At 39.1% G+C, this 576,716-nt stretch overlaps 1 protein-coding gene across 4 annotated transcripts; it reads left to right on the top strand.

Moving 5' to 3' along the window:
• Positions 1 to 107,274: 107,274 nt before the first annotated feature.
• Cpne4 (copine 4) lies at positions 107,275 to 562,304 on the top strand. Of its 4 annotated transcripts, none has more exons than XM_078043313.1 (16): positions 107,275 to 107,521; positions 223,321 to 223,501; positions 401,870 to 402,049; positions 426,069 to 426,140; positions 428,922 to 428,996; positions 435,750 to 435,833; positions 438,877 to 438,966; positions 504,406 to 504,504; positions 510,649 to 510,735; positions 518,134 to 518,193; positions 532,797 to 532,930; positions 541,824 to 541,878; positions 544,892 to 544,943; positions 547,396 to 547,529; positions 555,002 to 555,238; positions 560,569 to 562,304. In XM_078043313.1, exons 1-16 carry the CDS (start codon positions 107,469 to 107,471, stop codon positions 560,701 to 560,703), a joined length of 1,728 nt encoding a protein of 575 aa, XP_077899439.1. In that variant the 5' UTR covers positions 107,275 to 107,468; the 3' UTR covers positions 560,704 to 562,304. The 4 variants fall into 4 exon arrangements, with proteins under 4 accessions (XP_077899439.1, XP_077899441.1, XP_077899442.1 ...); XM_078043315.1 differs by lacking the exon at positions 107,275 to 107,521 and adding an exon at positions 110,224 to 110,753; XM_078043316.1 differs by lacking the exon at positions 107,275 to 107,521 and adding an exon at positions 123,933 to 124,075.
• Positions 562,305 to 576,716: the final 14,412 nt, after the last annotated feature.

The raw sequence follows: 576,716 nt of genomic DNA, 5'->3' as shown, positions 1-576,716 counted from the left end.
TCGAAGGCCCAAAGGTTTTGCTAGTAGATGATGTCAGATGTTTTACCATGTGGTTCTAGTTATTATTGTTGTATAACAAACCAGCCCCAAACTCAGTGGCACAAATTTACCACCTTAGCAGACACATAGATTCTATGGATCAGGAATCCAGACATAAAACAGCAAGGATAGCTTCTTGCCATCTGGGTCCTGACGTTCAAGCTCTGGGGGCTTCTCAATAGCTTCAGGACAGGAATCATCTGGAAGCTTCTTCACTCACATATCTGTCAGTTGATCCTGGCTGTTCTCTGAGACTTCAGCTGGGCTCCAACCTGAATGCCTACATGTGGCACCTCCATGTGGTATAGCCAGGGCTTCTTAGAAATAAGATAGCTGGGTTCCAAGAGTAAGTGTCCCAAGAGATCATGATGGATATGTGGGGTGTTTGTGTGATCTAGCCTCAGAAGCCACACAGCTTCTCTGCTGATTTATTGGTTGAGGAAGCCCCAAAGTTCTGCCAAAGTTCAAGTGGAGGGGACGTAGACCCTTCCATTCCTTGGAAGAATATCAAGGTCATGGTGTAAGAGGAGCACATGGGATGAGGGATCATGTTGTGGTCTGCCGCAGTCTGGCTGGGCACAATTCACGAGCCACTTATCAAGCAGAAATGAACTTTATTAACTTTATTTCTAGAACACACATGCTGGACCACACAAGCTCTTCAGGAATTCCCTCAGAGCCCAACCACCACCATAGGCTTCCCATAAGCCTCTCAATCCCCCCACTCCTCCTGCTCTTGAGGCTGGGTCGCGTGGGCGGAGCCAAAAGAGTCCCCCAATGAGCAGCTCCATGGTCTGAAAGGGCTGGGAAACAGCCAATGAGCATCACCGCAGAGGAGCCAATCAGCTGGAAGCTGGAAGTTTGCTGGGGCCCCTTCGGCTGTGGCTCTCAACAGTGGTCATCTTTGGAAAACTCCTTCTATCACAAATGCTCATTTCCTTTTTATGATTAACAGTTTGAGGGCTGGGGATGTGGCTCAAGCGGTAGCGCGCTCGTCTGGCATGCGTGCGGCCCGGGTTCGATCCTCAGCACCACATACCAACAAAGATGTTGTGTCCGCCGAGAACTAAAAACAAATAAATATTAAACAATTTAAAAAAAAAAAAAAAAAAAAAACAAAAAAAAAAAAAAACAGTTTGAGTCATCATAACCATCATTCTTTCTGGCACTTGGTCCAATCCTGGATGTGAAAAAGGCCTCTGATAGAACTCGTCTGGGGAACTGAGGGGCCAGAATTCCAGATCTACCTCTGCCACAACTAATTGGACCTCAGCTCCTCAGTCTATAAAGTTCCAGAGATCTAAGATATAGGATCATAGCTCTTCAGTAATTAGGATAAGAAACTTGATCCTTGGCTATTGAATTCTGAAACCTCATCAAAGGTGATATTTTTTCATGCCAGTTATCTTATGCCCTCCTTCTTAAAGGATCCTCTAGATCCATCCCCAGTGTTGTGGACTATATGACCCACCTCCCTCCTGCCCCCGTCAATACAGCTATTTGTACCTCACTTAAACTGTCTCCACTGGAGTTTCCCCTCCAGAGAATATGGAATTGCAAATGAGAGACTAATTAATGAAGCTGGTTGTTGGGGTGGTAGATCATGTTGAGCCTTTACCTACCCTACACCACTGAAGCATAGAAGACTGCTTTGCAGAAAGACAGGAGTAAGTCCTTTGTGGAGTTAGTCAGCAGTGTGTGTGTGTGTGTGTGTGTGTGTGTGTGTGTGTGTGTGTGTGTAAGAGAGGGAGCAAAATTATGTGGATGGTAAATAATGCAATGCATGGTATTTTCCACCTCTTGTAAATGTTATGCATGAATTTTTTATCTTATTTTCCACCTCTTGTAATATCTAGCTCTGCTTCATCCATTTTAGTCCCAAGAATTTATGCAGTTTCTATAAAATTTCCTGTTATCTTGTGAAATACCAGGTAAAACAAGAGCCTTTTCATTAAACCATACCTAAACAAGATGCATGTTGCAAACTTATATATAACAAACCTGACATCATAACCTGAATGAAACTCGTCTCTGAAAACAGTCCTCCTCCCAGCCCTCACTAGTCACAGCTTGATGCCTATATTGTGAGATACTCATCTTGGAATTTATGGATATTTTTTAAAAATATGTTTTAGTTGTAGATGGACACAATGCATTTATTTTATTTTTATGTGGTGCTGAGGATTGAAGCTAGTGCCTTCCACATGTGAGGTGAGCACTCTACCATTGAGCTACAACCCCAGCCAACTTACTGTTCTTTAAGGATCTAGAAAAGACAAGGTTGTAAATATTGACCCTGGAAGAGACCTTGGAGAGACAAAGCCCTCACATTACAGAGAACAGATCTGGGTACAGAAAGGGAAAGCAACTTGCCCAAGGTTGTATATTGGTTAACCGTGATGAAAAATCAGGCCTGATTGCCAATTCAGTCCCTGCCTGACTTTAAATCAGCAGAGTCACCTGAGAGAAAGAAAGACAGGAGCTGATTATGCAATCAAATATGTATTTTTGAATCACTTTTCTCTGCCCTTCTGTTTGTTCCCATGGGAGTCAGAATCTGTGGGGAATTCTTTACAGTCAAGAGGGACAGTTTGGTTATTGCCCTGATGTAGGAGCAGTGAGAATGAAGGGAACAGAAGAGGATCATTCTAGGGGTCAAATTAAATTTGTGCAATCCCAGCATGCTCCCCAAACCCCAGCTATGACCCCCAGGTGATAGCATACAGAGAGACCACTGTGGCCTTCCCAGTGGGGGAGGAGAGTCAATAAAACTTTCTCTGGAGGCCACTTCTGTTACCGTGATGGTGACTCTATTGTACCAAAAAGACAGTGATGTTTCTTTTCAACTTTTTTATTTTGAAATGTCTTAAACATACACAAAAGTGGACAAAAGAGGGTAAATCACATTTTTTTAAAAAAAGCTTCATGGATGTATAATTGTGTATAAGAATGTATACATGTTTAAAGTGTAAAATTTGAAAAGCTTTGACACACACACACAATTATGAAACTGTCAACAAATAATGAACCTATATTTGTTCCCCTGCCCTCAGTGCTTTCACACTCCTTTGTAATCTCTCCCTCGGACAACTTCCTGTGGCCTCCCCCTCTTCCCCTCCTGACTTGTCTACTGGTGACCACCATCTGCTTTCTGCCCCCGACGAACTTGAAGTCATCCAGAGCTATATGTTAAGTTGGGTGACAAGGAACAGAGAACGTGTGTATGACACATATTTCCGCTCCTCATATGTTGCTATGTTACAAACCATAAGATGACTGAGACTTTCAAGGCATTGACTGTGGAGCCTGTAAACAGGTACCTTCTGAGTGGGGAGCCCTGTTTGACTGCATAGGTCACATGCCCATGAGGCCATCCTGGTGCTACTCAGATCATGGATCACTGTGTCATAAATGCTGGATGTCATTGTTGAGTTGTCTGGGAAGTGGTTTTCATCAAGGCTCTCCAGTGAGACAGAACCAATAGGCAAACACACACACACACACACACACACAGAGTTATTTCAAGGAATTGACTCACATGATTGTGGGGTTCGTTAAGTCCCAAATCTCTCTGCAGGGCAGCCCAGAAGACTGGAGATCCAAAGGAGGGTTGGTGTGGCGGTCTTGAGTCTAAAGGCAACCAGAGGCAGAATTCCTTCTTCCTTGGGGACTCTCAGTTGTGAATGAGGACTACCCACGTTATGAAGCGTAGTCTGCTTTACTCAAACTCTACTGACTTAAAGATTAATGACATTTTTAAAATAACCTTCACAGCATTTAGACTGGTTTGATTAAAAAGCTGGGTATATTAGCCTAGCCAAGTTGACACGTGGAATTAACCATCCCACAGGTTGACTCTCAGATGGATATTAATGTGCCGGGTGTCTATCATTATTATTGTAAAAATGTTTTTATTCATGCATGATGGTTATGCTTAAATGGGATTCATTTTGACATATTCATAAATGCATGTGGCTTCATTTGCTCCATTTCAGTCCACAGTATTGTATTTCACCCTCTCCCTGATCCCCTTTCTCTATTGGTCTTCCTTCTGTTTATTTATTGATTTTTAGTTGGTACATTATAGTTATATATGAAAGTGATGTGCAGGAGGTTTTTAAAAGGGTTCTTGGTGGCCAATACTTGTAGACAGGAAGGGAAGGTGTCAGGAATAAATAGAGGGAGAAGCTAAATAGTATATAGTCCCAATGTCAGCCAGCCCCATGAGGGAATTCTGAAGAGGAACGATCCATCAATGATGCCAGTTTGAGCTGGGTATGATGGTGCACACCTGTAAACTTAGTGACTCGAGAGGCTGAGGCAGGAGGGATCACAAGTTCAAAATCAGCTCTGGCGGGCTGGGGATGTGGCTCAAGCGGTAGCGCGCTTGCCTGGCATGCGTGCGGCCTGGGTTCGATCCTCAGCACCACATACAAACAAACATGTTGTGTCCGCTGAGAACTAAAAAATAAATATTAAAAAAATTTCTCTCTCTTTTTAAAAAAAAAAAAATCAGCTGCGGCAACTTAATGAGGCCCTAAGCAACTGACCCAGATCGAATCTCAAAATAAAAAGTAGAAAGGGCTGGGGATGTGGCTCAGTGGTTACTGCCAGTTTGGAGCAAAGGGATGGCCTTTGTATTCCAAAGTCAATTAGTTATTGAATATAAACTTCCCAGGAAAGTGCCATGACCTGGGGCAAGGTGACTCTTCAGTTGGGATGGGTATTCCCTCTAAAAGGCTAACAACACCTCCAGCAATTTGGGAACAAGTTCTTCCACACCAAAGGAGGTTTGGGATGCCAAGTCATAGCCTCTGCCACACCTTCCCTACCTATTGCCCTCCCATCTTCCCCACTCCACCCCTACAGTCTTTGGGGGTCAGGATCCCGTGTTTCCTCTGTATTTCCTAAAAATAGATTATAGTCTGGCACATGGGAGGCACTCAACAAAGCTTCACTGAATTACTTAACAAAGATACTGAGTAAATGACAGTGTCCTCTGACAAAAATCAGATTCTCATAAAGAACAGGAGGACCCTGAAGGCTTATATTGCCTTATAATTCCTGCAGCTCTTTCACAGTTGTTCCATTTAAAATTCACAACTTGGCGAGATAGGGAATGATCCTTCTCATGTTCTACATGGAGCAACGGAGGCTCAGAGAAACCAACTGGTTTTGCTATGATGATGGAATTAAGTGAAATGACCAAAGAATTAAGTAAATTTTTGCAAGATTTCCTTTGCTATAGTTTCAAGTGATTGATTGCATTATGCCAATTAGATATGTTTTGTTCTTATTATTACCTCCTGAGATCTGGCCTCCAGGGTCATGCTGTAAGGATAAAGCAAACATACTCATCCTCTGTCTTGAGATGTCCAAAGGATGCTCTGGCCTGTGTTCCGAATAGCATCATGAGTTAAGAGACCCACGGACACTATCAGTGGTGGGTTGGGTACCTCCAAAACAAGGCAAAGCTACTTTTGTGACCTCCCCAGGGATATAGCTTGCCCCTTATCTCCATCATATAACCAGGCTCTAACCATCCAAGCTAATTAACTGCCAAAAATGTGGGGTCAGGCTTGAGACTATCAAAAGGAAATATATCAGTTGTTCCTTTTATTTTCATGGTGCTAACCTTTAAAGAAGTCCACAGACCATACGAGGAAAGTAAAAATAGCCTTTCTTGGCATTGAATAATTTGAATTCCCTTGACAAAGAGGTCATAGATTCCCCTCTTCGTTGGTTCCTTCTTTTTGATTAACTAGCCAAATCCGTTGAGGAAAGAGCATCCAACACTTTGGAGGAAGAAAAATGGAAATGCTTGGGTAAAGGACATCTTTTTTTAAAGCTGATTTTTCAGGTGACTTCCCTTTGATCGTATAGAACACGCACAGTATAGATCTGTGGGTTGGAATGATAGCATTTGAGCTCAACTCTATTTTTTGAAAGTGAGTAAGATGTGCCAAATATGTCTTCGGGTGCTTGGGTGTCCTAATAACAAAGAAATTAAAACTCAAAGTCAAGAGCCAATGGTTCAGTGCTCTAGAAGGTATTTGTGATGCAATAAGAAAATGGATTCAGATATAAATTAATTTTAGTCCAGCCGTGTGTCTACTTCCTCTGCGACTCTAAACTTCAGTTCTATTGTAAATGAGAAATAAAAATATGTGTCTTGCTAGGCATAAAAGTTCCCTCTAAATACCAAAGTTATTTTTTACTAAAGTACTTTATTGGTTTTTTTTTATTATTATTATTTTTTGGTACCAGGGGCGCTCACTCACTGAGCCACATCCCCAGCCCTGTTTTGTGTTTTATTTAGAGACTGAGTCTCACTGAGTTGCTTAGGGCCTCCCTTTTGCTGAGGCTGGCTTTGAACTTGTGATCCTCCTCCTGCCTGAGCCTCCTGAGCCAAAGGGATTACAGCGCCAGCTCTTTATAGTCTTAAAATAAGAATGAAAACAGATTTCTGAAGGCCTGGGCTAATTAGAATTATTGTTTATCAGGTTTCATGTTTGATTGTCACACCATATTTAATCTAGTAATGAGTAAAATGACAGACTACTGAATTGATTTATTAGTAATTTGGATTCTAAATCGCACTTTGAAATTATTTGAATAATGAGGTTACAAAGTTTTTTCTCAAGCAATAACTTATTACCCATGAGTAGAGCCAAAATTGCTCATTATAAGTCTACAGTTTCATGATTTTTGACACATGCAGACACCCATGTAACCACCACCACAATTCATACAGAATATTTTCATCACTCCAAAGTTTCTTTGTGCTTTTTTGTGGTCAGTTTTTTTCTTCAGGTCCCAGGCACCATGGACATTTTGTATGTGTGTGTGTGTGTGTGTGTGTGTGTGTGTGTGTGTGTGTAGTTGTAATTAAGAATAGATTTATCTAGAATTTTATGTAAGTAGAATCACATAGTGTGTACTATTCTTGTCTGGCTTCCTTCACTTAGCGTAGTATCCATGAGGTTTCTCTCTCTCTCTCTATTGGGCAGGATTCCTTTGTTAGAAACCACTGTTATTAATTCACCTGTAGATGATGGACAGGGGATGGTTATTTCCATTTTGGAGGAGGGGTTGAATTATGAATGAAATTGCTATGCATGTTTATATGCAAAGCACTGTGTTTATATTTATATTGAGTAGCTATGTGTAAAGTTCCAACGGTTCTATATTCTCTCCAACATTTAGTATTGTCAAGGTTTAAAAATTTTAGCTATTCTAATGTGTGTTATTGATATCTCCTTGTGGATTTTATTTTCATTTCTCAAATGGTTAACTTTCCATATGATTATTGGCCATTTTGTATATCTTCTGTTTGTGTTTGCTCACATGTTTTGCCTATTTTTTAAATTGGGTTGGTTTTCACTGGTAGCTTTTAAAAATGAAGCTAAATGAAGCAGAATAGAAAATATCATAGTACATTGTGTCTAGTATATTTTGTTTCATACTTACACGTAACTATATTTTGTTTCATACTTACACGTAACTGCGTGCACCTGGGTATGCATGCATACCTACATACATTTATACTGTTGCCATCTTAAATATATTTATTATAACATCAGATTTGTTATAATAAATGTCCCCCTTTATAGCTTAAGCCCATTGAAAGTCAGGTTTTCTATTACTTGCAGCTGAAAGCTTTTTTTGTTGTTGTTGTTCCAGCTTGTTTCTATAGTTCTTTTGCCTGGAACAACCTCTTTGCATTCTCTTCCTACATTATACATAGATTTGGAGTTTTGCATTTGAATAAATAGAGAGCAGATTGTTCATCTTCTTTGGTTGATTGCTGTTTGATTGCTAAAGAGTGGGAATCATCTGTAGCCATTGATTCATAAGCTTGATAGAAAGTTTGGTTGGAAAAAAAGTGGATAGGCATGACATAAAAAGCCTTTAGAATAAGGACATAGGTGATTTTATGTACTTCCACAAATTATATTTATGCCTTTTAGTTGATTTGTAAGCGGTTCATTTTCAATTTGGTAGAAGTTGTAGTTTTAGGTTTTAGATTTTGTTTACTGTCAATATCATGCTTGGCTTCAGAACTTGTATTGTTTGAGGGTTTTCTCCTTTGACTTATTATAGTGCTAAAATTCTTACAAAAGAAATTGTCCGTGTGCTGTATATTAAAAAAAAGAGGGAGATTTTCTGCTTATTTTTCAATATATCTCTTCATCAAAGTGTAAGGCTAATAATATCCCTTTTATGGTTCTAGTTATTGGGATGTTTGCTGTTCCTTGAATGTTCCAAACTGTTGGCAAGGGTGCAGAGTGTTTTATGTGTTTGCATTAAGTAGTTGGCCAACATTTCTTCCATCCAGAGAGAACTGTGTCCTCAGATTTTGCATATATATGTGAGGACAGTACCAGTTTCATTTTCAAATTTCAACGTAGAACACAAAAGTTTCTTTCTGTCTTATGAAAGATCCAGCACAGTTATTTCTGATTGGGAAGTGTATGGGTTAGACTCCTCCATGATGTCCATGTGGTCACTGAAGAAGGAGGCCAAGAGAAGAGAAGCCACCTTCAATACATTCTTCCCATTGTTTCTCTTAACACCAACATCTAGCCAGAGGACAGATGAGAGCCAGGCAGATCACGCGTGCCTCTCATAAGCTGGGCTTAGAAGTTGCCTATCAATTCTGCTCACATTCCATGGCTAGAACTCAGCCACGTGGTCACACTGGCTGCAGGGGAGCTGGTCCATTTAGTTTGGCTCTTTTGCTCACAGGAGCTCTGCTTTTGATGCACAGCTTGTGGTCTTTGTCACATTGCCCCTTTGGCATCGCTTTCTGTAATTCCTTGTAGAAATGGTGAAACACGGAGGTCAAATGGGGAAAGAATGTTTGCATCTGGCAAAAACACCCATTCTCTGTTACAGCACACACAAACAGCCTCTACTCTCCAGGTTCATCTCCCACATGGTGCTGAGCTTCTAATACCTTCTAGAACTCCAAGTTCAGGTCCTTGCATGAACTTGGACACTGCCTGAACACACTCCTTCCTCCTAATTGCTGACCTATATCCTGACCATCTTTCAGTCTCAACTTGAGGATTTGCTCCTCAAATGGGTTTTCTCTGAACTTGAAACCTAAATTTGTTCCCTTTATCTACTTTCTCAGATAATTCTCTTCATTTTTCCTTTATAGCACTGGTTTTTAACATGGGGTTAAGGAGAGGGAATCTTTACCCCAGAGAAGTCTGGCAATGTCTGGAGATATATCTGGTTGTCAAAACTTGAGGGGATTGCTACTGGCATCTAGTGGGTATGGCTGGGGATTCTGCTAATCATCTCACAATGCACAGAATGACCCTTTATGACAAAAAAAATTATCTCGCTGAAAAAATGTTAATAGTGCCAAGGCTGAGAAACCCTGTTCTAATATGTATCACAATTGTAAATATAGTTTATTTGTATGTTTGTTTGTTTAGAAACCCTGTTCTAATATGTATCACAATTGTAAATATAGTTTATTTGTATGTTTGTTTAGTGTGTCTCTCTCTCACTAGATGGAAACAAGTGGTAATTTCTGATTTGTCACTGTACTTTCATGACATGGCATGTCCTAAGTGCTCAAAAATTTTTGTTCAATGAGTAAAAAAATTCCCAGTGGAATTAATTCACATGCATTCATTTAACAATATTTACTGAGAACAAATAAAAAATAATAAAAAATAAAAATATTTATTGAATATCTACTATGTTGAGGCACAAGGAAACCAAGATGAATAAACTAGGCCTGTATGCATATATATGTGCCTATATATTTGCCATATTTATTGTATTTATTATGCCACAGGCCTAAATTTCTTATATAATTCTCTATGCTTCACAAAAACTATTGAAGTGGGTAGGTTTACTATTATTGTCCTTATTTTCCTGTAGATTATGCTCAAAGAAGTTAATTGATTTGCTCAACATCACACAGGAAGCAAGTGGAGGAGCCAGAATTCTATTTGGAACAGAATTAGCTTTTGCAAAACTGCATCATACTATTAATTATTTTTGAATTTTCTTTTAGCCAAGACTTTGTATTTTTTATCAATTACTGTTACTGGCACTTAAATAGAAAACCCTGAGAAGTAATATGGGTAGGAATTATTGTACCCTTTTCAATAATGGGGAAAAGGAAGCTCAGTAAAGCCAAATGACTTGTCCAAGAATGTGTCCAGTATGTCATAGAACAAAGAGAATAAACTGTCAATGTTCAGCAGCCAAAACCACAAGGAGCCCACATGTGGTCCAACAAGTTGGGTTTGTTGGTTCTTGTTTCAACAAGAGAGAGCACATGTCAAGAGGAATCATGTTATGGAGGAGAAGCTGGGTATGGGATTAGGTTTAGATTAGGTGTTTTGGGAAAAGCTTCAAGAATATATGGTTTTATTCTGCATTGAGTGCTATTTAGAAGCAGGACAATACTACAACTGGATGTTTTAATTTTCTTTTAGGATGCAGGAGGAATGGAAGGAAGATAAAACTGTCCTTTATTAAAAAAAAGTAGCAACCACTCATTTTAAGCCACGATAGGATGATATATAATTTTTGTAGGTTTGTATGCTCTTCTTGAAATGTTTTGTTTTTGTCTTTCTCCATTACATTTACACTGTCTGACACTGATGCTCTTTAAAATTTTAAAGAAGAGAATACTGAGGTGTACCTGTATGTGCCATCCAGTTCCTGTCAGGGTCTGCCTTTTGCTTTTCCAAGGTCATGGTAGCTTTAATCCAATTCTCTTCTCACTACACCACACTGCACTACTATGTTCCCTATGTGCAGCCCTCTCATCACTATGTGGGTGTCTGCAGGCTTTTTAGAAGGGGCAATATGAGTCAAGGTGGTATTATGAGTACCTCCAACTGCATTCAAAGACCACCAACAGGACACCTCCTTCAATTCCCCTCCACACTCAAGACTCAGTGCTCCAGAACTTTCTCCTCCGGAAGATCTGATCCCGGGATGCCTGGGATCTAAATGTTGGCTGACATGCCTGCCCAGAGACCCTCTGTAAAACTACTGTAACAAAACCCTGACTTCCCAAATGTTTTAGTCAATGTTTATTTATTTTTTTTTCTGCTGTGACTAAAAGACCCGGCAAGAACACTTCAGAGGAGGAAAAGTGTATTTGAGGGCTCACAGTTTCAGAGGTCTTAGTCCATAGACAGCCAGCTCGATTCTTTGGGGCTTGAGGTGGGTCAGAACATCATGGTGGAAGAGTGTGGTGGAGGGAAGCAGCTCACATGATGATCAGGAAGGAGGTGGGGGGACTCCACTCACCAGATACCCAAAGGCATGTTTCCCATGTTTCCCAACTCCTCCAGCCACACCCGACCTGCCTCCAGTTTCTACTCAGTTAATCCCATCAGGAGATTGATTCATGGATTGGATTAAAGCTCTCATCACCCAATTATTTTTCCTCTAAACCATCTTGCATTGTCTCACACATGAGCTTTTGGGGGACACCTCACATCTAAACCACAACACCAGAAGATTGTGGAATTCTCTTCATTTTTAAAAAGTCTTTTATTTTTTGTTAGAAAAGTAATATATGCTCACCAAAGGAGAAATAAATAGAAAAGTAGGCCTTTTGGAAAAAGTCACTCATAGTCCCATCTCTGGGAGGATAACACTGTCAATATTTTTGAGCATTTTCTCTATGCATAATATTATGCAGGATGTGTGTGTGTGTGTTGTTTTGGTCTTGCTACATAATTTTGTCTTGCTGTTTCTATTGGCTATTAGCATTTAAGCATTGCAAACATGATCTGTGATTTTCACTTGATACACTGTCATGTGGTTACTCAGTAATTTGTTTCATGTTTTTACTTTTGGACTGTAACACTTGTTCCACTTTTTTTGATATTGTGAACAAGATTGATAAATATCTTTGTAGGAGACTCTTGTGGCATTTTTCTCTGTTTTGTCAGATCAAATTTCTATGGTAACTTTATTGACATGTTTCATAAGTTACTCTTCTGTATTAGATCTATTCACATTGCAATTTCCATTAATAAATATTCTAATTTAGAATCACATTTCATTTTTAGAATAGGTTCTTCCATTAGATTATGGTGGATTATTAGTATTGCAAGTGTTTTAGAATATTTTTACCAAATTTTTAATGTTTTAATTTTCATGAATGATATCAGTGTTTCTAATTTTAGAATTATTGCTGGCATTTTTAAAAAATTCTAATTTTTTATAATGACAGCAGAATGCATTTCAATTCATATTACACAATTTTTCATTCTCTGGTGGTACACAATGTATATTCACACCATTTGTGTCTTCATACATGTACTTAGGGTAATGATATCTATCTCATTCCACCATCTCTTTTACTCCTATGCCCCCTCCCCTGCCCTTCCACCCCTTTGCCCTATTTAGAGTTTGTCTAATCCTCCTATGCTCCCCCTCACAACATCATTATGAATCAGCCTCTTTATATCAGAGAATACATTTATCATTTGGTTTGTTGGGATTAGCTAACTTCACTTAGCATTATATTCTCCAACTCCATCCATTTACCTTCAAATGTCATGATTTTATTCTCTTTTAATGCTGAGTAAAATTCCATTGTGTATGTATACCACATTTTCTTTATCCATTCATCTACTGAAGGGCATCTAGGTTGGTTCCACAGTTTAGCTATTGTGAATTGTGCTGCTATAAACATTGATGTGGCTATGTTACTATAGTATACTGATTTTAAGTCCTTTCGGTATTGATTGAGGAGTGAATAGCTAGGTCAAATGGTGGTTCCATTCCCAGCTTTCCAAGGAATCTCCATACTGCTTTCCATATCAGCTGCACCAATTTGCAGTCCCACAAGCAATGCATGAGTGTGCTTTTCTCCCCGCATCCTTACCAACACTTATTGTTCTTTATTTTTTTTAAGCTACCATTCTGACTGAAGTGAGATGAAATCTTAGAGTGATTTTCATTTGCATTTCTCTGATTACTAGAAATGTTGAACATTTTTTCCTATATTTGTTGATTGATTGTATATCATCTTCTGAGAGGTATCTGTCAGTTCCTTGGCCCATTTGTTGATTGGGCTATTTGTTTTTTTGGTGTTTAGCTTTTTGAGTTCTTTATATACCCTAGAGATTAGTGCTCTATCTGATGTGTGAGGGGTTATAATTTGCTCCCAAGATGTAGGCTTCCCTATTCACATCACAGATTGTTTCTTTTTCTAAGAAGCTTTTTACTTTGAATCCATCAGATTTATTGATTCTTGATTTTAATTCTTGCGCTATAGGAGTCTTATTAAGGAAGTTGGGGCCTAATTCGCCATGATAGAAATTATGGCCTACTTTTTCTTCTAATAGGCGCAGTGTCTCTGGTTTAATTTCTAGGCACTTGATGCACTTTTGAGTTGAGTTTTATGCATGGTAAGAGGGGTTTAATTTCATTTTGTTGCATATGGATTTTCAGTTTTCCCAGCACCATCTGTTGAAGAGGCTGTCTTTTCTCCAATGTGTGTTTTTGGTGCCTTTGTTTAATATAACTGTATTTATGTGGGTTAGACTCTGTGTCCTCTATGCTGTACCATTGGTCTACAGGTCTATTTTGGTACCAACACCATGCTGTTTTTGTTACTATTTCTCTGTAGTATAGTTTGAGGTCTGGTATAGCGATGCCACCTGCTTCACTCTTCTTGCTAAGGATTGCTTTAGCTATTCTGGGTCTCTTGTTTTTCCAGGTGAATTTCATGACTGCCTTTTCTATTCCTATGAGGAATGTCATTGAGATTTTGATTGGAATTACATTAAATCTGAATAGTGCTTTTGGTAGTATGGTCATTTTGACAATATTAATTCTGCCTATCCAAGAACAAGGGAGATCTTTCCATCTTCTAAGGTCTTCTTTAATTTCTTTCTTTAGCACTCTGTAGTTTTCATTGTAGAGGTTTTTCATCTTTTTTGTTAGATTGACTTCCAAGTATTTTATCTTTTTTTTAAGGCTATTGTAAATGGGGTAGTTTTTCTCATTTCCCTTTCATAGGATTTGTCACTGAAATACAGAAATGCCTTTGATTTATGGGTGTTGATTTTGTATCCTTCTACTTTGATGAATTCATTTACTAGTTCTAGAAGTTTTCTGGTGGATTTTTTTTGTGGTCTTCTAGGTATAGAATCAGATTGTTGGCAAAAAATGCTAATTTGAGTTATTTTCCTATCTGTATGCCTTTAATTTCTTTCGTCTGTCTAAATTTCTCTGGCCAGTGTTTCAAGAACTATGTTTAAAAAAAGTGGTGAAAGAGGGCATCCCTGTCTTGTTCCAGTTTTTAGAGGGAAATCTTCCAATTTTTCTCCATTTAGAATGATGATAGCCTGGCCTTAGTGTAGATAGCTTTTTTGGTATTGAGATATGTTTCTGTTATCCTTGGTTTTTCTAGTGTATTGAACATGAAGGGATGTTGTATTTTGTCAAATGCTTTTTCTGCATCTATTAAGATGACCAAATGATTCTTCTCTTTAAGTCTATTGATGTGATGAATTACATCATTGATTTCCTTATGTTGAACCAACCTTGTATCCCTGGAATGAACCCCACTTGATTATGTTGCACTATCTTTTTGATATGTTTTTGTATTCAATTTGCCAGGATTTTATTGAGAATTTTTGCATCTATGTTGATTAGAGATATGGGTCTGAAGTTTTCTTTCTTTATTTTAAATGTATCTTTGCCTGGTTTAGGAATCAAGGTAATATTGGCCTCATAGAATAAGTTTGGAAATGCTCCCTCTTTTTCTCTTTCACAAAATAATTTGAAGAGTATAGGTATTAGATCTTCTTTATAGGTCTTATAGAACTCAGCTGTGTATACATCTGATCCTGGGCTTTTCTTGGTTGGTAGGTTTCTGATGGTGTCCCATATTTCATTGCTTGAAATTGATCTTTTTAAATTGTGTATATCATCCTGATTCAATTTGGGAAAATCATATGCCTCTAGAAATTAGTCGATGCCTTCAATATTCTCTGTTTTATTGTGTTATGTTTTCAAAATAATTACTAATTATCTTCTGTATTTCTGTAGTGTCTGCTGTGATATTTCCTTTTTATTATGTATGTTAGTAATTTGAGTTTTTTTCTCTTTTTCTCTTTGTTAACATGGCTAAGTGTTTGTCAATTTTATTTGTTTTTTCAAAGAACTGACTTTTCATTTTGCCAGTGTTTTCAATTGTTTCTTTTGTTTCAATTTCATTGATTTTATCTCTAGTTTTAATTATTTCCTGTCTTCTACTGCTTAGATCTGTTCCTCTTTTTCTAGAGCTTTGATATGTAATGTTAGGTCATTTATTTGTTGATTTTTTCTTCTTTTAAGGAATGAACTCCATGCAATGAACTTTCCTCTTAGTACTGCCTTCATAGTGTCCCAAAGATTTCGATATGTATCAGTGTTCTCATTTACCTCCAAGAATTTTTAAATTTCCTCCTTGATTATTTTGCAACCCATTGTTTATTCAGTAGCATATTATTTAGTCTCCAGATATTGGAGTAGCTTTTATTTCTTATTTATCATTGATTTCTAATTTCATTCCATTATGATCTGATAAAATGCAGGATAGAATCTATACTTTTTTATATTTGCTAAGAGTTGCTTTGTGGCATAATATATGGTCTATTTTGGAGAAGGATCCATGTGGTGTTGAGAAGAAAGCGTATTCTCTCGTTGATGAATAAATGTCAGTTAAGTCTAAGTTATTGATTGTATTATTGAGTTCTATAGTTTTTTTGTTGTGTTGTTCAGCTTTTCTTTGGAAGATCTATCCAGTGGTGAAAGAGGTGTGTTAAAGCCACTTAGAATTATTGTGTTGTGGTCAATTTGACTCTTGAACTTGAGAAGATTTGTTTGATGAACATAGCTGCTTCATTATTTGGGGCATATATATTTATATTTGTTATGTCTTGTTGGTGTATGGTTCCCTCAAGCAGTATGAAATGTCCTTCTTTATCCATTTTGATTAACTTTAGCTTAAGGTCTACTTTATTTGATATGAAGATGGAAACCCTGCTAGCTTCGGCAGTCCATCTGAATGGTATGATTTTTTCACAATCTTCTACTTTCAGTCTATGTATTCTTTTCCTATGAGACAACAAGTCTACTGGAGGTGGCATACTGTTGTGTCTTCTTTTTTTTTTTAATCCAGTCAGCTATCCTATGTCTTTTGATTGGTGAATTTAGGCCATTAACATTCAGGGTTATTATTAAGACATGATTTATAATCCCATTTATTTATTTTTTTAAATTTAATTTGACTTAATTTCTCCTTTTTTAATTTGACTTAATCTCCTTTGTTTGGTTTTTCCTTTAGTGTAATGCCTCCCTCTGCTGATAATCATTGTTGTTTTCATTTCATCTTCATAGAATATTTGCCAAGGATGTTCTCTAGTGCAGGTTTTCTAGCTGTAAATTCTTTGAACTTTTGTTTATCATTGAAGGTTTTTATTTTATTGTCAAATTAAAAGCTTAATTTTGCTAGATATAAGATTCTTGGTTGGCACCCATTTTCTTTCAAAGCTTGAAATATGTTGTTCCAGGATCTTCTAGCTTTCAGGACCTGGGTTGAAAAATCTGCATACAACCTAATTGGTTTTTCCCTATATGTAATCTGATTCCTGTCTTTCATGGCTTTGAATATTCTCTCCTTATTCTGTATGTTAGGCATTTTTAGTATAATGTGTCTTGGTGTGGATCTGTTGTGATTTTGTACACTTGGCATCCTGTAAGCCTCTTAAATTTGGTTTTCCAATTTATTCTTCATGTTTGGAAATTTTTCTGATATTATTTCATTGAATAGATTTTTTTATTCCTTTGGTTTGGAACACTATGCCTTCCTCCATCCCAATAACTCTTAAATTTGGTCTTTTTATGCTGTCCCATATTTCCTGAATGTTCTTCTCATGTTTCTTACCATTTTCACTGTGTGGTCTACATTCTTTTGAAGATTATATATTTTGTCTCCATTGTCCGAGGTCCTGTGTTCCAAGTGGTCTACTATGTTGGTGATGCTTTCAATTGAACTTTTAATTTGGATTATTGTCTTTTTCATTTCAAGGATTTCTGTTTGGTTTTTCTTTAAAACCTCTGTCTCCCTATTAAAGTAATTCTTTGCTTTCTGTACTTGTTTATGTAGTTCTTTGCCAAAATGATCTTTTACTGCCTGTATTTTTCTCTCTTATATAATCCTTTAATTCATTTTAATTATGTACATTTTAATTATGTATATCCTGCACTCCTTCTCTGTAATTTCATCTGCTGTGCTGGCCATGGATTCTAATAGTGTGGTATCTTTATTTGTTTGGGACACTTTCTTCCCATGTCTTTCATGTTGCTTGTATGTCTTCCCTTCTGGCACTGTGGATCTGAGGCATAACCATTTTTACCCTATAGGCTTATAGTGCCCCTATAAAGTTCCAATACTTCTGTGATGTGGAGGACAATGTTAACAGATCCCAATATAAACCATATAAAAACACGTAGTTGCTATTAAGACATTTTCAATTTGGTCACAATGTATAGAGATGGTGAATTCAATTATTTTCTACAATATAATCAGTAGGTTTGTAAAAGGGTTTACAGTTTCTGATGGTGGACAAAAAACCAGGGGTGAGGTGATATGCTGATGATATGCTGAGGATACAGGAGGTGAGGATATAGAGTTATTATATCTTAGGAAGTGTGAAAGAGAAATCCAAAAAAGAAGGTTAGTAGCAAGTGAGTAGAGTGGAAGTAATTTTGGGTGGACAAGTAAGTGGGAAGACAGTAGAGTACATGAAGTAAACACACATATATATTAAGAAAAATTAAAAAATTAAAATAATAAAAACTGAAGAAAAAGAGGAAAAAAGAATATACAACTGTAATATGCTATTCAGACATCCCAGTCCTCAATATCCTAATTCATGAAAGTAGTTGGTTTCACATATGTTGGGGATGTGAGGGTGGGAGAATAGAGAGGGAGAAGAAAGAAAAAAAGAAAAAAAAAAACTCAAAGGAAGAAACAAGGATTGTTTTGGTTGGAAATCAGAATCTTTCCTGCTTTCCTTCTCATCTAATAGTTAGGGTTGTCTGTTAGCTGGTATCGCCACCCTCAGGATGGTGAAGGTAACCAGGGAGGGCAGATTGGTCCTGGGTAGAGGGCCCGCCATCTTGGATCCTAAATTGAAGATTTTAAAGACTCTAAACCTATATTATTAAATGAGGTCACACACACATATATATTATTATTATGTTTTGATTGGGGTGGTGCTGGGAATTGAACCCAGGGCATCATGCTTGCTAGGAAAACATTTCACCAGTGTGGCACCCACTGGTCCCTGAGGGGAATCTGCACCTCAGGGACCTCTTTTTGGGCCTGCTCCTGTAATGTGAGTGCCTGGTCTTACCTCCTTATGTCTCCTGAAGACCTCCCAGTTCCTGGTCTCTGTTAGTCTCTAAATTGTATCACACTCACCCTCTCCCTTACTGCTTTCTAATAAGGGTCCTTTGTCTCTCTGGGGCTCCTGTGTGTGGCACTTTGGGTGCTCTGCAAACCTGCCCCACTGAGAGCTGTTTTTTGTTGTTGCTGTTGGGCAGACACTGTGCTGGGCCAGCCACTGCTGGGAAGAGGGGGGAGTTAGCAACCAAGTACCTGGCCATTGGAGTTCCAAACTGGGAGTTTCCTCCACTAAAGATGGTGATGAAATTGACCCAAAATGGAGGCATTTGCTTTCAGCTATAGGGTGTCAGTTCAGGTGGGGGGAGCTGGGGCAATGGCCTTGGACAATGAGTTAAGAGACTGGGTCTGTGGCATGCAGTGTGTGGCTCTGGCTGTCTTCAGAGCCTGAGTTCCCCGGTGTTAGGTGGGCTACCACATGTAGAGGACTATCTCCATTGCTGCAGAGTCCCAAGATGGAGGTGAGTCCCATGTTGGTTGATGGGGGTCCACACAAGACTTCAGCTGAAAGTCCTGCATGTGGGTAGCTGCTAGGTGTCCTGCGTTGGAGCTGCGTCTGGGATTTCTGCTTGGGTCGGTGGCCAAAAGTTTTGCACGGTTGCTGACATTGATGGTCCTGCTTGGGGCACCTGATAGTCCTAAGAGAGTGAGTAGTTGGGAGACCTATTCTGATGCTGAGGCATGGATCCCTGAACAGGCACCAGGGCCATGATTCCTGTGTGGAAGCAGGAATATCACTCCCAGAGAAGCAGTATTCTCACTTTTGAGTCCCAGGTCATGGAGCAACACAGAATGCTGCCTCCCTCTCGTCCGCCATCTTGGATCCTAAATTGAAGATTTTAAAGACTCTAAACCTATATTATTAAATGAGGTCACACACACATAGATTATTATTATGTTTTGATTGGGGTGGTGCTGGGAACTGAACCCAGGGCCTCATGCTTGCTAGGAAAACATTTCACCACTGAGCTACATCCCTAGTCCTAGGACAGTTATATTTTGAGAACCTAATATTTTGAGAAAGGAATGAATCTCTTTCTGTGGAATTCCGGATACTGGCCAAATGGTTAAAAGTAGAAGAGAAAAGTGATGGAAACCATCAGTTTTTAATGGGCAGTCCACGGGCCTTGAGAAGATCTTAGAAGATAGTTAGCAGGACAAGTGGGAAATGAGGCCTTGAGGGTAAAAGAGGAGACACCAAAGATGGGTCCTGAAAGCAGAGATCTGGCCTTCATTTAATCCCTGCAGAGGAGAGGTAGCCTCGAGCTGCTAGCATGTTGGACAGCCACAGCCATGATGCCAGTCCCTGACCCAGGCTTCAGATACAGGGAGAGTGACTGCTTAGCATCTGCCAAAATGAGTCATAGGAGGAGAGAAACACACAGCTGCACGTCAGGGCTCAGCGACAACTGGTATCAGGGCCAAGGCTTCCCGTTCTCAGCTGTTGCTCATGCCAGGCATCTGAATTCCCCCTTTTTCTCTGTATGAGGCGTTAAGTGCGCAGTTAGGGGAAGCTAGTGAAGTCCTCAAGCCACCAGGGGAGAGGCCGCTACTTGGTTCTTTTCTGGGTGGCAGTTTTCTCTCTCATGACCTATTAAGAATCCTGGAGCCTTCTGAAAACTTCCTGTGGCCTAAAATCAGCTTTTATAACTTAAATGAAAGGGGCGAAGTAAGTGGTACGACTTTGAGAAGGCCACTGGCAAGGAGGAGATCTAGGGGGGATTTGGTGCTTCCCAGGAAGGCAGGAGCCCCCCAGGCCAGGCCCGTGGTTCACCAGAGAGGTAGAGGCCTGTATCCGGTCAAGACTGTGGATAAGTCAACACTGTGGGACACTATTGCCTTCTCAGGCAGGGTTACAAATCCCTGGGTAGAAGGGGTGTTATTGTCACAGTGAGCAAACTGGTTACCAAATGTCATACTTTAAGGAAGAGAAGTAAGGCAGACATTGACTATTTTTTCAAGCCTTTATTAAATACTAAATCACCCTGCTTGGCACTGAACTTGCACTTTCTCATTTATGCCTCAACCTACCCTGCGAGGTAGGTGTGTAAATTGTATGAGAACCCAATTTTCAATGGAAGTAAATTGAGTGAGTTTCAGAGAGGTTGTGCTTCTTGCTGAAGTCATAGAGCTGGTTGGGGGTGGAAACCAGGGCACAGAGGCAAGGTTGATATCTTTTATTTGGGGGTGGGTGGGTACCAGGGATTGAACTCAGGGGCACTCGCCCACTGAGCCACATCCCCAGCCCTATTTTGTATTTTATTTAGAGATAGAGTCTTACTGAGTTGCTTAGAGCCTTGCCGTTGCTGAGGCTGACTTTGAACTTGCCATCCTCCTGCCTCAGTCTCCCGAGCCTCTGGGATTTCAAGATGTGCCCACTGTGCCTGGCAGGTTGATACCTTCATGTTGACGATGTACATAGAAATTCATGGAACATGCAAGACCCTATGATTTTGAAAAGGAAATAACATGATTTTTTTTAAGGTTCCACATTTAGGTTACTGTATTAGGGTGTGATTTATTAATGCAAAATTTCTAATTTTTATATTGCATAAAAATATTTTTTACCTTAAATAGATCTTTTGAAAAGGCCCAGTGCAATAATTTAGTAAATTTATAGAATAGTACAACCGCTATCTCAACCCAGTGGCTGAACACTTGCATCCAAAGATTCTCCTTTCTATGCAGTAAGACTGAGTTTGAGGGTGGAGTGTTAACATTGCATGGATACTTAACAAATGCCAGGAGACCCCATACAGCTTATGTCGCAGCTCATCACACCACACCACACTGGCTGTCACTCATTTTCTGAACAACCCTTCTACAAGTCTGCCCCATCTTTGGTTTGCTCTAAGAAGCTGCCATAGGTCCCTGCACTCTGGATCAACAGCCACTTCCCTCCTCTAGAATTTTTTCCAGTATGGTTGATATTCTCCCATAAAGTCCTATAAGTGTTGCTGCTATATATATATATTCCAGTACTTGGAATTTAACACAGGGATGCTTTGCTACTTAGCTACATCCCAGTCCTTTTCATTTTTTTAAATTTTGAGGCAGGGTCTTATTAGATTTCAGAGTTTGGCTAAGTTGCCAAGCATGGCTCCAAACCTGTAATCTCCCACCCCCAGTCTCCTCAGTTGCTGGGGATACAGGCAAGTGCCACTGCACCCAGCCAGAACCTTGCTTTTTAAACTATATATTTAAAAATGTATATATTGCCTGAAAATGACTTTCTGGTGTGACATTTACACATGTTCTATCCATAGCAATTAGATTTTCTTTTGGCTGCTCTAGAACTGCTGTGTGTTAACTAAAGCACGTCTGGAGCTGTCTTTTAAATGTGAGTTTGGATGCCAGTAATAATTTAACCTCTGAGACTCTTGCATGTCTTAACATCCTTGCAACTTCTGTATTTTATAGGTTTGACTCTTCTGCTGATTCATATTTGAGCCACTGTGTGCACAACTCAACACAATGTCTCCCCTTGTTGTTTTGCCTCATGTTCGAGAAAATACGGCTGACTTGTCGAGATTTTTTTTCCTTATTGCTCACTGGCAACAAATGTAAAGAAGTTCTGATTTATTTATTTGCTGGCTTGTTTGCTTGTTTATGAATAGCAAAGAGGAGCCTGCAGTCTGGATGGAGATTTAGGAAGCTAATTACCTCCAATTATCTTTCTGAGGACCTGTGTCTCTTCTGACTTGGTACTTCCTGGAATTTCTTGATCTATTCTAGGGATAACTTGGAAGTAACAACAGAGCTATTGCCAACTTTGATGGCAGAGGTAGAGGAATGGATCAGCACTGATGGCTCATGAAGATACTATGTTTTCCTCCACAGGACTAACCAGGGTGTGGTCTCTTTCTCCTTTCTGTTGATAGAAAAGCAATTTATTCTATATTAAATTGGGGTACATATTCAGATGTATCTATAATAGTCATATGTGTGGGTGAAGTTTTCTTCTGGGAGCTGGAGATGCTTGCTTGGTACCAGGGTCCCACTAGACACCTGGTGTGGCTTGGTGCTCTTCAGCAGAGAAATAAGACAGAATGGAACACCTGTCAATGCTTCCTGTAACCCTTGAGGTTTCACCAGTAGAAAATGGTGAAATTTGTTGGGAAGAGACTGATTTTCATTGTTGATCTCAGTGGTTTTCTGTCACCCCTTATATTATGCTCCTTCATGCAATCTGTACTTTACTTATTCGGACCTTGGGTAGGTAAAATTAGGATTGGCATTCAGTTCATGTCACAACATCACCACAGCTCCTCTCTCTCTCTCTCTCTCTCTCTCTCTCTCTCTCTCTCTCTCTCTCTCTCTCTCTCCTCCCTCTTTCTCTCTTTCTCTTTCATGCTTATCCTCATTATCCTTCTTTATCTATGGCTATACCTCCCCAGGTACCATTTCTAAGGTATTAGACATATTTTCTTGAGTACGTATGGATTCTTGGCAAATACAGTATGTGTGTGTGTGTGTGTGTGTTTAAAGTTAACTTGTCGTGTTTCACTACACCCTTTACTCTGGTTTTTACTTCTATCCCTCCATACTATCATTTTGAGATTTAGCCATGTTGCTCTATGTGCATTTAGTTCATTCATATGCTTCTAGTCCCAGAAGAATATTTCACAGTTTATGTCCATGATTCACTTATCCTTTTTCCTAATGATGGCTAAATTAGGATGCACGTAAGCAGAAATCTGATGAATTGTCCTCTGACTTTCTAACATTTACTATTATGATGAGTATAAGATGGCATATTATCATTTTTATTTACATTTCTCTTATTAGTAGTAATGCCAGCTTTTGGGTTTCTCCTTTTGTGGATTGCCTATTCATATTCTTTTTCTTAAGTTTTGTTTTCATTCATCTTTTTTGTCTTTTCTATCAAATTGTATTTTGTTAGAAAGTCTATGTGAATAGGTGATAATTAGTTTTCCTATTTTAGTGCACTTAAATATCTACCGGCTGGTCATGGCTTCCTACCAGCCCTTCTAACCATTAAGTTAATATAATTCCAACTAAAATGGACCCTGATGTATCTATTGGTCTGTGTGGCCATATCCTAGAATATAGAATTTCCATTAGACTTTTTAAATGTCTGAGGGTGAAATACTGATGACATATCTCTGAGAATTCCTAGGAAAGTGCTTACTAATCATGGATCTAATTCTCTAAAAGGAATTAAAAGTCTCCCTAAAATATAGAGCATTTTTTTCTGTATTTAAGGATCTTAGGGATCAATGGTAAGGATGAACCTTATAAACCAACATTAAATATCTATAAAGGAAGTGATGCTATTAGGGATGTGTAAGCCATGCTTTATGTGTTCTCAGAAAGCACTAATTCACTTAAGCTTATTTATTAAGAAGAACCAAGTTTGGGGTTGTGGCTCAGTGGTAGAGCACTTGCCTCACATGTCTGAGGCACTGGACTTGATTCTCAACAGCAAATATAAATAAATGAATAAAATAAAGGTCCATCAACAACTAAAAACTATTTTAAAAAGAATATTTATTATATAGAATCAGATGTGGATGCTGCCCTTAGATACAGTCTAGGTATCATTCAAACTTTCTACCTTTTGAATGTAGCATTTTTCTTACAATGATGCTGTACTTGTCCAGAATACTGTGGGACTCTTCTTATTTTGTATTATAAAAAATCCAAGTGATTATAACTTGGGCCATCAGTTTGGACCAAGAAATCTGAACTCTTTAAGAGAGCCAAGTTGAAATCCTGCTATCCCACTCTTACCTGTGTGGCACTGTAAAAGATGCTTAACATCTCTGCATCTCAGTTTTCTCAGGCAATAATGATGTCTAGTTCCCAATATTGACAATGAGACAGCTCTTGGGACATTTTTAGCCCAGTGATGGGCATAGAGTTAATACTTGCAAATATTACTTGTATTGGAATCAAAATTCATTTCAAGATCATAATGAACTGCATAGAGGAGCCTATGTCTAGGTTCTGGAATTAGAGAGGCAGAAGGTGCATGAGTATCACAAAATTTTGTTCTCAGTGTTTAGATGTGTCTTAGTGAAACACTACCTATCCCACTGTCCCTCAAAGAATCCTGACAGTGCTGCTTGCCTGTAGATTAGCAACAGCTCTAACTTTGGGTAGTTACAGTATGACCGGAGGGTTTCCAGAAGGCTTCCAGGGAGAGAGCTCTTTGCTTTTGCCTGAAGTAAGTCCATCCAACATAACTTACCGTGATGGTGGCACCTGTGGCTGGCGGAGACCAAAACATTGTTGACCTTAGATTCTGGGGACAGATTTATATCTACCCTACCTTCACCATAAACAATTATAAACTTTTGGCTAAAGCCAATCATGGAAATCTTTCTTATGTTTTGTTTAAGCTCTTCTGCAATTACACTTACCTTCTGGGTTGTAAGAACACAGTGGGATAGATCTAGGTTAAGTTTGAACTCACAGAAGGGAATTTGCATGGAAATGGAAGGAGACTCTCATCGTTATACAAAATTACATATAAGAGGAAGTGAGAGGAAGGGGAAAAAAAACCAGGGAGAGAAATGAATTTCAGTAGATGGGGTAGAGAGAGAAGATGGGAGGGGAGGGGGGATAGTAGAGGATAGGAAAGGCAGCAGAATACAACAGACACTAGTATGGCAGTATGTAAAAACGTGGATGTGTAACCGATGTGATTCTGCAATCTGTATACGGGGTAAAAATGGGAGTTCATAACCCACTTGAATCAAATGTATGAAATATGATATTCAAGAACTATGTAATGTTTTGAACAACTAATTAAAAAAAAAGTTTGAACTCACAGGTTTACTAGCCGCATGACCTTGAGCAGGTCATTTAAACTTTTTGATCCTCCAATTCTTCCTGTACAAAAGAAGTGTGTGTGTGTGTGTGTGTGTGTGTGTGTGTGTGTGTGTGCGCGCGCGCGCACGAATATAGATAAAGATAGAGATACATTGACCTTGCAGGACTGTCATAAGGAATAAATGAGATAATGCATGTAAATCCCAAGCACGTTGCCAGTCACCTCTTAGGCCCTCAATAACTTTCATTTCCTCACAAGAAAAAGTAGGTTGCTCTGGAGATGGAAAGCCACGTGTGTGTGGTGTCAGTATCTGATTCCAAATTGGGCCTCCTTCTCAGATTCCTATCAGGTACTCGAAACTGCCTTCTTATTTTGACAAATGCTAGACTCTGTCTGCAAAACCCAGCCCTGTGACAGTATGCAAATGAGGTCTTCCCAAGAGCTGCTGAATGTCAGGAAGACAGCACTCTGCCAAAGACTATTGATGTAGTGCTATCTGTTGCCCCCAGTGTGCAAGCTCTCAAGGATACATTTTAAGATTTTAAAACCAAAGAGTTTCAGGGTTTGCCAAGGAAAAGCTCACTCACATTGACTGGATGCAAGGACTGATAAGAGTTGGAGTGTCTTCTTCAAGAGCTCTGGGATGCAGAACTGGGCTGGGCTTCTAATGCCAGGGGCCTAGAGTGGTTTTGAAGGAGGATAAATAGCAACCTGGGGAGAGGGAAGGGTTAATTCTCTTATGTGAAAAAGTATGCTGCTCTGTCAATGTTAAGGGACTCTTTCTGCTTCATTTTCCTGGAACCCATTTTCCAAGCCAAAGAATCAACAGCCAGGGTCAGATTCAAGGTTGGAAAGGACGTGAGGCTTATTTTGAGGAATATGGTACACAGGATTCACTGGATAGTAGACGCCTTTGTTCAGAGATTCAGAAGGCAAAAAACTATAAATAGACCACAAAGTTAGAAGGCTGGAAAACTCAGGAACTGAGTTTTTTGGTGGTCTGTTTAGAGATTTCCTTTGCACTTCTTCTCTGACATCCAGCACCATTCTTTAACTTTGATCTGGGCATTGCCCTGGGTCTATTCTAAGATTGTGAATCTGGCAATGACACCAGAAGCCTGCAACAACAACAACGACGATAATAATAGTGTTAGTCAGGGTTCTCCAGAGAAAGAGAACTGATAGGAGACCTATTATGGGAATTGGCTCCTCTGATTATGGAGGATGAGAAGTCCCTCCATCTGCAAGTTAGAGAACCAGGCAAGACAGTGGTATAGTTCAGAAGGCGACCCAGGTGTTAGACCTGGTCTGAAACTGAAGGCCTGACAATCAGGAGCTCCAGTTTTTGAAGGTAGGAGTTGATAGTTATCCCATATCAAGAAAAGAGGAAAAAAAATGACTGATTCCTGCCCACGTTGGTGAGAGGAAGTCTTATCTATCCAGTCTACTGATTCAAATGGTAATCTTGCAGAACACTGTAACAGACACACCCAGAAAGAATGTTTAACCAGTTATCTGGGCATCTCTTGGCCCACTTGTTTGATATCTAAAGTTAACCACCATTATTATTATTATTATTATAGTAGTCATTATTATTATTATCATCATTTAGAAATTTGGTAAATGCTACATTGTGTATGAATAGTTCTTATGGCTTAAAATCAAGCAGAATTTTACAACTTTGCTTGTTCAATACATATTTCTGGCTCTTAAATAGTGCATTGACTAATGGTACTACATAACAACTACAAAAATCTCAGGTGTATACAGTAAGTATGTACTTATCTGTGAGTTTGTTGTGGGGTGTCTCTGTTTCAGGTTGAATGTCTGGATGGCTTAATTTTGAGGTTCAGGATGAAGGGATAGCAGCTACCCAGAGGACATTTTTTTTTTCAAGATAGTGACAGACACTAAAGTACAAATAGGAATAGGTGAACCTTCCAAAGCCTAGCCTTGGGATTGGCACACTGACTTTCCTGCCCGTGTATAATTTGCCAAAGAAAGCCACATGATTGAGCCCAAAGGCAAAGGTTGGGGAAATGGACTCCATTAATACAAGAAGGAGTAATGCACCAATTAAAAAATAAATAGAAAGAAGAACAATAAAGAAAGGGGATTAAGGTGAGAGAGGAGGGGAGGGAAAGAGGAAGTATTGGGAAAACGATGAAAACTGTTATATGCATTCATGAATATGTCTAAATGAACCCCACTATTATGTATATTATAATGCACTAATAAATTTTAAAAAGAGCATGAGAAAACTGTGAGACTGTTTCAAGTAGCCTATTATGTGGACAATTGTAGTCCCAAAGGGAAAAAAAAAGACTGAGGGAACAGGAAAAAAAAAAAAACATCTGAAGAAATAGCGGGTGATATAAGTTTGGAAATTCAAAGAAGATACCATGATGATCATTAAAAAGGATCGAGAGGGCTGAGGTTGTGGCTCAGCGGTAGAGCACTTGCCTAGCATGGGCGAGGCCCTGGGTTTGATCCTTAGCACCACATATAAATAAATAAATTAATTAAATATATATTTAAAAAAAGATCAAGAGATGTATTTAAGCTATCCTGGAAGGTCAATGGATGGGGTTCACTGACATCAGGTGAAAGAGGTGTTACCACTTCTTGAAGAGGGAGGCTCTCACGTGTGCACATTCTTGACTCTTTGCTGCCATTGCCTATGGACATCAGACTCCAGATTCTTCAGCCTTTGAACACAGACTTGTACTAGTGACCGTCCAAGGGCTTCTAGACCTTCAGTCTCAGACTAGGGCTCCATAATTCATAAGCTTCCAGCTTCCCATACTGAGCAGCCACTCATTTCTCCTTCCCTCCAGCCTCTAGATGGCTATTGTGCTACTCTCTAATCATGTCAGCCTACTAAATCTGCTTTTATAATTATAGAAAAATAAAAAACCACATAAAAGCAGGAAGAAATTTCTTTTTTTTTTTCAAAGTCTCATAGCATAAGGCATGGATAAAAGGCAGGGTGAAGAATTAAGGCCAACAGTCCCAGGCAGGGATTAGCAAAGAGACCTAAATTTATGAAAGTTCTGTTTTATTAAATGTCACTCCTATTTATTATTTTCTGAAGGCCACGTTGTGATTTGTTGTACTGCATTGAGGGCTAATGTCTCCCTTAAATTTATACATAGTCAAGCACAATGGGTATCTTTGCATGTGTTAATTCTCTGGTTCAACTCACATTTGTGAAGATAAGCAAATAACTGAAATTAAAAGGTGATGTTCTTGGAATTTGTCTTTTTAGAATGCTGGTTGTTAGCAATATATATCCAAAACGTGTTCGAATTCTTATGATATAGCTTACAGAATTTTCATAAATTTAATAAAGCAACATAACCGGTACCAATATTCGTTTGCAAAGTATGACCACTATTCAAGAAATCCACTCTACACCTTTTTCTAGTCATCATCTCTCTTGGAAATCCACTATCCTGCCTTCTAACACTATTGATGAGATTTAGAACTTCATACAAATGAAATAAGTCATACACTAGAACCTGCCTCTTCTTCAGATGGCCTCTTCAGTCTAAGAAGTTCCTCCTTTCCATGCTTTTTCAAGGGTTTTCAACTTTTCACATCCTTCTTGTTCAAAGATTTTATATCCAATTGGCACTTCGATTGCTAGAGACCAGCGTGCTAGCATTTGAAAATTATCTCTAAATATGTCCTTTGCTGTAGATATTATGGCAATGATATGACAGGAGGGGGAAATTGTTCTTTAACTCTTCTATATCTTCACTGATTTTCTTAAATCTCCTTGTTCTTTAATGTTTTAGGAGTTGTGTTCACGAAAAAGAAAGGGATGGAACATTTTAAAATCCATTCTGTGAAGACAATATTACATTCACACCACAACCAGATAAGGATGCACCAAGGGAGAAAACTACTGACTAATATCCCTGAAGAACTTAGATGCAAAAATCTTCAATAAAATATGAGGAAATCGTGTTCAACAGTATGTTAAGAAGATTGTACATCACAACCAAGTTGGTTTTATCTGGGAGATGCAAGGATAATTTAACATACATAAATCGATAAATAAATCTAATTCATCACATGAATAGAATTAAGGACAAAAATGATTTAGTCATCCTGGTAGATACAGAGAAGGTTTTTGACAAAATTCAGTACCCAATCATGATAAAAACACTGAATAAACTAGGGATGGAAGGAAGCTACCTCAACATCATAGAGGCTACATATAGGAAATCCAAAGTCAACCTCTTAGTAAATGGGAAAAACTGAATGTATTTCCTTTAAAATCTGGGACAAGAAAAGAATTTCCACTCGCTAGTTCTATTTAATATAGTACCAGAAATTCTAGCTAGTGCTATTAAGCAAAAGAAGGAAATAAAAGGGATAAAAATAAGAAAAGAAGTCAAATTATCATTGTTTGCAGATTGTATAATCCTATAACTAACTAGAAGATGAAAAACTCCGCCAAAATACTGCTGGAGCTAATAAACAAATTCAGCAAAGCATCAGGATACAAAAATCAACATACAAAAAAATTAATAGTTAATTTAGATTAGGTAGAGGGGAATGAATGGAGGGGGTATGGGAGAAGGAAGGATAGCAGAATGAAATAGATATTATTACCCCGCATACATATTTAACTATATAACTTGTGGAATTCTACGTCATGTACAACCAGAAGAATGAGAAATTATACTCCATCTATGTATGATGTATTAAAGTGCATTCAACTAATTAGGACAAATAAAAAAAGAAAAAAAAATAGTAGCTTTCCTATATACAAAGAATGAATTTGCTGAGAAAGAAATCAGAAAAGCAATTTCATTCTTCATAGTCTCAAAAAATATCTAGGAATAAATTTAAACAAGAGGTGAAAGACTCCTACAGTAAAAACTATAGAGTATTGAAGAAAAAAATTGAAGAAGATTTCCAAAGATGGAAAGACCTCCTATGTTCATGGAAATTGTCAAAATGGCCAAAAGCAATATATAGATTCAATGCAATCCCTAGCTAAATAACAATAACATTCTTCACGAGAATAAAATGAAGAGCTCTAAAAATCTTGGAAGAATAAAAGGTCCAGAACAGCCAAAGTGATTCTAAACCAAAAAAGCAAGACTTTGAAGCATCACAATATCTTATTTCAAATTATATGACAGAGCTACAGTAACAAAAACTGCATGGTACTGGCATAAAAACATACAGATAGACCAATGATACAGAATAGCGATAGATGAGGGTGGATGCTAGGCACAGAACAGTGATATTATATTATGTCCACATATACAACAGTGATATGTGTTGTATATGTGCACATAATATAATATCACCTAAATTATATTATGTGCACATATACAACAACAAATCCATCATTATGAACAACTATAATGCATCAATAAAAATGTGAAAAAAAAGAGGTATGTTAAAATCTCCAGCTATATTTTTAAATGGGGATTTGCATACCTGTCCTTGGTTCTACCAGTCTTTGTTTTATATACTATAAATTTTTGTTGTTAGAGTTATTTTTGTTTACAATTGTTGTACCTTCCTCATATATTGAGCCTTTTATTATTTCCGAGGGTCCCCCTTTACCACACATAGTGGCACACAGTAGTATAGAGTCACTGTAATCCCAGTGACTCAGGAGGTCAGAGCAGGAAGATGGCCTGTTTGAGACCATCCTGGGCCACTTAGTGAGACCCTATTTCAAAGATGAAAAATAAAAATAATAAAAAATGGAGTGTGTGTGTGTGTGTGTGTGTGTGTGTGTGTGTTATAGCCCAGTGGTAGAGTGCCTCTAGGTTTAGTTCCCAGTACTATAAAATAAAATAAAATAAAATAAAATAAAGTGTATCTCTTTATCTCCAGTCCATCAGCCAGTTTGGAAGAACCAAGATGATACTAGCCTGATGTCACAGTGGTGTGTCTTTTCTTTTAGACCACAGAGGGAGTCTTGTATGGTTTTCACATGGGTCAGGATTCTTGAAGAAAATTCAAGACATCTTTTAGATGCAGAGTTCCGTGTTGTTGTTTTTTCCAGTGCTGGGGTTTGAATCCAGGGATGCCCTGCCACTGAGCTGCATCTCTAGTCCTTTTTACATTTTGTTTTGAGTCAGGGTCTCACTAAGTTGCCCCTGACCTTGAATTTGCCATCCTCCTGCCTCAGGTGTTTGATCTACTTTGTTTTTTTTTTTCTGGGAGGATATGTGTGCATATGTGATGATTGAAAAATAATACTTTCATAGAACTTACTGCTAATAATGGGCATTGGAAAACCAACAAAATGAGGAGAAACATGATGAAATGTTTTGTTTGTATACTAGTAATTGTCATCATTCATGTGCATTAGTTATCTTTCATGTAAAATTATCCTTCAGCATAACATGATTACAATTAGTGATCAGCATCAGGTGTGTTTAGATGTGTGCGGGATTAGAAACTCATCTCATTTTTGTTCAGATTTCAAAGTTTATTGTCCATATTGAATGAAAATAAGTAGAAGTTTTAAACCAACTAAAAGATACACGTATTCCTGTATCACCCAGGTTGCTGAGTCAGTGGGACTTAGAGAATGTTCTCAGTAAATTAGGGTAGGACATTTCTCCCTACAGATATTGTCAAAGTATATTAAGGTCCCTAGAAGACTGAATAAGAACAAGATATAGTCCATGCTTGTATAATTATGTCAAAATGGATTCTACTGTCATGTATAAGTAAAAAGAACCAATAAAAAATACACACATACAGATCCCTAGTGAAGAGTCTTGGAGTTCCAAAGGATGGTATTAACCAAAGGAGGAGGTGGGGGTGGATGCTAGGCACAGAACAGAGCTCAGTAAATACTCAAGGGCTAATAGACTGAGCAACCCTGCAAGAGTCATTCCCACAGTTTGCTACCTGCAAAATGCCATTAACCTTTTTTACTTATGTCAATGATGATGCACCAGGTAAATGTTATCCCCTCTCTTCTGTCTCTCCAGAATTTCCTTATGGGTTTTACTGCCTGTGACCCAGCTTCATTGCTCTCCTCCCAGTAAAGGAGCTGCTGTGGCTTAAAGTCCCATTATCCCTCAGAAAGTTTCTCTTAATCTGTCAGAAATGTTCAGCTGAAAAATAAAAGCAAGGACGAATGAGGGAAGTTCTATGGAGGGGTTTGTCATTCTCAGTAGTGAGTCCAGAAACAGGCCATGGAAGGCTTGTGTGGATGCCTCTGGAACTCAGGCTCTGTCTCCATTCTCCACCCTCCTGGTAGCCCTCCATTCTCATGCCTTTCAGGCCACTATCAAAAATGGTGACTGTGTTTCTTTTTCTTTTTTTTTTTTTTTTTAAAGAGAGTGAGAGAGGAGAGAGAGAGAGAGAATTTTCAATATTTATTTTTTAGTTCTCGGCGGACACAACATCTTGGTTGGTATGTGGTGCTGGGGATCAAACCCGGGCAGCACGCATGCCAGGCAAGTGCGCTACCGCTTGAGCCACATCCCCAGCCCGTGACTGTGTTTCTAAGCCTTGTAATTGCATTAAGATCAGAAAAAATGGAGGATGGTGGAGGAGTATCTTTTCAGAAAGTTTTAACTTTTTTTTTTTTTAAATCCAGGCAGAGACATTGCCTCAGAGACTATTGCCTGTATTTCACCACTCATCCATTTACAAAGCCTTATCACTATCTACAAGGGACATGGTGAAGTCATATATTTTTTACATGGCTACATTGCTATCCTGAACAAATCAGGTTAGTAAGGAAGAAGTGCTGCAGGTAGATCCCGGGAGGGTGAGGCATGACCATTTGGCCGACAACTGAGAGGGGTCTGGGTAAGGAATTATTTGTCATGGAATTTCAGCAATATAGTTTCTGTTTTGGCTCAGTTTCCAAAATTGGTTGTCCACGTCAGATGACAATCAGTAGGAGTAAAAAAAAAATAGAATAGACACATATTCTATTATTGCCTCTGTGGCTGAATAAGTGGGCATATTTATGTGCCTAGACATCTTAGAGACTGCCCTGTGTGTGCACACACAGACGTGGATAAAGCGTATCTTGTTCCTCCTCTCAGAGTTTCTAACCCAGTGGGTAGTTTTAGCAAAGAGTTTTGGAGGTAAGATAGGCTCTTTCCTTCTTTTTCATCTGTCTTGAAAAAATTATAATAGAGTGCTTGACTATGAGAAATTCATCTGTTTTGCAGTAAGTATCAGAGACTATAATTGGGATGCGTGCTTTATTTTGCAAGTGAAAAATCAACCCTCCTGTTTTGGTGGTGGGAAAAAGTAAAGAGAGAGACTAGTCTAACAGTTGGTGGCTTTGATAATGGGAATATAAATCCTGACCATTGAAGGGGAACTTGCACTGTGTTGTTTGCCTGGATTTAGACTCTGCCCTAAAAAATGTTATGCCTGATGGGTCTTTATTCTTGATTTCATCTCTGCCTACCAGCTGTCCCTACAATTTTCCCTGTCTACTGTGGCTTCCTTAACTGGGGGGGGGGGGGTCCCATGCCCTATTTCTGGACCAGGTTACCATTGGTGTCTCTTGGTCAGTTGTTCTCCAGCTGGTAAATTAAGAACAGGCAGCCAACTTTCTTGTCCCAGAGCCAGGAAGTAGAAAGGTTGTTTCAAAATGAAATGCCTTTTCAGAATTTCCAAGTCAGAATCATCTCGGACTCCAAGTTGTGCCCCTGGCAGTGCTATATCCCATAGTTAATGTGAAGAACAGCCTTAGAGGAACACAAGGACGAAAAGAATGGGAGAGCCCATGGAACAAGCACGGACTTGATGCTGGAAACCTGTGTTCTGCTCCCGGCTCTGCTTCTGATCAACTGGTTGTGTGATTTGGAGGAAATCCGTTCATTTTTCTGAGTCTTGTAACTGGACTGCTTACCTCTCTCTAGCTTTAAAGTGCTGAGAAAGTAAAAGCTCAATTATTTCCTCTCCCTTTAGGATATCAGCTCTGTTATCCTCTAAGTGTTGTTCCCAAAATATATTTACAGTAGAAATCACTTTCCCAGGCTATTTCCAGTGTCCAAACTAGAGGTGGCTAAGTGTGCTCTCTCTCATCTCCTTATAGAGACATAATTGCGAAATAAAAATTTTGTACATATTCAAGTGTCTGCATGATGTTTTGTTATATGTATACATTAGCAGAGTCAAACTAACATACCCATCCCCCCACATGGTTGCCTTCCCTCTGGATGTTTGAGAACATTGAAGACCTACTCTTCCACCACATCTCAAGGACACAGTCCAGAATCGTGGAGAAAAGCCACCACGTTGAACCCTGGCTCTCTTTTCATGAAGAGCCTGCCCAGCTCCATACCACATCTCTTTTAAACACTAAGCCAGTATCCTCTTGTTTGTGAACTGGCACAGTGCGGTGGCTCTCAAATTTATGTGGACCATCAGAATCACTCAGAAGCTGATTAAAACATAGACTTGGGTGTCCCAACTCCAGAGTTTTTGTTTCAGAAGATAGTGCACTGAGTGGGGAGGGAGGGTGGGACTGAGAATCTGCAATTCTAACAGGTTCCCAGGGCAGGCTGAGGCCGCTGGGCTAGAGACCATGCTTTGCCAGACATGAATTGAAATTCTGGTTCTGTCTTTTACCATTTATGTGGTTTCAAGGAAATTTACTTAATGAGTCTAAGCCCTGGTTTTCTCATCCATAAAATGGTCCAAAAATTTCTTAGGGTTAACTACTGCTGGTACCAGTGCCTGGGATTTTGCCAAAATTCCTTTCCTATTCCTTTACTAATTTTTTTCTATCTCTATTTGAAATCTTCAAGGAAATGAATCAAATCCTGGATTATCATGTAGCTAACAATCATCTCAAGAGCAGAATATTTTTGGGGGGTGAGGTGGGAGATAAACTCCTCCACCAGCAGTCTCCAGAAAGGACACCATTTTAGCACGTTTATTAAAAACATTTCTGAATACTTAAGAGTATTTCACAGAATCTTCCCACTTTACACTCTCAAATGTAGCATATATGGCCTGTATACATTAACATTCATTACATACCCAGAATCCTAAAAGAATTAGTCTTATTTATGAGGAGATGGGTAATGGTTATTGTTTTCCATTCTCTCTTAACATGTGGGAATTCAAAAAGTATATCTCAGTGGGTGACTAAGAATATTTGGTATCTATTGTTAGATAAATGGCATGTTTTCTCTTAGCCCAACCACATGAGTCATAGTAGAGAAGAGATGGTAAAAGGGCTTCCGTATTAGACAAATACAGAAACCATTAGTAATTGGAGTTAGAAACAACCGTAGGTATTATTATGATTATTATTAGCAGGAACTGTCGAAGATTCCTTTAATCCAGAGCTATAAACCCGAATATCTGAAATTGTTCAGGTATGAGTTCTGATTCTGATTTATTTTACTGGATTACCTTAAATTACATTTACTTGCCTCAAATTTACTTTTTTAAAAAATGATTGCACCCTTAAGAAAAGGAAGCACTCCAGCCAGGAAAAATGGCTTCTCTTAAAACATGTGGACTTCTTATTTGAATTTTTTTTAAAAAAATCTTTCAACTTAGAGATTTGGAGACAAGAACCATTCACTTCTAACTCTTCTTAAATAAAAACAGCATTACAAATGTGAAAATGGAAAGTGGTGCTCCATCGCAGGGTAAGGTAGACAAAAGAGAAAGGTAGGGACGATGAACAGCTAAAAACTTAATGTCCTTTTTAAAGAAGCAGCTGCTATGCATCCTGAGCAGATTTCTGCCTTATGAGAATTTAGGCTCAGTATTGCCATATTTTGGTAGTTTTAAAGATGAGTGGGAAATGAACACTTGCATTTGAAGAAAACTGATTTTCACTATGTATGTGAAATAGACTCCACAGAATGCTGTTGCCCCAGGACAATGTTTCACCCTCTGCTGCAAATGCACTTTGTTTTCCATGAAAAAGCCAGACATGTCCTAGTTACCATGGTCCACAAAGTCAAGGCAATGTGGATTTTGTCTTGGCTGTAGTGGGGAGATCTCCTGTAGCTACTCCCTAGGCTTTGAATGAATGTCAACACATCTCCAGATAAAGGAAAACCACGTGTGTGAGATGAACTGATGTCACCTGATAACACTGTGATTCTTAGGACTTACCAGAGCCTTTTGTGATAGGGGTTGACATTATTTTCCTTTCCATTTTCTTTCTTAAATTTTTCAATAAGACTATTAACCCATTATTACAAAACTAAAATGAACAATGATTAATAAAATTATTAGGTAATATCTCCCTCTACCCTGTACACTTAACCACTCTTAAGAGTCTGATATAGGGCTGGGGATGTGGCTCAAGCGGTAATGTGCTCACCTGGCATGCATGTGGTGCTGGGTTTGATCCTCAGCACCACATAAAAATAAAATAAAGATGTTGTGTCCACTAAAAACTAAAAAATAAAATTAAAAAATTCTCTCTCTCTTAAAAAAATGAGTTTGATATAGCCTTACAGAATTTCTCCATGCTTTTCTGTATAATTAAGTAAAAGTAAGCATATATCATATTTAAAATATAAGACTATGCCATACATAATATTCTGCCCCATGTTTGGTTCTTTTGTAACACTTCTTATAAATATTTCCATACAAGCATATGTAGCCAATTCCTTGGTGTTCAGGAGATATTGATCCCTTACAGATAACCAGATGCACAGATGCTTAAGTCACTTATGTGACATGTTGTGGTCTTTGCATATAACCAATTCACATCCTCCTGTATACTTAAATATTATCTTTAAATTACTTATAATACCTAACAAAGTGTGCTATGTAAATAGTTGTCATACTGTACTGTTTAAAAATCATGACCAGGAGGAAAAAAAAACTGTACATATTCAGTACAGACACAATATTATTCTGAATGTTTTTGATCCATAGTTGATTGACTCCAAGGATGCAGAACCCTCAGACATGGAGTGCTGACTCTATAGAATCTATATCAGTGAGACAGGTACATAATATTTGATCAACAAAAATATGTACCATCTATGTTATTAGTGAGCATAATAAAACTGATTGTGCAAACTCACTACCAAAACTGAGAAACAGAATATTACCTGCAATATGAAGCATTACCCAAAATTCTTCTACTTTTTATCAAATATTTACTTTTTTAAAAATAAAATATTTACTTTTACTGGTTTCCTTTGCTTTCTATCAGTTTTTTTTTAAAAACAACATATGTATGTTTTTCTAAATGATACAATCTAGTTTTTACCTATTTCTGAGCTTCAAAAATTTTACCTATTTCTGGCTTCTGTGACTTGCTATTTTCACTCAACAACGTGTGCATGTATACATGTATATAGGTATAACTCATTCATTTTCAATGTTTATAATATCTTGTCAGTGCTTCCACCGAAAACTGTTTTTCATTCTCAAGCTCAATATTATTTTCCTTGTTTCTGTTGTTTGCATTTATGAACACTGCAGCTGTGGGAAGAGGAGGCATTGCCATTACCACTCCCCATCAGTTGTTGCTGGGACTGTGATGAGGAGCCCTGCAGATCATTACTGCTCCCTATTAGACAAACAACAGCAAAGAGATGCCACTTCTTTTCCTCCCTACTAGACAGTAGGGGAAACAGTAATGACCCAGCATTGCAAACAAAGGAACTCTGTAAATCTGTTTGTGAAGATCTGGGCATGCTGTTGAGTGACTGATGAATGAAACTGACCAGAATCAATTCAACAAGAGCTTTGAGAGTTGAAATACTCTGTGGAATATTCTTAAGTTTCAAACTGGCCTCTGGGTATCATACAAGGACAATCCACAACACCATCACAAAGGCTTTGAAATCTAAACTGACATTCAAATTACATCCTAGCAAAAGGCCAAGATATATATTTTTGTCATAAACTAAATACAAAGATTTAAATAGGAGCAAGAGTTTCATAACATAATACTTAGAATGTCTGTGTTCCATCCAAGATCTAGTCATCATATTGAGGTGCAGAAAAATCTCAATTTGAATTAGAAAAATCGATCAATAAGGATTGGGTATATGGATCAGTGGTAGGGTGCTTACCTAGCATGTACAAGGCTCTGAGTTTGAGTCCCAGCATTGCAAACAAATAAACAAAAAACAATCAACAGGCGTAAACACCAAGTTAACATAGAAATTAAATTTGTTAGATAATAATTTAAACTATTTGTGCAAATATTTTGAAAGTTATAATTTCAATTTCTCTTTAAAATCAATGAAAAATTAGAAACATAAGGAAGAAAATAGAAGATATAAAGAACCAAACTGAAAAATATAATACTCAAATTTTGAAAAAGCAAGATGGACTCATTATCAGGAGAGTGAAGTTGAGAAAAGAATCAACAGCCTTGAAGATAGATGAATGAAATGATCAAATCTGCATACCAGATAGAAGTGCAATTAAATAATAAAAAGGCCTCAAGGACCTTTGGGTCAATAGTAAAAGATCCTTTATTTTTATCATTGGTGTTTCAGGAGGAAAGGTAAAAGAATGCAGAGCTGGAAGAGTATTTGAGTAATTAATTGCTCCAATCTTTCAAAACTTTGAAAATAGTACAAACAAGAGATGCAAAGGGCTGAGTAAACCCCAAGATAAATCTAAAGAAATCCATTCCAGAACTCGGGGTGCAACTCAGGGTAGAGTGATTGTTTGGCACGTGTGAAGCCTGAGTTTAGTTCCCAAAACCATGCAACAAACAAACAAACAAACCTCAAGAAATTCATTTTAAGACACATCAAAATCAAATTTCTGGAAGTTGAAAACAAAAAAATATACTTTGAAAGCTGCCAGAAGGAAATGAACAGTTCCATTATAAGCTAAATTTTAATGGCTACAACCTACGGGGATCAATAATGTGACTGACAGTGGATTCCTCTTCAGAAATTGTGTAAGCCACTCAAAAGTGCAAACAAATTTTTTTTTCAAATGGAAATAAAACAAAAAGAATGAAACCTGTCAACCTAGAATTTCTTACCCAGTGTAAATGTCCTTCAGAAATGAAGATAAAATAAAAGGAACTAAGAGAATCTGTCTTCAGCAATACTGTTCTGAAAATATTGCCAAAGAAAGCTCTTTAGACAGAAAAATGAGAACAGAATGAAACTTCAATCATCAGGAAAGAAGAACAATGAATGCAACAGGTAAATATAATGGGCTATTCTGTTTTGAGTTACAAGCATTGTGTTTGATGGCTGAAAGAAAAATTAAAACATTTTTGATGTGTGTTTTTTGTTGCATGTAAATGTAATTTCAGTGTTTTATTTTGCTTTTGTGTTGGAATGCAAGTCAGGACCTCACTCATGGTAGGTATTTACTCTATCACTGAGCAACACCTCAGCCCTTACAAATAATTGAAGACAATTATAGTTAAAGGAAGGGGGGGATAAAGGGCTGTAAATGGTGGTAAGAATCTTACTTTCCATTACAAGTAATACATGCTAGTATTATTAACCCAGTTAAGTTAAGAATATATATTATAATGCCTAGTGCAACCATTAAATTAAATATATGCACAGGTATATTTTTAAAACACACTACAGATTTGTTAAAATGAAATATTAAAAAATATTTCAAAAACTCATAGGAAGCCAGGAAAGCAGACACAGGAATAGAAAACAAAGTAATAAACATAAAAACAAATATTAAAATGTCAGACTTAAATCCTAACAAAAATGACATTAAATGTAATTACAGCCCATGGAACAAATAAACTCTAGCCCTTTTTTCTGGTGGGGGAGGCGCATTCCAGGGATTGAACTCAACCACTGAGCACTCAACCACTGAGCCACATCCCCAGCCCTATTTTGTATTTTATTTAGAGACAGGGTCTCACTGAGTTGCTTAATGCCTTGCCATTGCTGAGGCTGGCTTTGAATTTGAGATCCTCCTGCTTCAGCTTCCCAAGCCTCTGGGATTAGAGGCATGCACCAACTGTGTCCTCTCTAGCCCATTTCTGAATGGCCCAGGAGTAAAGAATGTTTCTTGCTGTTGTTTTTGTATATTTGTGAAATGTTTTTCTTGAGATGATAATAGAGAAGATCCCACCATATGCCATTACTCACATTCTTCCAACAGTGTTCATGAAAACTATAATATATTACAACTAGGATTACAAATACAGTATATTGCAACTATATTATTAACATGATATAATCTTTTGACCTTATTTAAATTTTACAAATTTTTCATGCATTCACACGAAAGTATGTATGTATGTGATTTTATCATGTATTTAGACATGTATTCATGTTGCCAGTCTGACAACCAAGACACAGAACAGTTCCCTCACAGGCTAGTATTTTATAGCCACCATCAACTTCTTTCTTGGCCTTCTTTCTGGGAGCTACGAATCCATTTCCCATCTCTATAATTCTATCATTTCAAGAATGCTGCATGAAGAAATTCTAGAGTATATAACCATCTGAAATTGGCTTTTCATCATGCTTCAGAATTTCTTTGAGATTTATACAAGTCATTGTATGTATCAAAAGTTTTTAAAATTTTTTTTATTGCTGGATAATATTCAATGGCATTAATGTACCACAGTAAAATTATTCATTTATTGAAGAAAATTCGGTATTTTTTTCAATTGGGGGGTATTTAAAATGAAGTTGGTATGAACATTCGTATATAGGTTTTTATGTAAACGTAAGTTTTCACTCCTTCGTGATGAATGCTTAAGAGAACAAATGCTGGATTGTATGTTAATTTTGGAAAATACTAATGTATACTTTTCTAGAGTAGTACCATTTTTTGTTCCCATCAACAATGAATGAATGATCTACTTTTTATTCATCCTAATCAGCATTTGGAAATTTTTAAAATTATTATCTTTTCCCTCATTTTGTGTGTGTGTGTGTGTGTGTGGTGCTGGGGATTGAATCCAGGGCCTTATGCATGCAAAGCAAGTACTCTACCAACTGAGCTATATCCCCAGCCCTTTCCCCCTAATTTTTATTGGTGTATTATAATTTCATATATTGATGGAATTTGTTGTTATGTACTTATAAATTCACACAATATAACAATAAAAACTTGGCTAATGTCACTCTTCTAAAATTTTGGATAAACTTATTTATGTATATAAAAATATTTGGGATTTAAAATATAATGGAAATTATAGATCAGTTTGGGGAGATCCAGGTCTGTTATTTGAGTCCTCCTCTCCAGTAACATGACATATCTCCATTTATTTAGTTTTTATTTTATTATGATTTGATTTTATTTTTTAAATACATGACAGTGGAATGTTTTCTACATCTGTAATTTATAATTGTCAGCATACTAATTTCTGTGCATATTTTGTAAAATTTGTAACTAAATACTTCATTTTAGAGAAGTTGTAAATTGTGCTTTAAATTTTAGTTTTCATGTGTTTATTATTAGTACATAAAGATGTGATGCGTCTTTCTCTGTTGATCGAGTAGGCTGTGACTTTCTTAAATTCTCTTATTAGTTCTAGAAGCTTTCTTTTGTAGATTCCTTGGGATTTTCTATATAGACAATTAGATCATCTAAAACCAGGGAAACTTTTACCTCCTCCCCCATATATGTGTCTTTTATCTCTTTCTTTCATCTTTTTTCTTCCTTTCTCTCTTTCGTTTTTGTTTTGTTTTGTTTTGTTTTACAACTTCCAGTACTACATTGAATAATGCACGTTCTTGCCTTGATCCTAAAGTTAAGAACAAAGCATTCAATATTTCACAACCATGAGTGATGTTAGCTGTAGGTTTCTTGCAAATGCTTTCTATGAAATTGAGGAAGCTCCTTACATTCTTAGTTTTCCCATTTTTTTCTTTTAAGTATATATTTAAAGGATTGTTCAAACTAAACAAAGAATAATATGCAACGAAGACCATACGAAAGGCATGAAAAGCCTAAGATATTGACTATGTAGCCCTTTAAGAAAAAAAATTTAAATCTTCTTCCAAGATGCAGTAATTGAAAGAGATTACGTAAGCATGACCCCAACTATATGCTGTCTACAAGCAACTCGCTTAAATACAATGACATAGGTTTATCTAAAGAAAAAATTATGGAAAAAGTTATAACGTGTATATACTAGTCAAAAGAAGACTGAAGTGGATATATGAATATCATGCCTACTGAACTTCACAGCAAAGAAAATTAGTAGGAAAACAATGGTCATTGCATGATGATAAAATAATCACTTTCCAAGAAGACATAATAATCCTAAATGCATATGCATCAAACAACAGAACTTCAATATATATGATGCAAACACCAGCAGAAATGAATGGGGAAATTGAGAAATGCTCAATTATAATTGGTGACTTTTAAATCCTCCTCCCAATAATTTATAAACTAGAAAAACAGAAAATTCACGAAGAGAAAAATCAGGAGGATTGAACTGAAATTATTCCAGCACTCCACCAAACTGTAACAGAATGTTTTTTTTTCTTTAAAGAACACATGGATAATCACCAAAATGGACTATATGCTGGGTCATAAAGTAGTACTTATGCAAATTTACAGCATTTAACATTTATATTAGAAAAGAAGCTGTCTTAAGAAACTAGAAAAAGAGAAAACAAAACAAGCAAAAGAAAGGAAATAACAAATACATAATTTGAAAAGTTAAAAATAATAGACTATAAACTATATAATCAACAATTATAACACTATACACACATATATAAAACAATGTTGTTAAAGCATAATTATGGACTTTTCAAAATCAGCAAAATTGCCACTAGCAATACTGACAGATGGAAAATACAAATTATCAATATTAGAAGTCAAACAGAGGCATTTATTCCAGGAATGCAAGGCTGGCTTGACATTTAATGGTCAATCAATGCAAATTATAACAAAGTAGGAAAACCTCATATTTAACTCAATTGATGCAGAAATAGCAATTGATCAAATACAATGCCTAACAATTTCTCAGTGAATGAGAAATGGAAAGTAATTTCCTCAACTTGATAACATCTACACAAAACCTAACTTAAAATGCAATGGTGAGAGTATGCAAGTTCCCCACTCCAAACAGGGAATAAGGCAAGGAAATCAGCTGACACTTTCATTTTCAACATAGTGCTGAACGTCTGAGCCTGTGCAAGAAGGGAAGAAAAGGCAGTAAATATATAAAAGGAAGGGAGAAAAATATGTCTATATCTGTATCTTTATTTTTGGATAACAAAATTGCCTACTAACAAACTCTTGGAACTTAGAAATGTGTTTAAAAAAATATCACTGTATTTTTTTTAAAATCTCACTTCTTCATACTAGCAGCAAACAATTCAAATGAAACCTAAAATGTAAAACATAATACTATTGATAATAGCCCTCAAAGTAAGACATGTAGATGTTAATCTAAAAACACATGTTTAAGATCTGTATGATGACAGCTGTAAAAATAACAATGAGAAAAAAAAATCAAAGAACACTTAAATAGACATACCATATTCATGGATTGGAAATTTTAACATAAAAAGATGTCAATATTCCTCAAAATATTTATTTGTTTAATTGTATTTTTATAAAAAACATCTCAAATGTATTTTCTGGTAGATATCAACAAACTTAGTTTAAAATTATTAAATTGAAATTATTATTAAAATTATTAAAGAATCTAGAATAACTAAAATAATTTTTAGAAATAAAAACACTGAAAGAGTAATGCAACCTGATTATTGGTGCATTATAATTTTACATAATGTTGGAATTCATTGTTTCATATTCATGCATGCAATGTAACAATATACTTTGGTCAATATTATTCCCAGTATTCATACTTTCCATTTTTTATGGCCTTCCTCTGGTTCTTTTCCTCTATTGTGTTGATCTTCCTTCAATATTCATGAGACCCTCTCCTCACCTTCTTTTTCTTCTCTAGCTTCCACATAGGAGAGAAAATATATAATCTTTGACTTTCTGAGTTTGGCTTATTTCACTTCACATAATGTTCTTAAGTTCCATCCATTTTCATGCAAATGACACAATGTCAGTCTTTAGATATACATGACAGTAGAGTGTATTTTAACATATTACACATACACAGAGTATAACTTCTCATGCTTGTGATTGTACATGATGTGGAGTTACACTGCTTGTGTATTCATATATGAACATAGGAAAGTTAAGCTCGATTCATTCTACTGTCTTTCCTATTCCCATTTCTCCTCCCTTCCCTTCATGGCCCACTGATTTAGATGAAGGTGCACAATAAATTCAATGGAGAAAAGATAGATTTTAACAAATAGTGTATAATTCATTTGGAATTCATCCATGTTCTATGCATCAGTAGTTCTTTCTTTTAACTATTATTATTCCATTGCATAGATGTACCATATTGTATTTATCCATTGATCCATTAAAGGACATTTGAGTGGCAATAAACAAAGCTGTAAAACTTGTTATGTATAAATTTTTGTGTGAACTAAAGTTTTCCTTTCTCTTGGGAAATACCTGGAGTTGGATTTTTGTGTCATATGGTAAGTGTATATTTAGTTTTGTATGGGGCTGGTGGACAGTCATGTAAAGTGGCTGTCCAGTGTTGAATCTTTCTAAGTACTGCATGAGATTTTCAATTGCTCTGCATTGTCACCCACACTTGGTATGGTCATTATTTTTATTTTTTCATATTATTGTGAATGAATAGCATTGTGGTTTTAATGCTTATCTTTTTTGTGGCTAATAATTTTGAGTAATGATTTCTATGACTCATTACTAAATAAAGCCTCTATGTTTTGTTTTTGATAAAGTATCTATTCAAATCTTCTGTCCATTTTTTAGTGGACTATGTGATAATTGAGTTATAGAGTTTTTAAAAAAATATTTGGAATATAAATCTTATGTTAGAAATATAAATTGAAAATATTTCTTTTTTTTCTTTTTTTTTAAAGAGAGAGTGAGAGAGGAGAGAGAGAGAGAGAATTTTTAATATTTATTTTTTAGTTCTCGGCGGACACAACATCTTTGTTGGTATGTGGTGCTGAGGATCGAACCCGGGCCGCACGCATGCCAGGTGAGCGCGCTACCGCTTGAGCCACATCCCCAGCCCTGAAAATATTTCTTAAAGTATATGGTTTGTCTTTTCATTTCCTTAAGTGTTTTTCATAGAGCAGAAGTGATACATTTTGATGAAGTCAGATTAATCATTTATTTTCTGTTATTAGTTTTACTTTTGGTGTTGTATTTAAGAAATAGTTTCCTCACATAGTGTCACAAAATTTTCTTTTTTGTTTTCTTCTGGAAGTTCTTCAAGTGTAGCTGTTAGCTTTAGGTATATTATCCATATTGAGTTAATTTTTTGTATAGTATGTGAGGTATGAGTCAAAGTTCTTTTTTTAAAAATGTGGATGTACAATTATTCCCACATCATTTATTATCTAGTTCACTAATATCTCTTAGGCTCCATTAAATCATTTTCTCTGATGTTTAATTGAATTGTAATTTTTAGCTATTATATTTTTCATTTCTAAAACTTCAGTTTGATTATTTTTTTGTTCCACAAAATCTTTCATATACATTTTTACTTGTCTTTTTGGTTTTATCATGCATTTATTTAAACATTTCTTTTTCATATATCATATTTGATAATATAGTATATTTTTATACCAAATTCATGGTGTTTTTTTGTGTGTAAGTTCCTATTCTAAGCTCATATTTAATCGATCTTATTATATGACATACTGAGAGCTGTAATAAGCAGAGATCTGTTTTATTCCTTTATTTATTTTTCTTGTTTTTATTTTTTAGTTGTAGATGGACATAATGCCTTTTTAAAATTTATTATTTTTATGCTGAGGATCAAACTCAGTGCTTCATATGTGTGAGGCAAGCACGCTACCACTGAGGGACAACCCCCCATGCCTGGAAATGATCGTATAAGTCCTTCTGAATATTTTAGTCATGGTTAAGAAACTCATTATTTCAGGTTCGAAAATTATATCCCATGCTTTCATAATTATGTCAAAATGAATCCTAATACTATGCATAGCTAAAAAGAACCAATAAAAATTTAAAAAGAACTATGTATCATCCTCAATAAATTCTCCCCAGATAAAAAAAATAAAACATGAAAGTGAAAACAAATAAATGAACAAACAAAAAGAACTGGACTCAGATGTCCAAAATTTTAAGGACCTTGCAGCCAGAGGATGTAGCTGTATTATCTGCTCAGTGACTGACTACTTTTCTAATCAGCATGATTTTTTATTTATCCATTTGTTTGCTTTTCCCCCATGTTCATTTTGTCTCATATAAGGCTGACCTATTCTTACTTTCTCTCTAAATCTAAAACCAGGTTTCTGTTTCTGAGAAAAGACATAAATTGATTGAGTGTTCATTGAAAGATTCATTTGTCCTGAATCTACTATCATCTTCCACACCCACTTTCCAGGAAGAGACAAAAGGCTCATGGGTTTCCAAGGAAGATGATAATTGCTAAAATTTATTTTAAGTGTATAGTTTATCAGCTTAGGGTTTCCAGATCAATGCAAATCACTTCATTTTTTTGACCCAGAACCCTAGTCAGAAACCACATTAAGGACTTTTACATAGTTTATCTTGAATATTTACTACAGTCCTATGATGATGATGGGCATGTTGAGATTTGAATTCAGCTGTGCCTTGTTCCTAAGTCTAGACTGTTTTGCTCTGTATATTCCTTATCCCACGCTGACTGACTACAGAAGTCCCCAAAATAAAAGCTGGTGAGAATGCCCAGTGGGATCAATAACTGTGCCAAGCTGACCTTCCCTTCCTTCCGGGAAGGTGACTTATCTCATTTAAGAATTAAGCCCCAGAGCTGGGGTCATATCTCAGTGATAGACCACTTGCCTCTCACATATGAGGCACTGGGTTTGATCCTTAGCACCACATAAAAATAAATTAAAAAAATAAAGGGATTGTGTCCATCCTCAACTAAAAACATTTTTTAAAAAAAGAATTAAGCCTCTATCCAGAAGCTGACAGGGAGTTCAAGAATAAGTTGTGAAAAGGCTTGAATAGCAAGAAAAGAGATGAGAGAGAAAATCCTACGTTCTTTGACCTTTGCTTATTCTTTATGGTTTGAGTCATACCATGTTCTGAAACATGACTTTCATAGGTGACATATCTAGTACTAAAAATATTAACAAAAAGTTACCCCTTTGAGTTTCTTGGTAGTTATTTTTAATAATGATCACCAATTTTCCTTTCACAGCAAATGTTGTATAACTTAACAAAACAAAACTTTTTTTAATGTTAAAATATATGTATTTCGTATCTATACACACACACAGAGAGAGAGAGAGAGAGAGACAGAGAGAGAGAGAGAAAGAGAGAGAGAATGTCTATTTTACAAACATCAAAAATTTATTCCAAATAAAATTAGATATGGTCATATCCTAGTTAAAATATTTGTAGATATTAAATCCTAGTTTATTCTTGTGAAGCAGTTTGTCAGGACTGACCATTTCCAGATAGTCAAGTTTGGAGGCCTGAAGTAGCCTTTCCATTGGCCCAATATAATGATAATAGTGACAGATGAAATGAGGTTTTATGGAATCAGTGGGTAGGATGTAAGTGCAGCTTAGAGCACTCTTTTCTGGCTTTGGCAATTCATACAATACCTATAGATTTTTTTTTGCAATGTCAATATCTTATCCTCCTTGTTATTAACTTATTATTTTTCTTTAACCCAACTCAATAAATGTAGCCCTATCGTACACAATAATATTTTTTTAAAAAAATATTTATTTTTTAGTTGTAGTTGGACACAATATACTTATTTTATTTATTTGTATGTGATGCTGAGAACTGAACCCAGGGCCTTGCAAATTCGAGGTGAGTGTTCTACCCCTGAGCCACCACCTCAACCCCCCACAATAATATTTTTGAAATCAATTTGAAAAGACAGTATTATGTTTGTCTTTAGGAAACATTAAAACACAAACAATTTAAGATTTAGACTATTACTTTGTGAGCTACCTACAATCAGTTGGTATACACATGGTCCCATGCTACTATGTATACAATTCTTTGTCTTGGAGCAAGAGTCAGCAAACTTTAGCTGCCTACCAGTCTGTATAAAAAAAAATTCTATTAGCACACATCTGAATCCATTTATTTATTTTGTTGTTGTTGTTGTTTATGTTATAATAGCAGGGTTAAGTCCCAATGGAGATTATATATCTCATAAAACTGGAAATATTTAGTACAAGGCCTTTTATAATAAAATCTGTCAACCTCTGGCTCACAGGAACATTCTAGGCTTGGTTTTGTTCACTCCCACGGCCTGTATTCTGGTTCTTGTTCATGATCTAAGTTCTCTTTCTCTTTAGAAGTGTCTTTCATGAAAAGAGACTGTTCTACCTTCTATAAAGATCAGACTAGAGAATATTCTCTTAGGCGTAGGCTGAGTCCACAGCTTCTAATTGGTATTACTGATAGATCTCCACCAATGTCTGTGGGCTAGTGGGAGTTGCCTTTCACCTCCCTACCGGGATGAGCTGTCTCATTATCCCCCAGCTTGCGGGACTGAATATTCCTGCACTTTTCTTCTCTCCAGTCTTCAAAATGGCAGTGACATAAGATGGGATTTCAAGCTGGAAAACTGACTTTGAATGGGAATTCAGCATTGATGTGGCTGACATCTCTACCTCTGATATCTATATTCCTTGCAAGTGTGGGCAGCTTCTGTTTGAGGAAAAGTTGAAAATTGCTAAGTAGGAAAGTAATTTTCATCAGGTAAAGTAAGGGGGAAAAATTGGGAAGCTTTGTCACCTCACATTACACTGTCTGGCATTATTTTATTGGGCATTTCTTATTGAAGGGACTGAAAGTCCTTACATAGAAGGAAGTCAGAATAGCTATTATTTGCTGTGGCAATGTATTTTCTTACTTTTATTACTGCAGCTGTCTATCATCAGACATAGCATTAAAATATATGTGTTTGATAAATGTGACAAGAGGGTACCATAATTAAACATTTTCAGTTTAGGCCTATTTGTCTAAGATATTTGTGGATTGAATAACCAAATTATGAACAAAGAACTGAGGTATTATAGAGAAGATATTGATTTGTTGATGTATGTGTGTGCGCATGTGTGTGTGTGTGTGTGTGCATGTATGTGTGTGTATGTAGGAATGATGGGGAAAAGTTTTCATAGAGGAAGTTTTGTTTGGATCTTAAAGGATGGGGAGGAATTTTCTAGATGGAGCAGCAAGTGAAAGACATTTCAGGCAGAAGAACTTGTCTTCCTCATCCAGAAGTTAGTGACAGGACTTTATAAGAAGCGTTAGCCTCATTTCATTGTCCATAACAAGTTTGTCTCTTGACAAGCTTTGAGAAATACATCCTTTTTTTTTTTTTTTGCTGGCTTACTGAGTCTTTTGCAAATGAGCCATTTGTTTTGAGGGGAAAAAATATGCTTTTTTTGTCCTTATGTAGAGAATATATATTTATATTCCAATCCTTGATGGTTTGTCTTGATTTACCAAACCACACTCACTTCTGTGACCTGGTCCATGTTGGAGCAGTGGAGGTCAGATTTGAGAAGGGAACAAACAGTACAACTGTACTGTTGCCAGAAGGTTTCCTTCCCTGGGTGACTCTGGGGCAACATCTCATAGGCCTCAGACACATTCGCTCCTTGTACCCTATTACAGTATCTTGCTGACTTCTCCATGGTGCGGACCCTCCCTTCCAAGTCTCCATCTGCCCCTACAGAAGAGAGGGAGTCAGCTAGCAGATGCGGGTCCTGTCATTCTGCATCAGTGAATGTCCCGCAGGGCTAGGATCTTGTTTCCAACAGCTCAGCATTTACCCTTCTCTAAGGAAATGGCATCTGTCCTGTGGGGAGGAAAGCAGGTGCAGAAGCTCCTATTCCAGAGACTCCGTAAACAAAGCAGAGAGACTTATAGGGCCTTTTGCTGATCAGCACCATGGGAGCAGCTTCTGGTTTACCAACTTGACAATCCAGTGGAGAGAAGGAGGAGCTTTGCCATGATTCTGCAGACCCAAGGGCAACAGGGGAACAGGGTCAAGGTCAAGGCAGAAGCACAGCCTTCACAGTCACCAGGGTACACCAAGTGGTAATTGCTAGTTACTTTAGTTTGGCAGACCCATGTCTTAGGATCTCAAAGGCTACAAACAAAGGTTGTGTAGTCTGTACATCAGGGGGTGGCGTGGGAGAGATGCTACAGCTTCTCCAGAATCACTGTCATCTGGAGGAGGGCTAACGTGACTCAGCCAAGACAGCCTCATGGCAGGCTGGGGAGGAGCGGGAAAGAGGCTCAGCCATAGTCTACCAGACTTCCTGCCTGCCCTGAGATTCTGCACCGTAATAAGGCCCAACTGCTCTTGACATCTTTTGTAAACGTTCATGGACTCACACAGTCATAGAATCATTCGATGTTGAAGGAGAAGGGATCTCAGAGTTCATCTGTTTCAACTTCTTCATTTTATTTCAGGATGAAATCTGAGGCCCTGAGAATGGCCGAGATGCTGCGCCCTGACCTCTCTCCCTTTCTTTTTCAAATAGCTATTAAATGCCTACTAATGTCTTCTTTCATGCAGTTGGCATAAGTCAGTGAACAATATGGTGTAAGATCCCTGTTTTTCATGGATCCAACATGGTTTTGGAGAGATAGATATGAATGAACGTACATCATAGCTAAGTTATACCATGGGGTAGAATGGTAGAAGTATGATGGGAAAATCCCAGGGCAGAATTACTGCTGATGGGAGAGGGGAAGAATGTGGTTTTAAATAGAGAGGTCAGGGCTCAGTGTTCATTGAAGAGGTGACATTTGAGGAAAGGCTTGAAGCAGGAAGAGTCTGCTGGGTGAGAGAGATCTGAGAGAAGAGTATTCTAGGTAATGAGAACAGCTGGTGCAAAGACCCCAAGGTGGGAGTGTGTCTGGTGTGCCGGGGGTGGGGGGGATGGCAAAGAGCCCATGGAGATGGAGTAGAGCAAACCAAGAGTGGAAAGTAAGAGCAGCTTTCAGAGAAATGGCAAGTTTATAGTTACTTTGTAAGTGATTAAAAAAGGAATTGACTTTTTATTCTGATTAGGTTAGGAAATCACAGAAGGATATTTGAGTAGAGGAATAATATGATTTGATTTATGTTTACAAAGGATAACTCTGTCTGTTGATACAGCATAGATTCTAAGAAGGCAAAGAGAGAAGTAGGAAATCCAGGTAGGACTCTGCTCAGACCAAAAAGACAGTAAGATATTCTGAGTCTATTTTTCAGGTAGTACAGGCAGTGTTTACCGTTGGATTGAATTACGGTACAATAAAGAGAGAGGAGTCACAGATAACTCCGGTGTGTTTGGGGGGCTGAATGAGAGAAATGTTGGAAATCCAATTGATTGAGAATATTAAGATTGGGATGCAGCTGTTCTTGGAGGGAAAATCGAGAGTTTAGACGGGATCTTGTTGAGTTTACGAGACCTATTACAAATTCAGATGAAGTATAATAAAAGCCAGATGTTGAAATCTGGAATTTAGGAGAAAACTCTGCACCGAAGATATAAATTCCATTGTATGTATGGTATTTAAATCTGTGGGACTAGACAAGATTGTCAGGATAGTGTATATAAGGGAGAAAGAGGTGACCAAAGACTCAATTCTGGCACACCTCAATATTATGAGGCCAGAAAAAGGAGAAACCAGGAGTTAAAATGAGGATGCCAAAACTAGGGAGGTAGGAGGAAAGCCAGCAGAGAATGGTGAGTGAGGAGCTGTGTTCAAAGGTGCTGACAGATCAAGGAAGAGGGGGACCGAACGCTAGAGAGGAGGCCTTAATAAGAGCATTATTGGTGGAGCTCTGCTGGGGAAAGCCAGGCTCCAGTGGGCTTATGTAATACCAGTGGCTTCATCAAGGTCAGAATCCGTGGAGGATGAGACAAAGGAAACAGCAGCTGCTTTAAAAAGCCACCACACACGGGATCGGATGTGATACCATTGGCAACAGCATTAGTAATAATAATAGCTATTATTGTTATAGTTATAACAATGACAATAATTATAACATTAGCTAAATTTGCTAGAGAACCATGTGCCAAGGACTTTATAAAAATGATCTCTCTGATCTTGAGAACCATTAAGCAATGTAGGAATTACCAGCCTCGTATTTTTAGATGTCAAAACTGTGATTAAGAGAGATTAAGTAATTTTACTAAGATCAGACACCCATTAAGAGTAGAACTGGGATTGAAACCGAAATAGCTGCAATACAAGAATGTTCACCTTGGGCGCCCTTGTGGAAACTTTCAATGACTACGGAAGATCTCAGACCCCCTCTTTGGGAAGAAAAAGGATTTGAAGGTCTGGGGTACCAGGGAATCTCAGGATTGAAATAATTGATATAGTTGTCAAATTCTTGGTGGCTCTCTTTCCTATTTGTTTGCCCCAGAATGCCAGGGCTCTATTAAATTATAGAAGATGAGTAAAATATTTATTTCACTGGGGAGAAGAGCTTTCTTCCTGAACATTTAACTTTCCTGCACTTTGGTGCTCTGGCTCTGACACATCGCTTAAAGTCTTTGCTTGAATGGAATGAGATGAGTTGACTGTCACTTCATTTCATTCTTAGAGCCTCTTAAACCATCTCATTACCTGTTTGCAAATGATCATTCGAGAAAACGACATGAAATCTAGGTTTATGAATACACAAACCTCTTTTCTATTCATTTTGCTCCAAGCTCTACTTACGGATTCACCTCCATGATAATTATGTCCTTTTAAGTCAGTTTTTAAAGTATCCATTTTCATCAAAGGTTTACATGCACCTGATTTAAAGAGTCAAATAGTGTTACAAGGTTTGATAGGAAAAGCTATATTGCTTTCTCTACCCACGTTTCTCATTGCTAAGGGATGATATTTTCTTCTTGTAGTGGATTGCTTTGATATTTACCACCATATTGCTAAAAGAACATTCTCCTGCTAGGCATTTTCTGTTGACTTCTTGACTTGAGAGTATTAGGCTCTGAGTTTCCATACTCCTCTTCACTACCCTTCCCCTTCTGTCCTACTAATATATTATAGTATCAGTGCAACTCTCCATGTTTATAGCCTGACCATGTAAATAATTTACAACAGGGTCATGGAGTATGGTTGAATCACTTTTTTTTGCACTACTTTTTTCTTTCTTTTCCATGATAAATTGTCATTTGTTTGCTAGCATAAATTTACAAATACTCTTTGCTATATTAAGCCCCAAATTTCCACCAGCTTTCCAAATTATCTCTCAACATTCGGATGCATCGGGCATTTCTATTGATTTTATTTTCTTGAAGAAATCTGGCTCAGATCAATCTTACTTGTTCTAATATGGACTTTCTGCCTTTCATGTTGGGGAGCAGTTGCTATTCTCTTGGGATTATCTTTCCCATCACCTTGGGAGTTTCAGCACTCTTTGCTGTATTTTCTGAACCCCAAATCACTCTCTTTGTTTTACTACTTCATTTTGATGGAACCATATCCACCTGTAAATACCCGAGAAAGGTTGTTAAACTTTAGCCAAGTGTGGTGGCCCACACCTGTAATCCTAGCAACTTAAGAGGCTGAGACAGAAGGATTACAGGTTTGAGGTCAGCCTCAGCAATTTAGTGAGATCCCCTTTCAAAAAAAAAAAGTAAAAAGGGCTGGGAATATAGCTCAGTGGTAAAATGATCCTGGATTCAAACCCCAGTATCAAACAAATAAAACAACAACAACAAAAAAACATAAACTATAGTTTTACAGATGCATGCTTAGGTAGTAAAACTATAAAGTAAGATATAAAATTTAGGACAATAGTTATCTTTTTTATAATATTTATTTTTTAGTTGTAGTTGGACACAGTACTTTTATTTTATTTATTTATTGTTACATGGTGCTGAGGATAGAACCCAGGGCCTTGCATGTCCTAGGCAAGTACTCTACCACTGAGCTACAATCCCAGCCAGACAATGATTATCTTGAGGGGCAAATAATGGTTAGAGGTTGAAAGAGAAACTAATAGAAGCTTCTATAGTTGCCAATGTTTTTTTTTTTTGCCTTAACCTGATTAGTACTTACATAGATATTCCCTATTTGATAAATCATTGAAGAATTCATTTTGTGCACTATTTTGTGTATGTAGTATAGTTGATGATAAAAAAGTTAAACATAAAAGTAAAGATTTAAATCAATGTTTGATATGTAGTAAACCCTCAATAAATTTTAGCTGATATTATTGTGTTGGTCAGATTTTCATTTCTGTAACCAAAATACCTGGTAGGAACAATGCAGTAGAAGAAAAGTTTGTTTTGGCCTCAGAGTTTCAGGTATTCAGTCCATGGTTGGCCAACACCATTGCTGTGGGCCTGAGATGAGTCAGGAAGAGCATGGCGGGAGGAAAGCTACTCACTCATGGCAGCCAGGAAGTGGACAGAGAAAACAAAGAGCCAGAGACAAGATATAATTTCCCAGGGCATCTCCCAAGGACCTACCTCCTGTAGCCACAACCCACCTGCCTAGAGTTACCACTCAGTTAGTACATTCAAATTATTCCTCCACCAAATGGATTAATCCACTGGTGAGGTTACCTCTCTCATAATCGATTCATTTCACCTCTCAACATTCTTGCAATGCCTAACACATGAGATTTGAGAGGACATTAAAATTCTGAACCATAACAATCATTATTGTTAAGTCATGGTTTTCATTTAGCAATTTCTAGAGATATTTTTCAACTAAGGAATAGTGTCATTGGCATTTACTGGTTTGAGGCTAGCTGTTAAGTACAGCTCCCCACAACAAAAAAAATTACCTGACCCCAAATGTCAATGATGCCAAAGTTGAGAAACCCTGTTGAAAAGCAGCTTGCGTAGTATGTAATACCCCTAAGATCTCAATGAGCGGCCATCCCTTCTCCACCACAGACCACGTTCTTTACTTCCATCTGTTCATAGTTTTCTTGTCGATGATATCACTGTGTGTATGACTTCTGATTCCTTCAAGGTCAAATATTGGATAAACTGTAAACAGGTGAAAATAACAGAGTGGTTGAGATTCCCTTTTGAATACCTTGAGCAGGATAACATTCTTTTTGCTAGCTATAAACTCTCCTCTCTGGAGTCACCAGCTATACTAAACATCCATTTGACCTGTCACATTTCTTGCCTTCTTGAAGCCTTCTCTGAATACAGTCTATTTCGTTGTAGTCTGACCCCTCAGGCAACAGTGGTAGAGGGTCAATGGAAAAAATTTCTATGCTTGGACCAATGGTTGCAATCTAAGGGCCAATGGCACACTGAAAATTTCTTTCTCTGGACATATTTAGAGAATTAGACCACAGTGGTTGGCTCATTCAAGCCACAATGATCGGATTATTAGATCAAGATCATCTCAAACCATAATAATTTTTTTAAAAAACTCACTTAGAGCAGATTCTATGTAATCCAAAATTAGTGTGTTGGAGTTCTCCCCTGGTTAGGAAACAATCTTCAAAAGGGAAGAAAGGAATGGAATCAACACTTACCTGTGGCCTATTGATTGGATGGAACGTGTGGGAGGCAGTGATGAATCTGATGGCTCAGTGAGGCTGTGCACACCTTCATGATGTAAGTGGACTGGAACATCTGAACCCTGATAAGTCAAAGGATTTTCCTTTAGATTGTTTCATCCTTTCTCTCTGCCCTAAAAGAATAATACTTTTTAAGCTTGGGAATTCCAAAAGCTGAACCAGCTGTGGTTTAACAACCCAAGCCGTCAATTTGGATCTGTTAACTGATATTATACTTCTTCTTCAAGTGCTTCAGGCAACAACTTTGTCCTGAAGGCTTTCCCTTGATCTGCATGCTTCCTGTCAGAAGCTATCCTGGGGTACAATCTTAAACATCTATTAATGAAGGACTCTAATAATTTTGATTCGGCTCTTTTGTGCCAGGAGAGATATAATTTCTCTTTCTCTCTAATATTAATATTTCATCACCATTCATAGTCCAATTAAAATAGTAAAGTTCTTGTATCTCAGCTCCGCCACTTCCTATGTGAAAAGGTTCACTTAATCTCTCTGCTGAATGTCCTCCTCTGTACACAGGACAGGTACTTAATGTGGGTGGAATAATGTCAAAATGGGAAGAGGGATCTCCTACACTTTTAGGAGAACAAGTTCACCTAGAAAGTGAACCTCCAAGGACAAGACAGGAAATTGTTAATACAACCAAATAGCTAGAGACTAGGAGTTATGCTCTAAGGAAAAATTCAGTTAAAATTTTGTTCATTGGACTATAGAAAGAGAAAGACAGGAGAAAGCAACTGGCTAGGTATGCTCACATTTTCATCTTATTTAATCCTTACTATGGTCTACAAGGTAGATATTAGTTTTCTCATAGACTCCAAAGATAAGCTGGACCCATTCAATTTTGCCCTTTGGAATAAGGAAATGGTGTGTGTGTGTGTGTGTGTGTGTGTGTGTGTGTGTGTGTGTGTGTGTCCACTATGCATCAGGAGCAGAAACAAAGAGAGGTCCTGGGAAGGATGTAATGACCTTTTAGAGTTACAAGGACCAAAGACATGGACACTCTGGAACAGAGGAAAATCAGTCAAGTAAGGGGAGCAGAGTTAATGCCAGAGAGAACCCAGGAGGAAGGTAGGTGGGGTATACAGCTCATGAAAGTCTCAGGGAGGAGGCCTAGCTCTTCTCCATGGCTACGGAGGTCCTGGAAATTCTGTAGTTCAAGGCCGTGTTCCTCACCTCATCCTGCACCATGCATGTGTATATTCAAAGATGAAATAATTTGGACTGTTTTTCTCTGGGGTCCTAATTAACATCATTGTATTATAAACAAATAAACAAACAATCCCCAGCCACACAGCAAGCTAAGGGTTGACCGAGAGCAGGCACTGTGCTTTCAGACAAGGAAGCACATAGGTACAGGGCTAGGGTAGACAAACTTGGCATTTGCCCAGGAGCTTCTGTTTGCATATTTTCTTACAACTTGCTCATAAATCCCAGGCTTTGCCTGACCAATGAAAATGACAGTGGGATTCCTAATCCTAGGGGGCTTTGCACTCTATATAGGACCAAAACAGAGAGTTATTACTCCCTGATCAACCCTCCCTTCCCAGAGTGTTTCTTGTCTACTCATCCTATTGCCCTTAATTCCTCGCTGGTTAAGCCAAACATTAAAAAGAAAAAAAAAAGAAAGAAAGAAGAAAAAAGCAACTGTGTATGCTTATAACTATCACCACCTCAGAGTTTCTCCTCATTCCCATCTCTTACTATTTGTCTATCCTTGACTTTTTAAAGTTCCCAATCTGCATTCTCTATAACTTGACCTTACTCTGGCCTTTAGAATAAGAGCTGCTTTGTAGTGAGGCTCCCTTGTGCTAAAATCTTGCCTTTCCCCTTCAGAATTTTCTAGAACAGTCCCACTGTTCATTATGCTGCCTTCAGGGTCCTTGGCAGCAGCTGGGCCAGTCATAGACCTCCACAAGTGGATCCTCCCACTGTCCACACTGGTGGGGCGAGTAGCCACTGGCTAGAGCAGACTGTATGTGAGTCCACATTTGAAAGGGATTGGGATGAAAGACAAGAAGCCAAATTTAAATGATGCCAAGATCCTGGGGTTTTCTATAGGTAATGAATACTCCCTCATCACTGGAAGTTTCAAAACAGGAGAAATGACTGGCCGGTGAGAGGTTTATTTATCCTAGTGCCCTGAATAACTCAGATGTATGGCAGGACCCCCACATCATTGATAAACTGATTGATTGATTGGTTCAGTCATCCATTCTTTTGTTTATCACACATTTATTAAATACCTGTCACGTGAGTGGAACCCAACACATCTCTTCTGCTTCCTTGAAATTCTTGAGCCATTCCATTTCCAAAAGTAAGCAGTGTACACTGTGGCCTGATGTGAGGCCCAGGAAATAATCAGAAAAGCTTCATTTTCAAGCTGTGCTAGTGGCTGAGAAATTACCAAGGACAATCCGATTTACTTTCTCTTTCTAACAGGCAGCTGCATGGTACAATCAGAGCTCTTGTGGAGGCAACATGAGCATTTGAGCAGAGTCTATGTGGAAGGAGTCACCTGCTAAGAAGACAAGACAGTTACCGAGCACAAAAGTGTGATCCTTGGCTTGGCCAGGGTCTGAACTGCTCTTCATATTCATAAAATACAAAAAGTCTAAAGAATTTGATATAAATTTTAATCTAATTTTTGGGTATATTCCTCATACAAACTAAGCTTACATATATTTCTATATTATAATACTGTATATATTTATACCTGTACTATTTGAACTAGGACTTTTCCCATTAACCTATGTCTTCAAAACTTTCCCACATCATTAATATTTTTAGAATATATTTTTTTGTGCAAGATGCATTCCATTTGGGGGAATATGACAACTTATTTAACCATTTTATGGATTTTTTTTATTTTATCCTAAATAGTTGTTCTGTAAAAGTTATTTGCATCTCTGATTTTTTTTAGAGAGAGAGAGAGAGAATTTTAATATTTATTTTTTAGTTTTCGGCGGACACAACATCTTTGTTTGTATGTGGTGCTGAGGATCGAACCCGGGCCGCACGCATGCCAGGCAAGCACGCTACCGCTTGAGCCACATCCCCAGCCTTCTAACTTTTCTTTTAGATTGATTCTTTAAGGAGCTTCTGGGTTTAGAGATTTTAACTTGTTAAGGCTTTTGATCCATACTAAAAATGTTTTCTTTTTTTTTTTTTCAGACTGAAAGTACCCAAATGCACTTGATTAGCAATGTATATAAGTGATTGGCGAACAGTTCTCTCTGATCTTATGTAGTATTTAACAACTTTTCCAGTTTTGAATTAATCACTGGGATTATCCATTGAAGGCTAGAGAGATCCTCGGGTTGAATTTGAATGTTTATTACCTGTTTCTGAATATTTCCCAGAGAAAGATGCAGTGACTCAGGTGCCCAGAAATCTCTAATTCCTTCTGCATTTTTCTGATGTGACTCTGTCTTGATGCCAAAAGAAGTTATAAATGACTTGTGCAATTCTTCATCCTCACCCCGTCTGGACACTTGTCTTGATGACAGGCTGATTTTGGTGTAATACCTCCATATGTCTTCAGTTATTCCCAGAAGTGTCCTGGCATCTTTTTTCAAAGGCAATTACCTATTATTTAACTTTTGGGGAGGAGAAAGGGAGTATTATGAAATCCAACCCATGAAGTAAAATGTCTCAGCTCACTGAAGGTTGCCAAATGCTTCCTTACAAGCAATGGGTCTTCTATGCCATGTGTGTATACACCAGCCGTGTTTTTGAACTGAGGACTGTGAAGTAAGGCAGGCTGGGACAGGACTATGGCTGGGATTTTTTGCTTACTGAGATGCACTTGCAGTTTGTGGATGAGAACCATGTGGAAGCTGGAAATATGTACAGCTCGGGCAACAAATAATATAGAGATAAGCACTAGGTAACGTGATCATACAATCATATAAGAGGTGGATTTTACCAGGACATAATCGAGATGTCCTAAGAGGCAGATGCCACACAATGTGGCAGCAGATGGCTGGAGTGATCTCACCAATGCTGTCAACATTTTGGGGGAGGCTTTCCTAAGATCATGAATATCCAGAAATGATGAACACAGGACCAGGATTCTAGCTCTCAAGTACCTGGAAAGAATGGAGTGGCTAAGGATCTGCAGAGATTGGGATCTTAGGCAGGCAAAAGGGCAGAGGGTCAGTTAACCAGGTCAGGGTGTGCAGCTGTCAGTTGACTTAAAAGAAAAAAAAAGAGGAGTTTTATAACCTGAACAGAGTTCAAAATCAGAGCTATTTGACAGCCCACATGACAAAGTTGGGAATGGAATGTTGGGCAAGAGCTGTGGATACCGCCTGGATCAGAACTGGCTTGACACTAGGGCAAGCTGGCAATTGAGGGGTCAAGAGGCCCTGCTGTGGGGTGAACAGTGTGCTGGCATCCCAAGCCAGGCAGGCCTCACTATAAACCATGAAAAAGTCCAGATGAGACAGTTTTAAGTTTTTGTCCCTGCTTGGGATGAGCACAGCATCTTGTCTTATGAATGTACAAGCTGATTATAAAGGTTTCCATCCAATTCTCTTATTTTCCCTTTTCCCATTTGTCTTCCAGAAGCCCATCACCAATGCCCCATTGAGGAGGATGAAGACAGAGGCCTGAGAAAGCAAGAACAGGAAACTCCCCTTATCAGTGCCATACCCGTCAGGAGGTTGCTGATTAAGAAAGAGATTCATGGCACCAAAGCTATCCACCACCGCAGCACACTTACCACATTCAGGACACAGAAATATTGTGCAAGCAGAGTTTAAGGAAAACCACTCTGAGTTTAAGAGAAATGTGGAGATGGTTAGTTTTCTGCCTTCCATGGCCAAACAGTCTCTTTCTCAAAACACCTATAGTGTTATTCAGCGAACCTAGCTTGCACTTGGGGCACACCTAGAATTTGTGTGTGTGTGTGTGTGTGTGTGTGTTTTCTTTCTTTTACCATAATGTTTTTTTTTAATTAAGTAGTCTGTGGGTTTGTTTTTAGTTTAACATCAATATAAAATCACCATTGAAGCCAAAAAAATCACATTAAAAAACAATTAAACCAAACACTAATTAATTAACAGAGCAGTAAAACATCCAAATACTATTATCAGAAGATACACGGTACCATTTAATTATTCTCTTTGTTAATTGGGTCAGAGTTCAACCTTTAATGTTTTATTCCAATAAGGTGGAGTGATGGAAAGGGCAGTAACTTCCACCTTCAAGTTCCTGAGATATAAGTCAGGTCCCAGCTGGATCTGATTCCAGTAGATCCACTGGGGGTTAAAAATCCATCTGTTCAAATATTTCACTGAAGTTAGAAAGTAGGCCCAAATCCCCATCATGTTGGCTTAGGAACTGACTTCCTTAACAAGACTCCTAAAGCACAAGAAGTAAGATTAAAAATGAACAAATGGGATGCTAAAAAGTTTCTTCACCGCAAAGGAAACAATCAAGAACATGAAGAGACAGCCTACAGAACAGGAGAAAAATCTTTGCCACCTGCCCTTCAGAAAGATCATTAATTTCCAGAATATCTAAAGAACTCAAAAAAAAAAAACTTAACACCAAAAGAACAAATAATCCAACTAATTAAAGGTCTCCTGGATCTGAATCCAGCTCTACCAATTGTTAATGGAAACACCTGTCTCCTCATTTTTCAACCAATATCTACCTTACTTGTCTTTCAGGATTGTCTTGCATGCTGGTTAGAATAAAGCAAGTGGAAATACTCTGTAGAGTACAAATGATATACAAACAAAAATTATGGTTATCAAATGAAAAAATGATGTAAATAATAAATCTTTGTCCCTCTAAGTTGATTCTCTACTTCTAACGCCTGTGCTGTCCAGAATTAGGACACCAGCAGAGAAATGCTCTAGGTGGCAATTACCAGAACTAAGTCAAGACCAACTAAAAGGACTGTTTGCAGCCATCTCACATGTAGCCATGTGCTAGGAAGGGAAGAGTTAGCAGGAGGAGGACTGAAATCCAATCTTAGGGTGATATCTCTGAAAAAGAAGAAAGGCAAGAGACCTGGTCAAATCTGGTAAATATGATAATGATAGACATAGAAAATAAGCTGAGTCTTTATCAATAGAATGTTTCTAGCAGGATTTAGGATTTTTATTATAAACAAACTTGGATATATGATTTATGGATTTTGGCTCCCTAGAATGTGGCAAGTAAGCCATGTCACTAATGGATCAAGAAATGACAAGTTCTATAAGTGATGTGAATTATGCATGTAGCTTAGAGGTTAATCTGGTCTGAAAAGTGTGGTCTGATGTGGTAAGAGAAGACTTGGGGGACAGCATTAGGTCACAGTTCCCTTTTTTCTTCGTCTGTACCCCATGATTATTTTTATGATTTAAATTATTAGTAATCCTTGGGACTGGGTAAGATTCATGTTAATCTGATTTGACCAGCTGATTCTTTGAGTTATCTTAAAATAATTCTATTATTTATTTATTTGTACTGGGAATTGAATCCAGAGGTGCTTAATCACTGAGCATCATCCCCAGTCCTTTTTAAATATATTTTATTTAGAGACAGGGTCTTGCTGAGTTGCTTAGGGCCTCACTAAATTGCTGAGTCTGGCTTTGAACTCATGATCCTTCTGCCTTAGCCTCCTGAGCCTCTGGATTTAAGGCATGCGCCACTGAGCTGGCTCACATATGATTTTTAAAAATGTGTTGGAGCCTACAAAACAAGAATTAGTAATTCGTTCTTGCCTCCACAAAGCATATATTTCCATGGGCACTAATACAGCTGTCACCTAAATGGGAATCTTATGTCTCTATAATCTCATGTTATCTCTTCCTTCCCTCAGTCCTTTCTCAGCTTTGACTGTACCCTCCAACACCTCCCTCCAAGTCGCATATCAGTCATGATCACCAGGTGTTCTGCCGCAGTTTTTTACTACTTCATTAAGCCTCATTGACATTGACATTAGAAGGGTCTTTCAGAGTCTTTGAAGCCATCTTCCTCTTGAGACTGCTATTTATTTTCCTGTGATAACAGAATCCTGGAAGACTCTATTTCTTCTGATTACTGAGGGTATGGTCCTCATACAGATTTCTCAGAATACTCATTGCATTTTTGGGGTCTATCTGGTTTGCTCAGAGGTTCCAGAAGTCCCTATCTTCATTCTTCTTTCATGATAGGCATTGAGAAGAAATGCACAGCTATTTTAAATAGTTGTAAATGTAAAATAAAACAAAACAAAAAAACCTACATAACCATACTCCGTTTTTTTCTTATCTTTGCCACTCACATGAAAGCATCAGAGTAAAGTTTCCTGCATTGGTAGAAAAATTATCTTAGAGCTTTTCATCTACAATATTTAGCATCCTGATGTACCCTGAGTGGGGAGAGAGATGACATTCCTCTATAACTTTTGATGAATGGGCCTGTTCTTATTTGCTGTTCTGGTTCTATGAATTTGTTCTATCACAGGTGTCCTTGGTACTTGAAAAATCAGTTTCACAGGGGGAAAAATGTTGTCATGTGGGAAGACTGCTATCTGATTTTAATTTTTATGTTCACTGAAATCTTTGGAGGGTGAAAAGTTCTATCTGGGACTGTACATCCCTTTCATTATTCTCACTGTGCCTCTTGGAAGGACAGGGGTAAGCAGTGTGGGAAGATAGCAGGAGGACGTGAAACTTGAAGTGAGATGATTAAGATGTGAGGAGACATTCTCTTTTCTACTTAGGAACTCTGAGATTTGGGACCATCCTTTGATCCTCATTTGCTTTATGTGTAAAATTGAAATATATATATTTCAATGTGTTGGTGGATGGGAAAGAATTTTGCCACCCATAAAGTACTATAAATCAATATTATTTGCTGTTATTTCAAAGAGAAAGGGCTCAGTAGTTTTCTGAAGTTCTCTGAATTGTCTAACTTATCCTTGATCCTATCCTTGATCAAACATTTGATGTGGGAGGTTAGGCTCTGTCCACCTCTTGGCAGGTCATCTGCTAAATGAATCCTGAGATCTGTTCAAAAGAGGACAGAAAGTCAAGGGACCAAGGCACACATATGTACAAATCTGCACGTATACATGTGCGCATGCTCATACACACACACACACACACACACACACACACACCTTTGTCCTAAATCTCAAAGTTATGACTTCTTCAAATCGTGTGATGAAAAAAAATCTGGTTGTTTCTCCCACAGCTATTTATAATTCCACCTGGGAGAGCAGTGCTGGTGTCTCATGAGCAGATGCCTGCACGCTGACTCAGGAGTTCAAGGCAACTGTGAAGTCCAAGGGGAGAGGAGATGCAGATCATCCCTCCTCTGAAAGTTACCTTGGGGTAGAAGTCACAGTTAGGACTCCAAATGGCAAGGCTCTGTCATCTAGAGAGACTTTCTGGGGACTGATTCTTTTATTTTGTTTCCTCCTCTGTGACTTCCTGCTATTGTCTTATGGGGATGTTTGAGAAGACCGTGAGTTCCCATCCGAACTCTTGAAATGTTCCATTTATTTCAATAGAGGCGGGACCCCCAGAGAAGGATAGATTCAGCATACTCTGGGTCCCCTAGAGAGTTGGAATCAAGGCACTCTGAGTGTAAGTCATTCTGATTGGGTTTCTTATTAATCTAGACCTTTTTGGTTAAAACCAGATACAAGAATGTTAAGTGTGGACCCAAAACTCTTTACGGACTTTACAAAGGGCAAATCTTGGATTTTTGTCCAAAATGTTACAGGGCATGGGCCTCCCCTGAAACTAAGTAGTGAAGGCCCTCCCTTAACCCCAATTCTTTTTTTTTATTGGTTGTTCAAAACATTACAAAGCTCATGACATATCATCTTTCATACATTTGATTCAAGTGGGTTATGAACTCCCATTTTTACCCCAAATACAAGTTGCAGAATCACATCCCCAATTCTTATAATCAGGCCATAAAGATTTCAGAAATGTCATTCAGAATTGCAGCCATGAATTTAACAGAAGAGATTTTAAAAATGAAATTCTCATGGGAGAGAAATAGTGTCTCTCCTGTCCTTCAGTTTTATTGGGGGTCCCAGGACATTTTTCAGAGAGTCCCATGTAGGTTCACCTCTTGACTTTTGATTGACATCAGGATGACATCACACTTTAAAGCCCCATCACACAGACATCTTACAGCATAGGTCACACTGGCCTATGCTGATGGGTTCTAATTGGAACCTGTTCTTGCAGATTTTATGGTTAGGGTGAATTATCCTTATCTCCCTGAGTTCTGGGATCTGGTCTGTGTAAGGATCACAAAAGTTGCCCTCTGCTTCAGTGCAACTTGTGTTCTTATCTGCATTTCAGGTCTGCTCTTTGCTTTCAGATAACAGTTTGCTGAGGAATGTAACATATCCTGTCCAATTAAGCCAGGCAGGGCTGCAGGTAAACTGCTTTTTACAAGAGAAAGGCTGTGGGAGTCAGCACAGTGGGCCTATTCCATAGAATTATTTCCTTAACCTTATGTTTTTACTACATCTGTCTGTTCCCTATCACAAAACAGGGCTTGGAAAAGCTAGCAGTTGAGTTATGGTTGTTCTGTATCTCTGTTTCCAGACATTTGGTACAATGGAATCAGACAAAGCTCCATTCAAATCCCATGAGCCAGTTTTGAGACCATGGGCAACATCATTAAGTCATCTGCAGTCAGTTTTTCCATCAATAGATTGTTGATAATCATAACCTTTTTGGTTCTTGTAGAAGAAAGAACATGTACAAGCTGCCTGAGATGGAGTAGGTATTGTCAGTTCTCCTTCATGTCCCCTTTCTATTTCAGGTTCCCCCGTGAGGTTTCCCTGGGGACAATTTCTCTGTTCATGGCTGCTGTTTAAGTTTAGATGGTTTAATCAAATAGTCAAACAAATAACAATAGTATCTAACCGTATGTATCTCACAGGCTCACCGCAGAGGATAAATGTTGTATACCAAGTAATATAGCACATAGCTTTGCCGATAGCAGTTGGGTACAACTTAGCTCAAATTCACTACTGTTCTAATGAGTGGAGAAAGGCTAAGACAGCACGCTGGTTCCCAAATCTATTGTTTCTTAAGTGTTCCCCTATTTGACCATCAGCTTAGGAATCATGGGTCGGAATCTTTCTAATAGATCCTCAAGATATTGTCCCCATTCCCAGTGACCTGACACTACATAAAATTCTCAAGTCAACTAGAACTTTGCGTTGGATTTCTCCTTCATCGTTTGACCTGCTGCAGTTGGATTGGTCGAGATCATTCCCCAAGGTAGACTGTGTAATGTTTGTGGAGATTGTGTGCAGGGTTTGTCCTACATTGCTGGGCATGGGAATGAAGGTAAGGATGGGGCTAATGGTGAGGCAGGGAAAGGGGAACATAAAATTTAAGCAGCAGAATCTGGAAATACACCCTTTGAAAGGAAAAGACATGACCTAAATTTTTATTTTATTTTTTTGTGGTTCTAACTTCAGATTATGATGCAAAACCAAATACAGCTTCCCCTGCACACCTACAGCAATCTAAGACCAGTACCCAGTTCTAAATGACAGTTCTGGGTGCCAATTTTTCATACTCTTTTGTTTTCTTTGTTTACTGATATTATTGGGATTCAGGTTTTTCTAATCTCCCAAGAACAGAATAAACAATAAAAGCGATAAAGAGGTGAGAAGAAATTTCTAATCAGAAATGTGTTTGTAGCACACAGGTATTTCTAAATGTGTACAGAACTTGTCCATTAAAATGATAGATTTTTAAGGCCGAGTGCAGTGGCGCATGCCTGTAATCCCAGAGGCTCGGGAGGCTGAGGCAGGAGGATCATGAGTTCAAAGCCAGCCTCAGAAATGGTGAGGCTCTAAACAGCTCAGTGAGACCCTGTCTCTAAATAAAATACAAAATAGGGCTGGGGATGTGGCTCAGTGGTTGAGTGCCCCTGAGTTCAATCTCTGGTACAAAAAAAAAAGATAGAATTTTATTTTTAATTCTTATTTTGTTTGAATTCCCTAAATTCAATGTGTAGAAAGTGGAATCCTACTATCCTACTATATTAATAGTAAAACAAATTTCTTCCTCTTTTTTTGCCATATTTTTCACCATAGAAAGAAAATTACCATTTTTAAACAGCAGGAAAATTGAATGTAGCCACTTTTGCAGTCTAAGGAGGGTTTTATTTTACATCAAAGGAACATTAGGAATCTATCTTGATGACTTCTTTGAGGATGGAAGTTAAGCTTGCTTCCTCCCAGGGCATCATCTCAAAAGAGAGGATAAATAAGGGACAGTAGTGTTTCATTGCATAATAAGCCTAATACATTGAAGGCAATTTTGAATTTTTTTTAGGCTTAATTATTGAGTGTTTTGCTTAAGGCTAGGCACTAATATATATATTAACATAAAATACATTATTCACATATTATTTTTTAAAATAGCATCATATTAAATTTTTTTAACTGGGTCTGCATTGTTCCTCACATTGTTTTTTATTAGTGTATGATAATTATGGGATTTTGTTGCATATTCACACACACAATACAAAATAAAACAATCTAATTGGACAACAACATCAATCCCCTGCACTTCCCTCCTCCTTCCCCATCTCCCACCCCTTGATCTCTTTTCTCTATAGATCGCCCTTTGATTTTCATGAGATGCTCTTCCATCTTTCTTTGTCTAAGACCCTAAACCTTCTGAGTTTGCAGAAGACCCTAAACCTTCTGAGTTTGACTTATTTCATTTATCATAAATGGTCCCTTGTTCCATCCCTTTTCCTGTAATAATTATTTTCCTACATAATTTCATTTTCTTTATAGCTTAATAAAACTTGTGAATATATACACACCTTCTTTACCCAGTCATCTGTTGAGGGACACCCAGGCTGGTTCCATAGTTTGGCTATTGTGAATTGTGCTGCTATAAACATGGGTATGCATGGATCACTGCCGCAGTCTGGCTGGGCACAAAATCACGAGCCACTCAAGCAGGAACAAACTTTATTTTTTGAAACTGCTGCAAATACCCCGTACACGCCCGGGAAGATTGCCAATCCACACACACAGCCTTCTCCCAGATCCCAAGAGGCTGTTCCTCCTCCGGAATTCCCTCCTACCGCACTTCCCCAACCAATAGGAACTCTCCAGGAGTCCCGTAGCAGGCCGAGGTGGACAGCAGGAGTCCAATATCCATAAGAATGCAAATCTTAACATAATCACGTCATCTCAATGGCTAGCTAGCATCACCTTTCAACCAAAAATGCCATGCATCATATTATTTGGCTGTGGCTCTTAGCATCTCCCCCCTTCTGTTTAATTAAGCAACAAGCAATGTGGCTAGGGACCGTGCCTGTTAGGTTTGTCCAATTCAACATATGGTTCTTACCTGTCATCGGAAAACTGACCTCTAGGCATCAGCCTTCTGTCTTAGGTTGATACCACTGCAATTGGATCATACCCATCACTGACTACCGGTCCAGCATATAGCCATACTTGTGGATAGGGCCTATGCACCAGTGGGGGGGTGAGGTTCTTTGCCTCACCTTTGTTGGCCCCCAAATTTGGCCTTGGTGCCGGTGGGGGGGTGAGGTTCTTTGCCTCACCTCTGTTGGCCCCCAAAATTAGACCATCACTAGTAGAAGGGAGGAGGGTACAGAAATGCCATGACACCAAGTCAATTGATGGCTGTTTAGGAAAAATTGCAACACCTGTGACACATCAGCAAAGATACGCCAGCACTACCATAATTCGCTGCATCAACAGATAGATCACAATGCATACAAGTGATACATAGTCCAGGCAAGTTCTGTAAGCAGTTCAAAGTGGAGGAATCTATCAATATGTCCATTTTCTCCCAAAATAAATCAACTCAGTGATTGAGCATTACTTGTTGAGTTATTATTCATTGATGCATCAGTTTATACAGTTTGTTGTGATAACTATCGAAGAAACTGTAGTTTGGCTTCACCTTTGTCTTCACCGGCACTGGGATGAAGATAGAAATTCTGACAATGATGCTAAAAAAAAAAAAAAAAAAAAAACTTATGTAACATTCCAACAGGTACTAAGAAAACAATTTTTTGAACAATTTACATTATCCTGAACAGAATTATTAAATATAATGAAAAGTAAAAGTGAAAGTAAACAAACAGATCTGTTAACCTGCTTATTTGTACAAATATTAAAACAATCCTCAACAGCTGTTCACCCAATTTAAATTAAACCATTAAAATCACGTGAATAATAAAAAAATTCGGATCCATTTATTCATGAGCGCTCCTCATATATGATATATGGACATACGCACATACAGACATATAACACAAAACAGAAGTGGGCACACGTAACATACAACACATAAAACAATAGTAAGGGCATTGTAGCTTTACCTAGGTGAAATCTCCATTGCAATGTTTAAAAACTCCACAGTCAAAAAATAAAACTGATCAGAAAAACATTAACCTAGTTCTATATGAGCTCAAAAATAAAATAGAACTTTATGATGTGGGAAAAAGCAATAATAAAATAGATATTGAAAAAAGTATCCTGGTTAATCACTGTCACAGATGTAAGAATAGCCAAGCTGGAGTTCTGGATATCAGTTGTTATGGATTTGAGTCAAATTATCTTCTTTTTGGTCTGTAGAAATTGTTTTGGTTAATCTCTCTGGAATCCAAATCGGCTGCTGTTCTCCCTGTGGAAACACACAAACAGAGCCCCGACATCAGACAATCAGTGGGACAGGACCTTTCCATTGTCCTGTTAGAATATCCTTCCAAAGTACCTTAGGCTTATGTACATTTTTTGGATACAAATGTCTTTCCGAAGCACTAAGCCCTGATGAATCCAAATTTAAAAAGTTTAGAGTAAAAAGGGTTATTTTAAGTTTATCTTTGGGGGATATATACCCCTTTCCAATTCTCTCCTTTTGTTTTAATAAGTACATTTTAAAAGTTTGATGAGCTCTTTCAACTATGCCTTGTCCCTGTGGATTGTATGGGATTCCTGTTATGTGAGTAATGCCAAATGATGAGCAAAATTGTTTAAAAGAGGTAGAAGCATAACCAGGACCATTATATGCTTTTTAACTGTTTTGGAACGCCCACAGTGGCAAAATTTTGTAAGCAATGAGCTATAACATCTTCAGTTTTTTCTCCAGCATGAAGGGAGCCCATCAAAAATCCAGAAGAAGTATCAACTGTAACATGCAAATATTTTAATTTTTCAAATTCTGGCAAGTGTCCATCTGCCTGTATCAGTCCTCTAGGATTGACTCCAAGATTAACTTGTGGTAAAAATCTCACACAATTTTGACATTGTTTTATTGTATGCCTGACTTGTTCTTTACTTATTTTAAAATGCTTTTGTAAAGTATTAGCATTGATATGGAACCTTTTATGAAAATTTATAGCTTCTTCTATTGTGGAGAAAATATGTATGTCATATGTAGATTTATCTGCTAATTCATTGCCCAAACTAAGGGCTCCAGGCAATCCTGTATGTGCCCTGATATGTCCTGTAAAGAATGGATATTTTCTGTCCCAGATTAGACTTTGTATAGTGGAAAACAAAGAGAAAACAGTAGAAGAAGGGGAAATCCTACCAGCATCTTCAAGGGATACTATAGCATTAACTACATACTGACTATCAGAAAATAAATTAAATACAGAATCTTTAAACATCATAAAAGCTTGTAATACTGCATTAAGCTCTACCTTTTGAGCTGATTGTTTGGGTACTAAAAATGTAAAAGTTTGATCAGGGGTAACTACTGCTGCTGTACCATTATTTGACCCATCAGTGAATATATTTGGAGCATTTATGATAGGGGTTTTTCTTGTCATTTTTGGAAAAACTACAGGATGCTTAGACCAAAAAGACAACAAAGGATTAGATGGTAAGTGATTATCAAATGAAACATTAGATTTACACATGATTATTGCCCAAGTATTTAACTCATTAGCTAACTCATCAATTAGATCCATAGTATATGGAGTAATAATTTTATTGGGAGAAATCCCAAATACTCCCTTTGCTGCTTTTATTCCTTTGAGTATTAATTGTGATTTGAGTTGATCTACTCGTATTTGAATTTTTGGTGGACTGACCATGGTTGAGGATAATAGAACTCCTAAATAATTAATTGGAAGATTTAATTATACTTTATCTATTGCTATCTCTAGATTATAATTTTTTAATAAATTTGTAAGTGTGGCATAACATTCTAACAATGTGTTTTTATCTTTATGTGCCAATAACACATCATCCATATAGTGAAACATTTGTAGTTCAGGATTTTGATTTCTAAATGGCTGGATTGCTTTGTTAACATAAATTTGACACATAGTTGGACTATTAGCCATCCCTTGAGGGAGTACTTTCCATTCATATCTCTGATCAGGACCTTCATGATTTAGTGGAGGGATAGTAAATGCAAAATGTGGAGTATCCTCAGGATGAATTGGAATTGAAAAAAAACAATCTTTAATATCTATAGCTAAAACATATCAGGTTTTTGGTAAAGCAGACAATTGGGGAATCCCTGATTGAGCAGGTCTCATAATAACCATCTCATTATTAATGGCTCTTAAATCTTGCAATAATCTCCATTTACCAGATTTCTTTTTAATGACAAAAATGGGAGTATTATGGGGAAATACGGAAGGTTGTATATGTTCCTCGGCTAATTGTTGTTTGACCGGGTCATGGGCTACTTGTATCTTTTCTTTAGTTGGGGGCCACTGAGGAACCCACATTGGTCTTTCTGATTTCCAAGTAATTTTGATTGTCTCAGTGGCCCTTTCTGAAAATCCAACCCATGTCTATTTATTCCTTGATCTATTTGAATTGGTGCTGCTATACCTTGTTCTTGTTCTCTTAATCTTTTTTCTTTCCTAAAGCCTTGTCTAGCCTTAGTAGTGGGCGTGTTAGGATTGATGTTATTTGTTAATGTCAAACCTAATTGATCTAGGACATTTAGTCCCCATAAATTTATGTTGAGAGCCACAGCCAAAGGGGCCCCAGCAAACTTCCAGCTGCCAGCAAACTTCCAGCTGCCGGCTGATGATTGGCTCACAGTGGCCCCAGCAACATCTAGCTGATTGGCTCCTCTGCGGTGATGTTCATTGGGCTGTTTCCCTGCCCTTCAGACTGCCAGCTGATGATTGGCTCACAGCGGCCCCAGCAACATCTAGCTGATTGGCTCCTCCACGGAGCTGCTCATTGGGCTGTTTCCCTGCCCTTTCAGACCACGAAGCTGCTCACTGGGGGACTTCTTTGGCTCCGCCCACGCGACCCAGCCAATCAGTCTCAAGAGCAGGAGGATTGGGGGAGGTGGTGAGGTTGGTGTGGGGGAGAGGCTTGTGGAAGCCGGTGGTGGCAGTTGGGCTCTGAGGGTTTTTTCCTGAGGAGCTGTTTTGTTTGGCATTTGTAGTTCTAAAAATAAAGTTAGTTTCTTTTGACAAGTGGCTCCTGAATTGTGCCCAGACAGACTGCGGCAAATTTATAGGAAGATGATCCAAAACATAAGGTTGTATAGTTCCTTCACATCCTTCAGGACCCTTCCAATCTAATGCCATTGCACTTCTATGGGGATTAGTTGCCACTCCTAGGCCTTGAAGCATTTGAATGGCTTGTTGTAATGGCCAATGTTTTGGCCATTCTTGATGAGATATGATGCTAAGGTCAGCACCTGTGTCCAGTAGCCCATTAAATTCATGTCCTTGAATATTTAGTTTTAGCATGGGGTGAGAATCTAAATTTAAAGACAGCATAGCCCAATCTACACCTGTGGAGCCTAATCCCCTGGAACCTCTTTCTACAGTACGACTAGAAAATTTATCATGCAGGCTGGGTATTATTAATAACTGTACTATTCTATCTTCTGGTGAAATTACTGATATACCTCTTGGAGAACTAGCTATAATTTGTATTTCACCCTCATAATTGGGATCAATTACCCCAGGACTTATTATAAGTCCTTTTAGTGTAGAAGAATTGCGTCTTAATAATAAGCCTACTGTTCCTTGGGGAAGAGGCCCTTTCACTCCTGTGGGAATGATTTGAACTCCCATTTCTGGAGTTAGTACTGCTCTGGCAGAGGCGCAGATGTCCAACCCTGCGCTCCCTCTAGTTTGTCTGATGAGGGATTTAATGGATAATGTGTCCTGGGCACTACCCTGATGGTGCTGCTGGGTTTCTCCATTGCCCCGTATATTTGTGGTTTGGGTCCCGGAGCATTGGGCCCCCCAGTCCATTTTTTGGCAATGGAGCCTGATGCCTTTCTCCACTATATCGTGGGTAAACACTTGGTAACGGAATACCCTCTATGCTGGTTTGAGAACGGCATTCATTAGCCTAATGTCTCCCTTTACGGCATCGTGGGCAAATACCCGGTATTCTATTCCTTTGATACGTAGCTTTGTTAAACCCTCCTCCTATGGGGCAACTCCTTTTAAAATGTCCTCTTTGATCACAATTATAGCATGTTTTTGGCCTGGCATCTAAAGCCTGTTGTACTGCTGCCAAGACTTGCCCTTGTTCATTAATGTCTCTACATAATTTAATATATGTGTTTAAATCTTCATGTCTCCATGGTCTAATGACCTCTCTGCAGCAACGATTTGCTTGGTCATAAGCCAGTTGTTTTATAAATGGCATTGCCTGTTCTATATCCCCAAATATTCTAGAAGCTGTTTGAATAAGCCTATCTACAAATTCAGCGTAAGGTTCATTAGTTCCTTGTATTACCTTAGATAATTGTCCTTGTAAATCTCCATGCCCCTGTAAAGTTTTCCATGCCCTAACCGCATCTACAGCAATTTGTGCGTATACACCGGGTTCATATTCAATTTGTTGCTGTTGACCCTCATAAGGTCCTTTTCCTAACAACATATCTAGATTTCTTTGAGGGTAACTGGCTGCTGCATTTTGCCTAGCTGTCTCCATGCAAAATTCCTCATTGGCAACCTTCCATAACAAATATTGTCCTCCATTTAGCACAGATCAACACATGTTAGCCCAATCTGCTCGCGTCGTGTCTAAGTTGGTAATGGATTCGACCATGCTCACAGTGAAGGGTGCTTGCGGCCCATAGGTTGTTACAGCCTCCTTTAATTGCTTCACTGTTTTGAAATCTAAAGCACGGTGAATTTGTTGCTCTCCTGCCTGCTCAAGTACAGGGCATGTTAATCTTTGGGGTCCTGCCTCAGGATTCCGTCCATCAACTACGGGAGTTGAGGGCCATTCAGCTGTAGATGGAGCTGTTGGTTGAATTACACCCTCTGGTGACAGAACAGAGTTAGTAGCAGCCTCCTGTTGTAATTCCCCACCTGATGGTTGTTTTCCCTCTAAGCTTTCTTCCTTCAAATTTTCCTCTGACTAGCTCGAGAGACCTTCTCTTTTGCTTGACCTAACATGTTTTCTACCATAGTCTGGACCTCTAACAATTTACTTAACAGTCTTTCAGTTTGTTTTTTACTAGTTTCTAATCTACTATAAAGGTAACGCAACCCAATAGGATAACATAAAACAAAACCAAAACAGAATGAAACAAAAACGGAACAAAAAATAGTTGTATCAATTTTCTCTTTCTCAGGGCCGAACAACTTCAAACCTTGAGCCAACCATTTTTCTCAGTTTGCCTGAGAAAATTCTAGGGATAGGCAGCTTGAAACAAAAACAAAATAAATCAAAACAAGAACACATTGATTTTTGAAATGGTCACCCATTCTCTCGCCTTCCCTTAGGGGCGAGCAATTTTATTCACCTCCAAGCTTTAGGTGTTCCCTGTACGGGCCACCAATTGCCGCAGTCTGGCTGGGCACAAAATCATGAGCCACTCAAGCAGGAACAAACTTTATTTTTTGAAACTGCTGCAAATACCCCATATGCGCCTGGGAAGATTGCTGATCCATGCACACGGCCTTCTCCTGGATCCCAAGAAGCCGTTCCTCCTCCAGCATTCCCTCCTACCGCACTTCCCAAACCAATGGGAACTCTCCAGGAGTCCCGTAGCAGGCCGAGGTAGACAGCAGGAGTCCAATATCCATAAGAATGCAAATCTTAACATAATCATATCATCTCAATGGCTAGCTGGCATCACCTTTCAACCAAAAATGCCATGCATCATATTACTTGGCTGTGGCTCTTAGCAGATCACTGTAGTATGATGACCTTAATTTGTTAGGATAAATACCAAGGAGTGGCATACCTGTGTCATATGGAAGTTCCATGTCTAGTATTCTGAGGAATCTCCATACTGATTTCCACAGTAATTGTACTAATTTTTACTCCCACCAACAGTGGAAACGTGTTCCTTTCCCTCCACATTCTCTCTAGCATTTATTATTATTTATATTCTTGATGACTGCCATTCTGACTGCTGTGAGGTGAAATCTCAGTGTAGTTTTGATTTGAATTTCCCTAATTTATAATGATGTTGAATATTTTTTTCATATATTTTTTGGTCATTTGTATTTCTTCTTTTGAGAAATCTCTGTTTAATCCATTTGCCCATTTATTAATTGGGTTATTTGTTATTGTTTTTGTGTGTGTGTGTGTGTATGTAAAGTTTTTCAGCTCTTTATATATTCTAGATATGAATCCTCTGTCAGACAAGTAGTTAGCAAAAATTTTCTCCCATTCTGTGGGTTCTCTCTTCACATGTCTAACTGTTTCCTTTGTTCTACAGAAGTTTTTAAATTAAATGCAATCCCATTTATTAACTCTTGGCATCATTTCCTGAGTTTTAGGTGTCCTGTTGAGAATCTTGTTGCCTGTGCCTCTACACTGGAATGTTGACCTTATGTTTTCTTCTAGGAGTTGCATAGTTTCTGGTCTGAGTTCTAAATCTTTGGTCCATTTCAAGTTGATCTTTGTGCAGGGTAATAGATAAGGGTCTGGTTTCGTTCTTCTACATATGGATAACCTTATGACACCTTTTTCAAGAATCAGGTGTCTGTAGATGTGTGGGTTTGCACCTGTGTCTTCTATTCTGTTTCACTGATCTATGTTTTTATGCCAGTACCATGCAGTTTTTGTTACTATAGCTCTGTAATAAAATTTGAAGTCAGGTATTGTGATGCCTTTATCATTGCTTTTTTGGCTTAGAATTGCCAAGGTTGGGGCTGGGGAAATAGCTCAGTTGGTAGAGTGCTTGACTCACATGAAGAAGGCCCTGGATTCAATCCCCTGAACCACAGGAAAAGATAAAAAAACATTGCTGAGGCTATTTTGGGTCTTTTATTTTTCCAAATGAATTTTAGAACTATTCTTTTCTAATTCTGTAAAGAACTTCATTGGTATTTTATTCTGTTAATGTGATGAATTACAAATATTTATTTGCATATATTAAGCCATTCTTGTATCTCTGGAATGAAGTCAACTTGGTTGGGGTATGCAATCTTCTTGATATGTTGTTGAACATGATTTGCTAATATTTTATTAAGTTCATCAGGGATATTGGTCTGGTTTTGGTATAAGTGTGATGCTGGTGTCATCAGATGAATTTGGAAGTGTTCCATTTCTTTTTATTTCATGGAATAATTTAAGGAATATTGGCATTAGTTCTTCTTTAAAGTTTTGGTAGAATTCAGTTGAGAATCTATCTAGTCCTGCTCTTTTCTTTGTTGAAAGTCTTTTTTATTACTGCTTCTATCTCATGTTAGTTATTGGTCTGTTTAGGTTTTCTGTGTCCTCTTGATTTCATTTTGGCAGGTTGTGTTTGTCTAGAAATGAATCCATTTATTCTAGGTTTTCCAATTTATCGGAGTATAAATTTTTAAAATCGTTCTTAAGGACTCACTAGATTTTTGTGATGTCTGAAGTGCTTTCTCCTTTTCCCATCTCTAATGTTATTAATTTGAGTTTCCTCTGTTTTTTCACTTGGTTAGTTTGGCTAAGGGCTTATCAATCTTGTTTACTTTTTCAAAGATTGAAAAGGGACAGATTAAAATTCTATGGCAATCCGCAGGAACATTGCAGGGGACAACGAGGTCAGGAACAATGTGGTTGCTGGACTTTCCGAAGAAATGTAGGAGAGGGGCCTCCCAGTTCTGGTTGAACATTAAAGAACAGGTGATTCCTGGCAGGTTTGAAGGTGTGGGCTCTCAGAGGCAGAAGCTTCCTGCTCGTTTGTGGTAGGAGGGTGCCTGGGTAAGATCATCAACAATTTTTCCCCCACACAAAATCACTTTATGTTTGAGAGCACTATTTTGTGTAAGTCATAAGGGTCCCCAAATCCCTGATGAATGGTTATTGACACGTTACAGGGGTGGAAAAGTCTGATATCTTTCCTTACCAATCATAAGCATCACACTGACACTCCTATCATAAAAGAAGTTAACAAGAGAGAAGTCTAGTACATTTATGATCCCAACAAAGAATTTTGATGTGACATGGAAATGAATGAAGACCCAAAGACCCAGAGAAAACTGTTTTTATTCTTAGGTTCGATGAAACATGATCCGATGAAGGAGTATTATCTAATGGTAATAGAATTGGAAGGAGAGACCCAGGAAGGCCTGCCTGAACATATTCTTCCTGCCTCCCTCTGCAGCATTCCTTCCTTCCTGCATGTAGAATAAGAGTCTTCAAGGGGGGAAAGTCACTTTTCTAGGTTTTATGGCTTGGATGGAGAGAGAGGAGTTCTAATTTCTACCATCTGCCTCAGGGAAGAGGGATTATGGTTGCTATCATTCCCTGCATGAAAGGAAGAGAGATGGGAGATAGAAGGGCAGTAGAATGTCATAATGACTTACTTCTGAGGTCTTTCAACGTCCTTCAGTTTAAAGTGCTTGCCCACGACAATGTGCCATACTCTGGGGTATCAGGTGCTAAGTCCAACACATTATCCCATTTTGGCACATCAGAGGCAAAAGAAGTGAGCTATGCAGGTAGGTCAGGTCAGGGGTAAACTAATTTTGTAGATAAACTTAGTATCCTTTCATAAAAAGGAAAACAATTGCAGTCTGCTTCTCATCTGACATTAGCTATAGATGCCTTTGCAGGAAGGCTGCGTGGACTAGTACTTTTGTGTACTGCAAGAGGGCACCTGGTCTAGATGGGGGTTGGGAAGACTGACAACAGCCTTCCCTCAGCACAGAAATTACGTCTCTCACAAATTTTAGTTCAATGCTCTTTGCACAATATGCCTTCAGAATACTCTTGTTGACTGACCAAATCTTTAAACACAATTGTTCTGTCCTTGCTAAGGTGATATTTTTAAATCTCTTCAACTTCTAAAAAAGGAGACCACGAAATACTTCTATGTGATTCCTCCACTTGGCGAGGTCCTGTGCTTTCCTAAAGGGAAACTTGGAGGATGAAGATTTTCCAATAAGAACTCATCTATTGTTTGCCCTACTCGTCACAGGCAGACTTACTTTAGAATTAAATATATTGCAACTTAGTCTTCCCAGCCAAGGTATGAACTAGTGAAAAGGAGCCATGCTCTACACCCTAAGGCAGGAAAGGCAAGAGATTTCACCTTCATTTGATAGGTAGTGTCTGTCTGGGGCAGTGTGTTGAGAAACATGGTGCTGCTGTATTTGAACTGGCTCAGGAAGAGAACATCATGATCAACTAATGATTCCTGCCATGAAAAGAGTGTTGTATGCTGTGTATTATCTTGTCATGCTCTGAGTGCTTTATAGAACTGAAAGAAGAGTCAGTCAGTACGACTTTACTGTATTCTATAAATAACATTCATAATTCCAAAAGGGCTCTGGAATAATCTGGAATTATCTTTGTATAGGACAAGGAGATGTGTACTCACAATCATATTATTGTTCAAGCTGGAACACCTGTGGTTTGGGGGGGATGGGGGTGGGGGTAAGGAGTATTGGTTATTGAATCCAGGGCTTCATAATTGCTAAGCAAGCATTTACCACTGAGCTACATCCCCAGCCCCTTTCTAAAATTTGTTTTTTGAGACAGGATCTCGCTAAATTGTTCTGGCTGGGCTTGAACTTGTGATCTTCCAGCCTCAGCGTCCTGAGTTGCTGGGATTATAGGCACATTGGGATATTTTTTGTAGAAAGATGTCTGAATAATAATTGTTCTGGGACAAGAGTTGTATCCTGGGACTCTTTCTGGAAAATGAGACTTGCCTCAGGCTGACACCTCTGAGAAGTCTTCCTTGAGTCTACCTCTCAGGCTCGGTCAATACTTTCAGTAACAACTCATGCACATTTGGGTCACAGTGCTTGTCACACTTTATTGTACTTACCTGTTTTCCCATCTGTGTCCTTCACTAAACTTTCAGTATTTTGAGAGAGGACAAAATCTTAATCAGATGTGAATCTATTGCTCACAGCAATATACATACACAATATTAACTAAACTGAATGCTTGTGTCCCTCAATATTCACATGTTGAAATCCTATCCCCCAAGGTGACACTTTTAGGAGGTAGCAAGTCCTAAAATCAGAGCCCTTAATTTGTATTAGTGCCCTTACAAAAGAGACCCCAGAGAGCTCCCTTGCTCCTTCCACTATGTGATAATACAACAACAAAAAAAAAACCTGTCAGCTGCATCAGGGAACAGCCCCTCACCAGAAGTTGGATCATTCAGTGCCTTGATTTTGGTCTTGCCAGGCTCCAGATCTGGAGAAATAAATTTGGGCTATTTATTAGACATGCAGACTATGGGAATTTGTTATTGTCGCCCCAACTGACAAAGACACAAGAGGTCCTCAATGTTAAATGAATAAAATTCCTCTTACCTGAGAAGTTGTAAGACTCTTCCTCCACCCAAGTCCCTCCTAAGTTCCTAACTTTAGTATAATGAGTTCAAAGGTAGAGAGGGGAGAATGAAGTTGCTAACAAACTGTTCTTCAGTTGGCTACCATAACATAAGCTTTTTATTCCCAGAGGAAGTTGTAGCACCTCCACATTCATCGTCTCATTCCAGCTTTTCCACTGTCCTTTGAGAGTATGACTTGTGGAATCTTGTTTGCATTTAACAAATATGGATGCTGAGTTATACCTGGGCTATATCTGTGTGCCTAAGGTTAGACAGTTTCTTAGATAGAGGTGGGAAATAACACCGGATGCAGATCTTTCCATTTCAAACCCAAGATGCATCTTGCTGCTTTAATTTAGGACCTCTTGGTAAATACCATTTGAAAACACTCTTTACACCTCTTTTGGTTTGTCAAGGCTGATAGATCTGGCAGGAGATTATTTTAGGAGTTAAAGGGTCTGTGAAAATTGTTATGTTCATAAGATGTCAAAGAAGAGAGTAGAGGGCGACGTGCTGCCTGTACCCAGGCTTCCATTTATACCCTATCTGGGGAAACAGACCAGACTTGATGAGGGTATCAAATAAGCAGATCAGAGAAGAAAGGGTGTGGCTGATCTTTCAGAATCAAACAATAATAGGATCAATGGGTGAGGTACTTGAAGAGTAATCAACAGGGTCAATGGGTGAGGTACTCGAAGAGTAATCAACTCTTCTTGCTCAAAAGAGTTCCTATAGGGAACAGGTATGATAATTTTGGAAGATGGGCTACTTTGTAAATTTCAGAAAGTGCAGAGGCAGAAAAAAAAAGTAAAAGTTAAAAATAATGTGTCAGCCTTCAGAAAAACTTAGAACAAAAACGACTGCTCTCTTAGACATAGTTGTCTCGTCCTGCTGCTCCTTGGTGGGAACCAACACCCAGGTGAGAGCAAACTGAAGTCTTTTAGGAGACAATGACTGGTACCAGTTGACTGCTTGGTGAATACAGCCAAAAGACAGCTGCAGTTCCTGCCAGAGAATGTTCTTTTTCCAGGGAAAAGGAAAGATATTGACTCAGAAAACATCAAAATTGAGAGGATCCACAAGATATTGGTATTTAGAGTTTTGTAGTATTAATGATGAGGTCATTTGCACCTGAGGAGGTCAAACTGAGAGCCATCTTGTGATCAGTTTGTAAATACTCCTCCCCTGCCCACCCTTTTTCTTTTCTTCTTCTTTTTTTTTAAATGCTTTGATTGAGCATTGGCTTTGCTAATTCTAATAAATAAGTCCTCATGGCTCATCTACTCACTTATTCTTATTTCTCCCACTACCCTCCCTATACACTCAAAGGAGTTCCAATCCAGTCCTCAGACTCCATGGCAATCTTCTCCCCACTAAAGTTGGGCTGTGGTGACTCACCGTTATGGGAGTCTTTCTTTACTGTCTGTTCATTCACGGATGGGAGATGATTCTGAATTCGATATGTAATTTGACAGTTCATAGTTGGTAATGTTTTAATTTTCTTTCATTTTCTGCTTTGAGGTCACCTGTGAAGTATTCAATGGCTCTGTGGGAGAAGATATTTCCTAACTTAACAGCTAAATGTCTCTAACAATATAAGGTAGCAGTGTTGCAAAATATAGGTGAAGAAGGAGAATTAAAATGAACCAGAAACAATTGGGGGTCTCAGAACAAGGACTTAGAAAAATAATGGCTCTTTTGTAAGGCTACGATAGAATAAGAATAGGGACTGTAAAATAGCAAAGGATATGAAAAGTCTTAATATGAACTTGGTCACCAAATCCTCTAAGAATTCGGAAAAATCAATTCTAGGGTCACTTAAAAAAGGCAGGATTTCAGGTCGCAGGGAATAAACGTATGAGATTTGTAATGAGAAGTTGTAGAACTAAATTACTATTTCTCTGCCAGAAAGTAGACATATCTATCAGTGACAGCTCCACTCAAAGTTAAAATAAAGGATATTTGTGCAGAATCCTTAACCTCACATGGCTGACATCACTGGAGACCATCATGACCCTCAAAACACAATTCTTGGGAGTCATACTAAGAAACTGGAATCTTGATTGGTATATTGTGTTTGTGAATTTTTAGTTTATTGTTGCTGTTAAGGGCCCTACTATTTTTTAAACATTTTTAATTTTTTTCTAATTAGTTGTACATGACAGTAGAATGCGTTGACCCATTGTACACAAATGGAGCACAACTTCTCTTCCTCTCGCTGTACATGGTGCTGAGTTACATCAGTAGTGTAATCATACATGCATATAAGGGTAATAATGTCTGTCTCCTTCTACTGTCCTTCCCATCCCCATAGTCCTACTTCTCCCTCACTCTCCTCTGCACAATCCAAAGTTCCTTTATTCTTCCCTACCCACACCCTCACTATGGATCAGCATTCATTTATCAGAGAAAACATTTGGCCTTCGATTTTTTGAGATTGGTCTATTTCACTTAGCATGATATTCCCTAGTTCCATCCATTTACCTGCAAATGCCATAATTTCATTCTTCTTTAAGATTGAGCAATATTCCATTATGTATAAATGCCACATTTTCTTTATACATTCCTCCATTGAAGGTCATCTAGTTTGGTTCCATAATTTAAATATTATGAATGGAGCTGCTATAAAGATCCATGTGTCTGTGTCACCGTCATATACTGATTTTAAGTTCTTTGGTATAAACTGAGGAATGGGATAGCCGTGACCTTACTATTTTGTAGAAGTGTTTCATAGACCCACTCTAGGAGATTAAAAACATTGGGGAATTTTCCATTAAAGACTCTTAGATGTTATAATCTCTTATCTTATAGTGGAACTAACTTTCTATTTCCTCTGTATTTGTATGGCACCTTGTTTTTGCAAGATAATCTGGGTCAGTTTATTTTTTTTTTTCAGAAGGCACAATTTTTATTTTTGTGCTTTTTTTCCTTTTTTTTTCTTGTTGGTTGTTCAAAACATTACATAGTTCTTGATATATCATATTTCACACTTTGATTCAAGTGGGTTATGAACTCCCATGTTTACCCCATATACAGATTGCAGAATCACATCAGTTACACTTCCATTGATTTACATATTGCCATACTCATGTCTGTTGTATTCTGCTGCCTTTCCTATCCTCTATTATCCCCCCTCCCCTCCCCTCCCCTCTTCTCTCTCTACCCCCTCTACTGTAATTCATTTCTCCCCCTTGTATTATTTTTCCCTTTCCCCTCACTTACTCTTGTATGTAATTTTGTATAACTCTGAAGGTCTCCTTCCATTTCCATGCAATTTCCCTTCTTTCTCCCTTTCCCTCCCACCTCTCATCCCTGTTTAATGTTAGTCTTATTCTCTTGCTCTTCTTCCCTACTCTGTTCTTACTCTCCTTATATCAAAGAAGACATTTGGCATTTATTTTATAGGGATTGGCTAGCTTCACTTAGCATAATCTGCTCTAATGCCATCCATTTCCCTCCAAATTCTATGATTTTGTCATTTTTTAATGCAGAGTAATACTCCATTGTGTATAAATGCCACATTTTTTTTATCCATTCGTCTATTGAAGGGCATCTAGGTTGCTTCCACAGTCTTGCTATTGTGAATTGTGCTGCTATGAACATCGATGTAGCAGTGTCCCTGTAGCATGCTCTCTTTAGTTCTTTAGGGAATAGACCCAGAAGGGGAATAGCTGGGTCAACTGGTGGTTCTATTCCCAGCTTTCCAAGAAATCTCCATACTGCTTTCCAAATTGGCCCCACCAATTTGCAGTCCCACCAACAATGTACAAGTGTACCCTTTTCCCCATATCCTCGCCAACACTTGTTGTTTGACTTCATAATGGCTGCCAATCTTACTGGAGTGAGATGGTATCTTAGGGTAGTTTTGATTTGCATTTCTCTGACTGCTAGAGATGGTGAGCATTTTTTCATGTACTTGTTGATTGACTGTATGTCCTCCTCTGAGAAGTGTCTGTTCAGGTCCTTGGCCCATTTGTTGATTGGGTTATTTGTTATCTTATTGTCTATTTTATTTATTGTTATCTTATTGTCAATTTTTTGAGTTCTTTGTATACTCTGGATATTAGGGCTCTATCTGAAGTGTGAGGAGTAAGATTTGTTCCCAGGATGTAGGCTCCTATTTACCTCTCTTATTGTTTGTTTTGCTGAGAAAAAACTTTAGTTTGAGTAAGTCCCATTTGTTGATTCTAGATATTAACTCTTGTGCTATGGGTGTCCTACTGAAGAATTTGGAGCCCGACCCCACAGTATATAGGTGGTAGCCAACTTTTTCTTCTATCAGATGCCATGTCTCTGATTTGATATCAAGCTCCTTGATCCATTTTGAGTTAACTTTTGTGCATGGCGAGAGAAAGGGATTCAGTTTCATTTTGTTGCATATGGATTTCCAGTTTTCCCAGCACCATTTGTTGAAGATGCTATCCTTCCTCCATTGCATGCTTTTAGCCCCTTTATCAAATATAAGAAAGTTGTAGTTTTGTGGGTTGGTTTCTTTGTCCTCTATTCTGTACCATTGGTCCACCTGCCTGTTTTGGTACCAGTACCATGCTGTTTTTGTTATTATTGCTCTGTAGTATAGTTTGAAGTCTGGTATCGCTATACCACCTAATTCACACTTCCTGGTTAGCATTGTTTTTGCTATTCTGGGTTTTTTATTTTTCCATATGAATTTCATGATTGCTTTCTCTATTTCTACAAGAAATGCTGTTGGGATTTTGATTGGCATAGAATTAAATCTATAGAGAACTTTTGGTAATATCGCCATTTTGATGATGTTAGTTCTGCCTATTCATGAACAGGGTATATTTTTCCATCTTCTAAGATCTTCTTCAATTTCTCTCTTTAGAGTTCTGTAGTTTTCATTGTATAAGTCTTTCACGTCTTTTGTTTGGTTGATTCCCAAGTATTTTATTTTTTTTGAGGATATTGTGAGTGGAGTGGTTGTCCTCATTTCCATTTCAAAGGATTTGTCGCTGATATACAGGAATGCCTTTGATTTATGCGTGTTGATTTTATATCCTGCCACTTTGCTGAATTCATTTATTAGCTCTAATAGTTTCTTTTAGACCCTTTTGGGTTTGCTAGGTATAGAATCATGTCATCTGCAAATAGTGATAATTTAAGTTCTTCTTTTCCTATTTTTATGCCTTTAATTTCTTTTGTCTGTCTAATTGCTCTGGCCAGTGTTTCGAGATCTATGTTGAACAGAAGTGGTGAGAGAGGGCATCCCTGTCTTGTTCCAGATTTTAGAGGGAATACCTCAATTTTTCTCCATTCAGAATGATGCTAGCCTGAGACTTAGCATAGATTGATTTTACAATGTTGAGGTATATTCCTGTTATCCCTAGTTTTTCTAGAGTTTTGAACATAAAGGGATGCTGTACTTTGTTGAATGCTTTTTCCATATCTATCGAGATGATCATATGGTTCTTATTTTTAAGTCTATTGATGTGGTGAATAGCATTTATTGATTTCTGTATATTGAACCAGCCTTGCATCCCAGGGATGAATCCTACTTGATGATGGTGCACAATTTTTTGATATGTTTTTGAATCCGATTTGCCAGAATTTTATTGAGGATTTTTGCATCTAGGTTCATTAGAGATATTGGTCTGTAGTTTTATTTCTTTGAAGTGTCTTTGTCTAGTTTCGGGATCAGGGTGATATTGGCCTCATAGAATGAATTTGGAAGTTCTCCCTCTTTTTCTATTTCCTGAAATAGCTTGAAAAGTATTGGTGTTAGTTCCTCTTTAAAGGTTTTGTAAAACTCTGCTGTATACCCATCCGGTCCTGGGCTTTTCTTAGTTGGTAATCTTTTGATGGTTTCTTCTATTTCCTCCATTGATATTGGTCTGTTTAGGTTGTCTATATCCTCCTGACTCAAACTGGGCAGATCATATGACTTAAGAAATTTATCGATGCCTTCACTATCTTCTATTTTATTGGAGTATAAGGATTCAAAATAATTTCTGATTATCTTCTGTATTTCTGAGGTGTCTGTTGTGATATTGCCTTTTTCATCCTATATGCTAGTAATTTGAGTTCTCTCTCTTCTTCTCTTCATTAGCATGGCTAAGGGTCTGTCAATCTTATTTATTTTTTCAAAGAACCAACTTTTAGTTTTATCAATTTTTTCAATTGTTTCTTTTGTTTCGATTTCATTAATTTCAGCTCTGATTTTAATTATTTCTTGCCTTCTACTTCTTTTGCTGTTGTTTTGCTCTTCTTTTTCTAGGATTTTGAGATGAAGTATGAGATCATTTATTTGTTGGTTTTTTCTTTTTTTAAGGAATGAACTCCAAGAATGAATTTTCCTCTTAGAACTGCTTTCAATGTGTCCCATAGATTCCGATATGTTGTGTCTGTGTTTTCATTTATCTCTAAGAATTTTTTAATTTCCTCCTTGATGTCTTCTATAACCCATTGATCATTTAGTAACCTATTGTTCATTCTCCAAGTGATGCATGACTTTTCCTTCCTTCTTTTATCGTTGATTTTCAGTTTCATTCCATTATGATCAGATAAGATGCATGGTATTATCTCTACTCCTTTATATTGTCTAATTGTTGCCCTGTGACATAATATATGATCTATTTTTGAAAAGGATCCATGTGCTGCTGAGAAAAAAGTGTAACTGCTTGATGTTGGGTGGTATATTCTATATATGTCAATTAAGTCTAGGTTATTAATTGTGTTATTGAGTTCTATAGTTTCCTTACTCAACTTTTGTTTGGAAGATCTGTCCAGTGGTGAGAGAGGTGTGTTGAAGTCTCCCATGATTTTGTATGGTGGTCTATTAGACTCTTGAACTTGAGAAGAGTTTGTTTGATGAACATAGCTGCACCATTTTTTGGGGCATATATATTTATGATTGTTATGTCTTGTTGGTGTATGGTTCCCTTGAGCAGTATGTAGTGTCCCTCTTTATCCCTTTTGATTAACTTTGGCTTGAAATCTATTTTATTTGATATGAGTATGGACACTCCTGCTTGTTTCCGAAGTCCATATGACTGATATGATTTTTCCCAACCTTTCACATCAGTCTATGTATGTCTTTTCCTATCAAATGCGTCTCCTGTAGGCAGCATATTGTTGGGTCATGTTTTGTGATCCATTCTACTAGCTTGTGTCTCTTAATTGGTGAGTTTAAGCCATTAACATTTAGGGTTATTATTGAGATATGGGTTGTTCTTTCAGCCATATTTGTTTATTTATGTTACTAAACATGGTTTGTTTTCCTCTTTGATTTTTTCCCCCCTTTACTGTCCTACCTCCCACTGTTGGTTTTCATTGTTATTTTCCATTTCCTCTTCCTGTAATGTTTTGCTGAGGATTTTTTGGAGAGATGGTTTTCTAGCTGCAAATTCTTTTAACTTTTGTTTATTGTGGAAGGTTTTAATTTCATCTTCCATCCTGAAGCTTAATTTTGCTGGATACACGATTCTTGGTTGGAACTCATTTTCTTTCAGTGTTTGAAATATGTTATTCCAGGATTTTCTAGCTTTCAAAGTCTGTGTTGAGAGATCAGCTGTTATCCTGATTGGTTTACCCCTAAATGTAATCTGCTTCCTTTCTCTTGTAGCTTTTAAAATTCTCTCCTTATTCTGTATGTTGGGCATCTTCATTATAATGTGTCTAGGTGTGGATCTCTTATGATTTTGCACATTTGGCATCCTGTAGGCTTCTAGGATTTGGGATTCTGTCTCATTCTTCAAGTCTGGGAAGTTTTCTCATATTATTTCATTGAATAGATTGCTCATTCCTTTGGTTTGGACCTCTCTACCTTCCTGTATCCCAATGACTCTTAAATTTGGTCTCTTTATGTTATCCCATATTTCTTGGATGTTCTGCTCATGGTTTCTTAACAGTCTTGCTGAGCTGTCTATTTTCTTTTCAAGTTGAAATACTTTGTCTTTATTGTCTGATGTTCTATCTTCTAAGTGTTCTACTCTGCTGGTAGTATTCTCAATTGAGTTTTTAAGTTGGTTTATTGCTTCCTGCATTTCTAGGATTTCTGTTTGTTTGTTTTTTATAACCTCTATCTCCCTGTATAGTTGATCTTTTGCTTCCTGGATTTGTTTATGTAATTCACTGTTGAAGTGATCTTTCATTGTCTGATTTTGCTGTCTAATGTATTCCTTGAGACTCCAGATCATCTGAAGCATGTATATCCTGAATTCTTTATCTGACATTCCATCTTCTGCAGATATTACCTCTTCTAACGTTGAGTTGACCTGCATTGCTTGTGGTCCTTTCTTTCCTTGTCTCTTCATACTGTTCGCGTTTGTTTCTGCTTGGTGAAACTGTTGTGTTATTGAATTTTCCCCCTATATATTTGTATTTCTCTTGTATAGTTGCAAAGTCTCCTGCGCAGGCGCGGGCGGCGGCTCTGCTCCTCCTCCAACTGGGGCATTGTGCCTACCACACTGGCAGGCCACTGTGCCTGTTCTGCCGGTTGGTAGCAGGTGCGCGTACCTTACAGGCGCGGGCGGCAGCTCTGCCCCTCCGCGGGTCACTGGGCCTGTTCTGTCTGTTGGTTGCAGGTCTGGCCTGTTCTGTTGGTGGTCACAGTTCCACCTACCTTGCAGACGCGGGGGCGGGCAGCTCTGCCCCTCCGCAGGCCGCTGGGCCTGTTCTGCCGGTGGGTCACAGGTCTGCCTACCTTGCAGGCGCGAGAGGTGGCTCTGCCCTTTCGCAGGCCGCTGGGCCTGTTCTGCTGGTGGGTCGCAGGTCAGCCTACCTTGTAGGTGTGGTTGGCAGCTCTGCTCCTCCGTGGGCCACTGGGCCTGTTCTGTTGGTGGTCACAGTTTCGCCTACCTTGCATGTGTGGGGGGAGGGGGCGGCTCTGCCCCTCAGCAGGCCGCTGGGCCTGTTCTGCTGGTGTGTCGCTGGTCCGCCTACCTTGCAGGCGCGTGGGGCAGCTCTGCCACTCTGCGGGTTGCTGGGCCTGACCTGCCAGTGGGTCGCAGGTCTGCCTACCTTGCAGGCACAGGGGCGGCTCTGCCCTTCCGCAGGCCGCTGGGCCTGTTCTGTTGGTGGTCACAGTTCTGCCTACCTTGCAGGCACGGGGAGAGGGGGAGGCTGTTCCCCTCAGTAGGCTGCTGGGCCTGTTCTCCCGGTGGTCACAGTTCCGCCTACCTTGCACGCACGGGTGGAGGGGGCAGCTCTGCCCCTCAGCAGGCTGCTGGGCCTGTTCTCTGAGTCAGTTTCTTGAACTCAGAACTGAAGACATTGATCACTGACTTCTGTCATCAATTGTCCTATCGGAATTCTAAGGGCAGACTCCATTATTTGTCTTCATGACTTGTTCTTTTATCTTTCAGATACCTGGAGAATTTTATTTCAGTCTTGGAATTCAATAACTTAACTGTGATTTCAGTAATTTTTTTTCCTAATTATTGATTTTTCTTGGACCATTCTGCATTCTTTCAATACGTAGATATTTTTTTCCTTTATTTCAATAAAGAAAGTTTTTTTAATTTATTCAATTTTTTTCTTTCAGTATAACATTTTCTGTCCCATTTTTTGAATTTTCGATAACAGTAATATGTCTTATGTTGGGCCATTGTTGTTGTTTTTTTCTGTTTTTTTTTTCATCTATCATTTATATTCTTATTGTTTTGGGCTCTTGGTCTCTTTGTCCTTCTATGTTCACTATGATTAAGTTCTCTTTATATATTTGTAATTGTTTTCAGCTGTGTCTATTATATCCCATGTTCCATGATTGATTGTTTGGGTTTTTGGTATTTTTGCAAACTCAATTTTTCATCTTGTCTGGTTGTTGTACCACCTTTTGTAGCCCTTATTCATTTCATCTTCTAGTGAAGTCTGTAGAAAATACTGTCAGGAGAATTTTCTTCTATGTTAGGATTCTGAACAGTTTGGGGTGTTTGTGTCTTTTCTCTCTTGCTCTCTCATTGATCTGGCTGCAGGATGTTCTCTTAACGCCACACCATTTCTTTTTATCTTCCATGCTCAGTGTGGACAAATGGAATTCCTGCTTCTTCTAGTAATGGAGACAGATCTTCCCTGACTCTTTTCTTACCCCATTAATGATTTCTTTGTCTTCCTTTACAGAGCTGCTTTTTATTGTGAGTTCTATGCATTAAAAAAAAAAACAGTCTGGAGGCATTGGAGAGATTTTGGAGAGTTCTGCCTGGGTTGTGTGTAGTCTTTGAAAGATGGGAGGCTTCTCTTTCCTCTAAGACTTTTTCAAATATCCTGTATTAGTACTCACTGCACTTGGTTGGAACAATTTTCTATTCTCATAGAGGGGAGAGGCTGGGGATTTAATCTATGCAGACAAATCTTGGTATCTGTCCTGCAAGTCAGTATGGACCATTGTTGGGCAGAGAGGTTCACACCCAGGAAACAGATCTGGGATACTGACAGGTGGAAGAAGATGTGAAGCACAGTTAGGGCAGTAGACATATTTTATTTAGAGGTGACAGTGTCCTTTAGCCAGCCCCCAGCTCCAGTTTCAGCTCCTGGTCAGTCTTCCCACTCTGCCATCAAACCATTTCCACAGGCCTTTTTTAGATGCAGGCCAGACAAAGAGTACACATTGCTAACAGGTGACAAAGTGAGCACATGCTCACAAGCAAATGTTTATGACCTTGAGAACATATGCTGAATCAGGGTGTTCAGACCTTGGCTACATATTAAAAACAGAGCCCTCCAGAAGCTTCCGTGAGGGAGCCTACCTAAGGCCATCTTGGTTCTGCTCAACAACCATATTTACTTCAAGGAAGTAATCTTGCTTGTTTGATATCACCATTTCCACTCACCTGTCTTTCTCCTGTAGCTATCTCTGTCCCTTGCCAGAAGACAATAAAAAACAACACAGGATCTGGAGATTTGGCTTCTCTTTCAGAGTTCTGAGGGAGAAGTGAGAGAACATCTTCTGAAGTTCTTGGTCTACCTTCCTATACCTAAGAGCACAATTTTTTTTGACTTGTTCTAAGTCTCTGTTATTGTTGGGGCTGGTTAGTTCCAGGTGGCTCAGGGAATTTTTGCTTCTTTTTTCTTGTTTCTCTCAGTTTAGGGATACCCAAGTTGTGTGCTAGGAAGTCCCCCTACCTCTTGGGTTTCCTGTGGTGATAGGCACAAGAGTTGGGAGAGTTGCTACAACTTCACTACAGCCCCCTGTGCACACATGGGGGCTGTCAGTGATGATACTCAGGTTAGTTGATTCATTTTCTTTACCCAGCCCAGGTTTGCTAAGCTTCAGAATCTTCTTCTCCTTGACTTTGGCTCAGCTGCCATTCAAGTTTATATCATAATGTTAGTTGTAGCAATTCTTTTTACTTTTTAAATAAAGTATATTATTGTTGTGTCTTCTATGTGGGGTGAGAGGAAGCTAGGGCTTGCTGTCTTTACCTGTCAGAGCTCTTCTCCTGTTGTAAACGATTGGGATTTTATTATTATTATTATTAATTTTAGAGGTGCTCCTAGCTGGCTTCTTGAAGCAGTTAGGTTGTTGATATGCTGCATCAGTTTGGGGTTGAGGAAAAGTAAGGGTTCTTGACATAGTCCCCCATGGGATTGCCCAGATTCTAGGAAACGCTCTAACTGAAAGTTTCTAACTGTAACTTTCTCTGCCTTTGGGGAATATCCACATGAAATAGTAAAAATGACTTGGAATCAAAAGATATGGTGGAAAAGGCATGTGCTTTTATTTCTTCTTCTGTCAAATGAGCTTAGGTTATAAATCCAGCTTCTAACAAACATACTGTGTGACTTTGGCCAAATTTTTTAACCTTCTCCTTAAACTTCAGATTCTTCATTTAGTAAATGCAAAAAAAAAATCCTCATTAGTCAGGCTTATGGGGAGAATTAAATGAGATGGCATATTCAAAGCATGGGTCTGGGAAATGGTGGGTCCACTCTCCCTTCCTTCCATCTTTGCCCTTCCCCACCCTCTTTCCTAATCTGTGGACATGGCCATCTTATCTGACCTCATAGGATAGAGACCACTTTTCTCAATGAGGAGATGAGTCTGGGATCCGGATACACATCTTACTTTTCATAAATGCTTTTCACTGCCCCTTCTTTGGGAGATGACTAAACTGGAACAGATGTGGAAAAAATGCTCTCACTCTGTGTGGTCATTGTTGCTCATTGGAGGAGCTGGGAATTTTAAGGGGAATCATTGTGCAGATAACAGTAATCTCAACTTTCATTAATAGAATGTAGGTGAGGTCTACCTAATTACATTTCTGGTTAACCAGTGATCACCAGATAACCTTATATGCTTTCAAAACATGATTCTATACTAATTATGTGTTTGCCTACTTCCATAAGTATATGAACAGAACATTTCTGAACAGAACATTTTTGTTGATAATTTGATTCTTTTGTGGGGGGTGAGGGTACTAGGGATTGAACTCAGGGGCACTCAACCACTGAGCAATATCCCAGCCCTATTTCGATTTTATTTTGAGACAGGGTCTCACTGAGTTGCTTAGCACTTCGCCATTGCTGAGGCTGGCTTTGAACTCACAATCTTCCTTCCTCAGCCTCCCAAGCCTCTGGGATTACAGGTGTGTACTACCGTGCCCAGTGATGATTTGGTTCTTAATTTACTCTGAACACACATTCTCAGCATTAAAATTGTCAAAGTTGCCACATGTTAGAGGAAACTGTGAGAGACTCAGAACATAACCTTAGAAATTGTTTGTCTTTCTTATGTTTGGGTTCAACTCTTTACTCCCCAAATTCAAAGGGTGAAGTCCTAACCACTAGTAACTCAGAATGTGGCTGTATTTAGATATGGGTTCTTTAAAGAGATAACTGAGTTGACATGAAGTCTTTATGGATCCTGACAGGTGGAAGAAGATGTGAGACACAGTTGGGATAATAGAGGCACAGATGGGATAGACTTTAGGGTCCAGTATAATTATTTTTTTATAAGCAAAGGAAAGTTGGACACAGACACACAGATACAGAATGAAGGTGATATAAAGAGACATAGGGAGAAGATGACTATCTATAACCCAAGGAGAGAATCTAGTATAGATCCTTCCCTCAGTCCTCAGAAGGAAATCCTGATTTCAGTCTTCCAGCCTCCAGAACTGTGAGGCCATACATTTCTGTGATCTAAGTCACCTGGCCTGTAGTGCTTTTTAATAGTATCCCTAGCAAGCTAATAGGATCAGTTTCTAATTTTTCCTCTCATGCTGACTTCTTTGGAATTGGCTCCTTCTCCCCTCTTATGCCCATATCTATCCTCTCCAACAGCCATTCTAGAATGTGTCTCTTCATTCCTTTGGGTAAACATGAATGTGCATGAGAGTGAACTCAAAAGTTGGGAGGGAAATGCTAATATGTGAAGGGTCTGGGTGGTTGTGATGGAAGTGAGACATCATTCCATTTAATTTACAAAATGTATTATTTTAAATATCAATCTCCTGCAAGCAGTCACTTGATCATATTTACACCACTTCTATCAGGAAATTAGGAATCTTGCATTTGGTGATAACATCAGAATAATAAGGATTTAAAATGCAATGCTTGTACTTATGACTAAAAACTCAAATCTGCAAGCAGTAACAAGACGGAAGACAAACCGTGCTGTTGAGAGGGTGGGAGAGCAAAACTTCAGTAAGGGTATCTTAAAAATGCTCTATGAATTTGATATTATTACCCTATATTTGTATATAATTACACAACTGGTGTGATTCTACATCATGCACAACCAGAGGAATAAGAAGTTATATTCTATTTATGTATGATGTGTCAAAATGCATTCTACTGTCATGCATAACTAATTAGAACAAATAAAAATGTTTTTTTTCAGCTCCAAAATCTAGCAGCAATCTAAGGTTTAATTTGTGTTTTCCTGAAAGCTTACCCTAAGACAAGAATTTTGAGAGGTGATCTTAGGAAGCAGAAGTGAAGAGTCAAGGCAGTAGACTGGGAAGGTCAGGAAGTCAAACAAGATTTATAATGAACGGGTACCAATGTGGATAGCCAAGGCTCAGCCTCAGTGAGGAACCCTGGAGACTACATAGAATGTGCCTTAGAGTTGACCCATGAAAGGGCAAGGAAGTTGGAATATTTTTTGGAGGGGGTGCACTCAACTACTGAGCCACATTACCAGCCTTATTTTGTATTTTATTTAGAGACAAGTTCTCACTGAGTTGCTTAGCACCTCATTTTTGCTGAGGCTGGCTTTGAAATCACGATCTTCCTGTCTCAGCCTCCCGAACTGCTGGGATGACAGACGTGCACCACCATGCCCAGCTAGAAGTTGGGATATTTATCCATTGGTTTCCATCCCTCTTTGGTTGAGTGTCACTCTTCAGAGTATTGGCTTGCTCATGTTCTAGTCTGCTCTGTGCTAGTGGCTGGAGAAGTCCCTGAGACACAAATTCTGGCAGTAATCTGTGTGCATGGCAACTGTCTGCAGTCGGTCTCAGATTTAGGAAGAGAACGTTTTGTGAGGCGTGGGAAGGGAGGATGCTGGTGACATTTGCTACGGTGAGGTAAAACCCAATGTAAAATGAGGCAATATATTTAAACTAATTTGGATCCACACTTAATGATCTCAAAGGAATTTTTGCCTCATGAATATTTCTGGGGTCACCCAGTTTTCCCATCTTCAGTGTCACTACTGGCTATAGGCCACTAATCTTTCACCTAGCTCTCCATCTCTGCCTCCCATCCTGCTCCCCTGCAATCATTTCCCCATCCAGCCGCTAGAGGGAGCCTTCTAAAATGGAAATAAACTCATGGAGGTCTCCTTTTACCTTCCAATGACACAGTGAAGTCCACTCTTAAAGACGTTTATGAGACCTTCCATGGTCGCATTCTGCTTCCCTCTTGAGCTCCTTCCCATTGGACTTATATCATGGAATCAACCAACCTTTCTTTTCCATTTCTAGCCCCACTTCAACCCTCCTCCCGCCTCTCTCTTCCACCTGTCTCCCTGACCATTTTTACTTTAGGATTTTTATGCACACAATCCTTCCTTTTTTTCTTGATAACTTATATTGACTTTTCAGGTCTGAACCTAATGATCTCTTCAGAAAACTTTTCTTTTTCCCTAGCCCAGAATAACTCCCCCACCTTATGTTCCATAGCCCCCTGCAGATTCTCTAACATCATCTCACAATATTTTACTAGGGTTATCTGTTTCATTAAAATGTTAGTCTAACTTTGTTTTTGGCTTCATATCTCCAATGACATATAGCTGAGGATCAGTATGTACTTGGTGAGTGAGAAAGCAATGTTCAATTCTTACATTAGATTCTGTGCTTCTGTGTTCCCTAAAGGAAGCATCCAGGAAGAAGAAAATGAATCTCAAATAAAGCAACTTGCTACTTATGGCAATTTTAATTAGAGGCTGTGGAATATAGTGTCTCTGTGGTACTGGTCCCTGCATTTTCAAAGAATGGGAAATACTTATTGTTAAGGAACTCTCTACAAAATTTTGGGCTGATTTGCTCTCTTCAATGACCTCACCAACAACTCCCTTTATCCTACTTGACTTTTATTCACAAAGCTGGATACTATTGGGAGTCAAAGGGTTAAATAATACAATATCTGAGATGACGAAGTCAGAAAGAATATTTTGTGGTCAGTAGAGAAAGTTTTAGGGTTTGGATAAGTGTTCCCCAAGAGTCTTGTATTGAAGGTTTGGATCACTTGAGCCTTTGGGAGATGGGGCCTTGTGGGAAGTCCTTAGGCCATTGTCAGAGTGCCCTTGAAAGGGACAATGGGATCCCCACCCTTTCTTGTTCCCTTGTGATTCCTGCTTTGTTACATAAGCAAATTTTCTCTGCCACATGCTTCCACCATGATGTTCTGCCCTTTTATCTTTAGAAATTAATTATCTCAGGTATTCTGTTACAGTAAGGGGAAGCTGACTAATACAAAAAGATCATGTTTCTGCCTACAGCAGAAATGTGTTTTTAATTTGGGCCTAATCTGAAAGATATTCTTTCTATTTCCAAAGAGCAGAATGTTGAACATTCTTTGACTGATGTTGAATAGATGAAATACAGAGGCTTCCTTTAAGAGGAATACAGGAATAAGAATCTACGCAAAAAGAGAGAAGATCTTCCCAAAGCAATAAGCCACCAGCAGCTGAGCTTGGTAGATCATGTTTAAAGAACTGCTCTTAAAAGTGTTTGATGAAGGCCATCATTAAAAATTTCAGATTTGAGTGATATTTCATAAAGATGCGGAGAATTTTCTACCAGTCAGATTAAAGCATGAGGAACGTCCTATCACAGAACAGAATTGAGAAGAAGTTCATCTGAATCTGCATAATATGAGAAAACGGCTTATCCAGACTAGATCACACCCAAGAAATTTCAGTTGGTCATGACTGGCTAATGATATTTGTGATTTCTGGAAAGGAAGCAATGGAACTTTTTTTTTTTTTAAAGAGAGAGTGAGAGAGGGAGAGAGAGAGAATTTTAATATTTATTTTTTAGTTATCGGCGGAAACAACATCTTTGTTTGTATGTGGTGCTGAGGATCGAACCTGGGTCGCACACATGCCAGGCGAGCGTGCTACCACTTGAGCCACATCCCCAGCCCCGAAGCAATGGAACTTAAGAGCAGAAATATGTATTGAAAATGCTGCAATTAGTCATATATGGTTCTCATCCTGTAATGAAGGTTCAATTATACCCAAATATTTCTTCCATTATCTTCATACAGTCACAGCATGTGTGTGTATATGTGTGTGTGTGTGTGTGTGTGTGTGTACGTATGTGTGCACACATGCACTGGGGATTGAACCGAGGCTCTTAGGCATGAGAGACAAGTGCTCTACTACTGAGCTATGTTTCCAGCCCCTGCAGAATACATATTTTATATTTATGTATATATAAATGTGATTATACATATGCAATTAGATATATGAATACATATGCAAGCATATATGTATATATATGCAAGGACTGAGTATTATCAAGATGCTGGGCTACATAGCCACAAAGCTATACAGATTGAGTATTCCTTTTCTAAAATGCTTGAGTCCAGAAGTGTTTTAGACTGTATTTTAGTTGCTGTTTACTTGTTTGCTTTTTTTTTTAGAATATTTACATTGACTTTACCAGTTGAGCATCCCTACTCCCAAAGTCCAAAATCTGAAACTTTTTCAACATTGTATCCACATTCAAAATGTTTCAGATGTTTGCAGTCAGGCTGCTCAACCTACACAAGCATTTCCTCCCTATCCCCTATAGAATCTCATATCAACTGCTTGCATTTGAAGTGAAGGGTAGTAGGAGAGTTATATCAGCTGGAGCTCAAGTTCTTGTTGGGCAGAAGTGGTATCTTACCTCTAACCCACACAGCACATTAATATCTGGGTACACAACATATGCCATTTAAATCCCTGTTAATTTAATTATGGAAAACTCTGTGGTGTCGAATCATTATCAGCTGCAGCCAGCACCCAGGCCTCTCTTCTTGGTGGTTCCCCAAATTACACTCAATAACCCACTACTTCCCCCACACCACCCACTTATTTGGGTTTAAGTGGAATGTTTAAACCATCAGCACATTATATTACCCTGGCTCCAGTATTGGCTTTTTTACTAGCTGTATGACCTAAGTGATCCCAGGAGGACAAACCAACAACAAATTTGCTGCCTTGGATATTGAGTATTAAAGATTACAAAATTTATTTTGGGAATAAAGCATCCAGGGAGAATAATGTAGGATTCATCCACTCAGTCCATATTTATTGAGAGACTACTACTGGGCTCCTGGGCTCCCTTCTAGTCTTGTGTATAGAATGGTAAATGAAGTAGTAAGTTAAAGGATAGAGATAATTAAGCCAGGAAATACAATCTAGAGTGGTATATGGAATAGTAAGATAAGTACTGGCTACTTGTGACCGCCATAACTAGAGCATATTACCTTGTTTATGAGATTTCAGGGGAGGCTTCTAACAGGCAGGAAATTTCCTTTAAGAGTTAAAAAATGAGCCACAAAAGAGTGTTTGTGTGTACATGTATACAGACACGTATGTGTTCACTCTTATCTTCGTAAATTATTATAGACATTCATGTACATATCTATACATACATCTATATTTATGCTAATATATAATATGCACATACACATATGGGAATGCATACACATATATACACATCCATACAAACACATATATACTATATTGATAATGCATTTTATAAGCAAATATATATGCATATAGTTATGCAGGTATTCAAACTATATATTTACAAATATATCTATGTCTGTTTGTCTATCTGTATATGCTCACACATATGGTAGTCCCACAGTGTCTGTAGGGGACTGTTTCCAGGACTCCTGCAGTTACAAATAGCCAGGAATGCTCAAGTCCCTTATGTAAAATGTCTCTGCACATCCTCCCATATGTTTTAAATCATCTCTAGATTACTATAATACCCAATACAATGTAAATAGTATGTAAAAATAAATATGGTTCATCTGTATATAAAAAAGGAGTGTGTGTGTGCACGTGTGTGTGCACACAGGCAAATGCAAGTGCCCATGAAGTGGGTTCTCAGCAGAGCAAAAGGCATGTGGGAAGGCTTGGAAATGGGAGTTGAAATACTGAAATAAGTATAGTCTGGCTAAAGCACAGAAGCTGGGGAGCCAGAGGGGGTCAACGTGTGAGACCAAAAAGGAAAAATAGAAAGGATTGGCTCCTGCAGGACATTGCAGGCTGAGTTAAAGGGTTCAGACTATCCTTTGAACAATAGGAAGGTGTTGAAGGCTATTAAGCAGAGAAACGATATAATCTCCTTCACCATTTTATTGATCCAAAAAAGACAACCTGAAAGTAATGAACTAGAGGAATGATGAATTCAGGACCAGGAAAGGAAGTTATCAAAACTACAGAAGTCAGAGGAAAGGGGCTATCAGGGATGAACTAATCTGATATTAAACAGGTTTTGACAGACAAAGCCAGAGTATGAGCATGGAAACAAAACAAACAAACAAACAAACAAACAAAAACGGAAATGATTTGGAGAGATACTTAGCATAAGGGGAGTATGGAGATCCAGACAGCCTCACAGGGGGGAGGAAAAGGAATGCCTAGTGGTTATCCCCAGTGGCAGTGACCTTACTTTGAAGGGAGAAACTAATTACCTTGTCAAAAGAAAAGCCAGCTGTCATCATAAACCAATTACATCAAGATGAATGAATTTGATTTTTAGACGATGTTGGGATTTAAAAATGGCTTTCTTCTTACTTAGCTCATTCTCTCCATTAAATTGATCATTCTTTACAAATATATACATATGCATGAATATTACAAACTATTTAGAAAACAGGAAAGTGACTTTAGTCTTAGCCTATTTAAATAGCTATGACATTTGCTTGTGTTTGTTTTTCTTCTTGTTTCCGTTCAGTGGTCATAGTGGAAAGGGGAGAGACCTTACATGTATATGGTCCTTGATTGAATCCTGGCTATCCTGTCGATCCTTGGAGAAATTATGTAATCTCTTTATGCCTGAATGTTCTCTTATCTTAAAAAGAAATGACCATGTCCTTTCTTCAAAGGGTTAAAGGGTTCAGACTATCCTTCGAAATGTCAAAATTCAGTGGCTTAAAATAACAGTTATTAGCCCATGTTTCTGCCCAAGCTCAGGTGTTTGGGGACTGGTTTGCTGGTCTTGCCTGGACTGTGTCACATCTCTAGACTCCTGCTGCAATGATTCTTCTCTGGCCCGTCTCTCACTCACCCTCCCACAGGACAGCATGGGTTTGTTCTAATGGTGGTTGGATGGAAGTATGACAGACCTCTTGCAAGTCTAGGCTCAGAACTGGTAGAACACTTTTGCTGCTTTCCATTGACCAAAGCAAAGCATGAAGCCCACCCAGATTCAAGAGGGTGGAGAGACAGACTTCCCTACCCAGTGGGAAAAACCACATGGGCATATTGTAAGGGGTGTGGCTACGGATGTGGGTGGGGGAGGGTGAGAACAGTGATAATTTCTAGAACCTTCCATATGGTTAACCTGCATTGTGGGAGGGGTTTGATTCGAATATACTCAGAGGTGCCTAGGACCGTGCGTGATGTATTGATGCTCAAGACCTGTCAATTTATCCCTTCCTGTAAATGCTACCAGCAAGACCAGGCACCATGGAGATCATCCACTGCACATTTCAACAGGAGGAGTTTATAAAAACAGAACAGATAAACTTTTTAATATGTGTGCCTCAGCATTACTTACGCAGTTTTCAATAGGCAAGTGTTTTTAAAAAAGATTTTCAAAAGAGCAAAATTATAGGCCTTGCTTTTAGTAAAAGTAGGCAATGTGGTCTCTCTCTTGCTCTTCTTTCTTTTTTTTTTTTTTACCCCAAGAATACCCTCAGAATGATAGGACTTCACCTTCTCCTCTGTAGAGGAACAATGTGTTATTTTCGTCTGCCTTTGATCACCGGTGATTCACTTTAAAGGCAGCACTGTGGGAAAAGTGCAGAAAGCAGAGTTGCAATCAGAAAAATGACTTATGTAAAAATGGCTTCCTCTGTCTTTCTATCCTTGTTTCCTGGGAGTTTTTTTGAGTCACCTCTTAATTCCTTTGACTGTTGAGAGCCAGCCAGTCTGAGAAGGGTCAACAGGGTCCTGTTTGGCAGTTCTCACCATTCTTCTCCCTGAGTTCTGCCACGGGTTATAACTGGGGAGTGTCTTCCTGTGTAATTTGCCAAGAAGTCATTTGACTTAAAGATGCCAAGCAGACAAAATAAGGTTTACTTTAAAAAAAAAAAGTAGGCAAAAAATGATGCATTAAATTAAATTACCATCCTGGTAATGTCACAAAATGTATTGAAAAACCTGAAAATTATGCATAGCTTTCAACTCAACTATCCATAATTTGATCCCGAGGAAACAAGTGAAAAAGTTTTTTTTTTCTTGAACTTTTAATTTGTGATAATTTTAGACTTAAGGGAAAGTTTTGAAGACAGTACAGAGAGTTCCCAGATACTTATCACACATTTCCCCCAATGTTAACGGATTACATTCCCATAGAACATTTGTCATAGCTAAGCCACCAACAGTGGTGCATTCCTATCAAGCAAAAGCCATACCCAGACTTTATTACAATGTCGCCAGCTTTTCCACAAGTGTCCTCTTTTTGTTCCGGGGATCCAATCTAGGGCATTGCATTGCATTTAATTATCCTGTTTCCCTGGTGTCCTCTGCTCTGTGACAGTTTCACAGTCTTTCCTTGTTTTTAATGATGTGGACAGTTTTGAGAAAAGCTGGTGAGATATTTTATAGCATGCTCCTCAATTTGGGCTTGTTGGATGTTTTTCTCATGATTCGCCTGGGGCTATGGATTTTTGGAATGAAGACCACGGGGGTGCCTTTTCTAAGCATTCTTGTCACATTATATCAGGGGTACTTGATATAAAAGCACGCTCAAGAAGGCACTGTGCAAAACAGTGAGAAGTTAGAAACAAAGGCTCAACAACAGGGGATTAGCTTAGCATATACTTTGTTATATCCATACAGTGGGATATCTTCTAGTTGTTATGAATTATGAAATGAATTAATATTTACAGATATAAAAAGGCATATTTAAAATCAGGATATATATATATATATACTAAGATTTCATTTAATAATAAAAAATGCCTATGTGCTTATGTGGTCTCAAAACTGCACACTTGCCTCACCTATGATGAAGACACTTGAATCCCAAAGTCTGCCCCTGATTGCCCCATGGCCTGACCCACTTCTGGGATAAGTAGTGAACCCTCCTCCCAAAGAAATCAGTGTCCATTGCCATAAAGACCCATGTGATCCAGAAGGCTTCTGGAGGCAATCTACTCACATCAGAAAAATACCTCCTATCAGAAGGACTATGTGGTTTTTAAAGGCATGTTCTATCCAATGGGGCAAATTGTACCTTCTGAATGAAGAATAAATAACATATAACCAAATAACATAGATGAAAGTATTTTTTTTCCTAAAAGGTAACCATCGATGCTGGCAACACTAAAGAATCATCCTCAAAACAGAAGTGATGGGAACAGCAGGTCAAATGGGGGAAGGGAATCCACTGAAGCAAATCCCGTTCTTCCTTTAAATCTCTTTGGTGCACATATGGACTCACTCCTCCAGAAATAACCTTCGGCATGTTGCTTTCCTGGGCTCCCAGCCCAGAGGCCTTCCTTCCTACTGATGTCAATGGGAGCTGATCCTGTCTCTAGTCTATGGATGGAAGTGAATTCTCAAGCAGGGGCTTCATTTTCTTTGCTATGCTTTGTACTGGACTATAATGTCCTAAAAAAAAAAAAAAGATAATATTTTGTCAACTCTAGTACCTAGGGTAATGTTTTGCCTGTACTAGGTGCTCAAAATATGTTTGATTGATGAAAATAACAAGTTTTCCATAATATTGTAGCTTCCCACATCCCCTTCTTCTTCCTTCCTTCCTCTTCCTCTTTAAGGAATTTAGTGTGGCATAATGGCTTCATTTTCTTTTATCTAAATTATTCAAACTGACCACCAAAGACTTTTTCCACCTCTGGGACTTTATACCTGCTGTTCCTTCTACCTTGAGGTTTCTTCCCTCTGGTCTTTTTTTTTTTTTTTTTTTTTTTTAGTTGCTCATGACAAAACAATGATCTTGATATATCATACATTTGGTTCAAATGGGGTATGAATTCTCATTTTTCCATGTGTACAGACAGGTTGCAGGATCACATTGGCCCTCTGGTCTTTGTATGCTGCCTCATTCTTTTCCTTTGGTTCTCAACTCAAGCATTCCCTTCTTTATAGAGGTCTTCTTGACCATCCCCTGAAGAGGGATTTCCCAGTTACTTCCCATCTCAACAACCTTTTTGATTTCCTTCATATCATGCATTATAATCTATAGATAGTTTTTCTTTTTTTTCCCCCTCTTCACTCATACTCCCGTCTTCGTGACTCCCAATCTCCTTGTCTCTCTTCTGTCTCTTTCTGTCCCTCTGCCTTGGCTGGTAATTCCACAAGGGGACTAAGAAATTGCCTGTGTTGTCTATCATTGTATACCCAGCGCCAGAGCCGTGCTCAGTAAATGTCTATCGAACCACACCTTCCTCACCTCCCTGACTGTACTTTCCCCTCTAGCCTGTCCTCAATTCAACATCAGCATCTGCTCATCACACCGCTTTGCTCAAAGTTATTCAATAATATTCTCATGATCTCCAGCTGTCAAATTTCCATATATTTAAAGTTCATAAAACAAAGTTCAGAACCTTTTTCTTGGTTTTCCCTTGGCTCATAAGTACTTTTATCTTACCACTAAAAACTATGTTTTAAAAAAAAAAAACCTGAGATGGTGGCATAGCTCAGTGGTAGAACACTTGCCTAGAACAAGAGAGGGAGAGAGGCCTGGGGTTTGATCCCCCTCACTAAAGGCAAATAAAACAAATAAATAAATAAATTATGAGGCAAATTGATAACAAGAATACAAATGAAAATAAGAATAAAAAAGATAACCTATAAAAGTAATTTTAACTCCATAAAAACTCATTTTAAAAAAATTCACCAGGGGTTAAAGAAAATTCTGGATCTTTACTCAGTATTTGGGAATCAATGACTCATGGAATGAAATAGAATCTCCCTAAGTAAGTTGTCCAAGGGCCTGTGTATTTATGCCCCCACCTGCCTGTTGATCTCAGTTCTTACTCCTTCCCCCCGCATCTTTAAAGTTCCCAGGTATAATGGATCATTCAATTAATCGAGTTTCGTTGATCATGCCATGTGTGCTCTGGATCTGGAGTTTTGGTCTACCACACTTTCTTGGTTGGAAAGCGTTTTGCTAGAGCAATTGTCTGGATAATTTCTAAAGTAGCTCCGGCTTCATCTGCTTTTCAAGGTCTGACACTTCTAGACAGAAGTAGGTCTTCTTCCTCTTGATTTCTGTTGGCTTCTTCAACAGCCATGTTGGGGTCGAAGCTATTTACTCCTCGTCCCCTAGTTAGACATAACTTCTCACTGGGGAAGAGACTGTCTTTTCACTTAGCACTGCTGTGCAATGTGCTATATGTTGTTGCACAGTGCTGTGGTCTGGGTGTGTCCCCCTGAAATTCACGTTGAAACCTAATTTACAATGCAGTAGTATTAAAAGGTGGGGAGCCTTTGGGAAGTGGTTAGATCTTGAGGGCTCCTCCCTCCTGAATGGAATTAAGACTTTTATAAGACTTCAATCCTATGACGTTCAATACTTCTTGCCCTTCCTCCTCTTCCATCAGGAGAGGACACAGCATTCATCCCAGGGATGCAGGAATAAGTTTCCATCTCGGAAGCAGATAGACCAGGCCTTCACCGGACACCAGACTTGCTGGCACCTTGATCTTGGACTTGCCAGCCTCCAGAACTGTGAGGAATGAATTTCTATTATTTATGAATGCTCAAGTATTTTGTTACAGTGGAAAGCTTGAATCTAGAGACAATAATTAGGGAAAGCATAGAAGAGGATTTTAGATTGTCTAGATATCTCTCTGCCGTCTTTGGTAGCTGATGCACTAGAATGGGTCCTTGGAGTACCTCCTGTTCTTGATGAAGTATAAGGGAAGGGAGAGGAAAAATCAGGATTGAAGTTTTCTTCTACATGGCCCTCTGCTTTAAGCCTTGTTGAGAAGAAGTCTATTCTCTTCTTTGTGCTAATAGAATGATACTCTTGAGCAAGGCAAGGTAGATTACAGACTTGGGAGGAAAGGTAGTGTAGAAACCTGTATGTGTATTGAAGAGGCACAATGAGAGCTTGGGACTCCAGGAGACCAAGTGGAAATTTGGGTTGAATCCCCAACTACTATTGAGAAGTATACATTTGCCTAGAATATCCTCCTTTCATATACTCTCTTGTACTTTAAATATGCTGAGGGCATTAGAAATAGGTTTCTGGATAGGACTGAGCATTTGCAGAACTGAGGGTGTGATGGTTTTAAAATATGTCTAAAGATTTTTATACTCCACTCTCTAAGGGGTAGGACTGTTTCCTTCTCTTGAATTCAGGCTGATCTTAGTGGCTGGTTGACCTCCAAGTAGTAACTTATCCATTTTTATAAATTGTATTCATAAAAGTCTTTACAAAATACATTGCTTAATGGATTAACACAAAATTCAGAAGAAACATGAACTTCTCCATAATAATTCAGGTCACTGTGAGCCTCTCTGATTTTGCCACGGCTCTGTGTGTTACACATGGCTAATTCTGCTTTTTGTAGAATGTGAGGTCATGTTCTGAAATTGTGATGTTTCCATGTCATTTTGTCTTTCTTAATATCTTAGGATTGTCTCATGAATCGGAATGAATTTCTGAACAATTTAGGAAGCTTGTTTTCTCCGGTGAATTTTAAGAGAAGAAGCTATTGGATTTCGCTTTGAGTTTAAAATAATTTTTCCAGCTTTTACATTTCATGTCCAACAAGTTGTTCTCTACTCTTATCCCATCCAATTTGTGTAAAAGCAGAGAATGATTCTGATCCAAACAGACTATCTCTGGAATTGGAAAAGCTCTGAGGGTCTCCAAAGTTATCAGAGGAAGGATGGATTTTTATAATGATTGAGAGAGTTCCCAAACTCATGATGAAGAGAAATATCATTCCGAGGTAGAAAAGGGTCAAGCATGTGAAAAAAAGTGATCTAATGAATGGAGCCTTGAAATGGGCAAGTATGGCCCGAAATCTAAGAACATTCACCAGTGGAATTTCATCAGAAAGTCATGGCAAGAACCAATCAGATCTTGATTTGAAACTCATTTCTACAACTAACTAGTTATGTTGATTTACCAAGAAAATTTCTCTTAGCCTCAATTTTCTCAGCCTTTCTGAGCAAAAATAGCAGCTATGAATACCTAACTTGTTGGATGGTCATGACAGTTAAATATGATGATGTTGTCAAATTATTCAGTCAAATTTCTAGCACATAGTGCAGACATAAATGTTACTTCACTTTTCTCTCCACACCCACCAACCTTCTCTCCAGAAAATTGTAAAGCTGCTCTTCAATCTATAAAATAGGAGATATTCCCTCGGGCATCATTAATGACCACTGGCAACCTTTTTCATCCATTTGGCATACTGAAGTGAAGGATTAGTAATCACCTTTTGTGATATACACATTATTTCAGCCAGTAAAGAAACTGAAACTGGAAAGAAATGTGTTTATATAAAACCACTAATAGAAAATCATCCAGGTAACTTTCTGAGGGTATATAAATTAGATATAATATTTGACAGCTAGGAATAAAGAAGCTGAAAATAGTGACTTGAATCAAGGGAGGGTTTTATTTTTCTCAACAAGGCCAGTGATAATATGCTTCCCTTTATGCTATCAAAGACCCAGGTTCCTTTTATCTTTCCACTTAACCTTCCTTGGCAAATGTTTCTTTGTGGTCATGTGATATTACTCTACCTTCATCTTCAGGTAGAAAAAAGAGTAAGGGGTGAAGGGAGAAAGTTGAATCAGTTACCTCCCTTCCTATTGAGACTCTCATGGAAACTTCTCTAGAGTATCACGGCTGTGAGGGAAGTGTTCTAGATTTAAACAGTCCAAGATATTAGCTACTAGCCTTTTGTCATTATTTGACAGTTAAAATGTGGTAGAGGTGCAGAGGAAATGAGTTTATCATTTTACTAAACTTAAATTGATACATGTGTCCAGTGTCTGCCATATTGAACAGTACAGGGTTAGACCTTGGTCCTGTGACCACTCCATCTGCAGAAATAGCTGCAAAATGTAGGCTTGGGGCTGAGCACATTGCTGCCTCTCGCAAAAGTGTGATTTTTCTTAGTAAAGAAAACAAACACAATGAATTTGGGCTGAGCAAGCAGTCTCTGCAACAGAGGAATGGTTCATGCTAACATTCTTTGAGTCAAATAATTAGAGCTCTCTTTGTTGGGCATGATTATTAAAATGGCGTGTCTGGGAAGATATTCCATAGTTGAAAACAGAATTTTAGAGCTTGAGTTTTATTCAAGTACCTTCTTTTTACAATGTGGAAACTGAGGCCCAGAGGTGTGACTGATTGACTTCATTAACAGATGAATGGGATAATTTGCTCTGAAATTATTTAGAGTTAATTTAGTGGTCTTCCAAGCATCATTCATGGGAAATGTAAAAAATCTCAGAAAGAAAATGCTTTCTGCCTATGGTTTTTAAAAGGCAGGGAGGAAAACCTAGAGATTTTGATGCCACCTATTGGTAGACAAAAGTATACAGTGCCCCTTCATAGCATAGCTTATTACTGAGTGTTAGAAGCATCACAGGTCATATAAAAGAATGACAGAGAGTAGAGTATGTAATCCCTGCCTCACCTTGGAACATGTGTGTTAAATCTCCCCAGACTCTTGGTGTCTTAGAAAGCCTTTCTTAAGAGTATTCCCTTTTGCTTTTCAGTAACACAACCACCTCAGGCATATCCAGAAATACCAGAGGAAGACCTATCAGTCAGGTCTCAAAATCACATGAAATAGAAAAAAAAAAGGAGACATTTTTTAAAGCTATAAATAACCATGGGGTGAGACTCAAGGTTTCTATTTGATCCACAGTCTCAAAAATAAATCCTGTTATTTACAGCAGTCCCCTTGACTAGTTGAGTATGTAACCATCCTACAGCAAAAAAAAAAAAAAAAAAAAAAAAAAAAGGAAAAAGAAAGAAATTCAATTTCAAAACAAAAATGCTCACCCTGACTCATTCAGAGAAGAATCCAAGGTTTTTGATTCAGGGCACTGACTCTATGCCTGTTTTTCCCCTTCATCATTGCTGCCCTTAGAAAATGGTATCAATTGCACTGGTAAGAATCCACATTTCTTCCCTTTTGTTCCTTGGCCACATTCCAGCATTTTACTTGTCACACTGATGGGTGAGATGTCTTTCATATTGGCACAGGACACTGAGCGGATGCCTCCCCTTATGTTATCAAACAAGAGACCTGCTGAACAAATCTATCCAGAGCGCTTCCTTTGCAGCTTGGGAACATCAGTGCCACTGTGGTTCTTTGGACAGGCTTTAGATAATTTTGACCATGGCTGTAGAACCCAGCAGTTCAGAATCCACGAGAAGGAGAGTTGGAAGAAGGTGAGTGATTCAGATGAGGGGATTTCGATTTTGCAATTGTTGAGTGGGGCTCTGGCTGGTGGGCAACTTGCAGTGTGGGTAGTGATTGAGAATGGAGCTTATATCAGCTGGTTATAAATCTTCATTTGTGCATATGCTGTGGATTTCGTGTTAGAGGTGGGAATCAATTCTGTTTATGTGCCCTGCAAAGAGCCCCTTGGAATTTACCTTCAGATCATGCCTTGGGGCAGGGGGGTGCTGGTATAAAGCTGCACGTGTGTTCTGAACACTGGCTTGCAGGCAACTGTTTGTTTCTAATTAAGGAAATGAAGCCTGCTGGCAGCAGAAACCATATTTGTCACAAGTTGTGGTGTTGTGGTTATTTTGCACATCTATGCTTATATCGTGGAGGAGCAAAGATAACTATATTGGGTTTTTCTCTATGGACTTTGTAACTTCTGCTCTATGGTCCAGTCTCTTCTTAGTTGCCCCTTTAAAGCCTGCTTTAATCAGTGCTTCCTATTTTCCCAATAACTAATTGTATCTCTGGTCTAATTATTCTGATCATCTAAACCCTGGGATTTTTGTAGATATAATAAAACTTACCCTGGAAGGCAACTGAAAAAATTAAACAAACGTTAAGTAAGGGTTTAACAGATTCCTGGAAATATATATACTCAGCACAACTTAACTCCTTTTATGTCACTTAAAAAAACAAAAGAAAGCCTTTAAAGTTTATGTTAAATGACCTCTAAGGTATTTAAAGTGTTTTTAATTTAACAAATGTTTATTGACTACCTGCTAAGTGTCAGGCACTTTACTAGGTATTGGTATTATAATCATGAACAAAGCACTTACCATCACCTACCATCATGGAGTGTTAATTTTAAGAGTTCACAATCCACATGGCAAGAAATTAATAATATCTTTCCCTTTTCTTTCCTTCTTCTTTCAAAGTTCTGCCCAACAGAAATTTCAACTTTATCTCTAAGGTTCCTCCTCCTCCTTCTCCTCTTCCTCCTCTTCCTCCTCCTCTTCCTCCTCCTCCTTCTTCTTCTTTTTGGTATCAGGGATTGAACCCAGGGGCACTCAACCATTGAGCCACATCTCCAGCCCTATTTTGTATTTTATTTAGAGACAGGGTCTCACTGAGTTGCTTAGTGCCTTGACATTTCTGAGGCTGGCTTTAAACTTGCAATCCTTCTGCCTCAGCCTCCTGAGCCTGTGGGATTATAGGCATGTGCTACCACGCCTGACTCTAAGGTTACTTCTTAATAAAACCTGGAAGGAATTAAGAAAACATGCTGGTTTTAACTTTTTTCCTTTCCTGATAGGAAAATCCTGAGAATTCTCTAGATAATCATTCATTTTCCTCACATACAGTATGTAGGGTTCAGATGAAGCTCCAGGAGTGCTGTGAGCATATTGAAAGCTCCTGAATACTACAGACACTGGTCCAACATTGTAATCCGATATACTAATGCCTCAACGATTGGCATGTACATGACCCTATGACCAGTTTTTTTTCAATCAAAGCAAATCCACCAATTTATGTTGGATTTCAGTGTATAGAAGACTCTGTCAGAGTCTTTCTAGATTTTGCATTTAGTGCTACTCTATTTCATAAGGGTTTGAAAGGTGATTAGACAGAGAAACATATCATTTATTTCCCTTACTGTAGCTCTTCCTCTGGTTCTCAAAGATCTTCTTAATTACTTTTACAAAACCATCCATGAGATCTCACTCCTTATTGTATTATCTTTTCTTATCTGGCCTTTGAAATTGGAAACTCTTGGTGAAAAACTCTAGGCTGATAACCCCTGCACCTGAAGAGAGATCTTGTTAGTCTGTGATTTAAGAGAGTGGGGAAAACCCCTCCCATCTCCATGTATGCTTGTCCATGTTTAATTGTAATGCCCTCCATGCATCCCATAGTCACAGAGTTTTTTGTGCATTTCACTGTATGGGTTCTAAAGTTCAATATTGTTGATTCTGACAATATCTATAACCTGGGAGAATTTAGTTGTCTATGGTTACAGAAACAATCAGAAACAATGCACATCTTCATTATTCATTTGCCTGAATTTGACTTTGAATAAGTTTGGAATAGAAAAGCCACTGTTTCTTTCTAAAGTGCTTCATAACATGGGGCAGTGGCTACCCCTTATATAAGACTGCCTGGATATATTTATTTTTAAATATAGGAACTCCCTAAGCATTTCTTGACCTTATTCATGAGATGGATGTATCCAAAGACATGGGATGAAGAAAGCACTAGTTTTTCATTCATTTATGCATGCATTTATTTACTGAAATTACCAGGCTCCCGCCGTATACCAGATACTGTTGTAGACATGAAGATACCAAGTGAGCAATACCTCTATCATTTTTAGGGTTGCGTCAAGCATCCAAGAAGTTTCCTTGAACGTGTGCAAAAAAAAAAAAAAGATAAAAAGTATAACTCTCATTCTTTTCCCTCCGCCCTCCGCAATATTGCTGCTTTCTATGGAATAAAAGAGTCCAAGTACTTGGAGAACTGAAGAAAGTGTCCCCCAGGAGCCTGGTGGGAGCAGAGACAGAGCTGAGAAGGAAGCCCTGGCTGTGGGCGCGGCAGGACCACGGAGAGCGCCACCGCCAAGCCCAGGGCGGGGCCGCGGAGTCGCTTTCCTGGGGGGCATTGCTTGAATCCGCTGGAACCCCCCCAGGGGGCGCTCGCGCGGAGGTTTCCGAACCGGTATCTTGCCGGGTGGCTGGGCGCATGGGTTTCGTCAGAAGGTGGAAATCTCAGTGAGAAGCTGCCATCTCCCCGCCACCCGCTCACATCCCCTTCCTTCCTTCCTCCTTTCCTTCCTCCCTCGCTCCCCTCCCTCTTTTCCCAGTTCCCCCCTCTTTACTCTGCGAGTTCACAGAGCCCAGCTTGCTACCCTCAACATTTGCACTCTCTTCCCCCGCCCCCAACACCAAGCATGGAGTCAGGGTTTCCAGAGAGACCAAACTCTCCTCTCAGCATCTTTGCCATCCGCTGTTGCTAAACTGGCCTCGGAGGCCAAGGGGGGGAGGGAAGTCCGACCCTTCTTAAACCACTACACAACTACCACACCGACCACCTCCACTCCAAAGCCGGATTTTTTTTCTTTTTTTCTTTCTTTTCTTTTTTTTTTTTTTTTTTTTTTTTTTTTTGCATCTTGGGGGCGGGACGGACCTCGTCCTGGGCTGAATTCTCTTTCTACTCTTCGGAGGTTGGCACACCCAGGTGAGTAAACTCTTTGATTCCTGTGTTCTTGTGGGGCGCTGTGATGGCAAAGTCTGTTGGGGTTGCTGCGTAGCAAGACCAACTTTTGAGATGCACTGGTTTTCGCTCAGATCTGCTTGCTTACCATGGCTGTTGTTTTAAGAAGCGGCTGCAAGCAGTCTTTAATTCAAAGGAACTTTCATCCCCTATCAGTCTCGCCTTCTGATATAAACTCAACTCACCCAAGTGGGGTGGGGCAAGTGGAGTGGGGAGGTAGACCTCGGAGGGGGGACCTCTCAGCGCACCGGGTGAGGATCCGGTCAGGGAAATCCTGAAGGGGTGGGGGTAGGATTACTGTTTTAGAAATCAGGGAAGGGGAGGGGAACGGAGTCCTGGCTGAAGTTGCAGCCAGAGAGCTGTGACACATTGTAATGCTATCTGATGGCTTGACCTACCTGCAAATTCGGGTTCAGCTTCTCAACCTCCTTCCACTTTCCCTTCCCATGAGGTCCCAATATTTAATTGGGTCCAGGGCTGTCAGTCTTAAAAACTAATCAATAGGCTGGCAAGCGCCTTGATTTAGTCCAGTTCCTCAGCATTCCTTCTTCTGTAAGAGAAAGGGGAAGGGGGACAGGACTAGAAGGATCACTGAAGTCAAACCCCAGCTAACTAAAAACAGATCAGGGCTCTGCGCTACTACAGACACCCAGGGATTGCTAGGACCGAATCTGGGGGAGATGATTAAGAGGTGGTTCACGCCAAGTCAAGGGAGTGTTGATTACCATCGGGTGGGGAGCAGGTTGAATCCTGGGGGGCGGGGGAGTACTCTAAACAATGAACGCCTCCTTCCTTTTAAAATACGTGGGCTTTAAGGTTCTAGTGTCCATTCTGCCCTCCACATCCAACTCCCGCGGTTGGCATTGCAGGACTGACTTCTTGCCAGGCTCCAGGAAAAATAAAACAAAACAAAACAAAAAAACAGGCTGCAGAGATGACCCCTGTACCCTGAACTTGTGAAGGACTCAATATAGGGATTGGGCAGGGGAGGCATGAAGGACCAGCAGAGTAGTGTGGGTCGGGGAGGGAGAGAGTGCACTAGAAAACTTTGCAAGAGAAGTATCTGAGAGTCTCTGCCCACCCCCCACGCACAACTGACCTACTGGTTCCTAAAAGTCTAGTGCCTTTGGAGAGGAGATGCCTCAGCACTTTACAATTCGTGTTCAAAATTGTATAAAACCAACTCTCCATCCTTCTTACTGCTTTGCAGAGATTTCAAAAGCACTGTTCTGGTTTCTCTTGTTTCAGTTGGTTTTCTGTTTCCTGAACAGCATTTTGAGTTATGCAAGGTACTTAACTGTACCTAAACTGAGACTACATCTGCCCTTAAACAACAACAACAAAATACTACCTTAGCTTCTAATGATATATTCTTTTCTCCCTGCTCATACCCTCTACTATCTTAACAACCTCTGTCCTCAAAGGTATTTGTGCTTTTTGCTTTGCATCAAAACAAATTTTTAAAAGCCTCAAAACTCTCCTAGGATATAGGTGCTTTGAATCCATGACAATGTTTTGTAGTTAATAGTCACTGTTTAAATTGTTGCATATCTACCCCTAAGTCAGAGGCAAGGAACATCTTTATTTTATTCGATGCCCTTCAAGTTTCAAAAGGTCCCGTTTCTTTTTTATTAACCAGGGGGATAAGGCAGAACTCAGGATGGCTTTGGCTCTGATTAGATAACTTCTGATGTTTTTATTTCCTTTAGTGAGCTGCTGCTTCTGGGTTGAACTCCTTTGATTTGCCTGCCCATTTTTAAAGAGCCTGACAGAGTTGATCTAGCAGATGAGGGCTCTAAGCTCAGAATTAGTCAAAGGTTCTCACATGCAGAGAAGTGGATAAAAATAGAGGGAGGGTTGGGAAATATAGCTAGGACACCTGTGTTAATAGTGCATCTTAGTAAAGGCCAAATTTCCTCATTTATCTCTAATTGAAAGATTCTGATAGTTTCACATGTTCCAACTGAAAGCACGTCAGAAGTGGGTGATTCCCCCTGAGCATTACATAAAAGGATGTATTGGTCCATCACAAGAGTGAACATTGAATCCTGGACTGTTTTCCGTGGTTTCATGAGAAGAGCTTGCTTATAATGAAATCAAAGGTCTAATCGTGTGTTACCATGTGAAAACTACTGTGGCCATCAAGTCTGTGCTTTTCCTATGAGTGGTCAATCTTGGTTTTTATTCTTCAGATACAGGCCTGGCATATATTAGTGGGAACAGGCACAGAGGGATACAATGAGTTTTCCCAGCATGAAACAACCACCTCATTAGAAGTTCTAAATATTTATTTAAGAATAGTTGCTCCCCAGGTTTGCGAGTTGTTTCTTGATTGTAAAAATGAATGAAAAGACTTCCTGCTTATCTCCAGGTGTCTAGTAGGGACGTGGCATTTTGCTTGAATTATCAGTTTGTCTTTGGGGGATTCTGCTTTTAGAAGTTTTAATTAAAAGGTGTCTTGTTCTAAAGTATTTCGTGATCTACATGTGGATTTTTGATTAAAAAGTACCTCATTTTAGTTACTAGGAAGCAAAAGGGTTTTCTGATTCCAGAGAAGTTTTATATAACAATTCAAAAAGTAGAAGAGAGCTTCAGTTCTTCTTATCATTGGATTGTTTTGAGTCCAATATCATGACTGAAAACCTTAAGATTGTCTGATTTATAAAAACTTATCACTAAGAGGAAAATGGGTTAATGGTAGAATCTATGCTCATCAGTCCTTTGGAACTCAACTGAGTGTATTTATAAGGTCTGAGCCCTGTCTTCCTCTATCTTTGTTTTGCAAATTTCCTGAAATATAACACCCTGGTCATTAAGGCCACCTTTACTCATATTAAGCAAGCTTTTTTTTTTTTTTTTTTTGCCATTTAGAGGTAAATGTGTTAGAAATGAACAGTCAGTATTGTGTGTGATCAGTGCTCCACGCTTTCAGAGGGGTTTGGATCCAAAGAGTGAGAAGAGTACTCTTATGATATCCACCTGAGTACATCTCTACAGTAGTTGGAAAAATCACTTAGTGAGTCTTTGTGTTTTTTAATCAGATATGTGGCAAGAAGATCTATATTTCAGATATTTTGAAGAAGAAAAGGACTAAATTTGTTCCCTATATTTGATTTTTTTCCATTTTTTAATCTTGTTAATATTTTAAAACAAAACAAACAAATCCCCCTTTGGATCCATGCAGTAACCCAAAGCCATATTTCCTTGGCAACAGTAGCCAGTATGCTGGAGTTACAAAATACCAAGACGGAAAATTTTAAATGCAGTCAGAATAAAATGTCACATGGTTCAAGACCATTCTTTGGTGCATTAAAATTGACCTTCCAGCATTTAATAATAGAGTTGCCTTTGTCCTGATTTACTGTAGATGGTAAAGGACCGATTATAGATTTTAATTCTTTTTAGGATGTCCTAAAAATCCTATAATGTTTTTCTTTTTTGAAGGAAGCATGTTATAGAAATGATTTCGGTTGGGGTTATAAATTCATTCTCTGCATAAGGTATTTATGTGGAGGTTGACCCTAAGTTCAAAATCAAGCTCAATAAATACGTCAAATAAGATGCACTGTCTTTTTTAATGCTATTTGAAATAGATGGTTTATAGTAAGGGCTCCAATTAGCATTAAGTTCATCCAGTTGATTATCTACTAAAACTTGTGGCTGTGTAATGAAAACATAGTAGTGCCTCTCACCCTTTTTTGTACTAGAAATTTAATTTATGTGGGAGCTTTCTGTTTTCTTTATGAACTACTAAATATGTATATAGAGTGTATATATTTTCTCTGAATTGGCAAATCCTGAGATGTCCTTTATTTGTCTGCTGTATTCTTTGAAAGCCTCTTGGGAGCCACTAGTTTTTACCTCAGTAAATATTGAAGGACTGGGGGCAGGTCTTGAAAAGAAGACAAAGAGGTCTTCCGAGGGGAGGCTGATTCTGGTCCTGTGATTTTTAGTACACACGCAGGGATGGGTGAGCCCATTTAAGCAGATCTGTGATGGACTCATTTCTAAGCAGTGAGTAGCAATTTTATCATCCTGGATCTATGACTTTCTGAACTGGGCCAGAGCTTGAGGGCAGTCTGTTTGACTCTAGCTGTTTAATCTGACTGATGTGGAAACTCAATCTCAGAGAAGTGACTTGTTCAGGATCAGGAGACTCATTCAACAAACCCTGTTGATTGCTGCTCTCCTAAAGAGACTCAGATTCCCTGGAGATAATTTCTGTGGTGGCGTCAATCCCTGGCGCCACGTGTTCTGATCATCTTTATGGAGTATGAGTTGGAGATGATTTGGGAGCAGCGGGGGTGGGGGGGACACCCACTTCCCACAGGAATGTTTAGAAAAGCAGCATTGGGGCTTATTACAATCTCTCTCCTGGAGCCAGTGCAATATTTAACCAATAGATGTGATTAAATTTGTACAAACTCATTGTCTGCATCCATCTCTGTTCATGTGCATGTTTTGTGAATAATTTCCCCTGCACCGAACCGTCTTAGCTTTCTATTTCAAATGTCAGAATTGAGTCAATAAAGTAAACAAAGAGATTTCATAAGTGTTCACAGTTCCAAGAACCACAGGGGGAATCCTTTACTCTGTTTTAAATTAAAGGTCCATTTAAAAAAGAAGAGACTTTCCCCAAAGTTGCTATTTTACATATCTCTGATTCATAATACAAATTTACCTAACTTTATTTTTCTCTTAGAAAACTAGAGAAATTTCTCCTTGGAAACATTAGGCTGAGGGGAATACAGTATTTCTGTTTAACCCTAGAATCCTTCTCAGGTTTAAGGTTAATTGAGCAAAAGGCCGTCCTTATCCAAAAGACCCCAACCTCTGTGGGGCAGCTCTTTGCTCCTTGAAGGACAAGAGGAGCAGAAGCTGGTTAGCAGGGACTCAAGGCAGGCAAGCCCCAAGAGCTGGTGAGTCCAGGAGAGAGAGAGTTAGCATTGGAACAGGCGGTCGCTAGAGGGCGCCGGAACACCGATGGAGCCCACCTCCGGGGGACTATGAGGTTTGCTGGAACCCCAGATATGTGCCCAGGTAAGAGGTGGCTCCTCTGACCCCCAGGGCAGATCGTTCCACGGTAGAAAGGGGACAAAAAGTTTTGTTTCAGCTTTCCGTGGTGTATCTCTTCTTGTGCCTGGTTAGGTTGCTTGGTGGCTGGACAGCCTGACTGCTCTCAGAACTGACAGATCTATTTGGAATTCAACTGCCCCTTTTCATTCTTGATACTTAGGCCTGTTTTTTGGAGGAAGAGCTCAGGATCCAGAAATACCCAGTTTGAATCTTGGACATACCATTTTTTTAAGCTATAGATCTTTGTGTGAATCACTGTCTTCCATGGGACTAGTGATGGTTATGACTGTGGAGTGTTTTCAAGGGTCTGTCTTGTGTGTCGGCAAGCAAATGCTGGTTCCCGTGCCAGTTCTCTTGTGAGCTCTCCGCAGAACTTCAGCCTTTCCTTTTTCTCAGAGCCTCTCCCACATTCCCCTACCCTCTCCTTCAGCAGAAAGTTCTCATTCATTCATCCGTTGAATAATAACGGACCCCAGTGTTTCTGCCCAAAGCTATGCTTGTTACTGGGGGTAAATGTGAAGTTCTTACAGTTTGATGTTCCAGGTTTGAGGAGCAGACAGGGTTATGAGAAGAAGCATTAAAACCCATAGTGGAAGTGTCAAAAGAAAGATGAACAAATGATTCAGGGTAAGAGAGAAAGGGAGCCAGTTCCTCCATCTCAAAGAATCTGGAAAATGGTCCTTTTACAAGTCCTGTCACATCAGGTATTTTTTCATTTCCTATTTCAAGGAACCCTTGTCTGTTGGTGGAGGGCAATTCTGTGGGTGAGGAAGGGGGAGTGGTAAAATATCATTCAGCAGGCATTTTGGTTTATTTAAATATAGATACATTTGACATTGCTAATAGAGATTTTTAAAACCGAATCAACTTGTACCATCGTCCTGAGGGTATTAGTTTCATCAATATCATAATAAAATAAAGGCCTAATTGGCTTAATGCATTTATACAAGAAAATGATTTGGAAGGAAATGTAATAGAAATACAACCACAACTACCAATAGCCCTTATCATTCAACAGTGGGCCTGAAACAAATTAGAATTCTATTTTTAAAATATTGAAAAGGTACATTTAATGCCAAATCCATAAAAATAAAAAATAATAAGGACAGTAGATTGCAAAAGCAGTGTTCTATTATTAAAATGACATACACACACACAAATCTTTCGGTTTGTTAGGAGGCATTGGGGTACAGGATGCTCGATTTGATGCCTTTATTATCTTTTGTGAAGTTGACTCAACAGGTAACTTAGAGCCCAAATTTCAGTGACAAGATGGAAAAATCAAGGAGATTTTATGTTGATGTAAAACCAAGGATGGGCACCTTGGACCAAGTATGTTGACGTTATCTGACCAGGTGGACTGCAAAGCTCTGAAGAAGCTGTGGTTGAACTTCTTTTCCTTAGTGCCTCTTAAATTCTGAGTCTTTGTTGAATGTGAATCCTCCTGGAGGAAAGAGATGAAAGGAAAATAGTGGAAATAGTTGATTTGGGGGACAGCTCATAGCACTTATCCTAGCTCTTGGCCTGGATTCATTTTAAAGAGACAGGGTTCTTATGGAATCAGAGAATGTGTGAGCTGGGCGACCCCAGAAAATGATGCACACTCCCTCCCCTTTTCCACATGAGAAGACAAGGGTATAGCAAGATGAAGTGACTCACCAAAGCTGCTTGTTGGTAGAGTGATGGCAAAGGTGGAGGCTTCCTCACCCCTGGTCCTGGGTTCTTCTGGTTCATGCCCACCTGTCTCTCTCCTTTCCAACATGTGTGGTAAGAGAGCAGGACTCTCTTTTTCTTATTCATGGTCGAACCCAAAACAGTGCCAGGCACCAGGAGTTCCTCAAAAAATTTTGGTGGACTGAGTAAACCAGGCTGTTTCTTCATTCTTAATCAGGAAATGGGCCAGAAAGAAAGAAAAAAAGAAAGAAAGAGAGAGGGGGGGGAGGGGGAGAGGGAAAGAAAGAAAGAAAGAAAGAAAGAAAGAAGGAAGGAAGGAAGGAAGGAAGGAAGGAAGGAAGGAAGGAAGGAAGGAAGAAATAAATCAGTGGTTTGTAATACAGATTGATAAAGACAAATATTTGTGAAATTTTATTATGATAAAAGATTAGGCTTGGAAAGTAAATAATCTTGGTTTGAATCCTGCCTCTGCCACTCAACAGCTGTTTGGTTTGAGGTAAATTATCTAAGCTCTTTTACCTTATTTACTCATTCATAAAAATGGGGAGAGAACTATATAATTTAGTAGAAGGGACCTAACCATCTTAGGTATGTGTTGGCTTTTCTTGCTTTCCCATTCTTGTTGTCTGCTTTTCTTGATATTATACTTAATTTTTTTTAAAGAAAGAGAGAAAGAATTTTTTAATATTTATTTTCCATTTTATTTCGGTGGATACAACATCTTTATTTTTTAAAAAAATTTGTATGAGGTGCTGAGGATTGAACCCAGCGCCCCACGCATGCCAGGCGAGCGTGCTACCGCTTGAGCCACATCCCCAGCCCCTTAAATTTATTTTTTTTAAATTTATTTTGTGCCACTTACATTACCTTGCAGGAAAAGTGAAATTATTCGAATAAACATATATTCAGTCACCAAATGTATACATTCTATGGGTTAAATATGATTAGTTTTATTTTATAATTGATTGGATTAATGTCTAAACATTAGCAAGTGGGAAGGAGGAAATCTAGGGTGCCCCACCCCACAATCTCAAGATCAGGGCTGTTTCTTAGGCTCAGATAACTCTAAAGTTGAAGTTAATTCCTTTTTTCATGTCCTCTCACAGCTCTGCTTAGCCCTGCCTCATGTGCTTTGTTGCATGAAGGTGCCCACTCTCCTAGCATGTCACAAGCTCTTTCTGGTAGCAGCTCTACCACCTCTACCATATCACTTCTTGATATGACTCCAGAGAATGGAGAATCCTCAGGTACATAGAATAGTCATCCCCAGGTACCCATGAGAGATTGGTTCCAGGACTCCCATGGGCACTAACATTTCTGGATGCTCAGTCCTTTAAATAAAATGGTGTAGTATTTGCTTATTTCCTACACACATCCTCTGCAAACTTTAAATCATCTCTAGATTATTTATAATACCTAGTACAATATAAATGCTGTATAAATAGCTGTTACATTATTTAAGGAATAATCACAAAAGAGTCTTTTCACATTTAGTACAAACACAGTTTTGGAAAAATATTTCCAGTCTGCAGTTGGTTCAATCCATGAATGTGTAGGACCACCTATACATCTCTGTCACCCTGTGAGCATGCCTAGTTTGTCTCAGTAAATATTCTGTGTCTAGGCCAAATATGGATTTACCTTAAAATTTACATCCTCTCTCATTTGTTAAACATACTCTTATTTTACTTTGATTATTGGCTCTATATGATATGATCTAAATGAATGTGTGGAGTTATATATTACTGTGCACAGTTGTATCTCTAATACAGTATATATATATTATGCTTGAAAAACAGTGTGTGAGGCTTTTTCTAAAGATTATTTTGACTATGCATGTGTATTCTTTTGTGTCTTTGAATCATAGCCTTTACCTCAAAGCACTCCATTATATTCATAAGACTGTACACTGTGTTGTATATAGCCAGGTAGGATCATTTATCAGCGAGGGGCATAAATTTTGTACCACACATTCCTGGGTTTAAATTCCAACTCTGTTTAACCTGTTGAAGCTCAGCTTCCACAAATATATAATGAGAATAATGATGTGATGTATGCCCAGAATTGCTGTGAAGCTTGCTGGCATATGGAAATTATTCAAATTACAATCCTTATTGGCTGACAGCATCTTTCAAAGGTTAGGGTCTTGAGTAATTAATTACTCCAGTGGTAATGGTTTGCCCCATTGCAGGGGAGTTATAGAAGTTAGGGGTGTGTTTATGCAGCTCTGGTAGAACTCACCAACAGATTGGATACTTCATAAACACACCCCTAACTTCTATCCTAGGCTGTCAGCAATAGACGACATATTGGACATTCTGTCTGCTATGGAACGAACAGAAGATACTATTTTTCATCAGGGAGTTGGGAACGTTTCTCACACCTTAGCATGAATCTGGAGGGCTTATTACAACACAGTGATGAGTCCTGTCCTCAGATTTCTCACTCTGGGGGGTAGCAATTAAATGAATTATATTTCTAATCATTTCCCAGGTGACACTGATACTGCTGGTTTGGAGAGAACACTTTGAGAACCAAAGTCTTAAATATTTACTTGATTTAGAGCAGCTGTGCATTTTCTCTCCTGTAGGGTACAACTGTGAGCATCATTTGTGGTCAAGAAAGGGATCTGACATTTACCGAGCACCTGTGACATTTACCATGGGCCAGGTATCTTACTTGCCACTTGACTCATATTATCCTATTTTATCCTCACAATCACCCTGTCAATCAGTTCTCTATTAGTTACTGAGACCCTATCATATATCATAGACAGTGTTATATCAGGTGCTGGGTATGTGAAATGAACAAGACAGACATAATTTTGACCTTCTGGATATTTGATTTCAGCAGGGAAGACTTGCTTGCCTGAGCCAAAAATTATAAAGGTGATTAATCTGATCCACAAAAAATAGAAGATCAGAGAAGCTGAGTCACTTGGCTATGGGTTATACAGCAAATGGGACAAACTTAAAAATCATAGACATGACTTCCACTAAACCAAAAATCCTTAAGGTTTTTTTGGTCTCAGGGCTCCTTTCCATTCTTAAAAATTATTGAAGACCCCAAACTTAAAAATTATTTAACGTTTGTTCATGTTAAACTACTGATTTTTACTATATTAGCCATTGAAACCATTTATTCTTTGAGAATGGCTGTAGTAAACCACACTACAAATTATAACATCTTTCCTAAGCTCTGAACCCTAATTTGGTTTGATAACTTTTGTGACCATGAAAATAGAAGAAACTTTTCATCTCATCTTACACTTATAGTTTAAATGCAAGGTCCTCTTTTAAAATTTGAGCCTACCTTTTCTGCTGAGGGTGACCTCCTCAAGAAAAGGCTGATCTGCTTTGAAAATGCCTTTTAAATTATTTAAATATTTATTTGTTTGTTTAAAGGAAAAGCAGCCTTTAAAGTGTCCATCCTGGACCAAGTTCAGACTGTTAGTGATGGACGGATTTCAGTCCTAGCTGAGAGCATTTTGACAGATAACAACTCATCCAAGTTTGTGAAAAGCATTGCATTTGGGTCGCTTGGGGTACAGGCCACTGCAAGAGAAGCCCAGGGTGGCAGGCAGAGGGGAAAGAGATGAACGATTCAGATCCAGCAAGCGTGGAGGCTTTTCTGTGATGTTGAGCCATGTTTAATTGTGGGTTAACGACCGAAATACGGCCATTCCCCATCATTTTTATTCATTCTCTAACGGGAATGAGAAGTTCTAGTAGATATTTTCCTTTGGTGTGTAATGGCCCGTGGTTGTTCAGATAAGTTGCTGTTCCGGCTGACTCTGAATGCTTTATTGGTGTCGTTAAGTTTTACTGAGTAAAATCAACGGAATCGGAGCTGAAATGACTCAATGTGATTCTTGATTGATGATCAATAAATCCAAATCTCTCCTCATTTTTGTAGAAACAAGTGAATGAAGGAGGATGTTGTGGGAGGATCAGTGTGATTACTTAGGTCTACCAGGTCCTGGGATGAGAAGTTAGGAAAGAGAATAAGACGGCTGTCTGATGGTGGTCTTTTTGACACCAGATAACTGAAATCGCTCCCTGGGCATCTTTTAAAATGTTTATCCAGCTGTTTGATGTCACAGAGGCACAATCTGTCAACAAGACAAATGCCAAAAGAATGTGTTGCTAGGTCCTTGTTTGTCATCTTCAGTAGACGCTGAAATTCATCACGAAGTCTCTTTGCCGGTTGGCCTCAGGCAGCAGGGACCCCTTTGCATGGCATCTGTGTCTTTCTGGAGGGAGACACTCTCAGGAAGATCCAAGTCCAAGTGATCACACTGGCACTTCTCACTCCTTTTCACATCCCGTCAAGCAGGAGTCTGTGATGTGTCCCGTGACACGGAACGCCTCCTGCAAACTTCTCTGGCTGAGGTTCTTGTGCCATTTTTCAATTGTGAACATCTTGCTCAGAATTCTAAAGATTCTGACTTGATGAGCTCATGTGAACAATGTATTTCTTTCACTCTAAACGATGAACTCTGTTGGCTTTGCAGATTGCTAGAGATTGCTACAGATTGCTGCTTTTGAGATGCTTGCTGTTCTCTAAAGCAAGCACAAACATGGATGGTAGATGGTAGATGCGTGGGAGTGGGGGGCAGTGGGTAGGTTCTTTAGGGTCAGGGCTCATGGAAGACCACACCTGTTTCCTGACCCTACATGTCTGCTCTGAATTTGGCTTGCCAGACAGCTAAGAAGTCCAGAAATGGGTTTGGTGCCTCCAGCAGGAGTGAATGAGACTTATTTTCTGTGGGACTGTGATGAGAATTTGTATAACAGGTGAACATCACTTCCCTAAGCTGGGAGGAAGAGCTAAGACTCAATTAGGGAGGCTCAGTGCTTAGATACTTAGATGGAAACTCTGGCCCTCTTTGCTGGAATAATCAAAGAACAGCTTTTTTTTAAAAAAAAAAATTTTTAAATTTTTTTATAGTTGCTATCCCTGGTCTATGAGTTTTATGAATAATTCCAAAAGCTGGTTATAATGTATATTATATATTTTAACTTGGGTTAAAAGCACACACACACACACATATTTAATTTTTATGAATCTAAGAGAAGTGAAATAAGATCTGATTAAGGCAAACTTGATAACTGTAGCCCAAAAAAGGTCATTGTCAAATGAGATCTGTCAGGAAAGGGATCAACTATATAGCTCATATACCAATTCTAGCTTCTACCACAAAGAGATTTTTTTTTTCTCTTGGTTTTTGTAAATAAAGTTTTATTGGAACATAGTTATGCCTATTATCACATGCAGTTTCTTTCATGCTACAGTGGCAGAACTGAATAGTTGCAACAGAAATCAAATGGTCTGCAAAGCCAGCTATCTATCTCTTTGTAGAAAAAGTTTACCAAGCCCTGCATTTGGGGCATATTTTCTCCATATAGGAAAAATAGATAGTTTTCAAAATATCTAAAGAGATATTATTCTAAAATACAGACTAAATAACTAAGTGATAGATCTGTTGCTGTGTATTGTGAGAATCATGCACACAGTCAGTGCTTGGGGCATGAGTGTATATTGCTAGTTGAATGATTTTGTGGTGGTATCCTTTTTTAAATCAAGGGATCTTATTTAATCTCTGAAGATTCTTCTTATGACTCTTCTCAGAATATTAGGGAGAGAGGATGTGAAGCAAACAGAAACACCCTTGGTACCTCTGTGCTCTCGTGTACCAAAGTGACAGGCACAGTCTTTCGAATCACCATCAGTCAATTTCCTTAAGTATCAGATGGAATTATTAGGCAGATGCAAAAAGCTTGACCATCTGCTGCCACAGTGTTATTGAATATCTTACCTGGAGAGAAAAAAAAAAGGGGGGGGGGATTTAAGAATTGAGAGCATCAAAATCATGTTTGATGCGTGTTCTGAGTTGGTTTTGGGGGACAGAGTTGAAAAACCTGTTTATTGTTTGTGTTCGGCAGCTCTCTACATTGTTTTGAGTGTGTGAGTACAATCTTGGGCACGTTCCAGATGTACAGGGCTTCAATTATCAGCACCCTGTAATCCCCTACATTCCAAAATCCCAGGTGGGAATCACACTTCCACTAGTTCCCAAAATTATACCGAAGAGGAGAACTAGAAATTGACTATTTTGCGGGGACAGAAGGGGTCAAAAGAGATGATGATCACCTGGCTTTTATTGTATTCCGCCCGTGGGGGGGGGGGCGCGGATTGAGACTTGTCATCCTGGGAGAAAGACTCTTGTTGTACGTGAGATTTGGGTAGCTAACTCGTGATTCAAAGCATATGCTCTGCCCTCTTTAGGAAATGGAGTTCCCACTGCCCCTTTTCCTGAGGGGGTTTCCATCTGTTCAGCAATACAGATTTGACCGTGGGTTATCATTTATTAATTCAGACATTTGGGAGGGAGACACGCTGGCTGTGCAGAGATGCAAACAGAGCCCCGGCCTCCGCATCAGAATCCCGGGTGCTCCCAAGATTTCCTCCTAGGCACTCCAGCCTCCGGAGCCCTGGGGTTTGGAAGGAGCAGCCCTGCCTGCCTTCCATACATGGTAAGTGACTAATGGTGGCTGTGTGGAGCCCTGGGCTGAGGTGGGTGAAAGTCCACTCATAAGCTCTTGGCTTGCACATACAGGACTCCGGCCACTTTTCCCCCTTGGGAAGAGAGGGATAGAAGGGACAGGATGGGCTGACACTGGCGCGGCACAGTTTGTGCTGTTCTGACTCTGGTACCTTTAAGCTCCAATTTGGAATTGGTTTATATTGAGAGAGCTGTGACAGTGCTGGGAATGTGCTTAATGAAGTGTCACAAGTTTAAATGGCCTTTCCCAACAGATCTACAGGCTTTAGGGCTGGTGGGCACAGACAGATGACCCAAAGACATGTTGTATGAATAGACCTTGCCTGATCTGAGGGGCAGCATTTGTTCCTTTCCAAGGTTTTGGTTTCTGAGGGCTCCTGATTTTTATTGAACTTCTGAAAATGTTCATCATGGAACTAGAGGTGGAAGGATTACATTTATAGTCACTTTATCAAAATAGCATAAGCTAGGCTAATGTCACAGTTCACATCACTGTGTCCAGTAATAGCATGATGACAAATTTTCCTGAACCCCCGATTTCCTATTGGTTATCTTTATCATTCTGTTATAAAAAGGAATGGGAAAATCATAAATATGCTTGTCAACCTTATATATATATATATATATCCCCTAATAATATGCATTGTCATTCATCAAATTTATTTTTCAGATGTATCGTATCACAGACAGATGCCCTATGGAACCTATTACTTTGCATCAGTATATTTAAATTTGGATCTAAAGCAAGAGGAATTTGAATACTTCTGCTACTCATCATAAAGGGCATAGGGGGATTCTGTATGCAATCAGGATAAAGTCTTAGAATAGAAGTTCCTTTGGTGAGGGAGAGGACCATTTTTGCGGCTTGGAAATGAAGATGATAATATCTGGTCTCACCCAACTGGACATAATTTAAAACTTTAACATCCCTTCTTTCTGGCTTTATTTGTAAATGTTGATCCTAGCATTATGAACCTCAGAGCCTTTCCTATTTTCTTGTTTCACAACTCCTCAGGAATGTGCAAAAGGAAAGGTAATAAAGGAAAATCTTTTCAAGATAAAACATGATTCATAAAGGTGACAGCCATGCCATATGTGAACAGTGATTAACAGCTGCAGAGTCTGCAAACTGCTTTTTAAAAATAAAGTGATAAAGCAGATTTTCCCATTATTTTGTGTTTCGGTGCTTGCTCAAGTGTATCGCCCTGATTTTTCTGGGCTTCATTTTATTCTGTGGCAATGAAATCACTCTCCATGTCCCAGTGGCGTGTATAGGGGCTTACTTAAATATCTCACAGATATTTCTGGTTATTCATCCAGTGATATTTTACGCTTCATGACAACGATGTGGTGTATTAAAACCACAACCTCTTATACAACTGTTCATTTTGTTTCTATAGAGTGAGTCTGAATGTTTGGAAGTGATAGTGTTTCCAAGGCTGGCCCACTTGGAATTGATTTACTTTAATTTAGAGATCCTCAGTGGTGCTGGGAGTATATTTAATGAAGTGTCACAGGTTTAAATGGCCTTTCCTTGTGGATGCAGGCTGCAGGGCTGCTGGGCACGGACAGTCAGACAGACACAAAGATGGGTTCACCTCTGAGAGGAAAGGTGGCTAGGGAAGAAAATCCCTATTTTAACATTCAGTTGTCATTTTAATAAAGTAGGTTAATTCTATAAAATGCATTTTTTAGGAAATTCAATTGTCTTTGCTAAACTAAGCAAGCACTCTTTGCTTGGTTAATAAGCCCCTGACAACTTGCCTTCCTTCCCCTTAGGACACAGAGGGGTGGTGTTAAAATCATGTTAGGATCACAATTCCCTTGGATAATCTGCTCAAAACTGCTTTGGATAAATCGAAGATACCTACTTGTACATGTAAGTGTGCATCCAGTTTCAAGGGTTTACAGATCTCCCTGAAGTATAGACTTTCTCCCTTTCACATCAAGAACCCCTGCATGGTCTTATCAATGACAAACTTTAAAAAAAACAAACCATGTAATTCAACAATCACAATATTATAGCATCTCTGTTAAAGGGAAAAGGAAATGGTAGAGCTGGGGTCATTTGGGGAAGCCGGCAACCGTCTGGAGTTTTTTTTTTTTTTTTTTTTTTTTAGCTTACCACAGAAAGCTGTGCATTTGCCAAACTTTGGGCATCCAATCATCATCTTAGGTTGTCTGGGGCACACTGTGTCCAGCGTCTTGGTCCTTGGAGTGATGGCCGAGCTGGAGGTGGCTGGTGGTGAGGGAGCCATGGCTGTGTGCCAATGAGTATCCTCAAAGGCAGTCCCCCCCACCCCCGCCCCATGGAGCCTCTGAGCCCTGCTTCCCTGATGGGCTGCCCAGGAAGCCGGTGGACTGAGCATGTCATGTGATGCCTTGGGACTAATAAAAGTAGAAGATCTCCCACTGCAACTTCTGGTGGAGGGCCCTCAAGCTTTTGCCCAAGCATCCTCCAGTGCTCCACACCCTGGGCTCTCCTGGGGCTGACTTCCAAGGATCTGTGGCTCTGTAGTCACAGGAGATGGTGGGTGCTGCCCGGTGAAGCTCCAAATCAATATTGGAAGTGATTCACACACAGCTTTATGCAGGGGCATCAGCGAGCTTGGAACTAACCTGGGCGCTGTGCTAGGTGCCCTCTAAAGTACCAAGAGCTATTTTGGAAATAGAAAAAGAACAAGTATAAAAATGGAAGATCCAGAAGTACAAGGGTAAGGTTTGTCCTCCATTTCTTCCTTTCTTCCTTTTTAAAATCCTCTCCCTTTCATCTTTCCTTCTACCTTTTTTTTTCTCTCTTTACTCCCATTTTTCTTCTATTTTTATTCTCTTCTCCTTTCCTCCCTTCTTCTATCTTTCCCTTCCTCATTTTCATCCCTTTTCTCATTTCCTTTCACCTCTCTTCCTTTTTTTTCATCCATTTTTTTTCTTTCCTTACCTTCTCCCTTTAGTTTGGCATATTCTCAGAGTGCCTACCAGCTACTATTTGTTCTTAACCTGCATGCAATTTTGATTCCCACTCTTTCCCAACACATCTCTCTTCATGCTACTGGGAGACATTTCTGCGCTGTTACCATCTCCAAAATCCTTTTTTCTCATTTGTCTTCCTCAATCTTGTAGTCTGTCAGCATATATCGAATACTCACCATGTGCTATTTAGAGAAGAAAGCTAAAATAATGGTGGGTTTCAGTCTCAGGAAGGTTCCAATTATATTCAGGAATCATGATGCAAGTAGGTGAAAAGCTAAATAACAGGGTAATAGTTACACAATATTGAAAAAGAAGAATGTGAGATGATACCACACAGGGTGGGCATTCTTGCCAGGTAAGTGGAATGAAGAATCTCTTGTGTTTCTAGAAAGGAAAAATTTTGTGATTTTTTTGTGGGGTGTATGAGTTTTAGAAAAGTCTTATAAAGAAAGAATGTTTTCCAAATAGGATTTTAACACTGAAAGAAGAAAGAGAGTTCCGATCCAACAAAGGGAATTGATATAAATGAAAGCTCAGTGGTATTAGTCTTTTTTTTAATTACCTTCATTCTCCAAGGAGAAGTATTTTCATCTCTGAGGGCTCCTTTGACTTTTCTACCACTTCTGGGCACTATCATCTCTTCTCTAGTTTCTTTCAAGTACTGTGTTTCTTCAGCTGGTGATGGGCTCGGGAGATTCATCCAGTCCATCTCAGACCCTACCTGAAGCCGTGAGTTGGTCACTTGATGCTGCAAGGCAGAAGCTGCCTGCAGTAGAAGGCTGTGTGGCAGAGAGAGCATTGAAACAGAGTTCCTAGTTTAGTGGTTGAAATTCCATCCTTTCAGTTGTGTCAGATCTTGGGTGAACCAAAGCACACAAAGTGAATGATCTGACAAATTCGAGATCTCAAGAGAGCCTGGAAGTCAAGGATCTGGGTTGAAATTTCTAGTTTGGCTGGTCCATGCCGAGCATATCATTGGATATTTGTTTTCCTTTCAGTTGTAGTTTGTGCCCCCCTCCCCACCACTCCAAGGGATTGAACCCAGAACCTTGCACATGCTAAGCAAGTGCTCTACCATTGAGCTAAGTCCCCAGCCCCCCCTATTTTCTTTTTATTGCAGCGATTTAGAATTGAAAAGATTCTATAGATTGTTTTTTTCTTTTACGTTGTCTAATTAGGTTAGGAAATTTCTCCTGCTTTTCTGATTCATTGGTATATACATTTCACCAGCATTCTTGATGTTTTCATAGTAGATATGTGGTAGAAACTGAAACCAATTGAAATTACATTGTTTCAATATCCCCAATCCATGAAGGAATATCTTCTTGATGTCATAACAGATCAATGAGCCTACAGATGAGGCAGTATTTCATATTGTGTGTGCCTCTGTGTATAGTCAGAGTATCCTGTGGCATACTTGATAACCCAAAGAAATGTTGTGGGAAGAAAGTTAAATTGGCACTTATAAATATAATGGTAAGATGAATTTTTGCTCAAACTGAGACAAACGTACCACCTGAAAAGGCTGGGAACCAATGTACAAATCCCCTGTCATAGCGAAGACTGGATCCTGTAGGTGGAATGTAATGGGAATGTGCAACATGGTATATGTCATGGAGAACAATATCCAGGGCCTGATGCACCCTGGTCCTAGCTTCATGACTGGGTCTTTTCTGGAAGTGACTTGCACAAAATCTGGCTGAGACGCTGTGCTGTGGAAGTTGAAGATGCTAAGTTTATTCCCTCTGAGGCTGGCATTTCTCTGTGATTGTTCCATCTGATCCTTGAGACAGCTTAGCCCTCTCGGCAGCAGGGCTTGGGAGATAGAGGGGAGTTAAAGTCCCCTCCGCTCGTGACCTTTTGGTTTTTGCCCTTAAGTAAAGGAAATAATCCCTTTATCAAATATTTGCTGGCTGCTGAGAATATAAGTTTCTCATTGCTACATTTTGATTGATTATTGAAAAGTTCACATTCCAACATATCACCCATGATATGTGTATTGGGCATGGGTACGGGTGTCTAGGGGGTTGAAATACAGGATTCCTTTTCCTTCTAAAGACATCAGTCGATTTCTTGGACCTATGTGAACTTTCCTTCCCTTCCTTTCCTTCTCTGTGTACAAGTGCCATTATTTCCCTTCCTGGTTGAATGTGTAACCTTGTAGAGGAAGGTAGGGGCAAATATAAGCCTCACTGTACGCTATTCTCAAATGGTGTTGCTGAGTGGCAGTTTTGAGATAATTTTATTCAGCTTTGTATCTTATGAGTAAGGGAAACCCCAGCCCAGAGATGTGAAATGATTTGGACCAAAGTGATGTAGCAGATTAAAGATAAAACAGGATCTGAGCATAGATTCTGACTCCCTGACATAGATGTCTTTGCACCCTATTATGAAAACATGTTAGACAAAGAAGGCAATGATAAACAAATTAAATATTTAATAGGCAGAGTATATCAAACAGTGGTGTTCTGTATTTCATTAGGAGTAACAACAGAATTTTGAAGGATTTTTTTTTAAACAGGGGATAAGATTGCTTTCAAGAATACAGAGAGCTTTTATTGAAATATTCAGACTTGTTACACGTTACATTCCGAAACGTGACATAAATGACTTTGGAGGTAGAGAAAAAGAAGATAGACATTATCCAGTTGCTCAAAAACCATTAAATAATTGTTTCATGAATGACAGAAGCCAAGAACACAATATGTGAAAAGACAATACAATTATAATCCTCTCCTTACAACGTGGAATGCAGTTAAAACTATAATTAAACTACTTTTCCTACTTTCAAATGTCAGCGTTAGAAAAGAAGAAAAGAGATTAAAATAGTTGATGAATCAAAAACAGTTTAAGAAAAAGGAAAGGAAATGAAAAAAATCTGGGTATTGATGAAGGAAATATCAAGTGATCTAATGAACACGGTCATAACTTCTAGTCCAAGTTTGATAGTATCTCTTCCTCCTTCTCCTTGACCCAGACCTCACCCCAGTCACTAGGAAATTCAGGAGGCTTGATCCCTGCACTTCCCAGAAGCAGGATCTTGGAGATAAGGAGAGATGGAGGTTATGGGGCTGGGGAGTAGGTGGCTGGCCTTGGGGCCACTTGTTCTGAGAGAATACACCTTTCCCAGCTGTAGGCATCATTCCAAGGTCTGCCAGGCCCAGGCCACTGAAGAAGGGGCTTTATTTTCAGGGCTGCAGATATGTCTTTTGCCTTTTTGTGGCTCCTCCACTAGCAGCTTACAGTCTTAGAACCCAGTTCCCCTGTTAGGGGCCCTCAGGGTCAATTTAATATTCACCACCTCAGGAGAGAGTGGTGCAGGATGACTGGCCACTAAGCAAAAGCTGGCTTAGCTTCAGCTCAGACCTCGTTCTTCATTTCCTACCTCTCGGAGTCCTCACAGGCATTAACCCCAAACCTATATCTATCCCCTATCTCTGTTGCATTATTGGAAACATTGTTACACAGAGGTCAACAGCCCAGGCTCTGGAGCTGGGTACCTGGGTCTGAGACCTGGGTCCAAACCTGGGCTCCCCTTCTTGAAGCTGCATGAAATGGGGCAAGTTATCCAACCTCTCTGTGTACAAGTGCCATTATTTGTCACTAGGGGGATAATATAAATAGTTCCCAGCTCACAGGGTGTTGTAAGGTTATGAAATGGGAAGGACTTTAAAACAATTTGAATCGTGCCTGGCATTGAGTAATTAATTGTTCTTCAAATGTTGGGCAATTATATATTATTTTAAACTGCAGGGATACTATGTAATAGTACTGAGATCAATCTAATAATATTGAGAAGCAAGAGACCCTTCACTATGCTGGAGAGATATGGTCTAATCCGGGACACTGGACACATTCCAGGTATGAAGGAGGAAGTTGGTCTTGTGCTCTGATATCTAGCGAAGGCTGAATTATAACACCTACTCCGTGTGGGTCAGGGATAGAGCAGAGGCTCCCTGTCTCCTAGAAAAGGATAAAGCAATTAGCCAATGTAATATCTTCCTGATCATGGGCCCCAGAGAAATCCAATCTGTTTCATTCACTCAAAAAAAATTTTTTTGTTTGTTTATTCAGCTATAATTTTACGTAATTGACTAAATCAGCATAGCATCCATGAATTCTTAAATATAGCACTGTTATTAAGACCCTCATTCTGGTGGTTGCCCCTTTAGTATCCTGGGAAAATGTGGCGGTCAGCCTGAGTAGCAGAATTGCAGAATCTTGTAGCAATCCATTAATGTCATGATGCTTGGACAGAAGACATGGAAGCTAGCATTGGAGGTATCTTATAAGAAGCATCCATGTCCAGATAAATCCCTTCTCTTACTCCATGATCCCAATATTCCCAATGTAATCCCTCTCCCAACTTCATGACAGAGGAGGTAGGATTAGGGCAAAGACTTCCCACCACTGGCATCTTGGCTCCTAACGTTTTTTCTTTCTTTCTTTCTTTCTTTCTTTCTTTCTTTCTTTCTTTCTTTCTTTCTTTCTTTCTTTCTTTCTTTCTTTCTTTCTTTCTTTCTTTCTTTCTTTCTTTCTTTCTTTCTTTCCTTCTTTCTCTCTCTCTCTCTCTCTCTCTCTCTCTCTCTCTCTCTCTCTCTCTCTCTCTCTCTCTCTTTCTTTCTCTCTTTCTTTCTTTTTTTTTTTTCTTGGTACCAAGGATTGAACTCAGGTTCAATTAACCATTTACATCCCCAGCCTTTTTAAATTTTTTATTTTGAGAAAGGGTCTTGCTAAGTTGCTTAGGGCCTCACTAAATTGCTCAGGCTGGCTTTAAACTTTCAATCCTCCTTCCTCAGTCTCCCTAGCCACAGGGATTAGAGATGTGTGCCATCATGCCCAGCCTAATTTTTATTTTTCCAGGAGCATTACCTAAAGGTGACTTTTTTAGCTTGTGTCTGTAAGCTGGGCTCAAATTCTGCTCACTCATGCCCAGCACCACTTAGAGCAGAGGTCAGCATGCTGTGACCAAGGAACCAGACTTAGATCACCACCTGTTTTGAGTTGGTCATCAACTACCTATCTTTTTAATAAAGCTTTATCAGAACACAGGTACACCCACGAATTTATCTGTGGTCTGTGGCTGCTTGTGTGCTACAGTGATGGAGACCACAAAAACCACCAAATGTACTGTCTGGCCCTTTAGGAAAAGTTTGTTGACCCTTGACCTAAAGATTAGATATGGCAATGGCATAAGGAAGAGGAAGAAGGGCTCCCAAGGGCATCTAGTGGCAGAACTCACTGGGATTCCATGGATAGGAAAGTTTAGGATACAAAAATGATATGAGAGTAATAAAGTTGCTGGTAGAAAAAGGGAATGAGGTGTTAATTGGAAGTTTTGGCACATTCTCCCGTTGCCTAAGCTGCAGGATGCAATAACAACTGTTCTAATTCCAACTTGAAGTTGCCATATATATATTTTTTTCAATCATAGAAGTCTTATGAAATACGCCAGCGAAGGGAAGTTTAATGGGTTTCTTTGAAATGAGACTCTGTTCTCACATACCTGCCCATGCTGGCTTTTTACAATTTCAGAACAAAGCATCCTTTGGGATTTGACCTTGCATCTTTACACATTGATTCTGAACTGGGTGATTAGATTCCCTTTCCCCAGCTACCAGAACCCGTTTGCTTCTTTGCAGGTACTTTTTTTTTTCCCCCTCTGAGCCATCAGCTATATGTAAAGTGTCCCCAAGAAACCCCCACCCATGGCAAGTGTTTGGCCATTCATTCCCCTTTCTATTATTAAAGGGTCCACAAGGAAAACTAGTAACAGTGAAGTGTGACATCCAGGCTTTTTGACCAACAAGCCTTGCTTTGCAAAGATAAAGTTAAGAGTGTAAGAACTACTTATTTTCCATGGGTACCTTATCCTAAATGAGCTAAGAAATGGCTGTGTATCTTGGCTCTATGCCAACTTGTTTTTGTGATTTTGAACACATTTCTTTCTAGAATACCAAGTATCCTATCTGCTGGCCTGAGATCTGACACTTGTATTCAGCAGGCGATGCCCCCTGGCTCAGGACTGCCTCTATCCAGAAAGGTAGCATTGTTAATTTGCAAGAGGGTGCCCTATGGGCTAACCATGGTCCCGCCTCTCCTTCTCTCTGAGCTTCACCAGCTTGGGGAATCTGAGACAGATGATTTCTAAGGCATCTTCTAGCTGGTTGATTTGAAGGCCCTCTGAGGCAGTCTGTGTGGGCTGGCTAAACAGTTCTTTTGCCTCTGTGGTGCTCCCCTGCCTAGGTGCCTTTGAAGCCAGCAGGGAAAGCCATGTGCCAGGAAGTCCATGCAGCTTAGAGAGAAAGGAGCTCACGGGTTGCTCTGAGGACAGGACTTTAAGGCTGGAGGTGACAGCAACAAAGCAAATATTGGCTATAAAATGGTATGTGTGTGACAGACCGGAGGCAGCTGTGGCCTTATTTTGCTCCGCTTTGGAACAGTGAAGAGAGGCCACAGCCCCTCTGACTTCATGCCATAGGAGAACAGTGATATGTGCCTAAGTATCATGTATTGGTAGTGCTTTCTCCCCGATCAGGACATCGCTGGGGTTATGCTTGACCTCTGAAAATAAAGACCAGGACCCAAAAGTGTCCAGGTACCTGGGCTGAGCAAAGGGACAATAATAATTAAGGAAGGTCATTGAGATGCCCCATGGGCTGAGAACACACACCGGTAAGACTCACCTAGGTAGAGTCAAGAACCTTCTATAGAGAGAGGCCTTAGGTCTGCATATCCTTGAGATCTTGCAAACTCAAGCATCGGTCCTCTCAGATCCCCCAAGCACTTGGTAAATTTCTCTGAAAAAAACATTTGTTCCCCACACCCCTCCTCCAACTTTGTTGGGCCTTAATAATCAGTGCTCAGTTATTTGTAGTTGTGTAGAGACCTGGGGAGCAAAATGCTTTCTTACCATTTCCTGTAGTTTAAACTTCACATCAGATTAGGACTGCACTTGTCCAAAGAGGAAACTGAGGCTTCCTGCTGTCAGCTAGCCTGCCCAAGGCCATAGAGCTAGAAATGTTCTGCACCAAAATTCAAAGCCAGATCTTACACCCAGGTGAGGGTGCCTTACCCATCCCTCCAATGCAACTAATTCAGCAACGAGGTTGCACATTACAGAGTGTTTCTTTATCTGTTCAGTGTTAACGTAATCTAGGGTTTTTCAACCTATTGACATTTTGAGCCAGAGAACTGTTTGCCATTGGAGGCTGTCCTGGATATTGTAGGATGTTCATCCTCATCTCTGCCCTCTCCACCCACTTAATGCCTACTTTAGCCTTCTCCTACCCAACCTGAAATATCTGCAGACTTTGTCAAATGTCCCTTCCTACCCAATACCACCACTTGGTTCTAACAACCTGAAATATCTGCAGACTTTGCCAAATACCCCTTGGGGGGACAAAATTGGCCTTGCTTAAGTGAGAATCATTTATGTAACCCAAATGTTAATTTGCCATTTAAAAAAAAGTCTCTGCATATGTAATTTCTTTACTGTTTTCCGTTTTCTTCCTTTTGCACCAGAATTGCGTTGTTAATGACTTGGGCCCTCCTCCCTGTCTGGCTGATATCCTGGAGTGTGTCACCGGAAACCCTTCACCTTCCTGGCATCTTCCCAAATATCCTAGACACCTTCTCTTTGAAGCCTGGTGCCTCCTAAAGAAGCATTAAGAGCCAACCAGCTATGAAAACAGTGTGCTCTTTCCCCTGCTAAGTGCCTCTGCTCAGGCAGTAAAATGCTTCAGTGGCATGAGCATATGGCATCAACCTGGCCCCTGAAAAGCCATGCTGGGCATTTAACAAGCGTGAAGGGAAGAGGGACAGGCTGTGCTGAGCTCTGAAAGCTTGCAGAACAGGACCTCCTCTCCCCCCAGGAGAAGCTGGACAGAGTTTCCTCAGGGATCTTGACTCCACATGAGCCAAAGCTTTGTGCAGAACATGGCTGGTGCTGTGAAGTGGTTGCATTTTATTCCTTTAATAAAACACCCTGGAGACCCTGACATCTGCCAAAGAGAGAGACTTAGAGCACCTATATGGCCCAGCACCAGCCCCTCCTCTGACTCCAGGCCAGGCACCCTGCTGAGGTCCCCCTTCTACTAGGAGAGAGGATGTGGGCCCTTCTTTAGTTACTTATTGCATTTTGTATACATAGCCTCCTGAGGGTGGGGCCTGTCATCTGTTCTATGAATAGGATGACAATAATCCTATTCATCAGAAAATAATTAAACTGGATCAGCAGCCTGGTCTAATGACCCCAGAATGCACAGGGCAAGAAAAGATCATTAGCCTATTTGACCCTAAAAGTATACTGCCTAGGAATTTTCAAAATCATGCCTAGAGTGAGATCTCTCCCTTCTCAGGGCTGTCATCAAGAGATATTGATAATAGGTATTTTTATGGGATTTAGTTTCAAGAACATAAGTTTTTGGAGATAAATAAAATCAAAAAAGAAAAATCTTTAGAAGTCAAATTCAGTGAACTCTTTTTCAGGAAAGCAAGTGTGGGCATATCCTGAGCCATAGCTGATGGTGTACACTGTACAGGTGTCTGCTCACATTCATGCCTAGGCTCGTGAATGCACACATACAATCTCTTCTCCACATGGAGAGGTTGGGGTTTTAGACCAGATGAGGCTCTTTAAATTCTAGCTCGGTCATTTCCTGCAGGTAAAATGTGAATGAGTTACTGAAGGTCTCGATCTGTTTCCTGATCCTGAAAAGAGAAAAACTACACTATGGCATTGTGAGGGTTAGAGATGAGGCCTTTAGAGTCACAGCACAGAAGGCACTTATTATCACCACAATATTCTCTTATGAACCTTGAGAAATACAGGTGGTGAGTCTGTGATAGAGTGGATGTTTATAGGTTACTCTTCAGTCACCAGGCTGTTACACCTGTTATTCATTCCATTTTACTCCTGGAAGTAGATTTCACTGGGACTTGATGTTTCTCCATGTGGATATACTTTCTTGCAATCCTCACTCAACAAAGAATAATAAGTCACATTCCAGAAATTTGAATTATGTTCACATAACATCTGTAAGGGCTCCCCCAGTATTCAGTTATTCTCCAAACATTTATGAAGTACCTACTGTGTGCCAGACACTAATCTATGAGCTGTGGAGTCATAAATGAAACAGGTAATAGTTTTACCTTCTGGGAGTTCACATGTCAAATGTGCTTCTACCATGTCTCCAGGAAAGAAGTCTTTGGATACACCCGATTGTGAACAGTCTTTGTGCTCTGCTCGGTGCTGGGTACTTAAGAGAAGCAGGATACAGTGATGAACAGATTCCCTGGGACAGCACCGTGGTGGTGGGTGTGCTGGGTAATGACACATGAGCAATTGGCTGTGAGGTGGAAAACAAAATGATGACAGGTGTCATGATGATCCAAGAATTGTTTTTAGAATAAATTTATGGTTGAATAATTCATTAAGGCTTATTAAGGAAAGTCAAGAGCATAGTGCCTGGAATAAGTATGTGAATGTTTGAATGAATGAACTGTTGAATGAAGAAAAGGACTGCCACGTATGGTTGGGCAGGTGTCACATTGCACAACTTCAAGGTAGACTGTTCAGATTGTGGACATGGTGTGCAACCTGTATGACCAAGTGCAGCAGCTCTGCCCAGCACTTTCTCTCTCTCTCATATATATATATATATATATATATATATATATTTTTTTTTTTTTCCTTCCAACACTCTGTTTAAGTGTTATTTTCTTCATTTTGCAGGCATGGAATTTGGGACTCAGTGAGGTTGTTATTTACCTAGTGAGTCAGTGAGGGGGACCCTCATTTGGAATGCAGATGTATCTGATGGAGAGTTCCAGCCTGGAGAATATGAGAAAACAGCCCACCAAAGATTAAGCCTGATGGAGTCTTTGTCTTTGAACCAACACTTAGGTTTCTGGGGTCAACGAGAAGACATGGAGACAGTGAAATGATTACTTTTCCAAATCATCAAGTCGGGAACCCTCCCCCTGTTTTCTCCCACTTGAAACCCATCATTCTTTTACCTCTTCTTCCTTCTCTCTACAAGAGGAGACTGGATCAAAGATCCCAGGAAAAACCACCCAGTAGAGGTGCTGGGCACACCCTATGCATTATTAACAAAAAATAAAGGGTAACAGCTAAGGTGGAGAGCAGTTATTGTAGCAGGTGATCAGCTTCTCAGTGGGGAATTACATCCAACTCTGATGTGCTCTTGCTTTTACAATCATTCTTAATACCTCTTCGTATCTGAGTCAGCAGTAAATGGAATAATACAATGTTAGATTGCCATCTTAAGTCTAGTTGATTGTGGAATCCCAACTCTTGTCCCACACTGTTCTGTGAGGTCTGAGCATGTTGTGTCCCAAGGTAGCTAAGGAAATCCAGTCATTTCTGATTGCTCATTGCTCATCAAGGCAGTTTATTTCTCTACCAACATTTTAACAAAATAGCCTCACTCACAGAGCTATGAAAAACCAAGGATAGGCATTTATGCCAGTTCAAGAAAAATTGTGGATAGCAATGAATACATTTGAAGTTTTAGGAAACAGAGGACTTTGAGTTATACGATTTCCGAAGAGAGAGGGGGCACACCTGATTGGGAAACATCTGGCTTCATATATGCTGTGAACGGCTCCTGGAATTTCAGAGCCTGTAGATGCTTAGAGATAATCGACTTAACAGTTGTAAACAGGATTTACACCTTCTGTGCTGTTCATCTTTCTTAATATGGAGGAGTGAGGGAGAGATTTATGTTTCTGAGTTGTATGGTTGATTTCCTTGAATCTTTCCAAGGAAGAAACTGTTATCTCAGTTTTATTGATGAGGAAATAGAGGTTTTCAGAAATTACATGTCCTAGGGTCCAAGTTGTTTTTTTTGTTTTCTTTTTTTCTTTTTAAATCTCTGGAAAGATTTCTGCATAGCTCAGGCCCTTTCTACAATAAAATATTTTGACAGTCAGAGGAACCAATTTACTTAAATAGAACTTGTTCCTCCTTCTACTTATCAATGATATACCATTGCAGCAGGTGAATAAATAATAATAATCGAAGGCCTTTAATGAGCAATTATTCTGTATCAGGCATTGGGCTTCAGTGAGGAAGGTACTGTTTTTATCCCCATGTGACAGATGACAAAGCTAAGGCTCAGAAAGAGAAATGGCTTCCCCAGTACCCTGTCTTTGTACTTTCATGGTTTTCTTCTCTGTTATATTTTAAACTTCTAGAAGGAAGGCACTGCCCCTCATTAGTTTCTTGATTCCCTAACCACCCCACCTCCTCTGAAAAATGGTTTTCCCATAATAGGTAAATGTCAACTGATCCTGGAATACACAGTGAATGATGAATGTCAGTGGACCCTGGAGGCTGGCCTTCCTGACCAACTCTGTTGTATCAGCTGGAGGGATGGAGAAGAAGGGCCTCTGAGTAAATTGTTTCCTTCTGTGAGGCCTATTGACATGCAGTAAGGATGCATAGAGGATAGAAATGGCACATTCCTTTGCTTTTTGGTGATTCTGTTAGTCATAATAGATAGGTCATGCTAACTTGACAGATAACCCTGATGGCTTGACACCGATGAGTGCCTCTCCAGAGCAGTTGTGCTCCATATCAGCAAGCCAAGAGCCTGCTTTGGTCTGCCATTTCCTCACACGACCTCCTTCAAGGTCATCACAGCAGAACTGGGTGCTGAGTCTTGTCATACTCTCTTATATAAAATTAGTGGCATTGCCCTATTGGTTACAGAGGAGATGGAGAAGGAAAATTCTCCCTTGTGTCTAGAAGGGGAGGAGAATTGGATATGAGTGAGCTTCAGAAACTCAACTCTATGATGTTGATCCTTCATTTTATTTCTACTACTGAATCATAGGAAACTTTTCAGGTAATTTTGGTATTATCACGAGATTTCTTAAGAATAGTTTCAGAGATTGGCAGTTTCCTTAGGATGTGATGTTAATTTAAATTTATATGCTTAACCATAGTAAAATTTTGTCCAACTTTGAATTTCTCAATGTTGATTATACCAATAGCTGCCTTTTCTCCTCCCCCCTCCTCCTCCCTCCTCCTCCCTCCTCTTCCCCCCTCCTCCTCCCCTCCTCCTCCTTTCCCCCTCCCCCACCCCCTACTCCTCCTTCTTCTTCTCCTCCTCCTCCTCCTCCTCCTCCTCCTCCTCCTCCTCCTCCTCCTCCTCCTCCTCCTCCTCCTCCTCCTCCTTCTTCTTCTTCTTCTTCTTCTTCTTCTTCTTCTTCTATTGCTTCCAAATCATCAGGAATATTTTAGTTCAGAAATTGTTCCATTTTCTTAGTACTGTCTCAAAAGATGACATGACTTGAGATCTTCCTTTTTTTAATGTCATTGTAAAAATATTTTCACCAGAGTGTTAAGACTCTTCACAATATAATGTTAAGTGAATTTAACTGAATATAAAAATATACACAGTAAGTCAGATGCCATGGATCCCAGCTATTTGGGAGGCTGAGGCAGGAGGATTGCAAGTTGGAATCCAGCCTGGGCAACTTAGTAAGAACCTATCTCAAGATAGAAAAGGACTGAGAGACACATGTGGCTTCTTGTCACATTCTATTGGCTAAAATTAGCCACAGGGCCCTGTTGACTACAGAGGAGGTGGAGAAGGGGATTTCTCCCCTGTGCCATGCTAGAGCAATTGCCTAGCTTGTGTGGAGCCTTGGGCTCAGTCCCCAGTACCATAGGAAAAAAAAAAAGTACACACATTATGATCCCAAATATCTCAGTCTCTTTCTGTCTCTCTCCCTTTTTTCCCACTTTCCCACTTCTATACACACATGGGGAGATCATTGTATTGGAAATGAATGTATCAAAATATCAACAGCTATTATCTCTGAGCTTAATGGTTATTTTATTTTCTTCTTTTGTATACTTTTCTTTTTTTAATATATTTTTAGTTGAGGATGGACACAATGCCTTAATTTTATTTATTTATTTGTATGTGGTGCTGAGGATCAAACCCAGTGGCCTCACACATGTGAGGCAAGCACTCTACCCACTGAGCTACGACCCCAGCCCCTTTGTATACTTTTCTAATTGTTAAAAAGAATGTTACACTAAACAAATTCACTTTTAATCAGAAAAAATATATATATTTCATATGGCTATAGAATAGATATTTAATGGTACTATTACATAATCTTTACAGAAGAGAATTAAATGATGTTCGTTATAGATTATCTGCTTGCTCTGCTTCCTTTTCAAAACCATTTAGAACTTGAAGAAAATGCTTAAAGAAGGGTGTGGAAGGCAGGGAGGGAGGGATATGCCACTCAGACATGAGGGAACCATCATTTCCATCACAGAATCCAATTTAATTAGGGTCAGCCAGCCCCCTCCTCCCTCCCGGCTTCTGCTCTCCCAGGTTAGTTAATTCGGGGCATCTTCTGATGAATGCCATCTTGCAATTAAAATGCTGGTGCCGGCAAGTTTCAGCATCTCAGCTTCCATGGCCCCAGCTGTCAGCAGTCATGTCTTTTTAATCAGGACCTGCTTTGCTCCCTTCCATCAAGACACTTTTTTTTTTACTTTCCCAGATCCCAATAAACTTGGATTAAGAGAGACATTCGTTGAATTTTAATCATTTTACACTCAGGAAATATACCAAAGAGGTGACATTAGGATGGTTTGTACAATGCAAGGACAGTGTAGCAGCTGGAGCCTGATTCCACAGACTCTGTATCCATCCTAGGGTGCCCTTGAGGGGGAAAAGGACTGTCACCCAGAATGAAGGTGGTGAAGATGGCTTCCCATGGAGGCAGGGCTGAGGAGCTGCAAAGATCTGAATTTCACTCACCTGTTCCCCAGAAAGGAATCATCTAGCTAGGCAAGGTCCCAGGGGCAGTGAGTTGTCTGATGGGGAATTTGTGAAGAGGCCAATCAGACCAGTACTCAAAGCCGGCCTGATAAGACAGCATCATTGGACTGAGAAGTCACTCCCTGTGACACTCTTTCCAGTCCTGCCTCCCTCCCTTAACTGCAGAGCTTCCCTGAAGTGGCAGCCCATGATGTCATCTGTGCTGTCCAAATGGATGCACATGCTTCTGGGTGTGGTGTGCATGTTCACTGCACACGAAAGCCACACCAGCCCAAGATGAGTAAGCAAGCAGGTTTCCATTCAGAACCCACAGTTAATTCAGGTAACGGTGTTTCTTAAAACCTGAAGTGCATGTAAACCACCCAGGGACCTTGTTGAACTGCTGATTCTAACTCAGCTGTGGCTGGAGCTGAGACTGAGATGCTGCATCTCTAACAAGTTTCTGGGCAATTCAGAGGCTGCTCATCCAAGGTCCACACTTGGAGTAGGGAGGATTCGACTGACAGCTCTTGTCTTTGCTGAAGTCATCATCCCGTTAGAAATGTATTGGGAAGATGGGCCTCTTCATATATTCTTCTATTTAAATTTTTATTGCCAAGGGTAATTATGTTTTATATACACTTTGATATACAAATAACTTTAAAAAGGCATTGATTCTTGGTGTTTGTGATTTCACTAATCAATCCCCCTTTTTTAACATTTTTTTTTTAGCTATTGATAGACCTTTATTTTATTTATTTATATGTGGTGCTGAGAATCGAACCCAGTGCCTCACACATGCTAGGCAAGCGCTCTACCACTGAGCTACAACCCCAGCCCCTAATCAATTCCTTTCAAAAGTTGAAAATTGAGTCTCAACGGACATGGTTGACTGTTTCTACAGGCTTAGCAAGAGCACACCTGATCACATTAACCCTGCCTCATATTTTTAAACTGTAAACTTCTAGAGGATAAGTCAGTGTGTAATAAAGTTTTTTTTTTTTTTGTCATTCTCCACATTTTTTTTTTGGATCTATTAGGATGAACTTAAGGGGAAAAAAAGTATGCATTTGAGTAAGATGTGGCAAGAAAAATTGAAGAAACTTCTCCGGAGCTACACAGCCTTATATTCCTGCTTAAATCAGAGCTCAGTTACTTGCAGGAGTCCCAAGAAAGTGACAAGTTGGTACCACATTAATGAGAGCCTTAGTCCCTGTCACTTGCCATTTCGTCCTCTGAGGCTGTCTGCCAGGGCATAGGTTTAATTTAATATCCCCATGTCTACAGCAATTGGTCTTTGACCTTTGTGGCTCCACTATGAACACCATGGTGTGCTTTTGAGATGACGGATGGGGCAAATAAGAGAGGTCAGGAAAGCAGACGTAGGGGGGCTAGCACCACAGTGGTATGGGAGCCAAAGGTGATGGCAAGATTGTCAGCCTTACAGACTTTTATTAGCTGGTACTGCTGTGTCTGTGATGATCTCATCCTTCAGAAAGGAGCCCGGGATTCACTGGGAACAACATAACCTGGTTAAGGAGAATGAAAGTATTTGGAGAGGATCACAAAGGGGAAAAAAAATTCTATTCAGTAGCAGCTGATGGTGGGAAACTAGAACAATGAATTTGGTTGCCTATTGATTACCAGAGCCAATGTCAAATGATTATGGCACTGGGAAAAACCTCAGATAACCTTCGATGATTTGGATGGATTCAGTGGTGTCACTCCTGGATATGTATTTAGCCTTGATTCAGCCTTTGCATCTTGGAAGAATCTCTTCATTTGTGGAATGAAGACCCATCTTCCATCCACTTCAGACAGACTGAAGACATTTTTAAGAATCATTGCTTGGAATCATGTACTCAGTATGGCTGGAATAATAATAACAACAATAACTCCTCCTCCTCCTCCTCCTTCCCTTTTTATTTTATTTTTAAATTTTGGGATAGGGTCTTGCTAAGTTGCTGAGGTTGGCCTTGTGCCAGGTTTCTGTTCTCGTGACTAAAAGGCTCAGGGGTCACTCTAGTTAAACTGGGCTAACTGGGCTGCACGAAATAACCACACAAGAGACACAAATACCTTTTTCTTTGGGGTCGCTGTGACGGCTCCTCTGACCTTAAGGGTCTGCAGAAAGAGAGAGAGCACGTGCTGACCCCTTTTATTGAGAAGCTATTCAAATGAGGCAAGGGGTCAGGTTTCAGGGGGCTGAGTCTATCTTCATGATGTCCACTGTCAGTAGGTTGACTGAAACCTGGGTAGGCCACACCCAAGGGCACAGTAAGAGGAGGGGACACACACAAGGCACTTCCATGGAAGATTCTATCCTAAACAGGGCAAGGGGTTATATTACAAAGGAACAGGTGAGCGTAGCTTCACCTATGGATGGGGCCGTAGCAAGACACACCCATTTCTGTGACTGAGTGCCTCAGCACCCAGCTGGGGAGTGTGACCCAGTCACGTGTAGGGTTGGTCTCCCACAGCCTTGAACTTGAAATCCTCCTGTTTCTAACTTGAAGAGATACTTGGATTACAGATGTGTGCCACTGTGCCCAGAGAGTTTTGTTTGTTTGTTTTAATAAATATAAGGTTTAGGTGTATCTTTTGGTTAACTTCTTCCAGGCCATTAGGCTTTGAGTTTCTTCTGGAAACAGTCACTAATCATATATTTTTGTAAATTTTAAAAATTTATTTATTTATTCTAATTTGTTAGACATGACAGCAGAGTGTATTTTAATTCATAGTACACATATGGAACACAATTTTTCATTTCTCTGGTTGTACACAAAGTAGAGTCACACCATTTGTATCTTCATACATGTACCTAGGGTAATGATGTCTATCTCATTCCACTGTCTTTCCTACCCCCATGCCCCCTCCCTTCCTCTTCCTCTTCTTTGCCCTATCCAAAGTTCCTTCATTTCTCTCATGCCCCCCCCCACCACTTCCATTATGGATCAACATCTGCTTATCAGAGAAAACATTCGGCCTATGGTTTTTTGGCATTGGCTTACTTCACTTACTCCAACTCCACCCATTTACTTGCAAATGCCATGATTTCATTCTCTTTCAATACTAAGTTATATTCCATTGTACACATATACCACAGTTGATTTATCTATTCATCTATTGAAAAGCATCTAGGTTGGTTCCACAATTTAGCTATTATGAATTGTGCTATTAGCGTTGATGTGGATAGGCAGAATTAATATTGTCAAAATGACCATACTACCAAAAGCACTATATAGTTTTAATGCAATTCCAATCGAAATCCCAATGACAGTCCTCCTAGAAGTAGAAAAAGCAATCATGAAATTAATCTGGAAAAATAAGAGACCCAGAATAGCCAAAGCCATCCTTAGCAAGAAAAGTGAAGCAGGTGGCATCAGAATACCAGACCTTAAACTATACTACAGAACAATATTAACAAAAATGGCATGGTATTGGCACTAAAATAGACTTTTAGACCAATGGTACAGAATAGAGGACACAGAGACAAACCCACATAAATACGATTATCTCATAATAGACAAAGGTGCCAAAAACATGCATTGGAGAAAAATTAGCTTCTTCAACAAATGGTGCTGGGAAAACTGGAAATTCATATGCGGCAAAATGAAATTAAAGTCCCTACCTCTCACCATGCACAAAATTCCACTCAAAGTGGATCAAGGACCTAGGAATTAGACCAGAGGCCCAGTGCCTAATGCAACATAAAGTAGGCCCAAATTTTCATCATGTCGGATTAGGCCCTGACTTTCTTAACAAGACTCCTATAGTTCAAGAAATAAAATTGAGAATCGATAAGTGGGATGGATTCAAATTATTCATATTTGTGATACATTTATAGTTTTCATTGGCAGCCATATTGCCTGTATCATTTCATCTATATACTACATTGCTGGCATTATCTATTCATAAGACTTGGATAGATTTTCCCCTCTGCCCTTTTATGAAAGTGTTTTATTTTTTTTTTTCCGAATTAAGATTAATCATAATTATCATCTGTTCAAATCAAGTAATCTTATTTTATTTATTAATTTTTGTGTGGTGCTGATAATCACATGTGCTAGGCTTGCGCTCTACCACTGAGTCACAGCCCCAGCCCAAATCAAGTAATCTGTGGTCAACCTTCTTGCTCTCTAGCCAGCAGCCTAAATCATTTGGTAATCAGGATTTAATTGAACTTGTTTTGCTCTTGTTATCAGGAGATACTATTCAGGGTCACAGCCTTTTCCTTTCTGCAACACATCTATCTAGAAAGAGAAGAGTAGAGAGACTGGAATTCTGTTACAGCAGCTTTGTTTTGAAGCAGCTGTGACTAGTTTTGCCCATGGTTTGTTGTGAGCAGATGTAGGCAAGTTCTGAACACTTCTGAACCTTGGTGTCCCCATCCATGAAATGTGGGTGAGTCCAATACACAGCTCAAAGGGTCTCAGGGACTGAGATAATAATAACATACTGTCCATTTCCTGATGCTTGTTTAACATGTTTGAAATGCTGCTGACTCAGGACTTTTGCACTTATTTATCCTATCAGTCTGCAGATTTTTCCTTCCGACACCCAGATTTCGAGCTCTCTATTTCCTTTAGATTTTTACTCAAAAATTTCCTTCCCAATGACAATTTTACCTGTCTAAAATTTAACCTCTCCCTTAACACTTTATATCCTTCTTCCTTGTTCTATTATTTGTATTTCTTATCATTATCTAATAAACTGGATATTTTAATTTATTATGTTACTTATTGGCAGTCATTTCCCCCACCAGTAGACCATGAGATCAATACGTTTTGTGCCCTATTTTATACCTAACACCTGGGGATAAAATACCTGTTAAATTAATGCACTGTGCTTAGCAAACTAATGGTAAGTACTTAATAAGTATCACCTTGTGACAGGAAGGTCTCATACTTCCTTCTTTCCATTTATTAACTAAATTATATAGATAAATCTAATTTTATCTTTTTGCACCCACTCAGAATTTCCTCTGACAGTTTCTTCCCTCTTTAAATCCCATTTTTATGATAGCATTATCTTTTTTTTTCTCTCTTGTTCTCTGATTATTTCTTATGAGTTGGTCCAATCTTTTCAACTATTTTTTGCAAGGCTTTTTGTTAGCTGGAATAAATAATTCATACCTCTTTTGCTCTTTCCTTCATCATAGTGCTGGAGGTGCAATGGCTGCCCACTGAATATTGCTACTCCCTCAGTCTGCAATGGGGAAGTGCTATGTGGCTCCAGGAGTTATCATTCAACCAATCGAATGGAGGAAAAGAAATATTGTTTTTGATAAAACAAACAAACATAAGTTAATGCATTTACTTGTGCAAATTATTTGATTAGTGATTTTCTCCGTCACCTTAGGGTGCTCAAGTTGCAATGACCTTGTCAAAGGTTTTGCAATGAAAAATTTTAAACATCAGAAATGTTAAAACACGATTACAGTAAACACCCATGTGCTCATCAGTTAGGTTTTACCATTACAATTTTAATTTAATTGATTTTTCACAATCTGTCCATCTGTCCACCCTTTTATCTATTAATCCATCATATAATTTGATACATTTCAAAGCAAACTGTAGACATAGTACATTTCTCCCTAACCACATCAGTATATATACTGAATTAGAATGATATGTTGCAAACACCATTCTGATTTTTTTTTTCCCCAGCATAGAATTCTTCTGCCTCTTCTGGAACTTCACATAAATGGAAGTACCTTCTCCCTTTTGCATAGGGCTCACTCATCAGCATTCCAGAGATTCACTCATGCTTTTATGCTCTCATTCCTTTTTGTCACTGAGTAGTATTCATTGTATGGACGCACCACAATCCCTTTGTCCTCGCACCACTTAATGGACATTAATGGACGTTATGAGCAAGGCTGCTGTTCATGGATGTTTGTGTACAAAGGCTATCTTTTTCACCTCGGTAAACACCTAAGATGGAGATTTCTGGGTCAGAGAGTGTACTATTCTTCTTCCTGTTCCTCAAATACAACAAAATACAAGCTTTTTTTCTTGCATGGTAGCATTTGCTCTCCCTCTCTCCTTTGTCTAGGTGCAGTCCTGTGTATGAAATACTTCACCACTTACCATTGTGTAGCTGTCTCTTTCATGTCATTCATGGCTACCCATTTTAAAATAACGACACAGTCCCTCTTTAGGACCTGGCTACATTTTGATTATCTGAATAGCATTTTTCACCATCAGATAATTTTGTTTTCTCTCATGATAATATTACCTAGGGATAAGGCCTGCCTGCTGTTCTTTTGTCATTCAATAATCTAAACTGCTGTATAATAGTTGCTTTAAATAAATAGTTCAGATAATTCTGTGGTCAAAAATAGCATGATACATAAGTATATGCTCAATAAATATATGATGAGGTAAGGAATATAGGAGTGAATAAATGAACTCCTAAATTGCTAGAACCCCACCCATCTAATTCATTGCTGTATTCTTAGTACCCACATACGTCAACTGTTCGTTATGGGTCTGATAGATGAATAAATGAGAACAGTTTCGTGATGGGTCAGAAACTCTTAAGAAAATGAAAGTGTAAAATGTCTGCTTTCTTTTTCTTTGATGGCAGTTAATCTAATTCCTAAACATCTTTAGTATCTGGATTAAAATAGGTCACAGGTGGGGATGAAAGGTGTCTATCCTATGTATTTTGCTGGTGGCAAAGGGGAAAACTCACTTGCAAACTCATGTGAACAGATTGTCCTATGAATTTGCCCTTCAGTGGTGCCAAGGTACATTTTTCTAAACTTGGTTTCTAGCAGTCATCCTAGCTAAGGGTGTAGGGGTGAAGTGGGAAGCACTTACCTATAGGGTCCACTGATCAGGTTAAAGCACTCTAATCTAATCATTTCACCTGAATATTCTTGTATTGCTTCACACATGAGCTTTAGGGAGACAGCTCGTATCTAAACCATAAGTGCAAAGATAGTTGGCAGCTGTGATTGATAAGCTGGCAGGCAATGGGGGTATAATTGAGGTCACTTTTCCTGGGAACACACAGTGGGGTTTGCAATTAAACATGGTTTTCTTTTCTTGGTCATGGATTGTCATCCACGACGCTTAGAACCATGGCAACAGGGGATCTTTGCAGTTCATGAGCAGGAAAAGTCAGTATTTCTTTGCTTTTAGAATTCCTGGTGTTGAAATGAGGGCCAAGAGAGAAAGCATGTCTGGAAATATTTTTGTCCAGGTCCTTCCTTTCCCAAATAAGATGACATTGTTCTATGTAGGATTAGAGAGCTGGAACTGCTCATCAGGTGAGAAGGGAGTGGAGAAGGGAGTCTTATTTGAATTTTCTAAACCCTTGTGAAAGAAATAGGCAACCAAGGAAGGCATTGGCTGGTAATCTTCCCCAAATCATCTTTGCATTGGTCACTGGTATGCATGTGTCCTGAATCTTATAAACAGGTAAGAAAAAAGGCATAGTAGAAGTTATAATTGAAGTTATGGACCGTCCCCAAACCAGTTCCTCTTCCCATCAACCCTGGTCCTCTGCCACAATGCCCAGTGGAGAATTTGACTTGTTTGGAGACTAGATCCCATCAGCCATCTTCCAGCATGCCTTTCACTATCAGCTCACCACTTGCTTCTCTTCTCTTAATAGGAAATGGCTGGTATTTATGAATGCCCTCCTCAGTATACAAGTGGAACAAAACTTTACACATGAGCTTTTGGGGGCAAAAAGCTCATTGATAAGCTGGCAAGCAATAGGGGTATAATTGAGGTCACTTTTCCTGGGATTTCTGGATAGGAGAGCAAGCTGAGGACTTTGTTGAGCTTTGAGCTAAACAGAATCTAGGAAATTCAGAGACTAAGAGGTCTGTAAAGATAGCCAAAGATTGGCCTAGGAGAGATAAAAGGACATGAAAGAGTCCAAGGGTGATCTTTGAAGATCTTTGAAGAATCTTCCTGGACCTTAAGTAATTGCAGTGGAGTTATGTGGATTGGATGAAGTCCTTCAGATTCCAGAGAATGTAAATCCACACGTCTTGCAGCTTAGAAAGTCTAGAAGCAGAGAGGCTTCCTTCAGGAGAACGAAGGGAAGACAGCTGGTTGCTGTCCGTTCTTCATTGACCAAAAGTGACTGCTGCACATCTCAACATTTGCAAGGAAACTTCCATCTAGGGCAGCTCTTGTTTGATTACTGGAGGTTGGGAAGAGTACGGAATGACTGTAAGTCAGAGTCAAAGGAAATAGTAGTGAAGCCATAGGTGGGAGAGCCAAACAGGATACTGAACACAGATGTCATCCAGTAAAATTGAGTTGCTAGAGATGTGAAATGAGCAATGATGATAATAATAAGAGTATTTAGGAAGTATTTACTTATAGTATTTATTTGCAACATAAAAAAGTTTGCTAGAATTTTTATTGGAAATTATTTTTTTAAATTGAAAATAGGATGGTTCGACTGGAAGGGAGAATAATTACAATTAAGAACTAAAAGGGTGACCTAAAAAAGATGAATAGGAAGAAATGTTTCAAAGCACAGAGCAAAGGCCTAAAAATATTAAAATAATGAGGGATGCTAAAATACCCTGAAGATGTTCCCAGGACCCTAACGTAGGCATTCCAGAAGGTCCACACAAGAACAGATGGAACAGAGGCAGTTATTTTTAAAAACAATGAAATAAATTTCCTTACTTTGAAGAAGAACTGAAGTCTATAAAGTGAAGTTCCTCACTGAATTCTGAGCAGGATTAAAGGGGGAAAAAAAAAAGATAAAGACACACACTTGGGCTTTTCAAGCTCGTAGGTTTCCAAAATATGGATGAAACTATCAAAAGCTTCTGAGCAGTAAGAAGTTGGCAAAGGAAGAAAAGAATCAACTGGCATCATATTTCTGTTCGGCAACTTTAGAAGTTAGAATCGAATGGAAATAACATCGATGGGAAATTTGGATTTTTATGCTTGGCGTTAACTATTCCCAAAAAGGAAATATTCCTAGACTTAAACTATGTGACTTAGAAATGCTAAGTTAAGTAGTGTGTGGAGATAGAAACCTGAAGACAAACTGATATGCCTACTGATACTGCCACAGCATAATGTGCTACTGTTTTAGTCACGGTTTCAGAGGTCTCAGTCCACAGATGGGTGACTCCATTACTCTGGGCCCAAGGGAAGGCAGAACATCATGGTGGGAGGGCCTGGTGGAGAAAAGCAGCTCAGGACTTGGCAACAAGCAAGCAGAGAGAGCTCTGCTCCCCAGGAACAAAAATACATATCCCAAAGGCACAACCCAAGTGACCCACCTCCTTCAGCCACACCCTACCTGCATCCAGCTACCATCCAGCTAACCCATTTAAGTGGATTAATGAACTGATTAGTTAAAGGCTCTCATAACCCAATCATTTTATCTCTAAACTCTCTTGCATTGTCTCACACATGAGCTTTTGGGGGATACCTCTTATCTAAATCATAACAGTTCCAAAATTTAAAAAAAATAAATAACTTTTAATTGAGTTTTCCTCCAATCCTCTTGGAATTAAAAATATTTGAAAATAACAGACTGAAAGTGAATCTTCTATATCATCTGTCCAGTCTCTTCCTTTTTAAGGACCAGGGAAAACAGAAATAGTAATTTAACCAAAGCTTTAAAGGAATGGTGGTACAACCAGGACAGGAACACAAATCTTATTTCTAGCCAACTAACCCTTCCAACCAAACTGGGAGTTCTGGCACATATTTAATTCTATTGTCTAGTCCACTTCCTTCGAATACATAATATAAACCTCAGTGAGTTTCCCTTGTTTGTAACTAAAGGATTCTAACAAGTTAAACGCCTAGGTATTTATGAGCCTCAGTAATGATATGTATTCATACAACCATTGAATTGGTATATCTAGTCCTGACCTTTTCCTCTGATTTCAGTGTGTTAAATTCCCTAAAACGTGTTTCTCTGTGTCTGGCTTCCCCACCTTTTAAACTCAACAGGCAGCAAATCAAACTCATGTTGTCATTTTCAGACCAGCTGTTTTCCTAATGGTCTGTCACTGATATCACCATTATCCCAGAATGCAAATTACGTTCATGAAACAGCACTCTCATTATGCAGCTCTCCTTCTCAAACCTTCTGTCTTTCTCTGCTGCTTGCAAGATTGCCATGGCTAGTATTTGAGACCCCACGAAACCTGGGGGTTTTATTGCCAGCAATTTAATTTTTTAAATTGTCATACTTGGACCATACTGGATATTCTAAGCTGGCTTTCCTACCAATTAAGATGTCTCCATTTGCATGTCAGGAAGAAAAGTTCTGGTCCCATGCTTAAAATAAAAGATGGGGCATATAATACTAGGTGTAGGTCCTTGAAGTTGCAGTTATTTTACTTGTAAAATATGTGCCCTTTCTCTCTTTTAGGACAGCACTTTTATTTTATTTGTATAAATAAAGAAAAATGAAGACTCTGGAATTTCACAAACTTGGTCAAAGTCACATAGCTTCCAGACAGCAGGGCGAGGGCTGGAGGAAAAGTAAATAAATATTCGATGTTGCATCCTTAAGGAGATCATTTCTCAGGAGTCTCCTTCCTTGCCTGCCCATGCTTGCTGTGTTAAGCATCTTCAAATGTGAGGACCAGTTTATGCCATGGGCAGGAGAGGGGACTGTTTCAGCAGATTTAGATCTGTAAGATGTATTTCTATGTTTAGGATCACAGTAGCTGTTGGAATGTCTGAACATTTTCTTCCCAAATGTCTGCCCTTTCCACTGTTGGTTAGCAATAGGCTTTGAATACCCTTGGAAATATATTTTTATTTTTTCCAGGCAGATGAGTTAGAAAATTGGAGGGATGCTGGAATCCCAAGGTCTTTATCAGTAGATTAAACAGGTAGATTATATCAAAACTAAGAAGGATTCTTGCCTTACCTGAGTTAGAGGGGACAGTGTCCAGCAAGAAAGCTAGTCTCTGCACTTATGGCCTCTCCACTCCAGGTCTATCCCTGTATTATTATTTCCATGTAAGGGTTCCGGTGTAGCCCAGTTATTCTCATTCACATGTAGGTTCCTATAATTCTTTCAGCAGATTCTTTGCGTACACTTTAGAATATTTCAAAAATGCCGGTGCTAGCTTTCCAGGTTTCCTGAAATTCTGGTCTGTTCTATTTCTAGACAGGCTTAAGTTCTTTGTCAAAGAGATATAGCTATTTCTTCATTATACCCTCCTAACTAAAAAACCAGACCTGCTTTGCAGACTGTCACAGTACAATCCCGTGAGCCTGGGGATTCCACAGTAACTACAATCCTATGGAATCTGCTGACAGTCATAACCTGTCAGACAAACCTGATCATCTCACTCAGTACCCTCTCGGCTGCCCCCTGAGACTTGGTGCTATGAGGACTTTCTAATGGTCTTATGTGCCCATCTCTGGGTTGTCTCTCTTTTTCCTCTCTTTCATTTCTCCATTTCACTCTGACAGTGTTGCATTTTTCCTTCCAGCTCTCCTCTTCCTCTGCCTTAATCATGGGCAGTGATTCCTTCCCCTCCTACTTGTTGACTTTTTTGTCTCCAGCTTCTCCGGCCTTCCTGCCTGAATCTACTTTGTTTTTAATGGAATTTTCTCCTCTGGTTCTCTTCTTTCTCCTCCTACTCTCTGTGTTCTTCCACCATCTCCCAGCTATAAATAACCCAAGGCATCCAACCTTTTGCTCTCATGGAGAAATGAATAATTAAAACTCCAAAGGAAGACACGTGGATTAAATCAGGCACTTAATTTCTTCAAAACACAGAGAGCATTTTATGGTGTCCTGTGCAAATGGATGAGTCACAGCCAATTACTTCAAGAAGGAAGAAAGCTGAGGTTTGATTCAATCAACAGCATGTTTAAAAAAAAAAAACAGCAGTGTGCTAATGAATATCAGATATTGGAAGGGAATGACACTTCCCAATTCAGCAACATGAGCCACGGAGTCCCAACTGTGACGCATGTGATTGTGACAGTTTACTGACCGACCAGTGGTGCTATTTCTTTATAATAATGTTTCTTTTACATAATGAAATATTGCAAGTTCTGAGCACTTGCTTGCTAAATGTGGCTCAAGGGCAATTCATTTGTTAGAAGTGATCTGGTTCGTAAATTGGAGAATTGAGATTGTCTTGCAGATTGTGTCACGGTAATGGATTTATGAGACGTTTTACTAGTAAATGCTCAGAAAGCAGCCAACATGTTTGCTGTAGATGATGTTTCAGGACTAGGTAAACCCCAAAGGAGGCTGAGAAGATTTCCCTGATGCCTAGCTGTTGGACAGTTGCCAGGCTAAGTGGTTCGTTTTACAAGTTCTCAGGTTGTCCAAAGATTGGCTCATTTCCTTCTGGAGTGGTCACACTGTCCGACTTGTCTTCTCTCCTGCTGAGGCATCTTGCTGAGGGAGTGGCCGAGAAAGTACAGGTCTCAGGATTGGCTGTCATCGCTGGATCTGCTATTTTGTGAATAAACTTTCCGGAGGAAAGTGAAGAAGTGTCTTTAACCTGGATGAAATCAACAGAAACTTTATATTGGGAGGCAGTATCATTCAGAGACATGAGAGGAGAAAGGACACAGACCCCGAGTTTAGAAATAATCAACACACCTACTAACTCCAAGAAATGTTGGTAATCTTACAGAAAATATCTGAAGTCTCATGGCTTCAAATGTCATGGGTTAAACCCATGAAGCAGCTGTGGGTTGGAAACTGACTCAAATGAAAAAGTGTGTGTGTGTGTGTGTGTGTGTGTGTGTGTGTGTGTGTGTGTGTGTGTGAGAGAGAGAGAGAGAGAGAGAGAGAGAGAGAGAGAGAGAGAGAGAGAGAGAGAGAAAGAGTGTGTGTTCGTTCTGCTTTGAGAACAAAATGACAAACGCTATTTTAGAGAAAATTACTGTGAGGTCAAAAGTAAGGAAGAGTGGCATCTTGATAGCTGAGCAGTAAAGAGAGCCATGCTGTGTGTCTGTGTGTGTGGTACTGACATAGGAATTTTGGAATCAAGGGAAAGATATTGAGTCTCAAAGGAAGTGTTTGTAAACCATTGAAATACAGAAATTGCACCCATGAACAGGTGCAATTCCTTAGTGATATGCCCTTGGCTGCCAACTTGACCAATGCCCTTGTAACATGAGGGCAATATTCAAGCTTGGGGAAAATTGGTGCAAAAATTGTAGAGCCAGCCTCTAGTGACTAGCCCTCTATAAATATTAACTCCCCACACCAAGGGGTTGCTGTCTGCCCTTCTGGAGAAACCCTCCATTCTCCCTTGAATGCATATGTCTTTCTTTATCCCAAAGGTGCCTTTCTCTTGAGATAGCCCCCATTCTCCCTTCAGTATGAATCTTCTTTCCCAAATAAACCTCTGTCTATGCTTTGAGGGGCACAAGCTGAAATTCTTTTCCATTGCTTATGCCAACAACAAGCCTCATTATGAGTCAAGTTTCCCTTTCTCTTGGTGACTCTTCATTCCCTTCTTTGGTAACAGTTCTGGGGACTGAACCCAGGGTCTCACACATTCTAGGCCAAGTGCTCCACCACCAAGCCATACCTCCAGTCCTTTTTGTTTTATTTGGAGACAGGATCTTGCTAAATTGCCAAGACTGGTCTTGAACCTGTGATCCTCTTGCTTCAGCCCCTGGAGTTGCTGGGATTACCAGTGTGCACAACCATGCCCAGTTAGGACCATATGTTTTTGTTAAAAAATTATTTGGCAGCATGTGCTTTTGAATAAAGCTGTCTTCTTTTTTAAAAGAATGATTAACTGTTTTTATGCACAACACAGTTTCATTATATGAAAGATCTTTCAAACTCTTTTGATCCTTACCCCATTCCCACTGAATTTGCAACTCTGAAAGTTTAGGCCCTTCGGGAGGAATAGGTGCTAATGAAGCTAATTACTTGCCTTAACTTATTCAGATCTTAGAGATAGCAGTAGGGCTCAGTAGCTGGGACTCTCCTAAGGACAAACAAACGTTCATAGACCTTAATTAATTTCCTTTACCTTCACTTGGCCGCTTAAATGAGGGAAAAGTCTTTGCCTAAAAGCAATTTGTTTGGGGAAGGGTTGGAAGTGAAAATCACAGCAATACAGCTCTAACACCAGCATGCATATGAATTGAATTGCCTGGGGATCTTGTTAAAATGCAGATTCTGGCTTAGCAGGTCTGGAGCAGCTGCCAGATGGTACAGCTGCTGCTGCTGGTGGTCCAGAAACCACACTTCAAGAAGCGCAGAGCTGACATTTCAAAATATAATCCCTTTGCACTTGCAACTCGGGGTTATCTTTAATTTTTCTTATGTAAGATTACACTTTCCAACACATAACCACAAAACTCACCTTACTGATATTTTTGGTTGAGGTGACATTGAATCCGCACTTTATCATTAAATCTTCCAATCCATAAAATGTGTCCATTAACTTAGGTCCTTGATTTTTTTATATTAATATTTTGCATTTTTCAGGAAGTGCATCTTGGGCATATTCTGCTAGATTTAGACTCATCTGCATTTAAATTTCATCTAGATTTAAACCTTGTATTTTTAGTGCTACTAAAAATAGTGGTTTTGAACATTTTTCATTTCCCATTCCAAGGCTAGTATATAGAAATGCTAGTGTCTTCATTTACAGCCTGTGTATCCTACAACTTTGCCAAAGTCACTTATTAGTTTTAATCATTTTGTTTTTTGTGGGGTTGTTTGTTTATTTTTTTGTTTCATACATTTGAGATTTTTCTAGAGAGATAATCATTTTATGTGAAGATAGATAACTTTATTTCTTCCTTTCTAATCCCATATGCTTTTTTCCTTACTATCTTGTAATAGTGGAGATCTCTAGTGTGATGTTGAATAAGACAGCTTTACTCCTTCTTTTATAGCTTGCAAGTAGTTTTAAAGAAGTCTAAGGATAATGTCTTAAATCAAAGGTCCATTATCTATTAACATATCTTTGGGTGGTTATTTTCATAGTTTCTGTACTGCAAAGGACAGTCCTCCAGTTTGGTTAGAAACCTTTCCAAAGTTAGTCTGTTTTTTAGCTGAGAATTTTGTTTCTGCTTCTGCTTAACTCTAGGACGCTGGAGTTTATACCTGTACTCCTACTTTCACAACAAAGGCATGCTAGGGAATGCAAGAACTTCAGATTCTGAAGCCATGCCTCTTTCCTCACCATTCCTACATTATAGAACATGGGTTTTCTGCTTGGGCAGGCCACGTGTCAATAACTCTAACAATATTTCTCTGTGACTATCTTCTCCTTCTTCAGAAAGATGTTGATCATAAAATACTGTCCTTGTACTCTTTTCAAAGGTCTTGAACCTGGGCAGCATTTATCCATTTTCACATAGCAAAGGAACACATCAAATTCGTTCTTCCTTTAGAACATAGTACTATTCATGATACTATCATGTCAGTAAAAAAGAGAAAACTTTTTTTTTTTTTGGTATGGGCCTGTTTCTGCCTTGTTATTATAAGATAATGCAATTCTTAATGTCTGCATCCATTATAAAGTGTCCTCTTCAGCTCTACCCTGTGCTTTATGCTTCATCATCTTCTCAGACCTCATTTTTCTGCTTTAAAAAAAAAAACAACAAAAACACCCATTATCAATAAACATTCTGGACAAATAAATGACACTGTAACAGGAAAAGAAAAGACACCAATGATTATTCTAATCATTTTGAAGAATAAATTTCCAAACCAGATATTTATTTTATTACAAAAGTTTAAAGAAATGAAGAACCTCATTCCACATTTCTATCTATATTGCATTACATTGTAAAGTCAAGTAAAATGTTTAATACATCCTTGAAAAGCTTTGTACATTGTAACTGTTATAGTGTTTGATGGAAGATTTTAAGAGAAAAAGAACCTAAAATAACATTTATTCCAAACATGACATGCACACTCAACATTTGTGTTACCTCTGTGTAATCTTTCCTGTTTGGGCTTTGTCACTAGAAAAAATGACTAGAACTGGAAACTCAATTCAGTCCTTAACCTAAGAATTTTAAAAGAAAAATAAAAACATGCATAATTACAATTTAAACATTAAAATTCTTTTTTCACAAAACTAAACCTACTGATTGTGTTTGTCCTTTTAGAAACTTGAATATAGATTCATTCTTACCTCTTGGGGATATTGCCACATAAGCCTATTGAGATTTGCATGATAAACACAAAATGAAGATTGAAGATACGCCATTTTAAATGTCTCTTTGATTACAAAATTGTCTGTGAAATAAGAGCATCACATCTCCTGGGAAGAGTAGGAATTTGACTCTAAATTCACAGTAATCCACTCTGTGTTTATTCCCCCAGTCCAGCAATTCTCCTGCTCCAGAACCTTCAATAGTTTCTAAAGCCCACACGTGACATTCCATCCCTGTAGACCAGGATTCTGAGCCTTCCCACGCTTGTTTCTAAATGTGTTCACCCCAGGGCCACCAGAACTTCATTCACACCTGACTACTGCCTGCTTCCTAAAATTTAAATATAATTTTACTTCTTGATGCTTTTGACGTGATATTCTCTTTGGCAGTATGTGTTTTCAGAATGAAAAAAAAAATGTTGTCTCCCCAATAAGAGAAAATGTCATTCCTCTGCCCTTTTTTTTTAGGGCTGATTTCATCCTATTTTGAATTTTCTTTTGTTCTTCCCATGTCTGTCTCATTGGTACGTGAAGGCATCATAAGGGCAGGACTCTTGGCTTATGAATCCCCAGACTCACAGTGTTTTGGTCATTTCTAACCTAAAAGAGGTATTTTTGAAAATAACTGCATTTGTCATCCAAGCCTCTGGTGACCCACCAACCGTGTTTGATGAGAACTCTGTGGTTTATTTTCTACAGGGGCATCCTGTGCCTGAGAATCTGTACTACCTCTCTGCATCTGGGCACTTAGCTGGCCTTTAGGGACCCCTGTCAACTCTAAATCTCATGTTTCGGTGTTGGGTCTGCTCTCAGTATCCAGCCAAAGGTTCCGCTTGCTCTAGAAACACATAATATATCCAGGTCTGCTGCTGGTCTTCTGGAGGTCTTGTTCATCTTCTGCCACACTTTGTGGGGTGCTGGCAATCATTCAGGCAATGCACTACTCTGGGAAGTAAAATCAGCATACTGCAAGCCAGCCAGACACACATTATAAGCAGACTCCTAAGCAGTATGTCTCCATGTAGAGTAGTCAACTCTTAGTTTATGAGTGCTGAATGGGAGAAGGGAAAACGTATCGAAAAGGAAGATTTGGATTTTATTTTCCAGATCTGGTGGCTTTATGTCCTGGCAACACAGTGATTTATGGTTATGTGAATCTATTTCTTCTACAGTTATGCTGACCCTAGGAAAGGAAATACCACTGCTGTCAAATTTTCTTTTTTTTTTTTAATTTATAAATTTATTTCTAGGAATAGTCTCTTATTTGGTGAGCCATGTAAGCCAAAGACTAAATTTTCATGAAATCAGGATTATTCTGATGAACATGGAAAGTTATAGCAACAAAAGGGACCATCAGTGTTCCTCATTTCTGTGAATGACTCATCCGGTTTTGCAAGGGTACAAATGGGAAAGCTCAGAGTTGTCTTCAACACTCTCACAGTGAATCCATCGTCAAGATGCGTCCATGTTCCTTCATAACTAAGTCCATCTCTGTCTCTACAGCTGTCACTCTTGCCCAAGCTAATATCATTTCTCCTTTGGTCTACTAGCCTAGCCTTCTTTTTGGCCCTCCTCCAACAAGTTCGGCATACTGAGTGGAGTGATCTTTTTAAAAATGCAAATCTGATTATGCCACCCCTCTGCTTAAAACCTTTCAAAGGATTCCCATTGCTCTTAAGATAAGACCAGAATCTTACTGGGGCTCACCAGGCCCTGCTTTCTCTGGCTCCTGCCTGGATCAGCAGTCTCATTTACCACTGCTCCTCATTTTCCAAACACAGACCTTCTTCCAGCAACTGCACTGGACTCTGCTTTTAGAGCTTTTACCTCAATTGGGATGAGTAAATACTAATGTGCTTCATGACCACATATCTATATACCTCAGGAGGCAGATAACAGGTATCTTTCTACACTTGTTCAGGTCTTTGTCACGTTCTTATAGCACATGACAGAGACTCACCAAGATGTTTGTAATCAGTAAATGAAATTGTCATACTAATTATTTGACTTTAGTGGACTGTGACTGCCTTGAAGTAGTATGTCACTGGGCCCTAATTCATGGGTATAACAGTTAGCACCTTTAGGCCCTAGTCCAAAGTGGCACATTATAAGAACTGGGTAAACAGCAAATTGACTAGTAAGTCACCCTGACACTCTAGAGCCTTGGATCTCAAGTTGGATCAGACATTGCTGAACCTTGGGACCCACCTGGTTCCGTATCCCCCGCCCCCCACCAGAATAACTGTTTTATTGTTGAGGTATAGCATATTTACGACAAAGTGCACAGGTTATTGTAAACTTCAGTATACAACTTAATGCATTACCTGTGTCATTTCTTCCCAGATCAGATGTACCCAAGAGGCTTCCCCAGAGGTAACAAATGGTCTTACTTCTATTACTATTTCATTAGCATATGAGATTCTCATGTTCTTGAATTTATAAGGTACCGCTATTCTTTACTTAATGTTTTTAAAGTTGGCTTTCTTGCAAAATACTCAGGTGAGTTGTGCGCATCAAGTTTGAGAAGTATTACTTTGGAGCATCCATCCTCACTCCTGACTGTGCACTGAAATCATCTAATGCTTGGGTACCACTCCTAGTGATTCTGACTTAGCTCAGGTGAGGCCTGGGCATAAAGTTAAAAAAAAAAAAAAATTCTCAGGTGATTCTTACATCAGCCCAAACTGAAAAACACTGTTCCAAATTTAAATTCTAAGTTGTGTATCTCCTTATGTCTCTAATACATGCTGGGAAGAATGATATTGCCTCTCAGAATAAACCAGATCCTGTTTTGTTTATTGCTTGCTTTTTTTGTTTGTTTACTGCTTTTCTCATCTCCCACCCTTCTGAGAACTTAGAAGAGATGCACTTAAGTTATTTGGATGCTGTTACCATAATCCCAAGGGGCAGTGGAGTTGGCTTATACTGGTTTGTGAGGGCAGGTTGTGCTCCACCCCCACCCCTGCAACTATCCATGCAATGACATCAGGATGACAGCATAAACTTAGCCATCGAGGGAGTATTTACACCATAGAAATTGATAAACACTACCAGTCAGGTTCTGTTATTTTCCCTCATCTCATCCTAGAGGGCTGACTTGCTATCACACATCCCTTGTAGGTAAATATTGCAAAGGAGGAGGGCTAGATCTAGTCAAAGTAATTCTAAGGGGTTCCAAGAGTCTTCTCAAGCTTTCACTTTTGCTAACCTCTAACTTACCCTGTGATGGTTAATGATATATTTAAGTAATATTGCCAATGCTTTCAATCCTTTGTGGATTATAAAAATACTAACATAATTACTGTGTTCCTTCCATCAGTTTTATTGGAAATCCTTAGAATCTTGTTCCCAGTCACTACTATCTAGTCTTGCTTAGGCCATCAGTGGTTCTTAATTCCACAGCACTACAATCTTCCATGTGTATGAGCAGAGTAGGATCCTGTCTAGAGTGAGCTCTCAAGCAGAGAGATATAGGTGGTGGCTGGTAGAAAGTTGGCTGGTGTGCATGGAAATAGTTTAGGGTCAAGGAGACAAAGGTAGATACTGACATATGTGGTAGCTCAAGAAACACTCAGTAATCATAGCTGTGTATGGAAGAGTTTCCCATAGCAGAAGCTAGTTTGGCATCAATTACAGTGAGAAAGGTAGAGTAGTATAGTTAATGAATGATAGTTCATCTCATAAGCTTTTTAAAGCTCTAATATCTACAAATGTGGGCATATATTTTTTGTGTGCACAAACACTGCTGATTTTGGAGATTAAAATCACAGGAAATCCTTACTTGGTTTTACCTCTCATCCTTTAGTGATGGGGAACAGTACCATCTAGATTTATGTAGAGACAATACAGCTAAGCGGAATGGCTGCAGGCAGAGGTGTTAGGAGATCTTTGTGCAGTCTTGGCTTAGTCTCTTTCCATTTGTGTAGTCACTGAAAGGAACATAATCTCTCCACTGAAAGAAAAATTGCCTGTCTAGTTATTTTGTAATTTTATCTTATGATGAGAGACATGAAGCAGTCCTTTGAAAAGAGATGGTGTTGGAAGCTGAGATCTGCACAGGAACAGCCAAATCTCCCATCAGCTCATAGAGCAAGGTGCTTCTGGATGCTTTAGCAGGATTCTGGCAGTCACTATAGGGCCTGGTGACTGTTTCCTACTTTCTCTGTATCATCAGCACTGTTGTCATTTGTGGTCTGAAGACAGTGACTCTCAGGGGCACCTGAGGCACTTTGATGTCAATCAGCTGTTTCCCAGGATTTGGTGCAGATCTTGCCTTCAACAGAGAGTATGGTTGCAACTGCCCATTTCCTCCTGGAAAACCGTGTTGATATTAGTCTCTGTCATCATGGAATATTTCCTTGACTTCTCAGACATGAAGGAAAATGATTCATGGAAAATGCTTGTATAACTTCATTCTTCCTGTTTTCATTCCAAGGCAGGATCACGTCAAATTTGCCCTCAACACACCTACCGTGCTGTGAATTAGGCTCTACTTACATACAGGGATTGGATTTGAATTACTGAACTAATTATAACTGAGTAAATATTTAAATGAAGACTTTGGAATTCCTAGAATTTAGTGCATATTGTGAACTTTCAAGAGCTCTTTTTCCTATAAATTAGGGTATCTAATGTAAGTCTTTTCTAGTAGTTCCACATCAAGATATTTATAATATGTGCATATTTTAAAGATGCAATGTGGCATTCTAGCAATTAAACACTCGCAGTATGATATAAATGTAAATTAGTCCTGCCAGGTTTTGTGTTTTAAATTGCAGTGCAAAGTTATATATGTTGTAAGAATCATCCCACTGGTAGAAAAAAATAACTATCTCTTTTAAAAAATAAATTTAGACAAATTTGGAGTTAACAAGCATTAATTCCAAATACTCTGAATTCAAGTACCTGAAAATGTAGGTATTTACAGTTTAATGATTGTTAATCAGAAAAATCTCAAACTCACGAAAATATTAACTATTATGAGATATTTTGGTATATTCTAGAAAAATCTCAAACTCACCAAAATATTATCTATTATGAGGTATATTTAGGTATATTTCCTAATTTGTCGGAGAAAAAGGTGATGAAATGGTTATAAAAGAAGCATGATGAGGTCATTAAAGATACTAAGAAATAATACTCTCATCTTTTTTCTTTCTTTTGGGGGAGAAAGTTTCATTTGCTTAAGTCAGAATCATCTATAATTCTAACAGAAACATAAGTTTCTGAGCATCCATAGAGTGTGGATAGAATGTTTCTAGATGTATTTGTGTGTATAAATATATAAACATGAAATAGTTTTATTATAAGCCAAGTCAAAATTTACTGATTTACTTAATGTTGTACACAAACATAATAAAATGCATTTTGGTCTTTCCTCTATCAATGTGTGTGTGTTTGTGTGTCTGTGTGTATATATGCATGTGTGGTACTGGGATTGAACTCAGGCCCTGGCTCAGCAAGCACACTACCACTGAACTATACCCCTAGCCCAAACATATCCTTTTTTTATGTTTAAGCAAAACTTATACAAATAAATACCAATCATGTAGTATTAATCATCTCAGTAATAAGGCACATAAATAATAAAGGAAAAGTTAAGAACCTTTGCTAGCCGTAAGTTCTAGTCTTCATAAAGGGATAAGAAGGAAAAAGTTGTTTATAATAATTCAGCAAATAATATTTGCACTTGAGAAACCAATTACTCCTTTATGTGGCTTTAGTTTCTAAATCCAGCAGTTCATTTTTGCAAGTTAAAGGACCTACATATATTTACATCCAGTGTGTGGAAAGCTGCAGTGAATTGCTATAAACTGGACACTTACGAGTTCTGATATTTTCATTGTATTATCTATCTCTTGTGACAAATTTATCTGTATCATAAGTGTTTTTACTAAATTAAATTATATAAACAAGATTTTTAATTAGTTTTAAAATGGTGAATCTGTTAAGAGATCTGAATGATGAAGCATTAATAGTAAGACAATTTATCTTATAGGCTACACTGGCAAATTAAACAAATGAAATAGATTTAGCAAGTTTGCAGAGCTCTCAGAAAACATATAATGGGATTTTAAAACTGATACATAAAAATTGGACACCTTCATATGGTAACTTGTGACATTTCAATACCTGTATACATTGCATAATATTTAAATCAGGGTAAGCCTCTCTCCTCTCAAACATTTGTCATTTCTTTATGGTGAAAACATTCAAAATCCTTTCTTCTATCTTAAAAGGAAGCATCTAGAGGACCTGCCCCCAACTGAATAAATAGCACAGCTATGGTTTCTATCAATGTGCCTGGGGAGATGGTGGGAGGGGGTTAAGTTGCATCTTCTTTGGAGGATTGTCAAATGTGAATTTACTGGATTTTCAGCCTAAGATGCCACTTCTCCGTTGCATGCTCTAACTGAGGTGCGAGCTTCTGTAATCTTGTGCTATTTTTCACAGTCCTGAAAGGAGAAAGTGTTGTGATAGCTAATTCTGACTCTATGATATTTATTACTGTAGCAACAAAATGGTGTCTTGCTTGGACTAATCATTAACCCACTATGTCGTAAAGATTTCTTCTCAGTATATAATATTGGTAAGAGGTTGTGAGGGGAATGGGAAAATAAACAAGGAGAGAAATGAATTACAGCAGGTGGGGTAGAGAGAGAAGATGGGAGGGGAGGGGAGGGGGGATAGTAGAGGATAGGAAAGGTAGCAGAATACAACAGTTACTAACATGGCATTATGTAAAAATGTGGATGTGTAACCGATGTGATTCTGCAATCTGTATTTGGGGTAAAATTGGGAGTTCATAATCAACTTGATTCTAATGTATGAAATATGGTATGTCAACAGCTTTGTAATGTTTTGAACAACCAATAAAAAAAAAAAAAGATTTCTTCTCAGTGAGTTGTTCCGCTTGATAAACAACTTACGTGCCACGTGGAGGAAATTGGTGCCTTCTCATCCATCTCTGCTGCTCTCAGTTTCTTGAGGAGATACTGATCTTCAGGGTCTTTCTCTGACTCTCCTCCTCTTTTATCCTTTTAATGCCAAGATACTTCTATATCTGCTCAATAGAATTAGTTTATATTTGATTTGCATTTTTACAAAGCCTGTCAGGGAAACTGTGAGGTAATTTTCACCTAAAATGGATAAATCAAGATTGATATTTTTTTCTTTATTATATTAATGTTTTAGTGTTTAATGATTTTAATTGTTGAACATTTATTCTTTTCAATACTTAGGAGCCAAATCCTTCCCTGGCCATTATACAACCAGGTCATTTCCTTTGGCTCTAAGTAATTTCCTTGAGCATGCGTATGATTTTTTTTCTCTCTTGAGTTTCCCTTAATTGCTTTTCCTCATGGGTATTGCACAGTCTGATGCTAGACATAATTCTTCGACAGTCATCTCAGAAGGCTAGTTTGGAAGAGACTTGCTTTTCTCTCCATTTCTCTTTTGCTCTCCCCACTTCACTCTCTTAGAAACAACAAGGAAAAGCAAATAAAACCCAAAAGCTGTCTTCTCTTAGAGAGCCTCAAACCCAAACTGCCTCATAGTGTGATCACTTCAAGGAAAAGTCGTTAGGTAAATGTTAAGAAAGTAAGAAAGTTTTCTGTTGTCATGGTTGGGATGTGTTTATTTGTTTTTGTTTTGTTTTGTTTTTAACTAGGGATTGAATCCAGGGATTGAGCCACATCTCCCAACCCTTTTTATGTTTTATTTTGAGACAGGATCTCACTAAGTTGCTTAGGGCCTCGCTAAGTTGTTGAAGTTGGCTTTGAACTTGTGATCCTCCTGCCTCAGCCTCCCAAGCCTCTGGAATCGCAAGTGTGTGCCACTGTGTCTGGCTCGTTGTTGGGTTTTGATTTGTCTGTTCTTATATGAAGCACACTTTTTTTTTTTAATTGAAGAAGTAAACCATGATCATAGTATTAAAAGATATTAAATTCTTCAAAAGGAAATCTTCCTTCTACCTTGGGCTTCTTCCCCAAATAAGAGCTCATACCAGTTAATTGGAACCCTCTAGAGGTTCTGTGAGGACAGAACACTGCAGTATTGGAGAAAGAGTGGGATGAGAGAAAAGGATGAGAGAATATTCCTTTGTTAAAAAAAAAAAGACTATTAGCAACTAGTGAATCTTTTTCTTTTTTTTTCCTTTGCTTAGAAATTTACTTCATTAGAAATTAACTTCAGCAGCATGAGATGGTTATGTTATAATCTGTTTAACCTGCCCCTTTTCAGTGAACATTTAAGTTATCTCATTTTAAATTTATGTTGGTTGGTTTCACTGTCATGGGCTATGCTGTGTCGATCCTCCTTTTTGTATGCCATTTCCTCATAACCTGGTGTATTCTTTGGATAAGCTCTATGCACACTGGACAGGCCTGGCCATGTGAGCAGAAATGTGTTTGTGACTAGCAACTTGCATACACCAACTGAAGCACTTAGAACATGAGTTTAAAAGTCCCTTTTAAAAGTCCCTTAGGATATGACAAGTGCAAGGCTACGTTATTCCTCTCAGGGTCACTTTCATCTGCCCTCTGTGGGTGCAGGTATCAGAGAGTTTATTTGTGCATTGGAAGCATTCAGTGCTTGCAGAAGCAGCATGAGTAGATTTCCCTGGATATGAGGCAGACTGGAGGTTGGAGCCAGCAGCACTGAGGAAGGCTTATCAGAGTTTTAGACTCAAATGTTTGCACAGAAGCAATAGAAGAGGCCTCAGGGTCACTGAATCCAATTCTTTCTTCTCAAAGTTGAGGGACTGGGCATCTCAGGGAAGTCATTCTCATGCCCATTTAACTCACTGGGTTAGTCAGTTCTCTGTCACTGTAGCAAAATACCCAAAATAGTCAACTTATAAAGAGTTCCTTTGACTCACAGTTTTGGAGGATCAGTCCGTGGTCACTTGGCTCTTTAGCTTTGGGCCTTTAGTAGGGGGCAGTACCTCATAGCAGGAGAGTGTGGCTTAGTAAACCATTTACCTCATGACTGGGCCAGGAAAGAGAGAGAGGCTAAGATCTCATTGTCCCAACAAGGGCATGATCCCAGTGACCAGAAGACCTTTCACTGGGTCCTATCTCTTATTAAAGTTTCCATCCCCTCCAGTAGTACCAACTCAGGAATTTTAACACTTGGACTTTGAAGGGAATATTTCAGATTCAAACTGTAGCCCTCATTCAAGTGTGGGGCAGAACCTCCAAACTCACCATCTAGGGCTTTTTCTACCACATCACAAAAACCTGTGCGTTCATCTCTGTGTTTCCTACAGGCTGACTCCTCTATCATTTATTATTTTTCCTCATGAACCTAAGCCAAGATTTTTTGACTTGTAGACTTAGAATTGAAAGGGACACTTAAAAACCATTTCATTCAACCTCCAGAGTCTAGTTAAAATTTGATAGGCAATTCCCTATTGCAGCAAAGATTTTTCCAACTTCTCCAAGGCCCCAGTCTCAACTTGATGATGGTTTCAAAGCCACTGCTAAAAAAAAGTAAATTATACAACTTTTGACGAAAAAAAAAAAAACCTGTTCTATTTCTCTCTCATAATGCATCCCTTTTAAACAGTGTGAAGTGACAGGGGAAACAATTGGCCAACAGGCCTGCCCCTGTGGACACAGCATGGGGTCCGGGGATGAGCAAGTAGAGACCGTTTTCTGCCCTTAATGAATCAGATCACATCTAAGTTGGCCCTTTTCTCATTAAAGGCAGGAAAGAGATACTGCTTGGTGTCCTTTCCTAGCTAAATCTACTTCCAGATGAGCAGGTCATCTGTGAGAGTCAGTTAAGCTGAGAGTCCAATCGTGAGAAACTGGGAAGTTAATGAATATGTGTATGTATGTATGTTAGGTATGTATATACATATTATCCATTTAGATACATGTGTGTTTATTGCATAGGTCTTTATACATAGAAGCACCTATGCATGTATAAATGCAGGTATGTATACACATGTACATGCACACACACACATATGTGTGTGCCTAGTAAATTTTATAGTGTACAATTGTGAAAGAAAAAAAGTGAAGGACTTTTATAAATCTCTTCCAGGGAGAGAAAAAGAAACAACTGTATTAAGACCAAAGAACAGAAAGTTCTGTCAAAAGCAAGGGTGTTGCTCTTCCTAAAATGAAAGGTCTTCAGTAGGGCAGTTTCTCTTCAAATGCCCACTTTCTACAACAATGGGGTTTCAATAACAGCCCTTCCCCTGTCTGTTTCTATGGGGGCATTTCCACTGAAGCTGGTTGCCATGGTGATTCACAGCAACTGGCCCAGCCCTGCAGTTTGGGATAACATGTTTTGAAGAGTCAGGGTAAGAGCCTAGGAATTTAGATTTTTAGGTGTGATATCTGGCTAATCTGTACTCAATTCTTAAATAAATAAATAAATAAATAAATAAATGCTTTGCTTGGTGGGCCAATTTTTTTTTTTTAAACAAGATAAGTGCTTTTGACATCCTTACTCTTCCCAGGTAATTGTTAAATTGATTCAACAGATTAAATTGAGCTTAGAAATAAAAATTCATGCTTATTCCTCCACTATGAAAACTGTTCAAAAACATTCCTTCCAGATTTCTTTGGAATCAGTACATCCACCCATGGTAGAAGCCATTCAGCATATTGAGTGGAAGACATAAATGCTGAAATCAAATTGCCTGGATTTGAGTTACCAGCTCTGTCACCAGGTCTGTTAGGAGACCTTGAGAAAACTACTTAACCTTTTGGATCCTCAGCTTCCTTGTCTGCCAGCAAGGATGACAATAGTATCTATCATCTGGGGCTGTACTGAAAAATAAATTAATTAATATCTTAAAACCCTTAGAATCAAACCTAATTCATACTAGGAGCTGCATAAAAATGGTCATCATCATCATCATCACCACTATCATCATCATCACTATTTCTATTATGATTATTACATTGATTCTTATAGTATAAAAATTGACATTTTTTTTTTATCCTACTCTTAGACTCTGGGGAGAAGAAGAAAAACGACAAAGTCTGTGTAGAACAGAGGCTAGGTGGAACTTTGAGATGACAAGACAATTTTTCAAGATCACCTAGAACATATCTGAGACTTTGCAGCCTTCCTTTTCTTCTCCTAAATTCAGAATTAGTAGCTTTTCATATGACTGTGATAACACTGATCAGTTTTGATCATTAATGACTTTTCTCCAAGTCACCAGAAGCACTGAATTTGTGCTAAATCATACTTTGCTGTTGCAACCAGTTGAGATTTTTTGAGGCCAAAAAGCGAGTTGAGGTGTGTGTATGTGTGTACACTGGCTAGAAATGAGGTGAGAGACACCCTGGATTGTAGTCCTTTGTCATGCCTCAATTCTCTTTTCAAAAAGACATAAGAACACTTTCAGCTTGCTGGTAAGCATTAGGAGTCAAACTCCTTGTGTTAGTGCCCTGAGGCCAGGCTTTCTTTTGAGACCTGTGATCTCAGACTGGTAGGTCTGGAGTGAGTCCATTTGGACCATCTGATCCAATCTTTGTATTTATGGAGTGAAGGGAGAACTCTGGAAAACATGAGTAGCTTTCCAAGATCACCTAGGGAGCGAGAACGGGCCTCTTGGTTCAGTCCAGAGCTACCTTCAGAAGTAGAACTTTTAAGGATTTGAGTCTTGAGTATCACTTGAGCTCCTCCCATTGCCACTCTCTACAGGGTCCTGGTCAGGGATGACTTCATAGCCCGTTAAGACTCTTAGAGGATGCTTCTCAAACATGAGGGACGTTCTTTGTTCTATATGAGTAGCAGCTTCCTGTGGTGCCCAATATTAGCCTTTTGGAATTCTAGTAGGAAAACCCCAGACTTCCATGTTCTCAGTGATGCCATCTATCTATTTAAAAGGGAATAAATGATCATTGTGGGTTGGCATTTATTCTAGCTCTGCATACTTACTGTATTTCAGACAAAGGAACTCTGTCTCTGCATGCCTTGATGAGGCTCCAAGTTGATGAGCTGAACTTAGGGGATTCATCAGAGAGCTAAAGACTTTTCTCTCATACTGGGTTATATTCTTATTGGAGGCAGTGCCAGAGGAGTGTCAGTGTATAGCCTTCAGTATTTTTTCCCTACTTCAAAGTTTCTGAGAGAATGACATTTACTGTCCTCTGGGAGGATACGTATTTCTTTTTTGTGTTTTTCTTGTATTTTTATCCTCCTGAGGGTAGGAAGACAAGAAGATTCCTCAATCCTAGTTCTGAGCCTTTGTTATTATATACCATTTCTCCTCTTAAAAATATGTCTTTTGCAATTCTCTCTTTTCTTCCTTCATCCAACTTCCCAAAACATTCATTTGAACACTTTACCAAGTGCTGGGCACTGAGCTAATATAAAGGGAACAACTGCAAATCACACTTCAGCCTGAAGGCACAAGGGGCGAGAGAGTTTTTTGGGACAAGAGAAAATAGCTGTCACTCTAGAGAGGCCTGCCTGACAGGAGCTGTGTCCTCAGCTCAGCTAGAAGATCCTGACCAATCATAATGATCCAAAAAATGGGAGGAAATACCCTTCCTCATTCTCCTCTTGGTCTTTTCTTCCCTGCCAGTGCCTGTCATTGACTGCACCCAACTAGAAACCTAAGGGCAAAGGAGGCACTGATGTAACTCATTCAGCTTAGACTGTGCAGGAATATAGAAAAAGTAGAGAATGCAGTTGAAGGGGGCAAAGAAGGTATTCAGCACAGTAGGGTTTTGTAAATGAATCCAAATTGCCTTCTTTGGCCAAAAAGAAAACATTTAAACTTATAAGAGAATTATTAATTACTATGTTCTCCTCTATGCTTAATGTAGTTGCAGAGGTTTTTGGATCAAATAGTGTCTTAGGAAATGAGAGAAACAGTCAAAAGGTTGCTATTCCATGGTATAAGAAAGATGGCTGTAAATGCAATGCTACTCTTCCTATTGAGGCATGGAATTGCTTTTCCTTCCATTTCACTTGGATATAACCCACTTGGTCCTTTTTGGTCAAGAAAATTCAGCAGAAATGATGTTGTAGAACTTCCAAGTATAAGTCATAAGAAGCTTTGCAATTAATTTTAGAATGCTTTCTCTAGGAACTTGATCTATCCTGTAAGAAATCCAACTACCTTCAGGCTACCATTTTGGCATTCCAGTTTATAAATTCAGCTAGTTTATAGACCCACCTTTCAGGTAGCCCCACTAAGGGGCCAGACACATGAATGAAACCCTCTTGGATTCTCCAGGCCAGTCCAGCTGCCAAATGGGCATGACTGATTGACCTTATCCATGCCACATGGAGCAGAAGAACCATCCAGCAAAGCCCTTCATAGATATTTTGATTTACCAAAATTATGAGAGATGTAAAATAGTTGCTATTTTACATATTCCCAACATTTTGGGGAAGTTTGTTAAGTAGCAGTATATAGTTGGAAAATGTTCCAATGCTCTGAAATTGATTCTTTTCAGTCATCCTATATCCACATTAATATGGGAAGTTACCAACCCTCCATTAACCCTTACCTATACATACAATCACATATAACTTCAGCCTTCTGTGATGAAAGCTCTAGCCAGATACTTGGCCCTAATATGGAACTATTGAATACTGGAAGATTTTTGATTTGTGCAAATACAGAAAGTAGTGAAGAGCAAAATATTCATACAGCCTAGGAAGTGCAGCCTGGGGAAAAGAATTTAACTCTCATCACCTCAACGTGTCTTTAAATAAAAGTTTAAATTTTAAGAAACTCTAAAAAATTATATTTTCCTCACACAAATGCTTTGTCTAGAAAGCAGGGTTAAGTATTGTATTCATATCAGAGTAAATTCTGAGGTTCGACCAGTTTTTAAGAACAAAAATTATAAGAACATGAGGTGTAGCTAGTTAGATTTAATGAGGAAATCGAACTAATATTCACTAAGCACAGTATTGGTCAGAATAAAATTGGGGTTTATTTGCCACTATAATAACTAAACCCCAAATCTCAGTGACTTAAGAAAAGTTCATCTCTTTGCCCCCATGGCTGCAGGTCTAGCTTGTGTATGAGGGTAGTGTGTCTCCACTCAATGAAATTACTTAGAGACAAAGGATAATAGAGGATTCACTTCAACGTGTTCTTGCCCATCTCCAGGGCATTGGAAAAGGAAAGTGGCAACTCATGTAATGATTCACAAAAGTTCATTCCAAGTGACACAGGTCTCTTCTATTTGTACTTCCCTTACTGTGTCAGCATTTTATCACTGTGACCAAAATACCTGACCCCCAATAACCCAGAGGAGGAAAAATTTATTAGACTCATGGTTTCAGAGGTTCAGTCTGTGGGTGGCTGACTCCATTGCTCTGGGGCCATGGTGAAGCAGAATATCATGTTGGAAGGGCATGGCAGAGCAGTGCTGCTAGGAATCAGAGAGAAAGAGAGGGAGGAGCCAGTGGTATAAGATATAGTCCCCTAGAGCATGCTCCCAGTGGCCCATCTTCTCCAGCCACAGCCCACCTGCCTATAGCTACCACCCAGTTAGTCCATTCAAACTAGTACGGACCGATTAGGTTACAACTCTTGGAATATAATCATTTCACCTCTGAATCCTCCTACAGTGACCACAGGGGCTTTCAGGGAGCACCTCATATCCAAAACACAGCAATATCCAAAATATATTATGTGGTTCTCCATCAAATTTGAAGAGGGAAAGGAAATTTGCACAGAAGAGGGAAGAACTAAAAATCCTTAGTGACCAGCACCAATCATGACCATAGGTATCAATTATGGGACAGGTACTTTGCTGGGCATAACTCACTGAGTTCCACTGTTTTTATTTTGTGGTGCTAGGGAATAAACCCAGAGCTTCACACATATTATGGCAAGCCCTTTACCACTGAGCTCCACTTCCATCCCCTAACAAAAAATCCATTTTATAGGTAGGATATAGGCCCTCCGAGGCAAGCAACATTCCATGATCACATAACTAATAATTGGAGAAAGTCTGAAACCCAGTCAACCTCAGGTCTGATTCCAAAGTGCCTACTCGTTTTACTTCCCTTTCCTTTTCTTCCCATCCTCCCCCCTCCCCACTTTCTTTCTTCCTTTTTCTTTTGCTTTTTGACGTGGTGTTTATTCAGCAGACCCATGTCATTTAGGAGATAGAAAGGACAAAAGGAAATGACCAGAATTTAAAAATTGTGCTTGTATTTTGGGTCACTTTCATCCTAATAAGCCACTTTGCTCCTCCTCAGACGTGTGCTCTGAAGTGTGCGGAGATGATTAGTAAGTTACAGGGTCCCCACTGTGTTCAGAGTGCTGCTCTTGGGTCTGCAAGAAGAAGAAAAGATCAGAAAACAGCCTCCAGTGCCCTTGTCGAGTGTATTACACCCTGAGATAGAAGAGGCAAATACTCTTTCAAGAAAAGTCTGCAGACACTTGGAGTCTGCTTGTAAATTAACACCGTGGTGCATCACTTGATGCTTGAACAAGGGGTTTGTAAAAATTAAAGATTTCTTTTATATAACAAATAGCAAAATCTTAGGATATGGGTATAAGTATATGTTATTCTGGTCAGAATTTGGAACAGTTTAGAAAAACAAATGCTTTGAATTAGGGACTCTTTGAGAATCTGCTAAAAGCCCTTCCCTCTAGTAGGAAAATGTGGTTACACACTGGGGATTCTTTTTTTCGTGTGATTCAAGGGGCTCTGCACATGCACTCCTTATCAAAAGCCCATCTATTTGTTTAAGATTCCATGGGTTAGGTAAACTTTAAGTCATCAATGCTTGGAGAGTAAGGGAGGGAGGAGCCAGTGGTATAAGATATAGTCCCCTAGGGCATGCTCCCAGTGACCCATCTTCTCCAGCCATACCCCACCTGCCTATAGCTACCACCCACTTAATCCATTCAAACTAGTATGGGCCGATTAGGTTACAACTCTTGGAATATAATCATTTCACCTTGGAATCTTCCTGCAATGACCACAATGGCTTTAGGGGAACACCTCATATCCAAACTATGGCAATGCCCAAAATATGTTATGTGGTCCTCTATGGAATTTGAAGAGGGAAAGGAAATTTGCTCAGAAGAGGGAAGAACTAGAAATCCTTAGTGAACAACACCAGGCATGACCACAGGTGTCTATTACGGGACAGGCACTTTGCTAGGCATGGCTCACTGAATTCCACGTTTTTATTTTGTGGTGCTAGGGATTAAACCCAGGGCCTCTTAGAGTTGCACCTGCCAGATATTATTCATTAAATAAATAGAAAAGAAAGAGGGGATATTTGAGATCTACCCACTCTGTTTTCCTCAGTGGCTATCACTCAAAGGATGGTCTTTGCTCTGGGGCATCTGAGCACATTTTTGTTGTTGTTCGTAGCAGGTAAACAGGACCCACAGGAGCTAAGAGAATACCAAACAAAGGTTGAATGAAAATAAAGCAGTAGACTGATTATCCCTGTCAGAGCTGACCATTTCATTGGTCATGGAAACATGAACACTTCAGAGAAAAGGAAAGAGGTCACACCATCTACTCTTGACTGAGCACCTGCTGAGCACTAGTCGCTTGTTAGGTGTGGAGAAAACAGAAATTCCTGTAATAGAAGCATGAGCAACTTGCTGTGGGGCCACTGAAAGAGGCAGGGATTCAAATACAGCAGAGTTTTCTAGGTTGCAAGAGAGGTCTTATCAAAGGGGAACAGAAAATGTATGGACAATGGCATCTGTATGGAATTTTGATAATGTCAAAGAGGCCAGTGCCTTTATTTTGTTTTCTTTGAGTTGGAAGGTAATAATGCTGTCCTTAAAGGATGGATTATATTGGTGAGAATAATAATGCTGTCCATAAAGGATGGATTATATTGGTGAGAATAATCCATCCTTTATGGACAGCATTATTATCTGTGCCAAGAGACCTGTGGTAGCCAAAGTGAGCATCTCCTATGGAGCATCTCCTATAGAGGATGATTTTCAATGATCTCCCCAACGTTGATACCAGCTATCATGCCTAGTATGTAAGAAGGACCCCCCCCAAAAGTTTGCTAGATGAATCAATGAATGACTTAATGAGTGAGGCAATCAAGATTTGGCCAGTTGGAATGGAGATAAGTTGATGAGAAACATTTTGAAAGTAGAATAGGTAGGATTTGGTGATACATAAGGGAGAGGTAAGTGAGAAACTGGAGATGTTTAGTTTGTGGTGATGGCACCTCTGTGGCCTCTACTCCTTCACCAGTTGTTCATTCTTTAGGGCATGGTTTGAGGATTCCGATAAGGGACCATGAGCCCTCTTCAATCCTATGTGTTCTGCCTTCGGTCTTCTAGATTTGTATCGTAAGAGTGAGGAATAGTGGCTGAGAAGGAATAAGAGAATAATTTTGGAGGACTAATACTTTTGGAGGACCATTTGTAATGGTAGAATATATTTAGTGAATATTCCAATTCCTGTTTCCTTTCAACCAGACACCACTCACTGAAAGGCCTCTAAACAGCATATGCACCGCATAAGTGATCCAACTCCTGTGCTTTGGCCTTAGGATATTGTCGATGTGCTGAGCACTGCTTTATGTGAATTCCTATATCAGGGACTGTCATACAGGGGTGTTCTCACAGCATCACTGGGAGCTAGCCAGAATTACTGCTTTTTGACTAGTGATGAAACCAAGGCCCACAGAGATCATGTGACCTGTTTGAGGTCAGAGAGAAGCTACCGAAATTCAATCCTCTAGGATATAAGATTTAAATTCTGATACAGAACGTTATCCCATGAGACAATTAAGAGGGTTTTTTGTTTTAGTTTCCATTTTTGTTTATTTGTTTTTGTCTTTCCTCTTTATGCACAAGTGTTTTATATGGAGAGAGGTACCCTGGGCAAAGACCAGGGTAAAAAAGATCAGAAGGTTAGCCAGGGAGTTAGACTAAAGGTGTAACTTACGGAACCTTCACTACTCTACCTACTTGACTTACATTTATCCAATTTTATTACTTATAAGACCTTCCAGGATTGGTCATTGTTAGGGTCCTTATTATTAATTCCATTTTAATGTAGGGAAGATGTGAAGCTCTGCCCCTGACCACTCCTGTGGTCTGAGAAATAGTCAGGGAATATTGTTGGAGCTCTGTTTTCTGTGACATCTCTCTATGTTTGATCTATTGGCAAAGTTTTGGCTATAAGTTTCACTTCTTGTTCTTCTAATATAAATTATGGTGATGAGATTTGAACTTTTTAAAATCAACTCTGGATTGAAAAGAAAGTCAAATATATCATGAAGATAAACATTGTCAGAAGATATTATCAACATTTTTCCAAGCAATAAGGGTGTCTGGGGTAATATGATTATATCCATTTAATGCTATTTGGCATAAATGTCTCTCTCTGTCTCTGTCTCATATGCGTAACACAGTGCACCGTAGGGCTCATAATTCTTTTCTTTTCAAGGCTATTCTGGAGTCATTTTAATAACCAGACTCTTTAGAAGTACTCAGCAGTGTGACATATTACTTGAATTTGTGATAGGGTTTTAGTATTTGGATGATATATTTCTTAAAATAATGGGGTTATTCATTGAAAAGAAAGGAAGTTCTGTTAGACATTCATATTCATAGCTTCGTGTCATTGTAATTCAGGGCACTGTATTATGTCTTAATGTATGTGGCTTTGTGTATGAGTGGACAGCTGGGGGAGTGGGGTGAGCCAGGGGGATAAAATGGGATCATCCTAAATTGCAACCAGGTGGTTGCTACCTTCTGTTGTTTACCAGAGAGGTGTCTTTGTGTTTTAGTATCAAAAGCAGTTGCACAAATAAGCTAGATTAAAACATAGGTTTACATTTTTTTTAAAAAACAGGCTTTTCAATTTTCCCACTTCTTGGTAGTCTGATGGTGTGTTTGACAGAGTTACACAGTGGCTACTGGATGACAGCGTTCAAGTAGCTGGTATCTCTGCCTTGGTGCCACCTCTGTTCAGCTCAGGCACACTGGCCTGGGTGATTGGTAATCTGTTTTGAAGATGCAGTGTTTGCATCCTGGTCCTCAGTAATTCATGCTGTTGTGATTTCTCTCTCATGGGTTTTGATTCACAGCCTGTGATCAGTTTGCAGCCCAATCAGAGGCTGCAATTGAACGCTGGGTGTAATTTATGGACTGTTCACTGCTTTGGACACCTCACTTGCATTTTATTAATTATAAAAACTTTCCAGGATTGGAAAGGGGCCTTACTATTAACTCCATTTCCTATATAGCAGAATTGAAGCTTAGAAAGGTACATAAATTGCCAAGGCCACACAGGTAGAGTTAGTTATAACAGAGTTGGGACATCACTCCAGATCTCTTATTTCCAAGAGTCTGGAATAGTGCAGCATTCCTTAGCAGGTTTGGGGTAGGAGCCTGGAAATGAGCATTTCTAGCAAGCTCCCATGTGATGTTGATGCAACTGGTTTAAGGACAGCACTGAGACTTCCATGTGGAGTACAAAAATGGATTTCTAATCAGGCTGCCAGAATTCAAATATTGGCCCCTATACTTGGTAAGGCAAGAATGGGAAAAACCACTTTATTTCTGAATTTTTTATTGCTCATCTATACCTGTCTCAGCCAGCTGCAGGTATATGTGAGATGAAGCATTTTGAATGCCCCCACAGAATGCTTGGAATATAGAAATCGCCCTGCAACGATAACTCTTGTTATCATTCTTACCAAATTATACTTTTAAGACTTTGCTAGTCTTCCTCGTGCTCTGAGACATCCTATATTCTGTTTTTGAGGTCCCATTATTTGCTTATTCTACCCACATTACTTTCTGTGGAATTCTAAGGTAGTCTCTTTTTTTCCTCCTTCTGCAATTTGCTGCCCTTAGCTCACACGTTGTTTTTCTCCTTGCAACCCAAAGTGCATTGTTTAGAAGCTTCCATTTCTACACAGATAGGATAAAACTTCCAACTTTCTGGCTTTTAATAATCTCCAGCTGTCTTCTGCCTTGTACAGCTTCTGGCACAGAAGACACGGTGGAATCATTTCACTTCAGAAATCTCTTTCTAGAATAAACTCCTTGAAGATAGGGGCTGCTTGCAACCAATCTTTGCTCCTCCATGGAGCAAAAATGCCTCCCACTGTTAGCAGCTTTCTGACAAATACGGGTGTGTGTGTGTGTGTGTGTGTGTGTGTGTGTGTGTGTGTGTGTGTGAATGGCTAAGGGAGGGATCTGGAAGGTCTGTGGTCAGAGGAGCCCTGCCCTGCCGCCTGGGATGGATTATTTTCCCTTAAGGGATTTGTTTAGCCTCACTTAAAAGTGTGCATTAGAATGAACTCATAAATACATACCTTTTCAGTTACCATATACACTCCCCTGGGCAAATGATTTCTTATTCAACAGCTTGATAACAATGCTCGTAGCCCAGGGCTCTGTGCGTACTCTTCTTTAGTTTTCTTTATAGCAGGGGTCTCTTTCCCCAGAACCAGGGGTGGAATGGAGTGTAGGCTAGGCTGGCATATACTGTGGAGAATTTTCTTTTTCCAAAATCCCCTTGACTCAATTCGAGGAGCTATGATCTGTGTCCCAGGATTGGGCATGGAGGCATTATTATCCTTTGGTAAGGGTTGCTTTTTTTTTTTTTTTTTTTTTTTTTTACAGTTTGGAGGGTGCCCTAGATGTATTCTGACAAGAATAGGGCTCCACTGGGACATGTTCTGGTAGCAGTTATGGATGTCAGCAGTTTCTCCCAGGTTCCAGTGTGGGCTGTTTTGCATCCCAGCTCAGTCTAAGTAGGACATGGCCCTGAACTGGGAGAGAATGCTTTGCATGCATACGATCTAACACCCCATCCTCGTATACTGGGGCCCTAACACATTATGGAAAACAGTGGTGACTTTAAAAAATGCTTGAAAAAAAAAAGTGCATGTAATATGTTTTGTTCTTGGTGACAAAAGTAACATCATGTTTATGATAAAAATATAAAAATTTAATGAAGACTTCAAAAAGATTAAAACTTTGGAGTCTTTCATTTTCTCTCTCATCTCCTATCCCTGTCTTCTTCCTCTCTATCTTCTTGCCCCTTCTCTCATCTCTCTCCCTCTCTACTTACAAAGAAATAATAGAATATACAGATATTTTTATTTGCCAACACAAAGTATTTTCTCATAATCTCTAAATCTTCTTCAAGAATATGAATTTTAGGGCTGAGGTTGTAGCTCAGTGGTAGAGCACTTGCCTCACTCATGTAAGGCACTAGATTCAATTCTCAGCACCACATAAAAATAAATTTACAAAAGGTATTGTGTCCATCTACAACTAAAAAATAAAAATACAAAAATAAAAAAGAATATAAATTTTAGCCAGGCATGGTGGTGTGTGCCTATAATCCCAGTGGTTTAGGAGACTGAGGCAGAAGGATTGCAAATTCAAGGCTAACCTCAGCAACTTAGAGAGACACTAAGGAATTTAGCAATACCCTGACTCTAAATAAAAAATAAAAAGGGCCGGGGGTAGGACTCAGTGGTTAAGCACCTTGGTTCAATACCTGGTACCAAAAACCCCAAAAGAATATAACTTTTATTGGCCATATAGTATTAAATTAGGTGGATATAATGTATAATGTACTTTTTAAACAATCGTGCTTTTTGATATTTATCTACTTTTCAAATTATTGGTCTTATACTAAATATTTTATTGATCTTTCATTCAAAGTTTTTGTACATTTTTGGTAATTTCAGCTAAAAGCTACATAAAATTATGATTTTACTGTATCATAGGGCATAGGTATTCTTTGCTACTTTATACATTTCAGTCTACATTTTTTTATGTAATTTATTTTTATATGTAAGATTTAATTTACTGATAAAGACCTGGAAAACCTCAGAGAGCCAATAGGCTTTAAATAAATTGACTTGGGACATCAAAATTATGCCCCTTCCAATCCCATATCTCTAAAATATAAGAAATACATCTGGCCAACAAAATTTGAATGCAAGTTTCATCAAACCTCAATGAAGTGATAATTACATGTATTTCAGAAGATAAATGTAAAAAGCCACTAGCTCATTTTATAAACAGGTATTAACTTGTTATTAAAACCAGATACAGCAAAGTAAAATAATTCTAATGACTAATCTCATTTAGGGTCATAAATGAATAAGTTCTAAAAAAACCAGTAGCATTTAAAAAAATACAAGCATTTTAAAAATCAAGTATTTTAAAAGTGTATGAAGAGTTTATCTCAGGAACAAAGGAGTGAAGGATAAATTGGTGTATCAATATACATAACCTTATTAATCTCTGAAATGGATTAAAAGAGAAAAGTGTTAGCATTGTCTCCATAAATATAATACTTATTATCCCGAGTACCCCAGGCTGCATCCACTAGAAAACAGCCTGAGACATGGATTATAATTGTTGACATTTTGAGGAGTTCAAGTCCAGCAGTGAGTGTGAGGAAAATAGGCAGTATAAGGTAGGGGGAAATGTGAAATAATTGTGTGGCTGCAGCAGCCACCACTTCCATTTGGTGACAGATCCTCCATCCTATTCCCTCAGCTAATGGGAACATCTCCAAGAGGCTTGTGAGAGGAGACTGCATCATCGAGGGACAAAAGGAGGGAGAATGTATCTATCTGGTTCCCTCCTGACTCTTGTTTCCTATTGGCCAAGGTTCATTCCACAGAGAGCTGATGCTTGTGTACATCTAGCAGCCTGGCAACTGCACCAGAAGCCAGATTCTAAGCCACGTCGTGCAGCATTTCGTGCAGAATTTCACTTAAGCCCAGAAATGAAGGAGAGATTCAGAAAGCTAGAATACCAACCAAGAGAGAGAAGAAAGAGGCAGCTCTGGGAAAATGTTGAAGGTCACCAAAAACATATAGGTGATACATGTGCAATACATCACAGAGGCGGCATAGGATGCAATGTAGCACTTATTTATGAAAAAAAAAAAGAAAAAAACAATAACAAAAAGAAACTCTCTTCACCAACTAAGAGAAAAGGGACATTCTACAACCTGAGCAAATAAATCTATTCCAATGCTGTGGCCAACTTCATACTGATGTAGGTTTAGAGCTAATCTCATTTAGTCAAATATAAGACAAAGATGTCTACTTTCACTGCTGCTATTCCAACTTGTGCTGGAGATTCTGGCCTTTACTACTTAACAAGAAAAAGCTGGGACTGGGGTGTTATGGCTCAGTGATAGAGCATGAGTGTGTATGAGGCCCTGGGTTCAGGCTGTGGCATCAAATAAATAAATGGAAAAACCAAAAAAGTCTAGCCCTTAATCATGTGATTACAAGGGAGATGGGTTATGCCATTTAAAAAAAAAATTGGTTCTTTTTAGTTAATCATGACAGTAGAACCCATTTTGACATAATTATAAAAGCATGGACTATGCCTTATTCTAATTCAGTCTCCCTTCTCCTACTATCTCCCTACCCCCTGCACTCTCTCCTCTCCTCTACTGATCCTGCTGCCATTTACCCATAGTTATTTTTTTTTTGAATTAATTTCTTGTGTATGTACAAGATGATGAGATTCACTGTGGTATATTTGTATATGTATATAGGAAAATCAGATCATATTCATTCTACTCTTTCCCTATTCCCTCCCTCCTCCCTTCCCTTCATTCCCCTTTATCTACGCTACTGAATTTCTATTCTTTTTTAAATCCCCCTTTCTTATTGTAGATTAGCGTCTACATGTCAGAAAAAAAAAAATTGACCTTTAGCTTTGGAGCCTAGCTTATTTCACTTAGCATGATAGTCTCTAGTAAGTGGCCTTGTGCTCAACTAAAATTGATTTGTGTGAAGAGTGTTCCTATCCAAAATGAGACTATGGCAAAAGGATGTTTGACTATAATTAATAGTTTCTGTCACATCTATATGGGAAAAAACAATAGAATCTATCAGCATTCATTAAAGTCATAAGAGAGCTCAGAGCATTTCTAGATAAATCATTAACACAAAAAATTCAGTAGGGAACCTTAGATTAACAATTAGAAGAGGTGATGAGTATAATACAAATCTGTGCAAGACCTAGGAATACATTTAATCCCAAGTTTACTCTATTCTTATAGAGAAGATGTTTTGCCATCAGTAGCAAGAGAGTCCTGGGGTGGATTGCTTTAAATAGATTGTCCAGGCAATGCTGCCTTACAAAAGCATAAGTAATAATATGATCCTCTCTTTTTATTTCAGAAGGTAGAACTTCTGGAATTTATGAAATAGTCATTAGAGTAACAGATGTTTTTATTATTTCCTGACTCATAATCTAGCAAAAGTAGGTAATGAATAAATGTTTACTAAATGAATGCCTTAGATGTTTCACCTTTAAATATCACTACCCTCGTTATCCCATTTCTATCGTCTTCTAACCTTCATAGGACTTGACTCAGTGGTCATAGTCACTTGTGTGTGTCAGATTGGGTCCTTCAAACAGCACAGGCCAAGCTAGAATTATATATTTAAGAGGTTAACTGGGGAGAAATGAGTGGAAAGAACAAATGCAGATGGGGAGAATAGAGTAGAATAGGGAGAACTTCCAGGCTGTGATGCAGGTCCACCACAGGAAAGAAAGTGAAAGGAAGGGCCTCAGACTTCAGTGCAGCTCTGAGAAAGTCAGCTAAGCAACAAGGAGCTCTGTAGCAGAGACTGCTCCTCTGTGGAGTCTGCATTGTGCTTGAATGGCCCATCTCTAGTATCCAGTCCATTCTGTCATGGGCTGGGAGGGATTCTGGAAGAATGGGGCCTCAGGATATGACTGCTGCTGCAGATTTGAAGGTGTGGCAGCTGGAAGGTGTCCCTTAATAATGCTTCCTGCAACAGGTTCTTTTTCAGGAAGATTTGAGCAGCACGCCTCCATGGTCATCACAGTGTGGTACAGGACAAGTCTTGTCATCTCTCTGAACCTCATTTGCAAAATGGGGTTAATGTCATCTTCATCACCTGGTTTTGTGAGGACTAAATTATATAATCTAAGATTATCTGGTATAGAACGTGGCATGAATATAATCGATTAATCACTGTTTTATTATTTTATTTGTTTTTATGCATAAGAGCAAACCGTGGGTCATGTGGCAGGAGCAGGGACAATGCTAAAACCCAGCCTGACTGCATAACCCACACATGTTCCATTCATCGTGTACTTATGTAAGGATTTATTCCCCATGTTTGGAACCAAGGACTGTGAGAACACTCTTTATTCTATAAAGCTGTCCACAGAGAAACATCTGCCAGCCCTGTGTGTGCACATATGTGGAATTTTACTTAATTTCTTCATTTCCTACTTTCCATTGACACATCAGAGAGAAGTGCCAAGCGTCGTCTCTCATCATTAGATGCATATTGGCATTTGGAGCTTTTGGAAGGATTATAACATTTCCAGCACTGAAATATTCATCTTCGAGAAACACTATCTTAGGAGAAAACAAATTAAGATGTAAATTGGCTTCATTTAAATCTCACTAGTTCCACCACGCAAACCCAATACTAAGTTGACACAGTCAGACTGGAAATGGCTCCTTCTCTCCCGTGTCATCTGAAGGGAGGTAGAGGAATAGCCAGCTGCTCCTTATCTGGGGCCTTGGTGTCATGGCAGGTGGCCAGCTGAGGGCTGAGGAGAGCCCTGGCCGTTCCATCTCCCCTGCTGCTCCTGCTGTTGTGGAGAAGATCTTAAAGTCACATGGTACCCTGTGCCTTCTCAGTTATTTGTCACCTGAATGTTAATTGAAAACAGAGCAGCCCATCCCTCCCTACCTCAAAGTGCCCATACTGTGGAGTCATTTGTCACCTTCTACCTCAGAAGGGGTGACACCCAACTGTATTCTTTGGGCTTTTCCCTGTACAGATTATTTCCTGATTTTTAAAAAAGAGAGCGGTTCACCTTTGCTATGTTTAGGAGATAAAATTTTGGCACCCAGTTAACCTTATAGTAGAGCGATAGGCCTGGAATTCAGTTCTCTATACATTTTTAGTACTAATAATGGCTAGGTGCTAGAGACCTGGTATGGGAAAAATGGTCCTTGTCTTCAAAAAGGAAGACTTAGAAGCAAACAAGTTCCAACTCTCAGTAATAACTGCAGTGGTAGAATTCAAATGGTATGTGGCAGAGAACAGAGAGGACAATAGTGTGGGGTGTGATAGGGTATCTGAGTATGTTGGAAAGGCTGCCAGGAGGAGGTGCTGCCAAGGGGAACTTCAGATGCTAATTTTCTCATCTGTAGTTAGAATGACAGGTGAAGGAAAAAACTACTGCAAAGGCAGGAACTGGGAATCAGTGTGGCATGTCTGAGAAACTGTAAGAAGATTGCTGGATGGGAAGTCCAAAGAAGGGATGTGTTAGAGGAAGCGAGGATTGGGGCTGTGAACCAGAGTAAGAATGTTCTGTAGATCATTCCAAACACGAGGTCAGAGGGAAGCCATGGTAGAAGCATAAGTAAGTAGGGTAGATATGAGGTCACTTTGGTGTTTTAGAACGGACCTATGCTGACAGGGAAAGGTGGATGATCTGAGAGGAGGCCTGGAATCTGGGAACTGGATTAGGAGGCCAGTAGAGGCATCTAGGAGTCCAAGAACTGAAGATAAGAATTAATGCAGGGCTGGGAATGTGGCTCAAGCGGTAGCGTGCTCGCCTAGCATGCGCAGGGCGCTGGGTTCCATCCTCAGCACCACATTAAAAAAAAATAAAATAAAGATGTTGTGTCTACTGAAAACTAAAAAAAAAATGTTAAAAAATTCTCTCTCTTTAAAAAAAAAAGAATTAATGCAAAGGATAGTGGCAATGGAGAGAAAGAGATACAAGGTTGTATTTGAATAAGAAATAACAATAACAGTAAATAACAGCAGCGTGAGCAGTAGTAATAATGATTTGGTTTTATTGCTGTAGTAACATTTACTGTGCTCTTGTGTCTGCACCAGGACCTGTGATAAGTGAGCACGCTTTGCATTGATGATGACCCTATGAGGTTTTATAGGCCCACAGTTTCTTACCTGGGATTCTGAAATTTCTAAAATCCTGAAACTAAAAGATTTTTTTTTTCCAAATAATTCTCAGTGTAACTTGACCAGACTTGTGAATTTATTTGTTGAAAATATCTTGACCTGAAATGACAAGATGCTATTTATACGCATTATTTGCATCACCTAATGTGGATAGCCACACATTTTGATGTAGCAATATAAATGTGTTTAATTGCCCAGGCCCTTCTGAGGGACATTAAAAAATACAGTAGATGGTATAATGCCCTCTGTGGTATATGAAATTATACTTTATATCCACTTCGTTACCTTTGCAAATTCCAAAGATTATAGACTTCCATAACACATCTGACTCCAGGGGTTTCCCCTTATAGATCTGGACATGGAGGCACAGAGAGGGCAAGTAATTTTCCAGAGACACACAACTAAGTGGTGGCAGAACTAGGATGACGATCTAGCCTGCACCCTCATCCCTGATCCTGTGTTCTGCCTGGGTTGGCAGAAAGAGATCCTAGAAATCATTTTTTAAACAAGGCCTTTGTTGTTTCTTCTTTTCTTCCAGGTATGAAAATGCTTTGTGCTTTTTAGATATGAAAAGAGAGAGTTTCCTTACCAAGTTACTCAAATGAATTGTTTGGCCACCGAAAAAGATGATAGACTGATGGAGGAAATTTTGGTGGAAGGAGATTGGTTGCCAGCTTAGGGAGATTCATTAGGTAGTGGAGGAAGATTTTCAAACTGCTCAGTGACATGGGGCTCCATTCAAAGCAACAGGGATAAAATCCAGGTCCTCAGTTTTTAGCCCAGAAAAACAAAATAATGAATTGCAAGTGCCTATTCCTGGGCACACAAGTTAGAAGGAATTGTGAGAAAATTTTAGTGGTGGTGAAATTTGGATGGCAAGATTGCAGATGATTTTGCCTTTGGTTCTTGAACCTTTTCATCTTTGTTCACAAAAAAGGCACATTACCTAACTTTCATAGTTAGGTAATATGCTTTTAAATTTTTCTGTTACAGGTGTTATATTTGGAGCTGGGAAGAAGCAGTAAGTGCATTGTAAATAAGTATTCAATAAATATGTGTTAATTTTCTTAATTGATAGACGACTTTTTCATTTCCTTCACTAAGGATTTATGAATACTAGAAAGTATAAATTAGAATTTTTGTCAACCACTTGAAATTGTTTCATATTTTCTAAGATTTTTTTGGGGGGGGTGCAGGGATTGAACTCAGGGGCACCCAATCACATCTCCAGCCCTATTTTGGACTTTATTTAGAGACAGGGTCTCACCAAATTGCTTAGTCCTCGCCTTTGCTGAGGCTGGCTTTGAACTCGTGATCCTCCTGCCTTAGCCTCCCAAGCTGCCGGGATTATACGTGTGCGCCACTGTGCCTGGCTTTTTCTAAGTTATTTCAAAATATTTAAGCTACAGTTGTTCATTTTACTGTAAAAAAAATTTTTTTTAAGGAATAAAATGATTTCTAGGTCATAATGGATTGTTTGACAAAAGAATAAAGCAATACTTAGTATAACATTCCAGGAATATGGGAGTCTTAGGGAGTCTTTTGTTGCTTATTGTAACCAAATTTTACCTGCATTAGTGTTTTTGAGGGGAGGGGCACTGGGGATTGAACTCAGGGACACTCAACCACTGAGCCACATCCCCAGCTCTATTTTGTATTTTATTTAGACACAGGGTCTCACTGAGTTGCTTAGCACCTCACTTTTACTGAGGCTGGTTTTGAACTTGTTATCTTCCTGCCTCCGTCTCCTGAGCTGCTGGGATTATAGGCATGTACCACTGTGCCCAGCTCTGTATTAGATTTTAGTAAGAGAACAAATGTCTTTTCTTGTCAAGCAAAATGTCTTATGATATTTACAAACATTAGGAGTGAACAAAACACCTGTAAATCACAGAGGGTAATTTTTACTGAACACCTTATTTTTTTGTCTTTTATTCTCTGTATGATTTTAAGTTGTTCTTTTTAGTAGAGTCTATTTTGATGTTTATATAAGCATGAAATATATTTTATTCTAATTGGGATCCCAGTCTTGTGGACGTACACGATGCTGAGATTCACTGTGGTGTGTTCATATATGTTCATAGGAAAGTTGTATCAGATTCATTCCACTCTTTCCTGTTCCTATCCCCTGTTTCTTCCCTTCAGTTCCCTTTGTCTAATCCACTGAACTTCTATTCTTCCACTACCTCCCATTGTGGGTTAGCATCCACATGTCAGAGAAAACATTCAACATTTGGGTTTTTTTTTTTTTTTTTTTTTTTTTTTTTTGGAGTGAACACCTAATTTTGTACAAGGATGATCAAGGGACTCTGATATAGTCATTGACTTAATCTTGATTTTTAAAATATTATATCTTTTGAATCAGAAGCTTTAACTTTTTTCAACCTTTCATCAAATCACCTTTATAATATTTTGTATTAAAGTAACATTAGCAACAGATGGACTGCTTATATTTTTTTCAAATATAGCTTCTCTTTGGGCATCAGTCTTCTCAGGTGTAGTTGGGATAGTAGATCTAATTCTTAGAGGTGGGCCCAGGGATATGCTGTATTTAACAAGTAGCTCTAAAAAAAACAGCAAACAAAAACCAAGCAAGAGCTCTGATTTGTAGTGTTTTCCAACTTCCTATATATATTCCTGCTGTGGCTGATTTCAAGCTGCCCATGTAGCATCGACCACAGAGCATTTCCTCCTCTGTATATACAACAGATGCAAATACTCTTAAGAGCACACAGTAGTAAAATGCAGTAAAAATTATTAAGAAGTGATGACCTTTGAATATTTATTACCTTTGTTTTTAATATAATTTAAAATCTACATAATCTAATTTTAATCATGACCTTGTTTAACAGCCAACTTGCAGGATTCCTGAAAATTTAGCAGTTGGTGCTTGGAGCCAGCACAAGCCAGCTTCCAGATTCCACTCACTAGGTACTATCAAGATTAAAAGGAAATCATTAATGCCTAATAGGGCCTTGGAACATCACAAGTCTTCCATAAATCTTAATTTTGTCTCGTCTTCCTTCATGTTTTATTAAGCCTCATTCTCCTCTTCCAAGTCCATGACAACAGCTCTAGTTTTAACACCATCCCCAAACAAAGATGAATTAGTCTGATGCATTATTCCAAATATTCAGGAAAGCTTGGTGTGATTCACTGGCTCTTCACCAGTCTCCCGAGAAGGGTCAGCTTGGATATGAGGAGGAAAGACATAGGTGTCTTCATCTGTCCTTGGAAACATTTCTTCATTTTCACAAGATCTACCTGATATCAACAGTACTTCAATTTTCCTTAGAGCTGGACTATAAGAGACCAATCTCATTAGAGAATCAAATCATGGCTTTATTCAACTTCAAGGGAGAGTTCTGGGAGAGGTTTCCAATTGTAGATTGGAAGCAAGATACATCCCACTAATTTTGATCTAGTCATTTTTGTCTTATTTATTTTCAACTATAAGCCACCAAAACCATATGTATCAGAGTCAAGTCCAAATTTTGTTGTTCTTTCCTAAATATAAAAGATAAACACATGGTCAATGTAAAAAAATGAAATAATCCTAAAAAATATAAAGATAAAAACAAAGTTGCTCATAATTCTGCAACTTGGAGAAGGTCACTGTCACGTTTTATTCTTTTCCTTGTGTGTGTGTGTGTGTGAATTACATAGATGGTATGATACTGTAGTATTCATCCTGTGTATGTGTGTGTGTGTGTGTAGTTTCTTTTCTTTTTTTTTTTTTTTTTGGTACTAGGGAATGAACTCAGGGACAGTTGGCTGCTGAGCCACATCCCATGCCCCATTTTGTATTTTATTTAGACATGAGGTCTCACTGAGTTGCTTAGCGCCTTGCTTTTGCTGAAGGTGGCTTTGAACTCATGATCCTCCTGCCTTAGCCTCCTGAGCCGCTGGGATCATAGGCATGTACCACCATGCCCAGCTCATCATGTATATTTTTTGGTAACCTGAATTAATCGAGAAGATTCACACATTATTTATTAGTGCTGGAAGCAGTGTTTTATCAAAAGCATAAATGAAAATGTTTTCCTATTTTTTATAAAACATCATACCTCTTGATTTCATGACTGAGTTATAAGAAATTAAACTTGCCAATTAAAAACCATTATTGCTCATATTAAACTTGAAGTATAGGATTAGAGCACACTCACATGCATACACACATGTTTTGAGGACAAGAAAACCTGGGTGCAAACTCCAGCCTCATGTGTCACTTTGAACAAGTTAGTTAATTCAAATCTGTACTTTACTTTCTTTATCCATAAACTGAGAACACTATTAATACCTACCTGGAAGAATTATTAACCAGATTAAGTTATGAGATTATACATTCAAAATTCAAAGTGCTTAGTGTTAATAAGTACCCTTTGAAAGATAGTTACTACTATTTTCTATTATTGATTTTACTATTTTTTCATTACCAGTTTGCCCAATTCTGCAAGTTTGAAACGAGGATAGAATGAGCCACTCACTACCAAAGCAGTAGTCAGAGGATGAGCTGTGGAGGTTAAATACATATCAAGTCTTTAGAACTGTGCCTGATGCAAAATACAAATATATGAAAAAATGTGCATCATCTCTAGCAATTACCAAAATGCAAATCAAAACTACTTTAAGATTTCATCTCAGTCCTGTCAGAATGGCAACTATTATGAAGACAGACAATTAGTGTTGGCAAGGATGTGGGGGAAAAGGTACACTCATACACTGTTGGTGGGACTGTAAATTGGTACAGCCAATATGGAAAGCAGTATGGAGATTCCTTGGAAAATTGGGAATGGAACCACCATTTGACCCAGCTATCCCTCTCCTTGATATATACACAAAGGACTTAAAAATAGCATACTACAGGGACACAGCCACATCAATGTTTATAGCAGCACAATTTACAATAGCTAAACTGTGGAACCAACCTAGATGCCCTTCAGTAGATGAATGGATAAAAAGAAATGTGGCATATTTACACAGAGGAATATTACTCAGCAATAAAAGAGAATAAAATCATGGCATTTGCAGGTAAATGGATGGAGTTGGAGAAGTTAATGATAAGTGAAGTTAACCAATCCCAAATTAAGAGCAATGTAAGTGTTTGTTATCACTAGCTACAGCTCTTATATGAATTAATTATGAACCTATAATTTATATCCAGAATTTTATAGTTTTGAGGATAAAAGGGACATTATCAATAATTTAACTGGAACAACAGGTATAAACCAAGACTGTCTGGGTCAAGTCAGGACAATCCTAGTCTACTTTTTCTGTCTACCCAGCTCTCCCAAATATTTCTCCAGATTTATACACTTACTAACTTCCTAAAAATTCTCCTAGTTTTCTTTTTAATGAATGTCAAGCAAATATAAATACATATCCTTTAATTTCCTCCCTTGTACATAAAAGATAGCATTTTCTTTACATTGGCTAGAGGCTCATTTTCACTTAATAACAGTGCATTCTAACAATCACTCCCTATCAACATAGACCTACATTCCTGTTTTATGCTCTTTCTTTTAACAGTTGCAGTGATATTCTATTATTTGGATATACCATTAACTATTTTACCAATTGTCTACAGATGAACTTTTTGATTATTTGCAGTATTTAGTTCCTTCGAGTAGTGCTGCAATGAATAATTGTATACATAGGGATAGAGAAGTACAATTGCTAGGTCAAAGGGTTTAGTCCTTTGTAATTTCGAATGACATTGCTAAGTCTCCCAGGGTAAGCCTAGAACCAACTTGCATTTCCACAGCATTGACAACAGACCTTTTGTTGTTGCCTCTGGTAACTTGACAGGTATTCTGGTGCAATTTGAATTTCATAATCCATTATAGAGCACTTCTGACCATGAACATCACTGTCTTATACCTGACTTCAGGGAGATGTCCCTTGAGTTTGCTTGTTAAGCCTGACGCTATCTTTTGAGATTATTTTTAGTCTTCTCAATATATTTCTAATTGATATTTTATCAAGTTTGAAAAGCACATTTACACATATAGAGCACAATTTTTCCTGGTTGTACACAAAGTAGAGTCACACCATTCATGTCTTCATACATGTACTTGGGGTAATGATTTCCATTTCATTCTGCTGTCTTTCCTACTACACCTGCCTCCTCCCTTCCCCTCTCTCCCTTTTGCCCTATTTAAAGTTCCTCCATTCCTCCCATTCTCTTCCCACCCCCATTGTGATTTAGCATCCTCATATCAGAGAAAACATTTGGCATTTGTTTTTTCTGAGGATTGGCTTACTTCACTTAGCATAATATTCTCCAACTCCATCCATTTACCTTCAAATGCATTCTGCAATCATACATAAGAAATTAGAATAAATTAAAAAATATGAGAAACTCAAACACCAGCAAGAAAAGTACTCTGATTAAAAAAATAGGAAAATTATTTGAATAAATAGATTTGAATAGATAATTCTCAAAAGATAATATACGAATGGCCGACAAGTATACGAAAAATGCCCCAAACCACTAATTGGCATGGAAATGCAAATCAAAGCCATGCTGAGATTTTTTAAGAGTGTGGTATGAAATAAATCAATGAGCATATTAAAAAAACAAAACAAAAAAATTTCTTAGATCTTTGTCAAAGAAAGTTTAAAGTGTTTTAAAAATTAAAAGCATAGTACCCTGTAAATATATACATTTTTATGCTTGTATTTGTCAGTTAAAAATAAATTTAATTAATAAAAAAAGCACATTTACAATGTGACCCTTGCCTTTCCCTCAAGAGAGTTGTGATATTTAGGAGGATCCATATTGTTATTCTCTTAATATCTTGATAATTATAAAATTTATGCACCAGTTAGTCTTCTATGTATTATACCAGATTCAATTAGTAGTGACCAGGAAGCCCCTGGTTCTCCCCGCTTCTTTTACCATCTGGTTTTAATCAATAGTGTGTATCTTGCTGATTAACTTTGGCTGTTGAATATGATTCCATTTTCAGTATTTGATTTATCAGATTTCAATGATATGTTAGATGCTTCGTGTGGGAAATCAATCATCAATCTTACTCCATCTCTAAATTTTTCTCCTTCTTTTCCCCTCTCATTTCTTTTATTAGAGCATGCATAGTCAAGATCTGATCACATCCATTCTGCCTTGATACCCTAAAGCTCATGTATGGATTTTAGTCTTAGTTGAGAGCCAGATACATTTGGTGCACTCTTCCTTTGCCTTAGTTTCCTCAGTCATCTCACATTGGCTGAAGTTTGTTCTCCTGTGTTTTCTTAAGAAAGGCTCATAAGTACAACATACCCTTAAATCTATAAAATCCAAAACCATCGGTCAGTGGAGTTTATATATGAAAGACGGTTGGATGGTACTTAAAAATCCTTGGCTCATTTTTTCAGTCTTTCAAAACCTTGTAAGTGTTTCCTTATTGTCTTCTGCTGTAGAATTTCTCTATAGCAAAATCTGATGCTGATCTGATTTATCACTCATGGCTTTGCATAGTTGCCCATATAATTCTTTGAAGTGTGATGAAGTTTGTCAGGAGATATCTCAGAACTGACTTTTTTTGAACAAGCTTCCTGGTATGTAGAGCCTCTTTTCAATAAATGTATTCAATGCTTTTATTTCAGGAAAGTTTTCTTGATTAGGTTTTCAATTATTTATTTATTTTCTTTCATTACATTATTTGATTCATTTAGTTTTATTCATTGTGTTTTGATAGTTTATATATTTCTGCTCTGTGGTCTTCCTTCGGACACAAGATTATTTCATTAAGTGAATGAATTTTTATAATAAAATATTTTCATCACAAATTTCATGTGCCCTTGATATTCTCGGACGACCGGGCTTTATGTTTTTCTGTTTTCCACATTTAAAAATAAATATTTTCTTTGCATCTCTGCCAGCTCACTTTTTGTTCCTCTTCCATGAGCAAGTTGGATTTCACTGAATTAGTTATGCACAGGAAATTTTTCTTCGAGGTGACGAGGCTTCAGGGTAAATTCATGAGCATCCCAGCCCAAAGGTTCTCTCCTTTTCTGTTGCTATACAGAATGACTCATCCGGGTGCTTCTCAACCCCTCTCATCTTCTTGGAGCCAGACTCAGAACAGCAGGACTTCTGCTGCCACCCCTGCTCACCCCACCTACACCACTGCTGCCAAGGAGAAGTACACCTCTTGCCCTTCAGGTGAAGCCCTAACTTTCAAGTGCATTTCGCTGATCCCTTCTGAAAGCTGTCAATGCTGAATTCTCTCATCATTCTGTTTATTCATTTTTTTCCCCCTTTCCAGAACAGCTTCTGCTTGCTCTCAGCAGCTTTGGCAGCTCTTTTCTATGTTTTGAGGCTTTGAGGATTCAATCTGTCTCTTGGTCTCACTAAAAATGGAATTTGACAGTTTTCTTTTATTCTCTTTGTTACTTTTATATGATTTTCATGAGAAGAGGAGTAAAAGTGTTGACTTAAGCAGCCACAACGATCACATCAGAAGCCCTGAACATTATTTTTATCCAAACAAAACAAATAAAACAAAACAGGAGACTCAAAAGTCCTGGACTGTGCATTGGCTGTCCAGCTTTGATCATCCCTGGGTTTTCTTAATACATAAAAGGCAATTCATACCCTGCATCACTCTACATATATCCCCTTTCCAGATGCAACACACACACACACACACACACACACACACACACAAAACCCACTTCAAGTTCACAATGAACTTCTCTAAATGTGACATCTATTTAGACATCTGATCTCTCATTTCCTGGTCTCTTTCCTATTTTTAAGGACATTTTGCTCTTTATCCCATCTGTCTTTCCTGCTCTTGACAGTCACCAGTATACTGTGCCTCATGTCCAGTATTGCTGATTCAATCGTCTCCCCTGATCGATGGCCTCCATACAATGATTCTGTGACCTTGTTCATTTGTGCAAGCTATTTATTCCTCCAATTTCTCCATCTGCCCCTTCTTGTTTCATTTCAATCCTTTCCATGTTGTATGCTATGGGTCTTCATTTTAATTTCTCTTTCTTTTGCAAGTACTTCCAACTTCCTTGCCCTTCTTTCTGTCTGTTTCAGCTCCCTGATTGTAGCCTAAATGAGCCAAATAACATGCTCATATTCAAAGAGCTAGCTCAAGGGCTCTGGGGAAGTCAAGCATAGGGAAAGAACGACATCATCTCCATTCCATGAGCACCAACCACTAGCTGGGCCCTGGACTAGATTTTGTACCCATTACTCCACTCACACTGATTTTGTTAAAGTGACCAATGATCTGCCTAAATTCAAAGGGTCACTTTTAAATCTTTATGTTAAATTACTTCGTAGCAGCAACTTAACGTAGTTCTATCAGAACAGAACTGTCAATTTTCATCTCTGGTTTCTGGACCGCTTCCTTCCCAGTGTTTCATCTCGAAGATGGCTTATGCCATGAACATAGGCATCGTTTTGCCATCACCTTGATTTTCTGACCGTATTTCCCACTTTTCACAAAGCTTGTCAGTTTTTCTCCAAGAGTACTTCTCAGTTATGCCCATTTCTCTCCCTTGTCTATGACCTCAATCCAAGCTTCCATCATTTCCTGATTTGATTGCTGTAATGACCTCCTCAGTGTCCACGTGAGACTTGCTCTTCTCCAGTTCATTCTTCACAGTGTTGGAGAGGGACTCAGTGAACCTGCATGAAGACACATCACCTGCCATTGCTTTGAAAATCCAAAGCCTTCAACATAGTCTGTAAGATATGACCTGACTCTCTATTGCCGGTCGGTCCTTGTATTCTTCCTGCTGTCTGTGTCTCAGCCACATTGACCAACTTCAAAGACCAGGAAGCTTGGGGACTTCACATATATCTTCCCACTGCTTGAAATGTTCTTCTACCAATTCTTTTTTTTTTTTTTTTTTTTTTTGTAGCAGGAATTGAACCCGGGGCTGTATAACTACTGAGCCACATCCACAACCTTTTTATATTTTACTTAGAGACAGGGTCTTGCTAAGTTGCTTGGGGGCCTTGCTAAGTTGCTGAGGCTGGCTTTGAACTCATGATCCTTCTGCCTCAGCCCCTCCCAAGCTGCTGGAATTATAGGCATGTGCCATGGTGCCCAGTTCCTAGCAACTCTTTATGGTGCTGATTTTTTCCTCAGCAACTAAGTTTAACATAAATATCTCTTCCTGGGACCATTCTTCTATGACCTCAAAGGGTATCCTTTTTACAATATTTTGTCATACTATTTACCTTTTGTCATGGCCTATATTCAAGTGTGGGGGTATAATTTGTAATCCTGTGTCCTCTCTATATAATGTCTATCTCTCCATGAGGGTAGGGCCCATGTCAGTATTGCTCTCCACTTACTCATTGGCACCTAGAACATGGCATAAAGCAGGAGCTCAATAGATATTTGTGGACTGAATTCCTGGAAAGGAATTCAGACTAGATCTTGCTTCAACACTGAGGTATTTAGTAGCTTAATCTTCAGTGTAATCTTGTAACTGAACCGGCTGGTTTTATGGTAATGAGGCCTTTCACATTGCTGGCATGTACACATTCCTGTTTACACTGCTGACCTCTGGCTTGGAGACCTCTTGTTCTCCTGTCTAAAATCTTTATCTGTCATGTGAACTCTTTCTGATATTCATAGCCACATCACCCAGAAAGTCTTTTGAATTTCCCTGACCCCTTTCCATGAGAGATGTTGTCTTTTTATGGTGGTAACTATAGCTACATCGGATTGGTGCTCACTTGTGTGACAAGAGAGTAGAAAAAGAAAAAAAAGTCGATTTTAAAAGCCAATATAAGCTTTGACATGTAAGAATCAAGGGACTTATTTCTTTTTCTTAGTATCCTAGGATGTCAGAATTGGTAAATACCTTATAGTACTCATCCAAACCCCTTCACATGGATACAAAATTTGAAGCATAGCATAGCATAGTGATTTCTCTAAGATTACACAATTGTATGAGCTCTGTTCACTACATGCTGCATTTATCTTAATGACAAAAAAAAAATATTCCTGCTGACTTTAGATCACATTTCTTGGAATTTCTTTCCCAGTTGCAAAACTATTAGAGCAAAATAAAGGTGGGGATGACATGGGGGGTGGGAACATTAATGCTCTTTGTGATTAAAGGGTAAGACTCAAATTCTTCATCTCTCAGAATTGAAGAGGTCCTCAGAAGTCATATAGAACACTGGTAGAGGTTCTAAAACACAGTCACTGGGCCCACAGATACATTGCTTACCATTGAGATGGATAAGGTTGAAGGCTGATCTCTTTTGGATACAATTGTTCTTGAAGGGACTGGGGATGTGGCTCAAGCGGTAGCACGCTCGCCTGGCATGCGTGCGGCCCCGGTTCGATCCTCAGCACCACATACAAAGATGTTGTGTCCACCAAAAAATAAATAATAAAAATTCTCTCTCTCTCTCTCTCTCTCTCTCTCTCTCTCTCTCTCTCTCTCTCTCTAACAAACAAACAAACAAAAAATTGTTCTTGGAAAAGATTGTTACTAATGAAAAATAAAGTTGACTCTTCATCTTCTTGTGGAGAGCTCACTTCCTCCCTGACTTTTTTCCCCCACATCTTTATCGGTGCATTATATTTGTACATAATGGTAGGATTTGTTATTACATATTTGTGCATGCATACAATATAATTTGGCCAGTATCACAACTTCCTTCTCCCTCCTCTCTCCTCCCTGATTTTTTAAATTAAATGTGCCCCCAATTTTTTCTTTACTGTCTCAATTTCCTTTTTTTGAGAGATTTTCTACTACTATTATTTTGAGACTGGATTTTTTTTCAATGGTGGTTGAGTTTCAGGAGCATATTGCAAAAAGATTCTACCAGCATAATCAGTGGAGCCAGTTTCATTGGCTGTACTTCTCACCATGATTGAACTTCCCTAAAATTTATGGGGAGTGAGTAAGTGTAAGTTGCTTTTGCTAAAATATCAGGTAGTGATATTTCCTGTATGAAGTATTGGCCTATGCGTTGATTGGAAATATTTCTAATCAACACCCTTAGCATCCTGTGTATGAGCTCATTCTTTCTCACCTTGCAACGGTTCATCTGCCTCATCTCACCTTGGGAGAGGCAAAGGCAGATGATACAGAAAGCAAGAATTTTGAAAACACCTGTTTCTGAAAATTCTGCAAATACAAGAGTCAAGTTTGAGAACTCCTCATCTTTATGTAAGCCCTTTGCTCCTTAAAGGAAAGAAGTCATCTAAAGGGTGTATCTCTGCTCTTTAGGTTCTTGTGTGTGAGGAGCCCCAAAGACCCACATATAATTGGGTACTGTCAACTGAGTCTGTCCCAGTTGTAAGAGGGAAGGGAGTTTCTATTCACTCAGCACTTGCTATGTGTCAAGTGCAGGACAAGGTGCTAAATAGGGTTGCCATATTGTAGGACCCCAGAGAACATCATTCACATTGCAGCCTCTGTAAAATGTGCCGCCAAAAATTGTGCAGCGAGGAACCCTTGTGTTTATTATCACAATTAGAGAACCAACCTATATTAATCACACCAATAAATCAGTGCTTTGGCTTCCAGATGTTTTTAAATTGGGAGCCCCAGAAAGAGATTGGAAAAAAGGATCTCTCTCTCTTTCTCTCCCTCCTCTCTCTCTCTCTCTCTCTCTCTCTCTCTCTCTCTCTCTCTCTCTCTCTCTCTGTGTGTGTGTGTGTGTGTGTGTGTGCATTCTAGCTCCTTCTATTATCTCTTTAGACCAAAGAGTTACTGCAATATCCCTCGATGTTTCTCTACACGACACTAATTCTAATTTGAATGCGCCATCTGTTTTCCAACTCAACAGGCAAGATTTCAAGATGAATCTTTCTGACTAGAAGGTGAAGAATCTTTCTCCTATTTCTTATTAACACCCTTTGAAAAGAGTTAATATTTTAGCATGGCTGATGAGTTAAATAAGGGCACTAGCAAGAACTTCCAGACGGATGTCAGATGCATGTCAAGTACCTACTCACAAAATCTTCACGGCACCTTTACAGTAACACTTGTAGCCAAGAGGACATGTGCAACATGTACATCTTATAGGAGGTGCTCAAGTGACCACCCATGGAGGGATAGGAGAATAACATTTCCTATGAAGAGTAGATTCCTTCGACGAGTGTTTTCCTGCTACAAGGACCTCACTGGGCAGCCAATAACATTGATGTGGATTCATTCAGTGACAGAGAGGCTTTGCCTCTCCAGGAGTGGTCAGTTAAATATTAAAAGTCCCTGTCAGGAGTTACATGTGTTTGATGGAAAGGCTAATTAGTTTGTGAGCTTTCCAAAATGATAGCTAAGCAGGAGACAGTGGGACATAGAAGGGGTCAATTTTGATAAGGGAGGGAGAATATACAGAAAAACAGCATTTGCAGACATGGAGAAGAGGTAGAGCTGTAGTTTCTACCCACCTGGGAAGCTTTGGATGCCACTGCAGATCTCTGGCAAACCATCTTCCTAGCTTAGAGTTTACTCTGCCCACCATATCATAAAAAAAAACCACTTTGATTTTCTCCACATTTTCTAATAGAAGTTCAAAGCAGATAGATTATTATTAGCAGATCCACAAACTGAAGAGGATTCCCATGAAAGATATAGCAAGAATAGAAGGGGTTGGAAAAAGTTTAGAGGGTATGTATCCTTTCTTTAATTATTTATCCCTTTAGTTGGGACCGGGGTTGTGATAGGAGTTACCTAGTAGCCACCCACGGGAACCTGTATCAGTGTCATCCCTGTCCTGCTTTCCATAGCCATGTGCTGTTAGGAATTAGAGAGGAATGGAATGAGAAGGGTGATATGAAGTGCTGTTCAGAGCCAGAAAAGGAGGCTAAGAATAAACTCTCATATCAGACCTTGATACTTAGTAATCATCAGACTTTGGCCTTGTGATATGACCCACATGAGCTTCAGTTTCTCATCTGCCATTATTATAATACCTGCCTGCATACATACAAGCACACACGTATCTTTATCCCTCACGGGTCTGCAGTGAGAATTGAAGAAATGGATTCAAATGCTTAGCACCACTCCAAGCTGACATCAAGGGCCCTCTCTGTATTATGCATGATAATTATTATTACTGTTATGCAAAAACAGCAGAAAGGAGCACTATTAACAGTTGGTGGAAGGGTGCCAGGAAAACCTTACTGAATCTTGGGTTTGATTGGAACCGATCCTGCTGTGCATCTCAAAACCATCTTGTGGGTGCTCTTTGTTATTTACCCACTCAACAAATAGTTCTTGAGAGTTCACCCCATGCCAAGCTTTGAAGGAGATGTTGGGTCTGTATGAGGGAGTATTCAAAGTCCCTCTCTCAATCATTTCAGTCTGAAAGTGGAGAGAGAGAAAGAGACTAGTGAACAGTTAATTATCATACAGAATGGTTTGTGCTGTTAGAAGGACAGAGTCAATGCGCTAAGGGTGCACTGAAAAGAAAGAAAGGAAAAAGAGGAGGATGGACATTTAACATGACTTTGAATGTCAAGGTTGGCTTCTTGCTGATGCTGACCCATGCTTTACTTGAAAAAAAAAAAGTAATGCACTGAACAACAGAATCAAGGTTATAGTTGTTTTATTGATTAATTCAGTAAATGTTCATTGACTGCTTCCTCCCAACCGTGCATCAAAGGAGGTGCTTTAACACTGTAGGAGGGCAATGACTTTTTCTCTTTTGTTTAATTCTTAGTGAACACATCTAGACTGATGGAATGGTCAGGTGTAAGAGCTTGGACATCTAGGTACTGCCAAAGATCATTTAAATCCAGATCTTTACCTGACATCTCTGGTCCTTGGGGGGCGGGGCTTGGTGTTTGCAATAAGGTGACATCATGTGTTCCTTATCTGACATAAATGAATGAGCAGCCACCAAATGTACCCATCAGCTCATTGGTGTCTTCCAGAACACAGCAAGTCTTGGTGTGGGAGGACAAGTTGGGGGGCTGTGGGTTGGGGAACAAAGGAGAGTATGGTAAAATATATTAAATCTAAATCTGGCTGAACTGAAAAATTTTAACCATTCCTGAGGCTGAAGGAGTTGCCTCTGTATTCAGGGCCTCTCTGATGGACATCCTAGAAAGCAGGGTGACTTTCTTAGCAGCTGTTGTTTGAAAGACTTGTTAGCTCTGCTTGCCCTCAGCTAATCCTAGGAGTGGCCCTCTCTGCTGGACCAGAGCCAGAGCCTCATTACTCAATGTCACACCAGAAGCCAGGCTTTGGTGCAGGAGTAGCCCGCTGCTGCTCATCCCCTTCCGGTTTCGTCCAAGTCCTGACAGAGATGTCAGGGCAATGAACGTTCCTAAATGACAGCTTCCCCTGGCTTATGCCAGGTGACCTCACATTCCTCCATCTGTTCCAGTGTGGCCTGGCTTGAGAGTGGACAGCAGAGTGGTCACTCTAGGATATTTGGCACTAGCTGTCATTAATTGCAAGGTGTACCAAGCCTATTGGACCAGTCGGCTCCTATTTCTTTCCCATATTATATATTTCAACCACATAGATAACCCAGTGCTAGACCTCTTTCCTCTGTCCTCATCCCATCCTCAGATAGCCACGTCTTTTCCCAAGTATGGCCAAGTGCAGGCAGGGGCAGGACATGGTTTTGTTCCTAGGGGGGAATCTCAGGCACACTCCTTTGGGCTTGAAGTAGACTTGAGAATAATTTTGATAGCCAGGCTCTGCAAGGGTATTGTTACCTATTCAGACTCCTCTCTTTAATAGATGGGGACTTGTATTGCCGAGAGACAAGGAAGAGGGCAGTGAGTTCACAGGCTTGAAAGGCTTGCTCTTTGAACAGGTTGGGGCTGCTTTCACGATGAAATTCTAAGATTTCATGGGCAAGCAGTTTTACAGAATGAATCACAAAGCTTTTTTTGTTAAATACAATCCGCAATTATATCTGCATTTTTTAAAATAAGAAAATCAGACTGCGATACACTTTAAATGCTCTGTACTTTAAATTACTGATACAGTACGTATTGTATAAAGAATACATGCTTGTTTTAGATTTTGAGCATCCACTATTATACAAGAGCTCACATCTATTCACTTGGCCTAATGCTTTTAAAACTTAATCCTTACTGATTTTGTAACAAAAATACATGCTCATTACCTACAATTTAGAAAACACCAAACTGTGCAACACTAAAAATTAAAATCTCATAATCCCATTACTCTTAGATAAGTATTAGCATTGCAGTATGTTTTCTCTTAGGGTTTTATCCAATGACTATATCCAGTATTTTTGCATGATTTTACATATAAAGCTAATGACATCAAGAATGCAAATAAAAAAGAAAATGAAAATACTTTCCTTGTTGTCTATTTGCAAGGTTGTCCTTGAATGAGTGTTCTCTCGACACAACCTTGCTGCTTCTACCTCCTCCTACTAAGAGAAAACCAGGAAGCCATGGTCAGGAAGTGGGGAAAATAAGGACAGTTGGAGACAAATGAAATCTGGTTAATGGCCAGATGGGAGAATGAACTGTCCAGCTGAATGTATTTGGAGGATTTTTTTCATAGGTGATTACAAAGATGATTTCTTTGATAGATAAAATTCATTCATTTGTTTAATCCATTCAACACATATTGGCTCCACTCTGGGGTAGGAACCAGATAAATTATAGGAGTGGCAATGAGACACCACATAAGAATAGTGATTGAGCTTCCTGAGTGTATGGAACATTAACAGTGGTATGTGTGAATAGCACCTCTGGAGAATGGTGTGGTGGGGAGAGGATTCTATGTGCCATGCTGAAGAGTTGGTTCTTAATCCTGAAAGTGCCTGGGATCCCCTGGAGGATTCTAAAAAGTGAGCTAAATGATCACTTCTGTATTTTGACCAACAGAGTTGGAAACATTTTTTGACATTAAGAAACAGCCTCAAGGTCCTCTTAAAGGCAAAAAGATAAACAACAACAACAACAACAAAAAGAAGCAAACCAAAAAAATTCTTTGAGTCTTAATTTTTCCATCTGTAAATGATAATGATGTTAACTACCTATGAGGTTGTCTGTGAGGGTGAGATGAAATAAACCGTGAAGCAAAGTTACTGAACCCTACTGGATGGTCAGTGAATGGCGCTAGCTATTGTTAGTGGCAAGGTGTGCAGAGTCACGGGTCCGGCCTGCTCCCTCCTCTTCCCCACACAGAGCTAGCTCAGAGCTAGCTCAGAGCTCTTCCATCCTGAGACCCTACTCCTTTCCCCAGCTCTTCCATTTCCTTGTCGTTCTCTTTTCTTCTTTCTATTGCTTTCTTGAAGAGCTGTGTCCCGTCATCCTTCAGGCCCTGACTCAACTCCTTCTCCAGCCTATTAAAGGAGGTTTAGAGACAGAAGAGAAATGAGAAATTTCCCACCCAAAATTGATAGAGCATTTTGCATAGTGAGGTTTGCAGAGGCAAACTTCAAAATAATTCATGGCCACTTAAAATAACTGAACCTACAGCGATCGAGAAAGTCTGTGGTTGGAACACAACCGTGTTATCTTTCTTTCTCTGGGTTTTTCTCCTTTCCCTTCTCAAAATCCTTCTCTTATTTTACTGATACTTTTGTTCTTTTTTTTATCCTCTAAGATCTTTACTTGTTTTCATTATAATTATTTTCATATTTCATATAGTTCATACCATGATGCTCAAGTCTGTTTGTTCCAAGTATTATTATTACCCAATTTAAATTCTTGGTGCAGCTGTGCCACTAATTCTGCTTTAATCAACAAATATTTATTGGCTATTGTCTTTTTAATTTTTGTTTTGCAGTACTTGTCGTATGCTAACTTGGAGGAGAGCTGCTGAAACATTTTTTTTCTCCATCCTATTTTCTCACTGTGCTCTCTCTCTTGGGGGTTTCTCTCTCTCTCTCTCTCTCTCTCTCTCTCTCTCTCTCTCTCTATATATATATATATATATATATATATATATATGTATATATATATATAATATTTTATAATATTTACATACACACACACACACTTTTTATTAGTTCCTCTAATCTGTACCTGGATATTTTTGTCTGTAAAATTTCCACGGTTTATTCTAATGAAAAGTTCCCAACAGCTCATTCCAGCTGACCATTTTATTGCCTTAAATCATATTTTATTTTATTTTAACTTGGTTATAATAAGCCTTAAATGTATATGTAAGGAACTCATATATTTTCTACCAGTCCTTCACTATGATACTTAATTACTTTCCCTTTTTCCTTAAATGGATAATTTGCTATTAAAAGCCACCAGATCTGAACAAATCTAAATTACTGGAAATGTCTGGAAATGTCCATTTCCTATGGCCTGAAGGCCATTATTTCTACTGATCTCTTCTTAATTCCATGTGCAAATGGGAAAGGACCATCCCTGTTTCTGAATTTCTCACTTACCTGTTCTGGAAGGTGTAAGATAGTTCACCTAGATGTCCCTAGGTTCCATGAAACTCAACAAGTGCAGGATTACATAATAATTTATCACCCAAAGTCAGAGGGCCTATGCTAGGTGAAGATGAACTTAGAGAAAAATTCCACGTGAAGAGAAAATCATGCAATTGGTGTTTGTGCCAGAAAAAAAGCATCTGGGATGACTTGAGCTATACTTCATGGTCTCTACCAGCAAGGTCATGGTGCCATTTTGAAAGACAGGGAAGCGTGACCTCAGGTGGGCGATGAAAGGGAGCAGAGTGGTGGTTGTCTCTGTGCTTCTGCTGTATGAACCTAAGGGACATCTAAGTCATCAAGTGTTCTGTCATAACTGGTCGAATCACCCACATGTACATGCATTTGTTCAAGGATTTAGTCTTTTGTATAGCCCCCAAATAAAGCACATGACACCATTCTTATCCTTTCTAGGGAATGAAAAGAAAATAAGTGGTCTAGAAGCATCCTTCTGTAACGTAAGTTACTACATTTGTGGTTTCTAAATTTTGGTTAAAATTTGATTAGTCACCCAAGGGTTCCTAAAGATCTCAACTGCTCAAATCTCCAATTAAGTTAGAATGTCTAGGGTAAAACACTGGTGTCAGTATTTTCATAAAAATCCCCAAATGATTCCCAGGTATAGCAAGGTTTTGAAAATCACCACTCTACACATTTGAAGATAATTTGGTTTTTCCTTTTTACTTCAGAACCCTCTACTTTTCAGTTCCTTTAGTTAGTTTTGTGGTGGTGTTGATGAGATACTTAATGAAGTGTTTGAACTAAGATCTTGACTGAATTATGTGGTGTAACTCAAGTGTCTACCTTTCTTGCCTTATCCTTCACATTCTTTCTTCTCTGCCCTTTCTGGAAAGGCTGGACATTGGTGCGGAGGATGAAGATGAATGGTTGTCCAGGGAAAGGAACAAATGAGGACTTAGAAGCTAAAAGGAGACAGGATATGTCCTGTGGCTATGACTGTTAGCTGTTTCTGATGTGGTGGTTTAGGACCTTTGCTCCTTTGGTACCCTTGGTAGGTCTCCAGGGAATCTCTAATATAGAAAAGAGACTGTAGATTAAGTACTATCACAGCATGTGCTCTTGCCCCAAATCCCTCTCTAGTCTTCTACTCTGTTGAATTGAACTGGATCATGGAAGAATCAGGAGGATCACTTTGGTCTTTTGAGTTGAGAGAAGACTAAAGATAGCCAGCTAGTCCCTTAGTCTCTTTGTCCTTTATTTTTGGGTCTTACTCTTGGTGACCAAAGGAGGATTAGAAAGACTTGGGGTGAACTGGAAGTCATTTTCCTTGGGACCTGTGGCTTAACTGGCATGAACCTTTCACCCACTTGGGACATCTTCTCCCCCACAGACTTCCCCTTTGGTCTTGTTGGGTTTTCTAAATTTCCCATGGCTTTTTTTTTGTAGGTCAGATGGCTTTTTTATCCCCATTGATAATCACAAAACAAAGGTGTTCTATTGCTTTAAGGAACTAGCAATCTATAATATTTTGAATTTGATAGCTGCTGTAAAGCTGATCTTTAGGATATTCATGTATAAATAATGTGTGTATACATTAAAATATATTTAAGTAACAACACACTAAAGGGATGGATAGAATAAATTTAACATGTCAGTATTATGGAATATTAGTTATTAAAACTCATGTTTATAAAAGAAGGCAATGATACTGAGATATATACTCTTTAATATGTCCTTAGGTTAAAAAGCAGTACAGAAAACTATGAACAGATCCTGATTCTATTTAAAATGATAAACATAAAAAAAGCTATAATAAAATATATTCAAGGAATAATGGTGGTTTTTCTCTGGACAATAAAATTATAGTTGTGTTTCCCTCATGCTTCATCTTTTTTCATTTTTTAAGCCACAAACTTGACTTTTTTGATTTCTGAAAAAAAATATTATAAAACTAATCTGGATTTAGAGATGGATTTGACTCTGTCTGTGTGGCGCCTGAGGCAGTATACATAGGAAGTTGCTATAGATGTCTTTGATTCTGGGATGACAGGTACTTGGTAACTGGTTATAGAAAAATCAGAGATCACAGAAAAATTTGAAGCATGGATTAACAAAAAGTAAGCATCGAATTTCCAGAGGCCCCTCCACATCAAAGTTATTCTAGGAATAACCATCAATAACAGTTGGTGGAATATTCAATTATCATTATGGGTAATGTTCCAATAGAAAACCCTCACGTGGGTTCAGGAGATAAGTCTATCAACCATAGCTGGTAAATCATGTGATGATTTTCTCCAGTGGCCCATACACTTTTGCACTCTTTCTCACAGTGTCTTTTACTCACTACCTGACACACATACATTTTGTTGGATTCAAGAAAAGAAATGAATATGGCTATTGTCTTGTCAGGATAGGTTAGTGTTATGGTTTAGATATGAAGTCTCCCCCAAAAGTTTACGTGTGAGACAATGCAAGGAAGTTTAGAGGTGAGATGATTGGGTTAGGAGAGCCTTAACCTAATCAGTGCATTAGTCCACTTGAATCGATTAACTGGGTGGTAAATTTGGTGAATAGGTGTGGCTGGAGGTGATAAGTTGCTGGAGGTGTCTTTGGGTTATATATTTTTTTCCCCTGGTGAGGAGTCTCTCTGTTTCCTGATTATCATGTGGTGAACTGCTTTCCTCCACCACACTCTTCGCCCATGATGTTTTGCCCCACCATGGGCACACAGCATGGAGTTGGCTGTCTGTGGACTGAGACTCTGAAACCATGAGCCCCAAATAAACCATTTCACCTCTAAAATCGTCCTTGTCAGGTCTTTTGGTCATAGTGTTGAAAAAACTGACCAAAACCTATCTACTGCAGTAACTGACAAGCCCAATCTCCATAACTTGACATACCAAAGGTTTATTTCTCACTAACATAAAGTCCTTTTTAAGTCCAGATATATATATAAAAAATTTAAAATTTTTTTTTTTTTTTTTTTTTTTTTTTTTTTTTTAGAGCTGCTGTCTTTCACTAGCCACTCAGTGATTCCAGATGCATTGATTTTGCTTCACTATTTCAACTTCCTTTTTGGTCAAGTTGGCATGGGAAAAGATGGCTAGAGGGATTAACACAGGCGTTTCTGTTCTTCTCCCTAAGCATGTTACTTTTCAAACTAGTCACATGGCTTTGTCTAATTGTCCCTGTGCTGAGTGAGCAGATAAAAGGTTTGCTGAGAGGATTTTACACACAAACAGATGCACATACACATACAGGCATATTTTTTAACCTCTGCTTCTCTGGCCCAACTATGGAAATTAAAGAAGACTTTAAGAAAGCAAAAGTTATTTACAACAGATTTTTTTTGTTAAACTAAACTTTGACCTTCAAGTAAGATTGAAGCTAATTTTTTTAATCTCCCCTCCAAGTTAATTTCTTAACTTCAGAACTTAATTTCTTAATTTCAGAACTTTCAAAAAAAAAAAAAGTTCTACATGCCCAATGAACCAGTTAAACTTAAATTGAACCCATCTGTTCTAAAGTGTTTGGCCCCAAACAAAATATATGAATAACTTTTAACATGAATGTATTTTTAATTTAGAGTCTTAATTCATACTAATGATTTATCCTTCAGTCATAGCTATCTCAAATGATCTGAAAATTTACTATGGAGCTCTTAAATTAAAACAGAAATAACATTTTTAGAGAATCTGCTGTATTGATTATTATGTTTGCTTTTCATATTGGGCTGTTATTTCCTCTAACCCCCATAATAACCCCAAGAGGCTGCTATTATCATCTTCTTTGGAATGAAAACTTCAGAAAAGTCATGGCAAAACTAAGAGATCTCAGACACACATTAAAGTCCCTGGATCTCTACTGCCTTTTTGATTCTACCATGCCCCCACCCCACCCCTGCAGCCAATGATGCCCATCAATATAAGCAACTTATGACCTTCAGGCACAGCATGTTGTTTCTACATTTTTGTCATTTTTTGATGCCTGGCCATACAAATTGGTATTTCCTGCCCTCCTTTTTCAGCCTCTTCAAATTCAGACCAGGCTTATGGATTTAGCTTAAGGACCTATCTCTTCCATTTTACTGGTAGGTAGTGACACTTCAATGTAAATCACAAGGAACATAAGTTTTGACATAAGGAAGCCTGCTTGCCTTTTTTCTCTCTTCACTATACTTTGGGTCAAAGTGTCTCTGTCTTCTGTAGGCTTTAGAATCATTTAATTGGTCTTTGTAATTCCTTTGACAATTCATCAGCTATCCACTCAAGAACACACTCTCTCTCTCTCTCTCTCTCTCTCTCTCTCTCTCTCTCTCTCTCTCTCTCTCTCTCTCTCATCAGCATGGGTAACATCATGATTGCTTCATACTAAGTCTGTGATCTATGTCTGCATTGTTGCTCATCCTCACAACAATGTCAAGCTAGGTAGTGTTATTACTTCCATTTGCAGACACGAGGAAGCCAAAGTACATCTCGTCTGTAGTTACAGTTGGTAAATTGTGGATCCAGCATTCGAACCTCAGGCTGTCAGATTCAAAATCCTACACACTTAAATATCTCACTCTTGTGTTTTTCTTGACTCAGTGTTCCTTGAAGTCAGTCACACTGAAAGCTCTTCAAAAGCAATGACCACTTCTCATTGGCATATAGTAAGTACTCAATAATTATCGGACAACAAGAATTTTAGGAGTTTTAGGGATAAAAGCAGAGTATCCCTGACCATGAGCATCTCTTCTCAGTGGGTTATGATTATGAGAATTTACCTTGATTGCTGCCTCAGCTTTTAGCCTCCAGCAAAGTAGACAAAAACAAAGACCAGGGTCTGAGGGACCTGGGAGTTAGGAAATGTGCCCATGTGTTCTCTAATTCATTTGGTCGTGGAATTAGGAGATTGTCAGTGATCTATTTCAAGCATAATTTCTTCTTGGCAAATTATATTTCTGAGGCGCGCAGTAACAGGGACATCGCCCTTGAACTCCTCACCCTTTGACACAGCCCACAAGTATCACCTAGGTGGGGTCAAGGATGTCATTCTATCAGGTGTGGGAAGGAAGCCTCTGTTCTGGTTGTTGGGATAACTCCTGCTTACTCAGTCCCACTGTGAGAATTTCAGGCCTTTATAGAGGTCTGTCTCCCGTTGCTTCAGGCATTTACTGTAAGTCTCTCTTTGAGGCAGTATTAGTGAGAAGCATAGCGGGCAGAGAGGGGAGGGGAAATGGAAGAGAATTCTTGGAGGGAATGCGTGGAGTCTCACCCTGACGTCATATTTGGTTCTGAGATGATAACATCGCTCATCCTTGTTATGTTTCTAAATCATCTGACATTCCTCAGGACTGCCTGACTCCCCAGTCCCCCTTTCTGATTCTGGAGACTTATTCCTCAGCATGGGGGCTACCTGTTCAAAGGCCCCATACCCAGGAGGTCTGTCATCAATTGGTTTAGGGGATTCCAATCCCAGTCTGTACCACTTTGAAATTGTGTTGCATTGTCCTTGATCCCCACCCACCAGGACTTCCCAGAAACATAAGCTAATAATTACTGCATATACGTAAGCACTGAAAAAGAACTGTGTGGGGGAAGCTTGGAAATTTTGTCAGGGGCCATGAAGGAAGAATAAATGAGTAGGATTTTTTTTTTGTGTGTGTGTGTGTGTGTGTGTTGGGAAGGATGTATTTTTCTGGGCATTTCAGGAAAGCATCAATAAAGACTTCAAAGTATGAAAAGAGGTAATAAGACTAAAACAATTCAAAGTGACTGGAGAATCATGTGCCTGGTGAAAAGAAGCCCAGTGATTCTAGGCTGAGAGATGTGTGTTTTAGCCTGTAGAATTTAGGTACCCACAGAAGAGGGTAAACCTCAATCAGATCAGAGTCACCTGATCAAATTTGAATTTAGTGATTTGGCAAATATCCCTGAGCACCTAGCACCTACTGATGGCAATGAGGTCCAGGTTGGAGGAAATGAGGGTCTTTTCCCCTCCCAACACTTTCTATTTGTCTCATTATTATTACTATTATTAATTCTCCTTTTTCTTTATTCATAAATCCACTCACCTACTTCTCCCTTCATCTATTCAGTTTATTTTGCCTACTTAGATATAAAAGATAAATCTGAAGTACTTGGTGTTTCTGTGAGGGAGTTGAACCTCTTTATATTTACTAGCATATTAGATTGGCCTCTTTTCTTTTTTTTTATCCCTGCCATCTATTATTTATTTATTTTTTAAGTAAAAAGTTATCCAAGTGTAACAGACGTGCAGAGGAGTGCCCATGGTATGTACCCAGCTTGGTGAACTTTTACACAGCAAACGCTCCCAAGCAAAAAGAGACTATTTCTGGACCATGGGACCTCTCTTTTATCCCTCTCATCATTGCCTACACAAACAAACAAACAAACAAAAACAAAAATCACTGTTATTCTGACTTCTGTCAGGTGTAATTAATTTTGGTCTGTTTCATAGTGTCTATAATTGGGATCACACAGCATATGCCCTTTGGTATGTAGCATATTTTCTTCAACATTATGTTGAAGAGAGTCATCTATGCTGATGTGTATTTTAAAGGGTTTTTTAATTTTCATTGTCGTGTGGCATTCCATCATGTGAACGGAACAGGGTTTGGTTATCTTCATCCCTTTCTCAGGACCCATGTGGCTGCTGTTGTTATTTTCTGTTTACTCACTCAAGATTGGGAAGAAATCTATCCAGACTGGCATTTGCCAGTTGACAAGGCTTAGTGGCGTATCATTAATCCTCCTCACTATCCACTGAGTGCTAGCATCTTCTATCTCCGGTGATTATCTGAAGGTCACCTTGATTTGGAGCACCTGGCTTCAAGTTGCTGAGCCCAGCAAGCATTTGCTTAGGGTAGGTCTGCATGCAGGGCTGAAGCTCTCTGGCTGACTCAGAACCTCAGTATCCATTCTTCCTAGTAAAACGTGGCACCTCCCACATTGTACTTCTTCCTGAGATGTTTTCGTCTCTGTCCCCTATCATATTTTCCATGGGAAACAAAATAGCCTCAAATATGGTGTGCCTCTATCTCTTGCCCTTTAACCTCTACCATGTTTCTAAAGCTTTCGTTTTTTTTTGGTAATCATTTCTATTCCAATGTGTCCTGCGGTTTTTTTTTTTCTGTGATGATACAAGGTTAGGAAATATTATATAGTTGTACTGACTTTTTGGAGATTCACAGAGCATTTTCACATCCTGAGGACTCTGAAATGTCCTGCTGTAAACAAATCTGCTGGATGGTAGGTCTGTTAGCACCTCGTAGAACAATAGTCCTCTAGCACAGAGGGCAGAGGAACCCCACACCTTTATTTCCATTGCTGGTGCCAATTCCTGAGTCTCTCGGTGTCTTTTTTAATGGAAATACAGCAGATAGCAGAACAAGCAAAATTAATCTATTGTAAATATTTGTTGGCCTGTCATCTTCCCCATGAGCCTGCGACAGTGACCCTCTTTTCATCTTTGAATCTCCCAGCACTCAGCATGGTTCCCAGCACATACTTGAAGTGTTCAATGAATATTTTATGAATGAATGAATGAGATAGAACATTCTGGGACTTCCAGCATGAAGGGGCTCAAATAGAACGGGAAACACAACCTAGATCTTTAGGGGTGCGAGAGAAACCAGAACAACATTACCGACAACATTCCTGATGTGTGAATTCACGAAATTTGACTGTACCCTGCCTCCTTCATTTTTTTGAGTATGTGACTTTCAATTTACTTAGATTTTTCTGAATCCCATTTTCCTTATTTATACAACTGAAAGAATAACAGCTCAGCTATTTCCCGGTGACTCTTGAAAGGTTAAATGAGACAGCATAGCAAAAAGTATTTAGCACAGGGACAGGCACAGAAATATCCCCCAAACACTTACTGTAGTTGGGATTACAATTGCCATTATTTTACATCTGGGACTTATTTCTTCCATCTATCTCTGCCCACACTGGAGACTGCTAGTTTTCTTATACTAGAATTCTCCTCACATTTGATGAGGATTAGAAATCCTCAGACTTCTCAGGTGCCACATGTATAACATGGGCCAAATTTCTTCCCCGTGTGATAAGATCTCCCACAAAATCTTGCCCAGGGAGACTGACTTGATCAATTCAATCAATATCCCCTCCTGCTGCCAGAGGTCCCCCAAGGTTTCTCTGTGGTCATAGGAAGACCCTATGTTTTTCTACCTACTCTCCCCACTCTCTCCAATATGTATATATTAAAGAGAGAGAGAGAATTTTTAATATTTATTTAAATATTTAATATTTATTTTTTAGTTTTCAGACACAACATCTTTGTTTGTATGTGGTGCTGAGGATTGAACCCGGGCCGCACACATGCCAGGCGAGCGCGCTACCGCTTGAGCCACATCCCCAGCCCCTGAATATATATTTCTTACATTTTTACGTGAAAGCAACTCTACCTCCAGTTCTACCTAGTATTCTGGTCCTCAGGAAATCAGGGGTGGCAAGAGACGGCAGTATCACTTGTGTGTGCGTGATGGTGGATCCCATGTTCAGAGAGACAGACAGGATGCTATCCTCTGACATGTTTTGCCCCACACCCAATACCCATGCAACTTCTGCATAAATTCTGGTCTCCTTTTGGTTTTAATCCATAACTGTTCTAGTGAGGACACATCTTTTGCTCTGTCCTTTTGAAACCTTTGATAGAAATATCGTTACACATTAATCATATATTAGTGCCAACTTAGGAAGACATTCTAAGGAGAGCTTCACTCCAACGTTACCCCCGAAGGTCTTTCCTCATGAGCTGCCACTTATTTCCATGAATGTGGGTGGCAATCACTGTTCATTCATCATGTCACTCCTTTCTCCTGCTGTCTCTCTTCACACAGGACTTTGGGCTGACACCACCAATCAATTGGCAAGGGTGGATAAGGAAGTCTATGAATTTCCCTTGAACTTGTTAAGTCCTTTAATTATTTTTATTATTTTGGTACCAGGGTTTGAACCCAGGGGTGCTTAACCACAGAGTCACATCCCCAACCCTTTTTATTTTGAGACAGGATCTTACTAAATTGCTATAAGCCTTGCTAAATTGCTGCGGTTGGACTTGAACTTGTGATCCTCCTGCCTCAGCATTCCAGGCCTCAGAGATTATAGTCGTGCTCGCCCATGTCTGGCCTGTTGAGTTCTTTTAGCATTTCTGCACCAGTCTCCACCAAACAGTGATATGACATTACTCTTATTAAAAAAAAAAAGAAAGAAAAGAAAAGAAAAAAGAAAAAGAATAAGAAATCCTATTTCCTTGTTCTTCAGGAAAAACAGAAAATGTTATGAAGAGAAGTCCAGTGTGGTATGTTTATGCATGTCTAATACAGTTGCAATTAGCCATGGGTGGCTGTTTAAATGAAAAGGTATTTCCTTGGCTGTACTAGCTACAGGTCAAGTGTTCAAAAGTCACTGCATTGGCCTGCACAGATATACAATATTTATATCATCACATAAATGTCTCTTGAGCAGAACTGAACTATAGATTATATCCCCAGAATGGTACTTCTTTTATATTTTGTTCTCGTCTCTACCTTACCCCTCTTCTTTCCCTCAAACACTTCTTGTTGTCCCCTGCCTACTGAGCAAAAGCCTGTTAACCCCAGGATGGAATTAAAAGCAGTTGAAGAAGCAAGTCTTAAAGGAGAGGGTGTAGGAGTAGAACGAGACCCATAAGTAGATCAGTTATCATGCTTTCACAAGGAAATTGGCTTCTGGCTTCATATGGTGTCTGTAGCTTCTCTTGTTGAACATAAAAATAATCTTGCTCTTTTTTTTTTTTTTTTTTTTTTAAAGTTTAGCCACATGTATGAGGCCAGAAGCACAAAATCCATTTTGTGAAGCCCTGGCTTCCTGTTAACATGACATTAGTGGAAGAACCCAACCTGTGATTATATTAAAAAAGGGAAAGGAAAGGAGCAAAGGAAGTCTGGGATTTGATCTTTCTACCGGGTAAATTTAGTTGCTTGAGAAACGGGAGGAAATTATTTCAGGTGCCAAAATAATAAACCATTATCTGAATTTGCTTTTTCTCTCTCATTCAGGAACTCTAGTTGCCTTTGATACAATGGGAAAAGGAGGGGCAGCCACAGGATGGAGAAAGTCATTCATATCATCTCCCCTGATATTTAGTTCCTGTTTTACTTTTAAAAGTTTTTGTCAGCCTTTATAATTATCTGGTTAAATTTATACGTGCAGTTCTTCTCCTAAAAATGGGTGACATTTGAATGCTATAAAATTAATATGAATGTGATGCAATGGACATAATTGCTTTCTAGAAAAAAAAAATCTCATCCTTATGACTCACTATTAGAGCCAAAATTGTAAGCCCAGAAGTTCCTAAGAACATCAATATATCTTAAGCACATTTTCCCAAGAATGCTGTTTTTTAGGAAATAGGATCTCTGCTGGATTTTTTTTCTTTTGATTTCTGTTGTCCCAAATTAGAAAGCTTAGGAAATGACTGAAATAATAATTCACTGTGGTTGAATGATTCGGATGTGGTATATTCCAGAAAAAAAAATATTCTCATAGACATATTGTGATTTTTTAATGCCTCTGACAATTTTCATGTTGTCAATTCAACATATTGCTTTATTAAATCCCTATTCTTTTGCAAAATCTCATGTTTTGTATATCTGTGTTTGTCGGAAGTTATAGCTCCACTACCTGGAACTTATCTGTAACTCAGTGGTTGAAATAATCAGAGTAGGGACACTGAGTTCCCCCTGAATTTGTTGATGCAGCTACATTTGCAAAAGAGTTCAGAAGTGACTTGAGCTGCCTTGAGAGTGAAGGGGTGGAGGACAAATGAATAGTGAAGGACTGTTAGAGTACCATCTCATTAATGCACACACCACACCTTAGTGATGGAAGATTGAAATAGGGTTGAAGGTTGCCTTTGCATGAGCTAAAAGGAAATTGTTAAGCCAATGATACATCATTTCCTAAGAAATGGTTGAAAACATGGGTTTTGGAGGCTGCCAGACCTAGGCTTCATTTTTGGCTCTGTCACTCACTAACTATGACACTGGGGCAAGCTATTTCACCACCGTGAACATCTGTGACATAGGGCTGAAGATGCTCGTCTCAAGAGGCTGTGTAAGCATTCCATGAAGCCGAGTTTGGGCATTTTATTATTAGTGTAGTTAATAGTACTGATTAGGAAAGCAAACTATTTTTTTAAAAAGACAAAGGGAGCATGATATGCTCAATGAAGACAAAATATATGAATATTCACACTTTTCTCCCTTACCTGCCCCCTTGGAAAGAACCAGTGTTCCTGCTACTTAAGGGGAACAGAAGGGTTTTGAACTGGGTGAGTGAAGATAAAGTTGTGAGAAGAATGAAATCCAGAGGACAAATCAATTCATTAAGGCTTCTCTACAAAAGGGGAGGAAATCTAAAAATAGAGGACTTAGAGAGAAGAGTGCTGCTGATGTTTTTAGGAAGAGATGGAGATAAGAGGGGTAGCTGACATGTGACATTTAGGGGGGGCAAATGAGTCAAATTGGAGAGACATGTGGTGTAAGTCCCTACTTGCCACCTTTTTTTTTTTTTTTTTGAGTTTTCTTAAGAAGCTAACCATAGGGAGGCAGTGTAGCAGAGTGGTTAGAGGCCTAAAGTTCCTGGGGTTGGAGTCTGTTTCATAACTTGGTGGCTGAATAGCTACCTGCAGTTGTTGCCCTTTTCTGAGATCATTTCCTTGCCTGTGAAATGGGAATCCTAATAGAATCCATAGTAGGATTATTCTGAAGCTCTGATGACTTAATATCAAATGCTTGGCAGATATGTAAGAGCTTGATAAATGTTACATGAACTTAGTAGTATAATTAAAAAAACAACAACAAATATCATTTGCATTTAGTAAGTATTCCCTATGGCCCTGTAACTCTTCTGAGGACTTTATATGGATTCATTCATTTAATTTTGAAAACATTTCTACCAAGTAGGGACTATAATTATCCCCATTTAAGAAATGGTAAAGCTGATGCACATATTCAAGTAAGTCACCCAGCCTTGCACAATGGGGCACTCCTGTAATCCCAGTGACTCTAGAGACTGAGTCAAGAGTATTGCAAGTTTGAGACCAGCCTCAGCAACTTAGTGAGGACCTAAGCAACTTAGCAAGACCCTGTCTGTCTCAAAATAAAAAAAAAAAAATAAAGGGCTGGGGATGTGGCGCAGTGGTCTAACACCCCTTGGGTTTAATTTATGGTACCAAAAAAATAAAATAATAAGTTTTTAAAAATACAAATCAAGTTAAGTTGCCCTAAGTCACAAGTAGGTCCTAAAGTTGGGAATCAAACCCAGATACTCTGATGCTAGATCCACACTCCTCTCCCGTTTCTTCCTGCGTCTCAGGTGTCCATGTTGGATACTGGAATAAGCAACCTGTGGACCAGTTTAACTTGTTGTTCAGATGCTTGGTTTATACTCACCTTGTGATCCTAGGTGGGTTCCACAGGCCAGCAGTATCAACATCTGGGAGGAGAACCCCAGGCCCACTTGAGACCCTTGAAACAGATACTGCTGTACAGATGCTACCCAGGTGGTTTGCGATCACAATCAAGTCTGAGAAGCACTGCTCCAGAATATGAATCATTAGGCAGATGCACTGTTTCATCTTAATACAGGCACCCCGAGGGTGTCCAGTTTAGTACTTGCCACCTAAGAACAAATATAAGAGTAGATCTACCCTTAGCCTAACATCAAGGAATGTTGATCTACTTGGTACCAGTGGTGTAACACCTGGTTTATCTTCGGAAGGGTGAGTTTGGATGTTCAGTGCCTCCACCATCCAGCATAGCACCAGTCATGCAGGAGATTCCTTGTCCATTTTTTTGAACAGCGATAGAAATCATGGTGTGATGGAGACCTCCAGTGCATGAGCCCTCCCTGGATGTCCTATGACATTTAAAAAGGCTGAGTAATCCCAAGGCAAGCAGAACAGTGATTATGCACTTATTCTTAACAGTTCTGAGACAGGCTCTGCTCAATTGGTTCCCCTGTGAACTCAAGCTGATTTCCTTTCCCTCTTGAGCCCTCTATTGTCTTGGTGTTGTTTGCAACTCATTCAGAAACTAATTAAGTTTCAGGATCCATTTGTCCTGTTAGAGAGTGTGGATATGCTGAAGTGGTGTACTTTTTTTTTTTTAATAACTTAAATTATCTGAGTGAAAGGACAATTATAATTTACTTCTAAAATTGGCCAAAAGTCAGTTTTCATCAAAATAATTCTCAGCAGACATTAGTCTCTGTAAAATCAGGGTATTGTATGAGAGGCAACAAAGAGGATTTAAATAGGCCATGGAAAATGTATTGATAATCTGGCCATATTAATCCTGTTCTCTAACAGAGTGTGAAATTGCTTGTTTACTCCACTTATCTGGACCATGGAGGTAGCTGATCGCTGGTTGGCAGAGCCATATTTTGTGATCCCTTTTCAGCTGTGAGCTTCAGCTGGGCCAAAGCCAAACAATTTGAATTCTCTGGCCTATGTACCATCCCCAAAGTCAAGGACAGGATTGCTGTGCCCTCTGGGCAGGCACTGGAACTCATGAACTCTAATATATCTGGTTGGGGTTTTTGTTTGTGCATGGACGGGGAGCTAAGCCAGACACCTTGAGTATAATTGTGAGAAGTTATGACTTTTATCTTCAGTAGCTTTTTTTTTTCTTTTCTTTTCTGTCCCCTGTCCTCCCAGAGATGAAGGTTTAGGTTGGTTTCATCATCATTCTACACATAGTAGCAGATGAACATTATTAGATATACAACAAGGTATAAGAAATTGTCCCTGATTTAAAGGAATATATGTGGGTGTATATACACATACACACATGCATGCACACACAAGCACATATGCACCCCAGAGTGTCTTTTGAACCTGTTTGTGTTAGTTATACTGCCGTATAACAATACTGTCACAGAATCTGCAGCTTAAAACCAGCACACAGCTCTTACCCCTAGTTTCTGTGGGTCAGGAGCATGGTCACAGGTTAACTGCATACATTGTTTCACGTTCTCACCAGATTAGATATCAATCAGCTCAGGCTAGTGTCTCATCTGAGGGTCGAGGAGAAATATCCACTTCCAAGTGGACATCCATGTTTGGTGGTGGAATTCTTTTACTTTCAGCCTGTGGGACTGAGGGTCTCCATTTCTTGTTGGCTATTGTCTGAAGGCCACTCTCTATTCCTGGCTTCCCCAACATGGCCACTCCATCAAAGTGATCAAGGGAGAGAAACCCTTAGCCATATGCTGTTACTCTCTAGCATATCACAACGGCCAAGGAGACACTCCATTATTTTTGCCATGTTTTATTTGGTAAAAGCAAGTCACAGGTCCCTCCCACAGTCAAGTAAGGGGGTTGCACAGGGCACATAGACAGGAGGAGGCCACCTGAGCTCTGTCTACCATATCAGTCCTGATTTTTGTTCCAGCTGTACTTCTCTAGTTTGGGTCTCGTTCGGGTAGGAAATATAATCATCTCTGTTGAATAAAGAGTTTTTGATGTGAGGTTGTTTAGAGTGACATGGTCAGAGTTAAGGGGACAACAGGGAGACTCCCAGAGAGTAACCCCTGTGGTGAAGTAGACTCTGTTAATGCTCTGCTTAGATGCCCTCTTCTGGTTATTACATCCATCCCCTAAGGGCAGAAAGTGTTGGCTTCTAATGGCTCACAGTTGCTCTTTTTCCAGAGCATGTCTGATTTCTCTCATCAGGGGAAGGAGTACCAAGTTTGGTTTTTTGCTTTCCCATCCCTTGAATGACTGAGTCACGAAGGGCTGGAAGAGATTGAACCCCTTTCCTTAAGGTGAAATTGATCCTATAATAGAAACCATATTCCAGAGCCCCCCAACTCCAACTGAGACCACCATCTTGCTTCCCTCATTTCCTTTCTCTCTTCTGTTCCATCAATCAAGGGCATCTGGATCCCTGATTGAGGATGCCCATCTTAATATTGGAAATACTCCTTTACTACCCTGGAGGCTGAAGGAGGAAGGGGAGGATGTTACTAAGACCCAGTGAGAGCTAAAGCCCCGGGGATAGTTGCTTGGCTACTGCAAAGGACCAGCGTGGGGGCTGGGAAGAAGTATGCGGTTTTCTCTCTCCTTCCTTTTCCAAGGTTGGCATCCCTTTAGCCAAATCCAACAGGAAACTTACCGACAGTGTGCTAGTGATCAATGGAAGTCACTTTTTTAGGACCTTGAGCAGAAGAAAGCAAGTAGAGTCAATGGGGAGGGGAGGACCATTCCTCTATTACTGACCATCAAAAGGACCTGATACAATAATAAACTTTTTTCTCTCTTCTGATCTAACCACCATATTGGTGACGGGCTGATCTTTAGTGACTGTCTACTTGATTGTGTTCATTTTTATCTTCCATTGCTTAAAGGGTTGATCCATAGAGTTTCTGGATTATATATTAACACTGATTGAAAAAAATCTCTGAGCATTTGTTGATGCGTTTATAAACTTTTAAATTTCCTATCGTTAACTAATAATTCATGGAACTACATAACATTTAATGGAAAATAATGCCACTAATGATTGTATGTGTTACTCTGTGTTTTAAGAAGCCTTGATACTTAAAATTCATTTTTTTTTTTTGTTAAACCTGAAAATGAATAGATAAGGAAAGAAGAAGTCCCTTCTGCATTTAGGGACTCCTGCAGTTCCCATCAGATATCTCAGGAATTTCCACGTCACAAGTGACCATCTGTCATAGGGACCAAGAGAAGACTTCTATGGAAGAATACTGATTGAAACATACATTATCCATCCCCATCCCAGGAAGTTGATAACACATTTTCACAGTACTAGCAGAACAGGTACCCTTGCTTTACTTTGCCTGTGAACCTGTGAGAGGCACTGGCTCCTGTTTATGAATCTTCAGAAAAACTGCTGACTTGAGAGGTGGATGTGTGTTCCTAGGGAGAAGGTGGTATAACTAGACTGTGTGAGTGCCAAAGGCAGAAGGCATTTAAAGAGCAAGTGAAACTTTGGTCTTAAAATAATAGTGAGAAATATAAGAGATTTCTAGTTGAGAGTGGGAGACGAATGCTTTCATCCTGAGCAAAGTCAGATTGTAATAATAATAGCTGATACTTTGGGAGCATCTACTATATACCTAGTATTGCATTAGTCACATTATTTATATTATTTTACATATTCTTCACAGAAAGTCTTTATAGTAGGTATTACAACAATACAGGTCAACTACTCTGCTCCATGTCACATGTTTAGTCAGTGGACGAGCCAGGATTTGAAGCCGGCACTCTGTGGCTCCTTGACAGGGCTCTTTTTGTACCTCACAGCTATGACTGGTGTTTGAGAAGATATCCCATTCTGTAGAAAAAGCTTGTGTCCTCTAGAATGGAGACAGTGCTTCTAGAAGGTGACTGACATGGGCGCAAGCCTAAGATAAGAGAGAGAGGGTGTCTCCTAGAGATAGGAGAGACCATTCAGAATGAAGAAGAGAAATGAAGATTCCAAGGAATCTGCCCATGCACTGGGAGGAACAGTTCAGGAAGATATTGGTGGAAGAATAAGCTGTTCTTCTTAAAAAGTTAATAAAAAGGGTTCACAACATACTTCCAAACCTGTCTGAACACAAACCATCTTCCTAGTTGATCCCCTTCCCTGTCTTTGCTTTGTTATGAATTCCATTTCATATTTGCTTTGTCTCCTATATTGCTCACAACTTGTAAAAATAGAGGAACAATAACTTATTACGCTTTGGATTTATGCTTTGTGCCTTTTTATATTTGAATAACATTTATTTTAAAATAGAAAGGAAGTATGACTCTATATGGAGGTTGAAATAAATCAAGGTTGTTTGTGGTATCCACTGTTCCTTGGTAGATTTGAATATGTCTTAGGCTGATGGTTTAGCATGGGGTAAAAATAGTATTTGGCTGGGAGATAAAAAACAACCCCAGCTCTGCAATTGGAATAATTTTGAGACAAAGGGACCACCAATCCTCTCTGAGCTTAGATTTTCTAATTTGTAAAATATGTGTCCAGAAGTCCCTCTTCATGTTCAGTTTTGTTGAAGATAAAGGAGCTCTCATCCTCAAATGAATTCCACAGCACTTAACTAAAATAGAATCACAACTCCTCCCAAGCACAAATTCACCTTACCTAATATTTTAGAACTAGGGTTGGCAAACGTGTGTGTGTGTGTGTGTGTGTGTGTGTGTGTGTGTGTGTGTACACAAGAGAGAGAGAGAGAGAGAGAGAGAGAGAGAGAGAGAGAGAGAGAGAGAGAGAGAGAGAGAGAGAGAGAGAGAGAGAGAGAGAGAGAGAGAGAGAGATACTAAGGCATAGCCATCACCCGATAAAAGAGGTGGTATGGTGTTCTCATTTGAACTAGTATGGTGTTGAGCACCATGGGGAGACAAAACATTTGTGGAGGAAGGGAAGGAGAGATGGAGGAATTGCCTCATTTTATCAAGAAATTTCCCCTGATTTTATATTGGTGCATTATAATTATATATAATAGTGGGATTTATTGTCACATATTTGCACACAAGATAACAACATAATTTTGCCATTGTCATTCCCCAGGATTTCCAATTTTCCCTTCTTTCCTCCATCTCCTGGTCCCTTTCCTCACCTCTACTGATCTCCCTTTGATTTTCATGAGATTCTCTGTCCTAATATTTTTTTTTCCCATTTTGTTCTCCAGCTTCTACTCCATGAGAGAAAACAAAAAACTCCTAACTTTCTGAATTTGACTTCTTTCACTTAGCATAATGATCTCCAGTTCCATCCGTTTTCCTGCAAATGATATAATTTCATTCTTTCTTCTTTATGTCTGAATAAAACTCCATCGTGTATATACACCACATTTTCTTTACTATTCATCTATTGGCGAACACCTAGGCTCATTCCATAGTTTAGCTATTGTGAATTGTTCTGCTATAAACATGGGTATGCATCTATCACTATAGTATGATAACTTTAATTCTTTAGGTTAAACACTGAGGAGTGGTATAGCTAGATCATATGATGGTTCTATGTCTAGTCTTTTGAGGAACCTGCATACTGATTTCCATGGTGGTTGTACTAATTTATAATCCCACAAACAGTGTAAAAGTGTTTTTTTTTTTCCCACATCTTTTCCAAGATTTATTACGGCTTATATTCTTGATGACTGCAGTGTAGTTTTGATTTGCATTTCCCTAATTGCTAATGATGTTGAACCTTTTTCTCATATATTTGTTGGTCATTTGTATCTCTTTTGAGAATTTTTTGTTTAATTCATTTGCCCATTTATTAACTGGATTATTTGATTTTTTGGTGTTAAGATTGTTTAGTTCTTTATATATCCTAGATATTAATCTTCTGTTAGAAGACTAGACAGCAAAGATGTTTTTCTCATTCTGTAGATTCTTTCTTTACATTTCTAATTGTTTCCTTTGCTGTGCAGAAGCTTCTTTGTTTGATGCTGTCATATTGGTTAACTCTTGGCATTATTTCCTAAGCATTAGGGTTACTACTTAGAAAGTTATTACCTGCCCTTATATGTTGGAGTGTTGATCTTATGTTTTCTTTTAGGAGTTTCAAGGTTTATGGACTAATTCCTAGGTTTTTGGTTCATCTGAAGTTCACTTCTTACAGGGTAAGAGATAAGGATCTAGTCTTATTCTTCTACATATGAATAACCAGTTTTCTCAGCACTGTTTGATAAAAAGGCTGTCCTTTCTCTGATGTATGTTTTTGGCACTTCTGTCAAGATCAGTACCTGTGTGAATTTATCTTCTATCCCATTGGTCTATGTATCTGTTTTTATGCCACTACTGTGCAGTTTTTGTTACTATAGCTCTATAGTATAATCTGAAGTCAGGTATTGTGATACCTCCAGCCTTGCTTTTTTGGCTTAGAATTTCTTTGACTATTCTGGGTCTTTAATTCCTCCAAATGGATTTTAGGACTGTTTTTTTTCAAGTTCTATGAGAAAAGTATTGATATTTTTGATGGGAATTGCACCGACTCTCTATCTTGCTTTTTTAGTACAGCCATTTTAACAAGACTAATTCTGCTTATCCATGAACATGGGATGTCTTTCCATCAACTTCTTTCTTCAGTGTTCTACAGTTTTCTTTGAACAGTCTTTTGCCTCCTTGGTTAGATTTATTCCTAGTCCCCCTCCCACCCCCGCCGCCTTATTTCTTTCTTAGCAAATTCATTATTGGTGTAAAAAAGCTATTGATCTTTTGTTTGTTGATTTTGTAACTTGCAATTTTGTTTATTAGCTACGACAATCTTTTAGTGGAGCTTTTTGAATCTTTTTTGGAGCTTTTTGAATCTTCTAACTAAGGATTATATCATCCACAAACTGATAATTCAACTTCTTCCTTTTATTTTCTCTTACCTAATTGCTCTGACTAAAATTTTCAATACTATATTGAATAAGAGTAGTGAGAATGGGCATCCTTGTCTTGTTCCAGATTTTGAAGGAAAGGCTTTCAGTTTTTCCCCCATTCACCATGATGTTGGCTTGGGGTTTGTCATATATAGTCTTTAGACAAAATAATTAGTCTCTAAACCATAAATGTTGTTATGATTGGGATATGAGGTATTTCCCCCCCCCCCAAAGCTCCTGTGTTAATGCTGGGATGTTCCTAGGTAAAGTGATTAGATTGGGAGAGCTGTAAAATAATCAGTCTGGCCAAACTTGAATGGCTGGGTGGTTACCTTAGGCAAGTGGAGCAGAACTGGAAGAGGTGGGTCACTGAAAGCTTGCCCTGAAATGATGCATCTTCCCTGTGTCTGCCCCACACCCCCAACACACACACATTTTCTGACCCCTGAGAGCTAAGCAGTTTTCCAACACTGGGCCTTTCCTCTGTAGTGCCCTGCTTCACCATGGGCCCCAAGCAAAGTAGTCCGACATCTGTAGACGGAGACCTCCGAAACTCCGAGCCCCAAATAAATTTTCTCCTCTCTAAGTTGTTCTTTCAAGTATTTTGGTCACAGCAACACAAAGGCTCACTAAAACAAATGCCGTGTGAAGTTGGGGAAATCACTGATGATTTTCCTAATGAATCTACACAGATATAGAATTTCATGAGAAGGATATTGAATTTTACTCCTGAGGGGACCTTCCAATTTTCTTACAGGTCTTGTTCTCTTGGGAGAGGAGGACAGACAGCATTAGTGAACTCTGGTGGATCCCTGTGGCCCTGTCAGGCCTTAGATAAGCCAAATGTTATTGTAAATTGTTATCATGTGAGGTGGGCAGGGAGCCTCCAGTGTTTATCTGTGGCTGCTGCTTCCAAGTTCAGAATCAGAGTCTTCAAGTTTTTCGTCTCACCTCATTGCTCCCTTCTGATTCTGAGTCCTGATGTGTCAAGTTAGAACCTAAAAGGGAAAGGTGAGAATGAAGTTAGGCACTTGGGGTGGGAAATCAAATGTGGGATCTCTCTTGCGTCTGGCACACCGAGGGCTTCCTGACAAGGTAGGCCAAGAGTTAGGGGTAGGAAATTTGAATTGTTTTTTTTTTTTTCAGGTAGGACAATATGCTTCTCTGTTTTATCACATAGGAATTTTGAATTATGAATTTTTAGGGACTCATAAAAACTTGATTAAATTGATTAGTCAACAGATCTGTAAGATTTCATATAAGCCATCGACTTAATATAGAATTGGATTATGGTTCGCAGTCTATTGCACGAATTCATTAATTTTATATCACAGACTGGAAGTTTTACTATGCAAATCTATGCAAATCGTTCAGGAAAATAGGGTCCTTAGCCAAGTGCGCCCTCATCTGAGTTTTATTTTTTGGGTTTACTTGTTTTTATTTATTTATTTTTATTTTTTGTTTCACTGACACTGTGCCACTCCTTTGGAAAGTGAGATAATAAATACCTTCCGTCCTTAAAACTGTGTGTTGAAAATTTTCTAAATGGCGATGGGGAGGCTTTCTTCTCTGTAAACATTGCAGTGATTGGCACATACACTTTTTCTTCTTTTTTCTTGCCCGAAACAGGATGAAGAAGATGAGCAACATTTATGAGTCAGCAGCCAACACGCTGGGAATCTTTAACAGCCCCTGCCTGACCAAAGTGGAGCTGCGTGTGGCGTGCAAAGGCATTTCCGACAGAGATGCTCTTTCCAAACCAGACCCCTGTGTCATCCTCAAGATGCAGTCCCATGGGCAGTGGTTTGAGGTAGGCGTGTCCAACCAAACAGACAGAAACAACTGGATGATTGACTCAAAGCAATATGTTTTTTTTTTACATTTTCTGTCTCAAAGTTGTGTATTTTTGATAAGAGGGAAAAATTCTTACAAATGAAAACAATTCTGTTTCTGTTTATATCATGATGTTTTGATGTAACTGTTTTGATAGTGTGGATATTTGGGACATTCACCCTTAATTCGTGAACCTAATACTTTTAGAGTGTTCCACCAATTACCAAGATATAACATTCTTTGTCTTGGGCCTAGTCGTTGGCAAATGGTCATTGGCAGCTGGTGGGTCAGAAACAGCCCCCAGGCTGGGCTGGGATGAGAAAGTTGATGTTCTAAAAATTGGTTCCAGAGATAAAGGCTTGTGGCCAAGGCAGAATTTAGATTCGATTTAATTATAATTCTGGGAATGGTAGCTCTGAGGAAACAAATTTGGGGCATTGGTAGAGAAATGACTACTCAGATGGAATTAGCACAGTAAATGGTTGTGTTTGGCTTGGTTTGGTTTTTCTGTAGGACCTGAATCGAGAGAGGGAACTAGGAGGACTGGTAATGAGCAGGTCAGTCCTTGTTACTAATCTGCAGTTGGGACAGGGGGCAAGCTCTGGTCCCGAGATCTAGGCTGGAGCACTTGCTGTCCGAGGGTAGCTATTAAGGATGAAGACTAATGACCAAGACCAGTGCTTAGTCCTCTGATCTAGCATAAGAAGGATAGGAGGAGGGGACCTGATACGGGATGAATCAGGTCTATGGAGAAATGTAAGTTCTAAAGAGGATTGCTGATCTAAAACCAGGTATTCACGAGAGCCATATGGAAACTCAAAAATGATGATGGTCCTTAGGACCATTTTTAGGACTGAAGGAGTGATTCCTTCTAAGCCCCAAGGGTTGATGGGGCTCAGTTTTGGGGAACTGGGGAGAGAGGAATGCTACCTGTGGAAATCATAAGTAGAGAGATTTGGGTGGCAGAAGTGGGAGCTGGGTGCCTACAAATTCATGCCACTAGCCAGCAGTTTTAACTGGCTTTGGAAGGTGGGAAGGTCACATTCAGACAATCCCAAAGACTCACCAGTAGGATACCCAGTCAGAGTGTGTCTTAATACACACTCCTTGCTGTGCTTGTGCTGAACAGCTTACTTGGGTAATGGTGTGAATGCCATGGTATTATAATGGGCTCCCAAATTGTCAAGAGATGACTTGGTATCTTATTTCAAGTTTATTTTTTTTTATTTTTTATTTTTTTGGCTATGTAGATTCCAAACCATCAGGACCCAATGGACAAAAGCTATGGGAAATGCAGTGGGGTTCTATCAACTGTGTTATATTTGGTGGACACTTCTCTGATTAATGCTTATATAGGCCTGGTGGCTCTGGGGAAGAGCCGGAAGGACTGCCCCACATAGGACACATCACACAATATTTCTTTTTTAGAGTAGAATTTTAAAAATAATATTCATTAAATGTTGTCAAATGCTTATCAAGTACCTGTAATTTTTCTAAATGTTGTATGTGTGATTTAGTCCTCACAACAATCCTATATTTTCCACAGTTTACAGATGAGAAAACTGAGAGAAAGATTAAGGATTTGCTCAAGACCATTCTGCTTCTAAGTGGAAAACCTAATATTTAAGCCCTGGAAGTTGAGTTTCAAGAAGTCATATTTTTATTATTTTGTGCTTATGGTAGGTAGATACTGGTGTTTAGTCTTTGACGGTTTGTGTGGCAATATTGCAGGTTCAGTTTTGCTGTTGGGTTTTATGTGTGTATTTAAACACATTGGATGTTGCCTCTAGGTACTTGGTTTAAATCAGCCGTGGTTTTAAGGATCTGGTCTGAGATAGATGGGGCAATCAGGGGAAGAGGGTATAGCAGAGGACTCTTGCTACCCTTCCTCAGGAAACCAAGCACTCTGTGGAATTTGGATAAGGGGTTTGAACCATACTGAGCAGAGCAAGAGTAGATGGATCCCTCGGGAACAGCTCTTCAAGCCTTCAATACTTCTCTCCCCTGCTTATAAGGGTCACTCTAACTATGATAGAAAGAAGGATCAAAACACTCCACTCAAGAGGCAGCACATTTATCTATACATATCAGTCACATCTCTGAAAGTGAGTTTTGATAGCTGTTGGTGAGCAAATGAAATTCAGGTAAGGAGGCAATGTGCATGCAGAATCAATGACAGGTAGATTTTTAATCTTAATATAACTCCAGGCTTATCCTGGTTTATATTTTAAACAAAAGCAGAATCCACAAGGTATCTTAATATGTAATATCTATTTCCCCTTCTAAGTATTCTCATTGACTTTGTTGGTGGATATTTTTTTTTAATTTTAATTTAACAAAACTAAATGCAATGCTCACAATAGAAAAAAGGTCACTCTTTGAACATTAGGGAAAGTAATTTGTCTTCTAATGCTTTCTTTACTACGTAATTTGACCGTTACTTTTCAGTTTTTTCCTTCCGACATATATATTATCATATGATTCTTTTGCATATAAAATTTTCTTTCCTTCTTTTATTTCTAATAATATATGTGTTTTATATATTAGTACTATATTTATAATTGTAAAGCTTAAAGTTCATAGTATTCCATTACACATATTGACTTATTTTCCTATTTTTCACTTTAAAAAATTGCTTTCAAAAATATCTGATTTTCACTAATACTGCTATGAACATCTTTGTGCATAAGACTTTTCCCTTCTTTTTGGACGAGTTCCTACAAGAGATTCTATCAAAGTACAACTGGTAGGATAAAAGATAGAACACTTTTAAGGCTTTTGATACACATCGTCAAATTGTTTTTTCTAAGTACCCTATTTCAGCATTACCCAAAGTGTGGTCTACACGCAACTACCCATCCAAAAATTTCACAATAAAATAGAAACTTATTCTAAAATGTAAAATGGTTCACTGCTTCCTTTGTGTAGGAAGTCTTACTCTTTTTAATCTGTACCATCAGCTTAATTTCCCGCATACTCTTGTCATATGGCTGATTTATATTCTGATACTTTGAGAAAAAACTTTCCTAGCAATTTTTACTCTCTTAAGGATGTATGTTCAGTTAGTCAGGAAAACAGAGCCTATGACTGGTATCTCTTAGAAAGAATTTAATTCAGGCAACTAGCAACAAGAGTTGAAACTTAAAACAGGAAGCCATTATTTTTTTTTCTTTTTTTAATTTATTTTTTATTTATTTTTTAAATTTTTTTTATTGGTTGTTCACAACATTACAAAGCTCTTGAAATCTCATATTTCATACATTAGAATCAAGTGGGTTATGAACTCCCATTTTTACCCCAAATACAGATTGCAGAATCACATCGGTTACACATCCACATTTTTACATAATGCCCTATTAGTAACTGTTGTATTCTGTTACCTTTCCTATCCTCTACTATCCCCCCTCCCCTCCCATCTTCTCTCTCTACCCCATCTACTGTAATTCATTTCCCTCCATGTTTGTTATCCCATTCCCCTCACAACCTCTTATATGTAATTTTGTATAACAATGAGGGTCACCCTCCATTTCCATGCAATTTCCCTTTTTTTCCTCCCTTTCCCTCCCACCTCATGTCTCTGTTTAATGTTAATCTTTTCCTCCTGCTCTTCCTCCCTGCTCTGTTCTTAGTTGCTCTCATTATATCAAAGAAGACATTTGGTATTTGTTTTTTAGGGATTGGCTAGCTTCACTAAGCATAATCTGCTGGATTGGAGAGATTTTCTATATAAAAAAAATTAAAGAGTTGAGAAAAATCCTTACCTAAGAGAATGCATATGTCTATATCAGTTTCCTCAGTAACCTTGTTATGGGGAATCTGGGAATTGACTAAATGAGGAAAAATGAAACAATGGAGAGACTAAACGGATTTGAGGAAGAAAGCGATCCTTGAGGGGTGTCGGGGTGAGAGAGGGAAACGCTGGGTGATTTTATGTTTTGGGGAGAATTTTAAAGTTTTGCCAAAGAAAGGCTCTGTCTAGATGAGCACTGTCCAACAGAACTCTCCACAGTGGGTGGACATGCTCTAGACCTGTGCTGTCCACTAAGGAAGTAACTAATCACAGGTGGTAACTGAGCACTAGAGAAAGTGGCTAGTGTAACTAAAAAGCTAAATTCTTTTTTTTTAATTAATATATATATTTTAGTTTTCGGCGGACACAACATCTTTGTTTGTATGTGGTGTGAGGATCGAACCTGTGCTGCATGCATGCCAGGCCAGCTCGATACCGCTTAAGCCACATCCCTAGCCCCAAGCTAAATTCTTCATCATTTAATTTTAATTCATTTCTTTAAATCAATTTATAAATTTAAATAGCTAGTGTGATTCCAGAGCATCTTTGGTAAAAGAAGCAGGCATTTGACTCAGGTAGAGAGAAGAAGGAAAAGAATTTGTAAAAATGTCACCATGTAAACATTTTGTAAAAAATGTTACCTCTTAATTTTACAGCTTATATTTTTCAGGGGAAGATTCAGCTAAAAATTGACATCTCTTTTTTGTTACTTGCTGGACTGTATTTTTCCTAGTGGAATTCCAGCAGAGACAGGGCCTTCTGATGTCCTGGTGTACCACGCATGTCACTACTGTAGTGGTGATGGCCACCTTCAGCTGGCTTCCCACAGGAGGAGAACACATTGATCGGATCCTCGATCTGACTGTTTGTGCTATTAATAGTATTAAGGGTCAAGGAGAGTCAGTGTGTGTTTGAACTATTGGAAATCGATTGTTATGAAAGACAGTACATGGTTGCTCTTTCCAGATCAGCAGATCAGCATATGTTTATATGTCTAAGGAAACAAAATTCAGAGAAGATGCTTTTGTTTTCCTTCCAGAATATGGAAAATGGATGATATTTTTATTGGGTGAAAACTTCCATCAAATCTTTAGTGATGGCCGTAATTTTTTTTTACAGACAGGATAAAAAAAAAACTTGCAGTGTAGAAATATATTCCAAACTGAATGTTTCAGACCTACTCTTTAATTTCCCTAACTTAGGATCATACCCAATTTTCAAATTCTCCCCTGTACCCACTGCTTGCTATATAATGATGACAGTCTATGGTGATAGTTAAGCACAATAGTCATTTAGAATGCTTTTTATTTTCCAGGGAAAAGTAGAAAGTTCATTAAGTCCTGGAACTAAGCATCTTAACCAAGAGGGATTCAAAGATTCAAAAGGAAAAGATATTTGTAAACTAAAGACTTTCATTCAGTTCACCAGCCATGGTTGGATATCCTCCATGCAGCAGAGCCAAGCTCAGGGTTTGTGTCCCTTGGCACAGCCTGTGAATGGCAGAGTACTTGTCCTCATCGGGAAAATTCAAATTACACTCTGGACTTTTAGGATGGTGTTCCAATTGGCATTAATTCCATTTTTTTCTCACTTAATTTTAATACTCAATTATTGAGCTCCTTCGTAGGAAGCTCTAAGTAATTCTGAGAACTAATTACCTTTGGATCAATTCCATGTGAAAACAAGTTTTGATGAATCATGGGCTTTGGTGAATAATTAGTGTGATCATGTGTAACACATCAATTATCAATGGGTTCTGATACAAGATGATTATTGTTTATGATAATAGTATATCCATAGAGCACCTCATACTCACAGAGTCTATCTACCTACATTTTTTTTTCTGCTCGTAACAGCCCTGAACAAAGACAGCACAGACATTGAAAGCAACCACAGCACATATTGAACACTGTAGTACAAAGCCTGGCTTGTTTTCTTAAGGAAAATGCAGTGTACACTCCATCTTAAAGACAGAGGGCCAGAGGGTCCAACAGTCCTTGAAAAAGAGCTCAAAACAAGATCTTGCTTTAAATCTCTTCCTCTCCCTGAATGTATGGTGGGTTGACCAGCTTAAGTGTGCCGAGGCTACCTTTATGTGGGTTGGAGAAAAAAATCAACCACTCTTCCCTATCTTCACTACTCTCCACCCACTTTCCTCCCACCCTGTTCCACCTATCCAGATGTAGTGTTTGGTTGCTATATGACCTAGCATCCTTGTTGGCAGGACAGAAGAGGAAGTATGTGTCCATGGGGTGGCAGAACCCAAAAGAGTAGTTTTACCTGTACTACAGATACTCAAATTTTCCATTGCTCCGAAGCCAAGAATTTTTTACAAAAAATGGCATAGGCAATATAAATACTAACGCAATGACTTTTAAGTAATCAGTGTTCATGCCAATTAATCATTCTATACATATATTTTTTTCCTATGTATTCTTTCTAATCATCATAAATACTCTGCAGTGTAGGCTTTACTTAGTAAGGAAGGAAACCAAAGCTTAGGCTGAATTAATAAATTACCCCAGTCACATAACTAGTCAGCAGTAAAGCTGGACTCTAGTTGATTACAAAACCCACACCCTATTTACCGGAGGCTGCAAACTTGAAGCTGGTGGCCTCTCTCTCTGGCCTGTAGCAAATTTCGTCTGGCTTTTCATTGTGTGTGTCTAACAAGTTTTGAATTGATTGCCAACACTTAAAAATCCAAGTGTTTTTTTTTTTCATGAAACTCTAGATTTCTGGTTTCTTTCAGTAGCCAAAAAATCTGGCCACCTGAGACCTTTAATCCTTTGGCAACTATGAGCTGGCATTCATTATCTGCTTCCCTCTTTAGGAGAATAAGGGGTTTGTCTCTGTGTTCCCACTAGGCAGCCCACATCAGTCATTTCTGCACTCCGGTGGGCCCTGGAGGCATTGGGTTTAGCATACTCTCCTGCACCCCTCTGGCCAAGTCTCTGAAACACAGTTAACCTCTCAGTTGTGGACACAGATGAACGCTGAAAAATGAAAATTAAGTCAATTAAAGCATTCCCTCTGGATATCACAGACAAACTCCTTTCTCAAAAGATTTTCTGTTCACACTTTGTTGACCTGCAACGTTTTTGATGGCTAACACTTAGCATGACAGATGATTAAAAAAAAAAAAACAACAGTTTTCTTCAGTTGTTCACAAAGTTTCTACTGTGGTTTTACATCAAACTTCCATTTGGGAAGACTTTGATGTTGCTTTCCACCTCTACCTTAACACATCCTTAATAAGAATAATTTCTTCTCTTTAAAAAATGTAAAAGAAAGTTGATTTTAGTGATAATAGAATTCTTATCCTGAGCAATGAATAAAAGAAAACAAGGAAGTCAGGAAGGAAAGAGAAAGGATCTTTCCTCCCGTGGCCTGAGGTCATGTTCCTGTGATCAGAGACTGACAGATCCATGATGTTCTGTCTTGTAAGTGATATACTTGGACGTAGGGAAAAAAGATTTTAATATGGATATCTTGTATGGATATCTTATAATTAAGTATCTGATAATTAAAACCTCAAAATTGTTAACGTCATGATACCTGAAAATGGAATCTCACAATCTGGGGTTGGTTGTCAGTTCTCTTTTCTATTCTGAAGATAATCTTATCAGCTGAACGAATGATGTCTGGTCTCCTGAAGAGAGAGACTTGGCTTCCCTGTCTCCTTAACCCAAAGAACTGGAAAACTGAATTCTGGGCATCTGAGTAAGTGTTGGTCACCAAGAGGATTCGTAGTGTATCTTGATATAGTTACAGGCCCATGCTGTTCATTTTAATGATGGAATTAGAGGTTGAGGAAAGAACTAGAAGGCCTCTTTCTCTACCTTGAAACATTTTGATGTCTCAGAGGGTGCCTGTCATGTTTAACTGGACTCCCTATGAATAATTACCTCCTTAAGAAGAATCATTTTTTTTGTTGGTGATTTCAGTCTGCTTGATCTTTTTAAATTAATGATAGTGGTGATTTATTAATAATAAACAATTAATAGATATCTCTTAGATATATTGAGAATATTTATTTATACAATATATCAGGGACTTTCCTAAACATTTTATTTATATGACCATATTTTATAATCAAAGCAACCTCACAAATTGGGCTCTCTCTGTATTTTATTTTTCCCATCTTTATGGAAGTACGACTGACAAATAAAAATTAGGGATAGTACAGAGTCCCAGAAGAGTTAAGCAACTTGCTTGAAAGTCACACAATTAGCAAGTAGAGGAACTATGACTAATTGAGCTCAGACTGACTCCAGAAACTGTGCTCTCACTAGCCTTTGCTGCCCTCCCCTGAGAATAACAAGTACCGTTAACTTGGTGTTTGCTGTGCACCATGTGTTAAGTCTTTCCATGCACATCCATGTAATCCTTATGAGAGTGTTATATGATAGACTGTGGTTGCACATTTTACAGGTGGGAAAACTGACACAGAAAAAGCACACGTTCAAGGTCACAAGATTAAAAGTATATTAGAATTTGAACTCAGATATATGTGTCTCCAGTGACCACATTAGCTACACAACAGTGTACCCTCCTCATCATCTTCTTTGTGGAGATATAATAACCCAAGTACCCCTAGCTTCAGAAAGTAACATGTTTTCTTCTCCTATAATTGTTGCTTTTTTTGTCATTGTCCTTATCTAAATCATGCACTAAATGCTGATCTGCAGTAGATGGTGTTGTTATTTCTGCCCTTTAGGGAGTTGGCCTCTCTCATAGAGAACATTCACGTCTATCAAACCTATCTTTGGAATGCTTCCTCCTCTTTCCTAAAGTTAAAAATAAATTCATTTTCCTAGCCATGGATTTTAAATTGAGGATTCCTGAATATTTTGTACAGAAAAGCTATTTTTAATTTCTTAAGACAATTAGGTGAAGATCTCAGTGCCGATGGTAAAGGCCCCTGATCTTAAGGTAGCAAAATCAGGTAAGGCACCCATGCTTGCTTCTTAAAATGTGGCACCAGATGGTACCAAACCATTATTAGCTGTGTGAACAGGTATATGAATCAGACTTGTCTGAGCCTCAGTTCCCTCATCTGTAAAAGGGGTATAATAAAGTTACCTAATTAGGATCAAGTTAATATATGTAGCATGTTTACAAAGTGCTCAGTAAGAGTTTGAACATATTATTGCTCATGTTATATTTTTGAAGACATGTTGTTCAGTCCCCAACTTTTCTGAGGACTAAAATGACTAAGAAACCCATGGCTAGTGGCAGAGGAGTGGAAATGGATCAGGAGGTCTTTGGGGAAGTAAATCCTGGGATAGCAAAGCTGTGAAAACATTATCAGTGTTGCATCTCAATGTCCACCATGGTGCCTGGCACTGTGGAGGATGCTTGTAATCTAGTGGTTAGGTAGATGCCATTTCCCTGGTCCACGTCTCTCTGTTCACCTCCAGAGACACTTGGACTGTCAAGGACCAGCCTGTTATTTTACAGAATGCATTTATCCTGCTGGACTTATTGCTTTCATGAAATTGGGATTATTAGTGCCTGGGGCAAGAAATGTCATTTCAAAGAGCTTTGAGTTTGTATTTAAACTGTGCATATAGCAATTATGACTATGTTGAACAGATTGTAAGAGGATGTTGGAAGGCCATTTCCTGCCACTCAAGGATGATGACGGTGGAGTATCTCCTAACCAGGTTCTATGAGCTTTAATTTTCTATCTTAATTTTTTTTTATCTTAACTTATACATGTTCCACTTCTCTCTCCCTCTCTCTTTCTTTTTCCTTTGAAGAGAGTGACACACAGAGCCCTGTACCTGAGGTCAGTTTTGGAGAGAAAGAGGCCCTGTGGTTGAGTTTATTGAGTTTATCCTCCTCCTTGCTTCTCTCCTTTGAGACCACATGGGAAACAGTCAATTCTTAGCTGAAACTCAGCTGCTGTTCACTTGGTTTTTGTCTTTGTCTTCTTCAAAACCAACTGACTGTTCATGGGGTTGCAAAGGTTCATTGTTGACTCTCTGGCATTTGGTAAGCATTTAGCCATTGAAATGCCTGGGATGAAAATTGAAATTCTTCACTGTCTTCATTTGAACTTCAGGACACAGACAATTCTCAGCTTTCCATTTTAAGTCACCAGAAGCCTTGCTTAAACGTCATCATTTCCCAGTGGTGTTCTTGAGAAAGCTTTGTTACTTCAGAGATAGTACAAATATTTGTTTGAAATATAAGTATACATACAAAATGTAATTGTTTGATCTTTATCCACTTTAGTGATATAATTTACATAGAAAACACATCAAATGCACCCATTCTAAATGTTGATAGTTTTGACAAATGTGTGCACCTGTGAAATCACTCTCCCAATTAAGAGAGAATATTTCCTAAAATATATTTTAGTTCTTAAAATATATTTTTTCTTAACAGAAAAAAAACACACATACTTAAATTTCTTTCACCCCCAGCTTTACTAAGATATAATTGTTAAACAAAGTCCAAGTAATAATTATACCCATCAACTCCATGTTTCTTCATGTACCGTTGATTTTGTTTGTTGTGGTAAGAACTCTTAATATGAGATCTACCCTCTCAATGGTCCAATAATTCCACTTCCAGGTATACATTCAAAAGAAGTAAAATTAGAATCCTAATTGTGTGTTCTTGGCATCCTTGTCAAAGATCAACTAACTGGATATGTGCTTAGATATCAACACATTGGAAACCATTTGTTCTCAGATTATTCTGATTGATTGACATGATAGTAAGTGATAGAAATCCAAAGTTACATTAATCAAGTATCATTTTATTAAGCATGTTGGGAGTTCTATGTATAATTTGGGATTAAAGGGGAAAATACAGTTCCACTAAAGGAATATTTGAGAACCTAGAGAAAGAATACTATAAGAAGAGAAATAAAACCGAGACAGTTCATCTCATAATCAGACAAAACTTTGTGTGACAGGGCATGCTGGATTTCAATTCAATCTGAAATTATTCTGCCAGTCAGTTTAGGAAGTTTATCAGAGCAGCCTGGCTTGATCTGAGGTTAGTTGAGGTTAGATCTTGAGTTAGCTTGATCAGAGGTTCACCATGGGTTAACTATGTGACTAGAGAGAGTCACTTATCATCTCTGAGACTCTTATACCACCTCATCTATAAGTGGTTGGAAGATTGAATGGTTGGCTGGCAGGATGATGAAGTGGCTGATGCTCTAGGCTCGGAATCAGACCATTTGGGTTTATCTGTATCAGGTTATGCAAATGCTTGAATTTCCCTTTGCATTTTCACCATCTATAAAGATTAAAAAAAACTGTTTCATGCTTTATTATGAGGATGAAATGAGATGATGCTTAATAATTATTTAACATTACACCCAACATATAATAAGCACTTAAAAAATGTTGAATGCTGTTATGTTTAAAGAAAAAGTTTTATATATATATATATATATGACTAAAAAGAACAAATAAAAATTAAGAAAGAAATAAATGTACACAAAACTAATGTGGTTGCAGATTACTTATTACTCAGATACGGAACAAGTTTTTATATAATGCTACAATTGTGTATTTAGTGCCTGAGGCAAGTTTTTAGTCTGTTGCCCGGTTCAAGAATTCATAGTTCTACTTGTCTATTTAAAATAGAACTTTAATGCTTGCACCAATTTCAGTCCCACCAGCAATGTATAAATGTACCTTTTCCCACACATCTTTGCCAACATTTATTATTGCTTATTATGTGTATATGATTACCCAACCGATGTCATTCTACATAGGTACAACTAGAAGAGTTGTACTTCATTTATATATGATGTGTCAAAATGCATTCTACTGTCATGTATAACTAACTAGAAGAAATAAAAGAAAAAGAAAAAAATATATATAAGAACCTTAAGTAGGAAAATTGAACAGGTTTCCAAGTTTCTACCAAGTCTCTGACTTAACTACTTTGATCTATTTCAGTTCCCTTAGTGGGGAGTTATCTAAGTCTCCTTATCCCTCTCTGCATTTTGAAGAAGATGGATACATTTGGAGGAAGTTCATTCCACTTGTCTGTGCTCTCTAATCTATAAACTTGGAATCTCAGAGAGGCCACGCTGATAACCTCCCCTTCCCATTTTTACCTCTGCCAAAATCAGCCCCTACTGTTTGGCAGAATTAGAAGAGATGTGACAAGAAAATTCTTCCTTTCTGGAAACTCCAAATGTTCTCAGGGTCAGTTTATAGGCTAATTAAATATTTTATCTTGATTCAAGCTCAAAAATGTTCAACTCCCTATCTTGGATAGTCTATTTTCAAATACTCCATATTTCAAGCACTTTCTCTCATCTGAGAATTTAAGTCCTAGATATTTTCTTTTTGAGTGTGCAGACTAGTTTTTGTTGAAAGATCACAGTCTCAGGACTGGGTATCAAAGAAGAAAATCTGACAACTTTTCCTCCTACTTTGGTCAATGTTAGCCTTTTCAAAACAACTTCTGAGAAACTGAGATGTATACTGAGAGAACTTATTTTAGCCTTTCCCTCTTGAAGATTTGCCTCATCCTGTTCATTGCAGTTATTACCATTGTATAACAAACACCCCCCAAAATGTGGCAGCTTGAAACAACCATTTAATTAAACTCATGGCTTCTGTATCAGGACTTCAGACAGGTCACAGATGGGCTGGCTTATTCCTGTTTCAAGATGTCTAAAGACTCAGTTGGGAGGACTTGAAGGCTGGGGTGATTTAAATTTTCTGAACACATTCTTCATTCACACAACTTAGGCAAGGCTAGGATTTTCTATTGGAGCACCTATGTGTGGCCTTCCATATGGGACGGTCTCAAAGTGGCTCTTCATACCTAGCTCTTCATAGCAAGAATGTCTACTTTTTTCCATCGTTATGCCCTGGACTGTACCTGAAAACATTAGTTAGCTCAGTAGCCCATCTCATTATCACATGATTCTTGATTAACTTTAAGGACAGTAGGAGAGGGCTGGGGGGGTGGTTGTAGCTCAGTGGTAGAGCACTTGCCTAACACATATGAAGTACTAGGTTCAAGCCTCAGCACCACATAAAAATAAATAAATAAAGGTATTTTTTTTTTTGAAAAGTATAATAGGAGGTATGTAGGCACATTTAAATCTCCTGTTTAGGAAACTCTTGAAACTTTGAAAGATGCAATTCTAGGAATTTGTGAAAAGAAATATTTTCTACCCTGAATGTTAAATTTAGAAAAAGCATATCCTGGAGAAGTTAACAAGAAGGAAACATGAATTGAAATCTCTCTTGGTTTTGAAAACCAGTTTTAAGAAAGTGTGTATATATGCTTTCGTCACTAGACATAATAAAGTACCAAAAATAAAAGCAACTAGTATCTGTGTAAACCTTCCACATCTATTATTCACTGATTTCTCCTAATAGCCTATTGAGGTCAGTACTATATTTTCCATTTCCAGTTTAGAGATGAGGGAACAACTCAGCAATGTAATATTAATCCTTCCAGTCACATGAGCAGTGTAGATGGAAAATGTCTCTCAAATCCTGACTTCCAATCCCAGATCCCTTGGTCATACCATGGACCTCCTCTTGCTGGTGCCCACTGTGCCACGTCCTGTCTCCTTGCTGGAGACCAGAGCATGACTGTGGTATATGCCAAGTCTAAACACAATCAATTCCTTCTCTTAGATATTTGGTCCTTTTTTGGTCCATTCCCCATCTGTTATCTTGAAAATTTTCCAACAACATCTTATAATTTTGATAAAGAATTTATCCAATTCAGTGACACAAAGTGGCTTGTGCTGTGTGTAAGCCACAGTTCACCTACCAGCCCACCAACAGGTTATATGTAAATGGTTCACTCTTTGATTCACTCAGCAAACACTTACTGAATTCCTGTTAGATGCCAGACACTTTTGCGGGGGGTGGGGGCTGGGAATACAGTGGGGAATAACAGGGTCTCAGCTTTTCTGCTAGTGGGGAGAAGAGAAAATAAGCAATAAGTGTATAATCTACTAGATAATAGCAAGCTCTATGAAGAGAAATGAAGCAGGGAGATAGGTGCAGACTGAGATGAGAATAGTTTAAAATTGTTGTTCATGGACCAAGGGGGTAATATTTGTACAAAAGGCTAAAAGGGTAAGGACTGAGCCATCTAGACACAGGGAAAGAGTGTTCCAACACAGAGAAACAGAGAGGCCATGGCATAGGCACTTGCTTGACTATTTAAGGAATGAAATGCACGAAATCCTAGAGATTTGCTGTGCAACCTGCACTTATAGTTAACAATACCATATTGTCGGCTTGAAAGCTTAAGAGGTTAAATTTCCTGTTAAGTGTTCTAATCCTAACAACAACATAACAGGGAGGCAGGGTGGCTGGGGGGGGCAGTGAAATAAGAAGTCCAGAATAAGAAAAAATAATTTTGATGAGGCAGCGGAGGGTCATGTCTGTGGCAATGTTAGGGTTTTTGGATTTTACTCCATATACGATATATGCTTCCAAGGACATTGAAAGGCTTGGGACAGGGAAGTGATTGACATTTTAAGAAGTAACAGTGTTGCTGGGTGTAGGGGTGTTCACCTATAATCCCAGTGGTCCGGGAGGCTGAGATAAGAACGAAGATTTGAAACCAGCCTCAGCCACTTATTGAGACCTTGTGCAATTTAGTGAGACCCTATCTCAAAATTAAAATAATAATAATAAAAGGGCTGGGGATGTTGCTCAGAGGTTAAGTGCCTTTAGTTTCAATCCCTGGAAGAGAGAGAGAGAGAGAGAGAGAGAGAGAGAGAGAGAGAGAGAGAGAGAGGTGTATACCCCAAAATTTCACATGGGAGACTATGCAAGAAGGTTTGGAGGATTAATTGAGGGGTAACTGAAGGCTGGTGGGTATGGCTGGAGGAAATGGTTCATTGAGGGTGTGGCTTTGGGATATATATTTGTGTCTGGAGAGTGAAGTCTCTCTGCTTTCTGATCATCGTGTGAGCTGCTTCCCTCTGCCACAATCCATCCACCATGATGTTCTGCCTCACGTGGAGCCCCCAGGAATGGAGCTGGCCTTCTATGGACGAAGACCTCTGAAATGATGAGCCCTTAAATAAACTTTTCCCCTTCTACAGTTGTTCTGATTGAGTCCTTTTAGTCCCACAGTGAAAAAGATGACTAAAATACCTGGTTGGACATGACTTAAGTTCATGTAAGTGATTCTAATCATATTTCTATCCTACTCCTTTAAAAATCATCTTTATATTAATGACCATACGATTGATATAGCAGTGACATTATAAAAACGCTAACATAATTTAAACCAAACTAATTCATGTCCTAAAATACAGTGTGTGTGATTTTTGCATGAGCCATGTGGGCTGAGACTGTGTGTGTTTGAGCAAAAGAATGAATCCAAACATCTCTAGGTTGTCATCTTTAATTCTGAAGGATTGCTGTGCTTGATGCTTTGCTTTATTTAAAGAGAGGGAGAGAAATTGATTTAATAACCTGTCACATTATACAACACATGAAGAACTTGAGAAGAAAAAAACACTCTGTTAGTCTTTGTGGGAAGAAAAATATTGTGACAGCTCCGTGGAGAAATCTTTGTGTGGAGAGAACTGGTAGAAATTACGGCGATGAGTCAAGGATGTTAGGAAACACAATGCTTCCCTGGAAGAAGTGAGACCACTACCCCACGGAGCTCCACCATGTGTACAGCTGTTTCTCTTATGTGCAGAGAGTAAGGAAATAGAAATGTGAGTTGTTCCTTCCCTTTTCTTCTTCCTTAAAATAAGTAAACAAATACATAAATAAAATCATTCCTTGTCATTTCCTTTGGGAATTTCTAAACTGTTCTATTCAACTGAGATGGGACAGGAAAACAAAATATTATAATAATAGTAGACTTGTAGAGTTTATTCCAAAGAGTTTAATAGCATCATGTAAACTCCAGCACCTCAGAGAAGCCAGTTTGTACTCAAGTGAACAATAACCTTAGAGCATGATCCATCCAGAGACCCCTAAGGACATGCCTACAGTGGAATAAGTCCTGTTTGTTATAGCTCATTGCCACAGGGCAAGAAGCCCCTAGGGGGAATGCCAAGCGTCTTAGTAAGAGACTTAGAGCATTTGGTTTGGGGATAGGTCTCTTAGGAAGGGTTTAAGGAAGGGTGGCTTTGTTCTGGATTGGATGTTGTCAGGAAGCCAGGACATTTCTGTGATTGAGAACCTTCTTAAATATTATCAAGGAGGGAAGAGCAGGCCAAGCTGAAGGAAAAAAGGAGTAGATTTCATTTATCTTCACCAAGATAGGGAGATGCTTGGACGTTTTTTTTTCTGGCTTGGACAATGTTTGTGTTTTTGTCTGGTTCAGACATGATTATGGAACAGTCTTGTTTTTTTCCTATCTCCATGTCAGTGTTCTGTGAACATTTTCCTTGTTCAGTGGGACAAAGCTGAGCTGAGCTGTGGGGGCCAGGCAAGCAGTAAGAAGCACAAGCCAAGAATGATGGCACCCAATCAGTCCCAGATCTCAGCAGCCATGTTTCTCTTGTGGAGTGAAACCCACAGGTTGAGCTGTTACACTTCAAAAATATCCTAACAATGGGCCGGCTTCTTGACTCAGAAATGAAAATTAAAAAATACATCATAACATGTTTTTGTTTCCTGGAGTGGTTATTTGTGATATTTCATTTACATACCTTCTATAAGTTAAATTTTCTCCTTTTATTTAACAGCAAAACTTCCTGGTCACTTAGAGGGAAAATTTTCATGAAGCCTTTGGAAGATATTCAAGTCTCTACTCATCTGTTCTATTTAGAGCTCTTTAAAAATAAAATTTGTGTATACACTTAAGGTATATAACACAATATTATAGGATACATATATATGTATTTAAAAGGTTACCATATTCAGGCAAGTTAACATTCATCATCTTATATAGTTACCCATTTTTTTGTGTGTGTGTGGCAAGAGCAATTAATCTACTTATTTCACATAAATCCCCAATATAGTACAATTTTATTACAGATAGTCCTTGTGTTGTACATCAATTAGGTCTATAAACGTACTTATCCTACACATCTGTTACTTTATACCAACTGACTTTAAAAAATACCCTGAGTCCATCAGACAGGGCAGAGTTTTTATAAAGAAACAAGCCAAGAGAATATTTCCGATTTTTAAGGTAAGGTAAATCCCTTCATTTATGTCTCATTTCTTAAATCAGCTTCTGGTTAGTTGTATTTTGGGAAAAAAAAATCATCATTTTCTGAAAGTCTCATTTTAAAAGTATCATCTGATCATTGACATTCACTCAACAAACAGTGATGGAATCCCAACCATATGCCAAGTACCCTTCTTGTTCCTTGACATGGGAATGAACAGTTTAGGTCCTCAAGGACAGTGAGATGTGCAAACTAAAATATGCTTTAAACATTTGGATAGAGAAATCAGAGGGAATTATGTTCAACTCTAGATTGAGAAGAGGATCCAGGGAAGGTTTTATAGAGGACACTCATTGAACCAGATCATAGGTGACGAGTCTGCCAGGTATGCAAGGCAGAGAACCATCTTGTCGACAAAGACAAATTGCTGTGTACATAAGTCTGACCTCAGCAAGGGGTGAACCCCCATCCCCAATAATAATTCTGATGATGACTGGTTCTTGATAGAATTGTATAAAGGGACCACATCTTCTTGGCTAGAGCCCTACCGAAGCCTTACCTCCATAAGAGAATATCTTTTATTTTTAAAGATCTTTTGAGAAAGGGAGTCCACAATCATACTGGGGGCCTCAGTGGGTTTTGAGTTACTGAGCATTTTTAGCACAGATAGTGCTCAACAGCTCTCAGTGGTGAGAGGAAGAGAAGTTCTGGGAGGGACTACCGGTTTTGAGGGTCTAATCCTTTGAGTAGATGCAGTCTGGAGCCTGGATTAAATCCGATGGCTTCTATGTAGACCTTTCCCCATGAATTTACCACAGAAAACAGAATGCAGTAATGTCAGGTGAGACAGCTGACTTCTGTTACATCATGAGGCATTGGGGAAGGATGGAGAAGCTTGAGAAAAAACTCATTCATGGAAGCAGACTGAGGTTAGTCACAGTATTCAGTCCCATTAGGCACACACTTACCTGCACATCTCCCATAGTGTTCCACAGTCACTCTCTCCATGCACTTAATCACATTTTCATCTTTCAGACAATCTCAAACATGTTGTGGACATTGCGCTTAGTGACAAACTCTGACAGAGACACCCTCATGTGTCTCCCTCAACCCAGCCCACCCTTACCCATGTTCATAGTTGTTAGGGGGCTTTCCAAGGGAAACAGATCCAGAGAGTCAAAGGAATAGAAAACAGTTTCCATTGTACTTTTGATGGAGTCTTCCAGAATAAAAAAAAAAGTCAATTTCTTAGGAATCCTTTATTTAGGAACTAAGGGTGGGCCACGGTAACTCCATGAGGTCAAGACCTTTGTCACTGAATTTCCAGCCTCTAGAACAGTTGGCATTAACTAAGTATTTGGCCCTATGAATAAATGAGGCTCCCTCTTGCTGTTCTCTATGGTTTGGAAACTTGCCTTACTAGTTGTAGCCCATCTTCTCTAATACAATCTCTTCTTGACAGCAAATAAGTTCATAATATACCTTCCTCTTGTTTGAATCATCTAACTGATGAGAAATGTTGCCCAAATCTTCCTTTGGATTAAAGTCCTCTGATAAAATTTTTTTTATTAACTTTTTAATCTTATAAATCCCAATTGTATAGCTAACTGCATTTCCATAAAGTAAATACAGTTATAAAACCAGCATCCACATTAAGAAGCTGAACATCAGACATACTCCAGAAATCATTCATGTGTCCACTTCTGCTCACCACCCCTTTCCATCTATGCCAGAAATAAACACTCTCAACTTTTAATAGTTTAGATGTCTTGAATATTTTGTGCTTTTATAAAATATGCAACATACAGTATTTACTATTTAGTTTTTTATATTTTTTATTTACCATTATATTTGTGGGATTCATTTTATTACATGTAGTTCAGTCCATTCATTTTCATTGCTGTGTACTGTTCTATTGTATGACTATACCACACTTGATGTACCATCTGTTTCTAATGAACATTTGGATTGTTTTCAGTTTAGGGCTCTTGGAAATAACATTGTTATGATCATTCCTATAGATTTCTTTTATTCTTTTGTATAAATACTTAGGAATATGGTTGCTGAATGATATAATGAGATATGTTTAGCTTTGATAGATATCTCCAAAATAATTTTCCACAATGTTTATACCAATTTACAATCCTACCAGCAGTGTGTGACAATTATGGTTTCTCCTAGGGCCCCTAAAATTTGGTATTATCAATATTGGTCATCTTAATCATTCTGGTGGGTCTGTAGTGCTATTCCAGTGCTGGGGTTAGAACCCAGGGCCTTGTGTATAGTAGGCAAGTGCTCTGCCACTAAGCTACACCCCTGGCTTCTCCCATTGGGGTGGTTTGGTTTGGTTTTGTACTGGGGATGGAATCCTAGGGCATTTTATCAGTGAGCTATATTTCTAGTTATTTCTATTATTTCCTTTATTTAGAGATGAGGTCTCACTAGATTGCAGAGAGTCTTGCTAAATTTCTGAGGCTAACTTCAAACTTGCACCTTCCTTGTCAGCCTCCCGAATCTCTTGGATTAGAGGTACGCATCAACATGCCATTTTTCCATTAGGGTTTTAGTCTACATATTCTTTATAAATAATAAGATGAACAATTTCATATATTCACTGAGCACTTGAGTATCCTATTTTTGATAAACATTTTGCTTAAGAACTTTTGTTTCCATTGCTTTCCATTCTGCATGTCCCAACCCCAATAACTATTCTCTTTTTTAAATGTTTTATTTCTAGAGTCATTACTGAATGACCTTTTCATTTATTTTAGCTACCAAATTCATTTTGTTATTACTCTTTATTTTCTTTTAACTCTGCACTGTTATTTATATTATTGTTGCTATGCTTCTATTCAAAATATTATTCTTGACTTATAACTATTAAATAATCACCCATAGTATGTCATAGGCTTCATAACACAGCTGTGCAGAGCAGAAAACTGGGTTAAAGGGTCTTAAACAAATAGCATTATTTTCTCATATAATAAGAAGTTTCTGGTCTTGGGTCACCTGCTCCATATCACTATCAGGAATATATATATTGCATTATTTTTAACCCCATGTTTAGCAAACACATTGCCTTTTTGTCTTCAAAGTTATTGCCCTGTGGACATAATAGGTTGCTGAATTGCTAAATATTGTGTTTACATTGTAGGCAGAAAAACATGGGAATGGGTAGATGGCTATATCATCCATGTATGGGCCCTTTTTTAATGGACATAGTTTTGTCTCCAGAACACTGATCAGCACTGATCAACTTGACATCTGCTTATATCTCAATGATCACTTAATAGCCATTGCATCATTGATAACTACTAGCTGCAAGGAAGGCTGGGAGATTAGCAATTGGCTTGGAAACTCCTAAAGCAGAGATGGCAAGAGAGAAGGATGGTTTTGGTGTCAAGGAGACAAACATAGTGAGTGTGTTATAGACTTACAAACAGCATGGTTCAGGCAACACCATTTTAGCCTTAAGGACAATGCCATTAGAGTGACTTGTGAAAAAGTGGTGCCCCTGGATGCTGCACGACCACCTTCAACCTAGTGCTCAACCAGGATTTAGGCAGCACTTGCTGTGTTGTCCCTAGCTGTCTTTTCTGATTGGTGGTGTTATGCTTATGCTTCATTAGTCTCTGCCATATTTTGTCAGCTATCATGCAGATTAACCTTTAGTAGAATTGATGATAACAAACACACACACATGCACACACAATGAGAAATAGAAAAAGAATGTCTCACCATAAACAGCTCTCATCAAAAAATATGAAGGGCATGGCATGCCTTCTACTTGGCTGTACTTGGAATATTTTATAAACTAGATAAATATTATTTGCTTTTTGTCTTTGTTGGTCAAGATAGGACCTTGTTTACATATAGAAAGGTAGCCCATTCCTATTTTTAACTGTACTAATGAAAATATCAACTAACAAAAAAAGCCAAGGGTCTGTTCAAATCCCTAGTAAAATTTCTAAATGACGAAAGGCAAAATGTTTTCTTAAATATATTATCTTTTCAGAGGCACTATCCTTCATTTAATATTTTTTTGTCAGTTTTAAAGTATTTATTTGGTGCCTTTTGTGTTAGATACCACATACTATGAAGAAAAACCCATGGATTCCAAAGTTTAACAGTCTGAAGGTGGAATCTCAGATCTTGTACATACTCATTAAGTAAGTCTGTGCAGGTTGCTCCACATCTGAGCCTCCAGTTTCCTTATTTCTATAGTAAGAATAATGTCGTTATCATTTGTGTCTGCAGTGTCCCCCGTGCCCCAAATCTCATATATTGAGATCTGGTCCCCAGTGCATCAAAGTTCAGAGGTGGGACCTTGAGAAGTAATTGGATCTTGAAGGCTTTGACCTCATCAAGTGATTAATCCACTGGTAGTTGAATGGACTTCTGGGGGCTGCTGGAAATCATAGGTGTATGTCCCAGTTGGGGGATGTAGGCCACTTGGTCTTTCTTATCCCCAGGTGTCTCTTCTTTCTCTTCCCCACCATCACCCACCTCTCTCCCTGTCTCCTTCCTGGCTGTCAATGAGCTGAGCAGCTTTCCTCCACCATGCCCTTCCGCCATGATGTTCTGCCTTGCCTCAGGCCCAAAGCAATGGAACCAGCTGATCATGGAATGAAACCTCTGAAACTGTGAGCCCATGTAAAACTTTCCTCCTTTAAGTTATCTATGTGTGGTGTCATTGGTCACAGCAATGAAAATCTGACAAACCCAATGTCCATTTAATAGGTTCCTTGTGACAATTAAGTAGTGTATTATCATATCTCCCTAGACAAAACCAGATAGCAAAGGCCTTAAACGCCAATTTAAAGATCTTACAATATGTTCCACTGAGAGTGTGGGACTAATAGTGGAGGTAGGTCTATGAGAAGCATTCATCAATAACATACAGGTAATTTTCCTTTTTTTGTTTAATTTGAGTTTAAACCAGAATCCTTCCAGTTTCTCTCATTGTTTCAATGAACTCCAGGTGTGAATTTTTGAATTTAATTATCTACCATAAAGTTGCATTTCAATTATTTCAGTGAAACAACTTTGTAAATTAAGTGAGCATATTACCTATAACAAGGGAAATGAATGAGCAACCTTGTCTTTTGAATTCAACCCTACTTGTATGTAGTACTTTTATAAATATATGTTCATCTCATCTCCACAGTAACTCTACCACACTGTGGGGTTACTTTCGTTGTAGCTAAAGAAACCAAAGCTCAGAGACCTTTTGAGTTTTATCAAGGTTACACAACCAATAAAGCAGATCTTATTACCTCCATCTCTACAGTAGCCTATGTACCCTAGGAAAGAAAAGGATGTGTAATTTCTCAAAAAACATCCAATTATTCATGTGCCATAGCATTCAGAGGGCTGGGGCCAGACCTCATTCCTTGTCCAATTCCCAGTATTTGGCCCAGTGCCTGGTGGGTAGTGTTCAACAAACACCTGTGAAATAAAAACTAAATGAATGAATAAATGAATCCTAGACTATAAGCTATTAATGTGGTTTTGAAAATCAAGATTAAATGATGAAAATGGTACATCCCATACTAGTTAACTACTGAACTATGGATGCCAAAGCCTCAACAGACAGAAATTATTTGGAGGGAGTTAATATCTACTTATCTATTTATCTTCCCCCAGCATGATGGGCCATATCATGATATGGGCCACATCATATCCATCAGGGTCCAGTCAGAAGACAGAAATGGCACATTATTTTAAGAGAGAAAATTTAATATAATGAATTATTTACTTGGAATGAAAGATGTGAAAAGGCAAACAGGAGTTATGGAGTATCAAAAATGATAGTAGTTTCAGGAAGCAGCTTCTGTCCTTGGGGCTGAAAGTCAAAAGCAAAAAAGAGTTGGGATTATTAACTAGAACTTATACCTTGGAGAAGGGGACTGCACTATGTCTCTGAAGGAGGCTGGTTCTCTGAGTATTGGCAAAACAGATTCAGCAGCTACCAGGAGAATGAAGTACCATTGCTGGGTGAGGTATTGCTGGGAGGAGATCACTAGTTCTCTTAGGGGCAGGAAGAAACACTGGAGTGGAGAACAAGTCTCCTCTGGCTATTACACCCAGCGACCTATATTGGCAGAGCCTACCAGGGATCCATTGCAAAGCAAAAAGGGGCTTTGGGTCTCAGCCCCAGCATCAAAACATAATGTAGAAGGGTGGGCTTGGAACTGAGAAACCCGAGTTTAATAATCAGCATACCCATCTACCTTCCCGAGGCTCTCTGATAGTCATGGGCATGAGCTGTGTGCAGTTGTTCTACAATACAGCTAAGCTCCCACATTTGCTGTCACTAATACTCAAATAATCAGATTTTTATCCTCTTAGTACCAGCAGTAGAAGAGAGTAGACTTCCCACTCTTCTGTGATCTTTAATATTAAGAGTGGTTAAAGCCCAGGCCACAGTAGACTCTGAAAGTTTGAATCTCACCTAAACTATTTATCTTGACTCAGCTACTGACAGAGTAAGCAAGAGTCACTGCCTATGTGACTCAGTTCCTTCAATTTCTTAAGTTAAGAAATCTCCCTTGCATGACGAGGGCTGTTATGGGAATTAATCCGTTTATGTACACAAAACTCTTAGAACAGCTCTGATATTAATAAAATCTCAGTACATATTAATTCTTGTTATTTATGTAGATGTTTGAGTTGTACATGATGGAAGGTATCAAGGGTGGAGAGAGCAGAATGAGAGGAATCTTCTAAAATTCATTTTCCCAGCAAATATGTATCAATGGCCCTGTCCTAGGTCCTGAAGATACAAAGAAAAAAGGCCTAGTCTCAGCCCTATGAGAATTCCCATTGTTGTAATAGTTAGAGCAAATGGAGAGTTAAACACAATGTGATAAGACTTATGATTTTATTAAAACTTGATATTGTAGGACTATGTAAGATAGCATCTCTATTCATTTTCTGTTACTGTGCAAAACTTTACTTCATACTTTGGTGCCTTAAAGGAAGGGAAATTATGTTACTTTTCTCATGATTCAAGAATCAAGACAAAGCACATCAAAGGTAACCTGTTCTTCCTTAATGATATCTGGAAACTTTTCTAGAAAATATGAAGGCTGAGGGATGAAATTATCTGAAGTCTCATTCACTCATTCCTCAGTGAGAGCATAATTAGTGATGTTATTCAAAATATCTTCATATGTTCTTGAGCTACCTCACAATATGGTGGTTGGGTTCCCAAGGAAATTATTGGTGAGGGGAAGGGAGAACAAGGCAGAAATTGTATTGTCTTTGATGACCTAGTCTCATGTAATGGTTGATTTTGGGATGTGTCAATTTGACTGAGGCACAGGGTGCCCACATATTCAGTCACACATTACTCTGAGTGTTTATGTGAGAGTGTTTTGGATAACATTAACATGTAAGTTGATAGACTTAGTAAAGCAAATTCCCCTTCCTAATGTGGATGAGACTCATATGTAAGAGAAGTTATCCTGCCTTCAAATTGAGACATCAACTTTTTCTTGTCTTTGGATTTGAACTGAAACACTAGCTCTTCCTGGGTTTTGATCCAGCTAGCCTCTGTCTGGAACTTCACTGTTAGTTTCCCTAGTTCTTAAGTCTTCAGTCTCAGACTGGAACTACACCAGTGACTGTCTTGGTCTCCAGTTTGCTAATTGGGTGGACATAATCAGATGAGCTAATTCCATATAAGGAGTGTGTCTGATGCTGACCCCTTTTATTGAGGAGAAACTATTCAAATGAGGCAAGGGGTCAGGTTTCAGGGGACTGAGTCTATCTTCATGATGTCCACTATCAGCAAGTTGACTGACACCTGGGTAGGCCACACCCAAGGGCACAGTAAGAGGAGGGGACACACACAAGGCACTTCCATGGAAGATTCTATCCTAAACAGGGCAAGGGGTTATATTACAAAGGAACAGGTGAGCATAGCTTCACCCATAGGGCTGTAGCAAGACACACCCATTTCTGTGACTGAGCACCTCAGCACCCAGCTGGGGAGTGTAACTCAGTCACCCATAAGGTTGGCCTCCCACACTACAATATTTCTTCCTCGTTTCATTCTTTCATATTTCCTTTGTCCCCAATACTCTAGATATTTAGAACATTCTCCCTGGGGGATTATTGAAGTGATTTAAGGATTGGTCGTCCAATCCATGGTCTTCCCTGGTCCTCGACCACACTAAACATCAGTAGCACCTCTTTGTAGAGAGCATCAAACAAATACTTAGTTTCTCTTAGAAGGCAGTTATTGAATTACCCTTCAACTTTTCCTTCTCCAAGCTGGATGATCCCACCTCCCCCAGAGGGGGGCTCCCTATACTTCTCTAACGTGGTTTAAAGTGACGTCTGCTACTCTGAGTCAAATGATTTCTAAATAGAAACCTTCTGGTAGCACCATCATTAATTAGCATCCTTTTGCAGAACATCTAAAAGAAGCTGGTTGGGAGAACAGTGTGCTCCAACAAAGCTAATGAAGTTTAAAAGTTGGCTGGTTTAAAAGAGAAAAAAAAATGAGCCGTTGCTCCTGAACTTTTCATGTGGAATTTCTTTAAGATTTTTCTCTTCTCCTTGACCTCCTTCTCCTATCTCCCCATCCTGTTGCCCATAACTTTCTTGTGCTGTCCTTCTGGAATTATTACTACTTGTCCTTTAATTGACCACACTGTACCCCATTCATGCATGATTATTAGCAACGAAAGCCCTCATATTATCAATTTATGGAAGGGCTGCCTTACTCATGTGACTGGTTGCTCATTGAGGGTTCTGTCTTATTCATCCTCTTGAGCTTTAGAATTATAGCATTGATACGGTACGTAGGAGATGCTCAGTGATTAGTTAATGACCCAATGCCTGCACAAATTATTAGTTAAGTGGTGATGTCTTCCCATTTGGGGTAAGGCAGTCATGTGGAATCCAAGATGGAGTCCTGACATTATCTCACTGAACCCCGCCCTGGATAGTCACACCTGCTGTTCATTCTGCTGAGGACCCCATTTCTATCATCATAGGACATCTCCTACTCATTGTAAGTAAGTTGTAACTAAGCTGTCATTTTTCTTGAGAACACTCAAACCCAAAGCACTTTCTATTTTTTCTATAAATAGATAAAACCAAATTTTCTTCTTCCTTCCTTTCTCACCAAGTTCAGGAGTCCTGAACTTCTCATGTCATAGGAGCTGGCGTAATTTTTTACTGTTTGCTGATTAATTATCTACATTCACCTTCAAACTACCAGCCCCATGAGAGAAGGGTCCATATGTATCTTGCTTTGGTTGTACTTCTGGTGCCAAACAGACTGCTTGGTCTACCACGGGCTCTCAATAAATGTGAATCAAAGTATGTGTGAATGATTAATTAAAGAGGAACCTTTCTGATGGATCTTAGAAATAGTCTTCTCTCCCTTTTCCCATCATACAAATCTCATTATCTCTGTAACTGTGATTATGCTATAAAAAGATAAAATCACAATAAACTATAACCCATACAATGCATTGTTCAAAGACCTAGCAACATCTTTTATTTATCATTTTGTCTAAAAATATTCCATTACTATAAAATATGCAGAAGTGGAGGATACATGGCCGGCAGGTTTTTGTTAAATTATGTAAAGCTGAGCTAACTGATGGGCTTTCGTTGCCTCTGCTCTTCATCGTGAATGGACTATCCCAGCTATTTTGGGTGTTATGGGTGCCATTCATCTCCTTCTCAGAAGAGAACATCATTACCATGAGAAATATGGCAAAGTTTTATCTAAAAATGACAAACGGAATTAATAGTCCTAATATAACCCATTCCGGAATCAGATTTCCTATTCTTTACGCTTCAGCTACAATGGGCTGTCAGAACACAGCTCTACAAAGCAGGGCAACAGTGTAAAACCCGCGGGTTCCCTGAATGCAGAGAGAAGCAAGACCCACCTCTTTATGCCTTCATTTGGTGTTATAATGTTTATCCAGGCACCCCCACCCCACCCCAGATGGGAGCTGGTGTGGAGATCGGGGGTAGGAAATGAAACCTTCTTTTTCTGTTTCCTGAAAATTTCTTCTTGAAGCCCTAGTTTATGTCTCAAAAACCTTTGAAATGCATCTTAGTAAAATGTGGGTGGATTTGTTTTGTTTTGTCTTTTTAATTTACCAAATATTTCTGATACTCTGTTCTCATTTCCAAGTCAACCCTTAGATTCTTCAAGGAGAATGAGAATCCTTCACAGAGGATCATCCATTATCTTCAACTTAATTCTAGATTGTCCTCTTAAACTTGTCATAGAGATGTATTTTTTCTCATGGAGGCAACATGAGCCATTCCTGAGATATTCAGTCCTGTGTTAGAGGGTTCTCTTTCACCTTATGTGTGCTAAGTTTGCTTTTATCTATTTACAGAGAAATAGAAAGTGCCTTGGGTTTGAGTGTTAAAATTGTCCTGTGTTCAAATGTTAGCCCTAGTGAGATTTTTCAATAAATTATTAAATATGTAATATAAACTTCATAATTCCTTTACTTGTATCAGTTCAGATTTATCTGGGCTAAAAGTGATGTAATTAAAAAATATTAGTTATTGAGGGCCAGGCACAGTGGCACTTACCAGTAATTCCAGCAACTTTGAAGGCTGAGGCAGCCAGCCTCAGCAACTTAGCAAGGCCCTAAGCAATTTAGCAAGACAAGACCCCATCTCTAAATAAAATACTTTATAAAGGGCTCGGGATGTGGCTCAGTGGTTAAGCACCCTTGGCTTCAATGCCAGTACCCACCCACCCCCACGCACAAATTAGTTATTTAAGACAAATAGAAGTAAATTTCCACACTGTGCTTGAGTTACATCCACCAGTCTGCATTTCAATCAGCAGGAATGAGGAAGAAAGAAAGGAGTTTGGTTGCCTCTCTTTCTGGAAATCATTGATATTGCTTCTACCAGAATTGAGAGAGGTCTCACTCATAACTGTAACAGGAAGTTAGGTAAGAAGGCATTTAATTCAGGTGGTCATGAGTCAAGATAAAAAATAAGGGACCAAGTCCTCTGAAAAGAAGAAGGGATATTAGGGGCCAATTTTAAGTCTTTGCCATGTTCCTGTGCCTGAATTGAGTAAGTGAGAGGGCTTATACAAATTTATTCCTACAAATTGTTAAATCCTATATCTTTAGAAGATTTTATTATTAAAATATCATTGGTACTATTTTTATGGGTAGGAATAAAGGAATTAGTGATGCCCATTTCTTAAAAGGTGCTTTTGTTCTGGAGAATCATTGTTGGGATCTATTTTATGAAGGTGTACTGTACAGGAAACACCACCTTCATAATCCATCTACATGGAGGATGAAGGGAACCAGAGACAGATGATCCATCTCTTATATTACAGATGAGAAAATGAGATCCAGAGAAGGGATCTTATTTCCAAAGGGGCATAGCCAGAATTAAAACTCACGATCCTTGGTGGAATCTTCAATATCTTACCTACTGTATGCGCCCTACCTTCCCACAATGAAAATCAATGATAAAATTATGGGTGATTAAACTATCCAAGAGAGTTGTGGTAGAGAAGTTGTTAGACTTTTCTGAGAATGGACGGGACCTCCATTTGCACAGAGGTCTGGATTAGTTGACCTCTTGAAACCCCAAGCTTTCCCTGATGGTGGGAGTGAAAATTCACAGTGGTTCAGCCATCATTCCTCTGTTTTCCTTTCCGTCTTAGCTGTGGAGTGCCTATTGACCACCCATTGATTACCACCATGACTCCATCCTTACCTCGTCCTCAAGATCTGTTTAACGTTTGCTTGTTCCTTGGTTGCAGGATTCTGAATTCAGGCACTCTTGAGTTCATCATCTCCTGGTGTTTTTTTGTCATGGTAGCTTTTCTTACCTGCTCTTGTAATAAATAGCTGTACCAAGGTGTTGTGGAGGGTCAGTTCCCCCCAAAGGATCTTAACCCTTTTCTCGTCTCTGTATCCACCTCCAAGAAACCTATTTTTGTCTTCACAATGTGACCTTTAGTTTTCTTTATAAATGCTGGCAACAAGCTCTCAACACGCCCAGCAACACCAGCTGCTGCCTTTTGACTTCTCCCTTGAAGTTCTAAGGGGTGTTGCTGACAAGTTGCTAGAATGTTTGTGCTTTGTGTTTCATGCCTGGTCTTTTGTCTTAATGCTAGGTGGTATCCTCTTCCTGTTTTTCCCTTTTCTGTGTTATCCTCTTCTTTGCCCTCTTTAATTCAAGGTGTCTTTAATTCTTGGTTCCAGGACTCTGTTTTCTGCAGTGTCAAGCTGGATGCCACTCTCTTTCCTTAATCTCCTCTGGCAGGGTTTATTAATTCATACAATTTTGCTCTGCTGAGTGGGAAACAGTCACTTTACAAAACAGCAATTACTTTATGAGTCTGTCCTGTCTCCAGGTTATCCAATCTTATTCCATGTCACTTGTTTTTCTTTTGTACCTGGATTCTTAAATTTACATGGCCAACATTCTAGGTGACTACAGAATATTCAGTATTTCCTCTCTTACTAACAGAACTGTGCATGAGATAAAGGTACAGTCACATGCTGTTATAAAAACGACAATTTACAACCTCCCTGGCATTAAGGGATGCCCATAGGATAGTGTTCCCACCCGTAACATATAAACAGAGGTCTGGTGAGGGGTTTCTGAAGAAGCTTGGCTTCCTATAGATATCAGCCTTTTCTTCTTGGTCTCTCAGTCCTGCTCACAAAGTGTAAAGGTGCCATAGCTGTTATTCAACCCTGAGAGAAAAGCCCAAATATTTTGGAGATGCCCTAGAATTCTGGATGTTAAACCAATGCCAGTGACCTCCCAGAATTATTGTTAAAAAATAAATAAAGCCTCCAATGAGTTTACATCACTATTACAGGGATGCTGCCACTCTCAATTAATTGCAGTTCCTAACTGATCTACTTAAGACTAAATGAGTGCACACTCTGTGATGGACCCTTTAAGGTGCCACCTGGATCCCATCCAAGGTAGAACTTGCTGCCTTGGCGTTTGACAGTGCTATTAGCAGATGATTCTCGCTCTCAGCTCCTCCAGGTATTGTCTCAACTTCAGAGACCTTTGTCACCAAAGGTCACATCATTTCCTGGGGTACACATATTCAATACAAGACGTGAGCATATCATGGCCAGCCCATATTGACCTAACTTGAGACATCTCCAAGGGATCACGTGGACCTCTTCATAGAAGTATCAGTGGCTTGTCACTGGGACCGTATCCCAGCCTGACATTTTTCTTCACCTACTCCTGATTTCTCTCAATCCCTTCCACAGGTACTGATTTCAGAGTCACAGTTTTGCTTCTGGAAGAACCCAGGCTGTGACACCTGATACATTGCTTTCCCACTACAGAAGTGTATTAGAATCCCTGTCACTACCAGGCTCCATGCTATGCTTGATTGGTGCTGGTGGTGGAGACAGGACCATAAGATGTCTAAGGCACAGCCCTTATTTGGAAATTGCCCTAGTCTAGAGGGGAGTCCGGGCTTGTAAATAAATTCTTATTATTTAGGATGATGAGTATAATTGTAAGGATGGTTATATGGGAATATAAGGGCAGACTGAAAAATTGCCTGGAAGATGGGAAGCCATCAATATTTGTTTGGATTAGAAATGAAGTTATATGAAAATTTTAGGATTGTCCACACATCCATTAGTGGCGAAAATGAATGGTAAATCACAGCCAGGGACCAGAGGTAAGACAACCACTGAAGAACTTAGTAGAATGTTTAGACAACATCATGTGGCAAATTATCCTGGAGCAGGAACTATAGTGCAGAGAGGATGTGATAAATTTAGGAAATTTTGTGGGTCAATTAACAGGCTAGGTAAGGAAGGAAGAGAGAGGAATCAAAGATGTCTGAGAATTTTCTCTGAGGAAATGGAGTCACATTACTCTCAAGAGTCAGAATAGGGTTCATGAGGGATTTGAGATAGCAAAGACAGCTGAAAGACTGCTTGACTACACTTGTACAGTATGGTGGCATCTCTGGGCTGCAAATATAGGTCTCTAATGTACCAAATGCTTGTGTTACTGGAAGATATACATTTGGGTGATGTTGTTCAAAGAGAGGGTATAGAACACAAGAAAAAAATTACAAAGGAAAGAGTGCCCAGGAGCCTTGTGTCTAGTGAGACTTGAATCAATAGTGCTTATTCCTGAGTAGTGTGATGATGTCTAAATATTGTTGTCCTAATAAGGGTATTTCTTCTTTAACATGCAATGCAATTCCCTCTTTTACTGGAAAATTCTAGACCAGCTTTATGGCTTTATCCTTTTATGCATTTTCTGGCCAAAGCTTGCCCATTTGCTATGCCTTTAATCCTCCTTGTTATTCATCTTAAAGAATATGTAGCATTTTTCCTAAGGTTTAACAACTTCTAAACTCTTATTTACCTTTTAACAAGATGGGATACCCCAAACTCAGAGTCATAGAAGGTAACTGACTGACTTGAATCAGGAGAGTTTTCTGAATTCATAAATCAGGAAAGTTTTCTGCAGAAGACTCGAACTCAGTCCTAAGTGCTTACTCTATAAACTCTTTGAAGTCAACTAATTTTTAGTGAAGGGTAAATGCTGAGTAACCTTTTGTTGGACTAAATTAGATGGAAGTGAACTGTGCTGCTAAGAACATCTTCACTGAGTGATACAAAAGGATCACCTGATTTCAATGACCACCTCGTTTTCTGCAAAGGTTACTTGTGTGTGTGTGTGTTCCATAAAGACTAAGATGGATGTAAATATTAAAATAGTTGTGATGGTACTTAAGAATGAAATCTAGACTAACTTTTATATGAGATTGATAGAAAATCAGGGTTGGCCTACTTAGAAGGGCATAATAGACATGGGATTCATATGTTGGAACTACCAGCCTAGTTTTTCATATATATATTTTAAGCATTCATATTTCTTCTTCTGTGAAGTGCCTATTCAGTTCCTTTTCCCATTTATTGATTGGGTTATTTGTGGTGTTTTGTTTTTGTTTTGTTTGGTGTTTTTTTGAGTTCTATATATGTCCTGGAGATTAATGCTCTATCTGAGGTGCAGGCAGTAAAGATTTTCTCACATTCTATAGGCTCGATTCATGTTCTTAATTGTTTCCCTTGCTGTGAATAAGCTTTTTAGTTTGATACTATCCCATTTATTGATAAAGACTGTACACTGAATCAACATGCAGACACCAGGGTTTGGTGTTGGACAAACTAGAATGTATGGCCACTCTTGGTATGAAGCTCATTTGTGATTTCTGGTACTAATATCACTTGTCTTATGTAAACTTGTCCTTAGTAAGTGAAGTAGGAAATAGTGTTTTTGATATCCAGTAGCATCATTCCCAAGCTCCACCAGCTTCTTTAGATAGTTAGTCTCAACATTAGCTACATGTTAGAATCACCTAGAGAACTTTTAAAAAAATGCTGATATTTTGATCCTTATCCCCAAGAGAATCAGATTTTGGTTTTACAAGTGCAATTTGCACTGTGTGACTATTATGTGATGATTTAGGGTCTCATGATCTTGAAGCAGCCACAGCCTTGGGAAGAGTTCAGCTGTCACTACTCTTCTTTTAAAGCTTCCTAAATGATTCCAATTTGCTGCCATGGTTCAGAAGCATTTCTTAAGAGGAAAGGGGGTGCTCCAGCTCAAAACATTTGCATCCCTTTGTGGAGCATTGACTGGTGGCAAATAGCAGTATTATAAAGATAGATTTTGGTGGCTTGTGAAGTCACAAGTCTTCAATATAATTACCCATTTGCTGAACTGTTTGACGATTATGTGACAGTTTAGGGCCTCATGGTTTTTTGAGTTGCCATAACCTTGAGAAGAGATTGATAGAGATTGTTTCTAAGGGTTTCATTGATGACATTTGACAATATCTAAAAGCCCTTTAATAAAACCTTTAGAATACTCTGATATTACCTTAGGATGACTTCCATTCTCATTTGAAAAATGGTCTTCATGGATAACAAGGAAGGAAAGTATCACCCCTGGTGTTCCCAGTAAATATGAAACGCAGTACTGCCTCTTTGTGAACACAGTCAACCTCTCCAATCCAAGGATCTGTGTAGTTCGTGCTTCTCTTTTATCTTTTCTCTGGGGCTGCTTTGATTTTGGGCAGTAGTTCATTGGAATCCATCAGAGGAGAGGACAATATATGGAAGGAGAGATTCAACTGTTTTTTTTTTAATGAATAGATGGAATTGATAGGATTGAGGAGAGTAGGAAGATGGGGTGGAAATGATGTTTTTACATTAAGTATCTGTGTGATGTGATTTCTTCCTCTGAGAACAATTCATGGTCAGGCCTTTAATTTTCTTGACTTCTAGAGCCCGACAAGGAATTTGAAGATATAATTGTGTGAATGAATCCAGAAAGATAGATAGTTGAGATTTTAAAATTAATTTTTTAAAAAATCCCTGAAGAAATGTGTATAACTGTTCTAAAAAGTTGAGTTTGCATAATTTGTAGAACTTATTCCCCTTCCAACACCTGTGTGGTACTATTGATGTGGGGCTACATCTGGTGTGAGATTTTTTGCTATTTCTTTAATTTTTTTAAACCACCTAACACCTGCTGGAAATTGCTGTGTTGTTAGGAGGAATGAGGGCTATATTGGATTTCTCAGTGGATTCTACCATATAATTAGTCCAGGAGTGTAATTGTTTGAGCAGCAGAGAGTTTGGGAGGCATGGAGAGCCATACCAGCATTTCTGTCTGCTATCCCTCAGGGTGTTTCCTTCACTGACCCTTTCCCAGAAAATAGGAATCAGAAAGAACATCCTGACCTGACATCAACCAGCAGGAATTCTGCAGAATGTTCTGAGGCCTTAGATATCTAAATATCCAAACCTTTTCTGTAACATAGAATAAAGCTCGGGAGGGGGGGCCCAGAAATGTTCACAAAGTCAAGCTGATCAAGTTTTCTAGTTTCCAGTTCATTGCTCATTCCACTCCATCCTACGGTTCAGCCAGACCATAACCAGCACTAGGTGCTCCACTGACTTCTTTTGGGGAGCATTGCAAATGAGGAAGCATTTCCTGTCCAACAGTGAATGACCGAACTCCTGCTAGAGGACCCCCTTCTTCATTTAATTCACATTGAAAAAGCTCCTGCTCAGATTTTCAGGGTGAAGAAAGCAGCCACAGTGAATTTTGCTACTAAAATTATAATGACATCCATTGGCCAAAATCGTGGGAGAGAATGTATGGAGGATGGAAGAGCGTGACTTCTGATCTCCGGTTCCTCCAATTGCACAATCCTGAGGCAGAGAGCAGATGTGAGCTTTGGGGTGGTACATACATACCTCTACACCAGGATGTGTATACTTGAAGCACAATGTGTTGTAAACAGAAAGAATCGTTATTCTAAATGGAAAAGAAGAACCCAAACTATCATTATTTGCTGATGACATGGTTCTATAGTTAGAGGATCCAAAAAACTCCACCAGAAAACTTCTAGAATTAATAAATGAATTCAGCAAAGTAGCAGGATATAAAATCAAGACCCATAAATCAAATGCATTTCTATACATCCGTGATGAACCCTCAGAGAAATTAGGCAAACTGCCCTATTCACAATAGTCTCAAAAAGGAAATATTTGGGAATCAATCTAACAAGAGAGGTGAAAGACCTATACAATGAAAACTACAGAACACTAAAGAAAGACATTGAAGAAGACCTTAGAAGATGGAACAATTTCTCATGTTCTGGGATACAATTAATACAATTAATATAAGAATTAATATTGTCAAAATGACCATATTACCAAAAACATTATACAGACAGTGCAATTCCAATTAAAGTCTCCAAAACATTCCTCATAGAAATAGAAAAAACAATCATGAAATTCATTTGGAAAAATAAGAGACCCAGAATAGCCAAAGCTATTCTTAGCAAGAAGAGTGAAACAGGAGGTATCACAATACCAGACCTTAAACAATACTACAGAGCTATAGTAACAAAAAAAAATGGTATGGTATTGGCACTGAATAGGCATGTAGATCAATGGTACAGAATAGAAGACACAGAGACAAACTCACATAAATACAGTTATCTCATTGTAGACAAAGACACTGAAAAAATACATTGGCAAAAAGATATCCTCTTCAACAAATGGTGCTGGGAAAACTGGAAATCCATATGCCACAAAATGAAATTAAACCACTATTTCGCACCATGCTCAGAAATCAACTCAAAATAGATCAAGAACCATAGGAATTAGGCCAGAAAAAAAAAATCTTCACCCAAATCTTCACCAAAGCAGATTAGGTCCTGACTTCCTTAACTAGACTCCTATAAAGTGCAAGAAATAAAATCAAGAATGAATAAGTGGGATGGATTCAAACTAAAAAGCTTCTTCTCAGCAAAGGAAACAATCAATAATGTGAAGACAGAGCCCACAAAGTGGGAGAAAATCTTTACATGCACATCAGATTGAGCACTAGTTTCCATGGTACATAAAGTACTCAAAAAACTTAATACCATAAAACCCAAGTAACCCAGTCAATAAATGGGCTAAGGAACTGACCAGACCACTTCTTAGAAGATATACAATCAATTTACAAATATAAGAAAAATGGATATGAATAGTAATTAAAGAAATGCAAATCAAAACCACTCTAAGATTTCATCTCACTCCAGTCAGAATGGCAATTATCAAAAATACAAGCAATAATAAGTGTTGATGAGGATGTGGGGGGAAAAGGTACACTCATACATTGCTGGTGGTGCTGCAAATTGGAAAACAGTATGGAGATTCTTTAAAAAACTTCGAACGGAACCACCATTTAACCCAGCTATCCCACTCCTTGGTCTATACCCAAAGGACTTAAAATCAGCCTACTACAGGGACACAGCCATATCAATGTTTATAGTAGCTCAATTCACATTAGCTAAACTGTGGAACCAACCTAGGTGCCCTTCAACTGATGAATGGATAAAGAAACTGTGGTATATATACACAGTGGAATATTACTCAGCATTAAAAGAGAATAAAATTATGGCATTTGTATGTAAATGGATGAAGCTGGAGAATATCATGTTAAGCGAAGTAAGCCAATCCCCAAAAACCAAAGGCCAAATGTTCTCTCTGATAAGTGGGTGCTGATCCGTAATGGGGGTAGGCGTGGGGAGAATGGAGGAACTTTGATTGGGAAAAGGGGGAGGTGGGAAGAGGAGGGAGTATGGGGGCAGGAAAGATGGTGGAATGAGATGAACATCATTACCCTAGGTATATGTATGACTGCACATATGGTGCGATTCTACATCTTGTACAAGCAGAGAAATAAAAAAGTTATGCTATATTTGTGTACAATAAATTGAAATGCATTCTGCTGTCATGTATAACTAATTAGTACAAATTTTTAAAATGTGGGAGGGAACATATTGATGGAAGACCATGTCTTCTGATCTCTGTCTACAATTACACAATTCTGAGTCAGAGAGCAGATACCGGCTTTGGAGTAGTACATACACACTTCTACATCAGGAGAAGCTGATGTGTATACTTGAAGCACTATGTATTGTAAACAGAAATAATCAACAAAGACATTTCTTATTCCACTGAGTGAATGAGATTATATACCATCCTAAGGAAGAACATGGGTTCTGCAGTGTGGCTGTGTTCAAATCTTAGCTGTGTTATTCATGATGGTTGTAAGTTTTCTGTATTTAGTACTGTTCGCATGCAAAATGGAGACAGTGATATCTACTTCATGGGATGGCTTAATGTTTTAAGGCATATGGGCACATAATATAAATGCCTGGCACATAATATAAGCATCCAGTACATATTGATAATAATTGCTGTTAGCCAGGAAAGATTCCCAAGTTTGCATTAGCAGGTTTTATTTTTTCACTTCATAAATTTCCTGTCCATGCATGAGTTCTTTTCCTCCTCCAGTACCTTAGTGAAGAAACTAGATGTCAAATCTTTTTTTTTTCCAGAAAACAGCCTAGATTCTTCGTATTCTATACAACTATATGATATTAAGATGTATGATTCCTTTGATTTCCTGGTTCATTTATAAGAGCAGTTTTGAATATATGGCCTTTTATGAAACTTCCTAGCTTCTATAAAGTGGGAATCTCATTATTAAAAAAGAGATGGTCATGTAGAAACCATGTAAAGGAAAATGTTTATGTCTGTCTAGGTTCTATACACAGTGGGTGCCCCAGGAATGTTTGATGACTTGAAGCAACTTTATAACTAGAGCCTCACGGTTGGCTATTTTCCTTTCATCCATATCAGATTATATTATCAAAAGTCCTGGCCTGTGAGAAAAATCTCAGCAAAGGGAACAACCACTGTAGTCAATTTAACCATTAGCTTAAATCTCAAATGTATTTCTGGTTTCAGTGGCTATTCATCCAGGGGAAAACTCAAATAGGCAAATACATGAAACTAAGGGCAAGAAGGAATTTATAATAAATTTTTATATGTTTATTTGTTCTGGTTAGTTATACATGATAGCAGAATGCACTTTGATACATCATACATAGATGGAGTATAATTTCTCATTCTTCTAGTTGACATGATGTGGAATCCCATCAGTCATATATGGTTATATATGTACATAGGGTAATAATGTCTGATTCATTCTACTATCCTTACCACCATATCCCCTCCCCTCCCTTCACTCCCCTCCATCTAATCTAAAGTAACTCTATTCTTCCCTACCTCCCATTATTGTGAATTAGCATCTGCCTATCAGAGAAAACATTTGGCCTTTGGGTTTTTGAGATTGGCTTAGCATGATATTCTCCAGCTCCATCCATTTACCAGCAAATGCCATAATTCCATTTAAATTTTATTTTATATGAGCTCAATATCTGTTTATTAGAAGGAATCAGTCTTGACTGGAGAGATAATAAAGATAAATATGGTCAGATATAGGATGATGGGTATAACTAAGCCAAGTTTGAAGTGGAGGTCTTTATAAGCAGAGGCACAGACAGATTCTTCAGAATACTTAAATTTATATCACACACACACACACACACACACACACACACCATCACAAGGCACAATTAAGACAACAAATGATTACATGGATCAAATGTAAACTCAGGAACTCCACGATTTACCTGATTGTACAACTAATGAGTAAAAGATGCACAATAGAACTGATGAATCAAAAAACAATCCAACTCTTAAAATGAAGGCAAACCTGCAGAAGGGAAAAAATTCTTTTCAAAAATATGAGGCAACCTTTCTGAACCATAATAGAAACCACTTTATAATTAGAATGTTGTGAAAGATGGAGCAATTATTGGCAAGTCAAACTCAAAAATACCTGCTTATGTCCAGAAACTGTAAATGAGCACCTTACATATTTGTCCTCTCTGTGACAGCTCCTTGAATCTAACCTAAGTGGGAACAAACCCGCTGCTACAGTGATTAGGGACTAAATCTTCATTCCTCCACATAGGCCAGCCTTTGACCAATGGGTAATGTGAGCCTTATCTAACACAGAGGAATGTGCATCTTGGAACCCAGAGGATAAGAATCCAACAGTTGCAATCGGGACCAGTAGAAATCTAGTCCACATCAGGACCTTCTTAAACACTGGAAACTCCAACCCAGAAAGAGGCTCATACAAAATGCACCGAAAGAAACTTGGCTTACTTATATCCATCATCCCATATCTGACCATATTTATCATTATTATCTCCGCAGTCAATACTGATTCTTTCTGATAAACAGATGGTGAGCTCACATAAAATAAAATTTATTATAAATTCCTTCCTGACTTTAGTTTCACATATCTGCCTTCTTTGAGATTTTCCTGGATGAATAGCCATTGAAAGAAAGCAAAATCGACCTTATCATTGTATGCCTCTTTAAAGGAACCAAAACCTCGTTGGTTGTGCAGGCCTGTGGAAGATTTGATTGACAAGCATTTAGATGTGCGTTATGTTCTGGTCACCTATAATTTTAATTATTGGATGATGTAAAATTGTATTCTTCAAAGAACCTTTTCCAATTTTTAAAAGATCCTTAAAAGAAGGATTGCCAAAGAAAGAGAGGGAGTGAGAGGGAGAGGAAGAGAAGGAAATGGAAGGAAAAGGAAGAAGAGAGAGGAAGAAAAGGAAGGAGAGAGTGAATAAAAGAAGCAGAAGTACAGTCCATGCTTAATGACGTTGGATATTTTTTATTTTGATCATGACATAGGAAAATGTAGTTTTGCATTGGATTGCATGTGAAGCTTGGTTATTCATTCTGAAATGGAATGCATGCATTCTTTCCTGGATGGGATTTGGAGGACTATTTTTTTTACTTGTTTTTCAATTGAAGTAAGTTCGAGTATAAAATTTTCTTCCAGAAGCACAGTTCTATTCAATTTGATGTTCAAGGCATGTAATTTTCACAATAATATACACATATGTTACAACCACCCAAAACAGTGTATAGGATAGTTTTCTCATGCCTTCCTCCCCCTTTTAAGTCTCCTCTGTTCAAATTTCTAGTACCACAGATTAGTTTTACAAGTTATTAGATTTCATATAAATAGATTCTTATGTGCCTGCCTAATTTTTCTTTTAACATATTTTGGAGTTTCATCTGTGTTGTTTTATGTATGTGTACTTTATCCCAAATAGTATTCCATTATTTGTATGTAATAAAATATTTTCATTCCTGCCCCTGTTTATAGACATTTGTACTGTTATTAGGTTCCAGGAATAATAACTAAAACTGCTATGAAGATTCTTTACAAATGTTCTAGTGAACACATGTCTTTTGTTTCTCTTGGGAAAAAATAAATAGAATAGAAATGAAATTGCTGGTTCATATTGTAAGTACATGCACAGCTTTTTAAGAAACTTTAAATGGTCTTTTAAAGTGGTAACACAATTTTCCATGCTTAGCAGGGATGAATAAGAGTTCCAGTTGCTCTATATCCATGTCAATGTTTAGTATTTTCAGCCCTTTTTATTTTAGCTATTCCAGTGGGCGTGAAATGTTATGTTATTGTGGTTTAAATTGCATGTCTAATGATTAAATTATGTTTCCTAACGTTTTTATTGGTCACTATGTAGCTTCTTTTGTGAAGTGTGTAGTTACATCTTTGCCCTTATATTTAAAACTGGAGTTGCTTGTATTTTAGTCTTTGTTTTTTTTTTTCTAATACTGGGGATCAAATTCCAGACCGCTCACTCTTATACATGTTAGGGAAGCACCCAGAACAGATTGTATCATTACTGGTGATTCATATACTTTATATTTATATTAATATTTATATTTCTTATAAATGTGCTTCTTTGGCATTCTTTCTCATTTTCTAATATATCTCTAAGAAAAAAGTTTTTCTTTTTAACTTTAATTAAATCCAATATATCATTTTTTTTTCTTTTATGTGTATGGCTGTTTGTGTGCTAAGAAATAATACTTTCTCCTGGTCATAGAAATTGTCTTTTGTGTTTTCTTTTACAAACTTCATAATTCCAGCTTTTTTTTCAGCCTGTAATTCAACTCAAATTAAGTTTTGTTTGTAAAATGAGAGGATTTGAGTTTTCTTTTTTTCATAAATAATATCTCTGTGACTTAACTTCATCTACAAAGCATTGGTTGATATCAGGGTTCTTGCTTGTTTTTCAGATTCCTGTAGAAAAATTCAGTGAGTGAAATGTGGCTTTAGATTTTGTAAACTCACTGGAATAAACTTTGTAAACTCACTTGAATTAAGTTTTTTTTTAAACAAATATACACAAATCCAATGGTTTCAGTGCCACTTGTTAAAAAATTTTAAACATTTTTTTTTATTGAGTTGCTTTGGTTCCCTGTTGAAAATATACTATATTTAGGTCCATTTAGGCCCATTTCTGTACTCATTCTTTTCTGCTTACATATCTATTTGTCTTTACACCAATGTCACATTTCCTTGTTGTATTTTCATAATAAAATGCTGAATTCATATAATCTGAATCCTTCAAAGTCTTACTTTTTAATGTTGTTTTGAATCTCCTAGATCACATAAATTTTCATAGAAATTGTAAGGTCTGCTGGGCAATTCCTTTAGAAAATTCAAAAATTGATTTGGATTGCTTTGAATCTATCAATTTAGTGAAAAATTGGCATCTTAATATGTATGTCTTAACATGTATATGCTATATCTTTCTTCACAAGTATTTTTAAAATTTCTATTGACAATTTTGCATGCGTTTCACCTGTTTAACTAAATTTGTTACTAAGTATTTTTGTTATCAATTATATTATTTTTGAATGATTTACTGAAAAAATTGATTTTTTTATATTGACATTGTGTCCTGTGGCTTTGCTAATACATTTAGTTAGTTTTTCTTGTTTATTTTTTAAGTTATTCAGGACTTTCCAAGTAATCAATAACACCATGGGTTATGATAGTTCTTCTTTTTGAGCTGATTTGTTTGTTTGCTTCCTTATTTATTGCATTAGCTAGAACATCTAGTACATTGTTGACTAAATGTACTGAGAGTTGAAATTTTTGCCTTATTCCTGCTTTTGGGGGAAGTGTGTACAATGTTTCACCACTAAATACGATGTTAGCCTTTGTTCATTAGAGATATGCTTTATAATACTCAGGAGGGTCCCTTCTATTTTCAGTATTCTAAGAGGTTTATACATGGATAGGCTTTTATATTTTGTCAAATGTCTTTTCTGCATTTCTTGTGATGATGCTGTTTTTTTCTGCTTTATTCCCCTTTTTAAAATTGATGCTGGGGATTAAACCCAGGGTCTCACACATGCTAGGCAAGTGCTCTACCACTGAGCAACATCCTCAGCTTTCCCTTATTCTTCCTTGTGGTGAATGAAGTTTTTTTTTTCCTTTTAATTTTCATTTTCAAATGTTAAACTAACCTGTATTCCTCATACCACCCCTGCTTTGTAATAGTATATTATCTTTCTTACATAGGTATGGATTTTTATATCATCTACATAAGCTAATATTCCAGGGACATATAACCATCATATTCTCTTACTGGATTTAATTCCTGATAAGGTAATTTATTTCTAATCTTTAAAACTACCCATGTTGTATCATACTCATAATGCCTATATCCAGAAAATATTTTATATGTAAAAGAATTTATGACCAGGCATAGTGGTGCATACGCATGAGCTCAGCTACTTAGGAGGCTAAGGATGCAAACTACAAGTTCAAAGACAGCCTTGGAAACTTAGCAAGACCCCATCTCAAAATACAGAATAAAAAGGGAAGGGGATATATCTCAATGGTAAAGTGCCCCTAGGTTCAATTCCCAGCACCCTCCCCCCCCCCAAAAAAAGAATTAATTTATGAATGAACAAATTAAGCAACATGCCTTGATTCTCCAGTGTCTCTTGAGAGTAGGTTTTACTTAATAAAATGTTCTGGCTTGAAGTCTTCCCCTTTACCTAGGTCAGAGGGCTTTATACAGATGTGTGTCAGGCTGCCCATAGTGTAGATAGGTGTTACTATGATGGCATTTTCCCTTGTAAATGGAGGCATCATCATTTTGCACTGATAAAAAGATACAGGTTCAATTTCTGCTACCTAAGAGACCTTGGGCAACCTACTTCTCTTGCCCATGACTCTGCTTCCTTGTCTGTGAAGTAACAAAGTGATATGGTCTCAAAGGCCCTTTTATGTATAAAATTCTATGTTTGGAGGTGGTGACTGAATTGAGGAAAAGTCAGGATAAAAATCTCTTTGCTCCACTGGGTTTCTCTGCTTTCTTTTTCTAATACTGTTTCCTGTTGGTTGCTTGGAGGTTTATTAAAATTATTCAGCATAGGAATACCTGTTCTTCCTCTCTTCCATCACCAATTCCTATGGAATAGCTATAAAGTCTAACATACCAGTCTACATTAATGTGAGACCTGAAGCCAAAACCTTTATGTGCTAACATACTAATCCCCACTTTCTGTGTATATGATTTGTTTGGAGGGTAATAATCCTATTTATGTTTTCTTATTTTTCTAGTCCAAATTTTTTTCATCTTGTTATAGTTTCTTTGCCCAACTGTTACACAGTTAGTGCTCATTTCAAAGAATAGTCTTTAAATTAGTCTTTGGAATTTCTCATTTAGTTTTCTGTTAAGGAGAGACTAAAAATACTAACTTTTAATTGAACAAGTAATATACAAATACAGTCTCATTTTTAAAACTTTAAACATGATCAATAATGCCTAAATCCTATGAATCACCCACCTTCTTTCCTGATTACTTCCCATGTGATTATCCATTGGGTTACTTTTCATATATATTTATGTGCACACACACATGTACCTAAAGGTATCTTAAATACTAATTAAATTGTATTATATAATGCACATAATAAATACATTCCTTCATCATGCCATTATCTTGTTTCACTTTATCAATATCGTAAATTATTCTGCAATGATAGTTCTTATGCTGAACAAAAGTTCTTACTCTGCAACAAAGATTCTTGTGTTGTTTCATAAACAAGTACATGAGTAAGTGACAGAAGGTAAAAATTCATCTTGGCATGTTCATATTTAATTTTAATGGCTATTATCATAGCAGAATATGAACTCTGGAACTAGACTACCCAGATTTGAATTCTTGTTCTGCTGTCTCATGGATGTGTGGTTTGGGTCTGGTTAACCTTTCTACAAATGGAGGTTAAATAAGTTCACTGAAGCAAAGGACTACGTTTTACTTATATTGTGTCCCTAGTAAAGTGCTTGCTTGGCACATATTAGGAGTTTGGTAAGTCTTTTTTAAATAATTATAAACATGTATACCTATTCTTCCACACAGCCAGGGCTCCTTACTAAGAGTATTGAAGTGGGGAAGAAATAAGCATTTATTGACCCTCTGCTGGTGCCTATCAGGAACCGTGCTGGATAATCTGCATTCTTTAACTGCCCTGTAAGGTCCCATTTTATATATTAAATAATTGAAGTTCAGAGAAATAGTATGTCTTGTTCCAGGACACAGAGCTAGTAAGTCTGAATTGGAAGTCAGAGTTTTCTGCTTTCCTTAAGCATTCCCAGGACAGACAACAGAAGATGGGCAGTTCTGTAGGCCTAGTCCCTCTGAGCAAGTGTATACTTCCTGGTGACATTATAATCCTACATCAAGGACCCTTAGAAAGCATTACGTTAAAAGTGGGCACCCAACTTAAGATCTAGGTAGTATTAGGTTAGTGAGAACGATCTGAATCTTAGCCAAAAAAAGCTAAAAAGTGTTTTAAAATTTAGGAAAACAGGATGGATTGGACAGACTGCTGCAACCAAAGTGATATTCCAGTATTAATACTCCTCAGAATTTAGCATCCGTTCTCACTCTGAAGGGTACCTTTATAGCACCAAACCAAGGCTGGCGTCCATCTAACTATTCATGCCCAGTTCAAGTGTATCAGTCTGCTGCTGCTACAATGATGCTGTGGAACAAATAGCCACAGAAACTGTGGGATGGGAATAGGAAGTGCATTATTTAGCCTCAGGTGTGTGGTTGGTGAACATTAGTGGTTTAAGCTGGCCTCCTTCACAGTCTTTTTGACTGTGACATCTCTGTTGAGTAAATTTATTATCTTCCTCCTGGGACCAGAGAAGCTGGAAAGGCCATATTCTATATGTTGTGATGATAAAAGTCACAGAATCACAGAAGGCTGGGCCTGGGCTTAGAACTAATACACTGTCCCTTCTGCTTCATTCAAAGAAAGCAGTCCGAACAAAGCCAAAGTCAAGGTGTGGAGAAATACACTCTGTATTTATTCTGTGATAGATTTTACTTTTTTTCCCCCTTTCTTTCCTTCTTCCTCCCTCCACCTCTTTTTGTAGTGCTGGGGATTGAACCCAGGACCTCACACATGCTAGGCCAATGCTCTATCACTGAGCTATATCCCGGTCCCTACACGCTGTACTTCTAGTGAGAGGAACTTCAGAATCATTTGGCAGAGTGTGTGCATTCAGGAAGGGTGAAAAATGGGGAGTCACGACACAACCTACCACTAAGGTTATAGCCGAGTGTCCCCGAGGATGGACGGTTGCTCCTCCAACTTTGGTTGGGCAGCTAAAACAAAGAGCACAGGTGGATGTCACCTCTGATTTTTCTTTCCCTTCTTTTCTTTCTTTTAATTTTTCTTTTTCTTTTTTGAATCACCCCTGTGTCATTCCACTAGTAACACTGATAGAAAATGCTTCTTTCATCCCCCTTCTCTCTGGGCATAGAAAATAAAGAGGAGCTTAAAATGAGCAGACTGTGTGTAGATTTATTTATTTATTTATTTATTTTCAGAACACCTGCATCTTATTTTGGAAGCAATTGATGCTCTTGGCCTGGTTTGTGCTTGGGCAATTTAGAGTGATTAAAGAATTTTGCATTTCACAAGTGTGTCTATGTTCAGCTGAGCCAAATAGAGGTTGGGCACAAATCTTCAGGGCTTTTTTTTTTTTTTTTTGATGCACTTTTAATTACTAATTGCCTAAGAAAGTGCCCAAGATGTGAAGTTCCCAGTGTCCTAGTTTGAATTCATAGCAGAACAGATTTAGAAGCCTTCTTGGCAAACTGCACCTTATTGGCTTGGTATTCTTCCCCCTTTCCTGCAGCCTATTTAACAACAAGAAGTTCTTATCTCTGTGTTTGTCACTTTTGCTCACATGGCATAGGCTTGAAAGGAAGTCTGCGTTAAACTAATGCTCTCTAAAATGACAATTGTCATTCATTGATGAGAAGAAGTGGGCAGAAGGGTGGGGGAGTGAATGGTATAAGAGACAACCAAGGAGATATTGACAGCATGAGAATATTTTGGAATATATCAATATATTTTTCCTTTTCTTATTTGCCTGTGACCTCAGTATTCACCGAGAAAAAAAACCCTTGCCTGGAGGCAATGCGGGATTATTAAAGCCATAAAGCAATAACAGAGAGTTAATGTGCAACTTTTAATGCCCTTGAAGAGTAAAAGGATCCCCTAAATTGTAGAATCTTTCCTTACATATCAGAGTCTGTCTGGCAATGAGGAAAGTATTTTATTCTAAAACATGGTACAGAGAAGACCTACACTCTAAGCATAGGGGAGGTGCTGTGTCACAAGAAGGGGACATGGAAATCCTTTGTAGGGGAAAGGGGGGGAGAGAGTTTAGGAATCTAAGGTGCCACAGGTGACAGCAGCTGGGCAGAGCAGCAGATGCACCCAAGTCAAACACCTGCTGCCTAATCCTAGGTGAGAAGAGCTGCCCTCAGCCTTGAGTTCTGCAGAGAACGCAAAGAAGGGTGGCACATGACCAGATAGCTCTTCCCTGCTGCCAGGAGCATGTGAGCTTCCTCTTGCTTGCAAATGTCCTTGTAGAAAGGTTGGGGTGGGGGTAGAAGACTCATTCCCAAATAAGAGAAATGGTGGAGCATGGTGGCAACATGCCTATTGGGAGGCTAAGGAGGAAGCCCAGGAGATCCAGACCAGCCTGGGTAACATGGTAACATAGCAAGATCCTGCCTCAGAAAAAAGAAAGAAAGAGGGCGGGGAGGGAAGTAGCCTTGATATGGAATTTGACACCTGTTGACAAGAGTACATACCATGGGCCATGGGTGTGGCTCAGTGGTAGAGCCCTTGCCCAGCATGTGTGAAGCACTGGGTTTGATTCTCAGCACTGCATATAAAGAAGTAAAATAAGGGTTCATCAACAACTAATAACAACATTAAAAGAAAAAAAAATCCCAAAGATGTGGAAATAACTGGAAAATTGTGAGAATAGCATTCCTTTTTATTGGCATGTGCTTGTTTTCTTCCAAAATTGAGAATGAATTACTAGAAAATAAAAGATGCTACATTTTTCTTGTAATCTGATTTGAGTAAAATCTCTTTCCTGCCCCTACACCTTGATACACATGAGCACACGTGCATGCAAGCGTGCGTGCACGCGCGCACGCACACACACACACACACACACACACACTTTCTGAGAATTCAGAAAATATGGTGGGATCTTTAGCATTTATACTGTATGGAGTTGGAACCCTCCATCTTTATGGGCAGTGAGACCCCAGCTGATATCTGAGTGACAGTTGATACCAAGTATTTGAGCATCTTTTATGTGTCAGCCATTGTATTGGAACCTAATCTATTATTTAAAATAACCTTTTCAGAAAATCTTGTGATTTAGGTGGTGGTATTTCAGTTTCCAGATGGGAAACTAGAGGCTCAGAAAGGCTTACTTACAGAAAACATGTCCTATCTAACATGACTCATAAGTGACCACACTGTCAATTCTAGCCCAGGCTTAATGCCAAGTTGACATGCTTTCACATTCTATATTTCATACTCTCCAAAAATGTATGCCTGCATGTTAAGACTCTTTGAAACAGCATGTGTTTCTCTTCCTTGCCTCCTTCCTCTTCTGGGACCAGCATTTCTGTTGCCCCTTGTTCTGCTTGCTCCTCTTATAGGTAGGTGGAGATTATTTATCTCTAAGCATCAGTGTACCCTCTTGCTATTATGTGTGCTCTCCTAGGCTGGTTCCTGGGGTCTGATGGGCCTTGCAAATAGTCTCTAGTCATGGAGGGAAGAAAGAGGTGCACAAGCCCCAGTATCCATGCACATGACCTCCAGAGACACACAGTGCCACCTGGCATGTATTATCGCTACCAGGGCCTTGGGCCACCCATGGACATAGTAAAAAATGGCCATGGTGACGCTGCTGTGGAGTGTGGTACTTAGCCTATAAAACCAAAAATTGGGGGGTAAGAATAAACAAACCAAACAACAGTGCCCCTCCCATTCCCTTAGCCTCTTGATTTTTTAGGAAGTCATTGTGCAAAGCATTTCTATACAACTGCTGTGTGGGTTTATTGCATTTGTATCTGTCAGCCCATCTGAAGGTATTAAAAATAATTGCAGACATGGTAATAGAATTTTGCAAGAAAAATAGCTTATTTCTCTGAGAAATACAGTATTCTTATATTACTAGTTGAGACAGCAGTGAGGGTCATGGCAAAAGAGGTGGCATGTCAAATTGGAAAATTTGGGTGGAGTTCACAGAGAAAGAATGCTGTGGAGACCAAGGGCAAGTGGTTGTGGGACACTAATGCCACCCTGGGGTCTGGAGGGGCAAAGGAAGTGAGTGCCCACTAGAACTGGAGACAGCTATGTGGCCGAAGCCACTGGATGCTCTACAGAGAAATTCAGGGAGGGAGTGGGAGAGTAAACAATGACCTCACCCTCCTTTCCTCCAACCCCTTGATGGTGTCCCCATCCTTGGGGACATCCTTCTAACTGAGTTAGAAGCCAGAGGGTAAGATCACCCTTCATCAAAGAGAGCAGGAGAGAGAAGGGTCAAAAAGTGGCCCAGGAAGAAAGAACAGAGGATCTCCCAGCACAATTTTGCATTTGGACCATCTAAGTAGCATAAATTTTAGGTTAAAACATAATACGCTCAGCAAATTACCCATTTTGAAAGACTTGGAGTGGCTCAAGAGGATACAGACATGGTGGGTTCCTAGGAAATGCCGGTTAAATTAACATTGGAGTTACAAAAAGCTGAATCTAAAGTGCTTGAAGCCTGAAGGGCTAATGACATAGTAGCAGAAAGGCTCTAGGCAGCCGAGGTGGCTGTTGGGGAAGCAGAGGAAAAGAAAACTATGTGATTGTCATTATGCTGTGGGTTTTTATTTCCAGTGGGTGTTCTGTATCCTCAGATAGAATAAATGGGCAAGACCTGACAACCCTGTTGGAAGCATGAATGTGTGTTCCCATCTGTCCACATCTGGCCTGCAGCTGGCAGACACAGCAGCCTGCTGGCCTGCATGGCTGAGAAAATTGTCTGGAGCCACTAGAGAGCCCTTTCTCAACATTCATGGCATGGTATTTCCTCTGGATTTGGGCATCTTAATCAATCTGTTCCACAAAGACTGTCCTTGGGGACTTCAGGTGGGGCTGCCCAGAAGGAACTTCTAATCAGGTAATGGGCTATGATGAGTCGTGAATGACATCATCCTTGCAGGTGTCACCAACACAGTTTTGCCTTAGGGTGATCCCACATCTGCCCACATCATCACTGATTTTTATTCATCTTATGACTGTGGGTCCGGCCAAGTGTAGCAGACTCTTCCTGTGTTCTAGCTGCCAGCTCTTCCAAACTTCTTTCTATATTTGAGAAATATACATCCTATGAGGTTGGGGAAGGGACCACCATCTTCTCTTTCCCATTAGTCTCAGGCTCTGTGCATCACTCAGGCCAGGGCTGGATTTGATTCAGAAGGTAGTCAGATGAGACGCAGGGACAAGGGGTCCTTCCTCTCCAGTGGAAATTGCCATCAGGGCGGTAATTTTGTCACCAGAATCAGTTGAAAAGGGAGTCATTAGTCATTTCTCCTGCCTGCTTAGCCTCAAGATTTGTTTTCCAGCCTTCTTAAAGACCCTATAAACTAATTCAAGTCTTTTTTAACATAGTCTTCCCCGCCCTTTGCTTAAAATTATAATTCCTGACTGATATATAAATCCATGCTTCAAATATTATCAGATCCCAACAGAAACATGTTCACAAGCTATGGCTAATTCCACAGATGATTCCTAACACAGAATCTTAAGTGACTGCTAAATACATAAAAGTGCTCTACTTTATTAATAATCAAATAAGTGCGAATTTTAAAAGGAAACAATTTTTCAATTATCATAATTACCTAGGTTTTTTACACATTATAATATCCTGTATTGTTGAAAGTGCAAGGGAGAGATGTTCTGAATCCCTTATGATTGCCGGTAGAAAAAAGAGCTAATGAATATGTAAACCTTACATATAAAGTAGGTTGCTCTTCACGATGCTATTTATTTGGGATAGTGAAAATATGAAAATAATAAAAGCAACCTACACATACAACAATAGGAAAGTGATTGGATAAATTATGTTCATACAATTCAATAATGTGGGCTGGGGGTATAGTTCAGTGGTAGAGCATTTGCCTAAAATGCAAGAGGCCCTGGGTTTAGTCACCAGCACCACAGAATAAAGACAGAAAAAAAGAAAAAAATAAAAATAAATCAATAACACTCATCCAGTAACAATGTGATTTGCAAAACAATATTTCATGACATCGCTCCTGAAATAATGTCATTTTAAAAGAAGTACACTTAAAAAAATAAAAGAAGTACACTTAACTGTAGGATTAATATAAGCCAATTTCTGTTAAAATTATGAAAAAAGTATATTGTTATATTACAACCATATTACCAGAAGGAAAAGTTCACTAAAATGTGCATACTGTTGTCTCTAGGTTATGAACAAATGGGAGGTTTCAGTTTTCTCTTCTATTCTTTTTGGTATATTCTGAACGGTATTCAATAATCAAGTAAAATTCTATTTTTAAGACCATGGTCATGATTTTCCTTCTTACAACTTGTTTAATAGCCCATCTGCTGCAGTGAACATCTGTTTTCTTACACCATTTAAACCCTTTTGTACTCTTGAAATAGTGCCATTTTTTTTTTTTTAAACAACAGGGTCTCTAAAGTGAACTTATAATGTCCTTGTTCCCGGGCTGGTTATTAACACTCATTGCACCCACCTGGACAGGCCCAGGCTAGGTGGGATTTGAGTGAAACCCTATCATTTTAGCATTTTAATACCTGGTTAGCAGCAGCCTTTGAATTAACTACTATTGACCCCCAGACCTCTTTCCAGTTCTGTCTCAAGTCAGAAAATAATCAGATTTTCTAAGTAGATAGGGCCATCAGTACACTCAATTATGATTAATTATATATGCCTAGGATTATTGGAATTTTTTTTTTAAACATGAGTTTCTAGAACTAGATATACTAGTTCTATCTAAATGTATCGAAATAATGAGAATTTGATTTTTTTTTTTTTTAACTAGAGAAGAGACAGGGAGATGACAGGCACATGTATAGGATTTACATGAGACAAAGCTGACATCAACCGGAACAGGGGCTATGGGCCAAGCCAAGTGCAGGTGGCCAGCCGGGCCGAGGGCAGAGCCGTGGACCGCAGCTGAGACGACAGCAAGTGTGATGTTTCAGGATTGACGAAGCAAGATCATGGGAGGAAATCCAGCATCTGCCTGGTTTTCTGGGGCTGTTCACTCTGGGAATTTAACTGTCATGCTGTGGAGAAGCCGGACCAGCCACGTGGAGAGGCCACACGTGGGTTCAGCTTACAGAGCCGAATTGAAGCCATTCACCAGCATGAAAGACATAAGGAAATGTTTTCTCACTTTCCTCCCAGGGTCTGAACCCCCAAACCGAGCTTCCATCCTTTTATTATATGGGCATTAGCTCATGAAGAAGCTGGTTTATTCTGTCTTTGCCATTCCTTTTGTAAATATTTTTTAAAGAGTTCTAGTCTGGTTCATTACCTCGAAGGTAGATGTGTATGTCTATGGTACATTAACCTTTTTACACCTCCTGATATAGGGCCCTTAGCAGATCTCTTTTGATGTTGATTTTCCTTCTCAATAGTTTAAGAACCATAAAACCAAAGGCTGAATGTTCTTTCTTATACATGGAGGACTAACACACAATAAGGGGGGTGCAGAGAATAGAAGTTTGTGGAATTAGAGAAAGGGGAATGAAGGGAAGTGGGGGGGGTGGATACAGGAAAGACAGTAGAATGAATTTGACATGAATTTCCTATATTCACATATGAATATATAACCAGTGGAACTTCACATCATGTACAACCACAAGAATAGAATCCTAATTAGAATAAGTTATACTCCATGTATGTATAATATATCAAAATAGACTCTACTGTCATGTATATCTAAAAAGAACAAAATTGCAAAAAAATAAAAGAATAGGTATAAGGGAAGGCAAAAAAAATACAATAAAAAGGATCACTTCTTTCCAAATATTCTCATTGCTTCCATTTTTTTGAAAAGATATGCCTTTCATAATAAAAAAATTAATAACAACAATAATAAAAAAAGAATGAGCATAAGGGGTTGCAGGTTGGGCTAAGGAAGCTGGAGTAAGGTCATTTATGTTACTGACAGAATTCTGTCAATAAGGCATAACAAATGCAGGGAAAAGAAATATTCAAGCAGTTGGACATGCAGATTTTTGTTGATTTATTCTTTCATGAGTGTTGGAAGGAAGTAAGTAAATGCAGTAGGGAAGAAGATACCAGCTCATTCTAGAGGATTTGTACTAAACAAATACTTCTTGGATTTTGGAAATCATACTAGATGTTTGTAAGAAGATACACTTATAAAGTGCCAAGAACAACAAGTGATTTACATGTATTATCTCACTACCATAACTTGATGAGCTAAGTATTTTATTTTTTTCCATTTTACCTGTAGGAAATAGGCGCAGAGAGGTTAAGTGCTATGCCCCAATTGCACAACTGGTAGAAATCAGAATTTAAGCACTGTGGCCCCAGTCTCTGTGCTGTTAACCTTGATGCTGTCAGGCTCAGGTACTTAATTTAGTCCCAGTTAACTTTTCAGAACTAGAATAGACTTAATGATGCAAACTGAAAAGGTTTAATCATTTTAGTGAAAAATAATGGAGAAAGATTTAGGCCTTAACTCAATGTGACTGGATTTTTGTCACAATACAAAGGTTCTGTATGTCCAGAAAATGTTCTAATGTCCTAAGGGGAACCCCAAATCAAGCTAGTGTCCAATTTCTCTCACATTAAATGTCAAAATATAACTGGACAATATCTACAGAGCCTTAAGGGCCAGAAAGATTATGGACCAACAGTTTTATTTCTGGTCAAATTGCTGTTTCACCAACTATTCATTCATCCACTTAATCAATCAATCAATATTTAACACATGTCTATTATGTTCAAGACAGAACATGAAAGTAGCAGGGAAATACCATTAACTGACTTGTACTGCATTCTATCTTGACTATTGTAAGTTCTCAAAGGTCTAACGTGCTTCTTCATGCTGAAGTAGATGGATAGAATTATGTTACCATTAACTTTAGCCTTCAGAAGAATTGACTATCATTAAATGGGTGAGCAGTGTGAGCTTTGGAAGGCAGAACTTTACAGCAGAGAACAAAAACTCTGATATCAGAGAGAAGTAGGTTTGAGTCCTGGATCTGCTGCTGCTTGGATGTAGCCTTGGGTAAGATATTTATCTCCTTTAAATCTTAGTGGCCTCTTTGTGAAATGAAATTAATAAGTTAAAGTTGCATTGTTATGAAGAAAAATTGGGATAATATATTCGAATGGTTGAGCATGTTTCCTGGAAAAGAATTAATATTCAATACAAATTGGTGGGGGTTACTTTCTCTTTGCTTCATGGCTCTGTATTCAGACTCCTTTTCCACGTGCTACAGTCCTATGTAGTGAGGACTCAGTATTTTAAATCATTGCTATGAGTCTTCCCAGCAAGTCTCTTCCATTGAGTACACACAAACAGGATAGACATTGAGTCTACTTTTATTGTTCTGATGGGTATTTCCCCCAAATCATCTTTTTATCTCCCCTGATGTTGAAATGTAGTATGAATGAACTCGTAAGGAAAGTGATGATTATATAGTGAAAGTATCCGGAGAGGTTGCAAATGAGAGGAAACTCACAACTCAAAGAATCTCTGCTTTTTCAAGAGTGTGGCTTGTATAAGTCTACACAGAAAGTGCTTTAAAAAGGGTCTAATGGGAACCATTTCTGCAGAACTCAAAGAGAAGGTGAAAGTCAGAAAAGATGCAATGTGGTTACACGTTGTTAGTCCGCTCTCCACCACTGCAGAAAAATTCAGGAGATAATAAACTTATATGGAGAAAAGGCTAATTCTGTATCCCAGTTTTGGAGCTTTCAATCCATGATCTATCGGTCCCTTTTGCCTTTAGGTGGGTAGAAGGCTCTCATGGAAGAAGAAGCTTCATGACTCATGACAGTTGGAGAGCGAAGAGAAAGAGGACATCCCACAGTCCCCTTCCAGGACACACAATGATCTGAGACCTCTCCTATTAGGCCCCGCCTCTTAAAGGTTTCCACCACCTTCTAGTAGTGCCAAGCGGAGGACAAAGTCTTTTAAAAATAGGCCTTTGAGGGATATTGCAGATCCAAACTCCAGCATACCTACAGGTTCTGAAATTTAAAAATTAAAAAAAAGAGAGAGAAAGTGATTAAACTTCCCATATTTTATTTTATTCATTCTTCCAAAGTTGAAATCAGGCAGCCATCATGAATGAGTTTCTACTGGATACCAGGCATCATGAGGGTCTCTGGTGTGGAAAGAGCCATGCTATACGGACCCCACAGCACAGTTCTGAAGAGCTTAGGCCTGTAGAACTGAAGACCTGGATTCAAAGATCATTCTTTTCCTTCATAGCTCTATGTGACCTTCAATACACCGATCCTTCAGCAGCCTCTGTTAGCTGTCCAGTAATAGTGGGGATCACAGTAATACATAAGCTGAGAGTTGTTGTGACTATTTTATTAGTTATTATCTATTAAAACTATTTGTTTGGCATAGAGTCACAGAAATAATATGCTAATACATAGTATTAAAATAGTAGGTTAATGTCAAGAGCTCACAGTCTGGTTCATATAAATGGACTCGAGATAAGCAATGTGAACACAGTATAGAGGGAGAAAGAGAAAATTCTTGGACTCAGTCCTAAGAGAAAGAGTTGCTTTTTATCTGTGTTGAAGCCTTAAATAAAATGTGACAGAGACCTCAGGAAGTGAGCAGACATTTGCACGTGCTGTATTTGGAAAACAGAACTGGAACCCGTGCAGAGGATGTTGTACAAGGGAATTGTCCAAAGGCCATCATCAAAGATAAGGATATGGAGGAGGAAAAAACTTGTAGATTTTCTGTCACACCTTTATATCTCTTCTTTGCTGCTCATTTTCCTCATGCTTTCTACATTTTCCAACTGCTCTCTTCAAGGGACATTCATCAGTGCATGTTAAAGCCATATTCAGATCAGGTCAAGGTAAAACAACCCATGTTATTTGAAGAGCTTCAGAAAATTCCCTTAGACTCCTCTAAGAATACAGAGCTGGGGGAAAAAAAAAACAGACAGAGGGTCCCCTTTTGACTCAGGGACAGAGGGAAAATGTCCTACATTGTGTTAGATGGTGTGTCATTTCCTCTTCACAGCCCTCTGGCAAGAGAAGTCTCATTGTCCCCATTTTGCACACGATGAAACTGAGACCAGAGAGATCAAAAAGCTTGAACTAGTGCAAAAATTTCCAACGACAGTGTGGAAATAATGTGCTGCCTCTCCAAACAACTTGCTGAGTGGCAAAAGAGAAAATAGATGCTTTTCACCGTCGTTGTCAACACACCGTTACTTTGTCTTTTTAAAATGTATCTAAAATGTGTTGAATTGATTAATGAGTAATCATACTTCCAATGTAAACACTCTTTTTTTCCCCCCCTATGTGCACCATATCACTTTGGCCTCTTTATGTGAGCAATGTACCCTGCGGTGTGTAAATAAGAGATGACAACTTCCATAATATGTGTGGGGGTGGAATGGATTTGATAAAACAGAAGCATGCATAATTCAAATAGCAAGCCCTGTCCCACTCAGTTTTTGCATAAATAATTTGCAGATTCTCTGGATTTCTGCCAACAACCCCACCACCACCACCCGCCACTGCCTTCCAGAAATCTCTCAGAATCTATCAGACATGGTTTAGGGAGACGGGAATGGAGGAGAAAACATTTGTTTTCTCTAAATCTAATTATTGTCTTTTAGCATTTTCTTAATATGGTTCATGAATATTGTTGAATTTCACCTACTTTTGCCAACAGGCAAATTCAGAGGCCAGGATCCTTAAAGGTATCAAGGTACTGTTGCATATTTATGGGAGGGGTACAGAACTCCCTCCACCAGCTTTTATAGGAACTCAGGGCTTAGATGTTTAAGCTTTGTTCTGACATATCTTATTTGCTTCATGACATGAGTAAATGCGCTGGTTCTTCCCATCATGGGACCCTTTTCAGATACATGTCTATTAGAATATGGTGTTATTTACACACACACACACAGACACACACATACACACACACACGCACGCACACTCATATTTGTTTATACATGTCTGAAACATTTAGGTGATAATTCAGTGGTGGAAAACATATGACTTTGTTTTCTCCAACAGAACCTAAGCTGCGTCTGAGTCCCAATTTCTCCATAGTGGTGATGCCTGTTGCAAGTAACTATGTCACTTCCATTTTACTACAGACCCTTCCAGGTTAATGCAATCATTTTGGTCTAAAGAGTCAGTTGAGGACTTGGAGTGGAGTCCGTTTTAAATTCACGCTTCTTACCCAAGTGATCCTTCCCTTTCAAGGAGCCTCATCTTTCTGTCCTCTTTCCAACATGTTTAGATTCAGAAGGGCACTTTGTATAACTGTACAACATCAGAGGGAGGGAGTCCACCTCTCCCAGAGTCACTGGAGTCCTGATGACCACCTCTGAGTGGATATTTGAATTCCCTTGGAAATGAATTCCCTCGGTCATTGATGGAACTCCAGGACCTGCTGATGTTTATGGTCCCTGCCAGTTTCTTCTCTGTTGCCCCCTCACCACTGCCCTTATTCCAAATATGGGTTTCTTTCACCTTGTTGGGGCTTTATGGAAACTTCCACAGATACCATTCAGCCCCTGGAAAAACTGAAATGTGCTTTCCGGTTCCCGTCATCTCTTCCCTGAGTCCACTCTACCAATTTCTGTTGTGTTATGGTGGACAAGTTGGCCTGGCCACTCTGGGAGAGCCCCAAGCCCAAGCCCCTCTAAGGTTTCTCTTCCATCTACTCCTAAGAAGGAGGTAGGGATCAGGCCATATCTTTGGTTTCAGCACCAGGTTCTACTTTTCAGGAACTTTCAGTTCCTTCCAATGTGGCAGAAAACCACCTTCAACTTCACATAAAGGTATTTCTTTCTCTATAGTTTATAGAGAGGTGATCCCCAAAGACATTTAAGGGCTGTCTCCCAAGATCACTTCCATCTTCTTGGTAAGTAAGATGGAAGATCTGGGTGGTCCAACCCCATGTCCATGACAACGATGGATGACATCTATGTTTGCTTAGTGATGTAATTTGGGCTTATTGTCTAAATACTGTGTTCACCTCTAAGTAACCTGTTCTTTTTCCTATTTAGGATTTTTTTTTTCTTTTTTTGCCTCATGTCAGTGGGAGAAGAACAGTTTATACGCCTTTAGGAAGGAGCAATCATTTCTCCATGGGACTCTAAACCAAAAATTGATTCCCTGCATTTTTTTTTTCTCCACAACCAGGGATTGATACACACACACACACACCAAAACCGGCTGATATTAGAATGCGTAACCCCTCTCTTTCTGCACTAGCTCCATAGTTTCAACCTCTTTAGGGTGACAGGGATACGTTGGTTTCTGGAATGGAAAGGAGAGTATTTTTCCTCCTTAAGAAGCAGTGATGGTCTGGGAGAATTATTGTGTTCAGGAGAAATGTGTGGGTGCATGCAAGAGGAGGCCGCGGAGAGAAAAGTAAAGGTTAAAGGAAATCACTCCACTCCTGGAGAAATCTCCCCAAAGAGATGTCACAGCAGGTGGCCCTACATCTGCTTGAGCCCCCCTGAGATGGTGTGAATGCCTGCTTGTGTCATTTGTATTGAAAAACAATTCTAAGTGCATTTTCTACCATGGTTGGATCCTTAACAAGTCAAGATGTTTTGTTCTAGAAGCCCAACTGAGGATGCAGGGATATTCAATGGAAACAATATTAAAAAAAAATCTAGTTAATAACAAATAATAAATACCCTAAAAGACTTCTTTAGGGGCTGCCAAGGACTTAGAGTGTGGTCTGAATGTGTTCAAAAGCCATATCCCTATCTGAAGTTAGCAACTGGGGCCCTAGCACAAATATTTGTCTTGCTGCTTTGATGGCCTCGTGATTAGGAATCTAGAGTTAACCATCTAGATATACCACACACTCAACTGAGCAGAAATTTAAATCAAACTGTAGAATTCAAATCCTGTTGATAAATATTTTGTCTGACTGTTTCCTACTCAAGTCCAGCATTTAGCCAACATATTTGTTAACTGAGCGTTGATTTGTTCTTTTGGATTCCAATTCACTCATTCTGTGTCACTCTTTGGCTGCTGACAGGGCTCACTGTGGAGGAAACTGAAATAAAAACTAATAATGATCCAAACGACTAATGTAATAAAATTGGAAACCAATTGAGAAAATTACAGAGGAGAGAAAATCAGCTGAACTGGGAGTGGAAGAGATAAGGCTGATGATGCTCACTCCTTCATGAAAAGGTTTCTAGTCACCCTGCCAGGGGTGGCTTCTCCCTTCACTAACCTAAGCCCTCCTGACATCCACCCAGATTCCCCACATGCCTCCTGTACTCATGTGGGTTCCTATATGTAGGTACTTGTTTCCTCCTGACTAGACATTTAAGTCTGCCTTATTTGTCTCGTATGGTATAGTGCCTCGCACATGCTGGGTAATTGAGCTGTCAAGTACAGCTCTGCAGGAACTTTGGAAATGGCATAATCTAGCTCCTCCATGAATGGGTAACAGAACTGAGAACAAGGATTTCCTAATCTGCTTGGAGTTTTTGGGGTAGCAGCCACAAAGTAATTAGATGTCAGGTGTCTCCCCCACTCAAGCCTAGTAGTCTTTTTTGATTATAATTCCATGCTTACCTAGGTTATGTGCAAACCTGCTTCTATCTGTGACAAAAAATACAAAGCACCAACTCCATGCATTCTAAAGTCCAAAATAATTAATCACTATCAATGTCATATTAATATGTAAATATGTCATTGACATTTTAATCTGTTGATATATAAAATAGAATGTACAGATTACATAATCTATATATAAAATTTTCTTATTTTTCAGATATATATTATCTAGTAGAAATTACATAAAGTAGAAATACATTTATATATAACGTATACGTATGTATAATTTTGTACTCTGGTTTTAAAATTCATTTGGTATTATGTTATAAGCATCTTTCCATGAAATTATGTCATCTGCACCAATATGATCTGTAAATATTAGCTTAAAAGCCATTATATGGACTTAAAATTTTTTCAACCCTCTACTAGGTTAATGTTGTGATTGAACTGCTTTATTTTAAAATAAGTTGTTTTGTTATTTGCAAACTGAGATTATACTTTATGTATTTGATCATAGTAAAATTTCCATTCTGAATTTTCCTGTTTTAAGTCATCATAAGTTTTATTTACTTAATTTATAGACTAACACAAACATTTGCCTTGCTGATTTGATGGTCCTGTCCTATGTGCATGGATATAAACATGTGTACATATGCACACATACAAGCAGACATATAATAAATAACTCCATAATTTATAAAAGTTCTGAAGTACTTTCATAATAATGTCTCATCCCTTGAGTTTTTATTTACTTAGTTCCATGAAAGTCTTATAATGGTTTTTCTTTCATCAAAATTTTCTTTTGGTAAAAGTCTTTATGAGATTTGAGTGATTTTTATTTGTCACACTTTTAAACTCCCTCAATGAACAAATATGCTTATAACCAGAAAATGTTATATTATTTTAAATAATATAAAAACCTAAAGTGCATAGATTTGAGTATTAAAAAAGTCTTAACATTCTCATATTAATCAAATGATTATTTATTGTAACTTTTTTATTTGTTCTAATAATTTTTGTTCTAATAATTTTTATTTACTTATATGTGACAATAGATTACATTTTGACACATAATACGTAAATGGAGTATAACTTCTCATTCTTCTGGTTGTACATGATGTAGGAGATCATACCAGTCATATAGTCATATATGCACATAGGGTACTAAAGTTCAATTCATTCTACTGTCCTTCCTACCCCCATACCCCTCCCCTGTCTTTACTCCCCTCTGCCTAAAACAGAGTACCTCTATTCTTCCCTATCCCCACCCCCACATGTTGTGAATTAACATTGACATATCAGAGAAAGCATTCAGTCTTTGGTTCCTTGGGATTGGCTTATTTTATTTGGCATGATAATCTCCAGTTACATCCATTTACCTCAAGTGCCCTAATTTCATTCTTTTTTAAGGCCAAGTAATATTCTACTTTGTATATATACCACAGTTTCTTTATCCATTCATCTGTTGAAGGACACCTAGGTTGGTTCTATAGCTTAGCTATTGTGAGTTAAGCTTCTATAAATGCTGAGGAGTGGGATAGCTGGGTCAAATAGTGGTTCATTTTAAGTTTTCTGAGAAATCTCCATACTGCTTTACAAAATGGTTGCACCAATTTGCAGTCCCACCAACACTGTCTGAGTGTAGCTTTTCCCCACATCCTTGCCAACATTTATTGTTGCTTGTATTCTTGATAGTTGCCATTCTGACTGGAGTGAGATGGAATCTCAGTGTACTTTTGATTTGCATTCCTCTAATTGCTAGAGATGATGAACATATTTTTCCTATTGATTGTATATCTTCTTCTGAGAAGTGTTTGTTCAGTTCCTTGGCCAATTTTTTGTTTGGGTTATTTGGTTTTATGGTGGTAAGTTTTTTGAGTTCTTTATATATCCTAGAGATTAATGTTCTATCCGAGGTGCCTGCATGAAGATTTTTCTCCCATTCTGTGAGCTCTCTCTTCACATTGTTGTTTCCTTTTTTGTGAAGAAACTTTTTAGTTTGATTCCACCCCATTTATTAATTCTTGAATTTACTTCTTGCACTTTGGATTCTTGTTAAGGAAGTCAGTTCCTAAGTCGACATGGTAGAGATTTGGACCTACTTTTTCTTCTGTTAGGCACAGGATCTCTGGTCTAGTGCCTAAGTCCTTTATCCACTTTGAGTTGATTTTTGTGCAGGGTAAGAGATAGGGGTTTAATTTCATTTTGCTACATATGGATTTCCAGTTTTCCCAGCACCATTTGTTGAAGAGGCTATCTTTTCTCCAGTGAATGTTTTTGGTGCCTTTGTTTAGGATGAGATAACTCATCCTAGACATCCTAGGGTTTATCTCTGTGTCCTCTATTCTGTACCATTGGTCTACATGCCTACTTTGGTGCCAATACCATGCTGTTTTTGTTACTATGACTCAGTAATATAGCTTAAGATCTGGTATTGTGATACTGCCTGTTTTGGTTTTCATGCCAAAGTTATTGCTTTGGCTATTCTGGGTCTCTTATTTTTTCAAATGAATGTCATGATTGCATTTTCTATTTCTATGAAGAATGTCATGTGGATTTTAATAAGAGTTTCATTAAATCTGATAACGCTTTTGGTAGTATGGCCATTCTGATAATGTTAATTCTGATTATTCAAGAGCACAGGAGATATTTCCCTCTCCTAAGGTCTTCTTCAATTTCTTTCTTTAGTGTGCTGTAGTTTTCATGGTAGAAGTCTTCCACCTCTTTTGTTAGATTGATTTCCAAATATTTTATTTTATTTTGTGAGGCTATTGTGAATGGGATAGTTTTCCTAATTTCTCTTTCAGCATCACCATCACCTTGCCATTTATAAAGTGACATGAATTCATTCATTATATAACCCACATTAGACTGGCTTCCCCCCATATAATAATGCCCTTCAGAGCCATCCCAAATTATTATGTATGGAAGGTTTATCCTTTTTATGGCTGTATAATACTTCATGATGTTGATATCTAACAGCTTTTGTACCTGGTGCAGGACATTTGTGTTGTTTCCGGTTTGCAGCTATGAACAATTATATACAGTTATATAATGGATTGATTTATAAGAAACTTACATGGCTTCCTACAATGGTGGTACCGTTTGGGATTTGTTCTGAGAGATCCAGGTGCTCCGTCATCTCACTGGTGCTTGGCATTGCCAGTATTTTGCTATTCTAGCCATTCTAATAGGTGTGTAGAGGTATCTCACCTTGTCTTTAATTTGCATCTCTAATCTCCAGTGATGTTGACCCTCTTTTCATGTGCTCTCTCACAATCCATGTATCTTTCGTGAAGTGTGTGTTCAACTATTTTATTCATTTAAAAATCGGATTGCTTGATTTCTTACCAAAGAGTTAGAGAGTTCTTTATTCTGGATACAAGTCCTTTGTTGGATATGTGATTGACATATATTTTCTCCCTCTCTGGAGTTTGTCTTTTAATTCCAACAGTGCCATTAACAGAACAAATACATACGTGTGTGTGTGTGTGTGTGTGTGTGTTTGCTTTAACAAAGTCTCACTTATCAATTCTTTCAATTATGGATCACACTTTTGAGTTCATGTTTAAGAATTTTCCTGGCCTAACCTGGTCATGTAGGGAAAAATGTTACTTAGCCCTTCCATACTGTCTTTCTTCTGCTCACCTTGTTGCTCTGGCTAGAATATGCAGTGCTTTGTTGAATAGCAGTGGTGATAATAGACACCGTGCCTTGTTTCTTATCTTAGGGAGAAAGCAGTTAGTCTGTCACCATTATGAAGGATGTCTCCTCCGGTAGGTGGTTTCATAGATGGTCTTTATCATGTTGAGTAAATGCCCTTCTATTTCTACTTTGCTGAGCATTTTTAGCATTGAATGGATATTAAATTTTATCAGATTTTTCTGCTTCGGTTAATATGATCATGTGGACTTTTTTTCTTTAGACTCTAAGTATGGCAAATTGCATTCATTGATTTTTTTTTTTTTTGAGCATTGAACCAACTTTCATCTTGGAATAAACCCTACTTGGTCATGGTATATTACTCCCATTATGTATTTATGATGTTTTGTTGATAAATTTTGTATCTGTGATCATAACGGCTGTGGCACAATGTCAATTTGATTTTCAAAAGTGCTGTTTTGATCTAGCCAACTTGTGCAGTACCCAGAGGCCAATCTGACACCTGGATGGTGTTTAATGCTATAATCTAGCCCTAATATTTTTGCTGTGTTAATTGTGGTAATTTTCATGCCTGGACCATGTAGGATTTCATACACAGATTGAAGGATTCTTTCCTGTAATCTTCTCTTCTCCATGATCCTCTCCCTTCTGTCCAGCTGAGGGGAGAAGGATCCAGAAGGGAGAAGGATAGATGGCTAGTAAAGGGCTGGACCATCCTATAGAGTTCTACTCACTACATCTGTAGCAGCTTTGTCAGGGGAAGCCAGAGAGACATTGCCATTTTAGTGGCATTTGTCCCCTGCAGGTGGGGATGGGTTTGGAAGGTTCTATTGCACAGACCCACTGGAGGGTACAGCCACCGGGGACGAGGAAGGAAAGGGTACCACCTTTATGCCATAGCTGTGTTACTGGGGAATGAAAGGGAAACTGCTTTTTCTGAAGGAGGTAGTATAAGAGGACCCTTCCTGCCCAGCCTCCCCATCTCAGTCCTATGGAGATAAGAAGCAGGCTTCTCCCAGAATGTAATTTTTAAAATTTTTGCTATACCCTTTGGTAGCTGTAAGTTACAGGCAACTGAGGCACCTAGATTCAAACTATATATGAAACAGAAATGTAAAAGGAACCCACAACCAAGTCTTGGCCAGTGGCCTGACAAATTTCTTGACTCCATCTTTCAGAATCTTCTAGAAAGTTGTTTTCTGTAGATCCGGAGATTTAGTTGAAATTAACACAAATAGACTGGAAAAAATGTGTTTAGACCATCTTAACCGTTACATGAAGCTGTCCTTGTACTTTTATTACTAGTGAGGTAGAATTTATTTTCTGTTTATTATCATTATTATTATTATTTTTTTTTCATTGTTTGTTTATATTCTTTGGCAAATTTCAAATGATATCGAAATGTTGTTCATAGTATTTAACATGAACACTTCATATAGTTGCATTTCCTGCTTGTTATAATATCTATTGTCAAGTAATTGTACCAGCTTCTTTGGTCTTTGCATTATTATTATTATTATTATAAATCTAGAGCTGGGCTGAGGATGTGGCTCAAGTGGTATCGCGCTTGCCTGGCATGTGTGCGACCCGGGTTCAATCCTCAGCACCACATACAAACAAAGATGTTGTGTCCGCCGAAAACTAAAAAATAAATATTAATAATAATAATAATAATAATAAATCTAGAGCTATTTTTTGTACTGTGACTTTTTTATGTCCTAAGATCAGATAAACAGTTTTTTTCTTTCTTCCATTCTACTTACTTATTTCTATATTTAAATGTTAGTCTATTTTGAATTTATTTTTATTCTACAGTGAGAGGTGACATAAGTTGATTTTTTTCCCCCTCTAAATAGTTAATTGTCCCAGGATCCTTGGTTACTTACGATTCTTTCTTTCCTGACTAACAGATATAATTACTGAATGAATAAGCCCTTTCTCCTTCAAAGAAGAATTTCTTTGCCACCCACATCTTCAATCCCAACAAACTCTCTCTTGGAATCTAAATAAGAAAATAAAATGTAAGTTCTCTCATAAAAGGTGACCCGGGGGGGGGGGGGAAATCTCCTTGTCTTCGCTCTTCTGCTCCTCCCACATCAATCCACATCTAAAGGAATAAACCAGTAAATAAACCAAACAAAAGAAACAAGAAACATAATTTAGAAGGAGATAATTAAGTCAGGCTGCTCCATGATACTAATAAAGGGAGAAAATGCAGGAAGATAAAGGTTATTATAAAATCTAAAAAGGGAATTTAAACCACAGGCTTTACTGTAGTGTTCATTTTTCTCTCTCTAGATTTTGCCTTTTTTTAAGTAAAGCATATAAATATTTATTGTCATCTTATCTTTTTGAAATATGGAATTAAAATTGGTGCTTCATGAAGAAGTAATTTTGTCTTTCCTGATTTGCAGATATCTCTTGTTTCCACTGAATTATTCAAATAATTTTAATTGACTACTTTAACAGCTATAGGAATATAAAGACACACATTAGCCCTCAGTTTTTGCCCTGCTTTTGTATAGATGGGGAAATTTACCCTAAATGTCAGTTTCCTCTTGCTGGAATGCAGGTGGCTCTCACAGTGGAAGAAGGGTGCATGACAAAATGTGGATTACAGGAGATAATTGGAAATGCTGACTGTTCTTGATGAGTCAATGGTGACCTTTATACATTCCCCCAATTTTGATGAACTTTTCTTGAGCCAATCAGCCCAACCAAGGTTTGCATCTCCATTCTCTAGGACAGTGCTGCTCTGGTGTAGATGGATTTCTAGCTGTAGAAATTGAGACATCATTCTGTACCCAAAGAGATCTCACTCAGTGCCCATCCTTTACTGTCATTCTCCATTCAGAACTGGCGAGGCTTGTTGTCTGGGTCCATTCATGAAGCTATAACAAAATGCCAGAAACTGGTTGGCTTATAAACAACATAAATTTATTTCTCATGATTCTGGGGACTGGAAAGTCCAAGGTCAAGGTAACAGGAGATTCAGTGCCTGATGTGGGCACACTTCCCAGTTCATAGATGGCACCTTTTTGCTGTGTCCTCTCAGAGAGAAAGGTGGTAGGAAGCTCTCTGAGGTTTCTTTTAGAAGGATATTAATCTTATTCCTGAAGTCTATGGCTTCATGAATCACCTATAAAGGGCTTCACTTCCTAATACCTTGGGGATTAGAATTTCAACATTTTTTGTGTGTGTGTGTGTGGGGGGTGGGTACCAGGGATTGAACCCAAGGATGCTGAACCACTGAGCCACATCCCCAGCCCTTTTTTATTTTTTGAGACAAGATCTCGCTAAGTTGCTTAGGGCTCTGCTAGATTGTTGAGGCTGGCTTTGAACTTGTAATTCTCCTGCCTCAGCCTCCTGAGCCGCAGGGATTACAGGCATGTGCTACTGCACCTGGTTCAACATATGAATTTTGAAGAGCCACAGAAATTCAATATATAGTATTCTACCCTTGGAGAATCGTGGTATTCACATCCTTCTCACCTGCAAAATACATAGGTTCCGTCCAAATAGCTCCAGACGATCAACTCCAAAGTCTCAAATCCAAAGTCTCATCTAATCTCACCTAAATCAGATAGAGGCAAGTCTCAAGGTACAGTTCATCCTGAGGCACATTTCTCTCCAGCTTCAAACCTGTGGAATCAGAGTAAATACTTCCAAGATACAACAGCGGACAGAGGTAGGAGGGACATTTCTATTTCAAAAGGAAGAAATGGGAAAGAAAAAGAGGTAAAGAAGCCAAGTAAGTCTAAATTACAAAGCAAAATCCATGTATCCATAAGCCTCAAGATCTTTGGCTCTGATCTTGCCCTCCAGGTCCACAGAGGCCTTCCCTGTGTCCCCACGGCTCTGCTCCACAGCCCTGGGCAGAGACTGTCTGGCTGGTTGTAAGCAAAGCCATGGTTTCCCCCTTTCAAAGCCAGGAGGGGGGGTCTCCTGGTCTCTCCTGCCTTCCTGGCTTTCTTCCTTTAGCTTGACGTAGGGTGAGCTAACTCCCTGGTTCTCCTGCAACATCCCGCATATCTAACAGCTCTCCCTCATTCCTTACCCTCGCCATCACATTCCAAGGAAATTTTACCATATACATTTTGGGGAGGACACAAACACTCAGTTGATAACACCTGCCATTTAAGAATATCCACAGCAAATCCCTGTGAAACTCTAATGACATTTTGATATGTGTCAATTGCAAAATGTAAACCATAAAGAAAAACCTTGACCTCTTGACAGTGAGGACGTGGAATCGTCTAAAAGATCAGGGAGGATTTGGGTCATTGAAGTTATAGGCCAAGAATCTTTTTTGACCAAGAAAGGGATTAACATCAAAATGCTGGCTTTGAGCTTTTACACAGGGTGTCTTGTGATTGTCACGTCTGTCTATCACGTAGGCACTACTGGTCCCATGTCACAGAAGAAGGAAAATGTAACTTGGCCTGATGATGGCAAAAAGGTAGTTTGGGGTTATATATTTTCATCCCTTTTTAACATTTTATGTTCTCTATTTTTTGCGGGGAGATGAGTACCTGGGATTGAACCCAGGGGCACTGGACCACTGAGCCACATCCCCAGCCCCATTTTGTATTTTCTTTAGAGACAGGGTCTCACTGAGTTGCTTAGTGCCTCGCTTTTGCTGAGGTTGACTTTGAACTCACAATCGTCCTACCTCAGCCTCCCGAGCTGCTGGGATTATAGGCATGAACCACCGCACCTAGCTCTGTTCTCCATTTTTAACAAGACTATACCTCAGACTCAGAGCACTGAACTGGCAACAGTATCTAGCCAGACCTTAACACTTTTAAAACTTTTTTGTTTATATGTATTTTTATTGTTCTTGTTATGGCAAGTAGTGTAGCTTTTTCATTAGTGGTGATTATGCAAAGCTTCAATGACACACACACACACACACACACACATATAATTATTAATGTGTTACTTTAAAGAAAAAGCAATATCTACGTACAATTATTAGTGGTATGGGAAAGATTGATGTGGGGAAGCATTTCGTTGTAGATGTGATCATAAATTCTTAGAACAGTGTTAATGCATGAACAATATGATGTATGAGCCCTTTCTTTAGGAATTCTCAGCGTTCATCCTGTGACATAGACCACTACATTTGAAAAATATCAGTGCCAGAGCATGAGAATGTTTTTGCTGCATAGTAAAGAAACCCTTATTTTCCCTGAATTTTGAGGAGATTCCAGCAATGTTTTATATACACTAGTTGAAGGGCCAAGTACATTGTGAATTTTCTTCCTTGAGAAACCTTTCTCTACTCCCCTGTGAGATTGACTTTTACTTGACGTTCCATGTGGAATTGAAAGCTTGACCTGGACCAATAATTCTAACACAGACTTTTCATGTGTTTTATTAATTTTTCCATACTGTAGCTTAACTTCAAGGAAGACTCTCCCCACACACACTGCCAGAAACATTCCACAACTAATTTATTCCTACTATATGGTAGACATTGGGCACCTGGGATGTACCAATAAAGAAATCAGAGGAGAATTTATAGGGTAACTTTGGGGGACCTAGTTAGAGAAGAAAGACAATAAATAATGTATGACAAATAAATAAGAAGTAGAAAGCTATAGTGTCTTCAGGACTTTGAGATCAAGAAGATGGGGAAGCAGGAAGGTGTCGGGATTTGATTAGTGTGGTAGGGACAGGCTTCATTGAGAAGGTGACATTGAGTAAAGCTTTGAAAGTGGTGAGTAGGAGTAAATAAAGAGAACTTCCACCATAGTCCCAAGGGAAGATGCCTGGAATGTTCTAGAATATCAGAGAGGCCCAAGTACGTGTCCAGAGAGAAGTAGCATGGCAATGATCTTTTCTTTTACAGGAATCACACTGTCAGCTGGGTGGACAACAAGCTGAGAGAATTATGGATAAAAGCAGGGTGATCCGATCATGGTGTATTCTAATAATCTAGACAAGAAACAGTGGTAACTTGGACCAGGGTGGGGTTGAATAAAAGTTCTGGTGAAAAGTCATGTTCTAGATTTATATGGTAGGTAAGAAAATTTCTTTTTTCATTTTGAACCCAGGAGCACTTTACCACGGAGTGATGTACCCAGCCCTTTTAATTTTTTTTTTTATTTTGAAAGAGAGTCTCACTAAATGGCTGAGGGCCTCAGCCTCCGGAGCCACAGGGATTACAGGCGTGCACCACAGTGCCCTGTGGTTAAAAAAATTTCTTGACAAATTGGGTGTAGAGTGTGAAAGAATTCATCAATGAGAAGTCAGTGCAGGATGAAATATCTGGGAAGGAACCCCTGTTGTCGCAAAGGCATAAATTCACAGCCAAGTATTCGGCCCTTCAGCAGCTATATTTTCTACATCAATATTTAATGCAAATTGATTGATTTTTGAATTAGCTAGAGAATGCTGTCCTAAGCATTTGTGAACAATATGTGGTTCATACAGCATGTCTAGGCTCCTAGTGTTTCCAGAGGAAAGTTCAGTTTGCTCCCATTAACACCTCTTGGAGGATAGTTTTGATATGGCAGATGAATGCATGGGAAACCAAACGTCAATACTAACACAGCAGTCTCCCCACAAAAAAAAAGATGGAATCTGTTCTCTCTTGGGTAATGGTGGCTATGACTCCAAAGGCAGTAAGCAGGACAAGAGAGAGGACCAGGTTGGGGAACATCAAATCTGGTAACCCTTCTCCCTTTCTGGGAAGCTTCTCCTCTTTCCTTTTGGAAATAATGAAATCACGGTAGATGCAGCTAGATCTTCAGTTCATGTCTAGGTCAGATGTGGTATTGAAGGACTCTCTGAGAATGTATATGACTGAGCTATCTCCTCCAGCAAATAATTTTGGTGTGTACCAAATGCCATAGTCATGCTGCTGAGTAAGATAGAACCAATGGACCTTGGGGTCTGAAGGCAGAGCATTTGGTCAAGGTCAGTAGCAGTGAGCTGGTAGGTCATCCAGAGAGTATAGGTTCTATTGAGGTAGCCCACATGTTAGACAGCTTCTATGTTGTCTTTCCTGGTGACACAGGATATGCCACCAAGGACAAACAATTTCTGTTTCCTTTTCTCCAATCTTGCTCTTGGGTAGTAACCTATACGTGTGTGGACACGCTTCTCTTCCACTCCCATTCTTCTCTTTCAGCTGAGGTCACCACCACAGCCTCCACAGGTTATGCTGGGTCATTTTAACTTTGTCATTGTCATTGTTTACCCCTTGGAAGGGATAGCATGTTGGTTTACTAGTTGAGGTTTATGTAGTGATATATGTGAGATTTTTCTTTCTTTCTTTTATTGGTGCATTATGTTTGTATATAATGGTGGACTCGTGGTATATTTGTACATGCACATAACATAATTTGATCAATTCACTCCCCAGTCCCTCCTCTTTCTCTCCCCTCTTTCCCCCCCCCATCCCTTTCTCTACATTGCTGGTCTTTCTTCTATTTTCATGAGGCACCTCTTCTAAGCTCCAAACACTGACTTAATTCAGAAGAAAAAAATAATCTGTAAAATTAACTGTAAAATAATCTGTAAACTTAAATGATGACCATCACTTCTGTTTGAGATGGTATGTGTGTGTATGTGTGTTTGCATGCCCACAGGATCTTGTTAATTTTCAATTCTAAAACTTGTCACCTCGTGGCTTCATTGAAATGCAACATCATGTTTTGCTGATAAACAGTCCGGATGGCAAAAAATATATATCAAGTCATTTCAACAACAAATGACACATAAATCCAACCAATTTCCCCCATTCCACTTGTAAAGGGGTGTCACTTTTGATTTATTCTAGCTTAGTATCTTCCACATTTGTCAAATTGTGTCCCACTGGGCTCTTCACTTGTTAATTTGTTGATTTTTTTTTTAATAACGTAGTTACAGAGTCATTTTATAGAATTGTATCGTTGATCTTCTGGGCCTCTTTTCTTGCATTAGATGCCTCATCAGGTCCATTGGGGATGTGGATGTTAATTACTGGCTCTTCTAACATTTCATTTTGTGCTGATGAGATTGGGCTGTGAATTAGAGGGAATAACTAAACTACACCAGTGAAATGTCAGTTTGCATGATTTAGCAAAAGCGCACGTTTTGTCCCTACAAGTAGTTACTTTTCTTTGTCTGTGTGGCAGGCCATGGGGTCCTGATGGTGAACAGACAATGTCCCTGCCTGCAGGTATAGCATTTCAGATGAATGATGATAATGTCTATTCTACACCCATGACATTAGCAGGGATAAGAAAGAAGGGAATGGATCCCAGAAGAGTGTCACAAAGATATACTGCATAAGTTCTCGAGAAATATACCATTTCTCAAGAAACACCCTTAGTCAAACATTTTAGCAAAAGCATTCAAAGATGTGGTCCAAACCATCAAGAGAAAAAATAAGAGTTCAAGGAAACAATGTGTAACCTCAACAATTCCCTTCCTTAGTATTTGTCCAAAATAAAGAAATACTCAAGGATTTATCAAAGAATGCTCATGACAATTTTCCTTATAGCAGCCAAACTGGAAGCAATCCAAATGGCCTTCGACTTGAGAATAAAAAAATTTTGATATATTCATACAATGGAACTGTTCTCAGCAATCAAAAGAATGAACTAGAATGCATACAATGACCTGGATAAATCTCACAGGCTTTCTTTTACTAAAGGAAGCCAAATATTTAAAATATATATATTCTTTGTGATTCCATCTACATGAACCAAAAATAAGCAAAAACTAAGCTAAAGTGATATAAATTAGTAGAGTGGGTAATATGCTTAGATGATGGAAATGTTCTATATCTTGGTTATGCTCTTGGTTATATTAGTAAATGCATTTGCTTACACATTGAATTGTACTCTTTAGATCTATATGTTTTATGGTAGGTAAATTATACCTTCAAGAAAGAAAAAAAAAAGAACAGTAAGGGGAATAAAACTTGAGAATCAAACAATCAGAAAATTAGGTTAATTAAACATTTAGAATCTAATCAATACAATGGTATATTGGTTTGTTCTAGACTGAATAGGATGCTACCACTGCATATGTGACTTGCTATATTAGGTTAATTTTAGTTGTTGCTTCTGTTTTTTTCTCTGCACTGAAATATAAGCTCATTGGACCAAGGAGTCACTAATTTACCTTTGTAGAGAATGTAATGAATGTCCTAAAGAATTATCCTGGGACCTCTCATGTCATCATCCTAAGGAAATCATACAAAGAACCACAGTGGCAATCTAACTCCTCCAGAGCTTGTTCTAGAGCTACTCTGTACATCTTGCCCCATCTGGGTCTGTCCGTATTTAATCCTTTGTTTTTTCTTATGAGTTTATTTACTTGTTTCTTTTTAAATTTTTTTAATTTGATTTTTTTAAAAAATGACAGCAGAATGCATTACAATTCTTATTACACATATACAGCACAATTTTTCATATCCTTGGTTGTATGTAAAGTATGTTGACACCAATTCATGTCTTTATACATGTACTTTGGATATGATGTCCATCACATTCCACCATCCTTGCTAACCCCCCCTGCCCCCTGCCTTTCTCTCCCACTCCTCTGCCCTATCTAGAGTTCTCTATTCCTCCCATGGTAGTAGGGAAGGGGTTCCCTACTCCACTATGAGTCAGCCTCTTTATATCAGATAAAACATTCAGCATTTGTTTTTTGGATATTGGCTAACTTCACTTAGCATTATCTTCTCCAACGCCATCCATTTACCTGCAAATGCCATGATTTTGTTCTCTTTTATTGCTTAGTAATATTCCATTGTGAATATATGCCACATTTTTTTTATCCATTCATCCACTGAAGGGCATCTAGGTTGGCTCCATAGTTTAGCTATTGTGAATTGTGTTGCTATAAACATTGATGTGGCTGTATCCCTGTAGTATGCTGTTTTTAAGTCTTTTGGGTACAGACTGAGGAGAGGGATAGCTGTGTCAAATGGTAGTTCCATTCCCAATTTTCCAAGGAATTTCCATACTGCTTTCCATATTGGCTCCACCAATTTGCAGTCTCACCAGCAATGTATGAGTGTGCCTTTTTCCCTACCTCCTCGCCAACACTTATTGTTGTTTGTCTTCGTAATAGCTGCCATTCTGACTGGAGTGAGATGATATCTTAGAGTAGTTTTGATTTCTCTAATTGCTGGAGATCATGAACATTTTTTCATATATTTTTAGATTGGTTGTATATCCTCTTCTGAGAAGTGTCTGTTCATGTCCTTGGCCCATTTATTGATTGGGTTACTTGTTTCTCTGTTTCTTAGCTTTTTAAGTTCTTTATATACCCTAGAGATTAGTGCCCTATCTGATGTGTGAGGGGTAAAAATTTGCTCCCAGGATGTAGGCTCTGTTAGCAGGAAGAGTGAAACAGGTGACATCACTATACCAGACCTTAAACTAAACTACAGAGCAATAGTAACAAAAACAGCATGGTATTGGCACCAAAACAGACTGGTAGACAAATGATACAGAATAGAGGACACAGAGACTAATCCACAAAATTACAGTTATCTTATATTAGACAAAGGTGCCAAAAACATGCACTGGAGAAAAGATAGCTTCTTCAACAAATGGTGCTGGGAAAACTGGAAATCCATATGCAACAAAATGAAATTAAACCTCTATCTCTCACCATGCACAAAACTCAACTCAAAGTGGATCAAGGATCTAGGAATTAAACCAGAGACTCTGCGTCTAATAAATGAAAAAGTAGGCCCTAATCTTTATCATGTGGGATTAGGCCCCAACTTCCTTAATAAGACTCCTATAGCACAAGAATTAAAACCAAAAATCAATAAATGGGATGGAATCAAACTAAAAAGTTTCTTCTCAGCAAAAGAAACAGTCTTCATTTGTTACATCACATATTTAACTTCAAAAGCATACTTCCTCTGTTTGCATTTCAGTGTAACATTCTTCTCCATGATATAATTTTAAATAAGCTTCAAGACTGAAATTAAGTGCTCTAAAACATAATGATCATTGTGATAAAAATATAAAAACTCTCTGGTCAATTTAACTCCCTCATTTCTATTTTGCAAGGTGCTTTGCATTATGATTGTTGTGTTTAAGTTGCAAGTTGCTGTGCTACCTGCTACATCCCATTTGCATATCATTGACTGTCTTCCATAGAAATACAGTGAGAGGTTGCTACTGTAGGTGAGCCTGTGAGACTGTCACTGCAGCCCCCGGACTGGTTACTTTGGAATACTTTGTCTACTTGTTTAACTACAATGTTTTATCCTTGAATATGTGCACATCAAATTCACGTGTGTAGTGAGGCAGGTTTCCATTTCTGATGATCTCATCAAAATCCGATGAGATTTTGGAATAAATTGATCATTTACTTTATTTTATTTTTTATTCGTTCTTTTTAGTTATACATGTCAGCAGAATATACTTTGACATGGAGTATAACTTCCCATTCTTTTGGTTAAACATCACGTGGAGTTACACGGATTGTGTATTCATATATGAACATAGGAAAGTTATGTCTGATTCATTTTACTGTCTGTCCTATTCCCATTTCCCCTTGTTTCCTTTCATTCTCCTTTGTCTAATCCATTGAATTTCTATTCTTCCCTCTCCCACCCCTTATTGTGTGTTAGCATCAGACAGAACATTCAGCCTCTGGTTTGGGGGGATCAACTTATTTCATTTAGCATGATAGTCTCCAGTTCCATCCATTCACCAGTAAATGCCATAATTGCATTCCTCATTGTGAATGAGTAATATTCCACTGTGTATATATACCACAATTTCTTTATCCATTCATCTGTTGAAGGGCATCTAGGTTGGTTCCACAGCTTAACTATTGTGAATTGAGCTGCCATAAACATGGATGTGGCTGCATCACTATAGTTAAGTTGGTCATTTTTACAATGCAGCATCTGATTGTATATAGCACAGCACATTTTAGGTAATCCAGTGTTTTGGGGCACAAAAGCAATTGAGAACTGAACGGGCATGATGATCCTATTGGACATTTTCTTTTCTCCTTTTAAATACGTGTCAGGAGACTAAAGTTTTAGATACATTGGTTTGAATCCAATAAGAAGATTTCTTAGAATAATTCAAATTCTTCTCTTTTAAAGTGAGATTAACACGTTATGACTTCAGATTATATATAGCAAACTGTAGCAGCTATTAAGAACTCACAGGATGGTCCTATTGGATGAAAACAATCATTATGAGGTTTAGGGAAGAATGCTACTCAGAGAATAAGTGACCAAAAAAAAAAATTCTTTCTTTACTTCCTCAATTCTGAGTGAGCTACTGCAAAGGAGCTCATCCCACAGGAAAGCTATAGGGGCCCAGGCACATATTAAATCTAAAAGCTGTTGCAAGTTTTCCCTGAGGAAGTGACTTTTACCCCCCAGCTTAATTTAGCTGCTTTTCTCTTATTTTGACCTATATGGTAGAAGACACTAGATGAAAAGTGGCCTCATTAAAGCCCAGAGGTAGGTTGGGGGTTGTCGTGGGGGTATGGACAACTCACGGTGGTAAAAACCTCTGAACAGAAAAATAAGACTTTTCTAAATTTCCTTCTAACCTGCCTTGAATTTCTGTGACTATGGCTCTACTCTTTCTCCGTTACAAAATGATCCTCAAAGCTTCTCTTTTCCCAGCTGCACCCTCCACACCACCCATCCTCACGTGGCCTAGTTTGCATTCTTTGACCCTTTGTGTCGTCTTCACCAAAAGTTCTCCAGATTTCCTCAAGTTCCATTAGCTCATGAAGGACCCAACAAACACACGTCTTGACTGCCTACTGAAGACCAACACTCTACTGTGCTTGCAGACATGTGTGCAAACACATACACGTACACACAGTGTCATTTCGTCTCCACTCACCACTTACCCTGTGACATAGGTATCACCTCCCCCAATTTCAGGTGGAGTAAATAAAGATTTATAGAACTAGACTCCAGAACCCATGATCTCTCCTTCTGTCCTGTTCCAAACTCCCTCAAATATTTACTAATTTTATTTATTTATCTATCTATCTATTTATTTATTTATAAAATCCAGGACTTGTATTGAGTATCTCTTATGTGTCTGTCTCTACACTGGAGATTTGAGATTTTAGGAAATCCTAATATCCAAAAATATTAATTCAAGTATTTTTTTTCCTTCAGGAATTAAAGAAAATAATTCAACATGGATTCTCTCAAAGCTTTTGAAGAACTCTATTTTTATGATAACTTTAACTGAGACCTGGGGCATAGATTCTGGATTCTAGATTCAGGATTTGGTTATCAACTGCTAATCTAAGGTAGAGGATCTTCAGGTTTTCCCTTTGAGACTGAGCAATATTGAGCGAGATGACCAAGAGTTCACTAATACAGCCTTTATGAAGTCCGAGAACCTTGATGGGCCTTTTTGTGGCAACCTGAATCTGTAGTCATCAGCCAGGAAAGGGTTTTGTGCCCACTCGTCACCTAAGGCTCCACGGAGTAAATATATTCCAGCTTATCTTGAACTTTGTGCCAATTCACATATTACACTCTTCAGGGAAAATCAGGGTATGGCCCAGACGCAGCTGACAACTGGTGAGAAAAAAATTTTTTTTTCTATTTTTTTACTCTGATATTCTTCTTTAGGGCAAATCTCTGTCTTAGACATGGCTAATTACAGAAGTTACTACTTTCTTATTTGTTGATTAGACCTCAAAAACAGTGAAAATAGTTTCATAAACATTTTGTTGTTATTTGAGGCTCATTTTTAAGGATTTGATATAAGAATTACTCACCCAGTCCCTGTTTCTTTCTATTAATTACATTTGGGCAACTCATCCCTATGATACCAGAAGCTACTGAAGAATCTTCATGGTCCCTGCAGCTCCTAGTCCCTCCTAGGGTCCTGCTGCCACAAAGTCATTTAACTCAGACACTCCAAACAGGTTTTCTCTGGAAGAATTCCTAGGCTTTATCCGTTTTCACTTATACAACTTGGTTTCACCCCTGAGAGAAGTTTATGCAGACTTACATCAAATATGATAACACTGAGATGCAAGTATGTTGAAAGACCTGCAGACTCCTGACTGGTACTCTCTTTCCCACCATACTCAATAAAAGGGTAAGAATAGAAAACAGGTCATGTTGTATTTGCAAAGGTCATTGGCATCCAGTAAAGACTAAAATTCTATCTTTTGATGATATACTCAAGCATCCTTAGATAAGATGCCTTTAAAGAGATGGCTAGTTCTCCCCATCCCTCAACCTCCCATCCAATATTGGGGATAGAATCAGGAAGCACTCTACCACTAAATTACATCCCAAGAACTTTTTAATTTTAAGATGGATTTCACTAAGTAGCCCCTGCTGGCTTGAACTTGCAATTCTTCTGCCTTATACTTCCAAGTAGCTGGGATTATTGGTGTGTGCCTTTGTTCTCAGATGATAGTTTTGTTTTTTCAATTGATACATTATAATTGCACATAATGGTGGGACTCATTGTGATATATTTGTATATGCACATAACATAAATAGGTCAATTCCATTCCCTAGTGCCTTTTCTTCCCCTTATGGCCTCCCTCCCCCTAGTCCCCATACTTTATTGATCTCCTTTCTGTTTTTGTGGGATCCCTTTTTTGTTCCTTTTTTCTCTCTGGCTTCATATGAGAGAAAACATACAACCCTTGACTTTCTGAGTCTTGCTTATTTTGTTTAGCATGATGTTCTCCAGTTCCATCCATTTATATGCAAATGACATAATTTTGTTTCTTATGACTGAGTAAAACCAATTGTGGGTGTATATATATCTCACATTTTCTTTATCCATTCATCCCTTGATGGACACCTAGATTGGTTCCCTAGTTTGGCTGTTGTGAATTGAGCTGCTATAAACATGGGTATGCCTATATCACTTTAATGTGCTATTTCTTTTGGAACAATACCAATGAGTGATGTAGCTGGGCCCAATGGTGGTTCCATTCTTAGTCTTTTAAGGAACCTTCATATTGATTTCCATAGTGGCTTTCTTTTTCTAATCATTGATTGTGCATCTCTTTTTAAGCTACATTTATGCTAAAAATAACAGCGTATGAGCAGAATAACTTTGGGTTTTTGTTTTATAGAATCATGGAGTCAGGGTTAAATGGGGATTTTCACACCCTCTTATTTAACAATGAAAGTACTAAAGCCCAGAGAGTTTAAAGGGGTTGCCCAACTAGTTCGCTATTAAGGTTTCTGTCTTTAGAACAGAGAGCTTATGTATTATGTATTAAAGATTCTTAATGTTAGGTTCTGTCTTCTGCCCTCTGATTAAGAGAATAAGTTCTCATTCATTCATTTAATAAGAGTACATTGTAATCCCTGTGCTAGGAGTTTATGCAAGTAACCATGAACTATTTGCTATACCAAATCTTACATTCTCATTACAAGTTTCAATGTGCACACCAACACTTTCATTTCTTTTTTTCATTAAATAAGAGAAGAAATATCTGACTTTCTATACCTGATACCAGATTGGAGACAATATTGTTTTGATGTATGCTCTTAATTAAACTCTAAAATACATGCTTTAAATATTTTGCAATAATGCGATGGTGGAAGCAACTTGTCCTTGATACCTAACCTTTAAGGAGATTGTAGTTGCAACATGATTTTACAACTCCAGTTATTTTTGTATTCATCAGAAGCTACTTCATTGATGCTCCGAAACTCATCCTCCATCATTTGGTTTCAGGAAGGTTTTTAATGGCCATGTGCTTAGTGAAAATGAAAGTCCTGACCCTGTCTATATTCAGAACATGTGGTACATTTCAATCCTCACAACTCGTGGTGTTGGTGTCTGTATCAATGTGAAAACCTCTGAAGGCCAATTTCTGGATTGTGGCATTGCCAAGCTTATGGCTCAGTAGCAGTGCCACAGTGGAAGGCTCAAGGGCATGTAGTTAGTGTTAAATGCAGCTCTGCCACTTTCAGGTTATGGGACCTCGGGCAGATTATCAGCTTTTCCAAACATCCGTTCAATGAAAATAGCCCAGCAACCTATAACACAGCATCCTGCAAAGTTAGGTGGGTAATTGATGAAGCATCTAGCACAATGCAAGTTACACAGGAAGCTTTCAGTAAATATTAATTTCCCTCCTCATTTTCCTATATAAGAAAACTTGTGATGTAGGGAAATTATTTTAGAAATCCTGTACTCGATAAAAATGACAAGTTGAAGTATATGAAATAGGAATACTGTCCAAATGATCTCAGGTAGATGGATTTTTCTGGGACTGCTAGGAGTGAGGCGATGACCTGGATAGGTGTTACATCTCTGTAACCTAAATACCTGCTGACTCTGTAAATGGCACCTGGGCAGGCATTTAGTTCCCTGCATAAGTACAAAAGCCAGGCAACTTCCCAAGACAGACAAGGACACTGATTTTGATAACAGCAAACTCATGGTCAAATTCTCTCCTTCTTGTTAATGAATTCTGAATTAGCTAGGATTTGGAGAGGGGTGGATACTTAAGAAGGAAAGGGAAAAAATGATAATTTTCTAACTGTTTTTCATTCATCAGCTTGGAAAGTGATCTATTTGAGTAAGGCTGGGTTACAGTCAGTAGTCTCTGATGTTCCAAGGATCAGGGCAACCAGCCTAAGGACCACCTAAAAATCCCTCTTGGGGAATGTGAGTGAGTGTGTGTGTGTGTGTGTGTGTGTGTGTGTGTGTGTGATGTGAGTGTGTGTGAGTGTGTGTGTGTGTGTATGTGTGTGTGTGTGTGTGTGTATGTGTGTATAACCAAATTCTGAAACCTACAAAGAGACTCAGGTGTGATTTCTATGAAGATATAACCAAATACCTTTACTTATGGTGTGACTAGAGACTAAATAATCTGCTTTAGAACTTGAAAGAAAAGCTTCATCCCACATTGCCTGCTCACACCTAAGCTCCATTGACTTTTATTCGGAGGTAAATCCAGTTTCTCTAAATTTACTGAAGTTTGCTATTAAAAATTTGCTTCCCTCACCTGAGTTATTCGGGGTACAAGTAAAATATCAATTTTCCCATACTAGTGGAATATTCACTGAGTTCTTCTTACTTCCTGGAAATGGTATTTAACATTGTTATTGGTAATGAGAAATAGGCAATAGAGAATATCATGCTAAGCAAAATAAACCCATCCCCCCCAAATCAAAAGCCAAATGTTTCTCTGATAGGCAGATGATAATTCACAATAAGGGAGGTGGTGGCTGGTGGAGAATAGAGGTACCCTGTTTTAGGCAGAGGGGAATGAAGGGAGGGGAGGAAAGGGGAGGGGTTACAGGGATAGGAAGGATAGTAGAATGAATCTGACATTATTACCCTATGTACATATATGACTACCTGACCAGTGTAGCTCTACATCATGTACAACCAGAAAAATGAGAAATTATACTGTTTATCTATGATGTGTCAAAGTGCATTATACTGTCATGAATATCTAATTAGAATAAATTAAAAACAGAGTAAAAAAATTGAAATCATAAAAAAAAGTAAATGAGCAAGCTCTGGGTTATGAGTATGGGAATTTACCTGGTAGTGCACAGCTGCATTCTTCTTTCTAACACATCTCCATTTCTTTATATGAAGTAAGTTCTCTCTCAGTCTGTGCAGCCATAGTGGGAGAAAAATTCCTTATCTACAGTAGAAACCTACAGGATCATGCTCTTCTGTCCTCTCTCTGGAGAATGGAGTGTGGAGGAAGTATTTGAGATCGTTCATCATTCTGCCTTTATTCACAAAACGGACATCTGTCCAGTTTCTCACAATAAAGAAGAAGCTGGCTTCTTGTTTGCTAGCTCTCCAGGGATATGTGATTCTGCCTGTTCCCAAAATCAATCCTCTGGCCTTCCATAGATTCCCTAAATTCACAGTGTTCTCCAATAAATGCCCTTTGGTACAAATTAGCTAAATCTGGGTTCTATTGCCTTTAATCAAGAGACCCAACTGATCTAGATCTTGATTCTAAGCTGGGTCTCAAAGTACAATACATCCCATCAATTAATGTCTTAGACTATGAGTGGGGAATTCGCAATACAAAAGGCATCTGGAGAGCAAGTAATCCTCTCTCCTCTTTCCACAGTTCTCTGTGGGGTGGGGTGAGACCTGGGTTGATTACACTTTACAATGTGAGAACATTGTGGCATAAAGGTTAAGTGAGTTGGCAAAATATGAATCACCTTTCCCAATAAATGGGAAGAAAGGGAACAGAGGTCCCCAAGATCCTTGTTGCTGAATTGTTGATGGATTGAGTTGCTGCTGGACAAACACAGAAATGATGTGAAAAGAGGTACATTAAAAACCTGTCCAATATAATGTCCTTCCACCTTCTACTGCTTACTAGAACTGGCTATTTCTACTTACTTTCTGCATTTAGTTTTTTTTCAATTGTAAAATTGAAATGAACCCTACCTCAGGATTACAAGTTTAAATGTGTGTGGATTTCAGAGCTTAGAATCATAATGGGGCTTTTCTGGATACCAGAATCTCTGACTAGGAAGAGGTTTTTATAAGGATTACATACCTAAATAAGATAAAGTAAACCTTATTTGCACTATGGGTGATGGACATGGAGAGGTAGCATTTCAAAGGATTTGTGGCCCAGCTGTAGAGAACATGATCAGCCCAGCCAGTAGCCCTTCTGGGATTGCCTCCACTGCAGACAGCCCTCTCTCCCAGGGTCAAGTCCTTCTACGGCCAGCCCCCATCTATTGACTGGCAGATAGATGTTCTGGCCACTTCAATAGGCTGTGAAGCAGCTCTCAGGCCATATTAGCTCCCTCCAGAGCTTCCCACGAGGTCAGCCTTGGCTGATCTGGGGCCTTTATCTTTGTGCAGCTTCTCTTTCAGCTAAATCCTGCTTCCTTTCCCTCCCTTCCACAGATGTTAACCCCAAGGGCATTCCCCATAATATCCTGGATGCTAAACTCAGATTCCACTTCCAGGGAAACCCAAGCTACAGCCCTATACTGAGCATTTCACTTCAAATCTTTTGAAGAACTTTATGAGATACCTATTTTTCACCCATTGTAACAGACAGAGGAATTGTGGCTCAGGGGTCAAGAAAATTGCCCAAGTAAACACAAAGCTGGAATTCAAATCTAGTCCAGTTGGGTTGCAAAGACCAAGTCTCTCAAGAAAAATTTAATATATCTTTTCTTGGCCTGAAAGAACAATGTTCTTCCCTAGAGTGAGCAGCATTGGGCAGGGTCAGAGTCACACTGTCCGCATAACTATTTTGGTTGTTAACAGATGAAATTTCCTTTCCTTTTGTCTTTCTTCCTTAGCATCCTTCCCATCTCCCTGAGCCAATGCCTATTGTTTCCACCTAAAAATAGAAAGTGTCAGCTTTTACACATTTTTCAAAAATTTCAATGTAATTATTTAAAAATAGGCTCTGAAATTTTGTTTTCTCTCTATTGGCAACCATGGTTGCCATGGAGTTCAAGTAATAGATTGTGATGTTTAACACTGAATTAATTACTACTTCTCACTTCCAGGGAACATCTAATTATACATATTCATGCCAAGCAGGGTTTGGTTTTAAGGAAAGTGTACGCGCGCGCGTGTGTGTGTGTGTGTGTGTGTGTGTGTGTTGTGTATGTGTATACACACAAGGTTTTTTTTTTTTTTTACTGTACAAGATACACTGGGGAAGGGTCCTGCCTAATAATCTTCAGATGGGAGGGGTCCTGGCTTGTGGTCTCCAGAATACTGACTTTTCCTCTTTAGTTACAATTCCTTCTACTAGATCTAGCCTATGTTGAGATCTCTGTGATCTTATATATGTAAATGGCTTGTCCTCCATGATAATGGTGGCCTCTTCTTTTTATTTTGAAGATCATGGGGAGGCAAAGTACAACTATTTCTCCCATTTTCACCCTCAGCCTGGTTTTCTTGGTTCCATGTATTATGAGGTCATGAAGTATTGCTGGAAAGAGCATCTGTTTTTCAGAATCAGATATTTCTGAGTCTGATCCTAGTTTTACCACTTAGTTGGCTTGTGAGTTCAGTCTCGAGAGGTTCATCAATAAAAAGGGGTTGAGATGATCTATCACACATAGAGTTGTTGCAAATATTAAATTGGGTTTTAAGCAAACTTAGCAAGGTGCTCTTTTCTCAGATTTTATTATAGAAGACAGAGGTCTTGTTAAGATATAGGGAGGGAAAAGAGGGTATAGGGGCAGGAAAGATGGTGGAATGAGATGGACATCATTACCCTAGGTACATGGATGGCTGCACATGTAGTGTGATGCTACAACCAAGAAAATTAAAAGTTGTGCTGCATTTATGTACAATGAATCAAAATGCACTCTGCAATCATATATCTAATTAGAATAAATAAATAAATCTTAAAAATATATAGATAGGTGAGTCCTTGAGCTCCCCAGGTTCTGTGTTTCTAACAGCTACCAGGTGATGTCGATGATGCTGGCGCACAGACCACACTTTGATTAGTGAGAACTTAGAATACCACTGGACACATATATGTGGTCAGTGCATTTGAAGCTATTAGTATAAGCCCTCAACCAGTCCCTATTCTGTGGCTTGAAGATGGAAAGCACCAAAAATTCGCACACATTTGCCAGATAGAGAAACTAAGGCTCAGGCAAGCATAACTTAGAGTGTCAACAAGATGACTCTGTTGGGTGTCTGCTGCTTATTGTAGCCTTACCCTGTGAAGCTTCTATTTTTCCCCTGTGTAGGCTGTTCCAATTCCTGCTGCTACTAATGGGAGTTACCAAAGCATGGGTTGGGGAAAGAACATAAATTCTGTGGCATCTTAATAGATTCAACGAATAAAGCAATGTTATGTTTTACCGAAAAGTAACCAATTTCTTGACACCGACAGCAAGGCATTAAGAAATGTTTGCCTTTTGATTGACTCATCTGATGACTTTTTTAAAAAAAAAAAATGGACTAGCGGTATTCATTTGAAAATGGAGCTGTAGCCCCAAAGCTTAGGAGACCTAAGTGGTTGAAATTGCGTAAAGGGACATTGTGCATTTTAAGATTCGAATATAGAACCTCGCTGAAGAGATCCTGGGATGTTTTTTACAAAACAGAAGTTGGCAACCTTTCAGATGTGGGTAGGCGGTGTTTCTTTTATTTGTACTCTTTTAGGAGATGTGGTAAAATGGTTCTTATTTGAGAAGGGACTTTTCTACATCCCTTTTCAGTGACTCAGGAGAGCGCTTCTCTCTTTAACTTCTGACACAAACATCAGCGACACAATTTCATGTCTCCTTGCTTCTCTGGAACTTTTGTGATCTTCTGGCCAACGCTTTTTGGTCATTCATTCTCTGCTGGCTCTTTTTTTTGCTCCATTGTTTTGGATCTTGGAACCAAGACTAATCTATACCTGCCACTTTTTCCTTGCTTGGTGACCCTGGGGGAGTCCCAGGCTTTCTCTCCTGCTCACTGCTCAGCCAAGTCCTCCAATGGCAGCTTTGGCCCAATGTGGTTTGGCTCCTTCATAACCTCTCTGCTCTTTTCTCCTCTTTGCTCTCACTGAAGTCCATCCACATGGGCTTCCTTGCTGGTTCCTAAATATACCAGGCACATTCCTGTTGAGGGCCTTTGCTTTGACTGACTGTTCCCTTTGCCTTAAACCCTGCCCCTGCCCCACTGGACGATCCAGGTAACTCCCTCCTCTCTTTCAAGCCTTACTTTCTCGGTGAAGCCTGCTATGACTATTTATTTAATTCTGCAAACTGCAAATGATAGCCACCTCCATGGCCACATTCTGGATCAACCCGCCCCCAACCCTGCTTGACTTCTTTTCCCCACAGGCCTTGTAACCTGTTCAGATGCAGTGAGCCACAGTTCCATTATAAATCACCCCTCACCTTCCCCCTTCCCAACATTGATGATTTGGGCTGGCAATGCCCTCTCCTCTCTCATTAGGCCAATGTAAATATTCCCAACTAGCAGAAAGACTTCTTCCTAAAGAAATGGTAAGACTGTTCTTTAACGTAATTTGGGTAGTGGCTATCCAGGTGTACACATTTATCCAAACTCATTAAACAATACAGTTTGCTCTATGCAAATTATACCTCAATAAACTTGCTTTGAAAAAAAAAGGATTTAACCATCAGCCTCTGGTCATGAGGCTGGTATGAGGTGGGCTGATAGGGTATGAGGTAGTAGTTGGTATTAGGAAGGTAGAGTTCTTCTTGGAAAATAGTGTTGACAAAGGGATCAATCATTTTAAAAATTGTATAATGCAAGTCACTCCCTCTGGCTCTGAGCACATGCCTTGCTGTTCAGGATATTGGTTCTGTCTTTGTTGACTTTTCTCTTTTTTGAGGAGTTCCTCTTGAAACCCAAAGACTAGAAAATTTCATGTCCGCTTAGTTTTTATCTTGTTCTGAAGAGAGTTGATTCCTGTTTCACTCCTACAAAGGACAGTTTCCATCTGAAAGAAAAAAGGACCTCATGTTTCCTGTTTGAAAAAATAGGTGAGAAAGAAAAGTCAATAACAACTCTTGCCCTGCTAATAACTTCCCCCAAATTTTTCAGTTTAAAATGTTTCCAGATGAATCGGGCAAACCTGGAATATGAGAGTAAACTATAAAAAAGGGAAATAACTGCAGGACAGATCTAAATTCTGCCACCTCTGAAGTACCCTTATGCCTTGAGGTGTTAGAAAATCTGTCGATAACTAAGTATCCAGATTAGCCCTGGAATATTAAAAACTGTGGCTCTAAGTTTGAAAGAGCATTAAAATACTTATAGAAGCACCTTAAGTAACTATAATGATGCTGGATGTTAGGAACATCTTCCAAACATATTCCTGGTATTCTCTATAGATAGGTTCTGAAATCTTTTCATAATGGAAGAGAAATAGGGCTCATTTACAGTGTTCCATGGTTTAATTAAATTTCACTTGCTCTAAACTCTAAGAAATGTCAAGAAGAGAATGTATTTGCTTCTGTCCTGTTTCCTCAAGCTGGAATCTGACTAGTAAATAGGATTCTCCAGCATAAGTACAGGAGATCTGTTTTATGCAGGGGTTCTTCATCTCCATCCCCAAAACTGACCCCTTTGATAGTTCTCAGACTCCTTCCCCACCCCATGTTCTCAAGTAATTCTCATTTTATTTACAATGTTATCAGTTTTTCCAGTTTCATGATCCCAGAGCCTAATTCCTCATATCTTTCTCTAGAATTTCTAGCTATACATTCTGATTTTCATGCTAAATAATTCTTCCTTGTGATCTTTATATCTTATGGATATTTTTAGATTGCAACTATGTCCACCTCTGCCACCCACTGTGGCTCCCTACTGGGTCTGCTCAGCCAAATGATACATATTTAATTCTTCTAATCTTTCTTTATCCAACAGACCCCCCAGTCTCTTAAAATTGTGTTGCTCTTCTTTAGACCTCCTCTTGATTGTTGATGTCCTGTGCTCTGGCAGATTGTCTCGCTGAGATGACATTTGAAGGCATTGCTAAAAATCTCATCTCAGTATTTCATGCCTCAATTAAAAATAAACAATGCAGAAAGAAAGAGTCTTGTGGTAGCTGTTAATGATATTTGTCAATTATTTCCAGTTCTCTTCCTGCTAGAAACACAGTAGGATTGCATTTCCTGGACCCTATGATTGGTCAGCTTTGTGACTAACTCTGGCAGATGAATTTGATTACCAGAACTGTGAAAGACTGTCTAGAGTGATGTTTGTTGTTTCATGTTTTGTTTGTATTTTGTTTTTCCCTGAACAGTGGCTATCAATGTTTGAGATAGTAGCTACTCTGTTAGTCTGATTTCCTTAAGTAATAGCAAACTGAGACCCCCCTCACTCTGCCATGTTGTTCCTGTAACAAGAACAAGAATATTCACTTGTCATTTTGAGCCTTTGAGATCGGGAATCTGTTTGTTATTGAGGAATAGCCTTGTCTGTCCTCACTGAGAGAGGATACCTAGTTGTATCCTACAACTCTAGCATATACCCTTTGATGCCTCCATGTATAAAGGAATCTCCATTATACACAGCAGCCTGTTGTAATACAGTTTGGGGTATATGAACACAGAAGATCACTGCTGGATTCAGTGGCATATCAAGTGAATAACTCTTCATAAACACTTGCCATTTATCAGTCGGACAATAATCAACCCAGAATAGATAGCACAAGTAGAAGCATCTGCCGAAATCAGGGAGATCCAAGATGCAGAAAAATTTAAGTATCCTCAGATTTCCACCACAAGATTTTTTAATGCCATGTTATGTCAGGTGTCTTTAAGCATGTCACTTCTTGGACTCAGATACCATGACAGCAGCAGAAATAGGTATTCTGAGAGTTCTCCTCCTAGAACCTAGTGCTTCCCAGCATGCAAATACTTCCTTCAAGTGCCGCTATTTGATAATTCTATTTAGGAATAAGACTGGTAATTTCTCTTCACCCTGGATAAATCAAATATTTCTTTCAGTCTTAGATACAGTGGAATATTTTATATAACCTGATAAACCACTTTTAAAAAATTCTTACTATAATTGAATATTACCTTTACTTATGTACTTTACCTTTATGTATGAGTGTATACCTATATGCAATATATATATATATTGTAATTATATATATTTATAATATATATATGTTGTAATTATATATATGTATATAATTATATATATTTATATAATAAATTATAATATGTGTGTATCCCAATATATTTATTCTCATTGCTTCTGCTATTCTATTACAACCACTCTCATCTCTACTTTCCTTTTTAATCTTTATCAATTTGGAAACTTGTTTTATATATTTGAATTTAAATTATGCATGGAATTTTTGTCCTTTACATTTCAGTTCCCATTAGTTAATGGCTTCTTTTCTCCAGTTCTACGTATTATTCTTCACAGATTTTCTCCCATTTTCATTGAAACAACTTTCATTAGGTTGACATTCTACTGGGTTGAATGATGTGAAATGACCACTTACAGGCCCAAAGCAGCAAAATACACCATTGAATCAACAAAAAGAAAATTTTTAAACTATTTCAGTGGTCAGACATGCTGATTATTTCCAGAGTTTAACCTCAAAATTAGTTTGCTCTAAATATTCATTTGAATTTATTTTTAAAACTACCTTTTTAGTGTATAGTCTCAGATGTGAAATTACTGCCTACAATATTTATTATCTCCTTTACTCTTCTCTGGTGAATGCCCATCCATCCTTTTGAGATCCAGCTCAAATGGTTTCCTATTTGGGAAGACTTTTTCCACTCTCACTTTCTGCAACAAAGTGCCTATTTTGAGTAGATCACATCTTAGGTGCAGATACTTCAGTAGCCATATAGTATCCAATGGATTCCCCAGTGCTGGACATACTCTACCTCCTTGCTGCTTTTACTGGCCTCTGAGTTCCTCTAGGGCAAAGAGCTGTCTGATGCAATCCTATAGGTTACTAGTGTTGCCAATGTTGCTAGAACTCAGTAAGTGCCCAATTATGTGTGGTAGGATAGAATGAATAAAAGATGGTGCATCTTCTCAGACATACAACATGTCCATGTGACATTTGATATTTGTCACCTGGGCTGTTGGTCTCAAAGCAGAGCTCAGATTCTTCTGTTTTTATTTGAAGAGGGGGAAAGTGTGCTTTGGGCTAATTGACAAAACAGCAGGCACCAGTATCTTTTATTTTTGTCCCTGAGCACAGATTTCTACCTTGACTGGAGATTCACCTTCCTTTGCATCCGGCAAATATGTGCTAAATATTTATCTTTGACTTTTTCCCCTCTTCCTGAGTATTTGTTTTGCACTTGCCCTCCCCCTCTCCAGGTTAAATCTCTTTGCTTTGCTTTCATCTTAATATTTATAACTTTATTGATTCTTTTAATAGAACTGTACTCCCCAAACTTCATGTTTTTTTTTTTTTTCCTCTCAATTTGGCCAGCTTAATTCCTATCTTGTTTATTTCCTCTCAGGGAACCACGAACACTGGGTTCTAATTGTGGTCCTGGATGATTTAGACTGCAAGGGCAGAGGAATAAAATGTTCTCATTTGTTCTTTATAGCACCAAAGATGACTAGGCAGGCAGCACACTGAAATTCTTAGTGAGCCCTATTGGTTTCCAGGTTTCCTTCTTAGACAGCTCGCTCTAACTCTCCCATACCTGAATATCAAGCACCCTTCCACACAGCCCTCTGCAGAGTTATGTCCCTCCTTTTGCCAACTGATACTGTGTGACCTTGAGCAAGATGCTCAAACTCTTTGAGACTCAGTTTTTCCTGACCTGGACCTTAGAGCTACCGCACAAAAACAAGGGGGTTTGATGAGATGATGCATTTAATATTTAAGCTTTTTAACACAGCTCTGACCTGACCTCAGCACTTCATAAGCATCCGTGTCCTCTTTACTTTGGAATGGTGTCCTCTTTATTTTGGAATGTGTGCATTTTGATTCTCTATAGTAATTGTTAACTTGAGAAAAATCTACATAATAACCTCCCTCTGGGATACTCAGAGGACTAAGAACTTTTATATAAAGGCTAATTTGAATAATACTCTCTGAAAGAATTAGAGGCAGCATTGGGCCAGAAGGAAAACATGGAAAAGTGGACTCTCAAGAAACAGCTTGGAACAGACAGTAGCCTGGTCAGTCTGTCCTAGGAGATCTCCCTGCTGGCCGTGGGTCAGTCACTGAGTAGTTTTCCTGTTATTTCTCTTTCCATGCCAGTGTTCCAGCCCAACATATTTAGTTTATTTCCAGGTATGATCATCTTTATATAGACTTTACTCCACGGCATTGAGTTATGATTTTCATATAAAAAGCTGCATATGTTTAATGTATACTGCTTCATGAGTTTGGGAAAAACCATATCACCTGTGAGACTATCATCACCCTCAAGGTCATGAATATCCTCCGACTCCCAGGTCCCTCTCACCTCCTTTATCATGATTAATTTTTGTGTTTGCAATAAGAATACACAGCACAAGATCTACTCTTTTACCAAGTTTTAAGTATATGTGCTGTCTACTTATCCTGCTGTGTAACTGGAATTTTATACCCTTTAGCCACCACCTCTTCCCATCTCCTCTTCTCAGCTCCTAGCAACTAGCATTCCACTCTCTGCTTCTGTGAATTTGATTTCTTTGGATTCCACGTGTAAGTGAGATTGCACAGTATTTGTCTTTCTCTGACGCGTGTACATACATAAATACGCCCCACTTTTTCTTTATCCATTCATTGAATGTGTGTTTAGGTTGTTTCCAAGTCTGGGCTATTGTGAATAATGCGGCATTGAACATGGAAACACAGATTTCTCCACAAGATTCTGATCTCAGTTCCTTTGGATGCCTACCCAGCAGCAGGCTTGCAGAATCGTGGTAGATCTAGTTCTTTGAGGCACCTCCATCCTATTTTCCATAAAGGCAATGCCCACTTACCTTCCCACCCACAGTGTATAAGGGTTCCCTTGTCTCCGTATCCTCTTCCACACTTGCTGGCTTTTGGTTTTTATTTGTTTTGTTTTGCTAATAGTCATCCTAACGGGTCTGTTGATGTCTTCTCGGGATTCTGATTTTCCTGGAGATTATGATGTTGAGCGCATTTTCTGATGTCTCTCGATCAATCTTACGTCTTTTTTTGTAGAAATATCCGTTGCTTGTGTTGCAATCAGCTTTTGTTCTGTTCTGGCGTTTTGCTATGCTATTGAGTTATATGAGTTGTGAGTTCCCTGTGTACTTTGGATATCAACCCCTTTTCAGATATACAATTGACAAATATTTTCTCCCATTCTGGAGGTCATCTTTTAATTCTATGGACTGTCTTTTCTGTGCAGAAGCCTTTTGGTTTTAGATAGTCCCTCTTATTTATTTTCACTTTTACTACCTGAGCTTTTGTTATCATATCCAAAAAAATCCATTGCCAAGGTCAATGTCGAGAAGCTTTCCTCTATATCAATTTCTAAGAGTTCTATGGTTTCAGATCTTACCTCGAGCGTATTAACATCTTTATGTATTTTTATCTTTGCCACCTGTCTTCTCCTCTCCTTACCCCTCCCCTTCCTCTTCTTCTTCTTCTCCTCCTCCTCCTGTTCTCCTTTTTCCATCTCCACCTCCTCCTTCTCCTCCTCTACTTTCACCCTCTTCCCATGACTCCTCTTCAATTTGAGTGTGTGTGTGTGTGTGTGTGTGTGTGTGTGCACGTGCATTAGACAAGATGATTGTAGGCCAATGAGGAATGAAATATAAAATCCTGATTCATTAGACCAAGAAGATAATCATTTGATGACCCTTAAGAAACACTCCCTGCTCTTTTTGGCATAGTCCAATTGAAGTTGTTTATTGCCTTTTTGTATTAAGGTCTGAAAAATCCCTATACTAATCTACCAGGTGATCATGGCCTGTTCTCACTTGTATAAGTAAACATTTGTAGCTTTTGATTTATTTGGCCACATCTGATTTTTTATTAGCACATGTTCTATTGGTTTTTCGTTAGCTCCAGCACATTTTAATTTCAATCCCATCTGACTTTTGTTACCACACAGTTGTGGTGTGACCCTTTATATCTGATTCCTCACCTTTCTCTAGATATTTATTGAAGCTCTGTGGATGAGGAGAGAGGATCTATTTATTTTCTGCTACTATTAAAACAAATTCCTCAAAATCTGCAATAACACCAATGGATTATTTTACATTCTGTACAGTACATGGGTGATTCAGGTCTCACTGAGTGAAATGAGGGTATTGGCAGAGATGTGTCCCCTCTGAAGATCTAAGATTCCATTTCCTAATCTTCTCCAGCTTCTGGGGCGGGGAGGGGGGGGCTTCCTGAACACTTGGATTCATGGCTTCCTTCTCCTAACTTTAAACCAGTAATGTTGGGTTGAGTTCTCCTCATATAAATTACTCTGACCTATGTTCTACCTCCGTCCTCTACTTTTAAGGACTCTTTGGGCCACCAAGATGATCCAAAATAATTTCCCTGTTGTAACATTAAGTGATTAGCAACCTAAATTCCTTCTTCAACTTTAGTCTCCCTTTGCTACGTAACCTAGCATATTAAGCCACACAATCACACACGCACAGGTGGGCACATGGGTACCTGCGTACATTCTCTGGAAAGATGCTTTGCATCATGGAAGAAGCACAGGTTACTCTTACTTTTACCAATTTCTCTCCATTCAGATTGAAGAAAGTCATTTTTTTTTCGGGGGGAACATCTTTCCTTCTGGAAAAAAAATACTTTTGTTATAGTGCCCCTGCTCTCCCGCAATCTGAGAACATTAGGCAAAAAAGAAATTTATTCTCTCAACTTCATAATTGACCCTGGCAAATTATCCTGTTTATTCTTATTCTGGATACTAGGAAACTCAATACTAAGTTGATCAGATCAGTTTCTTTCCAGAAGATTTTTTTTTTTACTGTTTTCTTTTTTTTCTGATTTCACAAGCAACACAAGAAACTATTTTACCTAAACTATTTTAAATATTATATAAGTGAGCTTATTTTTAAAAACCCAAATGAAGTAGGGTAAAATAGGCTTGTCACCCATTTTGGTGACCATTTTTAAATGAAGAATTCTCTTATCTTTTTGTTTTTCTTCTGTATGTGTTCAGTTGAATAATTTCTATTGATCTATCTTTAAGTTTAGCATCAAGTCAGTACATGACATTATGTTCTCGTGTCTGTGATGATGGTTTTTATTTATAAAATTTCCATTCGACTCTTATAGTTTCTATCCCTCTGCTGAAATGCCTTACTCATGCATGTAATCCACTTCTTCCACTAGAGTCTTTAAAATATTAGTCAATTATTATTTTAAGTCCCTTTCCTGATAATCCTAACATTGGTTTCATCTCTCAGTCTGGTTCTTTTGATCAGTTTGTCCCTTTAACAGTGGGTTGGATCTTTCTTTTTAATGCATTTCATAATTTCTACCTGAATGACAGCCATCATGTGTGGGACAGTAGACTCTGAAGGAAAGAGTATTTATACCTAGACATGCCTCCTCTGTTGCTATGCAGTTACTGTGGAGAGTAGAGTCCATGGTAGGTAGGAATTGATCTGGGTTTCATCATTGTTGCTATGGTCACCACTGTCTTCAAATCCCCCTAGCATTATCTTATAGCTAGCACAGACTGGTATACCTGAGGGCTTTTCTTCCTCCTCCATCTTTAGCTTTAGCCTTTCTTTCCTTCTGCAGTTCAAAGAGGATCCCCTCTGTGGTCTTTTCTCTCCCCCGTGGAGGATGGCTTTTGCATGTTACCCTTACTTGCTAACCTGTTTGGGAAGCAGTGTTCTCAACTGTCAGTCCAGCTTCAGTCAAAGATTCCTGGTTCTCGAAGTGAGCTTTTGGTAGTAATCATGCTCTCCTGACCCTTAGACTGCTAATTATCTTGTCCTCGAATATCTTTTCCAAAGATAGATATTGAGTTTTTGTTGTTGTTGTTGTTAACGTTTGTTGTTTGCTTTTACAATTTTTCTTTCTTCCAACCTCATTGGGTCTTTACCCAACGTGTCCTCTTATCTTTGAGGAGAGAAGGACCTGATGGGGATTCATGCCTTTTCACAGTGCTAAGTCCTGTGCTCCAGGCTTGTACTACTGAAGGGAGCTTCTTCAGCATCCTTCAGTTATTCCCATGAGCAACCAATAAGGTCTCTGGAAAAGGGCCTTTGAATGGGTGTGAACTCTGCATATATCTGTGGCTCATGGGATACATGTTCTTAATGTTTCCCAAGCCCACACCTGCATTTGGTAATTCATTAAATTTTATCTACAACTTTTTTTCTTTTTGGTACTAGGGATTAAACCCCAGGGGGTTTAACCACTGAGTCACATCCCCAGCCCCTTTGTAAATTTTTTTTTTTTTTGAGACAGGGTCTTAATAATTTGCTTAGGGCCTCACTAAGTTGCTGAGGCTGACTTTGAACGTGTCATCCTCCTGGCTCAGCCTCTCAAGCTGCTGGGATTACAAGGATGTGCCACCATACCCGGCTTTCCCTGTATTGTTCTTGTTTACTTTTACTGTGGCCTACTGGTGTGCTAGTGCTTGGACCCTATCTCTCCTTGCAGACACTCATCTCTCCTTAGATTTCATGCCAGTGGTGATCCTGTGGACTCAGTTCTATGGTGATCAAAAGGAAAGCTGGGAATTATAAGATTATCTGCTCTTCCTTTTTGCTAGGATAGGACAAATACTATTTCTAGCTTTCAACAACCTAGACAGAAATTCACATTTCAATGAAGATTTCAGGAAGGTAAATTTCTCCTTTATAATTCATTTAATCATCCATTCAACCAATACTGGGAAAAAAAATCTCTTTTATCATGTGTCAAGCACTGTTATAATCGCATAAAGATAAAAGAGGCAATGTTCTTGTTCTCGTGGAAGATATATTGGGACATTTTCCACAATTTCTTTCACTTTAAAAATGTATCATAAAATGTAAAAATATATTAAAGTAATAATAGAAAGTAATAATGAGGAAATAACTAGGCTCATATTTTGCAAATTAACACATTATTGACCATATTCACTTTATAGGATAATTATGCATAATTGAAATTACAGATTTTTAAATAAATGCATCCCCTATGGCTCTTAGATTTCACATCTCTTTACCCACTTTAAAGGGCTAAATACACATGATTACAAGGAAAACTCTGCCATAAGATTATTCACTGCCACATTGTTTTAGAGAAAAAATGGGGGGAGGGAATAAATATACATCAATAAAAAAATATATTTTATTTCATGCCCACACTCTGAAATAATATGCAAGAGATATAGTAATATAGTGACCTGCATAGCTCCAAGACAAAATATTTTTTTAAAGATGTAAAATGATACATGAAGCCAGGCACAATGGCACACTCCTGTAATCCCAGGGGCTCAGGAGTCTGAGGCAGGAGGATCACAAGTTCAAAGCCAGCCTCAGCAAAAGCAAGATGCTAAGCAACTCAGTGAGACCTGTCTCTAAATAAAATGATACATGCAATACACATTTTAATGTTATTTTGAAAACCTAAAACTGTGAAGTTGCCCCAAAGCTGCCCTGGGCTCAGGACTAATGATTTATAAGGTTTTTGTGTTTGGCCTGGAACAAAATAACTTTTATTCAAGTCTTTCATCTCCTTCGTACAAAACCCACTGTAGCGATTTCTCCCTAGAAATGAGCTGTGTCCTCAACTTCCCAGGGCATTGAGAGCATGTAATTCTGATTCCTGATCTATAAATTCTTCCATGCCTCTCTGGATTTTCCATCAATCCATGGCCTTGTGAGGAATCCAGGTCCCCTTGCTCTGGAGTTATGCACACCTTTCTTTTTTTTCTTTTCTTTTCCTCATAATCCTAGGAAACCTCTAGTATGGGTAAGAGCCCTACTTTAACTCTTACTTCTGTTGAACATTTTTTTTTTAAGTATGTATAATTAAAACCAAACATGCATGTAACTAAGACTCAGACATGAAAAGTGACTTTGGGATTCAGATGCACAGAAAATTTTAAATTTTATCAATGAATTTAAAAATCTAATTTTCAAAATTAATATATACATATGCATCTACACAAATGGAATAAATAAACCAGATTTTTTATTTTGTTGAACAAAATTTGAGAACCACAAATTTTTTCCCTCCTCCTCCATTTCTCTATGTAGATATTATTATTATTATTATTATTATTATTATTATTATTATTATTATTATTATTATTTTGGAAACACCTCTAGGAAGGCTTGCATTCTGTCCTGTCTCCCTTGACCCTACAAGGGACATAGAGTAGACCACCTTTTAGAAATCAGAGCAAGAGAATAAGGAAATGGCTTTGCTATAATTTGTCACTTTTAAAAATGCCTATGAATTTTTTCATATTTTTCACTATTTTCCTATACCTGGGTCTTAACATAGGTAGACTCAGTTGTCTCTGTTTTCTTGCACTAAGATAATAACTGTAAAATTGCTATATTCTGATTAATATTTTAAGGTGAAGTTCATATTGTAAATTAAATGTCATTTAGTTATATGCAGAAGGATGGCATCCAGCCAACAGAAAAGTCCTCATTAACCGCCAAGATGCATTTAGGAAGACTCAGATAAAGTTTCAAGTACCTAATTATATCCTAGACCTGCTTGAATATGGCCAAACAGTATTTAATAGCTAAATCATTAGCCAGCATGACTCCAGATGCATGTTCATAAAAGTTAAATGACTCTAGAATTTTGCAATTGCCCATTATTTATATGTACATCTGGTCGAGTTTATTTTCCAAAGAAGCCTATAATAATATCTTTTGTCCCACTTGCTCTTAAAGATGACCTTTCCATCTGGGCATACCTTTGTGCCCCTGTGATTGCATTAGCCAGTACAGCCCTGTGGAAGTGACATTCCAACTTATGAAGCAGTGAAGAACACCTTCTGCCTGGATCTATCATAGAACAATTTGCTCCTGGTACCAAGTCACTGATATGAGGAATCCTAGGTCACATGAAGAGGCCTCTTGCAGGTGTTCTGGCTGAGAGCCACATTGACCACTAGATACATGAGGGAGGGGAGTCTTCAAGGGGACTCCACCTCCTGCTACCATCTGGCTACAACTTCATGAGACCCTGAGTGAGCATCAGCTGGCTGAGCCAGTTACCTCCCATAGAAGGCAAACTGTGAGATAATAACGATGCTCTCCCCACACACACCTTTTTTTCTTTTTCTTTTTCTGCCTTTATATTTTTGGACAGGCATAGATAGCTAGAATAACACATTGGCTCAGGGACAAAAAACAACCCTCAATTAGAAGTGTAAAAGTTGTTGGAATCACCTGCTTGTCATTTAACTGATGCTAATTTTTTCCCCATCTACTTCTTCATCTTTCCACAAATACTTGGAAAGCACAAAAGCTCCCTTCCACATTTATTTCTGCAATATTTTATTTCAAATTAGCTATCCAGAATAATACATCTCCTGCATCTCTCCAGAGCAACAAGGAAAGCAGGAAATGGCCCTTCCAGAGAAAGGTACTTTTCCCAGTTTTGCAGCAGGTAGCAGGTGATTCGTTCATGGACTGATCAGATCAGAATGAGGATAGGTAAATCACAGATCGGGCGATGAGAATTCTCCTGGCTGTACTTGAGACAAATGAATCTGGGAAGGACTCAGGATCTGCTCATTTTAACATCTAATCTGTCTCTAAATATTTTCCTTAAATAGTAAACCATCTAAAGACAACTACTGTTTCCTTATCTTCCTATTATGTGGGTCAGCAGTTTATGCTGTGCTTAACTGGGCAGTTCTTCTGGTTTCAGATGGAATTTCTTGTGTATTTGTGTTCAACTGCAAGTAAGGCCTGGCCTATGGTCAGGGCAATGGGGATAACTAGTCACAAGTTGCTTCTCCAACTCCTTAGCCTGGGCTTAGACACATGGAAGTAGCACAATTCCAAGAGATGGATCAGAAGCCTTCAAGTTTCCTGGCTTGGGCTTAGGACTGCCACACTGCACTTGCACTATATTCCATTGGCTGAAGCAAGTTATAAAGCCAGCCCAGACACAAGGGATAAGAAATGCACTGTACTTCTTCATGAGACGAGTTGAAAAATCACATTGCAAAGGAGATTAGACACTGAGAGGTAGAAAATAAATCTGTTGTCCTTGTCCTTGGTCTTGGTTGACTATTTTGCTTGCTTTATGGATCAGGTTATGTCGGGGAAACCTGATAATAGAGCAGGCTGCTAGGCATTTATTCACAAGGCTGAAGTCGTACTTGGGGGAATATAACTATGTCTGTGAGCAGTTTTCAAACCACATATTCCACAAATATTTGCAATTTGTATTTTGAGTTTTACGAGCTCCATTATATTAACTTTCCACTCCCACAGCCCAATTTCACTTGGGTTCTGCTTGTAACAGATGGTCCTACAGAATATAAATGCTAGTAATGATAAAATCCAATGTGAATGGATAGAGAAGGCAGAGTGATATCAACTCTCAGGACTTCTACCTGATAGTAGAAAGGGAAAATCACAAATCTTTAGTGGATAGAAGAAAATTTCAACCAACTGCTTCTCTGACAGAGTCAATTAATTAATAAGTGATTTATATAGGTATGATAAACAGAGACTGAGACTAACCAACTCTAAGTATTGTGAGGCACACCAGAGAGAGAAAAATAAGGTGAAAAAAAAAGAATTAACATTTATCGTATCAGGAACCAGATCTTATAAATCAAGATGCTCAGAGATGGAGTCAAACCTTAATAAGAAACTTAACTTCTTATTTTGTAAGCATTAATTATTTTTCATTTGTTGTTTGTGTGTGTGTGTGTATGTATGTGTGTGTGTGTGTGTGTGTGTGTGTTGCTAGATTGAACCAGGGCCTCATGTACGATAGGCAAGTACTATACCAGTAAGCTATACATACTCCCAGCCTAAGAAGCAATTCTTATTTATGGCTGTCCACTCTCTAGCCATCATTTTCATCACTGAATTATATTCTGGCAATTGGAAGTATATAATTTACTTAACCATTTCCCTGTTGCTAAACACTAATGTTGTGTCTAGTTTCTTATCATTAGAAATTGTGCTGCAGTAAACGTCTCCAAACACAATATGGTCTCCCTGCTTGCGTATAAGTTTCAAGGGGGCAGAAAGTTATCTATGTGTCCCTAATGCTGAGAATAGCACCTGGCACAGAATAGCATCCAAAAGATGTTCAACTAACCTTTAGCAAGGTTATGAGTTTTCCTCATATTTTAAATTCTTTACTCAGGAGAGATTCCTAGATGTCAAAGCCCTTGGAGGAGTCTTGACCAAATGTTTCCTTTAAGGAGAACAAATCTACATGCTCAGTGTATTTTCAGTGTGAAGTACCTGATATAGACAATTATCTGCCAACTTTCCTTTTACTTTTATCCTCTGAGAAGACAAGGAACCACATTTGATTGGGACTGATTGTATTAGAAAACCAAAGAGTTAGGGGGGAAGAGAGTTAACATTTTCTGCTACCTACCATATGCCAGGCATGATACTTATATCTTCTCATGGCATCTTCAAGTGGGTACAGTTATGCATGCATTCAAGTGAAAATCACAGCCTCTGAATGATTATTCAGCTTTCCCAATGCAAGGTCACCCAGCTAGCTAATGGTAGAGCCAGCATTTGAATTAAAATCTGTGTGACTTAAATGCACTTCTTATAGTTTTTTTTTTCCTCACAACCTCCTTGAGAACCGAATTGGATATATAATTTAAAAAATGCTCCAACAAAGTACCTGAAAGACCTACAATCCCATTCCTCAACTCATTCACACTTTCAATCTGAGACCAGAATCTTAAAACCCAAGGCAACAGCTTGAAGTGCCTGCCTGATTCAGGGACGATTGTCTCTGCAGGCTGCTGACCTGTCATCTAGTAATTTTGGGCTCTTTGTTATCATGACCTGGGATCTCTTTGAAAATTATTGGCAGAAAAGCGACATCTCTTTCTGTGTCCAAAATTATTCTGTTTTTACTGTTTATTCTGAGTCCTCGGGTACATTAACAGATTTGGAGGGAATTTCAGGGATTCCCCCTGTGAACACTTTGTGGTTTGGGGAGCCTGCAAAGGGGTTCATCTTAGATATGTTATTCACAGGCTTGCTTGAGAAAACTTCAGTACCTTGTGACTTAGATCTTTCCATTTAATCGCACCTGTCAGAACTCTCCTGGCCCCACCCCAGCTCAGCTCAACGCATAATCTAACCTGTGCTGACTGCCTCTCTCCACTGTAATTTTGGATCCCAGACGGAGCAGCTGGGACTTTGTGAATAGTTATTTTGCTGTGCAAACCTGAAGAATTTCTTCAGTCTACTGTTCTACACCCAAGATAAGAGGTTCAAGGCATTTGAATGTTAGTCTTTAATATTCTTAGTTGTTTTCTGTCTTGGACACCCAGGGTTTTTATGGCTTTGATTCTCTCATGTCCATTGGAAAGGACACCTCATACCCTACTTTGACCACTTGTCCAGAAACTGATTCTCACCAAAGTCCTTCTGGGCCATTTTCTGTATCATTCTTTTTTTCTCTCTCACTTTGTATAATATTTGTATAAAATTCGGCATGAATGGACACTTCTTTTTCTTTTCCCTGAACTTCCCTTGCGCTATTTATTACTTATTTATTTAACAATTTACTTGACCTGGAAGATGAATTATTGTCATCTCAGCTGGGGATCCTAGCAATGTGCCCCTTCCCTACATCCAAGTTGACTTCTGGCTTAGTTCTTATTTACTTCCTAGTATATATTGCCACTAGGCAATATACCCAGAATAATACATCCTGACAATGAGCATTTACTGAATTTTTATCAGTACTCAGAAGCCTGAGAAAATACTTATTAAATACGTTACCTTTTATGCCCTAGAAAGTTTAGCACAGTGATTCCCTGTTTTTGAAAGAGTTAAGCCATAATTGAGTCATGCCTTCTTTGAGAAGCTCTCTCTAGGCCCTAGTTTTCTTTTGTTGACATAGGACTTTGTTAGAGACCTTAGCAGATGAGACAGTTGAGTTTGATTCCACTTTTGCTTCTGTTTAGGATCACAAGGCAACATTTTTTTGCCTTAATTTTATAGATTCAACTCTTTGGCAGTGACATGTATGGTCTGGAGTGATTGGAAAGGAATTCATTGGAAAATGCAGCAAAGTGCAAAAATAAACCTGACCCCATTTCAATCAGCAAAGCAGCATGAGCTTTTAACAAAATTCCAGGCGCTGCCTGAGTACTGATTGATTGGCTTGCTTCGGGCATTACTAATAGAAAAAGGTCATTTCTTCCAGGCCCTTTGAACAAATGATGAGACCACATGCAAGTGGCATCTGAGGAACTATATATTTATGCTCCACATTATAGTACAGGGTTCTGGATGCTTACTGTACTTGACACAAGCCCCTTCTGGTGCATTAAACTCTGTCCTTTTTGTCATCTCCACTTCCTTTTTTACAAGTAGCATGGGAGTTCTTTGAGAATCTTTCTAGATGATTCCTTCATATAATGATCTGATATGTTCACCCCTAAAAAAAATTCTCAACCCTATGTTATTTTCTCTTTTTGCCCTCACCAGGCATTTGATGTTTTTCATAGAGGATTGACTAGTGTCTACTAGGTATTTCTACCTTTGCCCTTGGCCTTCTTCCATTGCTACCAGAGTAGGTGCCGGAGAACATATATACGATCCTACGATTCACTTGTTTAAAACGTTCTATATGAAATTAAGACCACACTCTGTATATAACATTCAAAGCCTTCACAACTATAATCTTAAAATTGTTTTCTGGATTATCTCCAACCCAGCCTTCCTAACGTGCTCGTAGACCATATCAGTAGAAGACACACAGCAGGAGGGTCTCATGCAGGCTTGATATTCCCCAAAACTTACTGCACTGAACAGAATGGGAAAACACCCTGTTTTCTTACCCATTAAGTATTTTGGCAAGTAATACCTCAGATCTAGTCCAGCCCTGACATTCCGGGCATCTATGAAATTAAAATATTGGTACATTTAAGATCAGACTACTCTTGGTTCCTTTTCCACTTCTAGTGGATTAACACAAGAATCCACTAGAATTAACAGGGTAGTCAGTTGTATGCAATTTTTTTTAAAAAAATATATTTTTCATTGTTAGACTACAAATCCAAAGCAACACCATTCCACCATATATCTATCCATCAAATCATTAGTAAATACTTATTGAGGAACCACTCTATATTAGGCACTTGCAAGAAAATGATATATAGGTTTTTAAGCAGCTTACTGTATAATAGAGGCAGAAACCTGTAAACAGGTCTGAAATTATTCAGCATTATAAGAACTGCAATGATAATCTGGATCATTACCTGGAGGCACAAACTCTCTCAGGGTGGTTAGGAAAGGTTTCCAGGAGGAAGAGATATATAAAGTAAGTAAACACACAAGAGTAATATAAATAGTTTTGGGTTTTATTTCTTTTTGCATTTTTTATTGGTCGCTCAAAACATTACAATGATCTTGACATATCATATTTCGTACATTTGATTCAAGTGGGGTATGAATTCTTATTTTTACCACGTGTACAGATTGCAGGATCACATAGTTTTTTGTTTTGTTTTTTATTTTTAAAAATTTTTATTTTTTAAAATTGTTCCAATTAGTTGTACATGACAGCAGAATGCATTGTGACTCATTATATACAAATGAAGTACAACTTTTCATTTCTTTGGCTATACAGGATGCAGAGTCACACCATGCATGCAATCATACATGTACAGAGGATAATAATGTCCATTTCATTCACCATAGTTCCACTCCCATACCCACTCCCCTACCCTCACACCCTTCTGCTCAATCCAAAGTTCCTCCAATCTTCCTTTGCCACCTCATCCCATTATGGATCAGCACCAACATATCAGAGAGATACTTTGGCCTTTGGTATTTTGGGCACTGGCTTATTTCACTTAGCATGATATTTTCCAACTCCATTCATTTATCTAGTTTTTTATAAAGACTCTGACCTGATGTTGAAGGCTCTTGAAGACTAAGGCTGCTCTCTCTGTTCCTCCATCTTGCATTTATTCTTTGATGGAAAGAGAAGGTGATAACCCTAGCTGCAGGCACTTTGGGCTCTTTTTCACTAACCCTAGGGTCATCTGTACATGCAAGCCATGGAACTATAATTCCCCATGGGTGTTACCAGTACTGGGTAAAGGGAGTCCAGGTCATCATTTAAAACATGACTGATGCCCCCACATTGCTAGTGATGGAGCCTCAGTCACGGGAGTTGAGGGATGGAGGAAAAGGAAGATTATTCCAGTTTATTTCATAATTAATTTCAGAGACCAAAGAGGAACAACAAAATTGTTTTTTTTTTTAAGTAAAATCAAACAAAACACTGCAGCAGTTATTAAATAGTGATCTTTTTCAGCACAAGGCCTAAATTTCGTAAAACCAGTCATGCCTAATTAACAGGCTCAGTGTGACAGGGCAGGATTATGAGCCTAACCCAAATTTGGGGAATACCTGCCTTGGATGAGTTTATCTTGATGGTCCCATCTGATATTGCATCTCTGCTCTTTGTCTTGGACTTAAAAACACTAATCTAACCTTTAATGAGTTTATTTTTACTTTGAGAAAAAGTCCTGGTCGGGCCCCCTCCATTTTGTTTTTAATTATTGTTGTTGTTTTTCAAACTCAGTTATATCCAATCTCTCAAGAGACAACTTAAAAAAGTTAAAAACATGCCTAAAGTCACATTCGTGACATTCTCCACTTTTGAGAGTCAGTCTTCAAAACTCCTGAAAGTGAATAAATCTATCTGAAGCTCTTTAGAAATGCCTTTTCAGGAGAGTTTAGAGAAAAGTGTCTTTAATTGAATATGGGGCACATACGTTCAATTTAAATTCCAGAGTGTAATGGAGTTAAACCTTGAACAATTTTATCTTATTGATTCTCTTTTGGATTTTTGGTTTACAAAAAAAAAAAAAAAAGAAAAAAATGTAAACTTTCAAGCAATGGCTTTTCTTTGTGTGATTTGAGTTATGGTGCCATGGTCACTAATGTTATTTTACCAAAATACCACTGACTCTACACAAGTTTATATTCATTTGTGGGTCACCCTTCAACTAATTATTTGATAAGGCTGAGAAGAAAATGAGAAGTAACTGCCATATTGCTTCTCAACACCTACTTAGTTGAGAGAGAAAATTGGAGGACTAAAGAATTTCTTCCTTAGACTCCCATGTGGCCCCCAAAAACTGTGCCACCAAACTCAAAGATCACTTCTTCCAGGAAGGGTCCTGTCATCAGCCCCTCACAGGCTGGGTATATGATGTTCCTGGGCATTAATTTTCACATCACACTCTATGCATCTTTAACATCAAACAGACCATTTGTGTGTGTGTGTGTTTGCAATTGTCTGTTTCAATGTGCCTTACACATGTCATGGGTAAAATAGGTGGTTATTCGTAGTTATTGAATGAGTACTGACAGTATCTCCCTAGATATATCTTAGTTGGCAGAAGTCTGAAAGTGATGCCTTTGAAGAGTATTCTTCTTATAATTATAGCAGAAGTAAAGAGGTTGTGAGGGGAAATGGGAAAATAAACAAGGAGAGTAATGAATTACAGTAGATGGGGTAGAGAGAGAAGATGGGAGGGGAGGGGAGGGGGGATAGTAGGGGATAGGAAAGGTAGCAGAATACAACAATTACTAATTGGGCATTATGTAAAATTGTGGATGTGTAACCAACGTGATTCTGCAATCTGCATTTGGGGTAAAATTGGGAGTTCATAACCCACTTCAATCTAATGTATGAAATATGATATGTCAAGAGCTTTGTAATGTTGTGAACAACCAATAAAAAAAATTTAAAAAAAATTATAGCAGAAGTAGAGCATCTGAGGTCATATTTTCTTGAATTCACCATTCACTCGATGTTATAAAGCAAATATACCCCTCTAAAATTCCTATGTTTAAGACTTTACCCCAAATATAATTGTATTTAAAGACAATACCTATGAGAAGGTTGTGAAAGTTAAGTGAAGTCATAAGGGTGTGTCCCTAATCTGATAGGGTTGGTGTCCCTTATAAGAAAAGGAACCAACATTAGACCTCTCTTAGTCATGTGAGAACACAGTAAGAAGTAGGCTCACTAAAATAGAAACAAAATCCTCATGAGAATTTTGGCTAGTTGGTTCCTTGATCATGGACTTTCCATCCCCCGGATTGTAAGAAAATGAATTTTAATTGTCTAAACCCCCATCTTGGCATTTTGTTTTAGCAGCTTGAGCTGACTAATACTCTAGGCAATTTCATTTTCTGAGTACAGTTGTAGTCAGGTCTCTCTACCCTGTTTATCCTGTGAGTTTCAATGCAAAAGGCATTGATGTAGTATGTCTGAGCAACACAGACAAGGCTCTCTATGATGGGATGAACTACTAGTCTGGATTTAGCCAGTGGCATGAATCTAGCCACCATCATAGTTCATTCATGCTCAAGAGATGGCAGACAAATGCCCAGGAAATTGGAAAAAAAAAAATCCTGTACTGCCTTACCCAAATACCTTGTCTTATCAGACCCGGAGAAACCTTGTTCAGGAAATATTAAATCAGATTTAAATATTACATTTTAGAATATATCAAAGCCCTGGATCATTGCAACTCACGAGGGGCAGGAAGTGTTTTGTTTTCAGCTCATCTCTCCTTGATAAATTGAGAATGCCAGAAAAGATGGGCTGGGAGGGGCCAGACTGTCTCTCCAGAATTCAGACTTCCATAGCTCAAGAATAGCCAAACCATGGTGGCCTGGTTCCAAAGAAAGAGAGAGCAGTCTTCTGGTTAGAGGCAAAAAGTTGTTACCTTTGCAAAGAAAGTTAAACTTGCCCTGACATCATTAGATGAAAAGAATATTTGTGTATTATTCTAACAATAAAGCTATGGCAGCCAGAGGAAGGCTCCCGCAGTCTGCTTCTGTGAGCCACAGTGGCCCTGATACTCTTTGAGTGGGAGGTTTCTGTTCATTTGCAAATGCGATGACATTTTCAGCTTTTTGTAGCAGGAAAGGAAGCACCTTGGGAAGCTAGTGGTTGAATGCATTCTCCCTAGAGAGCAGTAAATGAGGTTAAATCCATTTGCTGGTGGAGGGTCTGGGGGAGTGGAGGGGGGGGGCCTGGGGAGGAATGGCAGATGGTATGTAGCAATGACTTAGTCTAGTTTGAACTGACTTAGAGAAAAATGTTTTTATTTGTATCCTTCTTCCAAACTTCATTATTTCCTCCAGAGAGACAGCTGGCATAAGGCTTAGAAAACATGTCCTCTTTGTAGAAAGCTATGGGGTCCTTGTGTGCTGTTGACCTGAGAGAGCAGGTCCAGAATCAGTGAATGTCTCTATAAATTCCTGGGGGAGGGCACAGCCAAGTTAGGGATTCAGTACAACAGCAAGCTTGATAAAAGGGTCAATAGTGTCTAAATAACCTCCTAATATAGTTAATGAAGCTCAAGATGATTCCAGAATGGCTTAATGTGGCAGAAGTTGTCTCACAAGATGGCTTTGATTTGCATAACATAACGTTGGACAGCTGTAATGAAAAAGTACAGAAAGTGCTACATCTTAAAGTCAAAGATATTAGAGCCCAAAAGCAACTTATTTGGTGTTGAGTTCATCCCCTCCATTTCCAAGAGAGGAGAAGGAACCCTGGTAGTTTAAATGACTCCTATGGAGTTGGAGACTGTATTAATGTTCTGCTGTGTGCTTTGGTATTTATGCCTCTCACTCAGGAATTGCAGAACCCACCAGTAGCCTATAGACTTTGGTTATAAACCACAGATTATCCCAAAGTAAGAGTAAGAAGATTTCCAAGTGATCATGAAAAAAAGTTCTGGACTTCTTTTGTCAATTCACTATCAGGTTTTTGATTCTCTGGAAGAATTCCAATGGGATCGGGAACTTCCCCTCTCTAAATAGCAATGTTGTCATCTGCAAAATAAAGCAATAAGCAAACAAAATAAGTACTTGGCCAGGACTACTGCCACCACAGATGGTACATTTGCAGAAATGAGAAAAAATGCCCCCTCTAGTGGTTGTATTTGAGAAAGACAAGTTTGGTTGTTGGTTTGCTGTGGCTGGGAACTGGCTAGGGGAATGGCTAGATTTTATTCCCCAAGTTTTCATTCCAGGCTTGCTTTTATAGGACACAAAGCATCACACTCAAAAGCAGACCCCCTGGTACCAAAGCCTGGACCAACCAGGGAATTCAAGGAGAACATAATGAATAACATCAATTTGCACAAGTACTTGGAAAGGTGTAGTGCTCCTTATCAGTGTAAGACACATTAAGATACTGGAAGTAGTAGACTACAGAGACATCCCTTTATAGCAAAATTGTGCGTAAGCCCCTGGGTTGGAGCTCATTCTACTAATTCTCATTCTCTGACCCTAAGTCAACTGCATCACTAAACAAGTAGTTTTCAAAATTGAACTGGATTTGGGAAAGATCACTGGAACATGATTATAAAGGTCTGCATGTCAAGGTACATCCTAAGAAGAACTGACATTCTTCATAAGTAGCTCCAATTTGTGTGGTATATTAAGAAGCAGATAATTCTGGCACTTGTCAGGATAGCTGCACATAGGCAAGGAAATGAAATAATAAGCTCATAGGAACAAGACACGTGGTATTCAAGTAACTGGCAAATACAGGAGGGTAACTCCTGAATGGAGGACTCAGATCTCGTGTGTATAAACCTGAAGATTTGCAAATCTGTAGTCTTCTTCTTCTCTGTGATCCATCCCCTCTTTGAAAATATGATATTTGAGCTGAGACCTGAAGATGAAGGGGCCAGTCCATGTGACAGTTTGGGAAATAATGCATTCTAGAAAGAGGGAATAGCTAGTCCTGGGAGGACCACAAATTTAGCATGCTCAAGAGCAAACAAACAAAAGAAATAGATGGGTATTTTTGAGTTTCAGTGAAACAGTGATTGGAGAAACTGCAGGAGCAGGGGATGGAGGTCATATCATGTCAGGTATATTTCTGCATATCAGAAATTGTGCTGTGTTCCACCTATAGAGATAATGATCAGTTAGATTGAGGCGGAGCCCAGGCATTGATGTTTGGTTTTTGTTGTTATTGTGGCTGCTGCTTTTGTTGTTATTTTTAGCTTCTCCAGGTGACTCTAATCACAGGTTAGAAATCACTGATACAGAGTCTTAAGTCTTAAGGTAAGAAGTTTGGAATGTATTTTAAGAGCAGTAGACACCATGAAGAACTGTAAGCAGGGGGGTGACATGACATGTTTTCCATGGTTAAAGTGTCCCTCTTCGGGCACCTGTTTAGAGAATGGACAGAAAGGACAGAGGGAGGAAAGAAAGAGGGAATCTATCCAATAGCCATGGAAAATATCCACAGAGGCTTAGTCCAGTGAGCAAGAAGTGGCCACTGTCTGAAAAGTTATGCCGGTATAGTCTTTCAAAACATTGTCTGAAATGTTTATGCACTGGGTTGGATTTAAGGGTATGGGAAAGACGGATGACTGATAGATTTTTGGTTGGGTTAGCTTAGGAGTATTGTGTGTATTGTGCCAGTTTATGGAAACTGGACCCTGAGAAGAGGCAAAGTTTGGGGGGGGCTTGGGGGAGACCAAGGAGTGAATTAAACAAAAATTGTGTTTCCAGTGTATTATGTTGGAGATACATGTGAGGTTTCAGATTTTGTTTTCTGGTCAGCAATGGTACAATCATACTGGAAATTTGGAAAAAAAAAAAAAAAAAGATCGGGGCTATGCAGAAGAATGTATAAGCTTACATGAAATATCTTTAGTTTTTCAAGCCATAGGATGAGATTACCCCAAGAGAAAATGTGGGCATAGTTTGGGGGGTAGGGTAAGATTTAGGGCAAATGGGTGCTTTGGAAGTGAATTAGAATTGAGAAAAATGATCTTGTGCAGAATACCCCTTCACTGGTATTGAAGTATCTTTACTGGGGGGGGGGGGAAAGAATTCGAAATAGAAAAAAAAAAGAATCAAAGAGTTCATTATATATAAATTCTCGTTGATCGATTTTTCTCTTAAGAAATAAATTGAATGAAAGAGATATGAGATGGTGTGGAGGCGAGTACAAGAATAAACTTTTCAATAACAACAGCCCTGGATCTTTTTATGTTATGACAACCAAAGGCGAATCTATCTGGGTAAATCATTATCATCAATTCTTCCCCACCTCTCACCCAGGCTGGTCCTCTCTGGCAGGGAATACCTCAATACTTTCAGTTCCGAGGTTCCTTTAATTCAAGCAGAAAATTGGCAGTTTATGTTACTGAAACGATTATAGACCAATATCCCAAATAACATAATGATATCTCTAATTCTATCTTTCTTAATAATAAAAGTGAGTCCTGTTGTGGGAGAATTAATGGTTGAAATAGAAGAGATAACATGGAGTGGCTGCAGATGACCCAACAGGGAAGAAATCATTCATCAAAATGGACCCAGGTCACCTGTGGCCATGGGGAGGGGGTTTCCTCAAAGAATCCTGATGACTTTCTCTATCCCAGAAGTTATATCAGTAATTCATCTCCTTTCCCAGTCTCCCTCCCTCCCTCTCACTCTCCCCCCTCTACCTCTCCCTCCTCTTTCTCTCTCTTCTTGGTGGTCCAGGGATTGAACCCAAGGATGTTTTGCCATGGAGCTACATCCCCAACCCTTTTTATTTTTAAATTTTGAGACAGGGTCTTGCTAAAGTTGCCTCACGCTTGCAATCCTCCTGCCTCAGCCTCTCGTGGGGTTATAGGAGTGTGCCACCCTGCCTGGTGCCTTTCCCAATCCTAAATGTACTGCACATTAATTGACTTAGGGCAGCAGTCTTCAGTCATAGGGAGACGTATTGCTGAGGAAGCATGAAGATTTTCCATAGAGTACTCAGGCTTAATTTGCAGATCTTCATGTTCTATCTGAACTGTTTACTGAAATGGAAGTGCCTAAGAACAGTACAGGTCTTCCACTTTGTAGAATAAAGACAATTTGTCAGCACTGGGATGCTTTCTATTTCGTGATTTACAAAAACCTCCCAAATGTTAAACAAGGGGCCGTTTAAATAGCATAGGTGTTGAGAAAATGTATGGCTAACTTGACTCAGTAATCAGTAAATCTTCCTGAAAGTCAGATTTTCCAGAGTTTTTTTTTTTTTTTTTTTTTTTTGCTTTCCACAAAATTGAAAGTGGACCTAATTAACTTGTCAGCTGCTAGATGATTAGAAATGATTTTTGATGATAAATCACTGGGTGATTTTGACATACAACTTGGAGGGAGTACAAAAAAATTGAGTGACACCACTATTACAGAACTTGCATTTGTATCTATTTATTTACAAGAAAAAGTTTCCCAGTTCTAAGCATTTATAAAAATGAAAAATGGGAGTGCAGTTGAGGCTGATTCTCATTTATTCTAGCAGTTGGTTATTTTCATTCATGATACATGAAGTAATTGTAGGAGGAACAGCCATTCATTTCAAGACATGATTTTGAATTATAATTTTTAACTTCAATAATTAATTATCAAAATTTTGAACATAAGTTATTGTTTGGATCAATTTTCACTCATAAGTGTAATGTTAGTTTAATCCAAGTGAAAGTCTTTAACTTAGGCTAACACCTGTGTTTTTTTAAAAATATTTACATTTGTAGACATTGTTGTCACAGAGAGATAAACAGATACTGATCAATAAAATATTTTAAAGTATAAAATTCTGTTTCATTACACTAAAATCCCATGAGGAAAGTCAAATGGAAATACATTTTGAAAGGAGAAAATGAAGGTCATAAAATTTGTTAAAAATCAGCTTGACTGTGTATTTTTTTTCAATAGATGTTAGCATTAAATCAAATTGCCACTCTATATCTCAAACAGACTTAAGATGGTAGAATTAAAATACGCTAATTTTAAATTTTTTGCAGCTATTGAAATCTGTGATGAAATATTTTAGATGCCAGATTGGGAGTGTTTAAGTGAACATGTAGATTTTCAAAATTCTTTTTGGGGGGGCACACAAACAACAAAGTTAGAAGATGACTCTCTATATGATATGAGCCATTTCATTTCCTCTTAGGCCAAGGGCATACAAATCTTTATTCTAAGTGCTACTCTTGAGCCACTGAGTACTAGCATTGCCACCTTAATTCAGACTAATTTCAAAGGATCACCTGAAATTATACATGTGTGTGAGTATGTGTAATACAGGGTAATGTATATATAGCATAAAATTTACTATTTTAACCATCTTTAAATGTACAGCTCTGTGACATTAAATACCTTCATTCTTTTGTGGAAACATCATTACCATAGAAATATATTTTAAAAAAATAATTTAGTGCCTCAAATGTTTACCACCAAAAAGTCGCACTTATTGATGTTTGCTAAGAGAAAACTAGACATGTGGAACTGTTTACCTTATTTTCTGAACAACTCTGATTGAGAGTTTTGTTTACTCTATGCTGCCTGATAAGTCCTATGTGAAAAATATCTTCTAGCAGTCAGGTCTTATCTTAGCATTGATTTTAAAATGTTATCAGGGGTTGGGCTATTTGTTTTATTTTTTTTAATCCTGCAATAATCATATATTCCTTATTTGATAAAATGTAAAATGAAAGGAGAGGTTTGGATGCCTTTACCAAGTGAGATGAGCTGTGTGCTCTATTCTTAATGATTGAGATAGTGTTTGCACTGTGAGATTTTCTTATACCCAGGACTTCTTCTATTACCTTTATATTAAGTTATATACATCTATCTGGGAAGCCCATTTTTCATTCATTCATCAAACATTGATTAGATACCTACTATGTGCCGAGCCATCAACATGAGAAAAATCACACCTTAATGTGGAAAAGAATTATTCTAAGTGTGACCAGTAGGGTAAGTCCTGATGGTGGCAGCTGAGGAGCCCTTACCTGAGCCAAAAAGAGACATCTAGAAATAGGTCAGCAACCACAGAAGACAAGTAAGCATTAGCAAAATGAAGAAAAGAATTTCTAGACAGAGGAAAGACCTGATTTTCCCTAAAAGCCCTCACCAGGCTCAGTCTATTCTTGACCTGTATTGGAGAAATTTGACCTTCTAAAGTAGACAGCTAAGAAAGATGTCACTTAGAGGCAGACAAGGAGTGAGTGGCAAGTGACCAGCTATTTTAGTGTAAGGGATATCCAGACAGCTTCAGAACACAGGGACACCCCTGGGAAAGGTAAGCTTTGGCAAAGCTAATTCTCAGATACCTCTGTGTTCCTAAAACTGTGACAATAAGAGATGGGTATTTACTTATTTGGGAGCATAGGGGCTCAACATAACTTATCACTAAGGTCAAACCAACTCATGGAGAAATAGTATACATAACTCCTCTCTCTTGCTAGTGGGAACAGGAGTAAAGAACTTGGATTGCCAAAGTGGGCAGGTTTGAGTACAAGTTGATATCATCCTGCCAGGCTGGCTATATTGGGAGGGGTATGTGGAACTGGGGAGAAGGAAAAGCTTGCTTCTCCCAATTTGTTCTACTATTTCTTATCACAAAGTCTCCACTTAGAAATTTGACAAGAGGAGGTAGTTAGAAGGAGAAAGGATTAGAAAATGAAAGCAGACATGAACAGAGCACCTACTAAGTGCTTTAAGCTTAGTACTATCTCCTGTGCTAAATCCTTTGTGATTCTAAGGTGCCCTGTGCAGGATTCCAACTTGATTTACTCTGTCCTGCTGGGATTCTTTTCTTTGTGTACACTCTTTCTCTTCACAATCATGACTTTCTCAAAAACAGAGGTTTCTGATATTCTGGATCCCAGACACACAACTTGGCATCTAGTGGGCATTCAAATGCTTAATTAATTTCATCGTGTCTCTTCAATGGGGTTTTATATCAGAGATCACATTGAATAATGGTAGCAACAGTGCATAGAAGGTATTGGGATTTCTCCAAGAGACATTTAACCTAAAACTCTTGTAAAGTGGGCACTAGTTCTGTCTCCCATTAAATAGAGAGTTAACGAGTCAAATAAAGGTTACATAACTTGGCCATCCTTCCACAGCTAGTGGTAGCAGAGCTAGGATTTGAACCAAGCTAATATGGCTCCGGAGTCTGTGTTTTGAATGGTCACACTGTGCTCTTCCTACCACAATACTATTAGGTGGGTATTTATAACCCAATTTTGCAAAGGAGAGGGGAGTCTATGTAAGTTCAAGGGAATTGCCTAAGATACACAACTAGTAAGTGCCTGATCTGGGATTTATTTTTTTATTTTTTTATTGTTGGTCGTTCTAAACATTACATCTTTCTTGATATATCATATTTCACGGTTTGATTCAAAAGGGTTATGAACTCCCATTTTTACCCCGTATACAGATTGCTGAATCACATCAGTTACATCAATTACCTACCTGATCTGGGATTTAGATTCAAACATGTTACAATTCCAAATTCATCTTTATAACACTCCAGAGCAATTTTTACATCCTCAATTCAAAAATAGTTATCTTAAGTACTTTGAGGAAGGTGAGAGGTTAGGGGATCCTTTCTTCAGGGATGTAGGGTGAAATGCCTAAGATACATGACCAATAGGGGCAGGACTAAGCTGAACTTTCCTCTGTTACTAGTCTCTTATTTAAAAGTGTGTGTGTGTGTGTGTGTGTGTGTGTGTGTGTGTTTGAGAGAGAGAGAGAGAGAGAATGAGAATGAATGTGTGTGTGTGTATTTGATTGAGTTCTCTGAATACCAAATTAATATGTGTACAGTATGAACATTTTGAAATAAAAAAAAACTGAATAAGGAAAAACCATAATTATTATTATTCAGACATAATGATTGTTAATTTATATTTACCTAGCATGTATTTCTGTGCGTATATGTATAGATAAATATATTTATAAGTAAACTTAGACTTACTTATAATTGACTTTTTCCACTTAACATTTTAACCTGAGACTTTTCCAATTTCATGGAATTCTCTTTAACAGTGTGATTTTTAATAGCTACCTAATAATGAATCAACAATAATTTATTTAATCTGGATTCTCCCATTGCTCTTCATCATTCTTTATGTCTCAGATAATTTCTGTAGGGAACATGTTTAAAAATAGAATGGTTAGATCAAAAACCTTTTACATATATGGCCAAAATGTCCTCAAGAAAAGTTGTGTAAGTTTATTCTGTCACCAAATCTATATTAAATGTAAATTTCATCTCCCCAACCTTTGTTAACAGTAATATCTTTTCAAAATCTGTCTCTTAGTTACAGGAAAAACTTTCCCCTTGGATTTAAAATTGTAATCCATTGATTATTAAGGAGGTTAAACTTTTTCTGTGTAACTCTTGGTTGACTTTTTCCTTTTTGCAATTATACATTCATATCATTCACTCTTTTTTTCCATTAGGGTATTTTTATTATTCCAATCAATTAGCATAACTAATTTATGTAATAAGAAGACTTGGTCTCTTAGAAACACTCTTCCAATTTCTCGTTTTTTTTTTTTTTTTTTGCAGGGGAGGGAGTGAGTGGTCCTCTCACTCATGTTAGGCAAGCACTCCACCACTGAGCTACATCTACAGCCTCCTGTCTTTTAATCTCTTGTTCCAATTGTTCATTTGCCTTTAGAATTTTTTCTTACACATGGAAGTTTTAAAATTATACAAGCATGCTGTGAACTTAGTTCATGGTTTCCTCCACTGCTTCTAAAACTTGAATACCTCAAAATCAGAAACATATTTACCTATCTTATCTTAGATATATGGTTTGAATTTTTATATTTATAACTGTAATGCTTTTGCCATTCATCTTCGTGCATGGCATAATGTAGGTGCTACTAACCTTTTTTAAAAAAAATTAGATAGTTACTCAAACATGACGTAGTAGATAGTTCTTTTCTCTATGGTTCCTAGTGCAGTTCTCACATAATTTCTTATTTAACCACCATCTGCTCTACTTTCATGATTCAAAGGGATCATGAAATGTGCTTTGGAGTCCATAAATGCATCATTCCCAGATCCTCCCCTCCAGGAGCTCATACCAAATGCAGGAGAGTTTAGCTACCATGTTAAATTTCATGCAAGATAGCAGGGAGGGAGGAAAGCAATTATCTTGATAATGACCTAAAGTTTTCATTAGAAGACTGGTGAAATCTCATGTGCACCTTTGTCTGTGTTGTGAGAGACTCAGAGATGCACCACCCAATTCCCCTTTCAAGGAAGAGCTGATGCCCAACTGCAAGAGGATGGACCTCAGAGAGCTCTCAGCTCCTTCAGGGTCTGCCTGGATTGCAAATCATCTCACCCAAGCATGCCTAGCATGGATGAAAGGCCCAGCACAGACAGAAAAAAAAAAAAAGAGAGAGAGAGAGAGAGATAAATGAGCAATGGGAGTATCTGGAACAGATCAAGTCTTATTGCCACATAAAGAAATTATACAGATCGATCAGAATAATAAAAAAGGGACAAGTGATATGAATATATAATTTCCAAAAGGAAAAAGTCAACTAAGAATTACCCAGAAAAAAAATATAGCCCCCTTAATAATCAATGGATTCCAATTTTAAAACTGAGGGGAAAGATTTTTAGATATTACTGTTGACAAAGGTTGGGGAAATGATATTTACATTTAATATAGATTTGGTGGCAGAATAAATTTAAACAACCTTTCTGGGACATCCAGTGACCGACTGAGGCTTCCTACGTGGACCTGAGCTGGGTCAGCTCTGACAAGACGTATTTGCTCCAGATCTCTCCACCAGGTCGGCCAAGACTTTCATAACCCTACAGTGCTGATCCCTCTCCCTCTCCTGAATTTCATTTCCTCTCTTTCTTCTCACAGACAACTAATCCCTAACAAACATCAGTACCCCTAAACCTGCTTCCCAGCATTTAACTTGTGGAGAGCCCCATCTGTGATATGCCCTTCTCTTTCCCTATCTCATAATTTGGACCAACGTGACAAATCTGTCCTTCCAAGGTATCTGTGCAAACTTAATTTTGGAGACCCTGGAGAAGTCTTACAAATGACTTTGGTATACTAAGAAATGAGTGGAGACATCATGGGTGCATCAATTAGCAAGTAATTTGAATTTAAAATGTGTGAAGATACAAATAGAGAGGCAGAAGTTCAAGTCAGTAATAACTGATGTGCTCACAGAAGGTGTGCAGAGAACTGCCTGGCAGTCAGAAAGAACGCATCCTGGTGCTAACTTCTCAGGATATGATGAACGAAGCAAAGCACCATCCCCTCATGTCCCAAAAGAAAATTTTGTTTTCTCTGCACAAAACAAATATGATTTCTAAAACTCTCCTATGTTCATATATGACTACATGGCCAGTGAAACTCCACATCATGTACAACCATAAGAATGGGATCCTAATTAGAATAAGTTATGCTCCACGTATATATAATGTGTCAAAATACAGTCTACTGTCATGTATAACTAAAAAGAACAAATTTAAAAAAGAAAAAAAATAAGCATAATAGTACCTGGCTCATACGATTGCTTCTATGGTTAAATAACATATTATACACACCCAAAATTTTATCTGTCATGAAATAAATTCTCCACAAATGTTAGTTGTCAACATCAGTGTTTGGGGAGATGTAGCTCAGCAGCAGAGCATTAGCCTAGGATGCATGAGGCCCTGGATTCAATCTCTAGCACATGCGCGTGCGCGCGCACACACACACACACACACACACACACACACACACACACAAAGAGTGTTGTTGTTGTTTGTTTTTAGGTGTCTGGCATGATGTCTTAGTCCATTTTAAGACACTATACCCGAATACCTGAGATTGCATAATTTATGAAGAATAGAAATCTATTCTCTTATAGTTCTGTAGGCTAGAAAGTCCAAGGTGAAAAGGCTGGCATCTGAGGTGGACATGTTTTACTGTACCATCACATAGCAAAAAGTAGAAGGACCTGGAGAGATGAACTTTTTGTCCTCACATGGGAGAAAAGATGTTACTAACTTTTAGAGCAACATGAATCTATTCATGAGACCAGAGCCTTCCCACGGTCACCTCCTAACATCATTGCACTGGGGATTAAGTTCCCAACACACGAATTTTGGGGGGACACATGCAAATCTTAGCACATGAATTTCCATCTTGTCTGAAGCATGTTTCATTTCTGATAAGGGATTACATGTGGAAAGTACTTAGAGACTTCCAATCACTCTGGCAAGCCGATCTGATGTACAGAGAACCCTGTCCTCCAAACACAAAGAAATTGTAGATGAAATAAACAGAACTATAAAGTAAATGCAGAGCTGATCTTGTAAAAAAAAAAAAAACAGACAAGGCAATTGCAGGTGCCAAAAACAAAGAAAGGTGATAAATCTAGAGGGTTGGGTAAAAGCCGAAGATGAGGCCTAACAATCAGCTCTAAGACCAGGAGAGGTGATATTTTAGCCCCCATATAGAATAAGAGAAGAGCTCTGGGTCTTGCAGTTTAGCTTCTATCTATGGATGGGAGTACCTTGATTAGAGAATGAAAAAAGGAACTTGGAGAAGAATCCAGAAAGCTGGCCATAGCCTAACACACAAATAGCAACAGAGTCCCCTAAGAATAGTTAACAATTCTGATTTACTTTATCTAAACATGCAAAAGATATGAACATGTAAAATAAGCAGCTTAGAAGTTATGACTCCTTTAAGGTTTGGGCAGTAGCAACCATAAAACCCATCCATTAGGGACAGCACCAAATCCCAAACACTCAGATTCACAAGGAGCCACAATTCCTGCTGAAGATGAGCTCACAGTAAAAATTACAAATCACGGGAGATAAGCCAGCATGAGAGAGGGTTGGCAGATGTAACCAACTGTCAAATTTGTACCCAAAGAACTAGCAGTATCAGCACCATCCAAAAGAAACTTGAAAGAAATATTTTTAAAATATGCAGTAAGCTAAAAGAAGAGAAAACACCAGGCAAAAAATAAGACAGAATCGAAATAGAAGCTGGAAGGATCCATGGGAAGGAAGTATAATAAATAGAGTGGTCAGGATGGGAATCATACAGGAAGTGAAAAAAATAAATAGAAACACGGAAGAATTAGTCAAGCAAGAATCAGGGAGGAGAGAGTGACAGGTGTTGGAGAACCAAGAAAGCCAAGTAAGACTGTGCCAGGCATATGTAAGGACAACAAAGATGTCAGTATAACCAGAAGGGGCTGACTAAGGAGGGAAGTCACCCTTCTTAATCTCCATGAGCCTCAGTTTACTCCACTGCAGAATGGGAATCATCTACTTCTCCGAGCTGTGAAATTAAATAAGCAAAGAAGTCATTGTTATGGAATTATGCTTCATGTCAGCTCTTTAATCCTCACAATAAGTCTGTGAATTGGGATCTACTATCTTCATTTTACAGATGAGGACATCAAGGCTTAAATAAATTAAATACTCTGATGGTAAAGCTAATGAGAGGCACAGCTTGGATTTAAACACGGGCCCTTTTGGTCTCCAAAGCCCAAGGTCTTCCCACAGTTTTTATTGTGAAGCTGCAAAATGCAGAGATGGAGGTAGAGTGAATCATGTGCTAATTGTAATTCCAATTTATTTTCTTATTCCCAAGTTGGATATATCTGTGGTTGATGCTGTCTTACTCTTGGTTCTCCCTTAAGTAGAGCTAAAGACAAAGATTTAAGTGGAGATGTTTTGCTGGGGAGGTGATGCCAGGAAATGGGAATGAAGCATTGGGGAGAGTAAGACAAAAGAATGAAAGATGGTTACTATGACTGTGGGCGACTGGGACCCAATCCCATTAGAGACTCACTGAGGAGCTGTGTAGAATGCACCTCAGAATCTTCTCTCCAAAGACTGGGACATTCAACCATCAATTCCTGACTCTCACTGGGTTAGGCTTCCTCCTAGGAATGAAAATTCACTCACTTTCTGGTTGCCTTCTACATGGCCTCCCATAGCTTCAGAGAGAATTCAGAGGCAGAACAAAGAAAGAGATTCAAGAGGGCTTGAGGGTATCTACTGCAGCCGCAGGAGAAACCAGGTGGATTGGGGCAGGAGGTACCAAAAGTCTGTTAATCTACCATGTGAAAAACTAGTTTAATATTCTTTTTTTTTTTCAACAACGTATGGATACAGGAACCAATGAGAAGGAATCACCTGGAAATTGATATAGACTTATTAAAAAGAAAATCTATATGTAATCAGAAAAAAAAAAAAACGATGGAACAGTGGTTCAGGAAGTAATTTGGCTCCATCATGAAAGTGCCAGGCAGGAAGCTCACTCATTGGTCAGGAGCTCCATATTGGCTCTGTGGATGGACCAGGTCATTTTTATGAACATTCCAAATCTGGCAGTTCATGACATTAAGTATTTATTAAATACATATTTTAAATGCATACTACTTTGTCCTGAAATATCAGCACCCATTAAAGATGAAACCTGAAAATTTTCACATCAATAGAGTTTATTTTAAAAATTCATACTTGCTGAGCAAAATTTCTCTGAGAATTTCAATTGCTTTCCTCTTGTGTGGGAACTCCAGGACTTCTCACCATACTTTAGTTAAATGAGCAGGACTAAATCATCTTGGACAACCTGTAGTAGAGAGTAAATTCTGTTTTTCCTGGACAGGTCTGTGGGATAGGAGATCACTGGGAGTCAGCTCACTTGTGCTTTAGCCAGAATGTCTAGCCAGAGTGCTAGAAGGAAGAGGAAATGTCTTTGCCCAACTGTGTTAGCTTACCTTCCACCAAACTTTATGCCTCTTTTCTGGCCCTAATGGAGGCTGCTAGGTGTAGAGTCTGTGATAATGGAGGGCCTCTACATTAGGTTTAGGAGCACAGACCTTGAAGTCAGATGGTATTGGCTTTGATTAAACTTTACACTTACTTAGGGAATATTGACTAAATCTCTTAGTCAGAGAAGTTGAGGAGCTGAGAAACCCACCTAAGGCACACAATAGTTTCTGCAATCAGGTTGCAGAAAGAGTATCATAAAGAAATCACAATCGTGACGCATTAGACACTGAGCTTTGCATCATAGCCAGTGTGTGCTGGAAATTCCATCTTGTGACCACGGTGACTGCCATCACTTCCAGAGAAAAAGGAACTCTACTTGAACCTGAGACAAAAATCCAGTCCAGGTGATTTGATTAGCAGAACCCAGGTCTCTTGCCCACTTTGATCTTCAAAGAAGTTGGGGAAGCTCCCACCCAAATAGAAGGGAGTGCAGGTGTAGGACTGGTGAAGGCGTTCCTGCACCCTCTGTCTGGCAGGGCCTCACCATCTGGAATCTGGAACCATAGGGAATGTTAGTGTTTTGTTTATGATACTTATGATATGGATAATAGGGATAATAGAGCATACATCAATTAATAATGAAAGTAGTATTGCCTGAGATTGCAGGAAAATTCCCAGAATGAGACTCAGGATACAATGAAGACATGCCCGAGGTGTGTTTGAATATCTCTCAGGATACAAACAATAGTGTCATTCCTCAAGCCTAAAGAACAAGAAATGTTTATCCCATGGTTAACAATTTACACTAAGCCCCACCCCATCCCAAAGCCACAACCTGTACAACTGCCTATTGCTGTGCCTACAATACAGGGAACACTGTATGTAGCTTACTTAATTAAAGGAAGATTATGGTATCCCCCTCAAGGACAAGAGGCTAATAAAAATACATTCCCTCCACCAACAGACCCTCCTTTGCCTTAAACAGGAATTTATGATGAAAATAGGAAACACCTAGTTAATATTAATGGCAAATGGGTTGAGGTGAAGAGCCTGCCCTTGGTGTGCTTTGACCAAGGATCAAGGAAACTCTTTAAGAAAGCAGTTAAATAGATCATATGAAAAAAAGGAAATTAAAAATAAAATGAAGTAAAATTAACATAGATATATATTAGAGGCAATTCAGAGTAGCAGGCTTTTTAAGTAATAGACTTCCACTATTTTAAGTGTGTTTTACTGGGATTTTAGTTTAGAAGTAAGAAAGCTTACCAATAATCCTGAGTATGCTTTAAAGTTAAAGGTTAATGAAATAATTATAGGTATGCTTTAAAGTGAAAAGTGAATAATAGGTCAGGAGACCTGTAGTCTAGTTGCGTAGTCTAGCACCTAGTGATTGGTAAAAACATAAAAGCTGGATCATGATTGACTAACGTTACAGGAAAACATAAACAATGTACTCAATATCTTTTTTTTTTTTAAAGAGAGAGTGAGAGAGGAGAGAGAGAGAGAGAGAGAGAATTTTTTTTTTTTAATATTTATTTTTTAGTTCTTGGCGGACACAACATCTTTGTTGGTATGTGGTGCTGAGAATCGAACCCGGGCCGGCCATGCCAGGCGAGCGCGCTACCGCTTGAGCCACATCCCCAGCCCCGACTGCTTCAATATCTTAGGTAATCAATGTATGTCAGAAAAGATTGCAACTCTTGAAAATCATGTAAATCAAAGACGTTTCGGGCTTTGAGGCTATTCATTAATTACCTGAAAAAACACCTGTAAAAGAGGTATGAAAATAAAGGTCTCTCTAGGGGCAGCAGATTTTTTTCTGGAGGCTGCTTGTAACTGGCACCCTGTTGTCCTGCCTCTTCTTCTTTCAAAACAACAACGGCCACTCCTTCTTCAGGACCCCTGGATCCCTGCTGGGGCTGGACCCAGGCATCAGCCAGTCAAAAGGAATGCTCATTATTCACTACTAGGTCAAGCTCCTTGGTGGCTGAGAGGATTAGGTTCAATGCTGTGAGCACTGGAAATCAGCACTTGCTTATAAAGTGGAGGTGCCATTTATTTATTTATTTATTTATTTTTTATTTATTTGTCTTAAGAGACACAGCAATTAGAGTAAAGGTCAAAAGTCTTAATTCTATAGACTGCATTTGACATTCTGATTTTCAATATTAGTGAAATGGCTTCTCTTCCTCGGCCTTATGGATACTCGCATTGTTGAGGTCGCCATTATCAAGGATGAGTGGAGCTAAGCAGTGTACATCATACTTTCCTTTCCCAGCTAGGATCCCTAGACCATAAGGAGATTGTTTCCTTGGAAACTATAATTGAACATCCCAGAGTTGGCCTCAAGGCTCTTGCTTATCACCATCCACTTATCTAAGGTCAACAGCATGGGGTCAAACACCTAGAGGCCTCCAAACCAGGAGGTGCCTCTCTCTCAGAAAACCTTGAGGGCTCGCTTCAATGGAGAGAAATGGATTTTCACCATTTTTTTTCCTAGGAAAAATTTCAGCAGTGCGTGAAGTGACAAGAGCAGAAAAACTACTCAAGGGTTCTGCATTTCCATTCATCCTTCTCTACCAGGGGAACCTAGGACTTTTACCCTCTAGCTGCCATCTCTGTCACCACAAATTATATTCTTGGAGAGAACATTTGAAGTCTAGTTGCCTAATTCCAGAAAGCATGTGCTGAGGCATCTTTGAAATAAAATTACTTTTTGAAATAACTAGGAACAATGAATTCTAATGTGTATCTGCGTGTTGTCTTAACCAGCTGAAACAAACTGAACTGAATCTATTCAGATGTGTCCAAGGGCATTACATGCATATGGATATGGATTAAATTATTAAATCCTTTGATATAATTATAAAGAATTTGTAAAATGCTTTTAGTGAGCATTAAATCTTAGTAGAGGTGAGAGAGTAATGATATATGAAAACCTTTTGTGTTGGATTTCTCCTTCCACTAATACATTTCTATTATGATTTTGGTCAGAATCAACCAAGCTATATATTACAGAGTTTGAGCTCCTTGGTTTGCAGTTTGTAGGATTCTGAAGATGCTCAAAAACACAGTGAATGGACCAAATAAAGAATGGCAGAAATATCAAAGTGGTGGTACCTTTAACACACACTTACAATTTCAGAGCACTTGTTATCCTTCCCATGCTACCTCATACACCCAGTCATTTCATCAACCACTACTGAGCATGCTCTCTGTGCCAGTTAATGAGAGACACTTGGAGGAGGAGAACTGAAAAATCCACCTGTGCTTCAGGAAGCTCCTATATTAGGGAAAGGGTGGTCTTTATGAATGCTCTGAACAGGAAGGAAAATAGGATTTAAAAGGGTAAACTCCTTATCCAGGGAACAAGTCAGTAGTGTCTGAAAAGGGCTGAAACTTTAACCAGGTCCACTGGCTTCAATGAGAAGCTCAGAAGTTTGCAGGGTGATATATTTCATAGGAGTCCCACAGTGTTAATTTCTTTTCTTTTTTCTTTCTTTTTTTTTTTTTTTTGGTATTGGAGTCTGAATCCAAAGGTGCTTAACAACTGAGCCACATCCCAGCCTTTTGTTATATTTTATTTAGAGACAGGTTCTTGCTAAGTTGCTTAGGGCCTCTCTATGTTGCTGAGGCTGGCTTTGAACTCAGGATCCTCCTGCCTCAGCCTTCTGAGACACTGGGATTACAGGCATGCACCACTGCACCTGGCCAAAATGCTTTTCAGCCAGTCATGACCCAGAGGGGGAATATTACTTGTGAAGGATATGCAGTGAATTTCCTCTAGTGTGTTCTCATCCAATGAGTGTGTCTCTTTGGCTTCATCAACTTGAGTGTGACAAGCTCTGCATATCTGATCTGAAAATGCTTTGAATTTCAGTCACTTTAGGTCTTTTATTTAGAAGGATCCTCTATGTTGCTCTGCCATTAAGATTCCAAATGGCCTTCACTTGTTTTTCATTGGTTATTTTTTCATTCCTGGTCCTTTTCATTTAAAATATCCCAATACCTGGGATAAAGTTTGAAGCTCTAACTCTGCTAACCACAAGATGAAATCCTTCCTTATGGAAGGCAAGACAAAAAAATGTCTCTTCTAACAGGTTTTCCGCTCTTTTAGCATATTTGTTCTGAAAACTGCCTTCTTCCAGCCATAGCTAGACAATTTATGTAAAACACTAGGGAAAACTTTGTTTTGCTTCTCAGTCAGGGACTTTGAGTTCTTGGTAAGAGTGGAACCAAAATTAGACCCAACTTCATTTTATCCAACAGATAGGGGTGAATTGTTACATCTCCACTCCCACCCCAGAAAAATATCCAGCCAGGCCTGTTCCTGTAACTTTTAGTAGACATCTGAGCAAACCAGCCCTGTCCATCCCCACTAACCTCAGGCTGTGCTTCTAGGTACTGGCTCCATACTTCCTGCTTTGGTTCTGCAGACTGATCTTAGCTTCTTTGGTTTATCTCTTGAGTGCTTCTCCCTGGGAACCGACTGTGTATGATTCTCCGTCTCTATGACTTTCCATGCATCCTCCGAGCTAGGCCCCAGCTCATGAGAGGAAAGTTAGGATAGAAAGGGGAGAAACCATCTAGATCCTGTTGTACACAGTCTCTGACCACCCTGGAATGTTCCCAGCTTGCTCAGATGTAGGCTCTACAAAGGAAATAAGTTCTGATCTGTCACACACAAAAGCATTGAAACAGCTGACTATAGAGGGAAGTAGATAAGATCTGCCATTTATATCCCCTTCTTTATGCCAGACACTGCACTTTCCATGTATTTCCTATGATGATAGCCATTACAATCCCCATTCTGCAGATGAAAAAACTGAGGTTCAAGATTTTATGATTTTCCCAATGTCCCATCATTCATAAGTGCCAGATCAGGATTTGAACCTTACTCCAAACTCATGCTCTGCCCTGGACAGGCTGCTTCTCACAAGACCTGAGCTAGCCATTTGCTTCTGGAATGGGGAACACAATGAGAGGAGGGGCGATGGTATCCATGGCTTGTATCAGGTAAGAAGCTGGTCTTTGGAAGGTCCAGCATGAGTCAGTGTAATGTCCCTAGGGCAGAAGGAGAGGAGTAAACAACATGGGGATCTCCAGTTGACAAAGGCAAAGCTATCAATGGTTCCAAGGAACAAGCCTGGATTTGGAATTCAGACTCAGATTCTACCCCCAGAAAACAGAGTAAGACCAAGCAGGCTTTCTGCACACCAGAGCAGTCTATGGAGATGGATGTACAATCATTCTGCTCCTCAGTGACTTTAGTTTTGACAACTGAGACAGAATCATACAGAGTCAGTGTGAGTCTCTCCTCTGAGGACAGAGCTTTGAAAGTCCCTGAATGCATCATCACGACATTAATGTGGCTCTGATGATTCCTCAGTGCTGCAAGGAAGGGGAATGTGCTTCCTTCCTGAATGGCTCAAGAGGACATCTCCGTGTGGTTCCTTGTAGCCTCACCAAGGAACAGACAGTGGGTGCCTTCCATCCCACGTCCTCACAACCCTTCCATGCTCCCAAGGACAACTATGGGTCTGGAAAAACTTGAGATTCTCCAGGGTTGCTGAAGGGATATTGCAGCAAACAGTAGTAGGATCCATAGGATGACATCAGGTCTTGGGGTATATATCAGGTCTCTGTGACTACTAATGATAAGACCTCCTCCCTAGGGTGTGCAGCCACCATACCTCCTTGACGAACAGGGTCCCCAGACTGGTGCTCAGTCTTCTGAGTCCCTCGGGTCCTATTTCTCCAATGTGATCCACCCTCCAGCAGGACAACCCTTAGCTACCCTGAGGGATTACCATTCCTACTTTTGAGCTATTCCTCCCAAGTTCTATTTATAATAAACTTTACTTTCCCTATCTGAAATTCCTGGGCTCTTGAAACTAAAAAAAAATAAGAAGAAGAAGAAGAAAAAAAATAAAGGAAAAAATTCCTGAAATCCCAATGTCTCTGATGCAAAGCCTTCACATAAACTCAAAGAGGACTACATCTGACATTTCTTCTGTCTGCATTTCTTTGGTTATGGAGTTGTCTGAGCACAGGCTGTGTTGAAAGCTCTCTTCCTGCTTTGTGAGCATTAGAGAGAGAGGTCGGGTTCAAGTCATTATAGAGGAAACACACATGGGTTAATGTAATATCATCTTATTGCCCACCTTTCAGGGGGGAAAAATGCACTTCCATATTAAAGATGCATCTTAACTGTAATATGAATCCCCTTTCAAGAAGATTAATGTGTGCAATTTAGAATCTTGTTGGATGAGGCAAAGTCTGCAGGTGGGGTGTAGTCCAAAGGCTGAATCTCTGAGGACAGGAAGGACATGCATCCCTAGCCAGAAACTACAGCAGCCTCTAGCTAGCTACAAAGCGTAGGAGTAGGAATAACTAATAAAAAAAAAAAAAAAAGAATTACCCCGTCACTCTCTGTTCAGTCTATACCCTTGCCTCATTGTGTTTCTTAATGTTTACCAGGTCTCCCTAAATATCTGTGTGGCAGGCAAAGGGCAAGGAGGGGAACTATTTTCTCCCTAAAGAAAGGCCTTTAATCAACTGTCAGTTTGGATGAACTGAAGGCATTGTCCAACAAGATGCAATAGATGCCATGCATTTCATGCGCCAAGCCCCATTTTCAATGGTTTGTGTAAAAAAAAAAAAAAAATGTTGGCTTTTGGAAATGCTGATTGCTTCCAGTCTAAAGTGCTTTTGTTCAGGGCCTTTCCCAAATTGGCATCTGCTTTATCTCTAGGGGTATTTCTCTTGCTTGGCTTCAATACATCAATTTGAAGCCAACTGGAATGGGTTTTGTCCGAAATAAAGTTCCCATTATCACACTCTCTCCTTATCCCTGGTGGGTGGTGACAGGATGCTGAAGTGAATGTTCAGGAAAGATGTTCTCAGTCTTCTCCCTTTCCTTTTGCAGAGCCTTCAATCAGGGTTTTGAATGGTCCTTAGGTTATGAAAAGAACACAGGTTCTGGACTCCATTGACTGAGTCCTGGTCTTCCCAGTGAAATTCGGAGGAATCTTCTTAAAATTTTTGAGCTTTGGCTTCCTGACCTATGAAAAGGAAGACTGTCATTAAAGGAGGCACTGATTATCAGGTCCATGTTAAATATATTAAAAGACAAGGTATCCAGGCATGCTCCACCTGAGAGAGAACAAGGACTTCCAGTTACTTCAGGAACCAAGCAAAAAGTAGCTTAGAAACGTCATCACCCATTTTTCCATAGAAATGGAATGTAGAAATTGACAGTGGGGAAATGTAACAGTGGTCCACTTTTTGCTTTTAATTATAGCCCTCACCGCTCTAATGAGACGGAGGGGAAGGGGGAACCGAGACAGGGCAAGGGTGGAGGTGTACCATCATTTCCTGAATAAAATACTAAATTAGTTGGAAAACCTGTGAGAAGTAGGAATAGGAGTGAGACAGAGACCATATCAGAAGATAACTCCAGAATAAACCAGGGAGGAGTGGAGGTAAGCATGAAAAAGAATATTGAAGCCAAAGAGGAGGAGGAAGAGGAGGAAGAGGAGAAGGAGGGGGAGGGAGAGGGGGAGGGGGAGAGGAGGAGAAGGAGGGGGAGGGGGTGGGGAGAGGAGGAGGAGGAGGAGGAGGAGGAGGAGGAGGAGGGAGGAGAAGGAGAGGAGGGGAGGGGAAGGGGGAGGAGGAGGAGGGGGAGGAGGAAATCTGGACCCAGAGCCTGGATGCTTCGCATTGCATTGTCCATCACTGAATCACATTTGTGCATGAAGGTTAGGAAGCTCAGAACCTGTTTAGACAGATGCATTTGCTATGCATTGATTTTCCTGATGGGCTTTGCTCAGGAAGACATCTCTCCCAAATGTAGAGAAGCCATGATATTTGCACCGTTTCCTTGCCCCTTTTGGTTATGAAACCTCAGATTGAGACAAATACAAAAGAAAAGAGAAATGGATAGTCCTGAACTCTCCTTGTTTTACAGCTGCAAGATTTCTGGATTCCCCCTGGCCCCCAACTTGTTTTCTAGTCTTGTGCAAACTGACAAGCAGGAACACTAACCCTCAGAAAGCAGGAGCTGAAGATTCCAGGCTTAGATAGATGCTGCTATCCTTCCCCTCCCTCCCCTGTATCTCTCACTTGTATCCGAGGCTGCTTCACTAGAATTCAGGTAACAACCTTCTATGCTTCCTGACCAAGTATGCATCTAAAAACATTGTTACGGTTTAGATATTCAGTGTCCCCTAAAAGCTCATGTGTGAGACAGTGAAAGAAGCTTAGAGATGAGATGATTGGGTTGTGAGAGTCTTAACCTAATCATTAGTTAATCCATTGATAGGGATTAACTGGATGGTAACTGTAAGCAAGAGGCGTGTGCCTGGAGGAGGTGGGTCGCTGGGGCTGTGCCTTCGGGTGGTATATATTTTGTCACTGTTGAGTGGAGCCTCCCTACCATCTCTCTATTTCTTGGTGCAATGCCCTGATTCACTTTCCTCCAGGAGTCTTTTCCATTATGATATTCAGCCTCACCTTGAGCCCTGAGGGATGGAGCTGGCCTTTTATGGACTGAGACCTCTGAAACCACAAGCCCCCAAATAAACTTTTCCTCTTCTAATTGTTTTTGTCAAGTCTTTTGATCACAGCAATAAAACAGACACTGATGAAGAGAGTGGTTAGAACAGTCTCTTCCTCTCCTCCCCCGCATTCCATTTTCTTCTCTCCCCTTCCACATTGTCTAACATCTTTTAGACATTTATTATATATGAAATGAAATTCTTTCCCACCAGAGATGGTTAATTTCCTAAAACAACCAACAAAAATGATCACTAAAATCTGTCTCAAGAAGAATCACATTTGTGCTCTGAGCTGCTGGTTACAACACAAATTCTCCTGCCTCACGACTCCAGTGTCACCCCCTTTCCTATTCTTTCCTGCAGGACCCAGGGCCATTCCACTCCTCATCAGGGCCATCCCTGTAAGTGAAAAGTGACAGAAGCAAAAGAAAAAAAAAAAAACTAGGATAGAAAACAAGCTGATTTGGCTACTTATTCTATAGCCTGGGGAAACCAAGATCTAGGTAAGAAAAAAATAAATCAGAATAGGTCAAGTAAAGAACAGTTTCTGAATTGCCTTTGGGTTTCATCTTTCCTTCCTTTTTGCCCCATCCCGAACCAGCTAAAAGTAGTTGAAGCAAACATTAGACCAGGATTTTAAGAGAGGCCCTTTCAAGCCAAAAAACAAAAAACAAAAAACAACTACTGGCTTAGAGTTAACATGAAAAAAAAAATCTACTTTCAAAGCACTGCAGGTTTTCTATTATTTTTAATCAGGAGAAGCATTTGAGGAGCACTATCTAACTCATAATCTCTTTGAGTTGAAGCAGGGACAGTGGCAGTGGTGGGGACAACTGAGGGTGGCATAGGGTTTCTCTAGCTTGGCTTCTCTCTATTCTTGGTAGCTGTCCCTCAAACTCTAAAGAGAAGAGTTTCCAGGGGCCACCATGCCTTGGTAATTTCATGGACTTTGTGGTCCGTCAGGCTTAGGTTTAAATCTTATCTTGGTTCCTCTAGAATGGTTTTGACTGCAAGTAATAGAATATTCAAGTGTTTATTAATTATTAATTATTAATGTTACTGTGAGCCAAAGTACTTTTATTTGTTTGCTCCTCCACTCAGGATGTGATGGCTTTCACATTCAGGCTGGTTCTGCATGGTAGTGAGATGGCAGTCACAGCACAAGGTGTTGTATTCTCCCCTACATCCACCAGAAGGAAACAGGTCCTTTTTATTTGATTGTGTGTGTGTGTGTGTGTGTGTGTGTGTGTGTGTGTGTGTGTGTGTGTTTCTCAGAGCAGAAGTTCCTCAATAGACGGATCCCACTGTATTTTGGGCTGAAACTAGATAAAAACTCACCTGTGGACCAATTACTCACCAAAGAGAATGAGATTAGTATTTGATGATTCCCATGGTTCACGTCTAGGAGGGGGACCCTTTTCTGTGACCACCCTGCCTACTGGACAAAGCTGGAGCCCTGGTAGCAAAGTGGAGGAAAAGAATATCTTTTAGACAAATAATCTAACATCTGATGATACCCATCCTCAGTTTCCTTCTCTGAAAAACAGGGAAAGCAAAACCTATCTCACGTGATTGATGAAAGAACAATACAAGATAAAGTCAGCAAGATGTTCGGAAGAGATATTTTTAGATGTCGTCTTCCTTATAAAGTTTGGGATTTCCTAGGAGACTAAGTAAAGGATATGTCTTTGTGCATGGCATTCATCTGCATATTTTTTGTGAGGTGTGCTATCTTCTGCCATCCAAACTCCAATGAAGCCATTCACCCTCATAATAACAAACTCAAGTGTGGTTGACTGAACTAGCAATTTATTAAGTTTAGTACAGTTCCATCCTTCATGAATTGCTCCTCTACAAAAACTAATCTGAAAGATGTCCCCACTAGTTTCAGGGACAAAAATCCAATCAGCAAACAGGCAATTTTCGTCTGATAGGTTTGTTTATACTGCTCCGATCACTGGAGAGACCATGTGTTCTGACTTTAAGTTGTCATGGTATAATGGACTTATCCTGAAAGGCAATACGTGTTTCTGAATTTTGTGAATTTACAGAACCACTCTTATAAATGTTTTTAAGATCCCCATTAGTTGTAAATTTGACAAACTTCTCTCACTTAAAGGACTAAAAGTCACATGAAATCATAATTATCCTAAAGTTACCCTAACATTGTTTCAGAGATTTTTACCAATATTCCTTATTTTAATAAAAAAAAAAGTTCAAGAAATATTCAATGTAAACAATTTCATTCAGGGTACTTCATTACTGGAGGCAATCTCTTTTCAAGCAAAGATATTTTATTTCTCTCTGTGCATTTGAAAGAAAAATACACTCTGAATAAATATATTTGGATGTGAATTATCCAGGGTAGCTTCTTTGGTTAATACTATAAGAAAAAATTTTCTAGACTGGGGATGTGACTCGGTAGTTAGGTGCCCCTGGGTTCAATCCCTGGTACAAAGAAGAGGGGGGGAGGGGGAGGGGGAGGGGGAAGGGGAGGGGAGGAGAAAAGAAAAAATATTGTTTTTTTCTGTGCAACTCTTAAAAGTAGAAGGATTTCATTTTCCATATTTTTTCAGGTTGAGATATAAACATGTTCACTTGTGGCGACTGTGTGACTATTTGGAAAGCAGGTTGGCTGCATGTTTATGAGCCAATAATTATACCTCAGAGAATCATTTCTATTGAAATAATCCCAAAATGTGGGAAAATACTGGGCATGTATCACACCGTTCTTTTAAAAGAGGAGTCATTTGGAAGTGACTAGAAATGTCCAGCAATATAAAATGCCTAGGTAAATTTGGTTAAGCTACTTAACAGAATATTATTTAGCCATTTCAAATATTTAAAATGTTCACAGTCAATTAAAATGTTCACTTTAGAACATGAATTAGGAAAACACGATGCAAGATGGTATCTTAGTCAGCTTTTGCATTGCTATGACCAAAACCCTGACAAGAACAATTATAGGAGGAAAAGTTTATTTTGGATCACAGATTCAGAGGTCTCAGTTGCTACAGGGCTGACCCATAGTTCCAGGCCTGAGATAAGACAGAACATCATGGCAGAGGAAACAGCTTAGGGCCTGGCAAGAAGAAGCAAGGACAGAGGTCCTCCCTGGAGGAAAAATATATAGCCCAGAGGCCCCTGTGACCTACCTCCCCTAGCCACACCCTACCTGCCTGCAATTGCCACCTGGTTAAGCCATTATCAATGGATTAAGCTATTGACTAGTTTCCAAATGTCATAATCTGGTCATTTCACCTCCAAATGTTCTTCCATTTTCTCACACATAAGCTTTTTTGGGGGATACCATGTATCCAAACCATAACACAAGATTTTACAACTATTAAAAATCAAGAGAGGACCACCAGCATCAGTACCTGTGCAGGACACCTGGCAACCCACCCGCACAGGAATCCCAACCTCTGCTCCCGTGTGAACCCCATATGCCAACGTGGGGCTCCCCCAGTCACCTCAAACTTAAAACAATACAACCGCTATCCTAGTCCCCTACACATGGTGGCCTGCTCCTGGAGCACTGCACAGGGTCTAGAGACAGTCACCAGCCACAACACTGCATGCCACAGTGCTGCATATCTGAACACATTGTCCAACAACACCACTGCCCAGCCCCAACCCACCCACACCCCATCGTTGAAAGGAGCTACCTCCATCTTGGGATATTTTTCTCGCCATCTTTAGTTGGGGCAAATTCCAGCCTGGGACACTGGTTGGAGCCTAGAAGCAATATCAAGGTACCTATAATCCCAACTCCCCCCTCTCCCCAGCAGCCACTGACCTTGCACAGCGCTTGCAGCTACACGGCCAGTCCATAGCTCCCAAAGCCTGATTCTGAACCACCCAATACAAAACAGCTCTCCATGACAGGTTACAGCCCCCAGAGAGCAGTCCACAAGACCTCGGAGGAGAGAGTTCCTGATTGAGAAATAGAAAGGAATGGGGTGAGTGAGATACAGTTTAGAGACTAAATTAGAGACCAGGAATTGTGAGGTCTACAGGCAAAAATAAGGAGACAAGACCAGCCACCCACATCACCCAAGTGGCTCCTAAAGGAGATCCTTGGGATGCAGTCTCCTATCAGATGGCAGGTGCTGTACCCCACCTCCAAGAGCTCCACCCCCAAGACCAACCCTCGCACCCTAATCACCTTCACCATCCTGAGAGTGGAGATACCAGCAAACAGATGACCCCACTTATTAGATGAGAAGGGAAGCAGGAAAGATACTGAATTCCAACAAAAACAATCCTTGAATCTAGAATTTTTTTTTCTCTTTTCTCTCTTCTCTCCTCCTGCCCTCACATTCCCAACATTTGTAAAGCCAAGTACTTTTTATGAATTAGGCTACCGAGGACTGGGACATCTGAATAGTATATTACAAAGTTGTGTTGTATCTTCTTTTATCTCCTATTTTTATATTTTTAATTTTTCTTAATATTTATGCTTGTTTGGGTTTTGTATTCTCTCTATTTAGTCTTCCCACATACTTATCTCCCCCAAATCACTTTCTCTCTCTTCTCCTGCTACTAATCAACTTCTTTATATTCCTCTTTCATGCTTCCTAAGATCTAATAACCCTATATCCTCACCTCCTACCTCCCATCCTACACCTCATCCCCAGTTCTCTCTTTCCCCACCATCAGAAACTGTAGATCCTGTCACAAACTACTGTTTGTATTGTAGATAATAATTAAACTCACCATTTCTGCATATTGTGACAAAATCGTAAATGTCTTGATAGCAGCTATTTGATTGAAGGCTGTATGTTGTATTGGGATCTAAAGGAAAGGTATTAGAACCTTGTAGGTACACTGTAAGCCTATAAGGTAAAAACTGTAATGCCTTGGATCCGCAGTGCTAGAAGGGAAGAAACACAAACAACATGAAAAAGCAAGGGAAGAAAGTGTCCCAAACAACCAAAATAAACTACATTATTAGAATCCATGGCCAAGACAACAGAAGAAATTACAGAGAAGTAGTTCAGGATGTACATAATTAAAATTAATTAAAGGATGATATAAAATTAATTAAAGGCAGCAAAAGATCATTTTGATAAAGAACTACATAAGCAAATACCATAAACAAAAGATTACTTCAATAGGAGATAGAGGTTCTGAAAAAAAGAAAGAAAGAAAAGAAATCCCTAAAATGAAAGAAACAACAAACCAAATTAAAAGTTCAATAGAAAGCACTACCAACAGATTAGATCACTTTGAAGATAGAACCTCAGACAAATAATAATAATAATAATAATCTTAAAAAAGAATGTTGATCACACAGTGAAGATGGTAAGAAATCATGAGCAGAACATTCAAGAATTATTGGATAACATAAAAAGACCAAATATAAGAATTTTGGGATAGAGGATGGCATAGAGTTCTAAACATACTATTCAATGAAATAATATCAGAAAAATTTCTAAACATTAAGAATAAATTGGAAAATCAAATACAACAAGCTGACAGGACACCAAATGTACAAAATGATAACAGATCTACACCTAGGCACATTATAATGAAAATTCCTAGCATACAGAATAACAAGGAGAGAATTAAAAGCCATAAGAAAAAAGAATCAGATTACATATATGGGGAAACCATTTAGGGTATCTGCAGATTTTTCAACCCAGACCCTGAAAGCTAGAAGATCCTGGAACAACATATATCAATCTCTGAAAGAAAAATGGATACCAACCAAGAATTCTTACATCAAGCAAAATTAAACTTTAGATTTGATGATTAAATAAAAACCTTCCATGATAAACAAAAGTTAAAAAAAATTACAACTAGAAAGCCTATACTACAGAACATCCTCTGTAAAATATTCCAAGAGGAGGAAACTAAAAACAACAATGAAAATCTACAAAGGAAGATATTACACTAGAGGAAAAAAACAATCAAAAGAGAAATCAAGTCAAGTTAAATACCAAAAATTTTTTAAAAATAATGAAATACAAATCATGTCTCAATAATAACCATGAATATTAATGGCCTAAACTTACTAATCAAAAGATGCAGACTAGCAGATTGGATTTAAAAAAAAAAAAAGACCCAACAATATGCTGCCTCCAAGAGATTCATCTCAGAGGAAAAGACATCCGTAGACTGAAGATAAAAGGTTTGGAAAAATCACCATTCACATGAACTGTGGAAACAAGCAGGGTTTTCCATCCTCATATCAAATAAAGTATACTTCAAGCTAAAGTTAATCAAAAGAGATAAATAAGGACATTTCATACTGCTCAAGGGAATCATACACCAACAAGACATAACAAATATAAATATATATGCCCCCCAAAATGGAGCAGCTATGTCCATCAAACAAATTCTTCTCAAGTTCAAGAGTCAAATTGACCATAACACAATAATTCTGGGTGACTTTAACACACCTCTTTCACCAATGGATAGATCTTCAAAAAAAAAAAAAGCTGAACAAAGAAACTATAGAACTTAATAATACAACCAATAACTTAGACTTAACTGACACCTATAAATGAGCAAATACACTTTCTTTTCAGCAAAGCATGGATCCTTCTCTAAAATAGACCATGTATTATGCCTCAAAACAACTCTAAGCAAATAAAAAACAGTAGAGATACTACCCTTTATTCTATCAGATCATAATGGAATGAAATTAGAAATCAATGATAAAATAAAATAAAAATTATTCCAACACCTGGAGACTAAATAATATGCTATTGAATGAACAATGAGTGCAAAACACATCAAGGAGGAGATTAAAAAATTCTTATAGATAAATGATAACACAGATACAACATATGAAAATCTCTGGGACAGTGTGAAGGCAATGCTGTGGAAAGTTCATTGCATAGAGTTCATTCCTCAAAAGAAGAAAAAGTCAACAAATAAATGACCTAACATTACATCTCAAAGTCCTAGAAATAAAGAACAAATAGACACTAAAAGCAGTAGATGACAGGAAATAATTAAAATAATTAAAAAAGGAACAACTGAAAAAATCGACAAAACAAAAAGCTTGTTCTTTGAAAAAAATATATAAAATTGATAAGCCCTTAGCCATGGTAATGAAGAGAAGGAGAGGGGAAAAACTCAAATTACTAACATTCGTGATGAGACAGGAAATATCATGGTGGATACTACAGAAATACAGAAGATAATTAGAAATCATTTTGAAAATGTGTACTCCAATAAAATAGAGAATATCAAAAGCATCAACGAATTTCTAGAGTCATATGATTTGCCCAAACTGAATCAGGATCATATATACAAGTTAAACAGATCAATTTCAAGCAATGAAATGGAAGACACCATCAGAAGCCTACCAACCAAGAAAAGCCCAGGACTGGATGGATACACATCTGAGTTTTATACTGCCTTCAAAGAAGAACTAATACCAATACTGCTCAAATTACTTTATAAAATAGAAAAAAAGGGAGCACTTCCAAACTCATTCTATGAGGCCAATATTACTCTGATTCCAAAACCAGACAAAGACCATCAAAGAAAGAAAATTTCAGATCAATATCTCTAACGAGCATAGATGCAAAAATTCTCAGTAAAATTCTGGCAAATTGAATACAAAAATATATCAAAAAAGATAGTACATCATGATCAAGTGGGGTTCATCCCAGGGATGCAAGTTTGCTTCAACATATGGAAATCAATAAATGTAATTCATCACATCAATAGACTTAAAGAGAAGAATCATTCGATCATCTCAATAGATGCAGAAAAATAATTTGACAAAATACAGCACTGTTTCATTTTCAAAACACTAGAAAATCTAGTGATAACAGGAACATATCTCAATATTGTAAAAGCAAGGCTAACATCATTCTAAATGGAAAAAAAGTTGAAAGCTTTCCCTCTGAAAACTAGAACAAGAAAGGAATGCCCTCTTTCACCACTTCTATTTAACACAATTCTTGAAACACTGGCCAGAGCAATTAGACAGATGAAAGAAATTAAAAGTATACAGATAGGAAAAGAAAAACTCAAACTATCACTATTTGCTGATGATATGATTCTATATCTAGAGAATCAAAAAAATTCCACCAGAAAACTTCTAGAACTAGTAAATGAATTCAGCAAATTAGCAGGACATAAAAGCAACACCCATAAATCAAAGGTAGTTCTGTACATCAGTTTCTCCTCTGAAAGAGAAACTAGGACAACCACCTCATTTATAGTAGCCTCAAAAAATAAAAAATACTTGGAAATAAACTTAATGAAAGAGGTGAAAGAATTCTACAATGAAAACTACAGAATGCTAAAGAAAGAAATTAAAGAAGACTTTAGAAGATGGAAGGATCTATCTTGTTCTTGGATAGGCAGAATTAATATTGTCAAAATGATCATACTGCCAAAAGCTCTATACAGATTAATGTAATTTCAATCAAAAATCCCAATGACATTCCTCATAGAAATTGAAAAAGCAGTCATGAAATTCACCTGGAAAAATCAGAGACCCAGAATAGCCAAAGCAATCCTTAGCAAGAAGAATGAAAGAGGTGGCATCACTATACCAGACCTTAAACTATACTATGGAGCAATGGTAACAAAAACGGCATGGTATTACCACAAAAATAGACTTGTAGACCAATGGTACAGAACAGAGGACAGAGACAAGCCCATATTAGACAAAGGTGCCAAAAAACATATATTAGAGAAAAGATAGCCTCTTCAACAAATGGTGCCAGGAAAACTGGAAATGCATATGCAACAAAATGAAATGAAGCCCCTGCCTCTCACTTTGCACAAAACTCAACGTAGATCAAGGACTTAGGTACTAGAACAGAGATCCTGTGTCTAATAGAAGAAGAAAACATAGGCCCAAATCTTCATCATGTCGAATTAGGCCCTGACTTCCTTAATAAGACTCCAAGAGTGCAAGAAATAAAATCATGGATCAATCATTAACAAATTAACCATTTATTAATGGGATGAATTCAAACTATAAAGCTTCTTCTCAGCAAAAGAAACAATCAGTGAGGTGAATAGAGAGCCTACAGAATGGGAGCAAATTTTTACCACCTGCACATCAGATAGAGCACTAATCTCTAGAATATTTAAAGAATTCAAAAATCTTAATACCAAAAAACTATATAACCAAATCAGTAAATTATCCAAGGAATTGAACAGACACTTCTCAGAAGATGATATATAATCAATCAACAAATATACGAAAAAATGTTTAACATCTCTAACAATAGAGAAGTGCAAATCAAAACTATGATTTCATCTCACTCCAGTCAGAATGGCAGCTGTTAAGAACACAAATACAATAAATGTTGGGGAGTATGTGGGTAAAAAGGCACTCTCATTATTGCTGGTGGGACTGCAAATTGGTGCAACCAATATGGAGAGAAGTATGGAGATTCCTTGGAAAACTTGGAATGGAACCACCATTTGACCCAGCTATCCCACTCCTCAGTTTATATCTAAAAGACTTAAAAACAGTTTACATGGTAATGCAGCCACATTGATGTTTATAGCAGCACAATTCACAATAGCTAAATTGTGGAACCAACCTAGATGCCCTTTAGTAGATGAATGGATAAGAAAATGTGGTGTATATATACAAAATGGAATATTACTCAGCATTAAAAGAGAATAAAATCATGACATTTGCAGGTAAATGGATGGCGTTGGAGAAGATAATGCTAAGTGAAGTAAGCCAATCCCCCAAAAAACAAATGCCATATGTTTTCTCTGATATGTGCATGCTAATTCATAATGGAGATGGGGAGGAGTATGGGAGGAATGAAGAAACGTTAGATAGAGCAAAGGGTAGAGTGGGGAGGAAGAGGGTCTTGGAGTAGGAAAGATGGTGGAATGAGATGGACATCGTTACCCTAAGTACATGTATGAAGACACAAATGGTGTGACTCTACTTTGTGTACAACCAGAGACATGAAAAATTGTGCTCTATGTGCATACTATGAATTGAAAAGCATTCTACTCTCATGTATAACAAATTAGAATAGATAAATAAATTTAACAAATCAAGAGCTCAACAGCATTCTTTTGTTAGGGAAATTTTATAAAATAGGTGACATAAAAGATATCAAAAAACTACAGTGGCTGTGGGTTTATGATTGGATCATGGGTGACTGTTCTTTCACATTTTGTTCTTTTCTAAACCATTGATAGTCATGTGCTGATTTATCATTTTAAAAAATGAACATGAATGTGTATATGAAAAGAGAGCCAGTGTGTCCTTTCTGACAACAGCTAGGGAATCCCTCTTAAGGTTCCCTATATATCTTTGTGTGCAAATTAAGATGCTGCCTTAACAAACCATGGCTTGTTCTTCTATTCGGTCCTCCCTGCATTGGCAGGTTATGAGATTCCCAAATTAAGAGTCGAGGGTCTCCATTGGATTCTAGCACTGCCTAAGAATTACTAGCTACTCTTCAAAAATTATCCCTGTTATTAGATCCAAAAAGGTGGATATATCCTAAAAAATTTTAAATAAGCTTTTGGACAAGTGATCACTTGTCGGAACTGCTGTCCTCCCTGGTTGCCTGTTCCTGGTGTGCGCAGGAGCAGATGAATCCAGGGGCAGCCCTGCCCTCACCAGGCAGCTCCGAGTCCAGGCTTTCCCACTCACATGAATGATGAAGCCCGAAGATCACAAGTAATTTGCCAACAGGAACACAAGTGGAAGAAGCATCCTAATGCATCACGCACAGCGAGATCTGGGATAAACATCCTTCCCCACTGCGCTCATTCCTTTCGACTGACAGGGCATTATCAGGCCATCTGTGTTCCACAAATCTGAGTGGAAGAACCAGGTGACTTCACAGCAATAATTTCTATTTCAGGGGGAAATCATGGCATTTGTGGCTGTCTGATGAATCTGCTAGAGGAAGAGAGGCATCTCGTGATTCCAAGGCTGTTGAGGAACCCTGTGTGGAACTGCCTGACATGGGACTAAGGTTGAGATGTCACTCCCTAGCTCACATGCTCTGTGGACACTGACAGAGGTCCTACAACCCCATTTAACCATTGGAAAGAGGCTTGAGGTCTCACTAGCTCCTTGGTAACAGCAATAGCTTTAATAAAATGTATTCCATCCGTCTATTCACATAACATGCATCCCTTGAGCACCTACTGTATGCTGTACACTTTCTTGGTGTGATGTAAGCAATGGGCCAAGTATCCTTTTTTTCTTTGTCATTTCTTCCTCTCAGTTGCAGTGAAGATGATCAGGCCAAACCTTGGGATGTTGCTACCTATAGTGGCCGACCTGCTATGGTAGAACAAGGGAACTTGAGAGATAATAAACCCACTAAACATCCTAGGACATCTCCTTCTGGGAACTTCACTGGGGTCTCCCTCCATCTGAAGCCTGGTCATGTGCTTACTGATGATAAGAAATGCTGGTGGTGGCTCAGAAAAAGGCCCTAACTCTCGTGAAGCGACTGAACTCACTGTAGGCCCATGGGAAAGAATGATCGTGTACTGGAAAAATGACATTAAACCAATGCTCATCTCTAACTATGCAGCAGGAGTCTGAGCACATGAAGCCGTGTTCAGATAGTATCATCCTAGGATGAGAATGGAGATTTTGAAAAATCAATAGATGCATGTTGTCCTGGAATTATTGAAAGCTGAGGACACAAATATCAAGTACCCGATATTATAAACGGAGAAGTAAATGTGAGAAACAACCCCTTTGAGGATACAACCAAATCTATAATCATCACAGTCTCCAACAAAAAACTAAAAATTGGAGAGCTTCCAATTTTCAATTTTCCAATTTTTAGTTCTGATTACAACTCCAGGGCTCTGGAGTTGTAGAATCCAGATCCAAATTTCTTCATCTCTGGTATACATACATACATACATTCATACATACATGCTATATACTTATAATATGCACACATCCATTTCTGACATTTTAGAGATCTATTTATTGTTTCTCCAACAAATATTTATTGAGCATCTATTATGGGGCAGACTCTTCACTAGATATTAGGATATAGTGTTAGGATACAGAAGTCAGGTTGCTTCCCATTTTCATGGAGCTTAAAACTCAGTAGAGGTAAATCTTGATCACATATGTAAATAAGGAATTATAATCAAGGTCTGTAATGGCTATTGGACATTGCATTTAACCATTTCTTTTTTGGGGGTGGGTATCAGGGATTGAACTCAGAGGCACTCAACCACTGAGCCACATGCCCAGCCCTATTTTGTATTCTATATAGAGACAGGGTCTCACTGAGTTGCTTAGCACCTCGACATTGCTGAGGCTGGCTTTGACCTTGTGATCCTGTCTCAGCCTCCCCAGGCACTGGGATCACATCACTGTGCCTGGCTTAACAATTACTTTTATAAACAGATTTTTGTGTATTCTGATTTGATCAATAAAATGGAACACCAACTTTTGAAAAGTATTTGGCCCCTCCATATTTTTCAGGCTGACAACTCCAATACTTGGCTTTTGAGTGATGTGAATTCTGTAGCATTTCAGATTCATAGATCCAAATCATAAAATTCAATCCAGTTAGGTAGGCAGGTCAGGAAAGTTTGCCAAGATGAGAATGTTTGGTGGCAAGAACACAGCCTAAACTGTCCTGGGTGTGTGTGTGTGTGGGGGGGTGTGCAGAAATCTCAGAATATCTACTCTAGATGTTGCCTCTTCACACTTACAGGTGTTTGTGTGCCCTGGATAGAGGAGCCAAGCCCTCCACCCACCATCCCAACTTTACTTCCTCCAGGTATCAACCCTCAATGGTGGGATACACACAAGAAAGGTCAATGCTGGTTGCCCCCTAGGATAGCCACTTGGCCAACAAGACAGTCCCTCACTTTTGCCACTATCTTTTATGTAATGGTAGAAGACCTTGATGTCCTAATTCCCCTCTAACTCTCTTTTTTCCTGCTTAAATAGATACCAAAGAAATCTTAGCAAGACCCACTGCATAGGCAGGTGCTCAGCTGCAGATCATGATACTTCTCTCCCCTTTCTACCAGCCCCACGAGTCTCTGCTGAGAGCTCTCCTGCAGCTCCTCTGCCAGAGTCTGTCCTGCTGAAGGAGGATGGGAAGTCACTACAGCATCCTCCCCTTTAACCAGAAAGTACAACCCCAGGGCTCTGTGGCCTTCCCTTCCTTCCTCTCCAATTTTTAGCTTTTGTTAGAGGCTGTGATGATTATAGATTTGGTTGTATCCTCAAAGGGTTTGTTTCTCACCTTTACTCCTCCCTTTAAAATATGGGGTACTTGATATTTGTGTCCTCAGCTTTCCATAATTCCAGGACAACAGGAATCTTTTCAGATTTGCAGTACATTTTAACACAAACTAGCAACGCAACAACTGCAGGTCAGTCCACCTGCTGCCTGGGTCAGGGCACAAAATGCATTTTCATATTGTGAAAACAAACAAAACCTCATGTTATAGACATTGAATAACTTGAAATTACTTAAAGACTTAAGGCTCTTGCTTTGTTACTGAAGTGGGTGTATTATAAACTGTGCGGGCTTCTCTTGAGGGCTTAGGGGCCCAGGCCAAGAGCAATTTAACTCTGAGAAAAAAAAATCGAAGCCTTAGCTTTGGCCCTCCTAGCCAAATAAATAAATAAATAAATAAATTTAAAAAAGCAATGTTCATCTTATAATGTAATTCTAATTATTTGAATTTTTATAATGGGCTGTTTCAAAGATAGGGTAGACAAATAATGTGCATAGTTCTGACTCAAAGTGGGGAGGGAGAGTTCAGCTCAAAGTGGAGAGGGAGAATGGTTTTCTGCCATATTGAAGTCACCATGAAAATTCTGCAAGACTGCTTTTCAGGGGGAAAGTAAGAAGATGGGAACAAAGAAAGAGGTTCCTTCAATATATGGTATTCCTGCTATGTGGGGTTTTGTTTTTCAGCTTTTTTTATGAACACCTAAGGAGCAGGGTTTTATTCCTCCTCCTCAGACAGGTTATCCTCACCATGGCTTGGAGTCTCCAAGACTCAATTCTCTCTGAACATAATCCAGGTTTAAGCCCCTTAATAATGTCTAGGATGGAATTTGAGTCTTTCCTTTTCAGTGCAGACCAATCACCCATCTTGTTTATAAAGTTCGCTGTTCCACTTAATACACATATATTCTTCTCGCAAGCACACACTCTCACTTGCAGATGGCCATGTCTCACAGTTTGTCACAGGAAGGGAACCTGGCACTGGAGTTTTATTTGCACATCTTCCCACAACCCAGAGGGAAATAACCACCAGTCGTGTAGTTCTCTATTTTTTGCTTGTGTAGCAAATTGATTTTAGAGTTTCCAAAACCCTAATCTCTGAATTTTCCTTCTGATGATACATATTCAAGGAGAAGAGGGAAGCTGAAGTAACCAAGTTATCTAACCTACCTCTGGGGAATCCATAGCACTAGAAAATTGCACAGGAAAGAGAATGTAGTGGTTTCCGATAGCACCAGAGGATGAATGTGAGCTTGGATGAAGATCAAGGCTTTCGAGACATTTGAAAATCCACACCCTCAAGCGGCAATTTTAATATTACATTATAATGTAATTTATAATAATTTTTGTCTAGTCCTTGGGGCTATGAAATATTCAAAACATCTTTTTTTTCCTAGCGTGGGTAAGATGCAACACGCTTAGAATTTTCTTTGAATAAGAAAATGGCTTGGAGGGGGTTGGAGATAGCCTTTCTCTTGAATTGTGTCCTCATTGGGGGCTTTAAATGCCTTTCCAGGGGTCTCATTCAGTATTCATGTCCAATCTGGTTGCACTGCGGGGAAGTATGGCATTGAATTCCTGGAGCAGACAATGAAAAATCAAGGCAAAGTCACCACAACAGCAAAAGCCTTCCCACAGTTGATCAGAGGGAGCCATTCCCATCTTGCTTGAGATGGAGTTGTTCAGCAAACATCTCATGGGACACTTCTGATAAAATCAGGTTTTGCACAGTGCTAGCCACATTTCAGCCAGTGCAAGATCCTTTAAGTGCTGCAGTTTTTTTTTTTAATTGAGAGGTTCCATTTGATACAAAAACAGCACTGATTGGAAAGAAAAGATCAACATGAAGGGCATTTACACGACGGGGGATTTCTGTTTCAATTTCTATCCCAATAGATGGGTTTATCTGGGCTCAAGATATTACATTTATAATAGGATTTTTTTCATATCTCTGGTGTCTCCAGTTTAGCCTGCCTAGGGGTCTGTTTTCATTTCTCTCTCTCTCTCTCCTTGCAATGTGAGAAATTGAGCTTCTTAGGCTCTGACAAAAATCTCTCTTTCTGGGCATCTATGTTGACCTGTACAAGCCACCAGGAATCAGAATTGGTTCTAGGATGAGTGGGTGCTAATGTTCCTGAAAACAAGCTCTTAGTTTTCTGCAGATATGGTAGGAGCAAGAGAGCAGTAAAACTTTGGGTTCATGAAAAGTTGGCTAAGCCTGGTGGCAATAAATCTCGGCTCCTCCTCCACCAAGCATTTGGACCCCAGCACATGGCTGCATCCAGGACATTTCTTTTCCCCTCTGTTCCTTTGAGCTAGACTTGAATGAAGAAATACAGCAGCAAGCTATCAAAAAGCCTGAGACCCAGATACTCTGTAAGCCAGATACTTGGATTCCAGATAGAATAACTAGGGTACTGGATCTGTTCACTAAGGGTACGTGGCTTTTGAGATACAGACCCTAGAAACCCATTTCTCCTAAAAACAAAAACAAAAAAAAAACCATGAAACCTGAGTGTGGTTGTCTGGGGACAGAGGATTTGGGAAATTAAAATCTTTCTAGCTCTAAACTATCTTTTTTGATAGGCAGATTGCATCTGAAGTTATTGTTTTGAAGAAATATTTGCTGATACAACAGAGACAAAAAATGTGACTGTGACTTTTTTCTTTTTTAATTTTCATATATGACAAAACATAGGCAGTGCTGTCTGCTTGCCCAAAATGGAAAATGGTCCTAGCTACCTCCCTGACACCCCCCATCAGTGCCCCACCCAGGCTAAAGGGAGCCAACTGGACTGTTGATATATTAAAAAAAAAATACCCAAAATGCCATTCGGGGGGCTCAGACAGGTCCAGTCTTTCGTATTGAATCCTGTTTGTTTGGAAAGCAGCCTGATATGCTTTCTCTTCGTTTTTTTTTTTTTTAAAGGGGCCAGCTCTAAACATAAGATATAAATGTTGTAATGTGGTTTACTACTCCTGGATACAGAGTAAACCAAAGTGATGAAAGTCCTTCTCCTAGATATCTAAACACAGTACGCTGTAGGTTTTGTGAATGTGCATGAGAGAGATTAGAAAAAGAAAGAGAAAATGAAGGCAGAAGACCCCAATGGAGCAGCCATGCTTTACTAAGCAATGGAGGGGCACGTTTTCAAGAGGGAAATGACGGCAGGCTGCAAGGGCCTGGGTTTTATAGGGCTTAGCAGGGCCAGGTCATGGGAGGAGTTTGGGTTGGTGGCTCATTTACAGCAGGATAAGAGGACAGGTAGGGGGTCAGTAAGGGAAGTCCCCTGGGGCCTACTATGCATATATTTCATTCCAGACTCTGAAAAGGGTATAATGAGTTGGGGCGACATCATCGTATCTGGCTACTTCCTGGTGAGAAGAGATGGAGTAGGAGATCCCCTGTCAGAGATCTGGAAGAGGACAAGGAGGTGGGAGGTATTTTAGGTTCCTCTATAGTCCTGGAGGTTGTAGCTTGAGAAGGCTGTGGAGGGAGGGAACTTCTACATCATGGTGAGGGATTCCTTCCTTCTGGGGCTCAGGAGAGTCACATCATGAATGAAGAAGGAGAATGGCTTTTGGCTTTTGCAAGTTCTTGGGAGGTGGTCTGGGTAGACGGGAAAAGTCATTACAAGAAAAAAAAATTAGTATTAGAGGGGTTAAAAGAGGGAGAAGCCAGGAAGTCCACCGTTTTAGGAATCCACTAGTTCTTGTCTCTGCTATTCCCATAGATCCTGTAGTTGTTTGAGGTTTTCTCTTAAACACACACACACTCACACTTAGCACCTCCCACTCTGTAAGCCTGCTCTACCCCATAATCAGAATGTTACACATCAGTTACAGTCCAAAGACCAAAACAGAACAGAGAGAAACTTTTCCCTCTTCCTTGCACACATGCATTAATGCCCAAGTTTAGATTCTAATTGAATGCTTCTGTTATGATTTATTTTGCATACAACATCAACAGGCATCCAAGTGAGGGGGAAATTTTACTTGCAGCTCTGCTTCAACAACAAATCAGACTGTTTTCACTTTGCACTCCTCCTTTCCTGCCCCCATCCCAGTGTTAGCAGCATTTGGTGTGCCATTTATCCTGAGTTTCTAACAGCATCTTGGAGATATTAACAGCTTTCTGGGATAGGAGAGAGAGTTGGGTGGGAGGGAGAGAGAGAAAGAGATGGAGGGAGAGAACATCAACAGCAATCGTGAAATAGATCATGGATATAGAAAAATCAGCAAAATGGAAAAGGGTTCATCATGATATGAGTTTTCTATTATTGTGAGTTTTCTAGTCTTTACAATTCTAGTTTTCATAGCATCACATTATGTCATCAAAGGACATTCTACCAGTCATTCTGCTTTTGGCAAATAGTTAAGTCTCTTCCTAGTAGCATGCTCAAGCCAGCTTGTACCAGCTCTTGGAAGCCAAGAATGTATTTCTCTTCCCTACTCCAAGTTCAGCGGCTTCAAATTAGTATCTGGAAATTGGCTATGATGGGGATATTTATGCCATGAAAATTGGTAAATGTTACAAATTTACCAACCCCATGGCTTATTTCTAAAATGTTTGATGTTATAAATAATACTATAATGAGTATCTTTTACTAAAGTTCCAAGTTTCTTCTCCTCTAGAGTTCTGAAAGAATTCCACCAGGGGAATTTATAATCATAATGAACTAATAATAAATAAAAGCCAAAACTTCTTGAGTACTGACCATGTGTCAGATACTGCGTCAACTACATTATTTAATCCTCAAAACAGTGCTGCAGAGTAGGTATTATTATTGGTAATTTAATTTTATTGATGAGAAAATTGAGACTTGGTATAATCGGACCTAGATTGGGGAGCTTGCCCAAAGCCACACAACTAGTAAGTGGCAGGGCCAGGGTCCAAATGCAGGTAAGCTAACACCAAAGATCATCCTCTGAACCACAGTGTAGCTCTGAGCCCGAACAATGAACTCCCTGAGGCCCAAGGCTACCAAGACCCACCTTTTCCTATCATAATAAGCCTTGTAGGACTCATTCTCCTTGGCCACCCTGGGGCTTGAGAATTCTGGAGCTGCTACTACCAGAACCACTTGAGTGTCTATAAGGGTTTCCTTATACCCTTTGATTTCAGCAGTCAGTGTATTAGTCAGTTTTCCATTATTACAATGAAACTCCTGAAGCAGGCCAACTTTATAAAGAAAAGAGGTTTATTTAATTCACAGTTTCAGAAGCTGTAAGTCCAGACACACGGCACAGGCTTTTGCAAGGGCCCAACTCCCCAAGTGTACCCCCTCATGATGGATGTCAAAGGTGGGAGCACTGGCACATTGTCAAACAGGAAGTGAGAAAGGCTGACATCCCACTGTCCCTTCCAATGGCTCCCATTTCCTGCAGGCCTCCCACTCAGCCACCCTTCTTAAAGCATCCACTCCACCTCCCACCACCATATGGGAGTCAAGCTTCTAACTCATGAACCTTTGGGGGAAACCTATTAAACTATATCCACACCGCACAAGTGAGGTGATGAAGCTTCTTCACCTTCAGGTGCTCTTAGCACTTCTTTCTCGTAGTTGTTCTTCTTGCTGCCTTGCTATTCTTCGTAGGTTTGCTTCAGCCTCAGCAAGATCATTTCTACCACGTCTCTTCCCATGTCTTCTCCTGTTCCTTAGTCAAACAGAAGTCAGCTGTGTCCCCTCCAGAAGACCACCAGAAGCCCACTGTTGAAGCAAAGCTAATCACACTTGCTGTAGTGGGGGAAGAATGTACCTGGACAGAGTCCCCGCAGTGACTTGGACAGGGGAGTGAAGAGAGGACCTTTGAAAGGTGTCAGGGTCCAGACTAGGTGATTCAAGGTAGGCCTCACAAAGCAGGGAGCAGGTTGGGAGAGTTTATGGTATCAGAGCTTTTTACTGGTGGGCACAGTATAGAGAGTGATCTAAAGCAAGCCCTTAGTTTTCCTAAATAAACTGTTAGGTCAGTTCAGGGACTCGTCTTCCAGTGCAGAGTTACTTATTATATTCCTTTTGCTTGTTCAAAAGCAGAAGAAAATCCTTGGTTCCAGTATTGTTCATCATAAAGAAAGAAAATATTATATATATAATATATAATAATATATATAATATATAATATATAATATTATATATAATTAATATAATTAATATATGTTATATATTAATATCATATATAATATATATAATATGTAATGAATATATAAAATATATTTTGTTGTTGTTGTTGTTGTTGTTGTTACTAGGAGGAAGGAGCTCTTTTTCCATGAATCCTCATGAGTTCCCCAATAGGAAGGGAGTCCTGATTCCTTATTCTCTCACAATGACCTGGTGCCACAACTCTGATTTGGTTTAGTCTTTCCACTTTACACAGGCCCTTATGCTAGAAGCTTGAAAATAATGAAGACACAAAGCATCTCCCTCCTTCAGACTGCTGGTGTCCTGAATTTAGATCTCCTCTACATTTTCCCCGGTGCATGTCCTGGCTGAAGTGATTCCCAGGACACTGACATGAGGCCTTGGTTGAGCGATCTCAGAGCTCTTCAGAGTGTCCATAATCACTGATTTCCTCCTGAGTCTGGTGACAGCTGTACCAATGGGAGCTCTGGTAACCTTCCCCGTCTCTCCGAGGTCTACTGGTGCATGTTCATGAGCAAGTATTTCAGTTCTGTAGTTCTTAACCAAACACGTGGCAGTTTTCTTCTTTTTGAATTTTGACCCCAGGATGATTTCCAAAAGTGGGACTACAGGAGAGTAGAACATGAACATTTCCCTGGCTCCTGCTTTGTATTGCCAGATCACTTTCTCTAGAGGATTGTAGAAATTTATACTGGTGGAAGCAAGGCAGAAATGTACTATTTTTACCATGATGTGACTCGCATTAGATTTGATGGTTCCAAATGTATGAGTGTACATCTGTGTGTATAATTATGATATTAGTTCTCGTATTTAAATTTCTACTTTCATTTCTAAGGAGTTTTAAAATTTGAATACATGGTCTTTGTAACAGGATTAGAACTAAGAGATGGGCAAAAAACAAATCAGAAGCATCTAAAGATACTAACCCCAAATAACCACTGTTATTAGTTAATATATCTATAATAGTTTGATATATCTTGATAGAGCTTTAAATTTTTCTTTCAAGAAATATATTCTTTTTTTTTTCCTATAAAACCAGGGTCACTCAAGGGGCTGAGGAAGGAGGATTGCAAATTTGAGGCCAGCAACTTAGGGAAGCCCTAAGCAACTGAGACCCAGTCTCAAAAGATTAAAACGGCTAAGGATATAGCTCATTGGTAGAATACCAAACCCCTAGTACCAAAACAAACAAACAAACAAACAAAAAACACCAGCCAGGGTCAAACTCTTACCTGTTTTAAAATCTGTTTTTTCATTCACCTAAAATTTTGGACATTTTTCTATGAAATAATATGTATCCTTATCATCATTCATACTTACTAAATATTATTCGACTAGTATGACACAGCAGAAATGCCTGGTCAATCACCAGGTCAGTTCTGCAAAAGCCATGTGACATTGGGTAAAAAAAAAAAAAAATCACTGAATCCTTGTGATTTATTTACTCATCTGTGAAACAGGGAACATACAATGTTTTTTCATATGGTTGTCATAAAGATTAAATAAATTAAAATTGTTAATTTTTAGAGAGTCTGGCACATTCTATGTACCATGTAAGTTTCTGCTAGGAACAATACTGCATGTACCATTCTTATTTCATCAATTCCATATTGTTGGTCATTTCAGTTGTTTCCTTTTTTCTATCACAGAAAATGTCCTGCCTTGAACATTTCTTAAGCAAAATTCCATCATAGTAAATTGAAGAGCACATACAGTGGTTGGGGTTTCTGTTCCATATTGCTAGATTTTTCCTCCAAAAAATATAGCCCATATGCACAGTAGGCAAGCACTTAGTTCTTCCTTGATGTTAGCAAATCATTTCCTTTAGGTCCTTTGCCTGCCGGAGACAGGCAAAGTCTCAGAGGTAAACATGATTTGATCAGAGAGCCAGAGGCACAATTTCCTGTGGCCTCCTTGTGCTTGCTATCAAAATCTCCTCATTAGCCAGGCTAGGACTTTCTACCAGAGAGCATCAGCCACTTAGGTGCTACTTAAAAGTGAGAAATAATAACCAGTAATATTGCATTTAGGCTTATCATTACCTTGAGCTAAATTATGATGAGACATCTTCAGAAATAAATGGAAGATTTGGGGGAATGACAACCCAATTTATGATAAGTACACATAAGCACAGTGAGTCCTGGACAGGTTTATCACAACCGGCACTTGAAAGATACAGACTACAGATCACTTCCATCAAACAAAGGTTGCTTTGTTTCATGTTATCATGTTATTAAGTCAGTTTCTAAATCACATTCAGCATGATACTTTATTACATGCCCTGTTTAAAGGGGAGAAATGCATTGTACAAGAGAATCAAGTGCTGGTAGTTTTATTATCATTAAAGACACATGCAATAACCCAGAACTTCTTGGGTGACTATATGTTATTCTTTCTAAAGGAGATCCTAAATGGTCACATCCTATATAGAATCAATTGTTATTTTTTTTCCCTAAACAAAAGCATTTTGTTATATATACATCCTTTCGTTTCTTACCTCCTTCCTCATAGGGACTCAATGGGTTTGGCCTAGTGGCTTCTGTGTGACTGTGACCTTTTTTCTGCCTTGACATATGCAAGCTTTAACTGTAATGACAAAAAAAAAAAAAAAAGGCCTGAATAAACCTTTGCATCTTTATAACTTGGTCAAGGGAAAAATAATGTGTATGTGCCAAATAAGGGGGAAACGATTTGAGTTTTCATTCATGACCTGAGATTTCCTGCAAAGAGGAATGAAGCTGTACATATCAGACCTTTTTTTATTTCTAGGAGTGGTTATCTAGTTCTTGCTTAACACCATCCAGATGTTAGCTGTCTTTTCTGATTAACGCCTGCAGCTCACATGCCTCTGAAGTTGTTAATCCCTGAGGGAAAAAGTTAGAACATGCATCTCGTCAGTCTATCTTTTCTTCTGGTTGTCGGTCACCGTGTGATGAGCTGCCTCAGAAATCAGTGCTTTAAATAGTGGTTTATTATTGTTATAGCTTGACATTCTGTGGGTCAGGAAACCAAACAGGATACGGAGAGGACAACTTGTCTCTTGGTCCTGATGTCTAGGGCCTCAGCTGGGATGGCTTGAACAGAGGTCAGCCTGGCTGGGGCTCATTCTCTTTCTCTCCCTCTCTGTATACTTCTCTTTGTGTGTAGCTTGGGCTTCCTCATAGCATGGCATCCTCAAAGTAGTAAAACTTCTGGTTTGGCAGCTCTATGAAATAATATGTATCCCTACCATCATTCATAATACTGAACTCTGAGACACCAAAGTGGAAGTTCCCAGTCCTCTTAAAACCAGACCTACAAATATTCATAGCATAGTTTCTGGCAGGTGCCAAAGAAGACACAGAACAACCCAGACACAAGGGAAAAAGTATAAATAGACCTCTTCTTTTAACAGGAGTGTCCCAGAATTTGCACAATCTTTAACTCACTGCATGTCTCAGTAAGTTCTTCCCTATCTATCCTATATAAAATTGTCATCTCTTCAATGCTTTCTATTCCCTATTATTGCCTTATTTTTCTCTATAATAATGTAATCGTTTAACATATCATATATCTTACATGTTTCGTCCGTTGTCTGCATCACCCTCAGATATCAATTCTATGAATCTAGAGACTTTTACTATTATATTTACTATTGTGTCTTCAGCAACAAGACAGGTGCATGACACATAGTAGGCACTCTATAAACAGTTATTGAAAGAACAAATGAATGAATGAACTGGGTATGTGAATCACTATGACACTGGTTTCTTCATCTCCAAGTTAGGAATAAAATTACCTTCATTTTGGGCTCTTGGGATGATTGAATGAGCTCAGGTATATAAAATACATAGTATGGAACCTGGAAAGTAATGAGTAACTATTAATTTGAGTGTGCACTTAGGTGTACTTAAATGGATTTTAGAAAGGTTATAAAAAAGATTTAGATACTGTCTTCTTGGATATCCCTTAATATCCAGCCTACTGAGAGAAAGGGCAACTTCAAGCCAACTAAACCTTTCCTTCCTAAGAATGAGTAGCAAATTTAACCAAAGCGGGAGAATGAGGATTTGATGGAAGGGGCAGGAGTCATTGATGTTAAATATAAGTTCCCTTTTGAAGTGAGCACAAGAGTTGCTAGAAAAATCTTTAATAAAATGGGTATCATGATGGATCACACCACTTCTGTTCCACCAAACAGGGAAGCTGCATTTAGATACTATCATCTTTGCTTCCTAATTGATGGAGTATAAAAATTAATTCAGTCATTTATTTCTGCTCAAAAAAGTCCTCCTTATTTGTTCAGTTGAGCATTGAAGCAATGTTTATACAGCTTTTCGTCTCCTTTTGGCTACAGAACCTGTTTTGTTTTTTTTTTCTCTTCACAGTGTTATGGAAAGTTAACCTGAGACATCAGGTAGGGTGGGGTGGGGGGTGAAAGTCCTAGGGTCCCAAGAAGAGCAAGTGGAATGAGAAACAGCAAGAGTACAGACTTGTGTAAGATCCTAAGCGCAGGTATTACCTGCCTCAGGTGTCTGGTTAAAAATGACCCAGATCCTCTCAAGGCCTGTGGGAGTCCAGAGCCCTCCTCAGCACTTGCCAAGTGATAAAAGTTTTCAGAAACATACTTTCTTATGGATCTCTGCCTCTGTGACCCACCCCCTGTTCCACCCTGCCAATCTTCTTCCTATACCACCCATCTGTCATTCTGGGCAATATGCTCAGCCTCTTCATGAATCTTAATTAGAAAAATTTTACATTTTTCTCAAGTGTTTTATGACTTTGATAACATGATTAAAAGTTGGGGTAGAAAGAGGCCTTTCCTTAGTTCATACACTATTCCTTCCTTCCCCTATCTTCCTCTTCCTCACTATTCCCTCTGTTTTGGGGGGAAAGAAGCAAATCTTACTCCAGGTCTCAAGCTTAACAATTCTATTCTCACTCAAAGCCAGCCTCTATCCCAGAGTGAAATTACCTAGGCATCATCTCAACAAGGAAGCTACTAAGACAATTACCTCATCCTCTTGACTCTCCTTTTCTTGCTTTGGCTAAGCTCACATGCCCCATCTCACACACCATCACTTTAATCCAATCATCCCCCAAGACATCAGACTAGACACAACTGGTCATGTCCGTTTGTGAAGAAGGGCTGCTGTAATTGCACATCTCCAAATTGCCCCTTTAAAAGTAAAAAAACAAAAAAAAGTCACATATTTAAGCTCTCCTGGGTGTGATGCTTCTGATTACACAGCAAATGAGAACTTCCAAAGCTTCGCTTTCCTTATTACCATAAGGAAAATGATTTATCCCACCCCATGAAAAGAAAGCAAATGGGCATGTACTCCACACTTGGAGGGTGACTCAGGTGATTTGGAGAAATTAAATGGAAGAAGGTACATTTGGAGATAAGATGGCCACTGTGATAGTCAGCTTTCCGTTACTGTGACAAAATACCTGAGAAAAACAACTTAAAGGAGAAAAGATTTATTTTGGGTCATGGTTTCAGAGGGTTTCAGTCCGTGGTTGCTTGGCCCCATTTCTATGGGTCTGTGACAAGGCAGAACATCATGGCAGGGAGCACATAGCAGAGCAGAGCTGGAAGAGATAAGCAGGGTTCAGACACAGGTTTACGCCCTTCAAGGACATACCCACAGTGACCTATAATCCCTCCCTGAGTCTCTTTGCCTTTATTTATGAAGCAGTGGGAAGAATGGCCACCTTAATGGAGATTCTATGAAGATTATTAAAAAACTTGAAATAATGTCTCAAAAAAGAAAAGTGTCAGTCTCCTTTCCTCTCATCATCCAGACACACTACAGTCATAACTTAGGCAGGATTTGTCATCGTGCATTTCACTTTGGTGAAATTGCTGTTCAGCTAATAGCTATGATGGCAGTTCCAGCATCAATGGAATTGACCCCTTAGGAAGAAATCCACACTAATTGCATTCTGACCAAGATACATCAAAGATGTTAGTAATATCCGTGGATGAGTGGGTATCATAGCAGGTCACAGTACCAGGGCATTTTCTTTATGACAGAGGAAATACTATTTTAGAAGGGGCAAAGCTCTCTGGAGTCTGTCCTGTGAAATGGATGCCTGACACTGTCATGGTATCGATGACCTTCTGTCCTCTACACCACTTAAGGGATTCTAAAGTGTTGTCGTTAGCTAGTGAGGGGATTATGATATTCACATTGGCAGGAGGAATGGTCCTGAAGTTTTCTTATTTCTCATCCATGCTAATCACTTTTTTTTTGTTTTGTTTTGTAGTGTTGATCTTTTTTTTTTAATTTTTTTTATTGGTTGTTCACAACATTACAAAGCTCTTGACATATCATATTTCATACATTAGATGGAAGTGGGTTATGAACTCCCAATTTTACCCCAAATGCAGATTGCAGAATCACGTCGGTTACACATCCACAATTTTACATAATGCCCAATTAGTAATTGTTGTATTCTGCTAATCACTTCTTTAAAGCACTTCCCTATGGATATGTTTTAAAGAGCTTAGAAGCTTTCCTTAAGCCCTTATACCAATCTCTATATTTCAGCAACACAATGCAGTTGGCGTAGCCCAACAGATACAACCATATCGATACTGGATCACAGTTTCACATTTTCTCCCCCATCTTGCTTTTTCTCTTCCTTATAGAATAACTACTTGGGGATCTCATCCATCTTCTTTTTTTGCTTGAGTTAAGAGTTCCATGTTCAGTTGCTTTATGAGGAAGACTGGGTTCGTGGTAAAGATCCCTCTGAGGTTCTCCTTGGCAGAGAGTTGTGGGGCTTCAAACAGACCCTGACACAAACCTCCTCAGGCTCTGAGGTCCTGTTGCATGTAGGTCCTGGCAAACTCAGTGGCCTCTTAGCGTTCATCTGCCCTGATCCTTACTGTCCTCTAACCTGGGCTGAGACTTTCATTTCTGATTTATTTCTTCCTTCTTTCTTGTCTCTTCCTACTTGCCGGAATCTCCATCATGTAACTATCCATGGGTAGCCCAACCTGCTTAATCTCAATCTCTCTTTGGGTTAGGCCTGCTTCGGCTCCTGATTCTGACCCTCAAACTCAGACCCTTTGCTATTAACTCACTAAATCCCCGAGAACCATTACTGACAGCTCCGTGTCCAATAGGGGTCCCTGAAGGCTGGCTCTCTCCACGAACATGGTCCTCTCCTTCAATCTCCAACCCAAAGCTGGCCACTGAGGCCCACCCACTGCCTTGACCTGTTTGCCTTTTCTAAGGCAGGGCAAGGGGTGGTGATAATGGAATTCAGTTTTCTAGGGGGAGGCATTTTGGAATGAGCAGGTGCAAAGGAAAAGAAGCTCTACCTTATGATGATGGTCCTCTCAGCTTCTGGCGCTGGAGAGTGAGATCTTTGTCTGGGTGGGCTCTTGTGAGAATAGGGTGGACCCTGAAGCTCTCAATTTCATAAAGTGAAAATAGGAGTTTGAACTAAGAAGAACAGATGCTCTTCAGAAAAACTTTGCCTTTTCTCAGCATCCGATGAGGGGCTATGAAGTGGGTAAAGCATAAGGCCGTTAATTTTTTGAGTTCATTAACACTTCAGCACAAATGAGGATTTGAGGACCCAATCACTAAGACTGCACCAACGCTTCTTGTGTTTGGCGAGTGAGATGTAAAGGGTTTTAAGTGCCAAAGCCTTTTGTCCTTTCTTACCCGCTGTCTGTAGCCACCCACAAAGCCTAGCATAACACGTGGCACAAGGTACAGTGCCCTTGGATGCATTCCTGGTGGTATCATAATTGGATCAAGAGGACTTAGACGAGTTTATCGAAGTTCTCTCAGAAGGCAGTGGAGACTTTATAGTCGCACACCACCAAGAATTCCTCTTGGATGTGCCAACGGAGTTTTGCACTTTGAGATTAGATTAGAGAGTCTCTGGTGGAAAACGCTTGAATCTTCGAGCAACCGTGTCACTCTCCAGCTGAATATAATGGGGCAGATGATCCTAATATGATTTATTTGATAATAACATAATGAGGTGGACGTGTGGCCTCTGTATGTAACAATTCCCATTACAAAACACACAAAGGAAGCAATCAACACTATGAATGTGCAAATTCTGACTAGATGTGATGCCCCGCATCTGATTATTAAGAAACTTGTCAAACTTATTGTGTCTCTCTGTAAAGCAGCTCTCAGATTTATGGCTCCTGAAAACCCAGTGTAACAGTAATCAATTTGTAATTGTTTTGTGTTCTTTCATCCCTGCCAGTTGTAATGGGAGACAGTGGATGGAATATCAATTAACTCCTTGGGGGTAAATATGAATATAGTCAGCAGTGGCACTTTTAGAATTTTGATTTTTTTTCTTTCTTTCTTTTTTACATATAAGGAGAAAAGAGTGTGTTTTATTTAATCAATGCTCATCTGTTATAGGTCCACATCGTTGATCTCAGTAGTTTAACCGTGACCTCTTCCCCTGTGGAGATTTGGATGACCTCTTTATCTCCTCAGTCAGTGGCTTAGTTTAGATCATCCCAAAACAGATGATACATTTGCTCAGTAATTTTCTTACATGTAACCTGGGCTTAAAGAAATACCTACCTATTCCATTTATTAAGTAAAATCCAAACAACTCACGAAGCCATTTAAAGTTATGTACATAAACTTGAAGAAAAAAATATTTAAATTTAATTTGCTCCCAAATAATCATACATACTTTATAATGGAACTTGTGTGCCTGTTGGACCCTGCTCAACTTCCAGACTCTGAGGTCTTAGTGGACCCCATTATCCTCATTTTCTCTTCCCCATTTAAACTGCCAAAAATCTAGTTTCACAGGGATATCATGGCATTGAAAGGAATGTGTCACCAGAATGTAATACTGAAAAGTGTGAATGTCTTTAAGCTAGTAGTTTCTAAGATGTCCAGCAGATACCAAATATCTCTGGTTTTCTCTTGAAAACACTGGTGATATCCATATGAGTTCACTGTGATGCCCCAGAGTATCCTTGTACACAGTTTAGAGCCGTGGCCCATGGCTTGGTATCACAGGAGCACCTATCTTATACAAGTTAACTTACATTCTTGTTGCTGGAAACCATTTCTACCTTCAGAGTTACATATTTTTAACCTAGCAGTGTCCCCAAATGTATATCAACTAATGTAATACAACTCATGCAACGAATCAGAATCTAGTTTAACATGGGAAGAAAAGTGAGTTGTTTTTTACTTCTGGGAGGTAATGTGTCTATATTTGGTGGTGACTTAAGGTATCTATTTAATTTTTAAACTTTTTTTCAGGTGCACAATACTCACATGCACACACACGCACACACACACAGGCACATCATGTTGCATGAAGTCTTAAATGTCATCCTATCCTCCCTTCTTTTAAGAACACTCTTTTTTTTCTCTCACGTGGACATGCACGATGTGTCCATGTTGGGGGCTACAGTTCATACATATCTTTGTTCACACTTTCTTACATATTGGTGGTTTTATTCCTAAAGGATATATTCCCAGGTATAGAATTTCAGATTTGGGGGCATATTTATATTAAATTTTTAAAAGCATTGTTATTTAATAGTTTGCCCCAAACCCCATAGTATCCATACTCCCAACCAACAATGTGTTAGTGATTTTTGCCATCATACCCCAAGCAGGATAGATACTTCTATTCTTCAAATTTTAGCCAGCCTGGTGGGAATCAAGGGGTATGTATCTTGTTGTTATTTCAGTTTTAATTTTCTTAAAACACTGGTGAATTTGAGCATTCTGAAATACGTGGACCATTTAGATTCTCATTTCTGGGAAATACCTATTTGTATCCATTACCAAACTTTCTGCTGGCTTGTTTGCCCTTCTTGTAACAATTTGCAACATTTCATTACACATGACTGGGCATTAACTTTCCATCATCTGAATTTTCTGGCACCTAAGTTTCTTCTAAATCTATAATTTATTTGTTGAGTTTCTTGATGATGTTTTTGGGCCAGACAATCATTTTATGTAAGAACTTGGAAGTAAAGTTTCTGTTACGTTATTTGATCTGGCAAAATGGTAACACCAGTAGACTGTGATAGGTTATGTATATATGATGTATTATCTAGAGCAACCTCTAAAAATGCTATTCAAAGAAATGTACTAATGACTCAGAGATGAGTCAAAATAGTGTTCTTTAAAAAATGTTCAAGCAACTCACAGGAAGGCAGGAAAAATAAAAAAGAGATCAATTAGGGAAAAAAAATAGCAAGTTTAAGCTCTAACATTACCAATAATTAAAATAAACACAAATGGCTTAAATACATCAATTAAAAGACACAGATCAACAGATTGGATTAAGAAACATGTCCCATCCACATGCTGAACCAATCAATAAAATTCATGAAACCTAGAAAGACTGACAAATAAAAAAGTGAGAAGACACAAATTATTAATATTAGGAACAAAATTAAGGGATATCCCTACATATCTTCCTTACATCAAAAGAATAATCAGGTAACATGTAAAAAAATTATGCATATAAAGTTAACAACTTAGTCAAAATGATCACTTGATCCAAAACACAAACTGCAACAATCAACCCAAAGTGAAGTAGATAATTTGACTTGCCTTAGAACTATTAAGAAATTTTAATTTGTAATTGAACACGCCCCAAAAGGATATCTTCAATCCCAGATAGTTGTACTGAAGAAGGCTACCACATGAATCTTACTTCAAGCATAAAAATACAGTGGTTTAAAAGTAAAAGGATAAAAAGAGATATATCATGCAAGTATTACTCAAAGAAAAACTTAAGTGACTACATTCATATCAGATAAAATTCACTTTAGAGCAAAGAAAATTAACAGAGAGGGGACTGTTATATAGTGATCAGAGTATCAATCAATCAACAAGATATAACAACTCTGAATATGTATGCTTGAACCAACAGAACTTCAAATTACAATATACAAAGTCAGAAAAAAATGAAAGGAGTCATGTACAAATCCACGATTATAACTGGAGACCTCAAAACCATCATTCAGTAATTAATAGAACAATGAGACAGAAAACCAGCAAGGGTACAGAAGAACTCAACAACATCATTAAAAACAGGATTTAATTTATATTAATGGCGGCGCACTCCACCAAAGAGCAACATATGCAAGTGTCTTTACAATTGTCCATACAACATTTACTGAGACCATATTTGGGGCCTTAAAACAAACTTAGAAGAAGTGAAATAAGACTATGTTCTCCAGCCACAATTGAATCACACTAGAAATCAATAACAGAAAGATAACAGGAGAAAGCACTAAAAAAACAAACACCACACTTATAAATAATCCATGGGCTGAAACTTGTATTATCTTGATACTACGTGCAGTCTCAAAGAAAAGAAAAAGATACACTGGATTGAATAAAAATGAAAATGTAACATTAAAACATATGGTATGCAGTTAAGAAAGGGCTGAACTGGATATTTATACAACTAAACTCTATATTGGAAGAAAGGAAAAGTCTCAAGTCAATAACTTAAACTCCCACCTCAAGAACTTAAAAAGAATATCAAAATAAATCCAAAGCAAGAAGAACAACAATAAAAAATATAAAATCATAAATGAATAAATAGAAAAGGAGAAAGTTAGAAGTGGCAAAAAAAGTTGATTTTTTGAACCAATCAATAAAATTCACGAAACCTAGAAAGACTGACAAATAAAAAAGAGAGAAGACACAAATTATTAATATTAGGAACAAAATAAGGGATATCCCTACACATCCTCCTGACATCAAAAGAATAATTGGGTAATATGCAAAAAAAATAATTATGCATTTAAAGTTAACAACTTAGTCAAAATGATCACTTGATCCAAAACACAAACTGCAACAATCATCCCAAAGTGAAGTAGATAATTTGACTTGCCCTAGAACTATTATGAAATTTTAATTTGTAATCAGACACTCCCCAAAAGGATATCTTCAATCTCAGATAGTTGTAATGAAGAAGGTTACCACATGTCTAAAGAAATAATCCCAATCCATACAAACTCCTACAGAAAATAGAAAGAGGGGGTGGAAGATGTAGCTCACTGGTAGAGCACTTGCCTACATGTGTGAAGCACCAGGTTTGATTCTCAGCACTTCGTATAAATAAGTAAAATAAAGGTCCATCAACAGCTAAAAATATGTATACACAAAAAGAAAATAGAAGGAGGAACATTCCTTAATTCATTTTATGAAATTTGTATTATTCTGATAACAAAAACAAAGTACAAAAAAATCCTCATGATATAGATGCAAAAATCTTTAATTTTAGCATTTTATAAAAAGTATTATGCACCATGACAAAGTGGGATTTATTCCGGGGATGCAAAGTAGGTTGAAAATTCAGAATGTAGCCAATCTATAACACTTCTACAACATGGAAATTTATTATACTAAATGGGCAAAGAAGAAAAACCACAAGATCACATCAACTGACAACAAAAAAGTATTTGACAAAACTCAACAGTCGTTCAACAAAAACTCTGAAGAAAATCAGAATAAAGGAGAATTTCCTGAAGTTGATGAAAAGTATCTACAGAAATTCTACAGCTAATGCTTTATTTAGTGGTAGAAAAATAAACAGTCTCCCCAAAGATAGGAACTAAGCAGGTTTGTCTGCCCAACAACTTTGATTCAATATAACACTGGAAAATTTAGCCAGAATAATAAGGCAAGAAAAGGAAATAAGCATACTAACAGAAAAGGAAGAAATAAAATCTGCCAAAAACTTCCTAGAACTCATAAGTGAGTTCAGCAAGGTCACAACACTCAAGTTGCATTTCTGTGTACTAATCGTGAACATGTGGAAACGAAAATATAGAACACAATCATATTTATGGTCATTTAAAAAATCAAAAAATCCCTGAGATACTTAGATGTAAATCTAACAACATGTGGACAGGATGTGTATTCGGAAAATTACCCAAATAAAATGAGAGAAATTGAAGATCTAAGTAAATGGAGACACATGCCCATTCTCATGGATTCAAGGACCCAATTTAATGAAAATGTCAATTTTCTCCAAATTGATAAGCAGATTTAACACGATTCCTTTCAAAATACAACCAAGACTTTTTTGTAGACATGGACAGGATTGTTCTAAATGGTAGAAGAACTAGAATAACTAAAATGAGTTTGAAAATGAAGACTAAAGTGGGAGGGAACAAGTTTACCTAATTTCAAGACTTATCATACAGCTACAGTAATAAGGATTGTGTAGCTCTGGTGGGGGAGTAGACAGTGGGAAAAGAAAACAGAGAACCCAAAATATACCCATAGAAATATGCCCAACTTTTTTTCTTCCCCAACTGACTTTTTTTTTGGTTCTAATTAATTATACATAACAGTAAAATGCATTTTGACACATCATGAAAAGATGGAGTATAACTTCTCATTCTTTGGGGTGTAAATGATGTAGAGTTACACCAACCATATAATCATATATATAGGGTAATAATTTCTGAATCATTCTATAATTCCTACCCCCACACCCTCTACCCTCCCTTCACTCTATTCTATCTAATCCAAAATAACCTCTACTCTTCCCTGCCCCCCCCCATTTTGAATTAGCACCTGCATATGAGAGAAAACATTCGGCCTTTGTTTTTGTGGGGATTGGTTTATTTCACTTAGGACTATAGTCTCTAGTTCTATCCATTTACCTGCAAATGCCATAATTTCATTCTTCTTTAAGGCTAAGTAATTGCCCATTATGTATTTATACCACAATTTCTTTATACATTCATCTGTTGAAGGGCACCTAGGTTAATTCCATAGTTTAGCTATTGTGTATTGAGCTGTTATAAACATTGATGTGGCTGCATCACTATAGTATGCTGATTTTAAGTCCATAGTGTATAAACTGAGGAGTGGGATAGCTGGTTCCATTCCAAGTTTTCTGAGGAATCTCTATACTGTTTTCCAGAGTGGTTGCACCAATTTGCAGTCCCACCAGCAATATATGAAGTGTACCTTTTTCCCCACATCCTCACCAACATTTATTGTTACTTGTATCCTTGATTCTGACTGGAGTGAGATGAAATCTCAGTGTAGTTTTAACTTGCATTTCTCTAATTGCTAGAGATGTTGAACATTTTTTCATATGTTTGTTGAGTAATTGTATATCCTCTTCTGAAAAGTGTCTGTTCAGTTCCTTGGCCCATTTTTTTATTTTATTTTATTTTTTTTTTTGGTGTTAAGTTTTTTGAGTTCTTTATATATCTTGGAGATTATGCTCTATCTGAGGTGCATGTGGTAAAGATTTTCTCCCATACTGTAGGCTCTCTCTTCATGTTATTTATTGTTTCCTTTGCTGTGAAAAAGCTTTTTAGTTTGATACCAACCAATTTATTGATTCTTGATTTTAATTCTTGTGCTCTAAGAGTCTTTTTAAGGAAGTGAGTTCCTAAGCTGACGTGGTGGAGATTTGGGCCTACTTTTTCTTCTATTAAGCACAGGGTCTCTGTTCTAATGCTAAGTCTTTGATCGACTTTAAGTTCAGTTTTGTGTAGGGTGAGAGATGGGGGTTTAATTTTCATTTTGCTACATATGAATTTCCAGCAACTGACTTTTGACAAAGGTACAAAAGCAATTCAAGTGTTTCTGAGATGCATATTAAAACAATCACCACCAAAATAACTTGATCATAGTCTTACATCCTATTAAAAAATTAACTCAGAAAAATCACAGATTTAACATATAATGACAAACATATAATGTACAACATAAAACTATAAAACTTGTAGAAAAAAATTAGGAGGAAATTTTGGGGATCCAGGGCTAAGCAAAGTTTAGACTTGCCTCAAAAGAACAATCCATGAAAGCAAAACACTGATAAATTGTAGTTCCTCTAAATTAAAAATTTTTGCCTGCAGAAGTCCCTTTGAAGAGAAGAAACAAGCTGCAAACTATGAGAAAATTTTTGTGAAGAGTATATCCCACAAAGTACTAATATCCTGAATGTATTTAAAATTTTTTTAAATCTCAACAGTAAACAACAATCCAATTAGGAAATGAGCCAAATACATGATGAGACAGTTCACCAAAGAAGACATACAGATGGCAAATAAGCACATGAAAGGGTGTTAGCTATTAGGGACATCATTAGTTATTATGGGTATTAAAATTAAAACCACAATGAGATATTACTATGTACCTATCAGAATGGCTAAAAAAAAAAAAAATTTAAATGACCCAACAAAAGTGATAGGAGATTTTCAGAAACTGAATCACTCAGACTTTGCTAATGGAAATGTAAAATAGAAATGGCCCCACTCCAAAACAGTTTGTCAGTATCTGTAAAAACTAACATGCAACTGCCATACGACTCAGCAATTGTGCTCCTGGGCATTCGTCCCAGAGAAATTAAGATTTGTGTTTACAAAGCTTATTAAAAACAAATGTTTATAACACTTTCTCTATAATGGCCCTGAAATGGAGACAGATGTTCTTCGACAGATGAAAGGTTAAACTGCAACACATACATATTATGAAATTTTCTTAGTGATAAAGAAGAACAAACTGCTGATACAAACACTAACCTGCATCAATCTCCAGGGAATTATGCTATGTAGGAAAAAAATCAGTCCCCAAAGTGTACATACTATATGTGTCAGTTTAAATAACATGGAGAAGAAATAAGTGGACGCTACAGATTTGAAGAGGGTGGAGCAGTGAGGGAAGGGGGTGTAGCTGTAGAAGGACAATCCGAGGCGTCCTACTGATATTCTGTATGAATGTCACTTTCCTGGTTCTGATGTTGTACTGTGGTCTTGCTGGTTGCAGTTATTGGGGAAAACTGATTAAAAGGTAAAAGGGGTACTTTTGAATCATTTCTTACAGTTGAACGAAAATCTACAATTAACTCAAAAAGTTTAAGTAAAAAAATAAAATAAATATATTTGCGAGATTTAAAATATCTTATTGATATTAATAAGTATCCTATTTCTACCACTTCTGGACTTATTGTTGAAATAAAGAAATGCCAATAGCTTTTGAAAATTCTGTGTAATCCTTATATTTTCTATTTAATCCCATTGGTAATTCCTCTTATTAATTCTGGTAGACTTTTTTTTAATTTGTTCTTTTTGTTCTACATGGAAGTAGAATGTATTTTGACATATAATACATACATGGAATATAGCTTCCCATTCTTGTAATCTTACAGGATGTGGAGTTGCACTGGTTGTTGTTATGTCTGATCCATTCTACTCTCTTTCCTACTTTCATTCCCCCCCACACACACACTTTCCTTCATTCCCCTGTGTTTAATCCAGTGAAATTCTATTCTTCCCTCCCTACCTACTTACTGTGTGTTAGCAGAGGTCCTGTAATCCAAGTTTTAGTCCCAGACTGAGTCCAGAGGCCAGAAGAACAATGTCTCAGCTGAAGACAAAGAGTGAATTGTCTTATTGAGGCTTTGCGTTCTATTCAGGCCATGGATGAATTGAATGAAGTCTACTACATCTACAGTTTCCAATATTAATCTTATCCAGTACCCTCACGGACACACCAGAAAAAGAAGAAAAAAAAATCAACCACATATCTGGGCACCCTGAGGCCCAGTCAAATAAACACAGAATTAACCATTCCACCTCTTAAGGTGAAGATTCACCTTCAAACATCACATCCTCACGTGACAAAGACAGTGTCCAAAGGAAGGGGAAAAAACCGTTTACCCTTGCACCCTTTTCTTATCAAGGAAGGAAATATTTATTTCCAGAAGCTTCCAATAGCTATCTTCTCCAATTTCACTGGCCAGGACAGGGTTATATGAACAGCCCCTGGCTAAGAGGGAAGCTGGGATTTTTGGTCTCTCTAGGGAAAAAGTGGATCAGCAGTAAGAAAAATGAGAGAACAGTTATTGGATACCCAACTAAGAGTATCTATCAAAAAACTCTTTTGTGCTTTCCTAGTCAGACATCCATTTCTCCCTTATTCAAGAACAAATTATCAACTTTTTCCCAATCCAGTGTGCTCTGTCCCCTGCTTCCACCCACCCCAATAAGATAAGATTTTTTGGAAATCTTCCCTGAGTGTTTTCCCTGTTCCTTAAAATCAGGAAGCTAGGCACAGGAGGCAGATCCACAGGGAAGCACTAGGGTCAGTCAGGAGGCAGAGGGAGAGGGGGACATGTGAGCAAGATATTGTAGTCCGGGGAAGGAATCTGTGAGGCAGAGTAGGGAGGTGTAGGATTGGTTTAATTTGAGTAATTTCAGAGGACTACAGGACAAAAGGACTCTGTCTAATTCCCTGCCCAGGGGGTAATTAGGGCTGGAGAATGGTGGCCTGGGTAAAAATTGGATAAAGGAGGGGGTTGGGTTGTGGACTCTGCCTTGTTTGGTTTGCATCTGAAAGTCACACTCAAAAGTAGTTACTAGCTCTAGAAACCGGCTAGCCCTGAGGGGGCAAATTCTCTAGGATCAGCAAGGTCCTCAGAAATCAAAGCATTAAAAAACAGCACATTTTAAAAAATCAGGGTTAATGCCCATATTTTGTTTTGTTTATGAGTTTGCACAAGTGCACTGGATCAAGAAAAATGATGCACATGGGATTAAGCAAAATCAGGAACTGGAAATGAACCTTAGACAATCCATTACCTCTAGACATATCCAGTAGGTAATTAAAAACTATCCATTCTCTGGCTATCAAAGGCAGTATTTTCTTTTAAATCATATTTGGATTCAGTTACAGAATTAAAATTCCAAGGTTGGAAGAAACCCTAAGAATTTTAATCCATTTCTCATCCCACCCCCCAATCTGTTACTTAAATCTCTTCTCCATGCCTGCTAAATGGTGTCTTTTTTTTTTCTCTCTCTTCTCTCGTGGATTCAGAATCTGCTTCATTTTCGATGTCTGACTGTTAATTCCTAAAAGCCTGATGTCTTGTTGTACAAATACAAAACCCACTCAGCCCAACTCCCAGAACAGCTGCCAGATGAGATAAATTGTATATAATAGGCTTGCAGAACTGCTGTTTCTGGCCACAATGAAGAGCCACTTGTATTTGTCACACATATTGTACTTCTGAAGATGAGAGTGTGTTTTCTGTCTCTCTCTCTGAGCTGGGGCGGGGATGGGGGTGGGGGGATGGGGGTGGGGGTGGGGGGTGAGGGTGGGAGTGGGGCAGGGACCTCCACTGCAAGGCACCACAGTGCATCCAACAGCCACCGCCAGGCAACCAACACTGTCTTTCCTGTGCACCTAAGGCTTTCAGCCGAATGAATGGGACCTTGAGTAGGACATCTGTCACATGCTGGACTCTATGATTTGGGAAGGATGACAGTGTATCAAGTTTAATGCTGAACTCCCGGGGCCTAGTCAGTGCTAGGGAAATTAACATGCACTCGTTAAATCTCCCTTCAGTGAATGAGTAACTTCATGGATATTAGTACAGACTGCTAATCACGAACATTTTGCAACATGTATATGATAGCTGGATAAATAAATTAAGAAAGAAAGTTTTGGTTGCTGTGAAAGGAAGGCCAAGTTTAGGGACTGAGATCACTGATGTCCTTACGAGGAAGCAATATATTTTAGATTATATTTCTTAAACTCTCTAATCTCTTGAGCAAGGGGCCAACATAGAAAACCTGTTTTATAGCTTCAAAATGACAATGAACCTCTAGGATTTAGTATAGATCCCATGATAAGCTCTCAGAGCTCTCTAGCTAGTATTGATTTGCAGCTTCTTTATAATCATGGGTTTGCCAAGCTCTGTGCTTGTGAAATGTATGTGTGTAATAAATATTGATTGCTTGATGATTATTGTAATGATGTTGGTGGTGACGGGAAATTTTACCCCTTAGAGATTTGGCCACACTCACAGGTAGTTGTCATACCTTATGAAGGACTGGGTAGTGTGAGCTCCTCAGTGTACTAACAGAATTAATGGCAGTGGGAGATGTCTCCCTAAGAGCCTCATTATTTCATGAAGGAGGTCTGTTACCACATGTACACACATATTTAAAGACAGAGGAAGTAGAATTAAGAATGGTAGGGAGAAAAACACTTGCAAGGGTTTTTATATCTTATAACAAAGACATTATCTTGGAACAGTAATCTTAGGGGTAATTGCCACAAAGATTCATTCTACCCAAGTGGTCATCCGCAAATTGAACGTCCATTCAGATTAATATCCTGTTTGCCAGTGCTTTTCAGGAACTCTCTCTGATGTTTCCATAGGAAGAAGCAGAAATAGGAGCGGGGAAAGTCTATACTTGGAGAGTTTTGTGGTATATCGAATAGAACCTTCTATCACTCAGCCTATCTCAGGGTAGACACAAGGCTCACACAATCAGGATTCAAGGAAGAAAATGTGGCTCCCGACTATCCTGATGTAGTCAGCTTCAACTTTTAATTATCAACTGTTGTAAAGTATTATAAATTCTTTAATCTCAAAAGGAAATCTTTCAGGAACTTGGGAAATGATGTGTGAGATATCTGGAAATGGAGCAAAAGAAGTAACTATTGGCTACTGAGCCACTGTGGGAAGAAAGTCCAGGTATGGTACGCATCCAGTAACTTTTATATGAGTGACACCCTAGACATGTCTCTGGGCCAGGACAGTGGCACATACCTACCAAAGCTGTGTGGTCTCACTTGACATGAAGAGAAGGCAAGGGATCAGTGGCACATACTGGAATCTACCCCAGTCTTAAAAGCAACCTAGGTATCCCTGCCATTCTGTCTTCTAGCTGCTGATCTGGGGTTTCATGATAATAAGAATTTGTAGTCACATGGGTCTGGCTTCAGATAAAAGCTTAAAAGCTCATTTTAGGGAGAAGGTAGCAGGTAGAAGTGGTCAAGAGAGACATCAAGAAAGAATTGAGGCAGGGCCTATGGAAATTGTACAAAATATTGAACACGTTCATAAGTTAATACTTCATTTACTAATTCGATATATAGATACTAAACAAATAGCATATATATATATATATATATATATATATATATACTATTTTGCTAAGCATGGGGTTTGTAAATCAATTTGACTCATGACTCATTTGTATTTGGACTTTTTTTGTTCTCAAAGAAAATGTCTTTAAGATGTCTAATTTTTAAATACTTTTTAATGTATTGGTCATATATACATCACATACACATACATACATACGCATACATGCCTGCCTATGTATATACATACATGCATACACACTTTCTGAGAGGGCAAAGGAGAGCTAAATAAGTTTGGAAAATATTAGAAAAGCTAACACATTTATTTGCTGTGCAACTCCTGTAGAGTCTTTAATTTGTATGCATGATGACTTTCTAAGAAAATAATTCAGTGGGAAGGTATTTGTAGGAGCTACTTATAGAACTTGTAGATGAACATGAACTGAAAGAAATGCTACTTCAGAGTATAAATCATCCCCTACAGAGGACAGGCAGTGATATATGAGGTAGCTTCTGTTAGATGACCGTCCCAGGCTGGCTTGGTTTGAGGTCCTCTTCACTGATGGCTGTATAGTCAGGAGCCCAGCTAGCCCATGCCTGAGATCCCAGTTTTTCCGCCATGGCATAGTTGTATGGGATTGCCTCCTTCGTAGGATTTTATTGTTGTTTGTTTGTGCTTTTTATTTTTGTTTTTTTAGAATTTGCTTCAAATATTGTAAGGGATCAGGCTTCACTGAAAAAAACCACATACACACACACACAAAGGCTGAATATAGGTATATGGATGTTTGTTTAGATCTTGCTACTGAAGTACTGGGCCATGAATCTTGTAGGCACACAATGTGGGACGTTCTGGAATAAGCAGTTTGGGTGGTGAGATGGAGAACTGCACCAGGAATCAGGGGACCGAGCTAGATCCACAGATCAACTGCTAGTGTGTAGCCACGGAGATCTGAGAACATCATTTTAACATCTGTGGACCTCAGTTTCCTGAAAACACATGAAGAGATGAGGATTGGACATACATGTGACACAGGAGCCGCTCACCCGCCTCCTACATGCAGGGTAGGCATTGCTAAGGGATCATTCTTCCCACAAGGTTTAGAAACAGCCAAGGGAAGCTTCCCAACACCGTGTTCCCACCCATCACTCAGAACTGAAAGGCAGGATGAATCTGCTGCCATTCCCAAGCTTGATAAACCCTAAGAAGTTGAAACCTAAGATTACTGCTATCAGCACATGCATTTAGATCTACCTTTTTCCTGATAGAATAAAGGTGTCAGGGAGAGGTGAGCACTCCTTGATGAACGTCAGAGTGCTGTAGGAAAAAGTAGTGGGCATGAGACCGATCTGCTCCTCTCTCCCTTGTGGCCTTTGGACCCTTGGGTCATTGGGACAATTAGGAATTGACTGATAAGCAGAATAGGCCATTGAATCCTCTAAAGGAATTAGGATAGGACAAGTTGGAACCGGGAGAAGCTGATCCCAAGTCACAGGACAATTCCCATCACCTTGTCCCTGCATGGGACACCAATGGTGAGGAGGACTGAGAGGCCTCAGGTAGCTCACCTGTCCAACCTGCTGGCTGGGGGGCGTGGCAGATTTGGAATGTATATGCAGCATCCCACAGATGGGTTTCTCTGCACTATTTTCAAACATCGATTAAGAAGAAAACCAAGGCTCTCCATCCTTGGATGACCTCTCTGGAGAACTCTACTGCTGTGACAGAGAGAAGAGAGGGTGGGGACATCCTATTGATAACCAACATCTAAATGAAGTGCAAGCAGCTTTCTACTCACGTGGGATTAGCCTCCAAGCTTGTTGTGAGCCAATCATCAGCTGGCAGCTGGAAGTTTGCTCATCTGATGACGGGTAAGGACCACATGTACTATTGGACAACCTAAGGCAAGCATGGTCCCTAAGCCACATGCTTGTTGTTTAAACAGAGAGGGGGAGATATTGAGAGCCAAAGGGGCCCCAGCAAACTTCCAGTTGCCAGCTGATGATTGGCTCACAGCGGCCCCAGCAAACTTCTAGCTGCCAACTGATTGGCTCCTCTGCGGTGATGCTCATTGGGTTGTTTCCCCGCCCTTTCAGACCACAGAGCTGCTCATTGGGGGACTTTTTGGCTCCGCCCACGCAACCCAGCCAATCGGCTTCAAGAGCAGGAGGAGTGGGGGAGGTAGAGAGGCTTGTGGGAAGCTGGAGGTGACAGTTGGGCTCTGAGGGTTTTTCCTGAAGAGCTGTGTGATGCGGTGTGTGTTCTAAAAATAAAGTTCGTTTCCTTTGACAAGTGGCTCCTGAATTGTGCCCAGCCAGACTGCGGCACAAGCTCCCCTATGTTAGGATCTGACCACAACTTCAAGTGACCACAATCCAATACCTTCCTGCTCCTAATCCTGGTGGGCTGTGCTTGGTTTATAAGGCATTTGATTTAGGACTGAACCTCAAGATTGCTTCTGAGGTTTCAAGATTGCTTCTGCTATTCTAGAAGGACTGTAGCCAAGTGGAAAGAACTTGAGGAACAAAACACTACAGGAGGAGGAAGAGAAAGTTTGGAGACTGGGAAGGGCTTTGTTGAATATTCAGTAGTTGCAGTGAAAGGACTTTCCAGGTTCTGTTGTGCAGCTGAGGGTGTTATGAATTGTTTTTCTCTCCCTCAAAAAAAAAAAAAAAAAAAAAAGCATTCGGAGTACTGAGTGTTCAGAGCAGCCTTGTTTGAAACCACTCTGGTGAGATGCTATCTGAATAGACTTGTCCTCTTCAGGAGAGGGACCATGTCCCAGGAAAGAGCTTTAAGGGAATTTCTGGCTGTTTTTAATAGCTGACTGGCTTTGGGTAAGATACATATGAGCTTAGGTTTCCTCCTGTGCAAAATAGGAACAGAGTTAATTTAGGGATGTTGGGATACAAAGTGAAGTGGTTAGAACAATGCCTGGTGCATGCTAGGTGCCCAGTAGGTGTAACTTATGACATGGTTGAGGATCAGGGTGCTCTTGCAAAGGGGAATTTGCCACATGAACCCAAATGATTTACCAGATTTCAAATTTTTTTTTAAGAGAGAAAGAGAGATTTGTTAAATATTTATTTTTCAGTCTTCGGTGAACACAACATCTTTATTTTATTTTTATGTGGTGCTAAGGATCAAACCCAGCACCCCTCGTGCCAGGTGAGCGCACTACTGCTTGAGCCATATCCCCAGCCCAGATTTCAAAATCTTAAAAACCTAAATATAATTCATTAATCACAAGCCACCAGACTAGACACAATTTCACCTGCCTTGGGATTCAGAAGACTTTTCCAGGTTTTTTTCTTTTTTTAATAAATATCTGGGAGTATTTTAGACAATATCACAGAACCAGTCAAGGTTCTATCCAAAAAAAAAAAAAAAAAGATGTTGGTGAAGTGTCCCCGTATTGATATATGGATAAGATTGAAGGAATCATTGATAAGATACCCAGGGACTAGCAAAGGTGGAATCTACTGTTAGTGGGAGCTGGTTTGCAGGCAGAGGGGGTATCCTGGAACTCAGCAAGAGCTGGAATTTTGCAGAAAGGGCAGCTAGGAAGGGTCTGTAGGAGGAGGGACATAGTCACTGCTGAAATTACAACATGGATCAGGGAGAAAGAGAAAAATACATCAGCCTCTCTCTTTCCCCACCTTCTGATCTCCTATGCCTCCCCAGCAGGGTAGAAATATCTGGAAATGCAAAGGAGAAGTGACTGCCACATTTACTAATTCTTGTTTCACGAATAGGGTGTGGGCCAGTTAATGAAGTGCTTAGATAAAAAATCCAAATAACCCAACCTTTTCCACTGTGTGGTTATTTCAGAATTCGATTCAGTCCTCATGTCCTGTGGTGAGGTGAACAACAAAATGACAGCTTCCGAGGATGCAGGACAAAAAACTGATCTCCAGATTGTGGTGTGGTGCTCAAGTAGGTCATCCAATGGCTCAGTTTCCTGGTCTCCCTCCACTTTGGAGCTGAGTCATAACAGTTAGTAGTAATAACATTACCAGTTCTAAAATCTTTAACTATGCAGAATTTTAAAGTGCTGATGCCTGTGTTCCACCCACAGAGATTCTATTTTCTTTTTCTTTTGGTCTGGAGATTCCCAGGTGATTTCCATATGCAACAAAGTTTGAGAATTACTGATACATATTGAAATCAGTGAAGAATCTCTAGACTAATTAAATAAGCATCATGCCTATCATGCAAGATGTCATTGCAGGGAAATAGAGTGGGCAAAGGGTAGAACAGGGCTTTCTGTGCGTGGCTATTTAAATTAAAACTTAAAATTCAGTTCCTCGGTCCAACTAGCCATATCTCAAGTGCTAAATAGCTAGAAGTCACTGGCAGGTACCATTTCGACCACGCAGAACATTATGGAAAGTCCCAGCACTGGCACTGTGGTAGGAACCCCAAATTGAGTGGCTTAAGTAGAAAATGGAGCAGATATCAGGAAAGGTAGGTTCACGAGCTGAGTGCTCACACTGGGGGAAAGGAAACCCCATGGAAGACAGGAGGCATTCAGCACTGAATGCCTATCTTCTAGTCCAGTTGGTCAGGATTGGCTCGGGCTCTGCGTGGATGGAGTCAGCAGCCTCAAGGGACCAGGAAAGGCAATGAAGAAAACTAGAAGACCTAGAACCCACGGTTGGCTCTGGAGAACTCTCATCTGGAGATGTTCATTGCATTAACTTCTGAGCAACACTCTCAGGCAGGGTGATGCATTTCTGCTACCTGCTATGAACTGAAAAAAAATCCCCAAGCTATGTTTAGGGGTGGAAGGAATGACTAGCTCTAATTTTCTCCATAAATGGAACCCCCTGGCCCAGCGGCCCTATTATTGAGAACCAGGTTAAGTGCACTGCAGGAGGATAACGATAGGGTTCAATGAATTGAGAGTGAGAGAAAACCAGTTGTTCAGTTTAATTTAGAGCAAGCGAAGGGTTTACTGCTTGGTGAGCAAAGAATGCCTGTTTGGAGAGATATTCATGAGAGGTGCCTGCTAGATGTTCCTTGGAAGGGGCAGGATGGTACATTAGTTTGCTAGAGCTTCCGTAACTAAGTACCACAAACCCGGTGGCCTAAAGCAATACAAATTTATTCTCCCCAATATTGTGGAGGCTAGAAGTCTGAACTCCACCTGTCACACAGTGCCAAACACAGCTAAAATCCTGAAATTGAGCAATGTTTTTTTTTTTTTCCCCCTTGCTGGCTCAGTGATTTATTTGATTATCTAAACTTTATGTGGTTTAATATGTCTTCTTAGAAGTTATATGATTTGAAAAGTTGCCTTTTAGAAATCCTCTACTTTTGAACATAAAGTTATCTGTTCTTGAAACTTAGTTTTATATCCTTACTAAAGGTATGTTGAAGAATATCAGTTTGAAGGAATATCTAATTATAGCCCTGCCCTGAGGGCCCAGGTGCATTTCTCTGGCCTATGATGTCATTCTTCCCCAGGACCTGGTACCCTTGGGATAAGGGTCTGTACTTCTCCAGGAAATCTCAGAGCATCCAGTGACTGGCATCAACTTCTGGCTCCTCCCTCAGCCACCTCCCCACTCACAGCATTGCATTATTTAGCCCTCATTCCTCTCACCAGTTTACCTGTGGCAGGTCCAGCCCTTGAGAGCCTAGAGGGTAGGTGCCCATTGTGAGTGTGGTCTTGAACTGGTATTGGTGGCTCAGTGACATTGTCCCCCACACCGTGCAATTCCTATGGGCAGTGTTCAGGGCCTCACTATTGCCAGCATGCCCGGTGGACAAACTGGATCTCCAGAGAGACAACTGTAGTCTTATTCATTGACTTTCCCCAACAGCTCCACATTTTGTTCCCTGTTTTATGTGTACTTGGAACAACAGGGTTTATGAAGGAAAGCTTCCAATTTGCATGACTTTAGAGCCTGGGGATTAATCAAGCAGGCTGTGGAGTGTAACTGCTAAGTTCAAATCCACCTCTGCTACTTGTAAGCTGAGTCAAATTGGAAAAGTTATGAGGTCCGTTATCTCCCAGTAGGAGATAATAATAATAGTATCTACTTGGTATTGTCATCATAAGGATGAAAACTAAGTGCCTGGCAAAAGATTTGAATGGCCAGTTCATCAAAGAAGATATACAGGTAGCAAAGAGGCATATGAAAAGATTCTTAACATTATTAGTTTAAAAAAATACCAATTAAAACCACTGTGATATCATCTCATCCCAATCAGAACCTAAAAGGTTAAACACACACCTGTGTCATTCCTAGGAATTTATCCAAGAGAAAAGGAAATGTATGTCCATGCAAAGGCTTATATATGAATGTACACAGCAACCTTATGTGTAATAGGAAAAATCTGCAAACAATCCAAATGTCCACCAGTGAAATACTACTTGGCAATAAAAAAGATGAACCATAGATATGGCTACAATGGGAAAAATCTCAAATATAATTACAGCGAGTGAAAGAAAAATAGGATTATATACTGCATACCATTTATACAAATGTTACAGAGGATATAAACTAATCTATAGTGACAAAAAGCAAATCACTAGTTTCTTGGGAATAGGGAGAATTGGGCAAGAGGAAGGGGTTATAAATGAGAGCAAAGAAGCTTTGGGGGGTATGGATATGTTCACTATCTTGATTGTGGTGATAGTTTCATGTACATATGTCAAAACATATTGAATTTAAAAAGATGTGGGTTATGTATGTCAGTTATACCTCAATAGTGCTGTTTTTTAAGTAACAAAAATTTTATTGTATGATTGATTCATTTTTTGATTGATTTTTTTTCAAAAAAATAACAACAAAATGCATTACAATTCTTATTACACATATACAGCACCTTTTTTCATATCTCTGGTTGTATGTAAAGTATGTTGACACCAATTCGTGTCTTCATACATGTACTTGGTATAATGATGTCCATCACATTCCACCATCCTTGCTAATCCCCTGCCCCCTCCCTTCCCCTCCCACCCCTCTGCGCTATCTAGAATTCATCTATTTCTCCCATGCTCCCCCTCCCTATCCCACTATGAGTCAGCCTCCTTATATCAAAGAAAACATCTGGCATTCCTTTTGTGGGGGATTGGCTAACTTCACTTAGCAGTATCTTCTCCAACACCATCCGTTTACCTGCAAGCAGGCCTTCTAAAACCATTAGTTATTATAAATGTTACCACTATACCAAATATATTTTAAATAAAATTTTTAAAAGAGCATCTCTCCAAAAGCAATATTCATCTATCACCATCCTACCACAACACTGTTACTTTCCCTCCCCCATTTTTTCTAGGGATCCTTATGAATAAATAGGAATTAAGGAGAGCAGCCCAGGCTTTGGGGTCAGAAGCTTGAGTTCAAATGTATGCTCTGACATCCAGTGCCTTGTGCTGACCTTGAATTTTTACACGTAAAATAATATAAAGGTACACCACATGATTCCTCTAAGAATTAAACTTTTTAAGTGGATAAAAGAGCATGTTCTGTAAACCATAAAACAATGTGAATATCTCATTAATTATGACAAAGAAAGAGAGGGAATAGGCTCCACAGTTTTTGCAGACTGGGTAACAGAGGGCCAGCAAGATTAAAATAAATTTTGACAAGAAAACAAGGATTAAAAACAAACAAGCAAAAACAACAACAACAACAACCAAAAAAACCTCTCACCTCACATAGGAGCAAGGGATAAACCTTACGCCTCCTCATTCTCCCTAGACTGATATTTCCTACCCAATGCTCACTCACTTTTATGGTTTAGATATGAGGTATTCCCCAAAAGCTCATGTGTGAGACAATGCAAGAAGGTTTGGAGGTGAAAGGATTAGAATATGAGAGTTGTAACCTAAACAGTGCATTCATCCATGAGATGGATTAGCTTGGCTGTAATAGTAGGCTGGTGGGATGTGGCTGGAGAAAGTAGGTCACAAGGGTGTGCTTTTAGGGTTTATTTTTTGTCCCTGAGCAGAGCTCTCTCTCTGCTTCCTGAGATGCTTTCCTCTACCATGCCCTTCCTCCAAGATGTTCTGTTCCGCCTCTGGCCCAGAGCCACGGAGTAAGTCAGTGAGAGAGTGAACGTGTGAAACTGTGAGCCAAAATAAACTTTTTCTCCTCTGAGTTTTTCTTGTAAGATCTTTTGTTCACAGCAAAGCATAGCCAACTAAACCACTCACCGAATCAGAATCATCTGGGGGCAAAAACAGAAATTGATTTTTATTTTTGGGTACCAGGGATTGAACCTAGGGGCACTTAACCACCAAGCCACATCCCCAGCTCTTTTATATTTTATTTAGCCCTAAGTTACTTAGAACTTCACTAAGTTGTTGAGGCTGAATTCACCATCCTCCTGCCTCAGCCTCCCAAGCCACTGGAATTACAGGCATGCACCACCATGCCCAACAGTAATCGATTTTTAAAGAAAACTCCCCCAAGAGGAATGGAGAAACTTTGGATAGGGCAAAGGGGAGGGAGGGAAAGGAAGCGGGGCTGGAGTTAGGAAAGACGGTAGAATGAGATGGACATCATTACCCTAAGTACATGTATGACGGCACGAATGGTGTGACTCTACTTTGTGTACAACCAGAGACATGAAAAATTGTGTTCTATATGTGTACTATGAATTGAAATGCATTCTACTCTCATCTATAACAAATTAGAATAAATAAATAAAATTTTTTAAAAAAGGAAAGAAAACGCCCAAGAGAGAAGGAGAGGAAAAAGTGAGGTGCTAGGGACTGAAATTATAAAAACTATACTGTTATATTGTGTGCATGTCTGAATATGTCATGGTGAATTCCACTATTATATATAATTATAATGTACCAATAAAAAAAGACAAGGAAGAAAGAAAGAAAGCTAGCTCCCCTGGTTGATTCTGCTGCAGCTGGGAGCACCAGTTAAGTGGAAGATCTTTTGGAAAGAACTGCCTTGACCTTGACACATCTCAATGAGAAATAGGAGCTGTCCTAGTCTCTGTCATTCAAGTGAAACCTGGCTTCAACCTACAGAAAAGACACGGCATCTCCCCTAATGATGGGAATGCAGAACACTTTGAAATATCTTAATATGCATTTAGTAGCCCAAGTCCTTTCCTTGTTCTCACACTTGTTCTTTCCCTGAGCACTTATGCTCTTAGGTTCTTACTGGCCTGAGATTATCCTTGGATATTGTCTACCTTGGCCAAGCAAATATGTATTGCTTTTAATTACTTTCCACTGTGTCATTTCCTAGAAACAAAACAACAACAAAACCCTACAGATCAGTGTTACATACTGGCAGCTTACTTTGAATGGCTGAGGTGTGCGCCTCGATGCCAATTTGAACTTCATATTTATGTGGGAATGCCTATTGAAAACCCAGAAATGTAAAGAAGAACAGCAGAATCAGTCAACATCACACATTTGTGCCATTGGGGATGGTTAGAGCAGAGTAACAAAAAATATGCATATATAGTTTCTATCTCCCATCTCTCATCATTGGAAACCTCCCAGGACTCTCTCTTCTTCCAGCCACAAGGAGAGAAGATGTATTTTCTGTGTCCTGAGGATGTCAAATCTACTTATAACTTATTTCTTGGGGGTTATTTTGAAATCCTCTATCCAAAGGCACCACATGAATATAATTAAATCTCTTAGATGACTCATTATTCCATTCATTTGGACCAGCTGTTGCAAAAATACCTCGGGGTGGGGGGGGAATGTGGGGGAGTTCAATAGGGAGAAGGGTCTGGAAGGAATTATGAGAACTAGACAGTGGGTGCTCTGAGTGGGCAGTCCCCAGTTGTGTCCCTGTAGGTATATGGCCCAAGGTGCCAGATAGTCTCCTTTTCGCCCAAAGACAGGGCAATAGAGACATCCCCTTACATGTTGGCTAATTAAGAAAAAAAGTACTTAAGTAAGATAAATGAAATATTTCTAAGTTGGCTTATACTTGTAGACCACAAGTTTGTGACCTCTTTATATACTGTTATGTAAAACTATAATCTCTAAACAACTAAAAAAAAAAATTACATCAAACCAGTAAATCCTGGTACTCACACAGCAAGTGGTATTTTTAGCTAAAAGAGAGGCTGGGTCTCCATGGGAAGCCACAATAGTTAAACAACTATTGCTATGAACAGTAACTCATAAAATACTAATCAACAGTGGACTGGAGATTGGATTTCAAGCCGAGATGGGTTTTCTGTCTGCCTGTCTATTGGACAGGGATACAATAAGAACTTCGTTCTTCTCCTTGCAACCTGGATTTTCTCTCCCCACCTGCCCTACTCCCAAGCATGGCCATTGTCCTTCCTGTAAAGGACAGTTCTTTCACACAGAGCCCTACATAGCAACTAGAATAGCCAGAGCCAGAGTTAAAGCATTGTACTTCCGAGTGTCAGGGGAGGCTGGAGTGTCAAATTTTCTTCACTGGGCAATATGGGCATGCATGATATGGTCAAGGACTCCTTCCATTTATTTTATTGGGTTGTCTGATTCAAGCTTCTGACGTTCCTGCACTAATGGTCCAGGCAGCCATAATGATTGATGCATCTTACCCTATCACGTGATAATATAATGTGTCCTAAATCTTCAAATACAAACTATAAGATTCTTTATTTCCCTTTACTCATTGAAAGTAAGAGAAATGGTTTCATATGTGTGCTAATGAATGGTGCTTGGGAAGTATCCAATAAACTACATTTCCTTTTGAAAACCAACAGAGTATATAGGTTCCAGCTGTATATTCCACCCCACTATAAAGGCTGGGTGTCTCCACTTGAATGATGCAGTGGGACCTTGGATTATCAATCCCTTGGTCCTTAAAGGCTTCTCAGAATATAAATGGTTTTGTGTATTTTTAACAAATACAGAGTGGTAAGGATCCCAGCAGAAAACAGATAGCTTAACCCTTTGGGTGAAGCTCTTTACAGAGGAATTCTTCATGGGGAAAGGGGCAGGGTTAAAAGAGCCAACAAAGGCAAGTAAAGCATCAGAGATCTCGGAGATAGCAACAACAGAAAGTCATGACCACCCCTCAATCTGAAGGGTGGAGGCAGGAGGGGAAGGACCGTGTGGTCAAGTGCAGCAAAAGGTCTCTTGGTGGAAGGTGGTCTGCTAGCAGCGTGCATGTGTGTAGAGGGTGCCTGCTCCACTCTGTCCTCTCTCTCTCATTTACTGACTCCAACCAGAACCAGAGGACAAGAGAACCCAGGAAATTCAGTTCATAGAGGTCAATTTCCTGGGTCTCAGAGTAGGACACCTGTTGAGAGCCACAGCCCAAGGGGCCCCAGCAAACTTCCAGCTGCCAGCAAACTTCCAGCTGCCGGCTGATGATTGGCTCACAGCGGCCCCAGCAATATCTAGCTGATTGGCTCCTCTGCGGTGATGCTCATTGGGCTGTTTTCCTGCCCTTTCAGACCACAGAGCTGCTCATTGGGGGATTTATTTGGCTCCGCCCACACGACCCAGCCAATCGGCCTCAAGAGCAGGAGGTTTGGGGGAGTGGGGGAGGCTTGTGTGTTTGTGTGAGAGGCTTGTGGGAAGCCGGTGGTGGCAGTTGGGCTCTGCGGGTTTTTCCTGAGGAGCTGTTTTGTTTGGCGTGTGTGGTTCTAAAAATAAAGTTAGTTTCTTTTGACAAGTGGCTCCTGAATTATGCCCAGCCAGACTGCGGCAGACACCCAAAGTGGCCAATATGGATCTGGAAGAAGAGAACACATGGAGAGTTATCATCACAGAAGGCCAAGGGATCACAGCTCATGAAACATTAGAGCAAGAAATGACTTTTTTCATCCTCTTCTGATTTTTATTTTGCTGATGAGGAAACAGGTGTCTAAGGAATTTGAAATGAGTAAACATTATATTCCTAATAAAAGGCACACTTGAAACCAAAGACAGTGTCATCTTTATACTCCTCTCATGGCCCTTCTACTTCATTAGTTAGGACATTCCTATTAGAGTTGGCTACGATGGGACCCCTACCCTGGTCCCTTTACTATACCCATCAGACATCATTGATTACAGATTTCTTTCCTCCCTGAGCTCAGAGACTCCTTCAAGCCTCTGACTCTCCTGCACTAATGGTCCAGGCAGCCAGTAATGATTGATCCATCTTACCCTGTCACCTGATAATATAAGATGTCCTAAACCTTCAAATACGAACCTCAGATTCTTTATTATGTCTAAAAAGTTTTTCTACCTTGAAACCTGGCTCATTTTTGGCAGGTGGCCAGGTCATTACTTTCAAACTGCCTGCCCTGGTGACTTTGTGACCATCATTCATGGTTTGAAAGAAGGGGACATACCACGATATTAATTTGTTTGAAGGCTAAAAATAAAAAGCCCTAATCCCTGATAGTTTTTTTTTTTTCTTTCTCCTTGCAGGTTGACAGGACAGAGGTGATTCGTACCTGCATAAACCCAGTGTACTCAAAACTGTTTACTGTGGACTTTTACTTTGAAGAGGTTCAGCGCCTGCGGTTTGAAGTCCATGACATCAGCAGCAACCACAATGGGCTGAAGGAGGCTGACTTCCTGGGGGGCATGGAGTGCACCCTGGGTCAGGTGAGTCCACAGAGTCTCTCCCTCCTCCTTGGCTCCTTTGGACCTTTCTTTCTCCCTCTTTTTCCCCTTTTTTCCTCCTCATCTATAAATCTTTGCTTTCTTTTTACTTTCTTTAACAGTTAGCATTTTGCAACACCCCAGGCATTGCCATGTCCATTATATCTCTGTAAAGATGATCCTACAAACCTATTTTGCAAAATTAATAATTTTCTGAATGCCCTCATGATTCCGGTCATTTATTCATCTTTATTGGGAGCTTACTATCTGTGCGGTTCCATGCTCTGTTCATGGGTCTGTCGCAGCCTCTGTTTGTCCTATTGCCAATTTCTATCTCCCAACTCTACAGTGAGAATTCTCTCACAGGGAGTATTTCTCACTCATGTTTTTTTTTCTCAAGTCTCTGGTGCCAAAAAAACGGGCCAAAGTAGGAGCTCAATGAATACTTGGCAAATGAATAAATGCTTTAATGTGATCCTAGCAATTAATGTGAAATAAATGTCATTATTATGTTTATTTAATCAGTGAGAAATCAGGTTAAATGACTTGGTGAAGACCTTGCACTCATAAATGGCAGAGCCAGGGCCCCACCCTCCTGTGTGATTCCAAATGCCATCATTTTTCTTTGTATAGTACCTTTCCTTTTTTTTCCTTCCCTTCCTGCTAAACCCAGAACTGTAATAAGTGTTGAAGTGGGATCTAATGCGGGGGTGGGGGGAGCATTCAATGCATCCAGAAAGTGGACAGTTTAGTTGGAGAAGCATGATAGATGCACCTCAAATAGAGCAATTCATGGCAAAATATGCTGGGCTCCATATCTGGGGCTGTGAGCATTTAGGAAGGCAGATCTTTTCAGCTGGCTGCAGTCCAAGAAGAAATGGTGAAAGTCACCTTTGAAAAAAAATATGGCCCAGGGTTGAAGAAGGCCCAGGGTTGAAGGGAAGGCTTCCTGGTAATAAAACACACGAACAAATTGTAGTGATCAGGACAGACAAGTCGGGTGTGCAGCAGGAAGAACCCAGTTTCACTGAATCAAGGTTAAATGCTGATTTTCTATGAAACTAGAGAAGATTAAACTTCAGAGCCCCTCAGTCACAGGGGTGTCTTCCAAGGCTCCGTGTTACATTTTTATTTATAGTTTGGCATTTTTTATTTTTTTCTCAAGGAGGAATTCTGAACTGGATGAGTCTGAAGCCACATAAAACCTAGATTCACTAGACTTTTTCCCTACTGAAGGAAAAGTCTAGCTTAGGGATTTGTAAGAAAAAGAGCCCCACCTAGCAAAGAGATGGCAAAAATATGAGTTTATTTGTTAGTTTGTACTCACCCTGCTTCATGCCACTTATCACCAAATTTCTCCCATGTGGGTACTGAGTGACAAAACAGCGTTGCTCTTTTCCAGTGAAAACAGATTGATTTAATAGGATTGTTTATTGTTTCTTTAATGAAAACCAAAAATCCCAATGTGGAAATATAGTTGAAGGGGGCAGAAATAGAAACAGAGAACCTAGCATATTTTCCATTAATAAATATCTCCCTAATGATTTTGAGAAGAGTTGGTGGCAAATAGTTCTATTTTCCAGCTACATACAGAAATATAAGTAGGTTTCAAATGAACAAATTGTGGATTTAGGGTGGAATCCTGTTTCTATTTTTTAAAAAAACTAAAATGTGATTAAAATGATATTTTCTACACTTATAAATGAGCCATACCAAGATTCTCCTGTAGATAATAGGCATCCTTCCCAGAGAAACATTACATTTTGTGACAAGAACTAAATATTGATCTATGTAGAAGTCATCGCTTTAATATTTTCCATCCAAAGCTTTAATAATTCTGTGTATGTGACTGAACCCCAAACGTACATCTTTAGTCTTCTCTTTGGAAAGAATCATCTTTCCAAAAGCCACAGAGGGTTTGGCTCTCTCTTCCGTGCCAGACATTATGCTGGAGCCAAAAACATTGTTCCTGCCCTCAAACAGCTCACAGTCAGCCTGGATTCAAGATGGAAAGCAAATCATAATGCAAACGAATAAATGGCAGCTGTCCTAAGCATGGTCGAGTGCAGAACAGGAGAGTGATCCTTGGGAGACCGGCACCAGGTGGAAGGAGGTCAAAGAAGGCTTCCCAAGGAGAGTGACATTTCCACTGAAACGTGAAGGGAGAGTGAGAGTACAGCAGGTGAGAAGAAAGAGGAAACACGTTCTGAGCAGATCGGAACATTATACACAAAGCCTCAGGATTCAGGAAGGAGTCTGACATATGGTGCAGAGCATCTTTGTTTGATTTTCCCAAGAAGGCAGCTCTGAGATCGGAAGTCAAAAGAAGGGAAAGAAATATACCCTCGAGGTCTAGAAAAGTGAGACAGGGAAAGAAAGGCAGCCGGTAAGGGTGTGTGGTCAAGCCAGCTGCTGTGGTAGCCACCTGGAGCTTAATTCTGCTGGGGACATTCCAGGAGCCAGGAAACAGCAAGCCTCAGAGAGTTATCTCACCCTAGGATGAGGAAATCAGGGCATTGTACCCTTGCAGGGGGTGGGGTGGGGGGAAGCATTTTGATTTGCTTTCCATCTTGAATCCAGGGTACAAATGCCCTGATTTCCACAGTCAATGTATCCAGAAAATGGACAATTTAGTTGGAGAAGCATGCATGTTGTCAACAGTCCTTGATTGAGGATTCCTAGGGTAGGAAAACATTACCTGCTGACTTCGTGGGCAGCAACGCTGTCTCCAAAGATTGGCAAAAGATTGCAAGCAAAAAAAAAACACATGCTGATGGTCAAAGTCAGTGATGTGCACTCAAGTCATGAGCCTGGTGACATTAGCAGTGCCCAACAAAAGCTGGGTTTTCCCCCCTGTATCATACCCAGGCACCGGCTCTCTTAGCAGTCAGCCCCCGATCATTTTGAGATCCTTGTAGCCTTGTGGGAAATCACCCTACCTCTAGCTCAAGATCAACTCCTGAGTAACTCAGCCAACCACACAGATTCCATCCCTCCGTGCCAGAGATTGGTTAATGGACACACCTACGATGAGCTCTAATCACTAAAACTGGAGGGGTTTTCTTGAAAAGACCCTAGATTAGAGACACACATGAAGAAGCAGCTATCTTCTCTCTGTGGTCCCTGGAACCACCACAGCCACCTAGCAGCAAGGATGAGGATGACAGTGACCATATCAGGATCAGTGCCAAAAGGCTGTAGAGACCCAAGCCTGACCTGCAGCACCTGGAGCCCTTCCTGCTCATGGGCTCAGTGCTGTGGGAGAATAACCTACCATGGATGCCATTTTGGATGTGATATTCCATTCCTTCAACCAAAAGCTTCCTGATTGATATATTTTATATGAGAAACTGAAACAGGCCCAGGCTGGGCAGGAGTGAAGTAAATAAAGAGAAACTCGGCTTTCCAGTTAATGCTCTTTTCTTTTTTTAGTCAGTTTTTTTCATTAGTTCCCTACAGTTATACATAATATTAGGGTCCATTTGGACATAATTATACAAGCATGGGATATAACTTGCTCCAATTCATTTCTCATTTCCTCCCTTTTCTCTCCCCTCTTCTCTCCTGTTCCTTTACCGCTACTCTCCTGACTTTTCTCCTATTTATTTATAGTTTTTTTTAAATGAATACATTATGGATATATATAAAGATGAAACTCGGGCCTGGAGTAATGGCTCAGTGGTAGAGCACTTGCTTAGCGTGTGAGGCACTGGGTTGATTACTCAGCACTGCATATAAATAAATGTTTATTGACAACTAAAATATATTTTCAAAAAAGATGAAAGTCACTGTAGTATATGCACATATGTACATAGGGAAATTTGGCTAGGTTCATTCTATTGTTTCTCCCTTCCCAACCCCTCCTCCCTTCCCCTCAATCCCTTTCCTCTACTATTTCCTGGAATCCACTACCCCAACACACACCCAATTTTCTTTATTTATATTTTCCCCTTATTTTGGTCTAACTTCTACATATGAGAGAAACCAGTTAATTTTCTTAATCTATTAAAATGAATACATAAATGAATACTGAGCATGAGATTGCAAACAGTTCTTTCTAAATATGTTTTTTTTTAATTTTTTATGGTTGTAGATGGCCAGCGTGCCTGTTATTTTATTTGTTCATTTTTTTTGTGGTGCTAAGGATCGAACCCAGTGCCTCACACATGCTAGGCAAGCACTCTACCACTGAGCTACAGCCCTAGCACCTCTAAATATGTTTTGATACTTTAGAAAGAGTTTCCCTACGGAGAATCTTATTTGATCTTCTTGACAGTGTTGAGAGGGCAAGTGTCATTATCCCAGTTTATAGTTGAGAAAACAGAGGATCAGAAAGATTCAGTGTCTTAACAGAGCCAAGACTGGTAGTCGGGAAATTTTTATTCTTTTTTTTAATATAATAATAATTATGTACCATGACCAAGTGGGGTTTATTCCAAGAATGCAAGGCTTGTCCAACATTTGAAAATTAATGAATATAATCCATCACATTATCGAGCAAAAGATGAAAAATGACAGGATCGTATCAACGTATGCAGGAAAGCATTTGGTAAATTTCAGCACCCATTCATAACAGAACATCTCAGCCAAAGAATAATAGAAGTTAATTTCTTCATCATGATGAAGAACATTCACCCAGCCTACAAGCCAAAACCATACTTAATGCTAAGAAAGTTAAAGCTTTCCTACTACTATCAGGAAAAGGGTAGTGATACTGTCTCACTAGTGTTTTTCCTTTCTTTTTTCTTTTGTAAATTATTTGTTCTTTTAGACATATGTGACAATGGTATGTATTTTGACCTATTAGACATACAAAGAGTGTAACTTATCCTAATTAAGATTCTATTCTTGTGGTTGTACATGATGTTATACTGGTCATGTATTCATGTAAGAACATAGGAAAGTTATATCTGATTCATTCTACTTGTCTTTCTGATTCCCATCTCCTTCCTTCTCTTAATTTGTCTTTGTCTAATCCAATGAAATTTCATTCCCCCACCCCCTTATTGTGTGATAGCCATTCGTATATCCAAAAGAACATTTGGTCTTTGATTTTTGGAGATGGTCTTATTTTACTTAGCATGACAGTCTCCAGTTCCATTCATTTACTGGCAAATGCCATAATTCCATTCTTTTTTAAGGCTGAGTAATATCCCATTGTGTGTATATATATCACAATTTCTTTATCCACTCATTTGTTAAAGGGCACCTGGGTTGGTTCCATAGCTTAGCTTTTATGAATTGAGCTGCTATAAACATTGATGTAGCTGTATCATTGTAATATGCTGATTTTAAATCCTTGGGAGTGGGATAATGGGGTCCAATGGTGGTTCCATTCAAGGTTTTCTGAGGAATCTCTATACTGCTTTCCAGAGTAGTTGCCTCAATTTGCAGCCCCACAAGCAATGTATGAATACACCTTTTCCCTCACATCCTTGCCAACATTTATTGTTTCTTGTATTCTTAATACTTGCCATTTTCACTGGAGTAAAATGAAATCTCAGTGTAGTTTCAATTTGCGTTTCTCTGATTGCTAGAGTTGCTTAACCTTTTTTCATATATTTATTGACCAATCATACTTCTTCTTCTGTAAAGTGCCTGTTCAGTTCCTTTGCCCATTTATTTGATTTTTTGGTGTTAAGTTTTCTGAGTTCTTTATATATCTTGGAGATTAATGCTCTATCTGAGGTGCAGGAGGCAAAGATATTCTCCCATTCTGTAGGCTCTCCCTTCAAATTCTTGATTGTTTCCTTTGCAGTAAAGAAGTTTTTGGTTTAATACCATCCCATCTATTGATTCTTGAATTTACTTCTTGCACTTTAGGATATTTTTTGAGGAAGTCCATTCCTAAGCCAATATGATGGAGATTTGGGCCTACTTTTTCTTTTATTAGGTGCAGGGTCTCTGGTCCTTGATCTACTTTGATAAACATTGACATAGCTGTGCATTTTGTGCAGGGTGAGAGATAGGGGTTAGATTTCATTCTGCTACATGTGGGTTTTCAGTTTTCCCAGCACCATTTGTTGAAGAGACTATCTTTCTCTAATGTATGATTAAGACATTTTTGTAGGAAGTTTTGATTCTTAATTCAGAGCTTTCTTCTGACATGACCTAGAGAAGATAATGTGAGGAGGGTACCTGTTCGGAGAACTCTTAAAGGTTGTAGGTCAGATGGAGCAAATGAGCATCAAGTTAGACTCGTTTAGTGTAACCTCTAGCCATGTTTGCAAAGCCACATCACTCCACCTCCAGGTGGCATGCTGGCCTCTCTGGGTAGTGTGTACATTGATTGGCAACAACTCTTTCATTTAGTTGGCCAACTGATTGGTGGAATTGGCCTTTCCTGCATTTCAGAGTTGGAAACGAATTGACTTAAATCAATTAGAATATTTCATTTTTATGACTGTCATGACTGGTTTAAGGAAGGACATGTAATTTTTTTTTTAACCACAATAAGTTTCATTTACTCATCATTTCAACAAGCATTTACCAAGTGCTCTGGATATTCCAAGTACTGTGCTAGGTGCTAGAGACAAAAAGATGAAAAAGACAGTGGTCCTGCCCGAGAGGAGCTTATAATTAGCTGGGAGACACAGAACTGTAAATAAATAATCAAAGTGCATATTACTAAGCACTACAATCAAAATGCATTCTAGGAGCTTTGGGGGAAGAAAAAAAAAAGACTGACTTCTGCCTAGAGGAACCCAGCGAGTTCTCAATCCCCCTTCCCCCTCAAAAAAAAGATGCCTCTGGACTTGAATCTCAAAGAATGAGCATGAATTCACCAGCAGAGAAAATAGGAGTCTGGGGAAAATGACTGGCACACACAAAACGACACACCAAGACAAGACACAGTGGCACAAGGGAATGGCAGAGAACTCTTTTTCGTAACAGATGGCTGGATGGTCCAGGGAGTGTGGGAAGAAGACACAGAATGCCAGACCGGAAAGGAGGAACCAGGCTTTTCAGATTGTAGAGCTTGGGATTGATGCACTGAGGCCCTGGTCAATGGGACAAGGACAAGATGTGATGTGTGTTTTACAGGTGCAAAGAGCACTGGCATTCCCGTGAAGAGCCAGTGGGAGAAGGCAGGCACCGAGGCAGGGAAACCCCAGAGGAGAGTCCTATCTGTCAAAGTGCAGAACCCAACAATCCTGGAAGACCAGGTTGGGGAGGAGGTCTTTGCAGGTGTCTGGCTTAGGTGGCTAGAGGAACACTTTGGTTGTCCTTAAGAGGGAAATCATAGGGGAGTGAGGATGAGAATAGCACGTGATACCTACCTGTTATTCCCAGGATGTTTGTAGAGAAATCAGAGGAGGTTTCCAGTTGGCAGCTGACTGTGTGGATCTGAAGTAGACCATATTGATTAGGATCCGACACCCTACAGATGATAGCAGGTACCATGCACATGGAGGTGGTCTCTTTATTTTTATTTTTGGAAGGAAACCTATTGAACATTGTCCTGGAAGCTCTGTGAAAGGTACTGACTCCTTCACCCTTCAGGGTTTCCCAGGCTGTAACACTTGGGCATAAATAGGAATTTTTCTTCTTTCTTGAAATTGCTGTTCTTTCTAGGATGATCATGCAAAATGAAGAACCATCAAATTTCTCTTTTTTTCCTAACCGAAGTGGTGAGAGAGGATTCCTTCTCCTGTATGCAGGTAGGAAGGGAATGATCAGGTGCAGGAGCTCTTCAATAACCCTGGGAATGGCAGGGTCAGGGCCTAAGGCTCTGTTTCATAACACTCAAGTAAACACACTCCAGAGCCTGATGATCTGGGGTCAGATCCTGGCTCAGTGCTCTCAAGTTGTTTGTCCAGAGGCAAATTCCTGCCTCTGCGTAAGCCTCAGTTTTCTCCATTTGCAAAATGGGGATCATAATAGCAAAGACCTCAGGGATGTACAGTTGGAATCATGCATATAAAGTGCTTGGCAGGGTCCTTGGCATGAGGGAACACTCAGGGTGTTACAGAAGGCTACTCTCAAGGTCATGAGAATATAGGAAGTGGTAAGAAGAGCCAGCATTGGTTTCATAGTGAAGGTGGACAGACAAAAAGGTGAAAAGATCAGAAGGAAGTCCCCACATTCAGGGCAATCAGTAAAATACAACTTGTCATTTTGCCTCAAACTTGTTGAGTGTTTCCTTTAATCCAAGGGATTCAAAGTGTAAGTCTGTGCTCCTGCAGGTGTATGTCCTAACAGTTACTCTTCCGAGATGATTTTTACATAAAAAATGGCTTTAAATCAGGTCTCTGAAATACTGGGGGCAGCTATTCCCATCTTTATCTTGCCACAAATAAGGTCCCAAAGGAGAGAGAAGGTGAACTCCCCCAAACCACGCAGGAGGTCACACACGTTCAGAGCCTGCCTGCTCCCGGGGTCTACAGGTGCTGGCTCTATTCATCGGTTTGTCCCATTCTCCCAGTACCCTGTGGAACAGCAGGGCTCTTGGCTTCGAAAAAGGATAATAGCAGCCCTCAGCATGCTGGAAACCCAAGTTGGCCGTGAAGTTGGGCAGGAGCACAGCAAGTGACTTCGCACTGAGCCAAACAAATGCCAAATGAAGCAAAGAAAGGTTCATGTCCTCGGAGAAGCCTGGAGGCAGCATTTAGCAGATGGATGAAGGGAGTTAGCACAGGGACACAGGGTGCTCAGAAAGCTGTGTCCTCCTTCTGGGTGAACTTGGAGATCATCCTTAGATTTCTATTGCCCAAAAGGAGGCAGCAGCTAAGCCCCTCTTCTGCTCCACCTAAGAGAGGGCATGCCAAGGAGAGATGTGACTGGCCGCTGTCTAGAACAGGGTGCCAACTTTCAAGATGCCACCTTCATGTTCTCTTTTATAAACTCATTCATACCTCCCCAAGTTTTCACACTCCTTTATCCACCAAAGACAGGGGACACTGAGTCGTAAATAATAAAAAAAGAATGACTTTCCATGGGCCATCTAGGTCAGTTATCCAACATCACTAGCTTGAAAGTAATAGAACCAGGTGTCCAATGTAGATCTGCTTAGCTCCAAAGCCCTGCATGAGCTTTTTCACTTATTCCCATAGCTTATTACTAGTCAGTATAAATTACAAAGTAGCATTTTTTAAAAAATGCAAAGCTGAATGGGAGTTGGCATTGCTCCCATTTTATTGATTTTGTTCCCTTAGTTTTTTTTTTCTGTTTTAGACAGAAATAATAGAGGCAGCTTGTAAGTCCTCTTGCAGAGAAATAGCCTTGGTTCTCTTCCCTCAAGGTTGCATTCTGAATTTGCTTTAGAATTATGATATGGCTTCTTAAAAAGTATCAGTGTGACTGTCAACCTCCCCAAACCAGGACCTTACAAACTATATATGCCCTCCTGACCTTCCTTTCACCCTCACTGTGCTGAATGAACCCATTATCTAAATTCAGTAGTTGCCCCTGGGCTCCAACTCTGCTTTTCTTAGGGTCAGTTTCCTCTTCTCCCTGGCGCAGCTATATAAACCTTCCTCTTTTCCTTGCCATGGGGCTGTTCTTTAGTGTATTTTCTCCTACAGTGGTTCTGAGGACATCTGTTAAAACCAAGATCTTCCTGCTTTCTGTCATGTTAAGTGGGGCAGGGAAATCTGTAACCCCTGGAGGAGTCCGACTGTCTTGGGGACCTCTGACCCTTATTCATAAGAGAGGGATCACACACCATCTTCCCTCCAGGCTGTGGTTCTCAGACTCTAGCCTGCATCAGAATCACCCTGGAAACACTGTGCTACAGAGTACTGGGTCTACCCCAGAGTTTCTGATTCAGAAGACCTGGGGAAGGACTCCATCTTTGCATTTCTAAATTCCCAGGTGATGCTGATTCTGTTGGACCAGAGACGGTACTTTGAGAACCCCCATGCCTACTAATGAATCTTGGACTCTGTATCTTGTTTTAATTATGAAAGGAACTAATGATTTAGGAAAGTGGAGAAATTAAGGAGGACTAAAAAAAAAAAATCTGAAGAGAAGGTGACAAATGCATCATAAAGTTTATAGTCCTGCAAGAGAGATTGATGTTTATGTTCTTGAGGGAGATCTTGATTGCCCAGGTTTGTTCTTCCCAACCCATTAAATGTAGTTGGATGTACGTATTATCCATTCTGTTGTTTTCTTTCCAGAGGCAGATGAATGTCAGGATCATGTCAACCCAGGAGCCTTTGAAAGGACTGGAAGACTGCATGCTGTCATGATTAATGGGAATTTGGTTCAGGGTTGATATGACCCCAATTAGTGGTCACCGGGGGTGTGATGATGCCAAGGGTACTATCAGACTTGATGTAATGCCCACAGCAAGATTCCAGGGTTAGCATTTTGTTGCATAACATCGAACATCCTCATAGCTTAAAACGGGTGGCCCAGGAAGTCAAACGGACATGTTATAGCAGGCAACTCCTTTCCTTTCAGCTTCTCACACGTAAAGCTTTCCCTAACTTTGCAGAATCACTGCCAGCAGCAGTCACATGTGTGATGAGTTACATCGTAAGTAAACCACACCATCTCTACTTCTATGCATGAGCCAGGGGATCCTGGGAAGAAGTGCTACTTTCTATTGTTCTGCTCATAGACAGGTGGGACTCCAATAGGGTGGTTAAGGGTGAGCTGGTCCCCAGTTCTCCAAGGAGAATAAAATTAAGTCTTACCTTCTTCTTTGCTACCTTGGGCAGGCAATTAATCCTCTGAAGGTCAGATCCCAGGAAAATTTCTCTGCTTTTCCTGGAGTTCTCTCTTTTGAGACCTTTAAATTTTCTGTAGAGTATCCAAAACAGGAGTCATGAGTCCTACATCTTGGATCTCCCACCAGCTCCCTGTGTGGCTTTGGGTAACTTACTTAACCTCCCTGTGATACAGTAGCTTTACCTATAGGTGAATTCATCTCCAAATCCCTTCCGGTTCAAATAGTCAATGATTCTCATTCACCTCTTAGCTTTGACCTTTCTGAAATCAAGCATCCTTTCCTGCATTCTCCTTCCTTCTCAGGAATGCTCCCCCCCCCCCCCCGCAGCCTCATCCCTTCTCATCGATGATTTAGCACAAGGGGATACTTAGCATTTGCCTCATGCTAAATAACAGATGTCATTCAATCACAGATGGTATCATCCTACCTTAGCACTCCCCCCCTAGGGAAAGCAATCCTTGTGCCTATTAAATTTCAAAGACAGTTGTGAAAAGATATATTTAGGAGCCATTTAAATGGGCCCTGTTTATGAACTCTGTTTCCCATAGGTTGGCAGTAATACAATCTCTCTCATAGCCTCATATTGGTGCAGAGGAGGAGGGCAGGAGGGTGGGAACCGAAGGACTACTGTGTCAATGCTGAAAAGCAGTTCTAAGTAGTTGTCCTGGTCTTAACCTTCTAAGCTAGACCGGTGTGGGATACTTGGTCTCCAGCCTATCCCACATAAGCCACCTGGGATTAGAGGCAGCTGCCTGAGACCCCCAATCACAGCTCCACTTAGGTTGCTTCCAACCAACTTTCATTCCAATCTCACTTCCACCCAGCTCAGAACTTCTGGCTGTAAATCCAACCTGGATCCCTGTCTCCATGGTGTTGGTGCACAGTCTTCCCACGGAGCAGCCCTTGCCTCACCTCGACAAATGCAGTCTCCGGTTGCATCTACTCAATCCTCAGTATCCCATGTGCCTTAGATAATCCTAGCCCAAAAGCAGTTGGGCTTATGGGTGATTTGTAGGGTCACTATAGTTCCTAAAAGGACCTTTTATCAAATCTATACTCAGAAAAAAAAAGTTAGTAAAAACATCATAATCAGTCTGCATGGCTGACTTCGAAGCACTTACCCTCTAATGAAGGAGTAAGGCAGACAGGCATTGTATAAATTCTTAAACTTTAGAACTTTTAAAACCTGTGAGACATTCCAATCTGGGAAATTTGTGAGGAATCCTTCTGGGTGAGGGATTTGCTTAGGTTTTTGAAAAGCCATTTTGCAAATACTTCAGGTAAAGCCTCGGTTCCCCCCTCCTTGCCCACAGGGAGGAGAGTCAGCTTGGCTAATCTGATTCTCATCTTTTGTAATATTATTTTTTAATGACAGAAAAGACCTGAGAGGGCTTGGAGCACTAATAACTGATAAGTTAGGGGAGAACCACTGAATCTGCAAAGAGAGTCTGAGATCCCGTGCAAAGCCTAAGACCTCCAGCTCAAGCCTAAATTCAGAAAGAGATTATTTGTGTTTTGAATCAACCTAATGAAGTTTAGATGGAGAAAAACAATAACTGCTTTGTTTACAAAATCATTCCCAAGAGTCTTAGTTGCAGATCCAAGGACAAAATGAGGCTGGGTATGAATTAATTAACTTTGTTTTCGATGGAACAGGGGCCTCTGAGGCTTCTCTGTTCACCAGTGCAGATCAGCAAAGGTACCTGATCCAGAGCTCAGCTCCAAGGGGCCCCCAAGGGAGCTGATCACTGCACCTCACTCCCTTAGAATGTGCCCCACCAGGAGACTCCAGTCAGGCACTCCCCAAAGCCAGTCATCAGAAACAAAGGAGCAGAAATCCTCCAAACCTTTCTCTCCCCGCAGAGATTCAAACCAGGAAAGCTGCTATTAATGTGCTGACACAGCTCCCAGTGGATCCAGGAAAGCTTGAAATTGGGAAGAAGACAAAAGTAGTGCTGAATTTAACCCAAGCAGTGCAGGAGTCCCGGTACTGCTCTCTGGTGCACCTGGTTACTGCTTGAACACCTCTAAGCATGGGGATTTCAACTTCTCAAATAGGGTCACCTATGATGGCTCTGCTAAGAATTGATCACAGGTCAGGTAGTTATGAGCTCGGGGCTATCAACAGACAGCAACGTCATCATCACTAGGCCTGGATGACGAGCCACAGAGTGGCACAGTAGAAGTTCAGCACCAGGCCTTTGGCTTCCCTGGGCACTCAACTGCTTTTCCTTAGCTTCATGGCCTCTGGCCTTCTGTTTCATATGCTCAATAAGAAGATGCCCTTTCAGACCACCCAAGTCTTCCCACTGACTGCCTCATAAGTCGTCATTTGAACAGAGGAAACTGATTTTCAGGGACCTGGTTGCATTCCAGATATTTGTTAAATGTGGCAACCCCACTTGATTAAAAGGTAAACTCTGAGAATGCAGTGAATCTACCCTCGATCACACTGACTGCAAGTGGCAGACCTAAAATTCAAATTGATCTGATCTGGAGACCTGCCCTCTCATTAGACCACATTGCTCATCAAAGTGCTTTCTTACAACCCTTTGTAGATCCAAAAGGCAGAGTAGTAATTCTTCCTAAATGCTATCATTAACTAACTGCTCACAGAGGTCCAGCATGAAGCATCCTTTCCCAGAAGTTAATAAATCCATGCCTCTATCTGGAAAGTCTTTCTCCCAGCTCAGTAGGATCTGGCCACCCATTTTTGATTGTTTATCTGAAATACTTCTGGAGCAAAAATCTAAGCAACTTACAGCAGTTAGGTCCTGTTCTTCTCTTCACATGGATCTATTTTGCTCATTAGCCATTGAGAACAATAATAATATGTCTCTGATGTGTATTCATTCATCTATTCCATGAATAATGCACTCAATGAATGCTAGTAATAATAATAATATTAATAATAATAATAATAATAAAATACTACTGCCAGACCCTATGCTGAAAGCTTTAAACCAATTTTTTGAATTAATTCTCACAAAACCCCTAAGGGGTAAGTGCCATTATTTTCTCATTTTTCTGCTAGTCACCTAAACTTTTAAATAACTTGCTTCAAGTTACTTAGGTAGACATCATTTTCTTTAACTTTTTTATTGGTTCTTTTTAGTTATACATGACAATAGACTGTATTTTGACATGTCAGACATACATGGAGTATAACTTCCCGTTCTTGTGACTGTACATGATGTGGAGGATACTGGTTGTGTATTCACATAAGAGCACAGGAAAGTTATGTCTGGTTCATTCCACTGTGTTTCCTATTCCCATCACATCTCCCTTCCTTTCATTCCCCTCTGTTTAACCCAATGAACTTCTATTCTTTGCCCCACCCCTTATTGTGAGTTAGCATCCTCATATCAGTGAGAACATTCAGCTTTTGGTGTTTGGAAACTGGCTTATTTCACTTAGCATGATAGTCTCCCGTTCCATCCATTTACTGGCAAATGACATAATTTTATTCTTCTTTATTGCTGAGTAATATGCCATTGTATATATGTACCACATTTTCTTCATCCATTCATCTGGTTGAAGGGCACCTAGGTTGGTTCCGTAACTTAGCTGTTATAAACATGGATGCGGCTGCTTCACTATAGTATGCTGATTTTAAGACCTTTAGGTATATGAGGTACACACCATTTTCAAGTGGGGGAGGCCCAAGTTAAACCTAGACTTTCTGACTCTTAAGCCACCCTTATGCCTTGGACAGTTTGCAAAAAACTTCTTACCAGCACTTTTAACAAAGATTCGGAGTACAGCTGATCCCTGGGAAGCCCACATCATTTGGGGCCCACAGGATGGGGCCTTATGTCTTTAGGTCTCCAAGATCAACAGACCCTCCCTCAGTTCTGTTGGAGGCTGTGGGGCCACAGTCCAGGCTCTTCTTCCAGGCCCTCAAGGACTTCCTCCACGTGACATGAGTTCCCTCCATTGCATTATTTCAGGAAATGGTTTTGTTGTTTTCCTATGTGTGAAGGTAATACAGGATTGTTGCAAAAACTATTTAGAAATAAAAAGAAAAAAATGAAATATCCCTTCATCCCACTGGTGAGAGATGACTCCTAAACATTCTGGTGCATAATCTGACCGATTTTTTTTTCTATGATACATATACATATTCTTTTTTAAATGAAAATACGGTAATGTATACATGCTTTTATTTTTTTGCTTCTTTTAAACCAAAATACATAGTGAGCATCTTTCAGTGTCAATGCATATACTCTTGCATTATTTGTTTTCAGGGCTACAGAGTATTCCATCATAGCAAAATACATGTGCTGTCTCCTACTGTGGGCATTAAGTCTTTTTCCAGTTTTCCAGAATTATAAACTTTTGATGAGCATCGTATCACATACACCTTCTCTGCCCAACACAGATTATTATTATTTTTCCAATAAGTTAACAACAGTTGGAACATTTGGGCACACCTTTTAAGGACTTTTATACAAATTGCTAAATATCCATATATCCAAATAGAATCACATACCAACTAACAACCTCCCACAGTGCACAGTACAGAGGTATTCTTTTCTGTATCCTCAGTACACCTCCAACTTTTCATTGTGTGTGTGTGTATATATATATAAATTATAAAATATTTTATAATTTGCTTCATTTCAGTTCCTGGTACTTCCCTTTTTCCTCCCCTCCTCCCACCCCTTTTCCCTTCCTCTATTTCACTGGTCCTTCTTCTATTTATTTATTGTTTTTTTTTTTAAATTGGTGCCTCATACATAAAGGTAGAATTCATTGTGGTACATTCATATGAGTCAATCACCACACAGCCAAGAAGTCACTCCTTACCCTGAATTTGATGTCCCCCCACCCCACAGAGCCTTCTCTAGCCCCAAGATGAGCAGGAAGGACACAGAGGACTGAATCCCCTCATCCTCAGTCACCTCATGGTCCTGGAAGTTGGTCCTCCCAGCCCCAGAGGGGTGTTCAGGGGCTGAGAGTGCAGTGAAGCAAGGAGACACTGATGTGGGCCTGCCTCACTCTCAAACTTGCTTCCATTTTCCTTCATATACTCCCTCTCCTCCTCTGCCCTTCCATTTATCATCCACCCATTAGAGACTCTAAGGTTAGGACTCTTCTGAATTCGGGACTTGTGTATACAACAGTATCTAGATACTATCTCCACTTGGATAACACACAGATCCAAATCAAATCTCAAATGCAACAGCTCAAAAACCCAAGTTCACCATTTCCTCTTGCTTTTTTCACAGCTCCCCCACCCCCACCCCTAGCTGCCTCTCCTCCAGTGTGCCCCTCAGTGAATGAGGCCTTTATCCTGCCAAATGCCAAAAGTCCAAAACCTGCGAACCTTCCCTCATTCATCTCACTTTCTCCCCCTGCCCATCAATCAATCATGAAGCCCCATCAATTCGGTGTCTTAATTATCTCTATTATCTTAACCCCTTCCACTGCCAGGATCCCAGTCCAAGCCAATAGATCGCTGTAGTTATCTCTAAGTGGGGACTGATAGGATGGGAAAGAAAAGGAGAGAAAAGGAGCATTTCCTAATTTACCTGTGTATGCCTAATGCTGGAGTTTTAATTTTCATACTGCACATGGTAAACCTAAGTGGTAAGATGCTATTTTCACCCTTTCACAGGTGAGGAAACTGAAGTACTCGGAGTAAGCTGTCCAATGTCTACCCCCAGGGCCAAACTTGCACATGATTCTGACTCTAGGTTATGTAGCAGGAGTGAAGATAGGGATCCAGTTGGGGAAACACTGCAGTGGTCTACAGGAAGTGAAACTCTTCTCCTTCTTGAGGCCAAGGAATAAGATTGGGTCACTTTGCACACCTGTTAGGGTTTAGCCCAAGGCCTGGGTCCAGTCCTGCTTCTGCTATTTATGGGACGCAGGAGAGTTTGGCAGTTAAGAACGTGGATTCTGGAGCTAGACTGTCTGGATTCAGACCCCAGCTCTGCTACTTACTGGCTATGAAAACTTGAGCATGTCACCTAGCCTTTCTGTTAAGGACTAAGTGCCAGTCTCCAAAAAGATGTGTCCATGTCCTGAGAACAAGAACTTGTGATGTGGCCTTATTTGGAAAAAAAAAGTCTTTATGCCTCTAAGAGAAAGATCTCAAGATGAGGAGATTATCCTAGATTCACCACTTGGGACTCAAATCCAGCGGCACAGAGGGGAGGCACAGACAGAAGACTAAAGAGCCACGTAAAGAAGGGGGTAGAGTGAGCCATGCGCAGGCAAACCAGTGAGGGCGACCGCCAGAATCTGGAAGAGACAAGATTTGGAATCTCCTCTGGAGACTGTGAAGGGAGCTTGGCTCTGCTGATGCCTTGATTTCGGGCATTTGACCTCCAGAATCCTGAGAGCCAATTTCTGTTGTTTTCAGCCACCAAGTTTGTGGTGGTTAGTTATTGGCAGACTGAGCAAACGAAGACGTTCTCTGCACCTCTAACCTCTGAGCCACCCACAGGGGCATATGATAACCCCTCCGAGAGTTGCCCCGAGGATTGAATGAATCGATATACATAAAGCACTTGACGGCAATAGCTGTCATGTAACAAGGGCTCCAAACGCAGTATTCATTGTGACTTTCTAACAGCTGTGTGAGCCTCTTTCATTTAAAAATGGTCAGTGAATCCCCTCCTTGCCCCTCTGTTCTGTGGACAGCTGATAGGTGGCCAGCCTCCTGGTAGACAAGTCACAACCTACCAAAGGTCATGTCAAAAAACTTCCATGTGCCCTTGCTCTAACAAATTGCTCTGGACTGGACACTGGGTGACTTGGAGAAGCTCCCTTTTCTCTTTCTCCCGGCTGCCATATGGCTTGACTTGGGGACTGGGGTGAGAGTGGGGTAGAGTCAGGGGGCAGGTGGCCTCTGACTAATCACAGAGCCAGATCATTTGTGATGATGGTGAGGCCTAACCCAAGAGACCAGGCAAAGGTGGGTAATTAATACACAAGCAGTCCTTAAATTCCTCCCTCCCCCTCGGAAGCTCTCTCTCCATTCCATCTCTTGCTAATGAAATCAGAGAAAGGGTAAAAGCCTATAATTACTTGAAGTAATTAGAACCCTGCTTAATAGAAAGCTGAAGACAGGAAGACCAAGCCACTAGATTACCATTGATATCATTCCCTATGATATCACTCTGAATCACTCTCTCCAGGGGGGGTCCTTTTTTGGGTCCCCAGTGGAGAGCTGAGGACTGTCCTGAATTTATATAATATGGAAGCGCCTAAATACATCACCCTACTCCTCCCCTGCATGGCTGAGAAAGCTTTAGAATTGTACCTCTCCTAGTTCTTGCAGCTTTTCCCCGTCAGTGAATCAAGTCCAAATCGGAAGAGATTAGTATTAAATTTTAAAATACATCTTTCAAATGGGATCATATTGCAGTGAAATCTTTTGTCTGCATGTATTTTCACTTTCTAGCTCACAGCTTCTCTGTTTTAATGTGCATGAAAAGCACCCATGCATGTAAGACCACTTTTGAATCAGTAGGCTGGGGTGGTATCTGAGAATGCATTTCTAACAAGTTCTGCTGCTGGGGCGGCGGGGGGGGGGGGAGCTTGGGTGGGGGGAGGCCAGATAGCACAGGCTGGGGGAGGGGCACCTGTATATGGCAAGGGGAAAGTCCTTATTAGTCCCACGAGTGACTTCAGTTTCCTCCTACCACAGTGTCTCTTCCATATTTCTAATGTGGATCTTGAAAAATAAATAACATCTGTCGATGGAAGGAAAAGGGTGTGAGCCACCCTGTGTTCAGGGAACAGCATACGAAAAAGCACAAGTCTTTAAAGTTTTTTAAAAAAATGTTCTTTAAAATATATTTTAAGTTTCTCGGTACTTGTAGTGCATATGACGGGCCTTAGTTTTAAAGGGTTACTCATTATTGGGGCAAGGTTGTGGGTCCTCTAGGTCAGCAATGGAAGCAAGGTTACCAGGACATGGAGGCAAAGCACCAAGACAAGGGGCTCTTGCATACGACCTATCTTGAGGTGCTCTAATTTCTACCAGGTAAAGTGATATTACCCAGAAGTCTTTGGAAGGGGGGGGGACATAAAGGTGGGGATTTCCCTAAAATCAGCCATCATTGCAGTTATCACTACAAACCTTCCCAGGACTTTGAATCTGACTTTGGGATAAACCAATCTCGGAGTCTCCTGTGTCTACTGTTTAAAACCACTGAAAATTTGGTAGCTTAAAACAAAGAAATTTCTTCTCTCACAGTTTTAAGGGTCTCCTAACTCCTGGGGTTGGTAGGACTATATAGTCTCTCTAGAGGCTGTAAGGGAGAATCCATTCATCGCCCCTTCTGACAGCTGCTGTTCCTTGCCTCGTGGCCACATTATTCCGAATACCCAGCATCTTCCCACCTGTCTTTGATCTGCCTTTTCTTTCAAGTGGGCATCATCAAATCTCCCTCAGCTCCTTTTCAGAAGGGCACTTAGGAGGACTCAGAGGCTACCTGTTTCATTCAGCACCGTTTACTCATCTCAGGATCAAAGGCCTTTCTGTTTTGTTTAGCCACATAAGGTTGTAGACGCAGGTTTCATCCATATTGGGGGGGGGGGAAGATGTGAGTATTGTCATTTTTAGCTCACCCAAAACAACATTGCTCAACTGTCTACAATCGGAGTTCAACAGAGTGGAGAAGCTGGTCTCAGGATCCACCCAGGGCCTTCTTTCTGTCCCTTGTGTTCTCCCTGCTCCTCATGAACCTATTTCCCTCTGTACCTGTGGCTCTTCTACCTGGAGCCTCCCCTCCACCCCCCCCCTTCCCTCTTGACTATCCTCGTTCTCCTCTTCCATAAGCCTTCAGGACCAGGGCAGTTTCTGTAGAAATGCCTTCCCTGATCCTCTGGGCCAGCCAGGCCATGGCACCACCTTGCTTCTCCTTTCCAAGTTGGAACTTGACATATCTCTGGGGGTCAATGTCCTTACCTGCTCTGTGCCATCACTTTATTCTCAACACCCAGCACTTAACAGGCATTCTATAAAAATGAAGGAGTGAACCTGGGCTTCAACTCTTGCAGGCTTGATGTGTTAGCTGACCCTGGCTGACGCAATAAAATACCAGAGTGAGTGCCTTAAACAACAGAAATTTATGTTCTCACAGCTTTGGAGGTTTGAAGTCCAAGATCAAGGTGATATCAGAATTGACTTTCCTTCTTTCTTGTTTTTTTGGTGGGGGTGAGAGGAGGAGGAAGATTGAATCCAGGGGCAATCTACAACTCCAGCCCCTCATCTTTAAAAAAAAAAAAATTTGTGATAGGGTCTTGCCAAATTGCCCAGGCTGGCCTTGAACTCGTGACACTCATGCCTCAGCCTTGATTAGTTGGGGTTACAGGTATGTGCAAGCCTTCCTGTCATATTTTAAGGCTTCTCTTCCTGGCTTGCAGACAGCCACCTTCCCTCAAAGGCTTTCTTCTGTGTGCACCCTTGAGAGGAAGAGGGTGAGGAAGAAAAGGGAGGGAGAGAGGGACAGAGTCTGAAGGAACAAGGGAGGGAGGGGAAGAGAGAGGGAGAGAAGGAGAGAGGAAGGGGTAAAGAAAAAGTTGGGGGAGGAGAGGAGACAGAGTAGTGAGGAGAGGAAGAAAAGAGAGCTCATGTGGGTATCATGCATCTTCCTCTGCTTATAAGGACACTAATTCTATCAGACTAGGGCCCCACCCTTATGATCTCATTTAACATTAATTATCTCCTTAAAAAGCACCATCTCCCAATAGTCACATTGAGGGTCAGGGCTCCAACATATGAATTTGGGGAGGGACAAAATTCAGTCTGTGACACTGTAGGACCTTAACTTCCCTAAGCCTTGCTTCCTTCATCCCAGTTGCTTGGGAACAAGAGAGAGTTTGATCATGAAATGACAAGAATCAAGGTAATGTGAGGAAAGTCCCGTGTATTACCTTACCCAGAGCAAGGGTCTTGTTTGTGTGCCCCAGAACAGACAAGCGTTGGAGGGTAGGTGGATCTTTTGAAAGGTGAAGGAAATAGCTCTGTGAGGTCCTGCAGTGGAGGTGTCAAACTTTGTTTTAAACAATTCTATGACCTCCGATTTTATTTTCACAAAGATTTTATTCATTTACTAAGCACTGACCTTTTAAAAAGTGAAAATTGCTAACAATACAATTGGGAATTATCAGTTCAGGCTAATAGAGATGTGACTGTAAAGTTTGTAAAGAGATTTTCAATCTGTTTCTGTCACCCCTGTAGCCTGTGAACCTGTGCCTGGCACATAGAAAGTGTTCAATAAGCATTTGTTTTTGCAACAGTTTTAAATCAATTCCCCCTTAAAAAATAAAGGCATTCTGAAGATATTTTTATGAACAACAGCTTTGTGAAAAATGATTGTCTAACTATTTTGAAGACTTTGGGGGAAATCACAGCTGAATATATACATGTTAAAATATTGGCTTAAAAGTTGGTTTGTTTGTTTTAAATTCTGGCTTTCATCCCATTCATTATTTAAGTGAAACTCTGAGCTTTCCTTTTAAAAGAAAGAAAGAGAATCTAGGCTATCAGAAGCTATTGTCCATGGGAGAAGACCTGCCTCCACCCTCAAATCTGTGTGTGGATACAGGTCAGAGACCTCGGAGGTACTAAAGTCCCTCTGGTCTGATCTTGCTAAAAAGAATGTTTCAACTTCTATTTACTCCCTCTACACTTTACCCTCTTGTTGAATGCTGAGGTTTGCCAGCTGTGACCCCACAATAAGGTGAACAGAATCAAATTAGAGGATTTCTGACAAGTGCGTCCCCTTTACCCTCAATGCCAGGCAGACCTTACTATTTGTTGGCCTCCTATGTCAGCCGAGGCCAGGTTGAGTCCTTGTCACTCTCCTCATTCTCTGACAAGACCTAAGTTCTTTTTCAGGCTGGCACAGTTCAGAAGCAACAAAGCATACATGATAAGTGAGATTTGCAACAAAGAGGCTTTTCTCTATAGATCATGGCTCCAGCTGGGCATCCCTGCTATTTTTGCCCAATAGTCCTAAGAATGGCAACATCAAGGGCAGCTCATTGCTTGTCCATCATTATTACCATGAAAGGTTTGCAATCCTAATTATTTACTCATTCTTCGGAGATGAGATGGAAGCATGGAGACTGTAAAGCAAGTTTGTTTTGTCTCCTGATTGGTTAGCCACTTGTAGGCCCACATACCCATTTCCCAAGAAGGAATATGTCCTGGGAACTTGCTTATCTTCCTAGCACTTGAAAAAGGCAGGAGCTGGTCATGGTAGCATTCTCTTCCCACCCTATAAAGGGCTATGATGGTGTTTCTAGATAAGAGGAGAGGGAAGTACGCCATCCAGGTTCTCAGGCTAAGTCTTTCCTTGAAGAATGATAATATGGATCTTGTAAGATGGTTTATAAAATAGTCAACCCAAGCCTGGTAACCTCATGAATGGGTTACTACAGTGCTGAGAGGGTTGAAGTCATGGGTAGGTAAGCAAGGAAACACAATAACAATGGAAAGAAATATTTTTATTATATTTCTATTTGGGAAATGGACATATTGCCTCATTTTTACTCAGATGTTGGCCTGGCTACTGTTTCCAGGTGACCCTGGCTTTGTCATTAATCATGTGTCTTCCCCATTCCCTTCAATAAAAGACCCATAGTGAGAAACTGTAAGCTTCATGAAGCCAGAGGTTGCATCTGAGTTTGCTTGCACCCTGAGTGCCTCGCACCAAGTTTAGCATACAGGAGAAGCTGCACAAATATTTGTGGAGTTGAATAAAACATCAGCCATATGTATGTACTCCTTAAATAGGAGTCATCGTTGTTGTCATGGAGTTTGTCATTATCATCATCATCATCATCACCATATCATCATATCATCCCCAGGTGGCATTTTATAGAAAAATTCCTTCCTCCTCAGATGATAAGGATCTCAAGTTGGCTTGGCCTAGACAGCTTTTCTAGACTTTTCACATTTGGCATTTAAATGCTCTTGGTGTTTCCACTGCTTTAACACAAAGACAAAAATGTATAGTATGAGAATATCAATAAATGGGTGTGTCTCCCTGCCTGGCATGGTGATTTCCTCTCATATCTTTCTGTGACTATGTATTATATTCTATTGTGCAAACAGACAAACAGAAGAATACACCAAAACTTCATAACTTTAAAAAAAAGTGTTCATTATCTCACAATTTCTGTGTATCAAGAATCAGGGTGCAGTTTTTCTAGGTCCCTAGATCTTCAATCAAGGTGCCGTGAGTTATCTCTGGGTGCAGCCTGAGTGTAGATCTCCATCCAAGCTTGTACATGTAGCTGTAGGCAGGCCTCAGGTTCTCAGGGGCCGTTGGTTAGGGACATCATTTCCTTTCCACACAAGCCTCTCTATGGGACTAACTTACAACTTGGCAGCATGCTTTCTCCAGAGCAAAGTCTCAGAGAGAGAGGAAATGGAATCAGAAAGATGGAAGTCATGGGCATCATATAGCCCAATCTCAGAAGTGGTATAGCCTCATTTTTGTGTTCATTAGAAGCAAGTTACTAAATTCATCCCACACTCAAGAGAGATGGATTACACAATAATATGAATACCAGGAAGATAGGATCATTGGGGACCATCTAAAATAAACAATGCCTACCACAGTGGGTGATGTTCTCCCCAAGAATAACTTTCTAAATCCTTTTCTCCTTTTGGCATCATGGACTATATACTCGACCTGGATCTCAATGCCTTTCCAAACTTCTCTTTAAAAAAAGGAAATCAGAGGAATGGGCAGGTTTGGCTAAGAATGACTTCCAATATGATAATGATTTTACATTGTCAATTGCACATGTGCACGGACACTGGATCATGGAGAGGACCCCAGCTACTCCTCTTGACTTGTCTCAGCATCGGCTTCCTGATGATTGACTTTGTAGCCTCCCAATGAATCTATTAAGAACAGAACCCTAGAGGCTGTAGACATAGAAGCTACATATTTAGACATTGGGCTCCTTTTCCTCCCTGCACCCCATCCCTCACTTTGCAGAGAGGTATGGTGCTAATTTGAGATCATTATGAAGCTTCATTTCCATTATCTTACTGTACATGTTCAATATTATCTATTTAAGCTTTGATATAAATGCCTCAGGAACAATTAAACCTCCTTCTTCCTAATTGACTGAATTATGTGTAAGTCTTCACTCCCTGTCTTATGCCACACACCATCAGAGGAAAGAAAGAAAGGAAAAACCTATACTAAGGGAAGCCCACAGAAGAATCTTGAAATATAAATGGACATCGATGTCATAATTTCAAATAGAGCTGTGAATGCAGAATTATGTAGAGGGAAAATAATTAAAAATAGACCTGCGGTTCTATGACTAGCATTTCTCATTTTGTTTCCTTTTGTGCAGATTGTTTCCCAGAGAAAGCTGTCCAAATCCTTGCTGAAGCACGGGAACACGGCAGGAAAATCTTCCATCACGGTGAGAGCTCCCTGAGCAGCCCTCTGCCCAGATTGGCCCAGGCAAACCCAACACTTGGCAAATAGACCCTCTGCCTGTTGGACATTTGATGCTACAACTGCTGAACTATCCAAGTTACTTACCTCTTTTTTTTTTCCTTCTTTCTCTTTCCTGACAATGCAATTTTGATCCTTCTACCCTTAGGGGAAATGGGGAAGAAAAAGGATTTGAAAATGAGGTTACTCCCTTCTCCTAAGCACTTCTGCAATTGCTATACAGGTTTTAATAGAGGAGAAAGTTGATATTGCTGAACACAGTAATAATATGGAATTGTCTGGGGTTTTTAGATCATCAAAGTTACCCCCGACACCTGCCCTCGATTTAGAATTAAAACTCTGTGCTTTGTGTTAATAGCATTCAGTCCAAGGTTTGATCTGTTGCCTGAGAAGCAGATAGCCCAGCATTTAACACTGTCTTTGATATAATGGTTTGGAACTATTCTGTCCGATCTGATTCTGTAGCCACTAGACATGATCATTTAAACAAATAAAATTATTTAAAATTAAATAAAAGCAACTACTCAGTTCCTTAGCCACTCCAGCCATACATGAATGCTCAATAGTTACATTTGACTGGCAGCTACTTTATTGCACCATGAAAATTATAGGACATTTTTATCCATGCAGAATGTTCTATTGGAAAATGGTGAAAGTATTTCTACATAGGAATGGAAATTTTCATATGGCACTCCTGGTATTTGAAACTTTGACATTTTATATTTGAGTCTTTGAGAAAAGTAGAGAACAGTTGTCTAACCATTTAACTGTGTGGATAAAAAAGAGTGAGAAAGGTCAAAAAATAGTACTAAGAAAAATCTAAATTGCTAGGAAGGCAAATTGCAAGGAGGCAAAGCTACTGACTTCTTTCAGTTTCTCCTTTTTAACTTGAGAGTGACTTGTTCATTTTTTAAAAGAAGAAAGCAATGTTTTAAAAGAAAAAAAATTCAAAAGGGTCCCTTTGTGAATTGTGGCATTCTGTTAAGAACTTAACTGAGTGTGTTACTGGAATATTTAATTAATTTATTTATTTTTGTGGTGCTGGGGGTTGAATCCAGGCTTTGTACATGCCAAACACACTCTGTACCACCAAACTACAGCCCCAGCCCCTGTGGCTTCAATATTTTAAATGACATTGTCATGTCAAGGCTTCTTTCTTTTATAATCGATAATGAATCAAGTGCTCTTTGAAGAGCTCACTAGTGCTGTAAAAAGCCCAGGGTTCACTCCCAATGGCCACAAACCCAGTGGACCCAGGTATAAAATATTGCTGTGGTTCTTTCCCAGGAGAATAAACCTGATCTTCCTACCTGTTCTCTATGACATCTTGGAGATTTTCTTCCTCCATAAATCCCAGAAAAAATTTAATCTTCTTAATTTTAAATATTTAAATAGTCCCTTTAATCTTGGGTCCCCAAACCAAAACATTGGCTTCAATAGCTTCTGAAACTATGTGTGAAATTTTTGAGACGACCACAGATAGAAAAGATTATAACTTTGATCAGCTTCCCTAAGGTGTCCTGTGACCACAAAATAGGTAAGGACCATCACTCAAATAGAAGATAAAAAGCATTGGGGTGGTAAGGGACAAAAGTGAATATATATATATGATTCCTGAGTTACTAAACAGTTCTTGTTTTTCCTGTATGCCTTGAGTCTTCCCTGTATACCTGAGTTTATCTTTTATACCTGAAAACTTATGTTTCTGACTTTTAGTATCCCTCTTTAGACAACCTTTTTAGCCTTAATCTTAGATGTAAATAACCTTAAGTTTTCTAGAGGCTGCCAGTCAGTGTTTAGAGCAAGTCCTAATGGAAAAGTTGAGCTCAGAAATAATGGTGATAACATTGAATTAAATCTCAGTGTCTCAAAAAAATCAATTTGATAAGGATGATTGTGTGCTTCAGTCCCTGAGTATATGTGAAATTCTAACATGTAAATGTTATATGCAACTAGCCCAATCCCTAGATTTTTGTTGCTTTTTTTTTTTTTTTTACTGCTTTTCTCTTTTTTTTTCACCAACTTCTGCTCTAAGGTTTTGAGAGTCACTGGCTAGAGTCCCTTTTTACACACGAGGAGATAATATTGTCCAATAGGCCCTTTCATAATGTCACTTTATTAAAAAAACTTTGTCAGAGAAGAGACTTTTTCTTTTTCTTCCTGACCCTTCCCCTTACTCTTTCTTCCTTCTTATTTATTTGTTTGTTTATTTACTTATGCTTTCCTCTTTTAAAGCCCAGGAACAGTCTTGTGAAAAGCAGAAATCAGAACATATCTTTGACCATCATGGTCTGCAACAGACACAGAGATGAATTCATCTTCTCATCCCTTGTTGGTCTGACTCCAGATAGTAGAGAAATATAGTTATTCTTTCTTCTTCGTAATTCCCCAAGGAGAAAAATATACACGTAGTTATTTATGGAGGTACCATCCAATGCCGAGTACCCTTTAAAGAAAGAAGCTCTTCCAAACTGCTGTCCCTGATATTTCTTCCTCCAGTACGGGTCCCATCTCTAGATTCTCATGCTAGGCATAAATGTAATCTAGTTGTCTACTGCTGTCTTTTCCAGGGATTTCCTTTCAACACCTAGAAGTAGTGTGTCATGTTTACCAGGGTTATAGGCAAACTTCTTGCCCAACATTTGTTTTGTCGATTTTCAGACCAAACATGAACTAAATTTGCCCATGGGTTCTTGGGCTAAAGGATCCACCTTCCACTGCAGCTGATGTGTGCTTTTTCCTTTAGGTAATCGCTGAAGAATTATCTGGCAATGATGACTATGTGGAACTCGCATTCAATGCACGAAAACTGGATGACAAGGTAAAGTGTATGGCCATTAACCTCATCGAAGGAAGTAATAAAGCTAGCACACACAGTTTAATCAGATTTCTCCCCGAAGCTATTTTTCCCTTTAAACCCACATTATTAAACAGATCAAAGATTTCAGAGAGGTCTTCAAAGTAAGGCTCTCCCCAAATTGAGAAGCAGTTAATGAGAAGGGGAAGGAACTGTAATTAAAACAGGATAGTCTCATTACACAAAGACTTATTTCCAGATGCCACAGGTCAGATGTACACAGGAAAATAGGATTTAACCCTATTGTTAGGGATATCCTAAGGAAAAGGAGAGGGAAGAAAAGTGACATTTATTAAGTGTCTGTGTTTGCCAAGTACCGGGTTAAGTGCTTTGCATACAATTGTCTTATTTAGTCATTTGCACAACTGCTACGTAACAAGTATTATTAACACTTTTGCAGGAGAGGGAAGATTTTTCAAAGATAAAATAATTTGCCTAAGGTCGTTCCATATGTTTTTTCTAGATCCTCTGAGAGGCAGACACTAAGACAGAATTCAAAATGCAAGGGTTTTATTGGTAGAAATGCCCGTGTAAGGTACATACAGAGACAGGTAGGGAAAACCAACAGACCACGATCAAAGTCTGATGCTGAATGGAGGAAAGAGGAAGTAAAGGGCAGGTGGAAGTCTCCCAGGACACCAGGCAGACTGAGGAAGTTTCAGCAAGGCTGTCAGGAAATCCTAGAGCCACAGTCGGCTACTCCCAGGAAGAGGCTTCCGTTAACACCCATTGTGCACACCATTACTGGCTGGGAGCTGCCGTAGGAATCTGGCCCACAGTGCAAGTGCAGGGGTGGATTTCAGAGCTCAGCAGCCTGTAACCTGAGACAGTTCCATTCCCTAGAGTTGGAGGTCTGCAAGGCACATTTTCATGGCTTTGCTAGTTAGTGGTGAAACTGAAGATCCAATCCCATGTCAGTCTAATCTCCATCTATACTCATTCTAATGCCACTTCTATCGAAGCACAGGCCACGTTAGTCTCACACACACACACACACACACACACACACACACACACACACATACTGCACAACTTAAGGTGCAACCTCCACACCATAAAGACAGGTGGAGGTGTCCTTCCCAACCTTACCATGTGATATCTATGATTTCCCACCAAATATATGTCCTTAAGTCAAAAACCACATCACATCAATTAATGTATTCTCATAGATCTCCATTTTCCTAGAGTATAACTAGACAATTGGGGAGTTGGGGATGCCGTATACTTTCTCAACGACTGACAGCAATGTCTCCAGCAACTGTTTAAAGTCTTCAGCAGCAGCTTACATGTTGGCATATCACATTCACCTTCCACCTAAAAGACGTATTCAGCCCAATTATGCATTCACGGGTTCACTCTTATCCGTTGGTTGATTTATTTATTCACTCGTTCATCAGTCATTCATTGGCCAAACTGTGTTAGGAGTTTATTATGCACAAAGTACTGGGGGAAATGCACACTAAAAAAAGGCGTGTCACTCACCCACCCCAACCTGGAATTCATCATCTAAGTAAAACATAAATTTAAAAAAACAAATAAAAATGTTACTGCCATATTAGGATATGACCATTGATGTATAATCAGGGTATTCTGGGAAGGGTAATGAGTTCTGTCTGAGGACATCAGAAAAGATTTTACCCTTATGACCTAACCACATTTTGATATTTTTAATGTCCTAAGTAGACTTTGTGAAATCTTTCCAAACTGCTGTCTTTGGGCATTTGCATGAGCTAGGTGCTGAGGCCCGTAGAAAGCATGGTGAGTTGGGAGTGAGCTTTGAACTTTCACCCATTTTCAACTACTGTGTTCCTTCTCCTCCATCATCTACCTACATTTCAGAAGAGATCTCAAAACAGATCTGCAGTGTCTACCCCGGTGCCATTATAAGCTATAGGGTCAGTAGGTGACAGTTTACAGCTACTCACTTAATGGCTTATAATGGTTTCTGTCCACTTAGCAGTCTCTTAAGTACCTCTAATTTGTCCTCTAACTGATTTACATTACAGTACAAGGGGACTTGGGAGTTTGGAAGGGACCCATTGTGTTTTTTAGTTCCTTTTAGTCAAATGAATACTTGCTCATGGAACTAAATGAGCCCTCCGTAGCACTTCATATGGTTCTAAATGGCCATTCCCACCATGAACAGCACTTATCATCCAGAGCCCTGGTCACTGCTGAGCCTCAAGGACCCAGTGCTGTAGAACCCAGATCCTTTGACATGTAACCATGTCTTGTCCAGATTCCCCAGTATTCCAGAGAACCAAGTAGGGGTACTATGGTGCAGTTTGGATTGAAAGGTGAACAGCCTCGGGTTGAAAGAGGTCAAAGAACGGAGGAGTAGGAGGACACCATAAAGATGATCTCACACAACCTCTGCAAGGAAACAGAGGCTTGGTGAGGTCTGATGATTTACCCAAGGATGCACAGCAAACCATCCAAAGGCTCAGTGCCTTTCATTAACAACTGTTTTATAGTATATGATGGTTACAAGTGAGTCACTTTAATTCTGGATTAAAGTGACCTAGAGTTGTTATTTAGAAGCTACAAATATTTGAATGTACGCTTGATATTTTTTTCCTATTTTTTTATTTGTTCAATTTATTTATACATGACAGTAGAATGCACTTTGACACTTTGTACATAAATGGAGTATAACTTCTCATTCTTCTGGTTGTACATGATATAGAATCACAGCAGTCATGTAGTCATATATGCACATAGGGTAACAATGTCTGATTCATTCTACTATCTTCCCTACCCTCATACCCCCTCCCCTCCCTTCACTGCCTTCTGCCTAATCCAAAATAACTCTATTCTTCCCTAGTGCCCTCCCCTTATTATGAATCAGCGTCCACATATCAGAGAAAACATTTAGCCTTTGTTTTGGGGGGGATTGGCTTATTTCACTTAGCATGATATTTTCTAGCACCATCCATTTACTTGAAAATGCCATAATTTCACTCTTCTTCATGGCTGAGTAATATTCCATTGTGTATATATACAACATTTTATTTATCCACTCATCTGTTGAAGAGCATCTAGGTTGGTACCATAATTCAGCTATTGTGAATTGAGCTGCTATAAATGCTGAGGTATCTGAAGCCCAGATCCATCAGATACACTTGATATATTTTCTAATATTTTTTAGTTGTCAATGGACCTTTATTTATTTATTTATTTTTGTTTATATGTGGTGCTGAGGATGGAACCCAGTGCCTCACACATGTTAGGCAAGCACTCTACCACTGAGCCACAACAGCTATGCTAGATATTTTTGAGCCGATATTTTTGAGTTGCTTTATAGGAATCAGATACCTCCTTAATAGTAATCATCCTGGTATTTATATAGTTCTTTACCAACTATTTTCATGCATTCAGTCTTCTGTTGGTAATAATCATAGCAGCCAGCATTTTTGAGTGCTTAGCATGTGCCATGCCCTGGTTGCACAGCATCATCTTTTCTTCTCTCACCCTGCCAAGGTAAAGGGTGATACTCCTTCTATTCATGTTTGGGAAACTGAACTTGGGGAAGTTAAATATCATGCTTAAGGCCAGCCAGCTTATATGTGGGGAGCTGGGATGTTAAAGCATTGGTAAAGCCAGTGTGCTGCATATTAGATTTTCCATTATTGGAAGAAAGAAACTATATCTGATCTGTGTGTGTGTGTGTGTGTGTGTGTTTGTGTTATATGGTGCCCTCCTGACAACTACATACTAACCATAAATAGTAATTTTAAAAGAATGTGAAATAAAACAGAGTGCTTCAATACACTACCAAGTAAAAGAAATGCAGTATTAAATTATACATATGGTATAGTTACAGATACATGTATATATTTAAAAGGAAGAGAGAAAAATAAAATTATGCCTAGATTCTAGAAAAAGATTTACAAAAATACCTATTGGTATTTGTGGAATTATGAGTGGGGTTATGGGTTAAGTTTTTCCTTCTTTCTGTCTTTATCATCTCTCTACATGTTACAATTTTAAATTTAAAAAAATGGTAACAAATGTTTAATTTATCAATAACGAGGGAAAAGTAAAATAATTGATCAAGTTCTTCCGTTGGGGTCAGCAGTTTTGAAGTATAATTAATAAACACATCCCCAGAGAGGAACCAACAGTCTATTCATGGAGACAAAACTACTACAGAGGGAGCCCCTGGGCACAACGGAACAGAGTGTGGCCCACAGCCACTTGAGAGGGAAGAGAAGAGGAAAGTTCCAATTTTTTAGGATGAGTGTAGAAACAAATAGGCCTGAGGGGCAAAGGTCTTGGCAAATGCAAAGAAATCAGCTGGGAGTGTGTCTGGGAGAGAAATGGGCTGTTTCAGGGAGGAGACTAGGTTTATGGAGCAGAACCGTAATGGATGCAGCCATTGTGGGTTCTTGAGAGGAGAAGGTCTGGTCATCTGGTACTTCCAGAAGTAGAACAGAAGGATGTAACTAGGTACTGTGCAGCATGGTGTTCAGTTCCTGTTGGGTAAAGAGGAAAGCAAAAGAGAAGATAGTAATCCCCACCTCCCATCTCTTCTCTTTCTGGAATACCCTACAAAGTCTCTAGGCTCATATTCTCCCCCTTCAGAGCCAATCATTGTTTTCCTGGTTAGACTCCTTCAGTGGCTTCCTGCTTCCTCTCCAGACCAGCACTGTCCCCAGCTCCTTCTAGACAGGTTCTTAGACTGCAGTCGAGTTAAGGGACTCAGGGTATCCCCCTCCATGTTTACATTTCCACTCGGGCTGTTCTCTCTCTAAAATATCTTCCTTACAGCCATCTTCTGCAGCCAAAATTCATCATCTCTCTTCTCTTCTACAAAGATTTCCTGCTCGTTGATTCATTCATTATAAGCCCTGGGTTGGGTTGATTCGAATACTTGTTTTACCACCAAACTGGATGGTATGGGCAGGACTGAGAGCAGGGTCCAGCTCTCCTTATATCTTAACATCAAGCACAAAAGCTTTATGGTTGGTGTACAGCTGCAGATGTTTTGCTGATCTCAAGACTAGGATGGCTGGTAAAGACATCGATTGTGAGGAAATGTTTAGAAGAAGAGCCCCCCACCCCCAAAAAAAACAGCACAAAAGGAAATAATGTATTTAGCTTATTAACTTTTAGGAATAAAAGATGACATTTAAGGCAAATATTGACATAGTTCTGTTTTGTTTCAGTTTAGATTTCTAAAAAAAAAAAAAACTCACCTGGTGAAATATATAAGAGTATGATAAATAAGGCTGTTGCACAAATAGCTTCCTGTCCTATATCACATACTTGTGTCATGCATTCATTTGTTTATGTATTCATTCATTCAACCAATAAACGCCATGTACTGCTAAAATCTAAATGCTATGGGAGATGCTGAGGAAGTAATAGATATAGAAAGCAAAGTAAGACCTAATTCCTCTGCTCTCAAAATGTGTAACCTATTTGGTAAGGAATAAATTTACAAGAAGGAACGGATGTAGATAGGTTCTGCCTGCAATTAAGAAGCACCTATTTGTTTTACATCACTCTCCCACTGAAAGCAACTTTATGCATTAGAAAAGATACAAGAGGCATCTGTTTGAGAGTCACAAGGCTGTCAGGATTTGAGGGGCCAAGATTCTGGGGGAGAGGAGAAAGCCATCAAGGTGATTCAGACAGTCTGTACAGACTTTCCATCCAAGGCTGATTCCTAAAGCACCCTGGATTTAGAGCCTGGGAAGTCACCAGAAAATAGCTACTAAGAAACAGAGAAACTGAGCACAGGTTTCGATGGCCTCCTGGGGCTGAGAAAGAATAACTGAAATTTTAGGGCAACTAAGAGACTCTTCAGAGAAGGCAAGAGCTCGACCGTCTTGAGTGGATTATCCTCTCCAGACATTCACTAATTAGCAAATAAAAGCATGGAGAGAAATTGAACAAAAACTTAGAGCCAGGAGACAGTGGAGATAAGAGAAGACCAGGAAGTCTCACAACTAAAACCGGCACCGGGTGCTTTATCAAAGAGGAACAGCTCTCACAAACATTCAGGCTTTCCGTTAGAGCAGTCTAAGAACCACACCTAAGGAGAAAAGGAATCAGAAATAGATTAGGCCTTTTATTAAAGACTTCTGAAGAAATCCAACTTCTGAATAGCTTAATCCCAATTGGATTTAAGGGACTCCCCCCACCCATTCCAACTGCTTGCTAGAAACTAAAGACTCATCTAAAACCTTTATAATTTTTCTCACATAGTGTGTATTTAATCAAAAAACCAAGCATACCTAAAACCAGATAATAGAAACAGATTCACAGGTGATCCAGATATTGTTGTCATCAGATGTAGACTTCATTATAACTCTAATGAATGTGTTCCAAACAACAAATACACAGCTTCTCAGGGAACTGGGGTTTGAACTGATCTTTGAAGATTACTTTGGATTTCAACCAAGTACTTATTTCACGAAGGACTTGGAGTTCAGTTGCAGCTTATTCCAGGCAGGGGTGGATCACACACAAGGATAAAGAACAAAGCAAGGAAAGATGTTGTGCACTGTCTCAGGGCAAGGAGAGGAGAGCGTGGGTGGAACAGGAGCAGGATTCAGGAAGAGATGACGAGTTGTCCTCCGTTCCCTCCATTCCACATGTGGGCAATAGAAAAATCAGGGGAGGGGCCCAGGTGGTTAATCTTCCTAGTGGATCAGGGATGGATTAAATGCAGAGGAAAAAAATCCTTTTGTTTCTATTTCTCTGTTTTAGGATTTCTTCAGTAAATCTGACCCATTCCTGGAAATTTTTCGCATGAATGACGATGCCACTCAGCAGCTTGTGCACCGAACTGAGGTAAGAAGAGTCATCTCCACCTAAGCCAGTTTGTCTCCTAAGATGATAAATGGACCTGTTTGAGGGACACCTTCTATGTCTTACTGTCTGTACATAGGCACTGCCCTCAAGATGTCTCTGCCTTTTTAGCTTAGTTTCTTTACTCTCAATCTATATGTTCAGTGAGAAGAGCCCTAACGCCCCACTTTTCCATTGTTGATCTTGAACAGAGACAGCCAGCAACTTATTAATAAAATATGAAAACTAGCTAACATTTAATGAAGATAACTAGGTACCAAGCATCCGATTAAGTGATTTGCATGCATTATTTTACTTGCTTTTCATGATAATCCCTTGATGGAATTATTATTATCTCCCCCACTTTACAGTTAAACCAACTAAACTTTGGGGAGACTTTGTTATTTTTCCAGGTCTCACAGTGAGCAAGGGGCAAAGCTAAGGTTTACACGGAGGTTGTTCAGCTCTAAGCTTCGCTGCAATTTCAGAAGTCAACCTGCTTCTTCAGGAAAAGTACATACACTGGACTGATGTCGGACCTGTCCTAGGAATAACTGCCCTGTCCCGAGAGCCAGTTGGTCAACTATATTCCTTCTCCCACCCTCCCTCCTCTTTCTGCAAAAATAACCCTAAAGCTCATCCCTCCCTAGCCTAACCCCTGCTACCCACCATCTCATACACACAGGCAGTAGCAAATCCTGATCTCAATTTGTTGCTTTTTACTTGTAAGTTCTGCAGTGGAATTCTAAGAAGGAAATGGAATAGGATATTGGAATAATTGTGGTGAAGGACTTGGAGCTCAGACAAGATCCTGTTGTGTGTATATACCAGTGGCAGGGTCAAGAAAGAAGAGATCCCATGATCTTCATGGGATGATGGTGGGAGTACCATATTCTCACCACCCCATGCCTAAATCCAACTCTATTTTCCTAAAGTAACAGATTTGCAGGTGTTGTTGGGGGCTAGGGAGGATTTTCCTGTTGTTCTTAGGAGACAAAAATTAAATAATCTTGGATGGGCTAATTATGGATATCATCAGTCACATCATTAGCGTCTTGTAAAATATATTTAATGAAAGAATGAATAAATGAGTGGAGTTAAATAAAAATAATCTGTCCACTCCATGCTGTAGAACAATGAGATTCTCTGGAACTTAACCCCTGGAGAATAGACTAAAGTATAGCTCACACAGTTGTTGTCCCAAGTAGTTCTTCATCACCACCACCAGTTGTTAGAGTCTCCTTCATATATAAAGATTCCTTTATTGACGTACACCTTGGGGAGAAATAAACTTTGGACAAAGTCAGTAGTGGAATTTATTCATTTGTGCTTTTGTTCTAGTTAGTGAACAGGGGCTTCAACCAACCAGGGAGAAAGTATGGGTGTAACACATTATTGAATTTCTCTCACAAGATCTTCCTTTCTTCTGCTCCTGATAGCAGTCCTGTTCTCATTATTTATGTGAGTAAATTCTCCTATCCCCAAGAATCTCTAGAACTTCCCCCACTTACCTTAAGAGTAAGGATTCGTAGAGTCTCGTGGGAAATTTTGATTTCTTATGAGACTCTATGAATTTGTAGAGCCTTTCAGTGGGTCAAACAACATAATATTGATCTTTCCTCTTGTTTACTCAGTAGATACAAAATAAATGCCAGGAAATACTATTCTCTTGGGGGAAAGTACACATGTGTGCATGTAGACACATGTGTACACAAGCACATGCACAAATAGATTTTAAACTTTAGATGGAATATCTAGTTGAAATTTTGATTTGCTAAACGAATTTTTTTCAAAACTGCTGCAATGAGACATTTTCATTTTAGCATTTTTATTAAAAAAAAATGGCGAGAAATTGAAATTAACCCAAACAATCTTATCTAATTTTTCCTTCTTACTATCACTTTGATCATCCTCAGTGTATCCAAAGACAAGACAAAGTCACACAGGAACGTTCTTTCTCTAACACATTAAAATAAATTTAATAATGAGCCCATGATATAATCAATAATTCATATTATATTAGGGAATCCAATTGAAGAAAAAGGGAAGCACTTAGAAAATAATCATGTTATGTGAATAGAGACTTATTTATTTTAGACACTAAGACTTCCACTAACAAAAAAGTTCATAGGAAGAAAAATCAATGGGACGATTTCATTTGACTTCATCTGTATATCACCTAGCACAGCAGTTCTCAAACTTTATGCATCAGAATCACCTAGGAGACCCATCTAGGAGAGTGCAAGGGTGGAGCCCAGGCTTTTCTGGCTTTAGTCCCCATGTGATATAGCACCTGGTCTGGGAACCCCGCCCGGGAGTAGACAATACAGAGCAGGCCCTTTTGCATGCTGAACCAAACTGAATTGTTTGTACCACCATGATGGCAGGATACAACTTTGTTTTTATGAGCTCTTGGGCAGGATTTGGCCAAGTTCATGATTAATTTTAAAATAATTTTACTATGTTATAGACTTTGTAAATCTGAAGAGCTGCCTGGTTGTGCCTTTCCAGTACATTCTAGTTGAGATGGTGATGAGCTATGTCAGAATGTTCCTAGAATTTTTCTTCTAGAAACTTCTCTTACAATCTGACATGACTCAAACACCCATCCAATTCTTTAGCAGTAGACTTGTCCTGCACACCCTTCACCTTTACCAAGTCTTTACCTCTGCTGACACCAAGAGAAAGAACTGTATGCTACAGTCCTGACAGTCCTATAGAACAGGAGGCCCTTTATCAATGGTCAGAAGCAGCCTCACTTCCTTAATTACAGTCCTTTTGATATGGAAAGGATCATCCTCAGTATCTAAATGCTGGATGACATGATTGTCATTATTCATGAAACAGCCAGGCCAGTGACCAGAGGAGTGCTTAGTGAGCACCCTTAAAAAGTTTTCTACTCCAAGTTTCCCTTAAGGCACCTGTGCCAGACAGTTGTTCTTTTCATAAGCCTCACAGTGGTTTCTCCAGCAGTTTTTTATGTTGAAATGTAAAAATGTCACGCATGTTCTCCCCTCCTTCACCATGCCTCTCTTTGTTTTCCCAGGTTGTGATGAATAACTTAAGCCCAGCCTGGAAATCATTCAAAGTATCAGTAAACTCTCTATGCAGTGGAGATCCAGATCGCCGGCTGAAGGTCAGAAATCTATCCAAGAAATGTGAATTTTAAAATAATTACCTTCCTCTTTCTCCTCATAGAAATGTTAACAAACCCCCAAATTTCTAAGTCATTCATTCAATGCTTCCACCTTTGTGCATCTTAGTGGAAGAAAGAGAGAGTATTTCTTCTGTTAAAGTCATTGAGGCTTATACAATGAACTAAGAAAATAAATCCTAGTTGTGGTACATCCAGAGATAAAAACCTATGGCTTCTCAGAAATAAAACTGTGACAATAACTTCTGGCTATAATTGGGAGTTATGAAAAAAAAATATTTCCATAACATGCTACTCCACAATTTTAGTGGTTTAAAATAAAGTCATTTGTTTAGCTTATGATTCTGTGCTTTGGCAAATTAGACTGAACTGATCTAAGTGGTTCTCAGGTGGTTCTCGCTTGGAGTCTCTGAGGCATTTGCTACCCATGAGCAGGCTGGCTCTGCTTCTAAAGGTTGGCTGGTTGTCATCTGAAATGACTGGTGGATGGGGCCATATACCTGTCATCATTCTTCAGGCTAGCTTGGACTTATAATGTCCCACAGTTGATACTATCGGTTCAGGATGATTAAGTAACTCACTGGGGACTGGTGCCTATGAACCAGAAAGACCAGTTGATTAATGCTCAGTGCCAAACATGACTATCAAGCAGACTCGGCAGTCAATCGGCTTCACCAGGCATTTTGTTGTGGGTGAACCATAGGGAAGACAGTTGTCAGAAGGTGACACTTAGAGCCCAACGCCCAGCCACGGATGCTAGATAATTGAGTCTATCAATGACTTCACATTCTGAAAGCCAGGGCATCTACCTCCACTAAGGGAATAATGGTCCATCAGGCAGAGTAAACATTCATGTTGACCTTTAAGGGCACCTGTTCCCAAGAAAGGGTGAGATGATTGCCTTTGTAACTTTACATTCTCCTCACTCCTTTCATCCCATCAGACCTTGTTCTGATGGATAAAGTTCTTTTGATTTGTCCACGTTTCCATCAGGTTAGAATCTCATCTGGTTGGTCAGTCCTCGCCTCTTTGAGGTGACTTTATATGTCTTTGTTTGAACCCACTGTGTGTGAACCCCTTCTGGGTTGAACTCTCAGTGGACACATTGACTTCCATCTTCCCGAGGAGCAAGTCCATTCTATCTGATGTCCCCTGTCGGAGCCAAGGTAGCTCAAGACTCAACTCCTGCTTAAAACTGTTTCATTTCAAAAAATCAGAATTCCTGGCTGTTGGGGTTTCGGGTGGAAGTTCCTATGCAAGATGACCGAGAGCTACAGCTTCAGGCATGGCATGGAAATTATCACCTGTGATCTGTGCAGCACTGTCCCATTCCCAGGGAGGAAAATGCCTCCCTTTGTTCAGAAATTAAAAAAAAAAAATACCTCCGAGTTAAGCACAGATCAGTTTTGTCATGGGGAGTTATCAAATGGATAAAGGTTTTCTGTATCTGAATGAATAAAAATATAAAAGGAGTGCTTGGCAGCCTTTTGGATACGCTAATGTCTCTATGGGAACAAGGGACAGTAAAGATCATGGATGGATAAGTGGGACAATGAACAGATAAGTAGAGAGACAGAAAGAGCAGAAAGGCATAAATAAAGAATGAGAGAGGAAGAACAAAAGGGAGGAATAGAAGGAAACAAAAGACAGGGAGGAAGGAAGGATCGATCAGAGTTTCTCAACAGCTACACTTTTGACATTTTGGATTTTGCTGTTCAGGGCTATCGTGTGTGTTGGATATGTTTAGCAGCATCCCTGGCTACTAGATGCCAGTAGTATTTTACCCCCAGACACATACACAGACGTTCTGGCAAATACCCCCTTTCTCTATCAGTTTGACAACCGAAAGTGTATTCAGACATTACTAAATAAATGTTCCCCAGAGGGTAAAATCATTTTCAATTAAGAACCACTGGCATAGACCAATGGCTTTCTAATTTATGATGCATCCAAATTACTTGGAGGACTTTCTAAAATACTTTGCTTCACCTCCCCCCACCCCCCGGTTTCTAACTCAAGAGGCCCACTGTGGACCTGAGAATCTGCATTTCTGACAAGTTCCCAGGTCGTGCTAATACTGCTGGTCTAGGAACACCCTTTGAGAAACCCTGGAGTAAACTTTTGCTCCTTTCATTACAACCCATCCATTGCCTAAGGCCCACATACCTCTCTATGTCCCCAGTGATAATTAGTTCTTTCCAGTTTGCTCCTTGAGGGTAGACTCGAGTTTGTGCACAACATATCCAGGCGTCTAGCACCATGCTTGGTCCAAGTCAATATCCAGTAGCTTTTTCTGCAATTAATGTATGGAGGATCAAGAGAGGCAGAGAGAGGTTAATGGGGCTCTTCTGAGGAGGAGACACCCATAATCACGGGTATACTGGCGTTTACTAAGCCACAAAGCTATATTGTTGCTCACCTGCTCAAAATAACCACCTTTTCCACAAGACAAAATACACTCCCGTATAACTCTTTATTTGTATTTATTGAATATTTTGTTACAAAGACAACAGTGACATTCTCCTAAGGCCTTCGCCAAAATGAAGTGGTATATACTGTCAGGCAGCACTCTGTCTATGGGTGTATCATTCTCCTGCAACGTCTCCCACCCTCCAAAAATCAGAAACTGAATTTTTTTTAATATTTATTTTTTAGTTTTAGGTGGACACGATATCTTTATTTTATTTTTTTAATGTGGTGCTGAGGATCAAACCCAGTGCCTCACACATGCTAGTCTGGTGCTCCATCTCTGAGCCACAACCCCAGCCCAGACACAAAATTTCTTAAAAACCCTCTGTCGAGGTAGATGGTAAATCTTAGCAAAATTCTAACAATTAGGCTTTTGTTCCAACAAGGCTTGGTATCTTTAAAAATTTCCATTCATTCAAGATACACACGAACACCCAGTTTAAAAAACTTTTTGTTGTAATTTCATTGTATACTTCTCTTTTATGAGAAAACAAAAAAAAATATTCAAGTAACTTTTTCCAAAATTGATCTTTAACTTATTTATTAAGGAAACACTCAAACACACATGAAAGTAGGAAGATAGTATGATGCCACCTTTCCTATCACACACTGCAGCATCTCTGAATCAGGGCCAATTTTATGTCACCTGCTCCCCTCAGTGGTCACTTCCCCATCTCTCTCTCCACCACTGGATCATTTTGGAACAAGTCTCACCTGAAAGTGCTTCGGTACATATTGCTAAAGGATAAAGAATCTCTCTATAAACATAGCCTCAAAACCATTATCATGCCTGAAAATGTTAAATATACATCCTTAAATTCTGCCATTATTTAGATTTGCCCAACTCTCTCATTTATTAAATAATTGGTTTTATTTGTTTTTCTTTTTTCTTTTTTGTTTTTTATCTTTAAAATACATAACATTTATATTTAAAAATTAAACACTCAAAAAGACCCTTGAGTTCTCTTGACATAAACCTAATATAAGTGTTTAATAGTTTCTTTGCTTCAAGGAATGGATTTTTGAAATTTATGACTTATGAATCTTTAAAGAAAGTAAGAAAAACATGTTTCCAAACACAGAAAACCAGAATGTTTATAACAAATATATAGCTTTATAATTCATAAGCATCCTAGAATATACATGTATTCTAAATCCTGCATCCAAGGTCCAATATTCAACTGTCAGTAAGCCTGGCTACCAAAATCTCAGCAACTGTCTCAAACAAATGACACTGAAAACCATTCAACAGTTAACTACCATAACTTAGCAGTGAGAAAGAAAACAGGGGAAAAAAATGAACTGCAAGAAACAATAGTAATAAGAAGTTAATGAGTTTTCTAAGTCTCCATACTAGAAAGTGTTTCAACTCTTGCATTGTTGTTGTTGGTTGTTTTGTTTTGTTTTGTTTTGGTACCAGGGATTGAACTCAGGAGCACTTGACCACTGAGCCACATCCCCAGCCTATTTTGTATTTTATTTAGAGACAGGGTCTCACTGAATTGCTTAGCACCTCACTGTTGCTTAGGCTGCCTTTGACCTCTCAATCCTCCTGCCTCAGCTTCCTGAGCTGCTGGGATTACAGGCGTTCTCCAACATGCCTGGCGCAACTCTTGCATTTTTACTTGTTTGTGATTTAAGTTCTGAAACAAAGCTCCTGGAGTTTTTGTGACCTAACAATAGATATTTGGTATTGACATTGATCCTGTAACCCAATGAACTCTACTAGAATGGGGAGAAAAATTTGGAATTATCCAATATTGTGGACACCATATTGGATAATTTGAAGCTGAAGAAACGTTATTTCTGTTAGCAATCTGAAGACTCAAGCATTACTATGAGGACCTTGACTAATACAGTTTTGGTAACGTGACTTACATTAGATTCTTCTGTTTGTTTTTTTTAATTTGTTTTAAATTGGGATTTAAACAAGATCCCCTCACTGAATCTGAATGAAATGTCTCTGAAGTATTTTTTTAATTAGTTCATTGTCTGTCCCTCTTTTAATTTTTTTCCCTGCAGTTTTGTTAATGAAGAAACCATGTTGGTTTGTCCTGTAGCATTTCTCACAATCTCTGTTTCCTAAAAATGGCAGTTGCAACTTGATCAGATTCAGGGTCTGTCTTCTGGCAAGAGTGCCTTTAGTATTATTAAGAATTCATAGGTTTATTTTTTTTTCACATGAGTGTTTCAATCTATTTCAGTTATTATTTCTCTGAATTATTGAATTGTTCCTTATTTGACCAATGAAAACCCCTTTAAGTTGACCCTTGAGTTCTCTTGACATAAACCTAATATAAGTGTTTAATAGTTTCTTTGCTTTAAGGAATGAATTTTTGAAATTCATGAATTATGAAATTTTGCAATTTTCTCCATAGCATATATCTTTCTACAGATACTGACTCATGTTTTAATGTATCTTGAAATAATTCCTCCCCATAGGTCATATTCTGGCCCACAGAACTGTCAGATTCATTTCTTTCATTTTGTTTTTCCTTTAGGGTCAATTTTTCTTCAATTTAAATTTTTTATAATTATAAAACAAATGGTAATGTGGTTCCAATGACAAAACTACAAAACAAAGTATATTTAGGAAAGTCATCTTCCATTTCTGATCCTTCCACCTTCTATCTTTTTTCTTGGTGGTAATCATCTTATAGTGCATTTTAATACTTGGTAAAACTAGTCCCTTTCACTTCTGTGTTCCTTGTCTTCTAAGCATTTCCTGGATATTTGACCTGTTTCTTATATCTATTTAGCTTTATAAAAATCTTATCTAGAAAAAAAAGACCTGATGATATTTTTATATGGATTGCATTATATTGGTAAAATAGGCAGAATTTGCTATTTTTATACTGTCTTTCAACCCCAAACATAGTGTGTCTTTCCATTTGTCTAAGTGTCCTTTTGCATGTTGCAAGAATGCTTGATGTCTCTCTCTTACAGGTTTAGAACATTTATGTTTAAGCTTTTGGCTGGTTATTTAATTGTTTATTTATTTGTTCTTCTATTATAAAAGGAATCTTCTATTAGACCCTCTAACTAACTATTGTTTGCTTACATAAAGGCCATCTATTTTTGTTTTCTTAAACTGCTCTTTCATCAAGTTCTCTTATTGTTTATCATAATTTTTGTATTAACTTGGGGCTCTTTTCAAATATACAATCACATTATCTGAAAATAGAGGTAGTTTTTTTTCCCCCTACTTACTTATCTCTTGTGGCTGTAGTTATTCCTCTTCTCTAATCACGTGGTCGAGTACACCCAATAGCATTAACATGCTTAACAGCAGTTGTAGAGATAGAGGGCATCTTTGTCTTATTTGCCAATGAAGTATAAAATCCTATGATGACAGAGAATAGTTTTATAAAGTAATTCTGAAGGTGTCAGAGTTCATGGTTTTCTCAGCCATGTCTACCGAGCCTGACATTCCTTCAATTAGATATAGACACACTTAAATACCTTAAACTCTCAGAGAGGATTCTCATTTGTTATGGTAACCCTCTAAACAAATCACCCCAGGCAAAATGTCTTCTAAAACTTTATAAATAGATTTAGTGTTACATTTAATGTTAACAATCTAATGAAATTACATATTAGAGTTAATGTCCAAGTTAATAAAGTGTTTATCAAAATCATGATTTCATTTACTTCTAACCACACTGTGAGGTAAGTTTCATTATCTTCATTTTACAGATTAGGAAACTGGGACTTAAAAACCCACATTGTCAAAAAATCCAGATTTAATGCTCTTTTATCAGGTTGTGCAACATTAATTTTGTTATATTTCATTTTCTAGAAAATAATATCATCCTGATAAGCATATCCTATAACTCTTTCAGCCAAAATGTTTTATTTACTACCATATTAACACTTACCAGAGAAAAATTGTCTATACGTAACATAATTCAGAAAGCCTGAGACACTATTAATTATCTGATGAAACTAAAGAAAAAATTGCTATCAATAAAAGGAACATGATGCTTTCTTACCAATGTATACTTCATAAGAAAGCTGTACCTCTTAGACCGAATAAAATATAGTCTTAATCATTTCCTTTGATTTGATCAACACATTGTTAATAACCAGTACATATTTTTAGGATGCAATGCTGATGTTTAGAATAGATTCTTCCAGACTGGGGTGAGGGTTCTTATAGAAAAGAAGGTGGGAGGGCACCATTAGTAAGCATTGATTCGTTCCCTACTTGTGCCCAGTACTGGGGGGAAAATTTCTGCCAGAACACTATATAAGACCCTGAGACCATTTCATCACATATATTACAGGGCCATTTTCATATCCTCCTCTAACATGCAAACCACATAGGTAACTTGCTGACTCCCCTATACAGAGTCCATCTGGCATCCTCTGTGGAAGGTTGATGGAAGCCGGGTACCTTGAAGAGGGAACTAAGATGGCAGGGAACAGTTGCTTCTATGTCCACTCGCTCCTATTCCTCATGCAGGGGAGAGGCCCTCATTATTAACTGAGGTTATGGTGGAGTGGGCACAAATAAGACACCACCAGGCAGAAAGAAGTAGCAGAACGGAAGGAGAAGCAGCTCCCTACAGCCAAATAGAAGCAAGTATAACCCAGAAGCTAATTAACGGGCAAGAGGAGACACCAATACAAGTTAGCAATCAACAAATGACATTTTCACTCACCATTTATCTTGCTTATCCTCCTGCCCTTCCTCTTGGGCTGCCATACCTGACTGGCTTAAAATAGCCATTTGCATGAGTTGCCTTCTGACACTCCCAAAGTTGGACACCTGGCCAATCAGAAAAAGGCCCTATTGAATCAGAACCCCAAACCAGTGACTCTGGCATCCTCTTCTTAACAACTCATATAAACAAGCCTGGTGCAAGCTGTTTGCATGCATTGAGCAATACTGTTCTCTTACTGATTCTGCAGACCTAACCAACTTGCTGCTGGTACTTTCCTTAAGTAGTTTAGCATCTTTTTTTTTTTTTCTTTTTGTGGCCACCTACTGCAAAGTTAAGAGTATGTGTGTGTGTTTGTGTGTGTGTGTGTGTGTGTGTGTGCGCGCGCTAATATAAAATCCTTAGCCTTTCTCCTTGCCCTAATATAAAATCCTTAGCCTTTCTCCTTTAATTGCCCTAATATAAAATCCTTAGCCTTTCTCCTTTAATTGCATTCAGCTCTCCATGTCTTTCCCTTCCTAGGTATGAACAAGCCCTCTTGAAATGAAATCATATTTTCTCCACAAATGCATGGTTTTTGGTTTGGACTCTCTGAACCAGACTGACACACAACTGCCAAGTGGATATGACTCCTCAAGTGTGTTCCTAGAGTTTGCCTTGGACCTTGTCCTCGTTACTCCCAGCCCCATATGATTCTTAACTCCTGGATCCCTATGTGCCTATAATCTCGCCTCTGATTACTTAGACTTAATTGCTATGTCCGTTTCCTTCCTCTTTTGTGCTGATTTTCTCTGACAAACCTTCTGGTTCTTTCTGTTTGAAAAGGAAGAAACCCCATCCCAGTTCCAACCCCCAGATCTCAATCCCTGAGAGCAACCTCAGTTCAACCCCATCATCCCCCAGATTCATAGAAGGGGCTTCCATCATTAGATAACCCTTAGGTTATTTCAACAATTGCCGATTCTTGGTGCAAAATACAGACAGTTGGAATTGAGGAGTCCATTACCAACTATTTCTGGTATTACTCGAAACACCTGTAATAGAGAACTTTCCATTCTCCGACAATTGAAAGCAATTTTACTTTCCTCTCTGCTACCTTATAATTGTGAAGGGGGAAAATTGGATGGTTTATGGTCTTCTTAAGTTTTCTTGAGATCTATTGAAATTCAAGGGCTTTCTTTTCAATTTTCTTGAATCAAGGGCTGCCTGTCCATAGTTCACTCTGCTTAAATGTGCAGGAATTTACAAGCGGATTGCAGACTCAGCAGAGTGTCTGTCTTTTGGGTCAACCATGGCACAGGAATTCTTGACTCCACTTAAGTAAATGGCACCCTGGAGTCCAGCAGGCCTCCTGTCCTGAAATCTGGGTTCAATATTGCCTAGTGGAAGAGCAGACCAACTTAAAGAATGTTCAATCATGCAGGAACCAAGGAGGCTTCTGAACCGAGAGGAAAAAAACTACACGTTCTCTTCGTTTTAATAATTCTTTCTTTTTCATTAATATTATCTCCTTATTTTACAAGAATTCAAATTTTAGAAAATTGCTTAGGATTACACAGCTAAGTTAGCACAGTCAGACTTTAAACCCCGGGACTCTCATGCTCCATTGTCTCTGCTCTGAACTATATTTACTGAGCTTTTACCAGGTATCAGGAACTGGGCGAGGCCACTTTGCTTAAATTTCCTTATTGAACCATATAATTATTGTAAATTAAACCATTCTGCTGTTGGAGAAAAAAAGAAAAGAGCTCTCTGTAATAGAAGTTTGTTTGTGGCTTATATAACAATCCAAGGCAAAATTTCCAAATCAATGCCTGCCTCTCCTTTATGAAGCAATTCAAGAACCCAGTTTGCTTTTATCTTCTGTCTCATCCATACCTTAGGGTCTCATTTTGATTTACATCCTACAGGCCCAAGGGAGCAATATGGGGGAGGGCCTCTCAAGAAGTTCTAGCTGCAAACAGCTTTGGCATTGCTGCCTGTATTCCAGTGAGGAGAAATCAGTCACAAAGCCACATAGCTGCAAGTGGAACTGGGGCATTTAGTCTATTTGGATGCCCAGAAAGGAAAACCAAAACAAAACCGATTTGAGGAACATGGAAAGTTCTGGTAATAGGTATGGTGATGTTTCCACACACTGTTGAACACATTGAATGCCACAGAGCTGTACACAAGAATGGCTAAAATGGTAAATTCTATGTTCTGTACTTTTTTTACCACCATAAAAAGTAAATAAATAAGCCTAAGATAGGGGTACGGCAGCTCCTGAGAGATTACTTCTGATTCTCAGTTCCCTGGTTTCAGAAATCCTTGTGGGCAGAGGGACAGGTCCTTCTTGGACCCATCATTATGACCAAAGAGCATAGTAGAGGTAGCACAACCTGGACAAACTATTTTGTTGTGAAATTTGTCTACAATCGTGTTGTGTTTTTGAGAGTCAAGACAGAGTCTGCCTGTCAGTCTTGGGTAGTTAGTTAGTTAGTGCCCTGGGGAACTCTCTAGATGAAAGTAGAAATGAGAGTCCTCTTATCATTTAGATGGTTATCTCCCCTGTAGAGAGGACATGCATCCTAACAAATCTCCATAGTTGTGACTGGAAGCAGTTTCCTCACATTATTTAACCTAGATGTGGCCCAATTCTGCACTGGAAATTGATAGGTAACTAGCTATTGGGAAGATGCTTCAGGAAAATTGGGGGAGGGGGGTTGGATGAAGTTGTTTAATGATAAATGGGAGGAATATCCTGAGTAGAAATTTTGAAAAATCCCCTAATACAGCTTTGTAGAGTAACTCAAACTAGTAGGACTCAAAGCTTTATTCAAATGATGTCTCAAACTGGTGATACTGGCTATGTGGTTGATCTTAATTATTAACTTTTTTTTCTTTTTGCTTTCTTGTGTTTACGTGAACTACTTCATTATTTTTAACACTGAAACTGTAAACATTGCCTCAAGATCTTGATTTTTATTTCTGCACTTTTGAAAAGTTTTTTTTTTTTTTTTAACCTAGCCTTATCAATAGGAAGATTTTTCACAAACTGGGTTGGCTTCTCAAGAGGCCTTTGCATTGAGTTGACTTTTGCAGAGCATGCAGCTTCCCTCCCGCAATTTTAAACATTACACAGGAATGTCCTTGGAAAAAATAAATCCCCATCTGCAGCCATTCTGAACACCTCTTTCTGCGAAGAATTTATTTTCAATAACATCATCAAATAAAACATGAAGACAGTTTTCTCAGCTCCTCAAAGCTGAACATGAGAAGCTCAGCTTTTAAAAAACAGAGAGTCCTTGAAGCCAGAAGAAATGACCCTTTCTTTGGTGGCTGGGAGAACAACCTGGAGGCCTTCCTCGGGAGCTGGAGGAGGTATCAGCATCTCCTCAGGAGAACCCCATCTGTCTGCAAAGTGCTTCTAGAAAGGGCTTCCAGAAAGGGGTTACCGAAGGCCAGGGTTTTGTTTGTGTGAAGTACATGGAACAAATGTCAAGGAGGAGCAAGTTGACTTCTTAGGAAATTATTTGCTTTTTGAGACTATGTGAATTACCTTCTTCTATGTAACCTTGACCTTGCCACAAAAGAGCAGAAATGGTTTTTGGACAATCTTCAATAAAAGGGAAGACAGTGTGATGCTCACCCCCACCTCTGCCCCACATTGTTTGAAGGCTGGAAAGCGAGAGATAGAGAGATGCCATCTCCAGTGGCCTGCAGGGCTGCTCATGCTGGATGATTCCAGTCTCTAGCTTCTTACCGATACAGGAACTCAGCTCTGTCCATCACTCAAACATGATGGGACCTGAAAGAATTGATTCATGCAAGAAGCAGGGGCCCAAGTCAGGAAGCCAATACACTTCACATTGATTTGACAAAAACTATAATCCTCATGCTTCATACCATGAAGCCCTTCCTGTATCTGGATACTAATGAAGTAGAATTCGCAACCAAAACATTACCTGGGTGAGCATGGGCATTTCAGGGCAAGGGCCTATGAGGAGCCTCAAGAGATTCCACTCTGGTCAGCAGTTTTGACTCAGGATCTCAAAAGTCTGGAGAGTCAGATTAGGCTCATAAGATATTTTCTTTTAAAAATGCAGAAAATTCTAGGACTTCATGGATTCATTAAAGCTAATTGTGGACTCTAGACTCCCGAGTTGTGCTGTGGTTAGTCTTGTCGCAGTATGACTCTCAAAAAGTTGAAAAGCATGACTCTCACTGAGCTACCAAATGAACATGTGTCAAAAATTTTATCCAACTCATTAGCTACTTAGAAAACCAATGAGATGATAAAACTGTTCTCCAAGAGAACAGTCTATGTAGTCATTTCTTCTTTTAAATAAGACTAAGATTTCTAGATACAAACCTGGTTCCTGTCCTTCAAGGCAACAAACTATAAACTTCAGGTTTTGTTGATATCAGACAAAAACCATTACATTATATACCCATATACATATATGAACATATAGTTTAACATGTATGATATTACAGAGTCTGAGCTTTTCATTAATAAATGGAAAATAGCAGAACAAAACAATGTTACACTCTAGCAGGAAAATATATCATCACTGGGAGGTCCTGTGAATCACAACTTCAGTGTGGCATTAAAGGACTTGCAGTTTTACTCGTAGAATGAATTCCAGGTTACGGATAATTTTCTTAGCAGGCTCAAGTAGCCCACTCGGTTCACATTTCTAGATGCTGCTAGAAGTTCCTATCCCTATACCTTCTCCTTATCTCTGCAAAGTTGGCACATTCTTAACCTTCAGATTGTCAGCTCAAAACTCAGCCACTCAGAGATGTCTTCCCAAAGTTCGTTCATACTTACATTTCTCCAGTTCTTCTCCAAGTTACCACCCTCTTAATCTCCCTCATATCGCTTACCATTGTCTGCAAATCATCTTGTTTATTTGCTTACATGTTTATGGTTTGTCTCCTCTTCTGAAATACAAGTTATGGTTTGTCTCCTCTTCTGAAATATGAGTTCCTTATATTCTGAAATATAAGTTCCAAGGTCCAAAGGAAAGAAATTACCCTATCTAATTCACCTGTATATCTTTAGCTCCTACAGTGCTTGTTATATACGTTATAGCTTCTTAATAAATAACTGTTGAGAGGATGGATGGATGGAGATGTGCAGATGCCTACAGTTAAATCAGTCAGATCTTATGGAAGACATCCTACCGGGTTTTGGTAATTTGGACCCCTAGAAAAATATCCCTCTCTTCTATTTATTCTTACCCTTGCATATAATGATCTACTCATTAGGTTAACATTTCCATCACATCACTATTGGCTGGGACACCTTCTTTCATTTAAGGCAGGTCTAAATTAAGCATAGAAACTTTATTTTCCTCATTGCTGTGTTTTCTAATTAGCTTATTCAACTCCCATTGAGCCTCTTTCTCATCATATCCCCTCCTAACAGTTTTTTTTTTAATCTTTCCCTTCGATCAAATTTTATTTCTCTCCACCAACCCCAGGTTACAATAAAGAAAGGAAAGAAGGGAAAAGTCTTGATGGGAAGAAGCCAACATGAAAAACAAAACAAAACACACAAACAAACAAAAAAACTCCTTTGGGAGTGAGGGGCCAGAAGGATAGTCACAAAAAGAAGAAACAGAATCTTGGCCATAACTGGCTTTCACAGCAGAGATTTCGGAGGACAAAGGGGACGACATTTTTTCTCAGAAAAGAAATGGGAGAGAAAGCAGCTGTGTGGACTTTCCAAATGTCAATTTCCTCGCATTTCACTGGCACAAGTGCCTGGGTTGGTACTTGAATTCCTTTGAACAGTCTCCGAAAGAAGCAGGGACCAAGTCCAGGGCTAAGAATGATAAATCCCGGCTTACCTTTAAGCCATGAGATTTTTCAAAGGAATAAATTAGGAGAGGGAGGTGGGTAGAGGGGGGGGGCGGTGAGTGAGACAAACAGGATTCAATTAAGTCTCCAAGTGTGTGAGGAAAGAAAGGGCCATCCTCTTAGATTCTGATCCTCAGAACTTTTTCAGCAATTGACTTACATCCCCACCCCCCTTGCCTTTCCCTTGGCTATAAAATCTGTGCCCGGCATTGCTGTTGTTGACCACCCCATGCCTGATTGCACTGGCATTTAAAACACTTTATGACAGCTATCCCATGGAAGAATAAAAATCACTAAATGGACTTGTCAGGAAGCATTACCTCCAGCTCATTTCCCCTGCAAGACCAGCTGGCTCTCGCCATAAACTCTCTGATTACAGTTCCCTCAACCCTGCTACTCCCAATAATGAAAGTGACTCCCGAGGGCATTAAAAGTGCCAAACCACAACAGACATTGAGATAAGGTCCACACGTGATGTGATCGAGTACGGTCTTGTCCATTTCAGCAACATCAGAACCACCTGGAGGGCTTGTGGAAACACAGACGGCTGGATCCCATCCCTGGAGTCTATGACGCAGTCCATCTAGGGGGAGGCCTGAGGATGGGCATTCCTAACACGTTCTCAGATGCTTCTGATGCTGCTGGTGCAGAGATCATGTTAGAGAATGACTACTAGAGAACTGGTCAAGAGACGACCTCCACAGCATGTTTCCTTCAGCGTACTCACCTCCACCTGAGCCTTTCTTTATTATCTGTGTCCACTCTTTCTTTCCAAAACCAACATTCATCTGCCCACTTCACTTCAGTCTCTCATATCCTTCAAGGACCCCTCCCCAGCTAGTCATTGACAAATGTATTTTAAAGCTAAAAGGCAGCTTTGGAGTCATGTCTCCATCAGCACTCCTCAACCCCAACACTGGTGACATTTCCAGTTGGATAATTCTTTGCAGTAGCTGGGGCCAAGGGTTGGGAACAGGCCTGTGCATCCTAGGACGATCAGTGACATCCCTGTGCAGGGTAGCACATTTAGTGAGCTTCTACCTACCTGTGGAGAGCAGCATCTCCCAGTTGTTACAACCAAAAAATGTCTCCACATAGTGCCAAAGGTCCCCAAGGGTGGAATTGTCCCTGGGTAAGAACCACTATTTTACTCAATTGGATCTTTAGTCTCTTCCTCTTTGTTGGGAGTGAAGGGTTAAAATGCCTTGTTGTCTCTTCCTGAATTTGGACTAAGAGGGAAAGAAAGGCACGATTCAGAAACATGGCTATCAAAATAGCATGCTGTTGCTGCTAAAGCTGGCCCCTGATGCACAGGTAGGAAAGTTTCTCCTGGAGGATTCTCCAGGTTGTGATTAACCATAAGTGAGGAAGCCTGTAGTTAATATTAGGCTGGGAAGAAGAGATTTGTATAAAAACCAGGTGGTACTGCTAATGGCATCATTAATGCAGTGGTTCTCACCCTAGGATACATTTAAAAATATTTATTCCTAGACCTCACCTCAAACAAACACAATTTCTGGGTAAAGGGGCAAAGCATCAGAAAAACTGAAAAGCTGCCATGGTGATTCTAATGTGCAGTCAAAGTGAAGGACCACTGCTTAATTTAAAGACTGAGAAAAATTAATTCCTTGGGATTTGGCGGGGGGCAGGGACAGGGTGATGTTGAACTGAAGTCCTTGAGTATGTGCTCTGCTTCTGAGCTACAGCTACAGCCCCATTACTTTTCCTACAAGAGACAAGGTTGCTGTGTTACCTCCTCACACTGGAGGTCCTCCTGCCTCAGCCTCCCCAGTAGCTGGGATTATAGGTGTGTGCCACCACAGCTGGCCTCCTTGCTGGGATATTTTTCTTAAGAGTATTAAAAAGGCAACCCACCAGACTGAAACAAGAGTTTCCAGTAAGTTTCCTGAGACTTTTTTCAGCCAACTAGTCCTCCAAATTCTTCTGATGTGTAAGTCACATAAACTTCTTAGAATATGTGTGTTGGCTTCAAAGTAGCCTTCCTAGGAGATCTGGACTAGGTTCTGGAAAGCATGTGCAAAGGCCTAGAAATTTGTGATTAATAGGTTCCATGTGGTACCATTTTAATATGTTGGGAAAGAGGCTTCAGGAAAGGACAAGAGATGACAAAACTTGTAAGGTGAAGAGAGCCTCACGGGTCATGCTAAGGAGCTTAGATTTTTATCCCAAGAATAGCAGGATTCACTGATGGGTTCTATGCAGAAAAGTGATGGGATGATGTTGGAATCCTAGGGATTGATACTCTGCATGTTTCATGGAACTTGGATTGAATGAGAATATGACGGAGTGAAGTAAGAGATTCAGTTAGAAGTCATAGCAGTAAACTAGCCAGGGATGACCAGAACTTGGTACCAGCTTGCCTGTTGTATAGAGAGAGAGAAAGAGGAAAGACTCAAGAATTAGTCCTTGAGTCTTGGCTTGGTCACATGAATGGAAGGTGGTACGTATATATACCTCAAGATGAGACCACTGAAGGAGCAGGAGATTTGGGATGGGAAAGATGAGTTCAGTTTTGTACTTACTGAGTTTAAGGCACTCATGGACTATTCAGTGGGCACACTGGCCCAGAATTATGTCACATTCAGCACTGGAAGTCCCAAGTCTGAGGATGCCACTCAGTCCTAAGCCAATTAGGACAGCTGGACAACATGGCAGTTGGCTACATGAATTTGACTTTCAGAGGAGAGAGCTGAGCTGGGGAATAAATGTAAGAATCAGTAAGTAGATGGCAAAACTGTGTGCAGACATGCATGTAAGTGCTCACGTGTGTAATGCAAAAATCACGTGTGTAATGTAACAGTATATGTTTCTCAGTGGTAAAATCATAAAGCTCCATATTTTTTAAGATTGCTTTTTAAATTTTCTTCCTTAATGATGTGCTACATTCACAATAAGGAAAAAAGAAAACACTTGTTTAAAATTCTCACACACATTTTTAATATGTGTGCCAGTTTGTAACGTTTGCTTAGAACTTTTTAGTTCTTAAACATTCAAAATTGAAACAACTATTTTTAAAGTCCCAGTGGGTTTTCCTGGTGATGGGCAAGCATATTCTATTTTTGTATGGTGACACTGAACAAAGATAGGAAATAGACAATGGATCAATTTGGCTTATCATCTCTTAAATTCTAGTGTCTTTGTAGGCTTAAAGCAACCTGGCAATAGAGTGAGTTCTCAGTGATATGAACTCAAACAAGCAGAAAGGCTACCATCCCTTTAAAATTCCATTATTTTTCTAAAATGAGTTTGTCACATACCACATTCCCATGTTGTTCATTTTGCAAGGACAACTTATACCACACAGTTATTAAGTATATATTTGGGACTGTAGTTATAGCATCTAAGTTCTTTGCAAAACACATGCCAAATGATTCATTAGCTGTTCTTTAAAACAAGTGAACTAGGCATGATGTCACCAGTCCTCACTCTTGAGTTGGGCAAGACAACTTGGGGAGCCTGTGAGGGTTCTCCCAGATCCTGTGCCACTGTGTACAGTGGTGCTGGGATGGGGAAGCCTAGGATTCCTTAGAATCACATGATAGAATCCTTAAGGGATTCCAAAGACTTTATCTTCCCCAAGGGAAAAATAAAAGCAGAGAACCAGAAAAGAGAAATGACTTTCCGGGGACCTGTGGCTGATTAGCAGTCAGAACAAGACTTGAATCTGGATTTAGAGAGGGAAAAGAGCCTCAAGCCATTAGTCTACCCCTGCTGTATGCCAGAAACTATGCCAGGCATTTCCCTACATTCTGACCCCTCTCACCCATACAACAAAATTAACAAATAAGAAGCCGAGAGAGTGTTGAGTAAACTCCTGGAAAAATTCGCAAACCTCTTGGGGATACAACCTGAAACCCAAATCTGGTTGACTCTAAAAGTCCACAGGATGCCTCCTAAAAGTGTCCTAAAACCCCATGGCCCTTCCATCAGACCACATTATTAGCTTCCTTAGAGCTACATTTTGATGCCAAGGCTCAGTGGGGAAGCAGGTTCGATCCAAGTTCCAAGACAGGAAAAACAAATAGCAGATTTTCTATATCAACCTTCCTCCGTGAATGAAGGACTGGAAAGAGAAGTGCCAACTGCCTTCCAGTGGCTTCCTAGCATCCCTCGTGTTTCAGGTGAAGTGCCCTCAGCAGTGAACAGCCGGCAAACAGGAACCTCAAGAGTTGTTACAAAAGCCCAGGAGACTTGAAGTGTTTTAAATATCTCAGGAGGATGCTGCATCTATGTGGGAGAAATTATGTAAAGGCAGAAAGGAGAAGGTACCTTAGAGAGTCCTTTAACTCTTTTTATGGGGGAGGGAGGCTCTTGGGGATTGAACTCAGGGATACATGACCACTGAACCACATCCCCAGCCCTATTTTGCATTTTATTTAGAGACTCAATGAGTTGCTTAGCGCCTTGCTTTTGCTGAGCATGGCTTTGAACTTGTGATCCTCCTGCCTCAGCCTCCTGAGCTGCTGGGATTACAGGCATATGCCACTCCCCAGCTGAGAGAGAGCTCTTTCTTACTTTAAAAAATGATCAAAAATGCTTTTGCATAATGAATGGTCAGCTTAAGCCATTAACATTTAGGGTTTCAATGTGAATTTGGTGTCAACATACCTTATATACAAACACAAAGATATAATGAATGGTGGTATAAAGGTGTATTAAGAATTGTATACAAAAAAAAATAAGAGAGCTCATGTATCGTGGCATAAAAAAATGCTTTTGCTTTTCTACCTATGTTGTATGTACTCTGCTCATTTCCTAGCACTTCCCAACATTTCCTCTTCTCAGCCTCACCTAGGAAGTAGTCAGGGCAGGAATGGTTATTCCCACTTTACAGATGAAGGAAGGGAGAGATAGATTGAGCAATTTACACAGGATTTCATAAATAACTTGCAGAAGTGGCAAGAGAAGGTGGGAAAGAAAGATGCTGGGGAATGTGATTGATTGAATTGTCTTTATGTGCATGTACAAATATGGCACAATGAATCTCAGTGTTATATATAGACATAATGCACCAATAAAAATTTAAAATTAATCTAAAAAAATGAGAAAGTAGTCAATGACAAGAGAGTCATTGCTTAGAATGGATTCCAGTATTTTACTATATATTTCTACATTGCTTCTCTATTTTAAATTTGACACAGTAATAGAATATCTAAAAGATACAGTAACAATGAATATAAATGAAAGTGCTAATAATTTCTTTCTTCCTCACAATTGTGGCATGCACTCCCCTAATGCTCTCATGATCCCCACCTTGCAATATCTGTCTTTGTGTAATTCCTTCCCTTTGAGTTTGGGCAGGACCTATGACCTTCGAGCTGTAGCTTTGACAAAGATGGAATATCATTCTTATTGTGTTTATGTTACCTTTGAGAGTGAAGGTGAAGATGTAAATAAGATCACTAATCAATCGACTTTCACTTAATCCAAGAGACATGATATTGGCGGACCTGACCTAATCCTGTAAGCCCTTTAAAAGAGATCCTATGCCTTCCCTAAAGTCAGAGACTCCAACCAACAGTCTCTGCCTCACGGCTGCTCACTTTAAGAAACAAGCTGCAGTGAACACTACAGCCAAAAACCTGAGGGAGGTTGAAAGCAGATCCTTCCCTAGTGAAGCATGCAGGTGATAATCCAGGAGCCAACAACTAGATTTCAGCTTTGTGAGACCCTGAACAGAAGACCCAGGTAAGGGATGCCCCAACTTCCCGACCTTCAGAAATTGTGAGATAACAGGTGAATATTCTTCCATGGTAAATTGTCATCTAGCAATGACATGAATACCCAGTGGATGGTCTTTTGTGCCCAGTTGGTTTTACACATTTTATTTTCTAATAAAAAAAATTATTAGAAAAGATTTTCTTCCTCATTTTTTTTGGTGCATTATAGTTGTACATATTGATGGGAATTTGTTGTTGCATATTTGTGCATGAACATAAAAAACAATAGAATTAGGCCAAAATCAATCCCCAGCTTTTCCCCACTCCCTCCCCACATCCCACCCCTAGATCCCTTTCCTCTACTGATCTCCCTTTGAGTTTTAAGAGATCCACCTCCACCTTTGTTTCTAATGAAAGAATTTGAACACCTACCAGGAGCTAGGCACTCTCTCAGCACTTTACCCACCAAAAAAATTCTCACATTTCATCCTCCCCCAAACCCTGTAACAACTGTTATATGTGTATCCATTTTGAGAGTGAGGAAGTGAGATTCAGTAGGATTAAGCAACCTTCCCTGGATTCCACTGTTAAAACTAAAAGGCAAAGTACTTTGAACCCCAGTCTGGACCAGAGAATAAAGAAAGTTCTAGCTTTGTCTTTGTTGCAATCAACTTGCCATAGAGTATACCACAATACAAAACTAATTCTAGTGGATCCCCTCTCCTGCCGGTGCCTCCCCACCTGGGAACAAGATTTTTCTGCTGGGTTTCCATGCATGCTATTCCTGAATGCACCTGCATCTTTTCAGTAGTGATGGTAGATTCTGTGCATAGCTGTTAGAAGTCATATGTGTGAGAACCATCTGTCAGGGATGTGAAGATACTGGACTAGAGAGTGCAAACAGTTGAATGACTCAATATTAATGGGAGCTTGGAGTTTAGAAAGGCCATTGGATATGACCTACCTTTCATTCTGCAGGGGACCTGTGTGCCAAAGCTGCTGCTTTTGTGTAAATCAATTTTTCACTTGGGCACAGCCATCCTAGCATCTCTTGTGCATATGTTTCCAGGTTCTGGGATTTGAAAACCCATCACCAACCCAACCCCAGGAACACAGAGTTGGGGGGAGGAAAATGCTGGGCTTCCACTCTAGCCAAACTAGCTGCCCTTTTACTCTACTGAGATTTTTTTTTTCTTTGCCAAACTAGAATGGTAGGCTAGCAGGCAGCACTTGCCTCTGGTTCTACCACCTACTTACACATGACTGGGCCAAAGTTTACTATCACTCTCCTGAAGCTTTGCTTTGTACATTAAGCAAGTGGAAATAATAATAATAATAAGCCTGTATTTCACAGGATGAGTTCATTCATTTATTCATTCTCTCATTCATCCAGCACTCCTTCTAAGACAGCCTCAATCATTCACACAAAGAAATTATAATCAGGGATCATAACCAGAATTTGAGAACCATCTCCATTTCAAATATTTAAGCAGCTGCTAACTGAGCATCTTTTAGGTACCTGCCATCTGTGGACCAAAGCTCTGCATCATCAACAATTATTTCCAAGATAACAAAGATATTCCCAAGCAGCAATGGAGCCCAGAGATGGCATCCAGGTGGCTGCCCATCACTTTCTTCACCTTGACATGCTCATGCGTGTCTTTTTGTTCAATCCATCCTTTAACTTTGGCTCCAAATTGCTAATGAAAATTTCAAAGACTAGTAATGGCCCCTAGTTGAGATGGGTTCCTAGTGTTGTATCCACTGTGACTATCTTCAGTAGGACTCTAAATTTAGCCCTGTGACATCTGTTGGACCTAGGAGACATGGAGGAGGATTTTGTTTGATTTTTTTATTTGTTCTAATTAGTTATACATGACAGCAGAATGCATTCTAACTCATTGTACACAAATAGAGCACAACTTCTTATTCCTCTGGCTGTACACAGTGCAGAGTCACACCACTTGTGCAATCATCCATGTACGTAGGGTAATAATGTCCATCTCATTCCACCATCTTTTCCACCCCCATACCCCCTTCCCTCCCCTCACTCCCCTCAGCCCAATCCAAAGTTCCTCCATTTTTCCCTAGCCATCCCTCCCATTATGGATTAGCATTCACATATTAGAGAAAAACATTTGGCCTTTGGTTTTTGGAGATTGGCTTATTTTGTTTAGCATGATATTCTCCAACTCCATTCATGTACTTGCAAATGCCATAATTTCATCCTTCTTTAAGGCTGAGTGATATTCCATTATGTGTATATACCACAGTTTCTTTATCCATTCATCTGTTGAAGGGCATCTAGGTTGGTTCCATAGTGCAGCTATTGTGAATATAAACATTGATGCAGCTGCATCATGTAATATGCTGCTTTTATGTCCTTTGGGCAAAAACCAAGGAGTGGGATAGCCAGATCAAATGGTAATATGGAAGAGATTTTCTGAAGAGAGGTTTTCCTAAGGACAGAATTTTACCTTGTGAATTTTTCTTCTTGGGTAACATATAAGGGAAGGAATTTTCTTTGTTTGATGGAATAGGTGGTTTCCATGTGAAAGTTATCAAAAAATTATTTTCCTATTGATTCATTTTACAGTAAGAAATATATTGATGTGAAAGGGGGAAAAACCCTGTGGAACATTTTCCTCTTGGAGTATTATATGTTTTATAAGAAATGTAATCAGAACCTTTCAATACCGTAGACTGATACACAATGACAGATTCCCTGTTAGTTTTCTTTCTATTTGTTTATAGCTTTTCACTTTTTCCCAGGGTTTATGTCCTGAGTGAGTCACATATAGTGAGATTCTAACCACTTTCTGTACAAAGTAACCTCTCCATCAGAAATTGGATAACCTGCAACTGTTGGAAAGAAAGGCCTTTCGGGGGCGGTCCTTGAGCTTCCTGAATCTCTCTCCAAGGTCAAGATGTGAGTTCCTCTGACAATTCTAAAACTCTTATATGTGACTAGATTAAAAAAAAAAATCTTTCCTTTGCTTAAATTGTACAGCCTACAAAACAAAGATGGCAATGCCTGCCCGCTCCCACCTCTCAATGACATTTTTTTTTAAAGTAAGAAAGAAAGTCTAAAAAGCACTTTGGTTTTCTGTTAGGAATCTGTTGTCTCAAAAGTTCTTTCTTCATAGTCAGGGCCCCAGAGTTCGGCAGCCAGGCATGTGCCACGGTGTTGAGACTTCAGAGAATGAAACATGAATTCGTTATGTACTTTTAGCGAGGCTGTATACATGAAACTTTGGATCTTTTAAAATTCATATGTCTCGAGGGAAGATCCTTCTCTGGACCACCATGAAAGGCAGGCAACATACTCAGCACACAGTAAGGAGCAGAGAAGCAGGAGCTAACTTATCATATTGTATGATAGATTCATTAAAATACTTTGTGGGCCAGACACCAATGAAGTAAAATACAAGTGTATTCTCTAAACATCGTCCACTCCTAAAATAAGTATCAGGGTTTCCAAGAATAAATGGCTCCATCTAAAAGACGAGGAGATGTTCACTGTAATTTGTAACCAAGAGGGGCTTCTGAATAGATCAACTCCAGATCTTAGTTCTGAAGACCTAGTCCCATTGGTCTGGACATTGCAGATAGATAGAGGCAATAACAGAAATACAATTCAATACATGTTTTGTCATTTCCGCTTGGAGAACTTCTCCCCAGAATGATTTCCATCTTCTACTTTCCCATTTTCTCCTCTAAGCAGACATCATTTGGTACCTCCAGCATCTCTCTCAATTCATCAGAGGCTTTCTTGTTAGTGTTATTCTGGGTCTCTTCTTCCTTATCTGAAAACTGTCTTTTATTGATTGCAATTGAATTATCTAAAGCTAGAATAATGGCTTGCTGTTTCTTTGCTTCTGCCCATTATTAGAAAGCCATCGAGGCTTTAGATTGCACCCAGCTTTCCTTCACCTGATTATGCCCTCCTGAAGCTTCTGATAATTTTTGTCTAGAGTCCATAAGATCCTTAGCTCTCTTCTATTCTCCTAAGGCTCAAAGGAGGAACTTGATGGTGGAATCTTTTATTCCTTGCCTGAATGTCTTCTTCTCCCAAGAGCATAAATATGATTCACACCTAAAAACCAGGCACAGAAAATGGCCTAAGTTGAAAAAGAAATAATAACAACTACATTCATTAGTATTTCTCAAACCTATAGCTAGCAGTGTCAGCATCACCTAGGAACTTGGAAGGAATATCACATTTGGTAGAAATATCACTCTACCCAACACCTACCAAAGCAGGAGTTCAAGCCTCCTGCTTGAATTTTGATGCATACTAATGATTGAGAATCAACTGGACAGACTATGCCACAGTGTGTACCTTGATTTCATAAAGCCATTAAACGGCCACTAATGCATGAAATCATTTTTGGATTTTGCAAGTAGGTCTGAATTTCAAATCTTTTTGTTTTACCTGGAAGACAAGGAAAATTAACACTTTCCAAGGTCCAAGATTTTATTTAAATAAAGCAAAGTGTTGTCACAGGCCTGTCTTTAAAACGCAGGATCCAGGAGAGATACTTCCAGATGCAAGAGGTATTTCTCTGGATGTTGCATGTGTATTATAGACTCCAGTTCAGCAGAGACATCAAGCTTCTTTCTAATCTTACTCTGAGATGCTTTGCACATACAAGTTACCTTTCTGGTCTTCCAAGATATTTGTGTTTTCCACCCAAACTCAATAATATTTCAACTATCATAGGGTTATAAATAAGTAATACCCTAAAATATCATAGGGTTTATGAGGTAGAAACGCCATTTTCTCTTTATGCATCATATTAGATTGATGGGAAACACTTCCCAGTATAACTTTCTGTCATGTTCTTTTGTGCACTCTACAGAATGTTCAGTATTGGTGCTATCCAGTAGGGTAGCCACTAGACAGGTGTAGATACTGAGTACTGGAAACATGGCTAGTGGTAAGACAGGAACAGAGTTTTAAATTGTATCTAATTTTAATGATTTCACATTCAAATAGCATTTAAGTTTACACATGGCCGGTGGCTATCATATTGTATAACACAGGTCTAGATATATTGATCTAATATCTTACACAACAATTCATGCAGTGGAAATGTGTTTGTACACCTTAGAGGAATATTTAGAAAACTTAGGTTGGTGATCTAGAATAGGCCTTCTAAAATTGATGGGGGTACTTTAGGAGCCAGTGCAAGTGTAATTGTGTCTGAATCAATTATGAGGATATTTTGACAAAGTTAAGAGTGTTACATCATTCTAAGACCCACAGGCTTTCTTAGACTTTTGACAACTTCAGTTCTTCAATAATCCATTTAAAATGGGGAAAGGTTACTGGATCTTTAATTTAAGTGAAATCATGGAAAATACAAATAAAAATTCTTCAAGAGAAATCTGTATTCCAAAAACAGAAATTCATTTTTTCTCTTCATGACTGAACAATAAATCACTCTTTGAAGAGCTGTCACTGTCAAGTTTTTCCAAAGGATGAGCTATCAATCAAAGAATTTGAACCTTAAAAGCTTATATGTAATTGCCCCAAGGGTCATTTGATTGTTGTCCTTTGATTTTTCCAGATATTTCTAAGTGTCCAGAAATTTCCTAGACCAAAAATCAACTCCCCTTATTTTTTGACTTAGGATGATTTCAGCTTATGAAGCCATGACACAAAACTCAAAAACAGTCTCTTTTAACAGTCTCAGTTTCTCATATAGTCACAGAATTCAGAAAGGACAGTGTTTTACCTTTACCTTCTATGTTTTCTTCTCACTTCCAGTCCTAAGGTGTTATCAGGCTCAAGAAAAATAGTATTGAAGGTCTGAGTAGGTTTAGCACAGAGGTAATCATATGTATCCCATCTAAAATATTCACCTCAAGAATGGAGGTAAACAAATAAGAACTGACTTTGGAATTATCAAATATTACCGGCCCCATAACCAGAGAACCAAGTTTAATTGTCCTTAGAATTGTTTTGCTGGCTGAAGTGCTACAAAACTGGTTTGCGATAATAAGTGAATTTGATTACTTACTTTCTTCATTGATTCTGACAGCTATACCTGGGGAAATGGTTCAAAGTAAAGAACTCTTTCTCATCTAGATTTCCTATTGATAAAGATCTGGCAAAGTGTTTACCAATCTAGGCATTCCTGTCTTCTAACTTCAGTAAGTCAGTTAAGGAATGCTCAGAGTACACAAAGTCCATAATATATTTAATGTTTCCAATATCTGAGAGATAAATATGCATGTTGGTACTGAGGATGCACTGTTATACTACACAAAGAGTGAGATCAAGGATAAGAGTAAATTGTTCTTAAATTTACCAAGGCTTGGGATAGAATCTCAACATAAACTGAGGTCAATATGACTAACTATCCTAATCCCCAAATATATCAAAGGCCTTAAGCATTGGGCATCTTATTAACCTCACAATTCTATTTTTAATTTTTTTTCTTGTGGAAATAATTATGTATTTTCATACTTATAAATGAATGATCATCATAAGTAAATAATAACTACAATAGTAGAATTAGACATAAAAAGTGAATTACCATTAAAACTAATGTTACAGCTCTGTCTTCCTATGGAAATGACCCTCATTCTTCCTTGCTTTCCTAAGCAAATCTATATGTCTGAAAAAAAAATGTGTTACAAAAGAGAGAATGAGCCAAAATCATCTGCCAATTTTTTTCCATCTTTCTACTTTCTTTGGGTTTGTTCTGTTCTTTTAAAAAAAAAAATTAAGTTGAGCATTTGGAGATTTAGTTGATTGTTTTTAATTTGGGCTTAATAGGGTAGCCATAGAACACAGTCTTCATTATACTAGATATTTGGCTTTTTTTGAGATTTATTGCATAGGCAGAGGTGAGTTTTCATAATGATTATCTGTGTGTTTGAGAAAGAATGGGTAGCTAAACGTTAAGGGAGGAGGCGTAGATCAAGATGGTGGAATAGGTTGCTCTAATGACCGTCTTACCTTGTCCCCTTGTCCCCTCCCATCACAAACACCGTTTTAACAACTTAAAGAAAAGATGGAAGCAAAGAGACAAGACAGGAGGCTATGGTAATAATTTGAGAAAGAAATGATGATGGGATAGACCAAGAAATAGTGATAATAACGTTGAGATGGAATTGAATTGGGTGGAATTGTGGCTATATTTTGAAAGTAAAACCACTAAGATTTCCTGAAGGATTCAATGTGGAGTTTGGGAAAGATAACTTTTAGCCAGAGCACCTGAAAGGTGAGGATGTTGTTAACTGAGATGGGAAGGACCTCAATGAAGCAAGTTTGGGATAGAAGACCCAAAAAGAAACCCAAATACCCAAACTGAAGAGACAGAATAATCAACTATTTAAGAGAAAGGTTTGGACTGAAGATAGAAGCTTGGGAAATTTGGGCTGTCTGAGACCACCACAGGCAATGGTTCTGAACTGGGGGTTATTGAGGTAGGTGATACTTGCTTCAAGTGGGTAGATGCTAGAGATGCTGACAAATACTTTGGATGCACAGGAGAGCCCCACACAACATAGAATTATCTGAGCTAAATTTTCAATTACATTGAGATTTAAGAACACCTCACCAAAGGTCTGAGGTTCGCAGGAGAAGAAAAGGTATTCAAAGGCTCAGCCCTGGAGAATCCTTACTGTGGGTTCAAGGAAATAGGTTAGAACAGTCATCAAAATGTATGTGTCTAATAATAATGGAAGAAATCCAAGATGGTATTATGACCTAGAAGTCAAGTATAGATCATCTATTCAGGAGGAAGTTGTGATCACCACATCAAATCTGCTGCTTGGTCCATAAAGATGAAGACTGAAAACTGCCCAATGGATTTATACCATTCTGGGGTCTTTGACAAGGAGTCATTTCAGCACAGTAATGTTGGCAAAAGTCTGGCTCTGTTACTAAGTGACTGTGGGCAAGGTAGTTAGCCTTTCTGAGTTTTCATTTTTTCACTCATAAGATAAAGATAACAATCTATTTCATAAAGTTGCATAAAGATAACAATCTATTTTATAAAGTTGCATAAAGATAACAATCTATTTCATAAAGTTTCATGAGATAATGTGAATACCATATGTAAAGCACGTACCGCAAAACTGGCACATAGTAGGCACTCAGTAAATCTAAGGTCTCCTTCCATAACTTTTTCATTCATTTACAACCTATTCCCTCCTGAATACCCCTCCCACCTCTCTCACATATAAAAAATTATTGCTTCAATACTTTATCACACTCTAGGAACTAGTAAGTATTTGGGGGACAATTCTTTCATTAAAACACACTTGATGATGGAGACCATTCTTCAATTATCTTCAATTCCTATGAACTGAAGAAAAAAATAGTGTTAATAATTTTAGTTTTTCTGTTTAGGACAATACATTGGACTAGGAGAGAAACAGCAATTCAAATTATACAGAGCCACAAAAGTAATTTCTCACCAAGTAAAACATTCCCCTGTTGAATTTAATTCTGTATTACGTCTTCCTGTAGTTTTGAAACTGCAAAACCAAAACAGTAGCTAAATCTTCAAGGCCTACTGTAGCTCCACACATTTCCCTACATAAAACTACCAACAGACCAAACTCTCAATCAAAACCAAAACTCATCAAAGATATGTCAAAGGATGGAGGCTGAGGGAAAGCTAGAGAAGTGGAAAATCACTCTTCAAAAGCTTTTACTCGGGCATCTCCCACTGGTTTTTGTCTTCTCTTGGGACTCAGAAAATTATTATATTACTCTAATGATTACACAGTAACTTTATAAAAAATGAATTTAATTTCAAAAGGTTAAAGGTAGCCCTGTTGTAGAAAAAAAAAAGATATCAGAAAAATGTGTCGTTCTGCATTCAGTTCTAATTTCCACAGAACAAGGGACCCAGAAGGTCGCCCAAGTAATGAGGTTTTTGGTGTGTGTGCTAATTCCCCAGTTAGTCACACACAGAAAGCTCTCAGCCCAAGTGGCTCCTGGGAGCTCTAGGAGCTCAGAAGGCTGAAGAGGGAGGCATGCATGATTTTAGAATTTCTGGAAGCCTGGACTAAATCCCAGATGACCCTCAGGCAGCCTGATTACCAGATCTGCCAAGACCTCAAGAGAAACTCTTGTCTCCCAACCTCTGGGTTCCTCTATTTTACTGGACCAAACACATAGATTTTGCTCACATTTTTATGTCTTGGAAATCAGTCATCTTACAGTCAGTGACACATTACTGTTGGTCAGTGTTATCCAGAAGGACCCTTTCTGATGGTAGACATCTCTGTCTGTTCCGTCCAACATGGTCATCACCGGTCATAGGTGGCTCCTGAGCACTGGAAATGTGGCTGATGCAACCAAATAACTGAATTTTTAAATGTATTTGGTTTTCATTGTTTTAAATGTGAACAGCCACATGTGTCTAAGGGCTACCATCGTGGTCAACACAGGAACAAGTCAAACTCTCCCAAGGATTTACATTTGTTTCTTCCACTCACCTAAGGAATGACCAGCCTGAGACTCGTTAAATTCTCAGCTTGAGGCTCTGTGACTGCCTGGTGTTGTGAATCCAGGCTGGGAACCTGAGCGTCTGATTTCGTTCAAATTCTCATGAGAGATTTTATTTTCTTCCTTCCAATCAATGCCAGAATTGAGCTATATACCTTTCCCTGCTGTAGCTCCCTGATTGGAAGGACTTTTTCTCATTTACTCGTACCCTCAGAGGGTAACTCCATGGAATCCCAGGATAACCCAGAAGTCGCTTGTTAAACTCCTCCATCTTGTGTGTTTTCGATTTCATAGTGAAAGTCAAAGTAATGGTGCTTCCTTCAATCAATACTAACAGAGCCAATGTAATATGGTGCTGTGATTTCTGATACATAGTAGAGCTTAATAAACATTTATTGAAAGAAAGGGAAAGGAATAAAGAACAGATTGGGCCATAGAATTGGAATGCTTCTTAAAATGAGAGTTCCATGACCCCCTAGATGATTTGAAGGGGTTAAAGGCATTTTATTGTTTGGTTGGAGGGAAGAGAGAGATTTGAGAGCAAGTAGACATGAGATCCCAGCAAGGTACAGAGACAGAGAAAAAGGCTCAATAATTAGTTTTACCAGTCAGAAAAGAGATGGCAAACTATATTGGATGGGACATCATCTTTAATTGGACCAGAAGCTAAAGACACTATTTTGAGAATGTTCTCATGAGCTTCTATGCACAAGTAGTACGGCCCTAAAGTCCAAGTAACAATGATCCCTATGAAACCTCAGAGTTATTGTAGTTTCAAATAAGATAATGAAGTGCTATAAAGTAAAGTCGGGAGAAAGAGTAAGTTTTAAATGGATTCAATCTAAGGGAGAACATTACTCCATTTAAAAAAGCACAAATGATATTTGTTTTCTTCTTAAAAAAAAAAAAGTTCCCCGTTAAGATCTGCAAGTTCAATTCTAAGTTTCTCAACTTAATTATGTATATATGAGTCCTGTCACTGATGAAGGAGAATGGGGAAAATATGGAAAGTTAACAGCCTTTCTAGGAAACATGGCCATATTTTATTCTAAGTGTGGCTCATTGGTTTGCTGTTAGAAAGAGACCATTCAATTGAGAAGGGGCCAGAGGAGGCTATGGGGGAGGGGATGTTTTAGGTGGTGAGGAAATAAGGCCTTTTATCTTCCTCCCTGGAGGGCAAGTTACTTCTCCCTAGGTTAAGACCCAAGCAGTCTCTAAGGGCTACCGCAATTCCTAGAAACCTGGACTCAGATCTAAGAAGCAACAAGGGTCATGTGCACTGCCATGACTATCATGAGCAAGCAGCGTTCCAAAGGCAGATGCATCAGTGGGTCAGAGCCACAGGGAAGAAAGCCAGTGTTGGAGCAGCCTCAGCACACTTGATCTATGAGACCAGTAGCAGTGGCCAGAAAGATGTCTCAGGTCAGGATCAGAAAATCCAGATGGATTCCCAGCAGAACAACATCCAAACTGACAGGCCAAATCCAGAAGGACATTTGTACCCAAGAGTAAAACAAAGCCAGGTACCCCCAATGAAGGAGGGTGGTGAGAAAGGGGCTGAACAGATGCCATGGCAACTAGAAAGAAAAACAGCTATACCCTCTTTACCTTTTACTCATAGACCCCAGGACAGTGCCTAATGCAGAGTGGATGCCCATTACCTCTTTTTTTTCCCAAAATATTTATATAAAACTTGGTATTTTATTTTATTTATTAGTTGCTCAGGACAATACAATGATCTTGACATATCATACATTTGATTCAAATAGGGTATGAATTCTCATTTTTCCACATGTACAAATTGCAGGATCACATTGATTATACATCCATGTGTATACATACAGCAATCCTAGTGTCAGTTGTATTCTGCTGCCCTCCCTATCCCCGCTCCCCTCCCTTCCCCTCCCATCACTATTGTCTACCCATACCACTGTGACACTTCTCTCTCTCCCCCCCCCTCTCTCTCTCTCTCTCTCTCTCTCTCTCTCTCTCTTTCCCTTCCCTTCCCCCTCACACCATCGTATATGTATTTTGTGAACCCATGAGGGTCTCCTTCCGTCTTCCATGCATTTCTCTTTCTCCCGTCCTTTCCCTTCCTCCTCTTTTCCTTATTTCATGGTAATCTTCTTCTCATGCTCTTCCTTCCTACTCTGTTTTGAGTCACCCCCCTTATATTAGTGAAGACATTTGGCATTTTGTTTTTTAGGGATTGGCTGACTTTGCTTAGCATGATTTGCTCTAGTGCCATCCATTTTCCTGCAAATGTCATGATTTTGTTATTTTTTTATTGCTGAGTATAAATATTCCATTGTGTATAAATGCCACAATTTCTTAATCCATTCATCTATTGAAGGGCATCTGGGTTGGTTCCACAGTCTAGCTATTGTGAATGGTGCTTCTATGAACATTGATGTAACTGTGTCCCTGTAGTATGCTCTTTTTAGGTCTTTTGGGTATAGTCCGAGAAGAGGAATAGCTGGGTCAAATGGTGGTTCCATTCCCAGCTTTCCCAGGAATCTCCATACTGCCCTCCAAATTGGCTGCACCAGTTTGCAGTCCCACCAGCAATGCACAAGTATACCTTTTTCCCCACATCCTTGCCAGCACTTGTTGTTGTTTGACTTCATAATGGCTGCCAATCTTACTGGAGTGAGGTGGTATCTTAGAGTGGTTTTAATTTGTATTTCTCTGACTGCTAGAGATGGTGAGCATTTTTTTGTCTTATATGAATGAATAGGCTCAGCAAAGAAATTTAAAATATTGGAAACAGGCCTTTCTAATTCAGCCAAATTCTATCCCAGAGCAGTGCCTCTCAAACTTTATTGGGCACGTACAGATCACCTGGGGATCTTTGACTGAACCAAAAGCCTTCCTTTGAAGATCTGGAATGGGCACAGAGACTGCATTTCTAAAAACACTTGTGACTCCAGTGCTACCCATCCACAGATCACACTGATCCACAGCACAATTTGAATGACTCAGGACTTGAATCAGCAGATTATATAGACTTTTAAGGCATACATTAATTTCAAGAGGGAAGACTGTAAGTGGAAGTTAAAAAAAAAAATTACCAGCCAGGAGTAAGGAGATGAAGTCAAGGCCATTAAGACTGTCCTTTAGAGAAGTGATTTGGGAAATCCTGTGAATGCTAATAGCCCCAAGCCCAGCTGCAGGATATCTCAGTGGCCCAGAACTGCACATGTGATTTATTTTTTTTGGAGGAGGAGGGTGTAAAATTTTTTATTCACAGTAGCCATCACAACTTTTTTATAACCTAAACAGAAATCATCATCCAATGATAGGTTTCATTACAGCACAACTCCATCTGTCTTGCTGCATAAAAATAAAAGTTCAGGGTTTTTTTTTTTTTTTTTTTTTTTTTAGTTTAAGTATATCACCACAGTAGAGTTTAGGGACATAAAAAGCTGATATAAAAATAGAGTTGGTTTTGTGGCAAGAGTGTAGAAATAGGAACTCTATAGACATTGCAGACAGAGAATCATTGCATTAACTCTTTGTAAGTCTTCATTAAATACTTGTCTCTCCTCTATCCTTGTACTTACTATCTTCTATGAAGTGTAGCATGTGGTCTGGGTTTGCAGAAGATTTGTAGCAAACCCCTGTGCCTTTTAAATAGCTGTCAGTGTGGTCAGAAAATCATAGGCCAAGGTAGTAAGGCAACCCAATTTGAGCCACAGTGATTCTGTGCTCTGGGACTGACCCCTTCAGCCTGTGGACAGAAGCAAACCCTCTGGAGGCTTGTAAGCCATCTCCACCTTGTCACTATGCAAAAGACAACCATTCTCACCTGCCTTGTAAAGTGTCACCTTACCATAATTATGTCCCCTTATGTTATAGATCTTGCTGATCTGCTTACACATATAAACCAACCTTTCCCATGGATAAGCATTGTCATATATATATTCCTAGAATTCAGGTTCCATATGTCAAACAATCTATCCAAGGTGGATAGTTCCCAAGACGGTTTCACACTGGTCACCTGCCCTGATTTGGTCTCTCTCAGCTCTGATGGATCAGCTGACAGCTGCTCATGTCTATGTGTCAAGACTTCCAAATGAGGCCCACGTTAGGACAAGATCCATGATATATATTTCATAGCATAAGAATCTTAAAGTCATTTGTGGGTGATTGATATTCTAATTTATTCACAAGCTGAGTAAACTCAAACTGCCACTCTTCCAGGTGTGTGGAGCCAGTGAAATCACCTTCATTGTAGGGCACTGACTGTACTGTCTAAAACAAAAACGGAGAGCAAAGAAATGAGGTTAAAGAAGGTGCCTACGAATGTGAAGCCCAAAACAAAAAGACAGACCAGTACTACAAATTAAAAAACATTGTTTGGGACATACAGTCATGAGACATAGGCCTCAGCAGAAGAAGCCTGTAACTACCATTAGGGAAGGCGACATTGGAAGGTGACACCAAGGTCTATGTCATTTAATGGCAGAATTTCTATGGAATATTTATGTTCATTTTCTCAGAATACAGTTTACAGACTAGAAGGGCCAACAGGGAAGATCTCTGAAGCTAGCCATGAAAGCTGCAATTTCTTAGGGACAGTGGCCTAGAAGACGCCTGAAGTGGTAGCATAAAGAGGTAAGAGAAAGCAACCATTGGAGAGATATAAAGATGGAATGCTGTTACTGGCAATGATAAGGAACAGAAACTCCTTATACTTCAATTAGGAAGGAAAAGGAAGAAATTAGGGCTTATCTGTCCCGTGCTAGTTTTAACTGAGGGTCAACACCATCGAATTTAGGTCTTAATTAGACTCCATACTGGATTTGTCTAAGGATCCCACTTGGCCACAAAATGGTAATAACAAAGCTACTTGGTAATGGTATGCATTTCCTATTCTAACTTACCTGCCTCCCTCTTATAAGGACTCTTATGATTATACTGGGCCCACTTGGATAATTCAGGGTAATATTTCTATCTCAAGATACTTAATCACATCTGCATCCATTTTACTTATAAGGTTATAACATATTCACAGGTTCCAGGGATTAAGATGTGGATATATTTAAGAAATCATTATTCAGCCTACCATAGATATTATCTTCACTGAAGGCCAAAATATAAGCATATATCTAATCTGGAAGTGGCAGGTAACCTAGGGCCCAAAGAGCTCAGGAAAAGTGGTCTACTGTGCCAAAAGAAACATATTTATCCTCACACAATGTTGTCAATTTAAAACCTTTAACATCTTTAACATAATTTGTTTTTCCAAGAAACCTTCTCTTTAAATCATTTTCTTGCAATACATCATCATCACTGTGTTTTTAATCAGTCAAACAATTATAGTAATTTTTGTGTTCTGAAAACAGGGACATGATAGTTGGCTGCTCTCCCAGAAATCCTTTTGCAATTCTTTTCACCTATAAGTATTATGAAAATCACTCCAAAACATTATGTAATCAGAGGAGTATAACCACATGTAATCAGAGCAGTATAACCACACGTAGCTGTGTCTGTCCTGGCTGAAATTCTCCTGGGCTGCTCACACCCAAGGGAACATGGCAGGACGGCCATTCACTGCTTTTTCCAAGAGGCAAATTTAATGATGAGGCAGAGCTCTACAACCTATGGACTTGGGATATAAATGCTGATCAAAGGTTGAAGATGTTGCTCCTCTTGCACTCACAGACAAATCCATCCTTCATCTCTCCATCCCTCCCACCTTCTTGTCTCCAACCTCATGCCACTTGTCAAGACAGTATGATAGACTAAAGGAAAATTTGACTGTAAGGACCACCTAGGGTGTGTATTCAACATGCGATTCCTGCGTTCTTCATTTAGAAATTCTGATATTCCAAGTCTCAGCAGGAAGCTTGATAAACTATATGAATAATAAAACAACCTCAAGTGATTCTTATTATCAGGCAAGATGAGAAAGATTGATATGATAAAATAGAAACTGGCTTTCAAATTAAGCACAGTTTTGAATGTGTTTCAAGCTAGCGAATTTGAACGAGTTACTTAGCTATCCTGAACCTGTACAATGAAGAGTTCAGAGATTGGAGAAGTGAGTTGGATTTGCTGCATACATACAGCCTGGAGTTCCATCATTGTACATTATCTTCTTCTCTCTGCCCTTCATGTCTCTCCCTATGGCACCTGCCATAGAGTGCTTTTCACCACTGAGGGATGTTGACTGACTCTGCAAATGTCTAAAGGATGACAACCCGAACCACTTGGTCAATCCCTCTGCCAGGACCTTCCCTACCCACAAAGCTGTCAGCTTCATCATGCAGTCACTCGGGTTTTCAGAGCTCCCCCTGACACACAGCCCCTTCTCATTCACAAGGAACTGTCCTGTAGCTGTGTCCTGGCTGAAATTCAGGTTTCTCTTTCTTAGAGCACCCAGCTTCAGAAAGAAGGCTCAACTTCTCCCACAGCTAGGTCAACCATTGCTCTAGGAAGGACTTGCAGAAGGTGATTGATTGAGCTTCATTCAGGAAAAAAAAAAAAGATGAAGAAGCATGACAGTTGTACCACCCAGCATGTTGAGCTTAGAAGTGGATCCTGGGCAGGGTCTCCCTCTGTCCAGGGTTCTTGTCACCACTTTCAAGGTGTGTCTCCCTGCAGCAGGGTCACCACACGAATACATTCTGCATGCCACAAACCCCAAGCTATATGTGATTGTGATACAATCATTTAACACTTGCTGTGGGATTTGCTAGACTCTAAAGACCACCTCCATTTCCTTTTTTTGGCAGTTTCAGACTCAACATGAATTGGAAAGCAATTCTAAGAGGCTACAAAGAATCTTGGGACAATGTTGCATTTTTTGCTCTGTTTTTTTCCTCCTCTTACTTTACTCCTTGTCCCAATCTACCTTTTCTCCTTAAACTGATGGTAGCAGATTTAGAATGATGATCAGGGTTTCTACTAGGGATTACTGGAGGCAGTCCTTGCCCAAACCACTGTGATCCTTCTTTCTCTGTTCCCTCCTACTCCTGGCACTCTGACAAAGCGTCAGTCTCTCATCACCAGCAGCACCTGAGCACTTGTAAGAACTGCAGACCCTCAAGCCACAATCTCAGACATGCTGAATCGGAAATTCTTGGAATGAGGCCCAGAAATCTTCATTGTTTTAAAAGCCTCAGCTGATTTAAATGACTGTAGTTTGAGATTCATTGTACTAGAGTGCTCTCATATAAGCTGTCTCCTTAAAGTAACCTCACAATACATCCAAGTTTAGTAGCTTAGAATCCTGCTGACCTGTCTGTACAATGCTTAGGTATCTTACCCATATCCCAATTCACCTCATTTTAATTATGTTTGTCCTCTGAATTTCTTCTCTCCCCTCCCATAAACACCGAGTGACTATCTCATTCTTCATACCTCCTCTCTGCATACTCTGACATATAGTAAGTTCAATAAATGGGAAGAGAGCTGAGATGTTCTAAGCCAAGGACACCAGTGATGTCAACTCCACTGTGAGAGTTCTAAGCCATTATATTGGACTATGTTGACTGCCATGTTGGGAGTATTCCAAGGTCATGTCCAAGTTCAATGAGGAAGAGCCCTGTGAAGTACTGATGTGTACTACTGAGTCTGTAAAGGAATAGTAGTAGCCTATGTGCCCCATCCAAGTCTTACCTGACACTGGCTATCCATGGCCTCTTTAAACAGTTGAAGAAATGAAGACCCAGAGAAAAGAAGTGACTTTGCTAAAGTCACACTGCTAAAGTGACAGAGCTGCAATTTAAAAGCAGATATAATATCCATTACTCTTCCTATAATACCCACAGTCTTTCCTTTTTGTCCCCCTTCTCTCCATTCCTCCTTCCTATCACCTGTGTAGACATTTTGCCAGTCGACAACGTATTAACCTCTCCCACAAATGGGAAATGAGGAGAGGAGCAAATTAACAAGAGACTATGCTCCAAAAATGTTCTATGCATTTCCCTTGTCAACCTCTCGTTCTCGTGAAAGTAGCCATAGCCTTTCTTTCTCTCTCTTTCCTTCCTTCCTTTCTTTCTGTCTTTTTTTTCTTTCCTTTTCTCTTACTTCTTTTCATCAACAAATTTATGTTGAGTATATTTATTAAGGTAAGACATTTTTTAAGCACTGAGGATGTAGAAGTTAATAAACCGACAATAACAAAAAGAAATTCCTCCCTTCACTGTTTTTTAATTCTGGTAAGGAAAACATACAAAAATGGAATAATTAAGCAGACTATATGGCATTATCAGATGGTGATAATTCTCATGTAGAAAAAATAAGCAGGCAAGAGAAATGAAGAGAGCCCATCAATAGGACAGGCAGAAGAGTCCTCCTAAGGAGGTGACATATTAGCACAAACCAAGGGAACCAAAATCTGTGAGAAAGGTGTTTTAAAGCAAACAGAAGTACAGAAGTCCCTGAGGCAGACATATTCCAGACAAGGGAGAGTAAGGAGGCCACCATGTATGGAACTGAATGAGTGATGGGAGTGGTAAGTGACACTGCCAGGTGTTGATGGTAGGCTACATGGTGCAGGGCTTTGTGCACTATTGTGGAGATATTCAAGGATTTTCCCAAACATTTTGGGATGCTCATTCCAATGATCTTCCACCTGGGTCTCTTTAATTCATCTCCATATTGTACTTATAATCACACCTCTTCCCCCAATATTGGTCTCTTGCAAGCACTCCCTGTTCTCTCAGATCCTTTTTCTCTCTTTCCATGGGTAACTATTTCACAACCTCATCCTCCATGTTTCCTTCTCCTTTACTGGCCACACTGTTCCTCAAAGCTCACATCATAATGCTTCCCATGAGACAGTTCCCATTGTCCCCAGACTAATGTCCCTCTGAGTGCAGATAACCCTGGGTTACACAAGCACTCACTATTGTTCAACCATCCAGGGATTATATACCAATGGTTTTTCCTCCTTAGAAACAAAGGCTCCTGCTTCTTGCCACCCCAACAGTGACTACTCCATGAACATATGCATGTTTGATGTATATTTTATGCACTGGGAAAAGTCTTCTCTAACAAATGTCCAAAAGAAGTACTAGGCATTATTATCTGTGTACTGTCAGCATTTAACACAGTTATCTGGTATATATACACAGGAAGTGGAAATAAAACAGATTTCTGAAAGTTTGGAGTAGATGCAGAAAAAATATATTTTACCATGACTGTCCTTTCTTTCCAAGAATATCTTAGAAGTGCTATAAAAAGGCCAAGATACTGTAGAACATGCAGGTGGAAAATTGAAGGACTAATACAATTCCCTGAAGCCCATAGGATAGTAAGCAAAGAGTAAGTATAATGTACATGGTGACCAATGTTAATAATAATGCATTGTGTATTTCAAATTGCTAAAAGAATAGATTTTTAACATTCTTACCACAGAAAAACTATAGGTTGGTAGGGTGATGGGTACATTAATTAGCTTGATTGAATTTTTCCAGAATGTATGCATAGATCAAAGTATCACATTATACCTCCATAAATATACACAATTATTATTTGTCAATTAAAAATCAGTTCTAAAAGTGAGTTAAATGTGTCTTCAGAATCATACCTGTCCATGCTTTTAGCACTACCTGTGACCTCCCAACCATGCTAATACTCACCCTCCCCTACCCTGGTTACTCAACTGTTTTATTCATCCCTTAAGAAATCCCTTCCACCTCCAGGATTTATCTCTTTTTAAAATTTTTATTGGTTTAATACATGACCATAGAATCTATTTTGGCATATTTATACAAACATGACATATATCTTATTCTAAATGGGATCCTAGTCTTGTGGACGTACATGATGTGGAGATTCACTGTGGTATATTCATATATGTACATAGGAAAGTTATGTCTGATATATTCCACTGTTTTTCCTGTTCCTATCCTCCTCCCTTCCCTTCATTCCCCTTTGTCTAAACCACTGAATTCCTGTTCCTCCCCTCCCTCTCCATTATTATGTGTTATCATCCATGTATCAGAGAGAATATTCAACCTTTGGTTTTTGGTAATTGGTTTATTTCACTTAGCATGACAGTCTTCAGATTCCAGGATTTATTTCGTACCTGATTTCAATGTGATGTCTCCCGTATCTTGATCTAACTCTCCTCTCCAAACACGAAATTACAAGCCCCTGGAAAAGAAATACTATGCTTTATTATCTGTGTACTATCGGCATTTAGCACAGTTATCTGGTGTATATACACAGGAAGTTGTGTTTATACACACTGAATAGATGAATGCATGAACAGCTTGAATGGTGGTAGGTTAATGTTGGTGTCAGGCAGAAGCCTTTAAAGAAAGTGGTCACAATGATCAAGCAAAGAATCAAAATGAAACTCTTTGATTCCATGAATAAAATGGATTCCTGGGAACCAACGAAAGTTACTACCATTCAAAGGGGCCCCATTTATAACCCACTGGGATTTCTGACCTAATAAGAGGAGAATATCTGTAGTTATAAAGTGTTGTGCAGAGAACTGAAGGTACATGTACCTTTGCTAGAGTCCGGGGAATATGGTATGGTACGATAGTGAGGGTTGTGACAAATACCAGCGTATATACTGCAATTTTTAGTCTACAAATTTTTTTACAAATACATTATCCATTGGAGAGGCATATGAATTAGAAGTCAAAGGATCAAGGTTTCCAAAAATAGTGGCATCACTCCTTTGAGCTTTAGCCTCTTTGTCTGTAAAATAGAAATACTTCTGCCCATCTGCCTGGATTGTTGAGAAAGGGGTTATTGAAAGCATCAAATGAGATAAGATACATGACAGCACAGGGGCTATTATAAATGACACCACATACACACGATTAAATAGGTCAATGCGATGAAGTTTTTACTGTCTCTGAGCCACAAGCAGAGCAAGTTTTTAAAAGCAATTCTAATTTGAATAAATTTTGTGATATTGGTTAAGTAATTCCTCTTCCTATAACTCTAGTATCCTTATCTTTAAGGAGATTCGGAGTGGAATGATCCACAAATTGCCATTGAGCATAAGATACTAAGATTTCTATAATGAACTTGACACAGGCATAGTAAATTTCCATTTAATGAATCAAAGAACACCAGCCTCCTTGGGGCATTCATTCAATTAGTGTTCAGGCCTTACATCACACAAGCACAGAGTGAATATCTGAAGCTCATCGTCCTCTGGTTTTCGTTACCATTCAACTTGTTGGTAGCATGTCCCTAGCTCTCATTATTCCTGATGGACCTGGACAATTTGGCCAAAGCCTTACAGAAGTTGGCAAAGCTGATCATTTATAGATGCAGCTCATCAAAGGCTTCGCACTTTCCTTTGTGGTGAGAGCTGATCTCCCTGACTCTCACTCTTTCTTTCTCTTTTATGTTTTTTGTCTGTTCCTTAATTCCTTGCATTTTTATGTGCCTTCAGTTCTGACAAATTCAAAGTTGTGCAGCTTTTACCTAACTGATCCATCAGTTGAGAGGGATCATAAGAGGAAGGAGAGAAATACTATCTTAATTCTTGCAGTTCTGAACAATGACCCTGAGTATACAGAGACCTAAAATGAAGACTGGCAAGTAAAGGTACCCAGCAGCATCAGCTCTCTGTCAAATCTGCCACTGGGGACTTCCCATGGAATTTGTAATTTGGTTAAGCTAATTTCATGAAAAGAAATTTGGGTTACCTCAAGTTTGAGGATGTTATATAAAAATTCACCTGAAAAAGGTAGAAAGGAGAATTTTGCCAGTCTGCTAGGATTCCCTAGCAAGTGGGTCATCTGGTCAACCTCCTAAGCAACAGGCATTCCCATTTTTTTTCATGCTTCACCATGATGATAGCTCAGCTATTCTCCCTGTGACTTTCAAGCTGCTACTCCTGCAACCAACTCCTTTATTCTTTTTCTTTGTCTCAAGTTCTGATTTGCCCATTTAATCTCCATTGTCCACGGTGGAGATTAAAGGTAAGGTCATACTTCCACATGGAGTCACCTCATAGATTTCTTTCATCCTTCAATTAGTTTGTTCTTTTTTTTTTTTTAGTTGTTCCTATAATTTTTTTTTATTGATTGTTCAAAACATTACAGAGCTCAAGACATATCATCTTTCATACATTCGACTCAATTGGGTTTTGAACTCCCCAAATACATAATACAGACTCACTTCTGTTACATACTCACATTTTTACATAATGGCATATTAGTGACTGTTGTATTCTGCTACCTTTCCTATCCCCTACTATCCCCCTAGTTTGTTCTTAAACAAGTTGACCACTACTGTACTTCACCTGCAGTCCAGGGAGCATGGGTATGATACACTATGGCAACTTAGGTGGAGAGAACCACTCAGAAGGGAATGGTGGGAGTAACAGATACTCTAAAGCCTCCTGTCCAGTAAAGGCTCAATGTCAGTGCCACAACAGAGCCTGAGATGCCTATAGGACCCAAATTTCCTGTGAAACATAGCAACTGTAATCTATAAAAACAAAGTCTTACTTAAAACACAGAAAGTTTTTTTGTGATATCATGTTTATTACTCATATTGCTATGTGTCACTCATTTTCATTGCTGAGTGACAGCAATACATTTCATTGTATAAATAAACCACATTTATTTCTGTTCTTATTCAACAACTTGATGTTTCTAATCTAAGACTATTACAAATAGTATTGCTATGGACATCTTTGTTCTTATGTTTTTCATAAACAGAAAGGTTTTAAGAACTCCTTGATGTACCATTTCATTATTTTACAATTCATTCTATACTACTCTATATTCTTTGATTAAGGGTCCTTTAGTTAATGGAATTCCTAATGTGTAAAAATACAATTAAAATGGTCAAAATTTAGTAGTCACATAATTCTAAGGATCATCTGTTGAATGGAGTGAAGTACTCACTTTCAAGACTGTATTTGATTTAATTAGTGGTACTGCCACACTGTTATTTTCTGTGACTATCTATTGCAGAACTGAGCTTTGGATATATTGCAGATGACCTGGATTTTGTGGTGAACTGGAGACCTAAATTCTTATTTACACCACTGTTGCTCTCTGGAAAATAATATTGCAAGTCCCAAACACCTGATTAACAAAAGGAACATGCAAAGTATATTCACTTACGTACTGGAAAAATTAATGAAATTTTGTTCCAAGGTTCTTATATCACCTAACACCAGTATGTTTGAAGCAGCTACCTTCAGCAAACATTTTAAAATCTCTGCTCATCACAGTCATCTTATGACATTTGATTTTCTCCATGTCTTGAGAAATGGTGAAAACATGAGGGGAAAGGGAACTGTATATTAATTTAAGACAGTAATTCTCAAACTATGCTCCCAGAACTAGTGCTTCAGGATCACTTTAGAACCTGTTAGAAATGTAGATGCTCAGATTTTACCCAAAACTTGCTGAATCAAAGACTTGATGGGTGGAACCCAGAAATCTATGTTTTTGAGAAACCTTCCATGATCTGTGTGCATGCTAATGCTGAGAACACTGACCTAAGATCATTGAGCTTTTTGAAGACCCAGGGAGTCTGTACTTCACATGAGAACAATGCAGTATCCTTATAACATGAAAACAAGAGGCTGTATCCCATCTCCAGTTACTTCTGAATGGGAATACAATTATATTTCTAGTTATATCCTAGTGGGAGTCAAATCTAGGAAGAAGCCTGGATCAATGCCCTCAATGTACATTGATTATTTTTCCTCATTCTCTAGCCTTCCCTTGTGCTCTGACAGAGTACCCCACCATGACCACCCCACTAAGCTCCTTCTAAGCTCTTTCAGTTTCCTATATAGAACTTTCTCCCACTTCTTCTCTAGCAACCTAAACTCCAGACTTCGGTTCACATCCTCTTCCAAAAATGACCTCCTCCAGGAAACCACCCATACTCCCTCTCAATTGCATTCATCAAACATTTGCTAAGCAAATGTTTTTTTTCCCCAGCATAAATTAGAAACAAATAAAAAAATACCCGCTGTACTTGTGTCTAATAAGGACACACTCCTTTCCTTTGTTTTCACTCAAACTTTTCTCTGCAATTCCTAAAGAGTTGGTACACAATTTCACCTTAGTTTTAGGATGAAGTTTGTGTGTATCTTCTCTACTAGATGGTAGTTTCTTGATGGCGATGACCATGTTTTTAAACTCTCTCGTATGTTCCTCACCGGCTGCCACGCACTTGCTGAGAAGCACATTGTTAGACTGAAAGAATAAGAATGGTGTCAATTATGTATAGACATGTAGAGAAAGTTTCTCTTTTTTTCTTTTTCCTCTCTGACCCACCTTTTGCCAACTTCCCTGGAATGAAAACAATGACATTCCAAAGACAACCCATTTGAACAAAAGTGGATCCATGTTTCTCCATGCTGGGATGGGGATGAATTAGAAAAGTTCCAGCTCAGCTACCAAGTCAAATGCTAATACACAGAACCTCAAGTTTAAAAAACCTTTTTTTTGTTTGTTTTTGGAAAATGAATTACATAATCTTTCTTTTTGAAAATATGTGTTCATTTTAAATAGATTTTAGTTTTCTTTTTAAGATATTTTTATTTTTAATAGACACAATATATATATTATATTCTTTTTATCTGTTCATCCATTGATGGACACCTGGGTTGATTTCATGTCTTGACAATCGTGGATAGTGCTGCAATAAGTATAAGACTGCAGATGAGCCAGGCACCGTGGTGCACACCTGTAATCCCAGAGGCTCAGGAGGTTGAGGCAGGAGAATCTCAGATTCAAGGTCAGCTTCAGCAACGTAGTGAAGCCCTAAGGAACTTAATGAGATCCTCTCTCAAATTAAAAAAGAAAAGAAAAGAAAAAGAAAATATAAAAGGGCTGGGGATGTGTCTCAGTGGTTGAGTGCTCAGAGTTAAATCTCCAGTACCAGAGAGAGAGAGAGAGAAATAGAGAGACTACAGATATCTCTTCAACATAATGATTTCAGTTCCTTTGTATATATGTATCCAGTAATTATTGCTGATAGTTAATTTCTAGTTAAAAATCAATCTTAAACAGTATATCTCAGTACCTTCCTTGTTTTTGTTTGGGATGATGCTTGGATTTTGAAGAAAGAAATTTTAGAATCCTGACTCAGGGCCAAAAGAACCATTTAGATGCCCTCAATTAGTGGCATTACAAAGAACCTGCCAAACAATTGGTTTGTACATGACCAGAGAGACACAGAGGACAGTGATGGTCTATTTAGCCATGACCATGTATCCAAATCTTTCAACTGAACTAAATTACATGCCAAACTATACTCTTCAAGAACAACTGTCTAAGGTTTCTTACACATTCCTTTTGAGGCCTATGTCAAAGCAACACTTAGTTTACAAAGCACAGACCTGCCTACCAAGGTGACTGTTTGCAAATATGCACAGCATTTCGCAAGGCCCATGATTGCCAATTTGTTCCTCTTCATAGATCAGAGAAGCAGAGAGCATCTTCAAGGCTATGCTTCTAGGTAAAAACAGAAGGAAAAGAAGACAAGGTTCCTGTGGTTCTCAGAGACTCGTGCTGAGGAAATTATCAGCATTTTGTCCATGGGATATTGGGGCGTTGAGTCATCAGGTGACTTTGGCAATTGCTTCCTGCTCATGTGACTTTAGCAATATATAAAACTAGGAAGGATTTTCCATGGAAAATGTATGGCTTTGTTTAAAAATGGAGGTAAGAGGACGAGAGATAGGTTGGCAATTTCTGTGGATGAAGTAGGTTTTTGCTGTTCCATTATGAGTTCTTGCTAGTAGGAGCAAAGTAGCAAAAAGGAAAGCGACCTCCTTTAATAAAATAGCACTCAAGAGCACTAAAGTCGTCAGTAGGAGGAAGAATCTCACAGAAGGAGAAAGCTGCCGAACCCTAGGACCTAGACTTCCTAATTAGCAGTCTCTGCACTTTGCTTTCAAGGTAACCCAGCTTCTCAGTTAACTCTGACCCAACCATAGACTCTTCTGGATTACTCTGTGGCCCAGCTGTGACAAGTCCAGTGCATTCAAACCAAATATCACTAGAAAACTAAGGAGAACAAAGAAAAGAAACCCAAGGATAGTACGAAGCTAAAATGAGCTGATTTGAAAGATACGGCTCACTCTCCATTTCTTGCAGCTCTGCCCCAATGTATGCAGTGATAGTAGCTCTTTGACCCATCCTGCCATCACTGTCCTACGCAAACATGCATCCTGCCTCATCAGGATTGGGAACAACAATAGGAAATAGGTTTTCATTATTATTTGAACTCTGATCAATAGATAATGATTGACTCGGGTGCTGGAATAGAGTCAGCAAGGAAAGAATGTACTTGACTGATGATATCTGCAATGCATGAAGATAAAAAGGTGGGTAGGAAGCAGTGTGGGGAGTGAATGATGATGCCTCTCCCATCCTAGTCTAGGCCTTCAGAGAGATGCCCAGACAGAGGTGCAGAATCCTCTCTTTCACAACAACAAGGATTTGATTTCTATTCCATGAGGGATAACAGAAATAAAGCTCCCCACTCTTCAGAGAAGGGCCCTCACCTAATCACAGGGCCCACATTTCTATAAACAACCATGTTAGAATATTACATGGCATCCTCAGTATCATACAGAAGAAACTCACATTGATAAGTCAGATATCTCCATTAGCCATTTTCCCCTCCAAAATGAATTGCAGTCGTGTTTTTTTTTGTTTTTGTTTTTGTTTTTTTTTGCCACACAGAACTCGGAGAAGGTATAGGTAGCTATCACAAGCAGAGCAGATGACCCTTGTAGGCCACCCAAAACTTTACAAAACAGTCCACACTTGAAAGGAAAAGTCTGACTTGGTCTCCTCTACCCTTGCTTATAGGGAAGCTAATTAATGACTTTCTCATTCCCAGTGAGTTCAAAGAAAAGAAACAGTTATCATATAGATGTAGTGAGAGGAAGCTATTACAAAAGAGCATACATTTCTTGTTTTAAGGGCAAGTGGCTAAAGTAAAAGCTGAGAATATTGCCCGAGGGTTGGGGGGAATGTGAATGGGAAAGATTTAAATAGAAATAACTATACCAGACAAAGAGGAACGGAGAGGTCTTACCGCCTGCAACTTGCTTTAACTCTGGATCTGAAAATGAAGTTCCTATAACTGTTGGGCCTTACAAAAGCCCAGAGCAACAATCTAAACAAGAAAATGCAGAAACATCACAAGTCAACCTTCCCAGCCCACATGTAGCCCAGTGACAAGTGTTTATACAATATGATTGATTACCCTACAATTTGCTTTGTCAATCAGTCACAGAGTTAATTACATGTTACTCTCGGGCATTATTATACATAATGGTATGGCAAAACAGTGCTAAATTTAATGGTCCTTAGCATTCAGCTACTAAATTGATGACACAGCCACATTGGTATTGATGAACATGGACCTTCTCCATCAAGGATAATTTATTTCACTGAGTGTAATGGGCTCTCCCATTCCCCTTTTTGCTGAGGCATTATTCACACTGATAGAGGCAATGCATCTGTCAATAAAGGAGGAATAAGTGTACTTTGTTAGGTACTTTAAACAATTCCTCTGATGAATGCTGATCATGAGGAAATAATGGGTTTTACATCACTGACATAGAGCTTAAAGGAAATGTGAGAATCTGTATAAAAAGTACAAAAAAATGAAAAAAAAAAAGAGGAGCATTTAGGAGGCCACCTGGATCAACTGTGGCCTCTCCAGGAGGAGAGTTTAAATGTGCTGTCCACCTTTCTAGAACACTCTGTATCTACGAAGGACTCTACTCAATTGTCAGACGTCATTTTTGTGAGGCCCAACAGTTATAGGAAATTTATTTTCAGATCTAGAGTTTTCCCTGACTTTCTGAACTGGGTAAAGTGGCTATCTTAGTTTGTGCCTTGCAGAAAACAACCTGAAACAAGGTCTCCTGTAAGAGTGTTCCCAGTAATGTCTGACAAGGCAGTGCAGAATTAGGACCAGAAAAGGAAAGAAGGCAAAGCAAAGGTGAGGTATCAAAGAATCTCTAGAATTTTGCCAGAGATATCTGAAAACCATGCAGTCACATCTCAATTAAACTTCAGTTTAACATCTCAATTAAACTTCATTGTGTGCCACTCACAGAGTAAGGGCTGCCCCCAAGCACTTTAAGACATGCAGGGAAAACAGTCTGAGAAGCATCAGGACAGTCCTCCAACAGAGACAGGGGAGCTGGGTGTTGAGAGAGAAAGGACATCAGGAGGTGGTGTACCCCAACTTGTTTAAAAAATACAATATAATATGGGTGGGACATATTGATAGTTCCTGCTACACTGACCTTGAAAACCATTCTTCTGCATGCTCTAAGATAGCATTCACCATCCTGTATTGTGGTTGCTTAGTCTTTGCTGTGATTGTAGGCTCCATGACAGCAGAAGCCATGACCTGTTTACTGTTTCATTGTGATAATAAACAGTAGTCACCTGCATGTCAGAGAGAACATTTGGCCTTTGGTTCTTTGGGATTGGCTTATTTCACTTAGCATGATAGTCTCCAGTTCCATCCATTTACTGGCAAATGCCATAATTTAATTCTTCTTTATAGCTGAGTAATATTTATTGTGTGTATGTGTGTGTGTATGGATATATATATATATATATATATATATATATATATATATATGTCACATTTTCTTTATCCATTCATTGATTGAAGGGCACTTAATTTGGTTCCATGATTTAGCTATTGTGAATTGAGCTGCTATGAACATGGTTAGTATTCAAAAATTTTATTTGTGAAAGGAGAGGAGGGAGGGAGGAAGGAAGGAAGTTAGTTTAAAGGAAGGATTACACAAGTAATCCTTGCACACTAAAACAAAAACAAATCTTTGAAAAGCACTATTTCTAATAGGAATTATGCAGACATCATTGCACTCATTCTGAGCATGAAAATCTTGGCTCTAAAACTTGGACATTGTCCAGCCAGCCCAGGAGTTCATTTTTAACAGTCCAATAGAGGCTCTTAAATCAACTGGATGAGAGGAAAATAGTCAAACTCGTGGTTTAGAATTAAAGCTACAGTCATTTTGCTATACAATTAGCCTGAAAAAAAAACTACAGGTATGGCACAAAAGTTTCTATTAATCTCACCTCCTTTTATAAAATGTTATAAATCCTTAGCTCTTTTGGCTACAGAATCAACTTTATCTCAATCAGATACAGACTGTGGCTTTTTGCTTGTTGTTTTTATTTAATTTGTTCTTTTTAGTTATACATGACAGTAGACTCTATTTTGACATATTATACACACATGCAGTATACCTTTCCATTACTGTGGTTGTATACGATGTGGAGTTACACTGGTCATGTATTCATATATGGACACAGGAAAGTTATGTCCTATTCATTCCACTGTCTTTCCTATTCCTAACCTCTCTCCCTTCTCTTTATTCCCCTTTGTCTAATCTAAAGTACTTCTATTCTTCCCTCCCCCTCCTTATTGTGTGTTATCACCCACATATCAGAGAGAACGTTTGGCCCTTGGTTCTTTGGGATTGGATTAATTCACTTAGCATGATAGTCTTCACTTCCATCCATTTACTGGCAAATGCCATAATTTCATTCTTCTTTATAGCTGAGTAATATTCATTATGTATATATACTAGATTGTTTTAATTCATTCATCTGTTGAAGGGCATCTAGGTTGGTTCCATTTAACTATTATGAATTGAGCTTCTATGAACATTGATGTGGCCACATCACTCTAGTATGATGATTTGAAGTCCTTTGGGTATATGCCAAGGAATCGGATAACTGGGTAAAATAGTGGTTCCATTCCTAGTTTTCTGAGGAATCTCCATACTGCTTTCCAGAGTGCTTACACCAATTTACAGTCGCACCAGCAATGTATGAGTGTGCCTTTTCCCCCACATCCTTGTCAACATTTATTGTTACTTGTATTCTTGATAATTGCCATTCTTACCGGAGTGAGATGAAGTCTCAGTATAGTTGTAATTTGCATTTTTCTTAATTGCTAGAGATGTTGATCATTTTTTCATATATTTCTTGACATCATATTTCTGAGAAGAGTCTGTTCAGTTCAGGTTATTTTAATCTTTCATTCATTCCTTTACATGCATTATTTACATATTTTAAAAAACTGAATTCTCAGTAGCTTAGTTAAATATAGACCTATTTCCCAGTCAAGGAAAATCAAATTGGGTTTTCCATGGACAGCCTTCATACTATGATTTGGAGATCTGGGCTTCCAACACCTCTAGGTTCATCATCCCATCATCTTGATGGATAGGAAAAGGTAATGAAGAAAGCACACCTCATTCTTAATTAGTTCAGTCCAGAGGTGAAGCACATCATATTCCTTGGTGGTAACTATTCACATGGCTGGTCCATCCAACAGGACCCTGCCTAGCTAACCAATTCTGACAGACATTCAACAAATATTTACTAAGCACCTAAATCCACAAATCTCTTTGGTAGCCATTGGTAATAAAATAATAAGTGAAATAGCAATGGTGCTGCCCCATGGAGCTAACTTATGATTCTTAGAGGAGATATAAATCAATCAAGTATTTGTGAAAACATAATCCCAAATGTGTGTATTGAAGGAAAAGTACAAGGAGAGAAGAACGTTTATACACGCTAGATCTAGCTTTCATACCCGAAGAAGAGGCATTTGAGCAGATATCTAAAATTTGAAGAGAAATACATAGGAAAAGTTGAAGAGAAACACATTCTGGGCAGAAGGAACAGCATGTGTCACAGCCCTAGAACAAGGGGAAATAGGAAAGAATGATTGTGTGGATTCGTATCGTGTGAGTTCTGCACCCTTCTGGTTGCACACCAATCTATGGAGGGTGTTTTATACATGTACTCATACAACCTTTCCAATACCTGCCCTCAATTCCCCACTATAATAAACATCCTAGATACACTTTCTTTAAGGATAGTTGACTTCAATGTTCATTTTATCTCCCCGCCAGCTCCATCTCAACAGTCATGATCAACACCAGGCAGGTCCACAGACAAGCTCTGGGTTTTCCTACCATAGTACACACAGTATACATTTGCCATTCCTTGTACCTGGAAGATTTATCACCCTCTCAACCTCTGGATCAATTGCATTTATCCTCCAAAACTCAGCTTCCCCATTCAGCTCCATTTTTACAAATCCTTCACTGAATTTCCCCAACTCCCCACTGAGCCAAGTACCACTTACTTTGATCCTACAGCACTCCACATTAAATGCAACCTCAAGCATAGCACTTATTAAGTTGCATGGCTGGTTTATTAGGGCTGATTTTTCCTACTGTATTTCAACATTTGAAAGAAAGGGATAGCTTTCATTTTCATATTCTCTGTGCCTTGCCATTATACAGTACAAGGTAGACATAATGTAATGATGTAGGATTACATAATATCAGTAATATTATGTAAATGAGTGAAAAAATAAGTTTATTTCTCAAACTTTGTTTCACAAGATACTAATCTCATGAAAAGTCTTAGTTAAATGCAAACACACACACACACACACACACACACACACATACACACAAAGTTCCTTGGTCAATAAAGTAGGGAAATATTTTATATTATGCCCTAATCTTGAAAAAATATATTCACAATGCATATTAATAAGACCTCAGCCAAAATAAGGCAAATAGGGTGAAAATTATATGGAAAGTCCCTTTTGGCTTCCTGAACTTACAGTACTTTATGAGCATCTCCTTAAATACTGTTTCCCTGGTAGCTGGTTTATTTCACCTTTGTGCCCTGAACATTAGCATTTCAGAATATCTTATAAGGAGTCCCTGCAATTAGAGAAAATGGTTTGACTTCTATTATCCCAAGGTAACCCAAACTTATTTGAGGATCCACTTCTTATTTTTTCATTAATGCCTACTAACTTCCCATAGAACCGGTGTTCTATAAAATAAACCATAGAACTAATGCTCTGTGAAGTGAACTTTTAAAATATGTTGCTGCCATTTGGATTAATAAATTTTGGTGTTGCAAATGATAACCTTGAGGTGCAGAATAAAATTTAGATGGAACCTTGGGTTCATCGATCAAAAAACCACCTTTGAAAATATGTTGAATGTTATGACAGCCAGAATAAATGTTTAATTAGATGCCAGTACTTTTGCTGGCTTCCCCAAAGTAGTTATTGATGAGGCTGTTACAAGGAGGTCCATTCCCGTCAGTGAATGAATGGATTTACACTTCCAGGTAAAAAAAAAAAAAAAAGATCTCTTTCATCTCCCTCAATGATAAGCTATTGGTCTGTCCAGTCATGGAAACTGAATGAGAAGGAAAGTCCAATTACTTGGGTAATAAGCCTGATAACATAGGTCAGTGACCCTGCTTAACACTGTCAAAATCTGAGCTCTCTGCTTGTCCATCTTGCAAATGTGTGTCTCACTCCATCTGGATGGAAAGAAGGGGATGTCTTCCTGACTGGCTCGAAGAATTGAGTTCTTCTATCTCTCAGGAAAGTGTTCTACCCAGAGATCTGACCATCGTATTTATTGTTTAGAAGAGGAGAATTTTACTTCTTTTCTAAAAAGTAAAGTGTCACTGTCGATTTTTGGCTAACACCTTAGGGTCAATTTTTGGTTTTCTCAAACTGTTTTTGTCATATTAGATAAATAAGCATCATAACAGTGAGGATGGTGCTGAACGGCTCAGTGTAAGCAGAAAAGCTAAGTGATATAGGGGGAAAAAAAAGAAGTAGCTTCTAGTAACAGAGACACCCATCCCCCCCAAAAAAAAAACTAAATAAAACTTTTTAAAAAACAAAATATTGGATTATCCTAGACTTGGCTTCTAGTTATTTAGAAAATGTCTAGAATAAGTCTACATAAGACTCAAGTCAGAAGTCAATTTCTGAGTCAGGAGCCAGAATCCAGACTTGAGTCAGATGTAATTAAAAAAAAGGCTATAAGGGATAGAATCCCAGGAATTAGGAAGGCACTAAAAAGTCCTGAACTTCAAAGGTCAGATGCTAATGTGCTCAAAGATAAGCTAACCATCCAGCCCAAGAAAGCCAAGGAAATATAGATTCTAGAATAGAGCGAGGACCAAGATCAATTATAGTGATAAAGCAGGGTCTCGAGCAATTTTTATGAATCTGATCAGAATGCCTAAGTTTCTTTTATATTGTTGATGGATAGATGGATGGATGGATGGTCTCTCTGATTTGAACATCCATTATTGGCTTGCATATGACAACAGTGTTTTAGTGTGTGTGGTGGAGGTTACTGGGGATCAAACCCAAGGGTGTTTTACCACTGGGCTAGATCCCTAGCTCTTTTTTTTTTTTTTTTAAGTTTTGAGACATGGTCTCCCTGAGTTGCTGAGGCTGGCCTTTAATTTGCCATACTCCTGTCTCAGCCTCCTGAATATCTAGGAATGCAGAGGCAAAACTGTTTTATGTGGTTGCGTGATTGGTTCAGAGTGGCTAATTTCCCCCATGCTTTTAGGTTCTGATTTTCTCCCTTTTTTTAGACAACCGTAAGCCCTGAATGCCTATGATGGGCACATCAGGCAATACCAAAAGAAGCAAATAGATGAGCTTATATTAGAAACACACATGACTGTATCAAAATTTCCTTCTGGCTGCAAATTAATCCCACATTGCCAGCTTGTGGTTTCCAGGTTTATTAAGCCATACAGATAGAGTCATCTGTTCTTTTCCAGTCTTCAAACTCTTTTTCCTTCATAGGCATTTTGCTGGAAGAAATAATGATTGCCTGTCAAGGGTTCAGAGAACGCAGGTATTTATTAGAGGTCAAGAAATTGGAACTCTTCATGGCCAAGTTCTAATCTAACCCTTGGCCCTCAAATCCATCCTTCCTATGATTCTGATCTAGGTGAATGGTTTCCCAAGCCAGAATTTTGAGGGTAATACTCAGTTTTTTCTTCTTCCCTTTCTTCTCTCTCAACCCCAGTATTACCTTGGGGATCCAGATCTATAATTTCCACTTTCTTAATACTTTGATCATCTTTTCAGGGTCACAGATTTACCTAAAGCCCTCGCTGGATTTCAACTCCCCTCTTCCACTTATTCAACCCTACTTAACAACTGGAATGACCTTTCCTAAATTGCTATCTCATTACTCCTGTCCTCTGATTAAAATATTTTGCATCTCTGAATTGCCTGTAGACAATTAATCCATCCAAGGAATTTTGTGCAGTGCTCTGGGGCTTGGTAAATATTGGAGTGGATTAACTTCACATTAACTTTAAAAACATGGTGCAGGGGCTGGGGTTGTGGCTCAGTGGTAGAGTACTCCCCTAGCACGGGTGAGGCACTGAGTTAGATGCTCAGCACCACATAAAGATGATAGATAAATAAAGGTATTGTGTCCATCTACAACTAAGAAATATTTTTTTAGAAAAACATGGTACAATAGTATCCTGTCTCAACTATCATGCAATCAATTTCCAGAAAGTTCTATAAAGTAGATACTCATGTAAGTTTATTTAATGATGAATAAATAGACAATGGGGTACACAGACAAGCACAGAATCTCTTCAGAGATCAAAGTTCTAATCTCAATTTTACCACTTTCTGACAACCTCAGGAAAGTTACTTAATATCCTTGGACTTCCAACTTTGATTTCCTTCAAAACCTTACCTCACAGGTTTGACATGAGGATTAAATGAAATTCTTAGAGGACTTAGCCAATGACTTCTTGGCACAGAAATAATTCAAACACTGACTGTATTAGCAATAGAGAGTTGAGGGGACAAATGGAACTTATGTATCAGCTATCACCTATACAGGGTAACTTACGAGGCAGTTGGAGAGTTATGACCTCTAACCTCCCAGACGGGGATCCTTCATTACACACTTCATCCCCATTCAGTTGGTCAAAGGACGTTTGCTATGTGCTCATCATTTAATGATAGTTCACCTTTTTTTCCAATAGGGTTAGGAAATCTTTCTCTCACATCAAAACAGATTTTGCAGTTTTAAAAGTTTAATTCAATATCTCCAGAGGAAAGACCAATGACTATTGGAGATCTATTTTAAGTAGAAATGAAATAAGATAATTTCATAAATGGCCTTCTAGTAGAATTTACCTTAGTGTGTCTCACCACCCAGCATAAAATCAATGACAGGAGAGTAGGGATCTAAGAGTGTGTGGATCTATTAATAAGAAGTGTGACTCAATGGTAATGCCCAGTTAATTTATGTGATCCTGCTGCCAGGTGGGAATGTCACTAGTGAAGGAAATGGAAGTCATGTGATTATTTCAATCATTTTAAGAATAGGACAAGACCCTGAAGACTATTGGATCTATCCTTTCTATCTCTGGATGAGATAATATTGAGCCCATGGAAAGTGAGAAATCCTGCCTACACAAGGTAGTGGCCATTCTGAAACCAACACTTCTTTCTTTGAGGATTATGCAGAACAATTGTCGGTGTAACTCAGAATTCTGAGATGGTTTTCTCCAAAATGCCTGGTCTTCACTGAATCTTTCCAACATGAGATGTCGATAGACTTCTATTTCATGCCACAGCACACACTGGGGACACTGTGTCCCAGGTTCTCGAGCTGTAGAACTTAAGAGCTCAAGATTATAAGGTTATAATCTCACCAACATTCTAAATAAAACAGGGATTTCTATATCAGATCCTACCAAGGCTCCAAAATATTTGGAGAGATTTATTACTTAGCATTTGTGGGAAACCCTCCAAGACTCTTGCATCAAAGTTTCCTTTAAACTTTGGTTTTATTCACTCATTCATTTATCAAAACAATGCTTATTGGGTCTCTATTATGCACTCACTTTAATTTTAATTTTTTCTTAATAATTAATTTCTGATTTCACCAACGGACTGTAAGCTTTTACAAGTAAAGATGAATCCATCTATCTTTCCTATCTTTGTCTTTATTGCTCTATGTATTATACTTAGGTACCTTTGTTCCTCTAGGTCCTGTAGCTCATTTACTAACACAATGTAGGTATTCAATAAAGGCTTGATAATGGATGAAAAAAAAAGTGTAGGAGAGGAGATTCACAATATTTTTTTCTGCTTCCTACTACAGATCAAATTTATCTAAGTATATCAAGGAAATACACAGAGAGGTGGAGACGTGGATAGAGACAGAGAGATGGAGAAGGAGAGAGTTGGATGAAGGAGATAACCTCCTCATGGCTGTGCTTCCTCAGATGTTCAAAGCAGCCTGCATCAGATCCCAATAGCCAACTAGACTGATTCATATTATTGATTATCTATGAAATAACTAGGGATCGTATTCACATTTGCATTTCACACAAGAATGTCTTCTCAGTCCATCCATCAGTCCCCAGATCAAATATCAGGTTTTCAGTTAGGTCTCACACAACTGCAAATTTGGTAGAAAAGCACAGTACAGGATGAACCAGTGCAGAGTGACTCTGATAATGAAAGACAGAGCTTTCCTTGAAAGCTTGAGGCATAAGTAACTGTCAAGACCTACATCCTCACTCTGCCCACACCACCATAGGAATTTCAAACTTCCTAAAGAGAAGCAAGGTATGAAGTTAAAAAGGTTTGGACAAGCATTTGGGAGGCTTTGAAGCTTATCAGAACTAACCAAGTCTTCCAAGGCCGTAAATCTCCAAGGAAAGCTTCCAAGAGTGACACACTTCACTGTGGAATAGCTCCAAGCTTGGCTGCAATCCAGAAAAGCACGGAAGTGTGAACTAGCAAAATAAAACTCTCACGCCCATAGCGCTTCCCTGCTGGGCACCTGCCAATCTGGCTTTCCTGAGTGTAACATTTCAGGATTTTTGTCTGCCTACTTACAGCAATACTAATTAAATGATCGTTAAGTAGCCAGGATGGCCCCTTGAATATTGTTTTGTGTCTGATTTTCACTGAGTTGAAGAAGACCTTGTGAGCCAGGATGTAATTGTTATTACTACCATCATAGTCACAGACCACGGATGCCTGGATTTTCCATCCAGTGTTTCTCAGTGTGTCTAGAGACCACATGCATCTGAACTAGCAAATTTCTTACTTAAAAAAAAAAAATTCTTAAAAATAAATAAATAACTTTTTTTATTTGTTGTTTTTAGATATACATGAAAGTGGGGTGTATTTTGATATATCAAATGATATGTGGGTGCTAACACATAGAAAGGGAAGGTAGGCAGGGGAAGTATAGAAGTTCATTGGGTTAGACACGGGAGAATGAAGGGAAGGAAGGACAGATGGGAATAGGAAAGAAAACAGAATGAATCGGACATAACTTTCCTATGCTTGTATATGAACACAAGACTAGTGCAATCCACATCATGTTCAACCACAAGAATGGGATAAAATAACTTTTTTTTAAAGGCAAATTCTTGTTACCCATCAATCAATTGAATCAGAATATCTGAATTCGGGCCTGGAAAGCTAAAATTTAACAAGCTCTTCTTAGGCATGCTAAATTTCTAAGCAACAAAATTTTGATTACTATTTCTCCAATGCAAGCTAGTCATTTTCAGATGAAGGCTCAAGTCCAGAGAGGTTCAATAACCTGCCCAAGGACTCACAGTTTGTTAACATCAAAGATCACATAGGGATTTTAGTTTGAGTCTTCCCAGGTCTGTGCTTGTCTCTCCATAACATTTCTTTTTTTTTTTTTTTTGGTACCCAGAAGCCCTTAACTACTGAGTCACATCCCCAGCCCTCATCCCTTTTACATATTTTTACTTTAAATTTTAAGACAGGTCTCACTAAGTTGCTTAGGGCCTGGCTAAGTTGCTGAGGCTAGCTTTGAACTTTAATCCTCCTGCCTCAGCTGCTGGAATTACAGACATATGCCACCATAGGGAGCTTTGGGATGCTTGCATCGTCTCTGGGGCACATAATCATAGGGGAGAGGAGAGACTCAACTGGGAAAATTATATTCTAGTTCTGTGGAGGCTCACATGTAAACAAGAGAGAAGAGAAGGTACGTCTGCATAATTCAATTGTCCCTTGGGGCACCCAGCATGCCCTTCTGTTCTTATCTGTCCTTACGTGATGCTCAGGAGAGGATCTGATATTAGTCATTTGTTCTTCTGTATAAATAGGAGAAGAAATGTTTTATTTGCATATTCCATTTACCAGGTGCTATTTTCTTATTTGCTCTTGCAAGCATTCCCTGACTATCTATGGCGAATACTCCCAGATCACCCTTGGTGCAACCTTCCATTTTTGCTATTTCCACTCTGCATCACGCTTATTTATTTGCATATCTATCTCCTGCACTCTATCATGAGCATCTTAAGGGAAGAAGCTAAGTTCTTTTATTTTTTTTTTTATCCCTTTTGGGGATAAGTGGACAATTCTTAGTCCATTGTAGCTGATAAGCTCTGTATGTGTGCATGTGTGTATGTGGGTGTGTGACTAATCCTGGTTAGTAGAAAAGAATATCTTCCCCACCCTAGAGATGAATAAACTGGGTAGACAAAGGCAAAGTGAGTTGGGGATGATTACACAGTTATTTGGTGAAAAGGAGGTTTGAGTGCAATTCTGAATGACTCAAGAGTGCTGCTATTTCCACCATACCAGACCACTACTGTGTTCCCTCTTGCCATAAAAATATTCCCTCTTCTGGAGGGGCTGACATCTTTAACCAGTTCTCCAAATTTGGAAAGGGAGGTTTTGTCCCATTAATGAAAATGTAGTGAGATAAAGGCAAAGCATAAAATTGAGAGCAGAATTTCTTTTTTTAAGTAGCAAATTCCACAGTCAGAGATTCCAGAATCTGGAATCAGAGCAAGCTATAAAGTAAAGGGTGCTGCCCCTAGTCTGTAAAGGGAGCTCATCCTTCAATATGTTGCCCCTTTCACGGCATACATGATCTGAGTTTCAGGACTACAGGAAGCTTCATTGACCTGGATGCATGTTGCTAATAAGGAAGGTGGCTAAACCCCATGACAACACAGAGCATTCCCCTACAGTTTTGAAATTTCATGCCTTCCATGTTCCATGCTTCCTCTTGAGACAGCCAGTGAGAGCAATTCAGGAAGGGAAAATGGGTGATGGATATCTGTACACACACTCAACTGTGGGTCTGCCCTTGAATTAAAACATAGTAGCATACATAATATTTAGTATGACCCTTAAAACAAAGGCTAGTGGTTGAACCGCAAGCTACTTGGTATTGCCTCATCTACTGAAGCAGGGACTTTCCAACTCCACTCTAAAAAAGTCAAACCTTCCATTGTTTCTGTAAAAAATTCAATTTTTTTTAACCTATGATCATTCAAAAATCACTTAACCTACTCTGTGGCATGGCGCATGCCCCTCACCTGGTGCTTTGTCTCCTACTCCTACTGCATTTGAAGCCAGCTGAGGGTTCCTCCCCACTTTCATTGTATCAGAAACTCACATGAAGCATTAACTTGTAAGCCCATAGAAGTCATGCTAACTGAATTCCAATAATTTCAGCACCATTTACTCTGTTGCTGCTGCCTTGCTGCATGGATACCTTTGTGTGTGAACACCCATGCCCTGTGAAACTTGCAGACGTCCCTGATGCTGCTGCACCCACCTCTTTCTCATCTTCAGTCTCTAAGCAACACGCCTGCTGCATGGAGATGCACCTCAGTCCTTAAGATGCTCAAACTTGCATTCTGTGCTCTAGGTGCATCAAAGGCTCCCCTTCTATTCCTGATATTGTGTGGAAAAAAATGTTCTTTAAAGCTGCCTTTTTATTTCTATCCCTCTTTCTATAACTGAGACATAAGCCCAGGGGGCAAGAGCCTGGGAACAAACCTGAGTGATTGTCACCAGACTCTACACAGCCTTGTCTCTCCCTACTAGCCTCCAATTCTTTGTTCAAGTACCCATCTCCTCAGCTTGATCGTATTGGGATGAGTCCCGAAGAAGACCCTGAGGCCTTTACTTAGAGAAGTTTCTAGCAGTCCTATCCACCAGTCCAGCGAAGGCAAATCCCAGAGACAGACATGACTGAGTCCCCAGCCTTCCTGCCATTTCTGCTGCTCTAACTATAAAATTTTAATTGAGAAACTCTCCTCTTCATTCAGGTCCCACATAATTTCCTACATAAATTCCTATAGAATTTTTCAGAGTCTGCCCCTCTACCATGATACAGATATTAGATATTCTTTTCAGTTATTTATAGTCCTATGTAAACCATTAAATTTTGTGTCAAAGGTTATCCTTGAATTTTTGCAAAAAAATAAAAATAAAAAGAAGTCATCCTAAATACTAAATAATGGATGAAATTCTCACAAATCCCTAATAATAAGCAGAAATAAGATTGTATCTTTTTGCCTAAAAACTCCATAAAAATGATAGGATATCTCTTGATTTCCCTAAAGGTACAGTTAGAAGTCTGATCTACACAGAGAAATATGAAGACATAGTTTGGTTCTCACATTACTGACCCTGTTTGCATCTAATTTTGATATTCTGGATTTGCAATTCTTCCTTTAAATGAGTCCAGTAAGGCTCTTTCTAGATTACTCTCTCTGAACAATTTTTAAAAGTACCTGTTATTGCAGAGAAATTTTAAAATGTAAAATTCTGTATTCATACCCTGGGAGAAGGTCAAATATCCTTGAATGAGTTGGTCATTTTTTTAAGAAAAAGTAAAAAGAAAAAGACCTTCCACTAGAAAGATATGTGGCAGAAGTAAGTCGTGAAGCCAAGCACTATAATGGAAAGGGCCCCAAATGTAAAGAAATTAAGCCAGGTGCACAGCCTGATTCAACTTTTGCTAGCTCCGTGTTTTGAGATAAGTAACCTTCAGTGGCTTTATTATTTTGCCTTATATGTTTGCCTCCTTTAAGAACAATCAACCAGATTATCACCATACCTTCCCTTTCCTTTGCATCTTCATGGAGATGGGGCCAAATGTCACAGAATGGCCTTCAACTGAATGGAGAAAGGCCTTTTCATCCAAAATTTATCGATCAAACATGTATCCAAGTTATTTCTTGCACCCAAGAACTGTGATAAATCCTGATTTTTTTGAAAAAAATTCATTTCTCATGAATTTTTTCAAGTTGTAGATATAGAATCATAAACCAATTGTTGCTGTGTAGTTGAAGATATGTCAAAGCCAATGTAAACAGGCTGCAAAGAGAGTTGAGGGGATGGTATTTTACTAGGGAGCTTGGAGACATTTGACAGATTCCTATTTTACTTGGACCAGTGTCAAGCTGCAATGTTTAAAAAAATGGTTTTAAACCAAGAAGAATAGTTGACCTTTAGTAGAATTCTGCATTGATGGCAGCAGCTATGTCGTTTTATGATCACATCTCGGGCAGCTCATATCTTCCCAACACAAACTGGACCTGATTCTAACCCTAGGAACTCTGAAGTCAAAATCATTTGCACTTTAAATTCCCTGAATAGTCTATGACAGCAGTAGTTAATTAAACTCCCTGTCTATTATAATATCTCATGTGAGAGGAATCACATGTTATTTGTCCTGTGCCTGGCTTATTTCACTTAACATAATGTCCTCCAGTTTTATCCATGATATCAAAAATGACAGTCTTCCCATCTTTTTAAGGCTGAATAATATTCCTTTTCATGTATATGCCATGTTTTCTTTAGTCATTCATCCATCTGTCAATGGATGTCAAGATTATGTTTTGATAATCTTGATATCCATTGACAGATGGATGAATGACTGAGTAGCATATCTTGGCTATTAGCTATCCCTTCAAGAACCTTATTTCAGCTCTTTTGGATATAAACTCAGCAGTAAACTCAGGATTGCTGGATCATATGGTATTTCTGTTTCAATTTTTTTTTTGCGGAGGGGGGACTCCACAATTGTTTTTCATAACTAACTGTGCATAATTTTACACTCCCACCAACAAGGTTCCAATTTCTCTGCATCCTCATCAACGCTTATTATCCTGTGTGTGTGTGTGTGTGTGTGTGTGTGTGTAAATAACTACCCCAACAAGTATGAGGTGATATCTCATTGCAGTTTAATTTGCATTTCCTTGATTATTAATGACTCTAAACATCTTTTATGTGCCTATTGGCCATTTGTTCTTTAGAGAAATACATATTCAAATTCTTTGCCCATTTCAAAATCAAGTCATTTGCCTGTTTCCTTGTGTTGCTATTCAGTTGTAGGAGTTCTTTAGGAAGTGAACCCTTTAGGAGATCTATGGTTTGCAAATATTTCCTCCTATTTAATAGGTTGTTTTTTTCATTCTGTTGGCTACTTCCTTTGCTGTGCAAAAGCTTTTAAGTTTGATGTTGTTCTACTTGCCTTCCTTTGCTTTTGTTATCTATGCTTTTATTGTCATATCCAAGAAATCATTGCCAAGATCAATGACAAGATCTTCCCCTATGTTTTCTTAGAGTTGTATAGTTCCAAGTCTTAGGAGTAAGTCTCTGATCCAGGATGAGTTGATTTCTGTTATAAGGTGAGATATACGTGTTCTGTTTCATTTTCCTGCATGCAGATATTCCGCTTTGATATGTCTGAAGAGATCAGAATACTGTCTGGCACATAGTAAGCACTATCTGTTTTTTATTACAATTTTTGTGTAGTACTGGTGAAGTCAGGGAGGCCGGAGACCTAGGTTTTTGTCCCTACTGTCCTGGGTGAACTTGCAAAAGTCGTGTCTCTGCCATGGGTTTTCTTTGAGGCGGTTAACTGGACCGTCTGTCAAGCTTAGACATTTTTAAATTCTGTTAATAAACTCCTTTGTGAGATGTGAGAACTTGGGAAGGCTTTCTGGTTTGTGGGTAGCTGTGAGATGCTGAGCTCTCACAAATATGTCAAGGCCTCCTTATGGATTCACACCAGGAACTATGCCTCTGTCTCAGTTTTTCTACAGAGTGGTTGATCTGTTTTCTTTCTGCCACGATGCATTCTTCTGTTGTCAGCCTCATCAGAGCTGTCAGAAACTAGCCTCATGGTAGGGAGAAAGGGGGAAAAAGTGTTTTTATTTGTCTGTTTCACCATGCCTTCCTTCCTTTGGGATCCCTTCTGAGAAAGGTCAAAATGAAATTCTGCAACTGCCATGCTGAGCAATACCAGCTGATGGAAGAAGCAAGGTCTGAGTAAGCTGTGGTGCCTGGTTGGAAAGACCTAGTGGGAGACGTGTCAAGCACAACTCATCCTCCAGCTCAGGGAGGTTGGGTGGTCACTTCCTTTCTTCCCCATCACATTACAAACATCCTGACAGATGGAGAAGGGAAGGGAACTAACCCAAGCATGGTGGAGAATCTAAGAAAGGGCCAAGAAGGAGTTTCATATGGTTTCTGCCCCTTCCCCTAAAGAAGAAGAGTACTACTCTCTTTGATGATGCAGGGGAATGTTTTTAAAAGGCTGCTTCTGCTTTTTTTTTTTTCTCTTACTTGCATCTGCCTCCTTTGCCTTTTCCTTTGTAAAAGAATAAGTCGCTGAGTGTCACCCTGAAGCATTCTGCAGGCTGGATTTACTTGGAGCAACATTATGAAACTTAAAAGGAAAAGATCTTAGAAAGCATTCTTCTTTCTCTGTCCAGGCGCAGCAAGCTTTATTGTGTTTCTTGCTCCACATAATGTCTGAGTGTCAGTCAGTAAGGAGGGTATACTTATGGTGCATATCCTGAGCACTTTGCCAAATGACCAGATCATCGATTTGTTCCACTGTCCACTGGAAAGAAAGGTGGAACTTCATTGTACCTTGAATTCAAAAGAGGCTCTCACAATTCCTACCAAAGCCATATTGCATTGCTTTGCATTTCAACTAAATTGAACTAATCCTCTCATTGACTTTGTTTTGAACCCTGTGCAACTGGAACTAATCTTACCATTTCCAAGTTAGAAGGAACTTCAAATCCATAAAGTCCTTTATACTTTCTGCACTTGACTTTCTTCATTATGTTTGTGTGCCTGCAGCTTACACTTGAATAGTTTCAGCAATAAAGCATACTTTTTTTAAAAAAAAATATTTATTTTTTAGGTGTAGATGGACACAACACAATGCCTTTATTTTTATGTGGTGCTGAGGTTAGAACCCGGGTCCCGCCCATGCTAGGCGAGCGCTCCACCGCTGAGCCACAATCCCAGCCCAAAATATACTTTTTATACTATTTTGTTTTTTAATAGATTTGATTATAGTAAATGTTTCTTTGCTATTTTTTTTGTAACCTCCTCTCCAAATTCTGTTTTTCCCCATTGTGGAATCAAAGTAAATTATAATCTTTTCTAATGACAATGCTTTACGTATTTAAATGATTCTTTGAGTAGGTTATGTTGTAGTACAGATGTTTGTTTCTTGAATATGTATATGTCCGTTGTGGGTCATCTGAGAGCTCTGCGGCATGTTACCCTCTCATAAGGGTTGACAGAAAGGCTGCTATGTTGTTGATCACCAAGGCACAGGGAGAGATAAACCTTGTAAATCATGCTCCAGCTCTCAAAGCTTCCTTCTGAAAGTGTTCAAATAGCTTTTTCTTATATTTTACCAGCCAATACAAGTTATAGGAGCTACTTCAATATTCAAGGAGACAAAGAAATACAATCCTATTATGCAATTGGAAAGAAAACCAGATAGATTTAGTCATAGCGCTATAAGCAAATTGTATAGGCTCAAGAGTAATTTTTTGAACCCAAAGAATTTTCAGACTTTCATATGATAATAGTTTGCTTTCAGCATCTGCAGATTGAGTAAACATCTAATGACCAACAAATTAGTTTAAATTGAGTAATAATTTTGACTGAATGTTAATTGTAATTGTGCAATTTTCTATGGTCAAACTTTTTTTAAAAAAAATTCTAAATAAAGAAACTTGAATTTTAAAGTCAGAGTTTCTACAGAAGTGACAACCCTCCACAGTAATTCTGTGGTGTTCCACTCCTAGGATTTAAATATCAAGCTCTTGATCCACAGTCCTGAGCTTCACTCAACTCTCAGTTTTGTTGTAGGTCATCTCACACAGTCCTCTGGACTTCTTGTCCCCGAAATATGAACATGGTCCTCTCATTTATTCTCCAAGTCACCATTGGCATGATACTCTTATGGCTTGCATATTTATTGGTATCTCAGGGTTAATGGGAGGGGGAAAGTAAGTGGTGAGGATGGAGGAGAAAATTAGACATCATGGTTTTAAAGTTTCTTACCCATCTCTCACCTCCTCCCATCCCAATGCTGAATCTATGTGTCAGTCAACTTTCTATTACTGTGACAAAATACCTGAGATAATCAACTTTGTAAGAGGAAAGATTTATTTTGGCTCACAGTTTTGAAACTTTCATCCAGGGTCAGTTAGCCCATTACTTCTAGGCCTATGACAAGGCAGCATACCAGGACAGGAGCACATAGTAGAGAAGGTCTGTTTAACTGATGGAGGCCCAGAGCAGAGAGAGAGGAATTAGAGGAGCCCGGGTCTGTATATTCCCTTCAAAGGCCTGCCCCCAATGACCTAACTTTCTTCTATGGGGCTCTACCTTCTAAAAGTTCTACCCACCCACCCCCCAACAGCACCACAGGCTGGGGATCATTGGACCTTTGGGGCACATTTAAGATCCAAACTACAGTAGTCTGTCATTGGCCCTCTGATGAAACCTGCCCTAATTTCTTCTTAACCTCACCCCTGTATCTCACCTCTGTGTCTCTAGTTACCAAAGAAAACACTCAACTTGGCCATTACTTCTTTTTAGCAGAGCAATTTAGTCCCCCTTTACCTCTTCCATTCTGATCTATTCTAATGCATTCTTTCATCATCAAAGGGCTTATTTATTAATGGTTTCTTAAAAAAATTATCTAACAAATTCTCTACATTTAAAGAGAGATAAATGGCTAAGAAATTAGTTTCTCTTTAAGAGAAAGGAAAAAAAGCCTAGCAAATGTGTTTAATTCCTACTAACCTCATATTTTTAAAAATATTATAAACATGGATCATTATGTATTTACTCCCAAAGAGTAAATTTAGGAATATTGAGGGAACCAGACCATGATATACCTTTGAAGACTTATTAGCTTATCTTCATTTTTATTGGAAGCAGGTAATTAATATAATCAGTGGATTGTAGACAGAGAAGGTCCAAGGGAGGCAAAGAGACTGGGAACATATTGTAGTAACACAGATTAGGAAGAGAAGGCTGCAGTCAACAATATTTAGGAGACAGAATGGAGAGGACCCAATGTGTGAGAGTGAAGGGAAAGAGGAATATTGGGAAGGATGCCCAGTTTCTTGTTTGTACCCATGGGACGGGTATTGGTACAATTCACTGTTGCAGAAAATAAATGAGCAATCAATAAATGAGAAATAGCTTTAGTGGAAAATTTGTTTCATTTTGAACAGATTCCATTGTGGATCTGTGGGGCATCCCACATGATATGGGAACAGGTTACGAGTCAGATTTTTCAGGCAGACTGGACAATAGGAGGTGCATTCTTGAGAAAAGACAAGGCTGCCTCTTTGAACCCTAATGTCCTGGGGGAAGCTTCTAAGTTAAAGTTCCCACAGGCTGCCTTTATCCTTTATTTGAAAGTCTGAGATTTCTTTGCTGCACAGCATTGGCTTAAAATATAAAAGTGATGTCTAAGTGCTTGAAACTTTAGTCCAGCCACTACCCTTCAAAAAAAAAAAATAATAGGGACTTTTCTCTTCACCTAGGCCAAGCAGAGGGATCGCTGCTGATTTGATCTAGTCACTCTACAAAATGTTGCTTGGACCCCCAGGACTAAGCCTTAACAGAGTTAGGAGGAGCCCTCTTGTTAGAAGTGAACAATTTGCAGCTTGTATGAAATGGATGCGTGATATTTATCAACATGGCATATTGGTCCCCAACTTTGATCCATTTTTCTTGTGGGTACAATTAAAGGCTTCACTGTTCTTCCTTTTTATTTATTTTTGTTGGCAATTCTCTTTTACCATCAGACAAAAAAAAAAGTACAGAAAGAGAAAAATGTGATCATCATGGCCCCATTCATATTACTACAGAAGGTCTCATTGTGAAAGCTATAGACTTGGACTCAGGCATCCAACTCCAGCTATAAACCAGGGACTGTCTATGATGGGAAAAGAGTATCAGAATTAAGGCAGGACACCTGCCTTCAAGTCCTGGGTTTTCATTCACTAGATGGACCTTTTAGCAAGTCACTTTTCTCCTTTGTGTCTTCCTGACCTATCTGAAAAAAATGGACAAATTATTGTAGATGCTGCTGCCTCGTAGAACTGTTTGGAGAGTACAGGAACAAAAGACTGAGTAAAATGCTATGGAATCTAAAAAAAAAAAAAAAAAACTACATCTTACATGCTGCAACGCCAGACTGCTGAGCTTTTGTTGGAAAACAAATGTCTTTCATCTGCTCTTCCTTATAAAGTTCACACTGCCTTCAGTTGTTGTGGAAACATTCTTAATGTAAAAATAATAAGAAGAATAACTCTTCTGTCTTTTGCAGTGCATAGTCTGGGACTGGGACTCCAATGGCAAGCATGACTTCATTGGAGAATTTACCTCGACATTCAAGGAGATGAGAGGAGCAATGGAGGGGAAACAGGTACCTGGCAAACCACCTGGGGTGCTGCCCCAGACACCCTCTGGGATGTTTCCTTAGCACTCAGCTGCAAATGAAACTGCCAGAGACTAAGCATCTAAGTATGAGTAAGTCTGATGAAAAGGGACTGTGGTAGAGGTTGAGTCTAGACCTAGCCCAACCTAAAGCACTGTGTGACCTTGGTCAAGACACTGCCCTTGAAGAATACATTTTCTCCATCCATAAGATGGACAGGTTGAATGACAGAATTTCTCATTTCCTTTAGGTTGGAAGTCTTGGAAAAGTGACTTAATTTCTCTGTGCCTCATTCTTCTGACCCAAAAAACTGAGGGTGATAATTATATCTATATTATAGACTTTTGTGATGATTAAATATAACAATCCACATTACACACTAGCAGAGCACCTGTTCCATAGCCTCCTCTTCCAAAATACCAGCTCTTAGCAGTATTATTTTTTTCCTTCTTTCTTTTTTTCTATTTTGGTTCTACATTTCCATGACTTGGCAGTATCACGTTCAGTGCTTTGAAGAAATTATTTGAATTCTCTAAACTTTCATTACAGTTTTCAACTAGTTCATTAATTTTACTATTACACACTTGATATCAAGATGCACACCCAAACACTGCCACACAACACAAAGACACATTTCACCACATAGAAACCTAAATCCCTTTTTATTTTCCTCTCAGACACACACACCCTTACACATCAGTCAGTTACTGTTGTTTAGCATTAACCATGCAACCTCTCGTACTTGTCCAGTGTGCATCTTCCACCTACCAGCTATAGTACCTGAGTCTTTTTTGCTGGAGGGCTTTTTCTGGTTGCTAGAACCTGCTTTGCCCATGCCCAAAGCAGGCAGGAAGTATGGAGGAAGATCTAACGCCTTCTGGAAGTAGCCCTCCACAAACAACTAATGAGAATTGGGATGTAAATGCCCCAACTCTCTTGCCCTTCAGATAGCAAAACTCTGAGGCATGTGCTCTGTGTGGTTTTCAGGATTCCCCAGCAGGAAAAGCCTAGTTGCCCACAGTGTCACTGACTTGATGACCTATCTTTCCATGGCTGCCTCCTCTAATTCCCCACTGAATGGATGTATCCTGGTATTACCTGCCAGATGACCTGTTTTCACTGCCTAAGAGTTTACTGCTGGGGGAAATCATCCCAAGACACCTGCCATTCTTACACTAAGTCTACTGACCCAACAGAGCAGAGAGTAGTGACATCAGAGCACAGGGCTCAGTGTCTTGGAGAAAGCCTCTTCCCTTAGAGTTAAGATCATGTGAATGGTCTGGTCAGAAATCCTGATTAGAAATGATTTCCCAACTCCTTTTTCTTCTTTTTATTTTCTTGGGGGGCAGGGAGGCTGTGCTGGGAATTGAACCCACAGTCACACACCCACCCCAATTCATTTTTCAAGTTCCCTCTTTCAGATGTAAAGCCAGGATAAAATCAGATTGGATGGAAATTGACTGATAACCTTTTTCGAGTTAGAAGTTGAACACGAATCAGATCCACTTGTCCAATGTGTATCTTTGCTCTGGAAATTCAAGGGCAGCTATCCACTTATCTCCTGCAATGGCTCCCATGTGTGTTCTTATGTCCCAGATATTGTAAGCAACGAGTCAAACATGCAGAGACCTCCCACAAGTAGGCATGCAGAGTTTCAGGGCCACGATTACAATCAACACTATGTTATAAGTAAAGTCACTCTCAGGATAATAAGAAATATAACCAGAGAAATTGTTACTCCACTTAATGTGCAGTTGTTTCAGGCCCTATTGAGCTAATAAATCAATGACAGTTTATCAATACCACCTGCTAGAGTTGTAAAGGGTTTTATAAAGTTTCTGCCTTGTTTACTTCTATAAATAGAAATAGTCAGGTCAATCAATATGGGAAACATTTCATCTTTGGGCTCCTGAGAGGGTATTACAAGTGAGATTGTAACAATATATCATATTTTAAAACCACCAAAGCCTGATGCTTTCAAACAGAAAGAAATCTTTAAGTCTCACTGATGAAATGGATCAGATGCTACTACACCTTAATATATCACTAAGATACCAGAACATTTTAATTCAGCCACACAGCCCATATTTTAACACATTTGCGCACAGTGGGAACTATTCTTTATTGATTTTACAGTATTTACTGGGAAGTACCTAAACTCCAGGAGCTCTGTCAGGCTCTAGTTATACCATGACTGACCACCTTGACATTATCTTTGAAGCTTACAGACTCGTGGGAATCTAGGTAGAACATAAACATATGCAAATCATGTCCACAAAAAAAATAAAAATAAAAATGCAGTTACAACTTGTCGTAAATTTTATTTAAAAGCTGAGCCAAGATTTTAGTCAGCCTATTCACTGCTGTGACCCAAAGACCTCAAAGAACAACTGTAAAGGAGGAAAAGTTTATTTAAGAGCTCATGGTTTCAGAGGTCCATAGACAGCAGGCTCCATTCCTCAGGGCTTGAGGTGAGGCAGGACTTCATGGTGGAAGAGTGTGGCAAAGGGATCCAGCTCACATGGTGGTCATCAAGCTGAGAAAGAGACTCCACTCTCCAGATACAAAATATATCTCCCCTAGCCACACCCCACCTGCCTCCAGTTATCGCTCAATAATCCATTCAGGGATTAATTTACTGATTAGGTTAAAGCTCTGACCAAATCGTTTCTCCTCCAAACCTTCTTGCATTGTCCCATATGTGAGCTTTCGGGGGACACCTCACATGTAAATCATAGCAGCCAGTTTAGGTACAAAAGTGTGAGCTACAAGAGATAAGCCAAAAAGGCAACATTTAAGTTGAGGTCCTTGAAATATGAAGAGAAGCAAAGGGTGTATCAAGTGAGGAAAAGGCCCTGCAGGAAGAGGGAAGAGCATGGTGAAGGATGGAGGCAGGATAGATCTCGGTGTAGTTGAGCACTTGGAAAGAGTCCAGTGTATCTGGAGCAGAGAGAGCGAGGGAGCCATGCATGAGCTGTGGTCAAATCAGGGTAGAGGCCAGCAAAAGCAGATTTTGGTAGATTCTTCTAAATGCCATGAGGGTGCACTCGTGGTTACTTAAATTTTAATTAATTAAAATTAAATTAAAAATTCAATTCATCCATCAGGTTAGCCACATTTCAGGTACTCAACAGCCTCCTGTGACTGGCAGCTACGATCTTGGATGTGCAAATGGAAACTATTTCCATCGTTGCAGATGGTTCTATGGAACAGCGCTTCAAAGGGTTTTAAGCTAAAGGTGACATGGCTGGTTTTAATTTTTTGAAAGATCTCTCTGTCTACTGCATAGATAATCAATTAAAGAGCGGTAAGGGAGTGAGGCAGGGAGATCTGTTAGGAGACTGTCAGGACTGAATAAATGGTAATGGAGATAGAGACCAATAGAGAGATTTAAGATACGTTTTGGAGATGGGAACCATAAAATTTGTTGAGGAATGGGATACCAGGGAGAAAGGGAAGGAGGAAAAAGGATGATGTAAAGATGCATTGATCCTGGAAATAAGGAAGTTTTGTGGCAGGGATGTGCAGTTTGTGAATAAAATTAGAGAATTAGGGTTCTGGGAAAAACTGGGACTCAGGGGTGAAGCTGGCCTATAAGTGAATTGGGGAAGCTGCCAACAAATAAAGGCTATTTAAAGTGGACAGAAGGTATGAGTAACTGGGAGACAGGAGAGAAGAGAGGTCAGAGGAGGTTTCAACCCTGAGGAACCTCAGTGAGCAGCATCAGAGGGAGAAAGAAGATGGTACCATTCAAACAAACTTCTTGTACAGGTCATGGTTCTGGATTAATTCTTGAGTGCCCTTCATAAGCACCCTTAGTTTAAAGTGGCCCAAGGGAAGATTGTCAAGCCCAAATGGGGGATCCCCCACAAGACCCTCCTAGACGGAGGCCAGGATTTTGAGTGACACTGATGCCAATGTGAATCCCAGAGCCCAGCGGTTACCACCTATATGACCTGGGAAAGTTTCTTCTCTTCTGTGAGCCTCATCTTGGACTCATAAAAGTAGGTTGTGAGAAGAATTAAGTGGGATTGCTGAAGTAGAGACACCATAGGTGTGACAACTTCATTCCCAGACAATGCAGTTTACTTAGACCTGGTTCATCAGCACCCCCTACCACCCCACAGGTACAAAGGCCCTAAATACCTGCAGATTTTGATTCTGCTTCTTTGGGAGCCCTTGCTTGGCTAAACTAACTTATCCTACACTACCACCTTATCTTGGCCTAAGGTGAAAGTGAGTCGACTTTTCATGGATAAATATTATAATCCTTAATAGTATTTATAATCTTAAGATTTCATCTCACTCTAGTCAGAATGGCAGTTGTCAAGAACACAAATAACAATAAATGCTTGTGAGGATGTGGGGGGAAAGGTATGCTTATACATCGTTGGTGGGACTACAAATTAGTACAACCACCATGGAAAGCAATGTGGAGATTCCTCAAAAAAAAAACTAGAAATAGAACCACCATATGACCCAGGTATCCCACTCCTTGGTATTTATCCAAAAGAACTAAAACCAGCGTACTACAGTGATTCAGACACTTCAGTTCACAATTCACAACAGGCAAATTATAGAATCAACCTAGATGCCTGTTGATAGATGAATGGATCAAGAAAATGTGGTATATATGCACAATGGAGTTTAACTCAGCCACAAAGAAGAATGAAATAATGGCATTTCTGTAAATTAATGGAAATGGAGAAAAAATGTACTTAGTGAAATAAGGTAGGCTCAGAAAATCAAGGATAAAATGTTTTCTTTCATTTATGGAAACAAGAGCAAATGCACCAAAGAGAATTTCACCTTTATGTATATATAGAAAATACCAATCAGAAATAAATAAATAAAAGAGCAAAAGAAAGATCAGTAGAGTATAGGAAGGAGAATAGAAGGAGAGAGGAGGGGAAGGAAGGAGGAGAATGGGGAGAATAGGAATTGAAATCAAATTCCTTGCATGCATAATTTTGTCAAAATTAACCCAAATACTATGCATGATTATAATTCTCTAAAAACAATAGAACTCGGAACTCAGGAGACCAGCATAAGCTTTTTTATGCAGTGGAAAAAAACTTCCCAGAAGCAAGGAACAGACACTTTCTAGGCCTTTGCTAATGTCAGGTTGACCAAAATAAGTCACATGACTAAGCTCAGCCCCATTCTGGGATGGAATTATAGAAACACATGGGCACCAAGAGGAGTGGATCACTGGAGGCCACTAAAGTGTCAGTCTGCCCCTCTCACATCGGCCTCAGAAACTGCTTCATATCAGGCAGTTTTGATTATCAAGGGGTGAAATTTTGTCTCTTTGGTGGAAATCCCAGGATCCAACTCCCAGAGGATGGTGGGCAGGAGCATTTAATGGCTCTTGAATGTTTGTCTTGTGGTTGATTTAGTCCCATGAAATCTGGAGGCTGGAAAGGTTGAAAATTATTCTTCTACATTTCCCCTTAACTCCCAACTATCTTCTCATGTCTCAGCCATTCTTATCTCTCATAGGAGTCCCTTTGGAGATCAATTAGGCCAGTGTTGTAACACACATGAATCCACTATTTCAGTCTTCAGTGAAGTCTGGCGTAAACTCATCAGTGTTCTTACTAACATCTGCAGCCAACATTCAATGCTCCTCACTTTTCCTACCTTTTCAGCCAATTCCCAGGTGCTAAGACTTAGCACTGTGTATCACTCACCTGTATGTCTGCAGGTCTCCTATTTTCTCTGTTGTTTAATTGGACCCTATGAATAGTAAGCATTTACTGTGTGCCAGACACTGGCCCATAATTATTACATAGATTAATCATGCAATTATCACTATAATCCTATGAAATAGATATCATTCTAAGATCCATTTTCTAGAGGAGTTGCCTAAGGCATAGAGGAATCAAGTCATTTGCCAAAGGTCACATAGCTGGGAAATGAAGGAGCTGGAATTTGAACCAGGCAGTAATATTAGAGTCTCACCCTGTCATTCAACCTTACTGTTCCCCTCGATGCAAGTGTTACTATCTAAACCACTCGTCAACCCTCCACCTCAGTGTATCCACAGAAGTATCCAACATCTTGGCCTCATTAAACTTGACTCGACTTCCTCCTGGGAAGCCTCTCAAGCTATGACCCTTCTTGTTGCAGGTGCAGTGGGAGTGCATCAATCCCAAGTACAAAGCCAAGAAGAAGAATTACAAGAACTCAGGCATTGTGATTCTGAATCAGTGCAAGGTACGTAGGCAGCCCTCTCTTCCAGGAGTGTGAAGCTAGGTCTGTCTGGAAGGAACAGTTCAGGCTCTGTGATCAGAGGGAGAGAGTGTGACAATGAAGAGAGCTTTTTTAAGACAAGGAGAAGGAAAGGAGAAACACTGGGGAATGGCATTGGCCAAATTGTATTGTTATATGGTGTGCTTGTATCAATATATGATAAAAAATCCAACCTTTATGTGCAATTATAATGCACCAATAAAAATATGGGAAAAATCAGAAATTTAATGTATTAATGGATACACAAAGAGAGATGTAATCATAAGTGCCTTGGAACCAATCACAAATGCCAATGCCACTATTCCCACCCCCAAGGACACCCCTTGCCCTCAAAGACAAGGGAATCCTGGTCACTGGTTAAGCTTCTCTCTGTTCAGGAAGATACCCAAGTAGATAGCCAATATTTCTAGGACACTTACTATATCCCTCACTATATAGGGACATGTTCAGTGCTTTATATGTGCTACCTCACTCAAGCTGAAAGGGACCGTGTTAAAAAAAAATCATGGAAGAAGATTAAAGGACCTAGAAATTCCTCCTAAAGAGGTTCAACTTTGCAGAAAATTCCATATGCTAATAACTAAATCTCTTAAATTACATCTGAGAATAATTCTGCTGCTAGTTTGGTACTTACTATGTAAGAGTAACTTCAATAAATTCTATGTAACTGACACCACAAGCCTTTCAAATGAAGTAATTCAAGTAGCTCAGAGTCATACAAGTGCTAAATGTAACAATGGAGATGTTAAGATGTCTACCTGACTCTACCATATGCATACACACACACACACACACACACACACACACACACACGGAGATGAGGGTGGTGTTGGGGGGCGGTGAGAGATGCTCCTCAATTTATAATGGGGTTATATCCCAATAAGCCCATAGTAAGTTGAAAATAACATAAGTCAAAAATGCATTTAATACTTAATACAAATGAACTACCAAACATAGCTTAATAACATAGTACACTGTAGACTATTGGTTGTTTACCCTCATGGTCTTGTGACCAGCTGCAAGCTGTGGTTCTCTGCTGCTACCCAGCACTGAGAGAACATCATACTGCATCTGCCTAGCCTGCAAGATTATCAAAACTCAAGGTATGGTTTGTACTGAAAGCAAATCACTTTTAGAACTTCAAAAAGTAAGTAACATCACAAGATGAGTCCTTATAAATTAGACACTGTGTGTATATCAGGTCACTTCTCCCAAACTGGTTTCTCCATGGCAGCCAACTGCTGCAGGATGACATCCTTATATAAGGACAGTAAAGGAAAAGGTTGGTTGGTCTGATTTAGGTCACATGCCCACCCTTTGAGCCTATCACTGAAACTAACTATGCCTGGAGTCATTGTTTTATTCATTTTTTTTTTAATTTTTTTATGCTTTGGCATCTTTGGGCTTTGTAGATCCAAGAAGGAACTGCCACACCCCTTGCTGTCCAACATGCCTTTGATATGCAAACTAACCAATCTGGAACCCATACCCTCAACCACCTTCCTTATTGAACTCTCATACATCATGCCCACTCCCTCTGCATTATGTCACCACAGGGACAGGTTTTAGATAACTAGAGACAATCTGTAGTTCAAAGTCTGTTGAAAGGATTCAAACTACACAATCCTAAGACTGGTTGACTGCTTATCCTGCCTCATCCATTCTCTCTTGTGAAAATCACAATGAAGACTTTTATCCAAACTTTCATCTCACTCCTTCCACTCCCTGACTGACCCTGATATTGCCCACAGGGCCCTCCTATGTGCTATGGCATACCTTCTACCCTGTGTCATTCATCTAATCATACCTGTACAAATAAAATCCTGGGTATACTCAAAACAGCCAAGTGACCATGCCTGTGCCCAGAGAAGCAGGAGAAAGATATAGATGAACCAATTCAATGGTTATCCTTCTCCTTAAGGTGACTGTACATTCTCTGTTCTGACCTTCCATCTGAGAATAATTGAGTTGATCTGATAATACAGCACTCAGATGCCACTGCTGTTCAATCACTCCCAAGATCTTACCTCCTTGATACTCTGTCAAGGAAAGCATGCCATAAGAAAGCCAAGAACAGGCACTATCCAGAGGACTCAGTGATCATCAACCCCTGGGAAAAACCTGCCCATAGATGTGTGCCACCAGGAGGTGGGATCTCCAGAGACCAATACAGGATTTCATGTCAGTCTCTGAGAAGCTTCCATCAAATAGAATCTGAGAAGTGAAGGAAGAGAATCAGTTACTGGCTGTCCAGTAAAAGGGTCCATTCTGTAAGGTCCCTGGCTGCAGCTCCCGCAGCATCTGTTTCTTTCATCAACTGCATAGTGAGTGCTCAATAAATTCTTGTTGAATAAATGAGTAAGTGAATATCACCAAGAGTCAAGCAGCAGAATCTTTTTTTTTCTTCTCCAATTTCTACTTATTTTCTTATCGATTTTATTTTTTAAATACACGACAGCAGAATATATTACAATTCTTATCACACATATAGAGCACAATTTTTCATATCTCTATTTGTTTATAAAGTAGGTTGAAACCCAATTCGTGACTCCATACATGTACTTTGGATAATGATGTCCATCACATTCCACCATCCTTGTTAATCCACTACCCTCTTTCCCTCCCACCCCTGCCCTATCTAGAATTCATCTATTTCTCCCATCTCCCCCTCCCTACCCCACTATGAGTCAGCCTCCTTATATCAGAGAAAACATTCAGCATTTATTTTGGGGGGATTGGCCAACGCCATCCATTTACCTGCAAATGCCATGATTTTATTCTCTTTTATTGCTGACTAAAATTCCATTGTGTATATATGCCACATTTTCTTTATCCATTCATCCACTGAAGGGCATCTATTTTGTCTCCATAGTATAGCTATTGTGAATTGTGCTGCTATAAACATTGATGTGGCTGTGTCCCTGTAGTATGCTGTTTTTAAGTCCTTTGGGTATAGTCCAAGGAGAAGGATACCTGGGTCAAATGGTGGTTCCATTCCCAGCTTTCCAAGAAATCTCCATACTGCTTTTCATATTGGCTGCACCAATTTGCAGTCCCACCAACAGTGTATGAGTGTACCTTTTTCCCCACATCCTCGCCAACACTTATTATTGTTTGTCTTCCTAATAGCTGCCATTCTGACTGGAGTGAGATGGTATCTTAGAGTAGTTTTGATTTGCATTTCTTTGATTGCTAGAGACGATGAACATTTTTTCATATATTTGTTGATTGATTGAATATCCTCTTCTGAAAAGTGTCTGTTCAGGTCCTTGGCCCATTTGTTGATTGGGTTATTTGTTTTTTCAGTGCTTAGCTTTTTTGAGTTCTTTATACCCTAGAGATTAGTGCTCTATCTGATGTTTGAGGGGTAAAGATTTGCTCCTGAATGTAAGCTCTCTGTTTACCTCACAGAATGTTTCCTTTGCTGAGAAGGAACTTTTTAGTTTGATTCCATCCCATTTATTGATTCTTGGTTTTAATTCTTGTACTATAGGAGTCTTATTAAGGAAGTTGGGGCCTAATCCCACATGATGAAGATTAGAGCCTACTTTCTATTAGACGTCTCTGGTTTAATTCCTAGGTCCTTGATCCATTTTGAGTTAAGTTTTGTGCATGGTGAGAGATATGGGTTTAATTTCATTTGTTGCTTATAGATTTCCAGTTTTCCCAGCACCATTTGTTGAAAATGCTATCTTTTTTCCAGTGCATGTTTCTGGCACCTTTGTCTAATATAATATAATTGTAATTTTGTGGGTTAATTTCTGTGTCCTCTATTCTGTACCATGGTCTAACAGTCTGTTTTGGTGCCAATACCATGCTGTTTTTGTTACTATTGCTCTGTAGTATAGTTTAAGGTCTGGTATAGCAATGCCACCTGCTTCACTCTTCCTGCTAAGTATTGCTTTAGCTATTCTGGGTCTCTTATTTTTCCAGATGAATTTCATAATTGCTTTTTCTATTTCTATGAGGAATGCCATTGGGAGTTTGATTGGAATTGCATTAAATTTGTACAGTGCTTTTGGTAGTATGGTCATTTTGATAACATTAATACTGCCTATCCAAGAGTAAGGCAGATATTTTCATCTTCTAAGGTCTTCTTTGATTTCTCTCTTTAGAGTTCTGTAGTTTTCATTGTATAGATCTTTCACTTCTTTCATTAAGTTGAATCCCAAGGTTTTTTTTTTTTTTGAGGTTATTGTGAATGGGGTAGTTTTCCTCATTTCCTTCTCAGAGGCTTTGTCACTGATATGCAGAAATGCCTTTGATTTAAGGGTGTTGATGTTATATCCTGCTGCTTTGCTGAATTCATTTACTAGTTCTAGAAGTTTTCTGGTGGAGTTTTTTTTGGGTCTTCTAGGTATACAATCATACAGAATCATTTTGTCAGAAAATAAAGCTAATTTAAGTTCTTTTTTCCTATACATATCCCTTTGATTTCTTTCATTTGTCTAATTGTTCTGGTCAGTGTTTCAAGAACTATGTTGAATAGAAGTGGTGAAAGAGGGCATCCCTCTTTCACAGTTTTTAGAGGGAATGCCTTCAATTTTTCTCTGTTTAGAATGATGTTGGCCTGGGCTTAGCATAGATAGCCTTTATGATGTTGAGATATGTTCCTGTTATCCCTAGTTTTTCTAGTGTTTTGGACATAAAGGGGTGCTGTATTTTGTCAAGTGTTTTTCTGCATCTATTGAGATGATCATATGTTTCTTTAAGTCTATTGATGTGATGAATTACATTTATTTATTTCCTTATGTTGATCCAACCTTACATCCCTGGGATGAATCCCACTTGATCATGGTGCACAATCTTTTTGATATATTTTTGTATTCGATTTGTTAGGATTTTATTGAGAATTTTTGCATCTATGTTCATTAGAGATATTGGTCTGAAGTTTTCTTTCTTTGATGTGTCTTTGCTTGGTTTTGGGATCAGGGTGATATTGGCCTCATAGAATGAGTTTGGAATTACTCCCTCTTTTTCTATTTCCTGAAATAAATTGAAAAGTATTGGTGTTAGTTCTTCTCTAAAGGGCTTGTAGAACTTGGCTGTGTATCCATCTGGTCCTGGGCTTTTTTTGGTTGGTAAGCTTTTTATGGCTTTTTCTATGTCCTCACTTGATATTGGTCTGTTTAAATTGTATAGATCTTCCTGACTCAATCTGGGCAAATCATATGACTTAAGAAATTTGTTGATGCCTTCAGTGTCTTCTATTTTATTGGAGTATAAGATTTCAAAATAATTTCTAATTATCCTCTGTATTTCTGTAGTGTCTGTTGGGATATTACCTTTTTCATCACATATGCTGGTAATTTGAGTTCTCTCTCTCCTTCTCTTGATTAGTGTGGCTAAGGGTCTGTCAATTTTATTTATTTCTTTTTTCAAAGAACCAACTTTTTGTTTTGTTAATTTTTTCAATTGTTTCTTTTGTTTTGATTTCATTGATTTCAGATCTAATTTTAATTATTTCTTGGCTTCTACTATTTTTGCTGCTGGTTTGTTCTTTTTCCAGGGCTTTGAAATGTAGAATGAGATCATTTATTTGTTGACTTTTTCTTCTTTTAAGGAATGAACTCCAAGCAATGAATTTTCCTCTTATACTGCCTTCATAGTGTCCCAGAGATTTTGATATGTTGTGTTTATGTTCTCATTCACCTCTCAGAATTTTTAAATCTCCTCCTTAATGTCTTCTGTGACCCATTGTTCATTCAGTAGCATATTGCTTAGACTCCAGGTGATGGGGAAATTTTTATTTTTTTATTTTGTCATTGATTTCCAATTTCATTCCATTATGATCTGATAAAATGCATGGTAGTATCTCTATTTTTTTGTATTTACTAAGAGTTGCTTTGTGGCATAGTATATGGTCTATTTTATAGAAGGATCCATGTGCTACTGAGAAAAATTGTATCCACTTGATGCAGGTTGAAATATTCTATATATGTCAGTTAAGTCTAAGCTATTGATTGTGTTATTGAGTTCTATAGTTTCTTTATTCAACTTTTGTTTGGAAGATCTGTCCAGTGGTGAGTGGTGTGTTAAAGTCACCTAAGATTATTGTGTTTGTCAAATTAACTCTTGAACTTGAGAAGAGTTTGTTTGATGAACACAGCTGCACCATTGTTTGGGGCATATATATTTATGATTGTTATGTCTTGTTGGTGTATGGTTTCCTTGAGCAGTATGTAATGTCCATCTTCATCCCTTTTGATTAACGTTGGCTTGAAGTCTATTTTATTTGATATGAGTATGGAAACCCCTGCTTGCTTCCGCTACCATGTGAGTGCTATGATTTTTCCCAATCTTTCACCTTCAGTCTGTGTATGTCTTTTCCTATCAGATGAGTCTCCTGTAGGCAGCATTTTGTTGGATCTTTTTTTAAATCCAATCTGCTAGCCTATGTCTTTTGATTGGTGAGTTTAAGCCATTAACATTTAGGGTTACCATTGAGACATGGTTTGTATTTCCAGCCATATTTGTTTATTTTTGTTATTTTTCTTGAATTGGTTTTCCTCTTTGATTAGTTTTTCCTTTAGTGTACTACCTCCCTCACACAGCAGAATCTTAAAGAAGCAAAAATTAAGACAAGAAGTCAACAAAGTATATGAGAACCCAGATGATGGTAGCTGGCAGGAAGCAATGATCACTTGGGTTCCGGCACAGAACAAAAAGGATGAACTGTGCAATCCAGAATTCCATAATATGAATCCCCAATCCCACCATCTACTAGCTGTGTGGTCTTAACCTTAATTTCCTCATCTACAAAATGGGCATAATAACAATAGTAGTATAATCTCCATAAGGCCATTCTAAGAATTAGATGAAATAAAATATGTTAAGTGCCTGATACACACTAAATACTCAAGAAATGATAGTCATTGTTGTTTATGGCAGGAAAAGGATTTAATTAATAGCAAACTGTCAGTAAAAGCCTTCCCAGCTAATTGAATCTGAAAGCCACCAATCTCGATTACCCGCATATTAAGAATGTTACCAGTCCTGGGACTTAGGCACAGGAAAGAAAGACTGAAGCCCAGTTTGAGACAATTATTGATTCCAAAACAGAAGTAACCTTTGAAAATATAGTTTGAGTTTCACCCCAGAGGCAGAAGTTGATTAAAATCATATATAAACCAAAAGAAAAGAACAGGGAATGGATATTTGCAGCCCTCACAGGCTCATCGGCATTGACCTTGGTTTCTTTCTCTCTTCTAATGGAACAAAAGCAACTCACCCCTTTGGTGCCCACAGATTTCTTTCTGTTCTTTCTTCTGGTTTAGCAGCCCATCCATAAAGTTTAGGCCTTCACCCTGCAAGGGAAAAGATGGTGCAGTTTTTAAGCTGGTTTCCTCTCCTCTTACACAGATCCACAAGATGCACTCCTTCTTGGACTACATCATGGGTGGCTGTCAGATCCAGTTTACAGTAAGTTGATTGTTCGTTCTTCTTCAGAGGGAAAGAAAGGGGAACGGTACTGGGTCTGTTAAACCCAGGGTCAGTTTTGTTCAAGTCTCCTTGCTGATGTCGTTGTGTGGGATCATGTTTCACAAATGAGTTTATCCTCCTATTTTCTCCAGTGCATATGGTTGGTTCTCAGCATCATAGCAGGATTCTTGCCATGCAATCTCAGGTGATCTGAGGAACCCTCGTGATGCCTTCCATTCCGTCAGTAACCCTATGAGGAATGAAATGTAGGTTGCCAGATTTCAACACTTGGTGAAAAGCATGGGTAGGAAATGAGTCATGCTAGTAAGAACTAAAACAGATGCCTTAGTTGTGCTCGAGTGGCCAGAAGACAAATACCAGTGTCATACATGAAGGTTAGTGCCAAGGGCTTTATCAGTCAATAAAAAGGTAAATTCCAAAGATTGGGGAACCAGGTTGAAATCAGGCTGAGAAATAGAATGGATGTCTAGTCTTCACACATGAATTGATGATCATTCATATATATAACCTGTGAGTTCATGAGATTTATATACTCCTAATGTATATTGGGTAGGTGACCTGGGTCTTTTTAAAGTCCCCAAGTAGAAGTTTGTGAGACCATCTGTCCAGGAACCACTTGCTTTCATTAACTTCACATTGAAAATCTTCCTAGGCTAGGGCAGATGTAACCTCCAGAAAAAAAAAAAAAACCCAGAACCAGATGGCAAAATAGAGATATGCTAAAACCCATGGGAAGGCAACATGAACATAAATCAGAGAGATACAATCTGTACAGTGTTTGTTTCTCAACTCACAGAAGCACACACATGGAACTAAGCCCTCTTTAGTTCCCTGGCCTGCCTCCGACAGGTGAGAAAGGCATGGAAAATGGGTTTAATTTTTTTTGTACAGGTTTGGGACCGCAAAGAGTCAACAAAACTAACATACCTGGGACCAGAAATAGTGGTGCTCACAGGACTAAAAGAGGGAATCACAAAGGGTCATTCAAGTGGTCATTTGATAGACCCAAGTTTTCTTAGCTAAATGCTTATCTGTTCCACTCAGAAAAGTCTACCTATGACCTGCCTAAACTCAGGCACTGCTCACTTACTCTTGAATACTTTTGTGTGTGTGTGTGTGTGGTTCTGGGGATTGAACCCAGGGCCTTGTGCATGCTAGGCAAGCACTCTACCAACTGAGCTATAGCCCCAGCCCCTTACTTACTCTAGAATACTTTAAAGGAGCTAATTATTTGGTCACTTGTCCAAAGCCTAAGATTCTCTAATGATCCAGTGGCCCATCCCTCCTACATGCACACTGGCACTTACAGAAGGTAGCGAACAGGTTTACTGTGGGTATACAACTAACACATCTGTTCGGTTGGTTCTTTGCTGTTCCAGGTCTATACAAATGGAAGCAGGGAAGGGAGCAAGGTCATAAATGACAACTACTGGAGATAGTTTCCCAAGATGTTAGGCAAAGGAACGATTTCAGAAAACTATTTATAGGTTTTTCAAGGGAAAGCTTTATTGATTTCAGTTTGTTTTAGATTCTATAGCTCCTATGCTGTTGAAGAACTTTTTATTCAACCTTCAAAGGCATGCTTTGCCCTTGGAATTGTGCTGCAAAGAATCAGCCCCCCAAAACCCAAGAGTTTAATCCCAAAGCATTCCCAGCTCCCTACCCTGAGTCTTGGATATCCCAGTGGCCTATCTGACACAGGAATGTTGCCCTTCATTCTTTGTTTTCTCCTTTCTCACTTGGCTAATTATCCCCAAATGGAAGGGGAAGTGTTTGCCACAAACCGTACCCCAGTCCTGAACTGAGGGCCACCAACCGTACCCCAGTCCTGGATTCTCATCCCTTCCAGTGCCAACTGAGGGACTCTGGGGTATTTGAGTGGAGAGAGCAGTATGCACCAAGGAATGAAAAGATGAGAAGAATGTGCAGATAAATGCTGAGAGAAGGGGGACAAGTCATCAATAATTCCTGCCACAAAACTCTTCCTCCTGCAGCATTGCAGGCTAGAGACTCAGAAGAGCATTGCTAGGTATTCCATGTTGAGTGTGCTGTTAAAAAAAAAAATCCTAGTTACTTCAATGTCATTTTCCTCTAAAATTAATCTGCTTTCTCATATAAAACTTATATCTCAAGCAGTACAATCTAACATAAATTATAAATTATAATGCAAACAGTAAAAATTAACATATTTAATTTGGTCTAGAAGTGTTTGCTTTCTTCCCAGTAATTCTAGTGAAGCCATGTAGCAACATGAAAAGGAAATGGCAGAGATAAGAGAGGAGAAGAGGGCTTCCTAGCATTGAGAGGGATAGAGGGGAGAGAGGAGAAAAGTGTTTTATTGCAGTAATTCTCTTTTTTTTTTTTTTGGTACTGGGGAGTAAACCCAGAGTGATACTTTACCACTGAGCTACTGAACTACCCCAGCCCTTATTTGTTTGTTTGTTTGTTTCTAGACAAGTCTCACTAAGTTGCTGAGGCTAGCCTGAAACTTGCTGTCCTCCTGCCTCAGCCTCCCGAGTTGCTGGGATTATAGGCATGTGCTACTGCTATGGGCCCTCTAACCCTCCTTAAGCCAAAAATTCCCACTGGCACATGATAGGCTCCGTGGCTCCTGAGCAAACCCAGTAGCTTTAGCCGAGACAAACTTTCTGTTACTCTGGAGAATTACCTTCAGGAGCCAGAGGTAACATGTGGTTCTGAATGTTCTCCATTTGCTCCTCAGGAGCTATTCCTCCTTCTCCACCTGTGCTCTCTGTGCCCCAGGAGACCGACCTCTGGATACACTAGCCAGGCTCTCCTGCTCTTAGCCTTTGGTTGGGTTTGACAGGCAAGAGGCTCCAATCAGAGATCAAATAGGAGATAACAACCAGGAATAGTCATTCCCCCAGCTTTCTGCCTGCCAAGCTGTGGCTTGGCAGCAGCCTTCTTCCTCTGCTGAAGACAACAGTTCCCATCAGGGTCCCTGTCCTGCAGATGGTTCTAGTAATTGCTGAGTTCTCATCATTGCTCCTTCTTACCTTTTCTGGTTGGTTTCACCTTAATTGTTGTCAATCATCTCTTTTCAATGGGTTGTTTGTTTCTGATAGAGACTCTGACCAGCACAGATGACATGCAGGAGCTTAAAGAAAGGTCTTGCACCTCCCGTAGACATTGGTGCTTCCACTTCAACTTAAGAGAATTAAAGCCGGGTACAGTGGTGCACACCTGTAATCCCAGGGACTTGTAAGGCTGAGGCAGGAGGATCACGAGTTCAAAGCCAGCATCAGCAACTTAGCCAGGCCCTGAGAAACTCCATGCTATTAAAAAGTGCTGGAGATTTGGCTCAGTGGTTAAGTACCCTTGGGTTCAATCCCTGGTACCAAAAAAAAAAAAGAGAGAGAGAGAGAGAGAGAGAGAGTATTAAAGATGAGATATCCTTGTCTTTAGATGCGAGGCTTCTCAAAATATTTTTGTTGAATTGTAATCAATCAAACCCTAAACCTTTAAGGGAACATAAATTGGAGGGAAAGAAACAAATTGAATGGATATATATGATACTGGGCTTTTTTTTTAGAGCACCTTCATGAACCTAAATATTTATGCACATGCACTTATATTTTCCAATGCCAAATAACACGACCTTACTTGGGTTAATATGAATAAGCGGGATATATTTAGGGGGATGTTGGAAAGCATTTGGGGCTCCAAACTTGAGTGGATTTGAATTCCAAGGTTATTTGGTAGATAATGGAATGTCCAAAAGGATCATGAACATGGCATTGAAGCCAGTAGCAAATGCTTTAGAGAATTAAATCTGGGGGGGGGGCGCTGGGGTTGTGGCTCAGAGGAAGAGTGCTTGCCTAGCATGCATAAGGCACTGGGTTCAATCCTCAGCACCACATAAAAATAAAATAAAGGTATTGTGTCCATCTACAACTAAAAATAAATGTTTAAAAAAAGAAGAAGAAGGAAATCTGGGAATGTTTGCCAAAAGGTATTGATAGAGTATAAAATATGGAGTAAGAAAAGACTCAAGCCCACCACAACAGGCCTGGTGCAGGTCAGGGGAAAAGGCTGAACGACTATGGCACCAATAGGAAGAGGTATTGTGGGAAGAGACAATAAGCTGGGGCCTATGACACAATGAGGAGACTGAAAGCAGAGAGTATGATGAGTTTATGAAGAAGCTAAGAGGTTTTTTTTGCCTTGCTGACAGAATATGGCCATCTTGTTCATGTAAATGCACAAGTTAAGAGGAACTTGAGGATGAATTTGGTTTTGGACACATTGGAAGTACTTTCAGGTATCCCGGTGCAGATGGTACTTATAAATATGAACCTAGGTTTCAGGAAAGATGTGGAGCCACACATGCATGAGGCTGGATCACATGACCAAGGAGAAGAATGCAGAAAGACAAGGGACTTGAAGACAGGAAATTGTAAAGGACTTCCATCTGGTGGCGGGGGCAGTGAGGGGGTGACTAGTAAGAGAAGAGATGCCAGTGGAGCAGAAGGTCTAGGAGGAGCCAGGAACTCAAATGCCCAGGAGGGAAAAGTTACAAGATCAAGGGCAACAATCCTGTTGGACTAAAGAGAAGACAGAGGGTAAAGAATAACAAGCCACGACTTGGTTATATGATGAGAAGATACATGGCCTCTAAAGGACAAAAGAAAAAATTTTAGCAGAATGAGATAGATGAGACCCTGGAGTTAGGGAGGAAACAGAAGGCAAGAAAATGAATACAGAAGGTCTAAGTACTAGTTCAAGAAAGTGGAAGGCGGTGGGATTAGGCCCCAAGTTCCTTAATAAGACACCTATAGCACAAGAGTTAAAACCAAGAATCAACACATGGGACGAATTCAAACTAAAAAGTTTTTTTCTCAGCAAGAGAAATAATATGTGAAGTGAATAGGGAGCCTACATCCTGGGAACAAATTTTTATCCCTCACACATCAGATAGAGCTCTAATCTCTAGGGTATACAAAGGACTCAAAAAGTTAAACAACAACAGAAAAAAACAAACAAACAAAAAAAACCCATCAACAAATGGGCCAAGGACCTGAACAGACAGTTCTCAGAAGAGGACATACAATCAATCAACCAATACACGAAAAAATGCTCACCATCGCTAGCAATCAGAGAAATGCAAATTAAAACTACTCTAAGATATCATCTCACTCCAGTAAGAATGGCAGCTATTATAAAGTCAAACAACAACAAGTGCTGATGAGGATGTGGGGGAAAAGGTACACTCAGACATTGCTTGTGGGACTGCAAATTGGTGCAGCCAATATGGAAAGCAGTATGGAGATTCCTTGGAAAACTGGAAGTGGAACCACCATTTGACCCAGCTACTCCTCTTCTCAGACTGTATTCAAAAGACCTAAAAATGGTATACTACAGGGACACAGCCACATCAATGTTTATAGCAGCACAATTCACAATAGTTAAACTGTGGAGCCAACCTAGATGCCTTTCAATGATGCATGGATAAAAAAAAAAAGTGGCATTTATACACAATGGAATATTACTCAACACTAAAAAATAACAAGATCATGGCATTTGCAGGGAAATGGATGGCATTAGAGCAGATTATGCTAGGTGAAGTTAGCCAATCCCTAAAAAACAAATGCTGGATGTCTTCTCTGATATAAGGGAGGTGACTCAAAATGGGGTAGGGAGGAAGAGCATGAGAAGAAAATTACCTCTAGATAGGGAAGAGAGATGGGAGGGAAAGGGAGGGAGAAGGGGAATTGCATGGAAGAGGGAAGGAGACCCCCTTCGTTATACAGAATACAAGTATGAGGGGAAAAAAAAAGAAGTGGGTCACATTAGATTGGGTAGAGAGGAGTGATGGGAGGGGAGGAGAGGGGAAGGGGGAATGGAAGAACAGCAGAATAATAGACATTATTATTGCTGTGGGTATATATGTGACTGTATGACCACTGTGATTCTGCAACCTGTATTCTCAGAAAAATGAGAAATTAGATCCCATCTGATTCAAATGTATGATACGTCAAGATCATTGTACTGTCATGTGTAACTAATTAAAACAAATTTTAAAAAATGAAAAAAGAAATAAATAAAAAGACCTGCCATATAAGAAAGAAAGAAAGAAAGAAAGAAAGAAAGAAAGAAAGAAAGAAAGAAAGAAAGAAATTTGTAGGCAAAGGGAAGGCAAGGGGGGAAAACAGTATGGCAGTTCAAGAATTCAAAAAGAGAAGGTTTTAGGCTTGAATCTGACCTGAGCAGAGGAGAATGCCCCATGAAGGGAAAGAGAGAAGAGATCCTAAAAAGAGTCCTTGTCAACGATTCTTATTATTTTTGGCCACCTAGACACTTGAGAATCTGATACACCATCCATATCCTCTTGCTAGAAACTGCATACACCCAACTTTGCACACGACTTGGGGAGGTCAAGGGCACCCCTGAGGACAACCTTCCTACATCATGTGAATCCTTGAGTCATAAGAACTCTAAAGCAATGTTGCATCTCAGTCTTGGAAGAGGTGAGTCAGGTGAAACGGAGACTGTGGGGAAAGAGATTGGGTTTGGCACGTGGCACCACAGCTAAAAATAAAACCAGATACTAGAATTTCACACACGAGATACAGAATTAGAGACTGCATGGAAGAGGCAGGCACCATAAGATATTTGGAAAGGAAATGGTAGAAGAATTAAAGGTTCCCTTTGAAAGATACTGCTTTTTCAGGTGCACAAAAATGTTCATTGTAACAAAGATTTTTCACAGAGACAAGCTGTAAGCAACTTCAATATCCAGCAAAAAGACAGCGGAGATGCAAATTTCAGTACTGTTGTGCTTTCTTTAAATGGACCATGATAAAGCCATTTTTAATTATAATGACAAGGATTAGGTAATAACATGAGGCAATGGTTATGATATAGTGAAAAAATAACATAAAGAAGAGCTATTCTGTGATCACAACTATATAATATTATACACACATAGTGCATATACTAAAATTTGGACATACTACAGTACATACATAGTACATATACTAAAATTTGAGTATGTCTCCAAGAAATCATATGTTAGAAACATAATTCCCAAAGCAACAGTGTTGGGTAGTGGGGTCAAGTGGGAGGTATTCAGGTCATGCGGGCTCTATTCTCTTGGATGCAAGAATATTGACTGCAAAAGGGCCTGAGTCTGAGAAATCAGTGGTTATATGATGCCAGCACTGCGCTCTTCTACTTCCCAGCTTCTAGATACATGAGCCCAATAAATCTCTGTTTATTGCAAATTACTCAGTCCATGTTATTCTGTTATAGCAGCACAAAATCAATGAAGACAGTATGTGTGAAATAACTAGAAAAGAAAAATTAATAGAATCCTGAGTGGTGATTTTTTTTCTTGCTTGTGGATAACATTTGTCTCATTTATCATTTTTAAAAATTCAAAAAAAAATGATATTCTCTCCCTGATCTCTGCCTTCATTTAATAATATAATATGATATAATGGAATAAGCTAAATTTGGCTTCTCCCATCTGACCTTCAAGCCTAAAAGTCAGATTACATATTTAAAGGTTCTCTTGGGAAATCTTTTTTTGACCCAAACAAAAATTTAATGCATCTTGTGTCCACACCATGTCCCAGTTTAAGTTTTTAAATCCTTCTTATGTATTCGAGATTAACCACTGATGGATTCTCAGAAATACAAGTGAGCTCTGCCTCCTGAGTCCTTAGGCAACGCCAGGACATGGGTTGAAGAGGGAAATGTTTGGCCATTTCCAGGAAATGAACCAAATGACCTCAGAGGTCTTTCTCTATTTTCCTGTTTTCTACCCTTCCTTATAAAGTTTTGTGGAAATAGAGAGGAATAAGAATTTATCCTATCATTTAAGAAATGGCCTGATTTGGTTAGAATGTGAGATGTTCAGTGGTAAGTTCAGTGGTAAAATGATTAGATTATGAGAGGTGTGATCTGGTCGGTCCATCTTAGTTTGAATGGACTGACTGGGTAGTAACTGTAGTCAGGTGGGGCATGACTAGAGGAGGTGAGTCCCCGGGGAAGTTCCCTGGAAGGATTCTTTTTTCCTATCCCCTCCCACTTCCTCTCTCTGCTTCCTACCCACTATGAGATGAGCATCTTCCACCATGCACTTCCGCCATGATGTTCTGCCTCTCCTTGGGCCCAAAGCAATGGAACCAGCTAACCATAAACTGAACCTCCAAAACCATGAGCCCAAGATAAACATTTTCTCCTCCAGGTTGGTCTCAGGTATTTGGGCCACAGTGACAAACAGCTAACACATGGCCCAAAGTAAATAATATCTCCACCTACAAGGCTCTTTGCACGAGTCCAAATTGTGTACAAACTTATTTTAAAAAGATACCCTAGAATATGATATCATAAAGGCTGACCGAAGGTAATGAGAGATGGAGCCACTAACCAGAGGCTGCTTCGCAATGGCTGCAACATTAACAACATTAACAGGTTCCATGAAGGCAAAGGATCTGAGGAGCAGGGTTTTGAAAGACGCTCATCATTGCTTCTAGCCTTTTGCCAGGAACAGCTCCATGCACTGGGCACTTGGTGGCATGAAGAGAGCATTTTTGCCTTCTTCACAAGGTTTTGCAAAGCTGCTCCACAGCTTTGTTTAATAATGAGAGTGGCCTCCTGGGCAGAAGGAAAAAGCAAATGGGCGCCTGTTCCTGGGCTGCCCGCTGAGAAGATTGGAGCCCATACCAGAACCACAGGTTTTCATAAGTGCTGCATATCCCCAAATGAAAATGTGGCGGTTCGGCAGGCTCTCCAGCACTCTGGAGTCTAAGCGTCTGTAGCCACCCCCACAAACTGGGCATTTTTCAGTCATTTTCTTGCTTCTATTTCTCAACTTAATCCCCAATCGTTCACTGCCTCCCTGTTGCTTTCTAAAATAAATCTAACCTTTCACTCTGTTCCCTTTCCACTAATGCTAACTTTAAAGAGCACAAAGAATTCCTGGGAGAAGGCCACCTCCTGAAGATAGATATTTCACCTCTAGCTTCATGAAGGAGATTTTTTAGAAACTATCACTTGCCAGGAAAAGGAAATCTTTCAGCTGCCATGTACTTAAAACTGTTCATTTAGTCACATGAGAAAAAAAATATATTTTTTTAATGAGCCATGAGAACTATGGAAAGGACTGGAAAGTAATCATCTTTGTTTTATTGGCTTTGTCATCAGTTAATTTTTTTTTAAGTCGATACCTCCGCCAGACCGACTGCAGAATCTCCTGAGCTGGAAATAGCCTCTCCAATTTTTGTAGACCCAGGGGCCATTCCCATTGGAAAAGTGGAAGCCCCCCGAGGGTTAACTGCAGGGGGAAAGGAAACTTCCAGAAGCCACATCTGTGAGTCTATAGAGCACCACCAAGAACAGGCAACTGCATACTGATCTTCTAACTCTGGCTTCACATTCTTCCATTATCCTCAAAAGTGGTATCTTCCTCCTCTATGGCTCCCCAAAATCTGCCTACCCATTTTCCCTAAATGACATCCAACTCCACAATAAATATATCACCAATTCCTTCTCATTTCTACCCTTAATGTCTTCAACCACAATCCCCCATCTCCACATCGTCTCTGCCCCACCCTAGTGTGTTAAAAATTAAGAGCTTATTCCAGGTCTGAGGATGAAGAATTGATAGAAATGAAATGACATAATGGACCAGGAGGGGGAAGGAGGAGGCCAGAGAGGGGGACAAAATTCAAGGAGGCATTCAGTCTTAGGATGGCACGAGTGTAGGGTCAGCTGATAATGAATGCCTCCTTAGGTTTTATACCTTAGCCACCTCTTTTGATTTACCCTAGCCCCAGCTCTAAGATATGTTGTTGAAAAATATTTTAAAATACATTGTTGCATAAAGTCTATGAATACTCATCTGGACATGACATGCATTTCTCTGGATATCATAACATACTCAACCAACTGATCCACCTGGGCTCAGGTGACTGGCACCAGGCAGCTGCATGCTTGGAGGATCTTGCCCACGCCCACGGAGAACAAGGAACCATGTTATTTCTTTATTTGCTGTTTTTCCTATGGACTTTTCCCCTCTGTCTACATAACCTGGTTTCATTCTCTAATTCTCTATCAACACACCAGCCCCTTTGACATCATATAATACCTTTGACACTTCAGGATTTTCTGGCAGGACATCAATACATGGGGCTGATTGTCAGCTTCAGTATCAAGAAACACAGATAGAAAGGACTTAAAATCTGCATACTATAGTGACATGTCCACGTCAATGTTTATAGCAGCTCAATTCATAATAACTAAGCTATGGAACCAAACTAAGTGACCTTTAAGAAATGAATGGATAAAGAAAATGTGGTATATATACAATGTAATATTACTCAGCCATAAAGAAGAATGAAATTATGGCACTTGCCAGTAAATGGATGGAACTGAAGACTATCGTGCTAAGTGAAATAAACCAATCCCCAAAATACAAAGGCCAAATGCCCTCTTTGGTATGTGGATGCTAACACACAATAAGGGGGTGAAGAGGGAAGAAAAGAGTTCATTGGATTAGACAAAGGGAAATGAAGGGAAAGGAGGGAGGATGGGAATAGGAGATAGTAGAATGAATTGGACATAACTTTCCTACATTCACACATGAATACACAATCAATGTAACTCCACATCATGTACAACCACAAAAATGGGAAGTTATACTCCATATATGATATGTCAAAATACACTCTACTGTCAATAGATCTTTAAAACTCAATTTAAAAAAAGAAAACACAGGTAAGATACCTTCAGAGGTGCAGAGTGTGGTGACCCATGATTGAGGGCTTCAGGGGTGAGGTGAGCCTCAAGACACTCATTATTAAAAGTGAAGTCTCAGAGCAGGGGTATGGCTCAGCGGTACAGTGCTTGCCTAGTACATGTGAGGCCCTGGGTTCCATTCCCAGCACCATAAAAAAATAAAAAATAAAAATAGTAATAAAGTACCCACATTTGCCAGTGATTTGCTTTTTCAGATAAATCAGAGTAGAACCAAGATAATATCCATACAACTTCTTTATATTCTCTAGGATTTCTCAGAGCTTCCAAATGCTTCCCTCAGTAGGAGAGAAAGGGGTAGCTTTACACCTGGCCTTTCCCACTGCTTTTACCTTTTTTTCTGGTTTTTATGGGTGCACTATAATCATGTGTAACATTTCGTTCTCCAGTACCTCCCTTCCCCACTCCCAGTTCTCTCTCCCCCCTGATCCTCTTCCTCTACTCTACTGGTCTCCCCTTTATTTTTTTAATTAATGCATTATAATTATACACATGAGTAGGTTCATTCTAGTATATTCATACATGCACATAGCATAATGTGGTTAATTTCATCACCCAGGACCTCCCCTCCCCCCCCCCACTCCCTCCACCTGGATCCCCTTCCTCTGCTCTACTGTTTTTTCCCCTCCGTTTTCTGTCCATGCATACCTTTACCTTTCAAACACTACGCACACGTGTGCAAGGTGCATTCCTACATGTGTCTCTTTAAGAGTAAAAGTCTGAGAACAGGGACTCTGTGCGTTGAACTTAGTACTCTGGAGGTCCCCAGAGAGTGCCTGCTTCAGATACCATCTCTCAAGCCTTTCTCAAGTGTACCTTTTAGAGATATTTTCCTGGAATTATCTGCATGTATTTTGACCTCTGTCTGGTCAGGGCCTCATGGTGCATTCTAGGGTGCTTTATACCTCCTTCTTGTGCACAGAATACATGTAGGTTTCTGTCTATCAATAGCTCGTCGTCACAGTCCTTGATCAAAGGGATCCTCACCTATAGTCTTCCTTTATTTTTTATTTTTCCAGTAGATTGGCTCTTACCATGAATATGAAAGCCATCTCAGAAGACACAGCATTGCATTGGCCCTTTGGGTCCCCTCCAGTCCTGCTCTGCACATTTTCCCACCATTGCGCACATATCAACAATTCTTTCTTGACCTTTTGCAACTGTTGTAGTCGCAAAGAACTACTCTGTCAAAGTCATTCTTCCCTAGATCAGCCTGCCAGCTGCTCTCCCTACCTTCAGGCCAAACACATCCACTTTCCATGAGAATCTTCCTGGCCTGTTGGTCTCAGATTCACCCATTCTTGTGGGTGTTTGATGGTATGATAGTAAAACATAGTTTTGGGAGCCATAGAGATTTAGGTTTAAACCCAATTCCACCCCCTATTAGCTGGACAAGCTTCACTTTTGAGCATCAGTGTTATCATTAAAAAGGAACAGCAATCTCTACCTCACACAGAGTTTTTATGAAAATGAAATAACATCATGCTTGTAAAGTACACTGCCTGGCACCAAGAAAGGGTTTTAACAAAAGTCATTCCTCCCTTCTCCCCTTTGTTAGCCATCTCAGAGGTGGAACTGCAGTTTTCTTTGACATGACTTTTCTTTTCACACTGTTAGCACTCACATTTTGTCAGTAGGTTATCCCTTTTTGAAAATACCTCAGCGTCCTGAAAGCAGGATTTGAATCCTACCCAATTAATTTTCAACATAATCCTATAGAAGGGTTAAGGAAGAAAGGGAAAACTAAATTAGTGATGAAAAATAACTTCACAAAAAGAAAGAAAAAGAGGTTGTGAGTTACTATTAGTCTATTGCTTTTCTTTTTTAGTCATTTTGATATGATTACAGGGTCACAATATTTTTTCCCATCAAATTTATTCTTTAAATAAGCAAAAAGAAAGCACATGCTGTCTTGTCTTTATCCTTCCAGAAGTAATGTCCCATCATATAGAAATCCAATGGAGCATTCCAGTTATTTGTGATAGTGGAATTAACCAAATATAATTCAACTAACATTTCCCATCTTTTGTTCCTTCAGATCATATAAGAAATTAGAGAAATTAGAAGCTCCTTGTCATTAGTAAGACAGTGGGTATATGCCCTTGGAAGGAGAGAAAAGCTGCAACATGACTGTTGACTTCCTTCTTTTTTTTAATTGATTTTAAAAAATAAATAAATAAATGACATCAGAATACATTACAATTCTTATTACACATATATACCACAATTTTTCATATCTCTGTTTGTATATAAAGTATTTTGACACCCAATTCGTGTCTTCATACATGTACTTTGGATAATGATGTCCAACACATTCCACCATCCTTGCTAATCCACTGCCCTCTTCCCCTCCCACCCCTCTGCCCTATCTAGAATTCATCTATTTCTCCCATCTCCCCCTCCCTACCCCACTATGAGTCAGCCTCCTTATATCAGAGAAAACATTCAGCATTTATTTTGGGGGGATTGGCCAACGCCATCCATTTACCTGCAAATGCCATGATTTTATTCTCTCTTATTGCTGACCAAAATTCCATTGTGTATATATGCCACATTTTCTTTATCCATTCATCCACTGAAGGGCATCTAGGTTGGCTCCACAGTTTAGCTATTGTGAATTGTGATGCTATAAACATTGATGTGGCTATGTCCCTGTAGTATGCTGTTTTTAAGTCCTTTGGGTATAGTCCGAGGAGAGGGAAAGCTGGGTCAAATGGTGGTTCCATTCCCAGATTTCCAAGGAATCTCCATACTGCTTTTCATATTGGCTGCACCAATTTGCAGTCCCACCAGCAGTGTATGAGTGTACCTTTTTACCCACATCCTCCCCAACACTTATGATTGTTTGTCTTCATAATAGCTGCCATTCTTACTGGAGTGAGATAGTATCTTAAAGTAGTTTTGATTTGCATTTCTCTAATTGCTAGAGACTCCTCTTTTAACCTCCCCCACCCCAAGTTTATACATGTTTGAGAGTTGTAGTTGTTTTTTGGTTTTTGGGAAATCAGAGGAAAATGTTCCCTCACATTTTAACACCACCAAACTTAAGCATTTATTGTTGTTCACAAGTGTTTGGATGATTATGAGTCGGGTGAAAGAAAAGTTTAAGAAGAGGGATAAGGACTTCTTGGTGACAAGACAAAGTTTAACTTCTCTTCTTCCCACTCACAATACCAAATATTCAGGAGCCTTCTTTGTTACAGGTAGGAGTCCTTGCATAAATGGGAACCAAAAATTTGAGTGCCTTACTAGAGTTGCTCCTTGCAGAAAATTTGTTATAACCACTTCAATAAATCTCTGCAATCGGCCACTCATGGAAACACAACAATGTTTGTTTTTTTTTTTTTTTATGAAGACTGTATTTTCAACACAGAATTTGGTTTTAAGGAATCTTACCTATGCCTCACAGATAGAATTGTTCTGGCCAGGAAGCACAGAAGTCTTTTCTTAGTGAATTGTGAAATTGGAAGACAGACATCCTACCCTTATTCTTAATGCCTGGTGACATGGATCAAGAGTGGATAGGCTCTATCACCTATATGTCAATCTCAAGTTCTGTTTTGCACAGGGAGAAGAGAAAGCATTGGATAGATGAGTTAAAAACTGCAGAAATGGCCTCCACTAAATTAATAGTATTTCAATAAGCTAATTAATTTCTTCTCTTACTTTTCTTATTGGCAGGGTATATAATGTGCTTCTTTTTTTTCCCATCTGTGGCCATCTCTCTCTCATGGCTAATCACAATTCCTAGGAGATGCATTCATTGGAACTCCACCTATTTTTCTATGTTTCTTTTCCAGGTTGCTATTGATTTCACTGCCTCAAATGGGGACCCCAGGAACAGCTGCTCCTTACACTATATCCACCCTTACCAACCCAATGAGTACCTCAAGGCTTTGGTGGCTGTTGGGGAGATTTGCCAAGACTATGACAGGTAAGAGACTGTAAGTGAATCATCTCTTGAGTGGGTTCAGGTGACCCACTCAAGAGATGATTTCCCTTCAGCCAAAGAATGGAAATGAAAGTCTAGCAATTCTTCACATGAAAGAACAGAATAAAATCTCATCCCAAATGTTTCATCCTTTCTACAGCTAGAGAAACTGAGTGCTATGCTGACTTTGGTCACCAAACAAAATCCTTTCTCAGCTTTCTTCTCTTAAGTGCCTTGCACGATCGCCAGACAGTGATTTGAGTGTGCATTTTATGATGTCTTAGTATGAACTTTGCTACTCAAAGTTTGCTCATGAACTGGCATCATTCCTGAACTACTGAAATAGAATTTGCATCTTAACAAAATTCCTGTATGATTTGCGTGTACTTTGAAGTTCACAAGCATGGGTTTATTGGGATGTTATTATATTTAATCCTTGCTAAAACCCTTTATTTTTTTTTAAAGTCAGAAAACTACACAAGCAGATTAAGTAATTTGTACACGGTCACATGGCCAGAGGCAGGATTTAATCCAGATCTAGCTCACCCCATATCTTAAGCTCAAAATGACTGACTTCAAATCTATTGGCAACTTTAGCAAGGGTGTGGGTCTGCCTGGGTGCGTACGTGTGGCTGTTCAAGTGTGCATGTGTTTGCACTTACCGATAGAAAACAAGATTTGTGATCAGATCAGTATTATTTATTTCTTCCTGATGGTAAATATTGACATTTTCCACCAAAAAAAAATTCCCTGTAACAAGTGATTTGCATAAATTACATGCAACTGGATTTATTCTGCTGTTTCAGTATTTCCAATATGGGTGAAGGAGCTTAGCTGTTTGTTTAAGAAGGCTGTTTGAGGGAGAACTAATGTAAATATAAATATGTATCAATCTCAGCCGATCCCCTGGTATAATTATAAAACAAGTCTAGTTAGTAATGAGCATAACTAATCAACCTTTTAAAGCAGGAAAATAAAGGAAGCAACTCTATCTTTCAGGTTTCAGAGAAATGGTATAGGATAGCATGATTTCTGTTCTTTCAAGTTTTGTAATGGGTGATAACCATATTTTAAAAACCCGCTGTACACACATCCTAGTGACCAGAATGTATAGAAAAACAAACTTAGGACAGGCTACAGAAATGGTCCCATCAGTCACCTGACTGCTCTTGTGTCTGGATTCCACTTGGTCATCAGCAGAAACTCCAATGGGGCAGTAAATCAGTTGGGGAATGAATTCATAGACCCAGTAAAATTAAAGAGCTTTAACCACTCAAGCCCTTGCTGACATTTCCCCTCCTATACATCTAGGGCAGAAGGCAACAGTCATTTTAAATTACCTTGTTGAAGTGCCACTTGTTCTACTTAACCTTGAGATATTGACTGTGAAGATAATTTGAGTTTCAGCTGTGATCATCAGGCTTCAATACTGGCAGGATTCTTAGAGAGGTTTGTATCCGATGGAGATTTCCATCAGGGAGAGCAAAGGATGACAAAGTGCATCTCCACTCTATCAGAAACTTCTTCAAACTCCCCCAAGATACAAAAACAGTAACTGTCTCCATTCTTTCACTCTCACACACAGACACACCAATAGTCTGGTATAATAATGTGTGCCCATGTTAAAAAGAAGAAAGAAAGGAGCACATGTTTTCAAAATTCCTAAGTTTTAAATCTTGACATGCATATATATTTTTAAAAAAAGTTTTCCTGACTCAGTGGTTCATGCCTGTAGTTCTAGCTACTCAGAAGGCTGAGGCAGGAGAATGGCTTGAGTCTAGGAATTTGGCAATAGAGTCAAACTCCACTTTGAAAAAGTTACAAGATAAAGTAGGTAAAAACTTTCAACATATATATCCTACAGTAGATGCTTAATAGGAAAAAAAATAAGACTGAATCTGCAGGAAAGTCAGTCCAAAAATGAATTCCAAAGAGAAGACTGCTAAGTTGTCCAGAATTTAAGATGCCAAAGCTCAGAGCTCTCATGTGATTCTGCAGCAGATTTATTGGATAATCCAGATGCTCATCTATTATGGGGAGTGTTTATTGGAAGCTCCCTGATGAGTGCTTCCTTTTCCCAATTTACTCACATGCAAAATACAGATACTTTAGTCAGAGGGACATGTGTATCTTTTAAAACTTATTCCTATAGAACATGAACTAGACAAATCTGGGGAGTATTTAGTATTGCTTCAAAAATACAGATTCAGTATAAAAATAAAAGACTATCTTAGGAGTTACATGAAGAATCACCATAAATAATTTCTTTAACAGTTTTAATAGGGTAAGTCTTTTTTCCAACTGGCCAAAAAAATTAATTCTCTGAAGCTCGATGGAGCCTTTTCTTTTTCTTTCTTTCTTTCTTTCTTTCTTTCTTTCTTTCTTTCTTTCTTTCTTTCTTTCTTTCTTTCTTTCTTTCTTTTTCTTTTCTTTTCTTCTTTTTTGTATAAAGATATAAATAAGGCAGCTCAACATAAAAGTGGGCAAATTCTGAGAGAAAAAAAAAAGGATTGAAAAAAAACCTCAACACTCTCATAAAAGACTCCCTAGCAAAATGTGTAATGCAAACCACTCTCTTAAAAACTGACAAGGTTTCGCAGCTTCTCCTTTGTGTGGGTGGATAGACAATAGACAGGCAGAGTCGGGAAATTTCAAGTCAAGGCCCCGGAATTAATTTATTCTCGCATCAAAGTCAGTGAGGTTGGGGCCTATAAAGAAACACTTGAATAAAAACTGACAGAAGGCATCGTTCCCCCTCCTGAAACAACACAGAGGTTTTTAATCCCCATGAGCCTTAGAAATTCCTCCCCGCCTCTGACAGCTAAGGGTTTTTCTTTCTGCCTTGTACAGTCATTGCTACCAGGTCATTATGAGGTGATCCATGAAGTAGAACAGCTTGAAAGATGCATAAAGCTCTTCTCAGGGCGGCCTTAAAGGGAGCCTCCCCCCAAATAGCTGGTCTTCAAGCCCAGAAGATAATCCTTCAACCTCTGAAACAGACACTGCAGTCCCTGCCTCTGCCTTGCTTTCCCATGTACAAACACGTGTGCATGTGCATACACACATGCACACATGTGCGCGCGCGCACACACACACACACACACACACACACACTCATAGGCCCACACAAGCTCATGCACTCTCTGCTGGTGTGGGGCACTCTCCCAGCTCCTATAAGAATCCTTGTCTCTCTGCAGCAAGGATGTGGGCATCTGACAACCTGAAATGTCCTCTAATTAAAAGACTAGCCTGCCTCGTAGGAAAAGAGTTTAAAAACTGAATGTATTGCTCGGAAGTACCAATTGCCATTTTAAAGAGCATTCTATAGGAAGCCTCAGAATAGAAAGGGGATATCAAAAACTGAGGCAAGAGTTTTTCTCCACAACATGCTGGGTACTGTGCAGAGACAGGGTTAAAACTGAAATCCAATCTAACTGGGATTTTCAAGTATAGAGTGTTGGGTTAGTAATCAGAAGGTGGGTTCATATCCCAGTGGTACCTTTTCCACTCTGCCAACACCAGTCAGAGGTTCTCAGCTTTGGCCACACATTGAAACCAACTGGAAAGCCTCAAAATAACTGATGTCTATCTCAAACCCCCAAGACTCTGATTTGTCTGGTGTGCATTTTGGAATCAGATTTTTTTTTATTATTCTATAGGTATCCAGAGTCTCTACCCAGAGTCAAATCTGGAGAGAGAGCTCAGATGAAATGATTAAGGACCTTCCTTTTCAGCATTTATTAAGTGCCAGTCACCTCAAATGGTGCTACAAAGACAGAAAATTTAATAAAGCATGATTTTCCTCCCAATAGCTCATAGTCTCATGGGAGAGAAAGATATGTAAATAAGTCACAGTCCAACCTGGCCAAGGCAGCCTTGCCTCATGAAAGGATGGGAAATGCAGAAGGAAAGAAGGATCAGCTCAATCCTTGCAGGAAGAGGCATGGCCAAGACTCCTGAGGATGGTGGTTCCTGGGCCAATCACAATTCTGCCACTTTTGCCCCTTTTTGTTATTATTCTGAATTCTTACATCAGATCAGCTTCCTGTAGAGAACAGAGTCAACAGAAGTGATGAAAAGATCTTGGGGGTCCTGGTGACAGGTAGAACTGGCTTCAAATCCTCACTCTGCTACCTCTATTCCCATGAGATTTATAGTCTTTGGGTCTTGGTTTCTTTGATTGCAAACTGAAGGTATATCTAACTTCCTTTGTAGAGCAATTGTAAAGACTAGCTATGAGGTGGCTAGCCAGTACAAGTTCTGCCTGTGGTAGAATAATGGAAAGCGTTATCTCTAATACCCTAAAGTTATTTTTAAAAAATCAACTAAACACAAAAGGAGAAAGGAAGGTGTGTCATTCTAAAATTCATCTTGGACAATAATTTTTTTTTACTCATTTGCCCCTAAAAAGAATTTTATAAAAATGCATAACCCTCAAGCATTTTTTATTGAAATGTAACATTTTTCATCATAAGTTTTCATTCTGATGAAGCATGAAAATTTTATTGTATTATAAATATGGACATTTAAAAGTAAATTCTTTTTATTATATATTTTATTTGTTCGTATTAGTTAAAAATGATAAAAAGTAAACTCTTTTGTAGCTCTTGGGACTATCCAGTAGAATCCAGATGCTGTATCTCTTTGATATCCACCATCACTCTTTCAAAAAATAGTGAACAAGCTCTCAAGTTTCACTAGAGAATTTTAGTTTCTTCTTTGTCATCATTTTATTTTCCACCCTCTTCTCCCACAGAATTTATTCTAGTGTATCTTAATAAATTTGGTTTGAAATCCTTTCATTGATCACTGTATCATATATCTCTGTAACAAAAATATGAAGTTGTACAGATTTAATTTTTGTATAGATGAAATTTTTACTTTCAATTTTTCTATGATGAAAAGATTCAAAGTATTTTTTAAATATTGTGTGGGTTGAATTTTAACTATAATTTATCATTAGTGAATAATTGATCAAAATAACATACACTGTTGGGAATTTCGGCATTTAATTAGTGCTTATGAGAAGTAAAATGTTATTGTAAATTGACTGTGAATGGAAGAGATTTGGGGAGGGGGTTTCAATTAGCTTACATTTCTTTGGATGAGAATACGAGGTAGTGTTAATTCTAATTCATTTTTTAAATTTGACAATATAAATACTCAAAAAATATGCACTTAGAAACAGTATATGGAAACAGAAACGTTTTGATCAGTAGTCTTATTCAATTCTTTCAATTCTAATTTATATAACCCCCCAAATCACATAATGGTCAATCATCAAAATATAGTTTTATGCTCTATCAGCTGACACAAATACTTTCTAAAAATTTTTAAAGCAAAAATTGGCAACCACCTGATTTGCCAAAGGACTTGTTTCCTAGAGAATCATTCATGTTTAGAAATTTTTCTTTATCTGATGCTGCAGAGTGCATATCTGAAGCTATGCACCATGGTGGTTAAGATTCAGAATAGGTAAAGAGAAATGGTGATTGTGAAAGGAAAGGTGTGAATGGAAAACAGGTCTCTCCATCACAGATGCTCCCAGAAGATCAATTTCAGCAGAGAATATGCATGAAAGTAGAGGAACTGAATACCAATTTCCTTTAAAAAAAAAAGAAAGAAAGAAAGAAAGAAAAAGCTATTTCTTATATCTCCAGAAGAACTTTGCATTTCCATGCACCTTAGTTTTAAGATGACTACTTTAGAGAAAAGTCTTTACTAAATGTGAGGTGCTCTGAAATGCACCATGCTCTGAGTTAGTCTCTATTTCCTTGTAGATCAAGTAATTTGTCTTGACATTTGTTAACCTCCTGTTTATTGCAATGCTTTCCTTGAGAGTGAGAGTGAAAATTGTGGTTACAAATGAACTTACCATCTGGAGATCATTTGACCGTGGTCATTCCCTAGGAAGTTCAAGACAGCTTACTCATTACCATGGAGGAACCTGGGCACTTTGATTATATTTTATACTCTTTTAATATGCCAGTAAGTAGCATTATTGCCTTTACCAATGTGGCAATACACTCCTGACTTTCCAGATTGGCAGTCTTTGGAGGTCATTTTCCTAATAGTTGTTAAATGGCCTTTTGCTTAATGTAGAGTGGATCTAATCCTGAGCTCTTTGAAGTGTGGGCATGCTGATGCTTTCTTCTGTGCATTTCCTTCTTGCATAAGACTACTTTCTGCCTGATTTTATTTTTAAACAGGAAGAATGGATGCTTGAATCTATTGTGCTTAGGCTTGAATGTTTTTTTATTTAGTGTGATTATTAGTTAGCAGCCTTGTGGTGACTAACTTCAGAGGATTTATCCCTTCTGGCTCATTAATTATTCCCCTTGTAGGTGAGGTTTTTCTTCCCTACCTTCCTATTCTTGAAACTCAATTACATAACAGTGCATTGAGCTCAGCAAACTCCAGGTCCCCAAGGGTGGCTTAGAAGGTATGAAAGGAATATCATCAAGGCTGGAATACTGGGTCAGTGATTAGAAATGAATGGAGCATTAGATCTCACCCCTTTCCTAAACTCATCAAAGAAGAAAATAAAGGATGCTGAGTCTCAGTTTTCTGAGTTTTGACTTCTGAGCCATCCCCAAGTTGGAAGAACCCATCCTCCACCCAAGAAAGCCTTCTTTTAGATGTAACTGAAAAGGTTTTCCCAACTTTCGTGGCCCTTGTTTTGGTTAAGGAGTTGCTAAGACAAGCTATTTCAATATTTTCAAGGACCAGAAGTATATTTTCTCAGAGCTGTGGATAATCCTTTTCATAAGCTGTTGTGAATCTCTGTCTATCAGGGTTAATGCTTTCTCTAATACATGCTAGATGCAACGCACCGAAAAGCCTGGATTGATGCCACCGTGAGAAAAAGGGAGAGCCGGTGGTTTTCTCAAGAGTTAGACTTTGACATCAAATAATTCTGGCTTCCTTATATCTCTAACCCAAAATTTGTCAAGTTAGAGGTGTTTGGCGACATTTTGTCAAATCCATCATTGGTCACTAAAGACATCCAATCCGTTAGGTGGCAATGGGCAAGGATCCAACTTTGACCTTGTCCAAGTCAACCACCCTGGGGGAAAGGGATGATGTATGTCCCCTTTTACTTACAGAAGCTATACAGGAAGGAGCCCTATTATGAATTTCTCTCTCTCTCCTCAACTAACTCTACCCAGAAGTAAGATATAGGAATTGCTTTAAGAAAAAAAAAAATCTCGGACATGTTTTTAATGGGAGAAGAAATGGAAGGTTGAAAGCATAAGCAGAAAGTGCCTTCTGTGAGGATCAACATTCTAGACCCCCATTGAAATACCTGCCTGATAGCGAAGTGACTAGTAAGGGGACCTGGTTACTGGAATTCCAGTAGGAAATCAGGTTTGATACTATATATGACCACTCAATTACAATAGTATAACAGATAAGTCATGGGCTTTGGACTCACATAGTACTCCCTGGTAATCATGGTAGGCCACATACTCAGCTTTCCTGAGATGCCACTTATTCATCTATAAAATGGGAATAATAATTAGGTGGAACTTCCAAGGTTGTGTGAGAATTAAATAAGTACATAGGTATCTTAGTACATAGCATATCTATCTATGTTGGTAGGGCCCAATTAAGGTCAATTCTTCTCTTCATCCTTCTCTTACATACAGTCCAGTAAGAGTGAGTTAAGAAACAATACACATAAATAAATTAATTGGGAGAGAAATTCCAATGTGCATAAGAGAAACCAAACCCAAGGGCACATATGTGACTGACTCTCATGACTTTTCACAAGAATTCTCCCTTTTTTAGATAGCCACATGTTAATGATTTAAATTAATGGGTTGTCTAGTCATCGATTACTTCTATGGCAGGTGATAAAGGCAGGGCAGAGGACAGTTTGGGACAGAGGGAAGTGGAGATGTAAAGACACTAATAAAAAAGGTAGGGTCTCTTTGAGATCAGGATATAAGAAAAGACACGTAAATAATTTATCACTGCTTGTATGTGATAAGGCGGTGAGTGAATATTGTAGATGAAACCATGCTCTGTCAAGTAACAAGATTGACAAGCTTCCCACTGTTTTTTAATATCCCCTTGGATTCAGGCCCATCTGTATTTGAACACTGGTTCTAATTAGCAGTTCGATCATGGGCAAGTCACATTACTTTTCAAGGTGTTTTTCCATAAGCAAAACGAAAAAATAACCTTCACTTAAAATTTTAAGATAATATATATATTCATATTATATATATTTATATACATATATTCTTATATACATATTATATACATATATATGTATAGATATAGATATATTCTTAATACAGTCAACTGTAGAGGTCACCTAATTTTTGATCACTTTCCAAAGGAAACAGAAAGTCAGGACAGGGATAGAGATATGTATACATTCTGGGGTCGTTTTAGTTTTCAGTATTAAATCTAGCAAAAAGTTAAGGGAAGAAGCTACAGACTAAAGACTGTAGTTGGGCCCAGTGGCACATGCCTATAATCCCAGCGGCTCTGGAGGCTGAGGCGGGAGGATCACGAGTTCAAAGCCACCCTCAGCAAAGTGCCTCAGCTAGGTGCTAAGCAATTCAGTGAGACCCTGTCTCTAAATAAATACAAAATAGGGCTGGAGATGTGGCTCACTGGTCAAGTGCCCCTGAGTTCAATCTCTGGTGCCAAAAAAAAAAAAAAAAGACTGTAATGAATTTAGGGGATTATTGCTTGGCATTAATTAACCATGCTATTGCTATCTCCCAATCTCACAAATAATTAAGAAGCATGAATCAGCACATGGCATAGGAATACCTCCTAATGAGGTTATATGCAAGTTCATGTTTCTCTCTCTCATTAGATGAACAAATGAAGCAACTTCTTTTTTCTTTTCTTTTTTTTTTTTTAATTTTAATTTCAGTGACAAAATGTTCCCAGCCTTTGGGTTTGGCGCCAGGATACCACCAGAGTATACGGTGAGTGAGTGAAAATGGAATCTTTTACTTTGCTGTAGTCCCTGGTAACTTAGATTTCTTTTACAGTAATCTCATTTGTTTGGCTCTTGATACATCTATGTTGGTGGGGCCCAAAGAGTTAGAAATGGTCTTGAGAACCAGTGAAATTAGCACCTAGGAGCCTATCTTTGATGAAACCCCATGGTATTCTAGGTAGGTCTTCTAATGATCCAGATAAAGGGTTCCAATATATAACTTCCTGTATATATGGTCAGAGGTTTATAAAATAATCTCAGCTTCAAGGGCTCAAAACCTATCCAAGATGGCTCAGGAAGAAAAAAAAATCTTATTGACAATGCCAGCTATGAAAGCCTGTAGTAATGAAGTCGACACACTTCTTTCTTCCAAGTCTCTGAGTTTCAGTCTTATATGTGAGATCCAAAGAGGTACTGAAGGAAGGAGCATTGTGTTGTGGACAATTAAGAAACTGAAAAGTTCTAATGAGGACATTGGAATTTTGTTTGGTTTTGATACTTATTTCTCAAGACACAAAGAAGGTAAAGATTATAAATAGAAAGATTCTGCTACAATGGGGTTAAGGCACTTTACTGTGGTCTACCAGATGCCCCTATGGACACTTCACAGAGAATTCATCTCTCCTATGCAGGCAAGGCCCAGGAGGTAGCATAATCCTTGCCCCAGCTTCCACCTCACCAATGCCTCTCAAGTCCAAGCTCAGTACAAGCAACATTGCCCAGGCCTCAGTACTTTTGTTTGTTTGTTATTTTGCTATGTCAGAGCCACAGGACAGGAGACACATGCTCACACTTGCTCCTTCTTCAGATCTGTCAGATGCAAAGTTTTTCTTTTCTGTGTCCTTTTTGAAAGAGCCAATCTCTCTGTGAGTGCTTGGATAAGCTGTGAATGGAATGACAGGTCTCCTTGGCTTGTCCCCCTTCTTATTTGCTTTGTATTCTACACTGGCTTCCCTGCTAGGCATAGCTATGGAAATTCTAGAAGCATTTGTTAGAAATAAAGCACGTGGGAAAGAAGAATGGAGAAGTTATTGACTGGTGACCTGTAAGACATTATTTAAGCCAACAAGTATTTTTAACATGCTTTATCTATTAAAGAATTAAGCAACTTTATATAAAAGATTAGATGTCTGGGTTCTCTTGAAAAACTGAAAAGCCTGTGAACAACCAACAGATGACCTATGTGAGAATTAGCTGGAGCTGAGGAGATACAATCCCCTTCAGATAAGGTGTCAGTTCCAGAACATGGGCAGGTGGACACCCACCTATTTCACAGAGTTGTTTGGCCTCAAACATGTAATGCACACCAAGGAACCACCAGCCCAACCATCAGAGGTGATTTAGCATCCTCCACCATGGACCAGGTGGTCATCTAGTGGCTTGGCCAGCAGGGCTGACAGCCTTACAGCTGTGTGTTCCAGACCTTCCTTGTGTCCTCCATGACCTCTTTCTGCTTCTTGCTATTTTCTGAATTCCTCATGTTCACTTGATCCCTTGGTTTCATCCCTCCTCCCAGGTAACTTACTCTTCATGCTGTCCCAAAAGACATCTCTCATGTTTCCCCACTTCTGGTCCCAGAAAGCCATTCAAATACCCTCTTTCCATTCCTAATTTCCCTTCTAGTCCAGAAAGACACTAATGATCCAGGCAGCTAATATATCCCTTAGAAAGTTTTCCAAGGCCATTCTGTCTTCTTTAGGAAAAACTCCCAAAGTCTGCATTGAAACTGAGACACAAGCACCTCTGAGTTCATTTGTACTTCCCCAGGAAGAGAACTGGCGGCATGGATTTGGATTCAAGTAGTTTATTTGAGAGGTGGAAGAAACCTCAACAGAGAGTGAGGAAACAGGAGGAAATCAACATAGGGCATATTGTCAAGCTGGTTACTACTGAGGGTAACTAGAATCTTACCCTGCTGGGTTACCCTGGAAGACAATGTAGAGCACACACAGCCCAGAAGAGACAGAGGAGCTGGATATTTATACATCATCTTATGCCAATCACTGAAAGTTCTGCTCCTAAGGGACATTTTCCTCAATGCTTTTAGCCTGTCAGTTGGGCAGGCAAAGCAAGCTCTGGAGGTTAGAGAAAAACCTAAAGTAAGTAAAGCTGGTAATGATTGGAATTCAGCTGACTCGCTTGGAAAAAACTAAGGACAGGGGAATGTGATATAAGCACCAATGCCATCACCTATGACAGGAGATGTCTTAAAAGGAGGTATCTTTTAACAGCACCCAAGTGAGCCAGTGCTCAGAAATAGCCTTTGAAGAAAAGAAATGGAATTACCTGAGAAATTTCAGGTGATTCAATAAAAACATCCAGATGTCAAAACTTCCCATTTCTTTAATCAGATTTGTGTAAACAATATGCTAATTGACCTTATGCATAGGTCTTGCCAGGCAAAGGGATTTGTATTGGAAGATTAGAGTGTATATTCCTCTTTTCATTTTTCAAAAATGTAGTGTATTTTACCTGTGTATCTGAAAAATCCTCATGCACTGTATTCTGCATATTATGTTAGAATGATTTTTAAATGTCACAGCTTAGTTGGGTCTTTGTAAGTATCACCATGTTGAGCAGACAGCTTGGGCAAATTGAGTTGTGATATATATATATCACTAGGTTCAAATAGAACTTACCCAAATCTAAGCCTGCAGTCTTTGGCCAGTTCTATCTAGAAACTAGTTGGAGTTACATTTTCCTGAAATCTTTTCTTGTTTTTTTTTTTTCTTTTTTTTTTAAGTGCCTTATTTGCCCCTCCTGCAGCATTTATCTGATTCTGGAAAATCTTCCTGTCACCTCAACTCCACAGGGAGCTTAGAATTCACCCTCAGTCTCAGATTGATTGTGTAAAGGCTTAAAATGGTTCCTGCTGCTTAACACATAATGAATGTAACCGCATTTGTTTGCAAACTCTAAACCCCAGTGCCTCCTTACTGGATTAAAGTTGTAATTCTCTTTCTTCCTTTTTTTTTTTTTTAATGTTAATTGATGTCTAGGTCTCTCATGACTTTGCAATCAACTTTAATGAAGACAACCCAGAATGTGCAGGTAAATCCCAATGTAAAAGAAAGCCAAAGTCTTTTTGCCTCTCCATTTACATCTCTCCCATTTTACTTTTTCTCCATGGTTGTAGCATATCAGTTATGACCTGTCTGCAGCAAAGAAGTGGGCTTGCTGGGTCCAAATAAACCATGCTTCTCCAAAAGCAGCAGAAAACAACAATAATAGAGTGGGGGAAAAAAAATAAGAGCTAGACGAGACAGAATGCATAAAAGACCTCACATTTGCAGCAAGAATATCGATCTCAATTCTGGATTCCTCTGGCCAAAAACAAAAAAAGGGGCGGTGGGAGGAATTTCACCTGGTGGGCAGTGATGAGATATTCCTCTTTCTGCTTTCCAGGTTTTCAAGTATCTATTTTTCATAACTTCCTCTCTATGCAGTTATAAGGACGGGGGAATGGACATCCCTTGACACTTTCAGCATGTTGGCAAGGGGCATGACCTCAGTGATTCTGAACAAATACCTTCGTGGCTGTGTGCCAAAAAGAGTTTCTGAAAGGCTCTGTCTGGTCCATGTTTCATTATCCCCAGCCAGAAGTTCCCCAACAGGATTCCACAAAATAATGAGGCTGAAACTATAATGATAATTATGATCATAAATTTCATTCTAGAATTGTTTTTTTTTTTCTGTTTTCCAAGTAACAAACAGAGCCCAGTGCATATGTTGCTATGAAGATCTGAAGACATTCTTAGAGTAGAAGTGTCCATATTTCTCTCCTTTTCCTTGTGAAGGAGGAAAGGGGCTGCAACCGGGTTCATTCAGATTCAGTGGAGCATGAAAAGCATCCAGAAGTTTCTTTCACAGACTTGACACTTACTGCCCAAGAATATAATACCAGGATGATTAGATCAGAACACAGTAACCTCTAAGACCTGATCCTCATTCTGCTATTCCTTCCCCAGATCCCTCACCTGTTTCCATTTATTAAGGTTTAGAATCCTCTTCCCCAGTCATCCCCATTCTTTAACTATAAGAGGTATTTTCCACCAAGGCAGTATGAAATACATACCCTAGTGTTTACCTGGTCATACTCTTAGAATTCATCTGACTGTTATTGTTTAAAGAAAAATTAAACTGGGACTGGAGATGTGGCTCAAACGGTAGTGCGCTCTCCTGGCATGCGTGTGGCCCGGGTTCAATCCTCAGCACCACATACAAAGATGTTGTATCTGCCAAAAACTAAAAAAATAAATAAATATTAAAAATTCTCTCTCTCTCTCTCTCTCTCTCTCTCCCTCTCTCACTCTCTCTTTAAAAGAAAAAAGAAGAAAAATCAAACTTTCTTATCTTTGGGAAAAACTTGATCATTTTGTTTTGCTGTACTGGGGATGGAACCCAGGGTTTTGCTCATGCTAGGCAAGTATTTTACCTACATTCCTATCCTAACACAAAGGCTCCAGAGACAAAATAGATAAGGAGCTTCCATTCAGTATCACCTAACTTCACAACCAAGCTGCATAATGATTTGGTCTCTGTTGTTGAAATGACAGGACTCTGTATTTGGAGCAGGGCAAAGCAGGTGCAGATTTTTTGTTTGTTTTAGTGAGATTGTAAACTTGAGTATAAGGCAGAACAGAACTTTCATCCAAAAATATGCAAAAGCTGATTTGCAGTGCATGGTGGCTATGAAGAACAATTTTAGGAGAAGCTTATGTGGATCCCTCTGGCAAAAATCAGGAGTAGTGTGCTGCTTCAGGATAGAAAGAGACAGGACGATGAGCCGGAACAAGGGAGAATAAGAGGTAACACAGGCATAAGACACCAAGAAGCTCTATGTGTATGCAAGTTATTGGTAATAGTACTGTTACCATAGAATCGGGATGGCAATGTGAAATGTGATCGAGACTCATCCCATGTTGGAGAAGCTACACAGACAGGGTTGCCTCTCTTGGCAGAGTCCCATCCTTTATTCTTTCCTGGGCTCACATGGCCTTAAGATGAAAGCACCCCTTTCAATGAGAGGTTGACCATGATACTGAACATCATTCATCTGAGCTACAATTGCCAGGACATGACTATAGCAGCCATTTTTCTCATTTATCACACACCTGGTGAGCACTCACCATGTGAACCCTGCCTCAAGCTCCTTGGGGGAATACAAAAATGAGTATTCCTTGCCCACAAGGAATTAAGTCTGGAGAGATGGACCTATGGACACAGACTCCTATAGATGCCCCAGTTGGCGTTTACCATAAAGTGGCTTTTGACCTTTAGCCTTCAAAGAGAAAAATGATTTCAGTATGAAAGACAGCAACAACAGTGATGTGTATTCCTTTTTATCTTAAGAACATAAATGTGTTGACAAGAACTATTTGGAGCAATTCGATGCCGTGTGTGTGTGTGTGTGTGTGTGTGTGTGTGTGTGTGTGTGTGTGTGTTTAAATATATTTGAAGGGAATATGGAGCTGTTGATCGTTGCCCATTTATTCCACCTTAGGAATCCAAGGAGTTGTGGAAGCCTATCAGAGCTGCCTTCCTAAGCTCCAGCTCTATGGCCCCACCAACATCGCCCCCATCATTCAGAAAGTTGCCAAGTCAGCTTCGGAGGAGACTAACACCAAGGAGGCTTCGGTAAGGAGAGGGGCAGTCCACCTGATCAGGAGATTACCCTTCCTCATGTGGATATTAGCCACAACACCCATCCCAGTCCAACAATAGATCCCTGGTCTTTTACCTGTGTGAATTTGGACAAGTGACTTCACCATCCCCTATCTTCAATCTCCTCATCTAAAACATGGAGATAGTCAAACCCACCTCTGCTGAGTGGTAAGGCTTAGCGAGGTGTCATTGCCTGAACACAGAGGACTCTCAACAATGGAAGCTACTGTATTCGCTGAAGTATTTCATATCCACCTCCTGTCCCAGGAAAGAAAAAATAAATCCAAAATAAGCTTGCTGTCCAATGAGCCCATTCCACAGAAATAAAACAGTAGATGATTCTACCTCTTAGTGACAAAGTGCAGCCAACATTCATTTCACATTCCTTTTTTTCTCCTCAAGAAAAATACAATCTAAAGCTACTAGGCCAAAAAGAATTTGAGCCTTTTCCCTAATATTTGAGAAGTAAAATTATTACTCTAGTAACTTTTGTGTTTATTATTTTAAATGATATAAACATATTTCTCTTCAGCTTTATGACCTTTTTTTCCTTCAAATTTAGTAAACTATTACCGATGTCTGAAATTCTCTGTGTAATTCCATCCTGATTCCAGGATGCTACATTCACATAAATGTAAAAAAGATTGTACTCCCTCATCTTCTCACATTAATTCAACATAACTCACTTGCAATGCACCCATGTTCCAAGCCTTCCCTCATGTTAGGGCAGGTTGAGGACCACACTCCTACCTATTGCCAACCTTTGCTTTTGTGCACTGGGGCACATACCCTCCCAATTATCCAAAGATATTGACTCATAATTAAATTCCCACTCTTCCTGATTATCATTTATTTTTCCCTTTCTATTATAAACTCATTCCCATTAGCAAGTAAACATTCCATAATGTCTCCTATTTATTAAAAATCTCTCCTATGACCCCACTTTATCCTTTAGCAACTGTCCCTACCTTTATGCCTCTATGGAGCAAAATTCACTGAAGGAGTTTTCGATACTCACTGTCACCATCTCTTTTTTCATTAGTCACTCTTCGATATGCAAGTAAAAACTACACTTGTCAAAGCCAAAATCACCTCTATCTTACCAAACCCATCAGTCATATCTATCTTCCTCTAGACCTATCAGTGACTTTTGATCCAGGAATACCTCTTGAAATACCTTCTTCACTTGGCTTCCAAAATACCACATTCCACTGGTCTTCCTCTTGTCTCAGTGACCACCCTTTGTTTGTATCTCTTTCTGCCCTAACCTCCTCCTCTTGACTTCCAAACGTTAAATCTCCAGAATTCAGTCTCTGAACCTCTTCCATTAGTCTGCAGTATCTGTTCATTGTCATGGCCTTATATACCATATGCACACTATGTTTCCCAAGTATGTAGCTGTAGCCCAGCCTGTCTCTGAACTTTGAATTCATCCATTCAACTGTTTTTTTATCATCTCCATCAGGATATCAATAGTACATATGTAGCATATCCAAATCAGAACTTTGACCATCTCACTCATCCCAACTTTCTCCAACTTCCCAGTCTCTATGATTCCAACATTCATTCCTTTCATTCTTCATTCCTTTCTTTCCCTCATGTCCTGTAGTAGTTACTTTTTGCTTCATGAACATTTGTCTCAACATTTTTCAGTTTAAAACAGCAATAAGCATTTATTATCTCGTGCATTTTCTGTGGATCAGAGATTCAGGCACAGTCAATCTGGGTAGTTGAGGTTGTACTCAAGATATTGTCTAGGGTGGAGTCATTTGAAGGCTGGTCTGGGGCTCAAAGTTCTGCTACCAAGGTGATTCACTCACCTGCCTGTCATGTTGCTGCTAGAGGCTTCAGATCTTTACTACATGGGCTGCCAGTGAGCCAAGAAGGAGTAAAGCAGAAGTCACACTGTCTCTTATGATTTTGCCTAAGAAGTGGCAATCTCTCATTTCCATAATACCCTATTGGTTAGTTGGGGCATTCCAATTATGTGTGAGAAAAACTACATAAAGACATTAACCAGGAAGTGAGGATTATTGGGTGCCATCTTAAAACCTGGCTGTCACCCACTTTCTAATCTACCATCAAGTTATAGCAGTCGATTTTCAAAATAAAGCCCAAATGCTGCCACTTCTTACTACCTTCATAGCTACTCTTGGTCACCAACATTCTACTTGAACTGAGCAAAAACCTCCTAATTGGATTCCCTCCTTCATTTTTTTCCCATTGCAAACTCTACTTCACCCAGAAAACAGAACTATCTTCTTAAAACAAAATTAGTATCATGTTACTCCTTTGCTTTAAATTCTCCAATGTCTTCTTATCATGCTTAGGATAAAATTTAAATCCCCTCATATGAGCTAGAAGGCTCTATGTGAACTACACTCTGCCTACCTCTTGATCTTAATTCTCCTCACACTCTCTTTTGCTCCCAATTCCAGTCACCCTGGCCTCTCACTGCTTTTTAAACACACCAAACACATTCCCACCCCTAAGCCTTTTCTCTTGCTCTTCCCTGCTAAGGTTTTTTTTTTGTTTTTGTTTTTGTTTTTTATTGTTGGTCGTTCAAAACATTACATAGTTCTTAATATATCATATTTCACAGTTTGATTCAAGTGGGTTATGAACTCCCAATTTTACCCCGTATACAGATTGCTGTATCACATCAGTTACCCTTCCATTGATTGAAATATTGCCGTTCTAGTGACTGATGTATTCTGCTGTCTGTCCTATTCTCTACTATCCCCCCCTCCCCTCCTCTCCCCTTTTCTCTCTCTACCCCCTCTACTGTAAATCGTTTCTTCCACTTCCCTGCTAAGGTTTCTTTTATCCTAAACCTCCACAGGAGCCATTCACTTCTATCAACTCTTTTGAAAGATCCTACTGATTGCTTTATCTGAAATAGCCGATCCACCCATCCCTATCATGCCTCAGCTTTACTTTTTGTTTGTGGCACTTATCTCTTACCTGAAATACTTTAGATGTTTCTGTTTACTTGGGTGTTTTATGTCTCCTCTCTCCTTATACAGAAGTTCTGAAATGAGAAGAGCTTGTCCACGTGTAGTTCCCCAGTCTCATCTAGCAGAGAGGCTGACGGCTTGATGTAATCAAGTTTCTCCTGGGTGTGGAAGCTAAGAAAACCATGCCTCCTCCCTGCTCATATTTCCTCTTCTCTTGAGAAACCATTGATACTTCTCAACATTGCATACCAACATCTCCACTAAGACGTGGACCCTACAAGGCTTCCCCTTTCCCTCAATCACTGAGGCCTTGGTGCAAATTGAATCTTCATAGATGCAAGATTTAGGGAGAAGTTTTGGGTAGAATCAATTTTTTTTCATTTTATTTTTTAACTGTTTATTCTTAACACTAGAACTCATTCTTTAAATGATACTTTGCTCAGAAAATCAACACATAAAACAGATTTTAAAAAATTATTCTTATCAAATTTGCTTAAGGAATAAGGTGAAAAGTTGTTTGTTCTCTTTGATTCCCCTTTATTCATAACAGTGTCCAAGGCATCCCTAGAGCTCCCCAGACCCCAATTTAAAGCGTGCACTATCTCATCTCCTCTGATATATCAGGACATGAAAAAATAAAAAGAGAAAGTACTGGCCTAGGCCTGGACGTGGGGCTGGTATAAGCCAGCATGGGTTTTGTCTATTACTTATTCCTTCAGGGGTAGGCGGTCTGCTCTGAAAGGACAAGACAAGAGATAAGACCATATGCAAGAAGCATCCAATCCACATATCACCAGATAAATTACCCCTCCAGGTCAGGAACAGGTGTTTCTTCTCAGAGGTTTCTCCTGTTCTTTGAACAGTCTATGGTCCAGAGTCCCTTGTTATTAGTGATATTTCTTTGGGTCATGAGCATAAACCTCATAGGCAAACTGTGCCAGGGAGTTAATTGCTATAAGATTTTCTTCTTGATTTTTGTGAAATTCTTCTAGAAAAAAAAAATCTCCTCTTTATCTAACTATGACCTTAGACATGTTAAAAGCTCTAATACCTCATCCATGAGCATTTTACCAACTTGACTTTGGAAGAAGCTCTTATTGCTAGCTTTAGTGGAAATTTCCATCAGGGTTTTGATGCAACAGTCCGCAGCTTATTATCTTTGGAATGGTTAGATTCTAGAATCCCGGCCATCTCTTGAGACCAGGGGTTCTCAAACTTTTTTGCTTCACAGATCCCTTTAACAACTGGTAAAGCCAATTGGCCCCTTCTCATATAAGTGTTGCAAGTGCACAAAATAAATTATAAACAGCCATATTGAAATGAAGTTAACAAACTTGTTCTTAAATATGACAAGGAAGCATTATAAATATAGTATTAAAAAGTTTATTTTATTTTATTTTTATTTTTATTTTTTGATACCAGGGATTGAACCCAGGGGCACTTAAGAACCGAGCCACATCCTCATCCCCTTTTTAATATTTTACTTAGAGACAGGATCTCACTTAGTTGCTTAGGGCCTCACTAAGTTGGTGAAGCTGGCTTTGAACTCACAATCCTCCTGCCTCAGCCTTCTGAGCTGCTGGAATTATAGGTGTGTACCACCGCACCTGGCAAAAGTTTATTTTCTTTACATGTTAAATTATGAGAACAAGTAGCTAGTCTAATAATTCCATAATTCCTGAGTAGTGTTGAATATAATTAATACAATGAAATATATATGTTATATCCGTAATGTAATAAGAAAACATTCTGTAATTTCTGTTTGTGACTAAGCCACAAGTATAACTAACATTAATCTGATTTGCTGGTTCCATTTATAACTGAAATAAATTATAAATTTCAGTTAAAGATTAGTAAAAATCAAAATATAATTTATCCAAAGTTCAAAAACTGCTTAAAATCTTCTAGGAGTCCATAGACCCAGGCTAAGAAACACTGCTCTACATCAAGAGTCATTACAAACATCCCAAAGCCTGTTTTTCAATGGCTTGCCAACAAAGAATGATTTTTATATTTTTTAATAGTTGAATAAAAGTACAAGAAAAAATATTTGGTGACATATTAAAATAATGACATTCAAATTTCAGTGTTCCTAAATAAATAAAGCTTTATCGTAAGCTTTATTGGTATACAGCCACTCCTATTTGTTTTAAATATTGAATGTGGCTGTCTTCACCCTATGGTCTCTAGTTACGGTAGAGAACTTTATGACTGTAAAGTCTGAAATATTTATTTAATATCCTTTTACAAAAAACAGTTTCCCAACCCCTGCTCTGGACCATGACAGTTCTGAATCTCCCCAGTGTGGTGGTGTAACCATCAGGGATTTTTTGTTGTTTTTCTTTGAGGCATGGATCGGGGAGGGGAGATCCATCTATAGATCAGATAAGACAGGAGTAGGGGAGGGCAGAGAATGATGACACAGAAGTGAGTCCCTCAAGGGCTCCCACTTAGGAATCAGAAGCCCAGCCTCCTTTTACATGTGCCATCTGCCTTCACCTGCCAAGATGGACCACAGCAAGGCTCATTTACCATTCTGGTATATTCCATACACCTTCCTCACCCCCAAACCACTCAAATCGCCTCCTTCTTCCCCTTCTCTCTGCACCTCCCTAGCTCCTCCATACCATCATCCTACGGAAACCCTCCTCTAAACTCCCAGACCAGCTTCCTTGTGAGCATATAAGAAGAAAGCAAAGATATGAGTGTACATTGAGGACTAGGTTAGGACTAGGAGTGGGTGTTTAGTGAATAGACATGGAACAAAACTGGTCTTTGCATCAAACTGTACGGAAAGCATTCAGGACATGTGGCTGTCTTCATCATAGTATGAATTTTGTTTATCTCTAGTTCATAGTTTTTTGTTTAAAAAACTTTTTTTCAGGTATATAGACAAAGGAGAAAAGAACAAACTCTTTAGTAGTGCCAACTTATTTGCAGCCTTTGAAGTGTGTGAGTCTCAAAATGAGATGTTTTCAAAATTTGGCTCCTCTATCCAGACTTTCTCCTTTGAAATGTGACAACGTAGTTTTTTTTTTTCGATGTTGGAGGTCAAATTTGGCCTCACGCATGGAAGACAAATGCTCTGCCACTAAGCCACACCCCCAGCCCAGAATGTTTTAATCTTTCTACCTTTATTCCCTGCAAATGATGGGCATATTGCAGGAATTATATTGGTATTTCTTTTTGAGTGTGGCTTTTGAGTATGGCATGAGCCACATAAAACTGATCTTCTTCCCTCCTCTCTTTCATCAGTGAAAGTCAGCATGGTGTCTCTCCCAATAACAGTAACACTGCTCACTTTCAATAAGTTTTCTTCTCCAAACTCTTAACACACCTCCCAAGCTCTCTTTTGCTAATGGGTGTAGAACTTTTCCTCCAATACCCTTTTCAGGTGAGCTTCTCCAAGTGAGAAGGGTTAGGGACACCGTAGGCCAGAATCCAGGACTTAACGCAGGACCTAGAGCAGGAAGCCAGAGGAGTACAACAACTTCTGCATGAGTGCCTTGAGAAAGGCTGTGTCCTTGGCTCATGACCTTCAGAGGGAGAGACAACAGCCTTGACACCTCCTAGAATGGCATTAGACCAATGCCTCTGATGGAAATATAATGCAAATCTTAGATACAATGTTTCCAATAGCTACATTAAAAAATTGAAAGAATAAAAAATAAAGACATTTTAATATTTTTTTAATTTAAAATACAAAAGAGCCAACATATTGTCATTTTAGCATCTACTCCATATAAAAATTATCAGTGAGATTGTTTTTTCCTTTTTTGTACCAAAGTTTTAAAGTCAGTGCATATTTCACACTACAGTATCTCTGGGTGCTGAGTTATGCATGGCCAATACTTGATCTCCATTTAGACATTATAAGTTGATAGCTGAAAATATAGATTCATGTACCTGAGTTGTTCCAAACATACCTAAAAAGCGGTCAATAACTGAATTAAATTTAAATTCACTAAAAATTTTAAAATTCAGTGCTTCCACTGCCTTACCCACATTTCCAGAGCTCAGTAGTCTCATGGAACTAGTGTCTATTGTATTAGACTGCACAGCTTTAAATTCCTAAAAAATTTTTTCAAGCTGAGGAAGGCTATATCCATGATCTCATCCCATCCCTTATTTGTGAACCAAAGATGCTAAGACCTAGAGGCATTGAGAGATTTTCCTGGGGTCTAGAAGGATGAGGCTTCGAAGCTACTCCCGTCAATTTCTGACTCCCACTCTTTCTACTACACTGTGCTTTGTAACTGCCAGTGAGGTGGTTATTAAAATTAAGCTATAATTACTATACCCACTTGTAAGCTCCATGCATCCTAACCTTAAGAATTTAGGACTGCTCAGAAGAGGCACTCAAAAAAATATCTGACATCACTGTTGCTGTGGTCACTAAGCAATGAAGCCACCCCAGTGCCTAACTGGTATTGTACTGTCCTTGTCTCTCCTCCTTCCCATTCCCCACCACCTGGCATCCAACTACAGCAATACTTCATCCTGCTGATCCTGACAGACGGTGTCATCACAGACATGGCTGACACCCGGGAGGCCATTGTCCATGCTTCCCACCTCCCCATGTCGGTCATTATCGTTGGAGTGGGGAATGCTGACTTCAGTGACATGCAGATGCTGGATGGTGACGATGGGATTCTGAGGTCGCCCAAGGGAGAGCCTGTCCTTCGAGACATCGTCCAGTTTGTGCCCTTCAGGAACTTCAAACACGTACGCATATATGTCATGGGGGCACTTCCTGTGGGAGAAGAGAAGCAAATCGTGCTCACCTCCCACATGTGTTCACCAATGTGTGTGGTGATCTGTCATTCTCCAAGCAAACACCAGCTATCCCTGCCTGGGATACCCATCTCCCACAGCAAGGATATGTATAGAGCATGACTCTTTGGAGTAAGAAGTGTAAATGGATGTATAGACAAGAAGTCATGCTAACTGTGGTAGCCAAAATGTTACTGATGCTTGCCCTCATTCATACAATTTAGGATCTCTAGCACCTGCTGCACCCATTGCTGCTGTGCACAGCTGGGCAGCTGCTCAAAGGTGCCTGACTAAGTAGAATAAACCAAAATTCATCCCGGGTCCTGCTTGTCAAGCCACATCCCCCAGCAGAAGTCTGTTTTGCTTTGGTAAAGTATGAAACCTAAATCCCCTGTAAATATATAGTAAGCAGCATCAAAGATTTATTTAAAACATTCATGCACAAGATGACAAAGGTAGTTCAAAGAAATATATTGAGCAGTTGAATATGATCAGTGAGGGGGAAATGTTGGAATAGATTTGCTAAAGTAGACTAGTTAATGAACCATCAGAGTTAAAAAAAAAAAGAAAAAGAAAAAATGAAGAAAGGAGAAAGAAAAAAAAACAAACCATAATCATTGAATGACCTTCTCTACTGGATAGAAATTGTTTGCATCCTATCAGTTTTCTACAAATGAATATCTAACTTTACATCTTGGATCTTTATCAATAATAAGTAGTAAAGCAGCATCACATTCCCCAACAGCCCTGAACCTGGCCCCTTAGACAATGCTGCAGGATGATATTTAAAAGACGCACAGTAACAATTTTCTGCATTTCCAAATTTTGGATAATTAAGTCCCTAAAGAAAGGAACACAGTCAAAATTGCCACAAACCCCTGCACCTATAGGTTTAGGATCACCCAAAGGGATGCCTTCTCTGATTCACAGAAAGTTCCTCTCAAGGCTTCTCCAACTGGATCTGGGAGTCCCTAGGGGTGGGTGGCTACAGACAATCCTCCTGTGAAAGCTGCCCAAGAGCAGAGCATGCCCATGGCTCCTGCTGCCCGCTACAGCCTTGCCTTCTGCCTTGCTGGTGGTGACAGCCATGTCAGTCACCACACCTGAGCTGCCCCAGCAGGAGGGAATCACCAAATTCCCATGTCCTGAAGCTGCTTCCCAGTCTCCTTGAGAAAGGAAAAAAAAAAATCCCCGCCTTCACCAACATGCCCTGTGCCCTCTGTCACCTGGAGCGTTAAGTCCGGGAAGTCTGTGTCCCCATACCTCAAGGGTCCCTCCAAGAAACATCTTCTTTAGCTTCTGTGGCAGCCTCTGTCTTCGTGGGGCTCCAGTGAACTATTTAGTTCAGGGTGAGGAAGCCACAGACACCATGGCATCTACTCCAATCATTCCCTCCTGGTGCTTATTTGGAAAAGTCCTTTCCTCCAGTCAAAAACTTACTTTCAGGCACAGTTGCAATTGGGGCTCACACTGGGACCCCCAGCTCTAACTGAACCTGGCAGTGCACTTTCTCTTCAGAAATGGCTGCTTGTTCTGCTGTCTTCTTGGGGCAGACTTTACAGTGAGGATTCAGATAAATCACCAGCCCCACAGCCTCACCTGAACCCTAGATTTCATGACCTTTCTGGGCCTCACAGGGAAGTAACTACACACGCCAGGGCTCTTGAATGATGAGATTCTTCATAACTCTACTGCCACACAATTACTATTGTCCTTTTAAGGGAGGCTGCAGTGTCATTAGAATCATTAAAGGAGCAGAAAATCAATCCCTGGCTGCAGAGTGGAGTGCAGAGAGAGAGTTTTCAAGTAACAGCAGTGAGCCAATCTCCCCGACAAACTCTCAAGGCAATGCCCTGTGGGTGAGGGATAATTTGCCACCAGATCCCATCTTCCTCTTTTCCTAAGGAGATTTACAAAGAAAAACACTCACTCAATGAAAGAGGCTCACCATGTACTCAAGGTGTCTGCATGTGGACAGCAAGGCGTGGACTACCATTCATAACTCTGCCTGAGTGAAGAGGGATCAAAGAGCTCACTCTCTAGGAGATTCATGAGCTGCCCCAAACCACACTCTCCCACTCCCCTCTCCCATGTGCACGTCCATTCAAACACATCTGTGCAAGAATAATATCACGGAACCCTCAAAAGATCTACCCTCTACCTCAGGCCTCCATCCTCTTCCCCAAACACTCATGGAGGGTCAGCTGTGCATGGCACACATTAGATACTGCAACCACAGCAAGATGGTAGAACCATGGATCCTGGCCTCTAGGGATTTGCTGGAAAATTGTGTGATGGGAACAAAGATATATGATGCAAACTGTGGGTGGTTGAGAAGTGCTAAAATGTTTCTGTGGGACCCCAGAGCAGAGAGGGGGCCCTATGAGGAAAGCCTCAGTGCTCCAAGCTGGTATTTGGGGAAAGGATAGAGCATTGGTGAGCCAGGAGTTGGAGATGCACTGGCAACAAGAGAAGTACCATTGTTGGGGTGCTGCTCATAGTCTCTGTGCTATGTAGTATCTCCAGTGGCTCTGGGGATAACTAAGGCAGAGAACCAGGAGCATATTATATCACCTGCCTTATCTTCATGGATTTTGAATTAGATTTTGAAAACCATTTCATTATCCAAACTAATCTGCTCAGAATTCAATAAAAGAGAAGATGAGGAGCTGGTATAAGTTCATATAAACCAGTAAGCCTTGAGTTGCCTGTCTTTTTCTGCTCTGCATGATAAGTCAGAGCTTTAAAGTGGATAAGGCATGGTTTCCAAGTTGTGTGGCTCTGGGAAAGTTATTGAATTTCCCTGTGCTACAAACTCATTTCTAAAATGAGGCAAATGCTACACACACTGGAAGATTAAAGATGGGAGTCTATACAAAGCTTAGCACAGTGCCTGGTTTAAGGATGTGGTTAGTGTTATTACCAGTTGATTTTACATGTTTGACTTTTCCCTAACCAACTAATGTCCCCACAACCTCATGTGCTTGCAACGAGCTCTGAGATGCAAAAAAGCTCATTAGGAACTGTGCTTTGTAATAGAGTAGCCACTGGCCACATGTGGCTATTTAAATGTATTAAAACTAAATAAAACTTAAAACTCAGTTCCTCAGTCACTCGAGCCACATTTCAGAGCCTCAAGAGTTGCCTGTGGCTAGTGACTCCCATACCAGACAGCACAGATAGAGCATTTCCATCATTGCTGAAGGTTGTATTTGACAGTAGGAACATTTTGGCTGTGAGTAATAGTGAATCTGTTTTTTATAGTGGATTAAATGAGTGTTTTTTAGCCAGGGATGACATTACTACCCACAAGACATTTGGCAGTATCAAGGGACATTTTCAAGTGACCGATATGGAGTGCTATCTGCATCTAGTGGCTAGAAGCCAGGGATGCTGGCAATACCCTGCAATATACAGGACAGTCTCCCACACAGAATTATGCAGTCCAAAGTGCCAACAGTGCCAAGGTGGAGCAAACATAATTTTTCTTGTGTAACTAGAAGTTAGGGGCTGGTAGCTACAGCAATTTCTTTTTTCAGTGACTCAGTAGTATGAGGGTCAGCATGTCATGATTTCCTTTCATGATCCCTCAATGATAAAGATTGAATCGCAGTCTAATTCAAGGGAGAAAGAAATGGGAAAGAGAACTAGAGGCAACCATGTCTGTCCCCTTTAACCAAGAGGAAGAGAGTTCCAAGACACATCCTTTAGGAAACTCCCACTTGTATCTCAAAGGGTGAAACTGGGTCACATGACCATCCCTAAAAGCAACAGAGGCTGCAAAATCAAATATTTGACAGATGACCAAGGAGAGATCAATAATGACTTTTGTATCTTCCCCGGTGTGCACAATGACCATGGTCTCACACATAATCCTGAGCAGTCGTTTGTAAAGTGAGGTTGAATTTTCCACAGGCTGCGACATCTTCAAAATGCAAGGGATCGCTTTCGAAAAACTCCTCAGTGTTTTCAGATTTTTTTTTCAAACATATGTGTCTTTTCTTGAGACTCTGTTAGATGAACTGAATTTCTTTCCTTCCTGTTTTACCTTTGAGAGCACTGGTGCTTAGCAAATTGAATGACTGAGGGGCAAACCACATAGGAAAGAAAGAAATAGCAATGCCGTCACCCGGGCACTTAGGCCAGTCCTCGTTCCTCTGGCATTTCAAACACTTGTTAACTAGTCACTCTGCCCAAACTTTCAACCTCTTCACTAATAGGAGGTAATTAAATTTGCTTGCCCAGGATTTGTGCAGATAGTACTAAACACCAGCACTAGGAATAGAATCCAGCTCTACTTAACTCCAGAGTTCATGCCTGATATTAACGTCAGTACTTCTCAGCTATAGACTCATCACTGTAGATCACATGGTCCTGTGCCCCAGCCTCCAAATCCTACAGCAGACTCACAATGCCAATAGAATTATAAGTGAATTAAGAATGGTATTCAACACCCTGGCCCAATCTCATTTTTTAGCCAAACACCTACCAATCCTGAATCCTCAGTTCACACATGCACACACCTTTATTCCCCATCAAATGAGTCATTGTCCCTAGAATGATTTAACGCCATCCCCTTACCTTTTCCTTACATTTTAAAAATATACCCAACTTGAATACCACCACCTTTTGGAAGCCTGCTGCTATTTCCTCCAAGATAACTTAGTCTCTTTGTTCCCTGTGCTCTGTTCACACTGTCTGACTTCCTCTAGCAGTGCTTCTCAAATCTCAATATACATGACAATCCCCAGAGCATCATGTTAAAATGCAGATTATGACTCAGGAGCTCCAGGTTGTGTCTGAGAGTCTACATGGCTGATCAGCTCCCATGTAATGTGATGATGCTGGTCCGTATCCTTTGTCCCACTGTACCTTACAGAAGGGTTCCTTTTGATGATGTGAGGCTCCCTTCACATGATTACATCTTTACTGATGGCAAGAACCATAGACCCATAAACCCAGCACAGTGCATGAAAATAAATAAGTATCTAGAATTGAATGCAAATCAGAATCAAAACTGTAGAATAATTCATTCTGCCTTCCAACCTTCACCTGTCATCAAATGTAAATAGTTTTATATTTTGAGAGGAAAAGTATAAAAAATAGAAAGATGAAATTAAATATCTATTTGCTAACAATCTGACAACTCTTACGTGGAATAGATTCCCAACAGATTGAATGAAAGAATGAATGAATGAATGAATGAGACACAAGGAAGGACTCAATACTTTGAATCTGAATGACCAAGAGCCAAAATCATGGTAATCTCTTCTTCTCTGCAGGCATCTCCAGCTGCCCTTGCAAAGAGTGTGTTGGCTGAAGTCCCAAACCAAGTTGTGGACTATTACAATGGCAAAGGAATTAAACCAAAATGTTCATCAGAAGTATACGAGTCTTCCAGGACACTAGCTCCATGAACTCCTCACACTTTTACAGAGTTCTGAAATATTACTCCTGCTAATATTTAATACTTCTACTCTACCTGTATTTAAAAAAAATAATAATACACATTTTAAAATAGCACGTTTTGGTGATTTTCAACTAAATGACAAATTTTTTTTTTTGCATGTGTAGCCCCAAAACCTGAATCTGTTAAGCCCTTGTATTGTTAAAGACTTTTTACAAAAAAAAAAATACAAATCATAATAACTTACTCTTTACAGCATGTCGCCTTGAAATAAAATGGTATATGTATCCGTTTTTTATACAGGTTTGTTCAAATTTTGCTAAATTTCTTATTATCTTTACACTGTAAAGCATTTTGAAACATTTATTGAACGTTGATAGCCAAAACAAAACTTTGGTTTTATCTGTCACAAAATGAGAGACTTTTCAAAATGGCAGATGCATGGACTGTATTTTGCATGTTTAAAATAATAATAATTATAATAAAAAACCCTCACACTGTTTTTGCAGTTGTTATCTATAATTTCTCCCTGCTGAGAATGGTCTCTCTAACTAATAAAATTTATCCACCTAGAGGTAGTCTTGTTGAACTGTGTCTGGCATTGAGCCCAGCCCCTCTCACACTTCACCATGTATACAAATCTCCAGCGAGTCTTGTTAAAATTCAGATTTTAATTCAGTAAGTCTGTGTGGAGCCCAAGATTCTGCATCTCTAACAAGGTCCCAAGTGATGCCAATGCCTAAGATGAGTGAGGTTCTAGATGTTAGGGTGTCATAATAGAGACCATCCCAAACAGGGAAGCTCCCTCCAATCTGCTTGAGAATGGCACCCCATCTCTGCCAATAGTATACGGTCCTACCTGTCTCAGAGGTGAGAGTAGAAAGTAACGAAACTGATTCCAGCAGCTGCACATCTCAAATCAGTCTCACTGCTTTATACTCATACCTCTTCCTTAAACAAGACTAGGGAGTGCTCCTCGTGGCTTGTCCCTGCTCTCTTCAAAGAGACAACACACAATACTGCATGAATGGTACCAATTTTACATCAATCCCTGGGAATGAGTGACCTCAGAGTCCTCATTGTAGCCACAAGGATGGAATCTTGTCTGTGGCAAATGGCCATGCGATATTTAATATCCCCAGATATTGATCTTTGTGCTTAATGTGGGGATTCTTTTTGCCTCTTTTTTATCACTCCTGAGAGCAATCTCTACACACAGAAATACCTGGGATTGTTTTTTAGGATGGAGGTGTTCTATTGGAGTATGCAGGTTCATCTTGAAACAAAACAATGAATGTTTCACTTGTCTCATCTTCTCTCAGAAAGCATAAAAGGCACAAAGAGGATTTTTTTTTCATCAAAGAGATGAATTAAATCACAAGATAAAATAAATCTGTTTGTTCTGTGTTTGAGGGAGAGCAGGATGAATAAGAAAATAATAAGCCTTGTACAATTTCCAAAGTTATAATTATAAGATCCTAATCTTGCAAATACATGTCAACCAAATGCACAACATTTTGGGAATGATGGAAAAAAATGTATGACTGAAAAAAATCATAAATATTTAAACTGGATTGTTTTATGAATAAATTGGGTACTTACAGAAAATTTTCTAAGAGTCGTGGTCTTGTTTCTCTTCTCAAGGCAACTTCCCAACAGTGATTTGTTTCATTGTAGGTGAGGTTGCCTTAGGGTTAGGAATAGCTCTTTCTTAGTCCTGTGGAAGCATGTGGATCTTTGCTCATAAAAAACAAGGAATTAAAATTTTCATGTAATATATTACAGACATATCTGACGGTTGTTTGCAACCGAAAACCAGGACATGAACTTCCATGTTTATGCACCTGCTATATTGTAAGCACTCAATAGATGTTTAACAAATGCAGGGATGATGTTAATGTACCCTGCGATCAATCTCTAATCCATTATAGATTTAATAGGTTAAGTGTGACTTTCCATATACACGGTGTCATTCTCAAACATCTTTTGAGATCTCCACGTTCATGTCAAAATCCCTGGGATCTGTGAGATGAGGTGGTAAGGACAGAATCCAGTTTGCTTGGCAAATCCTTAAGGCAGTTTACTACCCTTTCAAAGCCAGGCTCATGTTTAGTTCAAAAGAATCATAAAAATAATAACTAATAATTATTAAAGGGTGTCTTAGCTCAGATTGCTGTATCAAAATACCACAAACTGGATGAGTTAAATAGCAGAAATTTCTTTTCTCACAGTTTGAGAGTCAGGAAACTCCAAGATCAAGGTGTTAGTCCTTTGGTTCCTGCCCCAAATTCAGAAATATTGGCCTCCTCTGATGATCTCAGATTTCAATTGTGGGTCCTTGTCATCCTGTGATGTATAATATCCCCCTGGGAACAGTAGAAGATCCTCAGAATACAACCAGCTCTTCCCACCTTCTTGCCACTAAGAATAGTATATAGATCAGACATTATCAATATAGAGGCTTCCAGGAGCTGAGCAAGTCATGTGGATGACGCAGGAACCTAGAGAATAGAGTGGTAGGGATGGAGAGAAGCTGGAAAGCCTCTGTTCAGAAGAGGGCAGCTGCTATATAGCTCCAAGGGCCATGTCAGGGTGTGGACCCAATACAGTTAGTCCATCCAGTATTTCAAATAACTGATGAATCTGTTATTTCTACATAAAACTTATTAATTTGTAAGTATAAAAATACAATCAAGTTCAATTATAAAAAAAATCCCTTCAAGGACCAAACTATGAGTCGTGCGGGGGGAAAAAAAATAGCTCTGGATTATGTTGGCTCTGAAGTGCGTATTTGGAACCACTGACTTATGTCCACATATGGCCCACTCTCCATTGGGCCTCAGTGGATAATATACACTCTTTAGAAATCTTGAGGACCCTAAGAAGATTTTTATTTTCTGTGGTTCGTATCTTGGTGCATTAGAAATTGAAACTGCAAATGTAATATATTTATTAATTCATGTCAATAACAACAATAGACTTGTTATATGTTAACACAAATAAGATATCTTAATAAAAATATTTTTCAAGAGAAAAATAAAATATTTTAATAAAAAAGTACATTTTCAAAAGAAGAGTGAGAATAGCATTGTCTTATAATTTTTACAAATCTATGGTGTCTTGAATGATATAAGACAGCTGGGTTCTCATATCTTCATCACATTCAGCCTGTTGTGAAATTATTTTTTAAGTTTTATTTCATTTTTCAATTGACACACAATAATTATACATGTTTATGGAGTACAGAGGGATGTTTCCATACACGTGTATAGTGCGAAATGATCAAATCAGGGTAATTCACATATCACTGTTAACATTTATCATTTCTATAATGGAATACTATTTAGCAACAAAAAAATGAAAGTCATTTAAGACAACCTAAATGAACCTGGAGGACATTATGTTAACTGAAATAAGCCAGGCACAGAAAGGCAAGAATTGCATGATCTCACTCCTATGTGGAATCTAAAATAGTTGATCTCATAGAAGTAGAGAGTAGTGGTGCCTAGAGGCTGGGGAGGGGTCGGGGTGGGTAGGAGTTGGTCAACAGGTGAATGAAGTTTTGGTTGAAATGCAATGTTGAAAATCTGATCTCACATAGATATGTATTTGGAAAAGAGAAAGCCATTTTTAACGTTTTCAGATAATTGTACTTATTCTCCTTTCAACTGCATCTAAATTTAACAAAATAGTAGTTTTTTAAATGGGGAATATGAAATCATCAATGAAACTTCCCTGGCATTCTCAAGGCTCCATTAACCCACGTAGAAATTTTTTTAACTCGTGCAACAGTCATTTGGAAAATTTTGAACCACTCAGATGTGTTAGATATTCTAAATACTTATACAGTCTACTTAGAACATCCAAAAAAGGCCATGTTTTAATACCATATCATACCATATCATAAGAGAGTTTTCAAGCATTGAGAATCTGTTCAATTTGGGAGGCAGATTTGGGTTTCCCAAAATTCTAATCTTTGCTAGAAAACTCAAATGTTATTTTTGGCAGCAACAAATATTATCAGATTTTTTTTTTTGGAAGTACTAGGCTCCCTTCATTCATTTTCAAGAAAATATCTCCCAAATACTCAAGCCTATTCAGACTCTATCCATCAGTTTTTAGTTGTTGCTTTTTTTTTCTTTCTTTACTTTTTTATTTTTCTTTTTTTAATATTTTTGAGTAAGAATGGTATAATGGTGTTCTGTCGGGGGAAAGCCATTAGTTCATTTTGAAACACAATGACACACATGTGTGTCTTCTCCTTTTCCTTGGACTATTTTAAGATTCCACATTGAAATGCAGCAAAAGCACTTTACTGGTGTCTTGTAATTTGTCACCTAGAATATAAAAAGCACATTGACTCACAGATCAAGATTTAATGAAATTAATAATTTTTCTCCTCCATCAAAAATATTATGAAGTGAAGCTGCATATGTGGCTGTGAAAAATACAACGGTCCCTAGTAGAGTGTGGTGCCACTTTCTGATATGAGCTAAGGTTTCGGAAGTTGTTTTTTTTTTAATATTTTTTTGTAGTTGTACATGGACACAATACCTTTATTTTCTTTATTTTTATGTGGTGCCAGGGATCAAACCCAGTGCCTCACACATTCTAGGCAAGCACTCTACCACTGAGCCACAACCCCAGCCCCAGGTTTCAGAAGTTTTACCTACCATTACTTTTGTGCTATGGGTGCAAATGTCAACATACTGGAAAAGGTGAATAACATTTCAATGCTATTACCTCACAGGTTTCCTTGGTCAGGAACCTTGAGGGAACACTTTGAAAAATGCTTACTGTAGACTAGTTGATGAAGAGCTATTTCTGCATAGCACATTACCACAAACTTAATGGCTTAAAACAACACACATTTAGTATCTCACCATTTCTGTGGGTCGGAAATCCAAAAGATTCAGTTCCGAGTCCTCTGTGTAAGGTCTCAGAGTCTGAAAAATGTGTCAGTAGGGTAGCATTTCTCTCTTGATGCCTTAAAAAGATCTGGTTCAGAGCTTCTTTAGGCCTTCAGTTGCTGTTGTGGAACTGAGCTCTCTGTCCTTGCTGTCTGTCAGCTGAGGGATGCATGGTTATTTTGAGAAGCTTCCCATATTCCTTCTCATGTGGTCTACATAGCCCCCTCCAGCCTTGGTGGGTTAAGTCCTTCTCAAGCATTGAATCTCTCTGTCTCTGACTTCTGCTGTTGCATCTCTCTCTCTCTCTGACTTCTGCTGCTGCATCTCTCTGTTTCCAGCCAAAGAAAGTCCTATGCTTTTTAAGGGTTCTTATGATTATATTGGACACTCAGATAAACCAAGATTCACTCTCCTGAGATCTGTGACCATAATTACATCTTCAAGGTCCCTTGTGTCATAAGACAGAACTGGGTTCCAGGAATTGGGCTTAGATGTATTTGTGGAATCATTTTTTCCACTCCAAAAGAGATGAGGGATATTGCCAGATGATTCCAAAAGTAAACATGGGGTGTTCAAGAACTGTCAATGGTTTTCCAGTGGAAATAGAAGGAGAATGTAGGTCAAGGAGTGGTATTTAAAAGTACCTGCTGATTTCAAACCTCTGTCTGGGAAAGCTTATTCCAAGTAAGTTTGATTACTTCCGTTCTCCAGCCTACCCAACACTTGCTAAGCATGGTACCATAGAAATACCAAGAAAGAGCAAATTGGAGGCAAATCCAAGGAATGCTACTTAAGAGTGGGATAATATCTCCGAACCTCAATTATTCTGTTGAACTAGGAAAACAATTCTTACTTTGCTAAATTGCTGTGAGGGATTGAGATAACATGTGTAAGCATCTAGCACAATGGGTTCTCTGAAAACCAAACTCTAAGACCAAGATCAGAGTGCAGGAAGATTATGAAGGGAGAATATTTTCAGAGTTATGATCTCAATGAAATGGGACCATGATGCCATAAATGGGTGGCCCTTCAAGGTTATCCCTAGTTGGCGAAAAGGGGCCAAGACTTCAGCTCCCTCAGGGACCAGCCAGCAGATGCCTCAGAAGAGGATTTGTTTAGGATAAGTCATTCTCTCTTGAACTGAGAAAATTTCAAAAGAGCTCATTCTATGTCTCAGTACCTGGAGGAATCAACTCTTCAAACCTGAGGGGAATCTAGTTACACAGTTCAACATCTATGACACCCAGCATATAGCAAATATCCCATGTATTGAGAAATTTACTAATTATTATGTGTTGAGAGCCACAGCTGAAGGGGCCCCAGCAAACTTCCAGCTGCCAGCAAACTTCCAGCTGCCAGCTGATGATTGGCTCACAGTGGCCCCAGCAACATCTAGCTGATTGGCTCCTCTGCGGTGATACTCATTGGGCTGTTTCCCTGCCCTTTCAGACCACGGAGCTGCTCATTGGGGGACTTCTTTGGCTCCGCCCACATGACCCAGCCAATCGGCCACAAGAGCAGGAGGATTGTGGGAGTGGGAGAGGCTTGTGTTTTTGTGGGAGAGGCTTGTGGGAGAGGCTTGTTGTAAGCCGGTGGTGGCAATTGGGCTCTGAGGGTTTTTCCTGAGGAGCTGTTTTGTTTGGCGTGTGTGGTTCTAAAAATAAAGTTTGTTTCTTTTGACAAGTGGCTCCTGAATCGTGCCCAGCCAGACTGCGGCAGTTATGGTCATCATGTTTTACACTTCTCTTTTAAGTCACTGACCTAACTTTGTTTAACCCTTATCACCTCTTGTCTGGGATATAAAAGATCTTCCTAACTGCTTCCCGAATCTATATTGCCTTTACCTAATCTGCTCTCCATTCTGCTCCCAGAGTGGTTATTATAAAATAAATCTGAGCATCTCCCTTCCCTACTTAAAATCCTTCAGTGGCTCCCCACCAACTTCAGAATGAGTTCTCAACTCTTGACCTTGAACACAACATGCATCTGCTTTTCATCATCTGATCTTTGCCCACTTTTTTTCTGCCCACCTATAGCTTACTGCCCAACACTACTGTGCGGCAGCCTCTTAACATGACATTTGCTGAACCATGCCCCTTGTTATGGTTTAGATATGAGGTGTCCCTTAAAAGTTCATGTGAGAGAGAATGCAGGGATTTTTCAGAGGTAAAATGATAGGATTATGAGAGGTGTGGACTAAGTAGTAACTGTACACAGATAAGGTATGGTTGGAGTCAGTAGGTGACTGGGAAGGCTTTGGGGTGGATAATGACCCTGGTGAGTAGAGTCCCCTCTGTTTCCTTGCTGCCATGTCCTGAGCTGCTTTCATCCCCCACATCCTTCTGCTACATCTGAGTTCTGCCAAGTCTCAGGCCTAGAGCTATGGAGTCAGCTGACCATGGACTGAACCTCTGAAACCATGAGCCAAAATAAACTTTTCCCCCTCTATGCTGTTCTTGTCAGGTCTTCCAGTCACCGTGACAAAAAGCTGACTAAAACACCACTATTTCACCCAGTTAACTACTACTTAGCTTTGAAGTCTCAGTTGAGGTGTCAGATTCTCAGATTCTCCTGAATCTCCTCTGCCCCAGACTTGGCCAAGTATTCCTCCCATGGGTTCCTCTTTCCTCTGTCAGAAACTCTCCCCAGCTAGAATTTAAGATTCTCCCAAAGAGCAGAGCCTTGTTTTATCTTTCTGCTTTGGTCTTACCATTGGTGCTTAAGACATGATCAGAGCATGAAGGGAAAATCAGTTAAGAGAAGCTATGGAAGGGAAGCCATTTGTGACATAAAACCTCACTTCAGTCTTCTAAGAAACTGCTAAGCTTCAATCCAAGTCTGGTGCACTGATTTGTCTTACACCAAAATTCTCAGTTTAGCACGAAGATTTCCAGGCAATCGCTTTTAAGTAAAACAAACTTATAATTTAAGAGAATGTCACCAGATTGTTTAGGTGATGTGATTACATAATTCATCCCCCAAATTTCTATAGCCCTCCATTAAAAAAACCCACAGAGTAATGGAAATGTTTTGGAACTAGATGGAGGAGGTGGTTTACAACATTGTGAATGGACTAAATGCCCCTGAATTTCTACTTTTAAATGGTTAATTATACGTTAGGTTGTGTAACTATCACCTCAATTGAAAACACATGCCATAAAATGTTCTCATGCCCCAGTTCATTAGATTAGCAGATAAACCAATCACTCATCTGGTTCCCTTCCAAACCCGCTCTCAGCTTTTGCTTTTAATGTGGCTCTAGGTTCTTCTGCTAATCATCTCCTGCCCTTTTATCTCATTAACATTTTATCTGTTAATGAGATAAAAAAAAAATGGGAGGTTCCATTTTTCTTTGAACTATAATTTACCACCCACTATACTTGTCCCCACCATAGACAATTTCCTTGCTATTTCCTTGCTTAATTCCCCCCAAAACTACCAAGATCAGACAGTAGTGTTTAGAAAAATTTTACTGAACCCTTGGTGTGAACAAAGGAAACTATGACACAAAAGAGAGAGACTTAAAACTGGATACTGCATTTCCTTTAAGTCATGGGTTATAAAATGCATTATTAAAAAATTACAAAGGGCTGGAGATGTGGCTCAAGCGGTAAGGCGCTCGCCTGACATGTGTGAGACACTGGGTTCGATCCTCAGCACCACATAAAAATAAAATAAAGATGTTGTGTCCACCGAAAACTGAAAAATAAATATTAAAAAATTTATTAAAAAATAAATATTAAAAAATTTACAAAAATTCCATATTGCTAAAAACTCACATTTATCCCAAATTCATTCTCTTTCAATGTCAAAATACACCAAAGTTTTCTTCATACTGTTAGTTTAAAAGTTCTTCTGCCATTTGTAGTTATACAGATCATCACCATGTATATATAGAGATATAGATATAGTGTAACTGCATGAGACCCTTGCCTTTTTTAAGCTTTTAGAAGGGATAATATAATCCTGAAACTCATCCAAGAACACTGAGGTTTCATATGCATATTTTTTTTAATAAACTTAGAGAGGTTTTTAATTTTAAAAGCCCAGTGTGAATTCACAGAGATACTTCAAGATGCCATTTTATTCTTATCTGGTTCACTTCTGAGAACACAGTAGGGTCCTAAAACTGTAGCCTTGTTAATGGAACAAAAATGCTCTTCACCAGGAACATAAATGCAGCTTCCAGCTCTGGAATAATTTCTTGATTCTTACCCAGGAATTTATGAAGGAAAAAAAAAAGATTTTAAAAATGTGGGTTTCTTCTAAGATACAGTGTCCTCTTATTTATATATGCACACATATTTGTTGGTTTTTACTTTTGCAAAATTAACAGCAAAACTGAATTTGGCTCACTCGAAGATGAGTAGACACCATTTTCTCCATTATCGCTCCCATCCTGAACCTGAAGTAAGATTTCTAAGACATTATTTGTTTTATTGGTGATTTAAAGGTTTGGTACATTTCAAAAGGAAGATCTTTTCTTCCTTCTTGCATATTGAATGATTTTTTTCCAAGTAACATAAAAATGCTAAAAAGGACTTCCTGCATTCATTAACAACACAAAAGTAAATCCTTGGCAACAGTAGGATCCATTGGGATTGTAATCCTCACATCATGGAAAGCAATCAGAGCACCAAATGTCAAATCCAGGTGGACTGGAGTGAGGAATATTAAAAATATGTATGCCCACAGGAACTGAATTAGGCTGAGAAAATAATTTCATCATCTAAACTAACTCATTTAGAATTTAATATGAAGCAAATGAATTGAAAGTGACTAGAAATAACATTAAATACAGCCGCAGTCCAGAAATTACCATCACATTCTGTCTCTCTGTTTAAAACCTTTGATTCAAAATGAGCTCAGCTGAGCTGCCATTCTGCAGCTCTCAGACTGTTCTAGGAAGTGCATTTATTCTTTCTAACATGAATGAACCAAAAAGCTGGCCTGAGTCCCATAAGAAGGCAGAATTATTATGGTTATGGCCAAGAGTTTTTGTGTCAGGCAGAAACATGTTTCCCAGAAAATGTGAGTTGAATTAGTTTCTTTGACCCTCAGACTTTTCATCTGTAATATGGAGACAATTCTATCTACTTCTTTAGAATACTCATGAGAACTTGAGATAACAGCTTTAATGTGTTCAGACCAAGGAGTGGCATATAGTAAAGGAAAGGGATCTATGTTATTAAGGCAAGTGGGGTACCATTTAAGGCAAAATCTTGGCCCCCCAAAATGCACAAGACTGAGAAAAATGCAAAAATCCTGTAGTATTTAATGACTTCCAGCTGAGTGACCGGCCCAGTGGTAGGGCTGAGACCTGAGCCTGGCCAGATAGTCCAAACCCAGGACTTTTGCTGGGGTTTTTAGAAGGTAACTCCTTCAGTTATCTCAGAAGGAATTATCTCAGAAGACTAATCCTACACTGTGAGGACATGAATCTGTAGGTGCAAGGTGCCATCCTGCTGCCTTATGGGTCTAACCCTGCAAGAGAAGAAAGCAGACGTAGAGAAAAAAGAAAAAAAAAAAAGAGAGAGAGAGTAAATAATATCCTGATAGTCTCCATCAGGCTCTGAATCCAGCCTTGCCTACTGAAATTTTCAGCTACAGAGCCCATAAATTTTCTTTTTGCTTAATCCAATTTAAGTTGGACTTTTGTTGCTTGCAACCAAATATTTCTTACTGATATAGCTTGGCCCTAGGCAGAGAGGAAATATGGAGGACTTGTGTAAAGGAAGAGGTACCATTTCTCCTCTACCTCCTCCAGAAAAATGGCAGTTCCCCTTTTTATAGACATTCCTCTCCTACCTCCAACATCCACAGAGAATCCCCATTCTCTTGGATTTATTCCTGTCCCCTGAATCTTTGTTGGAATGAGAAATCCATAAATTAATATAATGATACTACTTATCTATTAATATTTTATTATTATAAGTGTTCTGCCCTAGGACCTTGGAGAGCAGGCTTGTCTTTGATTTCCCCATAGAGTTTAGCACATAGACAGCAGATAACATACAGAGAGCAGATAAGATGTAGGATTTGGAGCACAGAATGTGCAACAAGTACATTGCCCATTCACTAATCTCCTATTTCACTTCCTCATATGAGCTGGAAATGAAATAGAGGAGATGCAGACCATTTGTTATAACCTGGACACAATTATTCACATTGCTACTGCAGAGAGAGAGGTCAAAAGGACAGGTCATTATAAAGGCTTTTTCTCTTCCACATTTGGGAAACCCACTGTGTTCCTCCCCAAGATTCTCTATTAACCACTCCTTGCTGTCTCTTGGTATCCATTATATGATAGCACATTACATTCTTTTTTTTATTCAGATTCTGAAATGAGATAATTCACACATACGCATGAAACAATGGAGACATTCAAATCAAAACTCTCATTCTCAGAAGCAGAAAGGACATCATGATTAAGGTGGTTTTTTTTCCTGAATTTGTTGCAAATTTGAGGGTTGGACCTAAGGAAATTTGAAAGGAGAATGTCTTCTTGTTCCACAGACTGGCTTCTTTTTCCTCCTTAGGAAAGGTTACTCTGCTTTAGAATCCATGAAATATCCATTATGATCAGCACTTTTCTACTTTTTGAGACCTCCCAAGTGCCCAGTGCTGGGACTGTTCCCTGAGATCACAGGAGAAACTCCAGTTTAGGTGACAAAATCAATTTCACAAAGAATCAATATATTTTAGTTTCTTGTATGACCAAATACCAAACTTCATTCTGCAGAAGGACTTACTGACACATAATGAGTTTTTGCATTTAGACATTTCCAATGTAGTTGATATTTCATTTTAAAGATGATTTTTTCCCCCTTTCCTGCTGGTCATAACTTAAGCAAAGAGCTATTTTATAAATAACTTCTGCTTCTAGCCTTCTGAAATAGAAAAATCAAAGGCTGAGCATCATGCAAAGTAGAAAAAAAAGTGTGATCAGGAACTAGGGGACCTGGATTCTAAATTAGGATGTACTGTGTATTTAGCTTTCTAAAGATTGTTTACTAGACGTGTGGCCTTGGACAATTTAACCTAGCATCGCCATCTTCAGTAGTTCCCTCATATATTGTTATGAAAATTAAATGAAATAAAATTTGCAATGCACTTAATATAAGACTAGACACTATGTAAGTGGCTGTAAAATTGTGTGAGTAGTTCCATTATTATTATTACTAGTGTTGAAGTATAACCAATTTCTTTGATGGCAAATACATATTCTCTAAAACCAATTACTCTTCCCATCAAGATGGGCTCACTCAGAGGACCTGTTTCCTCCTGAGGCAAAGACTGCACTCACACCTGTCATTCTCTGTGTTGATCCTAGACTAGGAATTGTGAATTCCAAGGAGCAAGAAAGAAACTGAAGGAAACAAGGGCAATGAGCTAGAAAAAGGACCCTGGCTCCTTGGTGGTGGTGTTCATGTTGATACTTATTCTACTGTTTTTAAGCAATAAAACACTTATTCTGCATACATTGCATTTACAAAATGCTAAATCAATAACTGGTGTTATCATGATATCAGAAGGAAGTCAGCAAAGGTAGAGATAAGGTATAGTAACTCTGGTGACTTTTTCAGTATTTCGTAGCATTATTTTTAGATATTTCTGACTTTTTGAGGATATATGTAATTCACATATCAGAAAAGTCACTCTTCTAACATGCACAGTTTTTAGTGTATTCTCAAGTTGTGCAACAATCACCATTAAGATTTCCAAATATTTTTGGAGCTCTTATAAATGTTGGGTTTCTGGGAGAGCTTGGGACATATATTATATAACCCTGCCGACACAAGATTAAAAATTTTCTTGAGAAGACATAGTTTGTAAACTCAAGTCTTCTCACTACTTATGATAAAAGACAGGGATGCCATGCAAGAACATGTTTACACATACAGTAAGTGCTAAGAGAGGAGAGGAATTTACAGCCAGGGTTATGTATTATGAGGGAGTCCTCATGCAGAAAGCAAGCCTTCCAAATGAAGGAAAATTAGAGAGAAGGTGTGAGCAGGGAGGACCACACAGATGCAAAGAACTGTCAGGCTAAATGGCCCAAGTGTTAAACTCTTGTTGGGCATAACTATTTTCCCTACTGCGAGACTGCTGGGACTTCAACAGGAAATAGAAAAGAGATTAGATGAAGCCCAGTGATTTCAGCCACAGATCGCCTGTTCCATTTGAAAGTAATTTATATAATAGTGACCAGTAGCAACTCTCAGAAACTCAGGCTTAATGCTTCTTGGGCTTCCGTGGGATGTATGCTTTGTGGACTCAGGACAGCATTTAGCCCCTGGTCGGAAATTCCTGCTTTAAAAAGCCATTTTGTCCCATTTTGAAATAAAGTGAGAGTGAAAGCTGTGCCCCATGATGCTTCACGGTTAATAAAACAGCAAAGCCATTTCTGCCTGGGCATAAAAGATTATTTTAAGCATCATCTCCCCGGCTCCTCAGTTACTAAGGGAATCCTGTCTCAGCTCAGCAGCGCAGATGGGCAAGTTGCCATGACGATCCTGCTAGGCCTGTTTGGAGTCTAAATACCACAGATGGAGGAACCACTGTCACTGCATGACCCCTGAGCAGCCTGGCAGTGCCCTCTCTCCCCCTTTACAGTTTGCTCATTCCTTCTCCGAGACCCACCTCACCTGACCAGACCTTGCCTCTGGGGTGCACAGGCACAGTTGGAAGGGAGCGTAAGGTCAGCAGCTCATCCTGTTTGATGGTAACTTTCTCCTTTTGTCCCAGACTGGGTTGTTCTTGTTGGGTCATAGTCAAGTCCTCATGTCCTTTGGGCACAAACAATTCTTCAGATACATACACATTTTCAGGTCTCATCCTTGCTTCTCTGAATGGAAGAGATACTAGATATTTATCCAGAAACTGTACTTGGGAACAAAACAAAATAAGGACTAAATCTTATTTTCTTTCCCGTGATTCGGCCAGGTGTAATCTGAAGCTCTTTCACAGGATAGCACTGTGCTGCTAGTAAATCCATTCTTTCACATGGACACACACATGATATTACTGGTTCAAAATTTGGCTGCAACAATCTCTTCCATCCCACATTCTCTGATTCGAATGTGTCTTTGCCACCTTCACAATCAGGTTGGGTCTGTGTCCCTTCACCTCGAAACCGGGCCTGATTAATTGTGGTGAAGGGATATCATGTGACTTCCAAGGCTTGGTCATGAACGGTAATATAGTCCACACACATTCTCTCGGGATGCTTGCTCTTGGAAGCCAACCGCCACATTGTGAGGGAACTCAAGCAGCCAGCGTTTTCCTGCAGAGACTACATACAGGTGTTCCAGTTGCCAGCCCAGTTGAAGTCTCAGCTGAAAGCCAGCATCTATCACTAGACATGGAGTTAATAAGCCTACAGATGGTTTTGGGCCCCAGATGATACCATCCACCGTCTTTGGGTATTCCAAGTAAGACATCAGACAGCAGAAACACTGTGTCCTTCCTAAATTCCTGGGAAAGAGAATCCACACACAAAAATAAAACAGTGATTGTTCCAAGCCAAAGAGTTTGGGGTGGTTTATTCCTTTGCAATACTTGCTGCAAATGTGTTCCTTTTATTTATAATGCCCTTTTTCTATTATACTCCTGAGCAATCTTCCTCTTCCCTCAAAGAACAATTATTCTACCTCCTCTATAAGTATCCTTTCCGGGAGCTTTGTATACACCCCTTTGGTCTGGTGCTTGCCATTTTCTGCTTACCTCCTGTCTTCCCTGCTACCCCTGTGAGTTTCTTGAGCACTTAGGGTTTTTGTCTTGATGCCTTTGAGTAGAAGCAAAATCACAGAATAATTGGGGATTTTAGAGCCACAAATAAATATTTTTTAATTCCAGTTGGGCTACTTTATTAGCTAAGTGGGAACATGACTTATTCTTTGGGTTATATGTGATCACATATGCAAAATGGTGAACATATCAATCATCATCAGAAAAAATTTTATGTCTATTCTGAGCCAAGTGCCTGACGTACAAAATGCTAAATAAATAACTGGTGTTATCATGATAATTTTAACATTCCCTACATTTAGTATGGTGTGATTCAAATTCATTTGATTATTCACCAATATTTTGTTAAGTACCTACTACCAAGAACTATTTATTTCATATTTGATAGTCAATAAATACTTTTAAATATATATTTTAAAATAATGCAAATGGCAATGCATTTGGATTCTATGAGCCTTGTTACAAAGAATATTTTTTCTCAGAACTCAAAAAGTCAACTCGAATATAAAAGAGTTATTTTTTTGATCTTGATGTCATATCTCAAAATCAAATCGAGGCTATTACATTTTGAACTCTGGGCTTTGTGGTCCGTATTAGTTTTCTCTTGCTGCCATGACAAATGACCCAAAACTAAGTGGCTTAAACAATATAAACTTATTATCTTCCAATTCTAGAGGTGAAAAGTCTGACATGGGTTTTACTGGGCTACTATGAAGTTGTCCACAGGTGTTGTTCCTTTCTGGAATCCCTAAGAGAGAATTCATTTCCTTGTTTTTTCCAGCATCTAGAGGCCACTGCATCCCAGGGCCTATGCACCCCTTCTTCCATTTTCCAAGCCAACAATAGCAGGTCAATTTTGGAAGTATGGTCATTTTGATAATATTAATTCTGCCTATCCAAGAGCAAGGTAGATCTCTCCATGTTCCAAGGTCTTCTTTGATTTCCTTCTTTAGGGTTCTGTAATTTTATTATATAAATCTTTCACCTTTTTTGTTTATAGCAGCACAATTCGCAATAGCTAAACTATGGAATCAACCTAGATGCCTTTCAATACATGAACAGATTTTTTTTAATGTGGCATATATAAACAATGGAATATTACTCAGCAATAAAAGAGAATAAAATCATGGCATTTGCAGGCAAATGGATGGAGTTAGAGAAGAGAATGCTAAGTGAAGTTAGCCAATCCCAAAAAACCAAATGCTGAATATTTTCTTTGATATAAGGAGGTGATTTGTAGTGTGATAGGGAATGGGAGAATAGACTTTAACTCTAGATAGGGCAGGGGGGTGGGAGGGGAAGGGAGGAGCATGGGGTTATTAATGATGGTGGAATGTGATGATCATTATTATCCAAAGTACAG

The sequence above is a fragment of the Ictidomys tridecemlineatus genome, chromosome 3 (genome assembly GCF_052094955.1).
Source record: "Ictidomys tridecemlineatus isolate mIctTri1 chromosome 3, mIctTri1.hap1, whole genome shotgun sequence".
Classification (NCBI taxonomy): domain Eukaryota; kingdom Metazoa; phylum Chordata; class Mammalia; order Rodentia; family Sciuridae; genus Ictidomys; species Ictidomys tridecemlineatus.
The sequence above is the reverse complement of the archived record's forward strand: the minus strand, read 5'-3'. Positions and strand labels throughout refer to the sequence as shown.

What these genes read in the sequence shown, in the direction of transcription:
- Cpne4 (XM_078043313.1), top strand. Translation starts at nt 107,469, where the DNA reads ATGGCTGTAGAACCCAGCAGTTCAGAATCCACGAGAAGGAGAGTTGGA. An exon ending in AGAAGGAGAGTTGGAAGAAG is followed by an intron (nt 107,522 to 223,320) that starts GTGAGTGATTCA and finishes TGCCCGAAACAG; the next exon opens with GATGAAGAAGATGAGCAACA. An exon ending in TGGAGTGCACCCTGGGTCAG is followed by an intron (nt 402,050 to 426,068) that starts GTGAGTCCACAG and finishes CCTTTTGTGCAG; the next exon opens with ATTGTTTCCCAGAGAAAGCT.